The sequence below is a fragment of the Lagenorhynchus albirostris genome, chromosome 2, assembly GCF_949774975.1.
Source record: "Lagenorhynchus albirostris chromosome 2, mLagAlb1.1, whole genome shotgun sequence".
In the NCBI taxonomy this organism is placed as follows: Eukaryota; Metazoa; Chordata; class Mammalia; order Artiodactyla; family Delphinidae; genus Lagenorhynchus; species Lagenorhynchus albirostris.
The window spans coordinates 137,851,689-138,428,404 of NC_083096.1; the positions used below are offsets into that span (position 1 = coordinate 137,851,689).

The 576,716-nt window shown below is 43.9% G+C and overlaps 3 protein-coding genes across 4 annotated transcripts in view; 2 read left to right on the forward strand and 1 right to left on the reverse strand.

Annotated features, from left to right (window-relative positions):
• Positions 1 to 186,489: 186,489 nt before the first annotated feature.
• DAB1 (DAB adaptor protein 1) lies at positions 186,490 to 463,147 on the forward strand. The gene is made up of 14 exons (XM_060142574.1): positions 186,490 to 186,593; positions 322,516 to 322,655; positions 329,015 to 329,113; positions 393,942 to 394,073; positions 394,699 to 394,818; positions 395,296 to 395,334; positions 396,914 to 396,979; positions 404,263 to 404,322; positions 435,519 to 435,581; positions 437,882 to 437,990; positions 445,618 to 446,166; positions 449,951 to 450,078; positions 450,442 to 450,540; positions 463,117 to 463,147. The coding sequence occupies exons 1-13, from the start codon at positions 186,527 to 186,529 to the stop codon at positions 450,523 to 450,525; spliced, it is 1,656 nt and encodes a 551-aa protein (XP_059998557.1). The 5' UTR covers positions 186,490 to 186,526; the 3' UTR covers positions 450,526 to 450,540; positions 463,117 to 463,147.
• A 17,739-nt stretch (positions 463,148 to 480,886) lies between these two features.
• Positions 480,887 to 534,522, forward strand: C8B (complement C8 beta chain). 2 transcript variants are annotated; one of them, XM_060142576.1, is made up of 13 exons: positions 480,887 to 480,962; positions 481,187 to 481,332; positions 500,459 to 500,615; positions 503,582 to 503,723; positions 505,928 to 506,069; positions 508,937 to 509,069; positions 511,604 to 511,801; positions 515,914 to 516,154; positions 518,425 to 518,553; positions 520,839 to 521,002; positions 529,820 to 529,973; positions 532,148 to 532,216; positions 534,371 to 534,522. In XM_060142576.1, the coding sequence occupies exons 2-13, from the start codon at positions 481,313 to 481,315 to the stop codon at positions 534,520 to 534,522; spliced, it is 1,701 nt and encodes a 566-aa protein (XP_059998559.1). In that variant the 5' UTR covers positions 480,887 to 480,962; positions 481,187 to 481,312. The 2 variants fall into 2 exon arrangements, with proteins under 2 accessions (XP_059998559.1, XP_059998558.1); XM_060142575.1 differs by lacking the exons at positions 480,887 to 480,962; positions 481,187 to 481,332 and adding an exon at positions 494,196 to 494,287.
• An 11,274-nt stretch (positions 534,523 to 545,796) lies between these two features.
• C8A (complement C8 alpha chain) overlaps positions 545,797 to 576,716 on the reverse strand; it is a 71,826-nt gene continuing 40,906 nt past the window's right edge. Inside the window, exons 7-11 of the mRNA XM_060142578.1 lie at positions 574,722 to 574,962; positions 555,460 to 555,591; positions 554,170 to 554,327; positions 549,632 to 549,854; positions 545,797 to 545,948 (exon numbers count right to left, since the gene is read on the reverse strand). Coding sequence (XP_059998561.1) covers positions 545,797 to 545,948; positions 549,632 to 549,854; positions 554,170 to 554,327; positions 555,460 to 555,591; positions 574,722 to 574,962 — 906 coding nt within the window. The remainder of the gene's footprint in view (positions 545,949 to 549,631; positions 549,855 to 554,169; positions 554,328 to 555,459; positions 555,592 to 574,721; positions 574,963 to 576,716) is intronic.

A 576,716-nucleotide genomic window follows, 5' to 3' on the forward strand; every position in this document is an offset into this window, starting at 1 on the left:
TGAAGGAGGAAGAAGAAATTCATGCTAGTGACACCTCAACAGTGCATGGTAAGTGCTTATTAGTTAAGATGGAAAAGGCCTTAAATATGTACAGTATTTTGAGAGAAAGACCATATTCATGTAACTTTTATTACAGTATATTGTTATAATTGTTCTATTTTATTATTAGTTCTTGTTGATCTCTTACTGTGCCTAACGTATAAATTAAACTTTATCATAGGTATATAGGTATAGGAAATAACATAGTATATATAGGGTTTGGTACTATGGTACTACCTGCACTTTCAAGCATCCATCGGGGTCTTCAAATGTATCCCGCCCCCACCCCGGTAAGGGAGGACTCTTGTATTCAAGAAACTCCGAATTTACTCATCACATTTAAATAAAGTCCAGACAACTTACATGGCTCCCAAGGCCCAACATGATCTGGCCCCTGACTACTATTTCCTCTGCCCCCTCATCTCTGGCTCTGCTTGGTGACACTGACCTGTAGGCTCTTCTTCCACCACTTGAATCTCATTCCTACCTCAGGCTTTTATTCTCGATGTTTCCTGCCCTGACATGCTTCTTTCTGAGACCTTGTATAGTATGTTCTTTAACATCCTTCAGGTTTATGTTCAATTTTGCCCATCTTGCCCCGACTCCTGTCTTGCGCATTTGTTGTCATCTTATTCCTACAGTCACCGTAACACTATCACCATAGGAAATATTTTTGATTGATGGATGGACTGATTTTCCTCTTTATTGTTCATTTCACCTCCAGCACGTATGCTGCATAAGGGCAGGGATTGCATCTGTCTTCTCTGCTGCCAAGTTCCAGTGTCTAGAACAATGCCTGGTATATACTCCATAGACAAGTTGAATTAATAAATTATTCTTTTCAATGGTCAACATAATACATGTTTATGACAGAAAATTGAGAAATGATGGTAATCAAAATTGAACCTTTTGGTATATTTTCTTCCCATCTTTTTCCTCTGCATATTTTCAAGTTGGGATTATTAGGTGCATCCAATTCATAGCCTACTTGTTATATTTAACACATCAGAAGAAATTCTCCACATTGTGTCCAATAATTCACATAATAAGTGCTCCATAGACATTAATTTCCTTCTTCCTATCTTGACTTCCTTCCTGAAAAACACTTATACAGGTACCCACGCTGTTCTGTGGTTTCTGTTTAGCTGAGACAGAGCAGTACATTTGAAAGACTTTGAAAGATGTAAGCAAGTTATTAACCTCTCCAGACCTCAATGTCTTTATCTACAAAATGGGAACAATAAAATCTGCCTTGCCTAATTGATAGCATTGTGCAAGGACCTAATAAGATATTGGAGCAAACATCTCATTAGATATTGGGGAGACTGTCTTTTTTTTTTTTAAGTCATAGCGCTGTACAAGGGGAATAAAATTTACAGGAGAAAAGATGACATCGAGTCATTTGTAAAGCAATTTGAAGTTCGTGAATAAAAAGCTATTGGCAATGGTTCTGTACTGAGCCAGACATGTCCTAATGTTTGTCTTTAATATGCCAAACAGTTGCCAATGTCTAATTCTAGGTTCGTACCCTGCAATAGCTTTTTTGTTTTTTTATTTTTTTTTTTACAATTTTCAGCTGTAAAACTGGGGTCAATTATTTTTAGCCATTTCTTCAGCCTATCTCATTAGCAAAGTACTTTGTGGTAATGACTTGGGCATATTTGATGATTGTTCGGTTTGAAAGATGTCATTTTCAGACTTTTCTGGAAGTTTCAAATCTGCCTCTGGGAGATCTCTTTTATGCCATAATGTAATTTCAGATTCAAGCCTACATACCGCCTTACACTTGGCCCTTATAAATGTTTCACAGCACCTGCATTTTTTATCATGACCCTTGCATGTGAACTTGGTTTTCTTGTGCCTCACCTCCACTCTCTGTCTGAAGGGGAGAAAGTAATATTTTTAAATGGCCTTTCCCCCCCTTGTCAGAGGAGATAAAATCCCCCAATTATTTACCCTTGTGTATAGATATTTATATTAAAATTTTAAGGAATGGATTCTTTATAGTGTTATTCATGAACCCGTGTGTTAAACTTAAAACAAATGTGTCCTAAAATGAATATTTAATCTGTGTTTAATACCTGAAACCAGATTCATGTTGACTTAATTTCTTCGGTCATAAAATAAATTTGTGAAATGATTCAATTTTTTTCATCCATTCAACAAATATTTTAAGAAGCTTATTGAATATGTCCTACATTATCTCTTTTAATCCTCATAATAACATGGCAATGTAGGTATTATTATCATCATCATCATTTCCCTATAATATGTATGAGAAAACCAAGCCGCAGAACAGTAAAGACACTGATTAGCTAGCTCTCTGCTGTAGTTAAGGGTCTGAAGTTTGGGCAGAAGATACTACCAGAGTAAAATCCCTGGGGTAAGCAGTTTGGGGGAGAACTAGAGATACCAAGTACAATAGCAAAAATGAGAGAGAAAGAGACAGTGACAGAGACAGGGATAGAGAGGCAAGACTTCCTAGAAACTTGAAATGAAGAGACATTAGATTGGGGAGAATCTAGGTCATAGCTCCCTAACTTTGCTTCACTTTGGGATCATCTGGGAATCTTTAAATATGACTGATGTCTGGCTTCTACCCCCAGATGTTGTGATTTAATTGGTATAGGATGCAACCTGGGAATCAGAATTTTTTTATAAGTTTTCCCAGATGATTCTAATGTATAGCAAAGATTTAGAGACACTTATATAGGTGGTGTCTGATGTGCAGTGGAACTGAAATCATCCAAACTCCATTTTGTCCATCACAGTTTCTGGATGTCCCAGTGGGTTGTGTCGGTTTATAGGTCTTGGGATGGTCATAATGCTTACATATACAACACAAGCCTCAAATCCTATCAAAAGAAGAAAGGCCGCAGGTTTTAATGGGAAGAGGGCAAGCTTTAGTCACTCTGCTTCTCTGAGCCCCAGCTTCCAGGTTCACAGCATGGTGATTATGGTGCCCATCTAGGAGGTTTGCTGTAAGAATTAAATTAATTCCAATGAAATTCCTTTATCTAATGATAGCAGGATCTTTAGCCAGTTATTTGAAAAGAATAATAAGTTAAGGCAGGTGTAGCAAATAGTATTTTCCAAAGGTGGCCAAACTGTCTCTCATCCCATGTGGTCTTCTTGTTATGTAACACTGACACTCCTCCATCGGAGGCAGGTCCCTGCTGCTTCCTCTTGAACCTGGGTGCATGTTTGTAAATGCTCTGATGGGTAGCTTACAGTGGAAAGGACACTTATAAGGTTAGATCGTAAAAGGCAATATAGCTTTCACCTGGCTTACTCTTTTTTGTGATTTGTGCTTTGGGAGCCCAGAACCGACTTGTAAGAACTCTGGCTCCCCTGAAGCCACCATGCTGGAGAGCCCATGTGGAGAAGCCACACAGACAGAGAAAAAGATGCCCAAGGAGCCCCTGTTGTGCCGGCCCAAAGCTGTTAGAGTCTTCCCAGCATCACTTGCCAGATGTGAATGCACTATCCTGCACATGACCCCAGCCCCCGACCTTCCAGCTGCCCCAATACAGCAGACGCGAGCTGTCCCACTCAGCACTGCCCAAAATGCAGATTCATTAACAAAATGACTTTTTTTTTTTTTTTTGCCGTGCGCGGTCTCTCACCGCTGCGGTCTCTCCCATTGCGGAGCACAGGCTCCGGACGTGCAGACCCAGCGGCCATGGCCCACGGGCCCAGCCGCTCCGCGGCATGCGGGATCCCCCCGGACCAGGGCACGAATCCACATCCCCCGCATCGGCAGGCGGACTCCCAACGACTGCGCCACCAGGGAAGCCCCAAAATGACTATTATTGTTACTTTAAGCCACTATCTTTCGTATGTTTCACTATGCTGCATTAGGTAATCAGAATATCAGTGAGTAATAAAAAACTAATACATATAGACATTAAATAGCTTATTTCAAAATAAATATAAAAATTCTTCTTTTTTTTGTTCTTTCTTTTTTTTTCTCTCTCTCTCTCTCTTTTTATATTTTTTTTACAAACCCTTGTCTCGAGGGCTGACTTTCAATAGATCGCAGCGAGGGTATAAAAATTCTTTTATTTAGCAATCTTCTCATCTAAAGCCAAGGGCTTTTCTTGGAGAATACAGCCCACTGACCAGACCCTTGGCATGAACCATATGTATAAAGCATTTAAAAATAATTTCCAGTGTCAGTTTTTTAAAAATAGGATGAGTGCTTAACAACACTTAAAAATTTTACCACTTGCCTTTATCCTTTATAGTTGTGCTATTCCAACTTAATTCAACATTTTATTAGGCAGTCCATTTATTTTATCAGGTCTTTCCAAAGCATTCAACTTAGATTTCATGAAATGAAATATTTCTTTTTGTGAATATATCGCATCAATGTGCATGTTACTTGGTAGATTACAGGACAAAAATAACAAGTATAATTTGGATAAACAAATATATGGTGAGCATATAGTTCATCCAATGTGAATGGAAGTACATGGGTATTCTAAAAAAAAATCTACAAGCTACTCATGTTCTTTAAAGTTATAATACATATAGTTAATAGATTTATCAAAAGAATGGGAACCCTGTTAATCTAGCAGTTTGTTTAAGTGAAGGTTGTTTGCGAGAACTTCTACCATAATATGTATAAAAGCACTTGCATTCAGTAGGCACTCATTAAATGCTAGTTTCTCTAACCATTAAATCCTAATTTGCCAAAAACTTTGCTTGCAAATAGCCTCTGACATCAAATACCAGCAGATAATTTTAACAAAGTAGCCTTTGATAACCACCTAAATTTCATACTATTTCAGAAAATGCATTACATTTCTGTTTATGAAAAATCGTTTCCCATGGGTTAGAGTTCAGATCAGGTGCACAGTATTTTCAAATCACTTGCTAAAAATAAAATTCATCATGACAAGCCTCTCTAATACTTTAACTACCAGATGCTCTTACCCTTGGAAAGCAGATCTACTCATGTAGCCCTGAGGCCCTGGGCTTTCTCTGGCCCCAGCCAAATCTTTGTACAAGCATAAATAGGATAGAGGGTTCAACGTCCTGGGAAAGGCACTAAATTTTAGGAAGAGGTGTGTAATTTCCTGCCAAGTTTATCATAATAGAATCTAGCAGTCATTCAGAGCTTTCATCAAAGCATAACTCCATGACATCCCTCTAATCCAGGCCCCTGCTGAGCCATCCTGCACACCACTGCCAGAGTGATCACCCAGACCCTTAAAACCGATTGTGTCAGAACTCCACAGTGGTTCCTCAGCACCTGCACATCAAGCACCTGGGTAACCTGGTAAATTATACACACACACACACACACACACACACACACATATATACATATATAGTCTTTATCATATTCCTTTCCATTGTGGTTTATCACAGGGTACTGAATATATCAGTAGTTCCCTGTGCTAGACAGTAGGACCTTGTTATTTATCCATTATATATATGATAGTTTGCGTGTGCTAATCCCGAACTCCCAATTCTTCCCTCCTCCATCGCTCCTCCCCCTCGGCAAGCACAAGTCTGTTCTCTATGTATGTGAATCTCCTTCTGTTTTGTAGATAGCTTCATTTGTGTTGTATTTTATATTCCACATGTAAGTGATATCACATGGTATTTGTCTTTCTGACTTACTTCGCTTAGTATGAAAATCTCTAGGTCCATCCATGTTGCTGCAAATGGCATTAGTTCATTCTTTTTTATGGCTGAGTAATATTCCATTGTGTGTGTGTGTGTGTGTGTGTGTATGTATATATATATACATACACACATCACATCTTCTTCATCCATTCATCTGTCAATGGACATTTAGGTTGTTTCCATGTCTTGGCTATTGTAAATAGTGCTGCTATGAACGTAGGCGTGCATGTACCTTTTAAATTATAGTTTTGTCTGGGTATATGCCCAGGAGTGGGATTTCTGGATCATATGGCAACTATACTTTTAGTTTTTTGAGGAACCTACATACTGTTTTCCATGTGTCTGCACCAATTTACATTCCCACCAGCAGTGTAGGATGGTTCCCTTCTCTATGAGGGTCTTTAGGATAAGGACCCTGACTTTCTTTTCCATTTCATCTCTAATCACTCTTATTCATATCAGGGCCTAGGACCAGGAACAATGTGTAGCATAATCAGGTTTTGTTCCTTTTATTCCCAACACTTCAGCTATGGAAAACCACAGCACTTACTGTGTTCTAAAATAAGTGTTTTCCAAACTGTATGTCTTGACCCACTAAGAGGTCACAAAATTAGCTCAATGAACCTTAACATTAAAAAAAAATTAGAATAGAATGGAATGGAATGGAATAAATCAGAGTATATTACACAGAGTGAGAGTAAGTATTGTCTTACTAAACTATGGTTTTAGTTATGTTTGTGTACCAAATTGTGATGTCAAGTGTATTTTTTACTGTGGGTTTTAAAATTGATGGACTGAAAACCTCACACATCGCAACCATTTTGCATTCTGTTTGTTCCACCTAGAAGGCCTTCTCCATGTAATACCTTTGTTTCTCCAACAAATTCCAACTCACCGTTCAAGACACAGCTTCTTCTGTGAAGCCTTTGTCAGACTTTTACTATGTGTCAGGCACGGAGCTAAAGTTTAGATGTTATTTACCATTTTCATCTTCAGAACAAACATCTGAGGTTGGAGCTAATATTATTCCCATTTTACAGACAGGGAAATGGGAAGTGACCGCTGCATTGAGTAAATTGCCTGAGGTCACACAAGTGCTGAGTGGTCAGGCTGGGATTGGAATCCAGAGCCTGAGCTCTTAGCCACTACATTGAAGAGATTCTCCCTAAAATCCCAGGGCTGAGCCCAGCAGTTTTCTTCTGGGCCCCCCTGGCACATGGTCTTCAAGACGGTACTTTCTACACTACGTTGTAATGGTCTGTTTCCATGTCTGTCTCCAACACTAAGTTATAAAATCCGTGAGAACATGAACTGTGTCCTACTCCACTCTTTTGCTTTAGGACCATGCACATATATGCCTGCCACCCAGAAATCACTCAATACATATTAAATGAGTAAGTGCCAATGGGAGGACCACCATTTCATAGATGAAGAAATTGATATTTATCCAAGAGGAAGCCTGGCCCATTGTTCCCTTTGGCCTCTTTCTATTGTAATAAATGTATTAACAAAGTTTAGTAGAAGGAGTGATCGCTTTGGATGAAGGTCAGGGAGATCTTCACAAAGGAATGAGAAATTTTATACGTAGATAAAGGCACTGTGGGAAATGTCACACATAATATAAAATGTGCATTTTAAAAATTTTCCATTCATGATCACACTGTTTATAGGCACACCTGAGAACAAGGTCTATCCTAGGTACCATTTAATCTAGTCCATTCACTCATTCATTCAACAAATATTTTTGAGCCAAGCCCTGTGGCTTGTCCTGGGAATAATAGGGATAACAAGACATAGTTCCTCCCCTCAAGGACCTCACAGTCTATAATGGAGCTGAGTGAATAGATAGGTGATTATAATATGGTGTTGGCCAGTATTACCTAGCAGTTAAGGGACAGAACTTAGCAGGCAGTCCTAACTCTGTAGGAAAGTGTTTAGCCAGAATGAAATATCCTATTTATAAGAGATAAAGGTGTTTATGTTCATGAAGAAATTCAACAGTTGGGCAAAAGTCCTGGGCTCATAGCTGGGCTCTACCACTGAGGGCTGGTAACATCTTCAGTACTTCAAGTAGCTTCTCAGAGCCTCAATTTTCTCATCTCATAGGGCTGCTGTCAGATCGTGTGCAGAAAGCACATGGCACTCTGTACATAGCAGTTTCAGTTTGAGGGCCAAAAATAACGTTTTTTAATATGTGTGACCTCCAGCGAGTTATTTGACATTCCTCTCTCTGCCATGATTTTCTTAGCCAAAGATTAAGCCTATGAATCTGAATGCTAGTTACTATTCGTTGGCCATTCTCCATGGAAAAAGAGGTAGGTTGTACCTTCTTGGGATGCCAGTTTGCTTCCTAGGTTGGGGGCCCAGGCCAATGTGCTCCTTACTTATCTTTCATTCCCCTACTGAGTACAGACCACACAACCTCTGTTCTCCTAGACCCAATACCTCCCCTTTTAGTACCCCAACATTTCCAGGTTTCAGGCATCTAGCATCATTATAATACATATTTTAGGATATTTCCATGTCCTGACATTCTCAAATATACCCTAGAGTCTCTGTGTTTTTGTCTACCTCTGACACTAGAGTTTCTGAAGGAGAATTATTTTGTTGGGATGTGTCCCTCTTTTGATGAAGAGCGCCCTTTTTTTTGCCCAACTGTTGAATTGCATCATGAATACAAACACTTTTATCTCTTATAACAGGATGTGTCTTTCTGGCTAAATACTTTCCTACAGAGCCATGAAGCCAAACCTCTTCTCCCTAACACTTCTGACCTGCACTTATAATGCTCTCTGGAACAATGGGAAATGTAAGTTCATACTTCCTAATGCAAGCAAAAAAGTGAACCCATATTCATAAAACTTGTTCATTGTGTTTTGTCTCTTTTTGGATTAAATAAGGTTTGGTCTGTTTAGCAGACATAGATGGCGGGGGGCAGTTGAATGAGGGGAGATGGACTTGTTTTCATGGCTGTGAAAATGGAAGCAACCCAGAAGCACCACTAATTTTCGTAGCAAAAGTATCCCATGGGTCATGACATCTGAATCATCAAGTGTCAGAATCTTGTTTAATTTTATTACATATTTACAATAGCCTGCTCTTTGCTTCACAGGGCAATTATAAATTTTAAAAATACAAGTTCAGCTGTTTGAATTCCTCAGATCGTACACTCAGTATTATCATTACTCCAGCATTTTAAAGAGGAGAAAAAGCAAGTAAGTACTTTAAATAGATCAATATCCCATTAATGTGGTTACTTATAAAGCTATAATGGTTTAATGGTTTATCCCTAAATACTTCCTGAAATCTAATGATATGCATTGTTCTTTTATTTTATGTTGATAGTAAATCTGAGAACACATTTATACTTCTTAAGAATAGAAACTATATTTTTTCTCTCTCCAAGATAAGCATCTTGTCTTTAGGAAAACAATAGACATTTTTATGGCTGTTGTGGTTAAAGGAAAATATACAGAAATGGATAGAGGTGGAGGTGTTACTTGGAGATGACAGAGATAGAGGTCAATACAGACACCTCCACGGATATTCAGTGTACTCAGATTGGAGGCATAGGTGACAAGATGTGACTTCACATAGCTTCACTTTGTATAATTTATTGAGCACCTCAAAGTGCCAGGAATTGTGTTAAAGGTTCCAGATATGTGGCTAATAATATGATAATAGCTACTATTTGGGAATACTTTACTGATTTATCATTTAATCTTCACAACTCTGTCTTTAGTTGATTCCCTAGAAGCAGAACCTTAAGAAGAAGGTTCTTATGCAAGTGATTGATTCACGATGTGCCCAGCCAACATTCAGGGCAGCTGGGGGATGGTGCCCAGCTAAGACACCAAGAGAATCTATCACACACTCTTTGCGGGGGCTATTGCCCCATTGTTTTAAATGAGGAAACTAGGGCACAAAGAGTTTAACTTGTCCAGTCACTTTTAGTAAATTGGGATTTGATCACAGATCTGTCTGAAGGCAAGTTCTTGACCACTTTGCCTCCACTATAAGTGCAATCTGGGTGATAACTTCTAACCTAAGTCCTGTACAGAGTCCAGAAATAACACAGAGGAGAGCATGATGAACTTCCCAGAGAGGTCAAGGGCTTCAGTGCTATATAGAGAAATAAAGCAAACCCTCCCTGCTCTGTGCATTAGATAGGAGAAGACTGTTCTTAAACCCAAAGTCATGAGGGAAAGGAAGAAGGATCTTCCTGTATTTTTTGCTACAGAATCCAGTTCTTTTGTGCACCATAAATATAAGGGTATGAACATGCTAAGCAAAATGTTAAGAGGAGAGTATTGTTTCTAAGTAAAAATATGTCCCTAATTAAATCAAGCTGGTACAGTTTTACCTCTCTTCCCAGAATGACCCACCATGGGTCTTAAAAGTTAAGAGGCAAATACCGGTTTCCCTATAGCTGAACTGGCCTAAAGCTACATGGGCCAGAACTTGGCTGGGGGCCAACAAAATGTGCAGGGAAGAGAACCAGCCTGGGAATCCCTTTTAAGTTGTCATCCTGGCTCTGCTACTTACCAGAGGACTTCGATGGCGTGCCTCTCTCAGCTTCATCGTCTCACTTGTATAAAGGAAACAATACGTGCTCTAATCTCCTGCTTCCTCTGGTTTTAACCGCTAGCATCCTTTCTTTCTCTTGGCAATTCCAGATTTTTTCTTTTGCATAACTCTATTTCCCCAGCCTACACTCTAGGCCCTTTCCAGCCATAGTTACATTTCGCATACGTCAACCTTGACAAACATCTACATTTACATTGAGCTCATCTCAAATGGCTTTTAGCTCTGTCCCAAGTGGTGTATAATACAGATATGTGACGATCTGAGAGACAACCCAATATGTGCATCACAATTCTAATTCCAAACATTAGTCAATAATTATGAAGTGCATTCGACATTTTGATTTGTGCGTTAAGGAAATTTTAACTTCACCTTTGGAGAGAACACTTGTATTTTTTAATTACACAGAAAATAGTCATTTCACAGAGTGCCTTCCTCTCCTTGTCCCCATTTGGAAAGGATGGCTTTGCTTTACACACAGTTTTAGTCATCACCGTCTCAGGTGGCTTTGAATTTGGGTGATAGATCCTATCACCTGTTAATATGAGACGATCTTGCTGACCTTTCTTTGGAATTTGATCCATCGCCTTCTCCTCAAATATCCAGGGGGGGAAAAAAGTAAAAGTATGAGAAAGTCGGAAACTCTCTGCTCCTTTGCTTCAGCTCTAGTATGGCGATTAGATGAGTGTTTGCCTTGTCTCAGATCGATTATTTTGAGGACTCAGAATGTCTCGCTGTGTCTTGAATTCTGCTGATGGGTTTTAAGTAGGCCATAAAAATTCCTGTGAATGATTTGTTTAATTATTGTATTGCTCCTCATTTACATTTTTATCTAAAACTCTGAGAACTGAAATCTGTATTCCGTTCCATTTCCTGTGAGCTACAATTTGCCTTGTGGAGAGAAATATCTGGACTGTGCCTTATGGATGGAATAATGTCAGCCAAGCAGAGTGCAATGTCTGTGGGGTTGCTCTGGTGGCTATAGACAGAGCTCTTTCTTGCTGGTGTTTCTAGGGTTTAAGACGCTACTTGATGCCTTGATTCTTGTGCACCACTAGTCATCATCAAGAGTTTAAATGTGTTCAGGCTTTGCTTTTCTGCATGAGACCTTCTGAGAATGAGGGCATCTGACCCACTACATTACAAGACTCTGTTGGGGGCTCTCCCCTCCATGATACGTAAATAACTAAATGAAAAGTAGCATATTCAGCTCATCATAAGACCTTAGGTCTGGAGATACCTTCGGTACCATCACTTTACGACTGCAGAAATTGTAGTGTGCTGGAGTGGAAAGAACATTACAAACGGTGGAATGCTGCTTTATAAACATTTCTGTGTAGTTCGATACAAGTGCGTTTGAAATTATGGAGTCTTGACTGATAGGAAAACTGTGAAGAAGTAAAACTCTGGGGGTGAAAAGCTGCAGTTGCAAAAGAAACAAAGCAAAACATGCCTGGGATACATCTACCCCAACTGCCAAGATTGCTCATGTTGATGAAAATATTGAATGTGCCTTGGAGTCAGATTTGTAGGAGGGAAAAAACAGATTCATTTCTCTAGCCTCTCTATGGAGACTGAGTTCCGGTAGAGTGAGATGTCTGCCCAAGGTCTTCCATGAGTTAGTTGCAGATTCGGGACAAGAAGTAGCAAATCTTGCTTCCAAATGCAATGTTCTTTTGCCCTCAAACCACTATAAATGTGACAAATTATCTTATTAGTTTAGCCTGGTTCAGCATTTCCTCAAGTGTAGGATGTTAATAGGTGTTACATGAAATAATACTTTCATGGTCAAATGAGTATAGAAAATGCTATTAAATAAAATTAAACACATTTCTTCATTTCAGACTTCTCTGAACCTTTAATATGTTAATATATATTGTGACTCTCAAAGAGGGAGATCGTATATACAGCACTTCCCAAACTTATTTGACCATAGAAACCTCTTTTCCGCAGAATAGCTCATGGAAGACACTTGGAGAAGTTGTGGCCTTGCTGGTGAAATTTAATATCTTTGTAACAGTCAAGATACTGATAGGAATTATAATTCAACCTAGATGGTTCAAATGATGAGCCCAACAAAGGGACTTACGGAGATATGGGCAGTGTTAAAGAAGCCAATAGTGGATGGTGAAGCACCCCTGCAGGGGTAAGCAATGCAGGAAGCATTGCCACTGCTTTGAAGGAGTAAGGAGAGGAGCTGGGGCTGTTGGTGGGACCTAGCATCTCAGAGGGATGTGTCTTCTGCCAGGGGCACAGGGCTGAAGGAGGAGGGAGTAGGAGAGAAATGGAGAAAACATACCCAACTTCTTTCTCCTTTTCCCCTCTGATTCTGTTGCTGCCCCCCTGGCTAAATGTGACTAGAAGCCAGACAGTAATGTAGCCTGGATTCGCCGTTTCTAGGTTCAGCCTCTCAATGTGCCGTGCACCCAGAAATGTGCCGTGCACTTACCTAGGCGCTTCACATATGTGGATCATTTCCTTAAATTTCCCAACAGTCCTATAATGTAGGAATCATGCCTATTTACAAATGAAGAAACCGACATAAACTCAGGTAACTAGTAAGGGATGGATTCAGCACCAGGTTTATCTGTCTGCCTTCCACTTAACCACATTGCTGAGCCAGAAAATATCAGACTCTGAATGAAAGCTTAAAGGACTTGCAGAAGGCGTTTTTCATCTTCAATTTTGAGCAATTTTATCTTGTCACTAACGCGATTAATCCTCTAACAGAGTGAATAGCTTTAATTTGGAGGGTTTTTTTATTTTATTCGTCTCTGTAATCCCAGACCTTAGCACAGTGCCCAGCACTGAGTTAATATTTGTTGAATGAATGCAAGACTGAATACATGAGTGAGTAAACTGTATGTCAGCATTCCAAGGATGTTTCCTCAGAGCTGTGTTGGGACGGAGTTGGCCTATCAGTCTATTTTTACATGTTCTGGCTTGTTTGAAATGGGAATGTTTCCATATTGAGCATCTGCTCATGCTTTTTTGCTTGGATGGCTATGATACCTCTCTCCTTACAACCCCCAAATACGCACATTAAACACACACATGTATGTGCACACACCTGTACGTTGCCTTTCTGCCTCCATCTCTGCCATATTAATCTTTTTTATTTAGGACCACTTGATCAATGCAATTCCAAACCATATGCCAACCTCCTTAGTTTCCCCCAAGGTCCTATAGTAGCTCCCTGTTGTTCATCAGCTTAACACATGTCTGTTGAATTTAATTGGAAAGTACAGTTTTCATCCTAAAATTCCAATTTTTCTATACTCTAGCTCCAAGGAACCTTATTCCGTCAACTGTTCCAGGATGAACTCTCATATCAGATCAGGTTGGAATTCTCTCTGGAAGATGCTGTGGTCATTCTTCCCTCCACACCTTTATCCATGCATGTTCCCCACAGAAATGCCCTTTCTCTTTCTTGTCGTCATTCATCTATTCATTCATTCACTCACTCCTTGAGCTCTTACCATATGTCAAGCACTGTTGTGCTGAAACAGATACCAAAAAAAGTGTAGCTTGGTCTCTGTTAAGTGCAAGATCTTTTGCAGGAACCTGACATACTTGACAAGGACATACAGTGCAATGTGCTGAATGATACAATAAATGCATGAGACCAAAATATAGAACAAGAGAGCCCCTGGAGTTTAGGAACAGTGTCAACTCCGAGTGTCCAGTACCTTGTGGGAGCTCAACAAATACTTGTTGAATGAATGAATGATGAAGTAACATTTGAACTAGTTTTTAAAGAATGTCTACCTCTATCCTTCAAGAACCAGCTCAAGGTCTTCTCCCTGTCTACTCTGAAATAAAATGCTCTTACAGTTCTCGAAACGTTCTATCAAACTTGCTGCCTCAAATTGTTGTGTATTTTATGCATCCAGTAACAGAGTGAGCATTAGTAAACCATGATTATAACTTACAATTCTTTTTTTTTCATATACCACCTATCATTGTGCCGGGTATACAATAAAATGTGGGAAAATGGTCTGGGATTTAGTTGAATTGATTCTAATCGAATTGAAATATTTGTATAAACACATCCACTTGGAAATAAGCAGTAAGTTCAAATAGCCTTTTAGGGTTTATAATATGGGTCAATTTTAGGAGAGCTTCCTAAGGCAGTGTTACAAATGACCTGGAGATATTTTTACAATACAGATTCTGAGTCTATGAGGTGATACCTGTGCTTCTTTATTTCTAAAATGCTTCTAAATGATGATGATACTGGCCCATGGACCACACTTTTAGTAACAAGATAGTAGAGGTAAGAGGAACAGAAAATAACACGTGTTCTGTTCATGTTATATCGCAGGCACTGTACAAGGCTCTTTGAATACATTAACTCAGTGGTTTTCACATTACGTTCATAGACTGGTTATGTACAGATTATATGAAGAAACTTTTAAATATACAAATTCCCAGCACCCACTTTTAGACATTCTGATTGAGAGGGCCTATGGTAGAGAAAAATCAGTATTTTTTTTAGAAAGCTCCAAGGTGATTCTGATACACTGTGGTAGTCAGAATTCTAAGAATGGATTTCAGTGGCCTTGCCCTTGTGTAATTTCCTCCTTTTTGAGTGTGGTTGGAACTTGTGAATACTATGATATGTAATTCTCACGATTATGTCACATTACATGGCAAAAGGGAGACTACCTAGCGAGTCTAATCTAATCACACATGCTATTTAAAAGCAGCGTTTTCTCTGGTTTGTGGCAAAAGAAGAAGTTGGAGAGGTTTCAAAAATCAGAAGTCAATGCACCACATTGCTGACTAGAAGGCGGAGAGGGTTGTGTGAGAAGGAACGCAGGTAGCCTCAGGGGCTGAGAGCAGTGCCCACCAACAGCCAACAAGGAGACGGGGACCTCGGTCCTACAACCACAGGGAACTGAAGTCCACCAACAACCTGAATGCGCCTGGAAGCTGATTCCTCCCCAGAGCTTCCAGATAAGAGCCCAGTCTAGCCAACACCCTGGCTTTGGCCTTGTGAGACCCTAAGCAGAGAATTCAGCCAAGCCTGCCCAGACTTCTCACCTACAAAACTCTGAGAGGATAAATGGGTATTGTTTTAAGCCGGTAAATGTGCGGTAATTTGTTATGCAGAAATTGAAAACTACTGCATAAACATTCAGGCTCAGCAGTGACTACATTATGTAATATGATCCTCCCTGGAGCTCTGATACCTAAGTATTATTATCCCCAAGTTATGGACGACCGGGTGGACTCAGAGGGCTTATCTGCTTTTTCCACAGTCTCACACCTAATGGCAGAACCATAATTTGAATGTGTGTGTGTGTATATATATATATATATATATATTTTTTTTTTTTCTCTCCAAAATTCCCTAACTCTCACAAAAAAGGGGGCAGGGAATCAAGCATATAGGAAATTGGGAGACTGGAAGAAGCTGAAGAAGAAAGACCCCAGTCATTAGACATGGAAAAAATGAATCCTATTTCTTTGATGTACCCACAGAAATTGCAAACTCCATTCGGCTCTCTCTGTAAGATAGTTGAATGGTTTGAACAGATAAGGGAGGGTTGGGATATCCTTTCAGGCTTAATGGAGCCACAGTTCATGGATTGGAGGTGACTGGACATCAGATTCTCCTGACACTTGCCCTGAAGATTGGGAATGCAGTCAGTGTGTCAGGGGGCCAGGAACAAATGGCTGGGCTTGGTCCTTAACCAGGGTCTTACATCCCCATGGCTCACTAGAGATAAAGAGAACATTTAGGTAAGGCCTTGACAGTGTTTCTTCCAAGAACAGAACTTAGAGTGTGGTGATGACGGCTGGGATATAAAACATTGAGGCTCAATGAAGCTCTGTCCTCTGGCAGTCGAATCAGAAGACACTTCTGCCAAAGGTATGATGTGTGCTGCCTGCTTCCTTCAACCTGGTCTTTTCATTCAGTTTTTTCTCTGCTCTCTCAGACACTGACTGAGGGAAGCCAAGACAACAGGAAGATCCATCATTCACTCATTCATCTGTCCTGCCTACACACGTATTAGGCCCCTGCTGGTGTGTCCAGTGGGATGCAGAGGCAACTGGACTTCATCAGGCCACAGTTTAAGCCCAAAATGAAAAGCATCTTGTCTTCAGAAAGAATAAAAAGGAAAATCTATCCCCAATTTTGATCCTATCTTTTGAAAAGAGTTTTTAGCTCTATTAATCTGTTTGCATAGGCCAATTCCAAAAGTACTTAATAGAAATTCTACAGAAATCCATCCAAGAATGAATTATGTAGCTCTTCCAAGTAGGGGCTGCACTGGCTTCACTCACTGAATGTTCATTCATGTCATTCATTCATTTGCTCAGAGCATATACACCAGGGGCCTTCGATGTGCTACCCAGGTAGGCAAAGGTACAAAGGTAAAAGAAACAAAGTTTTGCCCTCAAAATCTAGCACAGGTGACCAAAAAATATTAATAATAATAATAACATGTTCAATGTGCAAAATACTCTAATAGAGGGAAACATATGTCCCTAGCCATGACTCTTGTTTGTGAAAATATAACTTGAAAACCAGAGGACTGTGCAAGGAGATTTTTCTGCTGGACTGAGTTTTTTTCTCATTTAATCTGCTTGTAAAACCCTCACTTTCCATTTCTACAGCCACTCCATCAGGAATTTTGATGAACTAGGGGACAGAAAGACTATCTGTATGTAAAAAAGCTGAGGTATTCCAGAATGCCTTTTGGATTTTTCCTCTGACAAGTGGATGGCATCTGCTAACAACACTTCTTTTCTTGAGCTTTGTAACATTGCCAGACTGAGAACTGAGCTCTGAAAAAGGAGAAGGAGCTGTTAACAAATGCCTTTGTTATCTCTGGAATTGATTATTGTACAGTGGTTCACGGAAAAAAAACTTGACGTGTATCTTGTCTCAATATTTACCTGCTCCTCCCAGGAAATATTGTGCTAAGAGAAATTCCCTGCAGTACAACAAATGTCAACTTGCCTAAGATAACTGGTGCAATTCACCAATCTACTGTCCTTTTCCCAGCTGTGGAAACAGTATGATAAGACCCGAGGAAGAATTTCTTATTAAGTACTTGGAGATCTTTCGAATTTGATGGCTACTTGAAATGTTTCGCATACCTTTTCCCCCCTTCTTTCATTTGAGAAATATTTTTTGAAACCTTCTATGTGCCGAGCCCTTTGCTGGACTCTTGGAAAATACTAATGAAAGAAACAAACCCAAGGCAGAATGGCCTTCATGGAGATGATGTCTGGTGGAGGAGAGGAAGATTCTACAAGCAATTCTGGTACATGATGGTAAGCCAAGATTGCAGAGTACACGTGCTATGAGAAATAAAGGTATAAGAGATCAAAGACAGCTATTTTGAGAAAGTGATATTCAAAACAAAATTGGAAGCATAGGTGGGAGTTAGGAGTTATCTAGCCTTTTGGGGGGTGTGAGTGAGGGGAGACCAGTGAAAAAAAGGGAGATGGCATTTTCCAGAGGGTACAGCACATAAAAAAGGGTTCATAGGTGAAAGAGAGCATGGCAAGTTGCTTAACTTCTCTGAGCCTCAGTTTCCTCATCTTTAAAATGGGGATAATGATAAAACCCATATTTATAGTGTTGTAAGGGTTCATTGGATAGTCCATTAAAATATTTAGTTTAGTGTTTATTAGTAAGTACTCATGAAATGTTAGCTAGTATTTATTCACTTATTGAGGAACCAAGAAAAATTCAAGGTTAGGATAACTGGGCTTCTTGGGTTTTCTTTCAGTCCTGTATACCAGGTTTTCTTTATGCTAGCATGTAGCCTGTGTTCTACATAAGGAGCTCTCCAACGTAGAGATAGATGTAGCAAATATTTGTTGTTTGTATGTCTGTATCTGACTCAAAATGATCGGTTCTTTGCAGACAAGTGCTATGTCTTATTTATGTTGTATCAACACACCTAATAGAGTGCCTGGCACAAAATAGTTTCTCAATAGATATTTCACGAATGAATGAATAAATAGAAGAGATTAGAAACAATAGAATAGCATAGAATCCAGTAAAATCCCACTGAATCTTGGTGCTGAGCTAAGTGTTGTGGGAAATTCAAAGAAGGGTAGCTCTTTAATTGTCACTGAGATATTTACTTTGCAATGGCTGTTATAAAACTCTGCTACTCCAGGCCACCAGAAGTTTGGAACAGCAGGAAAGTAAAAAGCACACTCATCCTAGAGATCTTCCCTCTTGCCTCTTAGAATAAATTTGGAGCATTTTATTTCTTTTCTATGCCTCCCTTGAGGCAAAAATGTGCAGCTAGAATGTATTACCTGATAATAAAAATCTAAGACCTCCAAAATAGAAATCCATATTATATTGCTATTTCAAGAATTATATGTACATAATTTTTATAATAAGGATATTGAAAATAGTTAAAATATGCCCAAGCATAGTAATAACCTTGGTGCCTTTGCACTTTATTATAAACTACACATCCTGTCACATATAATCCACTATCATTGACCCTGTTCTAAAGATGGGAAGACTGAGGTGCATCATGGCCAAGGGACCTGTCCAGGGTAGCGCAGTTGGTAAGTGATACAGCTGGTACTCGGACCCTGACTAGGGCCTGCATGTGCAGTGACAAGAGGGAATGGATGCCTTTTAAAGATAGACTAGGAAGCCCTTGCTACCTCTGGGTTTGGTAAACACATTCATTTTATATTTTATATTAGATTATATTCCCTTTCTCCTAGATCTAATGTTTCTCCTGCATTTGTCCACTTGTCTGGATCCTGCTCTCGTTTGGGGGCTCTGCAAAGTTTTACCACGACCAAGCGCCCTTGTTGAATATGCCAAGCCAGACTGATTACTGCCTTCTCTGACTCTGCTGTTCAGCCTTCAGGTTTGCATCGCTGGCTTAGTGCTCTGCAAGTACTACATCATGTACATAGGTATAGTTTTTATTTACATCCTCAGCTCAATATTAAAACCACCAAGTATTAGTCCTGAAAGGCCCCTTACTCTGAGTTCAAATCTTAGCTCCATCACCGTTGAGCTGTGTGTCCATTTGCATTTTATTTGACTTCTCTGTGCTTCAGTTCCTCATTTAAAAAACGGGAACAGTATTTCCCTCTCATAGGGTTATTGTAAGGAGGAAATGAGTTAGTGTATGTCAAGCATTTGGGAGTTTTCGGTAGTTGTTAACTGCTTTCTCAGGCCAACAGTTAAAGACATAGAGCTCATTCTTCAAATTAAGCTGAATCTGAGGAAAGAAAATACTAGAGTTCCATCTGTTTTACCCACCTGCTTTGTGGGCAACCCTCACCGCACCAGAATCCCTTGAGCTCCAAAGATCACCCAACATTCTTTGTGGAATAAAAAACAAAAGCCTAGAGAGGTGAACTGACTTGTCTAAGCTCACACAGCCAGTGATAGGCAGGGAGGTCTGGCCTCGGGCCAGTGTTCTCACCTACACCACTCAGTTCCATATCTCACCATCTTTATGTATTTCTTTCTCCTCTACCCTCAACTCCCTCCAGCAAAAAGCTGTTCATGGTTTTATTCATCCAGTGAGGATGTACATATAGTAAGAGCAACCCCTACATTTCTGGAGCTCACACTCCTGGGGGAGGGGAGAGGGGGAGATAGAAACATAACAGGGTAGTTACAATAGGAGAGAATTGATGTAATGATAGAGGTGTGAGCAGGGAGCACAGATGAGGGATAATTAATCCAGCCTTGAGCAAAATGTGAAGGATGAGTGAGAGGTAACAAGGCACACTGAGCAGTGGGGGACAGTCGTGGCAGAGGACACAGCTTGGGCAAACACACAGGGGCAGGGAACAGGGTGACATCTGCGAGGAACTGCCAACAGTTTCCTTTTCCTACTAGAGCGTGAAGCACGCGACGTGAAGTGGGGAGAGACAGGGCTGGAGAGGAAGTCAGGGGTCACATACTGGGGGAGGATGGGGGAGGGGCGTGACATACACCATGTTGAAACATCTATAGATTGATTTTGGTTTCCAGAACCTACATGTTTTAGTTTGAAGTTGAGTGGGTTATGTTTGTGGGGGAAAAAAAGGAAAACAACCCATGTTTTGGAAGAAGCAGTAAACTAGAGCATTACAAAACGTACGTGGGTACCTTCTCAAGGGATGGAAAAGGGAAAATTCTCTCCAGCATTAGGCTAGCACAGAAGTGCTGAGAGTCACCAAAAGAAAGACATTGACCAATCGCTCTGTGTGCCGCTGTGGTACAGATCCGCTGAGATAAATGGAGATTCAGCCGTGAAGAGGGCGCCCAGATCCTGAACAAAGCGACCTTAGTTAGCAACACTCGTGCTCCATTTCTACCTGAGAACAAATTTTTTGAATCGGATAAGGTGGAAATTCTACAGATCTTGAGAAGAGACAGTTCATTGATGTGCTTAACTCTGGCCAGCTGTGGGAACTGACACATCCTGTGTGGTCTGCAGGACCTTCCCAGTGCCACCGGGGCCGGAGAGTGTAAGCAAAGGGCCTCCGCGGCTGCAACGAGGAGTCCTGGCAGCTAAAGTCTATTTATTAGTGTCTCTGCTCCTCCCCTGCTGTTATATTAATATAATGAATTGTTCACAGGTGCATCAAATGAGGTTTAGATGATCGCTGGAGCTTTGTTACCCAAACAGGCCAAATTAGGAAGAGCAGGTGCACCAGGCAAACTGCAGCCCCTCAGCAGAAACACAAAGCCTGAATGAATGAAGGTCAGCGCTCGCATTTGGCCTTGATGGCCTTCAGAGCAGTGGGATTTAGCCCTCTGTTAACTCTTGCTGGCCAGGAAGTATTCTCTGCCTTCACTGTTGTGGCGTTAGGATGGATGGGCTGAGTGTCCTAAAGAAATTGTCCTCTCTCCCAAATAATAATGAGAATGAGAATACGAATGGTGCCCCACGGATTGGGCCTCCCTGTGTGGTTCAACGTGAAGGCTCCAGAACGAAGGGATGAATGAGAGCTGACATCATCCTGTGTTAATGCTCCCCACACTGTTAGGCTCCGCTTCCCCTGGGGAAGGAACGCCTTTTATAACTAGCACAAAGGTTCTATCTGCTCAAGAAATGGTGCGTTCTAGCTTTTGCACACCTTTTCAGAGGACTGATTTCTTCTAACCCTCACAAAGTGCCATATGAGCTAGTGCTGGCTCCGCAACATTATAGAGATAATGTTACAACAACCTGTAAAATGGGCACAGTATTAGGATCTCTGTATTACAGATGAGAAAACTGAGGGCCAGAAAAATTAAGCAGCATGGTGAGAGTTACAAGTGGCAAAGCAAGGATTTGATCTGAAGCAAATTCTTGCTTCCTCTGCTGCCTTAAACTAAAATCAACACAGTTTTCTTCCTTCATCTCCAGGAAAAGGATTGAGAAGGGAGAGAGAGAATACATTGGCACAGTGATGTGAGAGGAGCTCTGTAGTCAAGAGGTCTAAGTTTGATCTTTGCCCTGTATGAAACTTGCTTTGGGTCCTGGAGCCAGTGACTACTCTCAGTTCCTATTTCTTCCTGTAAAATTAGAATTGCACCATTCAGCTGATTGCCAACGCCTCTTCTAGTTTCATGTTCAAGAAGCCCAGTGGGCTTTTCCTTTGGTTCACCTTTTGGAGGGTGATCTGGTAACACATACCAAAAACCATAACAATGTTCATGCATTCCCTTATGCACAAAAATTACAGTTCTGGAGCATATCCCAAAAATTTATAAAAGGAAGAGAAGAGCTGTGAGTACAAAGTTGTGGCATTTGTCATCATGACAAACTTCCAACACCTAAATGCCCCACAATAAGAGACTGTTTTTATAAATCATAGTGTATACATGTGATGGAATGTTTTACCATCGTAGCATACCAAGTGTGATATCTCTCCAAGTAGAAATATGCATATGTGTTTATGAAATAAAACTGAGTAGAAAATAGGGAATTTAAAATTGTATATAGCTATATTACAGGTATAAAAACCATTTATAGGTAGATTGATTGAAAGAGAACACAACATAAAATAGCATATTTTGGTGATAGGTTTACAAGTAGTTTACAAAAATTAAAAAATTTTAAATCTCATTTCACTTTGCTCAGTTAAAGTTATTTCATCAAAACATTTTGAATTATATATGTTTCTCCTGTGATTATAAAAAGTGATGCTTCGTATATAAATTCTGGAAGTTCAAAAAAAGTATAAGGAAAGGGGAAAATATTCAAATTCTACTGATCACAGGAAACCTATTTTAAGATTTTGGTCTTCTAGTCTTTTAAACATTGATTTTGGTTTTTCTTTACATAGGCAGATCATCCTCTATACAAATCTAAATTGTTTTCTTTTTTTCTTTTTATCATTTGACTTTGTGTCATATTTTTCCATGTCATTAAAAGGTTTATAAACACATAATGTATTATTTAATCTCATTTAATTTTTTTAAAGGTAGAGCAAAAAGTCATGTCTTCACATGACTCATGAAGACAACTAACTTTTGTAGAATCTATTATAAGAAAATTATTAGCTGCACATATAAAAGCTAAGATTACATGACTGCATTTGTAATCATTCTTTTTTTAATTAAATTTTTTTTATCAAACTATACATTTTTAAACGTTATAAATTATTACAAGATTTTGAATATAGTTCCCTATGCTATACAATAGGTCCTTATTGTTTATCTATTTTATATATAGTAGTGTGTACCTATTAATCCCAAACTCCTAATTTATCTCTTCCCACCCCTTTTCCCTTTGGTAACCATAAGTTTGCTTTCTATGTCTGTGAGTCTATTTCTGTTTTGTAAGTAAATTCATTTGCATCATATTTTAGATTCCCCATATAAGTGATATCATATGGTATTTGTCTTTCTCTGTCCTACTTACTTTACTTAGTAAGATCATCTCTAGGTCCATCCATGTTGGCATGATTTCATTCTTTTTTATGGCTGAGTAATATTCTGTTGTATATATCTACCACATCTTCTTTATCAAGGATTTTTTAAAATAGGGGTACACAAGTGGCATATTATTTGAGCCTTTGCACATCTTCCTTTGACCTTTACTCATTAAGACAGCTTAGCTCAGCCTAAATATCTTGAGTTGCAACTTTTTATTCTGAGAAGACTTCAGGCTTTTCCTTGCTGTCTTCTGGTTGAAGTATTGAAGAGAAGTCTTAGGCTAACTTTCAGGTGATCATCTCAAAGGAAACGGAAGTCTTCTGTTTGGTCAGGGAATGCCTAGGATTTTTAAATTTATAACTTAAAATTATTATCTATATTGTTTAATCTAACAGTTTAAGTTTGACAAATTTGCCTCATAGGATAAAGAGAAATGTGGTTGTTTATGGTAAAGTTTATAATACAGTTATATTTATAATCATGAAAAATTAGAATGACTTAAAAGCATTAGTTAAATAGCTCATGATGTGATGGACTACTATAAAAATATTTTAGAATCCTTAAGGACACTAGAAAATGTTTGTGACACATTGTTAATTGAAAAAAGAAAGCTACAAAAGAATATGCATATTATGTGCACATATGTGCTACATATAAATGTATGCATATTTCATACTTATATCTATATTTCATATATCTATTCTTATGTATTAAATGTCTTACTGGAAGGGAATCACACACGGACACACACACAACACACACACATACACACACAAACACCAAAGTATTTGCCACAATTTATTAGTAAAACAGTATAAACTGACATTCTTTCCAGGTTCTGCATAGATGTATGTCTGTTGTTAACTGATTTTACCTAAAATGCAACAAGCTTTGCTATCTGTACGCTCAAATTCGTTGTCATTTTGCTCTTTGTTTTTCCTCTCAGGAAAGTTTTCCTCAATTATATCTTAAATTATTACTTCTGTTTCAGTTCTCATTTGCTCCTCAGACATCCTATAATTCTTACAGCAGATTTTCTTTACTGTCCTCCATTTTTATCATCTTCTAATTATTTTGATGGGTCTTTGCCCTTTTTCTCCCCCTGGAAATTTTTCAAATTTGTCCTCTTCATAATAAACCCTTCCTCTTCAGGGTTTATTTTGTTCTTTACCACTTCCAAAGTAGGCTTTAATTTTAACATTTTTAGTTTACTTCTGTCCTTCTTTCTTGTGGCTTTTGGTTCTGGTTTCATGAAGGTCATACCTTCCTGCATACACTGAGGACGCCAAATAGATTTCGAAAATTATTTCTTCTAGAGTTCCTGCAATAGATAATTTTCAAAAGTCTTCTGAATATGTAATTCCTTTTCTCTTTCTCTGTAGTACTTTTCTTTACCATCCCCATGTTGATATTGTTGTTTTCTATTTACTCAGCCTTTAACAGGAGAGATCTCTATTCAGATCTAGTGTTTGCCAACAAATGTGATATGTGGATTGCCCTTGACTCCAATTTCTGTCCACTGACATGCCGGTCAATGCCTTTAACAGATCTGCAGTGGATGGCAGGTTGATGCACAGAGTCCTTAGTACAATTCTTGTGTTTACCACGCATCTGTTTAGGGCTACTGAGACAGGTTCTTTCCTCTTTGCCTTCCTCTCCACCATCCCAGATGAAGTGTATACGAACCACAGTCCCCAGGATTCACTGCTACAGGACTGCATGTTTCCTCTCCCTCGTCTCTGGCAATTTTACAGTTTTACTTTTGAAAATCGTACCTCCTTGGATTCATTGCACTACCGTTAACATTTTGTCTTTCTTCCTGATTCCAATTTTGTTTGTCTTTTTAATTCCAGGAATTATGATTTGGAGTGGTTATAAAAAGAATTCTAATATGGAAAGTTAGGAAGGACACTCTGGGCTCTACTTTCTTCTTTCAAAAGTGGAAACCATTAGGAGAAGAATGTTTGCCCAGTTTTCAAGTTGAAACAGATTTTATTTTTTGGAATCAGAGTGGAGATAACTGGGAAGGGCTGAAGAAGCATCCTTTTAAAGATCAGATGGGAATGATATGGTTGGAACATTGATTGCATTTTAAACAGTTCAATGCTTGTAGTTAATGAGCAATTCTTGAATAATTTGTCACTATCTTGACACTGGTTATCAGTGTGTTTTTATGAGTTTTTGGATTTTCTGTCTTTATTGGAAGATTGACAGAGGTTTTCTCCAACTACTTTTTTAATACTATTTTAAACCAGAAGCCTCTGATTATTAAGATTCATTTAATAACTTCATTTTGATCTTGAGTGTAGGTGCAAATATATTAAGGCATTTTTATTTTAAATTTACTCTAATTTGAATTCTAATACAGCGCCCTCCATGATCCTAGTGATCAGATACCTCAAAGCCACCAACATCTGCAATCTTTCTAATTATAACTGATTTGATTTCTGTGTCAATCTTGGACTCTGACTGCCTTATACGAAAAACTGTTGAAGAAACTGAGTGTTTAGCTTGGAAAAGAGAAAAAGAAACACTCGAGAGCTTTCAAATCTTTCAGTATTTGAAATGCTACCATGCGTAAGAGAATAAGCTTACTATGTATAATTCTAGGGAATAAAATTAGTGACAATAAGTAGATATTAGAGGAAAACAACTTTTAGTATTACATTGTAAGCTCCTGAAGGATCCTGTTGGGTTCCGTTCATTGTATCTACAGCCTTAACCACAATAGATGCTCAATAAATGTTTACTGAGTAAATGTTAATCATTTGAAAGACATTTTGTGGAAATGAATTCAGGCACACAATGGATCATCATCTGACAGTGATGTTCTATAAGGAATTCCTGATTGGAGAAGACAGATGTACTGAATCAACCTAAGTTTCTCTCAACTCAAGGTTCTGACTCAGGACCCCAGCTGCAGATTAGAATAGAGGATCTTTTCTCTTGATTCCATATTTAACAAGATCATGAATGATGCAGGATGGTGTGCTGAGTCCAGACCCTGCTTTCTTGTCCTGACTTAGCTGGTTATGTTGCTTTGGGTAAAACACTTTACTGTGCTGCAGTAGTTTAGGTCTTCATTATACTGCTTTGATGGTTAACATTGGTATCCTAAGTGTCTTTCTGCCTGTGGTCCATTCTCCACACTGTGGTTTGGGGATCTACGTAAAACCTACTCTTACCATAACACTCCTCTCTTTAATACTCTTCCCCACGTCTTAAGGGTAAAGTCCAAACTCTCATGTAATGATGAAGAGACATGCCTCTAGGATTAGACTCCATACATTTGTACTTAGTTGCTGTTAATTCCCAGCTATGTGGCCTTGGATAGCCAGATGTGTCTCAGCTTTCTTATCTGTAAATTTCAGATAATGAAAATTACTACCTCGGGTTTATGAGCATTAAATTATATCATACACACACTAGATAGATAGATAGATAGATAGACAGATAGATAGAGCTGATGCACACACACGCACACACACACTCACACACGGTTAAGGTTGTCTGCTCCATGAACTGACGCATCCCTTCCTGTTCCATCTTGTCACTGCTGCCCCTTAGAAACTGCTTACAGTCCCCTTTACATACAGTGGTCCTCTACCTGAAACATGCTTTTCCCTCTACCTGAAATCTCCTTTGTTCTTCTGGATTGCCATCCCTTTTCATCTTTCAAGACCAAGCTCTGCATCTTCTCCTCCTTTTTCCCTAATTGTCCCCTTCCTGCTAGATGAAGTTGTTCTCTCTTTCCTTTGTATCAATTACTGTTCTTTTCACATATCTTTATTAAAGCACTTGCAGCACAATATTGATATAATTTGATTATATTCTGCCTTCTCTACCAGACTGCTGTCTTTGAAGATGGAGAATTTCTTGTTTGTTCATTTTAGAATTCCCAGTGCTCAACTTAATTCTTAGTGCATGACAGGCATACAGTAGAGGTCTATGAAATGAGTGGAAGAATGAACAGAGTATTATATGTTGGCATCTCTAGCCATAAAAGGGACTTTTCCTCCCAACTAAACAGCTCCTCAACTAATTATCATCTTGGTTCCCCCTTATAACTGGTTCCCCCTTATAACTTGGTTCCCCCTTATAACTGGTTCCCCCTTATAACTTGGTTCCCCCTTATAACTTGGTTCCCCCTTATAACTGTACTTCCAAGACAGTTGGGAATTAGCCCCGTGACCATAAAATAGGAAAGAATAGGAACCACATTCACTATTAGTCACCTGAGGGTCTGAAGAATAGTAGTAAAGACTGGACACAGTAAACCTAAACCAGAATCACCTTATCAGAGGTTTGTAATCATTCAGGTAACTGGTTCTTAGGCACCTCTCTTCTAGGCTTCAAAGGAGATTAGCTATAGAGGGGGACTCTTGCAAGTGTCTCGGAGATGCTGCTTTAGCAGCGATTCAAGAACCAGCAGAGTTAAAAAGATTATCTTCTTCCTAAAGACACCATTTCCTAAACCAACCAGTAGGATTTTGTTTTTCTTCTTTTATGCGTTTGGAGAATAAAGAAGTCATGTCTACCATAAGCAGCTATAACCTTTTTTATGAGATAAACTAAAAATACATACAATGCCACATAATGCACTTACATCTTAGCTTGTAATTAATGCAAATTTTGCGAGATTCATATACAATGTGATTAGCCTCCTCTAGCACATAATTTATGGTTGAATTCACAAAGAAGCTGATTAAGTGAGAAAATTGATTTCTGTCTATACTATTTTTGGGGGGTTATGTTTTCAGTAAGAACGTGTCTGAGGACTTAGAAATTAGATTACAGAGTTGGAGTTGTGTTTCACGGTATTCATGCCACTCTTTGACCTCCTTCTTGCAGATCAGCTAACCTGCAGAACTACATGATACTTCCTGATAATATCCTGTGGGATAAGTTTCAGTAAAACAACATGAGGCTCTTGTAGCTCCAAAATACCAACACATGGATAATTCACCGACCCACCAGAGGAGTATTTTTTTCCTGGCTTATTGATTGGCTAGGGGCATTTTCTTGAATCTTATTAAAAAAACATTTCAGCAGATTTTCTCAGATGTGAATACAGAAAGTACAAATGTGGTTAAATCTTTTCCTTCCTTGTAGTTCAAGTGGTGGAAGTGAATATAAACTTCAGAATAAAAAAATAATTGGAACACTTTCTCATTTATTAAAAGAACACACTGTGTAAACTGATGATAGATATTCACAGACATAACCCTCATCTACTAGACAGTAAGATTCTTGATGGCCCATGTCTTCATCTTCTTGGTTTCTCTCCCTTCTCTCTAACTTCTTCCCATGTAATAAACTCCCAAATTCTACCAGTTTACTTTTACTTCTATAATATTTCCTCCCTCCCTCCCTTCCTCCCTCCCACCCTCCCTCCCTCCCTCCCTCTCTTTCACATTTATTGAGTACCTACTCTGGGCCAGGCATTGGATACGATGATGCATAGATCAGACAAGGTATGGTCTCTAGTCACAAGATGCTTATTATAGGGTCCTTTACATGTTGTATTTTCTTCGGAAGTGCAATGAAATGTTCACATTGTACCAGGTAGAGCCTGGGGCATAGGCCAGTAAGAGCTTAAGAGCGGAAAGAGGACTGGCTAGAAGTGGTAGCTCTATCATTTAACCTTTCTGACCTTTATAGGACCTTTACATGTCTGAAAATGGACGTTCTCAAGCTAAGCCAAGAGAGGATGTGCCTGCTGGGAATATGGGGGAGGGTAGTGTTGTCCTGAAAACTTGACTCCAACGTTTACAAGCTAGGTGACTCCATGCTTGCTGCTTAGCTGTCTTTGGTTCCCTCATCTGTAGAAAAAGGCAGTAGTACCTAGTTTACAGGGTTGTTGAGAGGACTCTGGGGAATTATGAATGTGCTTGGCCCATTCTAGAGGCCCAGGAAATGTTTAGTCCTGACCCTCTTTTCCCCTCCTCTTCCTGCAAGTTCACAGCGTCTTTCCAAAGCAGGGAAACATGCATTTGGGTCTTTTCTCTTACAGTAACTGCCTACACTGGTTCCTGAGCTCCATATTGTGGCCGGGAGTAATTGAATTAAGGGCTTCACGGGAACGGCATTTCAAAAACAAACACTCGGAAAACTCTTTCTTGAAATTTTCCCCCACATTCTGTTTGCTAAACATGGATTATCCTGGTATTGGATAGTCTGGTTCAATTATGGCTTTTAAGTCTTTACATCTAGGAAAGTGACACCTTTAGGAGGTGGGAAGTGGGAGTCAGAGGTTGAGATTGTGACTACAATGAAATGATTATGTCCTGGGAGCAATCATGCTATGGAGAAAAACAGTGGTTTTGGAGTCAGACAGACCAGAGTCTGAATTCCTATTTCTCCCCTCAAGCTGTGTAGTGTTGCAAACGTTGTGAAATGACACGTTATTGACTCGTTATCAATAACGAGTGGGCTGGCTGGATGTGAGAGTCCCGGCGAGTAGATACTAGTTTTCTCCTTCTTGTTTGGGACCCTTGGATTCAGAGGCTGAGCTTCCTTGCCTTCCTCCGCAGGGTCTCCGTGTGGTGTAATTTCCATTCACAAAGTCTTTGTCTCATCAGATGTTCCACTACACTGATATGTGAGTAATTAATGAGTCACTGTTTGCATTTTTTAGAAGCTAGACAACCCTCCTAGAAGCCAGAATGAGGCCCCAGTGTCAGAGTTCAGCACTCACTGGTCAATAGATGAGCAAAGGATATTCGGCCAAGCCAAGACCCTGAAACCCCACACCAGAGCAGTCTTCTTTCTTCCACTTGTGAGGATGTGGTTAAGAGCACAGACGCTGGGGCCAGACTGAGTTTAAATCCTGGCTCTGTTACTTACTCACTGTGCGCCCTTGCACTAGTTAGTTGGTTTCTCTGTGCCATAATTTTATCATCGAAAAACTGGGAATAATAACAGTGAGAGCTGCTGTGATGCTCAAATATATTAGTGCATTTGAGATATTTAGAACAGTAGTCAATGAATATTATGATTATTGTTGTCCTTAGGCCTTGTGATATAGTAGAAAGAGCACACGACCTGAAGCCCCAAGTGTGGAGTAAGTCTGGAACCTCTGCTTACAAGCTGTAGGAGCTTTGAGAAATTCTCTGAGTTTCCAGTTCCTCAAATGAAAAACGGGGGTCATAATTCCCACGCCGCCTACTAGAAAGAGTTATGTGCTGGCGAACAGAGCTGGTTGTAGAGTGCCATCTAAACCTAGGAAGTAAGGTGACTGTCTGAGGGTCCAATTCTAAACCAGCACATATCAGATCAAAGCAGAAATATACAAAATTGCCTTAAAGGGACAGCATCCCCCTCCCAAAACAGAACAAAGCTGAAGTTATACTTTACTAACTCAGGGTTGGGGATCACTCAAAGACATTAAAGAGAGAGACATGAGGATTAGCATCCATGGTGCCCATCTAAGCACTAACAAGGAGGAAGACAGGGGCCTAGCTCAAGGACCACCACCAGCCCCGCTACCCTGGTTCTTCAGTCCTTGTGCTGGTTCTATCCCTGGGGTGAGATGGAGGGTTCCAGTTGTTTTCTCTGCTTACCAGCTAGATTGTTTACGGCAAGTTATTTCATCTCATCTCTCTGAGCTTTTTTTTTTTTTTAATTTTTATTTATTTATTCATGTATTTATGGCTGCACTGGGTCTTCATTGCTGCATGCGGGCTTTCTCTAGTTGTGGTGCACGGGCTTCTCATTGTGGTGGCTTCTCTTGTTGCGGAGCACGGGCTCTAGGTGTGTGGGCTTCAGTAGTTGTGGCATGCGGGCTCAGTAGTTGTGGTTTGCAGGCTCTAGAGCACAGGCTCAGTAGTTGTGGCACACGGGCTTAGTTGTTCCACAGCACGTGGGGCCTTCCCAGACCAGGGATTGAACCTGTGTCCCCTGCATTGGCAGGTGGATTCTTAACCACTGCGCCACCAGGGAAGTCCTCTCTGAGCTTTAGCTTTCTCTTCTTGAAAATCAAATGACCTTCTGATAACTTGGCTGTCCTGGAACAAAGTGCCCTGATTATGCTGATGTAATGATTACCACCCACTGGCAGTTCTATTTCTCATCCTAAAATCTTAAGCTAGAACTTAAGTGTATTCATCAGCCTCTTGTGAGGTTTGTTATTGTGAGTTACTCTTCCCAAGCCTGCTTACTTCTAGGATACAACAAGATTTAGCTTGTGGCTTTAAGTCTCAGGGTCAAATGTTAGTTTAGGATGGAAAGCGTTATCCAAGGTAAATGCTACCTGATGAGGCCCATTGGCAGCCTGCCACTTTCTCTGGATGGTGATGTGGAGGTATGTACCATCTTTCAAGGTTCTGCAGGTGGATCTGAGGGTCACATGCAATAATGAATGGAAAGGGCTTTGTAGACTATGAAGTGTAGACTATAAAGTGGGGTGTGGTTGTAAAGGAAGGGGTACTGCTGATAGGAGCCTCAGTTTCATGTGCCAAACGGCCTGGATCTTCCAGTATATGACAGATGCCAAAGTAAGGTGATAGCTTAGGAAGAGTTCCAGTGGACAGTTCCACCATTCCCCCAACCCTGAGGGCTTGGCAAAAAAGAGAGAGAGAGAGAGAGAGAGAGAGAGAGAGAGAGAGAGAACCCTCATTTTTAATATCAAATCCTCCCTGCTGATTCTGTGAAGGCCTGGAAACAGCAGGTAACAATGTGTAAGTGACTTTGAATTAAGACTGAACTCTCTGTGTCCTCCTCTTCTCCCTCAAATGTGGAATGATTTTCTAAGAATTTAATTATCTAAAAACACAGCATCAAAGCTGTTAGACCCTTGTTAGTGTTAATTCAAACTTAATGTGCATGAGATTTAGAGATCTTGGATACTAGGAAAATGATTTCAATTTAAATAGGCTTTTTTGTCCTACACATCACAAAACATCTTTTAACATCGTTTTTTTTTTTTTTTTAATAGAATACTACAACCCAGGTCTCTCCCACTAAAAAAGATTCTCACTATGGAGAAGTCAGATGTTCTACAAATTAGCACGATGTGGTAGGAAGAACAAATATGGGCTTTGGCGCCCTAGAAACCTAAGTTCAAGTCTTAGAGGTTCACGTTTTTCCACGTGTCTGTGGACAGAAGCTTAACTTCTTTGAACCTCAGTAAATTAACCTCTCAGCAAGCATTGGAAGGTAACAAAAGTGGGGAGAGTTACCCAAGTGGGACTAATGCAAACGCGTGTCTGCAAGCTGGTGGTCTTGGAGTCTGGGGTCGAGAATTAGCTGATCCATCCCTAGGCAAGGAGGAGATGTGTAATGAATGCTGACCTGAAAGACTTGTCCATTGGGTTTCATGACCCGCAATTAAATCATGGCTAATATAAAGCAAGAAACATGACTTCTTAGGAAAACACAACTCTTTCAAAAGCGTTATGGTATTTTCATTGAAATATATATAACATGTGTTAACTGTAGAATGATTGGATAACAGAAACCAGACAATCCTACTGGAACACGTTTATTTCAAAAATGTGAGTTAAGCCCTGTGGCACAATAATTCCTTTGAAAGGCATAAAGGAATCATCTGTTATTGTAATCTGAAAGCATGGCTTTAGGTAAATTGAAGTTCATTGTTTTAAAGTTCGAAAGTAAAACTTTGTAATTGGACCAACAAAGATTTGTGTGTGTATAATTAATTTTAAATCAGTGTCCGCAGCTTACACTGGTCTCATTCTTGTTTTGAAAATAATTTGGGGTATCCACGTGACAGAACAGTGTTCCTGACTTATTAACACCTTACATTTCTATGGCCTATGATCAATATTACCTTCCTAATAAATCTGTGATATCATTGGGCAGAATATCTTATCCGTTTTTATAAACAAGTAACTTCAGTCCCAGAGAGAATAGGGGCCTTTTTCAGAGCCACAAAACAAAATTGTAGAGCCCAAACAGGAACCCAGAACTTCTGATTTCAAGCTTGGTATTCTTTTCAGCAAAAAAAAATATTACAAAGGACCCACCACAAGCTGGATTATTTGCTAGACAATTTCTCCCCTCATAACATCAAGTTTCTCTCTGCCATGATTTCCCCAAATTCAGAACCCAGTGTACCCTCCTCTTTGGCTCTACCCTATCAAGAGCTTTATACATAAAATAATATCCAATGTTAGTCATTTACACTTTAGTATGAATTTAAGTCAACGTGGTCACTCTCCCTTAGTCTTTTACATTTCAGTCATTATCTTCCAGTTAAATAATAACAAGGCTGTTTAGCCTATTAAAATAATTCCAGGAGCATAAGACGCTCCAGTAGTTTTTGTTTAAGGATTTTTATTAGGAGTCCCTAGTAAAAAACAACCTGCAGTATATCCATGACCCTAATATGTAAGGTGTCTTTTAACACAGGATTGTGAGCTCCCTAAAGGAAGGGATCATAGCTGTCTTGTTGGCTATTCAGTGGTTGGATACAGAGACTGTCATATATTTAACACTCTAAATAATTATAGAATAAATAAAATCAACCTTACAGATATAGCAAGTCATGTCAAATATGTCACATTTTCACAAGCTGAGGAAAAATACACTAAATGATATAGCTGAAAAATGTTTCAGAGCCATTAGTAAGATTGGAAAAGAGTCTCTAAGGCACCTAAATAATCCACCTTCTGCCTAGGAACCACTTATGGAATCAGGTCCAAAAGAGACTAAAATGGTAAAATGGGGGAGTGGGGACTCCAGCTGATATAGTGGCAAAAAGGGATCTCCACAAGATGGCACACCTAGAGTTTCTTGGTTTTTAGTCACTATTTTAGTGCAATATTTGTTTGTTTTTATACTGCCATAGAGCAAGCAGAATCCTGACTTACGGTTCATGGTCTATCATATTTCTTACATTTACACATTTCTCCTTTGAAATGTAGGGCTGTTATGTTGGGCTGTCGGATGGGGACTTGTTATAACATGGTGAGTTGGTTGGGGGGTTGTCCCTCTCCTACTGAACTTGACAGTGGCCTCTGGCCCTCAGATCAGAGGACAAAATGTCTATCCAAGACAAGTTGAGCTGTTGTTTCTCGGGAGGAACCAAAATCCTAGTTGGGGGCTTCCCTGGTGGCGCAGTGGTTGAGAGTCCGCCTGCCAATGCAGGGGACACGGGTTCGTGCCCCGGTCCGGGAGGATCCCACATGCCGCGGAGCGGCTGGGCCCGTGAGCCATGGCCGCAGAGCCTGCGCGTCCAGAGCCTGTGCTCCGCAACGGGAGAGGCCACACAGTGAGAGGCCCGTGTACCGAAAAAAAAAAAAAAATCCTAGGTGGAAATTCAGTAAAAAAAAAAAAAAGGGGGAATAAAAGTTCTTATTAAAAAATGAGCCTTAAGGTCAGAAGTGGGAAGGTAAGGACCTACCAACATTTGGAGCATAAAGTAGATGAGGTTTAGTGACTTAGACCTGGGCTCAATAACAGTGTAAGGCCAATTCTTAATCACTGTTTCCAGTGTTGTATGTTTGTGTGTGTGTGTGTGTGTGTGTGTGTGTGTGTGTGTATCTGTGTGTATGTGTCTGTGTAGGGGTGAGCTTGATAGCATGAAGGATGTATCAAATTATGTCCTGTATTTGTTTTGATTTCTTGCTACTGGGACCTCAAAATAAATGGAAATACTCTGCTCCTTGAAGGCAACGATAATATCTTGGACAATAGTTTTATTTTTTGTGTGTCTAATACATACACAGCAAATATTTATTTAATTAATTAATCCATCAAAGGAGACAAATTCAGTGATTGTTTGTTCAATATAATAATACAACACTCAAATGTTATTAGTTACAGATTGGGTTATTTTGATTCTAAGTTGCTGGAGGGTTTTTTCCCTGTAACTAGTTTATTGCCCAGTAGAGAAGAGCAGTTGTATATTTTTCAACTGGTTTGAGTTTTTGTGTTTCACATTTTATTTTTTCAAAAAGGAAAATCAACATCTGAATTCAAGGCACACTTCAAAAATGGGTGCAGGACAGTAGGACAATAACTAAACACAATAATTCACATATACACCCCCATGCACCTGTGCAAAACTGTTGGGACATATAGAGTGCTATTTACATACTATTGGGTGATTCAGGATTTGTCAAGATTCCCAGTTGTCTGAGAATACTTAATGGATTGTCACTGGCATAACTCAGGGAGGCTGTCTGCAAACCTTCAGACTGACATCTTTACAGAAGCAATAGTAAATATCATGGAGATCCTTTTTTTTTTTTAATGTGGACCATTTTTAACGTCCTTATTGTATTTGTTACAATACTGCTTCTGTTTTATGTTTTGGTTTTTTGGCTGCGAGGCATGTGGGATCTTAGCTCCCCGACCAGGGATCGAACCCTCACCCTCTGTATTAAAAGGCAAAGTCTTAACCACTGGACCATCAGGGAAGTCCCTGTGGAGATCCTTTATAGTTGTATTTTTTGTAAAGGGTTATATGAACATTTTTATTATTTATTTTCTTACTTTGTGTTTCGCTTCCTAATTTATGGTCTGCCTCATTCCAAAAGGGTATTGAGGAAGCAAGTTGAGTTATGTATGGATTTTCAGTTGCTTCATTCAGGGAATGTAGAACAAGCTTCTGTAAATGTAGTCCAGCTCTTATCACTTCTCCACTAAGCCCTTCAGTGACTCCTACAACCTAAAGGTTCTGCCTGGTGCTTTCCAACATGTTAGGGCATCTTGATAAAATATGCGGCTGCAGAGTAGGCAGCTGCTCACCATGGAGGTCCCGTACGCCAGATTAAAGACACTGGATTTTAACCTGCAGCCACTGGGGAGCCGTTAAATGATTTTAAATAAGGGCTCGGTATAATCACATTTGGGTTTCACATTATGTACCATCATACAGTATTTTTCTCTAGGAATCTGATTCTTTATTGACCTTTCTGAAAAGAAAGCCCACAGAAGGGATAAATCTTCCTCTAAAAACTATGAAATATATTGAGGCAATAACAAACCGCTTGCAAATATGGGCACAAATAAAGCTACAATAGTTATATCTCATCTGGGCAGTGGCCCCGTGGTTGCCCAGAGAGAGAGAAATCTTCACAAGGATTTCTCTCTTTGGAACTTCTGTGAGAATTTTAACAGGGTGACCGGTGTCACTGGAAAGGAATTAGTTGGAGAGACCCTTTGAGTAGTAAAGAATCTGGTGGGTGAGTGGCTAAGGAAGGGATGACCTTTGTCCTAACAGACTCACAAAATCCCCTGCTTTTGAAGGCTTGCTGGTCACTCTCCCACCCTGAATACTTCTCTTTGCGGACATGAGGAGGTGTTTCAAGCGTTTAGTAATTATCTGTGTTTTAGTACTTAGGACACTATTTTACAAAACTACCTGTTTACTTACCTTCCTCTCCCATTATTCTGTGAGTTACTTGGGAACAGAACTAGTCTTTCATTGCCTCAGCATCAGTGCTTAGTCCAGCGCAGCATTCACGAGGAGTACACTCAGGGAGTTTTTGAATAAATGAACATATGAATGATCATAATATAGGCTTTCTGAATGGAACCAGACATAGTTGTTCAGAGGAACAGATTTCAGGTGAGACTTTGAAGGCTCCAACCCCAAGGATACTTAGGAATATAATGCATAAACTTACATAGATGTGCGTAATTAAGAACTGATCTGCAGCTGGGAACGTAACTAAATGACTTTCTGGATTCCTCCAACTATAACTAGATTCTCCAGATTTAGTTATACATAATAAACCCAAAGGACATAATATGCCAGTTTCTAGAAATATCATCATATAGTTCATTTTATAGACAGGTATAGACAGGTATTAATGGTGCATTTACACGGGGATGAATTGACTGGGGACACAATGATGAAAAAGAACTTGAGTTTTGGAATCAGATGATGTAGGTTGGCATCAGTACTTTCTGAATTAATGCCTGAGTGGCTGGATAGGTGGATGGGTGAGTGACACAGGAATAGGTCATGTTAGTTGCCTCAGATCATAAAATTAGACTGGTGAAATAATTACACAAATTCTGATTTCCAGAGTTATATTGTGTTCTCATGCAGAGGAAGAAGAAGGAAAGAAGGGTTGATTCAAGATATTCCTTTTATATTGGTAGAAACAGATGCAGTCTTTTCTGCCACGCACCAGGTAATCTGAGGGAAAGAATTAAATTTATACCATAATCATTAGAGGCCCCTCAAGTGGAGTTATCCCTAAGTCAGAAATTAAGTGGGGGTCTTCCCTGGTGGCGCAGTGGTTGAGAGTCCGCCTGCCGATGCAGGGGACACGGGTTCGTGCCCCGGTCTGGGAAGATCCCACGTGCCGCGGAGTGGCTGGGCCCGTGAGCCATGGCCGCTGAGCCTGCGCGTCCGGAGCCTGTGCTCCGCAACAGGAGAGGCCACAACAGTGAGAGGCCCGCTTACCGCAAAAACAAGCAAAAAAACCCACAAACAAACAAACAAACAAAAAAAGAAATTAAGTGGGGAAGACCTTGAGCTGAAGTGAGTTGGTTTATTCTATACATTTTAATATATTTGGGGGTAAATTCTTAAATGAATAGATAATCCCTGATAAGCTCTTAAATATTTGAATACCAGTAATGAAATCATAATTAAATCAAGTGAAATGTAATAGTAAATGTCTATCCAGTGTTGCTATTCCCTCTTGGATTCCTTGGAATTTGAATGGATACATTTTTTATCTTAGAATTCTTGGGATTTAGTTCAATATGTATTTTATTATCAGTGTAGACCTACACACACTGACTAGTTTAATGACAATGAACGCTGGCGTCTTTAACTAACAACATAGCAAATGATTTTAATGAGAATGATGTAACTGTACTCAGGGAAGATACTCTGGCAGATGTTGGTATAGGAACTATATAAATAAATGCAATCTCCTGCAGCCTGAGCCTGCTGTGTGGCCATGGGTAAGTCTGATAACCTTTCTCAACTCTACTGTTCTCATTTATAAAAGAAGAAATTTGCTTAAGCTTTATCTTTAAGTTTCTTTTGCATATTTAAGCTCTAAGAATGTTATAGGCCTATATTTCCACAAAATGAGATCCAACTCGATAAAATTTAATAAATACTTTGAACATCTACTGTGTTTTGTTCACCGTGGTAGGTTATGGTGTGTAGTGATGAATGTGTATGATGTTTCTTCAATGAATGCTCACCCATTCATTCATCCAACACATAGTTACTGTTTAGGACTAGGAATGTAAACTTACTGTATTAGATTCCCAAGTCTGCTGTAAAAAATTACCACAGGCTTGGTGACTTAAAACAACAGATAGGGCTTCCCTGGTGGCGCAGTGGTCGAGAGTCCACCTGCCGATGCAGGGGACGCGGGTTCGTGCCCCGGTCCGGGAAGATCCCGCATGCTGCGGAGCGGCTGGGCCCATGAGCCATGGCCTCTGAGCCTGTGCGTCCGGAGCCTGTGCTCCGCAACGGGAGAGGCCACAACAGTGAGAGGCCTGCATATCGCAAAAAACAAAAACAAAAGAACCCAGATATTTATTTTCTTATAGCTCTAGAGGCCAGAAGTCCAAAATCAGCTGTGTGCTTAGGGAAGTATCTGTTCCTTGCCTCTTCCAGTTTCTGTGGCTGCAGGTGTTCCTTGGCTTGTGGCCACATCACTCCAATCTCTGCCTCTGTGGTCACATTGCCTCCTTCTCTTCTCTGTCTTTCCTCAATGTGTGTCTTATAAGGACACTCATAATTGGATTTAGGACCCACTTGTATAATCCAGGATTGTCTTCTCATCTCAAGATCCTAACTTGTGTACCAAGACTACAAAAATTCTTTCCAAATAAGCTCACATTCACAGATTCCTGGGATTAGGAGGTGGACATATATTTTTGGGAGACACCATTCAACCCACTACAGTGACCAAACAAACACAAAAACAACAAGCAAAAACAAAAACATTTCTTTGCTCTTATGGAGTTTATGGTCTACTAGGAAGAAATAGAGATGAAGTCAAGATATAGTTATAAAATACAATTATATATTATAGATAGTTATAAATAATAGTTATAGACTGTGATTAGGTCTATGAAGGGAAATTACAGGGTGCCTTCAAAGATTTTAACAAGGGGACCTCAGTAAGGATGGAGGTCAGGTCAGACCTCTGGACAAATGGCATTTAAGCTAACCATCAGTGACTGTGTAGGAGTTGGGGCCTGGGGAGAGGGAGGCTGTTAGAGGTTGGGAGAGACTGTTCCAACAAACAGGACATTATGTGCCAAGGCTTTGAGATGGGGCTTTGTAGAAGTGAATGAAGGCCATTGTGGCTGGAGTATACTGAGCAGGGGAAGAGTGGAGTGAGTTGAGGCTGGGTCAGACCATCGAGGGACTTGAAAGCCTTTATAAAGACTTTTGGAAACCTAAATACAGTGAGGAACCATTGATGTATTCTAAACAGGAGGATTTGAATTGCGTTTTTGTTTTTCCTTGTTTGCGGTATGCGGCCTCTCGCTTTTGTGGCCTCTCCCGTTGTGGAGCACAGGCTCCGGACGCGCAGGTTCAGCGGCCATGGCTCACGGGCCCAGCCGCCCCGCGGCATGTGCGATCTTCCCGGACCGGGGCACGAACCCGCGTCCCCTGCATCGGCAGGCGGACTCTCAACCACTGCGCCACCAGGGAAGCCCTGAATTGCGTTTTTTAAATGTTACTGCAGCTACTATTTGGACCTTGTGTTCTAGGGAAGCAAGAGTAAAAGCAGAAGAAAAGGAAGTTCTAGGCAAGAGGTGGCTATGGCTGGGTCCAGGGTGATAGCAGGAGAGATGATGGAAGTGAATGTACTCGAGTTACATGTTGGAGGTAGAACTGACATGGTTTGGGAAAGGAGTGGCTATAGAGAAATGAAGCTTCAAGGATGCTTTCAGTCTGTTGGAGGGACAGGCATTAAACAAATGACTATAATACAGCGATTCATAAGGTGATTAAATAATACAGTTGAGAGAAGAAGTGATAGTACCTATAACAGGGTTGGGATGGGGTGGGTAGAAGGCCAAAGTTTGAATTAGGCTTTGAAGAATGTTAGTTAGGCAAAGTGGTAGAGAAGAGCATTTCATATAGAGGGAGGAGCATGAGGAAAAGAATCCAGAGACGTGAAGGTGCATGGTGTGTGTGTGTGTCAGGGAGCTAGGAGGATCCCTGGGAGGGAAGCGTGCAAGAGAATGTTTGTGTTCCCAACAGCATCTCTTTTTAATGTTTGTCATGGTCCTTTGCACACAGTAGTATGTTGATTCTTCCTATGACCTGGCCTTCCTACTATAAACCCATTCCAACTTAGTGTGACCATCTCAGGTCATCCCACTCAACCAGCAACTACAGACTCACATGTCCCTAAACTGCATAAACATTATGATTTAGTTAATCCAGATACAGACGCTGCCCAATGACTAAGTGTCCTTTTTTAGAATTTGGCAGGAAATATTAACTTTCTTCTGGAAGTAACATTATGTGCCCATGATAGATACTTGTTTAGTTTTTATTTTTAAGTGAAATTTCAGGCTCTTTTATTCTCAGTGTACATGAGTAGTGGTGTTTGGGTAGGGGTGTGATGCAGCAAAAAGTAGGACGGAAATGCCTGATGTCAGGGTGGGTTGGATATATTACTTGACCTTCTTTCTACTGTGAGAGTGATGTGTCTACCTCACAAATCTGACCCTTTCCCTCAAATGTTCAAAGCCTTTTGATAGTTTCCATTCACCTGTATCAGTAGTTTCCAAAATAGCTTCCACTGATACACGTGTGGCAAATGACATTCACAGGAGTGGCACTCTTCTGCCGGCTAAGACCCAGGGTCATTGACACTTCTGGGCATGTCAGCTGTATGTCTTACTCTTTATCTCCTAGGCAGGAAAACATATGGGAATGCAAGAGCCCGAGAGTAACATTTTTATAGGGATAATGATGTGCTATAGTATACCACCCAAGTAAATGTTTGAAAATATGGGGAATTTTATGATCAATGATTATTGATTTTTGGGAAAAGAAGCTCACTCAAAAAAAAAAAATCTACCAGTGTCTTAATACTTGTCATGCTTAGCATGACTAGGGGCATTTTTTAAGGCAGTTTGAGTACCAGGATTGGCAGTAGTGTTACCAAAGCTTTTCATGGCTATACTCTGGAATATCTGTGCTTATTATCCCAAGGGTAACTCTTCTAGAGACAGTTGAGTGACCAGAAAAGAGATAGCCATGTGCCAATTAGTGATTACTACTGCAACCTCTACTACCGACAGCCACTGATTTATTAAGTTTCTTAGCATATACCAAGTAGTATGGCAAACATTTACAAACACTATTTTATTGAATAATTAAAATAGACACTAGAATCATCTATCATTATCCCCATTTTACAGGTGAGGTAAGTGCAGCTGAGAGTTGAAGAACTCACCCAAATTGACTCCCCTGTAGTGTCAGAACTAACATTAGAAATGAAGCTGTAGTTTAAAATTATATGATCTTAATCACTATTTATGTTTTATTCTATATTTATAAATGTACAATAAAACTGCTACCTGGGATACATATAGAAGAGACTCTATATTTCTAATCATTGTGGAGATATCCCTTAGAGAATAGGCATGGCTGACAAGAGCTTCATGTTTTTTCTCCCCAAGGCACAGGAAGACAGACAAAAGCCCTGGAGAACTTTGCCTTGGCATCCTTTGACAACATTCCACAAACCATACTCCTTCCTCCCTCCCTCCCTCCCTCTCTCCCTCCCTCCCTCCCTTCCTTCTTTCCTTCCTTCCTCTGTCATCCATTCTCCTGTCTTTCTTCAAAACTCCCAGTTAGATTGTGATCTAAACATTCTTATTTACAGGGTGTTTTCATCTCTTCATAAGGTGCTCCTTATATATTTTTGGTTGATGACTGCTCACTGGTGGAATTACAACCACATCGGCTCAGTCACCCTTGACAGTGCAGGGACAGATGTTGCACACATCTCTTTCTCTCTGCTGTTTATAAGGAGCTTAGCATCTTCTCTAAGAGATTACAGTCTCTATGGGGGATCCAGACATGTGAAAATAGCTCCATGGCAGGGATCAGGATTATAAGGATACCCAACATATAAAAAAAGTGAAAAGAGAGAATGATTGGAGAAGGGAAGGAGCTTCATTTAAACTAGATCCTGCAGATTCGGAAGGATTTCAATAAATGGGAAAGGGAAAGAGCAATCCTGGAGGAGGAAACAGCACGAGCAGAGTAATGGAGACACACGTCGAAGGTGTGGTCAGGAAAAGACCCATCATCTGTGGTGCTTTGATCAGGGATATATGAGCATGCTACTAGAATATTATAAGATGAATTGTGGGAACATAGAGGAACGAACTGGTTTTTTTTAATCACGGAGGGAAGCTTTTGCCCTGCATGAAATTTCGGTGCCATATTTGTTGAAAGGCTCTCATTTCCTTCTTCACTTCCATCATCATTTTCATTGTTGTCATAATCACCATTATTAAACTTTATGATTGCATAGCTTTTTTTTTTTTTTTTGCGGTACGCGGGCCTCTCACTGTTGTGGCCTCTCCCGTTGCGGAGCACAGGCTCCGGATGCGCAGGCTCAGCGGCCACGGCTCACGGGCCCAGCCGCCCCGTGGCATGTGGGATCTTCCCGGACCGGGGCATGAACCCGTGTCCCTTGCGTCGGCAGGCAGACTCTCAACCACTGCGCCACCAGGGAAGCCCTCTGCATAGCTTTTAAAAATTTTACTTATTTATTTATTTTTGGCTACGTTGGGTCTTCGTTGCTGTGTGCGGGCTTTCTCTAGTTGCAGCGAGCGGGGGCTACTCTTTGTTTAGGTGCGTGGGCTTTCTCTTTACGGTGGCTTCTCTAGTTGTGAGCACGGGCTCTAGGCGCACGGGCTTCAGTAGTTGTGGCGCACGGGCTTCAGTAGTTGTGGCGCACGGGCTTAGTTGCTCCGCGGCATGTGGGATCTTCCTGGACCAGGGCTCGAACCCATGTACCCTCCATTGGCAGGCAGATTCTTAACCACTGTGCCACCAGGGAAGCCCTATGATTGCATAGCTTTTTACAATTCCTCATTCATGACTTCATTACGTCTTTAATACCTCTTCATTGAGTTGATGGCTTGGTTTTCGTGGAAAGTAATGAAAACTGCAAATAATGCTGCCTAATACAATAAAAAGGATATATTGCCTCATGGTATTTTGAAGGTAATGCTGGCTTTAGGCAGTGACTCAGTGATGTGACAGGTTGTGATTTCTTTTGCTCTCTCTGCTTTGACCTCTTTGGGTCCAACTTTATCATAAGGGCTGTTCCCTTTAGGAGCCCACACTGTTGCTTCCTGGGCTACAGGCTATTTTTTGTCTCAGTATTTCCAGCAGAAGTTTGGATGGACAAAGGTAAGTTTTCTGCTAGCCCCTGAACCAACCAGTCTGGTCAAGGGGATAGGGTGTGTTGACTGGCTTAGCTTGGGTCCTGTGCTCCAATCCAGAGCTGTGGATGAAGTCAGCTTCTGAGAAATTACATACTTTCCCAAATGTGAATTGAGGTTTTTAGGAAGGGAGAAAGGGACTGGGTGTGGTTGGGATAAATGCTAAAGAGAGAATTAAAGGGAATCCTTTAGAGAAATATAAGTACTTTTATTGCCATTTTGTAGCTGAGGAGTGGACATTTACAGTCCTGTTACTTACGCAAAGATGAAATAGTTCCCTTTTTTAAAAAAAGTCTATATACGTTGAGAGAAAAAGAAATCTATACTGTATATGTCATTATGGGACTCCAGAAGGTGAAGGAATGTTACTATCCCCTCTGCAGAGACAGGGCAGACAAGTGTCATGGGCTGTGACTCTGAGTAAGTTATTAAACTTCTCTTACCTTCGGTTTTTTTGGGGAGAGGGCTGGAAAACAGAGATAATAGTAGCTCCTACTTCACAGGGTTGTTAAGAGGATGAAATGAGACATTTACCAATCCAGGTGACCAAATGTTTTTCCATTCATTATGGGTTTAATTTTTACAACTTCCAGGGAAGTAACCGAAAGCATCCTGTCTTAAGAGATGAAATTCCTGAGGCTGATGAATTTCCTCTGGTTATTAGCCGCAGGAAATACCAAACCCAAGTCTTGCGATTCCAAGCCTTACTCCCTCTCTTTCCACTACACCGTGCCGCTGCTTAATGAGATCCCCAGCTCTCTGCATCTTTGCCTTGCAGTTAACAGGATCCACACTGAGGGAACTACACATGCAAATTATTATTAGCATGAAAACGGGTAATTATTATTTTTTACATTCGCGTCATCACAGATAATCTTTGTGTTAGACATTCTTTAGCAATGAATGACTGAACTAGAGGGCTTGCGGTTCATTCAGGGGGTCATTAATTCTAAATAAGAAATTCATTTACTGTCACTCATGTTGCTTAAACAATGCAGAGCAAAGAGTGAGTGCAGAGCAATTTCAGACTGTAAAGCCTGAGACGGAAGCTGGAAATCACCTAGCCCAACCTTTTAATTTACATATGAGTGAAATGAGGGCCTGAATGGGGAAGGTCACACAGTTAATTAGTGGCAGAGCTGGGACTAGCACGCATTTTCTTTATTTCTATGCCAAAGTCTTGCCATTAAAGCATGAATGCTGATCATCGGACTCCTATTTGGTTAGGAATTCCCTGACCTAAAACGCATTGAGTGCTTAGGATAGAGACACTTAATGTGCTAAAGGTTCCAAAATGAAAATGTATGAAGAATCTTTCACAAATTCCCTTGTGCTGTATTAATTTTAATCTTCATTGTTTCTACAAGGCACTGGTGGGAGGGAAAAACAAGTACCTGTATCTATGGAATGGTCTTATTTAAGTCCTGCGAATGTAAAGGTATGAACTGAAAACATTTTACATTAAAGCAGAGCAAATTGCTTATGGTAACCATTGCATAATGACGCAACACAATGAAGAATTAAGTTCAAATTACTTATCAGGTCTCTTCCATTTTCTAAGTTTTTAAAGTAGAAAATTGCACAGTATAATTACTGTAAGTTAATTTGCATTCATATTACAATTCAATGAGCAATTACATTCTTTTTTATTTAAAAAAACATTTTATAAAGTGTGATTTGCATCAGTATGCTTCCAGGAAAAGTGGCGACTTTTCCCTTGTGAGGTTTTCATACAAATTCAACCATAAAGCCTATATCTTCCAGTATAGAGTTATAGCCTCTTATTGGCTTCTTGAGACAGGAGAGGAGAGAACCATGTGAAGTGTGACTATGGTTTCAGAGCTTTTTAATAAGAACTCTTCAAGGCATCATAGAATATCAGGGTTTAGAAGGAGAATGTAAAGGTCTTATTGCTCAAGACGTCTTTCCCCCATTTACTTCCTCCATCTGAAGCCTGAATTTCTCCATTGAATTCCTGCCAAGCCATCATCCAAACTATATTTGATTAACTCCTGTGCCAGGAAATTCTTTGCCTTCTGATGACACCCACATCATCACTGGTCAGTGCTTTCATTTTGTGGAAGAAGCTCCATTTTGGCTTAACTATCCTTGCATTAATGTACTTTAGAGGATACTTTTTTTTTTTTTAACACATTCATTGCTTTGGCAGTGCTATGCACAACATACAGCACTCTTTTTATATTGAGAGTAGAATATTTCATTCAGGACTTGCAATATTAGCACAGATATATGTTGGGCCATCATAGTGAGGCAGGAGATAGATGGGCCCCAGTCTGAACAGCTGGAGTTTGTCCCCTGTGGACAGATACTCCAAAATGGCAGGAGGGAGGAGAAGCGAAGCCCTGTCCAGATAAGAGATAAAAGACCACATATTCTTCATTCTCGAAGTCAAGGAGACCTTCCCGACTACACACATGCAGAAGGGCTCCTTGGAGGTCAAAAAGGGAGGGGGCGTCACCTCATAGTAGGTGATGTCAACCTACCCATAGACCTCTTCGCTGGAATCCATCTTGGCTAAGAGATGTGCGCACATGCATGGGAGGATCCTGAGATAAACTAAATATGGACTCAGAACCAGGTAAAGCAAGATGACTGGCCAAAGGAAACCCGGAAGAAATGCCCCATAAAAGTGATTCAAACTACCACAGGGGAGCGACTCTCTCTGAGCCCACCTGTGTGTCTATCCACACATACCCTTTTCCCTCCCAATAAACACTTTACTTGTTTCACTACTTTCCGTTTCTCTGTGGAAATTCTTTTCTATACAGCTGACAGGCCAGGGTCTTGTCACTGACCACTGGTCCCTGGTGGTCTAGTGGCTAAGATTCAGTGCTCTCACTGCCGCAGCCTGACTTTAATCTCTGGCCGGGAACCAAAACCCTGCTTCAAGCCGCTGCAGGCCAAGACCACCCGAGATCAGCAGTGTGGTTCCCATAAACATGTGGGGTCTCACTGGCTGCTCCACTTTCTCTGTGCGTGCTCTTTTTAAAATTGTTTAAATTAAGATAAACTAGATATATATTGAAATGCATAGATCTTAAGATTAGTTTGATCAGTTTTGATGAACGTATTTGCCTATTTAAACCAACCCTACATTAAAGATATCATATATTCCATTATCCCAGAAAGTACCTTGTGCCCCTTTCCAGGCAATCCCCCTCCACAGAGGTAACTACTGTTCTAATATTTCTTATCATAGATTTATTTTTCCTGTTTTTGATCCTCATATAGGTGAAATCATAATACCTTTCCCTGCTTCACCTGGTTACTCAGTTATCTTTCAAGATGGTATCACTTCCTTCACAAAGTCTTAACATCCTACTCTGGGTTAAATGCCCAGATTTGATGCCCCTCTAGCATCCCATACTTAGCACTATCACTATCATAGCATTTACTGCAATGCAATGCAATGCAATGATGGGTTTCCTTCATGGGCCTGTAAGTTGTTTAAGAGCAAATTTTTTTTTCTTTTTGTTTTCTTCTTCTGTCAGTGCCCAACATTGTGCCTAGTACAGAGTAAGCAATCAGTAAATATTTTTTGAATAAACAAATAGAATCTGAGTGTGATCTTGAATGAAAGGGACCATGAGAGGCTTATATACTTTTGGTATTAACCTTTGAAATTTTGTGCATTCTGTATTTTAGTATACTTGGAACACATGATGTTTCTAATAAGCTGGGTAGAAATGTTCCTACTGAACGTTGTTCAAAATTTTATTAATTTGAGAGCTTTATGTGTAGAGAAATATTAGCATATTCCTGGCATAAGCGAGCACTACAAACTATTTAATAAACAGTGGCTACGTAATAATTTGTTTGAAATCCCCAGAGCTTACAACGCAAATTCATTTTATTATATTCCATCCAATGAGAGGTATATTTGAAATGATTGTAGGAATAAACAGAATTTTAAGTAATGTACACAAGTAATAATACACAAAATGAGCTACTTTTCATCCCTTCCTTTGGAGGAGTGATTATTGCTGGTTGAATTTATGATTTCTGACATTTGGTTTTGCTTTCAATTGCAGGTCAGTCTCAAACAGTACTTATAGAGGCTGCCCCCCTGGGTGTCTTAAGAATCATGTGCATACGGATGAATTACGTGAAGTTCAATAAAATGCCTTTCTACCCATCTGCATGCTACTACTCATGCCCATGTTTTTTATTCAATTGACTCAGAGATCCTTAAAGGCAGGATCTGTTTCTGATTTACCATCATTATTTCCAATGCCTTGCACAATGCCTGATATATAAAATGGACTCCGTAAATGCTCGTTGATTTAAAGTGAACTATTTTTGGAATTGTTCTGGAATGAGAACCAATGTTCACTGGGTGACTTATTCAGTGCTAGCCATGTTCAATATATTTTTCCATTTAAAGCTTGCACAATCTCATGAAGCAGGTATCACTATTGTAGAACTGAGATTTTGAAGCTCAGAGAGGTAAGTAACTTGTCAAAGATGACTCAGGATCCAGTACACACCAAGAGGAGTACTTCTCTATCTGGGCTGTCATGACGGTTAAATGAGTTAATGAATGGAAAGCACCCAGAATGGTGCCTGGAATGTAATAAGCAATGTAAACATTTTTGCTGTTTCTCAGGGTAGATGATAAAGGAATGTTTATTGATTTTTTCTTTATGCCACACATAATACAAACTATATTATTATTTAAGAGAAGAAAAAAACACCCTAATATTTAAGTAAGTTGTTTCTTGACATGTTTGGCATAAAAACTTAAAATGGTACTTTGAGATTTGATTTGGTTTAACCCTGAAGACTGTTAGGTCCTTGGTGGGCAGCTTGTTTGCAGTTAGCATCTGTATAACTTTCTTCCAGCCTGGAGTTGGGAACAGTTGTAGCTTGTTGCCCCTGTCAGATTTAATGGGAATTTGCTGAGTTTCCCTGGTGCACCCTCTCCAACACTGAACAGAGAGTTTTACATGAGCATCTTCCATTTTTATCCCTGAGCCACTCGGTGTCGGGTATTCCCTTCAAAGTCTGTAATCATAACCTCACCTGAAAACAGAACAAGGTGGAAGGGGGTGAAGTCCACAATTCTCAAAGGCAGGGTCTTAACATGTGTATAAATTGTTTTGATGTTTCACAGCTGTCTCAAGCATTGAGAAACTTTTTGGGAGAGTCAATGAAAAGTTAGACCTATGTTCAATCACATAAGGTTTCACATTTGTCCCAGTTGTTTGAAGTGCATTAACAGTTTTCTACACCCCCTTTCTCCATTTCAGTGAAGTCTTCTGTGGTTTGTCCATGTCCCCTGGTTTTCTTTGTATTGAGTTCAGACTCCGGAGGTCTGTCTTTATAGATGAGGAAACTAATAGAGTTGCCTGGAGAGCCTGAACTTTCTACTAATGTATCTTAAGTGTTCTGTAGCAACTCTTGCCACTTTCTAGAACTTTAGAAAAGTTGGAGAGACTTGAGCCACTTGCTCTGGTCCCCACCATTAGGTTCGCTGGTCTCACCGGTAAGTAAATAGAAACAGTAGTATCCACCGGTGGTACCTCCCTCTCACCTTGTTGGGAGTTCCCGCCCATCAACTTTTCTCCCAAGATTGCATCCGGCCAATGACCTCACGCATTTTTCCTGTCTCTATGTAAGTTGTTATCTTTTCAGGAGGAGCACGACAGCCTCTGTTTGCTGGGGCCTCCATTTGTACAGAAGCTGTTATTATGGAATAAGTTTAATGGGTCGTGAATTTTGTGGAGACAGGGAGGGTCTCTCCATCACTTTGTATGTACCAGCCATGGGCCTACTGGCTCTACAAGGAGTGCATTAGGCTAAATATTTTTAGCCCAATGACTCTGGAGGTAATAACCCTAAATGCTTCATTAAATTTTCATGGCTGAGTGATGGAAACTACGAGGAAAAACAAACAAACAAACAAACAAACAAACAAAAAACAAAGCCCAAGTCAGCCACATTAGCTTCATTTATTACCCAGCTGGAGAGCAGGAGTGTGGCCCTTAAAGAGAATAAAAATAAACGTTTTAAGGAACTGTAGCCAGTCTCTTCTTTTCCTTCCCCGCGCCCTGCTTCAACAGCACAGGACTTCACTTGATTTTTTTCCCTCCCACACCTGGCATTCGGGACTCTGGAGATGGGTGTGCCACGACGGTCTGTTGAATCCAGTCTCAGGGTTGAAGAATTTTCAGACTCACACACTTTTCTGAGATTTGGCGGATCTTTGTAAGCTAGGACCAAAAGTAGGGAGCAACTGACTACATCCTGGCTGGAGCCTTCTCCTGCGCGTGTCCTAATCTGGGATTGTTTACTCCCGGACATTCTGAGAACCAGAGTTGGGAGGGTGGACGGCAGGGGGAAACGTTGGGGGTTAACTGGGGCCTGAACACCCTCAGGGGCCTGAGTCCCTCCCTAGGACGCACGAAAGAGTGATAGACGCACGCCTCCTCCCTCTCCCAACTTTGCCTGGGAAGCCTCGGTGACGACAGGGGCGCACGAGCCAGGGTTGGCCGCTGGGACCTAGCGCCCCCTCCTGCGAAGGGGAGCGGGGGCTACACGTCGGCGCGGGACCTGCCCTCGAGTTTTCCCGCACTAGCGCTTTTTCCATTTGGGTATGCGCATGTTTAGAGGCCTGGGTGATAAGAGAGTAGACCCTAGAGAAAAATGAGGGAGGCCGGGCGGGGGCGGCTGGTGGCGATGGTGAGTGGCAAAAACAGGGAATACTTTGTGAAAAACCCGAGTCTGGTGGCTTTTACCCCATCTCGCCCTCACTCCCTCCCCGCCCACGCAGCCGGGGCGGAGACCCGGCGCTCTGATCTCGGCTCTCCTCCACCACGCCGGGATGGGGAGTGAGCGGCAAGGCTCCAGAGGCGCGACTGCGAACCGCGGCGCCCCCGCTCGCTCGCTCGCTAGCTCTTCCTCCTCCTCGTCGCCACCGCGACTCCGCTAAGCTCTCGGAACGCGCTCGGGCGGCGCACAGAGCACCCGGGCGGGAGCGAGAGCCGCGAGGCCGGGGCGACGGGAGCGCGGCGGGCGGCCAGGCGGCGGCGGCGGCCGGGGAGCGGGCAGGTGAGCGGCGCCGCAGGGCGCCGGGCGGGCGAGGGGCTGGCGGGGCGGGGGCGGGGGCGGGGGCGGGGGCGCGGGAGGAGGCGGGTCTGCGCGCGAGGCGGTCTCCTCCCCCTGCTCTGACGCGGGGCCCGTGGCGCCCGGGGAGAATGGACCCAGCTCGGCTCTCGCCCGGGCTTCCCCGGGCTGGAGAGCGCGCCTAAGTGCCGCCGCCCGCCGGGCATGGGGAACCGCTTCCTGGGCGGCTGCGGCAGCGGAGGAGGAAGCTCTCGGCGAGCCTAGGTGAGGCACGGCGGTGGGCTCGCGGCCGCCCCGGAGTTCAGCGCGGGCAGGTGTCGGCGGGTACGCGGCGCCCGGATGCCCGGGTGGCTCCGTCGGGGTCCCCGGGCGCGGAGGAGGGCTCCTGGGGCGTTCCTCTCGGGAGTTTGGCCAGGAGTGCGGCGGGGATGGAGACTGCAGTTTTCCTCCCTGTTTCTCCACTTGCTGGAGAGGATAGGCGCCTCTGCTCCTTCCTTATGGGTCTCCCCATACCACCCCTTATCTCCCTACTTCTGACCACGCGCGGTTCTCTTTCCAGACCTGCTCACCTAATACATTCGTCTCTCTCCGGGACCCCCTGCACCTTCCTCCTTCCTGCGGCACGTCGCTATCCACCCATGAGCCTTCCTTCTCCCACTCCAAAACCTACCTGGTACTCCCGAGCCCTTCCTCAGCCGCGCTGCCGGCGTCCCCAGGTCGGACCCTCTTCCCTGCTCAGCCAAACCCGGTTTTCACTTCCCTACTCCTCGGTGGCGCTGCGGTTCTGCTCCGACCTGCCGAAAAGCGAGATCTATCCCAGTGGCCCCTACCCTTTCGCAAACACCATCAGAGCCGGACCCCGCGTCTCCTCGGAACCCATCTCTTCCCGAGTCCTCCATCGACTCGGTTCTCTGCTGCCGCCCCTTGCATTCCACTCCCCAGCACCACCCCGCGCCGCCCTCCACTCCGATAGCTCTCCTCCCCACCCGCCCCCTCTTGCTTCTCTCTGATCCAGACTTGACGCTCTGCCTCGGCTGCAGAGCCAGGTTTCCCCACCCCCCTACTGGGGAAACTTTAAAATCCATGTGGTTCGGTTCATAAAGGAGCCCTAAAAGCAGGACTCAACCGCCGAGAGAGCCTGGAGCCAGGGAGTCAAGGATGGCGGAGGTTGTGTCGTGGCGTCGGAAAGGAGCTGTAGGCTGAGTATACCAAGTACATTTCAAAACCCTGGTTGCTGCAGCTGGGACTCTCCTCCCGAGGCTGGCTCGTCCCGCGGAGTATTATTGTGACCCCTGGTGGGAGGGCGCGAGTATTCTGTGCACTTTTTTTTTTTTTTGGTACGCGGGCCTCTCACTGTTGTGGCCTCTCCCGTTGCGGAGCACAGGCTCCGGACGCGCAGGCTCAGCGGCCATGGCTCACGGGCCCAGCCGCTCCGCGGCATGTGGGGTCCTCCCGGACCGGGGCACGAACCCGCGTCCCCTGCATCGGCAGGCGGACTCTCAACCCCTGCACCACCAGGGAAACCCTTCTGTGCACTTTTTAAAGCACTTTTTTTTTTTTTCTGGTGGTAGTGCTGGTGGACGGGATGAAGGGGGCACGAGGGGAAGGTTTCTTTAAGAGGTTGATGTCACTTGGCTCCTGCGTTGCTCCCTCCCGGACCCGCCAGACTGTGTACATTTCACTCCCTGTGAACTAACCCCCCCCCCAATTCCAGCCTGCAGCACACAAGTCCTCATTGTTGGGGGTCTGCCTGGGCACTTCCGCCTGGGCTGGGAGAATCTGGAGGAATGGGGTGGGGGTGGGGAGGCCGGGGGCGCTAGGCGACCGCGGTGTGGCTCTCGCCTTGTGCTCAGCGGCCGCGGACGGAGTGCAGAGCGCCGCGGCGCGGGCATCGGTGAACTCCGGCGCTTGTCTCCCAGGGTGGGGTGCGCGGCTGCGTGGGTCGGCGTCTGCGTGTGCATTTGGATGCCGGCGCACACCTGGGCTTTAGTTCGTTCAGAAAGAGGGGTTAGTAGAGAGGTTGCCGCAGAGAGTGCGTGTTTTGCTGCCCGGAGCTGGGCGGGCGAGTCCTCCGAGAAGGATGCTACACTGCAGCTCCTAACATCCCGGCGGGGACCGGAGCGAGGATCCGCCGATGTCGCTTGTTACTCCCTCCTGCTCCCTTCCTACTGGCCCGTTCAACGCACTTTCAAAATGTTGATGGTTTTGAATAAAGGCCTTGTGGGGGGTTCCGCTGACATTACATCGCACTTCACATGTTTTCCAGTAATCATATAAATTAAAGGTGGCTTGCGTTTAGAACTCCCTAATTAACCGGTTCACGTCTGTACATTTATGTGCCAATTATAGGTCTTCGGGAAATCCATAAAATTATAAACCATCCTCACCCCCTGAATCAGCACCCATTGTTTTTATTATCTCAATGAGTGATTCTGGATGGAACCCTTAATTGCACAGGCAAGATAGAGGAGGAGGGGAAGTGGAGAGGTTGGGTGGAATAGGGACACTCCACAGCTTCTCCTCAGCCCACCCCCATCTCTTTCACTCTCCATCCTGACAAGGCTTGGTGACAATTCTGGAATCTGAAAGGGATCACAGATTTTCTTGGTTTCCTATTGAGAAGGGCGACGTAATGAAAACTGTATAAAAGTCAACTTCTAAGCAATCAGAAATTGTCTGCTGATGTCCTTGATTGAAATCCCAGCATTCAATTGGAGTACTGAAAACTCGAAGAAATGGCTTTTGAAGCGCTATTGTTCTTTTCCATACAGAGAGGCCTTCTTAAAGGTTTAGGAAGTTCAAAATGCGGTGATTTTAAAGACTGACATTGTAACTATTAGGCAACGGTGAGAGGATCGGATCCGCAGGGATGAGAGAAGAGGGCGAAGTGGGGAGTACAAACGTGTAGTTACTATCTCGCTGCTACCAAGTGGGAATTCAGTTCTCCACGTCAAGTTAGCAATTAAATCTCTGACTAAAGCAGGTTTAGAAGGTGATTTTTAGTTTTTTTTTTTCCTCTCCTTTTGGGTGGTGGTTTGCTTAAGGTCTGAATAGGCATATCTGAAACATTTAATCATGTTCATTGTATTCAACAATAAAATCTGAATAAAAATTGTTTACTGTTGATGAAGCTCATCTCACAAGCTGTTTCACAGTATGTTTCATTTGCAAGACAGACCATTGTGTGAGGCTGCAGGGAAGCCATGGTATCACTTCTTGTTCATTTTCTCCCAAAGCCAGAGAGGAATCCTCTGCTCCCACTCGCCTCTGCCCTCCAAGGAATTTTTTTCTTAAGTGGGTGGGTGTTTGGCTTGGTCCCTGATAGTACCCATCTTAAAAATGGCCTTTGGTGGATTTCGGGTGCCTGAAGCCACCCTGCAGGCAGAGGAAGAATCTAATTGAGGCAGCATTTGCATTTTGATAATTCACTCAAGTCAAACATTTGGTTTTGCTGGGGTTTAATCCTTCTCTCAAGCTAATAAGGCTAACAAAGCAAGAAAATCACAGTGTATGTCTGTTAGTTGGCACTTTACAAAGTTGCATAGATTGAAGGCGGCTGTCAGGAACTTTAAGTGTTACTTAGGGCTAACTGTAACAAAAAACGTTCACTGGTTGAGTTAAGTGATTGAGGATGAATCGACCTCTCAGAACCTCAGTTTCATCATTTGCACAACAGGGACAATATTATCTACTCTGTGGAGCTGTGAGCAATCTTATGGGGGAAAATGTCTCATTGGGCGCTTTGGCACTTAGCAGGATTTCAGGAGAATGGTAACTTTTAGTACTAGAGAGCATGGAATTCTGCTAAGGAGAGAGGATGGTATTTGGAATTGGAAGGGCAGGATGGAAACCAGGTACTGGATTGGCAAATCACCTCTCTTAGTATAATAAAAATAGGAATAATTAACCCTTGTGGGGCACTTACTAAGACTCAGACTTAAGCACTTCACATGCATTAACTTATTTAATCCTTCAGTAACCCTAGGAAGTGCATACTTGTATTCTTATTCTCATTTGATTGATAAGGAAAGTGGGGCGCCGAGAGAGTTGGTAACTGGCCCAAGGTCATACAGCAACTAATACAATTTAAGTCCAAGCTTTCAGTCCTAACGACTACGTTACGTTACCTCTGAGTGGGGAGGTGAGCTCTATCTCCCAGGGTGGTTGTCACATTTAATGGGAAATAATGGAATAGTTAGACTTCCTGTAGGAGAAAACTACAGGTTGTTGCCAATTTCAGATGCCAACAACATAAGATGGGTACTTCTCTATTACCAGCAGGGCATTAGGCTGATGGTGGGCACTTTGAACACTTCTGACATCGTGGCAGGTATTGGTTCACATGTGTCTACTGTGTTAGTATATTCAGTAACTGGGTAGGCAGAGATTGCATTACTGCTCTTACTGGTTACCAGTGGAGGAACGCAGAGATTCTCAAAATTAAGAGGTGGTATGACAGGTCTTTAGAAGTCTGGACTTGGGTGCTAGGCTGCCTGGGTTCAGACCTCAGTTCCCCCAGCGCTGCCTGCTGTGTGGCTTTGACCAGCTTATCTAACTTCTCTGTGCTTCAATTTTCTTTATAATAAAAAGCTACCTGCCACATAAGATTGTTGTGAGAATTATAGGAATTAACACCAAGTGCTTAGAATAGTACCCAGCATGGGATGTTACTTAGCTGTTAATGTTATCCTTCAAAGAAGAGAAAAATCCTTTTCCTTGAAAATAAAAAGTTTTCTGTTCGTCACTGATATCCTAAGACTTAAATATCCTAAGAGTATCTGGCCTGTTGTTTTTTGTTTTGCTTTTTTGTTAACCAGGAGGTAGAGAGGAGGAGAGGTATTTAAGGAGTTCAGGCAAAGGTTTTGTTTTGTGTTTGGCTTATTGGAAATATTTCCTTGAACATTTCTCCTCTTTGTGAAGGGAATGGCGAAATCTTCATAATGCTAAGATCTCTATGTCATTGCACTTTTCAGCAGTTATTTTCAAGGAAATAAGATGACTATTGGATGGATTAAATTCTAGGAGTAGTCAACTCTTCCCAATTTATAGATTGGAAAGCAAATCAGACTTGGGGTGATGCATAACTGCACAACTGAGAAACACCATCAGACCCAGAATTCTTTGACCAGTGCTGCTGCTTCTAGCCCAGACTGTCTCCTATACCAGGATAGAGTAGTGGCCTGAAATATAAATAGAATTAAATATAAATAGAATCCCCAGGAGGGGATGGTGCGCGGTGGGGTGGGTATTACCAGCTAAGAGCGGAAGCCAGCCAGATGTTCTGTACTGAAAAAAGAGTGTCCAGTAGGAAAAGAAAACCCCTCCTCTGGGGTTATAGCCATGAAAAACGAGCACAGAACTCAATCTATGAAATGTGTATCAGGATATGAACCTGTGTACAAAAAAGAAAAAAAGACATTAAATCAATTAATCACTTTAACACTTCCCTTAGGTTGGAGAGCAAATGATCAGGTTTCTTTTTCTGTGAGATGCTCTTTGTATTTTTCTTCCACTGAGTTCTTAGAAACGGGAAGGTTTTGGTTTGGGAATCATAAAACTTCTCTGGCTTCTATTTCATGAAATAGGCTACCGTATTCTATTGGAAAGAAATCGCCCACTTGCTTTTATTATTATTATTTTAGTTTAACCTGACATGTAACCAGTCTACAGTGCCAGTGGGGGATTCTCATAAAGAGAAAACAAATAAAATTCTACTGAACAGGAGAACTCACAGCTCAAATGGTAAAAGTTTGTGGTGTCAAAGATGTGTTGTTTGGCTTAGGGGATAAAATTAGAGGAGGTAAGGTAACAGACAGATGTGAAGTTCAGAGTGAACCCAAGTCAGCTGTGTTGACCACCTACAGGGAGTCTTGGAAAATTACCAGCCCTGTGTTGATAATTTGAGCATCATAACTGATTTCTGACTCTCTGTTGGTCTGTCACTCTGTTTCTCAACTGGATCTGTCCATTCACTCTTTATCAGTTAAGCATCTCTTTCTCTTCCTTTGTCTCTTCTGTGTTTATCCCAGTCTTTGTCTCCTTTTCATTCTTTATGACTGTTTGTTCCTATTCTTGTTAGTGTCATAATCAACAGTAACAGCTGAAAATTATGAATATGCATAAAGAGTATCTGGAAATTGAGGCCACACATGTCCTGATACAGACATCACTCCTGTGTCCATTCAACATGTCTTACTAGCACCTCCTTTACCTCGCTCTGGTTCAGTGCTAGGCACTGCAGACAGTTCCAAGATGCAAAGGTACAGTCTCTCCCATCTGGGCACCTGGCCTTATACATAAATAGCTGCTACAGCATGACATGTGGTACAGAGAATATCTGTATAGCAGCACTGGAAGCTTCCACGTGAGGAATTATTTCTACCTGGAGAAAGGAAAGGATGGCTAAGGCTTCACAGAAGAGATTTTGTTTCAGCTGGAAGCTGGAGGTTGACCAGGAGTTTCTGAGGGGTTGAAGGCATTCCAGGTTGAAAGAACTATATGGGCACAGACAGGCGGGCAAGGAGCTTCATCATTGGTTTGGGGATGGGCATCCTGTTAAGAGTGGCTGTAAGGTAGCATATGTGGCTGAAATGGATTATTTTGTAGAGCCTTTTCCAAACTTTGTTCTGGGGAGCACTGGTGTCCCCCAGGATGGTTATGAGTATTTCAAAAGAAAGGGCATTCACAAGGAAAAAAAGTTGCATGCTCAAAAATACTTAGGAAGCCCCGAATTATGTATCCTGCTCTTAGTAAGACACAGTATTTACTGACGTGTGAAAGCTGCAGAGATTTCCTGCAGTTAAGAAACTCATGTACCTCATTAAGAGTTTTCCAAACTTATTTTCTGCAGAATCTTTGATTTCAAGAAGTCCCTCTCAGTGTCTCATGAGATAGACTGGAGAAAAGGTTTGTAGGTAAGCACTTATTATTTTTAAGCAAAACAGTTAATTTGATTGAGAAGGTAATGCATTTGATTTGAAATGTAGTATGGTATATTTCTAAGACATATGGAAATGTATACATAACAATGAGTAGAAAACTCTGTCCCTACCACTCAGCCTAGGAAGGCAAGCCATGTAAATGTAGTCAAAGCCACTTAGTAACCTCTCCCCATCAGATCTCCTTCCCTCCTGCCAGAGAGAACCACTATTCCACATTTGTTATTTATCATTCCGTATAATTATTCTGAATATGCTTTTCAGAAGAACAGACTTAAAAAGAATTCCATTGAATTCTCATCCAGTTTCTAGCTACTCACTAGAGAGATGATAAGAAATAGTAGTTTGTCCAATGACTGTCCAGGAGAGGACATGTATAAGCTCTTTAGGGAGAAGGAACGTGGCTTTTACTTTTATCAGCAGTGCCTAGAATGTAGTAGATGCTCAATAAGTGTCTGCTGGATTGAATTGAATTAAATGTGTGTACTTTTATGTGGTTCATTAAGCTCATGTGGATAGAAAGATTGGGGTAAGTAGTTTTTCACTGACAATATTGAAATTCTTTGTGATCAACGATCTTGAAAACACATTCTTTTTTTCGGTTGCAGTTCTTTATTTTGTAATCTGGATTTGGAAATGAATAGTAACAATCAGCTATTGAAAGTCATCTCTGTTTTCTTGACATCTTTTGGAATCATTAACAGTAACAACTTATTCAAATCTGTCCTATAACTGATCCACTAGAACTGTCCACTTTCATTACAGGAACAATGATAACCAGAAATGTTTTTAATCAAAAAGGAAATTTATCAATTCATGCTAATTAATTACTCAGTCCCTGGACACTAGATACTTTGAAGGTTTATGAGGTTCGCCAGGCAGTAACTTATTTTCAGTAACAAAGTTTTATAGTTACGCACCGTCATGCCACGACAAGCATCTCTCTTCATAGGAGTGAGGGACATCCTCTTGAAAAAGCTCTCGTCATCTAAAACATGTCATATTTGGGTGACATTTTCCTTTTTCATTGTCCTAGCCTATATTCATATATTACTGCATACATGTATGTCAGTATGTACAGTGAGTGTTAGAATGTTGCTGAGGAATGCATAGCAGAAAGAATGGGAGCAGAAAGAAAGTGGGAGACTTACAGGCTCCCTGGGAGAGGCTTTTCGCGCTAAATCATGTTTATATGGGAGATGGTGGCTTAGCTTTTCTCATAGGATTCAATGTTGATTATAGCTAAGATACACCCCTAGGATTTTCTATCTTTGACTTGGCTGGTACAGATTTTTCCCAGTAGACTTGGGAGTAGTAGTAAAAATCCCAACAGGTGGCAGGACGAGAGTCAACTTTGATGTGAATGATCGTACATGATCCAGACACTGCCCAGAGAGTAAGGAAGAGAAGCCACGCATTGCTCTTCCCTAGGGATTGCCGGGTGATGCCCACCCACTCTGACCATGGCACGTGGTGGTGCTTGTCTTCAATCCCAGGACACGTTACTTGGAGCAGTATTACATGCATGCTCACGAAAGTTCTGAATATAAAACACAACCGTTCAGACATACTCAAGTTAGACTAAAAGTGCTGGTAATCCAGTTGAAGTCAAAGATGGGCCAGCCATATGCTGAATCTGAGCTACGGCATGTATTGTTAGAACGTAGTTCCAATGAATGCAAAAAGGTTACTGTAATTTATTCCTTTGGGAAGCTGAATAGATTTACAGGCCACATAGAAGTTGGATTCTTGCCAATCTTCTGCTCTCTAACTTCTTAATTTTAATGTAGTTGAATTTATCAATCTTGTCTTATGGTTAGTACTTTTATGCCTTGTTTAAGAAAGCCTTTTTAAAAACCCTGATGTCATAAAGATAGTCTCCTTTATTATCCTCTAAAAGCTTTATTGTTTTTTCTTTCACATTTAGGTTCTATAATCCTTTCTTATAGTATATTTTCTGGAATTAATGTTTGGTGGAATATTAACAGCTATTACACGAATAATAGCATTGTTATTTCTAATTGGGGGATCTATATAAACGTGTGTGAGGTAGGAATTGATTCTGTTTTTTTCTAATTTTCTTCCATATGGGGAAAAGTCATCCTGGCATTTAGGGTTAGTTTATAGGCATATATTTTGTCCACTCTTGCGCAAGCCACACTTCTTTATTATTATAGCTTTATAAAAAGCCTTGGTAATTGCACGACAGACCCCCCATGATGTCCTTCTTCAAAAGTAACTTGGCCTTTCTTGGCCTTTTGTCTTCCATATACATTTTTTCCATATACATTTTATATTGTCTTTTAAACTTACACGCAAATACTTATTGAGATTTGATTGGAATTATTGTTTGAATTTATAGATTAACTCAGGGAAATGACATTATTATAATGTTGAGCCTTTCTACCCATAAACATAGTACCTTCATCCATTTATTTAGTTCTTCTTTAATGTCTTTCCATACAGATTATAAATTTCTTCGTAAAGGTATGCACTCTTTCGTTAGATTTATTTCCAGGTGCTTTATATTTTTGTTGTTGCTATTGTAAATGCCATCTTTAAAATATTATATTTTCTAGGCATGCATTAGTTTTCATCGTACTTCACCTGTATTTCTTATTCTGGATGGTGAGGGCTAGAAGGAGAGGAGAAAAGCTGGTGGTTCTGAGTGCTTACTAAACATGAGGTTCTTCACATACTCTGATTTGAATGCAGAACAGCCTCAAGGGAAGAGCTGTGGGTGGCTTAGTACCACCCCTGGCTGGATCACTGCTGTCCTTTGCAGACCAGCAGTGCTGGGCTTTCCTTTGTCCCAGTGGGTCAGGGTGTTGTGGAAGTGAGGATTGCGGCCGATGAGGGGTGATCACCCCGAGTAGCAGCCACTCACCTGGTTCAGGTGGCAGAGGCCTTTAAAAGACGCCTCTGGTTTTCCCCTGGAGTGAGGGGTTGTGCAGAGTCATCTGGCTGCCTGCGGGATGCAGTTTGGCTGGTAGCTACAGTCTGGTTTGACTTCTCAGGTAGATCTCTCAGGTCAGTGAATATTGTTCCCACTTTCAATCAAGGAGCCAGAGGTCTAGGGAACTGAAAAGACGTATGCAAGCCATCTAGCTGAGCTGGAATGAAGACCCAGGTCTCGCTACACCCATATCAATGCTCTTTCATTGCACCTTATTGTCTTAAGATCCTCAAATATTTGACGATGATGATAGAGTGAAATACTGAAGCATTTTTCATTTGAGGAAACACCATTATGCATGGAAATTGTAACTTATATCTGCCCAAAGAGGGCTAATTGTAGAGCTTTCTGACTATAGCCCATGTGGTGGTTGTTACCTGCCATTTGTTATCCTCTCTCTGTTGCTCTGTCTGTCTCTCTGGATTTCCTCATGCTATTAATTCTTTCATAAGCCTACTCCCACTCATTTATCCCCATTCAAATAGTATTTGTATATTAGGACCTAGGGCAGGATATCCATTTCTCTCTGAAAGTTACCCCTAGGACATCAGTGCCCATAAAATTTCAAATTTCTCTCCTCCCCTTGCCAGATGCTGTACCTCTTTCCTTCTTCTCTCACATTCTGTCATCAGCACATGTTTCATTATATTTTCTGGAATGAAGGTAATGCGTACCGCATTAGGTTAGCGTGATGTAAAAAGAGGATGTCTCAAAGAAAGCAAGATTAAGGGACCAAAAATCCAACCACTTGATTCTCCTGATAACACTATAAATTTTCTCTCTGCTGTGTATGTGGGGTCATAGGAGTGAGGTGAGATATCATACTGTATACATTTGACTGTTCCAGATGTGTCAGGGGAGGGGAAGTCTTGACTTGTTTTAGTAGCCGTAAGTCAGCGTGGCTGGGAGGAAGGGGGCTGGGTACTGGACTAACATCGCCCTCTTTAAAAATATAAAGGTCATTGACTTTACACACACAAGGACCGACTGTATAGCACAGGGAATGCTGCTCAATATTCTGTAATAACCTAACTAGGAAAAGAATTTGAAAAAGAAAAGATACATGTATGTGTATAACTGAGTCACTTTGCTGTACACCTGAAACTAACGCAACATTGTTAATCAACTGTACTCCAATATAAAATAAAAATGAAAAAAAATATAAGGGTTCTACACCGTAGGCTCAATCTAAGTTTGGTGCTTCCTTCTGTCTGCCTTTCCCAGCAAGCGTATCTTTCTCGGGCTTCCCGAGCCCCAGCTCTGCTAAGCACCAACACTTCATTACGTCAGTTGTTCTGCTCCATGCGTGTTGATCTGGAGTCCTTTAAATGTGAGAGTTTCTCAAGGGCACTGTCATCTGGATTTCATGAGCCATACGCTTGGCCTATTGAGGAGGTTCACTGTAAACACTTGCTACCTTTAATTTTTAAAGGCTACCACAGTGCCTTTGCAGTGGAGGGGAAAGTATCCCTTTACTGAACTGTTTTGAGTCTGTGAAAACAAAATAGGGCTTTCTGTTGTAATTTTGAACAGTTTCTTTTGGGACATGTTTGTAGCTCCTTTTATTCCCAAACTGTGCCTTTCCTGTCCTGTTCTTTGCTGTCCTCCCTCCTCTGCTTCCTTTCCCTCCTTCCTTTTTTTTTTTTTTTTTTTTAAATCAAATCAAAGGAGTTGCATGAAATCAACAACAAAGACTTCTCAACTTCTGGGTCTGTAGTGTGATTTTACAGTTGCTGCAGTGGGCAGTATTCCTTGTCTTTATCACATGCATTATTTCAGTGGAGGAGGAAGAATCTGGGCAGTAGTTGGGAGGTGGACTTTGCAGTTCCTTGTCAAATCCCATAGTAGCATTAAGTATTTTATGTGGGTGATTGGTCACCTTGTGGATGACCTGTAGCTGGTTTAAAATTTCAGCCTAAAGAGCGAAACTCTGCCAACCAGTATATGTCAGCGCCGAAGAGTGCCTTTCTGTGCTATCCCCGAACACATCCAAAACAGCATCAGCTGCGCCACCACGACTTTCAAGCAGAATTTAATTATTTTAACGATATGCACTGTATCAGTGAGAGTCTAGTCAGGAGACACATACCAGGTGCCTTAATTGGAAGAATTCAATATAGGGAACTAGTAACAAAGATGTTGGAAGAGCTGAAAGTGTGACAGAGAGACAAGGATGGACACTGGCGAGAGCAGGAAGTCAGTTTGCTTCTAGATCTTAATCTGCAGGCATCAAGGGAGCGGGTGGTGTTATCAGAGCCCAGGTGTTGAGGCTGTTGGAAATGGAACGGAGGCTGCGTAAGAGTGGTACCACACAGGGAGGGGCTGGAACTGTGGAGGAGACTCTGCCACAGCAGGGGATGCCACCTTGAAGCAGAAAGGGAGGGAAACCCGTGATCCTCCTCCTTCCTTCCTGTCTCCTGCCATCTTTCCTATTCAGTGAGCCTCACTGGAAGTCAGTTGGCCAGAAAACCCGGGGAAATGTAGTTGGGACCAGCTTTTTGCCATACTCAACAGAGTGGAGGGGAAGGGCCAGGAGTGGATCTGAGAGAAACAGGCAAAGGACTAGTTCACACGCCAGGGAAACAAATCTCTTACAAAAGTGTTTATTGGGCTTCCCTGGTGGCGCAGTGGTTGAGAGTCCGCCTGCCGATGCAGGGGACACGGGTTCGTGCCCTGGTCCGGGAGGATCCCACATGCCGCGGAGCGGCTGGGCCCGTGAGCCATGGCCGCTGAGCCTGCACGTCCGGAGCCTGTGCTCCGCAACAGGAGAGGCCACAACAGTGAGAGGCCCACGTACCGCAAAACAAACAAACAAACAAACAAAAGTGTTTATTAATATTGCAGACCTAAAGGAACACAACTGAGTTCCTCCTCTTCTCTCTCCTCCCACCCCAGCCCATCCAACCTCCCTCACAGAATATTGAGAGTGACTCTGCTGGCAGCTGAATCTCTATCTTGTTAGGGTGAGCTGTGTTAATGTTGGGTGCCCTGCTGAGTAGGACAGCAGAGTAGGACTACAAGTCTCTGAGAACTCAAAGTTTTTTTTTTTTTAATAACTCATTTAGTGGCAAAATGTGACCTGACCTGAAGTGACTTGAAGTTCCTTATAATCTTTAGTGATCCCTTGTGAATAGGCATACAACGGCTCTAGAAGCATTAATGAATTTGATTACAGGGCATCACCCCAAACCCAGCTAGGGGTATTACAAATAAGAGGTAAATGTATGGCATAGTAAAGGCTGCCTGTCTAAAATGCAAAATAAAGTCCACTTTATGAACACAAAAGACCCAGGGTATTTGGATAAGGTATTGTGACTCTGTATTTCAACATGGCAGAGGAAGAATGAATGGAAATGTGGCCCAGTAACATGCAGTTCTAGGGCAATGCTGATGGTAAACAGCCCAGCCCCTCCGGAATCATGGAATGCCAGGGCTGGATGTGCCCCTGTAGCCCAGCAGAACCACCACTTCATCCTGTAGGTGAGATGTCTTTTGCTTAGGCTGGAGACCTGGCAAATATGTCACAGGGTCACCAAGGGGTGAATCATGGAGCTGGAATGGTTTATTGCCCCTTTACAATGAATGAATTTTAGGCAAGTGAATTTAGTGAGTGAATTTTAGGTCTGATTCTTTGGTTACTTCAAACATTTGAACAGTTGACATTCAGATGCAATGAATGAAGCCAGCAAGTGAAATATATAGGTAAATCTACACACACACACACACACACACACACACACACACACACAATTCAGATGTCTTGTCCTTTGATCTTCAGAACGATCCCATCAAATAGATAGGGAGGGCATTACTGTCCCCATTTTACAGATGGTCAAACCAAGGGGACTTGGCCAATAATTAGCTCTGTGGCCACAGGCAAGACCCTCAACTCTGAGCCTCAATGGAGAAATGGGCTCCTACAGGGCTGTTTTGTGAATCAAAAGAAGTGACGCCTACAACACAATTAGAATTGTGCCTGGTACCCGTGGTCATGCCATAAGCAGCAGTTCCTTTCTCCCTCCCCCTCCCCCTTCAGACAAGTGAAATAGATGGCACAACTCCACAGCCATTCCCTTTGCAAAGGACGCGCTTCAGTATAATGAAGAGTTCAGTGGTTGAACGGTAACAGAACTCCTGTCTCTGTGCCTTTTTTTTTTCTTTCAGCTTTCAGAGTAGGGGCTTGAAGTCATGCCACCCTCAGATCTGTCACGATTTGCTGTGACCTTGGTGGCCCCTATTGTCTTCAAAGGTCAGGAGACAGTTTGATATTTTGTTTCCTCCAAGTCCAACTGTAGGGGAAACCACCATGGCCACAAACACAATTTTCTGCAGAAAGTACCCTTCTTGTCAGCACACGTGGGACTTTGTCATAATTCATGTTAGGTGGGCCTAATAAAATATTTTCTTCTTTTGAGTATTTTTCAAGATTAATAAAGCAGCATTCTTGGGGGAAGTTTATTAATCCATAACTTATAGAAAACTCCAGAGGAAGAAGATACGAGATATGTTCTGTAGGTAAAGACGTCAGGCTTGCCACCACTAGAATTGAATTGTGCATACATTATTCAGCTAGCTATCTTCTGGGTACATTCCAGGTTGCTGGTGTGATGGTGACCTTGTCTTGGACATGATCTAAACAAGCATTTGTTCCCTTTTATTTTTAAATTGGGAGGGTGTGAAAGAGGAGGTGGCAATGTGTAGAATAATCCCAGTCCTCGGGATGTGATCCTTCCTGTCCCCTTGGCTGCACGTCGGCTACATTGGACACAAAGACATGCTTCTGAACCCTGGCTCTTTTGCTGCACGCACTGGGTTTCTGCTGTCTGTCAAATGGAGATTGTGGTGCTGGCAGCAATGATGATGGTGATGATGAGGATGATGATAGGGGTGACCTATCAGATGGCTACCTCTGTGTCCATGACAAGGAGTGATGATTTATGGGAAAGGACGTGGGACTCTATCACTTCATCCATTTACTCAGTGTTTTTGAGCCCCTGCAACATACTGGCACAATGGCAAGCTCCTTTTTTTTTTTTTTTTTGCGGGACGCGGGCCTCTCACTGCTGTGGCCTCTCCCGTTGCGGAGCACAGGCTCCGGACGCACAGGCTCAGCGGCCATGGCTCGCGGGCCCAGCCGCTTCGCGGCATGTGGGATCCTCCCGGACCAGGGCATGAACCCGTGTCCCCTGCATCGGCAGGCGGACTCTCAACCACTGCGCCACCAGGGAAGCCCAAGCTCCTTTTTGTTAAAGCCATAAAAAAGACACAGATTTCTTTCTCAAGATCCAGGATTAGCCCGGGAAGCACAGATAAACAGATAATAATATGGCTAAGTATGGCCCCCAAAAGTATTAGTTACGGTGAAAAATAAGACAGAAGGATGGATTTTGCCAGGGTAGGGAAGGGTCAGCATGTAAGCTAAGCATTCTGAAGGTGGCTTGGAATTTGCCGGTGAGTCTTGGTGCAGTAAATGTGTTTTGAGTCCTGTGTTGGGCTTTTAGAGTGAGTGTGACAGGAACTCTAGTTGCCCGTATTCCATATGCAGTCCACTGGGGAAAATGCAAAACCAGTAAAGGCAGGAGGAGGCCTGTGGACTGGGGGACGATGACAAAGGTAGAGATGGGCACTTCCATGTATGAGGAACCCTACATAAGTTGGTACAGATGGATCACAAAGTGATGGGGTGTCAGGAGCTGGGGAAAGTCAGTCTGGACGGGTAAACAGGGACAGTTCATGGAACACCTTTTTACCAAATGTTGGCCAGGAGGTTGTGATTGGGTAGATGGTGGCAAATAGACTTCACTTTATGTCGCCTTCTCTGCAATTCTCTCGCTTCTCCTATTGACTGGGTTCAAAGAGCAGTCTATGGAGAAATATGGTTGTAGATTTTTGGGTGAAATGAGCACTGTTAGGTGTGGTATAGTTTAATGGTGTCTCCTGTTAAAAGAACTGCAAGCTCAGGTGCTTACAAGGGCCATGCAACTGACATTAGCTGGTGGAATAGTCTGGAGTGGCGGGGGGGGGAGAGGGGGCACTGGGTAAGCCACTGTTCAGCTCCAAATGATGATTGCAATAAGAGAGTGCTGGACCAATGTAGCCAGGTCTTCAGCTTTTCCAAGAAAAGCTAGAAACTTTTTTTGTCTTTTAATTAGAAATCCGTCTGTTTAAAAATTTGGCGCTAAATCAGTTAAAACAAACAGCAAACAATATGTGTAGGCAGAAGATAACTGGCCTGTGGGCTTTTAGCTCATGAACTACCCGTTGGTGAATTTTGGCCTATTCGTTATAATTAGTATGTTATGACTACATAAATCTCCCTCAAGTGGAAGTTCAGTCGATATTACCAGGGGGTAAATTGGGCCATGTTTTGGTAAAGGAAGGTTTCTGCAAGACAGTTGAACGGTGGAAATTGGTTCTCATTTATTTGTGTGTTCCCTCAGTCACCTTGTTTGTTGTTCTTGATCAGATGATTCTGATACATGGTGAAGCTTTGTAAAACCAGCGTCCATGGCAATTCTGGCGTGTTCTTAGCCGTTTGTTGGGCAGCACCAAGCTTTGTATCTGTCTGAGTCTACAGCTGCCTTGATTAAGCTTGTCATGTGCTGCTACCAAGGCAAATCCCTGTAGTGAGTCAAATGAGTAGTTTTAGGGTTTGAAAGTGATAGCGTTCTGTGGCTTTCTCACTTAGGGTTGAGACTCCCAGCCACTAAAATATGCACATTTCAAAGCAGAGTGAGAACATGAGCAACTTAGTAGTTACTGTGGAATTGAGCAAGTGTCATAAATATTTATTTATCTTTTTCATAGCTGGCATAAAAATGTTAGGATATAAAAAAGTTGTTCACTATAAAAACAACAGAAAATTCATTGGCTATACATCTCCTGAATGCGTGTGTCTCTTTGGGTTTCCATTAGTGTCTAGCAATATACTTTGAGGAATTAGATTTGAACAGAAGCTTCAGCTGAATATGAAAGCTCTTAGTGTTCGTAATTAACCCGTTTTCAGCGAGGATCCGTTGCATACAGCAGTCTTCTTTTAACCGTACAGTGCTATGGTCAAGTTTAATGAATGTTTCTTTCAGAATTTTTTTTTAAAGAAACAATCTCTGTTTATTGAATTTGGAAAACACAAAAAAGTATAAGAGAGAAAAAAGTCACTTATAATATTTCTATCCAGAAGCAATCACTGTTAATGGTTTTGAGTTGCAGGGATAAATAGTCTGTGGTTTGAGGTCAGACCAACATGGATTTTAGTCCAGGTTCTTCTGTTTATTTAATCTTGACACTGCTTATTTTTTCTCATCTGTGAAATAGAAATAATAACATCTATTTTATTTAACATGTGGATTATTAAACCAGATAATGCATATTAAGCATTTAGCACATTACTCGGCACATAGAAATCACTTAAAAACTGAGCTATTGTATTTACTATTCTTTTTGCTATAAACATTTTTTTTTGATAGGTAAGAAGTGGATTTATTTAGAGACAGACACACTCCACAGAGAGAGTGGGCCATCTCAGAAGATGAGAAAGGGCCCTTTTTGCTATAAACATTTTACCTGGTGGAGTTCATCAAAAATAGTTGTCAAAACACTGTTTATTTTGTAAAAATAAAACAACTGATGTTCCCATATCTCTTTTAAAAATACTCTTTAAAATGTCCTCCGCCTCTCCAGTGGTACACCGTAGGTTCTATGTTTCTATTTTTTTTTAATTGAAGTATAGTTAATTTGCAATGCTGTATTAGCTTCAAGTATAAGCAGAGTGATTCAGTTTTATATATATATATATATATATATATTCTTTTTCAGATTCTTTTGCATTATAGGTTATTTCAAGATACTGAATATAGTTCCTTGTGCTCTTCAGTAGGTCCTTGTTGTTCATATATTTTATACATAGTAGTGTGAATACGGTAATCTCCTAATTTACCTCCTCCCTGATATCCCCTCTGGTAACCATAAGTTTGTTTTCTAGTCTATTTCTGTTTTGTAAATAAGTTCACTTATATCTTTTTTTTTTGTGGTACGCGGGCCTCTCACTGTTCTGGCCTCTCCCGTTACGGAGCACAGGCTCCGGACGTGCAGGCTCAGCGGCCATGGCTCACGGCCCCAGCCACTCCACGGCATGTGGGATCTTCCCGGATCGGGGCACAAACCTGTGTCCCCTGCATCGGCAGGCAGATTCCCAACCACTGTGCCACCAGGGAAGCCCTATTTTTAGTTTTTAAGGAACCTTTATATTGTTCTCCATAGTGGCTGCATCAGTTTATATTCCCACCAACAGTGTAAGAGGGCTCCCTTTTTTCCACACCCTCTCCAGCATTTATTATTTGTAGACTTTTTAATGATGGCCTTTCTGACCAGTGTGAGGTGATACCTCGTTGTAGTTTTGATTTGCATTTCTCTGAAAGTTACTGATATTGAGCATCTTTTCATGTGCCTGTTGGCCATCTTTATGTCTTTGTAGAAGTGTCTATCTAAATGTTCTTTTTAAGTTATGTAATATTTCATTAACATGCCTGTATCCACATTTAGCTTTTCCCTTTGTATATTTAAGTTGTTGCTCATTCTTTTTTTACTGTAAATAATTCTGTGATAATTGTCTTCATTCATCAGTCTTTTGCAGCAGCTTGATTTTCTTGTTAGTACAGTGACTGCCTCCCGCATCTGGAAATGGGTAGAATTACTGCCCGCATTCTCCACTGGAACTTTTGGTGATGATGGAGATGCTCTTTGCACTGTCCAGTATAGTAGCCACAAGGCACATGTAGCTCTGAGCATTTGAAATGTTATCTCGTGTGACTGGGAAACTAAATTAAAAAAATTTTTTAACATTATTTAATTTTAGTTTCAATAGTCTTACAGGGCTGGTGGCTGCCATATTGGACAGTGTGGGCTTACACTCTTCTGGTTCAAAGAGTAGAGTGGGCTTGGGCTGGGACTTTGTTTTTCATACAGGCATCCATAGACTATTTAGCTTTTTCTTCTGGGCTTTGAAGCTCCAGTACAATCTCAAGATATTGCATTTTCCCTTTCTATGTGTTTCTACTTTATTTTGACAGGAGGATGGTGTAGGGTGCCTCACATACCTGCTGCCATGTTAAGTTAGAAGTCTGAGTTGATACTTAAATACGGATTGCTCATAGTGACCTCCTTCCAGACAATACAGTATGGAAAGGGGATAAAAAAGAGTAACTTTGTGGTGGCAAAACCTGACAAACAGCGTATCAACGAGATGATCGAGGTTAACACCAGCAGGGATGGATCATGTTGAGAGTACGTGCCTTTGATACGATGTGACAAAGGTGGCACTTTACCTCTTCAGTCTTCGTCCCCGAAACACATAACCCCAATCTAATTATGACAAATCCCAATGGAGGGACATTCTGCAAAATACTCAACCAGTACTTCCTAAAGCTGTCAAGGTCATCAAACATAAGCAAAGTCTGAGAACTGTCAGAGTCTCGAGTTATAATGGCTAAATGTTATGTGGTACCATGGTTGAGATGCTAGAACAATGAACAAAGAAAAGGACACTGCGGGCTTCCCTGGTGGCGCAGTGGTTGAGAGTCCGCCTGCCGATGCAGGGGACACGGGTTCGTGCCCCGGTCCGGGAAGATCCCACATGCCGCGGAGCGGCTGGGCCCGTGAGCCATGGCCGCTGAGCCTGCGCGTCCGGAGCCTGTGCTCCACAACGGGAGAGGCCACAACAGTGAAAGGCCCGCGTACCGCAAAAAAAAAAGACACTGCATAACAACCAAGGAAATATTAATAAAATGCGGACTTTAGTTAATAATAATGTACTGGTTCATCAGTTGGCTCATTAATTATAGTAAAGGTACTACTATACTAGTGTAAGATTTAAAATAAAAGTCTGAGTTGAAAATGTTGACTCTGTGAGGACTCTTCGGGTTGCCAGTGACAGGATTCTAGCTTAGCGCGGCTTCAGTCTAAAAGGGATTTCTCTGCTCACATACCAGCAGTAGGTGTGGCCTGGCTGGCTGCAGGTGTGGTTAGAGCCGAGTGCTTTGTCAGCTCTGGTTCCACGCGCTAGCTTGACTTTCTCTGCCTTGGCTTTGTGAGAAGGCCCTTCCTAAGCGGTGGCAAAGACGGCCTCCAGCGGTCCAGGCTTACATCCTACTAGCTTAGCAACCCTGGCAGAGGGGAAGAAGGCTTTTTCCCAGTAGCACAGAACAGCCTGGGGCTGGCAGTCAGTGGACTTGTTCTGATTCCTGAATTCATCTCTGAGGGTCGGGGCTGGGGAGGTGGAATTCCTGCCCATTGGCCAGTACTGGACCCAAGGCCCACCTACAGAGCCAGAGGGGGTGGGGTTAGCCCCACCGAGCTATATGGAATGAAACTGAGATGAGAGGATGATTCCCCAAAGGAAAATCAGGGTGGGAAATCATGCTTGGCAGGCAGGCACAGGCTACACAGGCGCTGCTCGCTGCACTGTATCTTTGAAGCATTCTTAGCTCCGCTGATTCTCTTCTTAGGAAAAGGCAGTTTGTTGGGGGAGAGGGAGGATTTTCTGTCCTGTGAATTGCTGTCAATTCACATAGCAGGCTTCTGTCACTTTACGGGACAATTCCCCTCTCCAGAGGAGGGTTCTTAGATGTCTTCCAATTATGAAAGCACTGGGATGTTTGGATTCTGTCTGGTCTTGTTCTGCCTGTGTTTATGACAGTATTGCTCACAAGTTAATTCTTCCTCTCTAGGAAGTAGGTAACTGTGCCCCAGAGAGTTAACAAGGTAATAAGTAAATCGATGTGTCTATCGTGAGTATTTTTCTTTAGAAATAAGGCAAAAGATACATTGCCTGAGCCCCTCCCGGGAAGTATCTGAATCAAAGCTGATGGGGTTTGCGTGTCAGACTCCAGATAATCTAGGAATCTGGTAGAGAATGGGCACTTCAGTCCCCAGCTGGTGTATTGCAGCAGTATCTTGGGACTTAGAGGTGTAATTAAACCATGCCTATTAGTAATTACAAAAAGGGGGACTCACTGCCCTTAAATGTGAGTGACATATCAGATCTTCATAAAAGCATGAAGCCATTTATTTCACCAGCGAAGTCCATGTAGAAAATATTTTATTAATACTCCAAGTTTCTGATTCAGCCCTTTGCGCAATAAAATATGGTGACCCAGACAGTTTCCTTTTTACTGCTTGTGCTCAGCCTCGTACGAGAGGTTGAAATTTTGTAGCATCATTCATGCCAATTTTCCTTTAAACTCTCCAGCATAAAACCTATCAGCAAATTAATATTCCCCGCCTGTAAGATGAGACTGACCTCACAGGTATAAGTTCAGTTCTTGTCCCAACATCTACTGTACCGTGAAATTAGCGGTCTTTTCTTTATCTATCTGTATATTTTTACTTCATTTTCATTGTGGCAGGAGTGGCAGTAGGGACCTCAATCCAGATATTGTGTCACCCTATCATATTACCAATTTTTAACTAGTTAGTCATTATTGTATAAAGATGCAGGCAGTGTCAGGAGCACAGCTTGCTTTTTTTTTTTTTTTTTAGTGTTGTTTTATTCCAGGTGGAATCATAGACAAGCTCTCTATATGTAAAAGGGGCTGAAAGCATGGAGCCCAGTCTTAGGGAAACTCTGTGGGCACTTCTGCTGAGTCACCTGTGCGGAGTTGAGTTACCTGTGAAGGTAAAAGAAATGAAGTGCTAACAGTCTGTGTAGCAGGGGAATTCTAGGACACGATAGGACATACGGGTTATGTTATCAGGTGAGTTAGATGATCTGGTGTCCTTAACTACTTACTTGACTTCTCTGCACCTACATATTCTCAGCTGAGAAAGGCGGCTTTGGGTGATCCGTCTCTAAGATCCCTGCCCACTGTAACTCTCTGATTTTATACACCCTGAATCTTTGTTCATGTGTAATAATACCAATGACTGTGTATTTCAGGGTTACACACACACACTCTTGCCCTCGGCCTCAAAAGCCTTTCCACATTCCCTTGGCCGAGGCTCTGTCCTTCTCTGTTCTTACTATACTTTTCACCCATGAGATTGTACATCAGAATGGGTAGTTTTGGGTATCTTGGCTTCCCCACAAGGCTGTGAGTTCTTTGAGGGAAGATGCCTTTGTTTATATATCCTCCCATATATGAAAAGTATTTTGCAATGAGACACTCAGTAAATATTTTGCATCGGTATCTTAGAGATCTTACAGGGAAAGACAACAGCAAATATATCTGAAAAGGCAAGGGACTCCTGTATAGTTGTGAAATCGCTTAGACACTTAGGCCATGTAAAGTAGATTCAGTAGTTTCTCAGGGAGATTTCATTTTCATGTATGTGAAATGCCAAATGTTTGCGGTCGAGTGGAGAGGTAAATCATTTCATGCCCGTAATGGAATCCTTTTATACATTTCCGATTATTCAGCGCCTTATGGTGGGGCTGTGCTGTGTTCCTTCCCATCACCTCAAAATGCGGCCTTCTGGGTGGTAAGGTCATTCATGTGCTTTTAAGAAAGAAAAGAGAGCTCCCACGATCCTCACCGGAGTTTTGATGTTTCAAGATTATTCTTGCATGGAGAGCCAGCCTGCAGAGCAAGACAGTGTGAATACATCTCCCCAAATCAATGAGAATTGTGCTGTCCTTTAGAAAATTAGGTTTGAGCCACATCAATGTCAGTGCCTGAGACTGAATGAATCCCATTTCGTGATTGCCCCATGTATGAATTGTGTAATGCGTTTAGATAGGCACGCGCTATGATTGCCTCTCTCCCCTCAGCGTTACTAACTGGTAATGTGGTGGATTCATGTGAGGAGAAGTGTCTCAAATAAACAGTCCAGGCTACATGAGATAATTTAGGGCCCGCACTCAGGAAGTCTCCATGGATCAGTGTAAGAGGTGACTGTTAACCAGAGACAGTGGGAAACACACTTTGTGGCTTGTTAAAACAAAACAAACAAAACACTGATTGACATGAAGTACTTCAGTAATCTTGCTTAATACAGAGTCATGGGTAGGTCGACCATGTTCGTGGACAGAACCTCCAGTTTGCTGCTTCTACCTGGGGAGTCCATGGGCAGGTGAGGTGAACTTTCATAACTTTTGTTCATTCAGCCGCTTGAAATAAATGCCTACTGTGTGCCAAGCACCATTTTAGGTACAGGGCATTGGGGGGTTGGAGTGTTTAGAAAGGAACAGCTCCATAGAACTGAAAGCCTGCAGTTGTTTTTCATTCTCTCCACCGCAGGTGTTAAAAATTTACCTGAAAAATAAATGCTCTAATACCGATGTCCTGTTCATTTGTCGCACTGACTTGCAGACAGTCAGAGGTGGTGGTTCCGAACTCCAGCCGGTCCTACCAGGAGGGGAGCTCTTGCAGGGATGGACCCTTGGAGCTGTCAAACACTAGCTCTATTTTAAGTTTGAAAGAAATTTAGATGGTAATTCCAAAGGCCCCCTTGGCTCCTAATCCAATGGAAACTACCCATACAGTGAGTGCTGGGCAAAGGCAGCCACGTGGTCAGTGAGCGAGTATCCGAAGCATTGGGGAGGTTGGACAGGCAATTATACTTTGGCACGATCCATTTTAGAGCAATTATCTTTTTCAATTCAGCTCTGGCTCCTGGTGTCTTAGACTTGCTGCTGGGTCTTCATAACGAGGCAGGAACCTTGGAGTTATCTGAGTCCGTTAGGTCTATTACGGCTCGAGCTGATGCATATTATTTTTCTACCTTGAATATGAATGATCAGCTTTCCTGGGGAAGCAACAATAAATTCAGTCCAAGTTATGCAGCTTACTAGCTATGTGACCTTGGGCAAGTCCCTTTACTTCTCCCAGCCTCACTTTTCTTATCTGTGAAATGAGGTTTTTTTTCACCTTTCGTAGTCTGTGATATATAGATAGGATTCTGGTAGTTCTGTGCTTGCTAGACCAGTGAGCTGATGCGAGGCATTTGGGTCATGGGTACTTTACAGGCTACTGGGATTCTCAGACTTGGCCTACCTTCTAAAGCATATGCATGTTATCCAAGTAAATATGCCTGTCAGTGTCCTGATTCATTTCACAAAATGACATAAGCCTGGAATCTCAGGCTTGAATTAATATGAAAATGTTATTTAATTAGGACAATCCCATTTGGAGAGCAGGCAACTATGCCATCCGTCCATTTATCATGTTACTCTCTTACTCAATATTTGTTAATCTTAAGCACCTGCTCTAGGCTTGGTGCTCTGCACAGCACTAAGAAAACAAAGAAAGATACAGTCTTTGTCCACAAATCTCTCCTCATCCTCCATGAAGGAAGAAGAACTTGCATTACAAGCCAGTCGCTCTTCATTGCATTGCCTCTTGGGTTCTGTGTGGCTGGAAGGATGTTTTTGGTGAGTTGGCAATCCCAATAGAAAAGAAGGGGGCAAAAGGTTTCTCGATTCTGGCTCCTGCAAACATCTTTAATCACCTCAAGCTTAAACTAAGGTTGGAATTGGAGGGAAGAACTGTGAAAAAGCCTCTTTATACACAAAAGCCCCACCGGGAGCTGGACAGCATCTCCTGGGAAGAAGGACTTCAGTCTTGGATGACCATGCTCAAAACTATAACCCAACCTTCAAGTCAGTGTTCAAAGGAAGTAAAAGACCACACAGAAGATGAGATGTAATTGGGCACCCACTCATTCAGCATCACTGCCTACTGAGCTCCTCCTTATGTGTCAAAGCCCCATTTCATTGCCCTCCCCTCCCTCAGGCCGTCCTAGGTTCTCTCTGTCAGAATGGATGGTTCTCCTGATCGTGCTCCACGGCACCAGCATTAGGCCCCGTATTCTAGTCATTCATATACGTGATGGTCTCCTCTGTAAGACTCCAAGTGTCCCCAGTGCAGTGACTGTGTCTCCTTCTCTTTATAATCTCCCCTGCCTTTGGGCCTTGCTCAAAGGCACTCGCTGATGTTGACTGAATGAATGCATGGAAAACCTTCACTATCCATTGTCTCTGATAAACCTGGTAAATGTGGGCGTACACCACGTGGAAGTCGTTTTTGGTGTGAACAATTTCATCAGGGAGTGGGAGAAAGTGGACCAAGTGCGCCAGCCTGATTGGCAGATAACACAGAGACCAAAGAGCCAACATACCAGGCTTAATACAGGTCTTCAGACCTGAGAAGGGTTGACTGAGTCAAACAAGGTAAGATTTGAAAGAGCTAAATGCAAAGTCTTGGACTTAGGTGCCAACCGTTAATATTAATAGCTAAAGAGAATGTAGTGAATATCTAGCTGTTCTTAAGAAGATGGAGAGGAGGAATTGATTTAAGTTAATACATATCACCGATAGGCTACGCGAGATGCCTGTTGGGGTAGATTAATAGAAGTATTTAGTACCTAAAGAAGAAATTGATCGTGGATTTCTGTTCCTCTTCTCTGGAGGGCCAGTCGGAAGTTCAAGTAAGTGTAAACACATCTGCCTCATATACCAGGCGGTGACTGTGAACGTGGCATGGTGTTTTCCGTCTCAGCTCTTTTCCCTGGAGCCCCGCACTGGGCATGGAATGTAGCAGGTTAGATAAATGTTAGTGGAACAGGAATTGATCAAACCAGAGTGTGTCTGGAGGTAGAATGTTGAATGAGGAAAAAAAAAAAAAAAAAAGATTGTCCCTCAAAAATTAGAAAAGTAATAGAACAACCAGAGATAGTTGTACTTTGAAACAGGTGTTTGTTGGCAGGGATGGGTGTATGGTGGAAGTGTGAAATATAATCACTATCTTCAAATATTTTAAAAACTGCTATGGGGAATGGGTATTTTATCATCAAAGAAGTGAAGGTCAGGAAAAGCAAGTTTTGGCTCAAGGAATTGTCTAAGTGGGAAATGGTTTATACATGATCATGTCCTTGCTCCCTTTCCCAAATTTTGTAGGATGAAAAAATTGATGGAAAAGGGTATGGTAGAAGACTGCCACATTGGATAGGGGGATTGAGTAAAATGATCTCTGGATCCTTCTAACTTTAACATTTTATGATTTCTATCGAATAACAGTCCTTTTTGACCCTAGAAAAATATAGTGTTAATAAAAGATAAACTATGATTATTATAATTTTTTATCCTTCCTGAAGCATGTTTGTTTATATGATCTCAAGTGAACCCTGTAATGAAGATACATGAATATAGGGGAAAATTGTTTTTGTCATTCTATAGATTAAAAAACCCGCTGACTTGGTATGGACAGATGACTTGTTCAGGGTTATTAGAGGAGCCAGGTCCTTGACTTACTAACAAGTGTTTGCAGTCTGGCTCTATGTGAGCAGTTAGAACATCCCTAAGAGGCAGATTCCATTCTTGTCCCCATGTTGTAGATGAAGAGACAGAGGCTTAGGTTAAGTACTAGTACACAGTCAATGTCGCATAGCCATTAAGTGGCGGAACCCGTGTTGGATCCAGATAGTGTGATTTCAAAGCTCCTGTTCTTAACCTCTGTGCTGGCTTGCATTTCTAGAGTCAGCATGATATCTCTGATGATGAATTGCTAAAATCGTTAAGTCAAAGAGCAACCAACAATTTACTTTGCTATCAACCATTCACATGATCAAAATGCGAAATTAACAACTAAAACTGTTTTTTTCCAAACATGGGGTCCTAGGATTTGTGTCAAAAGTTAGCAAGAAGGGACTTCCCTGGTGGTCCAGTGGGTAAGGCTTCCTTTAGCTCCCAGTGCAGGGGGCCCGGGTTCGATCCCTGGTCAAGGAACTAGATCCCGCATACATGCCGCAACTAAGAAGCCTGGATGCCGCAACTAAGAAGTCCGCATGCTGCAACTAAGACCCGGTGCAGCCAAAATAAATAAATATTAAAAAAAAAAATTAGCAAGAAGAGTTGAAAAAAGATACAACGTCCCAAAGGGTCCCAGAGAATCTGGCACCTTACACCTGAAAGTGCTTCATGACACACCTGTGCCTCCCTCACCTGGCTTGTTTGGCATAGAGATGCGAGGTTAAATGGATTTCTCCAAAACCTGTGTCTAACATTTTAAGTGTCCAAGCTTTTCTTATGCTTCAGTGACAGCAAATGGAATGAGGGATGTGTAAGATGGTGTCCCAGAGCCCACTGAAGTGCCCTGGACATATTCTGAGTTACCCCAGACCTTTGGGTGCTTTGATCTTGCTGTGTCTTTGCCTAGCCACCTTATGGCTTATTAAAATGCTTCGGTTGGTTTGGCCCAACAAGGAATCTCCCTAACCTGCTTTCTTCCTTTAGCTTGTGTTCTCTCTTACGCACATTTTCTGCTTTCACTTCCCCACTCTATTTGCCAGTCAGCTTCCCCACACCCATTTGCTCTCTGACCCCTGTCCTTGGGATCTGTTGGCTCCTTGCTTAATGATGAAAAGTAAAACCAGAGGTTGATAGCAGAAAACTATCTTTCAGAAACTTGGTGTTTCTGAAAATTGAGTCAAAGAGCCTCTGTACTTAAGAAAAGAATGCTACAGATCTATACTCTCCAGTATGGTAGTCAGGGGAACACCTGTGGATATTTAAATGTAAATTAATTAAAATAAAATACTCAGTTTCTGAGTCACACTAGCCACATTTCAAGGGCTCAGTCGTGTCACGTGGCTAGTGGCTACCTTGGTAGAGCTAGGGGACAGCACAGATACCTATCATTTCCATCATCACAGAGAATTCTCTTGTGCAGATACACACTACTACATATAAGCTAGATTACCAACAAGGACCTACTGTACAGCACAGAGAACTATACTCAGTATTTTGTAATAACCTATAAGGGAAAAGAATCTGAAAAAGTGTGTGTGTATATATATGTGTGTATATATATATATATATATATACACACACACACACACACACATATATATATATCTGAATCACTTTGCTGTACATCTGAAACTAACACAACATTGTAAGTCAACTATACTTCATAAAAAAGTAAATTTAAAAAGTGCTTGGGATAATTCGTATGGAGACCTGAGAACAGATTGAACCAGACGGACATGGGTTCAATGCTAGTTATTTTATAGTTGGGAAGGTTACTCTCTGGCCTCCAATTTCCTCATCTTCAAAATGGAAATATTTACGTTGCAGGGTCGTTCTGGAGATTAAATGCAATGTCATATGTCAAACAGTTCTTGGCTTGCAGTAGTGGCTCAAGGGACATTTATTCCTTTTTTAAGTTACCCATGGTCTGTGACATCCAGGTTGATAGCTGAGAGCCAGTTTGCAAGACTGAGGTTTGTGAATCCCACCTCCATAGAAGTTGTCTCCCGTGGCTGAGTGATGATATAGAATTTAACATGTATGTTAGTAATTCTTTGCGCTTTAACAGGCAGAATGGCAAAAAGCAACTAATTTTTAATAAGTAGCTGCTTTCTAAGAGAGTATCTAAAGTAGGTCACATCTCTCAGGAAACTTTTTCATAATCTAAAGACCATGTTGCCTGACCTATGTTCCAAGAGAAATCAGACCCATAAAGGGTTTCTTTGATCAAATAAGTTTGAGAAACTCCTCATGCTCTCTCCCTCTTGGAGATTCATCATGCACAAGTTAAAGAGAACTCAGAGAACTCCTGCTGTATACAGCAGGTCCTTATTAGAAATATGTTGTAAAACTCAATGTTTTGAGCTTTTCTAGACATGGGACCCCTCCCTGTTCTTACAGAACACCTATTAAAATAGTGTCCACCGAAACCATTTCGAACATACTGCTCTGAGGGCATGGTCAACCTCTGTTTTCCAGAGGCATCTGCAGAGAAGCTTCATTGAAAAGCATTGCGGACTTCTCTGGTGGTGCAGTGGTTAAGAATCCGCCTGCCAGTGCAGGGACATGGGTTCGATCCCTGGTCTGGGAAGATCCCACATGCCGCGGAGCACCTAAGCCCGTGCGCCACATTTGCTGAGCTTGAGCTCTAGATCCCACGAGCCACAACTACTGAGCCCACGTGTCGCAACTACTGAAGCCCGTGTGCCCTAGAGACTGCGTGCTGCAACTACTGAGCCCACGCGGTGCAACTACTGAAGCCCGCGTGCTCTAGGGCCTGTGTGCTGCAGTTACTGAGCCCGTGTGCTGCAACTACTGGAGCCTGTGCTCCGCAACAAGAGAAGCCACCGCAATGAGAAGCCCGTGCACCACAACGAAGAGTAGCCCCTGCTCACTGCAACTAGAGAAAACCCGTGCACAGCAACGAAGATCCAATGCAGCCAAAAAAAAAAAAAAAAGAAAAAAAAAAGAAAAGCATTTGCTTCTGCTCTAATCCCTAATTCTAACATAACAAAAGTGATGTGGTGTATCCAGCTCAATCTCTTATGTAGTTCCTTAAGGAAAGGATAAATTGGAAGTTAGTTCAGGACCTAAGAGTAAGCTATTTTGTCGAGGTTTAAGGTTCAGTAAACAGCGATTGAGATCTCTTGTATTTCAGACAACCACAAAGGCGGTTTTTGTACTTCAGGACTAGAGGCTAATGTAGCCATGTGTTTCTATTGGTTTGCAAGGCTCTCTGCCTTCACCAGTTTGTCTTGGCAACACAAGGCCCACTGGGTCTGACGTTGGTCTGATAGAAAAAGGGGAAAGTAATTCAACCTGTGTGAGGGAAATGATTACTTTGAATAAAGCTCTGCCTGGGTTGGCTCGAATAATCTGCTAAGATCTAAGGCAGTGTTCTCAATTTTGTTCTCTCTCTGTACCACCTTTGATAAAGGCTGACAGATAAACCCACTCATATAAGCAAATCACAAGAGGGTGGGACATTGAGAACTACTTGTCTAAGAGAGCAGCCGAAGCAGGAAAGGCTCAGTAGCAAGTTCTTGAATCAAGGTTCTGGATTCTGGATAGAGATATTTCTCTCTCATGTACCGTATATATGGATGTCATCTCTCTCTCTATATCATTCAGTCATCTGTCTCAGGGGTCAGCAAACTTTTTTCTGAAAGGAACCAGATAGTAAATATTTTCGGCCCGGCAGGCCATAGGGTCTTTGTTGCAACTACTCAACTCTGCCACTGTAGCTCAGTAGTAGCCATAGACGATACACGAATGAATGTGTTCCAATAAAACTTACAAAAACAGGCAGTGAGCCAGGTTTGGCCCACAGGCCGGAGTTTGCGGAGGATCTATCTCCTTGTTAATCAGTATAAGCACCAGTTAACAGGCAGTTTCTGAAATGCTTGCCTGAATCACATCCTTACGCTGATGTGAAACTTTGGGAAAACCAAAAGTCCTTTTGTGAATCTCGGGCAGTAACGGCTTTGCTTATAGGTGGATCGTTACTGCTAGTATTTAGTCATCGGGCGTGATTCTAAATGCTCATTCAGCTGTCACAACAACCCGATGAGTTAGATACTATAATTATCATCTGAATTTTGTATCAGAAACTAAGGCTGAGGAGTTAGCCTGCCAGAGGTCACACAGGGAGGCCGTGGCTGGGCCTGACTGTGCAGCCCCGGGGTGCTGCCCCAGGGCCTTTGCTCTTCCCCCAGCACCAGACTCTCGTCTGGAAAAACAGGCCTCGCTGGTTTACAGGCTAGCACAGTGCTCCTTGGACTTCACAGACATCCCCTTGTCTTTACCTCCGCCTCCCCAGGCCCACATGCAGTTTTCCTTGAACCACATGGGTCTTCTGGCTGCTTCTAGAACATGCCTCTCACACATCAGGGTTTGGAAATGCTGTCCCATATAAAGGGAGTACATTCCCGGCCTTCTTTCCCTTCTTCACCACTGTACTCGACTTTCAAGACCCAACAAAAATATCTTTTCTGTTTTCTGAAACACCACTGGGCAGAATGAATTCCTCCCTTCTTTTTTGTTCCAAGAGCCTGATACAAACTAAATTTATCGAAGAGAGGCAATCGATAAGAACTGTGATCAGAGTTACTTTGGGCATGAACACTATATTGCTTTAAAAATGCAGTTTTCCAGGAACATAAAGTGGCATCCTCCGTGTGTACGTGTATGTATATATTCATCTGCCTGTGTAGAATGCACGCGTCGAGAAATGGCTTCAGATGTCTTATAGAAAGTTATTTTTACCTGCTAGCATCAAGGTATCTCAGGGGTCATTATAGTAACATTTCCCAACATAGTAATGTTCAGTAAAAGATGGTTGTTAAATAAATAAATGAACCACGAAACATTCAAGACCCATGCTCTTAGAGATTCAAGCTTAACTAAGTAATGAAAGCATTAATTAATTGATATTTTTAGTATGCCTGGCATATGCCAAGCAGGGAGTTAGATCTTGAGGATACAGCAGTGAACACCATGACTTGATTGTTCCTTTTGATTGTCTTACGTATGATAAATTCTATAATCAACACCTGTGAGTTACTGTATTCATTAGTGCTACATCCTTGCCACAGAATACATGATGATGAACTGTCAGATGGCTCTGTTGCATCCTCTTCTTTTTTCATACCTCTCTGAATGTATTTTGTATCCCTCTTGCCTCTTAGAGCATCCCCAGTACCAAGCATAGTATTGGGCTATTGAATACTTGTGAATTACTGAACATTCTTGGCACTAAGAATGTAGAGTAGTGTGTTATTCTGGAATGAGCTTTGGTTGTGGGCAGGGAGCCTGGGTTCAAATCTCAGCTCTGTCACTGGCTGGCTGTGGTAAGGATCAGTGAGTTAGTTTCTCCTGCACAGCTGGAGGAAAAGCATGGTTACCAGCAACATGGCTGAAGGACTTAAATTATTTACAGGAAATGATCGTGTGGATCCTTAGAGGTTGGGCGGATGCCACTGAGATGGTTATGTGAGCCATGGGGCATGAGGATGTAGAAGGAAAGATAGCCACAGCTGGAGAAAGCAAGCTGGGAATTTGGATACCCTGAAAGCAGATTTCCTTAATGGCATTAGCTAGGACTGTAGTAAGCATGGTAACAGTTTGTGAACAGGGAGTTGGGAGAAGAGGGAAAATACAGCAGAAAAAATGAAAATGATGCAGGTCATGATAGGTTGAAAAATGAAATGAAAAGGACCAAAGCTGGCTTTTCTTTCTCTTTCTCTTTGATTTCTCCTTATCTCATTCTTGGGGGGGAGCTGAAATCATCTCTACAGGCCCCTTTCGAGGGAAGATTTGAAAGGAGAAGTAACTTCATACAGGATAAGACATTGTGGTCCAGAAAAAGCTACATGCCAGGGCTCTGATTTTTCACACCATGGGGATAAAATTCAGGGCAGATGCTTGCAGGACTTCAGTGTCCAGGAATTAAGGAGCTCCAGGTGCTGTTCATATCAGGAAAATAATCATGGATAGTTTGGTGTCCGAGGAGAACTGCTAGAATTGAAATGAGTGCCTCTGCAACACATTTTTATAGACTTTATCTCATTTATACTTTGGAGCGTCCCTGTGAGGGTAGGTGTCAGTATCTCCATTACAGGCGGAAATTGAGGACCAAGTTAAATGATTTGCCTTAAGGCCACACCACTACTGAGTAACATAGATAGAACTTGAATCCTATCAGGCCTTCTGATTCAAACTCTGTATTCTTTTCACTCTGATGTGCTTCTGGAAGAATGCTACGGTCTATTTAAGAGGACTGTGCAGGGCCCAAACCTTCATTGTCTATAATGAGACTGTTGAAGAAAGTTTGGTATGTGTTAATAGTGCTGTTTAAAATAGCAGATCACAGAGGCAGTATTGGTGTACTGCCAGTTAAGAGCATTGGCTTTGGGGTTTGCACTCTGGCCCTCCACGAAAAGCTGTACGGCTTTGAGCAAATAAGATGTTTGTGCCTCCTCACCATTTATGAGTTAACGTAGGTAAAGAACTCGGATGTTTTCCGGAGTATGGTCTATTAGCTCTTATTTTTATTGTTCTTATTGTCATGCTGGTTTATATGGGGACAGCTGGGTATCCAGATGACTGTGTCCAGGGAAGTATAGGGCTAGTTACCCGCCTTCCATTTCATTTGAAGAACAATTTAGTTATAATTGATACGGGGTTAGAAATTATCTGTTGGTGAAGAAATTATCTGAGTATACTGTGCAGTTGCTTGTTCTCTGTCTCCTTGTGTCACTTCTCCCTCCCTCCATCTATTCTTTGTTACTTCTGTTGGCTTGAGGCTAGAAGGATAACGGGATCAAAGAGAAAAGATAATCGGAGTTTATCTGTCTGTCTACCTAAAATGGGCATTCCCAACACAAGAACATCATATTAGAGGCATGGCAGCGTGAACTACCATAATGTGTTTCCTCTGGTTGTACCCATGGAGTGGTCCCATGTTACTGTCTCCAGTGAGCTTAGATGGTGGTGAGTAGAGGATGTGAGCTTGCAGTCGTAGGCAGGGACCAGATCCCAAAGTGCCTTGCGTTCCATCCTGGAGTGTTTAGACTCTGTGCTGAAAGTCACAGGAAGCTATTGGAGCCTTGTAAGTCTGGGGAGTTAATTGATCACATTTGCTTTTTGGAACCAGTCTCAAGTAGAGGGTGTGAAGGGCAGATGGAAAGTGACAAAAAATAAGTCAGAGATGTGGGTGAAGGGCGTAGGAGAGAAATAATTAGGACCAGAGCCAAGATAGTGACAACAGGAATGGCGAGGAGAGGATGTGTGTGTTTGGGGTGCACAAAGCGCGGTTCCAACTATGCCTCCTATTTAAAATAAAATGAAGCGTTGAAGCATGAATTGATTATTACCCTTGGGGCGTAAAAGAATATCTTTGAACGTTTTTCTAAAAGGATGACATAAAAATGAGGCAAGCACAGCTGGGACAGCTTCAAGGGCACCGGTGGAAAGAGGGAGCAAAGCAGAGCCAGTGACACATTTTGAAATAATGTTATTGAGGCTTCAGAGTGGGTAGGAGAAGGAGAACTTTGTGAGGGGGGAGTGGGATTCGGTGGAGATGCAAGATTGAGGGTCACAGAGAAGGAAGGTGATACAGTAATGAGGGATAAACAAGAGTCCTAAGAAGAAGAGCAGAAGGGGAAATGAGCTGTGCGGATGGGGAGCTAGACTCACTTGCTCACTTCGGAGAGGGCTGTCTCGGGCTTCCCTGGTGGCGCAGTGGTTGAGAGTCTGCCTGCCGATGCAGGGGGCACGGGTTCGTGCCCCGGTCCGGGAAGATCCCACATGCCGCGGAGCGGCTGGGCCCGTGGGCCATGGCCGCTGAGCCTGCGCGTCCGGAGCCTGTGCTCCGCAACGGGAGAGGCCGCAACAGTGAGAGGCCTGCGTACCACAAAAAAACAAAAAACAGAGAGGGCTGTCTCTGTCTGAAATGCACAGAAGAGGAAAGAAAGGGGAAGGGGGAGGAGCCTTCAGAGAAAGACGGAGGTAGAGACTAAAGCAGATGGAGATGATAGGCCAACTGTAGGTAGGACCCGAGTTGCAGAAGGTGGAGAGATAAGGAGATACAGAAGAGGGCAGGGAGCCTGGAGCTTGGGATAGAGCTGGTGGGCAGTCAGAGGCAACCTGAGAAAGAAGAAGGGGGTACAAAGGAGCCTCGAGGAGTTCAAGGAGATCACATCACAATGGGAACAAAAACCTGCCCACGGACTCGGGAGCACAAATAGCATGAAATACAAAAGGCCCATGGAGCTCCAGCAGAGGAGAAGCCTGTTATAATGTTAGCACAAGGAACAAGGCTGTCTAGGGTGATGGAAGTGTTCTGGGTGAATCGGGACTGCACGGTTGGTCAGTAGGAGAAGAATCGTTTAAGGACAGGATTGTTGTTTAACAGACGTCAGGTGGATGGGTGGAGGGACATCTTTGTTGAAAGACATCTGGTCTCAAGGTTTATTTGCTCAGAAGGGGAAATAATCACAGTTATGAATGTATGTACCCCACAAGGAGCAACACGTAAGGGAAGATGTATGCACGGATCTGAGGTCTTCACTGCGTCAGGGGAAGGGTCCTGGTTGGGAGGGGGCTCCGGCGGGTCATCTATGTACCTGGAAATGGACAGCAAGTAAACCTTTGAAGCTTTTGTTTAGAATCTGTTGTATGATGCGAGAAAGAGGATGCGGTGAATATAGCTGATGGATTATGGGTTTAGTTGCAGACACCTCATTTCAAATCTGTTTCTTGCCTTTCTAGTGAGATGACCTGGTGCCAGGCATTTGACATTCTGTCATCCTGTATATTTATGTCTATCTGACCCACTAGCCTGAGGGCTTTTGAGGACTGAGGACTGTGCTTTATTTATCTTTAACCCCTGGTGTCTGGAACAGTGCCTATTAAATGTCTGATGAAAGAATGAATAGGTGGACGAATACCATCCGTACCATTTATGAAGTGCCTACTGTGTACTAAGCCCTTGACACCAATTTCCTCTTGTAAACCACACAACAATCCAATGAGATAGGAGCCTTCCTTTTTCCCCTCGTTATACTGTATATATAGACACTGGGCAGTTCAGTCCCTCACCCAAGACCTCATAGCCAACGGGTGACAGAGTTCGGATCAAAACCTTGACTGTTGCTGACTGTAACCCGTGCTCTTAACTCTCTGGAATGTGCTTCTCTCAAGAGGAGGCTGAGGACACCGATAAATACCTCCCAAAGGGAGCGATCAATGAACCATCCATTTCTTAGGAAGCAAAATAGAATCAGTGATGAGTGAAGTACCAGTGGGCCGTCTCCACGGCACCTTGCCATTTTGAGGACGTCTCTAATGGGAAACACTGCCATGTGGCTAGAGCTCAATTGCACTGTGTTCTAATCCAGTAGCTTTTTAGCCCCTTCTCTTTCTCCTTCCCTGCCTTGAAGCCTGAATTCCACCCTTACTGAGCTATTTACTCTTTCCCGGAGTATGTCATGCTGTCTCTGCCTCTGGATCTTGCACACCCTTGAAATGGAATCACAGGTTTTTGTCTCTGACCCCTCAACTCCACTGAGTCTTCTGGAAGGCAGAGGCTATGTCTTATTTACCTGGCTAAGAGCTGGCATATGGTAGTTGCTAAGTGAATGTTTGTTGAATGAATGTGTTACAGATAATCCGAGAAGTGATGTTTCTCACACCCAGAACCTGCCCAGAGAAATGAGCTTGTGAAGCTAAATGCAGCCACACATCTTGTTTTACACAGGCTTAGCCAGGTCCCTGCCCGTGAAATCTGGAAGAACTGAAAGGAGCTCACACAAATCCAAGGAAGAATTTCATGTGAAACATTGAAACTCAAGGTTGCCCTGAGTCTCCTGTTTCAAAACATAGTACCGTATTTTATGTGTGTTGATTTGCAGTGTTTGAATAATAGCCACTCCATTAGTACTTCATCTGGCCGGGGGGAGTACACAGTCTGCCACAGAAACCTTGAGAAATGGTGTCCTGCAGCTGCTCTGGGCCGTGGGCAGGCATCCCATTTTGTGTGCGGTTCATCATGGAAGATCTGGGAGGGGGTGTGTGCTTCTTACTAAAACCTGTCACTTCTCATCAAGGAGCACATCATAGCATGGGGGCAGTGCTTACATTTCTGTTGGTGCTCTACAAACATCCTACACGTACCTCCTTACTGATCTTACATTACTGCTTTATAAATTAAAAAAATTTATGGCGGTGAAACACACATGCCATAAAATTTGCCACCCCAGCCACTTTATAAGCGCTGAGGATATTCACAGTGTTGTGCAGCCAATCTCTAGAAGTTCTTCTCTTGCAAAATTGAAACTCTGTACTCATTGTAACAACTCCTGATTTCTCCCCTCCCCCACCCCGGGCCACCACCGTTCTACTTTCTGTTTCCATAAATTTGAGGACTCTAGGTACCTCATGTAAGTGGAATCATATAGTATTCGTGTTTTTGGGGGGTGGGGACTGGCTTATTTCACTTACTGTGATCGCCTCAGGTTTCTTCCACGTTGTAGAATATGTCAGAATTTCCTTTTTTATGGCTGAACGATATTCCACCGTATGTGCGTACTACGTGTTGTTTATCCATTCATCCACTGTTGGACACTTGGGTTGCTTCCACCGCTGGGCTATTTGTGAATAATGCCGAGATGAACGTGAACGTACAAATACCTCCCCAAGACTCTGGTTTCAGTTCTTTTGGGTATGTACCCAGGATCGAAATTATTGGGTAATATGGTGGTTTTATTTCTCATTTTTTGAGGAATACCATGCTGTTTTCCATAGGAACTGAACCATTTTATGTACCCATCAGTAGTGCACAGGGGTTGCAATTTCTCCACATCCATGCCTGTACTTGTGATGTGTTTTTATGACAGTAGCCATTCTGGTGGACGTGAGGTGATATCCCACTGCAGTTTTGATTTGCATCTTTTTAATGATTAGTAACGTTGAACGTCTTTTTATACGCTTTGTGACCATTCATATGTATTTTTTGGAAGAAATCTCCAGAGTCCTCTGCCCATTTTAAATTCAGTTATTTGTGGTTTTTTTGTTGTTGAGTTATATGAATTCTTAATATATTCTGGATATTAACCCCTTGTCAGATATATGATTTGCAAATATTTCCTCCCGTGCAGTTTTATCCTGTCGTTGGTATCCTCTGATACACAGAAGTTTTACATTTTTATGCGGTCTAATTTATCTGTTTTTTTTTCTTTTGTTGCCGGTGCTTTTGGTGTCATATCCAAGAGACCACTGCCAAATCCAATGTCATGAAAAATTTCCCCTGTGTTTTCTCCTAAAATTTTTACAGTTTTGCCTTTTGGTCTTTGATCCATTTTGAGATAATTTTTGGATATGGTGTAAGGTAAGGGTCCAAGTTCATTCTTTTGCATGTGGATATCTAATTTTCCCAACACTATTTGTTGAAGAGACTATCTTTTCCCCCACTGAATGGTCTTGGAACTCGTCCAAAATCATTTGACCATGTATGCGACGGTTTATTTATGGCCTCTCCATGTTTTTGGTCTATAGGTCTATCTTTATGCTACTACCACACTGTTTTGATTACACTTACTGCTCTTTATTCTCCAAATAGTGTGAGGTTCCAGGGGTAAGTGCCAATCAATCTATGAAAACTTTGAGGTCCGGACAGGGAAAATGATATCTCCAGGTCTCCCAGCCAGTAATTTGCGGAGCTGGACCTCTGCACTCTTCACTGTGCTACAAAGCTTGTTGCCTCCTGGGCCAAGATACCCCACCCTAAGAATCAGAGGGACAGACTTTAACCAGGGTTCTTCATAGGAGAATCATCACCGTTGGAAGGGAAAAAGAAACTAGTATCTGCTAGGCCCTCTAACTACATTTTTGAAAATTAATGATCGTATAATTTCCCAATAATTGCAGCCCTTTCGTGATCTCAATTTCATGCATTCCACCCTCTAATATATATTCCCACCATCTTTAATCCTAATCTGTCCCCCGACCCTGACACTCCTATTCCTCTTTATCTTCTTTTGCTTATGTCTTTTCCACAGTGCTCAGACCTTCTAACATACTGAATACTTTGCTTCTTTTTTAACGTTTATTGTCTGTCCCCACCCACTAGAATGTTTACTGTCTCAAGCAGGGATTTTCCTTTCGGTCACTGATGTATGTATAGAGTGTGTGTTTGTGGTGGGCAGAATAACGGCCACCAAAGATGTCCATGCCTCACTTCTCAGGGCCTGTGAGTAACCTTATATGGCAGAAGAACTCTGCAGATAGGATTAAGATGAGGACCCTGAGATGGCAAATTATCCTGGATTATCTAGGTGGGCTCAGTCTAATCACACAAGTCCTTAAAAGCTGAGAATGTACCTGGCTGCAGAGAACCAGAGAGATGGCAGCATGAGAAGGACTCAGCCTGCCATTGCTGGCTTTGTAGATGTAAGAAGGGGCCACAAGCCAAGGAATCAGCGGCCTTTAGAAGCTAGAAAAAAGCAAGGAAATGAATTCTCCACTAGAGGCTCCAGAAGGGAATGTAGCCCTCTTTACAACTGCTTTTCGCCCAGTGAGACCTTTGTTGGACTTCCACAGCACTGAACATAATTACAGTTGTGTTGTTTGAAGCCAGTAAATTTGTGGTAATTTGTTAGGGTAGCAGTAGAAAACTAATACAGCACTCAGTAAATATTTGCTGAAAGAATGAACGAGTGAACCTCCTATCAGCATAGAGAGGTAAGGATTCATCCTCATTAAGAGGGAACAGACTCAGCAAGGTGAAGCCACTTGGCCAGTGGCTCAGAGTAGGTGATTAGCAGAGCGGGATCTCTAACCTGACTGTCACCCACCCCCCATGTTTCCTCCTTGCTGATGTGTGAGGATGTTGGTTTGTCATTGATCTTCCCAGCCACGCACAGCAAGTCTCCTATTGGTTCATCCTCGGATAAAGTGGGTTGCAGCGTGGGTGTGTCTCCTGGCTGAGACGGGCAAAGGAGAATGAAAGCATTATGACGCCCTGTATACTTTAGAGACATAATTAAAAACCTCAGCCTCGGTGCACGTGCTCCATTCCTCTGTACAAACAAACAAAAGTGCCATCCACGCAGTGGTTGAGAGTCCGCCTGCCGATGCAGGGGACGCGGGTTCGTGCCCCGGTCCGGGAAGATCCCACATGCCGCGGAGCGGCTGGGCCCGTGAGCCATGGCCGCTGAGCCTGCGCGTCCGGAGCCTGTGCTCCGCAGCGGGAGAGGCCACAACAGTGAGAGGCCCGCGTACCACACACACACACACAAAGTGCCATCCCGCAGCTTCTTTGCTGGAACCTACAAGAAGCAGCCATATCTGCCTTTAGCATCTCGTCTTGAGAAACTCTCTGGGTTAGGGCATCCCAGGACCAGGGGCTAGTGTTAGATCTGGGTAAGCAGTGAGCTAAAAATTTAATTTCACACTATCAGGTTTGAGAGAAATCTTGACAGCAATGCCCAATTGTTAATATGAAGGGGTTGGTAGGGGCCGAGGAGCTGTAAAGTCGTATTTTTTGAGACTTGCTTATACAGACACCACAGATCTATTTCAGTGGAGTTTGAAGCCTCTGTGCATGGCAGGCAAGCCAAGGCAGATGGTGTGTGCGGGAGAAAATAGTGGGGAGACTGTTTTCCTCATAAAAATTTTCCATTAAAAGCTTTGCTAGGCTGAGGTGGGGATGCTTCTTGGACCTGTAAAAACAGACAGCAAGCGAGAACACAGTGAGCGATCTGCATGAATGACGTGTACAGCTCCGCGATACAGGCAGTACTTAATCTACAGACGTTGACACATCATCAGTGTTTTAAGAGTAACATCTTCTATATAAAAATACTCAAGAACCTTATGCTTTATGCTCTGACCTCCAAAATGATTATACCATCTCCGTGCCTAGATGTGAGAAGCCTGGATTGATTACCCAAGGCTTGTTTCCTGCATTTCTGTTTCCCTCTCATGTGACAGGTACCCGTATCCATTTGTTCCATTATCTTCGAGTTTGAATTGGAAAGATAAGCTAAATCAGAGCAGTCTTTCTTGAGTTATAAAACCAACCATGTGAAGATGCTCTGAATACTATTCTGCTTGTGCATAACTAAGAATCAGCTCCTCGCGGGAATTTTGCAGGTGATTAGCCTGTTGCAGAAGCATCCCTTCGGGAATGACAAAGGAACTCAAGGTTGTATTTCTTTGCAATAAGCAGATTGCTCAAGATTCTCTTTCTCTTCACCCTTCTCTCTCTGGAAGTCTCTGGAATGAAAATATTTTAGGAGAGGGGTGAACCAGAAACTTGGAGGAGGTATAGGAGATTCATAGTCATCAACTCTTTACATTTCAGATGTAATCTGCAGGCTGTTATGCCTGTACTAGGGGTGGGGTTTGGAGGAGGACCTAGACAGCCTGTCTGCTGGGAGTGCCCTTTAATTGTGTATCTGACAAAGTCCTCTTCATCCTGCGTGCTGTAAATCAAGGCTACCTCCTCTGTGAAGCCTTTCTTTTTTTAACAACTTTATTGGAGTATAATTGCTTTACAATGGTGTGTTAGTTTCTGCTGTACAAGAAAGTGGATCAGCTATAGTGTACATATATCTCCCTATCCCCTCCCTCTCGCCCTCCCTGTCCCACCCCTCTAGGCGGTTGCAAAGCACTGAGCTGATCTCCCTGTGCTATGCAGCTGCTTCCCACTAGCTATCTGTTTTACATTTGGTAGCGTATATATGTCCCTGCCGCTTCTCATTTCGTCCCAGCTTACCCTTCCCCCTCCCCGTGTCCTCAAGTCCATTCTCTACGTCTGCGTCTTTATTCCTGTCCTGCCCCTAGGTTCTTCAGAACCATTTTTTTTTTTTAGGTTCCATATATATGTGTTAACATATGGTATTTGTTTTTCTCTTTCTGACTTACTTCACTCTGTATGACAGACTCTAGGTCCATCCACCTCACTACAAATAACTCAGTTTCATTTCTTTTTATGCCTGAGCAATATTCCATTGTATATATGTGCCACATCTTTATCCATTCATCTGTCGATGGACACGTAGGTTGCGTGAAGCCTTTCTTGATTATTCTCGCCAGACCCACATCTTAGCTCCTGCTGTAAAATGTTCCTTTGCGTGCTTGGCGCTGGTTTATGTGTCTCCCCACTAGACTTAGCCCTGTATGAGCAGAGAGACCTATGCTATTTCACCTTTGTATCCGTAGTGCTGACATGCAATAATAATAATAATAATAATAGTACACACATTGTTGTTATTATCACTATTACTGTGTTTCAGGCTTTGTGCCACGAAGTTTATCTGAATTATCTCACATGCTGATCACTTATTAAAAAATATTCAGTATGTAGGATTACTTTGCTGTACAGCAGAAATTAACACAACATTGTAAACCAGCTATACTTCAAGTAAAAAAAATCTAGACAAATCACTTTATCAGAAGTTAATGTGTCGATTATCATCCTGTGGTAATAACTATTAAAGACTTCTTTTACATATATAGAGCGTGGCAAAAGTCATTTTTAAAAGCTGTAACAAATTAATTTCCTCACATTTCAGGAAACATAAGCTGACTGGCCTAAAATTTTTAAGATCAAGAGATAATTTTTTAAAAGTCCCACAAGGATTTTCTGAGGTGCCAAGACATATAAATAACATAGGTATAGTTTTTGAGTGTTGTAAAAATTGTTCCCCCATTTTACAGTAGCATAAATCTATACCAAATAAAAAAAATTGATATGTAAAGACACAGGTGTTAGAAGTCCAGAAATAGGTATATGATTGATTGATATTTGGGAAACAGCACACTAAACAGTGTGGTAACATAAATGATTCTGTTAATGATGGTAGCCACTGTTTATTAGGACCTCTTCTGGGCTAGGTAACTTATTTACATAATACCAGATCAGCTTAACAGCAGCCTCAAGAAAAGATAAAGCTTTGTTTTGGGTCAGACGATTTTACTCTTTAGTTGTTATTAATTTCTCTAAGGCTCAATTTTCATATCTGTACCATGGAGATAATAATACCTACTTCACAGCATTGTTGTGGCATTACATGAAATAGGAATGGTGTCTAGCGCCTTGTAGGTGCTGAGTAAATGTTTGTTGAATGGTCTGTTCAAACTCTGCAAAGTGCCTGGCACGTATTAACTTATTGACAACTAAAATAATAAAAGCGATAGCCAGCATTAACGGAGTGCTTTCTACGCGCCAAGCACTTTTCTAAGAACTTCACGTGGCGTCACACGTGAAGTAATGTCACCGTTTCCATTTGGCAATTGGAAAAACTGGGACCAGAGTGGTGAGATAACTGACCCCAAATCAGGCGTTCGTGAGTGATGGAGTTCTAAAGCAAGTCCTTGAATTTCATCACGAAGGTTTGATTTCTTGCTTCCATGTCTGTTTCCCTGTCTGCAAAATGGAGAGAGTGGTAAATCATGTTTGATGTGTAACTTGGAGATTAAACTTTATCCAGTGACTGACGCTGAGTCTGTCCTCATTTGTATAATGTGGGAGGTGGTTGCTGCAGCTGGTGAGCATGCAGACAGCATCGTCTGTGTTTCCCTGGGGGCGCCGCTTGGTTGAATGGTGGAGGTTGGCTCCCGTTTCCAGCCATAGGCGGTTGCTAACAGGCAGTGATCAAACTCTCACTAAAGCAGCTAAGCCGTTCCTGGGGCGGGAGACCCAGTCTACCTTTGTTGTAAAAAATATTTATTACAAACCTGCCTGTGAGCCGTAGTATTAATTTCACTCTGAGTAGATGATTCTTACTTTGTAGCTTCATTAGGTACGTTGGTTCATGCTTTAGACTGGAAGGGAGATTTGGGCAAATACTGCTGGCTTCACAGCTCCAAATGCAATGAGATGCGATGGAGTCCATAAATCTATCTCATATTACATTTTAAGGGATCTTAAAGATCATCTGCTTTAAGTGTTTTCTTTTTGCTCATTTGTTTTGTATGTTAGGCAGTGAGAACCTGTTTAAAAGTGAGATTCCTTCCACCCATAACTCCACTGTATGAAACTGGTAGACCTGGGAAGGGGTTCTCAGCTAGCAGCCCCTTTGCACCACCTCCTCGTCCTCAACTTCAGGGACCCTCCTGTTAGGCCCTGAGACAACTGCAAAAAAATCACCCTAGGGCCACCCACGTCCGTCACAGTTTGGACACTCCAGATTAGCTTCAACCCTCAAGAGGTAGAGCTAAGCTGGTGACAAAGGCAGCATCGCAAAGCAGGGTCTTTTGACATTTTTTTCCAGTGATCATTTCACTCCCCCACCATTCATTTACTTTGAAAGGAAAGCTAATCAAAGGTAGAAAATGCTTCAAGTAGCCGCAATTTTAGTAAGCAGTGACATCCTCTCTCTTCCCCTTTTGGGTTCATGAAAAAGGCTGTTAAACATATGTTCGTAGCCCACCTCCAAGTTGCTGAGGCATGCTGCGCCGCGGTGCCAGATTCAGTACATCCCAGGGACCCCATCTCCCTAACGCGGTGCTAAAAATACAGAAACTCACGCGAGAGCATATGTTGTGGTTCGCCTTTGATTTGGGCACAGATCATCCAAGTGCGAAAACAGAATCGGTTGCCCCCTCCTGCTCATGCTCGGATTTTGCACATCTGTACTGTACTGAGGGGGGCAGTTATAACTTACGTCCTATAGGGCTTGCCAATTTTAGGAAGGCACTACAAGACCCCATATCTCATGTGGTGATTAGGGCAGACATTCCGAGGTAGGCAGTTAGGGGGCTTGATTTATACCCATTTCAGAGTTAAGAAAGACATTCAGATTTGAGGCTCCAGTGCCCCAGGGTTCTCAACAAGGTCTTCAACTCTAAAACTCCTCTTATTTCTTTGCTGCCTGCTTCCCTGTCAATTTTAGGCAGAGGCGCAGTGTTTGCAGCTTTTGTCGTTGTCACTAAACTAACCTTAGGACTGTGAGTGATAATAGAATGGCTCTTCCAGTTGTAATTATTTGGAGGCACTTGGCCTCCGGCAGAGGAGTCACCGATACAGAGTGTCAGGATCGAATTCTCTGCAGAGATTTGGGGGTTTGTGCTGGACATCTTCCATTTGTCCCTCTGGGTCCTGGGAGGCGGACCTCTGTGATTCCATTAACATGCTTGTCCTCTGGCTTCTGCTTTCTTTGGCTGGTGGGAACACTGGCAGTGGGCTGACAGAGGGCCCCAAGTAAAGGTGGGAACCTTATTCTCCCACCTCTGTCACTTCAGGTTCACTGCAGCCTGGCTGCTTTTCTCCGTCAGAGGTCACAGACCCATAGAATGGCCCTCTCCACCCAGCCTCTCTGTATTAAGTTCTAGTAACCGCTCTGCCCCACTGTCCCTTCAGGCCTTGGGGTGGTGGCAGCTCCCCAGTAATAAGTCCCCATGGCTCCTAGCCCTGCAATGCCCGTGTGGCTTCCCTGAAACCCCACCTGCACCTCTGTTCCTCGTTCCTGTATCAACCGCTGCACAGGCCACCCAGTTTGAGGAGGTCGTCTTAGATCTTGCTGGGCCTGGACCAGTAGAAGTTTCTTAGGTAACATAGCATCAACTATAATGCCCTACATTTTGAGTCTTTGAGTCACTAAGAGGGAGTTCTCACTGGAAAAAGTCCTTTGCATTACCTTCTAGGTAGTTCCCTTTCCCTAACTTTCCCTATATCCTTGGCAGTAGCTAAAGTTGAAGACTATATATATAGATGCCTATGATTCTCAAATTTTATGTGGATACAAATCACCTGGGGAGCTTGTCAAAATTGCCAGTTACTGGGCGCCTTTCCTCAAAGACTCTAATTCTGTAGACAGGAGTAGGGCTCAGAAATCTTGCTTTTTAACAAGATCTACAGATGAATTTGAGGTAGGTAGGCCCTAGATCACCTTTGATAAACACTTCCTTATGCCATAGTCTGCTTATCAGTTTTTGGCCTTTTAACTCTGTCACATTCCATAATCAAATTCACGTCTTCCAGGTGGACTTAGCATAATTCATTAAGGTTCTGTGTACCAGGCGTGTGCATGTGGGCATGCATGCATGTGTGTGCTCAAAGGAAGGGAAATTTTGTTGAAAAGAACCATTAAGCGAGATAGTGTCCTGTCTTTTCTCTTAATAAAACTAGTTGTTGATGGTAATTTCTCAGTAGGCTCTTTGGTTTTTTTTTTTTTTTTTTGGCTGTTTTGGGTCTTTGTTGCTGCGTGCGGGCTTTCTCTAGTTGCGGCAGTGCGTGGGCTTCTCATTGCAGTGGCTTCTCTTGTTGTGGAGCACGGGCTCTAGGTGCATGGGCTCAGTAGTTGTGGCTTGCGGGCTCCAGAGAGCAGGCTCACGAGCTGTGGCACACTGGCTTAGGTGCTCCACGGCTTGCGGGATCTTCCCAGACCAGGGCTCGAACCCGTGTCCCCTGCATTGGCAGGCAGACTCTCAACCACTGCGCCACCAGGGAAGCCCAGGCTCTGTGTTTTGATGAGTCTCTTTGTCTTGGAACAGTTTTCTATTTCTCCGTCCACCTGTCCATTCATCTACTCATTCATGACACATTTATTAAGCATCTACTATGTGCCTGGCACTTTGCTAGGTACTAGAGATAAAAAGCCATCCCTGTCCCCAAGAAAACAAACGTACAGAAAAATAGGTATTTGTTTATTCATTCAACAGATATTTATTGAACACCCAATATTTACCAGGGACTCTTCTGGGCCCTGGGGATACAGTGGTGAGTAAAACAGTCCAATATCCCTACGTTCATGGAGCTTAAATTCTTGCAGTTCATACTAGTCCTCTAGTAGTAGGCAATATGGTGAGAAACAAAGGATGGAATTTTTCCTTCTACCTCCGGGGCGGGCTAAGGGACCTTTCCAAGCTAGAGCAGTGCAGGCATTATTCCACCAGGCAGCACCAGCTTCACTGTGACAGATACCAGCAGTGAGCGAGACCAGGCTGCACTGAAGGAGCACGATTCCCTGCCCATTGAGCCAATCACTGTAAATATACAATGACAGATTAGAGAAACCCAGGGCTGGCAGTAGAAAGGACTCAACCATGGGCTGCATACTTCAAAACTGCAGTGCTTTGCCATCAGCTCTGGCATAGCTGTTTGTGTTGGGAAATTTTTTTTTTTTTTTGGCGGTGCGCGGGCCTCTCACTGCTGTGGCCTCTCCCGTTTTGGAGCACAGGCTCCGGACGTGCAGGCCCAGCGGCCATGGCCCACGGGCCCAGCCGCTCCGCGGCACATGGGATACTCCCGGACCAGGGCACGAACCCGCGTCCCCCACATCGGCAGGCGGACTCCCAACCACTGCGCCACCAGGGAAGCCCTGTGTTGGGAAATTTTTAAGAAAAGTAGCAGACTTTCTGGGTTGGGTGCCCGTGGAAGACAAGGCAGTGGAGCTATGCAGGGGACGCTGGGCTTTCTGTTACTACCGAATCACTGGTAGCACATCCCAGTGCCTCTTCACACCTCTGTTGGCACACTCATCATGGCCTGTGACAGTTAGTTGTGTCCCTGCCTCTGCACTTATAAACTCCCGAAAGACAGGGACCATGATCATTTCATCCTTCTATCCCTGAAAGCTACGGAAGGTGGTACACAAAGTGTCAGTTGAATGAAGGAATAGATACGTGGATTGAACAGCTCCTTATTAAATGCCTCCTCTATGCTAGGTACTGTTAGATTCAAAGGAGATGGAAGTTAGTACATTCAAGTGGCTTCAGCCTGTGGTAGAAGCAGCCACATGCACACATTACTGCTGTGCAGGGTCCTGAGAATGATGACAGCTGCTGTCACCTCAGTGACAACCTAGTGTGGTGGTTGAGAAGGGAATGGGGCTGAGTGGCCAGAGTGTGGACTCTAGAGCCAGACGGCTTGGATTCAATTCCTGCCGCAGACATTTACTAGCTCTGTGACCTTGGCCACATGGCATATCTTTGTCCATGCCTCAGTCTCCTTGTCTGACCAACCTTTTGGGGTCTGGTAGGATAAAATGTGTAAATCTGTGTACAGAGCTTAGCACAGTACCTGGGACAGAGCAAGCACAAAGGGTTTGGAAGCATGGCTGCTACAGACGGGATATTTGTGTGCCCTCAAAATTCATATGTTCACCTAAGCCCCAATGTGATATTTTGAGGTGGGACTTTGGAGGTGCTTAGGTCATGAGGGTGGAGACCTCACAAGCGAGATTAGTGCCCTTAACAAAGAGGCCCCAGAGAGATGCTTTCCCCCTTCTGCAGGTGAAGACACAGTGGAAAGATGGCTGCGTACGAACTAGAAAGTGGACCCCACCAGACACCAAATTTGCTGGCACCTTGAGCTTGCAGCTTGTAGCACTGTGAGAAGTAAATTTCTGTTGTTTAAGCCACCCAGTCTGTGGTGGTGTGCTATAGGAGCTTGAGCAGACCAAGACAGTGGCCCCTGTCTGATATCAGAGTTGGGTTCATGTCTCACCTTTGCAACTTCCTGGCCCTGTGGCCTGAGGCGAGGACATCACCTCAGTTTCTGTCATTACTTCAGTGGTGCTCACAGCGTTGCCTGAATTCAGGGGCAGTTCTGAGGGGTCAGTGAGGTCCTGTAGGTCAAGCACTTAGCGTGGTACTAAGGACTCCTTAGCTGTGATGGAGGAAATGAGTGGGAGAAGAGACGGCCACCTGCTTGCAGGGAGGGTAAGCTCGAGACTAAGCCCATGGGAACCCCTTTGCCCCCATCAGCAGCCCCATGTGCCATCCTGTGACACTGCCAGGGTTAGACAGAAGGGTGTATAAGGGTGGTGGAACAAGCCCTGAATGAAGGTACCATCATTTAGGATTAGTGTCTCTGAAACCAGGCAGAACCCTGAGACCTGGGACAGGGTGGCAGGTCATAGCAGGACCAGCCACTAAGAGATGGGATGCTGAGCCCTGTGAGAATTTAGGGAGGGACTTTCAGCCTTCCCACCCTACAGGGTGGGCTGCAGCTACACTCCCGGGTTGAGACAGAGCCCTCCAAGCACTGGTTGCACATTAAATCTTCTGTAATAAATACCTATGCATGGGCCAGTTCCAAAGCAATTACATCATCATTCTTGGGGAGTGCAAGTTAGGTATTTTATGAAAGATCCATAAGTGATTGTAACGTGCCATCAGGGTTGAGAGCTACCGAGGCAGAACCTTCACGTGGGGCTAAGTTGTCCTATTTGAGAGGAGAGGCCAAAGAGATGATGGGGGCAGGGGCCGAGGAGGGAATCGGCCAGGTCTCTCTGAAAGGTTAAAGCTCTCTGCAACTTAAACACTTCATTTTGTATTTCCAAATAATGCAGCTCTGAATTTATTTAGCGTGATTGGAAAGGTGATTTACTCTGGGATAAATTTCTTTTTATGTCAATTATTAGTAGAATGCTAATAAATTTGTACGATCATTTACTTCCACCAAAAGTTTTCTTTCCAGGCGAGAAATAATACTTTTCTTAATATAGACATTTAAAAGAAATTAATAAAGGTGTACATGTTCTTGATTTATTAGCGAATCACGCATTGAAATGACAAAACTTTGTTCTGTTAGGTGATCCGTATTATAATGGCTTTGATGAAAATGTTTATCCGATCTTAGGACTTTGTTGTTTATTCTTGTTTACTTTCCTGCCAAAACATTTAGCCTTATCATCAGTCATAAAATAATCCATTGTTCATTCATTCAACAAATGTTTACTGTTAAAACAAAGTCTTTTGTTTGTTGGTTGGTTTGTGTATTTTAATTTGTGGCACTTAGCATGCCTGTATCAACAAATTCAAATTCCAGCAAAGGGACAGGTCTCCCCGGGCATGCCATATGAAGGCTTTGCAAGCCAGAATTTTACTTGCTTTAGAGAAAAGCACATACTACTTTTTCCCTTTTGGGATATGCTTCCTGGAGGGGCCTGCAATAGGCTGGAAAAGTTATATCCAATTCTTCTTTAATAATCCTTTAAGTATCTTCTGATGTGCATCTCAGAATGGTGCCGCAGATACAGAATTGGCAGTGGGAAAAAATGAACTGGAATTTTATAAGAGCCTAGCGATTATGTTCTTGAAATATGTTCATGCCTCTGCCAGTGTCAAGGGGAGACACCCTCCCTGATTTATTCCTCTTGGACCAGAGTTTGTGACTGCTGATCTCCTTCCATCCACTTTTGCTAATAGATTCAGGAAGTAATTTTTGGGTGTGGAAACAGTAGCTCATAGATGATAAAAGTAGAGTCTGGGCAATTTGGGAGGTAGGTAAACTTATATAGTTGAGATCTCTTCATACCACTCCACCCTGCTTTGCATTTGCACTATTCTCGTTTATTTTCCATTAAATCCAAATGCTTTCAGCTGGGCCTGGAGGGGTGGTACCAGGGCTGTTTCTGTTAAAACACACACACACACATACACGCATCCACTCTCTCTCCTTTCTCTCTTTCAGGGAACTTTATATGCTCTTAACTGCTCACTTGGCTAATCAGCCCAGCTATGTGTTGTTAAAATTTTATCTCTGTTGAGCATCATTAAGGGGTCATGGAAGCTGGTCAGAGGAGGCAGAGGGATGGAGCAAACCTACCAGCAGCTAACCATGTCAATCAGTGGGCATCTTGATTTATTTGTAAGGTAGCCATGGAAGGGGAGAGAGATTGAATTTTGCTTGTAAAGGGGATGAACCAAGAAGTGTATTATACGTTCGCCTTAAAGGTCACGTGTATGAGTAGAGAGAGTTCTTGAGGACAATATCATATTATTACAACGTAATCTGCCATACATACTGTGCTTGTCAGCGCTCTGAAAGCAAAATGATATATATATATATATATATATATTTTTGTCTGGACTCTTCAGCCTTGATAGAAAAAACAGGAACTCAGATGTATTTTCTTGAAGGCAAGGGCTGTGAAAATCCTTTCAGGGAGCTTGTGTGCCAAAGCACGCTGTGTTAAGTCAGCCGGAGGTCATCACCGTTTTTATTAGGTGATTATATTATAAATACGAGTTGGGCCTCAATCATAAGCTTTATGTGTGTTTCTGAACATTCTGGCTCCAAAGCGCTAAATTCCAAATTGGAATGTTGATTGTCTGATGCCTGACTTATATAGCCTTCTTCAAATCTTGAAGGAGGCCTCAGGGCCCATGTGTCTTTTTGGAGATAAGTTCTTGTAACTGAGAGATGTAAGGTCTTAAACAGTGAGCCCCACAAGGTGGCAAACCAAAGGAAGACTGGAATACTGTTCTCCCCCTGGTGAATCACGAGGTATTAAACACACCATTTTATGGCATGTATGAGAGAAATTGTCATAATTTGTAAATGTCTCCGCATTTCCTCTCGGGTAAGACAAGCATTAATGCATCCTGCAAATGTTTATTATTTCCATGCAAATCCAACTGAATAGTTTTTTCGATTCTTTAGATTTTTTTTTTAACTTAACCACAGGCATCTTTCCTCGATTTTCCAATTCTATAAATGTCCCTGTGTTTTAAAGTTTAACCCTAACATTTTTGGAATGGCCAAACCTAACTTAGGATTTCTCAATCTCAGTACCATTGACATTTCGTGCCAGGTGAGTTTGTGCTGTACATCGTAGGATGGTTTGTAGCATCCCTGGCCTGTACCCAGTAGATGTCAGTAACATCTTGTCCCACCAGTTGTGACAACCAAGAATGTCTTCAGATGTTGCCCTCTGGGGGGTAAAAGAGCCCCCAGTTGAGAATCCCTGCGTTAATGTGGTGTTCGGTGAAGGCCCTTCGACATTCTAAACACGGAATGCAGTGACATCTCTGAGAGTTTAAAAGGAAAGGCAAACGCAAACCCCAGGGTTACAAACCCTTGTCATATATTGACTTCTCCTCTGGCAAGTGAGTTCCGAGGGCAGGGCTGTGAGTTTTCCGTATCCCCGTGGCCTGGGACTGCCCGTCAAGTAATGGGCCCCCAGGAAGTATTTGTTGGATGAATAAGAAAAAACAGTTACCTGTCACCTGTTTAGCTTCCATAAACGTATGCTTTTATGTATGTATGTATGTATTTCCATAAAAAAGTTAACTGAGAGTTTTTAATATTCTTTTCTATCCCAGCATCTGTACAACCCTGACATAGCAGATATTCGGTAGATATTGGTTGAATGGCAACCTGGCATGTAAAAACTACATTAAAATGATGAATTAACAGAACATCCATGGTCACATGGCATCAGAGATGCATTTTTGTGGCAATTATGTGACAGTCTGCTGTTGGATGTGGGATACTCCCCTAATGGGCACCTAAGAGGCCAGATCCTTTGCCTCCTTTGAACTTTACACTCAATGGCTCTGGGGCCCAGGTCCAGGGAGGCCAGTTGAGTCTTTTTGAATCCACACAGGCAAGAGGGAGAATTTTGTGTTCAGTGAGGGATGGATTATTTTATTTTACATTCCCAGATCATCACAGCTGTGTATACAGCTGCTTCTAAGTCCCAGAACTCCCCTAACTGCCCTGCCAGAGCGGCCCATCTGATCTCACCATGATGACTCTATTTCGAAGGCCTGCGTTTCAAGTTATAAAAAAGTCAGAACATTGCAACCCTTCCCAAGATTGATGCTGAAATGGCTCAAAAGTTTAGTGTTATCGGAAAGTGTCGGAAATCACTTTTTAAACTTTAGATTTAAATTTGTTCTGTAGGCTTGACCACTACAATGGTGGGATTTTTAAAAGGACTGAAAAAACATTGACAAGGTACAGTGGATTTCTAGGTCAGGACTCAAGACTTGAGGAGGAAAGTGGAATCAAAAGGCACTTTGGTTGGACTTCCCTGGTGGCACAGTGGTTAAGAATCCACCTGCCAATGCAGGGGATTCCTGGTCAGGGAGGATCCCACATGCCTTGGAGCAACTAAGCCCGTGCGCCAGACCTACTGAGCCTGAGCTTTAGAGCCTGCGAGCCACAACTACTGAAGCCCGCGAGCCACAACTACTGAAGCCCGCACACCTAGAGCCTGTGCTCCGCCATGAGAAGCCACCGCAATGGGAAGCCCATGCACCACAATGAAGAGTAGCCCCTGCTCGCCGCAACTAGAGAGAGCCCATGCGTAGCAACGAAGACCCAACGCAGCCAAAAAAAAAAAAAAAAAGGCACTTTGATTAAAATCAGAAAAGATGGTAGAAATGACCTGGTCCAAGCTTTGCGATTTACAGATGAGGACACTGGAAATCACTGGGGGATGAGATGGCTTGTCCAAGGTCACAGATTTTTTTTTTTTTTTTGGCTTGTCTTTAAATCTATCTCACTCTTTCTCCACCCCCTCCACTAAAATTAGACCCAGATTCACTTGCACAGATAAACAGTGATTTTCCTAGACTGCTAAAACTTTGGACTTAGATGTGATAACTTAGAAATAGTCAAGTGCAACTACTTTCTTTTACTTTATGAGTAAACAGAGGTCCAGATAAGGGGAATTATGCTGTTAAAATTTTTTTTAAAAGCCAGTTATTAGCAAAGCTTCAACTTGAATCCAGGGGTCCTCTCTGTTGAGTTATCCTTTCACAAAGCAGGCAGCCTTTTTCTCATCGTATTTTGTACTCGCCTATTGCAGCCATTTGTTAGCTAATACTTCCTGGGCAACTGCTTTATACTCTGGTCAACAAGACACAGTGGTCAGAACGACATGGTCTCTGCCTTTAGGAGCTCACTGTTTGGTAGGGAAACTGAGAAACGAGTGGACGGTGCCCGCTGAACATTATATTCAAGATAAGAAGACTGTTTTGGGGCTGTGGATGGAGGCTGCCAGTGAAGATTCCTGTCAGAGGTGACACCGGGGAATGTGATGGTCACTTCAGGAGGAGTGTTCATCACAGGGGCTGAGAGGAGTGCTGAGCCAGAAAGAAAGCCCTGGAAAGAGAGTTAATTAGCGTAGTGCCATGTAAGAACACAGACCTTGATTCAAGACCCAGCTTCCTAACGTCTTAGCTGGATGACCTTGGTTCAGTCATTCATTGATGTCGTCCTCATTTGGCATAATGAGGATGATTATTAATAATAACCCTTACTTTCATTATACTCACATATATACTTTTGTGACCGCTAGGTCCCTGGGCTTGTAATGTGCTTGGATATTCATCATGACCACGTGAGGTTACCCCCATGTTCCGGAGAAGGAAGTTTCCTAGGGTCAGAGCAGAGCCATGATTTCATCTCAAGCCTAAACCCAGAACCCAAGCTTAGAACTGGCTTGTACTGGCTCTGGGAGTATAAGACTCTTCTGAGGGTTCAATGGGCTGATGCTATCACAGGGAAGTATACATTATACGCATGTTCATTGTTCTATATGATAAGATTTCCTCTATGTCCACTTGGTAGGCCCTTGTCTGGGGACGTGTGTATGCATCACTCGTATTTCTTATCCACAAGTTTTCTATTCATGATGGATGAGTAAAATATGGACAAGGAAAATCTTTATTAAGAGTATCAAGTTCTTGGTCCTGGAGAGGAAAAATATTTTTCCTGACTTTTTAATTCCTTCTTATATAATCCCTTGACTTTTGATACTGCCTGGGCACCAACCCCAGAGGGAGGGTTGGATCTCCTTCCTGCCCATCTCATCCCATGTTTTTTTGAGTTTTTACTCCCACTGATGAAGCTCTTGCTCTGTGCCCGCCGTTGTGATAAGTCCTCGCAGCATTCGTAGCAGGAACAAGGAAATCAAGGCCTGGAGAGGCTGCCTAATTTGTTGCTAGCGAGTGAAGGAGGCAGCATGCCACCCGGGATCTGTCTAGGTCCATCATCTCAGCTTCAGCCATTAAGCAATGTTGTCTGTCCTCTTGATGTAATTCACTTGGGCAATTTTTCTGGCCTCACGATGGAGCAAATGTAATATTCACTTTTCCAGAGTCCTAAGCTACTTCCTTTCAACCCCTACTCAGCTGTCCCCCACCTCAATGTGTGACTTTTTTCTTAGTGTGTTTCTAATATCAACCTTTGGCTAGTTTTGGGAGGTGAGAGGTAAAAAATGCCTCTTGGGGAAGTCTGCCCATATGCGATGGGAGGACGAGTGCTTGGCATGATACTTACAGTTGAACTTACACAGTGTCTTTGCATAGCTGCAGTTTGGGGAGCGTTTGCCGTCTTGCTGACTTGATTCTCACTGCAGTCTGCTGAGGTAGGTGTGACTGCCTTCATTCTACAGAGGAGGAGATGGAAACATGCAAATACAAGCTGACACCAGTCCTACGATCTGCGAACCACTGGTGCACAGCCCCCGTAGGTCTCTGGATACGTGTGTTGCTCAGGTCCCCAAACAAGTAAAGCACCTAGCACTGATTGGAAACTGTCTTTCACGCTCCAGGGCTCTTGCTTGTTTCCAAGGTGCCATTTTATGTGAGCTTTGTATAGTCATTTTACATTCCTGCACTTCATTCTTCCCATCCCTTCTAAGAGACGCTCAGAATAACCGTGTGGGTTAAGAACACGGGCGCCGGCGTCAACACCCTGGCTCCTGGCTCTGCTGCTCCCCAGCTGGATCGTGTTGGACGAGATCCGTGATCATTTGGAGCCTTAGTTTTTGAGGTGAGGATAATAACAATATCAACCTTTTGATATCATCGTCAAGATGAAATAATTTATGTACGTATAATGCTTATGACAGTATCTGACATATGATAACCTTTTTCTATATGTATTAGCTACTGTCATTACAAGCTATCATTATTTACCTTTCAAACATTTAATAAGCTACTGCCGTGTGCCAAACACTGTGCTAGAGATTGGGGTGGATTCCTGGTGTCCCTTTCAGCTCTGATGTTCAGTGACAGATGTAAACAGCCAGACCCTCCATCACTGGTGGAAGCACCGTGTGGTTCGCTTCGGGGGCCGTTCTGACTCTCTGCTTACAGATTGTGATGTGTGAAATGAGAAATGCATGTAGCTATTACTTTCTTTTACCCATCTTGTTCGCGTAGGTGGATTGTATTTTACTACCTAATTAAGAGTAATGGAAAAAAATGGAAGGGAGCACATTTGTAGCTGATGTGTGGGTTGAAGTTTCCCAAGCTGGGAAACAAACTCATAAACAAGAAAGACAATAGCACTATTTAAATGAGAAAATCCACGGATAGCAGCAAATGGAGTAATGCCATTTTGCTATTTGGGGGCCGGGAGAAGGAAGGCAGGAACATATTTGCACATAGAGTCCTTGGGGAAGAGTGGTCCTACAAACAGCAGGACGCATTTGGTAATGAAAATTATTTTCAGCCCATCATATTAGCATAGTCCTGTCTTTCCACACAGCTTTCCGCTGCTGCACGGATCGGAGATAAAGTCCCGGACCTCACGCAAACCAAATCAAAAGGGGATAAACTGGAAAGGCTTAGTCTTCTCTCCTCTCTTTGGGAACTAGCCCGTAAATACCAGTTTCCCCTTGCCTCTGGTTTACAGGATTTAGCCACACATGGTGGAAAGAGCCTGGACTCTAGGGTCAGATGATGACTCCTGCTCTTTTCATTATAAATTCCTGGGCAACCTTGAGCGAGATGTGACATCTTTCTGAGGCTCTTTCCTTCTCAGGAGCATGGGGGACAGAATCACATTTGGCCTGCCTACCCAACGCCTGGTGCAGCAGGAAGTGCACGGGCTTTGCAGACAAAAAAGACCCCACCTGACTCCTGGTCCCTCCTCTTTACCACACTGCTCAGAACCCCAGTTTCCTCATTTGCTAAATGAACACAGTGTTAGCTGTGTCGCCAGGCTGTTGCAGGGTCTAATGGTGTATCATGTGTTTGGTTGGAATGTAGTGGTCTGTTTAAATTAAAATGTGGCCCTTTAGACCTGTTTTTTTTATTGCGAGATGCAGAATATGTGCAGGAGTCTGTTGACCACATATGTGGACAATTAATGAACAATAAGCAATTAAAACTAAAAGAAAACCCCAGGTACCCACTCCCCAGGCCACGGAAGAGAATGCCATGAGTCTCTGGAAGCTTCCTAAGGTCTCCTCCTTGATAGCATCCCCCTGCCTGCTCTCCAGGTAACTTCTAGCCTGAAATGTCAATCATTTCTTTGATGTCTTTTCACAGGTCTCCCTAAACAATTTATTATTTGATTTCATTTTGCCTGCTTTTGGACTTTACATAAATGTAAACATGTTGTAAAATACGCTTGTGACTTTGGTTCTCATTGTATTTTCAAGATTTCTTGATATTCATACATGTAGATATAGTTCATTAATTTTCATTGCTGTATATAGTATTCTGTTCCTAGGGTATCCCTTTATTTATCTCATCTAGTAATGGAGGCATTTGGCTAGTTTCTACATTTTTTTTTTTTACTATCATGAAATATGTTGCTATAAATATTCTTCTGTCTCTTTGATTCTGAACCTGAAAAAGTCTTTCTAGACAGTTTATTCTTGTATCTTGCCTCTGCCTAGTTGTTTTATATATGAGACGGCTGAGAGCAGGGCGATTTGCAAGGTTTCACAGCTAGTTAATGACAGTGTGGGGCCTGTCGTCCAAGTCTCTTGTCCCAGTTTGGCTCATTGCTGTGACAAGGCTCTGTGTCTGATGGTTTGCCTTTTTATTTTAAGCAGTTTCCCATCCTCTTGATATTACAATTTTGGAACTTTTATTTGGGCTCTTTAATACTCTCCTAGAAATGTGCTGGCATTTGCTGTCGAGATGATCATCTCCCCATCTCCGAAGTTGGGTCAGTGCTCGCTTCTCATGGGCTCTGTCCTATTAATGCTGGCCCTGGGCACACTCCATGGCTGTGGACCTGTCATAAGCTTCTACCCCTTCGGCACTGAGAGCCTGTGAGACATGTTTCAATCAGGAAAGGGATCAAAATAGACCCAAGATGGCCAGGGGGAAAAACTGCTGAGGAAAGAGGGATCTGAATCCTTATAAAGCACTTTCTTAGGAAATGTCCCTTTACTATTAATAGGAATGGATATTCAATTTTAGGCCCCGTTTTAAAAAAACTCTCTAGGACCGCAATTAGACCGGAGGCTGATGGAATGAATATAGGATGGGGTGATACTGTGGTAAGACACGCCTGAAAGTTTGAGCAGCTGGTGCGGTGGAACAGCTGAGGCGCAAACAAACAGCAGCCGATTTTAGCACTTCTTATTTCGAGATGCCCTGGTTTGCTAACTCCAGCGTGCGGCTTACTCATAAGCTCTCCTCTCGGAGGCCTCTCGGTGTTTCATCTCACTCTGCTACCCAGGAGCTGTGCAACGCTGGGCAAGTGATCCCTCTTTCTGGGCCTCAGCGTCCTGCATCTTGTGGGAATAGTAGCTCGTACTTGTTGAGAGCTTGTAATGTGCCAGGCACTTTGCGTGGATCACCTCGTTTAGTTTTCACAGCAACACCATGAGACGAGCACTCTTACCATGTTTATTGTATAAGGAGGAAATTGAGCACAGAAAATTGAGGCGCATTTGGCCCACCAATCCCCAGGAAACAGGGGATTAGGGAATTGTTCTGGGAGAGATCTGTTTGGGCCTCTGTCTGTCATACTTGGTGGTTGTTTTTTTTTTCTTTCTTTCCTTTTTTTTTTGGCTGTGCCACACAGCTTGTGGGGTCTTTCCTTGACCAGAGGTTGAACCCGGGTCCTCAACAGTTAGAGTGTGGAGTCCTAACCACTGGACTGCCAGGGAATTCCCTGTCCCTCATACTTTGAATGGGAACTGTTGTATGTTCTAGGTGTCCCCCTTCCCACAGACCCCCTTTCACAGTGGACATCTAGCCATCACACCATCTCTCAGCTGTGGAACCACAAAAAAAGAACATGGCTAGGGTTCTGAATTCTTGATTTGCATTTTTCTGGAGAGAGGATCAAGGTTTCTGTCCCTCTCACAGGGATCTGTCACCTCCAAAGTGTAAGAATCACTGACTTCATGTTATAGTCACTAAGACAGCAAACCACTGCAACCAGCCATTTGAAGACAAGGAAATAGATCCATTCTTCCTGTGAATGATGAAACTTTCAAAGGCTTATATTGATTGCTTTTTAATAATACGACCAAATATTTTGGAGTTGTGTAGTTACAATGGAAATTTGCTGTAAGGAATTTGCCTAGGAACCCAAAGTAGTAACCTGTTTTGTGAGTTAAACTATACTTAGTCCAAATATTTCACCAGTATGTCTTTTCACTAAACATTTTCAAAGAAGTTGACAACAACTTTTTATCACCAGAAGTGGTGACACAGGTTCTCACAGTAAAGGATAAAGGGTTGTGTGTGTGTATATGTATGTGTTTGTGTGCATATGTAGGCCTATATTTTAGGTGGATCATCAGTTTACAGTTGAAAATAAAGCCTAAAATGTGGTGTTTTATAGTTGAGAAGGTGTAGGAGCAGTCCCTTCTTAGTAAATTGCCGTAGGTATTAGTAATTGAATAGTAATTGCAATTAATACTAACAGTGGTTTGCATCTATTGAGCACATGTTGTATTAGGCTCTCTTTTTAGGACTCCACATGAATTAACAAATATAATTACCAGAACTGCTGTTTGAAGTAGGTGCATAGCTACTTTGTTCATTTTACAGATGAGAAAATTGAGGTGCAAAGAGCTGAAGGACTTGCCCAGGGTTAAGTCTGAGAGCCAGGCTAGGATGCGTCCAGTTAACTCTGACGGCAGGTATCAGAGTTACAAGGATATGGAGCTAGTTGATATATTCACTCTTTGGCATGACCTTCATTATAATTCCTTAATTCTGAGACTTTTGCCTCTTTCTGGGAGGTCTGAGGTGAAGGAATCAAACATGATTAAATGCCTAACATAGGATAAGTGTCTTTACGTATGTTATTGGTTCTGCAGTACTGCCCCATGCATATATTTATCATGGCATTTTTCTGGTTGTTGCAGCTTTACCTTACTCTTAGGTTATGAGCTCTTCACTTATCTCTGGACTGATCTTTTGCTTTAGTAACAAGCCACCCCCAAAATGTCAGTGGTTATTCAGGTCAGCTGCAGCTCAGCTCAGCTCAGTTCTAAGAGTCTTGTCGTTCCGGGAACCCAGGCTCTGTGGTTCTCATGGCGAAGGGTGGAAATGCAAGTCTGCGCTGAACAACATAAGTGCTTTTAAAGTTTCTGCTCAGTTGGGATGCGCATTATGTCCACTTACATGCCATTGGACAAACTAGTCATATGGCCAAACCTGCCAACGGGGCAGGGAGTATCCTCCATCTACCTTGAAGTACTGGCAGTCACATGGCCAAGGGCATAGATGAGTAAACCTCTCACCGGGAAGGACACAGATAGTTGGATATCATAATTCAGTATATTACCATCTGAGTGATCCTAGAACTCTACTTTTATTCAAGAGAAAACTGAAGCCTGGAGGTGTTATGTACATACAGGATTACAGAATTTGAACTAGTTTTTCTGATTCCATGTACATGCTCGTTCCCCATCTGGTTTCCAACTTCATCTCTTTCTGCTGTGAAACGTATACTGTATTCTTGGGACACACTGAGTTTTATGTAATTTACCAAAGCAATGGGTACATTCATAATCTGTGACTTGGTGTGTAATGTTATATCTTTAATTGCATTTTCCTCTTTCTATCCTGGTAAATGCTCATTTTTTCCTGAATACTCAGGGCCTCTGAAAGCATCACTTGTTTCTCCTAGGAGGCAGTCAGAGTTTCAAAGCAATATTATACACGGCTGTGGTGGCCCTCCTTCACTGCTCCATGGTGTCCTCTGTTGCCTCAGTGCTTATGTCTCTGCATTTTAGTTGTGCATGGACTTCTCTCTTCCCCTAACTAAACTGAGAGTTTCTGGAAGGCAGAGGGAGAGGGGCTGCTTTTCAGCTATGGGTCCCTACAGCGGTACAGAGAAGGGGCTGTAAATGTGCACTGAAATAATGAATAGTTGAAGTTTTCCTACATAAGAATGACACGTCATTGTGGGTCAGTAATCTTACATTGCATGTCCATGTCAAGTCAGTTGGATTTATATCATCCCAGAACAAAGGGCCTAGGAAATCTGTCCGCTATCATGACTTACATGTGTTCCAGCTGCAGACTGTTCTTGCTTTTAAACTCAGCAATTTTTAGACAATGTGTTTCCAGAGTGAATTCTATCCCTCCATTTTCTGGTCTAAAATAGGCTCCAATTATTCTCTTTAATTAAGTGGTTTTATTTTATTAATTGTTTCTGACTTACAGAAGGTCCCTCGAGACCCTGTATATGTTTCCAAATGAAGCCAGAAAGAAAAGCGCATTAATTATACACACAAACTCCTTTTGGCGAATTAAACATGATGCACAGTGAACATGAAATGGCTTGCTCTCCTGAGCTATCAATCTTGTCATTAGTGATGGCTTGTATTAGTAGTATTGACATGGGCTTATCCAAATTGGATGCTGCAAAGAGTCATTTTAATTTTGCACAAATGTAAGAAGACAAAGTAGTTTGAGATGCCTTTTTTTTTTTTAACCCTCTCTGTTGCCGAGTGACTGGAGCTTCCCTGGTTGTGATACCAACTTCATATTTTATAGTGTTCTAGGGTTTGTGAAACATCGGATGTTACCTTATCAAGTCACAGAGCAACCCTGAGCTTGCTCTGTGAGTCTCACAGGTGAAGAAATTGAGGTTCTGCAGTTAAATTAGGTTACGCCTCAAAGCCTGCAACCCGAAAGGGGCAGAACCTTTTGAGTTATTCATATTTTTAAACACTTCTCTGAGCAGAGATAGGAATAGAGTTGTGCCTGAGCCCCTTTCCATTCATTTTCAGTGGGTAGCAAAATGGAATTGTTAGCATTGTTTGGTCACTTTTTCTGTTCTAGGATGTACTGATGAGAAAATATAATGTTTTTTGAACATGTACTACGTGCCAGGTACTGTTCTAAGCGCTTCACAGGATGACTCAGTTAATCCACACAGTGACCCTGTGAGGTAGGATCATTATCGTTCCCAATGTGTAGTTGAGGCACAGAGATTAAGTCACTCTCTTAAGGTCACACAGCTAGAAAGTGGCAGAGTTGGGATTCAGACCCAAAAGTTGGGCACTAGATCCCAGGCTCTTCACTCTACATCTTACTGCGTCCCAGCAGTGATCTCCTTCTATTAAGGGGCATATATGGTCCCATGCAGGAGGCAGTCAGAGTTTCAAAGCAATATTATACATGGCTGTGGTGGCTTTATGATGGGGTCATGGAAGGTGATCATCGGTCCCTCCCTCCAGGAAGCATGGATACATGGTTCTAGGACTGTCATTGGCCACTGCTGAGCTTTGGTCCTGAAACTGCATTGTTTGAAAAGCACATTACATTTCCAAGGCTTCTTTCTTTCCAAAAAGAGCTTGTTTGTGATGTTTAGAACACTCTAGGGAAATTACTCACCTTTTGACCTGAAGAGAGGACCCCTTGGGTTGATGGTCTCAGAAGTCATTCACTGAGCCCCCACTGTGTGCTGGATGATTAAGACCCTCAAGAGCTCAAGGGCTTCCCAGGGAATTACATGATAACAACAAAAACAGAAAACAGTTGTTGAAGTTTATTGAGGACTTACTATAGGCCAGTTCCCATTCTGAGTTCTTTACACAACTTTTTATTATAACTACTTTAAAAATAGGTGTTTCACTTGCATTCTGCAGGGCATTGAGTCTGAGCGAGTTTAAGTGATGTGTGCGCTTTAAAGGCAAAGTCTTTTCTCCACATAAGATGTCGAGATGATTGAGTTTTACTGTCTCTGAAAAGATCATGTTATTCAGCAATATTCATGGAATATCTACTACATGCTAAATAGTATCCTAGGTCCAAAGGATACAGCAGTGGACAAGACCAAAATCCTGCTCTCAAAATGGAGCTTACATTTTGGTGGAGGCAGATAGGCAATAAATAAGTAGATCTGGTACCAGATGGTGATAAGAGTGATGGAGAGAAATAAAGAAGGGAAGGGGGGGAGATAAGTAGTGAGTTAGGATGCAGTTTTAAATAGCGTGCTCAGAGAGTACGTGTGTGTGTGTGTGTGTGTGTGTGTGTGTGTATGTGTGTGTGTGTGTGTGTGTTGAGGTTTAATTAAAAATCTAGTCACCACCACCACTTCTGCTTAGGGCCTATGATTTCTCTCCATTGCTTTCATAAACTCCTTATGTGCAAAGCTTTTAATAACAGGGTCTTGTCTACTTCTCATTTCATAGCACTTCCCCATAAACTGTGCTCCAGCTTCACTAATACAGCTCTATTTTCTTGAAAATACCACACCCTTCTGTCCTTGTGCCTTTGCGTGTGTCATTTCCTGTGCTGGCAACTCATTCTTACTTCGTCTAGGAAGCTTTCCTGGACATTGCTTACCCTCTCCCCGCAGTTCCACTGCATTCCAGTTCCATAGCACCAGTGTCTGATTTCACACTCTATCGGATTTGTGTTTGTGTCCCTCTCCCAGCAGACAGTGAATTCTTCCATTAGGAAATGATTTTCCTTTGTAAATGCTTAATACATGTAGAAGGAGGGAACATACATAGACAAGGAGGTAGGGAAGAAAGAAGGAGGGAAAGACAGGAAGATTAGCCTGAAAGGAAAGGGAGTTAAGAAAGTTAAGAAAGGAGGATGGAAGTTAGGAAGAAAGGAAGGAAGGAAGGGAGAAAGGAAGGAAGGAAGGGAGGACAGAAGAAGAGGAGGAGAAGGGAAAGAAGAAATCAGAGTTTTTAAAAAAAGTTTACTGAAATATAGTTGATTTACAATGTTGTATTTAATTTCTGCTATACAGCAAAGTGATGCAGTTACACGTGTGTATTCTTTTTCATATTCTTTTCCATTATGGTTTATCACAAGTTATTGAATATAGTTCCCTGTGCTATACAGAAGGACCTTGTTGCTTATCCATCCTGTATATAATAGTTTGCTTCTGCTAATCCCAAACTCCCCATCCTTCCCTCCCTCTCCAAAATCAGGGTTTTTTGATCAGACATGACAAGATCAGAATTGTATTTTCAGGACATTAATCTGGAGATTAATTGTGGAGAGGAAGTCGTTTCATCCTGACACACATCTGCCCCCACTTTGGCAGCTCTTTTAAAGTTTCATCCTCTGGGTCAATAAGACACTGAATTTTCTGTGGCCCCTAGGACTGAACTCTGCTGATAGAAGGAGGGAAGATAGGGCTGATGGGGGAATATACCTTTGCAAACTTTTCTCGTCCCTCCCAAAGCATGGTGAATCGTGGAAGTCCTGATTGAAAATTCTAATCACAGCTCTGCCGTCCTGCAGACCCGACCCGTTGACAGTTGATTCACTCCTTTTCATGCCCGCTGCCTCTCTCTAGCATGGTGGCTCTTATGCAGGAGTCTATCATTAGCAGACAAAGCATGATGGATTGGCCGGGGTTCCCTTCATCCTTAGAACCTGGGACATGCTTCTTTTTTCAGACTCTCAGGGCCTGTGTGGGACATCGTCATGAATGAAAGGAGGAAGTAATACCGTATTGGATGTGCCTGTTTGCTGCTGCTGTTTAGAAAGAGAACAGTGCATTATGGGTAAAGTAAGTAGATAGCGAGCCTCCCAACCCCTCACCCTCAACCCAGTAGCAACTGATGGAGAAAATCATTGATCACCATCAGTGCCCCGGCAGAGTCTGGTGATTTCATTGGAGATGTCATACCCTTTTCAAAATCAGAATAGTAAACAGTTTCTAAAACTGAATCTCACAAAGAAAAATCAGCCCACATTAAGTCTTTGGACTTCTGAAGTGATCTAAGATCCCAAAGGATTAGGATTGATTGATTTTGATCTTGGAAGTGGGTTCACAGCAGTCCTGAAATCTGTGGTCTCCGTGGATATGATGATGCTATGAATGTCAGCCAGATACTAGTTTATTTATTTTTTAATTTGATTCTAGGACCCTGAGTCTGTAATGTTTCAGTGAGCAAAACAGTTATGTTTGGCTCCAGCGAAAGATTGATAGAAGCGATTTTCAGCTGTGGAATCAAAACAGAGTGAAAAAATGTCACGTTTAAATAAAATGCAGTACTTGGAGGCATCATGTGGTCTCATAATAAATGAACTCATGGCACAAAGTTGACATATTTTGAAGGAGAATTCCTTTCAAAAATTTGAGGTGATTCATTTTTATGATTAATTGCAGTAAAAACAATTACCAAAGAATTTTCAAGTTAAAGGAAAAGAAGCTTTGAGGTGCTTGTAGATAACATCCCACTGCCTTCATTTTTATACTCCACCTCGTGTAGGCGACGAAGTTGTACATCTGTGAAGTTTGGCTGAAGGCCCTGGAGCTGTGGGGGTGCTCATTCATCCCAGGCCTCATCTGTTATTTGTAGTTTGGAAGGGGGAGGGGCAGGAAGCCTTAGCAGAAGTGGTGATGAGAAGTCCGCTGCCTTTGGATTCAGACAGACCTGAGTGTGAATAACTCTGTGTGGTCCCAGTTAGGTAAGCTAACCTCTTGGCATCTCCCTTTCTGTTCCTTAAAATTGGGGCAAAACGAGCTGGAGATGAATGCTGGGCATCTAGCATAGGGCCTTGCACATACTCACTAAAGGGTGACAAACACAATGGCAAGCATCAGTAGTACTTATTTTACCAGCACGGATGGGCATTTACTCTGTGGTCTATCTGAAGGTCTGTACTTGATGTTCTCCAGAGACTGGTCCCGGATCTCAAGGATCTTGTAATCCAGAGAGGAGATGGGTGGACTAACAAGGGGTAGGAAACCAGGGGTAGAAGAGGACTGAACAGAGAGTATCTTCTCAACCTTGTAATCAAGCATAGTGTAGGGCCAGTTCATGTGGGGCTCTCAGAAAATTATCTGCTGAATAAATGGAGTTGAAAAGGTAAGAAATGGGATTAGAAGGTTAAAAAAAAAAAGAAACTCTATGTATTAGTCAGTATTCTCCAGAGAAGCAGAACCAAGAGGATGTGTGTATATATAGAAAGATGTATTTTAAGGAACTGGCTTCCTGCAGTTATGGAATCTGGCAGTTCCATCTGATGAACTCCTTTGTATATTTCAAAACCTGATTCCATGTGTATTACCTCCTTGATGCTACAAAGAGATATACTATTATCTGCAGTCTACAGATGAGAAAGCCATGGTTCAGAAAGGTTGAGTCACCTGTTCAAGTTTCAAAAACTACTTAGTAAAGAGCAGATCTGGGCCTCAAGCCTATGTGTTCAAGACTCCAAAGTCTTAACAACTAAGTTGCTCTGGTTCCATGCTCAGAATTCATTATATTGCAGCATTGTAAGGACAACAACAGAGGTATATACAAGTCCAAGAGGAGCCAACAAAGAGAGAAGAATTCATTTGGAGGCACAAAGGAAAAGCAGGGTATCCTTCAGAGGGTTGATGTCTAATAGTGCAGATGAAGTCTGAAGGCCATTTGCTGGAGAATTCTCTCTTGTTTGGAGAGGATGGTCTTTTTGTTCTAGCTAGGCCTTCAACTGATAGGATGAGGCCCACCCACCTTATGAAGGGCAATCTGCTTATTCAAAATTCACCAATTTAAAGGTTATTCTCATCCAAAAACACCCTCCCAGTTGACACATAAAATTAACTGTCTCACCCTAGGAGTAATTTCTAAAGAGATGCATCAGGAAAGGCTCTAAGTTACCAGAATGTCTGAGTTTAAACCTAATTCCATTAGTTTCTATCCATGTTATCTTTGGGCAAATAATTTAATTTCTGTGCCTTGATTTCTTCACCTGTAAAACGGAGGTAATGATAGTGCCTACTCAACAGAGTGGTTGTCAAGTTTAAGCGAGTCAGTACAAGGCATTATAGTGAATACTCCATAAACTGGAGCTGCTAATATTGGTAGTATTAGAAATTTACAAGCATTTAAGCATAGACACACCCTATGCAAGCTTAAACTCTCCTTATGTTTTAAAAACATGTTTTAGGAAAAAGTAATTTTTAGATTAACAAATTTTCACATTGCCATATACGTATTGTTTGTCATCCACTGTGCTTAAGTACTTTATGTGCATTTTCTGATGTAATCTTTGTCAGAAACATGGAGTAAGGTGCCTATTTCCAGATGATAAACTGAGGCTTAGAGGGTTAAATGATGCACTCCAGGTGGTACAGTGACTCAGTGGCTGAGTGGGGTCTCCACTGGAATTCTCTTGACTGTTCACCTGGTTCATTTTCCATCTTTTCATACACATCTGCGTGATGTTGGATGGGACAGAGTCACCTAGGCCTGAGTTTCCTGCCTCTTTGCATTTGGAAATTCAGTTATTTTGGGTGTTCAAATTTGAAAGTTTCCTTTTCATGTAAAGCGATCATTTACATGAAATAATGCTCATTTTACATTCGGTTTGATTCTTTCTCTACATTGCTTCATTCCCTTTTTGACTGTAACTAGGTCCCCTAGAAAAGGACAGGTGCAAAATACCCCATTTACATGCTAGGTAGGCTAGTAGTTATTTCTGAACAGGGAGAAGTGACAAACACGTGTGGGTGCTTTATATAAGCTCAGTGTCACTAGACTGGGCTCTTTGCAGGTGAGTGGCCCCATGAAAGTCAATGATGGCCTTAGCTGAATTCCACATATTTGCACTCACATTAAGGGACCAGTAAAACTCAAGTTCGTCCCTGCTTGGGGAAATCACATAAAAAGACGTGTGTATGTGCAATGTTTGTGCACACGTGTATGTCTGACCCTTTAGCCTGTTCCCTGCCTGTGTTCGCAGCCAACTTGTTATCCTTATTATCCCTCTGCCTAGTATCACTTGATACAATTGCTGCACAGAATTCCTTGCAACTCCTTAGTGGGCTGTGATCTACTCTGCCTCTGGACTCCTGAGTTCTTCCTGCCTTGAATGTTCGGCTCCCTCCTTTATCTGCCTGACGAACTCCTATGTATCCTTCAAAACTTGATTCAGACATCAGTCCTCTGAAGGATACCCCCCCTTCCTTTGTGCCCGCAAATGAATTCCGTTCTCCTTGGTGGCTCCTCTTGGACTTATGTATACTTCTGTTTTTGTCCTTACAACGGCGCAGTACAATTATTTCTGAGCATGGAGCCAGTGCAACTTGGTAGTTCACAGTCCTTAGAGTCTGAAAAACCTAGGTTTGAGTCCAGATCTCCTCTTTACTAGCTTTTGAAACTTGAACATGTGACTCAACGCTTCTGGACCACAACTTTCTCATTTGCAGACTGCATATAATAGCGTATCTCTTTGTAGCATTAAGGAGGTAATAAACACGAAGCAGCTAGCACAGTGCCTGTCCCATGGCGAGCCTCCAAGAAGTGGGGTGCTGGCGTGACTACCTCAATATGTCTTTTCTCTTTGGTTTCATTTGAGCCTCTCTGAGGTCAGGGACCTTGTCCTCTTTATTTCTGTATCCCTAGCTCCTAGCACAGCATGCTCAGTAAATCTCTAGTAAATTCTGTATGAGCCGAATCCATAGAGTCATTTCACAAACCCACAGACTGTGGTTTGCAAACTTCACCATGATCTTTCACTAAGGAGATCTTCATTTTATCATAGTGTCCGGGCATATGACTGGAACAGCTATTTTTCTTTGAAGGCAACTGATACCAGATGTTTTGATTTTGTGTGGAGTCACCTGGACTTTGGGATTTACTTCTCTTTCATTCCCAAGATCATTGTACCTTTTTAGTGCTGGTCGGAAGTATAAGCATGACTTTGATTGGCTCAGCCAGACAAGGAACTTATAATTATTGCTGTTCTCCCTGAGAAGCATCCTACCAAGCTGATCTGAGTACAGAGAAAGCTCATTCCTTTCAGGCTTCGGGGCCAAGCGGGAGCTACCTTGTCCTTTTCTTGTGTACCTTTCATGAAACATTTAACACCATCAAACAGACATTAGCATGTGGTTTGTTATTACACAGCTTTGAACCTACCGGGGTGGTCAGCTCTATTGGTGGATGATAATGGCAAGTAAGGAAGTAGTAGAGAGTGATGAAATCCAACAGATCTGTGTTCAAATCCTGGTTGTGCCACTTACAGGCTGTTGGGACCAAAGACTAGTTCCTTAAGCTCTCTGTGCCTCAGTATCCTCATTAAAAAATAAATTGGTGCAGCCGCTATGGAGAACAGTACGGAGGTTTCCTTAAAAACCTAAAAATAGAGTTACCATATGATCCAGCAATCCCACTCCTGGGCATATATCCAGCAAAGATGAAAACTGTAATTCGAAAAGATACATGCACCCCAACGTTCATAGCAGCACTATTTACCATAGCCAAGACATGGAAAAAACCTAAAAGTCCACTGACAGCTGAATGAATGAAGAAGATGTGGTACATATATACAATGGAATATTACTCGGCCATAAAAAATAATGAAATAATGCCATTTACAGCAACATGGATGCAACTAGAGATTATCATACTAAGTGAAGTAAGTCAGAGAGAGAAAGACAAATATCATATGATATCATTTATGTGTGGACTCTAAAAGTATGATACAAATGAACTTATTTACAAAACAGAAATAGACTCACAAACATAGAAAACAGAGTTATGGTTACCAAAGGGGAAAGCTGAGGAGGGATAAATTTGGGATTAACAGATACACAGTACTATATATAAAACAGATGAACAACAAAGACCTGTTGTATGGTGCAGGGAACTATTTTCAGTATCTTGTAATAACCTATAATGGAAAAGAATCTGAAAAAAACAAAACAACAACAAATATCTAGTGCTGTACACCAGAAACTAACACAACATTGTAAATCTTATACCTCAATAAAAAATTAAAATAAAAACAATGAAGAATTAACAAAACAAGAGTAAGGATACAAATAGTGTCTGCCTCATAAGCATGAAAGCCAACTGACTTGATGGATACGGAGCTTATCACAGGGCTCACCACGTGGTAACTTGTGAATAAAGGGTAGCTGATCAGGATGGCGATTCGGGATGATGCGCCCTTGTGGGCTAGGAGAAAGGGCGCTGGGCTCTCGCCGGTGTGGCCGTTGGAGGAATCAGGTCCATTTCAAAATGCTGGTGCCATTTGCAACGGTTTCCTTCTGTTGAGATGAAGTATTCCGTGCCTGTCATTTCTTGCCCGTGAATGAGTGTGTCTATCTCAGGATTGCCACATGATGGTGTGAGATTGTGCAGACATAATTGGTAAGGAAAAGAGGCTACAATCACTGTTTTATTCATATAAAAATATATTCTTTTGTCGTGACTCTTGGACAAACTGCAGATGAATGTGTTCATTTTTGTCCATAGCTTTCTTTTATGTGTTCTTTGCCCCTTAGGAGGGAAAATTCTCCCCATCACGTGAACGTACCTCATGCAGAATTCCTCTGCAGCCACTGAACTAATGCATGTCACTTTTTCCTTGAAGGTGCCTAAGTGGTAGGACTATATGTTAATCATCAGTCCTGAAAGGTGTCATTTAACAGCAGGGGAAATATGTTACTCTGTGCATTAATGGAAAAGAGATTATTTTCAAACATTTCAAAACCCTGAGGACTCTCTTCAGAGAACTTCCTTTTTTTTTTTTTTTCCACTACCCATTTAGAGAAAAGGTACCACAGCTTCCCATGATTTAGAAATAGGGCTTTAAGTCTAGTGAAGGAAGCTTAATGTCAGAAAATTAAAGGCAAAATGTGTGATGCTCAGGCAGTCTGGGTGCTACGCAGAGCCCTGACACACACACACCAAAAAAAAAAAAAAGAAAAAACCTTTTACCCAAAGCACAGTGGTGATTTCACGAAAGCAAGGGTAGGATTAGAGAAGTGCTCAGAAATTCTACCAATGCCTGATGGTTTGGGATGGGAAATATCCCACTTAGAACGTGAAGAAGAGATAAAAGCAAAGAAATACGGAACAAAAAGGAAGGCTGTGTTGAAGGAGCCAGGGTCACAGAGGAAGAAGGTTTGACCCTCTTTAGAATGGTGGGGGAGGGTCAGGATCACTTGCCTAGAACTTGAGATACTAAAGATTTTCTGTTCCCAGGTTGGGAAGGAAATGGGTCTGAACTGTACGTTGGCTGTCATGGCCTCCCCTACAGATGGCTGAACCTACCTCTTACCTCTGTAGGCGGAACGCTGTTTTGGGGAAGAATGAAGGAGCTAGGCCAAGGGCAAGAGTGGCTTCTCCCCTGGAGAACTTTGGGGTCTTCTTGGAGTGGGAAAAGAACCCAAGCTACAGATTGAGGGATAAACAAGAGAGGTGCTTCCAGAGGGGGAAAAGCCAGGTGACGTGGCTCAGGCTTTTGTGTAGTCAGGCAGGAGACAGTGGGCTGCTGATCAGATACTGAGATAGCATGGTGGAGGTACTTGTCAGGGTGGGGGGCGGGAGCGGGGTGCGGCGGGGGGAGAAAAGCATCCTGGTTGGTTCCTGGAGGGTAGATTGGTTTTCATTCCTGACTCTGGCAAGGGGAGTGATGTGGGGGGAGCTATTTCACCTTTCTGTGCCTCAGTTACTTCACCTGTATAATGGGGTGGTAAGACCTGTGTCACCAGTACTTGAGACCTTAAATGAGGCAACAGTTACAAGCCCTGTGTATGTATACACACACACACACACACACACACACACACATACATATATATCTACACACATATATGTATACATACGTGTGTGTGCACACACACATGTATATACGTACGTCGTGCTGAGCCTGACTCATAAATATTGGTTCCTGCTTCTCAGCCACCCCCTCAAGTATTTTGCAACCATTTATTTATATTGCAAGACATAGAGCAAGGGTCACCTCCTGTGTGAGGGCACAGCTGCCCCCTCTCCTTGGCTTCTCCTCTGTCCTCTTCTGTTGTAGTCTCTGTGACAGTTTAGCCGACTTGTGAATTTCTCAGTGGTCTGTTTCCTGCAGTGGACGCTGAGCTTCTGAGGGCCAGAGAAAACCTACTCATCTCTGTGCAGGCATACCTCGTTTCACGGTGCTTCGCTTTATTGCCTTCGTAGATACTGTGTCTTTTACGAATTGAAGGTGTGTGGCAACCCTGCATCGAGCAAGTCTGTTGGCACATTTTTCCAACAGCATCTCCTCACTTCATGTCTCTGTCACGTTTTGGTAATTTTCGAAATATTTCAGACGTTTTCATTATTGTTATATTTGTTATGGTGACCTGTGATCAGGGATCTTTGATGTTACTACTACTACGACTCGCTAAAGGCTCAGACGATGGTTAGTATTTTTTAACAATCAAACATTTTTTAATTGAGGTATGTATGTTTTTAGGCATAATGCTGTTGTACACTTAGTGACTATAGTATAGTGTAAACATAACTTTTATATGCACTGGGAAACCAGAAAAATTCATGTGACTCACTTTATTTTGGTGGTCTGGAACCAAACCCCCAATGTCTATCTCTGAGGTGTGTCTGTGCTCCCATCTCTCAGCAACTTCCCTGGCGCGGAGGAAACAGTAAGTTTTGAGTGCTACATCAGTTTGTCTTTTTTAGGCTTGTGTTGCTACGTCATTTGAGGTGAATTTGTAGTCCTGTGCTTCCCCAGATACTGTCGCTGATTGCTCCAGGTCATGTTGATCAAAGGGCCAAATGCTCCATCTAGAAGAGAACCTGGAACGTTGTTGAGATGAGTTCATTTTCCTGGGTTAGAATGCAAACAAAGAAGTTTGCTGCAGTGTCAGAGGAGTGATGGAGCCCCGAAGCTCACCCACAGACAGCAGTGTGGTAACACCCTTGTTTTTCCCTGCATCTCTTGCTTACCGGAATTTGCTCTTTTTAGTGGTAACTTAGCCACAATAGGACTGGGAAGGCAGACCTAACACGTAAACACAAAATCCGAAACTACAGCCTAAAACCAAATTAGAATAGGCCTTTTGGATTAGCTGTGCCATTTTTGTCTCTCATTAGTGCTGATAATTAGGAGAATTAAGGATGGACATTTAAATTATGGCTTGGACAACAAAACATCTCTAGGAATGAAATTACTATTCAAGTTACATTTTCAATGAGATCTTGAAATCACTTAAATAAAATGAGTCTAAACAACGCCTTGATGCTGGGGGCTCTGAACTCCAGAACCAAAGTAGATCATTGGAGTAATGCTAAAAAGCATTGTGATGACCATTATCTCACACATTTGTGCAGCAAATTAGAGTTGATAAGCCTCTTTCATATCAACAGAATCTTAGCAAATTAGAACAAGAAGCGATCATAGAAATCATGTTGTAATGCAACGCCTTCATCTCATAGATGGGGGAAATGGGATTTTTTTTTTTTTTTCCATTGCTTTAAAATCACTTCAAAATGCCTGGAAAATTAGAACCACTATTACTTCAAAACAGCTTTACTTGGATATTCTTGTATTTTATTGCAGATGTTTCATATGCATCATTTTGAACCAGGCCATTTATAGTTTAAGTCTAAGCACTAAAAATTGAAGTGTAAAAAGCAACCAGGAGTTATTTTTTTATTAAGACGTCATCGACATACAACGTCGTGTTAGTTTTCGGTATACAGCATAATGGTTCAGTATGTGTATATTTGGGGAACTGATCACCGCGGTCAGTTCAGTTAACAGCCGTCACCACACCTAGTTATAGTTCTTTTTCTTATGGTGAGAACTTTTAAGATCAACTCTTTTAGCAACTTTCAAATTTATTTATTATATTATGTATTATTTATAATACATATATTTATATACATGTATTTATAATACAAATGTATTATTTATAATACAGTCTTGTGAATGGTAGTCACATGCTATACATTACATGCCAGGACTTATCTTATGACTGGAAGTTTGTACCATTTGACCACCTTTACCCATTTTGCCCTCCCTCCCCTCCCCCCCCGGAACTGGGATATTTCATTTGATGGTCACGACAGGCCTATTTTGCAAGGTAGGCAGCACGAGTATTATTATTGCCACTGTACCAGGTGAGGAAGCCAAGGGTCGAAGATGAGTGTTAGGGCCCTGTTGATACAGTGGGGTGAGACTCTGCTGCTGCTGTCCTGCTGACCCCAGGTCCTCTACTTGTTTGAATAACTCGCCTTTGTTGACACTCCACCTGCTCAGAGGGGCCTTCTCTGCCCTTGAACTGAATTAGCCTCTCTCGTTCACTCCGTCACTCTCTCTCCTTGCCCTGTTTGATGTCATCGCTCTCATTACTACCTTACGTTATAGAAGGTATATTTTCTTTTATCTGTTGGTTTTCTCCACTGGAATATCTCTTTTGTTTACAGCTAGAATTCAGGCACCTGAAGCAGTTCCTATCCCACCACATGCATGGATAATTAAAGAGGGAGATGGCAAATTCAGATAGTCTGGGGTAAAGAGACTTAGAAAAAAACCTCACTGTATTTTGAGAACTTGCTATATGGGTCAGAAAAGTAGCCTCTCTATTTGCTGTGCTGTGGCCTCAGCTTTTAAGTAATTCATTCGTCGAACAGATATTTCACAGTAAATCCTCTTCCTGTGTTCTAGACACTGTTCCAGGTGTTTGGAAGCCACAGTGACAAAACAGATTAGAAATTCCTATCAAAGGAGAGCTTCCATTTTTTATTTTTCGTCATTGAGATGACAAATTTAAGAAATAGTATTTATAAATAAATGTGTAACTTTGCATCTGTATGTGTAGGATAAGAATTAAAATATGAGGAGACGGGGCTTCCCTAGTGGCACAGTGGTTGAGAGTCCGCCTGCCGATTCAGGGGACGCGGGTTCGTGCCCTGGTCTGGGAAGATCCCACATGCCGCGGAGCAGCTGGGCCCGTGAGCCATGGCCGCTGAGCCTGCGCGTCCGGAGCCTGTGCTCCGCAACGGGAGAGGCCACAACAGTGAGAGGCCCGCGTACCGCAAAAAACAAAACAAAACAAAAAATATATGACGAGACAAGCAAAGCAGAGATAAGAAGGATGGGGGTTCCATTCTACATGGGGTGGTCAAGAAAGGCTCTCTGAGAATTGACTTTTCACTGTTTGATGAATGAACGTGCAGTCGGTAATTGTGTGTTGAAAGGATGAATGTTTTAAAATCCTAATTGTTTCTGCACCAAAATATCTGTGAGGTAGCATTCTTCAAGTAAAATGCATAGTAGGCTTTCAGGATCGTACCTGTGAAATCAAGTTGAAGCTCAAATATTACCTGGCGCGTGGATTCCTCCTCCACCTTCTCCCTCCTCCTCTGAAATGGGTGAGAACTGCCACATGGGAACTGACCGCAGTGAAGCCATGATGTAGACATTGCTCGGCCCAGTTCAGCCCTTTGGGAGTGAAAGCACAAATTCTTGGCAACCAGACAGCATCTGGTTCACCTCTTCCACTTTCCACCTGTGTGGCCTTCCCAGTTCCAGGGTTTTCATCCTTCCAGTGACGACGTTAATTTCTACATTAGCCGTATTTCTAACGTGCCTCTCAGTTGCTGCCCTACAACAGTAACTCAACAAACATTCATTTCTCATCCTCTTTTGTATCTATTATGCATTAAAAATCCCACTGTTATTGAGGGATTAGAGTACCATGCAAGTGTGAAAAAGAAGCAATCCAGAGCTTTTTCTGTGCACAGGTGCTAGCAGTAATTGCAGGGCCGTGATACATGATAACCATCTAATCTCAGCTCATAAACGATGGTACATTTTAATCAGATTTTAGATGTTATGAGGCTCTAATTAATTACAGTTATTTTTGCCTTAAAATTGAACTGCTCTTATTAAGATTCTTTTATTAAGTCTTTTTTTTCCCCTTCTGGTAGTTATGAAAGACTGTAGAATTTCCGAGTCAGATAATGGGGCACGAGACATCACTCAGATAGAAGCTCTTATTATTTAGATACAGGAATAGTTCCAAAAAGATGGCGTTACTGACCGTGGACTTGCTGGTAACACTGGAGCCTGGAGAGGAAGCAGGTTTTTCTGTCATCTCTGCTGGTTCCTGCTCACTTCTCCTCACCTTTATCCTGATGTGCTTTTCTTTTCCCCCTTTACAGACTGCCCTCTGGTCCGTTTTCTCTGAGGCAGTTGTTAATTATTTTTTTTATTTTTCAGATGAGAAAATAGAGGGTCAAGTATATTATTATTTGTTCATCCAAAACACTTTACCAGTGATGGGCTATGTTAAGTTAGGTGCTGTGCTGGGAGATCAAACAGTTTGTGCAGGTGCCCCTGGCCAGGAGGGAAGGCAGGTCCAGGGTGGGAACTCGGGTCCCCAGGTCCAGCGTCAGTGCTCCTTCCATTGCATTCTGCCAAAGACTTGGGACCCACTCAAGGTCCAAACTGTATTGTTACTAATGGTAATGATAATAGTCATCCTGAAGAAGATTGGGCTGTAAGATAGTACAGATGTGCCGGGACCATAGGTAAACAAGACTGTGTTTCTGCCGTCAAGGTATGCACATCCTATCGGGGTAGCACATGACAGGCATGACAACAGCATCAAGTTATCACCAGGCTTCTGACCCGGGAGGCACCATGCTGGGGGTGTTCCACGCGTCCTGTAAAATCCTAGCAAAGCTTTATGATGACTGTGTAGTGTTATCCCTGTTTTACAGATGACAAAACAAAGGTTTCCGTGTCTTACATAACTCACCCCAGGATGTGTAGCTCGTGGCCATCACAGCTGGGAATCTAACCCAGGCGTGTGTGCCCCAGAGTCTGTGATCTCACTGAAGCACTAGCGCTCCTGGGGCGTTGGGGGGAACTCCATCATAATGGGATTACAAACTGGGACAGATGTATCAGTACCCAAGTCCCCCACAAGCCACTGACGCTTCTTGATACTTCTTTTTGCTAGAACCGTATCTAACTTTCCCCTCGTTTCATCAGGGTGACCATGGGGGCCTTTTCATTTGAGAGCTGCCGGGTATGCCTAAACTCACACTGTCTGAGCTGACTGTGTACAATTTAGCATTCGCAAAGTGCTGACAGCCCTCATTCAAACCAAGTGTGAGAGTTTTAAAATGAGCTTTCACAGTTTGGTTCACAAGCAGCAAATGCAAAACGGTACAGTATTCATTCCTCCAACCATCGCCACGATGGTATAGCTGAAGGCTCTCTCAGCTCGTTTCCTTCAGCAGTTAGAGAAGAACCTGGGCAGAGGCTGTGTTCCTTAAGAGAAGAATGTTCTAGAAGAGATCTCAGTTACTAAAAGAATCATATCTGTAAATGGCACATTGGCAGCATGGAACTGCACGTGTGATGAGCAGGAACTTTGGAACTGGATGGTCTTGGGTTTTGCATCTTAGTTCAATTGCATACTAGTTTTCTTGAGCAGCACCTTGTTCTTGCATACTGGTTGCATGAATTGGGGCAGGTCAGTTACCATTCGTTAGCCTCAGTTTGCCTCATTTCAAAATGAGGATAATATTTGCAAATATCTGAAAGGCTCTGGTGAGGGTAAAATGACACGCTGTGTGTCACAGCTTGGCACAGTGGCGGAACTCAGTCAGTTAGAGCTATTGTTCTTAGCGTCATCTTGAACTTTGTTTTCCTGCGAACAGTGCTCACTGTCTTAGGGAATTTTTTCCCTTAGGAAACATTTATTGAGCATCTGCTCTGGGCCAAGTGCTATGCCCAGTGCCGGAGATAAGTTGATAACAAAACACAGTCCTGCCATGAAGGACCTGTCTGCGCAAAGACGGGCACATAAAAACAGCCTTATGATATAGCATGGTAAGTGCAGTGGTGGGTGCAGAGCAGCCTCTGTTCACCTTGGAGGGAGTGGCGATAAGAAACCTTAGGGAAACTACAATGAGGTTTCACCTCACTCAGGTCAGAATGGCCATCATCGAAAAGTCTACAGATAATAAATACTGGAGAGGGTGTGAAGAAAAAGGAACTTTCCTACACAGTTGTTGGGAAGGTAAATTGGTACAGCCACTATGGAGAACAGTGTGGAGGTCACTTAAAAACTAAAAGTAGAATTACCATATGATCCAGCAACCCCACTCCTGGGCATATATCCAGAGAAAACTATAATTCAAAAAGATACGAGTGCCCCAATGTTTATTGCAGCTCTGTTCACAAAAGCCAAGACATGGAAGCAACCTAAGTGTCCATTGACAGAGGAATTGATAAAGAAGATGTGGTATATATATACAGTGGAATATTACTCAGCCATAAAAAAGAATAAAATAATGCCATTTGTAGCAGCATGGATGGACCTAGAGGTTATCATACTAAGTGAAGTAAGCCAGACAAAGACAAATATCACATGATATCACTTATATCTGAAAAAAAGATGCAAATGGACTTATTTATAAAACAGAAATAGACCCACAGACATAGAAAACAAACTTACGGTTACCAAAAGGGAAGGCGGGGCAGGGGGAGGAATAAGTTAGGAGTTTGGGATTAACATATACACACTGCTATATATAAAATAGATAACCAACAAGGACCTACTGTATAGCACAGGGAATTTTACTCAATATTTTGTAATAACCTAAATGGGAAGAGAATCTGAAAAAGAATTATGTATATATACTGAATCACCGTGCTGTACACCTGAAACTAACAAACCATTGTGAATCAACTATACTTCAATAAAAACGAAAAGAAAAGAAAACGTTGGGGAGAAGCAAAGTTTCACAAGATATGTAGGAATCAGTGAGGTAAGGGGGGCATTGAAAGGGAGTTCCATGCAGAGAAAATAACCCATGACAGAGGCAAGGAAGTGAGAAGAAGTAAGGTTCTTTTGGTGAATTTTTGGGTGCTTCCAAATGGTTAGGGCAAACTGTGTAAGAGAAGTAACTTAACCTACCTCCATTTCCTCACCTGTAAAATGGGCATAATGATAGGACCTGCCTCATATCCTGTTGTCAGGATAAAATGAAGCAAGTCAAAAGATATTCCTGGAATACTAGTTGGCACAAAGTAGCAGAGAATGTTCTCAACATGAAGTAGTGTTGAACAGTGTTTAATAGGTGTCATTACCTAAGAGCTTCTGAGGACTTTGATAATGTCAGGGTGCATTCTGTGTCATCAAAAGGGGGTTCTTACATGTGGTATTCCCTAAACCTATTTGACCAATAGCTGGATGGAGAACATTTGTTTTTAGTGAATTCTTGGTAGTAATCTTTTCTCAGGACCTTTGTGCTCTAAGGTTTGGGAAAAGCTGTGGTTAGATGCAGCAGATGAGATCTGTGTTCTTGTTCTCAGATGAATGAACCTAGTTGAGAGTCTAATAGCTCAAAAAAAGAGAGAGAAAAAAATTACAAGGATTTTTTTCTTTCTTTTTGTTTAGGGACCACTTGTTTGGTACACATACATACACAGACACACCAATACTTGGCATTTGAATAAAAACCCACATTCAGAGGGGTTAGAACCTGAAGGTTTAGAAGGAATCTCCCTTTGTTTCTTTAAATGTGTCCCTGATATTCATGTCGAGCTAATAGTTTTATTGTACGGGAGTCTATGGCATGGTGTGGACGAGTGAAAAATTCACAGGCATAGAAATACGTCTTATGGCCTGTTTGTTTGCTTAGCACTAGAACCAAGGTTTGGTGCCTGGTGATCTCCCAGCTTCTTTCCAGCCATGTGCCAGAGAATGAATCAGCCAGACTGTATGGATCTGAATGTAGGGAGGAACTGGGGTGGGGGGGAAGGGTGGGGGGTTTGGATATAGGGAGCTTCTCTGATCAGAGATGCAGCGATCAGAGATGCAGCGTGGGAGTTAAGAGCACACGCTCTGAGATCAGACTAGCTACCTCAGAATCTCTGCCACTTACCAGCTGTGTAACCTCAGGCAAGTACTGATTTCCACAGGCCTCGATTTCCTTGTCTGTAAAATGGGGGTGAAGAACAGTAGCCACTTCGTGGAGCTGCTGAGTGGTACCGTGTGAAGTTCTTAGAATAGCACCTGATGTTGGGAGGGCCATGGATGTGCTGCCAGGGGGAAGCCAGTTCTCCTCTTCCTGAGCAAATTAAGCCGCTTCTCTGAGCCTCTGTTTCCTGTGATCATCATGCCCATCATCTAGAACTGTTGGGAGGATGAAAAGAGGTAAAGCGAGTGGGTGCTCAGGATATGACTCTCCTTCTAGTGCAGAGTTCAGGGGCTGGTACCAGACAGACCTGGTTACTAGCCGCAAAGCCTCTGTGCTTCTGCTTCCTCCGTGCACACACACAGCAGGCTTGTGAGGAATAAAATGTGCAGTGCATGCGCTTAGCACAAGGCCAGGCCAGAGACTGATGCTCAGTAAGTGTTACCTATGGTTATGTACTGAGCCGGGCTGGCCAGAAAGAGCCTGCATACTGCAGCCTCCAAAGGGATTGAAGCAGATGTAGATTGTGTCTCCATGTAGCCAGTGAATGGTTACGGTGGCTGCCTTTCCATAGTGGCCGCAGGAATCGATACAGATGGCTGCCCGATCACTTCCAGTACAGTGTATCTGATAGACAGACCTCACGGACCACGACACACAGATGCAGAGAGTGGATCTGAGGTTTTCCTGAGCCACAGCAGCAGGATGGATTTTCACTGTTTGCTTCTCATTAGACCCAGGGTGCTTATTTTCCAACACAGAACACATGCAAATTGACAACAGGCGCATGCCTTTAGATATAATCAAGAAGAATGAGCTCGTGTACAAGCATTAATTTGTCTTCGTTCAGTGTCAGGATTTCCAGAGTTGTGTGCTATGTGTTTTGGTTTGGGTTTTTTTTTTCTTTCTGGAGAGGGGCTTAAGGCATATAAATAGTGTCTTACCTCTTCTTCCCCTTTTCAAATGAATCGATGAGGGTAGGGTTGCAGTGACGTCTACTATGCAAATTCCCTTCTACTTGGGGTAACTGGAAGGGCACTGGAAGGGATTTTTCTCTGCTCTTTGGCATCTTCCAAATAAGCCTGAGGGACCAGCCTCAGAAATGTCCATCACAGGACAAGTTCGTTGAATGAATCCAAGGTATCTTAGACCTTGCTCTATCTCTACCATCCCCATAAAGCCCCAGAGTGTTGCCTCCCTGGCATTCACTGGGAAGTTAATAAGTGCTACTTCAGAATAACATCTATTGCTTAAACATGAAAACCTTTTGTTGACACTTTTTGGCACTAAATGTCATAACTAGATTATAAGGGATCATATCTTAATTTTTAAATTCAACACATATTTCTAATTATAATCCTTGAAAACTCTTTATTGCATCTAATATGGTAGTGTGCACCTAGGGTAGGTTCAGTAGGTTGGATTTTGATTAAAAGGTGGCTTTTAAAAAATGAGACCATGAGTACCTTAAACGTATCAGCTCAATTCACGTGTCAGCCTGAAATCGTTGGTCTGTAATCAGTTCTCATTCTCACTTTCCTTTCTTAAGTGTGCCTTTAGAAATGACAGTTTAGGAATAAGAATATAACGGAGGGCTTTGTTAAAGACTTTGAAAATGGTTGATTAAAAAAGAAGTGCTATGTTTTCTTAAGTCAGGAGGAAGGAGACGCGCAGAAACATGGTGGTGATGGACAGGTGCTGAGGAGGGATGGTGTGTCAGGCTTTCCTCTGTGCTTCCTCTCATCTCATCGTCACTCAGCAGTCAACTGTTCATTCACCCTGTTTCACAGATGAGGAACTGAGCCTTAAAAAAGGTAATTAACTTGGCCAAGGTAATATAGCTTTTATGAAAAAATTATCTCTGATACTGGAAATGAGACAAGAAAGTATTTTATACTTCCAGTCACTACTGTGCTGAAGGTTCTAGCTAATGCAGTAAGACAAGGAAAAGAAAAAAAATTTAACGATGGAGAAAAAATTTGAGCTGTGATTATAATCGGAAAGAAAGATAATATAGCTTCTAAACACTGAGAGTTTATAAACTACATCTCATTCATTCCTTTTAGTAAACTTATGAAGTAGGGATTCTTAGTAGTTTTATGGTTGAGATAACAGAGCCGGAATGACTTGTCCAAGGCCCCTTGAACCTGTCAGGGTTGGGGCTGTGACATGGGACCTTAGACCTAAAGGACTGCACTTGAATAATATCACACTGTGGCACGCTGAGCCATCGTTATGTGAAGAGTTACGGGCTTAGATGGGGTTCCAGATTACTGTATAACGGTAAGCAGAAATAGATACCAGATATGTGTTTAACCAGGTCCCTTTGCCTTTATAAGGTGATATTAGATGTCAACTTATTTCCAATTTTGGAAAAGAAACTTTGAAAACCTGAGCCTTGTTATCTAGATGCTTACGTTTAGGCTACCAGCTTGATATTGAGAATGGCCAGTATAAGGAGGGGGTTGAAATGGCAAAGGAGGACACATACCACGGCCATCATCTAAAATGAGCAAAACGACACATCTAAGTATGTCCCTGATTATGTTATAGGATTTAGGTTTTTCAGGAAAACTCTGTTCTTCCAAATTGGGACACAAGGAATGCAAGTAGGTGAGGGGGATGGAGAGGGAGGGAAAGGAGAAGAAAAAAGAGTGAACACAAAGACCTTGGTCACTGCAATATATAAAATAGATAACCAACCAGGACCTACTGTACCACAGGGAACTATATTCAATATCTTGTAATAACCTATAAAGGAAAAGAATCTAAGAAAGGTATACATATATATATGTATACACACATATATGAATAACTGAATCACTGTGTTGGACCTCTGAAATACGACATTGTAAATCAATTATACTTCAATTAAAAAAAAAAGAAAGACCTTGGAGTTCTGGGGGGAACTAGTGTGTCGTGGACCCTCCTGGAAGTATGAGGATGCTCTTCCTTCTTTCTTTACTCCCTCCCTCCCCTCCTCCCTCCCTCCCTCCCTCCCATGGTCATTAGCACCTGCTCCTGAGACAGGCCCTGTCTAGGTGCTAAAGATGCAGCAGTCAGTGAAACAGTCTCTGCCATGGAGAGGTTTACACTATAGTTGGGAGATTTGCACAAGAAACACAACTGATGTGCGAGTTTCTAATATAGAAAGTGTTTGGAGGAAAACATAGCAGAGGAGACAGGTTGTGCCCATAGCGGGTAGGGTTTGTAATTTTAAACAGGGACACTGGGGCAGGCTTCCCTAAGAAAGTAACGTTTGAGTTGAGACTTGAAGGAGGTTGCGTGGGCCTGCTGCCACAGGTGCCAAGGTGGGGGCGTGCCATGCGTGTGGAAAGAATGGCAAGGCGGCCCGTGTGCCTGGGACAGGGCACGGAGGGGAGGATGGTGGCCAAGGAGGTCGGAGGAATAAAGGGGGTCAGGCAGGAAGGTCATAGAGCACTTTGTCCTAGTGTCAAAGTATCCGATCCTGTTCTGAAAACCCCCCGTAGGGAAGTCTGAGCAGAGGCAGAGAACACTGTTAGGAGGATATCGCGATAATGCACAAAGAAGATGATGGCGGTTTGCAGCAGCGTATTAGCTGAGGCCTTGGGGAGAAGTTTGGATTCTAGACGGAGTCTCTCCAGTGCTTATGGAGTTTGTGCTTAGGTGCCAGGCGCTGAGGTGCAGGGCACTGAAGAGTTGGAGCATCAGCGTCCTTCAAGAGTGAGTAAATAACACGCGCTCTGACAGTGCTCCCCAGAGAGACTGATACTGGGGAGAGAGGCTGTGCTGTGTGGGAGAGGAGAGTGACCCTAAGGGCTCCTATCCTGCCCTACCACGTGCTGGGCGGGGGTCCAGAGCAGCAACCATTTAACCTCTTATTTTCTTATCTGCAAAATGGGAAAGTACTATTTGTGTACTTCCTATGCATATAAACAACAAATACAAATTGCTTAGGGAAATCATCTTAATAAATAGGGTAGGCACAGAGAGGTAACATCCAGAGACTTTTAAGTGGCCGAATCATGTTACATTGATATGTAAGAGCCACTCAGAAGCCAGACCTCCTCCAACCTTTATAACGATGTAATCGCTGGTAAATCACTTAATCCCTCCACGCCTCATTTGTACAATGGGAAAGGTGATAGCTGCCTACCAGATTAATATGTAAGCATGTAGAACATGCCTGACATACAGTAATCAAAACTAGTCCCTAGTGTCGCTGTGAGTTCCGGGGAAGTTGCTCAGGATATCCTCAGATCATTAGCATATTTGAGCTGCATTGTACCTATTTCCAGGGCTTTTTTTTTTTTTAATTTCCATGTTTTCTGAATCCAAATTTTACCTAATGGTCAAAGAATTGCAAAGAAATCAAACCCTTCTATTTGGTTTTCTGTTTGCTCATCCCGTGCAATCTGAGTGTCTCTTTAATTTCTTCTTGGATTAGTCATGTTTCCCAACAGCTCTCAAAATATATTCCAGCTTTCAGAAAGAAAAAGACAATAGCTGTAACAAGATATTAGAGGCTGTATAAACTTGTCTTGCTTGAAGTTAATGTGAAAAATGTAGAGAAAAAAAATAAAAAGGGGAAATTTGGGAAATTGGGCAGTGATGTTTAACCAAAATGACATGTGCATCTCTGAAGGTAAAATGCACAACTGTGTTCATGCCTTGCCGGCTGCCTGCCATCCTGAGGTTTTATCACATCATAATGCGGTGATGAGGTATTTCTTTGCTTTTTTAGTTTTTCTGCTCGCAGATGCCAACAATGATTGTTTGTAATTTCAGAAATAAAGATGCTCAAAAGCAGCACCTGTGATTCCGTATTTTTCTGTGGGATCCAGAATGCATGTCTTATTCCCGTCTGTCACGGGGGAATATTTGCGGTCAAACGTAATTCCTGTGAACTTGGTTTAGCGCTGGGCCAGATTATTGACTAAAAGGTTTTAAAATGGGGCCCGTGCTCTCAGTATCTACACTGTGCGGATTCCCGACCTTTTAATCCCCATTTTCTTTAATACAAATAAAAGAGAGTTTATCAGTTGATTCAGATGAGTGGGGAGTGTGCCATGTAAATTTCAAGGAATTATGCGCTAAATTACGGGACCCATTTGGGGGCTTAAATATTATTCTCCACTACATAAAACTGGCGTGGATTTCAACTGAAATGGCACACAGTGGCAGGCAATTATTTTTGTTATTTTATTTCCTATCCTGGCCTCCAGAACCTAAGGACAATGGAAGGGGATGTTCATTTATAATTTGACCTCCTGAATTGTTCTTGAAATGCAATTTAATCCTCATATCAAGCAAAGTCTAATGCTGTATTTGCCAGTGATGTAATCATTTGCATTTTTTTATTGACAATACAAATTGTGTTTAATCAGGCAGTTGGCCTGTTAGCATTTCCAAATGATTGAAGACCTCGTTTGGTTCACACTACATCCCATTTTGGGTCAGATGCATTTTGTTCTTGTTAATTATCAGAGTACATAAAGTTGCTTTTTAACATTGTGCTGCTTTTTTTTCCCCCCAACTGTCCAGGTCCCACCTAGCTATGATCGCTTATCTCTGGAAGAAAGCCAGAAAGCTCCTAAATTCTTGTTTCTACATTTACAGATTTCAGCCCAGCTTCGAAGAATAGGTAGAACATATTTCTGCTAACTTACTTGATTGTTGAAAGGACTGTGGTGAAATGAAGGGTAGCTCTGGACCACAGATTGAAAGGCTATGGTTTGATTATCATCACCAGAAAGAAAGACAGTTTTCCAGTCTGCAGCTATGTGACACCTCACCTCTCTGAGCCTTTGTTTCCTTATTTATAAAGGAAGGACAACAATGTCCTCTTACTTTCTTTAGGATTTTCCTGAGCTTTTATCCTTTGAGAGGGACCATAGCTAAGCTGGGTGAGAAGACCAACTCCACCTTTACTAGCCAGATGACCTCAGGCAGGTTCACCAATCTCTGCCTCAGTTTCCTCATCTGTATAGTGGGCACATTAATAGTATTTACTCCACAGGGTGTTTGTAAGAGTTAATATGTGGAAAGCTGTAAACAATGCCTGGCCTGTGGAAAGTGCTAATTATGCTGCTATTATATTATCATCATCATTCTTATTGTTAATAACATTTCCGCACAGGGTTATTGTGTGGATTAAATCAGTTCCTATTTGCAGAGTACTTCCAGCAAACCCTAGTGTGTAGTGAGTCTTCTAAGTGTTTGCTACGATTTTTATTTTCAGTTAGCTACCATTTATTAAGTGCTCGCTGGATGTGAGGCATTAGGTTAGGAATCCCTGTAGCAACTTGTGAGGAAGAGGAGTTACTAACTTCACTTTACAGATGAGGAAAAAGGCTCTGAGAAGTTCAGCCACCCCTGTCCTCCCAGGGGGAGGGTAGCAGGCTGAGTGAACAGCAGTCAGGGCTAGAGGGCAGGGCAGTCTGCCTCCAAGCAAATGCCCTTTCACATCTGTGTCTCCTCGGTCCTGTGCTCGGGCCCCAAAGCCCTGAGCTGGGAGTCTACCCCAGATGGATACTGTTTGAGCAGTGTTCCAGGCCCTTCCCTCACACACAGGGCTGTGCATCTTACTTTGTTTTTTGTTTTGTTTTGTTTTTTTACATCTTTATTGGAGTATAATTGCTTTACAAAGGTGTGTTAGTTTCTGCTTTATAACGAAGTGAATCAGTTATACACATACATATGTTCCCATATCCCCTCCCTCTTGCATCTCCCTCCCTCCCACCCTTCTAGCTGGTCACGAAGCACCGAGCTGATCTCCCTGTGCTGTGTGCATCTTACTTTGGCCTCAGTATTCACCATGGTGACCTGGGCTGGACCATACTGTCCCACCCATGCTCCCCACGGAAGCTTCCACTTGGCCTGGTTGTCCCTACTGTGAGGGAACAGGAGTCCGAGGCCCGGGGACCTATTTAGATTTTCTTTCCCCCCCAAATACCTGTGCCAGCTGTGTCTCCCCCTCATTACCCCCTCCAACCCCCCTCTATCCGTTATTCCCAATACAATACATGTTGGCAATAAAAGGTATTAGGACAACGATGATGACCGTGATGGATTTTAGTTTGTTTCGGAGTTAGACATTCAGTGATAATTGAAAATATCCAATGTGTTTGGATTGGTTCACAAAGACACAGATGATAATAGTAAGACATTTATTGAGAGTTTATTATGTGCCAAACCTGTTCTAAGCACTTAACTGTTCGAAGCAGCAGTTACCTAGTAATTTGTCTAATAGTCATGGCAACGTAGGCGATAGGTACTGATATCGTCTGCAATCTCCGTGGTCTGCAGGGAGCGGGGTAACTTTGTAAGGAGCGGTACTGGCAGATCCTTCAACATTTGATTCTACTCATCTTTTTTTCTCCGTGTTAATTGTCTGGTTGAGCACATTCACCTGGCACCGTGTTCTGCAGGTGATACATGTGAGTGGAAGAATAGAAGGGGGCAGAGCAAGGGTGTATTGAACATGCTGGTGGCTAGGCACGGGTCTCCATCCTTTACCCATGTTATCGTATGTCATGTTGACAACAATCATCTGAGATAGGTATGCTTGTTCTGCTGTTAGAGATGAGGTCGCTGAGAACTGGACCTGTTAAGTGAGGGATTTCTTTCCCTCACACCTGTGTTACATGGCAAAACCGGGATTTGAGCCCAGGTCTGTCCACACAGAAGCTCACACTGGGCTTCCCTGGTGGCGCAGTAGTTAGGAATCCACCTGCCAATGCAGGGGATACAGGTTCGAGCCCTGGTCCAGGAGGATCCCACATGCCACGGAGCAACTGAGCCCGTGCGCCACAATTACTGAGCCTGTGCTCTAGCGCTCATGCTCCGCAACAAGAGAAGCCACCGCAATGAGAAGCCCGCGCACCGCAGCGAAGAGTAGTCCCCCGCTCTCCTCAACTAGAGAAAGCCCGCACACGGCAACGAGGACCCAATGCAGCCAAAAATAAATAAATAAAATAAATTAAAAAAAATAAAGGGTCACCCTTTTGTAGGGATTTAAGTTCTTCCCTTTCTCCTCCCTCTAGTTTTAAGACTACAGTGGTAAACGAAGCAGACAAGGTGCCTGTCTTAAAGAGTCTTACATTCTAGGATAAAGAAGATGTGGTATATATATATACAATGGAATATTACTCAGCCATAAAAAAGAATGAAATAATGCCATTTGCTGCAACGTGGTTGGACCAACGTGATCATACTAAGTGAAGTAAGTCAGAAAGAGAAAGACAAATACCGTATGATATCACTTACATGTGGAATCTAAAATATGACACAAATGGATTTATCTACGAAACAGAAACAGACTCACAGACAGAGAGAACAGACTTGTGGTTGCCAAGGGGGAAGGAGGGTAGGGGAAGGATGGATCAGGAATTTGGCATTAGATACAAACAACTATATATGGAATGGATAAACAACAAGTCCTACTGTGTACCACAGGGAGCTATTAATCAATATATTCAATATCCTGGGATAAACCATAATGGAAAAGAATGAAAAAGAATGTATATATATATGTATAACTGAATCACTTTGCTGTGTAGCAGAAATTAAGGCAACACTGTAGATCAGTTATACTTCAATTAAAAAGAAAAAAGAGACGTTCTAGACAGGGAATCGAGCAAGACACAAACAGATAAATAAGCAGGTCACTACAGAGGTGTAGGAGGTTGAGAGGGTAGAGGTGAGAGAGAGCCCCTGATCTAAGAAGCAGGCACTTTGCTAGGGTCCGCAGGGAGGTCGTCTCTGAGGTCCAGAGGATGGAAAGGAGACAGCCATGCAAAGAGCAAGGCAAAGAGAGTACCAGGCAGATGGGACAGCAAGGACAGCAACCCTGAAGCAGAAGAAAGTATGTGATATTTGAGGAAGAGAAGGAAGGGCAGCAAGCCTGGTGGAAGGCAGGCAGAGGTCAGATCAAGGAGGGCCCCGTGGAACAGGGTAAGAAGTTGGGAATTTATACCAACTTCCATAGAACTTAGAATAAAATTAGCCATGTGACCTTGAGAAATCCCTTTATAGGTCTGAGTCTGCAGATTTTTAGTATGTTAGATATGGATAGTAATCCCTGCCCTGCCTCCATCTCAGGGATTGTTTGAACATCAAATGACACAAGGAAATTTAGAGGCATTCTTCAAAAGCCACAGAGAATGACGGCTGATTTACCTGATGTGTTTATCTGTGTAAAAGAGAGGAGTCTTTGGAAGACCAATTTATAAAAAAAGGAAGCTGAGCAGTGGAGTTCCTGGGTGTTCAGTCTCTCATTGACTTGTAGTAGTCACAGTAGTAGAAGTAATAATAATGATGATGATAAAAAGAATAAATATTCAATAGGCTCTTAACTGTGTGCGGGAAACTGATATTTTAAATGCATTGTTATTTAATCCTCACATCAGTATCTATGTATGAGACATAGATACTGTTATTACCTTCATTTGACAGTTGAGGCACTGAGGCACAGTGAGACTAAGCCTCTGTTTCCATGTGTTTGGTTGTGAATAACAGAAAACTCAACAAGTGGCCTGAAGAAGTAAGATGTTTATTTTTATTATATTATTATATTAAAAGAAGAGTGAGAGTAAACTAGTGCTGGGAAATCCGGTCAAGAAAGTCATCAAGACCCCTTGCCTTTCTGATCCATCATCCTTACCGTGCAGGTTTTGTTCCTCATGAGAGCAAAGTAGCTGCTGTAGCTCCAGTTTTCTTGTCTCGTCAGGTCAGGAGGAAGGAGAAGGGCCAGAGGAGAAGAGCAATTGTGGGAGGGGTCAAATCCTTCCACTTGTGAGGCTTTGCCCTTTGGGAGAAGGGATACATTTATCTACATCTCATTTTGCCTCCCACTGGGCTACATGACCAACCCTAGCTAAAAGGGAAGCAGGATTCTGGAATTCCACTTCACAGTTGAGCAGGCCAAGGTGACAGAGAAGGGTGTTAGAAAGTGTGTTAGTGAGCCACGCCCCAGTCACACTGCTAGTGAATGGTGAAATGTATTTCAGCCGTGTCATTTAGACTCCAAGAGTCATACCCTTGACTACGGTGCCGTGTCCCCCTTTTGGAGAGAGGCTTGGGAATCTTGGACCAGTTATTTAACGTCTCTATGCCAATATTTTTATTTGTAAAAGGGGAGTAATAAGAGTATTTAAACAATTGGGTTATTGGGAGAATAAAACAAAACAATCATAAAACAATCACCGCAGTGGCTGGCATATAATAAGCGCACACCAAATAAAGGCGTACCTCCCTTTATTGCACTTTGCAGATGTCGTGATTTTTTACAAACTGAAGGTTTGTGGCAACCCTCCTTGAGCAAGTCTGTTGGCACCATTTTTCCAACAGCATCTGCTCACTTGATGTCTCCGTGTCACATTTCGGTAATCCTTGCAGTATTTGAAACTTTTTCGTTGTTCTTTTATTTATTATGGTGATTTGTGATCAGTGATCTTTGATGTTACTACTTTGGCTCGCTAGAGGCTCACATGATGGTTAGCATTTTTTAGCAATAAAGTGTTTTTTAATTAAGGTATGTACATTGTTTTTTAGACATAATGCTATTGCACACTTAATAGATCACAGTGTAGTGTAAAACAACTTTTTAATTAAAGTATAATTGATTTATAATATATTAGTTCAGGTGTACAACATAGTGATTCAATACTTTTATAGATTATACTCCATTTAAAGTTATTATAAAACATTGGCTCTATTCCCTGTGCTGTACAATATATCCTTGTATCTTACTTATTTTATACGTAGTAGTTTGTACCTCTTAATCCCCTACCCCTATTTTGCCCCTCCTCCTTTCCATTTCCCCACCAGTAACCACTAGTTTGTTCTTTAGATCTGTGAGTCTGTTTCTGTTTTGTTATATTCATTAATTTGTTTTATTTTTTAGATTGCACATATAAGTGATAATATACAGTATTGGTCTTTCTCTGTCTGACTTATTTCACTAAGCATAATACCCTCCATGTCCATCCATGTTGTTGCAAATGGCAAAATTTCATTCTTTTTATGGCTGAGTAATATTCCTTGGTATGTCTGTACACCATATCTTCTTTTTATCTGTTCAGCTATTGATGGACACTTCAGGTTGCTTCCATATCTTATCTGTTGTAAATAATGCTTCTATGAACGTTGGGGTATATATATATATCTTTTCGAATTAGTGTTTTTGTTTTCTTCAGCTGTATACCCAAGGAGTGGAATTGCTAGATCATGTGGTAGTCTGTTTTTAGTATTTTGAGGAAAGTGCATACTGTTTTCCATAATGGCTGCACCAGTTTACATTTCTATCAACGGTGTACAAGTGTTCCCTTTTGTCCACATCCTCCCCTACATTTGTTATTTGTGTGTGTGTGTGTGTGTGTGTGTGATTTGTTTTTGCAAGATCTTAGTTCCCTGATCAGGGATTGAACCCGTGCCCCCTGCAGTGGAAGCGTGGAGTCTTAACCATTGGACTGCCAGGGAGGTCCCTGTTATTTGTGGCCTTTTTGATGATAGCCATTCAGACAGGTGTGAGGTGATATCTCATTGTGGTTTTGATTTAAATATCCCTGGTGATTAGTGATGTCGAGCATCTTATGTGCCTTGTTGTCCATCTGTATGTCTTCTTTCAAAAAATGTCTATTCAGGTCTTCTGCCCATTTTTTAATCGGGTCGTTTGTTTTTTGATATTGAGTTGTATGAGCTGTTTATATTTTGGATATTAATCCCTTATCAGACACCTCATTTGCAGATATTTTCTCCCATTCAGTAGGTTGTCTTTTTGTTTTTTTTGTCCGTGGCTTCTTTTGCTGTGCAAAAGCTTTTAAGTTTTATTAGGTCCCATTTGTTTACTTTTGCTTTTGCTTCCTTTGCCTGAGGAGACAGATCCTTAAACACAACTTTTATATGCACTGAGAAACCAAAGAATTCGTGTGACTCTCTTTATTGTGATGTTTGCTTTATTGTGGTGGTCTAGAACCAAATCCATATCTCTGAGGTATGTCTGTATATGTTAGCCATTTTTACCGTTACATTGTAAACTGCTTCTTTGCCAGCATTTATGGATACAGAGGGTCAAACAAAATATACAACAAGGTTAAGTTAGTGATGGCGTGAAGGGCAGCATTAGCAGGGATGAGGGAGGGATTGAGGTTCCTTGGAGGTGAATGGGAATAGATAGGCAAGGGCGAGGAAGTCAGGGATGAAGGGATGGGTGTTTATAGAGATGATGCTCTTTAGGTGGCAAAAAAAGATGAGGCTGGGCTCACCAGGAAGAAAAGAGGGAAGATTGTTCCTGGCAGAGGAAACCGCATATGCTGAGCAGGTGCAAAGCCACAGAAGGGTCAGACTGCACAGCCTGTTGGGGGAAGAGCAAGTCTTTCCTACGGGCTAAAAGGTAGCGGGGGTGGGGGCAAGATTCCTGAGCGCCTCCCTGATGCCAGGCGCTGCCCCGAGCCCGAGGGACGCAATGAGCAGTGAGGGGCAGTTCCCGCTCTCAAGAAGCACATCCCATTGGCAACTCTGTCTTCTCATTTGCTAAAGGGGAAGAAAAATAGAGGAAACCGACATTTTGTTAACTGTCTGCTCTGTGCCGGATTCAAGGCTGTTTTGTGGACACTGTCTCACTGGACTTCAAGGTGGTTAGTATTCTCTCCCTTTTACAGGTGAGGAAACTGAGACTTGGTAAGATTAAATGAGTTGTCCAGACTCCCCAGCTAGTCAGCGGTACAGCAAGGACTCCAATTCAAGTTTCTCTGACTCCAGAACCTGTGCACTATGCTGTCTGCTCTGCCTCCAGAAACCTGGGGAGTGACCCCCACCCCACACCCCGACCCGTGCTAAAATGCAGCAGTATCCAAGGGCACTTCAGAGCCAAATGCAGTATAAACACCAAGTGCTGGGATTTTTAAATTGAATTTTATTTTATTTAAGAAGAGGGAAAGCCCTTTACTCCTACAGTAAATTTCCACCAGCTTGTCAGCTGTTCCTCAGCCAGGCTGATTAGCCAGAGTGGAGCTGTCCAGGTTGCTCACGTAAAGACGGATGACTTGATTGTAGTTCAATGCCTTAGCTGTCACCCAGCCGCCTGCCTAAATATGATCCTTTCTGCCCTGCTAACCCCTCTATAAACACCACCGCAATGAAAGCATAAAACATTAAAAACATCCCCTGGGTGACTGCTATTGCCTTTTGAATTAACACCAGAAATGCTTATTTGAGATATGTGACCTAACTCAAGCGATATTTCTCGACGGGTTAATGAAGATCATATGTTATACGTTAACCTAATATAACACTATCAATTATTTAGTTATTTTTATTGATTGACCTCTTCCAGATTATTTAATAGCAGATTTTTCACTCTTTGGAAGATTTAATGCCTAGCTCTCAGGCACCTGCTTTCTCCATTATGAGCGTCCTCTGAATATAGAGGTGTGTGTGTATATATATATATATTTTCTTTTTGGAAGAGACAAATTGCAGACCATCCTGGAGTTAATGAATGTGATGCATACATAAGCTTGCTGAATCTAAGTGTAGCAAAGAATCTAACTGCAGATGACACTGGAGAAAGGTTTCAAAGAGGCAGATCATCAAACCCCGACAATTAGAATTGCTATTTAAATATGCAAAAAGCAGAAAGGCAACCCTGGAAAGGGAGAGTGGGTGGCAAAACTAGTGTCAGTATCAACTGGGAGAAGTAGCCCATTAAAGCATCTCTATCACTGACTTTGTAGCCGAGAACTAGAAAGCGATAGGGAATCATGTCCGTTTCGCTTGTGTTGTGGGATGTGTGAGTGTTCCCATGGCTGCTCATGGGCTGTGCAGGGAGGAAGGAGGAGGAGGCTGGAAGCAGGCTGCCTGGCATCCACTTCTCTCGTGACACTGATTAGATTTTTAAAAATGTATTTTATGGAAATATAGTTGATTTGCAATGTTGTGTTAATTTCTGCTGTACAGCAAAGTGATTCAGTTACACATATACATACACATATGTACATATATATACATATATACATATATATATTCTTTAAAAAATACATATTCTTTTCTGTTACATTTTTAAAAATTATTTTATTCATTTTCGGCTACATTGGGTCTTCGTTGCTGCACGCAGGCTTTCTCTAGTTGCAGTGAGCAGGGGCTACTCTTCGTTGCAGTGCCTGGGCTTCTCACTGTGGTGGCTTCTCTTGTTGCGAGCACGGGTTCTAGGTGCGTGGGCTTCAGTAGTTGTGGCACACAGGCTTCAGTAGTCGTGGCGCACGGCTTAGCTGCTCCGCGGCATGTGGGATCTTCCTGGACCGGGGCTCGAACCCGTGTCTCCTGCATTGGCAGGCAGATTCTTAACCACTGCGCCACCAGGGAAGCCCTCCATTATGTTTTATCACAGGATACTGAATATAGTTTTCTTGCTCTACTGTAGGACCTTGTTGTTTATCCATCCTATATATAATAGTTTGCATCTGCTAATCTCAAACTCTTAATTCATCCCTCCCCTACCTCCACCCGCCTTGGTAACTACATCTGTTCTCTATGTCTGTGAGTCAGTTTCTGTTTCATAGATAAGTTCATTTGTGTCATATTTTAGATTCTATATATAAGTGATATCGTATGGTATTTGTCTTTCTCTGACTTCACTTAGTATGATAATCTCTAGGTCCATCCATGTTGCTGCAAATGGCATTATTTCATTCTTTTTATGGCTGAGTCATATTCCATTGTATATATGTGCCACATCCTCTTTATCCATTTATCTGTTGATGGATAGTTAGGTTGTTTCCATGTCTTGGCTATTGGAATAGGGCTGCTATGAACACACTGATTAATTTGGTGACTGTGGGATGCATTGGTCCACTAGCCAAATCTCTTGACCAAAGCCTAGATCTCCTTACACTGGACTCCAGCTGCTTTGTAGGATGTTGTTCTAGGCTGTGGGAGGGTTTTGATACCAGTACAGCATATGAATGATAGATTAATAGAAAGGTGGGGTACTGGGATGACAAATTTTCTCACACAGGCAGATCTGGTTGAAATTTGTTTCTTGAAATGTCGTCAACATGAACATTTTTTCCTAAGGCCCTCGTTCCATGTCAGCCTGTTAGCCCTCTCCATATATGAATACTCATACTGATAATTTTATTCTTAATAGCCAGAATTTATCCAGTGATTTATAATTGTCAAAGGAATATTTAGATATATTATTTCATCTCATACCCCATATGGGCAGACGTTATTTTGAGCAGGTGTCCAACCTCCAAGTACTTTCGCCAATAATTTTAAGTCAGTGAGGGAAACGAGAATCCTACCCTGGCCTTCAGATGTGGAACCCGGTGGGCTGGAGAGAGAACTGGGGGTCAGAAGACCTAGCATTGAATCCTGGCACTTCTGGTTATTAGTTTTGTGACCTTAGTCAAAGTTGTAAAAGTCTTGTGGTCTGTATTTTTAAAAAAAATCTTTGAAGTAAACCTGATCAAGAAAATGACACATCCATGTAGTTCAGTAAGGTGTATGAAAGTACTCACTACTGGGAAAGATAGTGCAAATGTGTAGGGTTCTTCTAACCTGGGGATGCCGTGTACCTGGCATCTAGGAGACCACCGCTCACCTCCCTGGTGGGTATTTCTAATCCTTTGTGGCACTCTTTTCTATGAGTCCACGTACAGCCTTAAAATTCTTTTCAGTACAACACTCCAGGCTGCCACTCCCCAGTTGATCAAACCTGGCAAGTGAGACGAAAACTCACCTGTCCTTTTAGCCCTGACCCGGATGTTAGACCCAAGACCTGCCCCTAGCCTCCCTCCGTCTCCTCAGAGATGGTCATGCCTCTTGCCTCTAATTCAAGAGATCTGGCCCCTCAAACTCACAAACCCATCCATCTCAGTAGCTAGGTAGGTGTGCTCTGTGCTCCTAGCTAGGTGGCAGCTGTGAGGAATGTTACGCTGCGGGAACCAGCGTCATGGTTAGCAAACCACCTGGTACAAGGCCAAGAGATATGCATTTTTAGACCCTAGAGACTCAGTAATTCATACTCTGCCATGATTAGATTTCTTCCCCCAAGTGTGACCTGTGAGGCACTTAGAGACACCAATTTTAAAAATTGGGGTTTTCTTTTTTTTTAATATCCTAGAGGTACTCAAGACCTGAATTTCAGATCAGTCAAGTCCCACGTTCATTTTTTTTTTTTTTTTTGCGGTACGCAGGCCTCTCAGTGTTGTGGCCTCTCCCGTTGCGGAGCACAGGCTCCAGACGCGCAGGCTCAGCGGCCATGGCTCACGGGCCCAGCTGCTCCGCGGCATGTGGGATCTTCCCGGACCGGGGCACGAACCTGCATCGGCAGGTGGACTCTCAACCACTGTGCCACCAGGGAAGCCCCAACATTCATTTTTTAAAACCTTATAATCTCTTTGGCTTTGGGGAAGAATAACTTTGGCAAAGTCAATTCTTCAGCCACTCACATCTCAAGGGGCCACTGTGGAGCCACGCAGCCCATGGGACGATGGAAGTCCTGTTCTGGTTCAGTTCCCTGGCAAGCTCAAAATGATTTGTCTTAGCATTTACATTACCCCTCTCCTGCCAAGGCATAGGAGGTGTGTTCTGCCACAGGCTATCATCTTGGTGATCTCCTAAGCTTTTTTTCTTTGACATCTTGCGTGGCATAGTGAACCATCTGGGGCATTTGATTGCCAGATTTAGCAGCAGGTCTCAAGAGGCCCCATCTGCAGCCCTGGAAGACCAGAAGACGGTTCCCCTGTGGGTCATGTAGAGGTGCATTCACACACTCGGGAAAATTACTAACAGACTCCTCTGTGCAAGGAACCTGGTGCTGCAGAATGGTGACGTGTGGGTTAACCCTAAAGAAGATTGATGTTTCGTTCTCTCTCTTCTCTGACAGCTCATAGTCTAAGTTATCCAAGCAGGTCTCCAAGTGTGATCTTGGGCATGTAGCCCCACCTAATGTTCTTATAAAGAGGGCTTTGTGTGGAAAAGGGTTGGGGAACGCTGCCAGTTATGGACCGAATAATTGTGTTTCGCAGTAGTTACATGTTGAAACCCTAACCCCCAAATGTGATGATATTAGCGGGTGGGGCTTTGGGGAGGCAGTTAGGTTAGATGAGGTCCTGAGGGTGGTGCCCCCGTGTTGGGGTTAGTGCTTGTAAGAAGAGACACCAGAGAGCTTGCTCTCTCTCCCCACTACGTGAAGACACAGCAAGAAGGCACCATCTGCAAACTAGGAAGAGTGCTCTCTCACCAGAAACTAAATCTGCTGGAACCTTGATCTTGACCTTCCCAGCCCACAGAACTGTGAAAAATAAATGTATTACTTAAGTCTCCCCGGTCTATGGTCTTCTGTTACGGCAGCCCCAGCGGACTAAGAAGCTGCCTGCTCCGTTATCTTCTTAATGAGTGTCAAGCAGAACATCACGCATCAGTGCCAGGGAGGACCCCAACTCCATGAAGGGGAGCAAAGATCATCACACTGCCAGCCACCAGGGATAGAAGTCCAAGCACTTCTGTACGCTGCATCTTGGTATCAGAGTTGCCAAAGAAACAATGCAGTTAGGCGCTGGCTGGAACAACATAACTTACATGGAGAAGAGACAGAGCAAGATCCACCCCAATAGTGGACATTGGTGCCCCAAGGCTGGTAGCCAGAGCAAGGCAGTTGGCCTACACACCCCCACCATGGAGTCTGAAATACTGAAATCTGGTGGTGAACCTGAGGGCCACTGATGCACAGCCTTAAACAGAACAGAGGAGAACACACTGAATCTGAAACAGGGAAAGCTATTTCCATACAGGGCTATCGCCTGGCATGGAGACCTGGCATGACTGTTAGCTCTTGGTAAGAGAGGATTCTAGGCTCAGGGCCCATTCTTATGTGGCTGAGCAGAGGTTGAAGGACTCCATGCATGAGACTGCCTTTCCCAGCAGCGAGTCACAGTGTGCATGGTAACATGAAAGGCTCTGAGAAGTACTGCAGTGGAGAGGGGGATGCTTCCCACATGCACCTGTTCACAGAACACATTTTCAAAACACTTGCGTTTTCTAGTTTTCACCAGAGGTCACTTTTGGAAAAGATGGATTAGGTCATAACTTGCCCTCCTTTGCTTCCAGCTACCTTTAGAGTTTATGTCTGGATCAGGCAGAACATGAGCATTGCCTTTTTGTTTGATCATGAGAATACATGTCCCGAAGTTCATGTCTATGTATGATTTGGCCAGTTTGGGAGCTGAGAAGAATAAGGGGGACTGGGTATGACACGACATTTTGAATATAAAGGGAAATTATGGAAAGTACTAGAATGGTCGGTCAATTTACTGTGCAGTGTTAATTATCTTCAAGCATTTCACTGCTGGACTGTGAGTTCCTTGAGGTCAGGGAGTGTCTCCTCTTCATTAAGCACATGCCTAGCAAACATGCAGAGCCCAAAGAAATCTCTAGTAAATACTTGTTGAATAAATGAAATCATTTGTTGGGGATAATAGATTCATAAACCTTTAATGCTGGAAAGAAACCAAGCAATTATTTAGTCCAAATTTGTTTTAGAAACAAGGAAACCAAGAGTCAGAGGGAAAAGGTGTTTGGTTGATTATCAGTAGTGGGCTGGTAAAATGGCCCTGATGTTGTGGATTTGAAAAAGAATGATGAGGTCCAGTTCTTGATTTCTTGAAATCATGAATTTCATGTTTTCTAGAGGTGGATTCTAGATAAGGAATATGTTCTCTGGGCTAGGGTGTTGTGGGGATGGAAATGTGAGGGAGGCCAGAGATATTTCAACCTTTGAGTTTGCCCTTTATCCCGTTTTACCTTTAGTCATTCACTTCAATAACTGTTGTTACCTACTTGTAGCGATTGGCTTGTGTCTTAGTGTGGGCTGCTGTAATGAAGTACCATAGATTACGTGGCTTATAAACAATAGAAATTTATATCTCACAGTTCTAGCGGCTGGAGATCTAAATCAGGGTGCCAGCATGGCCAGGTCCTGGTGAAGGTCCTCCTCAGGATTGCAGATTGCTGACTTTGTGTTCTCATATGGCAGAATGGGTGATGGCGTTCTCTGGGGCCTCTTTATAAGGGCACTAATCCATTTGTGAGGGCTCCACCCTCATGACCTAATCATCTCCCAAAGGTCCCACCTCCTGATACCGTCACATTGGGGGGTTAGGATTTCAACGTATGAATTTTAGGGGGACACAAACAGCAGCTTGGCTGCAGAGCTTGAGGGGGGAAGAGAGACAAATAAGATATGGTCTCTATCCTTCTGAAGCTCACAGTCTAGTAAAGTATGTAAACATCTGGTTATAATAATAGCATCTCCTCAGGACCAGGTATCATGTTAGGCACTATATATATAGTGTTTCATTTAGTCTTCACACCAAATCTACACGCAGGTGAGGTTTAATCACCTTTTTGCAGGTGGGGAGAACAAGGTTCAGAAAGGTTAAGTGATTTGCCGAAAGCAGCAGGGCTGGGTTCTGACCCTTGCCCTGCTTCCCCCTTGGGTCCATTGTGTAATGCACGCTTACAGAACAGACCGACCCCCTTTAACTGCAGCAACAACATGGGGGTCTGAGAGCCTGGAGGAGGGGCAGGTGATTTGTTCTGGGGATTCAGCAAGGCGTACATTGAGTGCCAACAGAGGGCGAGCTGTTCTGTCTCCTGCCTCTTGTATGCCTGCCTTCTGCCCGAGGCTGGCCTGAAGGGAACTTGGAATGGAATCCCAAGGAAGTCTAGTGGCTTCGCTGGCAAGGAGAAGTAAAAGGTGGGGAAGGCGATGACAGAGTGCGGGCTCAAGGATCTATGTGATGCGCCAGGAAGGCTTATGTGGGGACAGGGCAAACATTCCTTGAGCGCTGCTCTGGGCAGGGCACCAAAGATACAAAGAGGAGAGAGCCTCAGCCCTGGCTCTCGAGTGGGTCTCAAGGAATCCGTTGAAACCCAAAGAGAGCTACACACAGAGTGACTGAAGCATGGAGGAGGGGAGCCTCTTTGTGCCATGCAGGCGTGGAGGGTGTTGGGAGACGGGAGAGGACCCCGACAGTTTTTCACGGGTTGCAGAGCGGGGAGCAGTGCCTTAAAGAATATTTGGGAGGTTACTGGGAGCAGAGAGGAGATGGCTAAACCAGGGCAGGGCTTGGGCAAAGGCTTAGAAGCTGAGAAGGAGAATGGATGTTGAGGGCGCGGGAGACAGCGGTGGCTAACTAGTGATGCAGCTTGAAGATACAGGCGGCAGGAAAGGCAGGTGGGGGCCACCCTGGAGGACCTTTAGAGCCCTGACACATGGAGGCATTTAGACCATGAGCAATTCCCATCCTAGAGTCCCGTCTCCAATACACACTGCTAATTGAATGTTTTTTTATAGACTTGAAGACCCACATTAATGCTGTCTACTTTTAATTCCATACAATGGGGGGCAAATCTCTTGGTTTTATTGACTCCTTCTTTACCTGACTTCACCTAATTGGAAACTAAACAGATAAAACGATACCTTTTCTACTAATGAATAATTCATGTTCTCTTTTGTCATAAATGAGAGCCTAGCAGATCTGTCTTTAAATTAGGATATCTGGTAGATGAGAGAAAAATGTGAGTGATTAACTCCGAATTGAGTTCATGTGAATATCTGAGAGTCGGAGTCCTCCTCTGTAATGAAGTTTAGATTGGTTCACGTAACGGTTCACCTGGCTCTGGTGGAGCCCAAGTTCAGAACATATGAGCGCGATTGACCTGTTAATTTGAAATGTTTTAATCTGCATAAAAATGGATTGTATTAATTGTTTCCCATTAACCAGGGTTGACGATAATGTCTGCTTGAATTAGGCTGAGTCTCTCTCTGTCTCAGCCCTTTGCGGTTTCATTTTCCCCGAACACGGGTAATTTTTCTCCCCTCCGTGCCAGTCATCGGAATGGGTTGGGCTGTGTTGCTCTCAGATTAGAGAGAAACCCACCAACCGTCTGCAAATACAAATACGTATCATCCTCACACCGACTCCACCCCCTGACACCTCTCTCTGAAGCCTTCCTCTTCTAATTAGCCTTGGTAACATTTCTCCACCCCAATCTCACTGGTTTACATCATTTTCCTAATCTTGGTAAATACCTTTAACTCTACACCAGTCTGTGCTTCAGGAAAAAAAGATTGGAACTGAAAAATCTGATTTAAAAAAATGTAATTCTTAATTATTTTACAGACATACTCTGAGATCCCTAGGGGGATCAGCTCGATACGGAGGGTGTGCAATGTAGTTGAACCTGGTTCTGCCCTTGAGGAGGTCATGGTCTGGTTCTGGTGAAACGGCTTCAACGTATGAAAAGTTAAGCAGTGGTTCAAATCAACACTAAGGAAAATCCCAGACCACATCTGTGGTTAAATGAGTGATGGAATCCGTGGGAACTAAGAAATACTGAAGTTTCCTGAATATGCTCTGTGTTTTGTTTTTGTTTTTGTTTTTTTCCTCCCATGATTCTAAGTCTATGCCCCCTCCTTTGCTGGGTCTGGAATACTTTTCTCTGTATAGTTCAGTGAAATCATACCCTTTTCTGGGAAGCCTTCCTTGGCCACCGCCCCCCGCTCGTCTCATTAGGTGCCCTCTTCTGGGCTCTCACAGCTCCTGTCATAAACAGACATCATTGTATTTATCTTACTATTTATTTGTCTCTTCCAATCAGCTGAAATGAAGGGTTCAACTTGCAATAAATAGAGAGGCAAGACTGAAGAGGGAATTTAGGAGAATTCGATGGTATATCCCAGGCCCCTGCTCCTCGGTGTGTGGTCCAGGAACCAGCAGCGTTAGCGTCTCCTGGCAGTGAATTAAAAATGCAGAATCTCACCCTCCACCTCAGTCCTACAGACCCAGCATCTGAATTTTTTTGTATTATTGAGTTATAGTTAATATACAATGTTGTATTAGTTTCAAGTATACAGCAAAATGATTCCATTATACATATATATATATATACACACACACACATATATATTCTTTTTCAGATTCTTTTCCATTATAGTTTATTCCAAGGTGTTGAGTATAGTTCCCTGTGCTATACGGTAGGTCCTTGTTGTCTACCTATTTTATATATGTTGATCCCAAACTCCTAATTTACCCCCCTGCGCCCCCCACCCCCGCCACTGCTATCCTCTTTGGTAATCATAAGTTTGTTTTCTATTTCTCTGAGTCTGTTTCTGTTTTGTAAATAAGTTCATTTGTATCATTTTTTTTGATTCCACATATAAGTGATCATATGATAATTGTCCTTCTCTGTGTGACTTACCACTTAGTATGATAATGTCTAGGTCCATCCATCTTGTGGCAAATGGCATTATTTCATTCTTTTTTGTGGCTGAGTAATATTCCATTGTGTATATATACCACATCTTTTTTATTCATCATCTGTCGATGGACATTTAGGTTTCAGCATCTGAATGTTAACAGATCCCAGTGATTCATATGTACATGACAGCTTGGGAAGAACTGGGGCTGGTCTAGGCTGCTGCTTCTCAAACTTGGCTGTGCACTGGAATCACCTGAGGGTCTTTGTAAAGTACTGATGCTTGGGTCCCACGGGCAGAGCTGCTGATATACTTGGTTGGGGTATGGCCAGTTAAAAGCTCTGTAGGTGATGCTAATATGCGGCCACACACGTGAGCCACCTCTGGGCTCATGTTTCCCAACTGCTGTCTCTTATCATAGCACTTGCTGGGCTTCGTAGTCATTTTCATTTATGGGTCTGTCTGCCCTGCCTCTCAAGGGAGAGGACCCTTTTACACATCCTGAGACTCTAACATAGTATTTCTCACTGAATAATTGTTTCTTAAAGTGGATGGAAATGAACCAGAGTGGAGGCCTTGAGTACCGAATTTGAGGACAACATTGGAGCAAACTTATTTCAAAAAGTACTATCAATAGCTTGGATGAAGAATTGAGGCCTGGTTATTAGTATAGATGGCACAAGAATGATTCAGAGTGTTCTCAGTTGGCCAAAGTCAGAGTCTACAGAATATATCAAATCGTGGTGCCCAGGTTTCACGGGAAGAGGATTTGGCGGGGAAGACCCAGCATGTTCTCTTCTAATAGGAGGGGAGTAGACTTCCAGGTTTAGTTCACCTCAAGCCCTGGATGATGCAACAGTGATTATTTATCTGGCTACTAAGAAAATCACAGTACCATTTTCAAATGAATTCATGGAAGTACAGTATTCACTCATACGAGGTACTGAATGGCTGTATCTCCTCTGGGTACCACGCTTTGAGGAACTAGTGAGCATAGTGGATCATGTAGAAATCATGTCATGGAAGGAGGGTGTGTGTGGGAATGAATGCCTGCAGAAGAGAGGGTGTGGTGAGGACCCGATTGCTTTTTTCAGAAGGACTGACTGTGGTGAGAGAACAGAATTGTGCTGTGCTGCTCCACGGGGCGGAGCTAGGGCCAATGGAATTCACAGAGGCAGATTTTGGCTCAACGTAGGAAAGACTGGCTGCCAATGAGAGCCGTCCAATAATAGAACCGGCTGCCTGGGAAGATGGTGCGATGAGCGAGCTCTCTATCTTTGGAAATGTTCTAGCGGAGCCTGGATGGCCATCTGTTGTGGGTATTGTGGAAAGATGCATGCATGCGGTAGATGAAAAAAATTTTGTGGTTGATGATCGTAGTAGTAAATGTGACTTAGTATGCACTGAGTGCCCATGACATGTGCCAGGTACTGTGCTAGGCAAGTTTGTATCCATTATCTTCTTTAATCCTTCTGCAGCCCTATTAAAAGGGACAGTTATTACTTCCGTTTTACAGAAGAAATGGGCTCAGAGCTAGGATTTGAACCCTGGGCTTTCTGACCTCCAAACCATATTCTTTTAGCTCTACCAGATGCCTTGTGTGGTCCCTTTGCTCTCTAAGATTCTGTGATTTCAGATGCAGTTAGACACTGGATTTGAAGTGACCTTTAGGCATCTGTGTAGAAAAGGTCATATGGAGAGCTGGCTGTGAATGCTTGGGAATTGAGAGAGTGGTCAGGATGGCAGAAGTGGACCTGAGCGTGCTCTGCCAACAGGTGAGGGTTGATGCCATTGCATTGAGAAGATTCCCAAGGTGGTGACTGCTGAGACCAGAGACGTCAGGGTAGGCCGACTCCCCTTTGCTGGAAATCCAAGCCATGGGAGAAGCCATGAGTCCTAAGTAGGAAGGAATGGACTGTTACTTCATGTTGGAAACTTGATTTTTAACCTCAGTAAAATGCGAATGCAGCTATAAAATGTTCAGATTCTAGACTGAGACTGTGCAAGTCAAGGGCTGAAATTGGAGTCAGTATAACACTAACTCAAGGTAAAGCTTCCACCTGGCTTGATATCTGAACCCGGCTACTCTCAGCTCTGTGTCCTTACACACGTTACCTTCCTGGACCTCGATTTCATCATCTGTAAAATGGGGATGATAGCACTCCCTATCCCATGGGTTTATCACGAAGCTTAAGTAGAATAATGCACGTAAAGTGCTTGAACAGTGGCTGACACATGGAAAGCACTTGGTGTTTATATTCAGATAAGTTATTAAATCTCAGTAAACCCTGAGGGTACCACAAACGGAATAGTTTACTTAAGATAGCCCGTCCCCTTTATTCAGATCGAGGCGCACTATATAAATTCAACTTACCTTTAAAAGAATTTGGACGCACAGCTGATACCCTTAGTTAATCAAACATTTTAGGTTAATATTTCCATCCATTTTGTCGCAGTTTCTAAACTGTATTAATCTACTTCCTCATTATAGTACATAGTCTACTATACAGAATTGAGGCAGCACAAAGTAGACATTAAAAGAAGGACTGTGCAGTCAGACTGCCTGGGTTTAGATTTTAACTTTACTATTTACTAGTCCTGTGACCTGGGGCAGTCTACTTTGTCTAAGCCTCGGTTCCTTTGAATGAAGTGGAGCTAATAGTAATACCTACCTCAAAGGGCTTAGAGATCAAATGGGATTACACATATAGAGCGCTTAGGAAGATGCCTAGTGATCTTCAACATAGTAGGTGTTCAACAAATGATGATGATGATGATGGTACACAGTATCTTGTAAGACAAAGGAATTTAAAATGCCTTGTGCTCCTTATTGTACCTATCGGTGTTGATTATCATGTAAGTGTTGATTATATAATCCTATACTGTGTGTACATAATCTATAGAAAGGTTTCTCTACGAGCAAGAGATTATGGGTTGGGGGATGTCCATGGGTGGACTTGTAGGGGGTCTGTGATGCTCCTGAAATTGTAGGCAAGACTTGGGGGTTTGCATGTTTATATGGGGGAAGATCTGTGCCTTCATTCATTGCTCTCTGACCTTATAAAGTTTAAGAAGTGTTAGTGTAAGAAATCTGAGGTGGAACATGAAACTGTTAGTAAGAGCAGAATGAAACCCTGGCTGACAGTGGCCAGGAATAAAGTCATTTTGTTATCTTGTATAACAAAGAGTCAGAGGTGGGTGGTCCCAAGATCAGTGCAGTAGTTCAGGGATGTGATTAGGGGCTCAAGTTCTTTCTGCTCTGTGTCATCCTTAGATTAATTGCTTTATGGTCCCAGGATAGCTGCCATAGAAACAAGTACTGCCTCCTCGTATAACCTAACTGAAAACAGAAAGAAACCGGGACAGCCAGGGTCGTGTGATAGAGCTTTCATTATTTGTCTCCTTTCTTTTATCAGAGGTTGAAAAAACCCCAAACAAACAAACAAACAAAACAAAAGATCCCCCAGAAGGAATGATTACAAAACAAGATACCTCCATCCCTGCTTCTTATCTTATTTATGTACCAGAATGCATTCATATTACCGCTTCCAGCCAGAAGGGAGGCCAAGAAAGCAAGTATCTGGCTTTTTCAGCATCTCTAAGGGAGGTGGGCAAGGGAAGGAGGCAGTGTTGGTTAAAGAACTTTCTAACATCAGTGTACCAAAGAAAATGTGAGAGCTGCTGTGCCACAGAGAGGTCACACAAAGTACTTGAATGTTGAGGGGAGGGACAGTTGTTTGGTAAGAGATGGACAACACCTAGAGAAAGGAGCAGGGGAAACAAGGAGAGCTCTCAATGCCTTCAAGATGCTTTACCCTAAGCAGACGTCATTCATCAGTGAGTAATATAGAGGAAGTGCCTGGATTCCAGATACATGAGTAGAAAAACTACTGAGGAGTCAGCCAGTTGCTCTTATTTGCAGCTACTCCTACTGACCCAAATTTGCCCTCCGCCACTCCTCAGCTGCTGATAGTAGCTCTTGGGAGCCGGTCTGTGAGCTCTGCCAGGATGCAGATGCCCATCTCCATAGCTCTCCCCCAACTCTCCAAATAAGCTGTTCCTGGGGAAGGAGAACAGCACCTACAGCAGTAACAGGTCTAGTAATTAGCAGCAGCCCCAGGGCCTTGCAACACTTCTAAAAGGACAAGGTGATTCATTAAGATCTGTCACTACCCCTGACAGTTTCCCAGATGGAGAGACATGTGGGGATCTCCAATGCTAATGACGGGAAGGCCTTTAACCTGCAGTCGTTAGAGGGCAAGGGATGGGAGATGTGGGACAAAAGCAAAGCAGGTGGACATGGAGGCTGCATGTCTGTTGTTGATGGAAGAACCTATTTTTATACATGACCTTGACAAATTGTGCTACTCCAAAGGGCAGGCGGAGAATCCATTGAACTGTGATGGTGCAATCATGTCAAAATAAACATGCAAAATGTGAAAACAATATGCAAAGCCCAAGCCTTGCTCCATCTCCTCAATACTTAATCCAGAGGCTCAGGAGTTGGATGAACATTCTTTTTTCTTTGCATATTTATTGGTAAATAAAAGGTTGTGTTTAATAATGCATTTATCATGCTGAATCAAAATGCACTAAATTACTATAATAATTATTTTCTCCAATAGAGTGGATGGATACAGTAAGATCAGTGAAGAACTTCTACATCCCCCCTGGGAGTTATGGAGAGCCTCAAAGAGGACATAACTCTTGAACTGATTCAGGGAGGCTGAGTAGCAACCTGCTAGTCTTGTGGAGGTAGTGAAGGTATCAGGGCTTTTATGTAGGTATTCCAGGTGGAGAAACAGCACCTAAAGGGCATAAAGTTGTAAAATGCAATAAGCATCTGATATTTTGTTTACTAAGCACTTTTCTCCCCTTCTTCAGAAAAAAAAAAATCCCCTTTTCTCCTTCTGGATATGTTTCTTTACCACCTCAGTTGTGTGGTTGGATTGGAGCTAGTATTCAGCTCTAGCTCTGTAGATACAATGGACTAGATGCAAATGATGTGTCAGGACCAATCAAAATCTGCCCTGGGATCTTTTTTTAAAAAATTATTTTATTGAAGTATAGTTGATTTACAATCCCTGGGATCTTTTAAGCTGCATCTGGGAGAGAGATTTCAGTCAGCTCATCACTAGGGACAAACTGAGAGTAAGGTGTGGGATTTGTTGAGGGCTCTGACCCCAGCCATTTGGAAATACTCCTGACCACAAGAGACAGAAACTCAGTTCAAATGAGCTTAGATCAAAGTGGCATTGATTGTAAAATTTCATAAGCATAGTCCCTCTATGTCTCTCATTTCTGTGTTTACCTTTACAAAAGCAGGCTGGGTTCTTCCAAATGGTGGAGACCAAGATCAAAAATGATTTCCAGGGCTTCCCTGGTGGCGCAGTGGTTGAGAGTCCGCCTGCCAATGCAGGGGACACGGGTTCGTGCCCCGGTCCGGGAAGATCCCACATGCCACGGAGTGGCTGGGCCCATGAGCCATGGCCGCTGAGCCTGTGTGTCGGGAGCCTATGCTCCGCAACGGGAGAGGCCACAACAGTGAGAGGCCCGCGTACCGCAAAAAAAAAAAAAAAGATTTCCATATCTCACTTCTCATTGGGGTTGGGGGAAAGGTGGGAGACAGAAAAAAAACCCCAATAAAATTTCATAAATAAGGTAGTCTTATAGAATGTTAGAACAGAGTTTCTCAAACATTGATGTACCTGTAAGTCAACTGGAGATTTTCCGATCATGCAGATTTTGACTCGGTAGGTCTGGAATGGTCCTTAAGATTTGCATTTCTAACATGCTCCCATGTGATATGATGCTGCTGGTTCAAAGACCACATTTTGAGTAGCAAAGTGTCAAAGATAATGTTTAAGAATTGAGGAAATATGAAAAGCCGATGCATTATATGGTGGCATGGAAATGCCGGTAGAAGTGAGTTGTAATTTTCAGCGGGGGGATTGGGAGAGGCCCGTGGAGGTGACATTTGAACAGACTTGAAAAAGTTGATTATATTGACATGATTAAAAAAATATATATATATACATATTTATATACACGTGTATATATATATATATAATTTTCTGTTTTAAAAACACCTATTAGTTAACTATTGCTGCATAACAAACTGCCCCCAACCTTTGCATCTTAGAGCAACAGGCATTGATGATTCCCCGGTTTTGGTAGGTGGCCTTAGCTGGGTGTTCTTGCTCAGGATCTCTTACAAGGCGGCAGTCAAGGTGTTGGCCAGAGCTGCTGCATCCATCTCAAGGCTGGCCTGGGATGGATCTGTTTCCAAGCTCACTCTAGTGGCTGTTGGCAGGCCTCCATTCCTCACAGGCTGGTGGCCAGAGGCCTCCTTCAGCTCCTTGCCACGTGGGTCTCCCCGTAGGGCCGATCACAAATATGGCAGCTGACTTCCATCAGAGAAAGCAGACGGGAGGGCGAGGGGTGGCCAGCAAGAAGGAAGCCAGAGCCTTTCTGTAACCTGATTTATCAAGTGACATCTCATTACTTTTGCTATATTCTAATTACTAGAAATGGGCTACTAGGTCCAGCTCATACTCAGAGGGGAGGGGGTTGCCAAAGGCATGAGTACCACGAGTCAGGTCTTGCTGGGGGCCCTTTTAGAGGCTGCCTACCCCAGCATGTATTTGCCGATCATCACAAAAACCTGGGTGCCTTTATGCCCTTAAACAGGTCGTTGTTATTGCCAGTTTGTTTAGCAAAGAGGATCATGGGAATTTCTTGGCTCCCAGCAGAAACCAGGATGGTCCAACTGGTCCTCATCGAGCTAGAGCTGGCTTTGGCCGATCTTTGACTTTGGAGGTGGGTCCAAGCCTGCTTCTTTATGGAGACATTCGGGCAGAGGCTGGTAGGCCGCCTGTGGGCTTGTGGGCAGCTGAGCTCTGTCTGACCCCCTGGCCATTTTAACGTTGCCAGTAAAATTGCCTGAGGAGCCTGCCAAGGAGACAGATGCTGCTGCTGGAGAAACACCTTCTGTAGCCTGGCATTTGTCCGGTAATTGCTCTCCAAGAGAAAATAAACTCTCCACGTGAGGGGGAAGGTGGATGGCGCCTGACGGTCAAGTAGAGAGATGATTTAGAACAAGTGCTGCAAATAAAATGCCAAAGATTTTATTAAAAAGTGGAAGACGTTTGTATAGATCTAAAGCTAGGCTTTTTAAAAATCTACTGACTCAGGAAATGCTTCTTGTTTTCCAGGCATAGACTAGTACACAGTGAATTGAATTATGTGCAAAATGCCTCACCTGTTCCCTCACTCCTGTTCCTTTTGCAATAGAGAGCACCACTATTTCCTTCTGGCTTATAGATTCATAATGTAGTAGAAACAGCACTGGCTTAGGACAGGGCAGTAGGCTTGGGTGATGGATTCAACCTGTCGGAGACAACAGGTTTCGTCCTCAGTTTCATCATCTTTAAATTGGGATAGTAAACACTTCTCAGAGTTGTTTTAAAGATTAAGTTAAACAAAATAACACCAGGAGAAGTTCCTTGCCACATAATAAATACTTAATAGATGGTGTTTTTATCGATGCTGTACTTTAAATAACAATACTAGAAGGAACTTTAAATGTTAAGTCCTTCTTCATAGATGGGGAAGACCCAGAAGGCTAAGGCATTTTCTACAGATCATGTAATAGTTGTGTTCTACCCACTCACCCATCCACCCATCCGCCCATCCAGCCAGTATTTATTGAGGTGTGTGCTCTCTGACACTGCCGTTCTCATTGAAGTGGCTATAAAGACATGAAGATGTCAGGAAAACTGCCTGCCCTCAAGGGGTTAGATGGACAATAAGCAAGAACATTACTGATACGTTTTAGATGAAATATCAATAAATACTGTAAAATAGAGGTTGAAATGATAGAGATAATAACTGGTCGGAGGGACATTGGGAGGCTGCTGCAGGTTGGGTGACCTGGGAAAGGCCCCTTTAAAGAGTGGCATCTGAGGGGAGACCTGTAAGGTAAGAAGGAACCTAGGAAGGAACAGCAACTGAAAAGAGACCCTGATGTAGAAAGAACAGGACGGCAGCTGGGGTGGTGGGCACTTCCCAGATCAGATGGGAGATTTATAGTCATGCTAGGGAAAACACTTCTTAAACACACTGTGAAATTTGGGGTCATAAAGGTAAAGCGGGTTTCCTTAAAAAAATGATCTTTCAGCAATTTTTAATATCCTCATATTCATTATGATTTTTCAAGGGATTGGGGACCATTATATAATGAAGTCTTTTCACAACTGTTTAACCATGGATTCATTCCTTTCTTCCATTGATCTCTCCTTCCTTCCGTCTGTCCGTTCCTTTTTTTATTTTTTGTTGTTAAGGTATAGTTGGTTTACAATGTTGTGTTAGTTTCTGGTGTACAGCAAAGTGATTCATATATGTAGATAGATAGATATCGATATATTCTTTCCGGATCTGCCCATTTCTTTTTTTTAAAGAGCATCCTAAGGAATAGAGAGATCTGTGGGAAACCCTGGGGGTCTTCCAGACCCCAGCTTCAGTTTCAGCCCACAGAGCCTGGGACATTGATTTTGTTAAGTGCTCTGATATTTTTATATATATATATATATATATATATATATATAAAAATTATTTATACATATGTTTATGTATATAATATTAATTAATTAATAGCCAATGAAGATAGTTTTGGTAAAGTTTCTCTTTGGAGGGAAAATGTTTCCTTTCAAGTTCGTTGTCATTTTTCAGTATGTGCCTCTATTGAGTACTGGCCACGGTCCCATAGCTATGGGGATATTCGGAGGAGCTGATAAATGAGTAAATCACACAGGGAGCAAACTCATGCCTCTCTCCTTCCAAAAGTCTCACAGTCTTTGAAGAATGGCTGAGTTACATTTTCTCAGTAATAACAATAATGTAATATTAAGAGCCATTGAGCATCTGCTGGATCCCAGGCATCGTGCTGGATGAATTATAGATTAAGCCACTAATGCTCACAACGTGTTGAGAGGATGCTGTCAGTTCCGTTTTTCAGTTTAGAAAACCATGGTCATTTAGCCATTAGAGCAATAGCATGGTGCCTCAGGTCCTACCGTATTTTTAGTAGCCCACGGTAAATGTTTCAATTTCTTTTAAAATCAGAAGAAGGAGATGAACTTTTAGGGTTGAAGATTACATTTATTGTTAGACCAACACAGTCATGGAGTGTAATTTTTAACATTTTCTTTTTTTTTTTTTAATGGAGAAAGGCCATGGAGGAAGAAGTCCATGGGGCCTCAGAAAGTCACAATGTGGGGACCACATGAGGTTGCAGGAAAGTTGACACTTGCTCAAAGCCATGCAGGGAGAAGGACACAGATGAACACAGTCCCAACCCTGCATTCTTTCCCTCCCATCCTGAGGCCCCATTCTCAATTGCTTTTACCCCACTCTTTCTAACTTTTAGCCTAAGTGTCCTTTCCACAGAAACAGTAAGTGCTTGAAAACTGGGGCTCTGCATCCTTAATTTAATTTAATTTTTATTTATTTTTAAAATAAATTTATTATTTTTGGCTGCGTTGGGTCTTCGTTGCTGTGTGCGGGCTTTCTGTAGTTGCGGCGAGCGGGGGCTACTCTTCGTTGCAGTGCGCGGGCTTCTCATTGCGGTGGCTTCTCTTGTTGCAGAACATGGGCTGTAGGCGTGCGGACTTCAGTAGCTGTGTCTTGCGGGCTCTAGAGCGCAGGCTCAGTAGTTGTGGCACGTGGGCTTAGTTGCTCTGTGGCATGTGGGATCTTCCCGGACCAGGGCTCGAACCCGTGTCCCCGGCATTGGCAGGAGGATTCTTAACCACTGCGCCACCAGGGAAGTCCCTCTGCATCCTTAATTTTAGCACCCCGTCTGCTCTGGGAGAATGAGACAGGGAGGCACAGAACCTTTTTACAGAGGGCTTCATCCCAGGATTCCTGGGCAAAGGCACCAGCCCAGCCAGGGTCCTGATGAGAGGGAGGAGGGTTGAGAGTCGGAATCTACCGGCCCTGCCTTGTTCAAGCAGACAATTCAGTCTTGCAGAAGCGCCCCTGTTCAATTAGACCGAGTGTGGAACTGGCCTCCTGGAGCCCTTGGATAACAAGCAAGTGGAGAAACAGGTGGAAAGCAACAGGGTTGAGGTTTGCACACAGCCCTGCTGCCCACCAGCCACTTTTCTGCCAATTAGAACCTTTGAAAAGTTTGGCCTTCATTTCCCTGAGCAAGAGTCCAGTGTAAAACGGGAACCAATTCGCATTCGAGGCACAGGGCACTTTCCTCCACTCGCCTACGTAAAATGGAGTTTAAATAAAGCCTTCGGATCATTCTGGATATCACGACAACTACATTTGATCCTGAGTGCATTTGTCCACGCCCTGGTGATGTTCCCTATGGCATTTAGCTTCTGAGGCCACGATGTCTTTGGCTAAATTTGTCATCAAGAAGAGGTCTCTGAATTATTGTAGAAGGTGACTGCTTAGGTGAAAGTATAATATGTCCCCTCTTTGAGCCTCAGTTTCCTAATTGTAAAATGAGAGGCTGAGATGGTTTCAGAACTCTTCTTCTAGCTCTGAATTCTCTTTTTTGAGCAACTACTAAGTGAAAGACCCCAAATTAAGGGCTAGGGACTTGTTTGGGGGATCAACTGAGCTTATGGATGGAAAAAGTGCCATGAAACTCATATTCACCTTTATCCTAATGGAGAATAACAGCCCTCAGTTACTAGGAACTACTGTGGACCAGGAATTTTACATACGTTTTGTCCCCCATAATAGTAAAGTTGTGAGATACATATTAGTATTCATATTTCAGAGATGAGGAATTTAGGCTCCGAGAGGTTAAGAAACAAGTTCAGAACCAGGAATTCAGTCTAAGATTGACGTCACCTCATGGCTACTGTTATTTTTATCATCATTATCCTCATGCTATGTGTTGCCTTTGTTTCACAGTCCATTGAGAAGAAAGATGTGTACATATCGACAACACACTGACAACAGTCATATCGGGTTAAATTGGCTTGAGTTGGGGTGTCCACTGGTGACCTTTGCCTGGATATAGATTTCTGTTGGGAAAAAAAGGTGTGGCACAGTCCAGGGAGAAAAGCAACCAGAACGTGTTCATTTCTCCTGTGAGTTAAACTGGATCTTGGTATATTGGGAGCAAGGTCCAGTGCCATAAACATGTGCTGATCTGCGTAAATGATTTTCTTTCCTCTTCTTCAGGTGGGTTGGAGGCAGGAAGTCTTCCCTTCAGAGAGGAATAAACCCCATCCTTCTAAGACAGCTACAGAGAATTTGATGTCTGTCTGTCTGTCTCTTTTAAAGCTTAGCTTTCTAAGCCTGGGGGACCTAGTTAGCTGCCTCAGTTTCCCAGTGTGATCAGGCTCTGGAAGCCAGACTTACCAGTAGAAGCCAGACAGGTTTAGTCTTCCACCCATGGAATGGGGACATCCCCACGTGGGACTGCCCAGCTCTCAGTGTGGGAGAGAACACTTTGTTCCACCATCCTGCGTGACACGCTGAGTCACTAGGACAGCCACAGCCGTCAAGAGGCCATATGGCCCTTTCCATGTTGCATGTTGCTTCCAGCCATCATTTTCCTATGCTGTCATAACAAGGACCTCATAGCTGTGGCCTTCAGCGTCAAAAAGACCTGTGTTCAGATTCTGGTTCTGACACTACCTGTATTTTCTTGAGCAAGAACTGAACTCTCTGTGTCTTAAGTTTCTTACCTGTGACATGGAGATGAAAATATTAAACCCACGTGGCTGCTCTGCAGAGGAAGAGAGATGACACGTGGGAGGCTAGTGTTTTGAAATCATCTCACTCTAGTGACAGGAGCAGGATTAGTGGGATAGATGAGATGAAGTTATGACTGTTCTCAATTCACGAGGGTTTTCCTTTCCAGCACTGTTTGGCTAGTGAATGCAGGGGACACAGGTTCAAGCCCTGGTCCAGGAAGATCCCACATGCCACGGAGCAACTAAGCCCATGCGCCACAACTACCGAGCCTGCGCTCTAGAGCCGGGGAGCCACAACTACTGAGCCCACGCTCCACAACTACTGAAGCCCCCGCACCTAGAGCCCATGCTCCGCAACAAGAGAAGCCACCACAGTGAGAAGCCCGCACAACTCAAGGAAGAGTAGCCCCCGCTCGCCACAACTAGAGAAAGCCCGCGAGCAGTAACGAAGACCCAACACAGCCAAAAATAAATAAATAAAATAAATAACTTAAAAGAAAAAAAGGAATGGTGAAGCCAGAAAAACCCAGCCTGGTGGGCTGCGTTGCTTTTTACTAGACTGTCAGCTGCTTAAGGGCAAGGACCCCATCCTCTCTGCCCCGGTGCCTGGCTCTGGCCTCATTGAGGCCTCACCTTTTGCTGCTTTCTCCCTCTCCCCTCTGGTCCACACCAGCTGTTGCTGAAATTCGGCCTCTGTATACTGGTGCTGGATTAGATCTCGGAAACAGAATTTTGGGTGAAGCAGACAGAAAGAGCTTTATTGCTTTGCCAGACAAAGGGGGCCACAGCAGGCTAATGCCCTCAAGACTGTGTGTTCCCCTGCCAGCTCCCCTGGAGGGGGTAGTGGGGAGTCTTACAGTGTTCAAGGAGCAGGGCGTGGTCAGCTCATGGACATTCTTCTGATCGGTTGGTGGTGAGGTAATGGTCATTAACCTTCTGGTTCCAGCTGGTCTGGGGTCTATGTGCTTGTGGGCAGCATACAGCTAACTTCTTCCACCTGCTGGGGGTTCAGTATCTGCATAACAGTTCAAAGGACATGGCTCAGAATCTTATCTATAATCCTTGAGGAGGAACTAGAGGTCCCTGACTTCGTTTAATGTCTAAAGTATTACTATTTTGTCTTGCTTATCTGTTTTTATGTTTTTCTGCATTTTTTCACTTCTCTGGTTACATTTATTCTGTGACTGAAGTTTTTCCACAGACAAAGGGTAGGCAGAGCACACGGGTGGAGGTTTATTCTGAGAAGGCCTCAGAGGGTCCTGCTCGGTTACACCGCCTCTTCACTGCTCTTCCAAGATGCTGGGCATATTTCTGCTGAGGGATTTGGCGCTTGCTGTCCCCTGTCTGAAATGCTCTTCCCCCAAGTCTTCCCCCAAAGGCGTGGTGTCACCTTTACCTTCTTAAAAGTTGTGCTCAGTGGCATCTCAGTGAGGCCTTCCCTGACTACTCATTGGAGAATGTTCCCCTTTCCAGCACTTCTTATTCCCTCTCCAGCCTTATTTTCCTTCCCAGAACTTCCCAACATCTGACATATTGCATACAGGCATACCTTGTTTAATTTGTGCTTCGCTTTATTGTGCTTCTCAGATACTGCTTTTTTTATTATTATTATTTTTTTTGCGGTCCTCTCACTGTTGTGGCCTCTCCCGTTGCGGAGCACAGGCTCCGGACACGCAGGCTCAGTGGCCATGGCTCACGTGCCCAGCCGCTCCGCGGCATGTGGGATCCTCCCGGACCGGGGCACGAACCCGCGTCCCCCGCAACAGGCGGACTCTCAACCACTGCGCCACCAGGGAAGCCCTCAGATACTGCTTTTTAACAAACTGAAGGTATGTGACAACGCTGCATTGAGCAAGTCTGTTGGTGCCATTTTCCTGGCAATATTTGCTCACTTCATGTCTCTGTGTCATATTTTGGTAATTCTCGAAGTTATTTCAAGCCCTCCACCAGCAAAAAGATGATGACTCACTGAAGGCTCAGATGATGGTTAGCATTTTTTAGTAATAAAGGGTTTTTTAATTAAGATATGTATGTTGTTTTTTTAGACCTAACGGTATTGCACACTAAACAGACTGCATTTTAGTGTAAACATAACTTTTATATGCACTGGGAAACCAAAAAATTCATGTGACTTGCTTTATTGCCATATTTGCTTTATTGAGGTGGTCTGGAGCCAAACCTACAACATCTCCGAGGTCTGCCTGCATTTATACATTTTTGTCTGTCTTCCTTCACTAGGACATAAGCCACGTTACCACAACTGAACAATGCATGGCAAACAGCCTGCAGTCAGTACGTTAAACTCTGTCGACTGAACGAGTAAAGAAATATGTTTGGAGTTGGAGGTGGGAGTCGAGCTGTGTTTGAATGCCCCTTGCCCTGATTGGTGTTCATGGCAGAACACTTAGATTCTTCCCATGTGATCACACCTTGCCAAACCCCTTCTCTGGCAATCACTGAAACTCCTGATTATGATTCCCAGCTGTGACCTTTGCCTTTCCTTCTTTGCGGGGTGGCTCTGGGCTCCCACAAGGTCCAAGACAGCTGTCTCTTCAGGAGCTGTGCTTCACAGTCTGATCACATGGGTAATGTAACATTTAATTTAATGATTTAACATCTCTGAGTAGAGCTCTTTATTAGAAATTAATTTGCCCAGGTTGTTGGGAGTTATTTGCTTGTAGCATGCTGAGGTGATTTCCTCTGGGTAGGAGATAGTTCCCTGAGCGCTCTCTCTCCTCTGCCTGAAACGTTCTAGGGAAACAGTTTCTAGAACGTCATCCTGCGAAGCTGAGTTTTGGTAAATTCTGAGCAGAGGGCACCTTCTATAGTGCGGGCGGAAGTCTTACTCTCCTTGAATTCTTTTAAAGGGCTCTTTTATGCTTTTTGAAATGTTTCAAAAACAACTTGTTCATGGAACAGGAATTCTGTAAAAGTGAATGACGTTAGAAATCGTCTAATAATATGAAATCATATGAACGTTCTCTCTGTAGCTCACGTTACGAATGGTGTACACATTGGACCCTAGTGGTGTCAGAAATGGACTAGGAATCAGGTGACCTGGCTAATTGTTCTGTGTAACTTACTAATTGAGTGACTTCCGGCAATCCATTCAACCTCTCTAAGATACAGTTCTTCATTTGAAAAATGAAGACTCTAGGCCATGGTCTTGATGATATCCAAGATCCTTTCTAGCTTTAACACTCAAGGCTGGAAGCCCAAGGCCTTCAATTTTAACTTGGATACAGCCACTTCTAGTAAGTGGTAAGTCACCTTCCTCCTCAGAGCCCCAGTTTCTCAGTCTTTCAAATGAGGATCCAGATTTCTAGTTTGTGTTTTTCCAAGGGCATTAAGAGAATTTTATTTGGACACACAAAGGTGAACATACCTTTTAGCCGTAGAATCCTGGTTTTATTAGAAGCAACTTCTTATTTTAATTGTGATTTCGTGGCACGGTGCCAACAAAATGGATCAAAGGAGGTGAAAAGTCATTGTACATCATCCTGACAGTTTTTAAGTGGTACTTTTAAAATATATGGGTGTTATGTTTCGCTATTGAATTTTTTTTTTTTTTTAATTCCCATCTTAAGTTCTTGACTTGAGCTTGGGGCGAGGGATTCAGACATAGCTTTCCTGAAATTTTTCAAAGGAGTATTTAATGTCCCCACTTTTAAGCGCTGATTTTTTTGTGCGTGTTTCCCCCTGGAATTCCTGAGGGAAGAGATCTTTTCAGGCTCCCTCTGATCATATATCCCTTCCTCCGTGGACGGATATTGGCTGGTAATACCTAGAGAATCACAAATGTCGAGTGAGTGGCTCTTTGCAGGACCAGCTGCTTGCTTTCTGGAAAATTCCAGTTAATGGGCACCTAATGGAGACTGGCTCACTTTTTAGAGATAAACCTAATTAAAAATCTGGAGTCCTTCATTTACCAGTTTGGGTCTTGGAAGCCATTTAATATTAATATTGTTATCTCTATCTTGATCTTTTTATCCCTAATGAATACTAATTTAGACTGTACATTTAAATGACTAGAGGCTGAAGTTGCCTCCAGAGAGGGAAAAGGTATCATTTTATTGGGGTCAGTGACCCCACCGGCTTTGGCCCAGATGGCTGTGCAAAGGTACAGATTCATCAGATAGGGGAAGTGGTGTGGCCTAGAGTCAGCAAACAAAGAAGGTGTGTCTTACCAGCTGGGGCTGAGAGAGGAGGGATGGGACCAGCTAACCTACTAGCCATACTAGCAAAAGGGTCCTGCCCTGTTACTCTCATCCCACCCTCATCCCCACCCCCACAGTATTAATTTTAACTCTAGATAATCTACAGGAAAGCATAATGTAGATCTAGGAGTCAAGGTATGAAAAGAAGAATCCAGAAGACATGGATTCCGGTCCTATTGTTAACACTTCCCGGCTGAGAAACTGCTGGCCCATCTCTTCTTATCCAAACATAGCAGAATAGGGACAGCAAAACTCACCTTACTGAGTTGTCATGAAGATGAAATGAGTGTGCGGACAGGAAAGTGCTTGGCAACCGGTGACAGTCGTTAGAAAGGAAGTGTCAAATGTGCTCAGAGAAAAAGGGGAGACCTGAGGGCACCCTCCTAAGAGAAGCTGGAGATCTTTTCCTCTCCCTGTTGCTGTGTTCTGACAAGGCTTGTTGTCTTCCCATCAAATTAAAATGGGAGCCAAGTGCGGAACAGAGGAAGCGAGCTGTTTGGGCCTCAGGCCTCAACCTCCACGTGGAGCTCAGGCCAGCTCACCTTTGCTACGCTGCAGAGAAGGCAAAAGGAGTTAATGATGAAGTGTCAGAAAGGCACTTGGAGGTTTTAGAAACACTCACCCAGGTAACATTACACACACATAACGTCAGCTACACAGAACTGCACTGCTGTATTATTAATCATTTTGTGGGGTTTTTTTTGTTAGTAATAAAGACTTTAACCAGAGTCCATTTAAAAAGCTATTGTTGGATGTACTTGAGGAAGCGAGCATAATATTTCTTTTCAAACTTTGTATAAGAGAAGTCTACCCAGAATCCTTGTACTTGGCAGGCAGAAATTCATCTAAACTGCTTTCCAAATTTACCAAGTGCTTGCCTGAATAGACAAGGAGCCTGGGGGTATTTCTTGCAGGAGTGATGAGTTGTGAATCCCAATATGAGATGTGTGTAAAAAAAAAAAAAAAAAAAAAGAATCTGTTTAAAGAGGGAAAAGAAGTTTCTGACTGTTTGGCAAAACAGGTTATTTTTAAACTGAAGAAAAATAGGATTGTGGGGATTTCAAAGATTTTTGTGATTTTATTTATTCAGCTCTATGTGGGACTTGCTTGCATCTCATTAGCACAGGGGCAAATGGAGATGCAAGAGGAATAGAAGATGGTCTGTGCCTTCAGGTGGCCTTCATACTCATCAAGGGACAAGATGTAGGTAGATCAGAAAATGACAATGTATGCACAGCAGGCTGGATTTATGGAAACTTTGTGATACTGGGAGACAGATGCCCTTGGGTTCTAGATCTGGATCTACCTGGGCCTTGATGTTTCATCAGTTCGGTGCCTTAGTTTCCACTACTACAAACAGAGATAATAATACCTCCCCAGGTTGTAAAGATGAATGAGATGAGGCATGTCGAATGCTTATCACAGAATGTGGCACACAGCAGTATAATCACAAATGCAATTATATTTTCCTTTCTTTGTTTCTCCCTTCTGTTTCATGCTCTGTCACAAGGCGACATGTAGTCTTTGAAGTTCCTTAGGAATGTTGAAGAGTATGGTCTGTGACAGAATATTTTTCATGGGGGAGGGGCTGCCCTTGGACCTTGAGCTGGCTGTCTTCGGCCTGCCCTTCCTGAGAGCACTCTGCTCCCCTCCATCCTCCTTTCCTCCCTCCGGGAGGAAGGCTAACCTGGGTGGACTGCATCCATGGGCTTCCTGGCCTCTTGGCCTCTTCTTAGAATTAGCCATTGCTGAGTTCTAGCAGGAGGCTAAAGGGTGGGCGGGAAGCAGAGTGAAGTCTGTGGGGTTTTTTTGTTGTTTTTTTTTTTGTTTGTTTTTTTGCGGTACGCGGGCCTCTCACTGCTGTGGCCTCCCCCGTTGCAGAGCACAGGCTCCGGACGCGCAGGCTCAGCGGCCATGGCTCACGGGCCCAGCCGCTCCGCGGCACGTGGGATCCTCCCGGACCGGGGCATGAACCCGCATCCCCTGCATCGGCAGGCGGACCCCCAACCACTGCGCCACCAGGGAAGCCCAAATCTGTGTGTTTTGATCGGCTTTTAGACTTTCTCTTGGCTGGGTTGCCCTGGGCTTGCTGTATCCTAGACTGAAGGTCACGGCTCCTTTTAAGGCAACTTTTTCTACTGGGTCCCCTCTCAGTTCCAGTCGCCCATCCCTTCTCTCACCCCTTCAAGCCTAGGAGAGGTAACAGTTCTGCTGTTCTAGCCCTGGGACCCTGGCCTGTCCTTCAGGGTTTCCCTTCAACACAGCCCACCCTTGGGTACATAATCTCTGTATTAATTCTTGGCAATAATACTGTTTAGAGTTTGTCATCTGTTTCCAGATGGGACCTCAAAGAGTGGGCTGAGTTTGATTAGGTGAGGAGGTGTGGCATTGGGTCACCAAGGTGTGCTCTAGGGTCTATGACCAACCTAGTGTGGCCATAGTGTGTATTTCCTGTGAGGAGGGTGGACTGAGCTGTGAGTCTGGGGAGATGTGCTGGACTAGAGCCTGAGAGTCAGGTTAACATATCAGATTTCATATCACAGCAGAAATGGTTCTTGGTAATTGTTTCCTGCTTCATTTTGACGCATATGTATCGAAAAACTAATATGTATATGGTATAGGAAATAAATATCGGAAATTTCTCCCTTTTCCTTCCTAAGAATGATATGCAGATGAAATAGAGGGAAGGGAGGGCAAACAGTATGGAATGAATCTCTCCTGTAGCACCAGGCAGTTTGCATATATCATCGTATTTATGCTACTCAGCAACCATTAGGGGCAAGGTACCAACTTCCCAGCTTCACAGAGACCCAAAGACTTCAAGGGACTTGCCAAAGCTCACATAACTGGTACTTAGTGGAGCCATGATTTGAAAACCCAAGGCCAGTCTGGGAGACGGTGACATTCATGATCTTGTGACTTTGCCAGCTGCTAGATGTGAAGAGTGATGTAGTTAAGGGTTCAGATGCGAGGTACCTATAAGTGCACCAGAGTGAGCCTCAGGCTAGTTTTTACAGCCCCCCCCTTCCAAACCCCACCCCAGGAAGAAGAGGTGTGGCATTGTAAGGCCACGCACAGCAGGAATTTCTGCAGGAGGAAGAGTGTCTCTAGAATCTCCGAATAGCCGTACAGCCTGGCATCCCAGAGACTGGGGTATGATTTCATAACAGGAAGGATCCTGGATGTCTCTCAGGGACCAGGGCATCTTATTGTTCCATTGCGCAGGACATTGTTCACTCCCTAATTGTATATGTATTTCTCTGCCTGGTGGCTTCTGCCAGCCTTCACTTCACTGAGTCATAACTTCTGCTCAGTCGACCCCTTGCTGCCTCAGAGCTTGTGCATCTTTTCACTTCTGGCCCCATTACTCCTGGACAGAATCTGTATTAATGAGTTCAGATTCTTGAGAGAGAGAATATGCCTGTCTTCTCATATATCCAGTCTGGATCTAACCCTTCCTACCAGGCCAAGTTGTGGCTCTGGTCAGCCAGTGAATTGTCCTTGGGTGAGGAATGGACTTCTGGTGCAGTCAGCTGGGACAGATTAAGGAGTGGACATTTTGGGGGCGGGGCATTATTCTGTCTATTCCAGTCCACCTCTGGACCCCAAAGATTCACATCCAGCCCAAATGCAGAAGACAGGCAAGGTCTCTCTGTGATGTCATCAGTTCAAAAGTCCAGATTCTCATGATCTAAATTATCTAAATCATATTCCAGTGATTAGGGCATAGGCATCTTGGTTGGGGGGCGCATTTTCCTGACTGTCCCCAGCACTTAACACTATGTGATAAGTATCTTAAATAGATTATGTCATTTAATAAACTCACCACATCTGGTGCCTATTCTCAGCGCCATCGTATTTTGCGGTGGACGTGTCCAGGCTCAGGGGAATTCAATAACAGGCCCAGTCGTGGGGGATGAGGGAGTGGGTCATGCCAGCCCTGAAATCACATGTGAATTCCCTTTACCTTTATGCTTGTTTCCTGTATATGTGACTGCATATTCGGATCACCTGGGGAGATTTTAAGCATCCCAGTGCCCAGGTGGCAGCTCAGATCAGTTAAATGAGAATCCCAGTGTGAAAGCCAAGAGTCAGTAGTCGTTCCAGATCCTCAGGTGATTCCAATGTGCAGAAGAGCTTGGGAGCCTCTGCCCTGCATTACTCATCAATAAAGGATGGTGCTCCAGGCGAAGGGTGCACATGGTCAGGGAAGCCTTCCCCAGGAAGGGGAGCTTGAACTTAGAGTCGAAGATATTTGCAGGGTGTAACAGTGAGGAGGGCATTTCACGGAGAGGCGACAGCTTTCCATGTTGGCGATTTGCTCAGTATTTGCTGAGTGTGATGGAATTTTTAGGTTTCCGTGAGAAGGTTCAAATAAATGCATTCACAAATCAGGAAACGACGGGGAAAGAAGAGCTCCTTTGTCCAGGCATCTATCCCCATTTACAGCTTGAGCAAAACACAGCCCTGTGGTTATCACTGTTATGGATGGATTTTGTGAGGGAGATAATTGTGGAAATTGGGTCGCTTCCTGTCAAGTGCAGATCCTTTTGTGGAGGAAATTTGAGCTATCTGTGTATCCCATTTTACAGTAATTGAGATTGGACTAGCAAATCATTAGCGAAGCAAAGGAAGTTGATGGGCTTTTAATTTTTTTTTCCAAAGGAAGGTGGAAAAAAATTTGATGTTTGAGAAGAGAGAGAAGAATTAAAATGGGATGTCAGTGATGGGAGAGAGCAATGCCTGTCTCCTGGCTCTCTGGGCAGGGAGAGGGTGACATCTGGGCCAAGACCTCCCTTGAGTGGGACCAACAGGAAGGGCTGTTGCAGGTGCCCCCTGTGATCAGGACAGGTACTGGGATGTGGACCGCCTTGGGATGAGCCGCCACCCAGGGCCACCCTGGGAACCAGGCAGCATGGGGACATCTCTTGCTTACTCGCCCAGCTTGCCACTGACAGATGTTGGCCCGTGTGGTTCTCTTTCCCACTGTCACCTTTGAAGATAATGAAATGGCAGCTTGTGGAAAGGAGAGTCAATAACGGCGGTATATATTTTAGGTAAATCAGCAGGTGAAGCTGCCAAATGTGATGTTTATTTAGTTAAAATCCCCTGCACTGGGAGGGCCTCATTAAATACTTGTCTTTCCTTCCTGCGAGACCCCAGGGAACAGCAACAGCTCCAGGTTACTCAGACACATCGTGGAGGGAACTGGGATGATAGCAGAGGGCGTTCAGTCTCCAAGAGCAAACAGACAGCGTGCCCCGCCTTGTCGCGTGGCTAGTGGGGTTGAAATGAGGACAGGCATCGGCTAAAAAGCCAGGTGATGAGGGGGGTGCCATTTTAGGATTAGTGCTGGGGAACAGGTAAGAAGGCCACCTGAGGCCAGCCCCCATGCTTGGGAAAGTGTAGCAGCCACCAGGCCCTGATTCGTCCCTCTCTGTACCTCCCCCATGTAGCCCAGTGTCTGCTGTGTACAGAGTAGGTGCTTAGAAATGTATGTAGAATTGATTTGGTTTACAGAATCTGTAATTTAACAGCTGTGTGCTGAAGGAGTTGGGGATATTTGCTTTTTTACTATTTCTTCATGCAAATTCATTTATCTAGGACATCTTTGGAAAGAAAACTTGAAGAGCATAAGCTTTTAAATTCAGTAGCTCTGCTGTTGCAAGCAGTCTCCTAGTTGGACCGCCAATAACACTGGCTTCCAGCCCTGGGGTGATTGCTGGGTTACCATTATTTTTAAAGAACCTGAAATATGTCATTTTTAAAGAACCTGAAATATGTCAGCCGCTGCCCTGTTCAATCACTGCGGTGGTCGCCTGTCACCTGCTAATAGTCACCACCCACTGGCGAATCATATTTGAAGTTTGCATCTAGCAGCAGCGTATGAATTTTTAGATATAAATTTATATACATATTTCTATGGAAACACAAAAGACCCCGAATAGCCAAAGCAATCTGGAGAACGAAAAATGGAGCTGGAGGAATCAGGCTTCCTGACTTCAGATTATACTACAAAGCTACAGTAATCAAGACAGTATGGTACTGGAACAAAAACAGAAATAGAGATCAGTGGAACAGGATAGAAAGCCTGGAGATAAACCCACGCACATATGGTCACCTTATCTTTGATACACGAGGCAAGAATATACAGTGGAGAAAAGACAGCCTCTTCAATAAGTCGTGCTAGGAAAACTGGACAGGTACATGTAAAAGTATGAAATTAGAACACTCCCTAACACCATACACAAAAATAAACTCAAAATGGATTAAAGACCTAAATGTAAGGCCAGACACTATCAAACTCTTAGAGGAAAACAGGCAGAACACTCTATGACATAAATCAAAGCAAGAACCTTTTTGACCCACCTCCTAGAGAAACAAAAATAAAACCAAAAATAAACAAATGGGACCTAATGAAGCTTAAAAGCTTTTGCACAGCAAAGGGAACCATAAACAAGACCAAAAGACAACCCTCAGAATGGGAGAAAATATTTGCAAATGAAGCAACTGACAAAGGATTCATCTCCAAGATTTACAAGCAGCTCATGCAGCTCAATAACAAAAAAACCAACAACCCAATCCAAAAATGGGCAGAAGACCTAAATAGACATTTCTCCAAAGAAGATATACAGACTGCCAACAAACACATGAAAGAATGTTCAACCTCATTAATCATTAGAGAAATGCAAATCAAAACTACAATGAGATATCATCTCACACCGGTCAGAATGGCCATCATCAAAAAATCTACAAACAATAAATGCTGGAGAGGGTGTGGAGAAAAGGGAACCCTCTTGCACTGTTGGTGGGAATGTAAATTGATACAGGCACTATGGAGAACAGTATGGAGGTTCCTTAAAAAACTGCAAATAGAACTACCATACGACCCAGCAATCCCACTACTGGGCATACCCTGAGAAAACCATAATTCAAAAAGAGTCATGTACCAGAATGTTCATTGCAGCTCTATTTACAATAGCCAGGACATGGAAGCAACCTAAGTGTCCATCATCAGATGAATGGTTAAAGAAGATGTGGCACATATATACAATGGAATATTACTTAGCCATAAAAGGAAACGAAATTGAGATATTTGTAGTGAGGTGGATGGACCTAGAGTCTGTCATACGGAGTGAAGTAAATCTGAAAGAGAAAAACAAATACCGTATGCTAACACATATATATATGGAATCTAAGAAAAAAAAAATAAAGGTCATGAAGAACCTAGGGGTAAGACGGGAATAAAGACACAGACCTACTAGAGAATGGACTTGAGGACGTTGGGAGGGGGAAGGGTAAGCTGTGACAAAGTGAGAGAGTGGCATGGACATATATACACTACCAAACGTAAAATAGATAGCTAGTGGGAAGCAGCCGCATAGCACAAGGAGATCAGCTCGGTGGTTTGTGACCACCTAGAGGGGTGGGATAGGGAGGGTGGGAGGGAGACGCAAGAGGGAAGAGATATGGGAACATATGTATATGTATAACTGATTCACTTTGTTATAAAGCAGAAACTAACACACCGTTGTAAAGCAATTATACTCCAATAAAGATGTTAAAAAAATTTATATACATGTGCTGCTGTGAATCTGCATGTTAAAGTAATAAACTATCTCCTATTTTTTTAGTTTGTAAGTAGATATTACATAGGTTGATGTCTTCAGTGGATTTTCTTCAGTAGGAACCACAGGATGCCCATTTTGTAGATGAAGTTGAGGCTCAGACTGGTTTAGTAGCTTGAGTGCCTAAATTTATGTAAGCAGTGAGTGGGAGAGTCAGGCATGATTCCAACCCAGCCCCTCAGCTTATTGCTTTAGGTTCTGCCATTTACTGACGCATTTTTGTAAAATCAGAGGTGAAGATTTTAGAACGTTGGGTAGAAGTGGGGCTCCAAGTACTGAAAATGCTAATGGAATTATTTTAAGCTTATACACATTTTTTTCTGATACTCTATTAGTTTATGTAATGAAGTTTCATGGTGCAATAAATACTCAGTGAAACTGTGTGATCCATTAGTTAAATGAAATGTTCCTAAGTATGCCGTACTGCTGTCACATAAATTCCTTTAATATTGCTGAAATCTGGTTCTGACTTTTGTGAGCTTTGAGTTTGATTAAAGAAACACATTCTGTTCCTCCTATTATCACCTTGCTGAAGACTGACAGATACCTGAGTAATAACAGTGCCTGCCTTCTGGAGCGTAGCATTTTATTTTCCCCAGAGTACTTTTACATAGCTTTCATTTATTCCTGTTCACTTAATCCCATGAATTATAGCCAGCATTATCCCATTTTACAGATGAGTAAACTGATGGACCATGTAGGATTCTTTTTTTAACATCTTTATTGGAGTATAATTGCTTTACAATGGTGTGTTAGTTTCTGCTTTATAACAAAGTGAATCAGTTATACATATACATATGTTCCCGTATCTCTTCCCTCTTGCATCTCCCTCCCTCTCACCCTCCCTATCCCACCCCTCCAGGTGGTCAGAAACCACCTAGCTGATCTCCCTGTGTTATGCGGCTGCTTCCCACTAGCTATCTATTTTATGTTTGGTAGTGTATACATGTCCATGCCACTCTCTCACTTTGTCACAGCTTATCCTTCCCCCTCCCAGTGTCCTCAGGTCAATGCTCTAGTAGGTCCCCGTCTTACCCCTAGGTTCTTCATGACCTTTTTTTTTTCTTAGATTCCATATATATATGTGTTAGCATACGGTATTTGTCTTTCTCTTTCAGACTTACTTCACTCTGTATGACAGACTCTAGGTCCATCCATCTCACTACAAATAACTCAATTTCGTTTCTTTTTATGGCTGAGTAATATTCCATTGTATATATGTGCCATATCTTCTTTATCCATTCATCTGTTGATGAGCACTTAGGTTGCTTCCATGTCCTGGCTATTGTAAATAGAGCTGCAATGAACATTTTGGTACATGACTTGTTTTGAATTATGGTTTTCTTAGGGTATATGCCCAGTAGTGGGATTGCTGGTTCGTATGGTAGTTCTATTTGTAGTTTTTTAAGGAACCTCCATACTGTTCTCCATAGTGGCTGTATCAATTTACATTCCCACCAACAGTGCAAGAGGGTTCCCTTTTCTCTGCACCCTCCCCCGCATTTATTGTTTCTAGATTTTTTGGTGATGGCCATTCTGACCGGTGTGAGATGATATCTCATTGTAGTTTTGATTTGCATTTCTCTAATGATTAATGATGTTGAACATTCTTTCATGTGTTTGTTGGCAATCTGTATATCTTCTTTGGAGAAATGTCTATTTAGGTCTTCTGCCCATTTTTGGATTGGGTTGTTGGTGTTTTTGTTATTGAGCTGCATGAGCTGCTTGTAAATCTTGGAGATGAATCCTTTGTCAGTTGCTTCATTTGCAAATATTTTCTCCCATTCTGAGGGTTGTCTTTTGGTCTTGTTTATGGTTTCCTTTGCTGTGCAAAAGCTTTGAAGTTTCATTAGGTCCCATTTGTTTATTTTTGTTTCCATTTCTCTAGGAGGTGGGTCAAAAAGGATTTTGCTGTGATTTATGTCATAGAGTGTTCTGCCTATGTTTTCCTCTAAGAGTTTGATAGTGTCTCGCCTTACATTTAGGTTTTTAATCCATTTTGAGTTTATTTTTGTGTATGGTGTTAGGGAGTGTTCTAATTTCATACTTTTACATGTACCTGTCCAGTTTTCCCAGCACGACTTATTGAAGAGGCTGTCTTTTCTCCACTGTATATTCTTGCCTCGTGTATCAAAGATAAGGTGACCATATGTGCAGTGGGTTTATCTCCGGGCTTTGTATCCTGTTCCATTGATCTCTATTTCTGTTTTTGTTCCAGTACCATACTGTCTTGATTACTGTAGCTTTGTAGTATAGTCTGAAGTCCCATGTAGGTCTTTTAATTCTAGATTTGCCCTAGAGATGCCAGACCACCAGATAGCTGTATAATAAGATTCCAATTATTTATTTTTGAATTTAGTTAAAAGGAAAGAAAGCATGCTTTCTTCAAAGAGCATTTAAAATGACTTGAGTCTCTTTGTTTTGACCCTATTCAAAAGTATTACTGCTATTATACTTTAGTATTGTATTCTCAGCATAAGTTAAGGGACATTGAAAATTCCCTGTTGGATTTTCTATAGAGACAGTGCTGATGTTAATGTCCATGGGACCACACAGCGTTGGTTTTATGAAAGCCTGTAGGCCCTTGTCATTCTGTTTCTGGTTTAAGGTTATTTGAGCATGGACTTTGTGGAACCTGTAACTGATCATATTTCCTTCTATGCTTTGGCCTCTAGCAATCTCATATATTTACATCCTATCTTCTGTAACCGTACAGATTTAACTTGGTGGCCTATCGTTGCTTCTGCCTCTACCTTCATTTACAATCCTTTCTTCCCCATTCACTTCAGTTTTCCTCATTCATTCATTTTATCCTGTTCTAGAGAATGACTTTCTATAAAATTTTCTATAAGCTGCCTGAATTCTTTTTATTTTTTTCATAATGTCAGGTGGACATAACCGACGAGCAACACAGTGAATGTGAGCTCTCAGGCCAAGAGACGTCTCCTTCTTCTGTGATTTGTCTTTCCTTTCTTGAAACACACAGTTGTGGCAAAACAGTTTTGATTGGGTCTGTAGTGAGGTTGTTAATCTGTCAACTTTGTGGCCTTTAGAGTTTTAAAGCCAGGGATACGTTCTATCAATATAGTATTATTCTGGAAGGGTTTGGTCAAAGCAAGTGATGGCCTTGCATTTGCTGTGAGGATGGTGGTATTTTAACAGTAGAGGGAGAGATGTAGTATCTTGAAATATCATTCTGGTAAAGTTTCTGTAGCTCTTGCACTTCTGACACCCTTGGCAGGATTAAGTAAGTGTTGCCATTGGGCTCTAGCGAAACCTTCCTCTTCCTTTTTTCTTGTTCCTGAAAAGAACAAATGTACAGAATGAGCACATTTTAGGCAGTTCCCAAATGGGCTAGATCAGATCAGTTAGCCCTTGACATATTAAAAAAAAAACCGGAAAAAGGGTTGACAGGTTAAAGTCATAGTCCCAGGGATGCAGAGGGAGATGGTCCAACAAAGGCCGACTTTGGCTATGTAATTAAAGGAGTTTGCAGTGATCTATGGGGCCAGTAGGTGAAAAGTCTTGGGACGGGGTTGGGGGGCAATTCCTGGCATGGAGGCAGAGTCTGGAGGGGAAGTCAAGAGTTCAGTAAGAAACAGACCTGCTCGAAAGAAACAACGTTGGTCCACAGACTTGTGTCAAGTCAAACATTCCGGGGAGATACAGGATGAAGTTTAATCTATAATAAGAACTGACAGCCATAAACTGATTTTAAACTCAAGTAGCCTTGGGAATTAGAAAGCATGCCATCTAGGGAGCTGCAATGGGTCTGAACTTTTTAAAAGAAGAGTGAGACCAGAATTGGCTTTGTTACATCCCTGTGTGTTCGGGTCAGACCTAGGCTTTAAAATTTTTTTTTTTGTTAAATTTGGAAATAATTTCACAATTACAGAAAAATGTAAAAGAATGAGAATATACAAAAAATACTCTATGCCTTTTACTTAGATTCACCTATTGCTACTGTTTTATCACATTTGCTTTATCATTTGTGTATTCTCTCTCTCTGTGTATATGCATGGATACACACTCACATATGCTGCAGGTACATATACGTATGTATATGATTTGTTTTTCCTGAATCATTTGAATGGTGCATGTAGCTTAGCCCTTTATACCTAAATATTTGTAGTCCCTAAGTGTAGTCCCCGAGAATAGGTAATTTCTCTTACATAGCCATCGGAAAGTTATCAAATAAATTTAACTTTGAAATAATATTTTTACCTGATTTGCTATCCATATTCAAATTTGTCAGTTGGCTCACTCATTTCTTTTGTAGCATTTCTTTTCTCGCTAGTAAAGGAGGATCTGGTACAAGCATTGCATGTAGTAGTTGTACCTGCTTTGTTTCTTTTTTTTTTTTTTTTTTTTTTTTGTGGTACGCGGGCCTCTCACTGTTGTGGCCTCTCCCGTTGTGGAGCACAGGCTCCGGACGCACAGGCTCAGCGGCCATGGCTCACGGGCCCAGCCGCTCTGCGGCATGTGGGATCTTCCCGGACCGGGGCACGAACCCGTGTCCCCTGCATCAGCGGGCGGACTCTCAACCACTGCGGCACCAGGGAAGCCCTGTTTTGTTTCTTTTAATCTAAAGTATTTCCACAGCCCCTCTTTGTCTTTGGTTATGCCATTTTTGAAGAATAGACTTTCTCCGCAGTTTTATATGCATGTTCTGATTAGATTCCTGGCCAGGATGCTGCATGATAATGATGTGGTCTTCTTTGGGGTATCACCGGATATCCATTTGCTCGTCTTTGCTAATGTTAATTTTGATAACCTAATTGAGGTGTGGTTCAATGTCTCCATCGTATGATCACAAAATTTCCCCTTGCAACTACAAACAGCAAGTGAGAAGACACTTTAAGACCTACGAACGGCTTGCTTCTCATCGAAAAATTTCCCTGGATTTAGCATTTATTGATGATTCTTGTCTGGCTAAGGTTTACTCTGATGGCTGCAAAATGTGTTTTTATACTCTAGCACTTCCTCTGTATTTACCAGATAGTATCTGTTCTACTGTCAACAAGACAGCCTTCCCTTCTTCCCCCACTTGTTTATCTGTCTGTTTTCAGTATGGGTTCCCATTTTTTCAGTGGTTTATTATTTATTTACCTTCCTTAAATTATATTGGTGTTTAAGCTGTTTCAGAATTGGCCAGTGAGAGCTCCTCCAAGTTGGCATTTGTATCCCTGTGACATGCCCCTATCATTGGTGCTGGTTTTGAGTACTTCATTACTTTCTGGAACAACAAGATATGTTGGACTCATCTTATACCTGCCATGCCCCATTTCTGGAATCACCCACTTCTCCAGGAAACCCTGGGTCCTTTTACTGAGGAGTGGTAGTAGAAACCAAAATCTAGCTTTTAGGTGTCATGTTGTCATTGGGTTATCTTTGCTCCTTGACCTGTTCAGTGGACAGGGCTGGGAAGTCATATGCATATAAACGCATGTATACACCTACTCATATACAGACACATGTATATTTTATAAACCACGAATTTACCCTGAAATCTCCAATTTCCAGTCTGTCCCATAGTTGTCTTTCCTGTCCTCCCTCTTTGCATAGTTTAATGTCTCTTCTTGAATAGTGAGACTCTTGGCTCCCAAGAACATTAAAGAATTGACGTCCTTGTCCAATCTTATAATACATCTAAAATAGTTTTATAATTGCTTCGCCCATAGCACTACCCAAAAAAGCCTACTGAAAAGAGTTTGAGGTTTGTTTTTAGCTCCCCCTGTCCCAATCCTGTTCAAGACCGAGTGTAAACAGTCAAACTGTGTTCCTAAGCTATTCATATTTGTTGTTTTTCTCCCACCCTTTCAGTGCTTGTGCTTATGATGCGTCTCTGACATACAATTGGATTCATTTGTTTCCATCCACTTGCAGTTTTAGCATTTCCCCCACTTCCTATCCCTGTTAACTTAATTTTACTTTCTTCAGATATGTAGAACATGAATAGGCTTCCAAATTTGGAAATTAAACAAAAAGCTGTACTCTGAGAAGTATCACCCTTTGCCTTGTCCTTCTACCTGGTCCGTCCATCATTCTACGACCCAGGATCTCCCCGTGTAGAAAAACAGCTTCATTGTTTTCTGCTGTGTTTGTCCTGTTTCTTTTTGTAAAGATCAGCAGTTAAGTCTCCTCCTTTCTTACATGAAACTAGCATGCTGTAGATTGAGCTAGGCTTCCTAAGTGCCCAAATTTCATTGATCTTCCAAATCTTACACACTTGGTGGTGGTCTTCCTATTTTACTGATGTGGAAACTAAGACCCCTGGTCTGTACTATTGCAGACCTTTTTGCCTTGTTGACAAATGGCCTGTTTTCAGTGCTTTGTAGTTTGAATGAAGCTGATTAAGATGCCCTAAATTACGAATCATCAGGTAGTAGCACATACAGTTTTTAATCCATAAAATTGCTGCCACTGAAACCCAAAGTCCTGTTTCTGGGAAGTCTACGCCTTCATCTGGTCGTTAAGGCTGGATTGTCTCTTTAGCCTGGAATTTCAGCGTCCTTAGCATATCACACAAGGCTTAAATCAGGGTGTGGCACCTGGCTGGGAGAGTTGTTTCTGACTTTTTGCTTTTTCTTTTTAAAACTGAGGTGAAATTCACATAACATAAAATTAACCATTTTAATATTTATAATTCAGTGGCATTTATTATATTCATGATGTTGTTCAACCATCACCACCATCCAGTTCCAAAACATTTTCATCTCCTCCAGAGGAGACCCTGTAACCATTAAAGAGTCGTTCTCCCCTCCCTGGCTTCCCCCAGCACCTGACAACCACTGATCTGCTCTCTATCTCTCTGGATTTATTTATTTTGGGTAGTTTGGAGGTAAATGGAATCACACACTAAAGTGACCTTTTGTGTTTAACTTCTTTCACTTGGCATGTTGTTTGCCAGGTTCATCCACCTTGTAGCATGTATCAATCCTTCATTCCATTTTATGGTTGAATAATATTCCATTGTATGGTTACACCACATTTTGTGTATCCATTCCCCAGCTAATGGACCTCCAGGGGGATCGTGAGTGAAGTTGGGGAGAAGAGAGGCTTGTACCCTGCCTTGTGCGCTGTGCTGCCTACTAGCCACGTGACCGTGAACAAGCTACAAAACTGGCTTGTGCCTCCCTTTCCTCATGTGTCAAATGAACCTAATGATAATATCTAACTCTTCAAGTGACTGAAGGATTGGCTGAGATAATATGTGAAAAGTTCACAGTATAGTGCCTGGCAAATAATGGGCCTTCATTAGCTGTTTTGCCATAGGATGGTCTGAGCGTGGGTGGGGAGGAGAGAGAACACAAACGTGCGTTATAGTAGGTGTTTTACCGTGCATTTGTTCTGTTGTAGCTGCTCAAACCTTTGTGCTTTGTTTAAAAACGAAAAGGCCTGTCTGTTTTCTCTGCTTTGTGGTTTGGTGTTTTTGCCCCTCCCCCACTCCCTACCCCCCCCCCCCGCCCCCCCTTCACTGAACGTGGGATTTTACATTTAGAAGCAGTTCAGTAGACAGAATGTCTGTAGTGGAATGTTACATAATTCACTTTTAGATTTGAAGAGCTCATTATAAAAAACCTGACACACTTCAGGAATATTAAATTACTGCAGATTGTGTGGAGCAAAGGAACATTATTGAAGCATTTCAGAATTCTAGGCGAGCCTGAATTTAACTGATAGGGCTTCACAGCTTTTACTGGGGAAAAATGATGTGAATTGTCACATGGTTTCTGGCCCTAGAGGACTTTAATCTCCTTAATTACAAAGAACCGAATTTCCTAAATAATTTGGAGCTACTTCACAGCATTTGCTCAACCTCTGGCTTTTGGAAAATTAAAGGGGATGCCAGGGTCCTGGCTGTGGAATGTTCTCTCCGTACTGTAGCTTCCTTATGCAGGTTTTTATTAGAGACGATGCTGGTTTCCTTTCTTTATTGATATGGGGATGTACTTCAGGAATTCACAAGTACTGCTTATAACACTTGAACGCAATCACATTTTGTCAAACAAGTGACACTGAAGCTGCCCACAGAATAGGGAGAGGTTCTGTATTGTGGCTTACAAAGTTGAAGGAAAGAAAATGGCCCAAATCCAATCCAGTTCTATACATCGACTTTAAGAGTGCTTGAAACGGTGTAAAACCCATATTTCAGTTCATTTCGGTGTTTATGGATTAGGTACCTACTGTGTGCAAGACCAGCATCATGGAAATATCTTAGCTTCTACCATTTCCTACAGTTTGTCCTTAGAAAGCAGACTTAACCTGCCTTAGTTTCCTTCTCTGTGAAAGGAGGATAATAATATGAGGCTGTGTTGTGACCTTGTATTCCTGTGTTTGTAACACAGGAAACTATTAGGGCCTAATATTTATTAAGTGCTTGCCAGGAGATGTGCCCAGACACCCCCTTCCAAGCATGTTACATGTGTGATCACAATTTCCACAGCCACTCCATGAAGTTGATACTGTTATCCCCACTGTAAAGGTACAGAAACTGAGGCAAAGAGGGGTTGCGTAGCTTCCTCAATATCACATTGCTTGTAAATGGCTCAAACTACGAAGTTGGCCAAGAATCAGATCATAACACAAGTAAGGAGAGATTCTGTTACCCAGTCCAAGCTCATACTGCTCGCTGCACGACAGGCCAGTAAATTGAGAGATGAGGTGTTGGGGCAAGGGGTAGTGACTTTATTTGGAAAGCCAGCAGAGCAAGAAGATGGTGGACTAATGTCCCAAAGAACCATCTTCCCTGAGTTAGAATTCAGGCTTCTTTTATAATAAAAGGGGAGGGGTTGTGGCTGGTTGTTACAAACTTCTGGGTGTTTTAATCCTTTGTTCTTGCAGCTGTCCAGTGTAACTCAGGTCACCATGTTTCTGTAAACCTCCAACAAGGCAAATGTTAATCTCTGTTGTGCAACTTTTTATCTCTGTATGAATGGAAAAGTGTTATACCTTTAAAGGTCAGAGCCTTGAGAATGGCCTATCCTGTATATTTCAGGCTAAGACAACATTCTTAGCTTGTAGCAAAAGCAATAGAGTACGAAGGTTAAAGCAAGAGAAACAGATCCAATATGGAGTCAGATTTGTTCTTCCGTATTACAGTTCCGTTTAATGGAGGGATCAGAAAACCTTTCTGCCTAAGATACCTCTTTTGAACTGAACCTTGAGAATGTCAGCAGAATTGAAAAGAAAAATACCATAGAAAGGTAACAGCACAAGGGAGAATTGGGAAGATGGGAAAGTGTATCACCTCCCTACTGGACTTAATGCGTCCTTTTTTTATTTTGGTTGTTAATTTCAAGCCTCCTTGGACATGCTGGTCCTTCTGCCTGAGATAACCATTTATTCATTTATTACACATGCATTTATTGAGTACCCATTGGTCCTTTCCCTTATCATCCATGTGACAGAGGCATCATTCTTCAAGATCAGACAGTGGAGAGCTTCTTCTCTGTGAAGCTTTACTGACTCTTTCAAGCAAAGGTGAAAGCTTGCTCCTTTGTAACCCAGTATGCCCATTTTTTGTCTGTTTTCATTCTGGTCATGTGTTTTGCAATCCCCTACATGACTGACACCTCTGCTAGACTGAATTTCTTTGAGGACAGGAATCAGGCTTTGACTCTGTACTCTCCGCCTGCATGGTTGTGCCGTACACGTCTATTGACATGAATGAGCCAGCACGTGCACCTGGCCTATTGTAGGTTCTTAGGAGATATTTGTTGCAATGAAATGACTAGGATTATTAATAAAATTAATTATCTCTTTATATGACCAAGTCTTGGGACTCTGCCATCTCTCATGGAAAGTTGTCTTTTGAGGGCAAGAGGTTAGGAAGGGGGTGAGGGCTTAGTGGCATGGTGCAGATAGATGGCACAGAAGTGGCCAGAAAAGTTCTCATTTTCAACATATGGTTTCATGGACCCCATTCTAGGAAGATAATTTTCCATTTTCTTTAGTTGTAGCCTTAGATCCTCTACTTTAAGTACCTTCATTCAGGGCCAGTGTCCTCCTAAACAATAGTTTGTAAAACAGTTTGTTAAAAGCAAACAAAGAAAGCAGATATCTTTGGATAAGGTGTGAGTTTCCCCCTATTTAAGCCTTACTACAATTTATATGGCTTTTATATTAGCCTTTCTAGTTAAGCCATCTTTAATTGGCATGATCAAGAGATTTTGGTCCTTATTCTTTCTGAGCTGAAACTGGTGTTCAAGGTCAGCCTTTTCAGATGAAAAGGTTCTAGATCTGTGGCATGAGCTAAGAATTGGCTGCACAGTTTGAAGATCCATTTCCAGTAGCTTTATCTTAATATTCTTTAAAAATGGATAACTCCTGAAATGTTTATTTTCAACTGAACTCTCACATATAACTATCAGAGAGACGGTCGCTGGGAAAGACTGTTGGCTTGACACTGGGAACACATTCATTTAATTTAAATGAAATCAAATGAGATAACGTATGTGAAGCAGGAGCTGAGGGCATAGGATATAGTAAATGTATAGTAAATACTGGCTGTAATTGAAGTGGTATTATTATCATTATTATCTCTTCCCAGCACAGTGTCTGAATTTAATAGTACCTAGTAGTGTGCAAGTCATATTTATTAAAGAAAGAAGGGCTGAAATGTGTGTCTGCCCGCCTCTTTCCTTTTCTTTTCCTCCCCACGTTAAATGCTTGTCTGCTCTTATAGCTGCGGGGAAAGCTGACATAAAAATGGGCTTGCTGGAAAGTTTCTCAGCCCCATTTGTCACCTTACCCTTGGAGCCCAGTTTTATGTCAACTCCACGTTCCCTCTGATGCCTGCCAGTGAGGGACAGACCACAGGTCACTTGCCTGTGATCTGCTTTAGCTGCCAAAGCTCTAGTCGAGCTTGGCTGACGTACGGGTGCCTCGTTGTTGGAAATGTCTCCATGGGGCTGCTCAGGAAATATGCCTGTGCTGTATTTTCTGGGTGACATCTAGTGCTTGACAATAAGAAACATGGAAAATAAAGAATTGGGTTTTGCTCCTGTTGAAAATCCAGAGTTTTAAAGATCTGTTTTGCATTGCCTGTTGTGAGTTCTGCGGATAAGGCCTCTCATTCTCTTGGTTGTATGAACCCTGTTGATGGCTTAGTGAAACCATGTGAACAGTTTATACACGGAGACCAAGGTTTTCCTGTTTCTGTATGTTTGACGGTTCCTTTTTTCCCTCCTAATTTCTAACTTCACCAGGGTGGTGATTCTGAATGTTCTCTTCCCTTGATTTGCAGCGCTCGAAAGGAGTGAATGAAATGTGCAGCTCGGGGTGTCATTTCTGAAGGGAGGAGTCGTTTTCTTGGAGAGGAGTCCTCAATGAGCCTGGCCGAGGCCCAGGATCTGTGTGAAGTGGACTAAGGATTTAGTAGGATGTCAACTGAGACAGAACTTCAAGTAGCTGTGAAAACCAGCGCCAAGAAAGATTCCAGAAAGAAAGGTAGGGCTCAATCTGTTCCTTTCCTAATGGCTACCTATTGTACAGGAATGAGTTTTTTTGTCTCTGGAACGGTATTTGGTACTATCTTTGTGATTGCATGTATTTTTAAATAATCACCAAGATTATTTGGTGTTTTTTGTATTCACGGTATCGTATTTTAATGGCTCGTCCTTATTCTCTGGGTAAAATCCAAAATTCTTTTCATAACATGCAAACAAAGCCCTTCCTGACCTGATTTCTACCCATCCCTCAAGCAACATCTCTGCCCAAATCTGCGCTGCATCCCCACCCAACCCTGTTTGCCCTCCAGGCATTCTGTGTCTTGTAGTTCACCTTTGCATATACCGGTGATTCTCAAACTCCAGCCACACAGAAATCACCTAGAAGGCTTGTTACAACACAGATTGCTGAGCCTCGTCCCCAGAGTTTTTGGTTCACCAGCTCTGGGGTGGGGCCCAAGATGCGTTTATAACAGATTCTCAGGTGATGCTGATGCTGGTGGTCCAGAGACGTTGAGAACCCCTGGACTGTCACTTCAGCCTGAAATACTTCTGTTGCTCTCCGCTTTTTCTTAACACTGACTCCTACTTATTCTTCAGATTTGAGCTTAGTGGGGCCTCCTGGAGGGCCTTCCCTTACTCCCCAAATTGGGTTATTTGCTTTTGTTTGTTTTGTTTCATTAGCACTTTGTTAGTAGCTCACTTTCTTAGAAACACCCTGTTTTTTTTTTCCCCCTGTGTCAGCTATACTATACAGTCCTTCAGAGCTGGATCCCTTGTTCACCCTTTTAATTCCCAACAATTGGAAGGTGTCTGACACGGAGGAGGCACATAGGTATTTGGTAGAGAAGACTGGCAAGCATAGTGTGATAATAAAATAATTCTATCACTGTTCACGATTTTTGGAGAATTTGTTCCTATGGCTTTATGACCACGTCTTTCATTAAGTTCGTCTCCTTGTTGGAATTAGATGTAAGCAACTTGTTGCTCTGTGTGTAGGGGTGTGTGTGTGTATGTGTGGTGTGTGTTTTCTCCCTGTGGTTTCAGTTCTTTCCCTCCCCCTGTCTTTAAAACTGCGTGGAAGAGGATTAATACAACTCTCTTTCAGGTCTTGAAATCTGTCAGTATGGGCCTGCAAACAGGATGCCGTTGGTTGCTTTGTATAGGCAGTGATTTGTTTGAGACGTTGCTGTGCCTGCCCAGTCATGTCTTCTGATGGCATTTGTCTGATACTCCATAGGAAGCAAGGGACATAAATGTAATACATATGCAGCTCTTGGACAGCCAGAACCCCAGAAAGGACTAGAAATTTTGCTTTAGATGTTGATTTGAAGCACAAATATTTTGGAAGCAGTCTATTTTATTCCCTGAAACCTAATGTAAACCTTGTTTTTTATGCATCATGGACTAAGAATAATAGAAGGAAGGCACGTGTGTGAGAGAACAGGTCTTGGGAGAACTGCTACATGGGGGGAAAAAAAAAGATTGCAGAGCCCAGTACGTACTAGAATTCAAATGCTTTTTCACTGGAAACTGACAAGTTATATTTTTGCTTCAAATTTAATCTTTCCACTGAACTTGTGCTCTTGAATGCTTAATGCATTAAAAATTGTACTTAGTGCGTATCTTTTCATTCTTAATTTTAACATGCAAAACCAGAAGCATTCTAAAGAGAGGATTCAGATTTTTCAAAACATTGGCTTAGTTGAGAACTCGGAATGGGACTGTGAAGGTGACCTTCACGTCCTTAGTAGCTCTAAAATCAGCACAGCACCTATGCAAGGAGTGTCCTCTAGTGAGTGGCTAATACCATAAAGTCTGGGCAGGCAGACCTGGGTTCAGATTCTGGCTATATCACTTCCTAACTGTGTGACCTCAGAATGTTACTTCACCTCTCTGAGCCTCGTTTCCTTTCCCATAAAATGAAGATGTAATATTACAGAGCTCAAAGGCTCACTAGGAAGATTAATTGAAATAAGGCAAATATAACAGTATAGAACTTGGCATATGTTAAAAACTCTACAAAGTTTACATGTGTTCCTCTTCCCCCTTCCCCCTCCTTCTCTTCTCCTTACTTCTTCTCATCCCCTTCATTCCCTGTCATCTTTCTCCATCTTTCGCACCTCTCCCTTCTTTGTCCTATTTCTCTTCTCCCTTTTTCACTCCATCCTCCTTCTCTTCCTCATCTTCATCAGAATCATCACATTGTTTTCTCTTACCTAAGGGGATCTTAAAAAGTATACAGCTGATTTGTCCCAGAGCAAGATTTTACAATTGTTTGTAATTATGCAACAGTGACAGATAGTTTTTTTTCTTGATACCCTTGTCTGGACCAAGGCAGCAGGAAATCACACACGTACATTAAGAAGAGAGAATGAGAATGTGCTTGGTAACAGGATTAATTCATTTCCTGTCCTTTAGTTTTGGCTGTGGGATAGTAAGTATTCCATTAAACAAATATTGCTAACTGGGTGAAAATAAGTAGAACTTTGAAAGGAAATAAGCAGTTTATATATCGATCTTGAATCTTGAATTCAATAGTCTTACTGAACTCTTTTGCTAATACTTTCTCTAACCCCTCTTTGATTTTCTATTGAGGCAATATGTAACCTCATAAGTAAGTTTCTGGCTTCCTCTTCAATCCTTAAGTACTTGTTCTTTTTCTTTTTCTTATTCCATTGGTTGGGTCTGTCATTACAGTATCTAGTAGAGAGTAGGTATCCTTAACTTTTACTTAAATTAATGGAAATGCCTTAAGTTACCTGTAAGTGTGATATTTAAGTATTTACTAAATATTCTTTATTAGTTTGCCTTCATTTATCATTTCTAGGAATTATTTTTTTTAAATCCTGAATTTTCATGTTGAATTTTATCATATGCTTTTTCTATATTTATTTCAATGATTATACATATATTTTCTCTTTTAGTTTAAAATCAATAGTAAGTCATGGATTTCACTGATAGATTTTCTGATCTTCATTTCTGTTTGTGATGTCTTATTTTCTATACCCTGTGGATTTAATTTGATATTTTACTTAGTATTTTTCTATCTATATTCATCAGCTCGATTGGTATATATTTTTCTTTTCTTGAACAATCTTTGTGCCTGATATAGGTCAAAGTTGATAACCTCATATAATGATTTTGGTGGTAAGGACATAATAATTTTAGACTTCTTTATGAAAAAATATGAATTTTTTAGTAATTTTATTAGACTTTTAAGAAGTTATATATGCTTATTACTGAAAATTAGAAAAGACAAAGTAAGCATGCATAATCCTAAAAATTAAAAATAACTTTTATTGGGCTTCCCTGGTGGCGCAGTGGTCGAGAGTCCGCCTGCCGATGCAGGGGACACGGGTTCGTGCCCCGGTCCGGGAAGATCCCACATGCCGCGGACCGGCTGGGCCCGTGAGCCATGGCCGCTGAGCCTGCGCGTCCGGAGCCTGTGCTCCGCAACGGGAGAGGCCACAGCAGGGAGAGGCCCGCGTACCGCAAAAAAAACCCCAAACTTTTACTAACATTCTAAGTTACTTCCTTCTGGACTGACTTTCCAGGATAATATGAGATTATACTGTTCATACAATTTTACATCCTGCTTTGTCATTTGACATTCTGTCATAAATACATTTCTCATATTACTACCTGATATTACAGTATCGTAAAGTTTTTTCTTCTCTTGGCAAGATTTAGGTGGTTCCTGGGGCAGATATTTTATTTCCTTAAAAAAATACCTGACAACGTAAGGCATCTATCATGAAAAAGAGTGGCAAAAAGAAAGTTAAGAAGCCCTTTATAATTCCTCACAAACCTGTCACTCCAGTTCTTTAACCCAGGCTGTTGAAAGCAAGTCAGACAGATTCAAAAACAAGTCACACAGGAGCATATTTCACCACAAAATGAGTTTCTAGACAGGCCAAGTATGAGATGTAACTAGAGTATTCACAATTCAAATAAGGAGGGGTTGAAAGTAGTGAGAAATGAAGTTGTTTTCTTCATTTCATTTTTATTGGATTGTGTCACTCACTACACATACAGCTTGTCAGACGGTACCTATTCTAGGAGTGGAAGTTGATGGAGGACTGGAGGAAGAGAATGTGTGTTTTCAGGTTCGGTACCTGCCATCGAAGGGAGAAGATCAGTTGACACAATCTGTGGTAATCCTGGCATTAGGACACCCAGTAGAAGCCTGTGGTAGAGGAACGGGTCCCAGGACGAGCAGACACAGACATTTCTGGGGGTAGTGCCTGGAGTTTTTCAGGTAGTGCCATGTGGCAGCTTGGTGTCCTGGAAAGAGCACTAACTTTGGAGTCAGACAGAGCTGGTTTTTAATTTCTAACTCTTGTTCTTATCTGCTGTGTAACCAGAGATGGGTTATTTAGCCTCTTTGACCCTTGTCTTTTAAGGGTGTGTGATTGTGTGTGTGTGTGTGTGTGGGGGGGGTGTTACTACTCTGCTTGTTATCAGAAAGGCGAGCGAGATTAGCTTGGGTAAAGGACCAGCTTGGGATCTGCAGCATGGCAGTGATGTGGTTAACGTTAGCTTTTCTGTCCTCTTCCTTCTGAGATCATGGTTCAGTATTTTCTCCTTGTTTTCTAGAAATACCTGGAAATAAACGTATTCACTTTCCTTTACTTATATTAGAACTCAGTGAACACAAACAGCAAGACACTAACAATCTTTCCTCCCAGAAAGCCTGGGCTGCGAGAATCAAGGCCCTGATGGAATCCAGGAGAAGTTGGTCACGCGGCAGACACCTTAGCTCTGGAGCCGCGTTGAACCGAGTCTGAACCCTGCCTGTGTGCCTCAGTAGCTGTGCAAACTCTGGGGAGGTTTCTTAGGAAATTCTGGTCAATTGTGATAAGGAATTGTTTCAGGAATCCCATGTTCAGGGTCCTGATCCCTCAACTGGTCAGTGAGCCCTGGGAAGGACCTCTGTTAATAATCCCTGGCTTACCACTGAGGAGCTGATAAACTGCTATCGTATTTATTATCCCATTGGGTCCTTAGGACCCCGAGACATTAATTTTTCAAAAAATCCTTTTACCAGGCCTTCGGTGCAGAGAGAGCTGCCTTTTCATTGCTTCTATCTGCTGCTTTTATCCTGCAGGGGAAGCAGACTTGGGGTCATCGAGACCTTGCATTTGGGTTCATAAGCCAGGTCCCCACCCTCTAGTTGTTCACCTTCAGGCAAGTCACTTCCACGCCTTGAGCTTTAGTTTCCTCGGGCGCCCCGTGGATGTACAACTTATATTTGCTCGGCCAAATTTGGAATGTAGGTAGGCATTAATAAGCAATTATTTTGTCTACAAATGTTTATCCAGCCCCAGCCCGGAGCCATGCAGGAGCTCCGTGTTCTGCTGGGGAGAGAAACACCAGGGAAGGAGATTCTGACTTCAGCCAGTCCATAGAGTCCAAGAATTTCCACCTGAGGGGAGGCCCTTCTGATTTGTGTAGGTCTCATCCTTCCTGAAAAAAATTCTTTTTTCCATTTGGCTACTTTTATTCATTTTAGTGAATAAAATTCATGTTAATTTATTCTGTGACTACTCATAAATTTTATGTTTTGTTTTTACTCCAAATTTATATTTATTAATTAAAATCTTGCTTTTTTTATCATAAGAAAGAAAATTCTTATGGAAACTCTTTTCACTGCTTTCCTGACCCAAAGCAAGTGGATTTTCAACTTAATAAATACAAGTAACACGATACTCTGAATGTCTGCATACATTGAAACACGAATGGCTTCTCCAGAAGTACTAAAAGGTTAGAAGGAATTAGTGTTTTGGGGGCTAGAAGGGCCTCTTTTTCAAGATGAGTTCTTAAGAGAAGAATGACTTGCCTACGGTCGTTCAGTTGGTCAGTGGTAGAGCCAGAGCTGGAACCCAGGAATGACTCCCCGGATGGTGTTGCTTGAGCTTATAGGTTCTCAAGAACTTACCTTCCTCGGATTAAGCTCGTGGTGTGTTTGCTGCATCTTCTTTACATTGAAGACTCCTGGAAGAGCTCACGCTTCAGAATCTATAGACGGAAGTTTGCGTCAAGGCTCAGCACATCTTCTACAGGTGTATCTCAGGCTAGCTACTTAATCTTTCCAAACCTCCAAGCCTGGAGGTAATAGGACCTATCTCAAAGTGTTGTAATGAACACTACATGAGTCAAAAATATCAAACAGCTAACACAGTTCTCTGTACACAGACTCAAGATAAGGAAATTTTCCCTTTCCCCTCTGGCCCCCCAGCCGCCTACCTGAAAGGCAGCACTTTTCTTAGTGCCAGAGGATATAAAGAAGGGTAGAAGGTACCCTTTTCTCCAGAGGTGCATGGGGAAGTCAGGCAGTGACAAAAAAGTACTGGTCCATCTTCAAAAGGATGCTTGTTCCAAGAATAACTGGGAAGGTGGACAGGAAATACAAAGGAAAGTGGACCACTTTGTCAAGCTACATTCATTAATAACCATCATTTATTGCATGCTTCCTGCATGCTAGCCATTTTAGATAAGTTGTCCCTAATGAGCCCAAATCTTACATTGTCCATGAAACACATAAGAAAATAACGTCCAGAGAGATCAAGAGACTTGCCCCAGGTCACATGGCTTGTCTGCGTGGGCTGGAAAGCACTAAGTTTGTCCGATGTGAAAGCCGGTGCCCTCTTCCCGGAATGCATGCTGTGGGTTTGCCCTGTGCCTTGATGGCGGTGTTGGGAAATGTGCAAAGGGGCTATACTCCTCTTAGGGGGGTTGGGCATGGAAACAGATCAGCCGCCTCATGTAAATTTATGGCACTGTTCTGTCTTGTCAGGGTTTTGGATCTTGGTAAGCTAATGGGTCTCCACTGACTCTGATTTGCAGGCTTTGGAAATTCAAGATCAAGGACTTAATAGCAAGACAACGTAAATTTCTCTGGAGTTGGTCCATGAAACTCTTGGGCTGAAGGCTTTGAGAGTGAGGGGATACCGTTGTGGGTCTAGAAGTCTAGTTTTTATGGAAAGACTGACTGCCGGATCACGTTACCTGTGGTGGGGAGAGACTTCTGTATTCTCCACGAGCACGTGGCCCTGAACTTATTAGAGGACACCTTGCTCCTTGCGGTCGTTCCCTGAAGGCAAACTCGCTTCTGGTTTCATTGGTGACTTCGTTCTAACTAGTTTCCTCACAAGAAGTCAGGCCTTCTTCAAACACTCCCGCACACCTCCGCTCCTCCTTGAACATATTTCGTAGCGCCAGCAGCGCGCCGCAGGGGGCAACCCAGCAAACCAGCCTTCTGAGATCTGGTCCCTGCCGCTCCTTCTGTCCCTTTGTCCCCCTCTCTGCGCCCAGACCCACCCTGAGCTCGGGTCCCGGGACGCACCTCCGCGACTTCGGTGCGTGCCGCTCCCTCACTTGGGTCATGTTTCTCACCCTGTTCACTGGGCTGCCCCCTGCTCACCCCTCAGAACCCAGCAGCCATTTGACGGAGACTTCATCCTTGACCATTTGAGCTTCCCGGTGCCCTCGATGAATTAATTAATAATATTAGCCCCTGCAGCCTCCTAAATAGCTCTCAAAGCACTCATGCTCTCTCTCCCTGCTGCCCCTCTCCTCAAGATAGTTCAGGCTACCTTCATCTGTCGTCCTGGCCCCCTCTTGAGCAGTCCTCAGGTTTTCAGAATCATCAGTCTCCAAGCCGTCCCTGACACTGCTCACTAATGGGAAGATCCGATCAGGTCCAACCTTTGCTTCAGACCCTTCCGTGAACGGGCCCCACTGCCCTCAGGATAAAGTCCACGTGGCTTATCGGGGCTTCAAGGGGGCCCTGCCCGGCCTGACCCCTCCTTATCTTTCCAGTCACATCCCTCACCGCTCTTCCCAGAATGATACTCCACTCCCTGACTCAACTGAATTAATTTCATTCCCCTGATCCTGCCATGTTGTTTTTCACATTTGGAATTTTGCAAATGTTTTTTCTTCTTCCAGGAATAGTACTAAAAAAAAAAAGAAATCTCTTCAAAGCCAACTCCAATTTTGCTTTAGTTTCAAGTTAGATATTACTTTCCCCAGAGATGCTCTGGGGACCTACTGCAACCCAAACGACATGATCCCCAGCTGTGGTCATGACCAGTCTGTGTGCTCTCAAAGCACCTCCCTTTGCCCATCTTAATACATTATTTTGTTGATCATTATCTTTTTGTTCCTCTTTATCACTCTAGGCTGGGAGCTCTGTGAGTGCAGGGACTGTGTCTGGCTTCACTTTTACCACTAAGCACAATGTTGGAAGATGTAGGTGTGTAGCCATATTTGTTGAATGAATAAGTGAATGAATGAACTTATGACTGAGAAAGCCTCACGGGACTGGATTTGTGAGGGCTCCTATAGCACCCTGCACTTATTCAAACATCACACCTGCCACATTTTTCCTATACTTTTTGCTTATTTCTCTGTCTCTGCCAATAACTATGAGTTCCCAGCACAGCACTCGGAACATGGTAGGTATTCAGTAAATGCTTGTTGAATTAATTATCATAAAGTGTGAGGGAGAATGATTTGTACAAGCAGAAAGGAAATTCAAAACCACAAACATTTCCTCTAAGAGCTGGCTCTAGAGATTCTTATTACATGGCATTGAAAATTCCTCCCATTCAGTGAACTAAAACTCTCCTTCTGCGATGTGTGTCCAGTCACATCTGGCGCTATAATTCAGCGTGATGTGGGCCATATTGGTAGTAAGAGCTATAAGATTTGCCATATTAGCTCATCCCACTGCTTCATTAAGCTCAGTGTGCTGCCCCTGGCCATGGCTGGGCTTGAATTTTGATGTTTGGAAGAACAAAGCCCTTCATATCAGCCCTCCGAGTCCTGTGAGTCAGGTAAGGGTACACTCCTTCCCAGCGTCCTAGAGTCACCTTTGCAGATAATCAGTAAGTGGCCCAGAGCATGGGGTTTTTATTATCCAAGTGGGTTTGCTGAGCAAAGGTCCCAGGTATTTTGGGACGTCAGCAACCCCCTCCTATTGCAACACGGCTTCTGGGATGGTCAGAATACATGTCACAAGATTGCACATTTCTACCCCGTCCATCAAGAGAGCACCCATAGGTCAAAGGCAGAGGAGAGGGTGGAGTGGAGATGTCTCATTTAAGCTTGAAAACAACCGCTAGGCGAGCATTCCCATTTTTCGTGAGCAGCAGCTGAGGCTCAGATTGGTGAACAGCTTACCTGAGGCCACACAGCATGTGGCAAGTTAGGGACCCATTTGCACCTAGATCTCTCTGACCCCAGAGCCTGTCCCTGTGCTTAACACTGGACTAAGCTGCTCCCTATTGAATGGGTGTCCTCTTATTAATTACCAAGTGATACTTACACTGAAAGACATCTCTCTGCGGATTCCAATAGCCGCACCATTAGGGTAAGGTGGCCTCGGCAGCAGAAAGGAGTGACGGCAGACCGTGTGGTGGAGGCAGAAAGGGAGTTAGAAAAGCACAGAAGCCCTAACTCTTCACCCCTCATGACTGTGGTGTGTGGGAGGTTGCCACACACAAGGGCTCCAGAGGCTGAGAAGGAAACAATTCCCTTTCTTAAGGAGGATGCCAGTTAGTCCAGGCTTTCCAGATGTTTTCCAGTCTTTACAGAGGTCAAGCTGAGGGGAATTTGAAGGATTTTGACTGTGTATAAATCGAAATGCATGTTTAGATCTAAATTTGGAGCAGGCGCTCTGATTTTGCAAATGCCCCTAATACTAATCTACCTGATACTAATCTACGAATAGTATCATCAGCTCAGCTTACCTCCCAGTGGGCATCTCCACATCAGAAATAATAGCGAGGATGCTGGTGATGAAGGTAGCTGCTCTCTGTCTGCAGTTACAAAATACCAGGCAATGTATTCAACCCTTTATATGTATTTTCTCACGCAGACCAACCCTTGGAGGTAGATCCTTATTTGAAATCTCACGTTTACAGGGGAAAAAACAGAAATCGGAGAGGCCAGACGGAGTGAACGCTGTAACCTCAGACTCGATGCTCTGAAGAGCCCTGTGGTTCCGTCTTCCCCATCCAGTCAGCAGATGTTATTGGGTTGGCCAGAAAGGTCGTTCGGGGTTTTCCAAAAGATGTTATGGAAAAACCCGAACGGACTTTTCGGCCAACCAAATACATGTGTCTTATCTGCACCTGGCACATTCTGCACGCAGTGACCTGCTTGGCCCTCCCTGAGCATGCGTGAGTTTGTTTCAGCTCTCCTTTCAACCTGGAAAAAGTCCCCTTCTCTCTTGTCTGCCTGTCAAGTTTCATCTGATCCTCTGAGAGCCAGCTAGATAGCACTTCCCTGAAGCTTTTCCTTAGCGTCTTCATAAATGGAATTAAACCTTCCTTTCCCTGTGATTCTCAGCATACTATTTAAAAAAATGTTTTTTAATTCAGATGAAGCTCTCCTTTCTTTCTTCCATCTGTTAGGATTGCACTTATAGGCTTCTCTTCCTTCCTGGATTGATGGCGGGGACTGTGTTTTGGGCATCATTTTATCCTCTCAAAGCTGGGAGGAGGAGAAGTTATTAAAGAGTTGCCAGTGGGGAAAATGGAAAAATGGAAAATGACCTTAATTTCATGACTACTCAATGCAGGCAGAGAATACAATGAGAATACAAGAGATTTATGGGGTCGGTAATACTCCCATTTTGCAGATGAAGAAACACACTAAGGTAAGTTCACAGTTTGTTCATGGTTACCCATCATGTAAGTGGAAGCAGGAACTTTATTTATTTATTTATTTAGGCTGCGTTGGGTCTTCCTTGTGGTGTGTGGGCTTCTCATTGCGGTGGCTTCTCGTTGCAGAGCATGGGCTCTAGGTGCGTAGGTTTCGGTAGTTGTGGCACACGGGTTTCAGTAGTTGTGGCACGCAGCCTCAGTAGTTGTGGCGCACAGGCTTAGTTGCTCCGCGGCATGTGGGATCTTCCTGGACCAGGGCTCGAACCCACGTCTCCTGCGTTGGAAGGTGGATTCCCAACCACTGTGCTACCAGGGAAGTCCCTGGAAGAGCAGGAATTTCAAACTCAGATCTAAATGATCCAAAGCACAGGATCTTTTTGCTACATTCTGCGTTTTTCCAGTAGTGGCCGTTGAATAAAACCTCAGTGAAAGCTCATTTCCTACAGGTCTGGTTCCTCTTGCATATTAGTGGCAATATGTGCCACTTTTACTTTTATAAAGGGTTTCTGTATCAGCATTAGAGATTCACTTCCTTCCAGTTGGGGACTGTGGTCGCTTGAGTCTTGCAGCCTTCCCTGGCTGGCGCTACTGCTCTAGGGCAAACGTGCGTTCCGATTGTTAAACTAGAGGCAAGAAAAGCCACGCAGGCACTCGCATTGGAAGAAGCCCAGCATATGATGAATAGCAGACCTAAATCTTAAATCTTATCATGTATTTCAGGATGATGTACAGGACTGTTGGAAACTGCCTTTAACAAATGTGCCCGGGAAGGGGAATTATCTCCAACAATGAAAAATGTTCTTATTATGTGATCCTAAAAAGGATCAGGACCCCTATCATTGGGCAAATGAACATCCCCACGTCCTTTATTAACAGCAATATGGAAGTGTGTGCTAAAGACGACGGACATAGCACTGATGCTGTGATGGGTAGCCATGAGTGCTGGAGTCAGGCTGGACTTAGGAAAGGTAGCCTGATGCATGATAGCAGATGGGAAATGTGTAACTCTCCCAGGTCGCTTTTAGCCTTTGCTTCCCGAGGCTCTGCACGACTTGTTCCTGCTATCTTAGCCGAGTACCCAGTGGCCTTTGGTCAGGCTGAGGCTGTGATTAAACAGTAGAAGGGATATAAGTTTGTAGGAAATGAAACCATTTCCATAGGGAGAAGAAAATGGTGCACCAGGCATGTCACATATTTAATCTCATTTTCTTTTCACATTTCACATGGGTGTGTAGAAACCTGGAGTCATAGAGATTCAGTAGCCTGCCCAAGGCTAGAAGCCAGCAGAGTGAGGGTTTGAACCTGAGCAGTCTGATCTCCAATTCCGTGTGCTTTGTAGACCATAGCAGCTTTTTTTTTTTTTTTTTTTTTTTTTTTTGTGGTACGCGGGCCTCTCACCGTTGCGGCCTCTCCCATTGCGGAGCACAGGCTCTGGACGCACAGGCTCAGCGGCCATGGCTCACGGGCCCAGCCACTCCGTGGCATGTGGGATCCTCCCGGACCGGGGCACGAACCCGTGTCCCCTGCATCGGCAGGTGGACTCTCAACCACTGCGCCACCAGGGAAGCCCCCATAGTAGCTTTTAATAAATAACCTACTGGCTGGAGTTCTTTGAGTGCCTTCCTTTCTTCCCTCCTTCCCTTCTCTTTCCTACCTTCTTTCCTTCATTCCATTTGTGAACTTTTTCTAAAGTCATGCAGAGTGCTGGCCACAGAAGAAGATTGTTAACAAGTCCTGGGCTTAAAGAACTTAAAATCTAATATGAAAGACAGACAACTGAGAAGCAATTATAGTTCATTGCAGTAAGTTAAAATCCCAGAGCAGAGATAACCAAGTTTCCAAGGACTTCCCAGGGGTTGTGAGATTTAAAAGACTCTTGGAGTTCAGCTTTCTTTTTCTCGTTCAATGGATGCTTTGCAAAATATCTATTATTATAGACATTATCTACCTATTAGATTTAAATCCCAGTTGTGAAAAATAAATCCTACCCTGTCTTCCAGTGAACGGAAGGCCAGCAGATCAGACATCTCGCTGGGCAGCAACTTGCTGCCCCCTCTTCTTGAGTAAAAGCTCCTTCAAGATATATACAAATTTTATTCATTTCCTGTTATGCCTAGGACCAGGCACATAGTATGTGCTCATTAAGCATGTGTTGAACAATAGAGCAGGCTGTATTACAGAGGTAATTCTTTGGCCTTTGGCCTACATTATCCTAGAATCAGTAATTTATATCCCATTAGTTTTCCTTTGATGTTTTAAAATAATGATTACCGTAGCTTCTCCTCTTGCTCTCAAAGTTATAGATTGCAAATAGATTTTGTGTAATTTGCCAATGCCAGTCGATTTTAACAGCTGCCTCAGGCACTGTGTAGAGGATTCTGAAGTCATATCCTGGCTTTGAGTGAGAACAGTTAAGACTCTGGTATATTTCCTTTCAATCTTTTATTTTTTTTCTGCACAAGAGTGTACACACTTAAGCATGCAAACACATACATTCTAGTTTGGTCCTCCTGCATATTTAATTCTCACTAAACCTTACAATTTAGGCTGTTCCATGTCATTATAAACTTTTTACAATCATCATTTACAAAAATGCCAAGTGATCTCATTCTCTTTAGCTTTTAGTCACGAAACTCCTCCTCCACCTCTTCTGTCATTGTTGCCATTTTTCAGTGGTCGATTCCCAACTTTGCCAAATCTTCCTGAAGCTGGGGCATACAGAATTGCTTTCAGTAGCTGATGATTCATTTCTGTTTTCCTCCTTGAACCGATGCAGGGTTTGTCTTTTGTGGCCGGGGGAAGATGCTAACTCGTTTCCTGCAGCGAGAGGAAAGCGAGACTTTGGGATGGGCTTCCCTTTGTGGGAGGGCCACCAGGGGGGGCCACCATTCTGGTACAGCCTTGGAATTGAGCTTTGCCAATGGATGCCTCTGAGCTCCGGTGCTTTTTGCCGTTCAAGTCTTTTAACCTCAGCTTATCAACTTTAATACGTTGTCCTGGTGCCTTGATTTTTTGGTTCATCTATTTTAATGTGATGAAATGTAAAAACCAAGCTCAGCCTTGTCCCCTCACAATGACTTTAGGGTTTTCCAGCTGATAACCTAGCCTTCGTCTGTTAAGGATTTGAATTTTAAACAGTCAAAAATACATTTTCCTGGTATCTGTCATCAAGTGATATGGGTAACTATTTAGTTCTGGTCGTCTTTCCTATTCTTGGTAGATTTATTTTCTCTTTTTAGAATTCTTCCATTGCCCTCTCTGTCTGGGAGACTGGAGATGTCATTTAAACCTTGCTTATTAGGATTCCATTATTTGTCTCTCATGTACAGTCAGCTAAATCAAAAAGTCAGACAGTGTTTTTAAATTGCAAATTTAAATGACAATTTATAGACCAGGTCTACTTGAAATGTTCTGTCCTTGGCATGCATCATTGTTTGTGTATATATAGTTTTATGCTCTCTCTTTTTATCTTCTTGAGAGCACAGCACACATACCCATCAGGAGGATCAGAACTGCTTGCAATCAAACAAAAAGTGCAACAAAGATCTTGAAAGGAAATGAAGACAAACACCCTATTCCAGACCTTAGTTCAACATTAGTTCTCTTCCTCCACCTTCCCCTCCCCTGCCTCTAAAAGAGGAAACTTGCATTAGTCACTTTTTTTTTTTTAAGTATTGAAGCTCATGGTTTAGATTCAGAGAAAGTAAGCATTTGCCCGGGGCCTGAAATATGCCAGATACTGTTATCTCAGTTAATCTGCATGATAAACCAATGATCCTGACACTGTTATTAATAATACTGTGATAGCTAATGTTTATTGAGCACTTACTACATACCAGGCACTGTTCTATGTTTTACTTGTCACAACTCATTCAAGATAATAATAGGTTGCTTTCTTTTTTTTTTTAATTTAATTTATTTATTTTTGGCTGTGTTGGGTCTTCGTTGCTAAGCATGGGCTTTTTCTAGTTGTAGCGAGCGGAGGCTACTCTTCGTTCTGGTGCACGGGCTTCTCATTGTGGTGGCTTCTCTTTGTTGCGGAGCACAGGCTCTAGGCACACAGGCTTCAGTAGTTGTGGCATGTGGGCTCAGTAGTTGTGGCTCGTGGGCTCAGAGCGCAGGCTCAGTAGTAGTGGTGCACGGGCTTAGTTGCTCCGCGGCATGTGGGATCTTCCCGGGCCAGGGCTCAAACCCGTGTCCCCTGCATTGACAGGCGGATTCTTAACCACGGCGCCACAAGGGAAGCCCATAGGTTGCTTTCTAAAAGGGGAAACTGACATTCATGGGAGGCAACTTGCTCAGAGCCCAAAGCTGAGTGAGGGGTGTAGCTCCCACTTCCAAACTAGAACTCTGCCCACCACACTAGCTTCTATTTTTATTTTTAGTAAAGAAAATTTATTTCAGTAAGAAAATTGGGGACCTATTTAGTATCTCTGTTTTATAAGAATGACAGGCTGAAAAGTCGTCTCACTATGCCTTGCTGAGTTTTAATTTTGAGCAGATTGCGTTAGAAGGGGTGGCTTTAAACCTTGGTATCATCTACTTTTATCGGTCCATTTTCTCTGGGATCAGAGTAGATTGGCAAAGCATTATGATCTTCCATTTCAAAGCTGAAGGATTATCCATCTTGATGGGGGAAATCATCCTAAAATCCTGCCGAAGCCAGCTGCAGAGGTTGGTACACTTCAGAAAATGCCCAGGGTACCCAGTAACTTCAGCGATGAAAATCAATGGAGTAAGATTGCATCAGGAGGGTACACCTTTAACACATGGTCCCAGCTTATCTATTGCGTCAGGCGTTTTCATTTGCAACAGGAGCCTCAAGTTCTTCCTTTCTGCCTCTGCTCACCAGGCTCCAATTTCAACAGCAGCTGGCGGAGTCAAGAGCTTGTAGGATTCCAATCAGATATAGGAGGTGAGGACATGGGGTGATGAAGAGATTTCTTTGTGCCTGGGAGAAAAAATGGGGAGGGAGCCAGAAGAGCCTTAGGGGAGCCATCAGACCATAATGCAGGTTTGACCCTGAGTGAAAGCAAGAGGGAAGGAAGGAAGAAAGGATGGATGGAAGCATCTTAGACATCCACAAGGTCTTTGTAGAGTTCGTGAACCAAAGTCACTCATCAGAGGAGTCCTTTGTCTCCTGGGAATGGGCCTGCCAGAGTATCCCTGCCCTGCTCTGTCTTTGGCTGGGAACAGCTTGTGGGAAGCATAGTCTTGGTGTAGATGGATTTCTTTCTTTTTTTTTTCAGTTTTTATTTTATATTGGAGTATAGTTGATTTACGATGTCGTGTTAGTTTCAGGTGTACAGCAAAGTGAGTCAGTTATGCATATACATATATCCATTCTTTTTCAGATTCTTTTCAGGTTATTACAGACTTTTTTTTTTTTTTTGCGGTACGCGGGCCTCTCACTGTTGTGGCCTCTCCCGTTGCGGAGCACAGGCTCCGGACGCGCAGGCTCAGCGGCCATGGCTCACAGGCCCAGCCGCTCCGCGGCATGTGGGATCTTCCCGGACTGGGGCACGAACCCGTGTCCCCTGCATTGGCAGGCGGACTCTCAACCACTGCGCCACCCGGGAAGCCCCTATTTTTAATTTTTTAAGGAAACCCCATACTGCTCTCCTTAGTGGATTTCTGAGGGCAGCCGCTGGGGCAATGGGTCTGTTTCTTTCCCTGCAGTTGGTGGTCTGCGAGATGCATTCTCATGGCCCCCACGTTGTACCAAACTGATACGAAAGTTGCTATGAGACGTTCCCTCTAACTTCTTCAACTAGACGCCCTTTCGTGCAATTTGGCCATTAAGATTCCTCTCCACGGGTCACCCTCCCTCAGACAAAGGTGGGTAAATGTGGGGTAAAAGGTGAACCTCAATGAGATCAGGGTCCTAGATTCTCTGGCCAGTTAGTCCAACAAGTTCCAGAACATTCTGCCCTTTCACAGCCTGCAAGGACCAAAAAAAGGAGGAGATGGACAGCCTGAGAAGGAAGCGCTCTTAGTACCCAGTGTTCTTCCCACACGCACACAAGGAGAATGGCCGTCCCGTTAATCCCTGCACCCACCACTCCCCGTTGCCAGGAAGGCCGGGAAGTCACATTTCTTGAACATCTTTCCAATGGCCAGCGTGCCCAGGGCCTTATTTAAGTCAACTCCGTCAACCTTCACAACCAGTGAGGGAAGTGTTCTTTAGAGTATAGGCTAGTAGTTGTGTTAATGTCTTCAGAATTACAAATTGAACTTTCACAGCTCTGCCATTATTGAGTTATGTGACCTTGGGCACCTTCTACAATTCTCTAAGCCCCCATGTCCATATGTGTAAAATGGAAGTGTTAGGACCCATCTCTCAGGGAGATAATTCAGACCAAATGAAATCATATGTATAAATGTCCAAGCATATATATATATATGCATGCTTGGAGATATATATATATATAAAACACACTAGTTTGCTGCTCTTGTGACCATGGGAAAACCAAAGCCCGTGTATCATGCTGAGTCTTGGGAGCCTAAGGTTTGTGAGGCGTGGACTGTCAAGACCATGTGCACGCATCCGTCACTGCCTGGCTCTGTGCTGGAGGTGCTGTTGGTGGTGAGAAGACACCGCCTGCCCCTTGCATGCCTTTGAGGAGGTCACAGCTGAGCGCTCCAGTGTCACCTGTCGGTCCCCAAGCACACCGTGCCGCTTTACGGCTCCCTGCTCAGCCTTCACATTGGCCTCCCTCCAGAGTCATTTGTTGCTTGGAATAGAACCTACTCATAAAAGAAGCAATCTGGAAGGCTGGGTGTCCTGAGGGCACGCGTGAGCCCCGCCCTGGGAAGCCAGACACTGATGTGTCCCCCTCCTGCCTCTCCAGAGCTATTGTCCTTTGCTTTTCTTCAGCCCTACTTCCTGCTCCCCAGCCCCCTGCTGTGCCCCCCAATGCAGCAGGCTTGCCTTGGTCACTGTGCTCATGGCCAGCTTTACTGATTCGTTCATTCAAGATCCCAACTAAGACTGAGTCACGGGATCCCAATTCCAGATATTCTGGGGAAAGAAAATCTGTAAAGCTTGCCCAGTTCTGACGGTGGTCACCCCTGATCTCTTCAAGAGTTAGGGACATATAATGTGACAGTAGGGGTTACAGCCCTCCCTGTGGGTGATGGGAGGGGATCACTACGCAAAGTAAAGAGGCATGGGCTGAATACCTATGGTTAATAAAAAGATTCAGTTTAGATGTCACTTCCTCCAAGAAGCCTTCCTGGACCAGCGGAACAAGGATGGCTAGGCCCTTCCCTGCGCCACTTGGATTTTGGGCTGTGGCCTTTGTTGCATTAGCTCTCAGGTTGTGTTGCACTTTCCTCAACCCGTGTCTGTCTTCCCATCAGGTCCTGCCTCTAGCGAGCAGGGATGGGATTTAGCTCCTCTTTGCACACCCCTCTGGTTGCCCAGTGCCTGCCATGCAGTAGGTACTCTGTAAATGTTTACAGAATTGAGTATCACTGGGGAAACAGACACATAATTGCAACGCGCAATGAGAAATACTTCCTAGTGACAACACGAAATGGTCCCTTGGGCAGAGAAACATCTGTCCCCAGCCCTCTCCTGCCCAGATGCCCTAAACATCCGTGAGGACAGGAGCAGAGCATGGACGGGACTGCCACTTTTCATGGAGAGTCATGTTCTGTGTCTTTGATCCCAAAGTCTTCAGGTTTTGAATGTTAAAGAGCCTGCCGCAGCTCACCACTTGATAGCCGTCCAGTGCCCCACCCACTAATGCCAATTAGCCTGGGAAGGATGAAAACTTGGGGGACTTAATGAGCTGGGTTGGCAACTGTTCACTCAGCATCTTTTGAGCTGCTTAAACCAGCTGGAAGGTGTCAGGTTTAACCTTTCTGAGGAAGGGCTTACAAAGGCGTTTTTGCTTTAGCTTTTTCCAGGTTTCATTTTACTTTGGGTGACTGACCTAAAGGTCTTGGAGTGAAAAGTCTTCAAAACCCAGGGCTCACGCCATACCCGCCCCGGAATACCCACCCCAGAGCCTGCCTGTGAGAGCTGAGGGGCTGAGACGGAGGCAGGGTGTTAGTTGATGACACAGCGCAGGCGTGACCTTCCCACTGGCCTTGCCACTTAGGAACAGTGTGATAGGGCCAAGTGTGGTACCTGGCGCTAAGGTGCTCCAGGCCTGTTGGTGGAGGACCTGTCCCCCAGCACACTGCGGTGTCACAGATGAGAGCGCCCACTTCCTGAGGACTCTGCTGTGTCCACTGTAGTGCAGCCCGCATCTCCACCAGTGCCTGGTACAAAGCAGGTGCCCAGTAAGTATTCGTTGAGTGAACGAACAAACGAAGCCATGATGAATGGCCATTAAGAGCTCTCGTGGGAGAGAGACGTGGATTCGAATCTTGCTTCCGACACTTCTGAACATGGTAACCACAAGCCCCTTACTCAGCCTCTCTCAGATCCTGGTCCTTCATTGTTGATTGAGAAGACCCGTATCTCTCATGGTTTGGGGCTTAACTGTGAAGCACGTTAGCATGGTGCCTGGTGTGTAGTAAGTACTCAACAAATCTAGCTGTTCTTAGTAACTTCTGTCGTTACTGGAGTAACTTTAAATAAAGTGCTTGTTACCGTGTCTCAGTCTGTTCATTTATTGAATGAGAATACTTCTGTCTGCTGTACAGGGTGAGGGCTAGTATGAGATGGTATGCAGAGCGCTGTGCCTGGGATCAGCGCTTGAGAAACGGTGAGTGTTGCCATCACCTTTAGTAGAAGACCTCGAAGGCTCAGACAGTAACCCCTCACCTCCCGGGGCAGCAGGCAGGTTCACAAACAGGCTTGTCTGGGATGTGACGACAGCTTTCCTGGGCAGACACCCAGTGCTCTGCCCTTTCCTTGGCCTTTCTCCCTGAAAGAACTCAGGCTTTTCACAGGCATCCTAGGCTATATTATCAGACTTTCACCTAGCAAGCTGTTCTTTTCAGCAGCCTGACTGTTATAATTCTCATGACGGAGCGCCAACCCTTCTTTACTGAAAACCCCTTAATCCTTTGATCTTGTTTCAGTCACAAGAAATGATTGTCTGCTACCTCTTGCCATTTATGAGTTAGAGAGGATTACCAGGCAGCAGCCTCAGTCCATCCTTAACCTCCTCTCCCCTACCAGCCGGTTACTTCCTAATGTGAAATCTTGCTCCTTTCTCCAGCCCCTAGAAAATATCCTTGGAAAGAGGAGAGGTGAGCAAGGTAGCTGGGGCAGAGCAAAGGGCATCTCAGGGTAGGTGGCTGATGGGAGTATCCCGGAGGAAGGGAGGAGGGGCTGAGTCTGGATGTATGGTATTGTTAAGTGAAAGAAAACCTGCTGTGTGATTCAGAAGCACACATGGGCCTCACAGTCAACAAAGCACCACTGTCTAGGTCATCCTGCCTGGCCCTCACATCAGCCCTGTGAGTGGGCGGGACCAGGCATAACAAGTCCAGGATGCTCTTCCAAAACAGGCACAGGGCTTGTGTGGCTTTCTTGTGGTCACGCGGTGAACAATGGGATCATCAAGACCGGATCCCAGCTTATTCTGATGGCGTAGTGTTCTTCTCTCAGCAGGATCAAGGGCTGAGAAGTAAGACAGGTCTTGGTATCCTGATCACTCTCCGGTTTGCTCTCACATTCATTCTCTACCTGTGCATGGCAGGGTGTTCTGTGTACCCCAGGGAGCTGACCTTGCAAACTCCATTTCCCTAAACTCTGCAGACATTGGGGCTTTGGCTGGGCTCAGCCAGTAGGAGGCCCTGGAGGGAGATTGGAGGGCAGGGCGAGGGGAGAGGTTGGGGCGCTTCTCCCCTTCCCTCTGCTTCCGCTTTTGGCTGTGGCAGTCCCTGCGTCCTCTCTGTGGATCCAGGTCCTGCTGGACAGTGGCTCCTCTCTTGATGGCTGCAGCCTTCTAGGGCAACCCAGCCATAGTTCCAGCCGCCCCTCGCTGATTCCATCTCCTGCGCTCTGGTCACAGCACCTCCTCTCTTTTTGTTGGTGTAAATCCCTGGGCTGGTCGCAGCTTCCTGCTCTCGCTAATCCCCGGATCACTTCCTTTTTCCCTGGCTTTTCAGCTTCTCCAACAGCATTGTAAGGGTTCCCCACATTAAATTCCCTCTTTGAAAAGCTGGCAAGGGCTCTGCTCATCTGACTGGCCCCTAACTGATCTTTTGTTTGAAACCTGGCTCCACACTATATGAGAAATAGAACTCTGGACAAGCTCCTTAACCCGCAGAGCCTCTTTACTCACACAGAAAATGGGGATTTTAGAATTAGAGATTCTGTATATGAATAGAACCTAACAGAGGGCTTGGCACATAGTAGGTATTTAAGAAGTGACAATTCTTTTTTTTTAATTTTTTTTTTATTGCAAGGCATTTAGGAAGAGAGTAAGAACCTCTCCAGGAAGGAACCTGGTCTTTTTATTTTTCAGTTCCTAGCAGGATGCCTCACGTTTAATAAAGTAAGTAAACGTAATAAAGTTTTATGTATACATACAGATTTCTCAACTGAATGGGTTGGATGGGTTGACTCTGCTAACATCCTTCCAGTTATTCCAGGTTTCTCAAAGGAAGATTCAAAGCGAATTTCTTGGTGAATTTTCTAGTGCAATTATATCACTATTTTCACTTTGGAAACCCATTTTAAATGTTAATTACCATGAAGTTAATAAATGGAAAATACCACAGGACCCTTTGGAAGAGACTTACTCTAGCAACATGGTCAGTTTCCTCTTTTCTTTTTGGCGGGGGGTTTGCGGGGAGGTCACTGTTTCTTCTCCTTCCCTAAACTAGCTGTTCAAAGCTCAGTCCCTTAGCAGTTCTCAGCCGTCATGGCTGTACCCCGGGCACACACAGACTGTTCCCTGCATCAGGACTCTTACAGGAGTGGCCAGATGTTCCCCACTTTGGCGTGGGGGATTGTAAGGTTTCATTAGTCACACTCGCTCAATCTGTACAACCTCGGGTGGGCTTGTCAAACATGGGGAAATCCCTACGTGTAAATACTTATGGGTTAGGAATCAGATGTTAAATATTTACTTCAGCTTCTTGGAATTAGAAATGATTTAACAAACCCTTTGGGGAGTTAGAATGGCTTTGGTTTAGAACCAGCCCATATATTTGTTTCCCCGACCCGCATCTACGTCTTATGACGTAGCAGCATGGTGTGCGGCGGCGGGGAGGCCTGTGGAAAAAATGGAGAGCTCAGCTTGGTTTTTTTAAAATAAATTTATTTATTTATTTATTTTGGTGGGCTTCTCATTGCGGTGGCTTCTCTTCTGGTGGAGCACGGGCTCTAGGCGCGAGGGCTTCAGTAGTTGTGGCTCGCGGGCTCTAGAGCGCAGGCCCAGTAGTCGTGGCGCACGGGCTTAGCTGCTTCACGCATGTGGGATCTTCCCGGACCAGGGATCGAACCCGTGTCCCCTGCATTGGCAGGTGGATTCCTAACCACTGCGCCACCAAGGAAGTCCCAGGGCTCAGCTTTTAAGTTGGGGGTCTGGTTCATTCTTCTGAGTTTGCCTTCTGTGTTACACGATGTGTGTTTGGGAGTGGGCACTCGTGCAGGACTGTGAGAGTGAAAACCCCACCTTTCTCAGCCGTACCGTGTATCACAACCACCTAGAGTGTTTATCAAAAAACACAGGTGCTGTGGCCCTGTGGCCTGGGCATCTGTATGCATCAGAGCTTGCCCAGAGAACCTCAGGAGGTGTCTCTCTAGGAAGGCTGCCCCTGAGAGAATCATGACATCACAGAGGGCACAAAGGCTTCGGAGTAAGACAGGTCCGGGTCTGAATCTCATCTCTGCCGATGGATGATGGATAGCTGTGTACCTTGGGGAAAACCTTTCCTCTCTCAGCTTCAGTTTCCTTGTCTTGATAACAGAGATAAAAGTAACTCTCTGTATTAGTTTCCCAAGGCTGCTGTAAAAAATTGCCACAAACTTAGTGCCTTAAAAAGATAACAGGAATTTACTCTCTCACAATTTTGGAGGCTAGAAGTCCAAAATCAGGGTGTCCCTGCGGAAGTTCTAGAGGAGAATCCGTCCCTTGCCTCTTCTGGCTTCTGGCAGCTGCTGGCATCCCTTGGTTTATGGCCGCATCTCTTTCTGCTCTGTCTTCCCTTCTGTGTGTCTCTTATCAGGACACTTGTCACTGGATTTAGGACCCACCCAAATAATCCAGAACGATCTCTTTATCTCAAAATGCTTCACTTAAAAGCATCTGCAAAGACCCTTGTTCCAAGTACGGTTACATACACAGGATCCATGGATTAGGACATGAAAAAGATCATTTGGGGGACTGCCATTTAGCCCATTACGGTTTCTAAAGGGTTGATGTTGTCTGTCACTGGCAGCAGTTCAGGTTGGCCAGTACCGGTGCCATGAATTACTTAAAAACAAGTCTACTTTGTGGAGTTGTTGTGGTTAATTGAAATTGTATGCAGGTACCTATGTGTCTGGGGCATAGTAAACGTTTATTAAACAGTAGCTTCTTTTGTTACAGTTTACAACGTATTTGCACGTAGTATTCATCATTCATTTGATCATTTATCCATTAATTCTTTATGCATTCATTTAAACAGCAGTTGATGGAATACCTGTCTACTACAGGCCAGTCACTAGCCAAGCCCTGAAGAAATAAAATATGAAACATAATTTCTCTCTTGAGACACAAGCTGGTTGTGAGAATAGACAATGACTATAACTCAGTGTAATACACACCTTCATGGTGGTATTTACCAGGGATTAGAGGAATGATAAATGCACGCGGGGGATTGGGGAAGGCTTCACAGAAGAGGTGGCATTCAAGCTTGATCCTGAAAGTTGATCAGGAGTTTATTAAACAAAAGGGGGACGTGCATGAGCCACTTGCGATGCTGCATGTATTGAGGCATAAGGGGTCACAGCGTTTTGGAGGGATGGTGAGAAGTTCGGGATGCAGGGGCACAGGGTTTATGCGAGGGAGATGAGACAGCCATAGATTTCGTGTGATTTCGTGTGATGCTCACAAAGGGAAAATAGTACTGATGCCATTTTACTGGGAAAGAAAGAGAAAGGGACTCGCCCAGCATCACATACCTGGTTAGCAGGCGGGCTTGTGCCCAGTTGCCTGCCTCTCCTTTCTGATGGCAGTAGACAAGCATCCCTCAGTGCCCTTCCTCCACTGTCTGCGGAGGATTCTAAGCTGTTTTTTTTATTCTCTCTCTATTGTGGTCGCTTTGATTCTAGAGGCCATGCCTTGTGGCTAGCATGTGCCCCTGGCCGGCATTATGCCTGACACCCAGCAGGCATAGAGGAAATCTTTGTTAAATGAGTTTTATTTCAGCAGAAGTTCTAGTACCAAACAGGAGAGCTGGATGCAATTCTTTGTGAAGTCCTCCCCGACCTCGAGCTTCTAGATTGAGTTTGCTTACCGGGGAAGGTGAGATTTTCTTTTGGGTTTAAAAGACATGGATACCACCTGGGGCCTATGGTTACTTATTTCTCTGGGGGGCAGGGGAGTATTTCCCCACAGAGCTTGCTCCCAGTCTGTCACATGCCTTTTTATTGGTTTACGAGTATAGATCTATTTACGTTTGCTGTCCACGAGTGCTCCTTTCTCAATAATTCATAGAAACGTTGCGCAAAATTAATCTACAACAAGAACTTAAACTTGACTGAAGCTGAAACCCTTGCTTGCGACTGTCTTTGTCACTGACAGCGTATCCATTGGAGCTCTTTTCAGCATTTCCTAAGTTCCTAATTCTCCTTTAAGAAGCAGCAGATTGAGGAAATCATTAATCTCTGACAGTTGTGTAGATATAATTAAAGATACATGAATTTAAAAATACCTGCTCTCTCAAATTACTTCCTAAAAGAACAGAGAGGAGAAGAGAGAGTTCTATTTAAAATGTCAGATACAGACACATTAGGCTGGGTAGTCAAAGCACTGTAGGCCTGTCACTCATGAAAACTGACAATTAGGTCCATAAATAGATTTTACAGGCTTCCACACAAGAACGCACATCCTGCGAGTCTCATCTGCATAAAGATGTGCGTGGATGGCAGCCGCTGACTCACTGGAAGGGAGCAGGGCTTGGGAGGTGCTGAATGAGTTGTTCAGAACAGATCCATTGTGCCTGGGGGCTGGGTGTGGGGCTGGTAGGAGGAGGGGAACCAACAGAAACGGGAGAAGGGCATGGCATCCCGTCTCAGCTCTGCCACGCAGCACCACACAAACCCTGGCCAGTCTCATCTTCCCTGGTACAGGTTTGTTTCCCCACGTGCAAAATGAAATCAGCAGCAACGGGCTCTGCTGTTCCTGCTTCTTACTTCTGAGGGTTATCCGCGGCATCAAATGAGGTTAGAGGAAAAGACTGTACATACCTAAGCTGACAAGATTTCATTACAAAATCAAGTTTGTTACTAACTTGACTATTGTTGATAACAACTAGAAAGAGATAGAGTGGGTGATCAGAAAGATGTTAACATACGGTATTTGTTTTTCTCTTTCTGACTTCTATCTGTATATATATGGAAATGTGGAATCTTAAAAAAAAAAAAAAAAAGGTACTGATGAAGTACCGTAGTTGCAGGGCAGGAATAAAGAGGTAGACGTAGAGAATGGACTTGAGGACGTGGGGTGGGAGGGCGAAGATGGGGCAAAGTGAGAGTAGCATGGACATATATACACTACCGAATGTAAAACAGTTGGCTGTTGGGAAGCAGCTGCATAGCACAGGGAGATCAGCTGGGCGCTCTGCGGTGACCTAGAGGGGTGGGATAGGGAGGGTGGGAGGGAGATGCGAGAGGGAGGGGAGATGGGGACATGTGTGTGCATATGGCTGATTTGCTCTGTTGTGCAGCAGAAACTAACACAGTATTGTGAAGCAATTACAATCCAATAAAGATCCATTAAAAAAGAAAGAAAGATGTTAAGGCCAAGACATCTGGGGATCAAAGAGAAATGCCAGAGAGTAAATCTGAACTTCGCCTCACCTTTGAGAACAGCACACTCAGCCACACTCACATGGTTGAGAGCCTGGGAGGTTAGGGGTCAGGGTCAGGGGAGATCAGGAGACCTGCCCTCAGCGTTTAAGCTGTGTGCTCAGCGGTCCTCACTCTCTAGGGGTTCCACTTGTTCAAGGCACAGGATGGCTCTTACCCTCAGCCTCCCTCTCCACTAAATCGGGCACATGATTCTATGATTACCTTCTCCACAGAACTGATGTGAAATCAGGTAAAATCCCAGATATGCCTTGGAAATTATAATGCCAGTGTAAAGTTTCTGATTGAAAATAGGATCATAATCAAACTGGAAAGGGGTCAGAGGCAGGTCAGGCACCCAGCCTTTATCATTCATTCATTTATTGACCTTATTAAATAATCATATATTTACTTATTTATAATGTTTCCTGTGTATTGATCGAATGTTAAGTTCCACAAAGGCAGGAATGTTTTTGTGTGTATTGTTCATCGAAGTTTCCCAAGTGCCTAGAAGAGTCCCCACCACCTAGTAGGTGAACAGTAGATATTTCATGAGTTAAGTCTGTTACATGTTAGGCATTATAATGGGGGCAGGTACTGGGGTACAGAAAAGACTGCTATCCTTCAAAGAGTTCATAGTTTGGTTGGTGGGGGGATAGAGAGGAAACATATGAACAGATGGGTCTAAAGCAAATTGCTAAGAGGAATATGATATATACAGAAGATGTATACATTATATGCATAAAATATTGCATATTGTATGTATATGCATATATATGAAGTTATAGATAGATATAGAGATATACAGAGAGAAAAAGTAAGAAGTGAATACAGAAGATATATAAATATTTATAGTGAATATATATAAAACAGTTGTGGAGCATAAAAGAAGGAATTCTCTCAGGCCAGAATAGGAGCCTATATTCCTGATGTCTCCGATTCGCCTGTTGTGGTATAGGGCAAAGAGCCTGGGCCCTATACCCAGGGCCTGCCCTGGTGCTCTTGGAGCGTGGGACCCATATTTCCAGTATCAGAGAGCACTTCCAAGGGACCTTCTCTCTTAGACTTGGTCTAGGGGCAGAGATGTGAGGATGGTGAGCCCCTGCCCCCTGCACCTGGAGGAAGAGGCCCTGGGATGCTCACTTCACATTATGGGCTCAGTACCTTACAAAGAGGAAGAGCAGCCCCAGAGGTCTGACTGGATGCAAATGAGTCTCTTAGAGATGCAAATGACTTTTCTACAAAGAGCTCTGGGTATGAGCTGAAAGGCTGAGTGACTCAAACCACTGACTACTGAAAAAAAGGAGGAAGCTTCCCTCGGAGACTTGCCAGCTCCTTGGCAGTGCCAGCCCTGCTTGGTGGCTGGCCTGTAGACCTGGGCTGACCTGTGGGTCTGGGGTCTGGTGCTCCATCTTCATCCTTGTTGGCAGCTCTGGGAAGAAGCATCCGGGGCCGGAGCACAGGCCCTGGGCCCTGAGGTGCCACATCACGTGGCACCCGTGTTGTTCACAGCTCTCAGGAGAAACCGAACTTCTCTCGGACTGTTTTACCTAATGATTGTTATCTGATGTGATTGCAGTCCAGCAGGCCTGGTGCAAATGTGGCTTCTGCCACATAAAGCTGTGTGACCTTGGGTAAGTCACTGAACCTCTCTGAGCCTCGGTTTCCTCATTGGTGCCATGGGAATAGCAATGCTCAGTGACAGGAGTGGTTCTGAATATTAACAGGTACAAGCTGCCCGGCACGTTGAATAGCTTCTCACCTCACTGGGTGCATCCTTTCCTCCCTTCTCTGCCGTGCACTCCTAGATTCCATCTGTTTTGATGGTCACTTCCTCTGTTGACTGGCTGGAAAGCACCCCCTCCCCCAAAGCCTCCTTTCTTTCACCCCAAGCCAGTAAACTCCGTGAGGACAGTGGCTGTGCTCAATGCACGTCCTGGATGGATGAATGATGAATGACTCTCCACATCCCCGTCATTCCATACATAAGAGCAACAATGACATTTCTGTACGCACTTCATTTTAGAAAAGTAATTTTAGTGTTCGCTTGTTATTTAGTCTGCTCAGTGATCTGTGAGGTGGGGCGTATTATTATCATTTTACAGGTTAGGTTGTTGAAGCTTACTGAGGTGGCAGTGACTTGCCCAAGGTCACCCTACCGGTACAAGGCCTCATTCACTAGTCAGCAAGTGTGTGTGGAGCATTTCCTGTGTGTCTGCGGAGGTAGGGCTGCCTGTGGCGCTTCCCATGGGAAGCAGGCTTGATTCTTGCCGAGACCAACACTTAAATGAACATCTCTAGCTGCTTGGGATTCACCAAAATAAACATGGATCACTGCCTTCGCAGAGCTTGCTCTCAGTTAGTGGGAGCAGAGTGCAGGGATAAACAACACGTTTGCTAAAAATAAGTAAATTATCGAGAACATTAGAAGGTGATACAGAATATGGGGAAAAAATGAGTTAAGGGCTCAGAGACCTCTGAAAGGACTCCTTAGCCTCGAGCATCTCTTGCTATAAAACAAATATTGATTGATATTGTGTCCCTATCTGCACTTTGCGAAAATATATGCCCGATCCCAAGGAGATTCATTTCAAGGTGTACAGAATTAAATCCAGGCAGTCCGTGTTTCTCGCCGGTGCTGGGGGGGGCTTGCAGCAGGCCACCCGAGGACCAGAGTGTGCTAGTGTATGCGAACAGATTAGGGGCGTTGGAGTAGGAGTCATAAATGTAACTGATAGTTACTGCATGCTTGCCATAATCCAGGCACTGATCTGAGTCCCTGACACGTCGTAACTCATGTAATCCTCACAGCAAGCCCAGCTGATAGCTATTAGCTCGAGCCCCATTTCATGGAAGGGAACACTGTAGCACAAAGAGGTTAATAACTTGCCCGGGGTCACACAGCAGGGTCGCAGAAACCCCAGAATCACTGGCAGCAATTGGCTCTCTTAGAACGGGTTCATAATCTCTTTATTACTTCTTGCACGCTAGTTGCGTTGTGACCCAAGTAAGTTACAAGTGACAGTGCCTTCACATGCGTGTCATTTACTCTGTGTGCTCTGCAGGTTCTCACTGTCGCTCTGCCTTGCCTCTCCTCACCGGGAAAAAGTAGGGCCGCAAACCTCCTGGAACCTTCCCTGTCCTCTCCTCCTTTCGGTCTTCGCATGTGCCGTCTCTTCAGCCTGGAGTGCTTGCCTTTCTCTCTCAAGGCCAACTCCTGCCTGCTGGTTAAGACTTAGTTCAGCTACTCCTCATTCCGCAATCCGATGCCCTGATGGGCTGGCCCCAGTTTGAATTAGGTAACTTTCTTCTCTGCTCTTCTAGAATCTCCTGCTTCCCTCCTGCAGGCCTCACTTCACTGTGTTTCAATCACCTCTTTACTGGTCTGCCTCACATGCAAACCCTGAGTCTCCTGAGGGCAAGGGCTGGGTCTGGGGCCATTAGGTCCCCAGCTGGTGCTTAATATATTTTTGTTGGCTGAATGGTTCATGAACGGGAAGAGGTCAAATGGGGGTGCCTGGATGCGAAGGGCACCCTGCACGGGGAAGGCAGAGACCAAAGGATGCTATGTTGACACAGGGACTTTACATTTTTCACAACAGCTACTGTGTGACGTCATCCAGATGTCAATTACCTACATCGTGTTGCTCTCCAAGGTGCTTAATCAAAATCATCTTATGAATCCTCACAAAAATCTTCCAAGGAGGCAAGAAAGTAGAAGTCATTTTTTTGTAGCGTGAGGAAATGAGACGTCGAAGGTGCTGAACCTGTACGTTTGGAGGTTCAGGCAATGAATTCCCCAGCTCCTGGGGGAGCGGGTCCAGAATTTACTCCCCTCACAGAGCCTGCACCATTTGTCCCTGACATAATCCTGACATGTCTCCCCCACCCCACTTCCCACCGTCCCACGTCCGTCTATTTATGACTCGCTGTGTCACATCCAGGTTCACAGATAATTTTAGAAGGGGAAAGCGAGCAGTTTCACCAGATTCAAAAGGATTTGGATCGTTTGCGTAATTGAGCTAGCAGATGGTAAATGTAGTTCAAAGTACAAAAATGTAGAATAATTACAAGGGGAAAAAGTAACGCAGTTTATGGATGAGGAAAGCGATTTGGGAGAAAAGCTCATTGAAATCGTTATCTTGATGTGTTAGAAACGAAGGACAAACAGCAGTGCTCTGGGTAACAGAGACAGAGCGCGCAGAGTGCCCTGGTGACGCCCTAGCTGCTTGGAATGCAGGAGAGAGGACCTTTCCTGAAGCAAGAAAGGGAATGGGCGGGGTGGAGAAGGGCCTGGGAGATGCGATGATGAGTGGTCAGGCAGAAGAGCATTCATGGTCACTTTATCGGGTGCACACGTCACCTGCTTCCTTCTTACCTGTGACCCTCAGTGAAAATCTGTGTCCCCCTGATTTTCAATTTCCCATACTGTAGCACGAACAGACTAATGCCTGCTTTCCTGCTGCTTTGAAGAATATATGAGATCACAGATGTGAGAAGTACATGCAAGTTGTTCTGGAAACGGAGGAAGTTCACTCTTATGAATATTAATATTCTATTCACGATGCCAAAAAAGGAATCCAGTGCTTTTAATGAATGGAAGTTGGAAATGGGTTGTTTACTAATATGACAGGCTGAATAATGACCCCCTAAAAGATACATGTCCTAATCCTGAGAGCCTGTGAATGTTACCTTATGTGGGACTCTGTAGACATGATTAAATTAAGGATCTGGCGGTAGGGAGATTGGCCTGGATTATCCAGGTGTGGCTTAAATGCAATCACAAATGTTTGTTCAAGGAGGGAGACTGAGGGAGATTGACATATAAGAAGGTAATGGGACCACAGAGGCAGAGATAGGAGTGATGCAGCCATAAGCCAAGGAATGCCAGCAACCACCAGAAGAGGGCAGGGACAAAAATAGGATTCTCTCCTAGGGCCTTTGGAGGGAGCACAGCTTTTCCAGTACTTTGATGTCAGCCCAGTGAAACTGATTTTAGACATCTACCTTCTATACCTCTGAGAGAATCAATATCTGTTTTATTAAGGCACTAAGTTTGTGGTAATTTGTTACAGAGGCCACAGGAGATTAAACTGAAGAGAAAGAATCCAGCCAGTACAGAAGATTTCTGGGTCAGGTCCAGACTCTGATTTTCACTTCAGTGGAAGCCTGGGTCATCTGTCTTGATCTCAGTTTCTTCACCTTTAAAATGGAATAATAGTAGGTTCCTTATATGGATTGTTGGGAATATGTAAAAGAGTTCATGCGTGCACCTTATCCACCATAGACACATTTTAACAATGCTAGGCATAGTTTTGAGCTTTAACTCAGGCAGTATTTAGTCGGCACTCAGAATTCCAGAAAGCTGTCAGGGCACAGATTTGGAGGATGGAGGTAAGAGTCAGTAGTATGGAGGCAGCTGGGAGTGTGGATGACACCTGGGCAGTTTGTCTGTAGGAGGCAGGACCATGGCACCAAGAAGGGCCTCAAGTCTGGCTCGTGTCCTAGAGAAGATTGGGGTGGTAGGAAGGGCAATCCAGCAGCACCCAGGAGCTGGCACCATGATCGAGATGGGGGATATCTCAGGTTAGGAACAGGGTTTGAGGCAGGGAAGTTGTGCTGGGGACTCTTGATCCCAGGGCTGGTTGCCAGTGAAATAAACTCAGGTAAGACTGCTGGGCCCAAGCTCTATTTAAAACAGCCAGGACATGGAAGCAACCTAAATGTTCATTGACAGATGAATGGATAAAGAAGATGTGGCACACATATACAGTGGAATATTACTCAGCCATAAAAAATGAAATTGAGTTATTTGTAGTGAGGTGGGTGGACCTAGTCTGTCTGTATGCTAACACATATATATATAGAATCTACAAAAAAATGGTTCTGAAGAACCTAGGGGCAGGACAGGAATAAAGATGCAGACGTAGAGAATGGACTTGAGGACACAGGGAGGGGGAAGGGTAAGCTGGGATGAAGTGAGAGAGTGGCATGGGCATATATACACTAGCAAATGTAAAATAGCTAGCTAGTGGGAAGCAGCTGCAGAGCACAGGGAGATCAGCTCGGTGCCCTGTGACCACCTAGAGGGGTGGGATAGGGAGGGTGGGAGGGAGACACAAGAGGGAGGAGATATGGGGATGTATGTATATGTATGGCTGATTCACTTTGTTGTAAAGCAGAAACTAACACACCATTGTAAAGCAATTATACTGCAATAAAGATGTTTTAAAAAAAAAAAAAAAAGACTGCTGGGCCCAGAGCCTAGGTTTCTAAGGACAACTTAATGCCAAGTCCTAAGTTTTTGATGTCAGGTCAAAGCAAGGTGACAGGAAGTGAGGCATGAGGTCGGGATCTGAAAAGATCAGTGATGTCTAGAAAGTTGAATGCCAGATGGGTACAAGCAGGCAGTTCTAGCTAAGACTGTGGACCAAGGCAGGGCCGGATGGACCCGTTGCATGCATGGGTGCAGAGTTGGCTGTGACACAGTGAGCCTCTGATGGATGAATATGGAACATGAAGACCAGAGGGATTTAGCAACTTGCTTAAGGACATGGCATGTTAGACATGGAGCTGAACCTAGACATTTTGTCCTTGGCCAGATTTTTTTAACTGGTCAAATATGACCTATTTTGTAGGCTTCAGAGACTCTTTGCTCTTGAATTTACAGAGATTAAGTTCCTGATCCTGACTCTGTTCTAATCAGCACTCACAGTTTAACAACTTTTGTGCTCTCTGATTACACCTCAAGTTTTTGACTATGATTTAAGGAAAGAATGAGCAGGGAGAAAGGGAGGATTCAGGAATAAAAAGTAATTAAACATAATAAGTCTCTTGAGATTAGCCATTAATTTGGATGTGAAATGTAAAATTGCCTTTAAAGTAATAAGGGTTAATATTGAGCAATTGTACTATCCAGCCTGGGAAGTAACATGCTGATAACATTGCACGGGGCGGGATAATACATGTGGCGGTTCCCTGATTTTTGTAGAATTAATGATGTTGGTTTCATTTCACTGCTGATTTTGAGATATACATTTCACAAATGGCACATTAAGGCAAATGTATCAAAATTGCACCTAAAGAGCTGAATAGTTGGGAAATGACAGCCCCTTGAACTCAGCAATTTTATGATATCTTAGGTTTAATGCTTAATCAGTAGATATTTACAACTGTTTATTTTAATGCCTTGAAATCCCAGTTCAGCAGAATTATAGGAACTTTTATGAGAGGGGCTTGTGAGTGTGCTGGGGTAACATTCTGATTTAGTCAGTAGACTGGAAAAGAGACCAGAATATTCTTAAAGAAAAGACTTGGTATTTTTTTTTTTTTAACAGAACAGAGGAGCTGCATATTTCTTATCATGCTAGAAGAGACATGTTGTTTGGGTTTCAGAGAATATATATAAAGTATATAATAAAATGAGTTAAGACAATTGCGTGACCAGGTTCGACATGCACTTTATTAACTCCAGACATTATTGTGATGGGGGCCTGCTTCTGACATAACAGTTTCTTGGAGAAGCAGTGTGATTGTCCAGGTGAATATTTCACTGTTTTCCGGGGAAGAGCCGTTCATTCAATCGTTTGTTCATTCATGCTATTTCATTTATACATTCATCAGACATTTGTTTGAGTGCCCACTATTTGCCAGGCACTGTTTTGCGTGTTGAGGATTCAGTAGTTAAAAAAGAAACAGTAGTCTCTTACATTCTATGTTATGGTCATAAGATAGAGTATCATATGCCATAGTTTTCTCTTTTTTTTTTTAAATGGTTAAGGACTTGACAAGGTACTTAAAATCTCAGTGCAAAAGCAGAATGAATGTCTACATCTTCCATTTTATCTATGTGTGTGTGTATGTATTTGGGTAGGAGTAGAAGAACCAATTGTTAGAGTGAAATGGTCCAAATATTAAACGTGTATATTCTGGTTTTGTAGGTTAAGGATGTATTTTGTTTTCATTTTTGTATTTATATTGTTTTCCACAATTAAATATTCATGGCTTAGGAAGATGAGAAAAGGAAATGAGAGTCCAAAATGGCTACTGGTTACATAATTGACCAGCACGGATGAGTGGAGGGTTTTTAGGAGGTTAGCTGTGGTACATAGAAAACTTTGTGTAAAACAGTAATTTATTTGGATCCTTTGTTTATTGTGTTTTAAAGCCAAGAAGTCCTCTCTCTTCTTTGGCACATTCTTACCTCTGGCAAGAGCAGTGATTTCCGAGATGATTAAGGGATTTCACGCTAGTGAAGGATTATTAAAAACGAGCTGCTTTTGGTAATTGATTGCTTTGTGTGTGTTACCTTAATGATGCTGTCTGAAGGATGAAATATCTTTTCTCCATTTTCCAAAGCAGCCTTCAGTAAACCCTGGTGACACTGGGTTTTCCTCACTGGCTTTAATTACTCCATGCAGAAGCTCCTGTTTCAAGTCTGGGTGTGCTTCACCCACAGCGAGGGGACGCAGCTGATGAAATAGCCCACGAGAGCATCCGGAGCTAGTCATGGAATTTGGAAACCATTAGAAAGCCGGGCAATTTCATTATTCATTCACTTGAAATAATCCCGAGACTGCTTTCAGTGACATGGTTCCTTCAGCAAATAAAGATAAGCCAAATCCCTGGGCAGTCAAAGAAGGAGAAGATTCTCTAAATTAATTCCAGGCTCAAATAATTCAGCAGTATTTGTAATATTCTGTGCATAAATTGGCAATTTGCTAGAGAGATCAGGAAATGATAAAGGCTTTCTTTCCCCTCCCCCTCCTCATCTTAACAACTGCTGAGGCAGCTATTGGGATAAAAGAAATGTTTTATCCTTAATAAATGTCCTATCAGGTAACGTGCTGATTAAGAGTGTCCAAACATGGCGCCCCTCCCCCTTCAAAGCAATTATTTTTCATCAGAGAGACTGAAATTATGGGGAGTAGAAGATGATCTTAATATGTTTTTCGACACAAGAAAGTTTTTTTTGTTTTTTGTTTTTTTTTTGCGGTACGCGAGCCTCTCACTGTTGTGGCCTCTTCCGTTGCGGAGCACAGGCTCCGGACGCGCAGGCTCAGCGGCCACGGCTCACGGGCCCAGCCGCTCCGCGGCATGTGGGATTTTCCCGCACCGGGGCACGAACCCGCGTCCCCTGCATCGGCAGGCGGACTCTCAACCACTGCGCCACCAGGGTAGCCCACAAGAAAGTTTTATATGAAAAGTACTTTAACAATATCAAGAAATAGAGAAATAAGAGTGCTAAATTCCAGGGTTTCCTCTTTTCAGTTGCCAAGGTGTTTTAGATGTTTGCTTTGGGGTGATTTTGAAAGATCATTTACTGTTAGTTACTGGTGACCCAGATCCTAAATCCAACCTTCAGTATCTCTGGAATCTCTTTTTGTCCTTCTCACCCCCACTGCCATTTGTTAGATTTGGGTTCTTCTTGGGGAACCTTTGGGAGGGTTGCTTAATCGTGCCCCTCTCCCTCTGCATTGTGAGCCAACTGCAAATGCGACATGGGAACCAGATAGAGATAAAAATACCCGCATGTTGCTGGCAGAGCTGGGCTGGAGCATGTGGCTTAGATCTAAGGTTGGAATCAGTCCTCCTCTTCCTTGCCCTCCAAGTCTATATCTGGAGACCTCCTGAAGTCAAAATGAGGTCTGCAGAGCTCTCAGTCACCCAGCTGGTCAGGGGGATGAAGACAGTGTTCTACTCACATACTCCCCTTGCCTCTCTCCCACACACACAGGGACAGGGGCAGGGGCAGGACTTGCCCTGGTTGGCCTGACACCAGTGTCCTTACTCTCATTATGCAGATCCCGAAGCAGAACCCTAGATGGGCTGCACTCCAGTCCTCACCACTTCCCCAGTCCCAAGGATCAGATCACTCACTCCTCTTATGGGAAGTGGCAGTAGGGAGGGATGAAAGGGCTGATGCTACCTTCTCAGCATTTGAAAGAGGGCGAGGGGCTCCACTGCATGGGCTCCCTTCAGCCTGGATCCATCCATCCATCCGCCTGGCCCTTGGCTGTCTGAACTCATCTGCCTAAAACACAAAACTGGTCCTGCCACTCTGCTACTTTCTGGTCTTTCAGGTTAGCATGGTTTTAAGCCCCTTAATGATGTGCCTGCCATTTGCTCCCCCTGATTCATAACTACGCACCAGCCACGCCCAGCTGTTTGTTGATAGGATCTTAAACAGAGCCCCTGCTCTCTCAGCCCTGAAAGTTCGCCTGTAATAAATGCCCCTATTCTCCTGGGTTGGGTGCCCTTCTTCTCAGTGACCCAGGCATCTATATTTATTTTACACCCATTGTATTTCTTATCACAGCATATTTTCATTGTTAGTATATTTCTCCATCTCTCCAACTAGACATTTGAGACGTATTTGGTACAGAGTAGATGTTCATTAGCTTTTTGTTGGGTACGTAAATGAATGAACATTTGGGGAAAAAAAATAGAACAATTAACCTTACATCGAATCCATCCGAAAGGAGGTTGTCAAGCTGGTTTCTTGTTGTGTTTTGCTTTTTTGTTTTCATGGAAATAAATATTTCTTAATGCAAGTCTTCACTGTTTTAGAGATATCCTTAAAATAGCCATGAGGTTTGTTATTACTATCCGTGGAATCAGATAGAATAAGAGCCCTCATCTCATCTCGGCTCCTTCATGGTAAGCTGCATGAGTTCTTCACCCAGTACTTAGGTTACAGGGACTGGTTTTACTTGGATGACATTTTATCTACCTTGCTGCAGAATTAAATAGGAGAACATGGGCTGTGGGCCAGGTTTGTACTGAAAATTAGCGATGGATGAAAGTTTTTTTTTTCTTTTTTTAAATAAGGGAAGGAGAGATGAACGTATCTTTATATTGGCTATAATTGGAATTTTCTCCTATTGTTAAATCTACTCTTTTCAGTTACAGAGAGCCCTTCTTTGAAGTCTTTGACTCACTGATATTGGGGTAACGATGGCTGTGATTTACTCTTAAGGACTTAAAGGAAAAAGAAGACAGCCGCAGGTGTGTTTCACTTTCATCCTGTCCCGCGACTTTGTTCTCAGTTTTCACGCCTGCTGTCCAGGTTTCTGCGGAGCATGGCTACTGGAGGGCTCACGGTGACAAAGGTCATTCCCTATTTATTAGTGCCTCTGCATCAGTGCACGTGGGCCCCTCCCAAACCCTCTGATCGCATAGAAAGGCCAGCATTTTCTGTTTCCAAAATCACTGTCTCCAAAGAAAGAAAGAAAACTTCTCTCAGTAGGTTTTGTTTGGAAGAAAAGGGTTTCAGGGACCATCAAGAAAAAAAACTTCCTTTCTCTTTCAATAAGCAAGTTAAAAGGGGAGTTTTTTTTTTTTTTTTTTTTTTTGCTTTGTTTGCTTTGCTTTGCTTTCTGTTGAAGCTGAGCTGATAAAAGTCTCAAAATGAGAAAATCAAGGGGGCAGCAGTTATAAGCACTTGTCTAATGATGTCTTTTTCTGTCTCAAGAGCATGTTTAAGCTTCTTCCTGGCCATTTCAGTGTTCTTGGGGTTATTGGTTGTATCACATGATAAACCCTTAAATACTTTGTTTACAAAACTATTCAGCTCCAGCAGGCTAGACAGTTTTAAAAGGCTGGTCTCTAAAGGAGCCGTCTGGGTAGAAGATGAAGCTGTGTACATGCTCACAAAATATTTCATAAATCTCAGCATTTCAGTAGGTTCTAAGGACACTGGTGATTAACAGTGATGTCAAGGCAATTCATTGACTGGGTTTTCAGAAATGGCCCTGTGAGCTGGCAGCCCCAAAGCCCTGCTTTGCAGTAAGACCTTTCACTTCGAAAAAAATTCACGTGTATACACGCAGTTGACTTTTTTTTTTTTTTTTTGCGGTATGCAGGCCTCTCACTGTTGTGGCCTCTCCCGTTGCGGAGCACAGGCTCTGGATGCGCAGGCTTAGCGGCCATGGCTCATGGGCCCAGCCGCTCCGCGGCATGTGGGATCTTCCCAGACCGGGGCACGAACCCGTGTCCCCTGCATCGGCAGGCGGACTCTCAACCACTGCGCCACCAGGGAAGCCCGCAGTTGACTTTTTAAACTAGAATATTCATGGGACAGTCATTCACATTGGTAAGATGTGGATTTTTTTTGGTGACCCAGAGTGACATGTAGGCAACTAGACATCTCAAGGCCTTCATTTAAAATAATGTATGATTTTTCTATAAATTCAGTGATACCACATTTTGTTTTTCCAACCAATTAATGCTACCCCTCATCCATCCCCTACCCCGCAAGGCACCACCACACACACACAACTTCTGAACTCTGATATGGTAAAAAAGAACATAAGCTTTAAGTCCAGAAAGATCCAAGTTTAAATCTTGGGTCTGAAAAATGCTGTCTGGATGACTTTAGTCAAGTTACTTTACCTCTATGGGTATCTGATTTCTCATCTGTAACATGAGGAATAGAAGCATTTCCCTTAAAGGAATTATATGGAATTATGCATATAAAGTATTTAGTAATTTATTGAGGTTAAAGAAACAAAACTAAGTGTATTTACCAAAATGAATTAGTGAAAAACTGTTGGCTGGTGAATGAATCTTAGCTGTGGGCCCATTATTCTGCAATGATAGGCAAGTACAAATTATGAAAGGCTATAGATTTTTGCTATAATGTAAGGAAATGGAAAATCTTGAAAAGATTTTTGGAGTGAGGCTGTTTTAAATAGACTTTATTGGAACCTAGCTTTCTGTTTTAGGCAATAGGAAAGTCCCCAGAAGAACTTTCTAAGTTTGCACTTAGAGGATTTTATAATGAGGTAAAAGGAGGAAGATAAATATTATAGTTTTTAATATGTTTTCTGGTTTCTCCTAGGTTGTTTGTATAGGTGCTCCCTTAGTTTTACATATTTTTATTCCTTAGTAATTGTAACCTTGAATATAAAAGATTGAAAGATTAGTGACGTAAATAATTACAGTACCAAACCTAGACAGATGGGTGTACTGTATTCTGCCAGTTGAGGTGAGGAACTAACATTTGTCTCCAGGCAAAACTCCTGCAAACCACATGGTCCATGGCAATGAATTTGATTCATCTGGGCAAGGGCATGAATCTAGTTTCAGCTTTGCTACCAACCAGTTCTGTGGTCTTGGGCACGCACTTCTATTTCAGTGGGGTTTCACTTCCTCCTTTGCAGTTGAGTTGAGGACAGCAAACGTTGGCTGAATTACTGTGGGCCAGCCGGTTCCAGGCCCGGGGACCTAAAGGTAGATAAGACTCAGGCCTTGCTTTCCAGTGCCACCTTTGGAGAAAAGGTAGACCGGTACATCCCTAATTATAATGACAAATGCAAAAAGAAAATTATTGCAAGACACAGAGTAGGGCATGTTTTAATCTTAAAAGAAAAAAAAGGTTATCAGAGACACATACTAGAGGAGGAAATATCTGGGCAGAATTTTGAATGGAGATACTAGTTGTCAGATGCAGGAAGTTGAGTACATGGAGTACCAATAGATGGAAAGAGTACTAAGCATTCTGGGTAGAGAGATAACACATACAAGGTTAGAAAAGGCAGGGCGTGTTCAGATCCAATTATAAATAGAATTATTTTGTTGAGAGCTTCATGGGACGTGGGAGTGGGGACATTGTTTTATTCACAGATATAGCTCCAGCTCCTAGGACTCAATAAACTAATAAATGATAGAGTAGATAAACTGGCGTAATGCAAAAGATGGATGTTTTTCTCTGTATGTCCAAGGACCACATCAAAATTCAGTCGCTGTGCTTTTTTGATTGTTTGTCGCATTTCACAAGTAAATCATACATTCCTCGCCAGCAGAAAGCACTTGGAAGGCCTTCAGTAGACCCTTGACAATTGAAGAATTGGTTCAGGCCTGAAGCATTGAATGAAACCTTTAGAGAAGGTCTGACGTGGCACTGCCCATGTCTGGGGACCATGAGCTTAACATAACCTCCCTTGTTGAGGGGCAGCAGAAATCAGGTGGGTTAATTGCGAGGATTGTCCTGGGAAGCCTGTTCGTGAAGGCAGCACAGCACCTGCAAGAGACTTGACTGGCTTTCACAAGAAGGAGAAAAAGTGTTAGGGAAAGATTCATTGGAGATTAAATAACATTCCATACACTATAATGAGGGCCTAAGCAAAGGCAGATACCTGTGGTTAAAGAAAATCCCACTTCCTACGCTCCCAGCAACATTGTGGGCGGTAGGGACCTTCCTGCTTCATTATTCTGAGGAGTAGCATTATCAGGGAATTGAGCTTCAAAATCAGTATGTGCTGAGAATTGCACGGCAGGAAAGCCAGGAACTATAATCCTTTGAACACTGTTTTTATAGTCAGTTTTGGGAAGGTCCATGAATTCGAACTCAAGGACCCATTTTTAGCACTGACACTCGTTAGCTGATATAGGTGTGAGTTTGTTCATTTTTTTTTTCTTTTCTTTTCTTTTAGAAGCGTGGGATGAGTATATGCCACTGGCCAAGCACTGTTCTAGTTCTGTGGTGTGTTCAGTGCTGTGGATACGGCCCTCAAGGAGGGTGCAGTTGTATTAGTTAGGGGAATTCCAGCCACGCAGCCAAAATGTGTAATCACTCAGGAAAAAGCAGAGTCAACTTCTTGCTCGTGTAGCAGCACTGGGCAGATGAACTGGTTGGCGGGCATCTCTTTTCCATGCAGTCATTCAGGAATATAGACTAAAGGAGGTCCTGCCATTTTCTACAAGTGGGTCCAAGGCCTTCCTGGGGCTGGTCTCCATTCCAGACAAACAAAAGGGACCAAGGGAAGAGAAGAGCATCCAGAGGTGGTCTTTACAAACCAGGCCTGAAAATGGCAGTCATCACTTCTACTTATTTTCAGGCTTATATATACAGGCTAGGTCCAGTCAGAAGCCCACACCTAGCTGCAAGGGAGGCTGGGAATGTGGCCCAGCTGTGTACCCAGGGGTGGGGCGCACCTTGCGGTCTCTACCATAGCAAACTACTACAGAAGATAAGTTAGATTCAGAACCCATGGTAATACAAGAGAAAGGAGGACCATGTACATTTATTGGCTACTGGGTGATAAGCCCCTTGCTTTACACTGTCACATGAATTATAGCATGTTGTCCTCCAAGAAACTTCAAGTTATATATTACAATTATTTTACAAAAGAAGAAGTGAAGACTTGGGGCATTTTAAGTAACTTTTGATGGTGTTTGTGTGAAGCCACGGGTAGAAAATGAAAGGAAGGTTTGATGCAGTCCCCGTGTCTGATTTGCAGAGCAATTAATATTATTTTCACTGGTCAAGAGTAACAATGCAACAAATACCATTCTGCACCTCTCAGGACAGAGTTTCCAGCTGGAGAGCATCAGCCCTTGTTCTGATCTGCTCTTTACCACTTGTTTGGTGATAGCAGTTTAGCTGGTGATACTACTATAAGGCATGGAACAGAGTCTCGATTACTTGTCTGCCCGTCTATCCATCTTTCCTTCATTGGTCCATTTGTTTGTTCATTCGTTCGTTCATTTCTTTTATCAGACATGTCTAATATTTACTCCGCCCACTGAATGTGCTTAGCACTGTGTTAGGTGTTTGGAATACCAAGAGAAAATGTGGTGCCTTGCCTTTGACAAGTTCACTGTGAAATCAGACAGTCAGACATGGAAAGAGATAATTAAAATGTAAGATTTTGAAAGGGCATGAGGCAGAAAATGAAATTGGGCCGAGAGATGGGAAAGCTGATTCTGCCAAAGAGCAGTCCAAGAGAGAATGCACAAAAGGGGAATAAATAGACTTGGGGAACTGAAGCGCTTTCCCAAGTTAAGAAAGGAATGGGCAGAACATCCCAGGTAGAGGAAACAGCACAGACAAAGGAAAAGAGGAATGTGAAGATGGAGTATGTTCAAGATTGGTTTAAAAAACAAAAGCCACAGGGTAAGTGGCTGTGGGGAGTAGCAGGAGACGTGCATGGATTGGGTCTGAATGTTTAAGAAGGGCGCACGCTCAGGGCTGATGTCCTTTACATCTGCCTCCATGACGAGCCGGGCTCCCGTGTGGTTGTCAGGGTTGGTCTGTACCCTTGGTGTGGAGGACGCCACCACCACTGTTTATGTGACATAGTAGGCAGTGCCAGGATCCAGCTGCCCCCAGTGGACCTCTCCAGCGGTCCAAGGGAAGACAGGAGCTGACCAAGGAGTAAATTTCCAGTGCATCAAAAACTGCCCGGTCCCGCAGGTAAGGCTGACATGCACAATGGGAGTCCTAGAGGTCAGACCCTGGACAGATGCCAGATCAGAGGAGACAGCAGCAGGGCAGGGACAGGGCGGGTGGGGAGCCAGGCCATTGGCTTGGAGTGTGGTTGACCCTCCCCTCCCCATTCCCCGCATTCTTCCTCCTTCCCCAAAAAGGTGCCTGCATACGTGCACACGCGCACACACACACACACACGCACACACGCACACGGCTTCAGAGTCTATTTATTGGGAGCTTACTGGGTGTTTAGAATTTGGTTAGCTTAGTCATAAGGAAAAAACACAGACTTGGGGGGCAAAAAAGTGTTGGACAAAGCTACTGTGCATGTGAGGGTGCATGGGAGAGGTGCACCATTAACTACTAACCCTCTATGGATTTTTTTCAAGTACTCTCAGCTGTTATATTCATTCACAGTGATTTCAGGGACTGCCATAATTACACCACGTAAGGTAGCCCTTAAGAATGATTAAAATAAAAATAATAGCAATAAACATGAAAGTATTGATCCATCATGGCTGATCAATCTTGCCACTTTTTTTTTTTTTTTTGCGGTACGCGGGCCTCTCACTGTTGTCGCCTCTCCCGTTGTGGAGCACAGGCTCCGGATGCGCAGGCTCAGCGGCCATGGCTCACGGGCCCAGCCGCTCCGCGGCATGTGGGATCTTCCCGGACCGGGGCACGAACCCGTGTCCCCTGCATCAGCAGGCGGACTTTCAACCACTGCGCCACCAGGGAAGCCCCGTGGCTGATCAATCTTATCTTTTCTATTTAGCGGGTGGATAATTAGTACTATTAACAGGTGTGATGGCTCAAACATAAACTAGAGTAATTCAGTCAAAAGAACCTCCTAGCACCCAGTTTAGGACTCTAGCAGCTGGTGACAACCCATTTCAAGTCAATTTAATGAGTATTTATTGAGTGTCTACTAAGCACACGAATTGTGCTGCCAGGATAACAGTGATCAAAGGATACTGATCTGAATGAAATTCTCCTTGAAGTTTTTTCCAGTTGGTTTATGATGATTAGAATTGTGGTTCTAGGGAATGACAAGTGGAGATAGTCTAAAAACACAGTTGTGTGTAGATGTGTTTTGAAATGCTTAGTGAGACTTTTGGCTCTTTTATAAGTGAGAAGCACGTTAAATTTTGCTTGAAGAATGGCCAGAAGGTCCTGACTTGTAGTATTTGCTGGCGGAAATTAGGAATCTTAATAATATGTGACTCCAAAAAAAAAATGTTGAATAGGTTGGGAAAAAACTAAATTACATAGAGGAATATTTAAAAATGATAAAGCAACCAGCAAGAGGGTGTACGTAGACCCAAGGAATTACATGTGTGTTGCTATTGCCATTGTGTATGTCCTTGTATTTTTCTTCCTCCTGTTTTGGCTTTTTCTTTGAGAAGTAAGAATAAGGAAATTGTAAGGGCCAAAAGGTTCTGAGATAGTTTGTGTTCTGAGCACCTCCTTTAGAAATACACTACTGATGAAAAATCTGAAAGTGAAATTAAGAAAATACTCCCATTTTTACCATTGCAACAAAAAGAATAAAATATCTAGGAATAAACCTACCTAAGGAGACAAAAGACCTGTATGCAGAAAATTATAAGACACTGATGAAAGAAGTTAAAGATGATACAAGTAGATGGAGAGATATATACCATGTTCTTGGATTGGAAGAATCAACATTGTGAAAATGACTCTACTACCCAAAGCAATTGACAGATTCAACGCAACCCCTATCAAACTACCACTGGCATTTTTCACAGAACTAGAACAAAAAATTTCACAATTTGTATGGAAACACAAAAGACCCCAAATAGCCAAAGCAGTCTTGAGAATGAAAAATGGAGCTGGAGGAATCAGGCTCCCTGACTTCAGACTATACTACAAAGCTACAGTAATCAAGACAGTATGGTACTGGCACAAAAACAGAAATATAGATCAATGGAACAGGATAGAAAGCCCGGAGATATACCCACGCACATATGGTCACCTTATGATAAAGGAGGCAAGAATACACAGAAATGGAGAAAAGACAGCCTCTTCAATAAGTGGTGCTGGGAAAACTGGACAGGTACATGTAAAAGTATGAAATTAGAACACTCCCTAACACCATACACAAAAATAAGCTCAAAATGGATTAAAGACCTAAATGTAAGGCCAGACACTATCAAACTCTTAGAGGAAAACATAGGGAGAACACTCTATGACATAAATCACAGCAAGAACCTTTTTGACCCACCTCCTAGAGAAATGGAAATAAAAACAAAAATAAACAAATGGGACCTAATGAAACTTCAAAGCTTTTGCACAGCAAAGGAAACCATAAACGACCAAAAGACAACCCTCAGAATGGGAGAAAATATGTGCAAATGAAGCAACTGACAAAGGATTCATCTCCAAAATTTACAAGCAGCTCATGCAGCTCAATAACAAAAAAACAAATAACCCAATCCAAAAATGGGCAGAAGACCTAAATAGACATTTCTCCAAAGAAGATATACAGACTGGCAACAAACACATGAAAGAATGCTCAACATCATTAATCATTAGAGAAATGCAAATCAAAACTACAGTGAGATATCATCTCACACCGGTCAGAATGGCCATCATCAAAAAATCTACAAACAATAAATGCTGGAGAGGGTGTGGAGAAAAGGGAACCCTCTTGCACTGTTGGTGGGAATGTAAATTGATACAGGCACTATGGAGAACAGTATGGAGGTTCCTTAAAAAACTGCAAATAGAACTACCATACGACCCAGCAATCCCACTACTGGGCATACCCTGAGAAAACCATAATTCAAAAAGAGTCATGTACCAAAATGTTCATTGCAGCTCTATTTACAATAGCCAGGACATGGAAACAACCTAAGTGTCCCATCATCGGATGAATGGATAAAGAAGATGTGGCACATATATACAATGGAATATTACTCAGCCATAAGAAGAAACGAAATTGAGTTATTTGTAGTGAGATGGATGGACCTAGAGTCTGTCATACAGCGTGAAGTAAGTAAGAAAGAGAAAAACAAATACCATATGCTAACACATATATATGGAATCTAAGGGAAAAAAAAAAGGTTATGAAGAACCTAGGGGTAAGACGGGAATAAAGACACAGACCTACTAGAGCATGGACTTGAGGATATGGGGAGGGGGAAGGGTGAGCTGTGACAAAGTGTGAGAGTGGCATGGACATGGACAAACGTAAAATAGATAGCTAGTGGGAAGTAGTCACGTACCACAGGGAGATCAGCTCGGTGGTTTGTGACCACCTAGAGGGGTGGGATAGGGAGGGTGGGAGGGAGGGAGACGCAAGAGGGAAGAGATATGGGAACATATGTATATGTATAACTGATTCACTTTGTTATAAAGCAGAAACTAACACACCACTGTAAAGCAATTATACTCCAATAAAGATATTAAAAAAAAAATGCAGCCACCTCCTGTAGCTCCCTGATGTATATCTACCCCACCACCGCACCCCCAGGAAAGGGCCTTGGCCCTTTTTCCACTCCAGAGGAATCCCTTTCTTTCTCTCTGCCTTTGCCCAAGCAAAGTCCTTTATGATACCTTTGCCCATAGTTAGAAGATTAAAGGCAGAAGGGAAGCACCTGAAAATGCTTTTGTCACCAAGATGCTCTGAATCCCTGAAGGGAAAAAAACTGTGAAGATGCTTTTAACTCTTAGAAAAAGTTCAGGGTAAGGTGAAGTTTGCTTTTTTTGTAGGGTCTTGGAGTTGGGCTTTAATAATTTCAACCATAACTCTATAACCATTTACTTGTGATATCTTTTTCGTATATAGTACCTAGAAAAAGGTATATGAAAAGATATATATATATATATGTGTGTGTATATATATATATATATATATATATATATATATATATAGAGAGAGAGAGAGAGAGAGAGAGAGAGAGAGAGAGAGATCATAAAAGTAAAACGAGCTCCCTCAAACCTCTGGTTGACATAACTCAGGCAGGCTCTTCTATGAGATTTTGTAACTTTAATGTAAGATCGAGAAATAGGAATTCAGGGAAATTACTTGACTGAGACTGAAGGCATTAACAAGCTATAGTCATAGTTCTTGGGAAGGTGGGCTTTCCTTCAGCTGGTATCAGAATGCAAGGGGATTAATATGGTAGCTGGGGCCTCACTGCAGAAGGGATAAGCAATGGTGTTTGAAGCTCTGCAGGTTAAAGGAAAAACCCCATGGCATCCTTTCCATGGCAGAACCCCGCCAAGAGCTCAAAGTAAGGGGAGTGGGGAGTAAGGGCCTAATTCCCAGGACAGGATCTGGCAAGGGCTAGCTAGCCTCAGAGGAAGCCTCTATGTAAATGGTGGCATTCTCATTTCCAATGAAGAACAGTGCAGCTGCAGACCAAGTTGGCAGTACAGTCCTATACTCTAGCCAAGTTCACAGACAGACAGTAACTCAGTTATTACCTGGATGTCCAGACCCTATTCTAAGCCCAGCGGATATTAGGTCTATGGCCACATGACCAATTCCAGGCCCTACTTGCTAGTGATGGTGAGGTTAGTGAGTGATGAGGTTACTTGCTGGTGAGGCTGATTGATAGAGGTTAGAATTTAATAATTTAAACATAATAATTTACAGTTAAATTATTTGATAGGCTGGAACCTGGGTGTTTCATACAAAGGTCATATGTCTCAGGGAAGGACTGGAGAAGGCAAGGGCAGGCTGACAGAGGTCACGACAGTATAGAACAGTATATTTCTGAGGGTTTTATTCCTTCTCTTCCTCCTTCCCCCAGTTATATGGAGTATTTGTGTTTCCCTTCTGGCTGTTGTGCAACAGAGATTGTGTTGATTGATAGTTGACAAGAAAAAAAAAAGCAGTTAAGTTCATTAATGCAGTGCACTTTTATGGAGCACCTAATCTGGATCAGGTACCTTGCTAAGTGCTGGAGATGCAGTGGTGAATAAGATAATCTCTGCCAGATTTCTGTATCCCACCCTCAGTTTCCTTTCTTAGCACATCCACCTTGCTAGTGGTTGCATATATAGTACAAATGCATGTACATGTAACTGTTGTCCATTATTTAATATACCTGGATGTGCACAGCTAGGAAAATCCTACCAGGGGATGCAAGAAGACATGCGGTCTGTGTTTATCTTAAATAGGGCCTTTCCCAGAACAAGGGTCAATCCCAGAGGGAAGGTCGATATAATTAACCAAACATTGATAGCGATTGGTTCTTGTGGTTTAATCACAGACATTGAATCCGCAATGGTAAGCTCAATGTAATGACTGAAATTTTAATTTCCGTAGTAGTGTCATAGCCATCCTTCACTTTCTAAGCCTGTCCTCCTCAGCTCATTCTAGCCTATGTTCATCATTCTCAGCCTTTCATTAGTTAAACTGTAAAAATGGACAGTGTTGTCTAGTGGAACAACAGTGGGCGTGCAGTCAGAAGACCTGAGTTTGGGTCTTGATGCCTCCAATTATTTGTGACTTTGGTCCCTTTAACATTTTCTGAGCCTCGGTTTTCCTCATCTATAATGACGCTGGCATTTTAGGGTTGGTGGGTCCAGTCAGATGATGTGTGAAGATGGCTTAAGAGTTCAGCTGTTTTTTCCGAAACACCTAGCATTGTGTACGGCACATGGTAGATGATTGATAAGTAGGGCAGTCAAACCATTGTTCGTTGTATGTGTTGTATGAGATTCAAATTTGCCTTTTTGAGTGTATTCTTCTTTGATTTATTACATTTCAGCTTGTTTTTATAAATGTCTTGCTTCCCTAATCAGATTCTCTAGTCCTTAGGGAGGTGCCTTTTCCTTTTATTTGTTTTGTCCCTCTTCCTCCCCCAACCCAGGTCTTATCAAGTGTAGGGATTTAAGAAATGCTCAGCAAATAGTAATATATCGTTTCTCATTTCTTTTCTATCACCAATTAATAAAGGTTTGTCATAGGTATATATAAAGACATCACTGCCATGCCTAGTATGGTTGGGAGGTGGGGTTTGCTGTGTGCTGTAGACAAATGAAATTGAAAAATGAATAACAGTTCAATTCAGAATAATCAGGGTCAAGAGACAAGTAAGCTTCTAGAGGATAAAGGCTGTTTCCTTTCTCATCTATGAATTCCCGGTGGAGGGACTAGTTCACAACAGGGGCTCCTTAAAAGTTTGCTAGTGGGATGGATGGATACATTGATTAGTTAACTGACAAATGACCTGACAAACAGCAAAAGTCTTTGAGAATCAGAAGGCAGAGAATTTATTAGTGGGGTGGAATTTTTTTTTTCCCCTGAAGAGGAACCTAATGAGTCGATCCGGGTTCTTTGAGGATGAAATAATGTTTCGGGTAAATAAAAAGAAAAAAAAAAAAGAGGAGGTATTTCTCCAGGCAGGGAGAACAGAACAGACAAAACTTGTCTTTAATTTTCTTATGTTGAAATCGAACCCATTCTTCAAGATCTACATATAATTCATCTTTACATTGGCTCAAAGTGTTTTCCTTACACACGGTAGGTGGCTGCTTAGATCAACCTGGTTTTCAGATCTAACCACCTCTTTGAAGCTTTGAATCTTTGAACAGTTGGAGAATCTCTCTGAGCCTTTACTTCTTCTGTAAAGTGGGAATGGTGATTAGAAACTTACAAGGCTATTGTTGGGATCAAACCCATCAGTGCGTGGACAGATGTTTCATAAACTGTGAAGTGCTCTTAAACACTAGTTATTTGGGCTATTATCTTTTCTTAGAGTATTTCCTATATACTCAGGGCTATTAGAAAAATTATAATTAATGTCTTTGCTTAGCTCATTAGGGTTAGGGTTAGGGTTAGGCAGTAGAAAAAGGGAGTGACCTTATGAGAAAGAAAGAAAATCTGCCTGTTTCTTTGTGTAGAGACCTGATGCTAAAAAGAAATTCTTTTTGATGGATGATAAAGGTAAGCAGGGATAATTTATTTTCCAATCTGACTCACCTCTGGGCTATTAAAAAAAAAAGTCTTAGAGGTGGTTTGTGTTTAATTGTAAAGCTTTCCTAAGAGAAGATGAATTGTCTCCCCGTTGGGAAAGGTTGCCTTTCATCTGGACAGCACCCGCTTCAGCTCAATAGGCGCTCCTCGCATCAGGGCCCACGCTGGCCAGTTTGGATATATACTCCCATAGAAAAGAGACAGTTCCTGCCCTCAAAGGATTTAAGTCCAGTAGTGACAGTTAAGTGTCAGAAATGACCCCCCCTGCATGGGGCAATGTCTCTCATCCCCAAATAATGGGGGGGGGGGCTAGGGCACTTGAGAGAGTGGAGATGGAAACATCCAAGGAAATTCTAACTCTGTGTTCTCCAGTACAACTGCCACTTGCCACATGTGGCAAGTTTAAATTTTAATTAATTTAAATGTATTTACATGAAAAATTCAGTTCTTCAGTTGCACTAGCCACATTTCAAGTGCTCAAAAGCTGCATGTGGCCAGTGGCTACCCTATCAGACAGCACAGAATGTTTCCATCATGGTAGAGAGTCCGGTGGGGCAGCTCTGGGAATCCAGCTCCTGTACCTTCTCTAGGCGACCAAGGGCCTGGCGGGACCCATGACATCAGGCTTCATTGGCTTTCTGCCCCTTCAGCTTGACCTACTCTGGGAGTAGAGTGGTATGTTCTATTCTCAGATGGCAGGATTTCCCATTCTAGAAGAAAATCAGTCCTTCACTTTCTATGCAGTGAGAAGAAAAGATAAAGTCTTTGGCATGATATAAAACGAGCATTCGTGGGTTACTCTTCCCTGTGCTGTTCCCTGTCCCATGCCCTATGTGCGCTATTGCTATCCTGAATTCACCATTTTTCAATCACGCCTTGTATTTTCACTCTACTAGCCCTTTGCCTACCTCTTACCCCTTCCCTCTTTTTTTTTTTTTGCGGTACGAGGGCCTCTCACTGTTGTGGCCTCTCCCGTTGCGGAGCACAGGCTCCGGACGCGCAGGCTCAGCGGCCATGGCTCACGGGCCCAGCCGCTCCGCGGCATGTGGGATCTTCCCGGACCGGGGCACGAACATGTGTCCCCTGCATCGGCAGGCGGACTCTCAACCACTGCGCCCCCAGGGCAGCCCCCCCTTCCCTCCTATCTGCATTCTTTGTGCACATCCTTCAAGGAGCTGGTTAAATGTCTCCTGACAGTTGGTCTCTTCCTTTGCTGTGCTTCCAGAGCTCTCCTGCGGCACTTCTCCTGTCCTGCTGTAATGACCCCTTTTCGCGTCTCTCTTCCTCCTCGATGGTGAGCTCCTTCCTTGAGAGCAAGACTTCACTTAGTCACCTTCGAACACCCTGCTTCTGATAAAAGACGATGTTGAAAGTGACAGGTTGAATGAATGGGTTCCCACGTGAATGAATAAATTACTGTGCAAATGGATAAACGAAAGAGTGAGAACCCACTAGACTCCCCAGGCCAAATGAGCACTAAAGAGCTTTGTGAAAGCCTTTGGATCCCCAGTCCAATTCTGTTCTCTTCTTGGCTGTAGAATTCTGGGTGATCTCTCAGCATCCACAGACAAATACCTTTGAACTCAGGGTGTTAAGCCAGATGCCAAGGCACTGCCCCCAAGTACGAGTCAATAATCTCAAGGCAAGAGCAGGTCAGGAGATGAGGAGGCACGCTGGCTTCCGTGTAGACAGATGTTGCTAACAGGCTCTGTATCCTCATAACGAAGTGGGCTATCAGTTCTGCACTGTGCGCACTGCAGCAGGGTGGGACGCTGGCGCTGTGATGAGTCTACGTTATTCTGTGAGTGTAGCACTAAGGGGATTAAAATGCAGGCCATTCAATTGTGCTCGCTGTGGTGGGCGCAACAGACGTGATTCAGCATCGCACAGGGCGATTGTGTTTTGAAAGTTTTAGATGGAAAGCACAGGGCTAGGGACTAAGCCAGATCTAGGTCTGAGCTTTGGCCGACTCTGCTCTCATTTAATGAGGGACACTGAGTAAATAACTTGAAATTTTCTTACCTGTAGAACATAGGTAATAACGGTAATAATATCTCACTACCTGACATGGATATGTGATACTTACATGAAATGACACACCACCATTTAAAACATAAAATCCAGGAAGAAAGGAACTATTGTTTATCAGGTACTTTCTGTGAGCCAGGCCCTGTAGTAGGCCTGTTAGGTGCAGTATCACGTTTAATTCCTATCAGGATCCTCAATATGTAAATGTGATCATTACCAAAATGACATCTCCTGTCTTAGACCCTTCTCTCCATTTCTGTTCCTGTGTCAAACATTAGTTTCTCAGGTGGGACTTCAGTAAATCCTCATACCATGTAAACTAGGTGATAACGTCCTCCACTTAACTGTGATGACAGAGAGGCCCAGAGAGGTTAAGTAACTTGTCTAAAGGCAAGCAGATACTAAATGGCAGAGTGGGAGTCTTAACCCAGTATGTACAACTGCAACTCTGAGACTTTTCCCACTCACTTGGTTGGCTATAGCTCTGTGCTAAACAAAATTTCTATAATGGCACTGCCCCCCCCCAAATATTATGTCCTAATCTCTGAAATCTATGACTATGATGAGATGCCATTCTAGTGATCACATTATGTTATGTGTGCAGTATACGTAAAGAAGGGAGATTATTCAGGTGGGCATACTCTAATTGTCCAAGCCCTTAAAAGCAGAGAGATTTCTCAGATGGCAGAAGAGAAATCAGAGAGATTCGAAGCACAAGGGAGATTTGCAGTGCTGATGCTGTTTTAGAGATGGAGGGGCCCCTTAGAAGGGATCTGGATGCCCTCAGCCTCAAGAAGTTGTAAGTGACACCAGCTCACAGATGCAACTACAGAGAACCAAATTCTGCCAACAACCTGAATGTGCTCGGAAGTGGGTTCTTCCCTAGAGCCCCGGATGAGAACACCTCTGGCCAGCACCTTGATTTTGTCCTGATGAGACCCTGAGCCAGGAGGCCCGTGGAGCCCGCCTGGACTTCAGACTACTGAACTGTGAGCTCATGAACGGGGGTCGGGTTAAGCGTCAAGCTGACAGATTTCCGGTAACATTTTTCGCGGCAATTGGAAACTAATACAAATGCTTTACATTAGTGTCTATTAGTTAAAAGCATCTACCTGATGAGGTTATTTTATGGAAGAAATGGAAAAAAAACACCTGTAAAGCACTTAGCGCCATTCTTGACATTTAGAAAACACTTAAAAAATGTTACCTCTGTCTTATTTTTATTGCCATGCTGATTTTTACAAATTGGGAAACTGAGGCCAAAAGGTTAAATAGCATGCCCAAGGTCATAGAACCGGTGGCAGTCATGGTGAGAATGTTCAGGAAGGGCGGCCTCTTATAAGAGTGTGCACTTCATCCATAGACCAGTGATTTGTAACCAGGAATGCACATTGGAATTACTGGCAGAACTTGCCATATGGATCCTTATATCCTGATTACAATCATTATGATTCAAGGTCTTGGGTGATCTTGGGTAACTCTCTTTTAAAAAACTTCATGGATGCTTTTAAGGTACACACTTGTAGAGTTACAGCACTAGACTATGAGCTCCTTGAGTTAAGGGCCTTATTTATTTATTTAATTGGAGTATAGTTGAAATGTGTTAGTTTCAAGTGTACAGCAAAGTGATTCAGTTATACATATATTTTTTTTTCAGATTTTTTTCCATTATAGGTTATTACAACATATTGAATATAGTTCTCTGTGCTATACAGTAGGTCCTTGTTGTTTATCTATTTTATATATAGTAGTGTGTATCTGTTAATCCCAAACTCCTGATTTATCCCTCCCCCTGCCCCTTTTCCCTTGGGTAACCATAAGTTTGTTTTCTATGTCTATGAGTCTGTCTCTGTTTTTTTTTTGTTTTTTTTTTTTTGCGATACGCGGGCCTCTCACTGTTGTGGCCTCTCCCATTGCGGAGCACAGGCTCTGGACGCACAGGCTCAGCGGCCATGGCTCACGGGTCCAGCCGCTCCGCGGCATGTGGGATCTTCCCGGACCGGGGCACGAACCTGTGTCCCCTGCATTGGCAGGCGGACTCTCAACCACTGCGCCACCAGGGAAGCCCCTGTCTCTGTTTTGTAAATAAGTTCATCTGTATTATTTTTTAGATTCCACATTTAATTAATATTTGTCTTTCTCTGTCTGACTTACTTCATTTAGTATGATAATCTCTGGGTCCATCCATGTTGCTGCAAATGGCATTATTTCATTCTTTTTTATGACTGACATTCCATGGTATAAATATACCACATCTCCTTTATCCATTCATCTGTGGATGGACATTTAGGTTGCTTCCATGTCTTGGCTATTGTACATAGTGCTGCTATGAACATAGGGGTGCATGTATCTTTTCAGATTAGAGTTTTTGTCTTTTCTAGATATATGCCTAGGAGTGGGATTGCAAGATCACATGGTAACTCTTTTTAGTTTTTTAAGGAGCCTCAGGCTGTTCTCCATAGTGGCTGTACCAATTTACATTCCCACCAACAGTGTAGGAGGGTTCCTTTTTCTCCACACCCAATTAGGGGGCCTTCTTTTTTTTTTTTTTTTTTGCGGTATGCGGGCCTCTCCCATTGCAGAGCACAGGCTCCAGACGCGCAGGCCCAGCGGCCATGGCTCACGGGCCCAGCCACTCCGCAGCATGTGGGATCCTCCCGGACTGGGGCACGAACCTGCGTCCCCTGCATGAGCAGGCGGACTCTCAACCACTGCGCCACCAGGGAAGCCCCTAGGGGCCTTCTTAATCATCATAATCACGAGAAGGCCTGGATGTATAAAATATATGGTTATATACGTTACATATTATTCTTCCAATGGATTGCTGGGACTTTACTGTTTCAGCAAAGGTCCCATGACCTTGGAGTGGATGTCGGTGGAAATGCTTCCCTACCTTTCTCCTAAATTGGCCCATTTTGGTGGCTGGCAGCGTGAGCCTGGCATTTATTATATCTAACAGCTCTCAACCCTTATGAATCAGCTCCCCAGGGCTCTACCTCCCCACTCACACCCATGTCTATAGTTTCTCTTTCTTTTCTTAGTCCGAGGAGGAGGCCTTGCCATTCACCTGACACCAGCAGGTTTAAAATAAGTTTGTTAACAGGAGCAGAAAGTTGCAGCTGCATTGCTGCGATGGGTGAATCCTCCCCCAGTGGGCAGAGCTGTTGGAGAGAGGCAGTTAAAAGGCAGTGCAGAACAGGAGCAGGATGACTCAGAGAGGGATCCCAGCTTTGAGCATCGGCACTTGGTTTTCCATTGTAGTCTCAGAAGTAGGTGCCAGTGTCTTCCGGGTTTTCCTATTCCGTTTTATTTATTTATTTATTTTTTTGCGGTACGCGGGCCTCTCACTGCTGTGGCCTCTACCGTTGCGGAGCACAGGCTCTGGATGCGCAGGCTCAGCGGCCATGGCTCACGGGCCCAGCCGCTCCGCGACATGGTGGGATCCTCCCGGACCGGGGCACGAACCCGTGTCCCCTGCATCGGCAGGCCGACTCTCAACCACTGCGCCACCAGGGAAGCCCTCAGTTTTATTTTTAAAGCAGTTCCCCTTTCTCAAGACAGCCCACACAATTCTACTAGTAACAAATCATGCAATGAACACCTTCAAGGAGACAAAGGAAGGCGACTGAAACTCCTCAGAAGCGTTGGCCACCTGCTGGATGTTTGACCGGACATGGTCATGATAATGACAGTCCCATTCTAAAAAATTTATATGACTCCTGCTGTCTTTCCAAAGAAATCGCACCACACTGTCAGATTAGTTTCCACTGATTCCGGTGGAACTGCTGACAATGGAATTGAGGACTTAAAAAAAAAAGAAAGAAAAGAAAAGAAAGAGGAAAAAACCCTCCATTCCCTGAATGCCAAGCCTTTTGAAATGTCCCTGCTTTCATGGTGCCTAATAAATGTCAGCTCACATGTTGCTCATCAGATGGGCGCCATCTGGTGTATTGGAAAGAGATTTCGATTGGGAATGGCAGACAAACAGGCGTTTACTAGCTGTTTGACTTCTGGGTCTCAGTTTCCTCTAAAACTGGGAGCGTGTGTTAATCTCTAAGGCACATTTCATCTGTTAGCGCTCAAGCAATATATTAAGGATGCAAGTAAGCTTCATGAGGGTCGGCCATGTGTCTTGTTCATTTCGTATTCCCATTGCCTGGCATGGTAACCAGCAGGTAGCAGTTGCGGAGTAAATATTTGTTGAATAAATGACTGCATGGATGAATAAACTAATGTCGATGAAACTAATGAAGAGATCCTCGACATGTGTTACTGTCTTTTATGCTCATTTTGATGGGGTTTGTGCAAAAAAAAAAAAAAAAAAAAAAAAGGAAAAAGAGGCAGCTGATACGCAGGGGGATCAGCTCGGTGCTTTGTGACCGCCTGGAGGTGTGCGATGGGGGGGTGGGAGGGAGGGAGACGCAGGAGGGAGGGGATATGGGAACATATGTATGTAAGTGGCTGATTCATTTTGTTGCAGGGCAGAAGCTAACACACCATTGTAAAGCGATTATACTCCAATAAAAAAAATAAAATAGGCAACAAGGATATATTGTATAGCACAGGGGGGATTATAGCCATTATCTTGTAATAATTTTTAATGCAATATAATCTGTAAAGATACTGAATCACTGTGATGTACACCTGAAATTAATATTGTAAATCAACTATACTTCAATTTAAAAATAAAATACACTGATGATTAATGCAAAAAAAAAACCAGGCAGTTGATACACTGCCTTTGACAAGTGTATCAGCTGTGATGGTGTGGAAGTGATGATGCATTTGTTGCTCTTGGCTCATCAGACCCCTAGACAATTAGTCTTGTTATTGCTCTTGTGTGTTATGTAAAAACCTGGGGTATAGACCAGTCAATGAATTACATGTCCTGATGGGATATGGTTGGCAGTGGCCACCAAGCGTTGGTGAGAGAGCTCAGAATCCAAAGGCTTCCCTTAGACCTCAGGTTTAAGCTGTTAAGAGTTGAAATCTGGGGAGGTCAGCTTAGGCAAAATAGAGAAACTTACAGGTCAGGGGACATGGTGTACAGACCCAGTGAGTGAGAAACTCAGGAGAAGCAGCCAGGGGATAGGGAGCTTGATATCTGATATCAGAGAGGGGGCCGGGTGAGTCAGAAACATACTTCACTTCTGCGGTCCCATAGATGAGGGTCTTCATCCTAAAAGTTCCAATCTACCTCCATTTTCCCCAAAGAGAGTTCGTTCTGTAAGGCGGGTGATCTAGATGAATAGAGAGAATAAGAGTTTTAGAATTCGGCCAATGTGAATTTGAAAACTCGTGCCATCATTTACTACTTTCATACCCTGGACTGACTTCTCTGAGTCTTGATTTCTCCATCTTTTTAAAATTTTTACTTTATTTTATTTTATTTTTTGCGGTACGCGGGCCTCTCACTGTTGTGGCCTCTCCCGTTGCGGAGCACAGGCTCCGGACGCGCAGGCTCAGTGGCCATGGCTCACGGGCCCAGCCGCGTCCCCTGCATCGGCAGGCGGACTCTCAACCGTTGCGCCACCAGGGAAGCCCTCCATCTTTAATATGTGGTTAATAACAGTGTTACTATGAGGACTGGATCAGGTGGTAGGTATGTAAAGCGCCTAGCTCTGTGTCTGGCACACAGCAGGTAATCAGTAAGTATTTGTTTGATTTTCTCTCTCTCATTCCTGGTCAGTCATTAAATATTCATTGAGCACCTCGAGTTTGGTAGGCACTGTGCTTGATATAGGTGATACAGACCTGAAAGAGACGGTTTCCTCTCCCCTGGAGTTCCTGGCGGAGCAGCAGAAGGAGCAGTGAAGAAGGTAAATGACAACACAGTATGTTTCTTCTTTTTTTGCTGTACGCGGGCCTCTCACTGTTCTGGCCTCTCCCGTTGCGGAGCACAGGCTCCGGATGCGCAGGCTCAGCGGCCATGGCTCACGGGCCCAGCCGCTCCGTGGCATGTGGGATCTTCCCGGACCGGGGCACGAACCCGTGTCCCCTGCATCGGCAGGCCGACTCTCAACCACTGAGCCACCAGGGAAGCCCCACAGTATGTTTATATGTGAAATATACTAGAAATACAGAACTGGGAGTGTCCAGAAAAAGAAATGCTCAGTTCTGTCTTGGGGAGTCAGGGAAGGCATCCATTTCACTCCAGCTCAGGTATTTTGAAGATGCCTGTGTTCACCCAGTTTGGGGAAAGAAAATGTTCTCTGATATTTTGTACGCTGCTGTGTGGGCTTTTCTTTTTAAAAGTTTCAGTTCTACATTTGAGTTGTAGGAAACAGGAGCTCTTGATTGAAGATCTATTGAAAATAGATAGCAACAAGGTCTCACATGTTCAATTATGTGTGTCAAGTGATGATAATAATAGCTAATATTTATGGCACCTAAAAATACAACTAATGATTATTGATTCATCTTTATTACACGACAAGCATTTTTCTAAGCCTTTTCATTCATTGTGTCAGTTAATTCTTCACAGATTCCCATAATATATATTTTATTATCCCATAACAGTTTGATTATCCCCATTTTACAAAGGAGGAGTGTGGAGTTTACAGAAGTTCAGTAATTTCTGCAAGGTCACTTGTTAATAATTTACAGAATTGTGACTTGAACCGGTTTTGTCTGTCTTCAAAGCTCATGCTCTATAAGAGAACATTATGCTGTCACAAGAAGTCTCTTTATTTTTTTAAAAAAAAGAAATAACACGGTTGAGTTTGTTAACTGCAAATCCAAATTAGAATATTGGAAATGATGTTTGTTCGTTTCTATATAATCATTTAATTTTAATGATCCTATTTCCGTATCAGGATGACATTATTTTCGAGATCTGATGAGTACATTTGATATCTTTGTTGTCATTTAATTCATTTAACATCTGGAGCAGCTGTTTTGTTTTATTTTTTCTGAAGGGGTGGTAGTTGTAATCTTTAGGGAGAATTTTTGCTTTTTCTTAATCATCTTCCATATTGAAAACAAAACAAGTGGTTAAAGCAATCTCTGAGTCGTAGCTGACACATTTTCAGAGTAGCTGTTAGCTTGCATAAAAAAAGGATAATGTAGATACTGTCAGAATGAGAGTTAAAGAGCTCAATTTTAGGTTGCTAGAGAAATCATCTGTAATCACGAGAGAGATTACTTGGGTGTTCATGGAGTTCAGAACTGAAATATAGAAGGCTGTGCAATAGTCGCATGTTTTTCATGTGTTAGGAGGGAGAAATGTATGCTTCAATAAACACGTCTTGATGACAGAGACCAAATAAGGAACGTGGGAACGGTGCATAACTGAAATCTTAGAATCCTGCACGTTTCCCTTCTGATGACTGGAGAGATGGTTTGGGGCATCAAGTCAGGTGCTCTTATTTCCGACAGAGGCCAACTGAAAGGCACTTACTCATCTCAAAGTCACCCCACATAGAAAAAAGGCAAATTCAGCTCTTCTGACAATGAATGTAATACAGTGTGTTTACTTTTGCTTGGAAGCAGAAACATAATTTTGGGAAGATGCATATGGCCATATAGTTCTACAGATGGCCACCAAAATGTTGAAAAAGTCTCACTTGCAACCCGAAAAAAAACATTCTGATGTTTTATTGTTGCTTTTAAAATTATGGAGATTTTAAACATACAGATAAATATAAAGAATAATATAATAGACCTCAGTATACCTACTACCTGGTTTTGGCAAGGCTTTAAATTTTGCCTTATTTGATTTGGATTTTTTTCCTTTAAGAATTAAAATATTATAGATGCGAGTGAAGCCTCTGTGATACTTCTACTTGAACCTATTCCATCTTTCCTTGAGTGGAAATCAGTATTTTGAGTCTGGTGTTTGACGTTTCTTGAAGAGTTTAAAATTTTACTGCATATTATATATCTAAAACAAAATGTGCTTTAGATGCTATGTATTTTAAAACTTTACAAAAATGCATTCATACTGAATATGAACTTATCTCTTTACTTTTTGGGCTCAACATCATTTTTGAGATTTATCCATGTTGATATAAGTAGTTCTAATTCATTCATTTTAACTGCTACTTAGTATTTGGTTAAATGAATATAACAATATTTACCTACTTCGTCTTCTGATGATGAGCACTTAGGTAGTTTACAATATATGGCTGTAGGAAAAAAAAAAAAAGCTTTAATAACTATCCTTTATCTGTCCCTTTGGCCTCGTATGAGACGATGTTGCAAGGTAGAATATCTAGGACCAGATTGTTGAATCTTACTATATACGCATCTTCAGTTTTAGTGGGTATTGCCAAATTATGTTTTAAAGTGGATTTTTCAATTTATATATCCACCAGCAGGATATGAGTACCCTGTGCTCCATATAAAAAACAATAATTAAATCATTTATTACTGTTATACTTTTAGTTTTTGCCAGTCTGGCGGGCATAGAATGATGGTTCCGCATCTTTGTTTTAACTTGCATTTGCCTGAAGGCATTTGAGGTTAGGTTATTTTCATCTGTTTATTGGCTATTCAGGTTTTCTCTTCTACGTGTCATGTTCATATCCCTTGCCCTATTTTTATCTTGAGTGAGTTTCCTTTTTCTTGTTGATATGTAGTTCTTGTGTATACAATCTACAGATCTTTTCTTGGTACCTTTATAAATATTGTTGTGGTTGTTTTTGCAGATGATACAATAAATTCAGTGTAATCCAGCTCAAAATTCTAACATGTGTGGGTGTGTTTGTGTGTAATTTGACAGCTTCTGAAATGTGCATATCAGAATGCAGATGTCTAGTAATAGTGAAGACTATTTTGAAGAACAACAAAGTGACAGATATTATACTCCTGGATATTGTCTTACTAAGCATATAGTATGTGCCAGGTATTATTACAGACACTTTAATCTGTTAATAGGATGGAAGGTTACAAGTATTCCCTTTAATGCTTCGGGGACCAGAAGAATTTCTGTAGCTTCTCTTTCAGGTTATGAGGCAGGGAATAACTAATGCTTCTCTCCTCTTCACCATTAGATGCAATGTTTCCTCCTACCATTCACGCCTCAGTTACTCTGCTTCAGAATAGCTGGCCTCTTGCTGTTGCTTCAGTGCGTTAAGAACATCCCTGTCTCTGCTTCTTTGCACTAGTCCTTCTCTGTTTCTGTGTCTTCTTAACCCAGCTTTATCACTCTTTATTGTTTATTACCACTTGGCATTATCTATTTTGTTTTATTGTGCATCTCCCTCATTAGACTATAAGCTCTGTGAGGACAGTCTTCTGTGTTCATTGCTGAACAAACAGGTCTAGAATATTGCCAGACATGTAATAGAGTGCCAAACAGTACTTGTTGAAGGAAGGAAGGAAGGAAGGAAGGAAGGAAGGAAGGAAGGAAGGAAAGAAGGAAGGAAGGAAGGAATCTATTCTGTACTTTAAAATCTTGTCTATGTGAAATGATAACTTTCAATTCCACTAAGGCTTAGGATATAAATGTAGTTTGCATTTTAAGGCACACAATGGTTTCTTGGCAGTAGGGGTTTACGAGTAAGAGTACGGACTTTGGATTCACAAGGAGTTGGGTTTAAAACATTCTTGTTCTACTGATTACTGGTGGTGTGACTGTTTACTTAACCTTTCTAAGACTGTTTCCTAAAACAAACACCCGTTTCCTCCCTTGTAAACATTAGCATAATCTTAGCACTCTTGAGTAACAAGATCTGGCTTGCTTTTTCAAAGGCTTGCTGTGGTGGCTGCCTTGAGAATCTCTTGAATTAAGGGAGTACATGTGGAAACAAGGAGACGATGGGGGAGATGGACTCAGCTCAGAGAGGAAGTGGTGGCGGGGTTGAGAAACAATTAAATTCCACCTGGATTTTAAAGATAGAGCCTGCAGAGTTTATCAGGAGTTTGGCTTGGGTGTATGAGACAAAGAGCAACCAAGAATGTCTCCAAGGCTTCAGGGCTGAGAAACTGGGAAGGTTGGAGTTGCCATTTACTGAGCTGGGAAACACTGAAGTAAGAAAAGGTTGGGGGAATGTTAATATGGACGTTAAGTTTGAGATGTGGACTAGATGCCCATTCATGGTTGTGGAGTAGGCAGCTGGGTAAAGGAATCTAGAGTTCAGGAGAGAGGTGTCTGCCGAAGATGGACATGTGAGAGGCTTCATCATATAGATGCAGTTAGAAACCATTAGAATGGATGAAAGTACTTAAGCAATGAGTTTGGGGAGAGAAGAGAAGGGTTTTGAAGTCTGAGTCATGCTGTGTCTCAACATTTAGAAGGTGAGGAACGAAGAAGGAACCAGTGAAGGAGACTGAGTAAAAATGGCCAGTGAAGAAGGAAAAATCCAGGAGAGTAAGAGCCAGGAGAAGAGGTGTTTCCGGGAGGCAGGAGGGACCAACTGTGTTCAATATTGCTGGCATGTCAAGTAAGATGAGGACTAAGAATTGATCAATATTAGCTTAAATGTAAATAGTTTTGGACCTTATGTTAAAGATAGATGGTATTGCGGAGCTTGACCCAGGAAACTTCTGAAAATCCCTCTTGTAAAAAACAAAAACAAAAACATTTCTTCCATAATTGATTTCTTTAAAATGTTAATGAATTGTGCTTTTCAGAGATGGTTGATTTGCAACTGGATGCCTAGAATTAGCTATCACTTAGTTGTGCTATTTATTTTAAAGACTTTTTTTGAGAGCAGTTTTAGGTTTACAACAGAATTGAGAAGAAGGGAGAGAGATTTCCCATATCCCTACTTCCCCCATATAAACATAGCCTCCCCTGTTATCAATATCAGTCACCAGGGTGTTACAGTTTTTATGAAGGGCGAACCTACATTGATACATCATAATCACCCAAAGTCCATAGTTTTACCTTGGGGTTCACTCTTGGTGGTGTACATTCTGTGGGTTTGGACAAAAGTATAATGGCACATATCCATCATTATAATATCATATGGAGTATTTTCACTGCCCTAAAAATCTTTTGTGCTCTGCCTCTTCTCATATCCCGTCTTCCCTCCACACACACCACTGGCAACCACTGATCTTTTTTTTTTTTTAGCATCTGTATTGGAGTATAATTGCTTTACAACGTTGTGTTAGTTTCTGCTGTACAACAAAGTGAATCAGCTATACACATACATATATCCCCATATCCCCTCCCTCTTTTTTTTAATTCTTTGTTTTTAACGTCTTTATTGGAGTATAATTGCTTTACAATGGTGTGTTAGTTTCTGCTTTACAACAAAGTGAATCAGCTACACATATACATATATCCCCATATCTCCTCCCTCCTACGTCTCCCTCCCACCCTCCCTATCCTACCCCTTTAGGTGCTCACAAAGCACCGAGCTGATCTCCCTGTGCTATGCATCTGCTTCCCACTAGCTACCTGTTTTACATTTGGTAGTGTATATATGTCACGGCTACTCTCTCACTTCGTCCCATCTTATCCTTCCCCCCCTCCCCGTGTCCTCATATCTATTCTCTACATCTGTGTCTTCATTCCTGCCCTGTGCCCCTAGGTTCATCAGAACCATTTTTTTTTTAGATTCCATATATGTGCATTAGCATATGGTATTTGTTTTTCTCTTTCTGACTTACTTCACTCTGTATGACAGACTCTAGGTCCATCCCCCTCACTACAAATAACTCAGTTTCCTTTCTTTTTATGGCTGAGTAATATTCCATTGTATATACGTGCCACATCATCTTTATCCATTCATCTGTCGATGGACACTTAGGTTGCTTCCATGTCCTGGCTACTGTAAATAGTGCTTCAGTGAATATTGAACCATTGATCTTTTTATTCTCTCTGTAGTCTTGCCTTTTTTAGAATATCATATGGTTGGAATCATATAGTATGCATCCTTTACAGATTGGCTTCTTTCACTTAGTAATGTGCATTTAAGTTTCATTTCTTTTTAGTTGACTAATATTCTTCCATTGTCTAAATGTACCACGGTTTATTTATCCATTTACCTACTTCAGGACATCTTGTTTGCTTCCAAGTTGTGGCAGTTATGAGTGAAATGATATAAATGTATGTGTGCAGGTTTTTGTCTGGGCATGAGTTTTCAACTCCTCTTGGTAAATACCAAGGAACACGATTGCTGGGATGGTACGATGGTACAAATGTAAGAAACCTCCAAACTGTCTTCCAAAGTATCTGTACCGTTTTGGATTTCCAGCAGCAGTGAATGAGAGTTCCTGTTGCTCCGTGTCCCACCAGCATTTGGTGTTATCAGTGTTCCAGATTTTGGCCATTCTAATAGGTATGTAGTGGTGTCTCGTTGTTTTAATTTGTGTTTCCTGATGACATGATATGGAACATCTTTTCATATGCTTACTTGTCATCTGTGTATCTTTTTTGGTAAGGTGTCTGTTAAGCTCCTTGGCCCATTTTTTAATTGATAGCTGTGCTTCTTAGAGATGTACCTCTATAGCTCCATACATTGCACTCTTCTACCCTAACCCTATGACTTTACTTATGTTGAAATTACATGTTGTCTTCTCCCACGCTGGGCCATGAGCTCCTTAAGGGCAGGAACTGTGGCTGATGAATCCTTTTATTTTCAGCGTGCCTCCCAGCTCCTGGTATGTCTGGGTGTTCAAGAAAGCTTTGTTGGACGGAACTGAACTCAGGCCAGTTGTGAGATGTACTGTATCCTTGGTGACATGGGTGGGTGGGGAAGGCTGGAATGTGTGATTACATTTCAGCACCAATTCTCTGACGCTGACTAGGTTGATTCAGTTCTAACACTAACTACCCAACTACCCAGAGTTAACACAGTCCCCACAAGTTAAGGACACAGTCCCCCAGGATTACACCTTCCCACATCCCAGCCACAATTTTCAGGTATCTTCAAGAAACCTACACTTCTGCCTGGCTGTCTACAAATTGGGGGATTTGCATGACGTCCTCAGGTTCAGAACTCAAGAAAAGCAGTACACTTTTGATTACCCTTTTATTATAGAGGGTCCAAATGAATAGCCAGATAATACATATCTGGCAACAGGTACATAGGGCAACAGGATAGGGGAGAGGAGGGTGCAAGAGCATCTATCCCTGTGGAGTCAGGGTGCCCTCCAGTACATCAATATGTTCATCAATGAGGAACCTCCCCAACTTCGTTGTTCAGAGTTTTTAATTGAGGTTTCACTGCATAAGCATTATTAAGTGAATCATTGGTCACATGACTGAACTCTATCCCCCCAGAGGTCAGGGGACCCAGCTGAAGTTCCACCCCTCTAATCATGTGGTTCACCTTTCTGGTGACCAGCCACATCCTGAATCTGTCTCAGGGCCCTGCCAGGAGTCACTTTACGAGCATAACAGAGACACTCCTATCACTTGGGGAATTTTAAGGGATTTTTGAGTTCTGTGCCAGGAACTAGGGGTAAAGACAAATATATATTTTCTATTAGACCACAGTGGTTATGTTAAAGAGGACCAGGGGAAATAATTGAGCTCCAGACCTGCCTCAGAGGGAGATGCTATCCAAAGAAAGGCAGAGGGAGGACTCCAGTGTGACTCAGGTTATCATTGATGATCAAGGCAGCCCTGGCTGTTGGGTGGTGTTGGGTAGGATGTGGCCTTCAGACCAGTTAGTTAGTTGGCGGCATCTTGGCTCAGAATGATTCATCCTTTTGAAGCAAGCCTTCCACCAGTGCCAGAAGGGAGGTGGAAGATAGGCTGATCCTACTCTCCAGACAGAGGGGTTGATAAGACACATTTGGTGGAGTGCAACCAAGGATGGCCATAATCCCGGCAGAACTCAAGTAGTGATCAGGGAAAAGAAGGGGCAAGATTAAGAGAACCAGCATTTATTAAGAGCTCCAATGATGGCCCGCTCTGCCAGGTTCTTTATACCTTCCACAGAGTCCCTTGAGGTAGAGATTCAGTATTCATCTCCATCTGCTTGTTGAGTCATGCCATGTACCAGGTGCTGTCGTAGGAACTGGGGATAAGACTGTGAATAAGCCTGATGTGGTGTTTGTTCTTTGAGGAACTTTTAGTTGAGGATAGTTGCAAACTGGCAAGAACAGTATAATGTGCTAAGCACCATGTAGGGTACTTGGGAAGCGCATAGAAAGAAGGTAACGTTATGAGAATCAGAGAGTGGTTAACTTACCTAAAGTCATGTAGCTAATAAGGGGTGGAGCCAGGAATTGAACCCAGGTTGTTTTCACTTCACAGCTAGTGTTTTCACAGTATCACACAGTCTAACCTGAAGAGGCACGGTGGTGGGAAGGGGTAGGGCTGTGCATCGTGGCTCCCAGCCCCAGGGACTGTGGCACTGGGACTCACTCCAGCCCTACCCACTGGTGCATACTGACTGGCATGTGATTATCTCCTTGGTTATTGCAGTTCTGCTGCAGAGCCCTAGGTGTTTCTACAACATCTGCCTGCCTCTGCCCAGAGCCTTTTGAGGCAGCGCACCCTGGGATGGGCTTGGCTTCCATCCACGCTGCTAACTAGGAGGCGGATGCTGTGATGGACCATTTCCTCTTTTCACTTAATGAATGGGTAGCTCTGCTGAGCATACGGACCGGAGACAGGGCTCCAGTCTGGTCATTTGTAGCTTGAAGGGGGGTTGACAGAAAGAGAACTACAGCAACCTGCTCAGTTTCTAAGCCAGCAAGGCAGATTTCCAATTTCTGGGGAAAGACTTGGGCCACATGGTCCTAGCAGATACTATACTTGTGGACAAAAGCCTCGCCGTTACCACACAAAGCATCCTCTCCTGTAACACCTACTGTTTTGAAATCTCTCTTTTTTATCTGTTTTCTTCTCTCTTTTAAAAAATGAAATTGATTCCCAATGTGGTCACTGAATATGTTTTTGGAAACCTCCACTGTCCGGGATGGTGTTTATTCTCCTTGGCCTCTTGGTCCCTTCTCCCTTTTGCTTCTCTAACAAAAGACTGCATCGATCGTGCTCTGAGTAGCGCTTGCCTTTGGTTTCTTGAAAGCTGAAACGGTAGAGATGTTTCTGTACAAAGGGGAATGATGTGAGGAGCCCTGCATATGTCAGCTGTTGGAGACCTTCTCCTGCAGGAGCATTCAGAGGAAAGATGGGGAGATTTTAGCCTGCAAGAAGTAACTCTGCAAGGCTCCACTGGGAAGCCAGGCAGGTACCTTCATGCCCCAGGAGGCATCTGGTGTGGGGCAGCTGTGCCCAGACTCAGGCGTGAAATGCATTACAAGTCATTAATAATAAAGTACAAACAGTTGCCAATTATGTACTTGTTAAAAGAACAGTTAGATTGGATATAGGGTTGTTCCCGTCATTAACTCGCATGATACTTAATTCCTTCATTTCTCAACGAGAGAAAAAAGGGGATGGAGTTACAACTAGCCTGGACGTAATTGAACATCATTATATTTACACCTATGAGAATGGGTCGAATATGTGAATGTCTTGTGTCTCGTGGGTCTATTGAAAACCAACATGTGTGCACCTGGGCTGTGGTGGAGTAAGTCCAGATTCCTTAGTGTTGCATAAAAAGTCCTAGCCTGCGTCGCCCTGTCCAGCTGTATCTCTGCCGGTTCTTTATTCAGATTCTGGGTGCCAGGCATGCTGACCACCAAGCCGAGGAGGCTTGGCCCCATCTGGACTGTGTCACCTGAAGCTCATGCTGCCCCCATCACCGTCCCGCCCCACCCCGCTCTCATACAGGGCTCGGCTCAGTTGTGCCTTCCCCACAGCTCGGTCCCAGTGACCTTATCTGACTTCCACTGCCCCTGTATTTCCCTCCATCACAACACTTCAGACTTTTATGCTATTCACTACATTGACGCTCCTTTGGATAAAACCAGAACTTTGTATCCCTAGTGGCAGAATTTATTCATGTATTTGGAAGGAGGCGAAAGGGAGGGAGGAAGGAAAGAAAGAAAGAAAGACAGAAAGATGAAGGACAGATAAGCTGAAGAGTCATGTGTACTTGGGTCCCATTCAGAGCTTTTCTGTGCCATCTCAAGCAAATCTCTTCAACTCTTGACCCTTTGTTTCTTCAGCTGGAGGAAAAAAGGTATAATAATAAGAATAATACTTTCCTCACTGACTTATTACAAGGATTAATGAGAAAACATTTGTAAAGGGCCTAACAGTGTCTGGCCCTTGGAAAGCAAGAAATAAATGCTAGTTTCCTGCCAAGTGTTCACTTTGGGCAAAGAAAAATAAAAAGGAATTCATGTGAAAGGAACTGGGAAAAATAATCTATAAAAGCAAAAAAAAAATCAAATTTTAACTACTGCCCATTTTAGGGTAAGGCATTTTTATCCTTTAAATATGAGGCAGAAGGTAATGTTGCAGATAGGAGACGTTATCTTGGGGCATTTTGTGGCAGAAAAGGAAAAGATGTGTATTTGTTTTGTTTATCTTTTTCTGAGAACGTTCACCACAAATGATGTCTCAAGGCCAAAGTAGGCAGGGTGTGATTCTACTGAGAGCACAGATTAAGTATCCTCATGTTTCATCCTCCAAGGTCTTACCTCACACTTACTATCTCAGAAGGGAAGGATGTGGAGGTTAGGATTTCTGTAAATTGTGGATTCAAGCCCCATGTGGGCCAGACAGTCTGATTCCAGAGTGTCATGGTTTTGTGAAAATATCACTTGATTTGGGAAGAAGAAACGTCTCTATTATTACTGATCAGGTGACCTTGGACAGTCTGATTCCAGACCATCATGGTTTTGTGAAAATATCACTAGATTTGGGAAGAAGAAACGTCTCTGTTATTACTAATCAGATGACCTTGGACATGTAACTTCTCTAAACTTCCGTTTCCTTGGTTGTACAATGGATATACTACTAATAATATCTGTTATCAAGAGGTTGCTGAAAGGATCACCTATGATGATGGATAAGCAGTCTTTTGTGAAATCTGTGTGTTGTACCAAAGTCAGTCATGGTTATGGTTGCTACCATCCAGGTCCACAATTCAGGCCTCACCCCACCTAACCCTCTTAGGAATTTTTCTCTTAGATCTCAGGATGAAACAGTGCAGTTGAATGTCTGATTTACAGCTCAGAGCACACAGTCTACCACTGCTACTCCACTAGTGTCCTTGAGAAGATCTTCCTGGTTTTACGGAAGGATTATAGCAACATGACCACAGCATGACCCATCAAAGGACTTTTGGACCTGAGGAGACCACCATGTCATAGCTGCAACGGCACGCTTTCCAGTGCTTTGGCAACCTGGAAAACAGAGGCGACTATTACTGACAGCCTTAAGCCAGGGCTCGTCCAGATAAACCTGGAGCACTTGTTCCCTAGCATTTATGTGCAGCAGCCATTCTAGGCCCTGGGAAATCTTTTCTCAAGAAGCTGATAGTATGGTGCCTTATTTAGCTATTTTTGCGTAATGAATCGCCACAAACTTAGCGGCTTGAAACAACATACATTTATGATCTCACAGTTTCTAAGAGTCAGAAGTCTGGGCTTAGTCTGGCAGGGTCTTGTTCTCAGGGTCTCACGAGGCTACATGGTGTTGTCTGGGCTGTGTTCCTTCCTGGAGCTTGGATTTCTCTTCCAGGCTCATGTGGTTGCTAGCAGAATTTAGTCCCTGTGGTTGTAGGACTGAGGTGCCCGTTTCCTTGCTGACGGCCATCCAGGGGTTGCACTCAGCTCATCAGGTCCATGCAGTTTCCTCCCATGTGGACCCCTCGCAACATGACACTTCCGTCTTTAAGGCCAGCAGGAGAACCTCTCTCTCTCTCTCTCCAGTCTACCAAAATAGCGTCTTACAGAATTTCTGTAATCACGGGAGTGGGAGACCACCCCATCACTGTTGCCATATTCTATTGACAAGAAGCAAGTGACAGGATCTGCCAGCATTCGAAAGGGAGGAAGCTATACAGAGGCATGGGTTATTGAGCAGTCACCTTATGGTGGATCGGTCACATATGGTATTGGGTGGGGACTCTAAATAAAGAAATTTTAAAGCACCGATTTACCTATTCTGAACTGGTCTAATTTGAAGTGAGAAAAAGAACAATTTTGTGCATTTTTTAAAAAAAGCCATATTGATTGGATTTAAAGGCTATCTTTTATTTTGAGACAAACCTTCTACATTTTGGTGTTTAAACGCCTTTCTTTTATGAAACAACGGTCATAGTAGATATATTTTCAAACATATTCTTGGTGGGTAAGATATAAAGATAGCAACCCTAAAATGGTTCTTGTGCGTTTGCTTATTCATTTATTAGAAATTTCACTAATCTATAAAAGTCCAAAACCCTGGAATTCCTAGTTTAACGTATTAGCTCCCAGTTACTGCCACTCTCTGGGCCTAGACTGTCTTATATCAATGTAATAGAAAAAAAGAAAGTTTAATATGATTCACTTAGGTTATTTACAGGCTAAGAATGGTTTTGTCAATGTCTTTCCCCAGCAAAGCTTTACCTTTACCCTGGATAATTCCAGGTCAGAGCAGGACACTGATCTGGCTCTGTGAAACCCTCACCCACACCTGTGCTGCCATCATCCTAAGGAAGAGGGATGGGGGCTAAAGCCCCAGCGTATTTTGTCTCAGCCAGAGCTGCTGTGTCAAAGCAGCTCTTCCTCTTCTGCCGTCTACTCTCTTACCCAGCTCTCTTCACAACACTCAGTTACTTTGTTTTCCTGTCATTGTGAACACAGAGCAGACTGTACAAGGTGCTAAAATGTGGGTTATGGGAGCAAAAAAGAAGGAAAAGATAATTTTGCCCAGAATAGTGCACAAAGAAGATTACTTACAAGAAATACTGTTTGAGCTGTTTCCTACAAAATGGGTAAGATTTTAAGAGGCAGATGTAGTGAAGATATTGTAGGTAGATAAAGGCTTTTAAACCATAGCACACAAAACCAGGGAATGCTTTTTCTCTCCTCAGTGCCTTTGCACATGCTGTGTCTTCCGCCTTCAGTGCCTTTCCCCAACCTTGTCCCATTGGTGAATACATAATTGACTTTCACACAGCTCAGACAGCTCTTTGAGAACTCCTCCTCTGCTTTCCTATAGCATGGTATGGGGCTGTGTGAGGGTACTTGTGACTCTTCTGTAATTAATGTGTCTCCTCTAGGCTGTGAGCTCCTAGAGGCCGAGTATTATTATTCCTGTTACATCCCAAACGCCTCTCAGTGTGTGACACCTGTACCCATGTTTGGATGAATGAATAATGAATGAATGGTGATTCGGCCAAGGCAACATGAATGTGAGCTATATAAGGAGGGTTAGCTGGCTATCAGGGGGGATTAGTAGATGGGATCAGATCTTGGAAGAGTTTGCATGCAAATGCAATCATTTATTCCTCAGACTGAGGGGTCGCTGTTCCTAAACAAGACAGTGACACCATCAGAACCATGACTCAGGATGAATCATTTTATCAGGAAGATAAAAAATGACTACCAGCCTGCTTCTTCCATGGCTGTGATTGCATGAACCTGGAAGTTTGCCAAATATCTTCTGAGCTGCTTTTCTGTGATATTGCTCCATGTTTCCGGCCTGTTTGTGTCTCGGTGCTCTGCTTCTGTGTTTTCCAATCGTTTCGTCATGTTTTCTTTTTGGATTCCTACAGCTAAGGGATATGGTGACATAAATTGGAGTTAACTCCATGTCGTTTCTGAACCAGTAGGGAAGTGTAACTCAGGGCCTGTGTATCCACTGCCGATGGAGAGCCCGGGTTTGCCTGGTCCACTGTAGCAGGCTGACCTTCCCATAGGCCTCAGGAGGTTGACCAAGCGGTATTAGAGTTAAAGTCAATTTCCTTCATGCACTTCAGTGTAGAACCTAAAGCACATCGTTTTTAATTTAAATATTCTTATCTTAGAGGAGGTGTAAGAAGTCCCTTAAGATACTAGGTCATTTAAGTATTGTGAAGGAAGTAAGAGGTATTTAGGGAGGCAGTTAAAAGTGAGGCACTCCTTTATGAAGGCTAGTTTCTTTTCTTAGGCGGTCTTCCAGTATGAATTATCTGTTTCAGACTGAGAAGTCCCATTTTATAGTCCATGAAGCAGAGGCAGCTCTCCCGCAACAAGACCTAAAGGCTCCGCTGGTGGTGGAGTGAGAATTTCACCATAATAGGAAGACATGAAAGCCGGAGAAGGCCCAGGAAGTATCTATTGAATGAATGAGCGGATGAAATATACACAGCCTGAATTTCTACTGGAGCCTCTTTAGTGAGGAAATCAAAAGAGAAACCAGCTTTAGAAGAAAGAAAATCTGAATAGAAACCCCAGTCCCTGCCATTTGTCAAGTACTCTGGGTCCAAACCCTTTCTGAATCCCCATTTTCTCATACGTAGAAATGAGGATAATAGAATATTTTGGAAGGTTACCTTGTAAGAAAATATATATAAAAATATCTTGTCAACGATGAAGTGGTATATAAATAAAAGGGATGAGTATAAATATAGTCACTGTATCTTATTATCTTGCACTTTATTATAGGTATTTCTGAGTATGCCTTTTTTTCCGAAGATAGATTGACTACTCCTTGAGGCCAGGTACCTTGGTTGCCTGAATGCATGTTGACAGTTTAATCCAGAGCCAAAATTGGCAATAAAATGAATAAATAAAATTAAATTAATTAATTAACTAATTAAAACATGTTTTACTTACAGGGAAACTAAAGAGAATATCTGAAAATGACACTATCCGAGGAAATCCAGGCCACATCTGTAACTCTTCACGTTCCGTATAGAGCCTGACATAGTGCCATAGCCTTAATGAATGTTGGTGGAATTGGATTTATATAGAATTATATAAAGGAGTCACTTTACTTGACTTCCTGGTGTGCTCTAGGCACCATGCTGGAGGCTGTACATATATTTAATCCTTGTAGCAATCCCAGAGAGGGAACATTCACTCCACTTTATAGGTGAGGCATCTGAAGGGATCAGGAGGGTAAGTTAACTTTCCAAGGTCACAAAGCTAGTAACCTGAAGAATAAAACCTCAGCCCCTGTATTAGATTTTTAAAGGTCATTGTTCATTCCTAGCTTCTCCTTTAAGTGGTCATATCTCCCCACGCAAACAGCAGTGGGAATGTGTAAAATGCTAAGAATAATGAAATTTATTCTGGTTAGTTCCTTTTCATCTACCAGCTGTGGTCTGACTTACGGCTCTCCAGTTAGTTTGGCCTTGCACTGCAGATCCTAGAGGGGTCTCCCGTGGAGCCCTTTGTGGACATGCTGATCACAGGTGTTTCCCTGCCACTCACCCTTTTCAACACAGTTACTAGTCTGGACTTGGCCTGGGCTGGTCCAAAAAGGGACTTTCTGAAACCCCTGGACATTCCCCAGCACCCGTCTGAATTTGTGCAGAAGGAAGAAAGTAGGTGTGGGTCTGCCTAGGTTTAGCTGGGGAGGAATACGCTTGATGGAAGGAGGCAAGTTTTTACTTTCAGTGATCACTGTGTTTCCATTAGGAGCACGATGACCTTCTCAGAAAGGTTATAGAATCATTATTAGAGATCGTCAGAGCTGAGTAGACACTGGATTAATGGGGATTTGGTAGGTTTCTATAAAAGGTGCTTGAACACAAAATTCATGGGCCAACACAAAGACATTTTTTCAAACCTCAAAGACTATGTGCCCAGAAAGTTTCTGGCTTCAGGAAGCTAATATCAGACCTAATTCACGGTGCAGAGTTTCCAGGCGAAGCTATCAAGGGCAGGGCTGGCATTCCAGGCTGGTGCATTTATTTCCTCTTCTTCCACAGTCGCAGTACAGTTGGTTTGTTCTAGCAAGTCCTCCTGGGAACAAATGTTTTCTGTTTTTATTAAGTTTCTACTTGCAGATTCTTCCCGAATGCTTTTAGTCTCCATCTGATTTGGAAAACTGCTTTTTCCCTTACATGTTTCACATCAATCTAATAGCATGCATCCATCACGGCACTGGAAGCTGTGAGATCACAGCTCAGGATCAAACTCCAACTCTAATCGTCTCCAGGGGATAACTGGACCTTCACAGGCCCAACTGGAGTATGAGAGAGATTGTTACTGGGTCCCGGGGGGTCAGCACTATGCAGGTGGTTGTCTAGTTTATTGTCCCCCAGGCTGGAGTCCTGCGTGGCCCTTGATGCTCAGATCTCACAAATCCTCACATAACTTTCACTCTGTGTTTTGTTTCATTTTGTTTTTCTAAACTGAAACAGAAACCGCGCCCCCTTCCTCTAAAGCTGGGTAAGCCAACAGCAATGTCAAGTTTCTTTGCTTTGTATTGGAACTCATTGTGACCATACTGGAAGGCTCTTGGTTACACTGGAGAAGAAAACTGGCAAAAGAAATGATGACTTCATAACTGGGGGTTGACAGACAAAACCTGTCCTCTATGAGGCTGTTTATGACCCCCCTCAAGCCAAAGGATAATCGCATGCTCTGTCCTTGGTGACCCCGTTATACTTTGTATCCCTCTGTGTTACTTTTTTGTGCATCCGTTTCTGCACTTTGCGGTAACTTCTGAGGGCAGGGACTGTCTTACTCATCTCTAAGCCCCCAGTGACTAGCACAGGGCTTGCCTATAGTACACACTCAATGATGCTGGAAGTTTATAGAGAAAGAGGACCAAAGAGAAAAGGTGGTGGGGGGATGGAGAGAAAGCACTTGGAAGAGGAGGTGAATTAACAAGTGTAATAGTCTGGGTTCTGCAGAGAAACCAAACCAATAGGATATAGACATATGGAAATATATGTATATATTTGTGGGTGTATATATATATATATATATATATATATATATATCTCATACCTGTATATGTAAATCATTATGAATATATAATAAGAGATGTATAAAGAATTAGCTCACATGACCATGGAGGCTGTGACATCTCATGATCTGCCATCTGCGAGCTGAAGGCCCAGGAAAGCTGGTGGTATAGTTCCAGTCTGGTCCTAAGGCCTGGGAACCAGGAGCCCTGATGGTGTAAGTCTCAGTCCAGGCACCGAAGAAGACGGATCTTCCAGCTCAACCAGTCAGGCAGAGAGTGAATTCTCTGTTCCTCTACCTTTTTGTTCTATTTGGGCTCTCAGTGGATGGAGGGATGCCTACTCATGTTAGGGAGGGCAGTTGGCTTTACTTGTCTACTGACACAAATGCTAATCTCTTCCAGTCACACCGAGAAATAATGTTTAACCAGACAGCTGGGCACCTCATGGCCCAGGCAAATTGACCCATAAAATTAACTATCCCAACAACCAAAGAAAGAAAAAATGGTGCAATATTGAAAAGGTCCCTAGGTTAGTCAAATCACCTCATTTTATAGGTAAAGCAACAGGGTCTGAAAGAGGTCACCGGCCTGTAACATAATGCAACACAAGCTTTGTTCTACACTTTTAGTACTTTCTGCTTCCTCTCGAATTCTTTCCCCAGGGAGAGAAAGGAGGAAGATGTGACCCATGTGACAAACTTCCTTTTGGCTTCTGGGTGGAGCCTGCGTGTTATGTGATGGTAGACTTAGGTGAATTCTAGGAGAAGTGTTGTCTTTCTCGTCCTCTTTTTGGGTCTGCCCAGGGCCCAGAGGTCAGGACCTGCCCCCCTGCCTGGCCTCTAGATCTGCACTGTCCAGGATGGGCCATGGAGCACCTGATACGTGGTTAGTCAAAAATGGGAGGTACTGGAAGCACACCCCAGGTTTCACCACCTCGGTGCACAACAAAGAGAGAGTGAAATATCTCATTAATGATTTTTACATTGATTACATGTTGAAATGATAACATTTGGGATATATTGGGTTAAATAAAATGTATTAGTAAAATTCCGCCTGTTTCTTTTTACTTTTTTCAATGTGGTTAGGAGAAAATTTTCAGTTAACGTCTGTAGCGCACACTTGATTTCTTTTGGACCTCACTGCTCTAGATCTTCTATTTTGGGCCCTCGGCAGCACAGTTCGCCCAACACTTGGACTCATCTCCCACCTGCCGCCTCTGCTGCACCCTAGTTCTCCAGGTTGTGGCCAGCTTCTGCCCATCCCTCTCGCTGTCACTGTTCACTGGCCAGACCAGGTCCTCAGAACCTTAGTGCTACCTTTTCTGTAGCTCAGTGTAGGATGGTAGAAACTGAGGTCAGATCCAGCCTTGAGTCCACATTCTGCCACTGATTTAGCCACTTGACCTTGGGAAGGTTGATGTACCTTTTTGAATGCTGGATTCCCCTTGTTTAAAATGGGAGTAACAGTATTACCCTGACCATCTCATAGGGTGTTGTCAAGGTAAGAATCAAAAATTAGTCCACGTGAATATGCTTTGTAAATAACAAAGTGACATGCGCATGTGATATTACCAGTGATTATATTTTAGTTTTTATATGGTAATCATTGTTGCCATGATCCGACCCCTGCCCCTAACTTCCTGATCTCGGTTCCCCTCACCGAAGTGTGTGGCCATTTGAAAAATAAAAATGTGGAGGCATTCCTCCAGCTCTGTGATTTTATGGCAGGATGCAGGGTGCTGTGACGCAGAGAAGGTGAGTTTGGGAACTCCCAGCTCACTGCTGTGGAACCGCAGCTGGATCTCTCTCTGCGCCCCCTCCACAGAGTGTCTGGAGGGGGTGGTGGTCCTGCTGATGTGAGCACCATAGTCTTTCCAGATGGGGCTGGGGGCAGCTTCGGCCAAGTTGGTGTGTTGTATCATGGCCCTTGAGGTGTGGACCACATTGGGGCCTTCCCTGACCATGGCTGCCATGGAACCAGAGCTCAGGTAGCTGATGAGGGCTGGGTAGCAGGGCTGTCTCTGCAGCTCAGGGTAGTGCCCAGTAAGGATGCCCTCTGGGGCCTGCAGCCCCTTCATCCCCACCAGCAGGAAGCCCAGCCTCTCCAAGTGCCGGATCCCATCCCCAGGGAGCTGCCACTGCCCCCATCTAGCTTCACCACCACCAGGGTCTACTCCTGGATCCAAGAGGGCCCTCCCAAGCTGGGAGCAGGCTTGACCTGGGGCCCCAGGCCAAGGGCTGAGTGTAGTGAGGGGTGTGCCCTGCCCAGCAGCCAGGGAGAGAGGGATGGAGGCCCACATACATTTTGTTTTTAATTTTTATTGGGGTCTAGTTGATTTACAGTGTTGTGTTAGTTTCAGGTGTACAGCAAAGTGATTCAGTTATACATATACATATACTCCTGTTCAGATTCTTTTCCCATTTAGGTCATTACAGAATATTGAGTAGAGTTCCCTGTGCTATACAGTAGGTCCTTGTTAATTATCTGTTTCATATAGTGGTGTGTATATGTTAATCCCAATCTCCTAATTTATCACGTCCCCCCACGTTTCCCCTTTGGTACCGTAGGTTTGATTTTGAGATCTGTGAGTCTGTTTCTGTTTTGTAAATAAGTTCATTTGTATCATTTTTTTATTAGATTCCACATATAAGTAATATCATATGGTATTTGTCTTTCTCTGTCTGACTTCACTTAGTATGATAATCTCTAGGTCCATCTGTGTTGCTGCAAATGGCATTATTCCATTCTTTTTTATGGCTGAGTAGTATTCCATTCTCTAGCTGCACCCCCTCTTCTTTATCTGTTCCTCTGTCGATGGACATTTCGGTTTATTGGACGTTTCCACAACACTTTGAGATTCATGTTTCTGTAGCCCTAGTTTGCAGATGACTAAAGCGAGACACCCAGCAGTTAGGTGATGTCTCCCGGGTCATCCGTCTGTAAAATGGCGAGGAGGATGTGAATGGGTACCTCTTACTCCTTCCTACGCACCACGTTATATCTGATAAAATGAGAAGAGAAAAATCTTCCTTTATGAAAGAGTTCAGCATAACTGCCACCACTCTTCCCACCACGACCTCTGTATGGAGGTTCCCCTCCAGACTGCCAGTGGGGGCCCACAGCTTTGAGGCGGTGAATCACTTGTGAGGCTCCGGCTCTTTCCTCTAAAAGCTCCCTCACTGAAGAGCCTAAACGAACCCTGAGTGTTTTCGTTGACTTTTCTGATCTTCCAACTCAAGTTAAAAGCATCACTTTGCTTTGCTGTCAGTCATTTTCACTTTTGTAAGAATTTTAAAGATGTATAAGCCCCTAAGGTGACAGTCCCAGCCTGATGCTGTCACTCTGAGCTGTGTCATGTCGAATTCTGTCACTGAAAAGAAACAAAATGAAATGCGCGCAGGTGTAAAATTCCAGGCCTGCTCCTTCTTATCGATACCAGATTAGAATGGCAGTGTCTAACGTTATGAAATTGATGTGATGAAGATGGATGTTTTCACTTTAATGGGTGGGTAGTAAAATGTACCGTTTGCGTATTTATGCACAGACAGTGAAACCCATTTCATTTCGCCACGCTTGTACATTTTAAATATTTACTATTGGTAATTAGACTCGGTGCCTTTTAAAGTGTAAATGCTCTCTCTTTTGCCCTCTCTCCAAAACCCAATGAAGTTGACTGCAGTCACATGGTGTTTCCATCAAATTTACTGATAAGCCTGTTGGTTTGAGATGCACTTTTATCTGCGTGTGTATATGGGTGTGTGTGTGTTTAGGTACAGTTTCTTGCAGTGTTTCTCGAAATGCAGATGATTTTTTGAGATGGCAAGTTGATGAATGAGGCCTTTGGTATACTGCTGATGAGACTCAGTGATCTACAACACATGGGGCTCTTAAAACATTTACCGAGAAACTACTGTCCCTCAATCCCCATGCCCCGCTCCAAGCTGGGTATGCTAGCTCCTGCTGCCTTTACCTCCCGGGATGCAGGCTGCACTGTTTTACTTATTATTTTTGAGTTTTATCTTTATTCAGTGGAACAGTTTATTTTCAAGAGTTTTATGGCAGGAAAATATTAAATGACTGTCCGTTTCAAGTATGGTTTTGGTTATACTTTCGAATTATAGCAATAGACATTATTCCCTAAAATATTAATGGCAATTGAATGTCTTTAAATCACACAGTAATGATGACTAACAACGTGATGCTTATTAATATTAATGCTAGTGCTGAGAGCATCTGCCACAGGTCAAGTTTTTAAGCACTGGTTCAGATATTTTTTTCTATCTTCCTATTTAATCTTCACCATAATCCTAGACGTTAGACATTATCATCTCAGTTTTCTTCATGAGGAAACCAAGGCTTAAAGAGGTTAATTCATTTGGCTAAGGTCACAACATTTGTAAGAAGCTAAACCGAGATTTCAGTTTCAGGCTCTTTAGTCCAAGCTATGCAGCTTTTCTATCATCATATAAAGACCTCTTCCTATAGGATTGTGTTGTGTTCATTTCACAGTAGACCAGGTAGGTTGAGGGAGTACCTGGTGTGTATGAGGGGAAAATGGAGGATGCAGGTGTTGGGACCGGAGGAGAGGAACAATGACAAGCCATTGAATTAAACAACAGTAAAAGGGCAGTGTGTTGCAAACTAGGCATTACGCTCCTTGGGTTCTCCCACTTTGCAGTTGCTGGTTATTCAGTAACAGTAATCAAAGTTCAGGAGCAGATTAAGGTCAAATAAACAGCCACATGTTAGCTGTCAGATCTGTTCAGCTCAGTGACGGGAGATGGGAGGTATATTACAGGGTGATCCCCTTAGCTCGCAAAACAAAGGTGTGGCGAGGAATTGAAGCTGACTGCCAGGCATCCGTCTTTCCTTGTGATTAGGTAAGAGACGTTATTGACGGCAGCTAGCACACGCCACAGTAGAGGGACGGTTTTCAGTCCATGGTTTTACTACAGCAAATACCCAGTTTGCAGTACGAAGAACGGACGTCCCCCGATTCATTTAACTGTCTTTGCGGCAGAAGGAGAATGTGCGTTTAAGCAGAAAAAAAAACCCAGTGTGTTTGAAGCATATGGTTTGGGCTTTCCAGATGTTGCTTCAGGACAGTGGTGTTCAGTAAATCCCAGTCAATCCAGAGACACCAAGCACAATAATGCCACTCCCTCCCTGAATCAGCATCCCTCATGGCCTCTCTCGACCTCTCCCATCCCTTCAGTTCATTCTGCCCTTTACCTCCTAGTCACTTATCCAGCTTGCTCTTTCCAGTTAGCCCCCATGGGACACTCGGTCTGTGCCAGGCCCCGTGCAATGTGCTGTGCGGGGGAGGGTGATTCGGAAAGGGCGGTGACATCTGGAGCTCACCTTCTCAAGGAGGAACTAGCGGTTGAACCGTGTTCCCCATGTGGCCCCAGCAACACCCTGTGACACCGTGCATTTGTCTCCAAAGCCTACAGGGGATTCAGAATTCCTCGTAGCCTTATCTGAACACTCCTCCCGTAGTCCTCAAGGGTAAGGACATAGCTTTGGAATCAAAGAACCCTAGATTTGAATCTCAGTCTTGCCTCATTTGAGCTCTCAGTCTTAACTCCTCTAGACCTCAGTTCCCTCTTCTATAAAATGGGGAGGGAAATCAATAAACGGGGATATCATGAAAACTAGACAAACAGCGTGCCGTGAAATCACTTGCCAGAGTACATGGCCTTTACCGAGCGCTCGGGAAAGGGTGGACTCCTTATCTTAACAAACGTGCTGTGCATTGGTCATTCTATCCTGGATGTGTCACCCACAGAGGTGATCAAGGTGCAGGTGGTTTTAGTGTGATGCTGAACGTAAGTGGTATGAGAGAAGGTATGTGTAAGGAGGTGCATGAAGCTGAGATGCCTGCGGAGATGGCTCTTGGAGGATAAGAAGGGGTGGTCCAGGTGAGGAGGTCAGATGGCGTTGGTCTTGCCTAAGGAAACATTGTGATCCACGGCATCTAGACAAGCAACCTCATTAGGAAGGGGAGCAGATGCTCCAGGCACCCATCCCCCAATATCCGTTGTCCTCTGCCATTCCAGTGCCGAATGCCCATAGCTGCGTTTCTCTGCTGACTTTTCTGGAACTGAGGAAGGCCATTCTGCTGATCAGGGTGGCTGACATCCCTTGCAGCCCTTAACCGATGACTGGCAGTTGGTGGGATCATTGAGGTTGTGTGTTCTATTCTATTTTCTAGAGTTTTCTGGCATCTGGTCTAATCTGGTCCAACTTCCGTTGGTTGTCTTCTCTTCCCGTATCACCTTCCCTTCCCCTGCCAGTGTTTCTTGCCTCTCCTAAGTCAGTTACCTGCACTGGAATCCTTATTTCAGATCCTGCTTTAGGGTGCCTCAAAGTAAGACACGGAAGTATTTTCCCAGCTTGGTGTCTCAGAAGGTCATATTCTATTTTAACGTCTTTGACCTTCGTGTACACTTTGCACGTGACCTGACAAGTCAGCCATCAGTTTGTCTTGAGCTGTGGCTTTATTCAACTTTTAAGAACTAAGCCCTTTAAGATATAAATACATAGTCCATCCCAAGACTTGCAGCCTGGTCAGAGGAAATAAGTATCTAGCAAAGGCAACTTAAACTCCTTTTGGAAAGAGAGAGGCTAGAAATTTAATTCATGAAATTATTTTTGTAAAAGGACATAAAAGTTTTCTTCTGCTCTTCTTTTGAGGCAGGTCATGAACTGAAGAGCTCAAAGTTTCATCGTCTACATTCCTATGCTATCTGGAGCAAATGGTATTTGTTAACAATAAAAATAAGTGTGGCTTTCATTAGGGTGCTCTACACGTGTCAGACATAGTACACACAACATGACCCTTGTTTGTTACGACGCCCTATCTGACACAGGAACCTCAGAGGGGCTGAAGGAGCATGCGATTAAGCCCAGGTCTTCCTGACTTCAAAACTCCCCTGAGTTTCCTTTCTTCTACACACTACCTCTTGATAGAGCCCCGTGCTTGGAACTCAGCTCTGATCTGTAGACGCAGGCCAGCAGTAGAACCGAAAGGATCGTGGACTTTCACACGTGTCCTTAGAAGCAAGAGAAGCCATGTGAAAGCCGGATCTGAGCTGCAGCACAGTTCTTTGAGGAAAAGGAGAAGCCCCGAGCCACAGCCTGGCACGTGATGGTGCTCATTTGTCTAGTCTAGTGAGAGGAACAGCAAATGGAGGAGACAGACCTGGTTCCTGAAATGTTAACTGAAATACAAAGGAGAGGTGAAAATAACACGTTGGTGTTGAAGGCTCTGCCATTTTTTGTAGAAACTTACGCTGTTCCCACATTACAGATCTTACCAGTGAGGCAGTCAGAGTTAGGAATCTGTAGAGCTGTAATAGAGCCTAGATCCTTGGACTGCCCGGTGGGGCGCTGTGTGGTAGATGGAGACCCCATTCCATCCTCCAAGCTGGAGAGGAGGCTGGTGATGAAAGAGATCATCTCCTGCATCCTAATGTCTTTAGTTCTGTTTGCTAAGCATCCCTTCCTTCCTTTCCCTCTCCCTCCTATTTCCCTGCCTCCCTGCCCTCTCCCTACCCCTACCTCTTCCCCAAAGCCTTTCTAACAAGCTCTTACTTACTTAAATTACAGAACAAAACCAGCTTCCTGGTAACCCCTTTGGACTTCAATTAAAGGCATATTCAAATGTGTTCTGTGCTCTAACGCCATCTGCACTAAAAAGAACATAAGCGCTTTTGCAGTGCTTAATGTAAACCTGCTGAAAAATGTACAGTATTTTTCATTGACTTTAAATTGGATAAATGCTTGTTGAAAAGGATAAAGTGAATTGGTATTGGAGAGAGCCTTAAAAAAGAGAGCGAGAAAGAGGAGAGCGAATAAAGACGTGTGGTTTCTAAATGCAGATGCACTGATTTCTCTTTGCGGCCCTCCTCTGGTCACACTGTGTGAATGTACTTGGGGACATTGTACGTATTAATGAAATTAGGTTTGTTAAGCCTGTGCACTGGAGGTCCAAGTTGTATTGAAATAGCCTTGACTTTGAAACCAGACAGTCTCAGGGTGGCCACTTAGTTAGGTGCGTGACCTTGAGCAAGGAAGTTGGCCTCTTTTGAGACTCAGTTTTGGTTATTAGAAACTTGGATGAGATGACGTATGGACACATCCTGCAGCCTCTGACACACAGTAGGTGGTCAATCACTCTTAGTTCTATTTCCAGGTAAGTAAAGTCTCTGACTGTGGGAGCTCTAGTGGGGGGAACTTTTATACCCCATCCCCTGCTTGCCTCTCTTGATTAAGTTCAGAGAGGGCTAGACCTATCTTTTTTGTTTACTACTCTACTCCATACCTAGCACATTGAAGGTGAGCAATAAATATTTGTTGGAAAGAATAATGAGTGACATTAGCTGAACCAGTTCATTGCTGTTGAGGTAGAACTGCCAGGAAGTCCAAGTTTGTGGGAGATTTTGATTTCCAGGGTTCATGAGAGACCCTGCCTCTTATTAGATGGTCTCACAAATCTTCCTTTGAATTGGGTGCAGAGGGATCTTCCCCTCATGCTTTACGGTAACTGAGGAACTCTGTAATAATAAGAGAATACACCAAGGGACCAGATGCCTTCAAAGAGGAGCCCCTTTCTCTGAAATTCAGTTAACACCCTCCAATGGGTGGGCTTTCATTTCCCACAGAGCAGCCTTGTTTTCCAAAGGTGAGAGATTCATCTGCAAAACTGCTGCAACAATCTTTTTTCTCCGCATTGAAAGCTCCTTCAAATCAGTGTTGCCATTTGTATTTTAATGGGGGTGTGGGTTGGAGAACGGTTGCCATTCGTCAGAGCCTCCTAGGCGAATATCTGATCACAGTGAATGAAAGACAACTTTGGTAAGAGTAAATGGCAGTAATAAACAGCACATCAGCCTTAGTCACAAATGCCAATTCAGCTTCTATTTGTTGCTTGCCTATTCTCTGAAATACTTTGCGTATGTTTTCTCTGACCCTCGGGCCAATCCCAGCAAAGCCTTTGTTAGGATCCCCACTGTACACAGAAGGAGCCTGAAATGACTTTCCTGAGATCGTGTCATCAAATAAGTGCCAGGTCTGGAATCAAACTCTGCTGTCCCCAAGTCCAGGTCTTTCCCCTTGATGTTTCAGGCGTGCATTAAGTACTAACCTGCTAGAACCACTGGTAGTGACACTTAGCGTTTCTCTAAACTGGTGTATCCGTTTCTTGCTCTGTGAATCCTGAGGTCTGTGGAGGTGCCTCTGGAGCCGGGAGGTCAGGGGCAGCCAGTGCCCCCCAACTCCCATTTCAAAAGAACTGTCTTATCTTTTTTAGATTTGGAGGTTTCCGGGTACTATTTAATTTGGAAAAAAATTCTGCTGTTATTTTTTTTTTAAGCACTGCTCTAAGAAGGGTTTGATCCAAACCCAGCAAGGCATGCCTCCTTGTCCTTGCTAGTTTTCCAGAACTACGGTGGGTTGTGTTATGTCCTTCAAGGAAATAGGCATTGAGAGACATAGAGGCTGAAGAAAGCATAGATACGGGTTTGGGTTGGAAGGGAGACAGTGTATCCGATGCAAAGGCCACAGAATGCAGTAAGCTTTACCATTAATGAGTCACTCATGAGGCCTTTCTCAGCTGTCAGGTGGGGATCGTACAGGGGTCCCCACCGGTCAGTTTAGCTTACAGGCTGGCCCGGCTGGTCTTCTAGCTGCCACTGCCGCTGTCACATGTGCTGTTGAGAGCAGCAATGAGGGCAGCATGGTGACAGCCAGTCTCAGGGGTGACTGGTTCCCGTCTCACCAAGGCCCCCTTACGCACTGTCCCAGGAAGTGGCTCACCGTTCAGCTCATCTACACACTTGTGTGTCAAGTCCCACACTTCACTTTCCTTGCCCTCAGGGAGCTTACAGTCTAGCAGGAAGAGATAGATGTACAAGCAAAGCTTAATGGAGAAGCCAAGAAAGCAGCGGGGGAGATGACAAGTAAGAGGGGACTTGAAGGATTAGTAAGAGTTTGTCTTCTGGAGAGAGAATGAAGGGATCTTTCTGTCAGATTGTCCAAAACTTGGAGGTGTGACCAGTTGGCTGGCATTCATCCTGTGTGGCTGTGTTTGGACGTGCAGGGGTTGTGTTCTTTCTTGCACTGCTTTGTGGTCAGTTTCCTCTGCCTGAATCCATCTCTAGGTGACCACCCCAACCTGCCGTATATTTCATCCATCTAACGCAGATCTCAACTAACACACGTCCACTTAAACGCCCTTTCCTTCAGGAGTCCCTATTGTGGGACGTCCTAACACACGTTTGCTTGAATTGATGGTCTGTCTGCCTTCCTTTGTTGTACTGGAAGATCTTGGTAAGCAAGGACTGTGTCTGCATGTTCATCACTGGGGAATGAAGAAATGATGGAACACGTAGCGGGGAACGTGGGTTAAATCCAGGTATGGCAAGCCTTGACTTTGGACTTCAACTTGAAAGCAACAGGGTCCCTCTGAACCTACTAAAGTGGGGAACTATATGATCTGACTGGTACAGAAAAAAGATAATTGGTGTCAGTGTGATAACTTAACCACAGGTTTTCAGTGAGGATCAAAGGAAATAACGAATGGATGTGTTTTTAAGAAATGCTCTTCTAAACTGTAAAGTGCTTATCCAAATGGAGGCTATAGATACTTTTTTTTTTTTTTTGGCACGTACTGTCCAGAGTTAGTATTTCAGTGAATGAACCCTCCTCATAATCCTCCAGTTTCTAATCCTGATTCAACCGGTAATTCAGTAGTTAACTCCCTATTACATTTTCTCTTCTTCCAGAGTGAATGCAGGTAAAGGGATCCTAGTTAGAGACCTGGCCTCTCTTTGCATTTCAATGCGCTCCCACGTGGAACTGCCAGATTCCAAAGTGCTATTAAAATGGACAGCACACCAACAAAACTCTGTCCTCATCAAAAATTCAGGAAAATAAAATAAAAAGATGTAAGGCCACATTTTCAAAGGATTCAGCCTGACCCCCTTGTATTTTTTTGTGTATGCAAAATGTATTTTTTCACACCTGCAAGCACAGTCCTGTAAGCCAACTATAGCCTCCAAATTGCCAAGGCTTAAAAAAAAAATCTGCTTTTCAAATTCAGCCCAGAAAATCCAGCAATGAAACAAGAATGGGGTGGAGGGCTGCCTAAAACTATTTATAGGAATATTGGGGGAGATAACTACCACCTTGCAGCTTGTTCTGAAATACCTCTGCTTGGCAGAAATATGCCTACCACACATCAGAGATTGAAGGGAATCCTTAAAGGTGGCTGAGCACTTGAATTTGTGACAGTGGCAGCTTGAATGTCTTCCTTTTCCTTAACCTACTTCTTAAAACAGTCTGTGTAAGATACTTTGGGAATTTAAACTGCATTCATTCATTCATTCACTCATTCATTCATTCGTATATGTAATCCTCTTTCATCCGAACTTCCATAGAGCTAATCCGAACTTCCATAGAGCTAACCTATTGAGTACCTGCCAGGTTTCAGGCTCTGTGCTAGGCTCTATGGATTTAATGGTGAACACAAAGCCGGGTCCCTTTCTTATACATCTTCCAACTGAGTATGAATTATAGCCAGCTAATGATCTTTCAAAGAATTGTTTACAATTATGATAAGAGCTCTGGGAGAAAATGCTACATCTGCCTAGAAAGGAAATTTTTATGGGGGCAGGGAGTTTTGTCTGTTGGGTTCACGCTGAATTCTCAGGTCCTGCAACCATCTTTGACATGTGTTTTTGTATGAATTTTGAAACATAGAGTGTACTTTCAGAGCATAGATGAGAGAGCCTAACACCAGCAGTGAAGCCCAGGAAAGTGGAGTCTCCCAAGATGTGGCGTTAAAGCTAAGACTTGAAGAGTGACTGGGAATCAGCTGGTTAAGAACGGGCACAGGTATGGAATAGAGAGTGTTCTGGGGGAGGGAGGAGTTTGTGAGAAGGCCTCCCAGGAAGGCAGCTGCATGCCCTTGACCAGCGAGTCTGGAGACATAGGCAGGAGCTGGGTCACGTGGGACGTTGACAGTGACGACCAGCGTGCGGAAGAACTGCTTAAAGGGTCCTGATCTGGGATAGTCCTGCTGGTGGAATCCAGACAGCTCTCCAGGGTGGTGGCATCTTGTGCACTGGGTCTTACAGGACTGGTTCCTGGGAAGGGTTTGGAAGTTGATGGATACCATCTTTCGACTAAGACGTACACCTGTAGACACACACCTAAGGTCCAGGGTAGCATGGCGGGCACAGAGTGAATGTTTTTTGACTAACAATGAATGAATGCTCATTCATGCCCACCGTGGACGCCGGCCATGTGGCAAGCGAGAGGGGTTTCATTGACAAAGGTACAGAAACTTGATGGCAAGGGGTTCTCTTTGCACTTTTTTCAACGGCTTTGCAGAAGAAGCAGTGGCTTCTGGTGTCAGATCCAGCCCTTGGTGTTGCTTAGCTGTGGACCTGAGAGAATCACCTAAGCTCTCTGAATTTAATGTATGTAATGCATCAGGCACAGTGGCGGTCTCTTGGTAAATGCTGCCTTAATTCTCTCATCGGCATTTGTTCATTCAAGAAACATCTGTTGCACGCCTAGTATTGCTCTGGCCCTGGGCTAAGTACTAAGGACCCTGTAATGAATTAGGACATTAAGAAAAATGTCTTGACTTGCCTACCTACTGCAGGTAGCTTTGCTTTGATTATCAAGTGAGCCTATGTATGAAGATGTTTTGTAAATTGGAAAGTGATGTATAAACATGAGTTGTTTTTTATTCTATAACCTTGTCTGTTTATTGATCATCACCTTCAAGCATTAACTTACAAAATTACACGTGAAATCACTTGTGGGGCTGGTCAAATGTAATTATTAAAACTTTAGCTAGCATTTATTTTATTCAGTTCCAGGCACTGTCCTAAGGGCTTTACATATATTAACTCATTGAGTCCTTATCACACTTCCATGCAGAAACTGAGGCCCAGAAAGATGAAGGCGCTTGCCCCAGAGTGTACCATGGGAAGCAGCAGACTCGGGTGTGAACCTAGAGTCACTCTGCCTCCAGACCATGTGCTGGTCACCAGTACCTGACATAGAGCACCAAGACTAGATTTTTATTTCTTTGTCAGATTAATCATTGCTTCCTGCCTCCCCTCCCTGTCACAGAGTAAATTGCATGTTACATGAGGCCGGAGACCATGTCGATGTTTACCCACTGTGCCTAGAACAGGGCCTGGTGCATAGTATGTGTTCAGTAAATATATGCTGGATGAATCCTTTCTATCAACTTAAACACACTATTTGATGCAAACAGATTGACCTCAGGCTAGAGTGTAGCTGAACCACAGCTATGCAGGGGCTAAAGATAGCCAAGGTGAGAAAGGGGCATGGTCACCAGTAATTTTAGATCTGCTAGGAGGCAGTATTTAGAAAGTGTTCCTTGCCTACAGTTATTCTGATGATCTCCTTTGAAATAGGGACTTGATTAAATGAAATCTGATTCACACAGTCCTGTTAGAACTACAGCACTGACAGGGCTGATTGCTTAGAGACCAAGATCTCTTGGTCCCAAGCCCATAGGCTGCAGGTGTGCTCATGGTTCCAGGAGTTTGGGGGACCTCCCCGTGGCCACACAGCTTGTCGGTGGATGGCAGAGGCAGGGCCAGAACCCAAGGTTTTGGCTCAGGAAATAAAGTGATGGTCTATTATACCCAGCAGTTTTGGAACTGCTGATTTAATTCGTGTTCCACGTTTCCCCAGTTTTGAACCTTTGACTTGGAGGTCAGTTAGGTAATTAATATGGGGGCTGTTAGGAGAGCAGGGCACAACACCAGAGCTTCTCATTCTGGCCCCCATTTGTTATTCACCTCCTTGGTGAACTGAAGCAATCATATTATTCCCCTGCTTTAAACCCTTCATTGGCTGCTCATGTCCTACGGGAAGGTTCCCATGTTCACTGTACAGAAAGATGCTGCAGGTTACTCCTGCCTCACTGCCGCCCTGCCCTGCTGTGTCACCCCTCCCGAGCTCAGGGCGCCCCACTACCATGCCTGCGCTCTGGCTTCCTTCCCTCCGCCTCTCCAGCCCTGCTCACCTCCCATTCAGATGATTAAACTCAGCAGAGACTTCACCTCCTCTAGGAAACCATCCTTGAGTTCTCCTCCCCAAGTTTTTTTTTTTTTTTTTTTTTTTTGTGGTACGCGGGTCTCTCACTGTTGTGGCCTCTCCCGTTGCGGAGCACAGCCTCCGGATGCGCAGGCCCAGTGGCCACGGCTCACGGGTCCAGCCGCTCCACGGCATGTGGGATCTTCCCGGACCGGGGCACGAACCCGTGTCCCCTGCATCGGCAGGCGGACTCTCAACCACTGCGCCACCAGGGAAGCCCTCCTCCCCCAGTTTTGAAGGCAGATCCCCTTTCCACTCCCACCACCTGGTGCTTGCCTGGGGCTAATATCTGCTCTGAACTTTTTGAGAGAAGACTTAGTCTGGACTCCTCGGTGAAATCAGAGTTGACTTCAGTACGTGGCAGACCCTGAGTACATAATACATGTCTGTTCAAACAGATAAATAAATAACCAGTTAACTAACCTGCTAGATGGCAGATCACACTGGGTGGGCCTCAGCTCTCTTTTACCTCTCTTGGGGCTCTTTAATTAGTGGCTTTTCCCTGAATATCCTGTACCTTTTCCACTCAACTGAGCCCTGATGCTCAACCTGGCCAGACCCCACCCCCTCCACAGACTCTGGACTCCCCCTGAGAAAGCTCGTAAGACTCTATATATTGCATCTTGGCCTAATTGGGGCCCCGCGATATGCTGCTGAGTATTAGCACCACTTGGCATTAGGCTAGATCCATCCTGCAGTAGACTGGTCATTCTCCTCATTAAATGGGCAAGGAAACATGGGCTCAGACATGGGAGAACACTTGACCCACGGTCACAGTCACATGGAGCTGCCGTGGGGCTGAGGACTTCTGATTCCAGATCCTGTCATCTCTTCTTTCCACATGGTCCAGTCTTTCGTGGCCGAGATTTTATTCCCCAGACATGCGCGGTTGCCCTGTCAATATCCCATGGTTTCACTATCGTCAGAGTTCTTGCACCAGGAAGATGTGGAAGAAATGATCCAAGCAGAGCCCATAGTCCCCTTGCTTACTCACAGCTGTTACGGCTGTGGACACATTTCCCCCCGGTGTGACACGATTCCCCATAATGGTGGCCGCTAAGCCATCAGGAGGCAAGCCAGCTGTTGCTTCCCTCCAAGTCGTTAAGTGAAGGTGACACAGCACGCTGGTGTTGAGCGTGCCTCTCTGGAGCAGCCCCTGTGTGGCCCATGTGACCTGCACAAGGCACTCTCTGATGCCCTGTTCCTGGCTGAAGTACCCTATATGTGGATATCTTAAAAGATAGCTACTAGTTCATCCCCCTTTTTAAAAAATAGGTAGTTAGAACTTTTACTTTGCAAAAGAAGAAGTTACTCAAAGCTGCAGAAACCTTGTTCTTTTTTTTTAACATTTATTTTATCAAAGTATAGTTGAATTACAATGTTGTGTTAATTTCTGCCATACAGCAAAGCGATTTAGTTATATATCTGTAAACATTCTTTTGGAACCCTGTTCTTTTGATTCCATTTCAGAGGGGACCTCTTAACAACTTCTTAGCAAGGTAACAAGGAAGCGACCTAGAGGGTTCCCACGGCGGGTAGTTGGGACTTAGGTACCACGGCAGTTTTGAGTCCAGGCACCACTCCTCACTAGTTGTAACCTTAGAAAGTGTTTTTCCTTTCCCCCAGCCTCAGTTTCCTCATCTGGTCAAGTCCAGTCTCTTCTCCACACATCTGCCACAGGCGTTTTCTTTCAAAACAAATTTCGCAACACCACTGTCCTCCTTCGTCCCCTTCTGGGGGCCTCCGTGGTGCACACAGCCCACTGCAGGGTACTGGCCTTGACAGGCAGACCCTTGGGAGCTGGACTCAACTGACGCTCTTCTCTTATTTGCTCCCCACACATTTCAGCACCCCGTACATCCCTCCGTTCACCCAGGCTGCCTGCTTTTTCACGGGGCAGCACCTCTACCTGCCGGATCTCTGCTTTGCCTTTCCTCTCTCTCTCCTTTGAAATACCTTGTCTCCTCCTTCAGATTCCAGCTGACATGCCAGTTCCTCTGGAAATTCTTCATTCTCCCAGGAAAAGCTGATGCTTAACGTGTGTGTGTGTGTGTGTGTGTGTGTGTGTGTGTGTGTGTGTGTGTGTGTGTGTGTGTGTGTGTGTGTGTGTGTGTGTGTGTGTCTGTGTGTGTCTGTGTGTGTCTGTGTGTCTGTGTGTGTTGGGTCAGGATGTGGATGGAGGGGACATTTCCAGGAAAGGGAACAGAGAATGCAAAGGAGAAAGAGTTTGGGGCCCTTGGGGGCTAAGAGGAGGCTTATGCTCCTGGTGTGTAGGGAGAGCTGTGGGAAGTGAGTCTCTACACTGAGGGCTTTGGGGCCATGCTCAGGAGTCTGGATTTTATTCTGAGTAGAGTAGGGAGGTTATGAGGGGTTTCATACTGCTCTCTTTAATTATCTTGCTTTAGGACCATGTCTGCCTTCCTGGCTGGACTGTGGATTTCCTGAGGGCACCATCATGCCTTCAGCCCCCCATCTCTCACTCTGTAGTGTGGTAGGTGTTAGTAAATGTTCAGTATTTAGTAGAATAGTCACAAAGAAGGGAAGGCTATGTTAATGAACCTAAGGCTGCTGGAAGTTACTAATATCCCTTCTCATTTCTTCCAGCTCGTATTTTAATATCCTTCTACCTTACTGGTGTCAGTTTGGCAGACAGAGTTTATGAGGAAAGCAGGTTTTCATTGATTGTAGTTGATGTTTATTGTGTGCACTGAAGCTTCATTATTTTATATGCAAAGAATGTTTCTTAGGTGATATTCTTTGGGGAGAGGATATGCGAAGAGATCTTCTCTTTCATTTTTACTAACACCTCTGCAGTTTGCCAAATCATCACCTTCCCATAGTTTAATCCACCATATTGCTTTCCAGAGCATTTCCCTTAAGATTATATTCCCTGCGTTTTAAAAATAACTGACTCTAAAACATACAAGTGAAGCTAAACAGGTGTTTGTCCCCTCAGCCCTTTGGTGTCTGTGTGTCCGCCTCTCACAGCTGAGTGATGGAACTTGCGGTCTTGAGAAGAGGAAGTTATTCAAAGGGGATATGAAACTATGCTCTCCAATGAGTCTCTGGATATGGAATGAGCTGAATCTGGTTCTGAAATCGGGCTCTACTACTAATTAGCAGTGTGGGATCTTGAATGAATCACTTAATATGTGTACTCCAGTGTCCCTATTTGTAAGTTGAAGATAATTGTAACTGGTTCATGTTGTGGTTTTAACATCAGTTGTAAAAAAGAAAATGTACAAAGTGCTTGGAAAAGTTCTAACCCATAGTAAGTACTAAAGAAATGGTATCTATTATCATTAATAGTTACAACGCTGCTTCTTGCTGGATGGCTTTAATTAAGTTAGCGAACTTTTGTGCTTCCATATCATCATCTCTAGAATGGGGATAATGTTAGTAGTAATAGGTGTGTTGAGTGGATCCAGTGAGCAAGTACCCATGAAGTGTTTAGGGAGTGCCTGGCGTATGGTAAATCCTCGATGAATGTTAGCTTCTCTTATTACTAATATCAGTTATCAGCATGTATGGTTGCTCCCTACTTTCAAATGCCAAATAAAAGTGAATTTCCAGACTATATAAAGGCTGTTTTACACAAGCAAAAGGGGCTGTGTCAGACATTATTGATTCTTCACTTAATATGATGTGCCTACAAGTCAGGAATATTTTCATTTTCTGATTTATCTGAATGTTTGTCTTAGTTGTGGTAACTGTAGTATTTTGGAGTCTCGCCGGTTTGGTTGACCCCATTGTAAGATGCCCAATGGCTCAAGGCTCAAAAATTATCTTCATTAAGCACAATTATCTAGACCAGCTTTGGGCTAAGACTGAGAATTATTACAGCCCTTTCATTAACCAAAGCTTCTCTTCTTTATGCTGTCTAAGACTTCATCAAATGATCCAATAATGTTTGCTGAGCTCCCTGACTAGCCAAACCTCCACGCACCTTCCACTGATGTTGCCTGGTCATCTCCTTCTGCCACATGACAAATGAAGAAAGAGAAGAGAGGTTGCTGAGACCTGAGCCCGGCAACCTCAGCTCCAGCTCCGGCTGTGATACCATGGTGAGGACAGCCACACTGAGCTAGCGTAGATAAAACTGGCCCCTCCCTAAATAGAGAATGCACAGTCAAGTGCCAGAAATGCCTTTTTAAAAACAGCTTTATAGACGTGTAATTGATATGCAATATGTTGACATATTTCAAGTGTACAATTTGAACCGTTTTGACATACGTATACACCTGTGAAGCCATGACCGAGATCAAGGTAACTAAACATCCATCACTTCCAAACGTTTTCCTGTCCCTTTGTCATCTTCCCTTCTGCCCTTTACTTCTACCCCCGTCCTCAGGTAACAACTGCTCTGCTTTCTGTCACTGTAGATTTGCTTTCATTTTCTAGAATTTTATATCTACGAATTCATACAATTAGTACTCTTTTTTGCCAGACTTACTTGACTGGGCATAATAATCTTTCTAAGGGAAATGTGAAGCCACACTGCCCACCTACAAAGTTGTGTACTCGGACTCCTACTTGTAATAGCCACAGATTACTGAGTGTGTGCTTCCCTGGTGGCGCAGTGGTTAAGAATCCGCCTGCCAATGCAGGGGACCTGGGTTCGAGCCCTGGTCCGGGAAGATCCCACATGCTGCAGAGCAACTAAGACTGTGCGCCACAACTACTGAGCCTGCACTCTAGAGCCCATGAGCCACAACTGCTGAGCCCATGTGCCACAACTACCGAAGCCCGTGCGCCTATAGCCCATGCTTCACAGCAAACAGAAGGCACTGCAGTGAGGGGCTCGTGCACCGCAAGGAAGAGTAGCCCCTGCTTGCCGCCACTAGAGAAAGCCCGGGTGCTGCAGCAACGAAGACCCAATGCAGCCAAAAATAAATAAATAAATAATTTTTTTTTTAATTAAAAAAAATATACTGACTGTATGTGCTACTCCTAGGGATTCTACGACTACCTCTCTTTAAATCCTCCTGATAACCCTATATTCTCACTTCATGGCTGAGGAAACTGAGGCTGAGGCTGGTTGCCCAAGGTCACACATGGGAGATGTATTCTGACTTAAAACTTACTTCAGGGGGCTTCCCTGGTGGCACGGTGGTTGAGAATCTGCCTGCCAATGCAGGGGACACGGGTTCGAGCCCTGGTCCAGGAAGATCCCACATGCCGCGGAGCAACTGGGCCCGTGAGCCACAACTACTGAGCCTGCGTGTCTGGAGCCTGTGCTCCGCAACAAGAGAGGCCGCGACAGTGAGAGGCCCGCGCACCGCGATGAAGAGTGGCCCCCGCTCGCCGCAACTAGAGAAAGCCCTCGCACAGAAACGAAGACCCGACAGAGCCATAAATAAATTTAAATTAAAAGAAAACAAAGCTTACTTCATTCCACCTCGCTAGTGGCTGGCGACAGTTCGGGCTCCGGTGAGAAGCCAGATGCTGTTTTGGAGAGAACTGGGTTCAGTCTTGGGCCTTGCCACAGTGAGACTTTGCCCAAGTTATTTAACTGCTTTCCACCTTAGTTTCCTCTCTGTAAAATGGGAATATCATGGTATAAGACCAACGTGTTCTTGAGAGAAATAAAGAAGAACACATTAAATGCTCAGCCTGTACACGGGAAGTGCTTGATGAACGTTAGGTCTCTTTGCTACCATTAATGAATGAAGGCAGAAAAAGTCCCCTTTAGTATTAAACAGATAACCTGTCAGTATCAGTGGACACCCTGTGTTGAGGAGTGTTCTAAAGGGTGAGAGCAAGAAAAAGAGGATGGAAGATCACGTTGAAAGTTATGTTACTCTTTTGACCCAGTAGATTATTGCCTGGCTTCTACTAGACTCAACAATGTTTGATGAATAGATGATAGTGGAAGAAGGAATGAGCGTGCCATGTTGACGTAACACCAGGGTGATTCAGAGAGACAGGGAAACCCAAATCAGGCAAGAGTATATTATATCTACCCATCTCTTTGAAGGTAGAACTTGGAAGGGTATTTTCTATTCAGTCATTTTCTATTCATTATCCCAAGACCTAAGATCCAAAGGTTATTACCCTTCCACTGTTACAAATGACCGTAAGTACCATAGGGGTGTGGATGATAATGAGCCTCTTGTCCTGCCCTCTGTCTGTAAGCAAAGCCTCAGGGGTGCAGTATGGGTTGCATCGTAAATGGTGATGACGGGGCCGGCAGTGGGTATGGCTGTGTTCCCTGAGGACCGGCTGGAGATGTGCTACCACATCACCCATGGAATTGGGTTCTCTGCGTGGCTCACAACTGCCACTGTCACACAGGCCAGTGGGTTTCAGATGGTACGAGAATTTGAAGTTGGCACTGAGACTTGAGCTGTGCTAAGGAAGCTGGCTCAGCGAGAGGAAAGGATTGCGGACACCTGAAATGTTAATGGGTGTATTTTTTCTGAACGAAGACCCAAAGGGGGAAGGGGATTTTCCCAAAGTGGCACAGCATGTTAGAGGAAGAGCCATCTCGGACCTTCACAGAGCAGGCCTGCCCTTTGCTCTTGTATCAGCCATCAGAGCCCCTCCTTTTATCACTGTCTTGGAGGGGAGGAGTCAGGAAAAGCATCGAATAATAAAATATCCAGCACTTTTTGAATGTGCCAGGGGATGGATAGTCTAGGCACTTTGCGTGAAATAACCCATTTAATCCTCACAACAACCCCACGAACGAAGATATCACTATGTACACATTTTGCAGATGAGAAAACGGAGGCACAGAGAGGTTAAAGTTACTTGACCAAGGCCACATCGCTAATAACTGCTGGGTCCAGGATTTCAGCCACGGTTTGGCTCAAGTTACCATGCTTGTACTCCATACTGTGGTGTTTCTCATTTAAATGAATTTATTTGTGACAATTGATTAAATAATTAATTAATAGAGGGAATTCAGAAGTCTTTCCAAAGTTCATATATAAAAAGTTGGGAAAAAAAAAGTAAGGGGGCTTCCCTGGTGGCACAGTGGTTGAGAGTCCGCCTGCCGATGCAGGGGACACGGGTTCGTGCTCCGGTCCGGGAAGATCCCACATGCCGCGGAGCGGCTGGGCCCGTGAACCATGGCCGCTGAGCCTGCGCGTCCGGAGCCTGTGCTCCGCAACGGGAGAGGCCACAGCAGTGAGAGGCTGGCGTACCGCAAAAAAAAAAAAAAAAAAGTTGGTTGGTGCTTTGAAAAATACGCACGATACCATGATATGGATGAACGTTGAAGACATATCCTAAGTGAAATAATCTAGTCACAGAAGGACAAATAGTGGATGATTCCACTTATATGAGCTACCTGGAGTAGTCGAATTCGTGGAGTCGGAAAGTAGATTGGTAGTTGCCAGGGACTGGAGTAGCGAGGAGGAATGGAGAGTTGCTGTTTAATGGGCACAGGGTTTCCGTTTTGAAAGATGAGAAGAGTTCTGGAGATTGGTTGGACGACAATGTGAATATATTTAACACTACTGAACTGTATACTTAACATGGTTAAGAAGGTACATTTTATGTTATGTGTATTTTACCACAATTTAAAAAATACAGGATGCAAGAAAAACACAACTTAATGGCTTTTAAGAAATAGGCATGATAATGGAATTGTAAGGTTTTTTTGTTTTGTTTTGCGGTACGCGGGCCTCTCACTGTTGTGGCCTCTCCCGTCGCAGAGCACAGGCTCCGGATGCGCAGGCTCAGCGGCCATGGCTCACGGGCCCAGCTGCTCCGCGGCATGTGGGATCTTCCCGGACCGGGGCACGAACCCGTGTCCCCTGCATGGGCAGGCGGACTCTCAACCACGGCGCCACCAGGGAAGCCCGGAATTGTAAGGTTTTTTAACAAGGGAGGGCCAAACTACCCACTGCACCCTGCCCCCAGCCCTGCTGCACATCATCAGCACTGCTGTGCTCCTTGGTGCAGAAGGGGTAGGAAGGTACCCAGAAGGGCACTGCCACGTGCAGGTGGAGAACGTGGAACGTGGGGATGGCAGTGCTGTAATAAGGAAGACAAGTGGCCAAAGCAGAGGGAGGATGATGCTGGCGGCAGCAGCTCACCCTTACTGAGTGCTTTGCCTGTTTTAAGTCATTCAGTCCTCTTTCACAGGTGAGTAACCTGAGGCCCCGAGAAGTTAAATCACTTACCCAAAGGCACACCTATAGTAAGTGGAAGAGCTGGGATTTGAAGCCACCTGTGTAGGTCCAGAGCCCATATTTTAACCACTGCATTCAGCTGCCGTGCCATGCTGCTTATCTGACACTAACAGCAGTTCTTATGGTTTCAGCTCTTGCAGGGCAGCACTGTTATTACAGTACGGTCGTCTGTTCGATTTCACGTCCATCCTATCTTTTGATTCTCACAGCAACCCTAGGAGATCAGCAGGGGTGAGCCACTTAGTACAGATCAGGCAATTGGGGCTCAGCGACCTAAGCAGGGTCACTACCCCATGAGAACCAGGTTTCCTGCCCCGACTCTGCACCAGTGGTCCAGGACTGGTGGTACACGCTAAGCCTTGCATAGGTATACTTTGACATTTTGATCAAGATGGAAAATCTCCCATCACTGTTACAGAGCCATCAAGGAGGAAGCGAGTAGGAGCACGTAGCATCAGGAGCACATAGGAGGACACAGGGCGACCCTCAAGAAGTGAGTCAGTGGGAAAGGAAGGGCTAATGGATAGCCAGACCCCAGTACAGACAGCGATTGGGCCATAGATATTGCTAGTTTGTTGTTTTGAGTCTTTAAATGCATTCAAACTCCCCTACAAATTCTCAGATCTGAAAGTGTGCCATGAGTACAAAAAGATAGAACATCACACCATCCTGTGAGGTCTTGCAGGTGTGGGCATCTCCATATCTCAGTTAAGGAAACCACGGCTGGGAAGCTTAATGGCTTTTGATAAAATGCAAAATCCCAAAGTTGAGGAGCCGAAGTCAGGTCCTCCGTGAAGAGCTTCTATTTTCAAGTTCCTTTCTCATTAGCATGCATTTCCCATCACTCGTGATCCCTATTGCTTTGCGTTGTTATGGCAGCTGACAACTCACCGAATATATACACAGTGGCGTTATTCCACTTCCTGCCCTTCTGCGTCCTGTGAAGTAGTATGGCTGATGTGAACAGCTCCATTTTTCAGGTGAAGAAACTGAAACTCAGGGAGTTAAGGGACTTAACTCTGGCAAATAAGTAATTATCTCCAGATCTGAAGTCTCGTCTTTAGATCAGATGCACAGTCCTTTGTACCAAAACAACTCGTAATTCTGAAGGATCCCCAATTCTGCACTTAGCCAGTTGAGTCATGGAGCGCCTTGGATGGCACTATAGCACACCGCCCCTCTAGACCCCTAACAGAGTCCAGCTTTGAATTGTATGTGGTTCTGCTTCTGCGTCCCCCTTTTGCGATGGTCTCTGAGTGGTGGGTCTGCCTTCCTCTCTGCATTTCATCTTAGGTCTGTTGGATCTGGGCGATAAAGACTCATAGAGGGGGGTTGAATTGTTCCCTATTGGGGGAAAGTTTTGAACAGGCATTTTACAGAAGACAGAGTAGTCTCAGTAGCTAGTGGGTCTTCCTGAGATTCACCAGGAGCTGGAACTTTCTCTTGAGAACAAGTACAGCAGTTTTAAGGTCTTGAAGACCCTGATTCTGATCCTGGCTCTGCTCCTTTCTTAGCTGTGTGACCTTGCCCAGGTCACCTCACCTCTCTGTGTCTTAGCTTCCTCATCTACAGAATGTGGTTTAGAATGTCTGCTTTCGTGCTTAAGAAAATTGTGTGAGTGCGTCCTTATGGAATGGGAAGCACTTTGCGTATGTTGATTATAGTGGAAGCTGGCTTCTTCCCTCATTGTCTTTCCCTGTCTTCTCAGAAGCAGTGGTTCTCAGAGTGTGGTCCCCCAACCAGCAGTTCAGCCTCATCAGGATACTTGGCAGGAACTCACATCTCAGGCACCTACCGACTCAGGAACTCTGGGGACAGGGTCGATGATCTGTTTCTTAACAAGCGCCTCAGGTGACGCGATGCTCACTCAAGTTTGAGAACCATTTCTCTCAAGTGGACTTCTCTTTTGGGGTCTGTTCCTGTTTCTAGCTTTTGAGCAGGGACGAACATTGATTTGAACATTATGCGTCAGGTTCTTAGCCCTCCCCCAACACCAAATTCTGTTCAGTCCTAGCATGAGCTGCTATACACTCCCGGGTATCCTGCAGGATCACTCAGGCCATAATGGGCCATTATGGTGGTTTTGTTCATTTTATTTTTTCCCTCTGCTATTCTCTGCCAACAAATGTTGAAATCCTTCTGAGAACTGGCCAAATACCCCGGTTTTGGACAAGCCTCCTTATCTTCTTAATTACTCTCCTTGGAATGCCTGTGCCCATCCATCCAGTCTCTTCTCCAATTGGTGGGTGGATGGGCCTAATTCTCCTCGTCAGTGACAGTGTGGTGGCACCTTTATAGCTCCAGGCTCGATATCGTGACCTGCCTGCACTTTCACTGTCAGAGATGACAGGGGTCTCAGAAAAGCAGGTGGCAAGTGCTCGGGAGAATCTATTAGGGTTAGTGATTCCTGCAAAGCCATTTTCTCCAGACAAGAGATTGCTTACAAATAACTCTGTCTCAATAAGCCAGGGTCTGTTATCCACTAATTATTTTTGGATTAGGAAGGGCTAACAGGACTTGGCCTTGGAAGCTCAGAATAATTTGAGTAGATAACTAGCTTGCTGTGTTCCCCAGAGGAAAGAAGGATCTGCGAGATCAAGGTTTCAGCGCTTTGATTGAAAGGAAAGCATGCTCTTGTTTTTCTCTGATAAAGGTCGATACAAGACTACCTTTATATGATTTTCCAAATGTCAACTATTGTATCTTGTGGTCAGATCACTTTGAGGATGCTGCTGCTGGGACATCAGCTTCAATGTTCTTATGGTAGAAAAAGTAGATTGCAAGGGACTGGAGAGGAGGGAAGGAGACTAATGAGACGGAGGTGATTTGGATCATCCAGACAAGTGGTAACAAGGGCCCTGATTAAAGCTGTGGAGTGGAGTAGTCAAGTGAAGTCCAACAGAATTGGCCTTGAATTTCTGTCCCCCAGCCCTCCCCACTCCTCTGAGCTCTGAGACCTTGGGCAAATGAAGTAGGAGTCTCCACTGGCTGATTTCTAAACTGAGGGAAAATAAATAACCTTGGGGCATCATCATGAAGATTAAGTGAGAAACTTTAAGATGAATTTATTTTAGCAAAGGACCTGGTACATAGTAAAGACCCAGCAAAGGCTGGCTCTAATTATTCTTATTGAAATAGCAGCCATGGGTTAACGCGGTGAGTGAGGCAAGGAGGAGAGTCTAGGACTGTGCCCCAGGAGTCTTTCTCGAGTCACTGGTAAATGGAACAATTTGGGATAATGAGAGAAAAAAAATTGAAGTCAAGCCAAAGACCAGAAAGTAGCAAGGAGAAGCAAGGTAGATGTGATATAAAAGCACTGGGGCTTTGAATAGATTACACGCACACAGACACACGCACACGCACACGCACACACACACACGCCCTCTGCATTGATGATGACCTCAGACAAATGAGGTGTGAGAATATCCAAACGATGGCTCTCAGTGCCTTTTCTCTGGGTCATTATGAAACAGTCTCCAATTAGCTAGGAGCCAAATTCTGGTCTTGCTTTTTTCTTTTTTTTTCATTAGTTCAGAACCCTTTTTTCTCCCCAAAGCCCCACTTATAATTTCTTTCTTTCTTCCTTCCTTCCTTCTCTTATGGACCACACACATTGAATCATTATCATATAGTGATGATGAAAATTTCCATTTCAGAGCGTAGATGGTCTATGTGCTTAATTGGATGGGAAATCTAAGCTAATTGTCAGGTGGATTATCAATGAGACGGTCTGCCTGAGGGGTCTCAGCACCCTACTCACGCGCAGCACAGGGCCGCGGGGAACGGCCTTTCTTTTTTTCTCCTTTTGCTAAAGAGCCAGATGGACTTTGGGTAGGATCCCAGCTCAACCACTTATTGGGTTAGTAATTTTTAGTAATTTATTTAACCTGTTTTTTAGCCTTAGTTTTGCCTGCCATACAATGGGGATACGAATATAAATATAGATCATATATTTGCCAAGTCTTCCCTGATCTCCCAAGCCTGGGTTAGATGTGTCCCCACGGCACCCCGGACATTCCTTGTCATGGGGTTTTGCATGTCCACTTAGAACTGTTCATATGATTGTCATCGTTAGATATCTGTGTGTGTATCACTGTGTCCCCAGCTCTATCCTGAGTGCCCAGAATGTAGAAGGTGCTCAGTAAATACTGGCTGCGTTGAATTGAATAGAGTGTCCTTGGGAAATTGCTTTGCCCTGCCCCTTCCACATGCCTGTTAGTCACCTGCAATCTCAGGAGGTGACCGTGAAAAGAGTCTTCCCTTCCACAATTTTATTAATAACAGTCCTTGCAATTCGTTGACGACTTTATTGTTTCCAAAGCCCTTTCGTGTCTGGGGCATCCCTGGTCAGGGCTTGTGCAGCTGAAGGGGCAGGGTAGGGCTCAGCAGGCAGGCACCAGGTCTCCATCATCACAGGTATGAAGTCAGGTAGGTCGAGGAGCTGCGATCTGAACTGAGCTGGCATGACTCCACAGCCCACGCTCCCTCTCCGGATTCCTCTCTCAGGGTTTGCTCTTAGCTTTATCTCCATTGCTCTCCCTGCCAGTGCTCTTTACCACTTCTGTATTGGTTGCACGGACCAAGATGACGTGTTCACACAAGGTGTAGGAAAGCTTACTCAACCTAAGGAGGCAAGGTGCCCTCCGATTCAAAGATCAGAGACCCTCCTCTTTCTTTAGAGATAAACGTAATCATTTTGATAACTTTGGTCAGTTTTTTTTTTTCTTAAGTTGACCACTGATGCACCTGGGTTAATGGAGGGAAACTTTTTCCTTTCCGCAATTGGTTTTGGACTTCTACCCCCAGCCCCCAAACTTTATTCAGAAATTAACTTAACGGTTTTATTCTCTACTGGAATGTTCCTTGTGGGTGTGTCTGGGGTACTCTCCAGCCTTGGCCTGGTGATCTCAAAGGACAAGATAGCAACCCCGGGGGGGGGGGGCATTGTCAGCCCCAAGGGAGGTGTGCCGTGCGAGCAGTGGCCACATGCCCAGATTTCCTAGAAAGTTCCCAGTTTTTAGTGTCCTGTTCCACAAGCCAACGAGCACATTGATGTCTTTGGTACATGCACTTTCCAGAATCACATGCAACTTGCTACGTATAATGTGATGCCTTATAGTAAGATGCTGTGGGTTTTTTACACCCTACCTTGTTACAAAGATGAAACGAGGGGGTTTACAGAGATATGTACATTATAGGGCATATTAGTTACATAACTGATATGAACCGAGGAAAGAGATGATGGATACAAATCATGCGGTAAGATCCTGTTGTTTGGCCTGAACTTCCTAGTGGTCAAAGGAAAAATGCCAACAGTTTTAAGATTTACAGTGTCTAGTCAAAACAGCTGCTCTGGAGAATCACAGAAGGCATGTGCTTCCTTTAAAGTGGGTGCACATTTTTAATGTCAGTGTGCAGTATGAAGTGTTTCTACTACTCTAACTTCAGAAGTGGAACATGTATATCTGGGATCCTTTTAGATCGTACCTTTTTGGGGGGGTGACAATAGCCTTCAAAATTTGGCACTCCAGTACAGAACGGAAATCACGCAGCCTCGCGCTAAGCTCCAAGGAATTTTCACGACGATAGAATAGACGGTCTGTTACTCGGTTAAAGAGCATATATTATTCCCTATGTAACTGAAACAGAGTAGTTAATTTCCCAGCAAAACACCTCCTAAGACTCCTGGCAGGCCTTCGCTCGGAGTCCAGAATGTCCTTACATCACTAACGGATATTTGCTAATTATGAAGTTCTTGAAGTTGGGTACTGGAAGGAAGATGTTTTGCACACTTTACAAGTAATATGCCTCTGGGGAGGTGAATGCTGACTCGCGCATTTCAGGTTGTGGCTTATTTGGGTATTCATAAGGCCCCTGTTTGCTGATTATGTCAGCACAACCTCTTTATTGAATTATGGATCGGGTATTTAATCAAGGCCTGTGCCTTATTATTAGCCGTGTAACATTCCATTGTTTCAGTGGAAAATGGAATGTGTAAGACCTGATTCACATGAAAATCTGTTGGCCCACTAATAAATAATGTTTTACAGAGCACTCTTTCATATCCCTGTAACCCTTATCTGCCAGGGAAGTGGGAATACATGAGCACACCTCACGCTGATGGATTGGGGCAGCGCTCCTGTCACAGTGGTGGCCAGCTAGACTCCCTGTGTGGGTTTTCGTGAGTTTGCTTCTCCTATTGTAATCCTGGACTCGAGAGTTGGGGCTGTTTGTGGACAGACACTGATAAACGTTAGAGAGAGTTTATATTCTGATTAATCGCCCAGTGAGGAGGCTTGATTTAGTCTCGTGATTTTGACGACTTGGTTGCATCTTACGTAGGACACTTAGAAGACCATTGCCTGGGCTCCACCTCCAAAAACTTGGATTCACCCGGTCTGGGTGTCCCCAGGTGAACCCTGACATGCAGCCAACATGAGGATCGCTGAGTTGTGCTCTCAGGAGGGCCAACAGTCACCTGTTTAATGGCTGTGAGTCCCAACTCCACACCAGACTCTTCTGAGGGTGGAAATCCTCCATGCTTTCTTCTTCTGGAATCTCAGACTCAGGAAGTCTGGTGGGGCATTTGTGGCTCAGTGGGGGGAAGGCTCAACTGGGAGGCCTTGAAATCCAGGCTTGTGCCCTGGTGCTTCCTGGCTGGGAGCCCCTGGGAAATCTACCTCCGTCTGTGGAGAAGAATCAGAAACCTTGTCAAATTGTGAATTTGGAAATGCTTACATGGGAGACAACCTCATAAGTTCCATGCCCGAGTACCACCTCTAGCTGCATTCTGGTAGTGAGTTTAAGGCGACTTACGGTGAAGAAGGGGATGGTAATTTTTGTTTCTCTAGGCTGTTGTGAAGATTTAAGTAAGATTATGTCGTCAGGGCCCTTTAGGTGGGAGGTGGTACATAAAGGTTTCTTCCAGTCTCATTTCTTGCCTCCCTAGGACTCCTTCCTCTCATCTTTCTTCCTCTGTCTTCGTTGCATGTAACTCTTGAAGACTTTCTTTAATGGTCTGTCCCCAAGATGGTTCTTTCTCTGTGCCCAGGTATCCAAGCCAGAGGCACGTGAACCTTGAGTCTCCAAACTCTGTCTTCCTCTGTCCGTTGCCGCCATTGCCACCTTATAACTGGTCTTTGGGCCTTCAGACTTTCTGTTCTCCAGATTCTCCTTTAGCAGCCAGTGTTACCGTCCTAAGATGAAGTGACAGAGTAGCATGATGAGGGCCAGAAGAGAGAGTGTGCAGGATTCTCTGGGATCACAAAGGAAGCTCCTAACTCGGTTAAAGATGGGGAGGCGTTGAGTCTCAGAAGGCTTCCTGGAATAATTGCCTTCTCAACCGCGTTCTAAAGGTTTATCTGGAGCTAGCTTGGCACAGAGAGTGAGAAGAGTTATATTGTTATAAAACATTTTAAAGGTTTTCTTTAACTAAAAGCAATTAACTCGGGTTCCTTTTAATGGAGGAGGAATGAATTTTTTATTTGGAGAGAAGAGTGTCATCAGATTTCAACCTCATCTAGAAACCCTGCAATTCCAGATTCAGACTCCACGCAGCCTAAGGGCACCTGGGGTTTGGAGCGGGTTACAAGTGAGGCCTCGGCACCCTGTTTAATGATGTGAGGCTGCTCTTCCGGGCTGTGGTGCTCAGTAAAAGCCTGCCGCTTCTATTTAAAGGAGATTCTAGCACAGCAGCTGAGGTGGATGGTGGATTAAGGCCTAACACAGCAATCTGCTCAACAGCTCAGGGACCGGGGAAACCCCTCAAGGGCTACGTCCCAGCCATTTAATGGCTTCTAGAAGCAGAGCTCAGGGAGGGGCAACAACAGGTGAGAAGTCAATTGCACCTTCATTGCTTGCCTGCGCGCTCCTGACGTGACCCTAGGAGAATTTACGTCAGGTGCAAAGTGTGTATTTGTCCCTGATTCAAATGGCAGCTCTAGTCTCCATTTCAGATTCATTCTTGCGCCTTTAGTTGCATTTAATGAAAAGTGGCTGTGTTCACTATGAACCAATTTTCCTCTTGAGTTTTATTACTGAAATCATCCAAATAAGTCACCTTGAATCCTCCATCCTACCTGCTTTAAAAGCCGGGAGGGGAAACAGTGAAATCCTCTTAAAACATACTCGCAACATTTTTGTGACTTGAGACGATGATTAGCTATAAATTGAAACGTCTTCCTCCAGTGTTGTCCCACTGAACTTGCTGTGATGACAGAAATCTTCCACATCTTTGCTCTCCCAATAGGGTAGCCATTAGCCACATAGGCCTGTTAAGTACTTGAAATGTGGTTAGTATGACAGAAGAATCGAAGTTTTTATTTTATTTACTTTTAATTACTTTAAATGTGAATAGCCATGTACTAGTGTCTACCATATTGGACAGCACCGTTCTAGACTCTGAATATATACTAAGCTATCCAATACCTCTGTACCTTGGATCAAGGATTTCTCTCTTTCCAAATTGTTCATCCCTGCATTCTTTCCAAGAAAACTCCTACTGGTCTGTAAGAACCAGCTCAGCTACTCTTACTCAAAGCTTTCCTGAACCTGAGACTGGGTTTGGTGTTGCTTCAGCTCTGTCCTCACTCCCACCATGGAACTCATCATGCATTTTATTTGACGTTGTACCATCTCTTGCCTTTGTTGTTTTCCTTCCATCTTCTCCATTAAACTGTAACGTCCTCCAGAGCAGGGGCTAAATCTCTCCTGCTGGTATCGCAAGGAGTCTAGCACAGTAGCTGCTGGCTCCCACACAGTGAGGGGCCTTATGATACAGGGTAAATGGACAGGCAGTTCTGCATTCCAGCACCTTTCTGCTACTTAACCAGTTCTGCAGCTTCGGCCAAGTCCACCTGGCTGAGCCTTAATTTTTTCACCTGTCAGTGGAACATTATGATTCCTTCATTGTTCAAGAGGTTATGAGGATTACTGATAATATACATCAAGTCCCTGGGACATGGCAGGCCCTCCGTAATTGCTAGCTACTATTACTAGATGTTCTGCAAATGTTTGAGCCTTTACGCCTGTAATTTCCTCAGGTACTTGAGTGCTAATCAGTGGGTTAAACAGTTGATTAGGATTCCCTTTTTTAGGACAACCCTAATAAGGCAGTTATGACTATCATATTTGGTGGTTGAAGTTATACTCCACAGCTAGGAAGTGGCTTAGCTGGAATGCAAACCCAAGTTTGTCTGAATGCGAAGCCCATGCTAGACGTCCTTAATACCACTCTCACATGGATTTGTACTTAATTCCAGGTAGCGATGCACATATTCAATTAAAACAGATCACGGGGGAAATCACTTTAACAGCCAACAGAATTCCCCTGAATGAGTAGGTGGGGAGACTGCAACTGCATTCCTTGTACAGAGTTTCCATTCCCTGCTTACAGTTTTTAGGTAGAGATAAGGAAACATCTAATCCATTCTCTCAATTAGGTTGTGTAATAGATTGTCATGGGCATTTTCAAGATAAGTGTTCAATGATAGTGTTGTGAAGTGCATTGATCAGCCGCGTCCCAGAAGTCTCATTGATTATCAGGTCTGTGTAAAGCAGAAAGGCTGCTCCTGTCTGATCCCTGGGGGGCTCAAACTTCAGGGTTTGAAGGGAGCTCATAGGAACTTCAAGTCAGGGCCCCGCTTCCCTCATCTATACAAATTAGCCTTGCTTTTCAAGAGACTCATCCGGAGCCTGATCCTGGGTCCTTTTATTGACACCACTGGGTTCCTTCCCCTAGAGTTGCTTTTTGTTTTCTGAACGTCACCTCCCTTCTCTGCCACTTTTATCGAGTGTCTACTACATAAAGGCACTGGGCTTTATGGGCACTGGGTTAACCTGCTCTGGAAAGATACCTGTCACTGAGACAGAGCTAGACATTGACATCTGAGTAGAGAGCACCAGTTTAAAAGGCCCACGTGTGATGTTAGCGAATACCTATGGTAAGAAGCATCTGCCACACTGAGAACCTTACACAGAGTATTAATCTTCACCACAGTCCTATGCATTAGATACTGTTTATCCCCATTTTATAATTGGGGAAACAGACACAGAGAGATGACATAACTTTCCCAAGATCACACAGCCAGTAAGGGTTTGAGCTAAGATTTGAGCCCAGCTTCAGTCTTTGCTCATGACCACCGTGCTGTATTGCCTCCCCATTGTCATACAGATAGTTCCAATACGAGGTCAGATGGGATAAGTGGTAAGATTGGTTCCCAAACTAGCCTACATCACAGGATCACCCAAATAGCTTTTTAGCAAAGACCACTGCAGTAGATCACCCTAGGCTTGCTAAATCTGAATCTCTAAGAGAGGGCCCAGAAAATGATATGCTTTTAAAAACAATGTCTCCAGGTGATTTATATGGACAGCCAAGTCTGGGCATCACTACCATGAGACAAGAAAGCACCACGTGCTATGACAGTGCAGATGAAGGGGTGAAAGAAAGGTTAATTCTGTTACCGAACTCAGGTTTGGCTACTAACGCTTGAAAGCCAGTACTCGAAAGACAGCTGTTGGTTGGAAAAGGAAAGGTTGCTTTATTCAGGAGGCCAGCAACCTGGGGAGAAGGCAGACTCGTGTCCCAAAACCAACTCTGAAGATTCAGCTTGGCCATGAAAGTTTTCTAAAGGGAAAAGGCAAAATAATCTTCATCATTGATGTAGGGGGTCGGATTCTTCCTCATTTTCCATTGCGTGCAGATTTGCTGACGCTTTGTGATCTTCCTTTAGATGCTATCCTGTTCACACAGTTTGCTTGCGGGATTACTGAAAGGGAAGCTGGGGAAGAGATCTAGTCATCTGTTAATTACTTATTCTTCATTCCTACTTCTTTAAGAAAAGAATCAACAGGTTAGACAAGGCATTGTTTGATCAGGGACTTACAAAGGCTGTCCAATTAGTGATGAATAGGGCATGTGCTATGCGGGTTAGGTTAAATATTGCCGAGTATCTCACATCTGTAATTAAGTTTTTAAAGTTTCAGGGAAACAGAAATGGGCAAACAGGAAAGGGGCAGAAGAGCTGCTTACAATTCTTCTGCAGAATTGTGGGGTAAGGAGAGAGTGGGTGTTAAGAAGAGCTGGCATTTGAACTGGGTATTAAAGAAACGAATAGAAGAAAGAAACCTGGTGGTGCAGTGGTTAAGAATCCGCCTGCCAATGTGGGGGACACAGGTTCGAGCCCTGGTCCTGCAAGATCTCACATGCCGTGGAGCAACTAAGCCTGTATGCCACAACTACTGAGCCCGTGTGCCACAACTACGGAAGCCCATGTGCCTGGAGCCCGTGCTCCACAACAAGAGAAGCCACTGCAATGAGAAGCCTGCGCACTACAACGAAGAGTAGCCCCTGCTCGCCACAACTAGAGAAAGTCCGCTCGCAGAAACAAAGACCCAACGCAGACAAAAATAACTAAATAAAATAAATTTATATATATATATTAAAAAAACGAAGAGTGGTTAGCTTGGTATCTTCTGTGGGAATAAATCTGGATCATGCCTAGAAGCTGATGGGTTCTCAGGAGAGAGAGAAACGGGAACAGAGGCACAGAGACACCCTTCTTACTCGCACTTCAGTAAAAGTGTATGTAGGGAGCTTAGTGACAGGATTGTCATTGTTACCCAGGACCAAAATTAGAGTAAAATATCTTATCCTATATGGCATGATTTCAGAGCCTTCCCAAAATTGCTTCCGAAAATCCTTGCCCATCTGTCCACAAACCTTGAAATCTCTCAAAGTTCTGCCTTTTAGTTTAAGCCTTTGCTTGCAGCTGGAAATTAAAAGGTCCTGGATGGCTGACACATGAAAACATTAAATATTAACATTAGCAGCACAACTGTTTTGACCTTTAGGTCATCTACCACTAGGGACAAAACAGAACTGAGGGTGGGGATGAAAATTGTTATTCTACAAAATAAGGTCTGGGTTAAAACTAGTTGTGAAAATACGGTGAGAAGGTCTTGCTTGGGGGAGGGGAAGCTGGAGTCCAGGGCTCGGAGGACAAGACTGGGATCCCTTGGTCCCCTTTGCTGTGCTCTGTCACCTAAGGCTGGCCTGATCATTTCCAAAGTTTGCAAACCAAATTGTTCTCGGAGTCTACAGAAGAGCGAAGTGAAGATTTATAGCTTGGCAGGAGGATTAACACATCAGCCAGGGTGCGGAGAGTGTGTTAGGAAAGGGTTCTTGCAAGGTCGCCATTTTTTTCTTTTTCTTCCCTTTTTTCCCCCCTCAACTAGGACAAAAAGAAAACAAAAAAAGAAAGACTAATTCGAAAACACCAGAACTGGTTTGTAAAAATCGGCATGCCGCTGTCATCCTCTGGTTGACTGATTAATATCCTAGGGTCAGTGTTCACCATCTGTCCTTACGCTTTTCTTGTTTAAATAGTACTTTTCCTTAGTACGCGTAAAAACAAGCCATTGGAAAGTACTACAAACCTAGAGGAAACCAAAACTTCATACTGCCCCTCCCCCCAACTCTCTCTCTCTCTCTCTCTCTCTCTCTCTCTCTCTCTCCCTCTCCCTCTCTCTCCCTCTCTCTCTCTCTCTCTCTCTCTCTCTCACACACACACACACACACACACACACACACGAGACAGGAAAAATTTAATAGCTTATCATTGTCTCAAGTGCACAAAAATGTTGCAAGTATGTATTTTTTTAAGAGGATTTCACCCTTTCCCTCCTCCCCTGGCTTTTAAAGCAGGTAGGATGGAGGATTCAAGGTGATTTATTTGGATGATTTCAGTAGTAAAACGCAAGAGGACAATTGGTTCATAGTGAACACAGCCACTTTTCATTAAATGCGACTAAAGGCGCAAGAATGAATCTGAAATGGAGACTAGAGCTGCCATTTGAATCAGGGACAAATACACACATTGCACCTGACGTAAATTCTCCTAGGGTCACGTCAGGAGCGCGCAGGCAAGCAATGAAGGTGCAATTGACTTCTCACCTGTTGTTGCCCCTCCCTGAGCTCTGCTTCTAGAAGCCATTAAATGGCTGGGACGTAGCCCTTGAGGGGTTTCCCCGGTCCCTGAGCTGTTGAGCAGATTGCTGTGTTAGGCCTTAATCCACCATCCACCTCAGCTGCTGTGCTAGAATCTCCTTTAAGTAGAAGCGGCAGGCTTTTACTGAGCACCACAGCCCGGAAGAGCAGCCTCACATCACTAAACAGGGTGCCGAGGCCTCACTTGTAACCCGCTCCAAACCCCAGGTGCCCTTAGGCTGCGTGGAGTCTGAATCTGGAATTGCAGGGTTTCTAGATGAGGTTGAAATCTGATGACACTCTTCTCTCCAAATAAAAAATTCATTCCTCCTCCATTAAAAGGAACCAGAGTTAATTGCTTTTAGTTAAAGAAAACCTTTAAAATGTTGTGTTTCCTGTTTCCTTCTCAGCTAGCCTTTAATCTCTAGGCGGTGGCTGTGGGGGCTTCCCTTTTATTGTACCTAATGGGTGCCTCGCACTTCGTTAGGTATCTTCCATTTGTGATTGTATATGTTTGGCTTTCTTTTTTCTCAGTTTTGTATTATGTAGCATGATAAAGATAGAAAAAATACAGAAAAATGAATAAGACATAAATGGACAGCCTAATGAATGATTATGAAATGAACACCTATAAAACGCATATCCAACTCAAGACATTACAACATAACTAGCACCCCAGAATTGTCCCATGTCCCTTCTTAATCACCTGCTTCCCTCTAACAAATGAGGAAGCCATATTCTCAGTTTTTGACAAAGATGCCATAAAATGCATAAAGCTGTCGGAAACGTAAGGAGGACTGAGTCCATAACTGAATAGTCAAGGGTGGTCAAGTACCTAAAGTTTATTTATAGTACGTACATTGTGATTTTAGGGGAGTATGTAATATGCAACACTCAAACATCTAATGTATCTTGTATCTTACTGTTTTGGAGGTGAACAGCTCTTGTAAAAAAAAATTCATGGAATGACACGTACTTTGGTCTGGACAGGAAAATAAACAATCGAAAACAAACAAACAAAGCCTAAAACAAAATAAAAACAATGATGACAATAATATCTCCTCCTACCTTTTGCAGAATGCTGATTCTCGACCGGATACTGGACTAAGCAGTTTCCTTAAGTTGTTCCCAGTACATTTTTCCATGAGTGTGTGCTTTAGAGTTCTTTCCTCATCCTGCCCCTATGACCTTGTTACTTGTACATGTTTGCCCTGGAGGTACAGGAAGACAGCAATCTTTCTGAGAAATTCTCCAGGTTGGGCCGTTGTTATGCTATGTTGGGGCCCTACTGTTTCAGCGCAGACATGCCATGCATGCCTAGTGTTCACCGAAGAGCTAAATGCAAAGCCTTTAGTTGTAATTTGGATGTAATTTTTTGTGGTGATATAAATACGACTCTATTTGAAGTAGGTTGAATTAGAAAACTCATGAATAAATGCTTTGACATAATCAGAATTATATAGCAAGGAACTGACCTACTTTGAAGGAAGGCTCCCCCAGAGCTATTACCTTGGGTAATAGTACATTAACCCAACAGAGAAATCTTCCTGCTAATAGAACTTAGCAGAGAAGATTGGAATCTGCAGTTGGTCAGGCAATCCAAAAAAATTATTTAAAATCTGAAATCATTAAAAAAAAAGAGTCATGTTTTCCTTTGCATTTTATTTCAACTGAAGCTATATAATAAGTGTACATCAATTAATTGACCTTTTGATGTCAGTATAAGGACTTTTCTTGGAATACAGTTTTGCTAATTGGAATGCTGTCTGCTCTTCTAATAAAATCCATGCCCATGAAACATGTCTTCTATGATTACCAGTTTTGGTTTCTTTAAAGTGGCATGAGAATTTTAAAACACTTGCAAAGTAACCAGAATGTAGAATCCATCTGGGTCTGTGTGCTTTTTTCACTTAATTTTTTTTATAACACTTTCTTTTCACCACTTGGCCATTTTGATTGTTTCCAATTACTGAACTTCATTTTCATAGAAATAACACCTCCCTTTTTTTGTATTCATGTTTCACTGATATATGTAATATTTAATAATTATATACTTACTATAACAAGTATAACTCATAAGCAGGTATGGTAACAGATGTGTGAGACTCTTGGTAAACATCTGACTTAACAGAATCAAACAGAAATCAAGTAGCCCACCTGACATTAGTGTTCATAGTGAAGCCAGCATCAGATGGTGAGAGGGGTCAAATCCAGCACATTGGTTACTTAAGAGGTTTTCTCCTGTACCTCTCCTACAGAGTTGTTTTGAGGATTTGATGTAAGTTAAAGTAAGGCATATAAATTACATGGCTAACATAAAAAAAGTGATGAGTACATAGTAGGATCTCAGAAAACTGTAGCTTAAATTTTTCCTCTTTTCTCACTCCCATCAATTCAATCACTATATTTTCATTGGTTTACATCTTTAGTTATTCTACTAGCCTGTGAGCTTGCTGAGGATAAAGGGCATGTCGACGTTGTTTGCTTTCTCTCCACTATATCGCTTAGCATCTAGTAGGCCTTCTGAAAATGTGTTTTAATTTTTGCAGTTGAACAAGGTTGGGGATAACTCTTAGGGAAGGGCAGGAGAATTCTGGCCAAGAGGCCTGTGTCTGGGGTGGGGATGCCAAGAACAAATGCTAGGGGTTGACATGTGGACAGGTGAGGGTGTATGGAGATGCCATCACAGGTGCCAAGTCTATAAGGCCAGTGACGTGATCCTGATGGGAATGGTGGGGACACAAGTTCCAAGTCAGTCTGATTTTCTCAAGCACCCTTCTGGGAAGCTCCTGCCTTTTGGTTTCAGTCTAGCCTGCTGCCAGCTGAGATCAAGTTCTCAAACTTCTTAGGTTTGCCACCAGACAAGAGAATGCTTGCAAAAAGAAACAAACGTGATTCCAATCCTAGGAACTTCTTAAGGGCAGTGACCATACGCTACTCATTTTTAGATCTAAGTCTATGAAAAGGCAAAAGAGAAATTTCATGAAATTCCAGACTTTCAAATCAAACAGTCAAGAGCCTCACAGCCCCCTGCATGGACTGAACTTGCTGCGATTCTTCCTTCCTGGCGAAAAAATACACTCTCCAATTGTTGGCAACTCTTAATAAGAATCAAATCCTCTTTATTGAAACCATGTCTAAACAGTAAAATGTTGCTTGGGCCCCTATGCCAAGTGAGAAAGAAAGGAAATGAAATGGCCTTGATGAAGTGTCGAGAGGAAGACCCTTTCTGCTCTAGCTTGCTTGAATTTGAGAAAGCTCTCTAGCACGAGCCACAGAATACACTCTCGTCTCTCACCTGCTTTTCTCTTTGGCAGTTAGCTCTCACTCCACCTGGGGGGTGTTTCTGGCTTTGATAACCCATGACTGGTATCCGCACTGCTTCGGGCGTTAAGTGAGTGGTAGCGAGGGTCGTGTCCTTTGATCACTATGCCTGTAACATACAGCTCTATTTTCCTGATGTCAGGGCTCATTATGAAGGACCAACACTTGGGACTAGTCATCAGTGGCAGCAGGCAGACCAGGTAACCAAATATTTTATTACGGTCGGAGGTTATGTAGCAGAAAGAGCACGGACTGGGTCATCAGGTTCATGTTCACATGTCAGCTCCATTCTTCCTACCTATGCAGTTTGGCCAAATCACTGCACCTTTGCTGAGCTTCCACTTCTTCATCAGTAGACAGGGAAGCATAATGTCTTTTTTTCCCCCATGAAATTGTTTTGAAGATCAAGTGAGCTAACATGGATAAAGCGTTTGCGTTATGAATTGTGTCCCCCCTCCCCCCCGCCAGCCAATTTTCATATGCTGAAGTCCTAACTCCCAACACCTGAGAATGTGACCTTACTTGACAGTAGGGTTGTTGCAGATGTAATTAATTAACATGATCCCATCAGGGCGGGTCCTAATCCAATATGACTGCTGTCCTCACAAAAGGGGGAAATTAGTACATAGAGACAGACACAGAGCGAGAATCCTATGTGAAGATGAATGGCAGAAATTGGAGTTGTGCATCTATAAGCCAAGAAACACCAAAGATTGCCATCAAAAGCTAGCCAAGAGACATGGAACAGGGTCTCTCTCCCAGCCCTCGGAGGGAACCAACCCTGTCGACACCTTGACCTTGGACTTCTAGCTTCCAGAAGTGTAAGACTATAAATTTCTGTTGTTTGAAGCGGCTTATTTGTGGTACTTTGTTCCAACAGCCCTAGGACACTGATGAACATCTGTCAGTCAATTTAGTTCTTGACCTTTCTTCACTCTGTCCCTCTTCCTCCTGGGGCCTCCTTTAAATGTATCCCCCTAAGCGTGCTGCAGGACTCTCTGCAGGGACATACACCTGGGTGTGCAGCACACACCATTTCTGATCTTCCCAAGAGCACAGAGAAGAGGCATCCTCTTTTCTCTGATATGTAATATGTGTTTTTTAATCCTCCGGGTAGTGTGTGCCGTCATCTTCGGCACACACATCCTGCTGCGGGAGATTTGACAATAAGAACAGCCTCGTGACGCTGACCTGAAAAGGAACAGCAGATGTAAACACATTGCTGTTTCTGTCATCTTGAAACAACATTTTTAAAGGCGTCTTAGAGAGATGGGAAAGAGGGGTTCTTTTCTTCTAGGTCTCCTGTTTCTCCACTAGCAGGAAAAGATATTCGCAGGTGTGTGGAGCCAGCAGGAGGTACCAAGGAGAGCTGCTTCCCTGAAACCATCCTGAGTGATTTGCATTGTACACAGTGAACACAGACCACCTCACTTTGCCATTCATATTAACTGAGCAATTTTTAAATGTAAAAGGGAGCTCCTTCTGGGTTCATGGTCAAGGCCATGCCCTGGTGCTTCACTGGGCATTTCCTTGAAATTGGCCCTATTTGGTACAGCTTTGCTTTAGTGTTGATGCTACATGGAAAAACCTCCACCTGACTGGACGATAGCATCCTGTCACCACTCTTAGCAACTTTAATGTAAAGAAATTCAAACTCTAGGACTTCCCTGGTGGTGCAGTGGTTGAGAGTCCGCTTGCCGATGCAGGGGACACGGGTTCGTGCCCCGGTCCGGGAAGATCCCACATGCCGCGGAGCGGCTGGGCCCGTGAGCCATGGCCGCTGAGCCTGCGCGTCCGGAGACTGTGCTCTGCAATGGGAGAGGCCCGCGTACCGCAAAAAAAAAAAAAGAAAAAGAAAAAGAAATTCAAACTCTGGGAACCAGCAGCCCTCGTCCACTGACTCAGAGGAGAGTTTTCCAGCCACAACGCAAAACAGTGTCCTCTTTTCTCCGGAGCCATATTGAACCCTTTGCCTTGATCTGAGAACCTAGCATCTCAGCTCCTTCAAGTGTTCCAGGCGGCAGTGAGGGAGCCAGGGCCCCCACAGAGCGAGCCGCCTGCAGGCTGCAAAATTCCAGCAGAGACAGGATGTTTGAAGTATCAAAAGCTCCACACCTGTGGGTGATTTCCATGCAGAGACAGAGCAAAGAGTAGCCAACCCATGACCTCTCCAAAACTCACATCTACCCCAGGCCTTTGAGGAACAGAGCCATCCCTTTTGTTTTCCCAGACATTGCAGGAATACAAAGAAGATGAGGGATGTATAGGTTTGGCAGAGAAAAGAGACAATGGGGCCATCTCAGAGGGCACTGGAGCTGGACTCAGAGATGTGCCTTCCAATCCTACACCTGCCAAGTTACTAGGTGGGAAAGCTTTTCAAAGCCCCTGTACCTGCCAGCATCGCAGTATCTTTATTTGGAAAATAGGTTCATAATAAGTACCTGACAGCTCTGTTGCCAGGATTTTGTGCAATAGCGTAGGTGAATGTGCCTTGCACTTGTGTGTGTATCTGTCAGCCTGTTTTCTCTCTCCCGCATCTGTCATCTGTCACATTTATTGAATGATTCCTATGTGCTAAGCACTTTGCTAGGTTTATTATATTCATCAATTATATACCTAAAGGAGCAGGGTGTTGTTAATGGTTAAAAATCACACTGCTTGAGTTCAGATAAATTCCAGCTGTCTGTGTGACCTTGGCCAAGCCCCTTTACCTCTGTAAGCCTTGGTTTCCTCGTTTTTGTAGTAGGGAGACTAACAGTGTCTACGGTAAGGGATTTTTGTGAGAAACCAATGAGGTGATGCTTGCAAAATATGTGCACCAAGCCTGGCACATAGTAAGTGCTCAATAAATATTAACAAAAACAAAAAGAACTTGTTGAAGAGTGAGTTTCTCTGTAACTGCTAAGGGGATACACATACCTGTAAGGTTGTTGGGTGACTCCGTCTGTGACTCGATTTTAGCTGTGTTAGAAAATGTGTTTTGTAAATCAGTTGAGTTCTTTGGTTTAATGTGTGTGTGTGCCTGTTTCAGTTTATTTATGTGTATTTCTTTAGTTCATAGGAGACTTTTCAATGTGAACTAGAGGGAAAGGGACAGTTGGGAATGTCAGGGAGTGGAATTCATGGATTGAGGGAGAGAGATCAAGGGAAAAATAGCATTTTGGAAGGAACTCAATTCATCACATAAGAGAGAACCAGGAGGGAAGACTCTCAACATTTTGGACTGGTGGGGTAAGAGAGGCTCTTGCTTGTGACAAAGGAAACGTGCAGGAAAATGCACAGGTGTGCAAACATGGAGGATATATTTGAGGACCTGGGTTCCAATGGGCTTTATTTGACTGAAGCCAGGATCTTATGTTGGGGAAAATGGGAGTGAGGAATTAAAAATGGGTTTTCTTTCTAATTGAAAAGACTGTGGTCTTCACAAGGGCAGGGAATGTGTCCATAAAGCTCGCCTCTAGCTCCCCAATGCTTACCAAGTAGGTGTACGGTAAATACTTGATGAAACATTGAATCAATGAATGAGAAATTTCTGTTTCATTTTGTTTGGAGGGAAGGGGAACCTTTGAAGACTTGTGAATAATGGAATGACATTTATAAATGTATACTGTCTGAAGAGCATCTTACAGTTCTCTATCAGATGGACTGGAGTAGGGAAAAATCGTCAGGTAAACCAGTTTACCTGAAAAACTGTCAGGTCAACCAGGGTACCATGGAATTATCTAGGGGGAGGTATAAGGACCAGAATGAATGTGGTGACAGTGAGGATATTTTAGAAATATCATTTACAATTCTTAGAACCTGTGTGAAAGCCACAGTAAGGTGAAAGGGAGATGAAAGTCTCTCCAGAGTTTCTACCTGGGTGAAGGAGAGACTGCCCGTGACATTCATTTATTTGACACATGTTATCTGCATTGCACTGGGCACCGTCTTAGACACTGAAATCTCAATTATGAATTAAGAATCACAAGTGGTACATCAGACCTGCGAGTAATTGCACAGTGTGCTGGGTGTTGTCGCCGTTGTTGCCATAAACGAATAGGTAGGTTGTACAGCGACTGCACATAAACTTGGCCTGGTGAGGCGTCCTGGGGGATGGTGGTGGGGAGGTGGCAGTGGTACTTGGCACTGAAACGGAAGAGCCAGTCTGAGTAAAGGAGAAATTGCTCATCTCAGTTCTGTACATATTACATTCCGTTCATTGTAAGAAATTTAGATGCCACAATTTAGAAGGCAGATGAGAAGGTGGGCATGGACGGGGCCTAGGAGAGGCGTTGAAGATAAATATGTTGACAAAGGTGTCATGTAGGAGAGGGTGAGATTGTCAAGTACGAAATAAAGACCCTGGACAGAATGTTAGAGAAAACCTCTGTTAAGGATCTGGAAAGAAAGGATGCACTGGTTAGGGAAGGAGGAGAACCAAAATGGTCACAGAAGCATAAGAAGAGTGACTTCTTCAAGAAAGAGGAGGCAGTGAGATGTCCAGTTGTATGGAGGGGCTAAGGAGAGTGAGCATGGAGAGAGGACCATTGCAATAATAATTCCTTGATGAGGCGGCCTTCATGAGAGCACATCCCATGGCATCGACTCCTTAGTGGCCTGTTGCTGTGGCATTTTTAGTGGCTTTGGAACCAGATAAGTCAGTTTGTAGATTGTCCAGGTCCTGGTTGCCTTTGAGAGGCTTCACTTGTCACTGAGTCCTTTCCTAAAATGGGGGTAAAAGACTGAGTTCCGGCCCATAATGCAGCTCTGACCATGTCATAATCATGTCCCTGAACAAAGACATCCTGAACACCCACAGGAAAAATCTGACCTGGGCTTCACAACCCTCCAGAATCTGAGCCCAGACTTCACAGATGGTGGATCGTAGTGGAAAGAGGATGAACCTTGGAGTCAGACGGTCACCATTGAATGCAGCCCTCTTGCTGGCTGTCTGACTTGGACAACTCATGCCCCTCTCTGGCTGCCAGTGTATTTTCTGTACGTAGGCATCATCTGTCATGTGCCTAGTACCATTCCTGGCTCAGGAGGGATGCCCAATAATGTGGAGCAGTTACTACTGTGCAGAGTCAGATAAAGGCTCCTTTGCGACTTTTCTGATCTTGCTTTAGCCTTTAACCGTGGTGGAGGCTCTTCCTCCATCCCCCACTTCACGTAAATCATGCGTATCATTTGAGACCTGGCTTTAGTCCCACCTCTCCCTGAAAACTTCCTCCAAGGACCTTGCTTCAAAGTCCTGTTTCCCTCCTCCAAATCCCTAGGACAATACTCAGTATAATATATATGCTAGTTATTCCTGGGCCAACTTGGGCCATGACTTCTAGTGTTCTTAACTTGTTTTCCTATCTTGATTTTTTGTTTCAGTTTTAAGAGGTTTATGTGTTACTTCCCTGACTCGACTGTAGATTCCTTGAGGGTAGAGAAAGGCCTTATAATTTATTGCATCTATAATTTGTAGCTCTGTTGTTTCTTCTTTTTTGTCTTTCCATTCTTTGGAAGACGTGGCCTCGCAGGGAAGGTACATTATTTAGAGTCACAAAGGCCTGGGTCTGAAATAATTGGCAGCCAAATGAAGATTATGTGACATGGAAGAAATCACCTACCCACCGGGAACGCTGCTTTCTTCATCTCTAAAATTGAAAAAATAATAATACCCCCCTCATAGTGTCATTGACGGCATAAACAGTGCATAATTGGTCCTCAGTTATGATGTTTGTCACCACTTCCCTGGGCCTTACTAAGTGTGCGATAATGAATATATCTATTTTGTCAGGAGACCTTAAAAGATTTGCTCTGGAAGGCTTTGCATCCCACAGTCCCACACAGAACTGCCCATGCAGCCAGCCCTGTCCCACCCATCAGAATGTAGGATTCTTCCCTGTTCCTCTCTTAGTACGTTGGTGGCACCTTCATTTATGAGACACCGCCTTTTTATGAAACTGTGTTTCTTCCGTTAGACTGGGGACTTCTTAAAGGGAGTAATTCCATTTACTCATCTCCTCAGGGAGACGACTTAGGTAGAGTGGAGAACGCAGACAGATGTGGAAACAAACATAGCTGGAGTGAATCCTGGCGAATCACATCTTCTTATTGGCTGTGTGAACTCTGGGCAGGTTTCTTGACCTCAGAAGCCTGTATCCTCATCTGCACAAAGGGAGGTCGTAGTACCCCTTAGGGCTGTTGTATGAACTAAATGAAAAGTAATGTATGCAAAAATGCAAGAATGTTTATCACTGTACCTGGAACATAGCAGACGTTTAATACGTGGGCAGCTCCAGCCCCGGGATGTCAGTTACATAAACGATGCTCACAAGGTGTTGGCTGAATTAAACTAAAAAAGATTTAATACTTATTTCTGTTTTCCACTGATCCATTATATCTTATTATTGCTGATGATCAACACTTGTCACATTTTCTCCCTGGCACTTTACTACAGTAGTTTAAGAAGCATTAGGACTGTGCTTGCAACCATATTGAGCTCCTTGGAAGGGAGGTGCTTTGTTGAAATTAGCAAGGCTGTGTAGGCGTTCATGCTTTTGTAACCCGATGGAAAAGACTTGTCTGTTTTTCCTTGTTGGCAGAAAGGAGACAAAAAGAAGTTGCTTAGAAGATAATTGGCTCTTACCTATTAAATTAACTGAAAGCTAAAGTTAATCTCCAGGGAGATAAACTACAAAATTAAGCAATTTGAGGTTTGAGATCTTGGTGATGACAGCAGGGGAGAGATCATCAAAATCCACATTCTTTCTCTTCTCATGACTGTATTAGCAGGTATGACGCTAGGGAGAGAGAATCAGAGATGGAGCACGTTCCCTGGGGCAGTGACCCGGGTACCACCATCTACATCCCTTCACTTCAGCAAGCATTTAGTGACTGTCTCCTGGCCACGCAGAGGTGGGCCAGGAGCCAGATGTACAGAAATTCACATCCATTATTAATGAAAGCTTTGTTGTTGCAAGTAATGCAAATCAACTTGAATGGACTTTAATATAACAGAGGGACACATCCTAAGGACTGAGAGTTGCCTCACAGACCTAAGGAAGGGCATGTGTGAGCTGAGCCTCTGGAAAGATGAACCAGGAATTTTCAATCAGTAAGGACCCCAACAGTAATTTCTCTCTGCGGTCACTTCTTCCAGAGCATCTTTTCCCTTGGCTTTTTATATGATTGGCCTTTCTCTTACTTAGGCCAATGGCAGGAAAAGTTGGCCACCCAGAATTCTATAATCTAGCCACAAGGAAAGATGGACTCCTTTCTCTGCTTCAATTCTCAATTCCCAAGACTGGGGCTCTGATCAACACAGCTTGGCCCAGGTGTCACCATCTGGTTCAATCAAGAGGGGCCAGAGGGTCGGGTCATGTTGTATAAACACGGCCACTGTGATGATACTGCTCTGTGGGAGAGGGCGGTCAGCTGGGGGTTCAATCACTGAGATTGGACAGATATCTTAAAAGTTGTCTAGTCTTGATGAATGAGGCCAGGTCCCAACTCTCACATAGTCAGTGAGATAAAAGCAGTAAAAAAGAAGAAAATCGGTGATGATGTCACCGATATGATGATGTCATCATATATGATGATGTCACGCTCAGAAGAAGCCATGGTTTTTCAGCATTGACATGGTTCAGTCTGAACTCTCGGGCTACATTTAAACTGGAGTGAAAAGAACTCATTTATGGAGCACCTCTATGTCAGATGGACCACTGTCACACATCCAGGGTACATTCCTAAACATCCAGGTAGGTCTTGTCTATTCCATACTGTAAATAAGGAACTTACTGTGACGTAGTGGGGCCTGGGGCCCTCGTGGCAGAACAGGCAACAGGAGGTTGCCTCTGTCCGCTCCCGAATCCTGCACATGCTCCACACAGCTGGAATTTGAAAGGCCTTGAAGGGAACATGAAGTCACCCGGTTCCTTTGGCTTTGTCTCCATCACTGGTTGGAATGGCTTTGTCTCAGGAAGAGACACTGCCTTCCACTCAGGGTCCATAAGCCAAATTCAAGAGTCATACTTGATTCCTCCCTTTTCCTGTCTCTTTCACAGACAATCTATGAATGAGCCCTGTCTGCTCTTCCTGCAGTGTCTGTTTTGATTGAGCCCATTTCTCTACGTCTTAATCCACCCTCCTTGTCTCCTCTCTCACCTGGATCACTATGATACTGCCTGCTTCGACTTCACCCCCTTTTGCCAAAGAGCAGTCGGAGAAATCATTACAAAATGCGGCCATACAGGACAGGAATAAAGACGCAGATGTAGAGAATGGACTTGAGGACATGGGGAGGGGGAAGGGTAAGCTGGGACGAAGTGAGAGAGTGGCATGGACATATATACACTACCAAGTGTAAAATAGGTAGCTAGTGGGAAGCAGCCGCATAGCACAGGGAGATCAGCTCGGTGCTTTGTGACCACCTAGAGGGGTGGGATAGGGAGGGTGGGAGGGAGGGAGACGCAAGAGGGAGGAGATATGGGGATATATGTATACGTATGGCTGACTCACTCTGTTATACAGCAGGAACTAACACACCATTGTAAAGCAATTACACTCCAATAAAGATGTTTAAAAAAATAAATGCGGCCAATTACCTGCATAACCCCCACTTGCCCCCGCCCTACTGTGGTGTTTCGCTGGGCTTAGAACTGAATCCACACTTCTTACCTGACCTTCTAAAGCGACACATGAAGGAGCCCTGCCTCCCTCTTTCCTGTGCCGCTCCCATCCCTTCCCCCTTGGTTGTGCTCCCATCACACTAGCTTCTTTCTGTTTTGTAAACAGGCCAAACGCACTCCCTCTCGGCATGACTGCCCTTTACTCGTTGTTCACATCCCCTTTCAAATGTCATTTCTCCAGCAATGCCTTCCTGGACCAGCCTGTCGAAATTAATTGTTCCCCACCCTGCCCCCAGTCACTCTTCATCTCATCAAACTGTTTCATCATCTTCATAACACTTATCACTCTCTGGAAGGATCTCGTTCATTATTTATTTACCGGCTAATTCTCTTCCTTTCCCCTTCAGATGAGAAGCTCTAGGAGAGCAGGGGCTTTCTCTCTCTTGTCTATGACTCTTCCCTGGGACCTGGGCCAGTGCTATGTAGTAGGCATTCAACACATGTTTGTGGCATGAATGCATGACTATTAGGCTGCCTGTGTTAGAAATCCAGGGGCGTCGGGGTGGGGCCTGTACCCTTGCATTCATTACTGGCAATGTCGGGGGGGGGCACTTAGTCACTGTCTATTCCAGCACATTCCACTTAAACCCTCCATCACTGGGATTTATCTCTGAGTTTAATCAAATGTAACTTATATCGCAGCCTCCTCAGTAAATAATTGATTTTCCCTGTCTGTTGTCTTCATCACAAATACTCCTTTGTACTCTAAAGAAATCAGTTAATCAGTCGATAGCATACACAGCCCTCTTGTTTAGAAGGCAGATGGAAGATAAAGTGTGGGTCTCGCTCCCACCAGAATCTTCCCGGACCAAAGTAATCTCCCTTAAAAAAATAGTCTGCAAGCAAGTTGGCAGCAGAGAGGCCCAATTAAACCCTCTTGTTTTCTTTTCTTTTCTTTTTTTTTCTAATGGAGATGACCGCGTGAAAGTTGTAGTTGCTGCAGAAGAAAGTTCTCAGCCAGTGGCAGGCTGCACGTGAAAGTAGAAACCCTCGTTCATTTGTGGCTTAATTAACCTCTGTCTGGGTCCAAGAGCAGGCTTTCAAATGCCGAGCGTTCACGCACGTGGGGTGAGAACTTCAAACTGGGGGTTTCAACTGTCCTGCGCTCCGCTGTGACCTCAGCTCACCGACTAAATCCCACTCTCGTGCTTCTCTCTGTGCTCTCAGTCATCTGGCTTTCCGTGGGCAGCATGTCCAGAGATTACAGGGGTTCACGGGTAATCCAAATCCTACAGACTTCCTTCCTTCGCCCTCATTGTTTCCCCCAGTGAAGAACATTGGGAGAGGTAAGTTTCGCATCTGTGTTCACACATTTGTCTGTTTGGAGCCCACACACGTCTCCGGAGTGGAAGAAGGACGGCGGGAATAATGAAGTGTCAACTCTGATACATGTAGAAAGACTCCATGGAGGCGTTCTCACAGGGAAAAATCCATCTTCCTACTGTCTTCAGGAGGAGTTCTCAGCATTATATCTCTTTGCACTGTTTTAATTGGAAAGATCTTAACTGTCCAATGATAAGGGGTTGGTTAGATAAATTACGCTACATCTATAAAATGGGGATGTCAGGCAGCCACTAAGAATCATGTCCCAAGAAATATTAATATGGAAGAAAAGATGCACTGCCCTGCCAAATGGAAGAAGCAAGCTACAGTTGTACAGTGTGAAAACATCTTTGAGGAATGTGCATTTGTGTGTGTATACTTAGGAAAAAGTTTGGAAGGGCATATACTCAAATGCAGCCACAGATATCCCTGGAAGTTATTCTGGATAACTTTCCCTCTTTTTCCTCTCCTGCGTTTTCCAAATTTTAAGATTTGAGCATGTTCCTCTTTGTAATTGGAAAGAAAAAAAAAAAAACAGTTGTTTTATAGAATGGAAATAGAGAAAGTTTAAAAACGTTATCTGTTATTTTTTCATTGGAAAACAAGATCATCTTCACTTGTCATCAGCTCCCAGGGCTTTGTAGATGCCTAATATCTGCTATGATGTGCATTTGCCAAAGGGAGACAAGTTGTGAACTTTCGAAAAGGAAACCCACTGTACCTCCCAGTTCTGGTGGCGGTGAGGATCGCCCCGCGCACTCTGACAGACTCAGCTGCCCGCGACGGCTGGCAAACACTCCACAGTTTTGCCAGAGGCCTTTGAGTTGCATTTGGTGAGACAGCGTTAGATCTGGATTTGCCTTCTTGCTTAGGCTTAGCGTCATGGAACATCAAAGCAGGTTACATCATTGGGGCACTCGGCACGACCCCCCCCACCCACCCCCGAGCCCTCTTCCCGTCACTCTTGGATTATTGCAGGCACGTGCTAGCTTGCTTCTCCACATCAAGACCCCCTCCCTATCGTCCATCAGAACTCTCTCCCTCAAATGCACTGACTTTGTACTGTCTTCCGTCGAGTTCCCAGGAAACCAGGGGTGGAGATGCAGATTTGCTATAGGAAGCTTATAGGGGAAGTGCCTTCAGAATCAACACCGATGGGGAGTACGGGTAGCAGGGCTGAGCAGTGGGGGGAGTTGAACCCTGCTGCAGCTGCAACAGAGGCCCCAGCTGATCTCACTCTTCCACAGGGAGCTCCTGAGTGGCCTTCAGTGTCGTCCCCAACTGAGGCTTGGGGCTTGGGTTTTTATACTCAGCCTCATCTAATCCAGTTATTGATTGGATGCAAGCTTCAGGGGGCGGTGGGAAGCGAGGCGAGGGGAACATGGCCTTGGGTGAGGTGACGCTTTGGTGGAGGAGAGTTCCCTGACAGCAGCTCACCCAAGAGCCTTCCTGGGTCAGCATGTCAGCTGGGGGGTGAGTCTTCAGACCTAAAGCTGGGTCTGGGAGACACACCACATGTAGCCTGCAGTTCACAGAAAAGGAAGTGAAAATATTGTCAACATATGATACCGTCCAGGAGCTGTACCGCTGTGTTGGGTGCTTCACACATATGCTTGCATAGAGTTCTTACAGTAATCATGCAGGAGGACCGTTATTAGTGTCGTTTGCGGAGAGATGACATGACTTGCGCCAGGCCAGGAGCCTCCGAATGACAAAGAGCTGAGGACCCAGGTCTCTCCTGGACTGTGTTCTTTCCCCTGCATCATCCTGCTGCTCCCCCACCCTTATGTGCGTCATCCTGTCTTGCCTTCATCCCCGCGGCACCACAACCATAATAGGACCCTTTCTGTTGCAAATGACAGAGACAAAAATCAACTCAATGACTGTGGATTCAGACCTGTCCTTCCCCTGCCTTCTGCAATCCTGTTTCTTACCCAGCCTCAAGTTGCACATTCTCTTCCTTAAAACTTTTGTTCTGTATTTTTTTGCGTTTGTTTTTCTTTTAGTTTCTTATTGGGGTAACATTGGTTTATAACATTATATGAGTTTCATGTATCCAACCTTATAATTGTACTTCTATATATGCTACAGTGTGCTCACCGCCAAAACTTTCCATCCATCACCATATAGTTGATTCCCTTTACCCATTTTTCCCTCCCTCCAGCCCCTTCTCCTCTGGGAACCACCGCTCTGTTCTCTGCATCTACCTGTTTGCCTTAAAACTTCTTTGGATTAACTCCATTGATTTTTCAGCACTCCTGGCTCTGCCTTTTCTGAGCTCTGTGGTCTTGGGCCAGTCTTTACCTCTTGGAGCCTAAATTTTCCCATCTGTAAGAAGGGACTAATAGTGCATGTCATGCTAGGTTGTGAGGGATAAGAGGACAATGAAGGGGAACATATATATTGTTTAAAGCCCATTCCGTGCCTTGCACTGTGGCATCAACATGAGCTAAAATATTGCACACCTGGTGCATTCCCTTACACCCTTAGTGGCAGCACATACTGGCTTTACCTTCGCTGCCCCTTGGCCACTAGGAAAAAGACCCAAGCCCAGCCATACAAAGACCTGAGAAAGCGAATGGTGTGTACCATCCTCAGGCTCCCGGTAAGCAAGTGTGAACAAGGAAAGCTGCAGGTTAGAAGCCAGGCTGGTTAGTCCTCGACAGGCCCAAGTTAGCAGGATATACCAAGCTCCCAGGCCTTCATGGAAGACTTCAGAAGGACTCGGCGATGGAGGGTTATAGACGTCTTTATAATCTTAAAACTGGAAGGTTTCTCCCTTTTTCTGTCTCACGGCTTCTTCCTCTTACATGGAGGTATGATTGGCTATTTTTCTATTATACCTGACTTGTGTTCGAGAAACGTTGCTAGGGGTTGTAGTGCCACTAGCCTGTTTAATAGCACCTGAGACTTTGGGCACCGTGATGAAAACTTAAACTTGACTTTCCAAAGTTAGAAAAAACTGTGTCTACATGTTTGGGGGAGGGTGTTGGAAACTCTGGGTAAGGAAAGTGAGAGCACTTTCCCTTACTCGGTGTACTTCCTTCTTCAGCAACTATTTCTTGAGCACCCTCTCAATGCCAGGCACTGTCCTAGTTGTTTGAGATGCACAGAGAGGACAACAGAAGACAATGCCAGCCCTCCAGGAGCTTACAGTCCAGCTAGGGGGATTCCCGGGCCTGGGTCCTTCCTGCCTCAACATGCTCTCCTGCACCAGGCGTCACCACATGGAGCACGATGCACACCCCACACTTAGTTAGCATGGTAGTCTCTTCAGTTTCCCTTCACAGAAACTTTAAAGTGGTGTTTGAAAGGACAGTGCTAGGAAATTGTTGGGCTAAGGATCTGTTGGAGTGGCATGACGTGGCCAATGATTGTTTTCTTCTGTTATTGAGCTTATTAATGATGTCATACAATTTTTATAATAGATTTTTAAAATTACATAACAGCTCGCAGAAAAGGAGAACCAAGTAAATACTAATAGACCTTTGTCTACTAGGAAATTGAAAGAAGGCCCAACCGTCAGAGCATAAGAATTGGGTCACAGGTGGGGTCACCAAAGGATCCTGCCTTGTACTTCTGTGGTTCGTAATCTGACTCTGCCTCAGAATCATTGGCCAAACTTTGAAAATGCAGATTGCCAGGCCATCACATTAGCATCTCTGGAATCTTACGACTTGGTTTTCTACAGAAATGTGCCCATGGATGCCAGATATCCTTTATACAGAGTTCTTTCCAGAAGTACCAGAGAGGAGAACTTGTAAAGAAAATGTGTGTATGAGTCATAGGTTGAATATTATTTTAGCTTTTGAATTAGTTTACCTTTTAGCAATGATGACAGCAACCATGTTCATAAAAGTGCCTTTTAGCAGCCCCCTAAGTGTGTCATTCCCCTTGTTCTGCCCACTACCCAGCTAGTTAATTACACAAAAATCAGCATTCTCCCCTACACAGTCAGCATACATAATTTCTTGTCCATTGCAAATCAACACCTGGATAACGGCAAGATAGAATTCTAAGTAAAATAAGATATCTCTGCTCCTGGGCCCTGAAATTCCCCCCACAATCTGTTCTTACATTGGACAACCTAACAGACAATAGAGCTCTCTCAGCAATGGATAGAATGATGTTGGCTAGGCTGGGGGATGAGGGTGGGGGGAAACCTCTTTGAGATTTTCTTATCATCAAGATGGATGACCTAGTAAATTCAGAGATATGCAGAAGGAGGGAGGATGTCTCAGTTTGGGTACTGGGTTAATAATTCATAAGGTGGTCTCCCTCTATCCTTCAGGAAGCAACATCCTGTTCCTAATTGCACCCTTATTCCCAGGCAACCAAAAAAAAAAAAAGTTACCAAACAGCTGGGACCATCACTTCTAATGCAGTATGACTTTGCTATGGTTAGCTTTGGGCCACTGGTGCTTAATGTGAAATATATTATTTGGGGAGGAGGAATGCAGTAAATATTTACTGAAAGACTGCCATGTGCCAGGGAGTGTGCTAAGAGCCAAATGTGTATTGTCTCATGTAATTCTTCTAACTGTCCTAGAGAGGAGTGCAAATAACTATAGTTTTGTACAGATGGAGAATCTAACACTCAAAAGTTAAACGCCTTTCCCGGAATCGCACACACACAGGTGGTCGCAGAGCTACTGCTGCGCCTCTGACCGCAGCGTTAGGCAACCGCGCCCCTCACTGGCAGCATGGCCTTGTACCACTGAGCCTACTTCCCTGTGCTTCTGTCCACTCTTCCTCTGAATGGGATGCAGTCTTTGCCTTCAAGGTTGCTCTGACTTTTCAATAAGACAGTATGTGGAAATGGGACAGACATCCTTGTTTTCAGATATCATCCAGCTTTTTCTTCCTTCTTCCTCATTCTAGCCTCCCTGTTACAGACTGAATGTTTGTGTCTCCTCCCCCAACACCCTCTAAAATTCATGTACTGAAGCTCTACCTGCCAATGTGATGGTATTGGAAGTGGGGCCTTCAGGAGGTAATTAGGGTTAGATGAGGTCATGAGGGTGGGGCCCCCTTGGTGGGATTAGTGCCCTTATAAGAAGAGGAGGAGAGATCAGAGCTCTCGCACATGCTCTTTCTCTCCACTAAGTGAGGATACAGCAAGAGGGCAGCCATCTGCAAGCCAGAAAGAGGGACCTTACCCAGAACCAAATCTGCCAGCACCTTGATCTTGGACTTCACAGGCTCCAGAACTATGAAAAATCTGTGCCTGTCATTTAAGCCACCCAGTGTGTGGTATTTTGTTACAACAGCCTCAGCTAAGACACTTCCTTAGACGTTTAAGTATCTAAAAAAGAGGAGTGAATACTCAGCTTGATATAAGAAATATCTTGATGTTGACCTCTACTAGACAGGAAAATACTGTAACTGTCAAAAGTTTAAAGAATTAAAAGGATCCACAGCCAGACTGTCCACATTAGAAAAAAACAATCTTGGCTCTTGTGTGGGTTTCTGTGGCCATGCTCATTATCTGGGATGAGTGGGGGAGATAAAGAGAGAACAGTCTTGGGTGTGAAATCTCTTTTGTTTGGCCATTAGCCATCTTTAGTGAACGACCTGGAGTGGGAGACCGATTACTGATTACGACTCCAGTCGATTCTGTGGGCTCTCTGCCTCAGTGTCATAAAAAATGCTAATTGCCTGCTTCTTTGGGCTCCTGACTTCTGACAGAGAGGCTTGTTTTTGTTGAAGTTTCTGCAAGGTCACTCCCAGTGTGGGACCTCCACGCTGGCAGTGCCTTCTGCTCCAAGACAGGGACGTGGTGTTCTTCCTGACAGCATCCTTGAAGCCTTTGCAAAATGGGGAGTTTACTCGGTGCCCTGGAGACTGTCTCCATTTAAATTCAGAGTTATTTCCCGGGTTATGAGATGAGCAGGTTGTGATGAGGCTGAGAACCGCTCTTCCCTAATGGGATGAAGTGCAGTCAACAGTGAACTAACTGCAGGTGTGATATTTACTTTATCCCATTAGGACTTCTATTCCTTGAAGACTTAGTGAATCACACTCATGGAGTGGATTTGAGATAAAGTCTGTACGGAAGGGGTTTGTAGTGACCCTGTACACTTTCTCAGTGTGATCCAGACTCTGGGAGTCCACTAGCCTCTTTTGAATAAATAAATAAATGCATTCATGTATTGAATTATTCAGTACAGCTGGGAACTGTGGGTCCACTTTCTGCCAAGCACCATGCTAGGTTCAGAGAACACAGATGAATCAATCCCTGCCCCCACCCTCAGGGAGCTAACATGTAGAGGAGACAGGCATGAAGACAAAGTCAGTGAGGTGCCCTGGTGCTGTGATAGATGCTGTGAGTGAATTGAGTGAAAATGTGTCTATTTGTTAGGCAAATGCCAGGCTCCGGGGATACCTTGGCTAACAAATCTAACGCAGTCCAGGCCTTTCTGGAGCTTACAGAGGAATGAGAAGGAGGAATTTAAACGGATTATTACAAATGAGATTAGTTTGTTGCAAGGAGGCAGGGGGATTATCAGGAGAATACTGTGGACACATCTCAGAGGGGACGTCCCAGGTAGACCTCTGGGATAGAGACACCTGGACACATGGCGTTGTGCTGAGACCTCAGGTGTCGAAGGGGAGGGGGGAGAGGAGGGGGGAGGATAGGGAAGGGTGGTGGCTTCAAGGCCCAAAGAACAACAGGTGTAAAACTGCAGAGCACAGTGTGCTCAGAGCATGGCTTGTTGGAGGATCTGGATGAAGGCCACTGTGGCGGGAATGTGAAAAGTAAAAGGGAGGGTGGTCCAAAATGAGGTCGATGAGTTCAACAGGGACCATATTTATGGGGGCCTTGCAGGATATTTAAGGAGGTTCATTTTAGTTATACAGAAGTATACCTATTTTAGAGCTGTATGCTCAAAAATCTTTTACTGATAGAGATGTGATTAGAACAAAAACAAAAAAAAAAAAGAAAGAAAAATGCCCTGGAGACCTTCTTCTGTGGACTCAGGCAGACCTGGGATTAAATCCTGGCTCTAGTACTTACCGAGGTGAATCAATTTAAACAACATGACCTCTCTGAATTTCTGGCTCTGGATCTAAAATATGTGGATAGGACCCACATACGATTGCCTTAACAGTAAGCTGAGCTCTACAAAGCACAGCACACAGTTCTGGCCATGGTTAGAGTCTCTAAATATTAGTTTTAAATGTCATCATAGACGGTTAGCTCTCAGAGATCTCTGGAGAGCATTTTCTCTCTATGAATGCTCATTGGTACGTGGGGAGGCTGAGCCTCCAAGAGGATAAATGACTTACACATAATCCCATAGGTGAAGGTATAGGAACAGAGACCACACCTGAATCCAGGCCTCCTTACTTCCCAGCCAGTTACTGCTTTTCTTCCATGGCATGTGGTTTCCAGTCATAAACCCTGTATCTTCCTCCTTTGGAATTCCAATCAGTGGTATATTGAAAATTCAATTCTCAGATTACTTGGAGAGTTTTGGATTAAGATTCTTGACAAAGCATCCCTTATAGTGATTGTTCATCACTGTTGCTTGTTTATGGAACCTCGTAAAGCCAGTGCACCAGGGCAGAAATCTTCAAACCATTCCGCTTAGGCTCCTTTCCTCTGATGTGAGTAGGAAAGCACTAATGAGGTGGTGCCCCTCAGGCCCTCCCTGTCTCCCAGGCATGTATACCCAGCCAGCCACAAATGCAACTGAACAGTGTTTCTCCCACTTAAGGAGATCCCTTGGAAACATTTAAAAAGAAAGTCTTGGGCTCTTAAGAAAACAAAGAAAACTCTATGAAAATACCTTTGCTGCGTAATGTCTTTTATTATTACTGATTTTTATCCTTTGTGAACTGGTAACATGTTTAAAATATTATTATAAATTTGAAAACCCCAAATCAAAACTTTGTTTTGAAATTCTCATTCTGAGGACACAGTTTGAAAAATAGCACCTCCAAAGAAGTTTTCTACATAAAAAGGTTGCTGTTCGACCACTTGCTGTTCCTGGTGAGCTTCCAGAATTACGAAAGTCTGAATCAACTCAGTCTACTGTGTCCCTCCCACTAGGCTCAGAATCTCAATGGGTGGGATTTAGGAATGTGGTTTTTTGTGTCTGTGTGTGGGGGGTGTGTGTGTGTGTGTGTTTTAAACAGGTGATTCTTCATTAAACTAGAATTAGAAAATGACTGCAATAATCTATTGACATTTCCACTAGAATGTAAGCTCCACGACTAGAGGGATATTTATATATTTTGGTCACTGCTGTATCTTTAGCACCTTAGAACTTATAGTGAGCCCTCACTAGAGAGCTTTATACTTCCCCAAATGTTGCTACACTGTTGTTTTAATCTAATCCTCACAACAGACCATAACATAAATAGCTCCTGTGGCCTAAAGAACAAAGCCCAAAAGCTTTAGCTTGGCTTCCAAAGCCCTTCATTGATTAGACCCCTCCAGCCTTTGTCAGCATCACTCAAGCCATGTGTTTGAACACGGTACTTTGCAAGCACATCGATTGTCTCAGGCTTACCCCAAATCAATGTAATCAAAATCTGTGGAGTGATATTTATAAAAGCTGCCTAGATGATTCTAAAACATAGTTAGGGTTGAGAAACATGCAGTCTAACCTAATTACTCACTGTCTCTGAATATTACCATAATCTTCGTTCCTCTAGAAAGCAGCTTCCTTACTTCTCTACCTGTTGAATCCCTGCTTTTTCACCAGCCTCCCTCAAACGGCATCTCAACTCTGCAGCTGTTGCTAATCCTCTCCTCACCAGACAGAAAACAATTCCTCCTCCCCTCGGCTCTATATGACATTCACAGTCCTGGTCATATTTTGTAAAGCTATGTGTGTCTCCTTCTGAATTGTGGCTTCCAGACAGGAGAAGAGACACTTTTCACTTACCTAGGTACCACAGAAAGCTAGCACAGTGCCTTGCACAAAGAACACTGAGGCGGTGCAGTGTAAAGATGGTGATAATATAATTAGGGTGACCACACAATTCACCATCCAGACTGGGATACGTTTGAGAGTAATGAGGGGTGCTAGTAATAATGGCGTCAGGACAAAAGGTATAAACAGGGACTGTCCCAGACAAACTGGAAGTATGAGCACCTAGATAACAATGGCCAACACTGACTAGCTCTTACTGTTTGCCTGTCACTCCTACATGCTGTCTGTGTGTCATTTCTTTGACCTAAACAATGACCCTATGTGGGAGCAACTGTTCTTATCTGCACTGAACAGAGAAAGATGCCGTGGAAGACATGTAAAGGAACTTACCTAAGGCAACACGATTAGGGGCGGGGTGGGAGAGGTGGCACTTGAACTCAGGTCCTCTGAATCCAGAGCTCATGCCTCCCAGTGGAGGAGCTCAGGCCTCAGTGTACGACAGGATGAAGCTCTGTTCACAGCTCAGCTTGAAATAACTTTAGTTACCTCTCTGGCTTTAGTGTCTTTATCCATAGAATGATGGCAGTGCCCCCTTTCAGTAACCCTGGAGGATTAAATGGGACATGGGATGAGAAGATCAGGCGAGGTGTGTGCGCTTGTGATGTACTTGCCTTAAGAGAAAGCTATCTGCCAGTTTACTGGAGGCTCCATCAGACATCTATCCAAATAGCTGTGACACAAAGCGAGAAGTAGTAAGTGCTATGACAGGTCACAGGAGACCCCATAGCCTAATGGGTAAAAGCATGACATTTTGCTTGAGACCTGGGTTCAAATTCAGGCTGTCATATTTGAATAGACATTTCTCCAAAGAAGATAAGCACATGGGCAATGAGCACATGAAAAGATGCTCTGTATCATTAGTCCTGAGGAAAATGCAAACTGCAACAATGAGGAGATTTCACTAAACACCTACTAGGATGGCTAAAGTTAAAAAAAAAAAAAAGACAATAAGAGATGTAGCAAGAACAGCTGGTGGAGAAACTGGAACCCTCATACTTTGCTCGTGGGATTCTAAACTGTTGGAGCCACTTTGGAAAAACAGCTTGACGGTTCTTCAAAAAGTTAAACAGAGGTACCATATGACCCAGCAATTTTTCTTCTAGGTGTAATCCTAAGAGAATTGAAGAAATATGGCTATGTAAAAACTGGTACAGAAATGTTCATTGTCGCACTATTCTTAATGGCAAAGAAATAGAAACTGTTTAAATGTCCATCAGCTGTTATGGTATATCCATACAATGGAATATTATTCAGAAAGAAAAAGACGAAGTACTGATATATGCTATTAAATGGAATGATCTTGAAAATGTGATGCTAAGTGAAGGAAGCCAGTCACAAAGGACCACCTATTGTATGATCCCATTTATATGAAATGTAGTTTGCCTCCAGAACAGGCAAGTCTATAGAGACAGAAAGTAGATTAGTGGTTGCCTAGGGCTGGTGGGCTCGGGGAAGATGGGGAATAACTACTAATGTGTACAGGGTTTCTTTCTGGGTTGATGAAAATGTTATGAAATTAGCTAGCAGTGATGGTTGTATAACTCTATGAATATACTAAAACCACTGAATTGTACACTTTAAAAGAGGGAATTGAATGGTATGGGAATTAAATCTCAATAAAACTGTTATCTAAAAAAATTCAGGCGATGCCCTTGGCTTTGGGCATTGGTGTCATCTTCTATAAAAATAGGGCTCATGACAGAGACTAACTCAAAGAGCAGATGTGAGGATTAAATAAGACATTGCATGTAAAACTCTTGGCACAATGACTGGTATCGTAAATGCTCGATAATAGATGATTTTCCTTAAATACATGACCTTTCTCTGTCCATCCTGAAGCAGAGGATCAGTGGTGCTTTCAGCAAAATAGGCTGGGGATTCATGATAACTTAGGATGCATGAAGATTGACACTCTCCCTCACACTCTCAAGTCGTATGTGCCTCTGAAGGAACAGTGTTATGGCTCTGATCTCTGTTATTTATTTCTTAACTTATATATTTGAGACCTTGCTCAAGATGTGCTCATGAAAAATTACCCTTTTAATGGTGGAGCATTTAATGAAAAACCGGATTATCTACTGCATAAGTGCCCTTCACACAAATTAGCTTGGCCCTGGGTCCTAATCTAAATTGGGCTCTCTACTTTCCTCTAAATGACCTAATATTTTCTTATTAATCTCTGCCCTCGTTCAGCTGATCTAGCTCTGCTTCCTCTTATGAAGCATGCTCCTCAACAGAGCTCTGTGCCCTGACAAATGTTTCTTAAGGCTGTCTTTGTATCTGACTTATGGACATTTTTCGGACATGACCTGGAGGCTGGAAGCTGTTTCTTCCATTTTCAAGCCATCTCTCCAATGGAGTTTTAATGCTGCCAGTGTATTAAATATCAACAGATTTGGGCCAGGTGAGTTTTGGTAGAAGTTTAGATGGGGCTTCACAGGGAAGTCGAATAGATGAGAAGCAGTTAATCATCGTGGTTAAGAGAACAGGCTTGAAGACACAGAACACAAGCAAACCATAAGCCTGGGCTTTGGCATCAGGCAGATCTGGGTTCAGGTCCCACTCAGTGAGTTTGGACAAATTACTTGGCCTCTCAAACCTTCAATATAGATCCTTGTCTATAAAACCTAAGTAATAGTACCTACCTCTAGGATTATTTCCAGGGCTAAACAAGTTGGTGCATATAATGAGCTTTGTACAGGACATGATAAATCCTACCTGGTATTGTTATTATACTTAAACTTTGGAGGAAGTTCCAAATAGTGAAAGGGATGCTATTAGCGACTGAAATAGTGTCAGGAATTGAAGAGGCAGAGATGGTATTTGCGATAGAATAAGGTAGAGTAAGATAACCTTCCCAAGAAATAGATCAAACCATAGGCCACTCCTACCAAATCTTGCATAATAATGCAGGGAGAGGTGACCTGTGGTGCTCACAGCTGGATGTCTGTACGTATAGGGTATATCAGGCAAATGTTCTTCTCTTTGCTCTTAGCCTTAGTCTCTGACATCTGCCCTCACTGATCCCGGAGACTTAATTTTTACATTGATTACACATTCAGACGAATCATCCATGTGTTATATTTGCCTTATGGAAAGTAATTCAAGAAGTTTAATATGCTAAAAGTCAGCAAGGATGCGGTAGAAAAAATACCAAATGGGATTTGGGGACGACAGTTCCAGGCCTAACTATGCAGACGTCCTTCTTTTGTGTTTTCCTGTCCTCAGCTTTGTATCTTCTATGTGCTTCTTTTACTGAGCTGATAACAGGGGCAGCAACTACCATTTATAGAAAACTTACCATGTGAATCCATGCTTTGCACATACTATCTTATTTAAGTTACTATTCATAATAACTCTTAAAGTAGATATTTAATCTTCATTCAACAGTTAAGGAAACAGAGGCTTAGCAGATAGTTTAGTTGGCTTACAAGTGAGAGAGCCGTGATTTGAAATGAGGATGTCTGGCTCTAAAGCTTATACCTTCTTACACATCTAGCAGAGTGCACTACACATTTTTGTTTGCAGTCATCAAAAACTTGAGCCTCTAGGGGCATAGACTTTGTCTCATTCATCTGTTGCCAGTGAGTAATAGCATCTGGCACGGAAGCGATGCTCAGTAAGGGATGAATGAATAAATGAATGAAATGCAAGCCATGTTTCGTCAATAGGAAAGCATTATATGATGGTTAGCTATTGCTGTTGTTTTTTTGTCTATTTTAAGTGTGTCCTCAAATAATTCTCAACCCCACATAATGGAAAGGCCTCAGTTTGTCCATCATGTGGAGAGAAGAAATGGGCTGAATTATCTCCAATGTCCTCATATCTAAGTGTCAGACTGATGAAAGAAGGCATGATAGAGGAGGTATCAGAAGTTGAAGTTAATGATATTCCAGGAGGTGAATATCAGAAGCCTTAGGGCATTCCAGGTTTTAAGAACCACATAAGCAATGCCCCAACCTGTGACTCCTTTGATGGGAGTTTGCCGAAGTTAGAGATTTGAATTCCTATGTATTCTTTCTTTTTTTCTTTCTAACTATATGAATGTGGACAAGCTATTTGAACTCTGTGACCTTCATCTTTGTCATCCGGGAAATGGATATGGTTGAGTCGTTGTACAGAGGGGGTAAAGTTTATGAAACATCTCACAAGAAAGATGTGCTCAGTTCACAGTAACTTTATTGTTTTCATTTTATGTGGATGTGTTTGAACTTCTGGTTGATGTGTCTCGGCAAAATATTATGCTAATAATGATTGAGAAAGCTGTTATGAGGTGTGGGTGCACCGTACGAAGAAGTATGGAAGCCTTTTTCTGTACACGCATGAGTTAACAGAAGAGACATTGTAAGATCATTTTTGATAATTGCCCCCGAGTCACTGCTTGATACAAAGCAATTACTCTGGAGTCTCACTGTAAAACAGCCCATGGAATTGGGTGTAAGGAGGGTCTTGGACCCAGGCCAAAGTCATATTAAATGCTGGAAATGCCAGAGAGGCTCAGGGCTAATACTATTCTAACAGGAATGTCAGACATAAACTCCTAGTGGGTGATGATCGTTTGTTGATGACCTAGTGTGTATCAAAATCCGTATTGGCTACTTTATACGTGTCATCATGTTTATTTATCTTAATGCCCCTTTGGGATTGGTTATTTTTAACTCTTTTTTTTTTTTTTCTCCCTGAGAAAATGGAGTCTCAGAGAGAACTGTGTAATGTGCCTGAGGATTTAAAAGGATAGAGCCAGAATTTGCATACAAGAGTCTTACCATTCTTTTGTCCGTGGTCTAATGATTTGACTTTCATAGCATGTAGGTGAACCAGAGAACCAGTCTCGGAGTTGCGGATAGTTAAAGCCAATGGGCCCTGAACACCTACTTATCTGAATCCTGCATTTCTCTCTTTGTAGGTCAGGATCGCAGTGAAGCCACTTTGATAAAGAGGTTTAAAGGTGAAGGGGTCCGGTACAAGGCCAAACTGATCGGGATTGATGAGGTTTCCGCAGCTCGGGGAGACAAGTTATGCCAAGACTCCATGATGAAACTCAAGGTACTGCGCAAGCATTTTAATTTAAATAGTGTGGGTTTGATATGACCGAGAGGAAGAAATGACTACAGTCATTCTGGTAAACATATTTTTTTATTCATATACTGGTATATTACTTGGTACACTGATGACTCACTGCATTTATTTATTGGGAGGACATGTCAATCATTTAGCAAATGTTTGTTGAGCATCTCCTATGTGGAGGTATTTTGCTAGCCCCTGTTGTACAGTTTTTGAGCATATCACGTTATTCAATTGTATCTTCAATTGTGCGATGCCTGCAAAAATAAAAGTACAGAATCATCAAATTGTGCTGTCACTCAGATTTTATAAATTTTCTACTTGATTTTTGAATAAATTTTATATATTTCACCATATGATGAATATGGTAAAAGATGATATATTAATAAAAAAGCTGATTTTATTCATTCTTGAAATTTCTATCAATGTCCCCCAAATACTTTAAAGGGAAAATGTTATAAAAAGTGATATGTAACTAGATATTGACATTTGGCGGTATCACGAAGAGATTGATGATTTTAAATGCTTTAAAGAAGGCTTTTCATTGAGAAAACTAAGAAAGAAATTGAGAAGAATTTTAATATGCAAAATAAGACAATTATGTTATTAAATAGCCTTTAAAAACATACAAAATTGAACATTGTTTGTTCCCAGATTCTGGTCTCCATGTAGTCTGTGTCTCTTTTTTTAAAAAGTAATATAAAATATTAGAAAAACAGATGATTTAGCAAGAAGTTTACAAGCTATCTTATGCATTTAAGACCTATAATTTAATTATTTTCCTGATTATAGAATTCAAAAAATGCTCATTGTAAAAATTTTGAAAGTACAGAAAAGTATGAGGGAAAATTAAACTTATCCACAATCCCACCCCAAAAAGAAAAATCAGTATCAGCATTTTTGTGTGTAACTAACGCTCTCTCTTTGTATTTTTATATACATTTGTGTATATGAACCATACACATATATGTAGTGTAATTGGAATTACTATTTATAGTTTCATATCTTGTTTTCTTTCTCCCTAATAATATATCATGAGCATTTTTTCTTATCTTCTAATAGTCCCTGAGGATACAACTTGGTCAATGTAATTTTTTTTAATGTAAGAAAAAGGGAAGAAAAGAAAAGGAAAGAAAAAAGAAAAGAAGGCTGGCCAAGTGCCTACTAATATTAAATGAGACAATATCTATAAAACACCCTCTACATTGTCTTTTCTTTGATAGATGCTTAATAAAGCACAGGTATTAATTTTTTTTATACTGTACACATTTTCTCAACAGTTTAACATGTATATTAGATGCTAAGACTCCCTGTAGTATGGCTGTAGGAATCATTCTTTTTAAAAACTCTTAATTTTCTAAACTGTGTATCATTACTTTCTTTTTTTTTTTTTAAGCTGTTACACAGCAAACTTTATTTTAATAGTTATGAATCTACTACAAGGCATACTAGAAAAAGGTATAGAAGACATTAAAATCATGAGTTCACAGATTGTCTCCTTGGAAGAGGTTAATGTATCCTTTTATAAAAAATAATTAAGCGGGACTTCCCTGGTGGTGCAGTGGATAAGACTCCACGCTCCCAATGCAGGGGGCCCGGGTTTGATCCCCGGTCGGGGAACTAGATCCCACGTGCATGCTGCAACTAAGAGTTTGCATGCCGCAACTAAGACCTGATGCAACCAAATAAATAAATATTAAAATAATAATAATAATTAAGCAATGTTATAAGATTTTAGGACAGTCTAGGAGTGAGCCCCCTTCTTCTGCCAAGTTCAAGTGTGAGTGATAAATACACAAAGGAGTCCAACAGGAAGAATTCTAAATTCCAGCTTCATGACTGATACATGCTGGTCTGGAGGATGTGACGTAGATACACAGCCACAGGGCATCCTTGAAAGAGACAGGCCATTCCACTTGGTTTGTGGGGTAGTTGGATAACTTCAGCGTTCCATGTTCACCCACCGTGACCCCTGCTCTGCCCCAGAGCAGGACTGTGATTCACGCATGAGATCAGACCAGAACACAACCTCTCTACCAGCGGGTAGATTGCAGAGAGAGAACCCAGAAAGACTGAGCCAAGGAGACCCTAGTCAAGAATGGGGATAAAGGCCTGCATCTTGATTCTTGCTGAAGTTGCTCCTTACTGAGTATGAGGCCAGGCAGATGGAGATTTGCTTTCGACAAATATTAATTGAAAGACATCAAGAAACTCTCCGGTGGCCTGGTTCTCACCCAGAGCCACAAGTCTGCTGAGAACGAGAAAGAGGCTGGTGCATCTTCCCCCAGCATCCTGGTAGATAGCGTTCACCAGGCGTGGGTCACAGAGCACCTCACTGACAGCTGCTTTCGTAGAAGCATGGAGGTCTCAGCGTATGTGAGACAGGAGTTGGCCTGTGTGCCCTGAAGTTCTCCCTCAGGATTAACACTGGGCCAGGCTAGCTGTACCAGGCCTGGCCAGGATTGCCGACCTTGGCGTGTGCGTGTGGTGGTGGTGGTGGGGGGTGTTACCTGCAGTGAAATACCCCATCTGTCACCCCTTATAACTGTGAGGTCCCCAGAGCCCTGGAGAGTTGGTCCAACCATAACACGCTCCTGTCAAATGCTCTGAACTTGCTGACGGTTCTTGGTTCCCAGACAATCGTCTTTCGTTATTGGCAAGTTGCAGAGCAGAATGTTGACATTTCTGCTCCCGGTAGTGTTTCTTTAAGAAACACAGAAACATAAACGATCGATTCTCCATTTGGCCACTTGCCCAGGAAGGAAAGACAAAGAAGTACAAAACGCCTGTTAGCCTTGCAAAAGGCCCACTTGTTCATGTCAGGCCATAGGAGAAAAAAATTTTTTTAATCTGTTTTTCTTTGCTAGGCTTTCTGAAGCTGGTGCCTCTTCCTGTTTTAGAGAGTTTTCTCTTGGATTATAGAGATTTAAGAGGGGATTCATAATGTGAGTATGAGTGAGCCATTGCCTGTCCACCAGCGAAGCCTCGTTGTCATTGTATTTTAATTTAGTCAACAACGCACTTTTACATATATTATCTCTTTCGCTCTTATGAGGTAGCTATTAGCTTCCCTGTTTTGTCAATAAAAAATCGGAGGCTCACGGAAGTTATAGGATTTGCCCCAGAACCTTCATTTCATCTGGGATAAGCCCAGAATTCAAGCCTGTATCTCCAGATGTCCAGTGTTTGATAAGATATAGTTGAGTGCTTCATCTATTCTGTTTTGTATCTGCGTTGAATCTATCCTGGTTCCCCAACTAGAGTTTAAGCTCCTACCAGTAAGCTACATAGCCCCACATCATCGACTTCCAAAGCAGTCAACTTTCAGAGGTATCGGACAAAATGGTGGTAGTTGAAGCTTTGGGAGAGATGGGCTGATTACAGAGCCCTAAGTAAATCTGTTAGTCAGGGTCCTGTAAGAAACACCCAGCCCGACTAGGTCAGATGAGGATACTTTAAGGCAGGAGCGACATACAAAGGTTAGGCAAGGTTAAGGTAGCAAACAAGAGCTGGTGAGGCACTGGAAACTAAAAACAGTGGGAAGCTGTTACCATCCTAGGATGAGATCTATTTACTGGAACCCAGGGAGGGCGAGATTGCGGACAAAGTCCCTTCCCTCGCCAAGTGAGATTGTAGAACAAGGATGGGAAGGAGGCTGGATGAAATACCCTGACCTCTCTCCTTCCACCCTCTGGTCTCCCGTCTGTGCCTTCCTGGGTGGCATCCAGAGGGCAGGAAGCTCAGAGGACCTGGCAATGCAGACCACAGGGGCCAGTCTCTGGGCACACAGCAGGGCAGAGGAGGATATCTGTATTCTCCTTCTTACCTCGGAAAAGTGAAACCTAGGATGAGTTTTCCCCCAAAGATCTACAACTGATAACCAGTAGGGCTGAGATCGGAGACCAGGTTTAGTTCATGGAGCTTTCTGGAATAGCATTCTAGGTTTTCAGCTATTCAGGTTGCACACCTGCTTGACGTGTTCCCTGGAGATCACAGTCATCCCATTGTGTGCATACACCCTGCTGGGTGAGGTTTCTCAGAGTCCTTTCCTGTGCATCATCTTACTGGATTCTCACAGCAACCCCTGAGCTGGACAGGGCAGGCTATCAACCCTGGCTGGCGTGCCTGACCCCTTCCCTGTGTATAAAATCTTCCAGCAAGATGCTGCCTCTGTGTGACTCCCTTAGGGACACCTGCATCAGTCACTCCATACAGCGCCCAGCACATGGCATTGCTTCGTAGAATCAGTATTAGTATTAGAGGTGATGGTCACAGTCATTTGCTGAGCTCTCCTTGCACGCTGCACCCCATGCTAGGTGCGGTATGTGCGCGCTTCACTCTTAGGAAATAAGAAGTATTCTCATTTTAGAGTTCTCCTTCACTACTGAGTTTGGAAGCTGGTGGTCCCACCTTTTTTTCATCCATGCCTCCCCAAAGAGCCCTTCCAGAGGGTTATAATAGAAGCAGCCCTAACACTGGGATCCGAAAGATCACTGTTTGAATTCCCTCTATATGTCTTCTTAGTTCCTTGAGGTTTGGGGTGTTCACTTGGCCCCCCGATCTTACGTTTGGTCATTTGTAAAATAAGGGAGATAATTTTTCCTTCCCAGGAATGTGGGATGGGCTGAATTATATGACGTGTAAGAGAACTCCTACCATTTGGTAGGTACCCAAGAAAACATCTGACTCCTTCATTTCCAGGGGGCCAGCAGTGACTTCGTAGGTCAGGTAGCTAATATTAGGCACAGAAACCCCAAAAGACACCTACCTCCATATCTTCCGATTCCCCAGCCAGCCCTGTCCCTTGGCCCTTTGTCAGTGCTACATAACAGCACTGAATCGTCTGTGGGGAGGTGAGCCCCTGCAGTGTGCTGTCTGGTGGCAGGCTTGCTTCGACTTCATGCAGTTTTTCAGGGCTTAACTCAGGGTCCTGTCTCTCAACATGCCTGAGGAAACCGGAGTTTTATTTCCCCAAGGATCACACCATGTGGATCATCCTTCTCTCTTGCATTTGTCCTGGGAAGCTGTACATCAGCAGCCCCAAGCAGAAGTGCTCCTGAAACATGCACGCTGGCTCCTCCCATCCCTCTTAATCTGCAGCCACCTTCTGCCAGGGAGTTCTTTGATAGCCACCTGGTCAGCATCACTGTGTGCTGGGAATTAGCACAATTTGATGTTGTGGTAATTCTAAGAGCTGGGGGTTGTTAGGACCATCTTGGAGATGGGGACATTAAAGCTACTCTTCTTGGGGCTTCCCTGGTGGCGCAGTGGTTGAGAGTCCGCCTGCCGATGCAGGGGACACGGGTTCGTGCCCCGGTCCGGGAGGATCCCACATGCCGCGGAGCGGCTGGGCCCGTGAGCCATGGCCGCTGAGCCTGCGTGTCCGGAGCCTGTGCTCCGCAACGGGAGAGGCCACAGCAGTGAGAGGCCCGCGTACCGCAAAAAAAAAAAAAAAAAGCAAGTGTCTTTACTCTTAACTTGCATAATATCAACTTTGGCGAGGACTCTTGATAGCACATTCATGTAACAATAATTTCCTGAGTGTCTCCTGACCTTCAGGGACAGTCCAGGGACTGTCCTGGGTACGAGGAAGAGAGCCGTGAGCAGCGTAACATACCTACCTTTTGTGACACCTACCTTCTAATTGACTCATACACATATCTTCAGTTTACAAAAAATTTGGGGAAACAGATTTTTAAGAAGTGGAATGCACTTGGTAGGCACTTTCCTTGAAAGCTCAGGAATGATTGGAAAAATGGTAGAAGAACATACAAAATGTGTGGGTAAAAACGGCAAGCCTTAGACATATGACCATAACATTTTTCCAAACAAAATTGAGACATGCAGTCTGGCAATATATTTTCTTTTCTTTGTGATCTCTAAAATTAATTCATATGAAAACTTTTCCCAGAAGTATAAAATTAAAATCACATTTAGGAATGTATTCCACGACTCATCTTTATTTAAAAGGTTAAAACCATATCTAATACAAAACCCAGCAAAGATTTTAACAAGAGGACTATATTCTATTTATCCTGGGGTCTCGAATTCTGAACTGAGCATCTAGGCACAAAGTAGACACTCTATAAATCTTGGTTCGTCCAATGAATACATGTTCAAATATCTGTTTGTACAGTTTTCGAGCAGTGAGGACAAGTATTACCCTAAAACATCAAGAAAATGCAAGCCCGTCGGGGAAGGCAGCATGGAAGCGGGCAGGGAATGGAGTGTGCATGATTGGTGGCTTCGGTTCATGATGTCTGACATGCCTTTGCTTTGGGACCGGAGGGAATTTTCAAATGAAAACGCTAAAGTAAAAAGCACATCCTTCCTTTCAACAGGGCGTTGTTGCTGGCGCTCGTTCCAAAGGAGAACACAAACAGAAAATCTTTTTAACCATCTCCTTTGGAGGAATCAAAATCTTTGATGAGAAGACAGGGGTAAGTAAAAGAATAACATGGCATGGTGAAGTTGAACCCACTGACAGATGTGCCCTTGAAAGCCTCTACTCTCTGGGCAGGGATATCAAACGAGCATAAAAACAGATAAAGCAGCTGACAAACTTGATCAACTGCGATTGTCCGTCAGAGGGAGGGTCTCTCCTGACTTGGCCACAGTGTGACTGCACCAACACAGTGTGACTGTGTTTCTTGCAGTGTAATTGGGATAAAAGTGTCACGCAGTCCTGGTAATGCAATAGGGAGATTGATGTGCTTTGAAGCGCGGTGGCTAATGTGACAGTTTAAGTTAAATTTCTTTGTGTGCCGGCAGCTTTAATGACATGCATCCTAGAGGGAGACGCACGGGGGTCAGTTGACTTGGTCAAAGCATCCAGACTCTCTTGAGTTGAACCCGTGGCACCTCGCAATTGCTGTCGTCAAAAAGAATAAATGGAGTTTTCAATCTTGAAAAATCTCTATCACTGCATGATCGGGAAATGTAAGGGCTGATCTGTTTGTTAAACCCACTGAAGTAGTGGTTTGTATTTTCACCAGCCTCCGGGCAGCAGTTAGCTCCCAGCTTCATCCCCAGGACTTGCCTTGCATTGTTGGCCTTGTTCATTGATGGTAAGGGAAAAACAGAAAAGCGTTCTGTTCTTTGATATGTTTTGTCCAGAGAGCAAGAGTCAAGTGGACATGTTTTCCTTTTATTCATTCAGTGCTTTATATAGCTTCTAACACACCTCCGCCTATGTCACCTGCTTTGAACTTCACGGGTAATTTGTCAAGCACTGTATAAACAATACTCAACCAGCCAAGTTACCTAACCTTGTCATTTTGCATTATAATTTTCTCACCTTTGTTTTGACTCATATTAGGATAGCAGTGGGTAGTAGGATGATAATTTAACAGTAAAGAATGGATTTTCTTGAAGAAAAGTTATTCCTGAATAATAATGGCACAGACATTTGTACACCCATGTTCATAGAAGCATTATTCACAATGGCCAAAAGGTAGAAGCAACCCAACTGTCCATCTATGGATGAATGGATAGACAAAATATGGTGTGTGTGTGTGTGTGTATAATGGAATATTATTAAGCAGTAAAAAGGAAGTTCTGACCTATGCTACAACATGGAAGACGTTATGCAAAGTAAAAAAAGCCAGTGACACATAGACAAATTCAGCAGGATTCCACTTAATGAGGTATCTAGAGGAGTCAAATTCACAGAGACAGAAAGTAGAATGGTGGTTGACTGGGCCTGGGGGGAGGGGTGGTAAAGAGTTAGTGTTTAATGAGCACAGAGTTAAAAGTCTGGGGAGAGGGAAACAGTGCTGTTGATGGATGGCTGCTCAACAATATGAGTGTACTTTATGCCACTAAAAATGGTTATAATGGTAAATTTTATGTTATGTATGTATTACCACCATAAGAAAATCTAGTAGTAACAATGACCATTTGTTGAGTACATACTAGGTACCTATTAGTCACTTTGCATACATTATTCAGTTTTGTCCTCACAAGGGTCCTATGAGAGAGTAATAATAACAGGTACTACGTCAAGCACATAGTACATTCCAGTCATTGTTGTACGCCCTTTAGAAGTACCAATCCATTTAATCCTTACAACAACCCTGTGAGTAGATAGTGTTGTCATCTCCATTTTATAGTTGAAGATATTAAGGAGAGAAAAGTAACTTGCTGGAAGTAGGTGGTGGTGGAGACAGGATTACAACCTAGGTTGTCTGGCTTATGAGTCCAACCACAATGTCTTATCTCTCAGGGTAAGTGACTTTCTCATGTTCATCCAGCATGTAGGAGGCAGAGCTGGGATTTAGCCTCCAGTTGACCTGAATCAAAAATCAAAGCAATTGACCTCTATGTTATAGGAAAGGGGGACCTACCTGGGGATGCCGTGGTAAAGGGAGTTTAAGATGTGGGCACAGCATCGGTAGTCAAGGAGCTTGAAGGCAGCAAGATTAAGAGCCTAATGTAAGCCTCTTCTGCTTTAATAAAATTATGGTTTCTAAAATTAGGGAAGATTTTCCTTTTCCTGGGCAGACTATCATTTGGAGACCTGTGCTCAGTTCTGAACCTCACATTTTTGAAAAGATATAATCGAATCAAAGTATATCCTGATGAGGGGACCAGGGCAGTTGGGGGACTGAATACTATGCTGGGCCAACACTTCTGAACACAGATGTGGCCACGTGGGATCCTGGGTAACACACAGGAGGCAGAGAGCTTTGGGCTTGTAGAAACTTGGAGGATATCATTGACCCCTTAGCCTCCTTTATGGTAGGGATCCAAGGAGCATGGATCAAGCCTATCTGAGAGATGCTTTCACAAGGATCTATATGCCCAATATAAGTCATGATCTCTAGTCTCTTCCCAAGTCCATGCCTGCCCATCACATGACACTGGCATCACCAAAGGGACTGGAGTAAACCAGAGTATCAGATATTTTCTTTTGTCTAGGGCCATGTGTTTGGCTTTGCTATTCCATCATGTACCCTACCATCAAATAGTTCTCATCACCAAACTTTAACTAATGAGAAGAGGTAGTTTATATTCTTTACCTTTCTCTAAATCCTCACGCAAGGATGGCTAACCTGGCCCCAAAGAAAGATACCACCAAACCTTATAATGTGATTTTTTTGATTCTTTATCTGGACACAAAGAGAACAGCAGTAAAGTCATTACTTCAGCTCAAAGCCATTTGGCTTTGTTGAAAAAAAAAATCATCTCCTACTGGAGAATCGGGGTGAAGGCAGAGTTAAATGTTTTCTGTCTGGCTTCGTCTGCTGCAGTTCTGTTTGATTAACCTTAGGCCCTGTATCATTGGGCTTCTGCTACCCTAGCTTGTTAATTTGTCTCAACACAAGCCTGGGGAAAAGTGGTGGAGAGAATCGAACATTTAAGCCTGAACTAGAGAGGATGGTGGGAGCAAGGCCCTCCATATTAACAGCGTTCATCTCTCCAAAGAGTTGTCTAGTAGAAAAAGCAGCTGACTTGTTCCGTGTGACTCAAGGGACAGAACCGAGACCAGGTGATAGAAGTTTCTAGGAAGCAGTTTCAGTTTATGAGAAAGAAGAATTTCCTTCGAGTCAGAGCTGTTCAGCATGTAGATGGACCACCTTCCGTGCAAGGGAGTTCACCAGCCCTAGGAGGATTCAAGCAACAGTCATGTTATGGGGATATTTTGGAAGGAAGTCAAGTAGAAGGTGAGATGTTGACCAAAGTCACATCTTTGGGGAATCACCAGAATTGATTCCCCAGACTAGTTGAATAGTCTGTTTCTCCCTTAAAGTCAACCCTATCGATGTGATTTATCTTCAGATAAATGGAGGTTTTTCAAAACCTCCACTGGAGATTATGAGCAGGAACAGTTTACTGAACCTTTGTCGTTGCACAGCAGGGGACCGGCTGAATTATGCGGGATAAGAGTCTAAGTGAAGTGTTTTGTCCTACATATCAAAGAAATGGAAAACGAGGTCTTTGTCATTTGGAATGACAAATTTTAGTTGTTTATCATGTCTAAAGTATTCCTGCTCAAGCTTGGCTGCACTATTTTTTTCAAAACCGAGAAAAGAAACATTAGCAGAACGTGACAATAGCTACAATTTTAAAAATCCAAAAGCTGTCAGAAGCGTTTTGATCCCAATTAAAGAGACCCTTTGCAGCAATTTACACCTTGTCTTGAATTTCAAAGGGTTCTTGATCCCAAACCTTATGTGAGTAAATTTTATTAGTAGTATGTTGCAGGAAATAAATCAATAACAAAAGCTGTTCATATGTTCAGATATCTAGGTATTGCTAATATGTCAAAAGGATCAGTGAGAATGCAGAATATGCCATAAATGAACTCACTGTTACTAGCAATAGTAGGAGTGGTAGCAGTAGCAGTAGGAGTAGAAATGGTTTCATGTCAGTATGTTACTAGCTCCTCAAATCAGACCAGTGGACACCAAGGCAGGAGTGATGTCATCTTCATTTCACAAATAAGGAAACTGAGATTCTGGGAGTGTTCCTGACTTGGCTGGAGACTCAGATCAGACCTTCCAACCCCAAATCCTATGTCTTTCCAGGGAAACTCACTAGCTTTCTTCTCTCCCTACTTATAATTTTATTCCATAGAATTATTATAATTTGTGCCATTAAAAAGTCAGAAATATTGGGACTTCCCTGGTGGCTCAGTGGTTAAGAATCTGCCTGCCAATGCAGGGGACACAGGTTTGAGCCCTGGTCCGGGAATATCACACATGCCGTGGAGCAACTAAGACTGTGCACCACAACTACTGAGCCTGTGCTCTAGAGCCCATGAGCCACAACTACTGAGCCCGCATGCCGCAACTACTGAAGCCACGCGCCTAGAGCCCGTGCTCCGCAACAAAGAGAAGCCACTCAAAGAGTAGCCCCCGCTCACCGCAACTAGAGAAAGCCTGTGCGCGGCAGCGAAGACCCAACACAGCCAAAAATAAATACATAAATAAATAAATGTTTAAAAATCATAAATATTGCAGGAGCCAAAAGATGAGTCTGTTTCTCAGGATAGAGGGCAGTGGTCTGTATCATCTCTTCCAGATAATGAAACATCTTGTTGCCACAATCACAGATGGATTTTGCTTGTTCATTTAGTTTAGCCAGCACTGATTGGCACTATTATTTGCACCATTCTAAGTACATTACAGCAATTCTATGAAGTAAATGCTATTATCATCACCATTTTACAGATGAGAAAACTGAGGTCCAAATAATTAATTACACAGCTCTCAAGTGGCAGAGCTGAGATTCAAACCCAGGTAGTCTCGTCCAGAGTACTTAATGCTAGTAATATATCACACCTTTCTTAGTGTGTTTGGGCTGCTATAACAAAAATACTGTAAACTAGGTGGCTTATAAACAGCAAATGTTTATTTCACAGTCCTAGAGGCTGGAAAGTCCAGGATCATAGCCCCAGGATTTGGTGTCTGGTGAGTGCCCACTTCCTCATAGATGGTGCCTTTTCTGTGTCCTCTTATGATGCAAGGGGGAGAGGGGGAGGATGCTTACTAGGACCTCTTTTATAAGGGCACTAATCCCATGTATAAGGGCTCCACCCTCATGACCTAATAAGCTCTCAAAGGCCCCACCTCCTAATACCATCACCTTGAGGGTTAGAATTTCAGCATATGAAATTTGAGGGGATATAAACATTTCAGACCATAGCAATATCAAAGTTTATAAACGATTTCCTTTTATATGTATTAGAGCAGATTGAGTATTATCCCTGTCTTACTGTCACCATTATTCACTTTCATTTTAATGAGCTTTCCTGAGTGAAGATAAAAGGGGTGGAGTTACAACTGGGACTGTCTTGTGGATAGAATGTTGGCAGTGTAACCAGTACCTGGTCAGGCAAGAGCATATTGGATGCCTGTTTTACGCCACACGATTATCTGTTTCCTGAGGATTCAAAGATGAAGAAGATGTGTCCTTGCCCCTGAGGTGTTCACAGTCTGGCGGCGAAACCAGACTCACAAAATGAACTAACAGCTGCTGAGACACAGGTGTGAATGGAGTTGTCGGTACTCAGGGGATGGAGACCGAGCTTTGCCTGAAATAGTCAGGGGTTTTCACAGAAAAGGGCACACTGACTTGGCAGTGGAGGAGTGAGTTGGAGAGGACCAGGTAAACGAAACGAGCCAGGGAAGAGAAAAACGTATTTCTAAATGCACAAATGTCTAAAGGAGAAAGATATGTGTGTGTGTTCATTTTTCCCTTCAGGAAATATTTATTGAACACATCTGTCAACACACAGATGAACAAGGCTGTATCTTTTTGTTCATCACTGTTATCTATCTGGTTAGCACATGATGTCCACATAGTAGGTGCTCAGTAGTACTTATTGCACAGAAAATAAAATGACTTAGTGATTACGACTCAGCAAATGTACACAGAAAAACTAGGGCATAGCAGGGGAGAGGTGGAGAGTGGCCCAGGATTGAATATTGTCCCTCATAATAGAGGGGTAATGATGTTTTAACTGTAATGGCTGCACTTACATTTCACGGCTGATTTAATAATTTATTCTTCAGTGAAAACCAGATATCACCTTATTCGTGTCTCTTCAAAAACAGGACTGTTCTTCCTTTATTTCTAACTAGATATTTTGAGTGGACTTGGGGAGAGCAGCTGAGGTGGAGCAAAGGAAACTGGTCCTAGGGAGGGAGACAGGTAGGAAGATGAAGGCGTTGCAGAGCAGGATGCTGGGACCTGGGACACCCCTGTCATCCTGAGAGCCATTGAAACAGTACGTAGGACTCTCACAAGATGACTAGCCTGTAAGCAGGACCGTCTATAGCAGGCTTTTGTGGATTCTGTCTCATTGGACACCCAACAATCCTTGGAGGTTTTATGACCCCTTTTTACAGATGAGTCATCTAAGATACAAGTAGGGTGAGTGGCTTGCCCGAGGCTACTATGAGTAGCAAGAATTGAATTCAAATTCACATTTATAACTCCTAAGCTTGTTTTGTTTCTTTTCCTCCAGAGATTCTCCACTTGACTGGTTCTATCCCCAGAAGGGGCTGCTTTGGAACTTAACGTAGGCATTTTGGGTGGTCACGACTTTTGGGGAAGGGGGTGGTGATGCAGGAATTTACTAGGGGCAAGGATGCTAGCCACTCTGCAATGTACAGGACATTCACACACAACACAAATGTTTCCTGTGCCATGTGACTTTAAATGTCTTATCACACATTCATGTAGATGAAAAACCTGTTTATAATTACCTGAATCTAAAACCTAACTCTACTTTAGCTATAAAAAAAGTGATTTTGTACAATATTCATAGTAGTGAGTTTTCCAGAAATGCAGCTAAACAGAGAGAAAGATGTGCTTTGTTCTGTTGAAACCTCATCAAGAGTTGGTCATCACTTTGGAAAACCCCTCCCCCATGATGCTTTTCATATTTGAGTCACCAGCAGGGCACTGCTCCATCAGTTTCAGGTATAGCTGTGTTCACCATAACTGGACTTATATGACGCATCTTTAAAAATGTCAAATATAAAGGGAAGAGTTGAATGATCTCTTAAAACTGAATTTATTCACTATAAGAAAAGCACAGACATAAGACAGTGTCATTATGTTCTTCTATTGTAGTTGTAACTAAGCCTTTATATGTTGAAATTCATACTCTTTTTAATTAGAAATCATCTTCTTTCATTTCTCCTTTATAAGTAGGATATTTTGACTTGCTTAAACTTCACGTGTACAGGTAGATTATATAATCATTTCCAGATAATAAAAGAATTACAAAATATTGGTTTATAAGAAGGAGGTGTTGGGTCAGATAAGGTTAAGAATCCCTGTCTAGACCATGCTGCCATTTTCATTGGTTCATTCATTCATTCATTCCACAAATGCTTATTGAGTGAAAGGGATATTCTACGTGATGGATAGGGATGAACTAGCCTGAAACCTTTTCTTCAAGGAACCTACAACCTAGGAGGCAAGACCTATGTATATAACTAAAAACTCAAAGCAAGAATAACAATATGATAAGAGAAAAATATAAAATTATCATGAGAGTTCAAAAGAAGAAATGGGGCTTCCCTGGTGGCGCAGTGGTTTAGAGTCTGCCTGCCGATGCAGGGGACACGGGTTCGTACCCCAGTCTGGGAGGATGCCACATGCCGCGGAGCGGCTGGGCCCGTGAGCCATGGCCGCTGAGCCTGCGTGTCCGGAGCCTGTACCCCGCAACGGGAGAGGGCGTGACAGTGAGAGGCCCGCATACCGCAAAAAAAAAAATATATGTTAAAAAAAAAAAGAAGAAGAAATGATTTCTTCCATCTGAAAAGAAATATGGAATGATTTAGGAACAAAGGGCTGAACTTTGAAGGATGGGCAGGGTTTCAAGTGAGAGATACAAGAGGACCAGTATCCAGGCAAAGGGAATTATGGGGAGTGTTTACTAAGGCCCTAAAGTGAGAAAGTCATGAAGAAGGGCAGGTGTGGAGAAGAGTTGAGATGTCTGGATATTCTGGATTGGAGGATGTGTGATTGCTATCAGTGAGAGAAAACTGAGAGGGCTGGCAGGGCCCTATTGGGAGGCCTGGAATGTACGACTAAAGAGTTTTGGTTGAATCATGTCCATTACAGCCTGAGTTATTATTCATTGTACTCTGTGGCCCTGAAGCTGCACTAGCTATACAGAGAGGTAGGTACAGTGACTCTAAGGCCACCCTCGACCCATCAGACGTCTTTGCGCAAATCAGGGAAAAGTCCCTTTCTTTAAGGCTCATTGCCCAGGATGACTTTTGCTGGGAAACGGTTGCAATAAGTATACATGTTTTTGATGACTATACGATGACTACCTCCCCATAGATCTATGCAGTGTACCCCCTGGCCAGCTGTACGTAGCAGACCTGGGAGTATCATTTTGTGCATGAGCAGAATGCCGGGGGTACCATCTTGCCAGTTCCTGTACCGACCATTCACTGCCCCGCTTGCAGGACTAGCAAAAGGAGACCCCTCCACTCTGTATACCCCTTTGCCCTTCTTCACTCAGTGAACACCTCAAGGTCCAGTAATGTCAACAACAGTAGCAACAGCAACACAGCACGACAATGACCACTTATCAAGCCCTTTCTCAAGCCAGGTGCTTTAGTAAACTAAGTGCTTTATGCATTTCATCCTCTGAGCAGTATTCATGCTGGGTCTGTCTGAATCCACAGCCCACACTCCTCACTGGTATGGTACTGGCACCAGAGAGTGGGCATGGTGGAAGGAGCTGCCTTGGATCCGTTCCTGGCCAGCTCTAAAGCAATTTTGATGAATGACTTTGTATCTCTTTTACTCATCTGTAAGATGGGGATAATCAAAGTACCTATGTTTTAGGATTAGTGCAAGATTAAATGAGGATTTAATTTAATCCCCTAAGACTTAGAATAGTGCCTAGTATAATAAAAAGCTCTAGGTGTTAATATTATAATATTAGCTCTATTATCCCCTCTCTGATATGGACTTTCTTATGTCCTCCCTTCAGAATTAAGAAATCCTTTCATATTCCTCCTACAGCATCCTCTGTTCACCTTTATCACAGCACACGGTTGTCTGTATCAGAATGAGTTGACCCATGCTTCCATCAGACCACAGGCTCCACGAGGCCCCTAGTCTCATCCATTGCTGTATCTGCAGGGTTTCGCACAGGTCCTGGTATGTGACAGAGATGCTAATGGCACATTGAAGGAAGGGAGGAAAGTCAGTCAGGGAGAGACGGAACAAAAGCGAGGGAAGGATGGAACAGGAAGTAACGAATAAGTAAACTTATAATGAAATGCTCCATCGTCTGGGCTAAATATTGGAGCCCAAGACGCTACGTATCAAAGATGCAAGTTTTGCCATGCAGGCAGTGAGCATGGAAAGAATAATATATGTGATTCAGAGTACCCTGGTCCTAGGATGTCAGGGGTGGAAGGTCCCTTAGGCATTGACTAACCCACTCATTTACAAGTGAAGAAACTCAGAAGCCAAAGAGAAGAGGCGGCTCCTGAAGGACTTCCCTAGTGGCACAGTGGTGAAGACTCCGCACTCCCAATTCAGGGGGCCTGGGTTCAATCCCTGCTTAGGGAACGAGATCCCACATGCATGGTGCGACTAAGACCTGGCGCAGCCAAATAAATAAATAAATAAATGTTAAGGAAAAAAAAAGTAAGTGGCTCCTGAGACCTCCTAGCAAATTGTATGCAAAACACCTAGGCTTGAACATCGACTCTGTGTCACTCTCTAATGCCCACAGAACAGGAAGTGGGAAGCATCCTCTTCCCTTCCTCCTCTTCCTTACTTTGCCTTCCTTCCTCATTACCTTTTTCTCTTTCTCTCTCTACCATCTCCATATTCTTTGCTCATTTGCTTCAACATTCAGGCTCCCAAAGCCCGACAGCTGCCCCAGGTCCATTTTCATATCAAAGAGCCTGAACATCTGAGGGGAAAAATTGGGCCTCTGTATGTTTAGTGTCTTGTTGGGTGATATTGGATTTTAATTTATCACAATAAAAAAATCAATTTATAGCTCAAATCCAACATAGTTTTTAGAAATTGGCCCTGTCCGGAAGCTGCCTCTGTTAGATAATTTAGACGGGGGATAATTCATGACGGGGGAAAGAAATGGGTATGCATATTACCCTGGAAAGTGAGACCACGAATGTTTTCAAGCAGATTTGATAAACTCAGAAATGTGCTGTCTTTCCCTTAATGAATCATTTTATCAATTTTGGTCTTTCAGGAGGGAAAGAGGTACTGTGTGCCGGGCTAGCTGCTTTTACATGCTTGATCTCATTTAATTCAATCCCCTAAGAACTCAGCTAAGAAAGTACTATTTGTCCTGTTAAACAGATGAGGAAACTGAGACACAGAGAGGTTAAGGGAATTGTACAAGGCTGAATACCCAGCAAATTGCAGAGCCGGGCACTGGCTCCGACATGGCAGAGTCATAAGGCCTGTGCTCTTTTCAGTTCCCAGTATGGTCTCTCTCCTTTTCAAGGGCCTACTTAGGGCCTCTGGAAAGCACGTGACCGTGCGTTTATTCTCCAGGGGAGAAATCTAACTGCTCTGAGGGTTTTTGTCGTGCAGACCAGCCCTGTGACTAAAGGTTTATCAGCTACTCTTGGGGCCTCTGAAGGGTGTGTGAGCTGCTGCTCAAGGTGGCAGTGCCTGGATGTGCAGTGTGACCTCGGGGATGGATCCTCTGCCTGTTCTCTGGGACTCTCTCCTCATCTGAACCCTGGGGTCATTCCTCAGCCTCTTTCTTAAAGGTCCAGATAGTGAGCATAGTGGGCTTTACGGTCTCCCGTAACCGTTTACTTCGGCCACTGTTATGTGACGGCCCCCGCAGACAATATGTAGACAAAGGAGCTTGGTGTCTGCTGGCTCTGGTCTGGGTGATTACCTAGGAGTCTTCTAATCTGCTCATTCTGACCCCATGACGAGCTCTGTAGGAGTGCAGGATGAGCACCCGCTGAAGATCTCTGGTCTTCGTCTCTGCGCCCTTTGTTCCCTTCTCTTTGGTGGCTGACTTTGGGGATGAATGCTTTTTATAAACTTTGATGATAAATATTCAGCTCTGGGAATTGTGTTAGTTATTCCTACCATTTGTGGAGCGCTAATTGCCAGACACTGTGCCAAGTGCTTCCCATATATTTTTCTCATTGAATTCTTGCAATCCATTGTTTAGTAACCTATTATCATTCCCATCTTACAGATGAGGTGACTCACCCTCAGGGAGGTTCAGTCACTTGACCAGGACTACTCTTAAATTTTGATCCATTTATTTATTCAGCAGATGTTCACTGAGTACCTACTGTGTGCCAAGGAGTATCCTCAGGGGTGTGCAGACATTGGTAAATAAAAGGAAGGACTCTACCTTGTAGAGTTTACATTCTAATGTGGGGAGACAGACAAGAAACAATAGACATACATAAATAATATACTCTGTTAGAAAGTAATCAGTGCTACGAAAAAAGATAAACAGTATAGCGAGGTCACAGCATTTCCCCACTGTGCTTCCTTTCTCCTTGCAAAAGGGCCTGTGACATACGTCCCTCGTAACTCACAGATATGAACATGCTCTGGGAGCTTCCTATAGTTTTGAGGGTCAACTGAGTAATGGAAGAAGACACTTCTGAAAATTCTCATCCAAATTCCAGGGGCCGTTACACGTGATAAATCAGAGCTGTCAGTTTGGGTGTCTCTGCTTTTATTTCGAAGCCTGATTGCTTTATATAGGTTCTACTGTTTATTGTTTTTCTATCTCGCACATTTATTTTAAATTTTAATTTAAAACTCATGTTCCATGACTGTGCTTCAGTTATTTAATAGGTGGTTCTATTTTTATGAAGACACCCCTTACAGGAGCTGTTTGTGTAGAAATGGTGAGGCTATAATTAGGTCCAGCACTGATAAGGTGGTTCTCTGTGCTTCTCTCAAGTACTTCTCCGCGGCAGCCCGGAGGTGGAGCAGCATTAATAATTCTGGGGACAATAAAGGAATGTGTTTCCTAGAAGGTGAGCCCAGGTCAAGGTGAGAGCCTGGTAAAATCCACCAGAGGAGAGACTCTGTCTGGGGAAGTGTGCATGGTGGAACCTGGGGCCTGGATGACCAGTGTTATGCAAGGGAATCTGGGTTTGTTGTCAGAGGGCCTGAATTTGTATCGTCACTCGGTTAAAAAGGTGCAGATCGAGCTGTAATGATAAAAACAACGACGACAATAATAGTGATGATAGCAATAGCACTTACCGTTGTCCCAGATCTTGTCGTAAGTGCTTTACGCTTTACGTAAGTGCTTTACATCTCATTTCATACTTTTATGAATCACTGAACCTCTTAGTGGCTCTGTGTTCTCCTCTGGAGTATATGAGCAGTAATTAACTAGCCAAGCTTTATAGAAGTCTTTCCAAATAGAGGAATTATCTCTGGTTTACACAGGATGGCACTGAGTTTCAGAGAGGTGAAGTGAACTGCTAAGATGTCTCAGTTAATGAGGGCTGCCCTGCCCACCACATTTATTTCATTTCACACTGCTTTGCTGGCCACAACAAGGAAGCTGGTGTGTGAGTCTGTCTTACATGGATGGTTAGATGTTACCTGGAATAAAACACTTCGGTGATATCCTGGCTGACTTTTTCATCATTTGTTCTTTTGTGCTGTAGTTACTGACCTTATTCATTCATTCATTTAAATAAAAATATTTATTTGTATATATGTTGATTCTAGAATTAAAAAATACATATATATTTTTTTTAAATTCTAGCATCAACAGTGAGATAATCTAATGCCCTCCCATTTTTCTGTCTTATGCTCATGGTCACTACTTCTTTCTTGCACCTTTCCCTGCTTTTCTGCAGATTAGGAATAACCATGCTAAGCTGGTAAAGCAGTTGCATTCCCTGATTAGTTACAAGCATGAAAAGTAGAGAGAATTTTAAACAAAGAAACAAACAAAAATCCTAGACTATGAGTAATTGGAAGCCAGGGTCCATTATTTGGTTACTCTTATATCTACCACCTTCTGGTACGTGGTAAGCTCCCAGGAGATATTTGTGGCATTGTGCTGAATTCCTTCATTGTACAAGTCAAGCAGCCTCTGATCCACCTTCTTGTCTAGCTGTGTCCACCTAAACCTTTGGGCATTGTGGGTGGCATCTAAATTCTAAGAATAATTATCTCCCTGAGAACAGTAAATAGCAACTTCATCCCCTCTGCCATGGGCTTCAGTGATACAACCCATTTTACTCAAGCCATATCTGCCCTTCCCAGGGTTCCTTTAACTTCTAGATGAATAGAAGATTATATAAAATGTATGAAAGGTTACATGTAATATATTCAATCTCAATTTCCGGTGTTATTAATGATCTTAATGCATAGGTAATTTGTTTCCCCCCATTTTCCTTTCTCTTTCCTCATCCATCTAATTTGCCTTTATCCTTCTTTCTCACCCCTTTTCTATGCTTTCATATGCATATAGATATAGTCACTTTTTTTCTATTGCTGTATATATTTTCCAAAGGCATTATTAAATGCCCAGTATGTATAAGATAGAGAGTACAGCCAGCTATAAAAGTAGTATAATATATTATGTGAATGAGGGAAAGGTAATATCTAATTGAAGGGAAGGAAAGAAACTAACATTTATTGAGCAACTACTATGTGTTGAAGTCTATACTAAATATTACAAGTAAGTTCCTGGAGGATAAAAACTCTTGCCTTCTCCCAGCCATTCTGTGCCCCGCCAGCAGCGGGAGCTTTGCCTAGGGGTAGGAGTCCTTTCAGGGTCCTGGGGTCTGTGCCTCAGAATTTTGATGCCTGGGCACTCTGCAGCCTGGAGCATGTACAACTATGCTTTGATGCAAAGGATGAGAGAGAGGAGGTTAGCCTAGGAGAGCTGGTAAGGTGGTGAGGGATGACCTAGGAGTGTTATATCCACTGTGCTGAGTGAGTTACATGCGTGGTCTCCTTCAGTCCTTGTGATCACACTGTGAACTACATATAGGTATTACCAGCTCCATTCTGGATGGGGCCCTGAACATGGAGGGTGGAGGAGGATAGAAGTGCTCCAGGCACTGAGGACAAAGGCCAGTGAGCTCGCAGTTCTGACTCGAGCCCAGGGCTTCAGTCCGTCTGATGAGCCCACATCAGATGCAGCGTGCAGCCATCTCAACTGCAAGCAGCTCCTATACTTGTAGCTTCAGCCAAATATCTCTTTTGGGATCACCCTAGTACACAGCCTTCCTTCAAGCTGCCTCACTCACATAGCTCAGGGATTTGCTTGGCAGGATGGATTTGACTTCTTAAATGATTTAGAAAATCAGGAGATTTCAAATCTGCAAGAAATTACACCGAAGCCTGGCCTCAATATCTAAATACAAAATGTCTGCACCTCCAGAGATGGAGGTTTGAATTTTTCATGGTATCTAAGAAATGTGTAGACTGTTTTGAAATTACATGTTTGAAATTTTGAAAATAAAGATTGTACTGGCAAGTGTCTAAACCCAAGACGGTCATAACCTCACTTTTGAGGCACAGATGCTTCATCTTCAATATAAGTGCGTCCGAGGAGAGTTTCTTAGACTCATATACAGAGATGCATCATCTCACGACTCTGTGCAGGATGATCTATTCGGGTGAATAGACATGCATACTCTTTCATGTTTATTTCTGTGCTGTCAAAGTCTGTGCCTGTATTTTTTTTTTGGCTATCTCTAGCCTATGATACAACCACCCTACACTTAACAAAAACTTCATCAGATACAGTGATTAAAAAAAAAAAAAAAGGATCTCTTATGTTTGAGAATCTCTTTGTAGTTTGGAAACTACTTTCACTTTTTTTCTTACAGCTGATCTTCACGTTAATCTTACAATATATGTATTACACATGCAATTTTATTGGTGACGGACCTGGAGCTCAGAGAGTCTGATTGCCAGCCCAGAGTCACGCAGTGATAATGGACAGAGACTAATCCTTATCTATAATTTATGCCTTTTCTATTTATAAAAGTAGCATATATTTACTGTAGAAAATGTACAAAATATAAAATAGTCAGGAGAAAATAGAAGTTACTTGAAATCCCACCACTTAAACATAAACCAAGTCGATATTTTGGTGTATATACCAATAGTCTTCTTTACATATATATATATATATTTAAGGTGTTGGGGGTAGGAGTTTATTAATTTATTTATTTCTGCTGTGTTGGGTCTTCGTTTCTGTGCGAGGGCTTTCTCTAGTTGCGGCGAGCGGGGACCACTCTAAATCGCGGTGCGCGGGCCCCTCACTATCGCGGCCTCTCTTGTTGCGGAGCACAGGCTCCAGACGCGCAGGCTCAGTAGTTGTGGCGCACGGGCATAGTTGCTCCGCGGCATGTGGGATCCTCCCAGACCAGGGCTCGAACCCGTGTCCCCTGCATTAGCAGGCAGATTCTCAACCACTGGCGCCAACAGGGAAGCCCTATATATATATCTTTAATTGAAATTATACTATACATGCTGCTTTGTAACCTACTTTATTACTTATCCACATATTTTCTTTTATTAAATATTTTTCTATAGCATCATTTTCAATTACTGTAAAGAATATTAGCCTATGAGTGTAACGTAATTTAATAAACACCTTATTGTTAGTATCTGCATCTATGGGCACATCTTTTTATACACACCTGTGATTATTTCCTTTAGTTAAGTTCCAGAATTCCTGGGTCAACAAGTATGTATACTTTTAATGCTTTGGTCTTTTTTGGGGGGGGAGGGGGGTTCATATTATGTTCTAGAAAGTTGTACCACCAGAGGTACAAAGACTGTTTCCCTGCATATTTGTCAGCACGGAGTATTACCAATTATTGTAAAATATACATTTTTAAACTTTTTGATATTAAACTTTAGTTTTAATGCCTCTGTCTTAATTTCCTTGTCTGCTCATGATAGTCATAGGGTAGCACCATGACGGTGGAGTCTGTCTTTTACACTAATGAGACTAATAGTCCATTGGTTTTACCTACAGATCTGAGCGATGTCAAAGGGCATTGAGAATTGGCTGAAAATGGGTTTCTCATGAGGCTTGGCTTGTAAATTGTCAAGGTGTTAACTGTCTGGACCACCACTTTGCCCTTGGCCATACACTTCGGCTGAGCGACGTTTAGAGCAATATTGTTGATTTTCCATGTATGAATAAATGTCACCAAGAAGAGAAAACTTGACAGTCTTTACTATTATAATTTAAGATGTATGATCTTCGACTTTCAAGCAGAATAAAATGTATTTGTATATTCATTCCTACACATAAAGCTGTACAGTCTTGGCCAAGTCATTCCATCACTCTGAGCCTACGTTTTCTCAGTTACGAGATGGAGATGGGGATGACTTTGGCTTTCTGCAGAGGTCTGTTGTAGTAATTCTGGGGGAAAGAATGCATATGGAAGTTCTTTGCAAATAAGTACTCCTTGATTATGTACATTAGTCAGAAGAGAAGAATAAAGTTGGCACATACCAAATGTTTAGCAATTAATAAACTCCTCCCTTGACGTTCTAAGAACTGTATCTAATTTATGGACAGCAGTTTTACTGAGCAAGAGATGCAGCCCGGGTTCTGTCCACATTCAGAATTAGTGGGATCTGAAATAATGAGATTTGACTGTGGCCTCCTTCAGGACAGCTCCGGTACACCGAGGGTGCTCCTCACTTTGGTTTTCCGCCCACAGTGTCTATATTCTGCCTCCTGGTTAAAGTCTTTGAGAAAACTGAACGCACCTTAAACCTCTTGAGGCCATTTCTCTAGCCTCAGAGTACTTTCTGCACAAATCTACCTTTGCTTGTATTTCTCTTTATGAAACTAGTATATGAATATCATTGGGAGAGTTAAGGTTAACTATTTTATAGAGTGTAAACTTGCATCCTTAAAAAACCAGGGCTCCCATCAGCACCTTGGTGAAGTCATTTATTTTTCTTTCCCTGATACTCTCATCTGTAAAAATTAAGTTCTTCTACCAAACATTTATCTAGTGTGCTCTATGTCCCAGGCACAGAGATATGAAGATGTATCAGAGAAACCCCTCTCCTCCCCAGGGCTCATGAACTAGCAGCTGAGTAAATAACCGATTATATGACAGTGTGATAAGCAAGATCACGGCATGGTTGCCTCACTTCAGGTTCATACGTGTGTGCTTCTGTATTAATGACCTGAAAAGAAAAGCAAACAGAGTCATTCTAATTAAACCAGCAGATGGTATTTAATTGATCCATACAGGGAATGTTGGTGAAATAGACATATAATACAGAGATACTGTGTGGAGAACAGAATCACAGAAATGATCATCTCAGAAGAGCGAAAATCCTCTCAGCATCATCCCCAGCTGACCCGCACAATCAAAGAGACCCACTTTCAGTGGTTTCTTTCTTGGCCTTTGCACATGGTTTGTTTTGGTTTGGTTTTTCTGCCTAGAACTTTCTTCCGCTGCCTTCCCTCCACCCACCCTCTCTTGGCTCTTTCCTTTATTTGGCTGACTCCAGTTTCTCCTTCAGGCCTCTCTCCACAGGTACCATTTCCTTAGAAATTCTTCCCTAACCTACCAACCTAGGTTGGATATCCCTTGTCTATACTTTCATACACCAGCCACTTTTATTACAATATTTATAAAAATGTGTTGTACCAAAGGTAGAAGCAACCCAAGTGTCTATCAGTGGATGAGTGGATAAGCAAAATGTGGTATGTACAGACAATGGAATATTATACAGCCTTAAAAAAGAAGGGAATTCTGATACATGCAACAACATGAATGAACCTTGAAGACATCATGCCAGGTGAAATAAGCCAGTCACAAAAAAGCAAATATTGTATGATTCCACTTACATAAGGTTCCTAGAGTAGTCAAGTTCATAGACACAGAGAGCAGAAGGGTGTTTGCCAGGCATGGGGGTGGGGGAGAATGGGGAGTATGTGTTTAATAGGTGCGGAGTTTTAGTTGGGGATGATAAAAAAGGTGGTGGTGATGTTTGCACAATAGTGTAAATATTCTTAATTCCACTGAACTGTATACTTAAAAATGATTAAAATGGTAGTTTTTATGTTATGTATATTTTATCACAATTTTTAAAATGCATTATAATTGGGTAGTTGAGACAGCATACCTTGCAATACCTTATGTGCCGTTGAGAGCAGGAACCATGGGATTTATCGATGTGTCCTCAGTGCTAGCACACACCTTTCAGATAGTATGTACTCACTTAAAAATAGTTGAGTGGGGCTTCCCTGGTGGCGCAGTGGTTGAGAGTCCGCCTGCCGATGCAGGGGACTCGGGTTCGTGCCCCGGTCCGGGAGGATCCCACATGCCGCGGAGCGGCTGGGCCCGTGAGCCATGGCCGCTGAGCCTGCACGTCCGGGGCCTGTGCTCCGCAACGGGAGAGGCCACAACAGTGAGAGGCCTGCGTACCGCAAAAAAAAAAAAAAGTTGAGTGAATGAATAAAATCTATTATGACAGTATCAAGCTAATATATCCTAATTTTATAGAGAAAACTCAAACTAGGAGAGGAATGGTGACCTGCCTAAATCCCACAGGTAGTCAACGTCCAAGTCAGGATTGAAACTCAGATGGTGTCAACCTCAATCCAAAAGTACTCTTTTCATCATGCCTGCCTTTATTTGCCTTCAGTTTCTACACACTGTTAGATAGAATAAGAGGAGGTAGATGCAGGTAAATGAACCTGAAATGCCATGTCTTAAATTAACAATGATTCCAGAAGACTGAAAAGAGGGTAGAAAGGGAAGGGGAAAAAAAGAGGCTGATATAAGACTTTCCCTGGGATACAGTCACTTTTCATTTGCTTTTTGTTTTTTTCAAATCTCTTGCCATGTAACCAAAAGAACTGGAATGGGGAGATTGATTGGGCAGTCAGTTGTTTCCCAAGGGCTGGAACGGAATCCCAGTCTCTCAGGTAATTTAACCTGGAAGGGGGTTTTGCTATAGGGAACAGCCCACATGGTTGGGGATGGACAAGATGATTTAATAGGCCTCTTCCTGCCCTAATTGCTAATCTTCCTTGTGGGAACCCCCTTCTTGTGCTTCATTAAAGCCTCCATTAATTTGTTTGTATATAAATTCAAGCTGCTTCGGTTCTGTCACACTTCTAAGTGGCTCCCATTCAGGAGTCTGTGGCTTGTATCACCCATTAGGATTTACTGAGAAGGAAGATGCATTATAGGTTTTATTCCTTTGTGTATGGAGCACATGTGGCAACTATAAAGTACGTTCATGTATAGTATGAATAATTGTCATGGTAATTGATAAAGTAGTCTGTAATAAAGGTAGCTAGAATAGCATTCTTAAATGCTGAGGTCTCTAAGTGCTCAAGAGGAGGGGGGAAGGGCACTAAATAAATCCAGTCTTTCAAAAATTGCTGGCATTTAAAAAAAATAGCCAACCAGAATCCTTAGGCCTGCATTTCACTTTCAAGTGTAATTATTTTATGTTACAATTCATATCTGCTGACACATTGGAATCAACTCAAATAAAGGAAGGCCATAAATCTTGCATTGTTTGGATTAAGCACGTGTTGGTACTGGGAAAAGTCTGGAAGGAGGCTGCCCCGTGTGTAAATAGTTTAAGAGAATCAAGGGGCTGGAAAAGATGTAGATGCCGGTAAGACAAATGGTCCACCAGCAGCCAGCCTGTTTAAATATCCGAAGATGTGAGAGGCTCAGTACTTTATTTATCCTTGTAGTGAATTGTAGCAGGCCATTATAATAGTATAAATAATAATACTAGCTGACCCTATCACTTACTGGGGTTCTACTAATGCCATCTACCTACATACATTAACATTTTATCTTCAAGACAATTCTGCATGGGAAGTGTTACCAGCTGTGTTACCTGGAGCATGATATTTAATTTATCTGTAACTTAGATTATTCACTTGGAAATGGAAATAATTATAACAGCCCTCACAAACGTCACAGGGTTGTTGAAAGGATTAAATGAGGCCATATACATATAGTGCCTAGAACAGTGCCTGGCATACAGTGAGTGCTCAAACAGTAAGAGCTGACGGTATCATTTCCATTTTAAAGATGAAGAATCCAGTCACAGAGAGGTTCCAGCACTTGCCCAAGGTGACTGATGGGAGATATGAACCTGGGTCTTTTTCATTCCAAAGTCTGAATTCATGCCACACTTGCTGTCTGCTACATGTTTTCCCTATTAATATCATGCTTTGGTCTTTGTGCTGACTTTTGAGCCTGGGATGCAGGAGCTTTGTCTTCCCTCCATCCCTGTTAGTCTCCCAGCCTGTCCAAAGCTGAGGGAGGTGATGGAGCTAGCGTCCTTGGTAGAATCTTTCACTTTCAACTGGGACCTGCTAGTACCTTACTATAGCTTGCGTCTTGTCCAAATGTGAATTAATGTGGCCCCTTTAGACTTCCAGCCTTTTTTGCAGGATGATCTATACTTCCTTTCCCCCCCAGGAACATCCATTGGATGTTGTGATAGCAGCTCTACACTCTTACTAGGGAGTCTGTTTCAATGAGGACTAATCATTGTTGACCTTGGCCATGATCATATATTTTTCTTCTCCAACTGTTTTGTCATTAGACGGGTCTTGTGAGCTGGAAAGAGTACTAGAGAAGGGGTCAAATCCAGGATTTAGCCACCCCTATAGGCATTTACCTATATACCTTGTATCAAAGGATAAATACCAGCTCTTCCTCTGATTGGCTGTGTATCCTTGAAGGTCACTGGCCTACAGTTTCCCGAGATGTGCCAGGCTGTATCCTCAGCTCTGACTGCAGATGCACCAAACCGGCAGAGCTGCGGGTCACAGTGATAGGCTAAAGCCACGTCAGGACTGGCCCTTCATCCCCCTTTCCCCACACTGTGTTGAAAATCCCACTATCTTCATGAGACTTTTGTAACCAGGGCTGGAAGGTCTTCATGAGACTTTTGTAACCGGTGCTGGAAGGGAAATGGACTTAAACATTTTAGGAAGGTTTTTAGTGTGAGAGTGCAGATAAAACAGCTTAGAAGCAGAACCGGTGCTTGGTACCAATAAAGGATCGGAGGGGAAAATACAGGGTCAATCCTAGTTCTACTTGTGAGCTGCATCATCTTGGCAGGTTACACAAATGCTCTGGAAGCTCAATTCATTTGTAAGTAATCATATGTACTGCAGTGCACTGAGGATTTGAACTGTACTATGCATGTCAGAAATGCCTTGAAAACTGCAAAATACCCCGCAAAATGTTAATTGCTGCAAAAGTGGAAAGAGCAGCATTTAAGAATGGAGCTAGAAACTCATGGTGCGGCCTTACAAGTGACCAGATGTGTGATCTTGGACATTTAACCTCCACGAGCCTCATTTTCTTTATCTGTAAAATGGGCAGAATAATCTTCATACCCCACACCTATTTTCCAGCATGATTGTCAGGCTCCAATACAATGTAAGTGAAACTGTGTGTTTAAAACTTGAACTCTAGGGCTTCCCTGGTGGCACAGTGGTTAAGAATCCGCCTGCCAATGCAGGGAACGTGGGTTCAAGCCCTGGTCGCGGAAGATCCCACATGCCGCGGAACAACTAAGCCCATGTGCCACAACTCCCAAGCCTGTGCTCTAGAGCCTGCAAGCCACAACTACTGAGCCCACATGCCACAACTACTGAAGCCCGTGCGCCTAGAGCCCGTGCTCTGCAACAAGAGAAGCCACCGCAGTGAGAAGCCCCCGCACCACAACAAAGAGTAGCCCCCGCTCGCCGCTGCCAGAGAAAGCCCGCGCGCAGCAACGAAGACCCAACGCAGCCAAAAATAAATAAATAAATAAATATTAAAAAACAAAACAAACTTGAACTCTAAAGCACTCTGCAGATGTTAGTCAGCATGTTTATTATAGGGATGGCCAGCCGGTGGAGTGGCTCTGTCCTTGTAAGTCCAAAGGGCACCTCTGTAACTGCAGTTAATTTTCCCGTGGAGAAACTCTTACTTTTTACTGCAAGACAATTTCCAGCTTTCTCAGCCAAATGACTCTTCTTCCCTGTTCCATAACCTTCACTGGAGAAAGAATAGAGAGGAAACAGAAGTCAAAGCCAGGAATCATTGGGCTTTTTCCACATAGGTGTGAATTAGAAGAGCTCTGACTGTCTTGGCCTCTGTCTGCTGGTTGATGTTTGTACGGGGCATGGAAAGTCACTGAAATCTCTACTCAGGATAAATGCTAGTTCTGCTTTGTAGCCAAAGGTATATGCCAGGACATAAAAAGAATTCTCTCCATGGCGCTCCTGTTAATTCCTTGCAATTATAGAGAGCTATAAAAAGCCAGCTAATTACTTCTTCTTCCTGCTGTATATTTCAAAGATGGCAGGTATCTTAGTAGATTCAAGGTAATTCTAGTATTCAAGCCGTTGGGCTATAATCTCCTTTTTTCCCCTTCTTGTAACCATCAGCACAGTGAATGAGAAAGACTTATCAGCCCCGAGAACCATGTTTTATCCTTGGGCTCCCTTTATCCTTGTATGAGCAGGCGAGACCCTGAGTTGTCCCCTTTGCTCCTGCTGGCATCTGTTCGGCTACTTGTAAAATGAGGGCAATCATTGGAATAGCGTCTATAGAAGTGTGGTTCATATATGCAGTATGGCTGAGGGACCCTGTGAGGGCCTCTGCCTGCCTTCTGAGCTAATCTGTGTATAAAGGCAAAGCACTCTGAGATGAGAGCCATGTCCCTAAATAATCCCTGAACACGGTCTGCTGAGCTGCGGAAACAGTAGCTACACGTGTCATTGACATGTTCGTGATACATTAGGTCACAACGGGTGAGGAGAGATGGGCTAGCATCCCCATGTAACAGCTGGCTTTGGGGGCAGGAACTACTGTCCCATGTCACCTGTTCTCCGTGGAGCAGCGTTCCCTGTGGCCTATTGAGAGTCCCTCCTTAGCTTGGTAATCAGGCCCTTTGAAGAGAGGCTCTAACTCAGCCTAGCTTCACATCCCTTCCTTTTGAGAAGTGGCCCGTTCCCCATCACGCAAAGTAGGACAAGCCTTCTGCAAGTCAGAATCTGTTCTTTAAAGAGGCCAGCTCAGAGAAGACCCCTAGCCCACGTGGCCTTTCCTCATCAGCCCATTTGAAAGCCCTCCTTTTGCTTCCTAAAATCCCAGGAAACATCAGGTTGTCCTTCTAGAACTGGTGCCGTCCATCCAGTGTAGTAGCCTCTAGCCGCATGTGGCGTTTTAGATTTAAACTGAAATTAGTTAAATTCTAATAAAATTTAAGAACTCAGTGTCTCAGTCGCCCCTGGCACATTTCAAGTGCTCAAAAGCCGCATGTGGCTAGTGGCTACCTGTGAAATAATAGGAAATATATATATATTGGTCTCTGTCCCCAGTTCCTAGCACAGAGCTCCTAAAACCCTTATAATTTCCTAGGGGAGAAGAGCACGAGGAACATCTTTCGTTGTAATACTTGAGAGTCTTTGACTCTGGTTCTTGACGCAGAGCTCTTAAATCCCTCAGAATTTCCTGGGTGCTGGGGTGACATCTGTTCTAATGAGGCCACTTCAGGTGGGCTCCTGGATGGCTCCTGGGTGTGGGCTGCTCACCAGGAAGACCAAGCCATGATTAGAAGCTTGCAACTTTGAGCGTCACCCCGCCCCCCTCTCCTGAGAATGGGAGAATGGGCTGAAGATTGAGTTACTGATCAATCATGCCTACATGATGAAGCCTCCACAAAATGACCGGAAGTGTGAGGTCAGAGAGCTCCCGGGTCTGCACCCGTGTGGAGGTGCTGGGAGAGTGGCTTCCTCAGAGGGGGCATCAGAGCATTATGCCCCTTCCCGCAGGCCTCACCCTATGCAGCTCGTCCATCTGGCTATTGTTGTCGTATCCTTTTATAATAAGCCAGTAATCTAGTAAGGAAATGGTTTTCCTAAGTTCTGGGAGCTGCTCTGGCAAGTTAATCGAACCTGAGAAGGGGGTTGTGGGCACCTCCAATCTATAACCAATTGATGAGAACAACCTGGACCTGCACGTGGCATCTGAAGAGGGGGCAGTCTAATGGGAATGAGCCCTTTACCTGTGGGGCCTGACCCTATCACCAGGTAGACAGTGTCAGAATCGCGTTACACTGTTAGGACACCCAGCTGGTGTCTCAGAGCATTGCTTGTTGGGGGGCTGGGGGAACCACATATATTTGGTGTCAGAAATGTAATAAAGGAGAAACACACAGGAGGAGGTTTTCGGTTTGTCATGTCAGAGTAAAGGAGAAACACACAGGAGGAGGTTTTCGGTTTTGTTTTGTTTTTTTTCCTAAAAACTACTATGTCGGACAGTGCACATTTAGAACATTTCCTTCACCACAGAAAGTTCTGTCGGACGAGACTGTTCTAGATTGGGTTTCACGCTGCCCTGTGGTGGAAATGCCCACTTCTTACTGTGCAACCCCATGCCAAGCTCTTTATAATCACCTGGACATCTTTAGAAATAGGCATGATTTAACACGTGAGCAGCCTAAGGTTTAGCGGTATCAACCTGCCCTAGGATACATGGCTAGGAAGCAGCTGAGCTGGGACCGGATGCTGGGTCTGTCTGCTCTGAAACTCACTTTCTGAACCACTGTTCTACGCTGACTGTTGGTGTCTGTGTCCTGAAGGAGATGCGGTTATCGCTTGTGTTAGTTCCTGTGTAGCATCTTCTGTGAGCTGGTCGGATGAGGGTGGACTGAGACCGGGGCGAGGCTGATGCTAGCTCTAGGGGCGTCGAGGATGATGTTGGCTATTCATTCTGCACGTGTTCCTTTGTTAGGCACTCTGCTAAGCACTTTCCACGCGTGTGTCGTGTTTAATTCTCCTAGTAACCCCATCCTGTAGATACGATTATTATCTTCCCTCCATAGATGAAAAACATCACAGCTTCAAAGTTAAGTAAGCAGCATGGTAAATGACAGAGGCTGAAACGGGACCCAGGTGTTCTGAACTCAGAAGCCCCTCTCATGTTCGCTAGGTCTTGTTACTTTGACCCACTTCAGTCTGATTTCAGTCTTACTACCAACAGAAGGGTTCTCTGCCTCTTCTGAAATGTGGAGCACCTCAGTGAATCTTCTGCTTGCTTTGGGAGAGTAAACAGAGCAGGATGTCTGAGTGGAGTAGATGCTTCTGAGCATGGGAGCTTATCTAGTGCCTGGAGAACTGGCCCTGCGTAAAGGCTCACCCTCTCCCTCGGCCACTGAAGTGCTAATCGATGTAGCAAATACACCTGATTGACTTCTTGTCAGAGCCCCATTTCACAACAATGGACAACATCTTCTGTAATTTGAAAACTGATTACAGACCTGCAACACTGGTTCGCTTCTCTTTTTTTTCAAACATAAATGGAATTTCTCTTGAAGGAGAGAGCAAAAGCTTTTCCAGTTGATTCCCATACATTTCCAAGGAGGTTTCTTTGCCAGCCCCCTTTTAAGTTAATCTGTTCAATTACAGTTACTGAACTTGAAGATATAGCAAAGGAGAAAATAGCACCATCTGCATTCCATTTTCATTCATTAAGAACTTTGAGCCTAATAAAAAAGATGAACCTTTATGAACAATGTTCATTCCATTTTCTCATATATCTGGAGTGGTCTGTTCACTAATAAATTCTATCTATAAAGTTGGTGTATCTGAAATCCTAAATACAAGATGGCTGGGGAGGATAGATGCAAACATAGTGGGTGGTCCACAGCTCTGCATTCATACTTTGGTCAGGGAAGGGAATTTAAACAAGGATCCCCGAGGCAGGGGGACCAGGTCAGTTTCCATAGAAACAACTTCTTACAGTGACTCTAAGACATCACTAAAAGCAGCAGGGAAGTGTTCCAGCCTTGAGTTGAATTCCACTCTATGAGTGTGTACATTGTGAATTCCTTGGCCATTCTTGTCAAATACTCCTCCGGAGTAGGGGCATTTATGAGAATGAGCGTGTGCTTTGGAATGAGAGAGGTTTGGATCTGAGGGTGTGCTGTGTACCTGCTAGTGAAGAGAACAGGCTTTAACATCAAACTGAATGGGTTCCCATCCTGGGTCTGGAGTCAGAGTCAGCAAACTGCAATGGCCTGTAGGCTACATGGAGCCCACCACCTGTGTTTGTACAATCACAGGTTAAGAATGGCTTTTATGTCTTTTCATGGTTGAAAGAAATTGAATGAAGGATAACATTTCACGATGTGTGAAAAGTAAATGAAATTTAAATTTCATTGTCCATAAATAGAAGTTCATTGCAAGACAGTCCCACTCATTGGTTTACATCTGATGCATGGCTGTTTCCCCCCAACCCCTGCTTGACAGTTACATCCGTCCTTGCTCCTTGGAAGTCCAGCTGGATTTCTCAGGTAGAAGGTGGCATAAGGTCCCGCTAGGCCAGGAACTGGACCATCCCATCTTGATTCAGCCACTGGGCTGATGAGACTTTGCTAAGCAGCTGCGTTGATGTGCAGTGACTCAGGATGGTCTGGCCTGAAGATTCGCGGCGGGGTGACTGCAGCCCTTACTCTGAAGTCTGTCTTTGGCTTCCTGTCAGAACACAGGTTCTTGAGGCTATTCTGTACTCTCAGACTCCTAGACTGGAAGCAAACTTCTAGATAGGTGGAAAGGAATTGCTGAAATTGAGCAGACAGTTTGACTTTCCCCCTTAGACCCTAGACTAAAAGAAAGTGTGACAGCAAGAATGTCGTAATGACATCACAGACTTTTATGTGTTGGAAACTTAATTTATCCATGAGTGCTACGTGCCAGTAGTAATACCTTATTTGGCAGATGTAGAAACTGAGGTTCCACCTGTAGAATATTTCAGAGCCTGGAGCAGAATTTAAGTTCTTTGACTCCTGATCACGTAACCAAACCTTACCACAAATCCATCCTAAATTCGGGGCAGAGATTAATTAGTCGTTTGTCTGTGCAACAACTGTTTATCGATCACCTATAATAAGCCCCGAGGATGCAGCACTGAGGGAAAAAGACAGATGAGGCCATGACCCTTTTTACCTTCTATTTTATTGGAAGAGTCTGACAGTGCCATGTAAGTAAATAAATAATTTCGGATAGTGATAAGTACTGTGATTTTTTTTTTTTTTTTTTTGCGGTACACGGGCCTCTCACTGTCGTGGCCTCTCCCGTCGCGGAGCACAGGCTCCGGACGCGCAGGCTCAGCGGCCATGGCTCACGGGCCCAGCCGCTCCGTGGCATGTGGGATCCTCCCGGACCGGGGCACGAACCCGAGTCCCCTGCATCGGCAGGCGGACTCTCAACCACTGCGCCACCAGGGAAGCCTTGTGATTTTTTTTTTTTTTTTTTTAATTCAGGGTAAGGTGATAGGGAGTGACTGGCAGAATTAGATAGGAGGAGCAAGGGAAGGCATCTCTGGTAAGCGGACACTTAAGCCACAACTTGAATTGTAGAAGAAGGAATGAACGAAAGCATGGGGTGGGGGAAGAATGCTGTGGGGCACCGGTACCAGCAGGCACTTGTGCTCGAAAGTGAAAACTGATACATCCCAGCCTTGATGGCGAAACAAGGACATGCCATCAGCTGGAGAGGGGCTCAAGGTTCAGATCAGTCAACCTTTCCTTCCTCTTGTTGACAATTCCATCTCTCCTCATCTCCTGCATCCAAAGCCCACCCATCCTTCATGCCTGGGTCAGATAGCTCCTCTCTCAGAAACCCTCCCTGGATTCAGCCCCAATAAGTATCCTCCTTTGCCTAAACCCTTTATCTGTACTCCTCCTTTTCTATTCTAGCATATTCTCTTCTGTGTTGTATATATTTCTGCTCATTTATCAAGACCATGGCAGTGGAGTTAGGGCAGCCTCTGGGTTTGAGTTCCAGCTTTCTAATGCATGATTTGAAGCAATTACTTGATCTCCCTAGACCTTAGTTTCATCATCCATAAATGGGCATAATTATAGTGCCTATAGCATAGGGTTACTCACAGCTGAAAATGAAATAATACCCATAAAGCACTTAGCTTATAGTAAGCACTCAATAGAGGAAAACAATTGTTGTAATTATTGTTACCATATGCCTCATGGCCAGTTGTTCACACTCCTGTGTTTGGCTCCGGTTTGAGAGCAGAGACTGTGTATCGTAAACATTTATATCTGCATTACCTAGCCCAGTTCCTGGAACACAAATAGTGCACAGTAAATATTTTGAGTAAACAAATGAAATCTTCCTTTTCTCTACAGATGTAAATACTCCAACATTGTAGAATTTCAGAACTGGAAGGAACCTTAGCTGTCACTGAATGAATTCAACTCCTTAATTTAAACAAAAGGAAATGGAGGCCAGCAGAGGTTAAAGAGTTAAGCCCTGCGTTACAAAACCCATTGTGGTAGATCTGAAAGCAGTGTCTGGTCCCTCTCAGAACAGCGGTGTACACAGAAGTAGGTTATTGATAGCTCTGAGGGTAACAGAGCTCCAATTCTCCAAGATGAGCCCCAATTTAGAATATTTTGTCCCATTAGAACACTTGTTTCTCTTGAACATGTGGCCTAGTTTTTATTTGGAAGTGGTGGCAGAGGCTGGTCTCGTTCATCTTTTGATCCTTAGCAGAGCGCAGACCCTTGGACAGAACAGATGCTCTGTCAACATGTAATAAATGAATGGACACGTATTTATAGCTCGTTCATGCAAAAGTGCTTATGTGCAAAGTCATCTCCAGGTTTGGCCTAAACAAAGAGTTTGTTGAGTTATGCTTCCCGTGTCTCAGAGTAACTTTTTTTTTTTTTTTAGAAGATGTTGGGGGTAGGAGTTTATTAATTAATTAATTTATTTTTGCTGTGTTGGGTCTTCGTTTCTGTGCGAGCGCTTTCTCTAGTTGTGGCAAGCGGGGGCCACTCTTCATCACAGTGCGCAGGCCTCTCACTATCACGGCCTCTCTTGCTACGGAGCACAGGCTCAGACGCGCAGGCTCAGTAGTCATGGCTCACGGGCCTAGCTGCTCCGCGACATGTGGGATCCTCCCAGAACAGAGCTCGAACCTGTGTCCCCTGCATTGGCAGGCAGATTCTCAACCACTGTGCCACCAGGGAAGCCCTCAGAGTAACTTTTATAAGCTCAGGCCTTGCCCTGTCCCCATGGTCTGTCTGGAGAAATGTCTCCCTGGAAATTCCCACCTCCCTGGGCAGTCATATGCATTGATCCATCCATGATTTGAAGGCTTGTGAGCCTTTAAATGACAGCTGGGGTCATTGATTTCTGAAGCGCAGCAGATTGTCTTTAGAAATCATTTAAGGGGCTAGGGTTCATGTAATCATTCAACAAATACTGAGGAACACCTACTGTGTGCTAGGTCCTTTTCCTTTGTCCTCGTCAGAAATGTGGGAAAAATAACCATGCCTCCCTCACAGGGCCGCTGCAAGGGGGGATAATTGGTCCTCCATATGGAGGACCAAACACAATGCCCAGCTCATAATAATTCCTCAAAATATTATCTGACATTTCTAAAATATGTATGTTCCCAAAATTGTGACAGTGACGGCAGTGGTAGGAAAAAGCAAAGTGACCACAGCACACTTGGAACTTTCACATTGCAAAGCTGCTTCTTTTTCTTATTTTTTTTTTACTCACCTTCTCATTAAATCACCTTATCTATGAATCAGGTATATAAGGCAAGATGATGCCTGAAGGGAGTTCCCTGGTGGCCTAGTGGTTGGGATTCTGTGCTTCCACTGCCGTGGTCTGGGTTCAATCCCTGGTCAGGAAAGTTCCTGCAAGCCACACGGCGTGGCCAAAAATAAAATAAAATAATGATGCCTGAAATTCTCTCCAGCCCCGTGATACCCTGACCCCCTCTGTATCGATACAGCCCTGCTTCCCTGAGACCCTGAGAGAATTGGTCATTCTTCCTCTACTCCATCTCCTCCTTAGTGTCTGATTTCATTTATTTTTTATAATGCACTTGTTTATCTGGCTCTGCTCCTCTGTCAATCAGTGAGTCTTGAGGGCAAGAGCAGGTTCTTATCCATCTTGGTTTCTACCAAGTTTACACAGAGAAGGTGCCAAGGAAGTGAAAGATGAGTTGATTCCACTCCTTTAGTCCTTTATCATCTTTATGCCTTTAAAGGGACCTCATTTTTTTCTACCATTCAGTCAAAAGGAAGCCGCTCTATATGTCTCAAACACTTTTCTGTCTTTGAAGGCCTCATGCTGTATAAGTGAAAATTCAAATTTTTATGATCTCTAATCCTTCATGGCCCTCCTTAGACAAGAAACAGAGAGGAAGCTCCACCCTACCAACTGGATCTCTTTGGGACCGATCCAGACCCACGTACATCAAAGAGGGGTTACGCTCGTTGTTTATAAAAGAGCCGTACACCCCGCGGAATACGGAAAATGACCTAAAATTTGTGATGAAGCATTTAAATTGGGCAAACAGAACACTCGCTCCTCCCACCCCCTGTGTGGAGATGGTCTTAATGAGCCTGTGTCTTGTTGAGATGAAAGGAACTAAAAATTCCCCCCAAAGTTTCCGTGCAAAGAGATAATACTGGGGGGAAAGAACAGAAAGAGAGATTTCAAAACATCAAATAAAATAGCAGAGGCTCTATGTGTCATTTCAGATCTTGTTTCTGTTTTAGAAAAGGTTAACCCAATGTGATTACTTTTGCCTAAGAGAAGGGGAAAGAAACTAACAGGAACTGAGCACCTAAGAGAGGCCGTAGGAGACTGACAAGGCAGCAAAGCAGGTTTTAGTCTTTGTGCTCGACAGATCCGGATACTGAGTCTACCGAGGGTAAGAGATCTGCCTGACGTTACCCCAAATAGGAAGCATCTGAGCTGGGATTCAGACTCTGGGCTCCCAGCCCCACACTCACGTTCTTCTCCCCTAAACCCATCAAACAAGAGCGTTAGTAATAGGCCTCCAAATCGCATGCATGCCCTACAAGGAAATCACGTCACTTAATCAAATTAGAATATGAAGATAGGAAAGGAAAAGGATAGGAAGAAAACTTTAAGGAAAATCAAAGTGGCACAGCGCAGTCACGCTGGGCTGTGGAGTCTGTCTTTGCACAGACTGTTTAATTGGCGTTGTATTTTGAGGGTTAGATTAGAGGAAGAAGAAGAAAGACAGCGTTCAACCTGATTTACATGAAAATGAGAAGAAGGGAAAAAAGTGGGGTATTAACATGTGTGAGTTGAATCCTTAGATCTCTGCTTCCTGAGTGGCACATGGAAGAACTTTTAAACTGGCTACATTGCTTTAATTGAAATATAGAATTGTAATAACACAATGTGACAGGCACCTACTGAGGGGGACCGCGGCTGCTCCCACCTCTCCCTGGAGCGGCAAACAACAGGGGGATGGGAAAAAAAATACACACCGAGAAGCACTTGAAAGAGCTTTGTTCTTTTCCAGGCTCTTTTGAGGTTGGCTTTTTGAAAAATGCGTTTTTTTTTCCTCCTTCACTTCAGGGACCAATTAATCCATACCACCCCACCCCCTTTCCCAGCGTGTGCTTCCCATAGAGGTATTCTGCATCCATTAGGGTGTTTGTTGTATACTGGGTGGAAGGAAAAGAATTTGTAAAATACCCAGATTTGTCTACAAAGACCCCAAATCTGTGGACAACCTGAACCAAACAGAGGAGTGGGATGGAGATCTCACTCCCCTCTGAGGTTTCCCTTCTGTCTCTGCATGGCTGTGATCATTTTCAAGTGTACACAGACGTTGAAGTTTATCGCAAGGGTACTTGACCTAGAGGCAGCCCTGGGAGATGGGCTCAGGCCTCGGGGATAGATGTTCGTGAGGACAGGCAGTGAAGTGACCTAGGACTGTAGGTGGACCGCCAGTGTTTTCTCTGACATGGCCTCTCAAAGTCCCAGCCCACCTCTCTTGACAGAATTTGCGCTGTGATAGGATCTGGTTATGACCATCCCAGATGGCCCTCTCCCCTGACCCTCTTCCACTTTTTCTATAACACGTGTACATGATCTCATGATCTCAATCCTCTCCTCCTCCCATTTCTTTTTTCTTTTTTTCTTTTTTTTTTTTTGTGGTACGCGGGCCTCTCACTGCTGTGGCCTCTCCCATTGCGGAGCACAGGCTCCGGACGCGCAGGCTTAGCGGCCATGGCTCACGGGCCCAGCCGCTCCGCGGCACGTGGGATCTTCCTGGACCGGGGCACGAACCTGTGTCCCCTGCATCGGCAGGCAGACTCTCAACCACTGCGCCACCAGGGAAGCCCTCCTCCTCCCATTTCTTAACATGTGTCTCAACCAAACACCATGGAGTCCACGTTGTCTTAGTGTCGATGTCTCCTGTAGGTACACTGGCTGCTGGCAACCCCTCAGTCCTGTTCTGCTCACTTCATCTCTCCCCATAGTTTATGCCTGAAACTTACAGTTCCCCTGAAATATACAGCTTTCCTCAACTGTAGCGCATAGATTCAAATAAGAGGCTATGATTGAAACCAATTTAAGCCCTCCCTGCCTTCATTCCCAGCACACCTTCTCTTAATGTCAACCCACTTCAGTGTTAAAATCAGCAAATGTTAATTGCAAAAATGTAAATTGTCAGATACAGATTACAGTGGTGGTCCTCTTTAAGCTATTTGTGGTGAAGGACAGGTTACTTAATTTTCCAATCCATCAAGGACCAAGGCGTTGTCCTGCAGTGAATGCCTTGTGCCACCCGTGACTTACCACGTGAGTTCCCCCACGGTAACTAAACTCACCCCTGCCCTGCTCAGTGAGACAGGACCACTGAGCACACACCTGGATGCTGCAGCAGCATTTCCGTAGAGGTTTCTAGACTACTATCTTCATACTTAACCTTCCCACACATCAGTGATAATTTACAGACCAGTTCTGGTATGCAGACCACAAAATGTGTGTCCTGGATGTTATTAACTTCTTACTCCCCATGGCACGTTGTGTCGTGAGGTAGAAGAGACCCTGTACCTTCCAGGGCCCCCTGTCTCTGGCACCATCGTTCATCCATTTGCACAAGCCAGACACTTGGTCCTCATGTCTAACTGTGATAAGTCTTGTCCCATTTGCCTCTTACCTATCTTAGACCCACCCACCTGCCTCATCTCACCTGCCATCACTGTAATCCCAGCGCCCACCATCTCACCTGGGCACTGGGCTCCCTACCTGGTCCCTCTGTACCTTTCTGGACCCGTTTCAATCCATTCTGCAAAATCAAGCCGCGGCAACCTCTTTAATATATACGTAGAGAATGTTTCTCTTCTGCTTAAAGCCCTTTGGTTGCTTCTTTTGCTCTGCTGCTAAAGATCACAGCACTTACCGTGACCTGTAAGGTGCTGGGGCCCCCAGCCCCTATCTGCTTCCCTGCGGCATCCTTGTCCCCACTCCCTCCTCCCCTGCATGCCTGGCCTTCTCTCAGCTCTTTGAAAATCCTCTGCCTCCACACCCAAAGCCCCCTCAGGGCCTTTGCCCCTGCTGTTCCTCTCGAGTAGAATGTTCTCCCTACAACCCCAGTACATGTACCTACTCCACTCCAGGGCTCCGTACTAGGTACTCTGCAAAGGGTGATCGCATCTAATCCTCACGTCCACACAATACGATTAATCCTATTTTTTAAATGTTTTTATTTTATTTTATTTTATTTATTTTATTTTTGACTGCATTGGGTCTTCGTTTCTGCGCGCGGGCTTTCTCTAGTTGCGGCGAGCAGGGGCTACTCTTTGTTGTGGTGCGCAGGCTTCTCATTACAGTGGCTTCTCTTGTTGCAGAAGCACGGGCTCTAGGCGTGCAGGCTTCAGTGGCTGTGGCTCGCAGGCTCTAGAGCGCAGGCTCAGTAGTTGTGGTGCACGGGCTTAGGTGCTCCGCGGCATGTGGGATCTTCCCGGACCAGGGCTCGAACCCGTGTCCCCTGCATTGGCAGGTGGATTCTCAACCACTGCACCACCAGGGAAGCCTGATTCATCCTATTTTTAAAATGAGAAACCCGAAGCTCAGAGAGGTTAAGCAGCTTGCCGCGGATGGAATGAACAGCTTATTAGTTAGAGCCACACCCAGCCTGGGAGATCCTGGGGGCCTGAGTTGGCCTCTCCCAAGCCCTCACTGGGCCTGAGGAGGCCTCAGTGTGCTGAGATTAGGAAATCACACCATCTTCCTGTTCGCCCCCTTCCTCGCCACAGTGAGGTATGCCCTTCCACGCATCTCTGCGTTTTGCTTTTTGCCACCATCCGCCCATTCCAGCTGACCCTTCTTTCCTGGTAGCCTCTCATCTCACTTACTAGATAATGCTAGCACCCAGCTGTTGGCACCCAGGGATTCGGTATTCGGCAGAGCCTGAAAGACGACTAAAAAAAGCCCCATTTTGTCCATTTTCTCTGAAAGGCCTGGGTTTGTGGGTTTCTGAGACCCAGTCTTAATTGCAGAGACCTTCTTCTCCCCTATTCAGGCTCTGCCATTTTGAGGAGGGAGCTGTCTGACTCATACCTAGGGCTTGGCCATTTTCAGCTTCTTGTCTGGAGCTCTCTTGGGCACCAGACAGAGAGCTTCTGAGCTGACAATTTCCCGGAGGCCCCAGCATATTCCGGCCTCTTCACACATGTGAATACACAGTTAGAAATCCATTTACATGAATAAATGAACTATTCAGGAGATGAAAAACATTTTTTTCCCATTTAAAGTAGGAGAAAGAGAATCGCCTGAACTTCGCAACTTCATGATATCCTATACTTTGTGTCATCGGCCTCCACTGGAAACGAGGAAAGCTCTGAAAAGAGAGGAGAATAAAAGCCTTCTCGATGAAAATAGTTGAACAGGCACTGGCAATGAGAAAAATTCATATGCTGTAATTATAGATATTTGTTTGTTTTAAATCCTGGCACTCAATCTGTGAGCCCGGTTTAATAATAAAATACTAGAATTATGCATGCAAGTGCAAATTTGGTATCATGTCAGTCAATTCCAAACACTATTTACAGACTGGAATCACTATAGTGCATTAATATAATGAAGATGGCAGTGTAGCCTATTTCAGTATAAGATCATTAAAACATCACCGTAGGATGGCTGCTGTAGCTCTTCTCAAGTGTTTAAGCTTATCTCAAGCCATCCTAACGTCCTTTGAGCTTCGTTTCTGAAATAATGTGGCTTGGGTTTTGCTATTAGCAATGTGTATGGTAATTCCAGAGAGAAGGAGAGAGGGAATCAATCGCTGAAAGGAAGATCCTCTGGCCACGGTTTTCTATAAACATGCTTCTGTCACTGCGAAGATCACACTGCTTTGACCTTTGACTGATTACACATCTGTTGCCTCACTAGGTGGGGAGTTCATTGAGAGCAGGGGCCCTTGTTTATTTAGCCCAGAAATAGCAGGCAATGTGGCATAGTGATTAAAAGCAGTGGCTCTGGAGCCAGGCAGCCTAGTTTCAAATCTCATTCCACCAACATGTGAGCTTGGTGGCTTTGCATAGGTAATTCACTTCTTTATGTCTCCGTGGCCTGACTCATAGAGTGGTTATGAGGATTAAATAAGTAGAACCCTAGAAAGGTGCCTGGCACATCGAAAATGCTCATTGAATGTCAGCTGCTATCCTCATCTCTATACCCCTAGTCCCCTGAACGGTGAGTGTTGTAGCGTCGAAGACGAATCAGAGTGTGAAGAGTGGAAGGACGGGTGGGTGAATAGACAGCACAACTGTAATCCGCAGCACGCATTGCTTATTTGCATCTATAGCATTCTTTGTATTTCACTGGCTCTGCCAGGATCCAGGCCTCTTCTTTGTTGGAACTTGAGGCCGCCCGGAGATGACTGGACCTGGTTCAGATAGCTATCGGGAGAGACAAAGAGGTTTGCGAATCAGGGACTGAAGTTGAGCCTTTGAGAATGTGCAAAACTGAGAATTGTTGCAGAAGTCATTATTAACTCACACATTTAACAGGATGTTTGCCTTTCAACAAAGGGTGACTAATTAACGTAACAGTTGATTATGTAGCTCCCTTAATTTGTTACTGGTTTTCAAATACCAAAGTAATTACATCAATACGGGAGAACAGTTGTTAGAAAGTCAGTGTACAAAAGAGACTGAAAGAGGGTTGACTGTTGATTCTGTTTGGACACAGGCTTGTGTTGGGTCTGACTTGGTAGCAATTTACCAGGCCCCGAGGAGAAGTCAAACCCTGTGCCCTGGCAAGGGTGAGACTAATAGAGTCTGGCATGGTGAGTAGATATGGAAGGGCTGTGGAGTCAGGCTGCCTGGGTTCAAATCCTACCTGTGCTGTGGACCAGCAGTGTCTCCAGCACCCACCTCTGGAAATGGTGCTACTAATAGTATCTCCCTCATGGGGAAGTCGGAAGGATTAAGATGCTTAAACAGTATCTGGCTTATAAGAGTGAAAAAATATTTGATGTTGTTACTTATGATCTACCTTCTGCTTTTCTCTCCAGCCTTCTCCCCCATGGATCTTATTTCTCACTCCCACCCCCAATGAGCTACTCATACTGCTTCCTGGGACTCCCTGCTTCAGTCTTCTGTCCCCACCACACTCATCCTCACTGCTCCTCCAGTTTGGAAAGCTCCTATCTAACCTGCAATTCTTCTTTTAAAATTTTTTCAAATTTTTATTGAAGTATAGTCGATTTGCAATATTGTTTCAGGTATATAGCAAAGTGACTTGGAGATGTAGATGTATAGATATATGTATTCTTTTTTTATTCTTTTCCATAATAGGTTATTACAAGATATTGAATATAGTTCCCTGCGCTATACAATAAATCCTTGTTGTTTATCTGTTTTATATATGATAGTGTGTATCTGCTAATCCCATAATCCTAATTTATCCCTCCCCTCCCTTACCCTTTGGTAACCATAAGTTTGTTTTCTATGTCTATATGTCTGTTTCTATTTTGTAAATAAGTTCATTTGTACTACTTTTTTAGATTCCACATGTAAGTGGTATCATAGAATATTTGTCTTTATCTGAATTCACTTAGTATGATAATTTCTAGGTCTATCTGTGTTGCTGCAAATGGCATCATTCTTTTTTATGGCTGAGTAATATTCCATTGCCTGTGTGTGTGTGTGTGTGTGTGTGTGTGTGTGTGTCTGTGTGTCTGTGTCTGTGTCTGTGTCTGTGTGTGTGTATCACATCTTCTTTATCCATTCATCTGAACAATCAGGTTGCTTCCGTGTCTTGGCTATTGTAAATAGTGCTGCTATGAACATTGGGGTGCATGTATCTTTTTGAATTAGTGTTTCCTCTGAATATATACCCAGGAGTGGGATTGCTGGATCATATGCTACCTATTTTTAGTTTTTTAAGGAATTTCCGTCCTGTTCTCCATAGTGGCTGCACTAATTTACATTCCCACCAATGGTGTAGGAGGGTTCCCTTTTCTCCACACCCTCTCCAGCATTTATTATTTGTGGACTTTCTGATGATGGCCATTCTGACTGGTGTGAGGTGATACCTCATTATAGTTTTGATTTGCATTTCTCTGATAATTAATGATGTTGAGCATCTTTTCATGTTGGTCATCTGTGTGTCTTCTTTGGAGAAATGTCTGTTTAGGTATTCTGCCCAGTTTTTGATTGGGTTGTTTGGTTTTATTTTGATATTGAGCTGTTTGTATATTTTGAAAATTAAGCCCCTGTTGGTCGCATCGTTTGCAAGTATTTTCTGCCATTCAGTAGGTGGTCTTTTCATTTTGTCAATGGTTTCTTTTGCTTTGAAAAAGCTTTTAAGTTTAATTAGAACCCACATGTTTATCTTTGCTTTTCCTTCCTTTGCATTAGGAAACATATCCCCAAAAATATTGCTATGATTTATGTCAGAGTGTTCCACCTATGTTTTCTTTTAGGAGTTTTATGGTTTCGGGTCTTACATTTACATCTTTGATCCATTTTAAGTTTCTTTTGCTTTGGGAGACTGACCTAAGAAAATATTGCTACAATTTATGTCGGAGAATATTTTGCCTGTGTTCTGTTCTAAGCGTTTTATTGTGTCATGTCTTTTATTTAAGTCTTTAAGCCATTTTGAGTTTATTTTTGTGTATGGTATGAGGGTGTGTTCTAACTTGATTGATTTACATGCAGCTGTCTAGCTTTCCAACACCACTTACTGAAGAGACTGTCTTTTCTCCATTGTATATTCTTGCCCCCTTTGTCAAAGATTAGTTGACTGTAAGTGGGTGAGTTTATTTCTGAGCTCTCTCTTCTGTTCCACTGAGCTATATATCTGTTTTCGTGCCAATACCACACTGTTTTGATTACTGTAGCTTTGTAGTAATGTCTGAAATCTGGAGGGGTTATGCCTCCAGCTTTGTTCTTTTTCCTCAGGATTGATTGCTTTGGCAATTCTGGGTCTGTTATGGTTCCACATAAATTTTAGGATTATTTGTTCTAGTTCTGTGAAAAATGTCATGGGTAATTTGATAGGGATCACATTAAATCTGTAGATTGCTATGGGTTGTATGACCATTTTAACTATAATAATTGTTCCAATCCAGGAGCATGGGATATCTTTCAGTTTCTTTGAATCATCTTCGATTTCCTTTATCAATGTTTTGTAGTTCTCAGTGTATAAGTCTTTCACCTCCTTGGTTAGGTTTATTCCTAGTTACTTTTTAAATTTTTTTGATGTGATTTTAAACGGGATTGTTTTTTACTTTCTCTTCTGTTATTTCATTGTTAGTGTAAAGAAATGCAGCAGATCTCTGTATATTACTCTTGTATCCTGATACCTTGCTAAATATATTTATTAGTTCTAATGTTTTTTGTGTGGAGTCTTTAGGGTTTTCTATATAGAGTATCATGTCATCTACATATAAAGACAATGTTACCTCTTCCCTTTCCAATTTGGATACTTTTATTTCTTTTTCTTGTCTGATTGCTGTGGCTAGGACTTCCAATACTATGTTGAATAAAAGTGGTGAGATTGGTCATCCTGTCTTGTTCCAGAATTTAGCAGGAAGGCTTTCAGCTTTTCACTGGTTGGCATTATGTTGGCTGTGGATTTGTCATAAATGGCTTTTATTATATTCGGATATGTTCCCTCTATACCCACTTTGGCAAGAGTTTTTATCATGAATGGATGTTGAATTATATCAAATGCTTGTTTTGCATCTATTGAGATGATCATGTGGTTTTTGTCTTTTCTGTTGATATGGTGTATCACATTTATTGATTTGCGTATGTTGAACCATCCTTGTGACCCGGGGATGAATCCAACTTGATCATGGTGTATGATCCTTTTTATGTGTTGCTGGATTTGGTTTGCTAATATTTTGTTGAGGATTTTTGCATCTATATTCATCAAAGACATTGGCCTGTGATTTTCTTTCTTTCTTTTTTTTTTCTTTGTAATATCTTTGGTTTTAATATCAGGGTGATGGTGGCTTCATAGAATGACTTTAGCAGTGTTCCCTCATCTTTAATCTTTTAGAAGAGTGTGAGAAGGATCAGTATATATTCTTCATTGTATGTTTAGTAGAATTCCCCAGTGACGCCATCCAGTCCTGGACTTTTGTTTGCATAACCTGCAATTCTTAATCTAACTAATTCTTCTTCCTCGAAGCACCCCTGCTTCTGCCAGGCAGAATTGGGCACTCTTTTCCCTCTGTCACTTCATATTTTGAATATATTGTATTTCAGTGATTTTAAGATATTTTCTCTCTCTCACTTTAACATTTCTGCAATAAGGATTTAGCTTACCGTCTGTAGCATCTTGGAGTCAGTACAATATAGTGTTTGCATTGTAGTTTGTTCTGTGTCTAATATCATTATTTGTGTGTGTGAGCTACCTGAGGATAGAGACTGTGATGTATTATCTTTGCATTCCCTAGTGCCTAGACAAAGCACTCAGCCAGTGCTGTAAAACAAATAGGAGAATAAGTGGACAAACAATATAGCTAGGTGTCTGATTCTGTTGGGTAGCACGATCTTTTTGGATATATGCTAACATCTGAAAAATAACAATAATAACAGCTGTGTAGCGCTTGCTGTATGCCAGGCACTATGTGAAGCACTTAACATATATAAACTGTTTACTCACTTCATCTTCACGATAGCCTGCTGAGGTAGATTTTATTTTTATCTTCATTTCACAGATGAGGAAACAGGTTCAGAGGGGTTACACAATGGAGTGGAGCACAAATTGCTACCCCAAGATGTCTCTTTGTCATGTGAATTATTTCGAGCTAAAAACAATCAGTGTTCAAGAGAGTCGGGAAGAAACTTTGACCTTCCCCCTAAGTGCCTAAAAAAATTTAGATGGAGGATCTATTCCCAGAACAGAGCTATCACCAGAGACACCTAGAGAGAATATGAGCGAGGAGGGGCCTAAAGAGCAGAGTCCACTCTGCTTCCCATTGTCTCTGCATGGCCCAGAAAACATTTATTTCCCAGACATTTGCCTTTCCACCATCTCCATGTGAACTGCCTTCCTCTCAGTTGAAGTCTCAAGCCAGTAGCCTCAACATCCACTTTTTAGCTGAAGATGGTATTTATGGTGACAGCTTCAGCTATTTGGCAAGTTACTCAGTTTTCCTGGCTCTTTCCCATGTAAACATGTTATTAGACTTTCGTTTGATTGTTTTCTCCTGTTAATCTGTCTCGTAGCAATTTAATTCTCAGACCAGCCAGAAGAACCTAGAAGGGTAGAGGAAATTTCTTCCTCCCCATCAGTAGCATGCCCAAGATCCTATAGCTTAGTGATGATGGAGCTGGGATTTGAACCCAAGTGCTTTGGCTCCAGAGCCTGCAGATCGCAAATAATAGGATCCTCAGGGCTGTCAACAGGAGATATATTTAGTATTTATATAGTCCTAATAATTTCCCCAATTGTTGTTGATGATTATTTTGGTTTCCCTAAGTGGGGCCCCATTGCTCATAGCCTGGTAGAACATCAGTCGTTAAGTTGTAATCCCCCATTTTTCTTCTCATATCTTTTTTTTTTTTTTTTTTTTTTTTTGCGATACGCGGGCCTCTCACTGTTGTGGCCTCTCCCGTTGTGGAGCGCAGGCTCAGCGGCCATGGCTCACGGGCCCAGCCGCTCCGTGGCATGTGGGATCTTCCCGGACCAGGGCACGAACCCGTGTCCCCTGCATCGGCAGGCGGACTCTCCACTACTGCGCCACCAGGGAAGCCCTCTTCTCACATCTTTAAACAAGGAACAAGCCATAATTTATTCATGATAAATCAGAGACATTCATATAATGCAGTTTGGATTTTTCTTTCCACTGTGGCTTATAAAATGTTTTCATAGGATGTTAGAGGTCAAAGGGATAGTAGAAAGAATCAGTTCAGCAGTTTACTTCCTCTGTCCTCCAGATACACTGGGCTCTAGTTAAATGATTATGGGTTCCGAGAGTGTTTTCAAATAAACTTGAGTTCAAATTCCAGTTGAATTCTTATGATTTGTGTGACCTTGGTCAAGAATCTTAATCCCTCTGAGCCTCAGTTCCCTCATTTTTTTTAATTTTATTTTTTATTATTATTTTTTCCCCTCATTTTTAAAACTGGAGTTATAATATTATTTTGTATGGGTGTTGTGAGGATTAGATATTATATAAATAAAGGACCAACCACAATGGCACCAAGTAGACGGTAAATAAATGTGAGCTATTATTTCAAAAAGAGAGAAGCTATATTTACGTTTAATAAAGTTGTAAAGTATAATCAGAATGGAATTTTTACCTGGCTTTGATTGGCGTTATATTAAGTCCATGAAGTCACATTCTACAACTTATTCAAGAAAAATAAAGCTCCAATTGGTAGTTAACCATGTTTTTGATAAATAAATAAAAATTAGACGATGATGTACTAATACTTAAAGCAGTTTGGGTGACGTGTCCCAAAACCTGGAGCGCACGGACGCCTTAGTGCTTAGCATGACTTTTAGGAGTTATGTGATCCTCAGGTGTGGAAGAGATTTGCTCCCCACCTCATAGCCATGGCTCCTGCACATTTCCAGCCCCTGCAGTTAGGCTCCACATGAGTAAATCTGACTATGAACTGAAGTGACAGACATCACTTCTAGGCCCAGCTCATAAGCATCAGATGCTCCTTCTTCTCCTACCTTGACAACCATAAGTCCACAGGGTATGATCTGGAAGCATCCATCAACCTGGGCTCAGGGTGACTGTGTAATCAGAGTCCCTGTCAGTCCAGGTTGGACATGTAGCTTGAATCAAAGATGAACCTTGGTTGTAACAAGCCACTGAGATTTCATGGTTAACCTAGCATACATGTAATATATTAAACCATAGGCCTTCGAAGGTACAGTATTTCAGGCAGTGCTTATAAATTTTAATTTTTACAACTGAAAAAAAATCATTCTTTCTTTTATTTCCTTTATTAATGTATCCATCCATTCATCCATCAGGCTATTTATTCAACAGACAGTTTCCTACCACCTATTCATTGCTAAATTCTAGTCTGGGTACTGAGGATATAATAATTAAAAGGCTCCATCATCCCTGCCTTCTTGGGGCCAGGATCTAACTGGAGAAACAGACGAGAAAAAGCTAGAATTATAATACAACATGGTAAGGGCTGATAGATAAGGGGAGTGTTATGGGAACCCAGAAAGAGGGACACCAATCCTACTTTTGGGGGAAGTTGAACAGGGCCTTGGTGGATGAGTAGGAGTTCTATTTGTTTTATGAACGTTTATCGATCAGTTACTCTATGCCAGGTTCTAGGCACTGTGGATATAGTGGTAAGCAAGACAGGCAAGACAATATATAAAGACATAAATAAGGGAACAAATTAATTTCAGAGTAATATTATGAAGCCCACAAAAGAGGGTGACATGGTAGGGTTGAACTGAAAGGGGCAACTTTAACTGGGGTGGTCAGGGAGGCTCCTGTGAGGAGGTGACCTGTGAACTGAGTTAACCAGGGCCCATGGACTTCAAGGCCCTGGGGAGACATGAAAAATGCAGCTCTCAGGGTAGACAGGGGTGTGGAGCAGAAACTTTACAGGCTTAATGCTGTGTCAGATATTGCTGGATCGTTTTCTTAGTTTCCTTTGCTTGAAATAGGGAGTTTAAGTCCATCTCCTGCAGTGGAGGTATCCATTATCGGACTTGTGTGTGTTTTTTTTTTGGGCATTTCAGAAAGCAGTACTCTGAGAAGAGCCAGGAGAGAATGAGCAGTAAGCTTTTAAGCAAAGAAGTTGAAGTCGGCCATTGGCGTGCTTTGTGGGTTTGGAAAACCCACAGGCTCTGCGGTTAGCAAGGCCTGGGTGTGAAGCCCAGCTCCACGGCCTTTCCAGCTGGCTCATCTTGGGCAAAGGACGACCTCTCTTTGCTTCAGGTTCCCCATCAATTAACTGGAGACAATAATAACATCTCTCCCATAAGCTGGTTATGAGGCTGAAATAAGATAGCGCCTAAAAGTTCTTAGCATGGCAAGTGGCAAGAAGAAAACACTCAGTAGTATCAGCTGTGATTGGTATGATTACTATCATTCTCATCTTCATCTTTATTGTCATCATCACCACCGTATTTATTGTGCTAGGAGGCATTATTCCTCCCTGTCTCTGCAGTGATTTTTTTTTTTTGCGGTACGCGGGCCTCTCACCATTGTGGCCTCTCCCATTGCGGAGCACAGGCTCCGGACGCACAGGCTCAGCGGCCATGGCTCACGGGCCCAGCCGCTCCGCGGCATGTGGGATCTTTCCGGACCGGGGCACGAACCCGTGTTCCCTGCATCGGCAGGCGGACTCTCAACCACTGCGCCACCACCAGGGAAGCCCCTCTGCAGTGATTTTTTATGAGGGCTTTGCTTTCATTTATTTCACAGATTACATTAGACTCCTATCCCTGGTATATCAAGTCCCAAATTCTCCTCCTGGCAACTGAGGCCCTCTTTTATTTGTTTTTGACCAGAGTAGTTCCACCTCGCCTCCCACTGTTATTAACCCTACTCTCATTACTCACATCCCAGGGTTTTCTCCTCCCAGTCAACCTCCATACTTTTATTCAAGCAGGTGTCCACCCAGCTTTGAATGTCCTCTTTCCTGACTGTAATGAAATATGCTGAGACTCTGCTCTGTGCCAGCCATCAGGGTGGCTACTTTACATATATGATCTCATTTATCCTCACCTCTAAAATGCAACTGAGACGAGGAGAGAGAAATTTCCTGCCAAATCCAGGCTGCTAGGAAGTAGTGGACGAACATTGGTGATAACTCTGCACTTGCAAGACGGGACTGGGGACCTACTTCCTCCATCTCTCTGGTCCAGGGGCGTCAGTCCATGTTGTCCATGTTGTTCAAAGTAGGAAGACAGAACCGAGGGCAGGCAGACCAAGGCCAGAAGAACAAACCAGCACAAGCCTCTCTAGAGACCAAGACTCTTGCCTCAGTGAGTCCCACTCACTCTGAAGAGCCATTGGAGGTTAATGCCGAATTTTCTCAGCTCTAGATGGAATCCTGTCCTGGGTCCTTGCCTTGCTGAAACTTTCAGGGTAAAACTCAGTGCATGGGTACAGGAGTTTCCTCAGAGCCAACCTAGTCAGCTCAGCCTGAGGGAGAGGGAATTTTAGTATATGGAGAAATTATAGGTCAGTCTTGGAAAGCTGCAGCCAAAGAAGGGCTTTTAACAGGAAGCCACTGATCGGCGAAAATCGAGGAAAATCAGGTAGGTAGGATGAGGAGCACGAGTAATGCAAGGCGCACGATGAAGGCCTTAAGGCCGTCAACAGTGCCAGCCAGGGTGGTTGGAAGGTACTTTTCTGTGGTATAGAAGGAGGGCAGGGCTACTTTCCCAGAAAGTAAACCCACCATGCTCTGCCTCCTGACTTACACCCAGCCTGGCTTTGTGGGAATTTGCATCCGGTGATCCTGGTGTGATATGGGCACAGGAGGCAGGATTGCGCCCAGGCAGCAATGAGGTCTTTCAGGGACCTGGTCGAGGAGAGCGACCCACAGGAGACACTCCGTGATACCAGTTTCCTAATGATTTTAGGAGACATATCAAATGGATCAAAATGAAATCCTGCCCATCCTAAAGAAGTGAATATGGAATGGAAATCTAGGGTGGGACTGGCCGATTCCAGCAGGACTGCATCCAAAATCCTCCCTTCTCCTCCTACGTGTATAACCCCTCTGACCTCAGGCCCTCTGACCTTTGTAGACAGGCAGCTGAGAAGGCGCATCTAAAAAACAAATGTCCACGTATGTAGGTGAAAGGAACAAAGAGATTTGGATTTTGCTGCTAGAATTGCTCAGGCTCAGGAGGAAGGGAGGATGCTGTAAAGGTTTGCAAGCTGAGGTTGGGCTCTGTCCCTCCTTTGAAAGTAGCTGCTGGAAGTAGAAGAGACACAGACAGCCAAAGCTGCCCTGCTGTGTGCCTGCCTGAGAGCAGGGACTCCATAAATATTACTGAAGGGGTGAAAAAGTCATGAACAAGTGAAAGAAACTATACTCAAGTGGAAAAAAAAGGAAAAATAAAAGTTTTGAAGATGTCATCTAGATTCTTAGCAGTTGAGTCCACCTGACATTCTGAGCCCTCTCCTAGGTTCTTACGGAAATCATCTCATTTAACTCACAAGTTTATGATGTGAAGTTTATTAGTCCCCATTTTACAGATCAAGAAACTGAGGCGCCCAGAAGCGAAATTATTGCCTAAGGTCATACTGGTTATTGGAAGACTGGGATTCGCTCACCACCGTCCATTGATTGGATGCTTGTTATGAGCCTGATAATGTGTTTTATATGCAATATCCATTGTATGTCTCATAGTCACCCTGCAAGGAAGGTGTTTTACTCTCCCCATTTTGTTGATGAGGAAACTAAGATTTCAAGGCCTGGATCCCAGGCGTGAGTCTAGAACTGGGTCCAGAGCATGAGATGTATGTTGTTTCTGTGCTAAGAAGCCTCAAAGGCAACAAGGGACAACACCTTTTGAGCAGTGCGAGGTGCCCAGACTCTGAATCTTGGGCACGCCGCCATGATGCAAAGAGGGAGGCGATGGGGATCCACCTACCTCTCCCTGAACCTCTGTCTCGCTTATGTCATCTGTGCTGCTTACCAGCTCTGGAATCAGCCAGAGAAAGAACAGCCTGGACACAGCCATGCACTGGCAGAGTGGCTCTGAGCACCTGGTTCTGTCTGGCTCTTTGCACGATCTCCTCACACCTTGTACCTGTTTTTCCTCTCCTTCTGGGAGTGACGTGAGTGAAGCCCCCTCCACTCCCTCTCAGTCATTCGTCACTCCTTTCCTGAACCAGAAACGGACTGCTTCATTTTATGTCTGGGAAAGGGAAGCCTCGGAGGGATTTTTTGTTTTTTTTTTTAAGGTTAGGAAACTAAATCATATGGTTTCTAAATGCTTGTCTTTAGTCTCAGGATGCAGATACTTAGGGCTTAACCCCTATACGGGTCAAAGGCATCTCCCATGGGATCCGCATCACCCTGTACTTCCCCCTCAGGGCACCTGGCACAGCACATTGTTATTGCTCATGCGCGGCTTCCCACTAGACCTTGAACTCAGGAGGAGCAGGGGCAATGTCTGTTTCCACATTGTGTCCCTAGCTTCCAGGGCAGCGCTTGAAACATAGCAATTACAAAATGAATCATTCTGTTGAATGAACAAAGTCATATATACAGTGGTGATGACTCATGTGCCCCTGAGAGTGTGTCCTTACAGTGGTATGGTACCCTCCAGGAGGTACACTTCCATATTCTAGGCCAGGATAGAGAGACGCAGCCCAGTTCCTTTTCTGCATCTAGTCCCATGTTTCAGAAAGAGAAGAATGCCGGTGAGAGTCTTCATGATACATCCGAAAGAGTCAGGCCTCGGTTCACATCCTAACTCTTCCACTTCATAACTGGGGAGTGTTGGGCCAGTTACAGGATGCTTTCAACTGGGGGAGGACTTCCCACAATAAGAGCAGGTACATATTCAAAAAGAAACAAGAAGACAAGAATCAAAGCAAATAAAAACCTAATACTTACATGATGTTCACTAGATGGAAGACACTATTTTGAGTGTATTGAATATTATACCCTACTTAATCATCACAACTACTTGAGGTGTAGGCACTATATCCTGAGGCTCATTTTACAGATGCGCAAACTCAGACACAGAGGGCATGCGTGTTTACCCAGGGTCACACAGCTAGTAAGTGGCAGAGCCAAGATTTGAACCCGGCAGCCTGGTCCCAATGCCCATATTCCTAACCTCTGCACTTACTGTTTCTATCAAGATGATACAGAAGGAGCTTGGATGTAGGATTCAGAAGGTCTTCAAGCGTGCTGACTTCAGATCTGCTGCTTACTGAATGTGACTTGGGGCAGATTACTTAACCTCTCTGGGCTATGTAATGTCCTCATTATAGCATGAGGGTAATAAAACAAGGTAATGAATGAGATAATATATTAGGTGGAGCTTTAAAAGTTATAAAGCTCTTAGCCCTTCTAAGTATGAAGTAGATATTAAGTGTTAGATGTCAGAGAGCTTTGAATGATAAAACGAGGTGCTTGCCGTATATGCTTTGGATCTGCAAAAACAATGGGGACTTTTTTTTTTCAGAACAGAGCAGAATGGAGGTGGGGAGGGAGGGAGGGTGGGTGAATGGATGGATGGATGGATGGATGGATGGACGGAGAGAGAGTTTTATCAGTATGTTAGAAGACATACTTCAAGTAGAGGACACTTAACAAAGGAAATGTGTAAGAAGCAGCACATTATCATGGGCTTGGAGTTGGGGATTAGACAGTTGGAGTGGGGTGGGTGTCCAATCCCAGGACTTCCACCTTCTAGCTGTTTGAACCTAAGCCTGCAACTTCACCTCTCTGAGCCTCAGCGTCCTTCTCTGTCAAATAAGTGATAATAAAACCTTACTCATTGGCTTGTCATGAAAATTAAATCTGATCCTATAAGAAAAGCGTCAGGCTGGAAGGAGGTGCCCCAAAACATACCCCCGTTTCCCACTGGCTGAGCCCCTTGCTGTTTCCTCTCACATCCACATGATGCGAAATTTCTAGATGCCTACTTTTTGGAATTAATTTCCTAAAGTGGGGAGAGGGCATTCAGGATAAACACTCCGTATTTTCATTCCTTTGCTTACCTGCTGCAGGTGCAACTGGTGGGGGAAACATTCCCTTCAGCAGGGGTCTTTGTTCTGTGGCAATGAAAGGCGTCTCGCTAATCCTTCTGCTTCCCAGATGTTTTCGGAGCTATATTTTTAGCTCATCTCTTTTATATGCCTCACTCGAAAGACATCTTATTATTCATTTCAAAACTTGACAACTCCTATCCCTTTGTCCCCTCATTCTGTTCTGATACACAAAGGAAGAACGAAATGTAGCAGTCTCAAGCCAAGTTTTGCTTTTGCTCAGTTGAGACCAGAGCTGTTAAGGGTTTTTTCTGGCCGCCTCTGCTCTGGACCCACTCTGGGAGTCAGCTGGCTGTCACAGGTGCTCATTCCCATCCTCATCTGCCTCGTCTTATAAGATATGCAATTATATGCCGTGTGTAGGTGCACTCACGCGTCCCGCCCATGCTCCTGTGCGGACACAAGCCAGGGGTGGCCCCGCAGTTCTGGGACCAGTCTGAAAAGCAGGTAGGAGGGAATAACAGAGCAAGGATGAGCATTCCAACCTTGAGTCATTTACTCAACAAATACGTATTAAGCATTGACTGTGCACCAGGATTTGTGCTAGGCGAGGGCGTATATTTTGCATAAACAGAGAAGATGTTCCCTCACGGGATACGCTTTGAATGACTTTGAAGTAACAGTGGCAGATTTATTAAGCCCTTATGGTGCCCTGGGCTCAACATGCCTGCGTGTGTGCATGTGTGTGTGTGATTCATACATTCTCATAACAAGCCTCAGAGGTAGAGATGGTTATACCCAGGATCCAGGTGAAAAAGCCAGGTCACAGAAAGGTTTAGTGCCTAGCCCGGGGGTTACAGCTCGTGAATAGAAAGGCCCTGTCTTGATCTCTGGCTCCAGAGCCTGGGCTCTTAACTACTTAGTTATACCCTCCCTGTTCTCCACCCAGAATGCCTCCCGCTCCAGGGCCATAATAAACGAGGTCGTGGATAAGGCACTTAGCCCAGGGCCTGGGCTTTGCACTGCAGGTGGAGATTGTCATCGCCTGTATGGCGTCAAAGAGAAACACAGCTGGATGTGACCGTAGTGAAAACGGATTTTATTCAGGAACTCCTGACAGTCGGGGAAAGAACTGAGCTTCTTTCCAATTTGTGCAGATGTGCCTAGGGCTTGAAGGGGAGAATGAGGGAATGGGAGGGATGATGAGTGAGGACTGTATAGAGTCAGGGAGTAAAGCGTTACAAAAACCAGGAAATGGGGGTTAGCCCGTGTGAAATTCATGTGGGTTTGGTAACCGGAGCTTAGCCAGGCTTGGGCTCCAGCCTCCCACAGAGACTGGGAGACCAGTCCCATCTCCAGGTGTTGGCTGGGACCAACAATAAATTTCTTTGGAAGCCTTGAGCTGTCTTAGGCAGGGACTTGGAGGGGTGCTAGGGCCATTCAGGATGTGGCCTTGAGCCCACAGAAACGATGTTAGTGTTTTGTTCAAGTCTTTATTGGCCAAGGTTGAGGTCTAGTCGAGCAGAGGGCTCAGAGGAGCCTGGCTAGAGTTCGGGCAAGGAGTCTTTGTCACTAGTTCATTCTACTTTCCATCGCTGGTCTGCTGGATCCTTGCACCAGTTCTGCTCTGGGCAAGTCACTGCTGTTCTTATTCTCATGCAGATTCACGAATGGACAGCCAGACAGGTTACAGATAGGTGCACAGATAACAGGTCATTGCAAGTCAGAAGAGCAAGGGTTTTGAGCACAGGGACAGCAGCCAAGAGGTTCAGGGAGCACAGAGGCAGGTGGCTAACCCAGCCGAGGACCCGTCAGGAGTCCCGGCACCAGTTCTTCAGTGGCTCATCCCTGGGATGGCAGTAGAATCCTCAAAGCGACATGACAGGCCTCCACCTTTCAGCCCCGCCGGCCTCTGTCTCCTTCGGACCACACTGGGAGGTTGCTCAGGGAAGAGTGCACAGAAGTGCCAGGCAGATGACCTCATACCCACAGCCTCTGACCCCTCAACCCCAGAGCCCCTTAGAATTCCCTGAAGCCACCTATCCGGCTCTGGCGTGTGCACGTGCTGCTCCTCTCTCCTGCCTTATCTTTTGCCAGCCAGCTCTATTGCCTCCTTTTCCTGGCAGCCTGCCCAGTGGGATTAACTGCCCCTACTGGTAGGTCTCGGCATCTGCAGATCTCAGCTTCGCTAAGAAGGTGCCACACCTGCTTGCGATTGTCTGGGCCCCGGCTGTGCCCTCCAGACCGCGTGCTTGGGGAGGGCAGGGGCGCCACGTGCCTTTCACGTGCCCTCTGCCGCCACAGCAGCTACCTCGCAGCAGGCCTTCAGCCGCTGTCTGTGATGTGAGAATCCAGGCTGTTGAGCTCTTGCCCGGCGTGCTTCCTGGCCTTCCCAGATCCCCCATGGCTTACATCCGCCAGCATCTCCCGAATGGGCACCCCGAGGCCTGGTACAGTCTGCAACTTCCCCAAGGTCAAAGGAAATGGTGGAGCCTAGGAATGTTCCAGACCCATCTGACCCCGGCACACAGACCGTGCTTATGCATGGACTTCACCAGGAGGCAACACAGAGCCTCTTGCTGTGAGGTTGGGAGCATATCCAGTTGTCTCCAGAAACTACCAGTGCAGCCAGTGAAACAAAGCGGCACCCTGCTGTCATCACTGCCGCTACCAGCACCGCCATCCAGGTTTTTTTTATAAGACAGAACCCCTGTCATCTGTGGATCGTGGATTGTGGGTGGGGAGCAGGGGTAGATGAAGGTAGGATCCATCTTTGGCTCACAGACGTTTTTGCCAGAGTGTCCCCAGATCAGAGAGTCTTATGCTTTCTACAGCCCAGGGCAGAAGCCCAGTCTGCAGTCTGGCCAGGGCCCTCGGGGCCTCCTCTCCAGCAGGACGGGCCGGTTCACCTGTAACCACGTGTCACCTGTGAGCCTCCTTCCCAGATGCTTCGGCTGTGCATCCCCTTAGCTCCCATCCTGACGGCCCCCAGCAGGGAGGGGCCGCTTAGCTCGCTGTCCTTCTCCAGCCAGAGGATGGACTCCCTTTGCAGCCTGCTGAAAGGGTCAGCGGCACTCAGATTAACAGCAGAGTCAAGTAGAAAGCTGCTGACGATTTCAACCACCCCAGTTTTTTAACCTGGCCTTCAAAAGCCTGCATCCCCTGGCCCTGGCATATCTTCTCACACTGCAACTCTCTGCGAGCATTGTATGGGCTAATTATCCCGAACGGGTTGCAGTTCCCCATCTATAACATGCTATTCGATAGCATCACATCCCTTTGGTACCCCTCTGGATGGAGCATCTTTTTTTTTAATTTTTAATTTAATTTTTGTTTTATATTGGAGTATAGTTGATTTACAGTGTTGTGTTCATTTCAGGTATACAGCAAAGTGATTCAGTTATACATATATCCATTCTTTTTCAGATTCTTTTCCCACACGGGTTATTACAGAATATTGAGTAGAGTTCCCTGTGCTCTATGGTCGGCCCTCGTTGATTATTTTATATATAGTAATGTGTATATGTTAATCCCAAACTCTAAAGACAAATATCATGTGATATCACTTATATGTGGACTCTGAAAAAACGATACAAATGAACTTATTTATAAAACAGAAACAGACTCACAGACCTCGAAAACATACTTATGGTACCGAAGGGGAAAGGTGGCAGGGGGAGGATAAATTAGGATCCTGGATAGGACATCTTCATCCCTACCAACCCTAGGAGCACTCATTTTTACCTAGTCAACTCCTACTAATCTAGTCCATTCAGGCCTTCATTCCTACCCTGTTCTTACCTTTATTATGGCATGAACGCAATATTCTTTTTTTCAGTCAGCAAATTGTGACTGAGCCCCTACAAAGTGTCAGTGACTGCCTGCGTTAGGTGTGGGGATGCAGTGGTGACCAGGACCTGACATGGGGACTGCTTCCCTGGTCTTCACAGACTAATGGAAGATACAGATATTAACCAGGCGGTCATGCCCATGAAGGGATAATTACAGACTGTGGCATGTGTTAGAAAGAAAGGGAATGGGTTTCTTTGAAAACATTAAAGAAAGGCACCGAACGCCCTGTCTCCCCAGAGACTATGAGCTCCCCAAGGGCAAGGATCCTGCCCTTGTATTCCCAGCACAGTGCCTGCCACAGAGTTTCTGGGTCAAGGGAGATGCTCCGTTACTAGAACTGAGTCATGGAAATAAGCCGGAGCTGGGCCAGCAGGTATTTGGGGCAGGAATCACGAAGTGACTGCTCTCTCTGAGCCTGGCACAGAGATAGATGGCGGGAGGAGGGGATGAAGGGATAAGTAAGAGAGCACAGGGCTGGGCAGAACCTGACGATCACTGCCCTTCAGGAGGCACCCCGATGCGATAAAATGGGCGTGAAGTTTGCTGCCATCACGCCGACCTCTGGCACCAGCTCTGATCTTCACCGCTGACTGAACATTGATTGGGCAAGTGGCTTAAGCCCTCTGAGCCTCAGTTTCTCATCTCTCACTGGAAAATGATAGAGCCGAGGGTTAGAATTTCTTAGTTCGTGTCAGTTTTGCCCTCTGAAACCCAAAGGTGAGTTGGAGGAGATGACTGCAGGATAGCGTTTGGTGTATTTTCAACGAAAAAGGCAATTTTGTGCTGATTTCTTTTCCTGACAGTTCATTTTCCAAGGCAACAGCCTAACAAATCATGGGGCCAATTAGTGTAAGAGAGACAATTGATCCTGGTACTCAGAGAGCTCAGCGCACCGCCTCAGTGGTTTGGTGGTGTTTATTTGGGGAAACGCTGCACAGCACTAAATGGGAAATAATTGGATAGATGCTGTTATAAATTGCACGGCACTGCACCACGCCCGGCTTCTGATTCAAGTAGCAAGGTCTGGCAGTAATAGGAAAACTAAAGGCTTTGCTATCCTGCCTTGAAAAGCGGAGCAAAGCTGGCCAGGGGCCCATCTTGCCCCTCATTTTACAGATAGGAAAATTGAGTCTCAATGAGGGAGCGGAGATGGGGCTAGATACCTAAGATTTTGTTGTTTCACTACTGCATTCTCTCGGCAAACTCCTCGAACAAAGGAATCTGGAGATAAAATGAGGAGGTTGCTGTATTTCTTTCCTGGGGCTGCCATAACAAATTACCACAACGGAGAGGTTTAAATGGAAATTTATTGTCTCGTAAAGGCTAGAAGTCTGAGATCCACGTTTTGGCAGGATTGACTTCTTCTGACCACTGTGAGAGAGGATCTGCACCAGGCCCGTGTCCTGGTTTCTGGTGGTTTGTTGGCAGTCTTGGGTGTTCCTTGGCTTTTAGACACATCATCTGGATCTCTGCCTTCGTGTTCACAAGGCATTCAGTCCATGTGTCTGTGTCCACATTTCCCCTTTTCATAAGGACACTAGTCATATTGCATTAGAGGCACACCCTATTCTAGCATGCCATAATTTTAACTAATTACCTCAGTAATGACACTATTTCCAAATAAGGTTGCATTCTGAAGCCCTTAAGTTTTAGGGCTACAGTTGACCCTTGAACAACATGGGTCTGAACTGCGTGGGTCCACTTATATGCAGATTTTTTTCAATAAATACATACTACAGTACAGTTTATGGTCGGTGAATCCGCAGATGCAGAACCGCAGATGCAGAGGGCTGACTGTTAAGTTATACATGGATTTTTTTACCACACAGGGGTAGGGGGGGAAGTCGGGGGTTGGTGCCCCTATTCCACACTTTGTTTAAGGGTCAACTGTATTTCCAAATAAGGTCACATTCTAAAGTGCTGAGGTTTGGGACGTCAGCCTGTGAATTTTGGGAGGCTACAGTTCAACATGTAACGATCACAAACAATTTAGAGAACAGAATCTTTGAACTGGAGAGGAAGAATCATTTATTAAGCATCACTAGGTGCCAGGCAGGGTACCAGGGTCTTACTTAGTTCTCCCTCCAAAAGAATGAAGTTACAGATGAGGAGACTAAGGTTCAGAGAAGCTAGGTAATTTGCCCAAGTTGACACAAGTAGTATGAATAGATTTGGATTTCAAGTGCTGACCTGTGTCTATTCAAAGTCATGTGTTTCTCCAGCATCCAGGTGTCTTATTAAAACAGATCTTAGAAGCCATATTCACCACTACCGCCACCTGCTATCCACCTCAATTTATAAATGAAGACACCAACCTCCTCACTCCTAATCCAGCATTCTTCCCATTGGCTGCATTTTAGTCACATCACTTTCTTGTAAGTTTCTGTCTGGCATGCAAGACTTCTTTGTGACCAAGGCAGAGGTTAATTTCAAACTGGTTACAACACAAAAAGTAATTTTCCATGAAATGTAATGACCTCGTTTCTGCAGTGACTTGTAGCAAAACATGCTGTTTCATTTCCATTCATTCACACTCATTTACCTACTTGCTATGATAATTGTACACCGTAAGCTGAAATGTTGAAATCATTGGTTACGTTACTAAACACCTACAATGGTTATTAGGATTCTTCATGCAGAAAGAGACAGAAATAAAAACAAGAATTTTAGGAGAATGAGAGTAGAGGCAGTTGAAGTACGTTCAAAGCTGTATTCAAGTGCATAGAGGCTGCCTGGGGTCTGGAGCCAGCCATACCTGGCAGCAATCCAGGGTCTACCTTATCAGCAATGTGATCTGGGTTGAGTTCTTCAACGTCTCTGTGTCTCACTTAACGTCAGTAGTAAAAGGAGGGGAAGTAATATGTAAGGTTGTCAGGTGAGTGAAATAAATGAGGGTTACATATGTAGAATATCTGGCACGATGCCTAGCACACAGTAGTCATTCTCTGGATAGTACCCTTTTAAAAAATATAATGAAAATTAAATCTGAATCCTTATGCATATTTGGAGACTATTCCAAGTTTGGGATATTTTTTTCCCCAGAGTTTCAGAAGTATAAAATTGTTTCCATATTTATTCAACCTGAACTTTTGAAAACGTTGTTGAAAATAGAACCACAACTGACTGATGTTTATTTATGCTGGCCTTGGGGAAGCAAGAAGGAACAAAGAAAACTGGCAGCACTATACTGAGCTCTTGTGAATGTGCTGAACAACCCGTTGTGTTTTGGACCAGTGGTTGCCTGAGGTGCACTTGATAAAGGCCTTTTGTCTGCAGCCTACTTTCAGTTAAGTCGTTGAAGTGTTCAGTGCCTTGGTCTCTCCTGTTCTCAGAGAGAGGAAAAAGGAATGGGAGATAGAGAAAGGAGCATGCTAAGATGTAATTTTTTTCTTTAACGTATTACCATGAAAATGTTCAAACAAACAGAAAATTTCACCTTTCGCCATATTTGCTTTCTCTGACTCTCTTTCTCTTTAGATAGGTTAAGAGATCAATAGATATCTAGATAATAAATAGCTGCATTAGGTGTGCTCATTGCCCCTGGGGTTTCATTGCTTCTAGTCCGTTTCTGCAAACAGTGCTAATAATATAGTTTTTAAATGATGAGTTCATATTGATAATTCCAATTTACAATTATTGGCTTATTTCTTAACTTTTACATGTAGATCTCATTTTTCTTTGACTGAAAAGCTTGCTGTCTAATAACAGTGTATTTATATATTTTTTTATCCTAACATATACCCAAAGCAATTTCAAAATTGCAATTCCAATACGAATTACTGCTAACAATAAACCAGACATAGACTTGAGTGTCAATGAGATTTACTGAAATCTCATGTTAGCCTGATATTCCCTTGGTAAGTCACTTCTTTCTGAGCCTTTTTCCTCCTGTCTAAGATAGGGATAATGGTGATCACTGTATTGTTCAGAAATCTTTTGGTTGCAAGTAATAAAAAACTCACTTCAGTCTTAAGCAACGAAAGGAATTCACTGATTATATAACTGAAAACTACAAGGTTAAATTTCTCAGGATAGTGGGATCCAGATTGTTAGATGATGTCATAAAGTTTAAAGCTCTCTCTTTCAACTCTTTTCTCTTTCCTGGTGACCCGATTTCCCAGAAGCCTTTCTTACCACCCTCTGGTTATTCCAAGACTATTATCCTGTGAGTTCTAAGGAAGTCCTGACCTGAGGGAACCATGCTTGGTAATTGAACACTATGTTACATAGTCATTAGATCTTTTTTTTTCTTCGAGATTTAAATCAAAGCCTTTATTAAACATCCCTTCTTCAAACCACCCTCATTTAAACCTATACCCCTCTCCCGACTTTCGAACTGGTAGGGCTGTGCATGTGTCTTTGTCACCTGACGGGTCAGATCCAGTTGGGTCGCACAATGCTGAAAAGCCGCGCCCAGACACACCACACAGGGCAGAACTCCACTGTTCTGTGCCCCCTCAAGATCTAGGCAGAGGTTGGCAGCAGTGGCCCTGGAATCAGAGCTCGAGCACAGGAGACCAGGAAGCAGAAGCCTGAGCCTCCTTGTTCCAGGCCTAGCCATGCAGAGCAGATAAGCTGCTCTTGGCTACCACTGGGTGAGGGTCACGCATGTGTTTTTTCTTCTCGTCTCTGAAGAAAAGGGTGAGAGATGGAGCAGGCAGTTTTCAGTTGTGTGTGGGTTTGATTTAAGGCTTTGGCTGTGGTCTGTTGATATATTAAAATACTTTCTGGGAACGCCATCTCAGTTGTCTGGGAGAAGATTCAAAGTATTCAGAGCCTACTGTCTACCAGATACCCTGCTAGACACATTAAGTGATCTTCTTCACATTCCCATTGTACAGATGAAGGAACTGAGGCTCCGTGAGGTAAGGTGACTTGCACATGGCGACAAAGCTGAGATCTAAATCCTTCCATCACATGACACGCCTTTTGGAAATGGGGACAGGACAACACAATATACAAACTACTCTGAGTGGGAAACAAAAGAGGAGCCCCCTGACTTACACATACACACGTATTGCTGGCTTTTGAGAGCTCAGACCGCATCTTCTTTATTTCAGTATTTCCAGGGCCTGGTGTATCCGAGTACCGAAGGGCTTTTAGGCATGAATGTGAATTGAATGAGAGAGAGGACAGCTAGTCCAGCTCGCCACCAACTGTGATTACGCTGCAGCACATGCTCGGTCATGGGATGTAGAATTTTGATTGAACCCCAGTGTTAGGAAATTAGTGCTTCACACAGAAGCTCCTTTGCTATTGAAGGTGGTTTTTATTTCTCCTGAGCAGAAATCTGCTTCCTTGTCCCTTTGGTGATTGCTAATTGATTCAGCACACCTGGCTCCACTTTGCCTATTAGACAAATTTAAGCCTAAATCATAGGTCTGGAATGCTCTCAGCTAGTACAACTAGTTCATCTCCCTATTTTTAGGCAAGAACTTTACTCACATGGTTCCAGAGCTGTGTGTTTATAACATATGTTTAGAGAGTTACTAAGAAGAAGCTGCCTTTTATAGCTGTTGTCTTGTTATAAAGTTTCAAAAGAAGTGTTAAGAGCAAAAAAGGACATGAGTATTTACTGAAGCCAACCTCCTTATTTTAACAGCTGAGGAAAGCAAGTGTTACAGAAACAGAAGTAGAGCCAGTAGGGTTGTGGGGAGGGGGTTCGAGGACAGACTTGGACTCAAGATTTTACTGACAGATTCATTCATTCAAATTATTCATTTAAAAATAGGTACTGACAAAGTCATTAGAGACAGAACATAGGATGTGGTTTCCAGGGACTGGAAGAAGGGGAATGAGGAGTTAGTGTTTAATGGTACAGATGGTCACTTTGGGAAGATGAAGAAGTTCTGGAAATGGGTGGTGGTGATGGTTGCAGAGCGCTGTAAATGTACTTAATGCCACAGAAACATACACTTAATAATGGTTATAATTGTAATTCAAGTTGTGTATATTTTTCCACAATAAAAATATATATGGACTAAATCCTTACTATATGTCAGGCACTGTACTTGGTATTCAGGATAAGATGAGAAAAGAAAGATATTGTTGCTAACACACTGGAGCTGATTTTTATATATATATATATATATATATATATATATATATATATATATAAAGTATCCATATATACATCATGACAAACTAAAGAATCATCCCATATAGAAAAGTCCAGGAAGCTTAGTATTTTATGTAACTTGTATAAATAGGTATAATTTTTTTTAAAAATTAGTATAAATGAGCAAAAAGTCCAGTTTTTAAAATAAGTTCACCATTCAAGGGAGAACTCTTGTTAAGATTTTACAGGATGTTTTCCCAGACTTTTTATACACATACATATATGGATAATCATACGTTTTTCAAAAACAGGATCATATTGAACACACTGTTTTGTAATATGCTTTTATTTTTTCATTCAGTACCATGTTGTGACTATATTTCCGCAGCAAAAAATACATACGTTCCCAAGATGATTTTCAGTTAGCTGCATATTATTTCATCTTATAGCAAAGTGCAGTTACTTCAACCAATCAGTTAATGCTCAACATTTCAGACATTTCTAATTTTTCACTATTCCAGTAGCACTGCAGGGACTATCTTGTATCCAAGTCTTTGCCCACATCTTACATTATTTGCAGATAATTGAATCCCTACAAGAAGAATCATAAGTCAAAGTTTGTGCATATCCTTAAGGCCTTGAAACGTACAGCCAGTCTGCCCTCCAGAAAAGTTGCAACAAATCACACTCCCACAAATAACAAAAATAACCATGATGGCCAACATTTACATAGTCCTTATAATGTGTGCCTTGCATTGCTCCAAGCCCTTTATATATATCAGACTAAGTCATCCGTCTTCCTAACAGGACCATGAGAGAGGCACTGTTGGTCCCGTTGTACAAATAGAAAACCAATAGCCCAAGAAAGTATGTTTCCTCATACTTTTGTCAACGCTGGGTATTATCTTGGTTTTTTTTCATTCTGGTGGCGAAAAGTGGCATCTCATTTGTATCTGGTATAGTTTATATGAATCAATTTAATATTTCCAACAACTTTTCAGATTCTGTATCATTCTTCATATTATACAAAAAGAGAAGCCTCAGGAAGTTCACAGGACATGCCCAAAGCTACACATCCAGTCAGTGATACAGCTTGGATTTGAATCGTGTTCTCTCTGGCTCCAGAGTTCATATTCTTTCCTCTGTTATCAGGCTGCCTCTTCAGCTAGAGACTGGGGTCTTTGGAAATTTGGTCTTGGCCTTGAGTAAAACGTTCTAGAGGATTTCAGGATGGGAACTTAGGGAAGAATTCACTCTGACCTACCCCGTTGAACACTTGATGATGGGGTGCCTGGGGGCTGGTACAGGGGTTGCCTCCCAGCCTTGTTGGCACTGCCATGCAGCAAATGCATCCAAAAATATGTTAGAAAAGAGAAAGGCCTTTATAATGAGCCTGGGTCTCTCTTTGTCTTGTGAGATTTTAACTACTGTAACTGCCTGTAGTGTGAAGTAGTGTATTTTTCATGTATCTATTTTTGTTCTGTGGCTATCTGCACGTCTGCTTTTTTTGTTTTGTTTTTTTATTAACTCACTTGAATCCTGATGGGTGTCCCCCCCCCACCCCGTGAAGAATATAGCCTCAGGAAAACACACCCTCTCATACACACACATACACACACACAATAATAATATGAAGGCTAAGTAGGGTAGCATTTATTCTTTAAAAAAAGCTAATGGTAAAGTCTGAGCAGATGACTTTCTAATCCATACTGTATTTAATTGGCTGTATTGAACCATACTACAAATTAAGTCTTCTCTGTAATTTATCCTGTCAGACGATAACCCTGCAAACAATTTGGTATTCATTTAAACATTGGTAAATGGCTCATGGAAATGCTAAGAGAAAAATGGTGATCAGATAAGAAACCCTCTGTTTACAGAATGAATCCTATGTGAAACGTCGTGAATTAACCTGATTGAATCAATCATTAAGCATTTATTGAGTGACTACCTTGTGCAGTGTACATCTTTAGATAGCTTGGTTCTTCCTTCCTTCTTTAATTCACGAAACCTTATTTAGCACTTATTGTTCAAAAGGAACAGTATTAGTGACTAGGATAAGACTGAGGAGAACCAGACATGGATCTTTCTTTCAAGGAGCTAACATCCCCAAAGTGGAGAGAAAACAAATGCACAGATGTTCTCCAAATGTCCTGTTCTCAGGACCTAGAGGCCTTTGCATGCTACATTCTTTCTGCCTAGAATGCCCTTTCCCCCTGACTTTCTGGGGACTTCCCCTTTATCCTTCGAGACTGAGTCCAAGGTCAACTCCTTTGTCAAGTCTTCCCTGATGCCCCTTCCCATTCCTGCTCTGACCCTACATAACCCTTTAATCTAAAGCTTGTCTTCTTATATTGTGGTTGTTAGTTTCTTTGCCTGCCTGTTCTATGAGATTGCAAGGGCCTTGAGGAAGGGACTATGTTTTAATCCTTTGGGTAGGTGTAGCAGTTAGCATGAGATCCAGAAAAGAACAGGCACTCAATAAGCATTAATACCTTCCGTGTGAATAACTATATGCGTGGAGAAATGTGTAGCAAAATTAAGAAGTTATGAAGCATCCCACATAGAAGAAAAAATACAACCCAATGAAATCTAGGGTTGGGAATTATTACTAAGGGAAACGGGAGTCAGGGAAGGTGTCCTGGATGAGCAGGATTTTGGAGCTAGGCCTTGAGCATAGGGGTGATATAGTTAGGTGGAGATGATGAAACACGGGTCAGGGGAAGAAGATGGCAATCAGCAGAGAAAACAACACGCATAATGGCACAGAGGTGGGGAAGTCCAGAACCCAAAGGGGGACGATGAGCCCTTCAGATTATTTTCACCCCTGGGAGGAAAGTCAGACTGGGTTGGGGAGGTTATTCTCTGAATTGGCCTTGGAATTCTGCAGCAATAACTTTCATCCTCAATGAGAGGGTTCGGAATAGGAGTAGTAAATGAAGTGGTGGTGGAAAGATCGGGTGTTCTGGAAGACTCTTGAAAATCAAATATCTGCTTTGATTTGGGGGCAGTGCTTTAATATCTAGACTAAGTTTTTCCAAGACAAAAACTCTTTTCCAAAGGAAGGGTGGAAGAAGCGCACCCAGAATCTGCCTTTCCTCCACTCTCTCCCTCTCCCACTCTCTCCCTCTCCCTCTGGCCCAGGATTCTCCGCACCTCCAGAACAACCCATGGCGCCCCAGAAACTCCACACAGAAACACTCCTGGGATGAAACGGTCCTTTTCTCCTGTGACCAAGGGCCTCACCTCCCCTTTGTGGCCTTGGCCGCTCAGCAGATACCACAGGTAGCCAAGCCCGAGAGTCCGCTTCCAGACCATGCGGTCTTGACCTTTTTTGCTGAGATCCTGATAGCTGGCCTTGACCCCAAACCTTCTGACTGATGACCCTTTCTGACCTCAGAATCCTGCTGGAATCCAGAACAGCCTCAACTCTACCTCCTCCTCCAGTTCCCTTTCTTCATCCCAGCTTATCAGAGACCATGATTTTGTTGTTGGTCTAGGGACCCAGGAGTCTCAGGAAAGGAACCTTAATTCTAAATAGTCTTGTTTCCTCTTTTCAATGCTTCGTCATCCTGAATAGGGAGAGTGGGGCCTGGGTTAAGTATGGGTCCAGCCAGAACACAGTCTGACCCTCAGTCCTTTCATGAATAAACTCGGAGGTGAACTATACAATATTTAGGTTTCCTCTGGCTCCAACTGTCTTTGATTTGTGCTGATAAAACTTGTTTGAAGACATGGAGCAATTCTGAGGCTCAGTGAACAAGTATTTACAAGGTCCTCTGTGTTGCCAAGATGAATGTGATGATGTGGGATTAGCAGGATTCTAATATGTTTGTGTTTCCAAGGATCTGTATGACACGTGCATGATTAAGGCTGGAGAAAGTGGAGACGTATCCCCTTACTGGCTCTTCGTTTCCCAATGAATGAGCCTCTTCCAGAACAATCCTTTTTAACATGTCCTAAAATTAACTATGGGAAAAGGTAATGTTACAAATATTTTTCAGCACTTCACGCACACACACGGCCACACTTCTCGAGGCAACTTTAGATATCATCAGGCCCTAAAAATGTTTTGATTTTAAAACACTTAATGAGCATCCCCAGATAAATTAAAACATCTCCATCTGCTGTCTTGCCTAGTAGGTGATCTTTTACCATTGCACAATCATCTCCAAATCTAATTCCGCCAGGAAGACTTGTAATTGTGGTTTAATTTTAGAGCAATATTCCACTTGGCAATCAATAAGTACTGTCGTCAAACTTTGATTCAATAGAAGATGTGGATAACATTCACCGTATTATGCAGAGAAAGAGATACTTGCAGGAAAGGGAGAGAAGGAGGATGCCTTTGTCTCCCACTTTCCCTCCTGTACACCATTCGAGCTCACAAAAGCCTCTAAATCAATACCCCCACGTTTCGTGAATATAAATCTCATCGATTTTACATCATTAACACCATGAAAAGCTACTGCTCTCTGAGGAGTTTTTCTCTGCTAGCTAAATATGCTCTCTCTTTTTTTTTTTTTTTTTTTTTTTTTTTGCGGTGCGCGGGCCTCTCAGTGTTGTGGCCTCTCCCGTTGCAGAGCACAGGCTCTGGATGCGCAGGCCCAGTGGCCATGGCTCACGGGCCCAGCCGCTCCGTGGCATGTGGGATCTTCCCGGACTGGGGCATGAACCCATGTCCCCTGCATCGGCAGGCAGACTCTCAACCACTGCGCCACCAGGGAAGCCCTAAATATGCTCTCTTAATAAAACAGGAACAAATGGATCTTGATCATTTTACTAACAAATACTTCCTTCTTCACCAACTTTGTGTGAAAATCCACTAGAAGTATACAGTTGTCTTATGGCCACTTGAGGGGCTAGGGTGACCGGGCAGTGATACCACCCTCCAAGCATGATGTCCAGTAGACACTGGGCAACCTGGACAGGCTTGAAGCCACCTGGAGAGTCCCAAGAGTAGTAAGGAGATGAGTGAATGGCCAGACTCTGGAAGGGAAAGGTGCAGCAGCAAATTCTACTGCAGAAATGATTCCTAAGGTCAGAAGCCTGGAAAGATGGCAACAGGCTGGGGAATGGACATTTTGGAAGGTCAGGGCCAATAATTCAGAACCAAGGCAATGGCCTTCATGAGAGGCAGGTGCCCACTGTCCTGAGAGGCTGGCTGTGTGATGTGAGATCCAAATGGCTAAAGGATCTGGGGAGATGGAAAGAGACCTGGGAGAAAATGTACTCCAGTGGTTCCCAACATTTTCGTAACCAGATTCTCCTTGTGTTACATTTCTCCTTCCCTCTACAAACTTAGTAATGTGGGAAACTTTGTTCACCACAAAAAAAGCATTTATAATCATTCACTTTCCTATTTGCATTATTTGAATCCATCACTAATTGCCGAAGAGAATCTGCTCCAAGATGAGCTAAGGATAGCCGGTATACAGTAGCCGGATACGGAGCTAAGGAGCACAACAGTAGCCGGATACGGTTCTAGATAAACTTGGCGTTTTCATTTGCGTGCACAGTGAGAGGTGTCATCTTATGAGGGATAATTATACATTTCTGTTTAGCTTTTTGAAATGTTGAAAATTGCCTGGTACCTCTTTTTATTACTTTTAATGACCCCAGTAGATCCAGAGCTTTGGGTTAGGAGCCATGGATCTGGTTCAGAGTTCTTCTTTAATAGAGGAATACACGGAGATCCAGAGAGGTACAGTGAGTGCCTTGTGTTCACATATAGTGGCTAGAATGCAAGTTTCTTAACACCCTGGATAATGAAAAGGTCCTTTGTAAGGACTTGAAGCACATCGTATAATGCACAGATACATACAGAGGACTGTTTAATGAGCATTGCCTTAGGAACATTTAATATAGAACAATGGCCGTAAAGATCACCATCACTTAACAGGATGGTGAGTATTATTTGTTGAAGTTTAGATAATAAAGGCAGGAAGGTCAATATCAAAAGATTTTTGCATTACTGATCAGCAATCCCAATTTACTTTAGTTCAACAACTGTGGGTCAGGCGCAGTGCAAGGTATTAGGATGGCAAAGGTGAAGAAGACAGAGTCTGGTGGGGAAGACTGGGATTTAGGCAAATGTATCAGAGAAGGAAGATCTACGAAAGCAGGAGCCAGGGTAGCTGTGTGTGAGGAATCCATCAGGAGTTTCAATATCGCTATAGACTAAAGCTCTAGGGAAACACAGAAGTGGGAGGAATCACATCTGCAGGGAAAGGGAAGGCAAGCCTTGATCAGGGGGTTTCACAGAGGTGGGGCTATTTCAAATAGGCTTTGCAAGAGGAATAGGATTCAGGCAGGTGGATAAAAGAACAGGCATTGCGGACATGAGGACCAACCCATGAAAAGCCTCAGAGGTGTGGTGAACTTGGGCAAAACAAAGAAGGGTGTTTGATCCTCAAGTCCCTCTATCGCCACCTCTTGGAAAATGGTTATAACCATGCACATCTGTGGTTCTCTGCATGCGAAGGGCACCCCCTGTCATTGTACAATGTACATCTTCCAGCAGGGCAAGCAGAGGCCCTGGATACGTAAATGTACTAAATATCACTCCAGAACTTAGACTGGGCTGCATCATGAAGAAAGATGTGGCAGGAGCCTACACCACTGAGTGAGGCTGACCGGTCCTGGCGAGCAGAAAAAAGAGCCAGATGCTCTTTCAGCATCTGAACAATCCTGTTTATCTCTCTGGTCACAGCACCAAGACCATGGAAGGAAGCCTCCATTTCTCAAGGGCAGGCACAGCTCTTCTTCCTTCCATCTGGACCAAACAGCTTTTCCAGAGCCCTCCGGGCTTGTTCACATGTAGCAGAAACACATCTCTTATTGATCAACAGCTCGGAGGGCAAGTCCCCTGAAATAGGCTCTTCTTTTTGTTTTCCATAGGCCCTTCAGCAGCATCATGCTGTTCACGAAATTTCCTACATCGCCAAGGATATCACAGATCACCGGGCCTTCGGATACGTTTGTGGGAAGGAAGGGAATCACAGATTTGTGGCCATAAAAACAGCCCAGGCGGTGAGTATCCCAATCCGAAGAGGACGCCTTTCCTTGTACCTTTCCTGGGACAGCACAGCCACACTGTTGGTCTTCGGAGGCCCACTGTGCCATGTGACTCAGCGATGCTGGCGCTCAGCTTCCCATCTAGAAAGGATGAACAGCCTCGGAGCAAAGACGCATGCTCACGCCCATCCAGTTGTGGTGTTGTTGTTTTTCCTAATGGGTATTTCGTAATGACTAACTGTTTTCCTTTCTGATTAAGCTGGACGGAGGCACACTATACAAATAAGTTTCCTTGTGTTCATAGCCTCATTTACAAAGAAGATAAGAAGAAACAAATAGCTGTTTTGCATAAGGCCTACCCTAACTTTATCGAATTTGAAATTACTAATAAATAAAAGCAGTGCCTTTTATGCTTATGATTGTTATGAATTTGCAAATATAATTAGTTGAAGAAATGAACTTTAGCTTAGATGCAATTGTGCTAAACCAATGTAACAAGGTAGAATTAATTAAAGACGGAATGCTTGCAGTTTAATAGAAGAAGGAAGGGCTGCAGGTTGTAGCCAGCAAAAACAAAAATTGGTCGCTGCAGCTTAGTAACCACCCTTTTATTAACGTGCTTTACCACCTTTTACTCCAGGCTGAACCCGTTATTCTGGACTTGAGAGATCTCTTTCAACTTATTTATGAATTGAAGCAAAGAGAAGAATTGGAAAAAAAGGCACAAAAGGACAAGCAATGCGAACAAGCTGTGTATCAGGTATACCTGTGAATTTATCCTGAGACAACAGGGGCTTAAAATAAACAGATGTGAAAACTGACAGTCAAGGCTTCTCCTCCTGCTGCCAAATAGAAATAAACAAAGATGAAAGGTTCCCGTGTAAATGACTGAAAGCAAAGCCACTAGACGTGAGCGCTTATTCACTGAGATTCTAGACGTGTTGGAGAAAGTGAAATCTTGAAACCAGGGGAAGATTTCAGGGGAGGAGACCTAAGGAAACCCAACTGCGTTTGCTGTTATTAGCAGTGGGTGGGATCAGATTTGGAGATGATTGTGCAATGGTAAAATATCACCGGGGTTTTCATTTTTTTTCTGCCTGTTTTCTGCCTTAATGACCCGCCAGCCTCTCCTACCCAGAGCTGGTTTCTTCACTGTCCTGTAATTTCTGAATACCGTCTCACATCTCTCGCTTTATATCCTCTGCTTTGCATCCTCCCTTCCCTCACTCTGCGGTAGACAATTCTGGAAGAGGATGTTGAAGATCCTGTATACCAGGTAATTTCTGAAACTAGTTGGGGTCGAGGGTCAGGAATGGCCAGACCTGTGGTGTAGACATTTTATCAGAGACCTGAAGGATCCGCTGGCTGCAGAGCCTGGAGAGGGACCAAGATTATTTCTGAGGGTGAGGGCTGCCACCCCCTCCAGGAGCGAATTTCCATAAAAACTAACAGAAATTTGGCCGGCATCAATAGCATGGGATTTGGAAATAGACTTCTCCCTTCTTGCCCTGCCTCAGCCCTCTCCACAATCTGTAGAAGTTTGATCCCAGAGCTGAATGCTTGCAAGAGTCTCCTGAATATTCCGAGTTCATTAGAGAGACTCTGAATAATGAGGTGGCTTCAGTGAGTTAAGAACCAGAGATGGGGACTGACATTTTGGCGACATTTGAACACAAACCCGAAGGACGGTTTGCGAGCTTGAGAAAGGCTGTGAGGAGAAGTCCCTCGGGCCCCCGATTGGCTAGGCTGCCCCCTGACTCCCTGGCTCATGGCACAGGGGCTGTTGTGAATGGGGAAGGGAGATCCCAGAGACATGCCTGCCCGTAGCTTTCTCTGTGCTCTCTTCAAGGTTGCAGCCTAAGTGTGGGTAGAGATGGCCTCTCTTGGGTTCAAGGATGTGCTCTGCTTAAACAGATGCAGAAGAGGAGGCCTCTCCCACTCTGTGCTTATTCCCAAGGAGAGAACAAAGCCAAACATTTGACTTGTGGGACATAAAAGACAATCTGAAACTTATATTTCTAACTGGGACACACATGGGTTATGTGTGTGTGTGTCACACATGCATTCTATATACATGCAGACTTTCACCCAGAGAGCTGCTACTGCTATGACAAAAAGAAAATAATATGGATAAAAAAGTAATAGAGTCCGAATAACTTGAAGGAGAAGAAGTATCTGACATAGATGGCAAACAAAAGTCAGAGGTGCACTGGACGGCAGGCCTTGCTTTAGAATGCCACAGGCGTGGATTTGTCTATAATATGAGCTCAGCCCCTGGTTCGTGGGCTGGGAGAGTGACGAGCATTGCCCCTTTTGAAATGGCCCAGTCCTTTAGAGTCTGAAACATGTACGTGGAAAAGTTGATTTCGGTATTTAAAACTGAGAATGTAAAGTAGAGTGATATTTATGAGATGAGGGAGTTTGGGGCTTCTGAGCAAAGTCAGAATTGGCATATGACCCTGGGCCTTGGGGAGCAAAAGGGAGAGACCACTGTAACCCAGGGCTTGCAAAGTTGGGATCCCAGGAGATATCATTCCCACTCAGCAGCGCCAGCACACGCAGACACTGCCGAGATAAATGCCACTGAATGAAGAGGTTATATCCCCAGAGAGGTCTGCAGAGGGCTTATGCAGACATGGCTGAAGGGCTGACCATTGGACACAGTTTTCCTTAGAAGAGGCAGGAATGTGTCAGGCCATTGGGAATGTCAGTAATTCAGTTGTCTCTTTAAGGTGTTTTCTCCTGTGCCTGTGTCTTTAATGCTCACTGCGATTTATATCCTGAATTCCAAATGCTTTTTTTTTCCCCTCTTTCATTTTCCCCTCTGACTTTTCCTCTCTGGCCGTTCGTCATAGTACATTGTGTTTGAGGCTGGACACGAGCCAATCCGTGATCCCGAAATGGAAGAAAACATTTATCAGGTATAAAACCGCTTTCCTCTCCTGCCTTTGCACCACCACCAGTAAGTGCACAGAAGGGGCTGAACAGCCACGGGCTCTCTCCTCACTCACACGCTCCACGTTGCTCTTCTCGTCATTCTGGGCTTGTTAAAATACCTTCACATGAATTGGTTCCCACTTCCCTGCCATTTACCAGTAGTTTTCATGCCTGATTGTAGACATGGTTAATGGCCAACTGGGTACAGTGTTTTAATTTTTCATGGAGCTTAACTATTTTCAGTTGACTCAGAAATCAAACATTCCATTTTACTAAAGCAATCCACGGGAGGGTTGTTGTCCGGAATATAATAGGGTCCTTCATTTCTCAAAAGAATGTGCTGTTGAATTTCTTTAAAAAGTCAACTGTACTACTGAAAATGAAGACCAAATTCAAAAATGCTATTTGGAGACAACACTGGGAATATTAACTGAATAAAAGAAAGTCTAGCTAAAGTTTTACCCCTTCTGAAGCAAAGGTAAAGTAATATTCTTAAATGTCTGCTTATGTGAAGAACCTGAACACACGTTTTTTTAATTTTATTGGAGTATAATTGATTCACAATGTGTTAATTTCTACTGTACAGCAAGATGATTCAATTACACATATATATACTTTCTTTTTCATATTCTTTTCCATTATGGTTTATCACAGGATATTGAATATAGTTCCCTGTGCTGTACAGTAGGACCTTGTTTATCCATTCTCTGTATAATAGTTTGCATCTGCTGGTTAACTCCCCATCCTTCCCTCCCCCAACTCCCTTCCTTTGGCAACCACAAGTCTGTTGAACACACTTTTGACCTCGTTAATTCTCCTAAATATACTATAAAATAGGTATTTTAATCCCACTTTCTCAGGGGGAAACTGAGGCTCAGAGATGTTGAGTAGCTTCCTCAGGGCTGTACAGCTGTTTAGAGCCGGGATCAAACCCAGGCCAGGTGTGTGAAGGCGGGACTCACGCTGCTTCCCCTCTGCTTTTCCATCAAAGAGTCTGAGTAACTACAGCACAGCGCACACCAAACAAGTATGACAACCTCCAGTTTTTCACTAATTAGAATTTTAGTCCTAATTTGAAATAAAAACATTACAGAAGCAGGAAAATTGTTAATGTATTTAAATAAGTGATTTTAATTTCCTTAATTTACTTAGTTGTGTGGTCTGTTATTCTGCCTTGGGCATGCATTACTTATGTAACAAAAGTAAAACAGATTTTCAATTTCCATCAAATGCACAGAATTCTAAATGACCAAAATATAATGTTAGCTCTACCAACAACTTGGATTAACCAGCCCTATGGAGTAATAATCTATTTCTATCCACTGGATCCGTCTGGGTTGGATTCAAGTGTGAGGTTGTGCTTTGAGTCTTTGTTTAAAATCATTGCTTACGAAGTTTCTGTCTTTAAACGGAAAAGTTGCATGTCTGTCCTCAATGTCAGATTTTAAGGTACAACCTTGCAGTGTCTCAGTATTGTTACTGAACCAAACTTGGATCCGCTCACCGACGCAGTAAAGACAATCTGCTGACACCAGGTTGTGGTGAAGGAAGGTGCCGAGTTTATTGCGGGACACCAAGCACGGAGTCCAGGGCAGCTGGTGCTCAAAACACCTGAACTTCCCAATGGGTTTTAGGAAAGCATTTTTAAAGGCCAGGTGAGGGAGGGGAGTGGCGGGGATGTGATCAGCTCGTGCACAATTCTCTGATTGATTAATCGTGTGGTAACAAGGTGGTGTCACAGTATCAATCCTTAGGCATCAGTGGGTCTCGGGGCTACATGTTCATGGTCATCAAGTAGTTAATTTCTTCAATTTGGTGGAGGTTTTAGCATCTGCAAAACAGCTCAGGAGATGTATATCAGATCCTATTATCTAGGTACTTTCAGAGGATATGGGGGAGGAGTCTGTCCAGGGAAGACCCCACAGGGTCCTGCTCAGTTACAGTATGAGGCCAGAGGAAACCACTAACCAGTCGTCCTATGAAGAGGGAGCATCTTTGAAAATAAAATCAGTCTTTTCAGTATAAGAGGTTCGTGATTTCAGAGTTAGCTACAGTTGGCAGGGCTCCCATTGTGCCCTGCGGGGGCAGCCTAGTGTACTGGGAAGAACCGCTTTCAGCAAGCAGGGAACTGGGGTATAGTTCTGGCTCTGTCACCAACTACATTTGGCTGAGGGGTAATGGGCAAGACACTTGCCCTCTCTGCGACTCAGTTTCCCCAGTGATAAAATAGGGGAATAACTTCTCCCTAAATCACATGTTGGCACGAGAAGGAAACAAGATCACGTGGAGGCTGTAAAGAAGAGGCTTCATCCCGGTCACACACTGAATCCACAGCAATTAAGCCACCTTTTCAATTCCTTTCTTTCTCTGGGCCTCAGTTTACTCATCTGTAAAATGAGCAAATAAGACTGAAGAGTCTCTCGGGCATGGCCCTTTTCTGTTCTTTGCAACTAGTGCTTCATCATAGGACTGTTAGAGGAGATGCTGGCTTGCTTTACAGAGCAACAAGACTCTTGGAAATGGGGTGTGGGGGGGGCGGGGTTTGGTAACAATTACAGAGCCAGGTCCCTGTGAACGGGCGCTTACATGCAGTATCTTATTATGTCTCACAGCAGCCCCAAGTCCCTTATATCATTATTTCCACTTTACAGATGAGGAAAGTGAGCCTGGCAAAGGTAAGGTATCTTGCCCAGGGTCACAGAGCTAGCAAGAGGTAGAAGCCCCCGCTCGTAGCCAGGTCTCTCTGACCTCTGTACACAAAATAAATCCAAGGCTCTTTTCAGCTTAGAATGTCTTTGATGCTGAGTTTTACAAGTAGATTCTGTGTAGGTTTCAAGTCACTATCTAAAATTCACACTTGTTTTAACGGTTCTGATGCCCAGGATCTTCCCATCTGTCCATCATTAATACGAAGGTACCAGTCCACCGGGCCTCAGTTTGCTTAACAAGAGATAAGCTCTTGGGCCTAAAGGTAAGGCTGGGCTCTTAGGGAGCTGCTATCGGGAGCCTCAGGGTTTTGGTAGGGCCTACAAGTGTTCCATATCTATGCCTCCTGAGTAGCTTGCAATGTTTCTTATACTTCAGCTTGATCAGGGTAGTCTCAGATTTGAGTTTATTTATCCTCTGTTCTCGGGAATGAGGGCCTAAGTTTTTAACTGTTCTGTGGCCTCAGGTGAGGTACCTCACTTTTGTATCTCAATTTCCTGGGCTACCAAATAGGGGTACTGTATTCTCTGCTTCTAGAAGTGGCGTGAAGATGTCAAGCAACCAGGACAGCACTTGGTACCTAGTAGGTTCTGTGTACGTGTCAGTTCCTTTTACTTCCTAATGCCATCAATATCAGATGCTGCTCGAGACGTCTTCTGATGATGTATTAAGTGAAGGAGAACATGACTCGCTCGCCTCATCTTGCCAGAGAGCCCCGCGGAAAGCTGCAGCCTGCCTTGACTTTGCTATTTGTAACTCCAACACAAGGGAGGGAAAGACCCTTGAGTAAATGTCACCTCTCTTTGAGGCTCAGTGCCATTCTCCAAACCGGATTAATAATAATAATTGTGTTTCTATTTGCATGCCTCAGAAAAAAGTATCAGTTGTCTTTTGAAAACAGCACAGAGCCTCACGGTACAGAGCGTTTTTACCCATCACCCTTCCGGTAACTCCGTGAGATGAGAACAGTTGTGATGACTATCATTTTAAATGTAAGAAATTCAAGTCCTTCATACTTAAGTGATGGGCCCAAGGCCAGAGCCTCTGATTCTAAACCCAGTGTTCTTTCATACATTAACAAGCTTCCAGCATAAGCGAAATCACAGCTCACCAAGGGCACATTCTCCAAGTTTGTTCATTCAAAAATCATTTTTAATCACCCAAGATATCACATATTGTTATTTTAAAATGATATGTCTCTAATCCTGTGTCACCCAGCTCTTAACCTGTCTCTCCATCCTGTTAATATGTTGCTGCACTAAAAGTGTCTTCTGTATGGATGGTCCTTAATGTATAGCTTTTAGACTAATTTCATTCGTTCATTCAAAAGGTAATTATGTATGGAGCACCTAGCCTGTGCCAGGCACGTGAGGATGTAATAGCAACCACAGCCAGGTCCCCACCTTCAAGGCGATTGTAGGTAACTCCTTGGGTACTCATGACAACCAGATGAGGAAACTGAGGTTCAGAGAGCAAAGTGACCTCTCCAGGGTCACACAGCCTGTGGCAGAGCCGGGATTAGGAACCAGACCTCCTGCCTCCTTTTGGTCCAGAACTGTTATCACTCTGCACACCATCGAGTTACTGAAATGGTCTGCAGACAGGATGGACCAACCGGGGGAGATGAGAATCAGGACCCAGGCACTTTCTGACCTTCATCCTTTTAGCGCTTCTTCTAGTGTTCTGTCCTCAGCACACGTGTGGTAAATGTTTGATGCTTAGAAGTTTCTTGTTTAAACTCCATTTACAGATGGGGAAACAAGGATAATAATATAACCGCCCTGCCCTCGGCAAGCTTATAGATCAGTCGGAATTCAGAGTGACCAGGAAGCTGCAATGTGGTTGGACAGCTCCTTTATAAGATAAAGCACATTTTACACCCTCCTTCAATAGCCTGATGACTTTCCCATCTCCCCCCAGCAAGTCAAGGAGCGCCGATAAATCAGGGGCCGTATTCATCTTGTTCGCCACCATTGTCCTGGGTAAAGCGCAGTGTGTGACACTTAATAGGTTCTTGGTAACTTATTTCTTAATGAAGGGATGCACCAGAGGTTACAAGAGTACAGAGGAAGGCTCAGATCAGTCCTAGAGAGTCAGACAAGTCTCCCAAGAAGATGTCCCGGCAGAAATAAATCTTAAAGGAAAAACAGGCAGATTGGTATCTCACCCATGGGACAACCAAGCAGAAAAGCTTTTTTCAATTATGCACAGTTTGGGTTTCGCCATCCCACTGCTTCTCCTCCATTTGCAGGCATAATTGAGAGTCAGCTGTGGTTCAACTTGCTAAGTGCCCATAGTGAGCAGTGAATTACAGGGAATAGAAAAACACTGTTTGTTTTGCTCAGGCAGGGGTGAGCTAGTAAAAAATAAAAATGAGGGCTGGTAATTTATTGGCCCTCGTTAACAAGGACTCTGTAGGCATTCTTAGAGCATTCCTTTTAGACAGAGCTCACTTATCAGGAGCAAAGAGATTACATTTTTCATGGACTACCAGCAAAGTAAGGTTTGCAGAAGCGGCTCTGAAAGTACATCTTTTGCGCAGCCATGCTCACTCAGAGTCATGTTTTTCACAAGAATGTGCACGAGCTTCTGGGAGTGTAGGATGTGAAGTCAGAGGACAAGAGGCACCTGAAACTGCTGTGGGAATGGTGGGGACAGGGGTGGGCTGCAGCTGTATGTGCTGTAGCAGTTCAAAGGCAGACCGCCCAGGCTTAAGCTCCTGGCTCTCCGTTCACGGACTGAGGGACCCCCTCCAGGGCTCCTTTTCCTCTTCTGCAGCATGGGGACGATTGTCATCCTCACCTGATAAGACTGAGAATGAGAATGTATGTAAACACAAATGTCTAGCGTGATGCCTGGCACACAGAAAGTGCCCTAGCAGTGTTAGCTCATACTGTTAGCGATAAATGTCTTGTTCCGTAGCCAGAATGAGCTACATTTGAATCTGATCACTTACCACCTTTGAAGCTTTGGGCAAATTTCCCGAACAACTCTGAGCCTCACTCTCTACTACGTAAAGTGGAGATTATAATAACAACTTCTTAGGGTTATTGTAAGGATTTTAAGGTAAATGAGAGTGAAAATGACAAGGGGACTCAAGGAATAAGCTCAAATTCTTACTTATCTTAAGAAGAATGGTGTGGTTAGCTGGTCCCAGCCTAAAAGATACTTTGTCTTTTTCTTCACTATTCTCTACAGTTCTCAATGGTACACTTACCCAGCAGACACCTACCGAATGCCTACTGGCTGTTAGGCACTGTGCTTGCTTTTAAGGGGCTCTCTGTCTGATGGAAAGAAAGACAGGTTATCAGACATTTAGAAAACCACTGCTGGCTGTTACCTCCCATGGAGGTTTGCGTTAAGCTTCGCTAGTTGCTGAGGATGAACTAGTGATTGCTTTCCAACTGGAATGTTTCAGAGCAAGGCCCCTGATTGACTGATTTGAAAAGTATCTCACGCATCCACAGTTATTCATATGTATTTAGATACATATTTACATAATGTATCAATGGTAAAAGAAATGATCATTCGAACACTTTACAGTATGATGGTACCTAATAGTTTTTGATTATTTACTCTCTTTTCTCTTGGATCCTCTCAGTAACCTGAGCGAGTAGCAGAGTCAGTAGCTCCAGTTTATAATAGTGAAGCTCAGAGGAGCTAAGTGACCTGCTTAGGGCTTGATAGTTACCACGTGGCCCAATAAGAGCAGATGGATGAGGAAGAGAAGAGAGGGAGGGAAGAAGTTACAGATAAGCGTTAAAAACCATCAGAGGGCTTCCCTGGTAGCGGGAGTAGAGTCCACCTGCCGATGCAGAGGACATGGGTTCGTGCCCCGGTATGGGAAGATCCCACATGCCGCGGAGTGGCTGGGCCCATGAGCCATGGCCGCTGAGCCTGCGCATCCGGAGCCTGTGCTCTGCAACGGGAGAGGCCACAGCAGTGAGAGGCCCGCGTACCGCAAAAAAAAAACCAAAACACCATCAGTGATTTTCTGGATTCTCGCTCACGCTTTTCCTGCCATTGATGGGCCCTTTTCTTGAGCAGAAACCTTTGGTGATTATCAGATGGTTTGTACATGATCCCAACAGAAGCTGTACTTTGTCCTAGGACCTTGATATTTACTGTATTTTAAATACCCTGCATCTCAAATCAGCATGGACTAGTTCAAACTCCACTGCAAACTGTTTTTAATCACTTTAGGCAACTCCTAGCACCTCCCTGGGCCTCACTTTTGTCTTCGGTGAGATGAGGATTATTTTTTCCACCCGTGATCTCTGAGGTCTCTGCATTTTGCCTCCTATGCTGTGGTTCTGTGAGGAGCCCCATGGCAGACCCTTGTAGAATGATTCACATCCCCCCTCTCGTCCTCCAGTTTTCCTGAGAGAAGGAACCTCACCCACAGCTTTCATGATCCCAGCAGCCCCTTCTTCTGGAAGTTGGGCCCCTCAGGGGCTGCGCTCACACATACTTAGCCATTGGAGGGGAAGCCTGGTTGCTTGGTTCTTGGAGAGCGTAGCACCAGAGTGTTTTGACTGTGTCACGTTTGCTTTTTCCATAGGTTCCCACCAGCCAAAAGAAGGAAGGTGTTTATGATGTGCCAAAAAGTCAACCTGTAAGTGTAAGTATATCTCCTCCCTTCTGCTGGGTTCCCATGACCGGCTTTATGTTGACGCTATGTCTGCAGTCCGAGGAAGGGAGCCGCCCTTCCGGGTACGTGTCCCAACCTGTATGGCTTTGCTGGGGAGCTCCTCAGTGGGTCAGGGGGAAGGGGGCATGAGGCGGAAATGATGGGGTCAAGGAGGGGGTGCCGGTCTGCATGAAGGTCTGGCCCCATGAGTGGAAATGAGTTGAATCATGCGAACTACTGTGTCCAAGGGATTCAGAATCTCAGGTGTTTTATGGAAAAAGTCTCCAGCCAAAGACTTCATTATACCTGGTCAAGCAGGGGGCAGTTCTTGGTTCTCGGAAGAGAGTTGTCCACCCAGTTTGAAAGTGGTCAAGAAGCTTCAGAGGGTCAGAGGGAGGGCTGGCCAAAGCCTTTGGAGTGTATAAGGGTCCAGCCAGTGGGCAGCACACTGTAGCAGGTATCGTGGGCTCGCAGAGAACCCAGAGAGCCCACTATATACCTGGACCCCATCTGCTAGTGGTACTCCTGGAAACCTGAGACACAAAGGAAAATCCTCAGCTCTGTGCCACTGCTGGGCTCGGAACCATATTTAAGGCCTTCAGCTGGCAGTCAGAAGGCACCCTCCACATAATCCAGGCAGCCCTGGGGAGCCAGTGCAGACTCTTGAGCAGGGAGACATGTGACTTTGCCACAGCTTATGTAAGAAGAACTGGGGCGTTTAGTCACTGTTGATCTCATTAAACAATGAGCGGAAAGAGCATGGGCTTTGAAGTCATGCTGACCCTCAAGAATCCCAGCTCTGGTCCTAACAGCTGTTACGAGGCTAAGTGACCTTATCTGGACCATTGTTATCAGTTGTGGACCCCATACTGTGAGAGACCTAAAGACAATCCCACATGTTTCAAGATGAGATTAATAATAACGTTTGAAACCCCATCCCATGAGGGGCAGCTAAAGGGCCTGGAGATGTTTGGCCTGGAGAAAGGAAACCATAAATATGGAGATGGGCATCCACAGGGCCGTTAAATGGAAGGGGGATTATACTGCTCTGTATCAGCCAACTCTCGGAAAGCCAGCTCGAACTCCGAGTGAGGGTGACCTGCTGACAGTGAGAGCTGCTCAAGGGTGGAACTCTAGCACCCAAGGGAGTGAGCTCCCTGTCACTGGAGCTATACTCGCAGAGCCTTGGAGACCACCTGTCAGAAAGATTATGGGGCGGAGGCAGGGAGCAGGGATTCAAACATTGAATGGCTGGAGGGGCAAGACGAGCCTTTGCTGCGCCTTCCTGATTTGAGCTTCTGGATTCCCCAGTTGGGAGTCTTTCTGGTCCCTTCTTACCCTCCGCTGCCCCTGCTCCCCTTTTTCCTAGTGAACTTTCTTTCGGATCCATGTCCATTTCTCTACCCCACTCTGCCAATACCTTGAAACCACCATATCCCACCTAAATACTGCTTCCAAAACCCCAATGCACATTAGTTTTACTGAAAAGACAGGTCTGAATACCAGCCCCTTAAAAAACCCCGAGCCTGGAAACAGAGTAGGAGGCATGCAGCGTGGTGCCGCTCAGGGAAAGAGCAGTTTTTCTCCCCGAGCCCTTTGCGTTTAATCAAGCCTCTGTGTCATGGAGACACCGGTCTGCGCTTCGAGTTTCAGTTAGGTCCAGCCGCTATCACACAGCTCCCTCCAATTCAGTGTGTGCCTAAATTGCCTCACTTGCCCCTAACAGGCTTAGATACAGGAGGAAACATGCTCCATTTGCCGCCTTGGTTTTGCGAAGTTATTAACCCATCTGGCCACACCACCTCCATGCTTAATAGCTCCGGAAAAAACCAAAAAAAACTCCAGACTCCTCAGCCCGACATACCCGGCACTCGGGTCCCAGCCTCTCTGTATCTCTCACCTGCCCTCTCCTGGTCCAGCTCGATGGAACTCTACAGTTTCCTGGGGGAGTCGCGCCTTCCCCCAACATCCTAGCTTAGTGTCAAGCATTGTGTTTTGGGGAGACTTTCTCATTCTTCCAGGAATACCTCTGACCACACAGTGTTGGAATTCTTCTTCTTCCTCATTCCTTCCAGGAGCTTCCTGAGGTCCTTGTGTTACCAGGAGCAAGCCCGGGTCTGGTTCACAGCTGCTCTAGGAATAGTATATATTTATTATATATAATCATATCTACCCCGTAGAAGGAATTTATGATAATCCCTGCTACTTTTTTTAATGGGAATTCCCTGTTATTCTGATTCCAAAATAGTCATTAACGATACATACCGAGGTTTTGCTTGGAAAATATCGGAGCTGCCTGAATGGCCCGCAGTGGCTCCCAACCCACTCTTCCATAAAGTCCTAGAACGATCTGATGGTGATGGTGATGGCTTTTCCATGAACTACCTGAGTATTAATAAAAGCCTGTGAGAGGCAGGAAGTGAAAAGCACAATTTCAAGTTAGAGGCAGATGGATGCAGCTAGAATCTTAGTTCCTGTTCTTACTGCCTGTGGGACATCTGATAGGTCTCCTTGCCCCTCTGAGTCTCAGTGTTCTCATCTTCCAAAAGGGGTTTTGGAACCTAACTTGCAAGATGATTTGAGGAGATAATAGTCGATGTATTGGAAAGTTTGTCCCACTTGCCTAAACCTCCCAGAGGTGCTTTGCATACCCCATGTCCCCCGCTGCTCTGACATCTCCCTGTGTTCCAGGTTCCCCCCGGAAGCCCTGCCTCTCTGCTGAGCGTACCTTCCCTAGGATACCTCTGTGCCCCGAAAATCCCTGCCATGTTGTCACTATTTGCTCCCTCACCACCTGCTCCTTACCCAGAAAGACAAACCAAAGACAACCAAAGTAGGCCATGTTAGGCAGCTTCCAGGGAGTTTGGGGCTCCCACAAGTTTCCCACAAGAAGGGAGACTGCCCAATGGCCTATTGGTCTAGGGACCACCTGGTTTCTTCTTCCTTGGGACGGGTCTGCGTGGAGTCCTAATAAGGGACTCAGCTTGGGGCTGTGGTTGGGGAAAGCCACCAACTAGCCCCGAAAGAAATGGCCACCGGGTCTTCAGAGTCAGATCTGGGTGTGGCTCTCATCCTGGCCACCTACTAAGGGTCCTTGAGTAGATTTTTGCATCTCTAAGCCTTAACGTCCTCATCCGTAAAAAGAAAGTAACGCCTACCCTGTAGCTTTGTTTAGAAGATTAAAGGAAACATTTATGTGGGGATATGGAGTAGATTAAATGCAAACATTTCCATTTGTTGCTCTAACAAGCAGGGTACCAGCCAACAGTTCTCACGGAGCTGGGGATCGCCAAGTATTCTAGGTGATGACACACCTCCTCTGGGAAGCCTTTCTTACCCCAGAGTAATCAGCCCCTCTGGGATACCTCTGTCCTTCTCTTTGCAATGATCATAAAGGATTATTTTCTCTTAATGTATCCATGTGAGCCGTTGGACTTCGGGGTTAACAATAGCCCTGTGTAGTTTTTGCCTAAAGAATAAATGGGCTTAAGGATGTGAATCGGCACAGTGCTTGGTGCACTGTAAGGATTCAGTAGCTGTGAGCTATTATTCTATTTGTCTTCCTTACTTTTCTGTGAGCTCCTTGAGGACAGGAATCACTTTTAATCATCACTATCCCTAAGGTAACTCTTCTTGGGATTTCTGATCTCTTTGAGATTTTGCTGGTAGACTCTTTCCCCAGAAAGAAACATGTGTGCACATGTAAAGTTTTGTAGTCCTTGAAGCCGACGGGATCCCTTGATCTCAGCTCTAGAACCTCTGTCTAGACCTCTGTCTAGACCTCTGTCTAGTGGCTCGTCATCACTGTTCCATGGTCAGAGATATCCTCAGTAAGGTGGCAAATTTGATGTATTGGGGATTTCAGAGTTTTAGGGCAGCAGAAGTTAGAATTCACTGTGTTTGTTATAGCGTTCTTACCCACCTCAGTGCATCAACTTATGGGAGCAAAGTTTTGTTTCGATTAGCTGGGCCCCAGGTCTAGGCAGAAAGCCAATTCCATGTCTTCACTCCCTCACATTTACTCATCCCTGTGGTAGTTTTACATCCCCCTTGTCCCATGACCATAAGATGCTCAGATGTACTGACCCTTTTCTTGTTCTGTTTTCTCAAATAACACGTTAGGATGCTTTTGTTTGCTTATTTTACTTTGCACCTGTAATAGCCCCTTCTTCCGGCAGATTTGTCCTTAAGGTCATGCTTTGCTCCCCTCCACCATTTCCTGGGAACTCTAAGCCCAGATAAGGATTAATCCCACTCACTCCTAGGAATATACATTTCATCCCTTCCTGGTCCAGGCAGTCAAAAGCTTTGCATAGGGGCTAATCTTTCCTGTATCTTCAATATGTGAGTCTATTTCTATGTCAGGGTCTCTGAAATCCAGTGGCATAAATGCTTGCTGACAGGAGATGTTGGATGGCTAGAGTTAGGAACGTTTCAGGAAAGAGGGTACAACTTGGGCAAAGCCTTGAAGGATGAGCAGGTTATGAACAGGCAGATGAGGCATGGAAGCACTTCTGGGCAGATCACTGGGGTCCTGGCTTCTGAGTCCATACTGCCTTTACTTAGCAGCACTCAGACCTGGTTAATTTCTCATCCGTTTCTCATCAATTTCCCTCTCAAAGACGTTGGGGGAAAACAGGTAGTCTCCCTTTCTGCCAGCTGACTGACCATGCTGTCATGTTCTTTTAGACAAATACCCTGGCCTCTTTGGGAATGTCAAAAAAGCACATTCCTAAGTAGGGAAGAAAGTGTCTGCGTTCATTATTTAGTGCTTTTTGCACTCTGTTAGCCTTTGGACATGATCTGGTTCCACAGCGGGGCATTCACAGGCTGCTGAAGGGCCCATTTCAGACCCTTTTATGCCCCACGGCACTGAACTTGGTTGAGACTTACCGTGAAGGTCACACTGTTTCAACGACACAGGCCTAAATCTTAGTATGACTTATGCCATTTTTGCATGAGAAATACTCTGCGCTTTTCTTCTCCCCTCCGCTTACGCCCTCATGTAATATTCTTTCAGCTGTAAAAGATCTTTTATCCTTCACCTTTTAAATTGCCCAGTTTAAAAGCCTTTTATGTAGTTGTATTAGGCATAAAAGACTTTCTAATTATTGGTAATAATGAGCCCGTGAATTCTAGCTGAACTTTTCCCGGCCTGCAAAAGAGAGATTCTGAAAAGTTTGGCATGGTGGTAAATAGGAAGGACACAGATTGTCAAATGGATACGTTGACCTCGACATTAATTTCTTTTTGGTGAAACACGGATTCAGAAATTGAAAGGAATGATCAGACCTCCCTGAGGTTCTTTCCTCCCTTTGTCAATCACTTCGACTTCCTGAGACTTTTTTTCGCTGGGCTGCAAAGCGGAACGGATGACCATCCACTACCAGCATCTCAGGCCTTTCGGGAGACTCACGCGGCAATGTGAAAGCATTTCCTGTGATAGCGAGGGGTTGCTTTCATGAGACGCTGTGGAAGTAAAGATTGAGGGATGGTATGTACTAGCTGCTTCTGTTTATTTTACGTGCTGTCCTATGATTAAGAGAAAGGCTCAAGTTTAGTGACAAGAGAGGGCAAAACTGGGCTCAAGATGAGAAAGACATTTCAGGCCATCTGAGCTGATTTTCAGAAGGGACAGCCTCTCAGAGTAGCGAGCTCTACGCCCCTAGGAGTGTTCAGGCAGCAGATAAATGGTGCTATAAGGGAATCCTTGTATTGGAAAGGTGACCGCAGTGGTGGACCTCAGAATCATTCATCTCCTCTGGCACTCCATTTGCCCCTATGTACTTAACTCATCGTCTTGCTGCCAGTAGCTCAGCTGCGAAGCCGTGTACCCCGCAGGCCCCATTCGTATCTTCATTGTTATCACCTGGCTTTAAAGGAGCACACCCTGAAGTGCCCAGCAATAAGTTATGGGCTGGCCCTGTGAAGTTAGTGCCCTGGATGGGAAGAAGTTTACCAAGTATTATAATCAAGTCATCTCACTGAGCAAGCGTTGGGCACAGAGTAGGTGCTTAAAAAATTGTTCCTCCTTAGTGTCCTTCTAGAGAGCTTGAAATCAGGGCTCTAGATCTGTCTGTATCCTGAAAAGGAGCCAGGCTGGGAGAAACTGGTAAACATCCGGATGATCGGATATGAAGTCCAGGCCTCCATTCAGTTTCTTCCTTTGTTTTATGATGCCAGGACAGTAGCCATATGTCCCGTATCTAAAGCTAACGTAGCTGTGGGAAAAAGCAGGCAGACCCCGCTGAGCATCTGCTCTGTGCCACGGACAGCCTAGGCTCTGGTCTCGGCTTCTCTCCTTCAGTAATCACAACCCTGCGAGGAGGTAGCTGTCATTTACACATAAGGAGTCGGAGGCTTCGAGAGGTCGCGTAACTTACCCACGATCAGAGTCAGAATTCGAACCCTACATTGTTTTGACTCGGGCTCCCACACAATTTCCACTAAAATATACTGCCTTTAGAATTAAAGAAAATGCAAAGTCCTCCGTCTCCTGGTCAGAATCACCTTACCCTCACCTGCTCAGAATTAGTACTCAGGCTTCAGTTCCCATCTCCCATTACTCATTGGTTTTGAGCACTTAGAGCTCCGGAGGCCCAACACTCCCTGCCTGGCTGTGAACACCTCCCTCAACCTCTAGACTGAATTCTATGAGGGCGTGGCCGTGTCTAAGCCATTCCTGAACCCTCGCTCTGTCTGGCGCACTTTCTTCATCCCGATGTTGAAAAGATATTTTTGAATGTTAAGGAGCACATCTCAATGAAAGCCACCCACCTCCGAAGCTCAGAAAGCTGTCCGTTTTGCTACCCCTTCCCCCAACCCCCCAAACTCCTTGGTGTTTTTCTACAAGACCCCTGTCCCCCTACAATCAGCATCTGCTTGGTTTTCCTTGCCCTAGATTTATTTCTATTTCTCTGCTGCAAATATAGGAAGAGGCAATCCATTCATGTGAAGAATTTCAAGAATTCTCTGGACAGCTCTTCCCTACACCCCCGTCCCCCATCGTTCATGGCAAATAAAATTTCATTCACAATTTAGCGGTTAGTTTTTCCTTTAGTTTGAAATCTGGATCAAGATGTTGCGTAACTGGCTTAAATCTAGTCTGAACATTTGTCAATTTCACTTCCTCATTAAGTGCCACCTTGTAGGGAAATTATAATGATCACAACACAGTTAACATAGGTGTCACAAGGGAGGATATCATCCCGAAGTGAGGGAAAGGAATCTGAATCTGTGTATTCCCACAAATGAAAGAGAAGCTTGCCTCTTCTGATGTTTCTTGGGTGGACTTTCTTTTAGCTGTACTTAAAAATTTTCCTGGGATAGAATCCTAAATTTCTAGAATCTTAGAGTTAATAGGAACATTAAGAGATGCTATCTAGTTTAGCCTTCCCACCCAAGCAAGAATCCCCCAAGGTTTGTGATAAGTGCAGATGAACATCTTTGACTCTTGGGTTTCAATTCACATACCTGCAGTGACAGACCTTCATTACTTTTGTAATCCCAGCCATCTGATTGCTACAAAGCCCTTTTTTATTTTTTGGAGTTCCTTACAACTTCTATTCACTTATTTATTCATTCACTCATCCATTTAGCAAATATTTACTAAGAACCTCCTACCTGCCAGACAGTGTGCTATTCCCTAGAGATGTAAAGATGAACAAGACCAGCTGCTTAAGAATCTTAATGGTCTCAAGAAGAAGATAGACATATAAAAACAATTACAATCAATATAATCAAGGTTGTGAAAGGCTGTGTCCAAGATGCTATGGGAGCAGAGTGGATGGGGCAGTAAACTTTGCCTGAGTGAGTTTAGTGAGGTCTTCACCCAAGGGATAGAGTTTAGGTGTAATCTTAAAAGATGATGGGAGTTTGGCACTGGAGAACGGTGGAACAGTATTCAGGAAGAGGGAACCGAATGTTTAAAAGAACTGAAATGTGGAAAAGCCTCACGTATCCCAGGGACTGATGAGCAGTCTGGGATGGCAGGACCACAGGATGCCTTCATGGGAAAGGAGACAAGGATACCAAGGGAAGCCGGCCCCAGGGAGCAAAGGGCCTGAAATGGGGTGCTGAGAAGCTGGGACTTGTTGGGAGATCGCTGTTGCTTTCAGGTGGTGGAGTGACACTGTTGGAGTTGGAGTTTTCAACATCACTCTGGTGGCCTGCGGCAGGTGGCTTGGAAGGTGGGGAGGACACCGTTATGTAGCTAGTGGAGTTACCTATGTGTCTCTGTCAGGAAAACAGAACCCACACCAGGCAATTTAATAAAGGGAAAGAACATGCGGAACTAGTTACCAAGGTGTTAGAAAAGCTGAAAAGCCAAATGGGAAACAGTGGGCCAACCCAGATGAGTCCCAGTTGGAAGTTACTACTAGAGTGATCCCTAGCACTAAAAGGACAAAGGAAGGCAATGGTGTCGGCAGAGCCCGGGAGCTGGGGCTGCCATCAGGCACTGAGACCACAGAGGGAGCTGCCTGGTGGGAGCCGAGACCATAGTGAAAGGGGCTGTCTGGTGGAAACCATGGAGAGACTCAGCCATTGCAACAATACTGCCCAAAGAGAGCAGGGAAGAAATTCACTGTTTCTCCCTCCCTCCCACCATCCAATTTCTGACCCCTGCCTCCTGTTGGTCAAGTTTAAGTGGAGATGGATTGGCAAGGGAGCCTGGGCAATGTAGTTTACAGGGATCAGCCACTGTCATTCAGCACAGAGCAGGGAACGGCAAGAATGGTTCTGAGGGCAAAGCATTCTGGGATAGGCAACTGAGGACTGTGGGTGGGTCTGGACTGAGGGTGAGACCCTGCAGACAAGAGAAAGGGGGTAGGTAGGGGAGGTGTGTACATTTGAGTGGATGACAAGGGTGAATCTGGAAGGTCTCATGGATGTGGAGGGTTAGACAAACACAAGCTACGTCCAAGGTGGCAAACTGGGCGGTCAGGTAACCAGGTGATCTGAACCAAACTCCCTATCTCCTCTCCCATAGCCCTGTCATTTACAAACATGCTGTTTTATCACTCTGACTTCTAAGAGTGTTTGTACCTCAGCCCTTCCATTCGCTGTCTTCAGGTTCTTGCCAAAGACAGTAGTAATCCCTCTCATCTCCTTCTCTGTTCTCAGTCCCTGGCTCACGTTGGGGCCGGGTCACATTATCGCCTTGAATGATATCTGGCTTTCTCTCCCAGGGTGGCAAATCAGGGCTCTCATGAATGGAATCAGACAGAGTTGTAGACAGCTCACTGTTAGTCATTCCCGAAACTTGTTTCCCATAGATGCAGATATGGAGGGGTAAGTGTCAGCAGTCGTCTGGTGCTCTGCGTGCTCAGTTGTGTGTTGGCAAAAATCACATCTGGATAAAACAGTGATCACTCCACTCCTCTGCTAAAATACCTACCACTGGTTTCCTGGAGGGATGGTCTTCAAGCTTTTGATAAAACCCAGAAATCTTTATTCGAATGAAGTGTGCCCGGTAGCCGTCTAGACAAACAGATGAAAGAGGAGATGTGGTTGGAACCAGGTTGGAACCCCAAGGCCCATCCGCCTGGAAGCCCCCTCCCCTCCTCTCTCTGAAGGACAGAAGGTTCTAGAAGGGAAGAGTTGCAAAGAGGGTAGTGTGAGAACCACTGTCAAAGGAACCCACAGTTAGTTCCGTGGGTGGGAGAAGTTGCGCGGCAGACAGGAGCTCCTTCACATGGCTTTCCCAACAAGGCTTTTTTATTCGATGATCAAATTCTGAATGCAGTTCGGGAGTCTGGTCTTTGGGAGACAGTAACAGCAGAAAGAGCACAAAATGTGAAGTGATTCGGAGCTTTACACTTCTTTTTTTGGTGTGGTGCAGGAACGTGCGGTGTTTATTGCACGGAGCCCAGCAAGGAATCCAGGGAGCTACTGCTTAAAAGACCTGAACTCCCTGATGGCTTTCGGGGAAAGGTTTTAAAAGACAGGCTGAGGGAGGGAGATCGTGGGGTATGTGATCAGCTGGTGGACGTTCTTCTGATTGGTTGGTGGTGAGGTAATAGGGAGTCAACGTCATCAACCTTTTGGTTTCAACTGGTCTGTGGTCTAAGGGCTGTGGGCAGCATACGGTTAACTTCTTCCACCTGGTTGGGGGTCTCAGTATTTGCGAAACACAGAGCTTTACACTTCTGAACTGTGTGACTCTAGGCAAGGTGCTTTATCTTTTGGATTCTTCTTAGTGACCAGTTAACAGTGTGGGGAGAGCTATTTCACTGGGTTCCTGTGAGGATTAAATACGAGAACAGATGTGATCGCGGTCATGTTTGCCCAGAGTAGGTACTCAGTACTTGGTAGGCATCGTGGGATGGCACTTAAAAGTGTGAGCCTTGAAGACTGACTACTTAGGCTTGCAAAGTTTCTCCCTCCATTACCAGCTACGTAACCTTGGGTGGGTTATTTAAACTTCACTGAGTCTCGGTGTGTTCGCTTATAACATGAGGATAATGACTGTTGTACCTACCTCATGGAGTTCTTTTGAGGACTTGAATAAGGTAACGCATGGAAAACATTTAGAACAGCCCCTGACATATAGTAAGTACCCAATAAGTGTTAGCCATAGTCATTATTATGAGCTGTTCTATGAACGAAGGACTGTACCAAGTATTTCAAGAAATATGACGATGAGTGAGACCTGGCTCAACCTCTAGGGTGCTTTTAGTGTCCCTGGGGGCAGTAAGGGGCTGGAGTGCCTTCAGTTCTCCCTGCCCGAGCAGTAATGCCAACAAGATCAAGTTTAACAGGGGAGGGGGCTGAACCTGCAGGGGAGTGCCAGGGCTGTGGGGTGAAGATAACAAACAACTGTGACTACCAAATGTTGAGCACCACCAAGCAAGGGCCTGTGGAAGGCACTTAACGCCCTGCGTCAAGACATTTCCAAATAACCCTAAGATGTAGGTCTCTTCTCTACTATAAAGGCTGTTGAAGATGAGAGAAGTGAAATCAGCACAGCCAGAAGAGGCATCACTAAGAATCTAATCCAGCTCTCTCTGACCCTGAAGCTAGGATGACCTAGTTTATCATCCAGACTGGGTCACTTTTGAAATGGAATGGGGGGCGGGTGCTATTAATAATTCCATGAGGACGGTAGGCAGGAATGGGAGTGATCTGAGGCAGACCAGGGTGTGGGTCCGTGCTACCCAAGCACAGTGAACGCTCTTCCCACTGGGTCCAGCTGTCTCTAAGACCGGAACGTAGTGAGAGTTCAAACAGAAGAGAGGCGCCCTCTATCCATTTTGTTCCTGAAACTCTTTGCCAATCACGCTACCTGTGCTAAAGCAAAGACAGTACTGTCCCCAAGATACCGGTGCCCCAGTGCACGCCTGCTCCTTCAGTGGGCGTAAACCAAATTCCTTGGAGCTCTGTGACATGCTAAGAAAATGGGATTCAGGGCTATCTGTTAACTGCTGCCGCTATGAGTCTATCCTTATTCCTCTAATACAGATCATTAACATTTACAGAACTTTAACTACAGCAACTCTAACGAGCAGAGCTGTAATTTACAGTTTCCCCATAAACATCCATTGAGGCTGACACTCATTCTCTGCTGGTACAGTAATTCAGCATTTCTGGACAAGTCATCGTGTTGAGGCTCTTTCTTTCTCCCTTAACTGCTGTTATTAGTGGTCGCAGAAGAATAATGAACTCCAGTTGTAAAAAAGGAGAAAGTGATATATTAACGATCATGGAGAACAAAAATACATAGATCAGTGACAGTCCCAACCTAAAGCGTAAAAACCTCGTTACAAGAAACAAGTATTTGCAGAGCCCTTACTGGGGGCCAGGGAGTGTGTGCATTGCTTGGCAAGCTGTGTCTAGTTCAGTGATTCCCAAAAACCATATTGCCTAACAGTCATTGGTGACACTTTTAAAAACACAACTTCCTCGGCCCCCACCCCTGTAGATCTGCTTTGGTAAGGCTTGCATATGTTTATATATAATGGGAGATTTACAAAGTTCCCCCACTGGATTCCAACACTCCACTACGTTTATCTAGTTTAGTTAACATGACAACTATTATTTTCTCCATTTTGTGAATGAGAAGGTTGAGGTTGGGTTGCTAAGGGGAGACGGAAGTAAAGTCTGATGATGTGGGATGAGGCCCTTGCTTCTCCACTTGTGCATAAAGAACGACTCCATGTTAAGGTGACATTCGCTCTCACTTGTTACACTACTTTTCCGCCTCTCCACCTCTCATTTTTCTACCTATCAGAGAGTCCTGTCGGCGTGTCATCATGTTTCTTTCCAGCAGCTTAGCAGCTGCCTTATCTCCAGTATTACTCCTTCCCACCATTGCGTGCCGTCAACATGGTACTCTGGTTTTCTCCCCCCTTCCTGTATTTGTAATCTGGTAGCCTTGTCTCTTTGTCTGTGTCTAGGCTGTTGTTTCCGCTGTCACCTCGGAAGTCCTAGCCCCCTTACCCCTGTCATCACTGTAGGGATAACACTTGCAGTGTGATTGGGCCGTGGTCCTCCAGAGAGGATGGCCGTGGACCTGGCACGGACTTGAACTACCCACTGTGGCTGCTCCTTCCAGAACCCTTACGTCTCACCCTCATCGTAAAACACACATTGTCTCACACCTTTTGTTCTCCTCACCCTAACATAATTCTTAAGAGTACGTACTTCAAAGCTCACCCACTTAGGTGAAAATCTTAGCTCTGCCATTTACTAGCTGTGTGACCTTGGGCAAGTTCATTGACCCTTCTGTGCCTCAGTTCCCTCCTCTGAAAATGAGGATAGCAATAACACCTACATTTTTCATGGTAATTAAATGAGTTATTGTACGAATGCACCTTAGAATTGTGGCTCGTTCATACAGAGGAACTTCCGTCTAAGCATCAGCTATTATGATTATCATCCTGCTTGACCCCTGCTTGGCCAAGAAGGGATGAGGTCTTAATATTACTATTTAGCTCATTCCTTTCTCTTTAGACCAGAATGGACTGTTTGGGGTATGTTCTAGAGACAGAATCAGCATTTCTTCGAATGATTGGGTGTCAGGGTGTGGGAGAGAGAGGGATCAAGAGTAACTTGTACATTGGGGGACTTGATGGACCTAGAAAAACCAGAAATAAGGATCTCAACCACTTGTGACATAAGCAGAGATACTGATTAAATTAAAAAGGTCTTTCATAGGACATAGCAAGGACGCAGGTAAAGAGGGTCTCTGCTCGTGGGATCTGTATGAGATCTCATTGAATATGCCATCCTGTAGCCCTATCTCCATTGTCTTCAGAGTTGGGGTGTCCAGCACCAGAGAACAAACAGGAAAAAAGGCAGAGATCAGAGCACAGGTGTCAAAGTGACAAACGTGGTGTTCCCTTGACCCTATAGTAGTACGCACAAAGTGCCCCTTTTGTTTTAATTTTATAGTTTCTGCAATACTGGAAGGTACCTCCTAGAACTAGCCTCTGGTCACTTATGCATTTTTCTGTTCAAGCATTCTTTCCTTCCTCCTTCCACAGATATGGTCTAGTGTCCATCATATGTCACGCACAGACACAGGGGCTATACAAGTCAGACCAGGTCCCGTCCCTTGCACAGCTCACGGTTCACGGGAGAAGGCTGCCAACAAGCAAGTAAACAGACACTCAGAGCACAGAACCGAAGAGGAAAATGTGACAAGAGCTGGGAGCTGTGACTGTATGTAGGTACATAGAGGAGGTCTCTAGGGACATGACACCTGAGCCAAGATCTGAATTACGAGAAGAAACCAACCAGGTGGAGAGTAGAATCAGGACAGGGAAAGACGAGGGCAAAGGCCTTGAGGCAGGAGTGTTCTAGGGGTCCAGCAGGAACACGGAGAAGACTGGTGTTGGCCAGAGTGTGGTGGGAAAGGGGAGAGTGGTGGCAGATGAGCTCAGACTCAGAGGCAGCAGCTGAGCATGGACAGTAGTATAGATAATGGTAAGCAGTTTGGATTTTATCCCAAGTGTAACAGAAGACGGTGGAGGGTTTTCATCAGGGCAGTGAACCTGATCTGATCATTTTAAAATATCACTCTGGCTGCCGTGTGGGAGATGAACTTAAGGGGGAAAGTGTTAGAAGCAGCAGTCCAGGCAAAAGAGAATGCTGCCGAGGGGAAGGAGAGGGGCAGGCAGAGGAGCTGGGGCACGTCCTAGAGATAGAATCAGAGTTTCTTAAAGAATGATTGGCTGTCAGGGTGTGGGAGAGAGAGGGATGGAGAATCACTTTGACACTTGGAGATTTGAGCATCTAGGCCTGAGTTGGTAGCCTTTACAGAAATCAGAAGACAAGGGAAGAACAGGTTTGGGGAGATCAAAAATTCTTTGGACCTGTTAAGTTTGAGTCTGGACAGTATGGGATGCAATCATTTTATCATTTGCTGGGGAGGATGGTAAGGCCAGGTATTATTGGCTGGACTTCGAGTAGTGAGGAATGTCAGAGATTGACTGCCACCCTCGAGCCGCCGATGGGTCTCGCTAATGGGAAGGACTTGAATTCAGAAGAAAATGCCAGCCAGATATTAGAAGAGCGAGAAGAATAGCATATTTCTGTTCTTATAACTTTTTCTGGAACATCCCCCTAGTATTTCTTTGAAATTAGAGCCAGAGCCATTTACTCTGATTACAAAGTCTCATTAGGTCAAATGACAGTGGATACGACATCCTTTGTGGAGTTTACGATAGCAAATGCCATGTCTCTGTGAGTGAGTGAGTGTGTGTGTGTGTGTGTGTGCGCGCGCACACATACATGCTGAGCATTTGAAAACACCATAAGGACTACCATGCCCTCTGCCTTGTAAATCATGCTATCACCAAGTTTCTTTCTGTTCAGTTTTCTATTCTCTTGTATATGCAAGTTCATCCATTTACTCTTTCTGTTTTTTTAAATCTGTCAGTTCAGTGTATTTTGTTTTTGTGTGTTAGCCCCTGGGCTATTTAGACATTAGGAATACAAAGATGAATAAGATACTGTTTCCCATACAAGGAACTTAGTGTCACGAGGTCATAGTCTGTAGTAGAGAAGAGAGAAAGCAATCAACCATTATAACTGGACATGTGTGATGCCCAGAGGAGGATCATCTAGTCCATCCTGAGGGCCTTAGAGGAAGGCTTGGAACAGGTGAGTAGACCCAAGTCTCCAGGGTCTCCTGATGAACAAGGATGGGAAGGGCAGCCCATCACAAGGAGTAGCTTGTACCAAGGCCTGAGACGGTAAGGAATATACTGAGAGACCTGTTAAGAGGGCAGGTGAAATCATGACACAAAGTTACAAACTATTTATAGGTTGGATAATCAATGTGAGACAAGTCTAGATAATGCTCTCACAGCTTTCCTCTGGCTTCAAACTTACAGGCTGCCTTCCAAGTCTAGACTGTTGGTGAACGTCACCTCTCTTGATCCTCGGAATTCTGTGAAGGAGACAGTTCTCTTGCTGTCTTACATATAAGCAAGCTGAGCTTTCCTTGGGGCTAAGTTTCCTTGTTGTAAATTGTGAGCTGGGTTTCTCTGCTCTTACTTCTTCTTGCCTCCTCTAAGTCTGTTCACCCATGAGGGGAATTGTGATGGAAATAAAGGAACTAGACTAGGAGTTGGGAACTTGGGGTTTCATCCCAGCTCGGCCACTAACATTATCATGATTTTGAAAAACTTGAAAGCCTCAGTTTCTTCATCTGAAAAAAATATAGGGTTGAGTTGTGTTAGAGATCTCTATAGCCTCTTCTAATTTTACTCCTCTGCAATTCTACAATTCATAAAACTTTCAAAAATGCCATCAAATAGGTCTATAAAATCATCATAGTATTCTGAAAGGATACTCCACTGAATCGTTGACCCACTAGTGGAGGTCTTTTTGCTATATGTCAGGCACTGTACTAATTAAGCTATTACCGCAAATCTTATACAGGGAAATCTTCAGTCTTGTGAGGTGGATAGTTCCCTAATTTTACAATAAAGAAAAATTCAAGAGATGGATAAACTAGTCAAATTCCAGTCGCATGAGAACAGAATTCTTGTTTTGGTCATTTGCAGTGGAGTTGGCTTCAGTCCTGTGAATGGCGTTGCAGCAGTGAAAGTGGTCCATGCGCCGTGAAAATCCTCAGTGCGGTACCCCTGTCATAACTCTCCTCTTGCTCTGACCTGAATGGGCATCCTCCCATTTCCCTCACTTGACTGTTACAGCTCAGAGAAGGGACAGCATCCCGGTGCTCACAATATTGGCCCAGTGTAGGCGTTCAAGGAGAGTTTATTAATTATGAAATGAACGCCTTGAGAGCTGAATCCAGGAACGAAGGCGTAAGGAAATGAACGCCTAAGATATAAAATCTGCATTCTTCCAGCGAAGAAAAGGAAAAGCATTTTACAGGGAACGGCTGTCAGAGCAGCAGGCAGAGCCCTCCGTGACTATTTTTTCCTCTGCTGTGACATCTCTCCGTTTGTGATTTGCTCTGATTTGCTCTGCCTTCAGCCTGAGCCTCTGCTGCTCTCGCTTGATTTCAACTCCATCCAATATTTCTTGTTACCGTTTGGGTGCCATCTGGACCGCAGGAGTAGCCTCTCCAAGAGCGACGCAGCAGCGGAGAAAGAGCTGACGGCCTGTCTGAGAGCCCCCCTGCCCGCCCCCCCAGGAGTGTGCTGAGAGCCTGTCATCCTGCTGACAGGAGCCAATTTCACTTTCCTGTGATTCTAATTCACCCCTTTTCAAAGTACTGAACTGGCGCCAAATCTTGTTAGGAGTTTTTGAAAAATCCTTGAGTTTTGCTAATGTGGAACTAGAATAATGGATTTTTTTTAAAAAAAGAGATGGGGTAAAGGAAGAGAGAAGGAAAAACAAATAATTATAAGCTTTGGGAAATCATTCCCCTTTGGTTTCTCGTCGTCACTGTATGTTTAGACCTGGGCAGGTGTGTTTATTCTGTTGACAGCCAGTAACGTAGCCAAGCTATCTTGCAACCTGCACCTTCCCCCACAAAGGATCCACAGCAAGGAAGGTCCCCCCGCTTTCTAAACTCCTCCTTGTCACACGTCAGAGCTCTGGGGTGAGGTCATGGGTTGGAGCTGGGATCAAGAGTCCTGGAAGCTTCCCCGTATCAGAGCATGAAGTCATCCCCCAGGGCTTCTAGAGAAGCTCCATGGTAGACTGGTGTTTTCAGCGTTTCTTCTCCATCCCCATCACTGGCCTCATGTGGGCTCTCACCAGATTATCATCTCTCTCTTTATAATCACTGCCTCGTGACAACAGTGTTGATACCATCAAAATCCCCAGCACCGTTCTTGCCACTGTCTCAAAATGTCTGACCCCTCAGGATGGGATCGGGTACTAGCAGTAGTAACCACAGACGGGAGTCATGTCATCACTTTGAACTGCGCCCTATATGCTACAGGCTTCATGTGAATCATCTCACTTATGACACCAATCATGTGATAATTCCGTTTTCTCCTCTTTCTCCCTCACGCCATGTAAGGACAAGGGCTGTGTCTTATCGAAGATGCTCAGTTATTTGATGTGGAGGGACCGGGTGGTAGGTTTTCACGGCTTATGACCGCCATCAGTGTCCCCACCACTGCCCCCCCCAACACGGACACCATCATTTCCTGGGCAGCATCTCCTTCCCTTTATCACTGTTGCTGAGATCAGGCTGACTTAGATCTTAGTATCTTATCGCATAATCAGTAGCAGCCTACAAACTGCACCTCCAATCCCATCCTTAGGTGTATTTTCAAGAAAATAAGGGATGTGTTTTAGAAAACCCAGGTGTGAAAACACAGACTTGCCCACTGAGTTCTGAAACAGGTATAAGGAAGACAGTGGAGAAGAGAAGGGTGCGGGGTAGACGGAATGAACAGTGGGGCTGATGGACTTCACAACGGTCCAGCCTTGCCAGGGTTCAAGCTTGGGGAAAAGGTGCAGGAGAGGGAACCTGCTGTGACCAATGTCTGGCCTATGAAAATCATGCCACACGTTTAGCGTCTCTTCCAGGTGACTTTGTTCCTTCCCTGGACCAGTGTTTCCCAGACTTTTGCCATGGCCTGGAACCCGCCTACCCTCACTTACCAAGCATATAATCCCATGGCTTTCCTTTCCTTTCTTCTTCCTTTCTTTCCCCCCATCTGTCTCTTCGTTTCCTTTCTCGTTCCTCTCTCTGTCTCTTTCCCAGCCATCTCTCCCTCGTCCCTTCTTCCTCCCTCCCTCCCATCCTTCCTTCCCTTTCTGTACTTTTGGAAAGGGAGCTGACGTCCTTCGAGAGATTTTACTCTCTCACTTGCTGTGCTAATTCTTTTCATGTACATCCACCTTCTCGCCACTTCTTCTCAGCGAGCCCATGTTGTAAGCATTATTCTTCCTATTTCTTGAGGAGAAAACTGAGGCTCAGAGTGAGGAAGGAATTCACCCGAGGAAACACCAATGAAAGTAGAAGTTTGAACTGAAAGCCGCTGTTGGAGTATAGTGGATTTACAATGTTGTGTTAGTTTCAGGTGTACAGCAAAGTGATTCAGTTATGCGTATACATATATCCATTCTTTTTCAGATTCGTTTCCCATATAGGTTATTACAGAATATTGTGTTCCCTGTGCTATACAGTAGGTCCTTGTCGATTATCTATTTTATGTATAGTAGTGTGTTATGTTAATCCCAAGCCCCTAATTTATCCCCCTCCCCACGTTTCCCCTTTGGTAACCATAAGTTTGTTTTCAAAGTCTGTGAGTCTGCTTCTGTTTTGTAAATAAGTTCATTTGTATTACTTGTTTTTAGATTCCACATAGAACTGTTATCATATATGTCTCGCTCTGTCTTGCTTACTTCACTTAGTATGACAATCTCTGGGTCCATCCATGTTGCTGCAAATGGCATTATTTCATTCTTTTTATGGCTGAGTAATATTCCATTGTATATATGTACATTCCTCTGTTGATGGTCATTTAGTTTGCTTCCATGTCTTCTGAAAGCTGCTGTTTCTAATATCCCTCTGCCCACTTCCCCACCCTGCCTCTCCTAAAAACATCAAATTTCTCACTTTAAAAGCAACCATTGTTTTCAAATGCAAGCACATTGGTTTTCTTGACCTGGTTAAAATTGGGAAGGTCAAGACTCCAGAGTCAGAGTCCTCAGCCACAGCTGCCCTTGTTCATTCACGTTAGCACAGTCCAGTCAACGTAGCCCCCTCACCTTCGTGCAAGGAGTCTACCTTTCTCATGCCCCTGAATAAAGTACCAGCAAATTCCTTTTACCACCAGTCTGCATCCTGACTCTCTTCTTGCATGTTAACAAAGGCCACTTCAACCTAAATATCCATTGATGGCTGAATGGATAAAGAAAATGTGGTATATACATACAGTGGAATATTATTTAGCCCTGAAAAAGAAGTCAGTCCTTGCTTATGTGACAACTTGGCTGAACCTTGAGGACATTATGCTGTGTGAAATAAGCCAATCACAGAAAGGCAAATACTGCAGGATACTGCTTATATGAGGTCCATAAAGTAGTCAGACACATAGAAGCAGAGAGTAGAATGGTGATTGCCAGCAGCTGGGCGAGAGGGAGGTGGGGAGATGCTATTTAATTGGTATAAAGTTAGTTATGCAAGAAGATTAAGTCCTAGAGATTGTGCCTACAGTTAACAATACTGTGCTGTACACTGTAAAATGTGTTAAGAAGATAGATCTCATGACGTGTTCTTACCACAATACAAAAAAAAATGGGGGAAATGGAGGCTGTCTTAAGGACCAACTTCATTTTTAGGAAGCTGGATGTAAATATTTCATTGTCCCAGGGATTAGCAGATATATTACACTTGTGTGCGCTTCGAGGGAAGATGTAACTTTCATTATAAGGTCTAACCATTTCCCTCCACCCTCTAGCCTTCCAGATAACCTTTAGGACCCTCCTAAAATGGTAGCTGGCAGAAGGAGGGCAATTAACTGCTAAAATGCAGCCCAGCTTTGAGTAGTTAGGGGCAACTTCTCAGTCATTACAGGGACAAATCCACAAAGCAGCACAGATTGCTCTGTTAGGTCAAGGCCTTGAGTCCCGCCACTGAGCCCCAAATCCCAGTAGGCTGGGACATTTTGGCCTTAAAGGGGATTCCATTCTGTTGGAATGATGATGAGGTTCCATGGATTTCCACTTGAAATCCATTAAAGGAATCTCAACTTCCTTTAAAAAAAAAACCCCACCAACATCTGGGTCTGGCTTAGCCCAGGCAATGACAAAACTTACATCCAGAAGAAGGCTACTGTTTTTGCAAACTGAATTTGATTTCACGGTACTGTCTAGACATAGCAAAGAATTCAGTTGTCCCATACAACCCTTCTGGTCAATGCAAAGGTAGGATATTCTTTACAAGAATAGAAGAGACTGTATAAGGAAGGAATATGTTTAGTGTTTAGAAAGCACCCAGTCAGCTGAATTGTTTTGTTTTGTGTTTTAATATCTGTTGTCTAGAGCTTAGCTCTCCAGCACAGTAGCCGCTGGTCACATGTGGCTATTTAAAATATCAATTAAAACGAAATAAAATTTAAAATGCGATTCATTATTCACACAAGCCATATTTGAAGTGCTCAATAACCACGTGTAGCCACTGGCTACCATGTTGGAAGGGCAGGTGTACAACTTTTCATCATCACAGAAAGTTCTGTTGGACAGTGCGGCTCTTGGGAGAAATCATTTATTAACATCACATTTTCTACTCTGCATCTCAACTTCCCCCACCCCCGCTTTGTTCTTCAGTTGCCAAACAGAGCTTTTCCTGTTTTCCTCTCCGGAGAATTAGGAAAGTGGCTATTTACTGTTGGCTAACAGAGAGCATAAACTCCTAGATACCCCAGAGGGCATTAGTCTTCATTAGCACATGTCGTCATTGTTAAATCACTCACCAGGCCACAGCACCTGCGTCCAAATGCCTGGAATCACTAGGTGTGTTAATAGTACCCACCTTGGTGCAGTTACAAATCACTTAAGTTAATCCATTCCTCCTGAGCTTTCTAAATGGATAATTGAATTCATTCTTCTGCAGCATCAGCTTGGGTTCTGAGTTGAGATCTTCATGCCTTGTGCCCTCCCTGCCCCACTCCTGTCCCACCCCCATGCTAGAATGATTATATATCCTGGCTCTGCTCTGAGCTTCAAGAGAGCAAGGACCATGTATTATTCATCTTTGTTATCTCCAGTGCCTAGTCAGGACACAGCAAGTGGAAAGCACCCAGTGAATGTTTGTTGAAGAAATTAATTAATCAATTATGTAATCAATCAAGATGCCTTCCGTTTTCCCAGTAGGACTTTCACGAATTATTCCTACAGAGAGTTCATTCCACAACACGGTGATTCACAAGTCTGGCTGCCTGTTAGAATCACCTGGGGAGCTTTTAGAACCTACTGACGCCAGGACCCCACCCCAGACCAGTAGAATCCAAGTCTTAGATGCAGGGCTCAGGCATGCGAAGTTTTGTAAAAGCTGCCCCAGAGGGTTACATTGTGCAGCCAGGGGTGAGAACCACTGCAGGTTTCTTATTTGGCAGCCATAAATAAGTTTTCATCCTTTTTAACGTGTTCACACCAAGTCCCATCTCATCCACTCACGTTTGCTGCAAGAGTAACATGAGTCTGGTCTTAAGAGTTACCTTATTCAGTTATGGGACAATAGTAGTGTCCCCAGTGCTCCTAAGAGATTATGGGAAAGTAAACTCCCTGTGGAAGCTTTATTTCACTGTCTTAATGACGATTCAGGCTACAACTGTATTAAAACAACCCAAGAGAATCTCTTCCTTTAAATCCTCACTGGAAGTTCAAATTGTGAGTAAATTGGATTGTCATATTGAGTTTTGTTTATTTTTTTTTATACAGCAGGTTCTTATTAGTTATCTGTTTTATACATATTAGTGTATATATGTCAATCCCAATCTCCTACTTCATCCCACCACCACTACTCCCCACCCCGCTTTACCCCCTTGGTGTCCATATGTGTATTCTCTACATCTATGTCTCTATTTCTGCCTTGCAAACCGGTTCATCTGTACCATTTTTCTAGATTCCACATATGTGCGTTAATGTACGATATATATTTTTCTATTTCTGACTTACTTCACGCTGTATGACAGTCTCTAGGTCCATCCATCCAAAGAACGAAAAGACCCAATTTCATTCTTTTTTATGGTTAATATTGCATCGTATATATGTACCACATCTTCTTTATCCATTTGTCTGTAGATGGGCATTTAGGTTGCTTCCATGACCTGGCTATTGTAAATAGGGCTGCAATGAACATTGGGGTGCATGTGTCTTTTTGAATTATGGTTTTCTCTGGGTATATGCCTAGTAGTAGGATTGCTGGGTCATATGGTCATTCTATTTTTAGTTTTTGAAGGACCCTCCATACCATTCTCCATAGCAGCTGTATCAATTTACATTCCCACCAAAAGTGCAAGAGGGTTCCCTTTTCTTCACACCCTCTCCAGCATTTGTTGTTTGTAGATTTTCAGATGATGCCCATTCTAACTGGTGTGAGGTGATACCTCATTGTAGTTTTGATTTGCATTTCTCTAATAATTAGTGGTGTTGAGCAGCTTTTCACGTGCCTCCTGGCAATCTGTGTGTCTTCTTTGGAGAAATGTCTATTTAGGTCTTGTGCCCATTTTTTGATTGGGTTGTTTGTTTTTTTAATATTGAGCTGCATGAGCTATTTATATATTTTGGAAATTAATCATTTGTCTGTTGGTTCGTTTGCAAATATTTTCTCCCATTCTGAGGGTTGTCTTTTCATCTTGTTTATAGTTTCCTTTGATGTGCAAAAGCTTTTAAGTTTCATTAGGTCCCATCTGTTTATTTTTTGTTTTTATTTCCATTACTCTAGGAGGTGGGTCAAAAAAGATCTTGCTGTGATTTATGTCAGAGTGTTCTTCCTATGTTTTCCTCTAAGAGTTTTATAGTGTCCTGTCTTACATTTAGGTCTTCAATCCATTTTGAGTTTATTTTTGTGTATGGTGTTAGGGAGTGTTCTAATTTCATTCTTTTACATGTAGCTGTCCAGTTTTCCCAGCACCACTTATTGAAGAGACTGTCTTTTCTCCACTGTATATCCTTGCCTTCTTTGTCATAGATTAGTTGACCATAGATGCGTGGGTTTATCTCTGGGCTTTCTATCCTGTTCCATTGATCTATATTTCTGTTTTTGTGCCATTACCATATTGTCTTGATGACTGTAGCTCTGTAGTATAGTCTGAAGTCAGGGAGTCTGATTCCTCATATTGAATTTTTAAAAGCAGAATACAAAGCTGCATGCATGCCGTGATAGTAACTGTAAGAAATGTATCTAAGAAGGGGGAAAAAAAGACTTGAAGGTAAATGAACAAAAACTCTAGTAGTATTTGTGGGTAAAGCAGGAGATGGGGATGCAGGGAGACTGGGGAATGGGTTCCAGGTTCTGCCCATGAGAATCAATTGAGAGAAAGTGCACTGGCTGGAGGGGTCTCCTCCTGGGTGGCTGAAGTGCCCAGAGTGTTACTGAAGGTTACCCCAGATGGGAGGAAGGAACTCCAAGAAATGACTGAGCCAAGATCAAAACAGGAAGGTAACCACAAGCTCCAGGTACAAAGGGTATAGATGGGAAGATGCTCAGGTAAGACTGTAGACAGAAGGGAGGAGAGGGAGAAGGTGGGGTCAACAGTGGACTGAGGGGTTCAGGACTAAGGCCAGGAAGTGTTGGGCATCCTTTTTCACAGGATCTGGTCCGTGCTCTCAAGTGGGGGTGATTTCTAAAGGGGGGCTTCCCGCAAGATGTTTTTTTCTTCTTCTTCTATCTTTTTCCAAATATCTATAGTAATAGTTTCTTAATATTAAAAACTGTGTCCCTGTGCATTGCAAAACAGAGCCAAAAGAAATAGGATGAGAAGATCCTAATAATAGCTCTGATTTATAAACACCTCTGTGTGCAAAACACCAACCAAAACATTGCACACACATCTCAGTTAACCCTCTCCGTAAACCTGAGATGATGTTATCATTATCATCCCCACTTTGAAGATGAGAAAACTGGGGCCCACGGACTTGTCCAGGGTCGCACAGCCAGCACGGGGCACAGCCATGATTCAGTCCGTATTTGTGCGACTCCGAAGAGATGCATTTGCTCTCACGTCCAGACCAATCTCCATCTGAATTTATGGAAATCGCCTCCTCACAGCCCAGCCCCACCCCTCACCAAAAGCCCCCGCTTCTGTCACCAGCAAAGTGACGGACTCACACCAGTGCTGGCTGTCCTCACACATTTTCATTATGTGGTGGGGCTTTTATGAGACTCTCCCACCGGCTGTTTTTCAAATTTATTTAATTCATCCATCATGCTCTGAAGCCATTTGCTTTTTTATATTGGACAGATGTAATGAGATTTTGGACACTAAAAAATGTTTTTATTAAAAGTTATGACCCAGAGCTAGTTGGTAGGGGCTGTGCCATAAATCCTTAGAAGTGTGAGATTTATAAAGGGTGTAGCAGCATAACCTTAACCTTTCAGGCCACACCGTAGGTTACAGGATCACTTAGACTAATATTGTCTCCCTGTCTCTGGCCAAATAATAATAATAATAATTATTATTATTATTAAAGTGGTTATCTGATGTGGTCCTTCCTCCTCTTCTCTTGGCCACTGTTGACTCCTGGCGAGCCAGGGCCTGGTGGGAGCAGGTGGTTGATGACGGAATTTGCTGGTGTCTGGCCCTAAGGCTCTGCCGTGGTAGGTACGGGCATGTGGGTTTTCCTGCTCTGCTCTGCGACCCTGTAACTGGGGCTGAGTGATGTACAGTCACGTTTGCTACAGTCAAAGTGAAAGTGATCATGGCTGGTGGTTTCTCCACTCCTCCATGGCCAACAGGAAGCTCTCTTCAAAATTTGGAAATAATGCATTTCTGTTCAAGCATAGTAACTCCAATTTAATGTCAATATTTCGGATTTATATTAATGTTACACTGCTTGGAAGCCACCCAAAGTGTAATTAGCCTGGAAGTGTAGACCAAAACATGGGCATTAAAAATATATGTATACAGGGACTTCCCTGGCAGTCCAGTGGTAAAGAATCTGCCTTCCACTACTGGGGATGTGGGTTCGATCCCTGGTCAGGGAACTAAGATCCCACATGCTGCAACTAAGACCACGCGCCACAACTACTGAGCTCGCTCGCCGCAAAGAGCGAGCCCGAGTGCCGCAAACTACAGAGCCCACGCGCTCTGGACCCCACGCCACAACTAGAGAAGAGAAAAGCTATGCGCCACAACTAGAGAGAAGCCCGCGCTGCAGTGAAGATCCCGCCTGCCGCAACTAAGACTGGACACAGCCAAGAAAGAAAGAAAGAGAGGGAGGGAGGGAGGGAGGGAGGGAGGGAGGGAGGAAAGAAGGAAGGAAGAAAGGGAAAAAGAAAAAATACACGTGTATATATAGAGAGATGTTATACATACTAATATGTATTAATGTTGAGACTTTGTTAAATTAACATTGGTTAAGTAAAGCCCTGGGGTGTTGTCGGATGGTGAGCCAGGGTTCAACAAAAGACACCAGGGAATTGAAATAGAGAAGTTTATTACTCTCAGTTCCTGGAGGAAGGGGCATGAGGGGAGGTCAGGGCAGGATGCAGGCAGAGAGCAAGGCAGGACCTGGACACTTGCCTTTATTAGGGTTCCCAGCCTGAGGCCGGATTGGTCAATTCAAACAAAAAAGAGCAGGGTTTTGTGAAGTGTCAAAGGAATCTTATCTAAGAGGTACATAAAGGAAGGCCCTGGGAGGCTGGGGAGAGTGTGATCATAAGGGCTGTTAGGATGGTCATATCAGAAACTGACATTTATTTGTGACTCTCTGGGTTGCTATCTAGGGCCTGCCTCACTGGAGAGGCTAGTGTCAGTTCAAGGCCCGTGCAGGCCGCTTGGCCACACAAAGTGGATACTTAGGCAGCAGTATTATGGAGCGGTTTAGCAAAGCTCTCAACAGTTATAAACAACAAAATAAAAAAATTATCAAACAATTAGGTTTGGTCAACTGCCAGCTGTTCTTAGTAGCGCGCATTTGTTCATACATTTTCAAGCCCGATCCCCTGTGATCTGCTAGGGATTCAAGAACAAATGCATCATGGTCCCTGCTTCAGGGAGTTCACCGTGTAGTGGGCACAAGCGATGCGCTGTTGCTCTCGGAGGATGGTTTTCAGCCTAGGGGACCAAGGAAAGCTTCGTGGAAGAGGTGGCCTTTCAGCTGGGTTTGAGGAATTGGGTGAGCTTTGGGCTTGCAAGGCTAAGAAGAGCATTTCAAGCAGAAAAGGCCGCATGCACAAAGGCACTTATAAAACCTGCTGTTCACAGACTGCTCCAAGTTAACTAAGTTTGGCTGAAACACATGATAACACTTTTTCTTTTTAAAGCAAAAATCTCAAGGGTAAACATCATGCTCTTATCTGCTTCCACTGTTGAGACTGGCCGAGTCAGGTCTGTAATTTAAGGAAGATGGACTTTAAACCTACAAACTCCCCATTGCTTGTATTTCCTCGTCAGGCCCGTGTTTTATCATATGCTGGGAGCATATTCTAGAGTTTTCACAGTACGTTGGCAACAGCTCCCACCTCCTGAGACCACGGGAGTGTAAACCATAGATCCCATCATCATTAAACTCATAAACCCATGTCATTTGTATGTCATTCACTTCATCCTCATTCATCATCCCTTACGCTTTCAGAACAGCTGTACGTTTGAAGATTTTGAAGAACGGTTTGCAGCGGCAACCCCTGTAAGTGTGAGAGGGCCCAACCTGATTAACTGTTTCATGTCATTGTCCCATCGCTCATTTCATGCTCATAAGTCATGCCTTGTGCTTTCAGAACAGAAAGCTGCCGATGGACTTTGATGAGATTTTTGAGGCAACAAAGGTAAGGCCTCTAGGCTCTTGTGACATGAGGGTTGCTCTGGTCATTCTCATCCATTCCATGCATCCTCACCCTCCTGCAGGAATGGCAGGCGCTCTGCTCTGCTCCAGTGCTTGCCTATCCTAATGTTCACAGGAGACTCCTGGTGGGCCCCGCGATGAAGGAGAAGAGTCGGGGCATGGGTATGTGTGTGTGCGTGCTTGCGCGCATGAGAGACAAGGAGAAGGAGTGTGTGTTGGAGAGGACGTGACACCCCTTCATTTCATTCAACAAATATTTTTCGATCTCCTGACGTGTCCTAGGTGTTCTGATAGATGCTAGAGATGCAATAGAGAGGAAGACACAACCCCCATTCTCAGGGAGCTCCAAGTATAACACAGTGCGACATTGCATAGCATAGGAGAGGAGAGGGTGGGGTCAGTAGAGAAGGGTGGGGTAGGGGAGTATAGTATAGTGTAGTATAATGTAGTATAGTGGGGATTCAGACATGTAAACAGTCCACCTGTGGAGATAAAAACCAGGCAAGGCTGCTATTTGGTCGGTCGAGCCTGGAATAAGTGTACTGGTTTGCAGCCAGTCTTTATTCAGATTGGTTAATACATAGGCCAGTGAATGTTGTCACCCCTGAGTACAGGGCATTTGGGAAGCCTCTAGGACAGGGGTTCTTAATCTGGGCTGCCAATTAGAATCACCTTGAGAGATTTTAAAGTTTCAGTTACTAGACTGTACCTCAAACCAACTAATTCAGAACCTCAAGGGCTGGGAACCAGGCATCCATATTTTCCCTTATGTACACCCAAGGCTGACAACTGCTGTTCTGAGAGTCTCACATAAGCTGTTTGGGGCAATGGGATTTGGGGTACAAATTGAGTTAGGAAACACTTCCCAGGAAGAAATAAAGTCCTCTAATCTGTGTCCTGGAGGATGGGTGGGAAAGGCAATGGGGGAGGGAATGAGTGATCTAGGTCAGAGAAGGAGCGTGTGCAAAGGCCCTGAGGCAGCCCCTCCTTTCGTGAGCCCCGGGTGCTTCTCTGTCTATAGGTCTGTCTTCCTGTAGAACAGGCAGCTCATGAGACTCAGAACAGGAACATGCCTTACTCATCCCTGTATCCCCTGCTCTTGGCACAGTAGCTGATGTACAGTAGGGGCTACATACTTGTCCTGAACGAAGGAGTACCTGATGTCAGAACGGGAGTGGGTCTGTGTGAATAGGTCTTGGGGGTCCGTCAAGGACACCTCTGCCTTCATCAATGGCACTTTCAGAACTTCTGTACAGGAGGGACCTAGGAGTCTAGTTGCAATGGGCTAGCTGAAAGAAGGACCAGGGGTCTAACCCTGAAAGTGGTTGTACAGCACTCCAGATGTTATTGGAAAACCATCATTTGTTCGTATCAAAGGATGGCTTGTGGGGGAAGGGGACATGCCTGATGGAGACACCGAGGGGCTCCCCCCTCAACAGCCAAGCTCCTCCTCAACCCCTTCACTGGCCGTGGCAGCTTCCAGGGTCACTCTGCTCATCCTGGAGGACGCCCAGGGCCTAAAGAAGGGGCAGAATCTGCCATTAACAGCCATGTCTCTACCTGAAGACATCCGAAGGGCCAGGAATGGGAAGGCGAGGAGGAATCTGGAGCTGACCTTGGAGGTGACTTCTTCAGATGGATGTGTGTCATGGCAGGACCCGTGGGAACCCTGGCTTCTGGTTAGAGAATATTGTGGGGCTGGACTTCTACCTTGAAGGAAGGCTAACTAGGGCTCGGTAAAGGGACCAATGGATAAACAAGATGCTGGCTGGTCTGTGGGTCAAGCCCAGCTTCTTTTAGCTGACCAATCAGAGGCAAGTCACTTAACCTCCAGGCCTCTGTTATAGCTTATCTGCAAACTAGAGAGAGCGAGAGAGATTCCTGGGCTGCCGACTTCACGGGGCCCAGGGAGCGTCCAGCATGATCATACTGTATCAGAAAACGTGTTGTAAACTATAAAGTGTTTTACAAATGTGAATGGTTAGTTTTATTCTCATGAGGCCGTTAAAGTGATTAATTACAACAATATTATCAGATGGAACATGGCTTATTAAGTTACAAATAAAACGACTAGGGTTAACTTGGGGAGAGGGCCTGTGAAAATAGACATTAGTCCAGATTCTCAAGCACATATGGTTATTAGAATTATTTTTAATTTTATGGCCTAAGAATCCCCTTTTTCTATAAAATTTAATTAACTCAAGCTTCTGTTTAAGCAGCAAATCCAATGGAATGAAATACCAAGCAATGTTTAATGCCTCTGCATGTTTTTTTCTCGTTTAATCCTCGAGTGGAAGTCATCTGGCAGGAGGAAAGTCTGTAGCTCAAGAATGAAGGTTATTTTAAAAGTTGTGCTTAAGGAGAAAATGAGCCAATCAATTATATTTATGATGTCAGTGTAAGTGTGCCACGAGTTCAACACATTTGAAATGTAAATTGTGCGACTTAATTATTAACTTCATTTTAATATTTTCTTACCACTGAAAATAGTCGTGGGCCATTTGCAAAGCATTGAGTTCCAAGGACCGGGAAGCCCAGAAGCTTCCCTTGAATGGATTAAATAGAATTTCGCCTTTTGCGGGTTTGGGAGAGAGCCTAAGGATTGGCCGTCATTTCACCAAATAATATAAACTATTGTTCACGTGCTGAAGAAGCCTTCCCGAAAACAAGCAAGTTTTACAATCTATATCTATGGATCGTCCCCACCAGACTGTAAGCTCCCTGCAGGCTGGGACTTGTCATTTCTCATTATTATGTTCCGAGCACCCAGCACAGTGCCTAACACCTCACAGTCCAACGTGTACGAAAAAAACACATATTATGTAGCTGGGAGGGAAGTGAATATGTACAGGGCCCTATTGTGTGCCACGCACCGTTCATTCAACCTGAAAGCTTAAGGGGAAGAGTTGAAAGTGAGTTAACCAGGCTAAGCTGCTTGACTTTCAGCGAAAAGAATCTTTTGTGCCTTTTTCACCAGGCTTGCCCAAACTTCAAAATCCTGCTAGTAATATTGTCAGTAAATCTGCAAAGGAGGTATTATCTGGACATTATCTCCAATGTCCAGATGAGGGAACAGTGGCCATGAGGAATTGCAGAGGTTGGCGGTGGGAGAGCTCAGATACATCCCTGGGGATGGGACTTTTCCTGGGCCCAGAGCTCACACATTTGTCAGTAACAGAGAATGTTCCTTTCTTTGTGTGAATCATGGAGCTCCTGCCTTGCCTGGTTAGAACAGATTTCGAGGGCAGGGGTCCTACCTGGCAGACAGGCAGACTCTCCCTGTCCTTTCAGTTGGGTGGTGGTTTTCGGTTCCCCCAATTAGAAACTATCACTTAAAATCCAAAGACGAGCAGAAAGTATTTTTTTTGCAGTGGGCAGATTTGCACAAAACACGTGATTATGTACTTTAAGTCAGGCCGTTAGATTGCCGACCACAGACTCCCTGCAGACTCTGAAGCTGGAAGTGTATGCAGATTAATTTCTAAGTGTGTCTTAAAGCGCTTCTCCCACTGCTCTGCCTGGCCTTACTCAGACACTGTCGTATGATGGATGGGAATATAGTTGATACAGTGTCTACAGTGATGGAGCTCCTCGGAATGATTAATAGTGTATATATACTGGGCTGTTTTTGATGCCCTTCCTGGTATTAAATGATATGTTTTCTTCTCCTCCGACTACATTTTTTATCTTAAAGATGGATTCTTTTGGGGACTGTCATTTGACTGCCTGCTCTATATGCAGAAAATTCAAGTCATGGCCCAGGTGACCTTGAGGTGACCTCTATGAGACTCAATTTATTCATTTGTAAAAATGGGGATGAGGATTCATACCTCTCAGGGTCAGTATTATTAGGAGTATTTACTGAGAAGTGGCCATGAAGTGGTGACTTGCTGTACTTGATACATGAAAGGCATTTTGTACATGTGGATACAGTCATGAAAAGAAAGCAAATGGTGAGACTGTGTCTTGCCTTTGTCTCCTGGAGAAGAGAAACAGTGTTGGCATTGGATGGTACATATGTAAAAGTGGCATTATTATTGCCTATGCAAGGTGGCTAAACCCAGATCTGCTTGACTAAGCCCAGATAAACAGCCGGACACACTGAAGCAACAATTGATTCTGGCTACATCCGAGATGTTGTCTTTGGGATCAAGAGGTATCATAATGACCAACTGGGTTTATTGTTCATATGGTCATGATGAAAAAGAAACGTGTGTCCTCAAATCAAATTTTTTTGAAGCAATGCCCACAGCATCCGTTCCCCTTGTGATTACACCATTATCTTTTTTTCTTTTCAGGCTGTGACCCAGTTAGAACTTTTTGGGGACATGTCCACCCCTCCTGATATAACCTCTCCCCCCGTAAGTATGCACTTGCCTCAGGGCCCTGCATCTCTTTCTTTTCCTTCTTCAGTCGCATGGTGACAAAAATATGGGCTTTGGGTAAAAGAGGCTACTGGTGGATTTCAACTTGGACTCTTTCAAGCTGTGTGATTTGGGCAAATTTACTAACAATTCTAAACCTCAATTTCCTCTGCTATTTTTTTTAAAAAAGGGATTATGATACATGCTCTGTTTTGAGAAATAAATGAGATCATGCATCAGCAATTACAAGCTATCACTGGGGTTCTTGCTGTTATGCTGGGCAGTGGAGAGAGACAGGAACGGGATGTGATCCCTGCCTGCAAGGAACACATGGTCTAGCTGGGAATATGGGCAAGAAACTCCACAGGACAGCAGACCCGATGAGGCATTTGTCGTCTCCTACCCAGATCCCACACAGTAAAGGAAGCCAGGTGGTCAGCCCAGTAAAGGAAGCATCTTCTCCCCCCGGCCCTTTCTGCCCTCTCCTCTCTCGTTTCCTTCTTTTCTTCCCCTCTCCATCTTCTTTTCATTTCCTCCTCCCTTCCCACCTGCCTGCTGGCTTCGCTGAGCTCATGAAGCTTTGGATCCCCAGCTCTAGTTTCAGCCACAGTATCTCAGTCATTGCTTGCACTGGGGTCGAGATTGCAGGGAGCCCTCACTTGAAAAATGAAAAGGAAAAAAAAAAAAGAATGAAAACCGAAGCAAAATAGAATCCAAGTGCTTTGAGAACTGGAGGCATTCAGAGGCAACCCTGCAGCCACTGCAGAGAAAAATGCCAAACTGGCCCTTCCAGCTCCTCCCCTGCCCGCTCCCCGGAGGTGGGCGGAGAGCAGGCAGGCACAGCTGCACCAGCTGAAGCTGCTGGGAGGGGGCGGCTCCTCCAGGCGCCGCGCAGTTGCACAAACCCAGGGATGGTGCCATGGGTCATTGGCTAGCTGCACCTCACGGAGAAATGGCTGTAACCTCACCACTGAGGACAGATGGCATGAGAGCCTGCTGCCCATAGCTGCCGCCAGGGAATCTAGGCACAGCTGCTCTGCTCCGAATGCCTGGTGCCCAGAGCAGCTGTGAAGGAGGGGACAGCGGCTCCCGTCTCCAGGGAAGCTGGACAGTCTAGAGAGTCTCTTCTCCATCCCAGGGGGAACAGCTGCATGTCTGAACCATGGGGCCATGGAGCTAGAAAGGTCTGGAGAGATCGTCTAACCTTAGCCTCTTCATTTTACAGATGAGCAAACTGAGTTCCAGAGAGGGCATGGGACTCACCCAAGGTCACACCAGAAAAAAGAGAGTGACATTGATTGTGTTTTAAAGGGCTTGACGCAGCAGCTCATGGCTATGTTTCTGGCCCTAAACCCAAGTGCTGTCCAAATGGGTATTTAATAATCCTCGGAACAATGCCATGCCTCCTGCAAGCTGCTAGTCTAAAAATGGCCTCGTCTAATTGCCATGGTTTCAGGATTAATTGCTTGCTCCAATCTATTCCAAGGGGAAAAAAATAAGCATATTATGGCATCAAATAGGCATACTCTATAGGCAAAAGGCTTCTATACATGGGTGTGGACCTTTGAAAAAACTAGTGCCCATGTTTTTATCTCAGTAGCCTCACCTTACCCAGTAGTTCATGCGGCAGGCCTTTCTGGAATTCCAGCATGGGCCAGGCTTTAGAGTTTATAGCTGCTCAAGCATCATTTTTTTTTTTTTTTATCATCTTCTTGAGAACATTTGCTTCTTTTTGCAAATGAAGGTTCAGGCAGGATTCTGGGAGGCACCAGGACCCAAGGGTCTCTATTCTACTTGCTAATCTTCCTTTGTTTATTTAGTCAACATCTGTTTATTGGCCACGTATTAAGTGACAGCCTTGCGCTGGGCACGCAGTAGGTCCTGAGTGAGTGTATGTCACTTTGAATTGACCATTTCTGAAGGGTGAAAGATATTATGGGATAATTTGAGGGCCCAAAAACACCCTCAAAGGGTAGGGGCTCAAACTAAATAGTCACGATACTGGCCAGCATTTGCTGAGCACCTACTATGTGCCTCTGTGCGGCAGGTACTAAGTGTTTGAAATGCATGATCTCATTTAAGCTTCTCTGCAGCTCTAGAGATGGGTATTGTTTTTCCCATTTTATAGTCTTTATAACCAGCTCATGGTCTGCCTGCCACAGTAAGTGGCCCGGACCGGGGCTTGCTTCTGTAGCACTGCCCCGCTTAATTCCTGTACCTGCTGCTTCCCGTCCTGATTAGCACTGAGCCAGGTCTCCCAGGGGCCTCACGCACCCCTGTCCTTCTCTGTCTGACAGACTCCTGCAACTCCAGGTGATGCCTTTATCCCGTCTTCATCTCAGACACTTCCGGCGAGTGCAGACATGTTTGGTTCTGTACCTTTCGGCACTGCTGCTGTACCCTCAGGTAAGTCCTCTTCCACCTTCCTTCTGCCTCCACCCACCAAGAAAGAGAAAGCGTTGACTGAACCACTGCCAGATTATGCCAGACACCTGTGGGACCAGCATTCTCTCCTTGTGACTCTTCAGGTGACATTGAGAAACTGCCGTGGGCAGGGGGGTGGTATGTTCACAAAGCTCTGGGATGCTGCAGGCTGGAAATCACTCATGTCTTGCACCTGAAAGGTCATGATTCCAGGTGTATAGCTTTGGGGAGCTTGGTGCACACACAACCATGCAAATCAGTGCAAATCCTGATTTGTACTGTCCAGCTCAGCCAGATGGAGGGAAGGTGGGGGAGGCGTGAGTTCGAGCTCTGCAGACCTCTAGAGAGCTGATGGATAGAAGAGATCTGCCTTATGGGTGGACGCTTAAAGAAGGGGAGGTTCCCCATGCAAAGGGAAACACCTAGGAGACAGAACAAACCGCTAACAGTGAATTGTAATGGGGCTCTTAGTGGTTTAAAGAGCGTTTGTTCTATATTCCAAATATTCTTTAAAATATATATATAATATATACTTTTACAACAGGGTAAAAATATATATAGTAATAGTGTTGCAGGTGCAAATTGGTGGGGTCTGAGGCATCTTGTTTCCATGGCATCAGGCACTCTGTGTAGCTGGCCCACTCTACCTGAACATGGCCAAAGGTGGTATTAGTACTGCTTTTTGCATACATGGCAAAAAGTAAAGTCTTTAAGGCAAAAACATCCTTAAAGACTTTTTTTCTTTAACTACATATTTGAAATCTGTGGCTTTATCGTTCTTTTTCTACTTTATTTATACAAATGACAGAGTTTGAATATTTCAGAATACAAATTTCTTGCATTCTTCTATAAATAATTACTTTTAATTACACAGCATTAGAAACAAATTCTTGCCACCAAATATAAACCTTGCTGTTATTCAAAGTGAAATTAAAAATTCATACTCTGTTCCAAAGTCGTATGAGCTGAGGGATCATTACGAACTTCTAGAAGCAACAGAGGTTGATAGCCACTGGGTCTGACTTACAGTTGAGAATCTATAGGTAGCCTAGAAATGTCTTTAATTGCTAAACTTTCCAATCAAATCTGTTCTACCCACCCCTAAAATGGAACAGTGGCAATGACTAGTTTTCTCTACCTAAAATGGATATTAAAATGTCCTTGGGAATAGTGTTATTGAATCTGTCGTTTTAAGTAAGAATAACAGTTTTCCAGAAACGTACCACCTTCCTGGGCCATCAGCCTTGTATCCAGAATAACCATGCTTTGTCCCCACTCTCTGATGGCACCAAACTTACTCATTTTTAGGCATGTTCATTCCACAGATATCCACTCAGTACTCACTATGGGCCAGGTCCTATTCTAGGTGTCCGGGGTGTGTCAGTGAATACCAAAGACACAGACCCCTGGCTACAGAGAACTTACGTTCTATTGGGGAGATGGACAACAACGTAAAAATAAGTAGCTTAACCTAATCCTTGAAAATGATCAGTGGTATGAACAGAAGGAAGTGTGGAGCAGGGCAGGTGTGAATGGAGGTTGTGGTCAGGAGGAGTGTGATGTGAGCCAGGAGGGCATCTGGATCAAGAGTACTCCAGGTGGAGAAATGGCCCGACCCCTCCCCTACCCCCTGCTCTGTGAGTCAGAGGGGCTGCATGCAATTCCGGCCCTAACATTTTTTTTTTTTTTTTGCGTTACATGGGCCTCTCACTGTTGCGGGCTCTCCCGTTGCGGAGCGCAGGCTCAGCGGCCATGGCTCACGGGCCCAGCCACTCCGCGGCACGTGGGATCTTCCCGGACCGGGGTACGAACCCGTGTCCCCTGCATCGGCAGGCGGACTCTCAACCACTGCGCCACCAGGGAAGCCCCCCGGCCCTAACATTTGACTAAAATGCCTGAGAACCTGTCTGCACTGCTCTGGGCCCTCCCCCCAGCCAGAGCTTTGAAGGCCTGGATTTTGCGGTCCTGTAGTTGACCAGCTGTGTTGCAAACTGTGGATAAACCACTTCTGCACATTCAGATTCTGCTTCTTCAGCTGCTAAAAAAAAAAAAAAAAGATAGATTACCTCCAAGATTTTTTTTTTTTTACCTCCAAGATTTTAATTTTTAGAAAGTAAGTCTAAAATTAATTTCAGTTAGCGTAGTTTTGCCACTCTTACTCTACTTCGGCTATGCTGAGAAACAAAACTGGGCTTCAGCTGGTGTTAAACTGTCTGCCGTCTTCCTCCCTTAACCGGCCTTAAAAATCACTGCAGCTGTTGCATCTCCGGCTCCTGTCCCTAATTGCCCAGCCAGTGACCGGGAGATGGGAAATGACCTGGGGTGTGCAGCACAATTAATAGGCTGGGTTTGAACCCTGGCTCAGCCGTTTATTTATAAGCTTTAGGCTCCTGGGCAAATTACTTAACCTGTAAGAGTCAGAGTTTCTTCATTTTTATAACTGAATTTAAAATAATACTTACCTTGCAACAATACCATGAGAATTAAATGAGAAAATAAAGTCAAGTGCCTCTGAAAAATGCTGGCATGTTGTAGATGCTCGATGTGGAAAATGCTGTTATTATTATTACTCTGACGTCTAAAGTAGAAGAAAATATGTCTTCTCCTTACCTATATTTTTTTCCTTTGCCTTCTTGGGATGTTCTCTTAAAAAATGCATGAAATAAAGTTTAGGTCTTTGACTTCCTGACTGCACACGGCGGAGCTGGCCTGAAGGGCTTGGAGAATGTGCTCTGTATGAGTACAGACCCTGCCCCTAACCAGCTGTGTGACACTCAGCTAGATCGCTTTGGAGCCTCAGGGAACTTATCTGTAAAATGGGGATGATAATTCCACCTCATAGAGCTGTTCCCGAGTTAATACATGTAGTATAAAACATTTAAAACAGTGCCTGGCAGTGTTTACATAAGTAAGCACTCGGAAAAACGTTCTCCGCCCTACTCACTGGGGACCCTGGCTCTGCTACCCACCCTTGCTGTGTAGCCACATCAAACCTTCCCCTCCTGAAGCTGTAGGTTCCTTGTATGCAGATTAAAGAGATACTGATAACAGCTACCCCAGAGGCTTGTTTGCAAGGATCGACTTCACAAAAAATGTGAGCTCCACTAGAGCAAGGATTTTTTTTTTTTTTTACTGTCTTGTTCTTCACGCATCTCCAAAGACAAACAGTGCTTGGCACCCAGGGGGGCCATTTTTGAACAAATGAATCAAATGATAATGTAGATAAGAGGTACCATATAAGTTCTGTATATATGTTGGAGGAGTCCTTTAGTTTTCACTATTTTCTTCCATTTTAGTCTGCTTTTTTTTTTTTTTTAATAATGAGGATATCCCCAGGTGCCAGCATCTGGTTATAAATTGCGATTTTCAACACTTTTAAAAATCTAACTGCAAGGCAGTAATGCAGGTGTTTCCTTTCACTGCACAGCGAGGAGATTTATGATTCATCTGGACTTTATGGCGTAAACAGATGCTCCTTGGCACCTCCTCCCTCCACTGTTGAATGTTAACCAGTAAACAGTTACTAAGCTGGTAAGTGGCTGCAGTGGCAGCCACGCAGTGGTTTCCCATGTTCAGTGCTACTGCAGCCCTGCCACTGAGATGGCCCTTCAGGGAGGCACAGTGCCACGTGGCCCGAGAGCCTTGGCTCACAGGTCTGGGGAAAGCCCCCACTGCAGGGATCCCTCCCACCCAGGAAGAGCAAGTGAGACCTGCAAGTTCCCAAACATGATACCCAATTACCCTTGTTGCCTTTTTTTTTCTTTTGAATATTGTACTTTGTTCTGAAGCAGATGGCATGAAGCCAGGGAGACATGCTAATAGCTCTCTCCAGAAAAGTGTGCACAGCCCATCTGTTGGCTCCTTGTGGAAAAAAGGAAAAAAGAAAAAGATGCGGGGGAAAAAGCCTGCCACCAGCAGTAGACTGACTCATCAGAGATCATGGCACTTACGGATGCTGGAGTTTAATTGGAGACTTAGAAAAATGCAGTGAAGGCATTTATTCCACTGTGACGCATTCACCTCTACCTAGAGCCTTTCTCCAGCATTTATGGAGCATTTATGGAGCAGTGGATGTGTGCATTTATGGAGCAGTGGATGTGTGCCCAAAACTGTGCTAGACGCAGATGGGGGAGGGAGAAAGAAAGAAAAGGTTCCTCGTAGCGGGAGCTTTCCAGTCTCATGAGGGAAGACAGAATCACCGGGCAATTCCGACGCAGTGTGACAAGTGCCGCAATGGAGATGAACATGGGGGACTGTGCACTCCCAGAGGAGAACCAGCTGAGTCTAGAGGGCAGAGGTGATGCTGAACCACGTCTCAAAGAGCAAAGGAGGGGCAGCCATGTGAAAAAGAATTAGGGATGGCTTTCCAGGCAGATGGACCAAGAGAGACGAGAGAACAGGTTGGGTTGTTTGCAACTGCTGCAGGGAAGGGTACCAGTGGGAGAGCAAACGGAAAATGGGGGTGAGGAAGTGGAAAGGAACTGACCCCAAAAGCTCCAAAGTCAAGCTAAGGCCTCCGGGCCTCATACTCAAGGTAATGAAGCTGTACAGCTGACCTTTGGACAACACGGGCCTGAACTGCACCGGTCCACTTAAACGTGGATGCTTTCCAAGAAATACTGCAGTAGTACTGTATATGGTCTGCGGTTGGTTGATTCCGTGGATGCAGACCCAGGTATACGGAGGGCCAACTATGAGTTATATGCAGAATTTCCACTGTGTGCAGGTGAGCGCCCCTAACCCACGCGTCGTTCAAGGGTCAACTGTATTTGCATTTTAGAACAGTCATCTGGTGGCAGTCTGGAGGGTGGGATGGGAGCCAAGCAAAAAAACAGTCTGGCTGGAGGCTGAAGCCTTCCATCCATTTACCAAAATGGGCACCAGGGTTGGTGTGATGGCAAGACCCATGGGCAGGTCTTCACCCTGTCGGACCCAGTGCCCCTTTTTTATAACAAGGATTTGTGATGTCTCCTTTAATATTTTGAAATGAAATTCATAGAGAATATAACCTACCTACTTGGTTTTTCAGAAATCAATATAATGTCCTAACTGTAATAGGAAGAAGAAATAAAGGAAACTAATTTATAATAACAAGATAATATATAGCAGTAAGGAAATACCCAGGTAAAACTACACTAGAAAACATACTAAGTGGTCAGGTGTGTGTACCTATGACTAGAATCACCACAGGTTCAGACCAACCAGTACAGGAGTGTCATGCTTCCTCCAACGCCACGATCAGGGACCGTGATTTTCCAAGTTGGTGAACAACTCCTGACAATGTTCCAAACAAAACGAAATATAGTCTCCCCTCAAATATACACAGTTCTTACATTCCTGGAAAATGTAGTGCATTAAAACTGTGCAAAGAAACTTTGATTTTCCATGTGATTCAAAGTCCAATCTAGTCCCTGGTGGCACTTTTGGTGCCGTAGCCTGGGTTCCCGGTTGGGGAACTAAAATCCTGCAAGCCACAGGGTTGCGCCACCCCCCCACAAAAAAAATAAATAAATAATAAAATAAAATAGTCATTAAAAAAATCTAGTCTATACTCAAATAATCGCAAACAGAATGCTGACATTTCTTGGTCATGCACGTTATCTCCCACATTATAGAAGGTCTAGTGTCAGTGCTCTTGGCCCCTTAAATGCCAGTACTGTCTGGCCGCGAAATTATCATGACAACCACAACACACCCCAGAAATTTCCTAATCATGCCTTAGGAGGCAGTAGCACTCCCACTGAGAACCATTGAACCCTGTCAAAGTCAATCAGAAAATAAGAAAAACAGTGTTGCCAAATTCTTAGTCTGTTGGTAGGTTCAAGTCACTGCATTATTATGACAGACAGTGTAAGCAAGTTGCAAGTTTAAATGTCAGCACCAATGCCTCTTCACCCCTCTCATTTCCGGGCACTAGGACCAAGGTGATCTGATAAGGATATTGTCTGTTTTGTTGCCACTCCTGCCTCATTCCATAAAAGTATTTAACACTATTAGATTGATCAGTAGGAAGCCCGTGTGTCTGTCTCTACCCCACTACTGGAGCCTCCTCTGACCTTGGAAGGAAATGGACTGGCTTTGAAGTTGGCTCCATCCCTTATGAATCCATTGAAGGGCAGATCTGAGGCTAGAGCATGAGTGAGGCAGCCCACACGGGATTTCTCTGGGCTCACCGGAGTCACTGACACAACCCAGGACATGCCCAGTGCCCCTGCACTCGCCAGTCTTCCATTTGGAAGTTGCTAGGATACCGTGCAACCACCCTCTTCTTTTCCTGGTCTCACTCCTCCTGTACCTACAAATTCCTTCCAATAGCCATAAAAATGCATATTTTGAGAGGCCGTCTACTCTGCCTGGACTGGTCATCTGTCTCCTGGGCATGATTGCACCCTGGAAAGACATGGGAGTCTCCTCCAGGCCCACAGTGAGCTAAAACATTACATGGCTAGACCAGCTTTACCGACTGTGCTAAGATCAGAAGCCAGTCTTGGCCATCTGCGTGAGGCAGTGGGAAGAATGCTGGCTCTGGGGACAGATGACCACAGTTCAGGTCCTGATCCCAGCTTGTCTCAGCTGTGTGAGCCTGAATGAGGTGCTTTTCTTCTCTGAGCACCAATCTCCTTTTCCCTCAAATGGAGATGATGACACCGACCCTGCAGGGATTTTGTAAAGATGTGAAGCACCTAATACTGTACGTAGCATGTTGTAAGCATTTAATAGGTGGAAATTATTATTGTTTCTATTATTATGGTACAGAGTATCACTTGTGCTCCTTTTAAAATGACTAGATCTCACCTGAAAGGAATAATATAGCAAAAAATTACGGTGACATATGTGAGTACACCCCCTGGAGTTTTGCAGTGCCCAACCTATGCCACTGTATGAGGTGGTCCTGAGTAGATGCTAACTTACTTTTTTTTTTAATCTTTAAATTCACCCAATGAGGCGCAGAAGGTATTTTCTACCCATTTTACAGATAAGGAGAGGCTTAGAGAGCTTCTGCAGCTCTCCCCAAATTCCATAGATACGAAGTGGCAGTCTGAATTTTAACCTTGGCCTCTAAAACTCCACCATTTTGATTCTTAATCATTTTGCACACCGCTTCGATGCTGAGAAGGAAGATGTTATAACCTGGCTTTACAACAAAGAGCTTGACTCTTAGAGAGCTGAAGCATTTGGGAATGCCCTGAGTCTAGCAAGAAGGGGAGGCAAGATTCAAACCCAGATGTGCCTGGTTTCCAGCGCTCTGCCTTTTCCACTGAGACACACTGGCTTCTGAGGTTGTGTGATGTCAGAAACCTCTAAGAAGTATAAGACTATAAGAACTTTTAAGAGCTATAGTAATATTATCATTACTCCCCAGATCTCTGCCTGGTGTCCCCCTCACTGTATTCTAGTCTCTGCTTACAAGTCATCTCCTCAGAGCGGTTTTCCCTGACCAGGGCTCTAGAAGACAGACTCCAGGAGAGCAGGGACTTCTGTCTTACTCACCTTTGCATCCTAGCACACAGCCTGACACTCAACAGTTGCTTGGTCCCTTTCTACCCATCCCTTGACTCCCTGAATAATTCTTACCCAAGGCGCCTGACTCTTCTTTTTAACCTTGCAGGTTATGTTGCAATGGGCGCCGTCCTCCCATCCTTCTGGGGCCAGCAGCCCCTTGTCCAACAGCAGATCGCCATGGGTGCTCAGCCAGCAGTCGCTCAGGTGATGCCAGGGGCTCAGCCCATCGCATGGGGCCAGCCGGGTCTCTTCCCTGCCACTCAGCAGCCCTGGCCCACCGTGGCCGGGCAGTTTCCGCCAGCCGCCTTCATGCCCACACAAACTGTTATGCCTTTGCCAGCTGCCATGTTCCAAGGTCCCCTCACCCCCCTTGCAACCGTCCCAGCCACGGGTGACTCCGCCAGGTCAAGTCCACAGACCGACAAGCCCAGGCAGAAAATGGGGAAAGAAATGTTTAAGGATTTCCAGATGGCCCAGCCTCCACCCGTGCCCTCCCGCAAACCTGACCAGCCCTCCCTCACCTGCACCTCAGAGGCCTTCTCCAGTTACTTCAACAAAGTCGGGGTGGCACAGGATACAGACGACTGTGATGACTTTGACATCTCCCAGTTGAATTTGACTCCTGTGACTTCTACTACACCATCGACCAACTCACGTGAGTGCCCTTCTCTGAAGGCATAAACCCCCAGGGATCAGTTGATGCCTTGCTTCTGGCGTCAGGGAAGTCACCTCGGTTGCATTCAGCAGGCCTCTTTGTGTATATGACTGCTGCTACGAATAGCCTCCCGTGATTAGGTGCCAATCCTACGCACCTTCTCCACGTGCTTTGTATTTATTATTTCTATACTCCTAACAATGCGAGTGGCAAGTTTTGTTAGACCTGTTTGACAGATAACGAAAGTGAGATTCAAAGACAAAGAAAATAGGCAAAAGGGTGGAATCGGTTACAGGCCTGTTATTTATCTAGCATGTTACTCTGGCCCTTAAGCTTTTGTTCCCTTGCACATCCATTTATTCATTTATGTATATCCCAGCTCTGACACGTAGATTTGGGTATGACTTATTGAACTAAAAATGAGTAACATTTAAAAAATGTTAGGGACAAGTATAAAAAATCAGAAAAGTAAGATCAGGAGAAAACACAGGCCAGCGGTAGAGCAGCCATAAGGCCTCCTACAACTGGTAGAGTGGCAGCGAGAATTTGCTCAAAGCTTCAGGCAGTCAGAACGCTCTGCGCTGGGAATCCAGAGAGTGGCGTGATTACTTACTAGTTTTGTGTCGATGGGCAAGTCATTTTACTTCTCTGGGCCTCAATGTCCTCATCTGTCTTAGGCTGAGGGTCATAAAAAGGATTCAGTGGTACATGTACTAAAACATTACGTGCCTCACAGAGTTGGAAGTATTTTTATCATCATTGTTATGGCATACTGAGCGGGTTTGCGCAGTCTTGGACTGAGGTTCTCATCCTGCCTTCTCCACCCCAAACTGTGTCTTCGGGCAAGTGTGTGACTTCCTTTAACCTCAGCTGTGTCTTGGGTAAAAGAAGTGAGCTAGCTTCAATAGCTCTGTGCCTTGTCCTAGTTCTGGCATATTCAGTGATTCTATCCCAGCTCACTTTTCTATGGCCAGCATCTGGAAAACCAGCCCTGTGCAGCCAATCAGAATCCAGATGTACTTGGGCACACCGATGCCTGGTTGACACCACCCGGGGAAGGTGTCTGGTGATCCAGCCTGTGCCTTGACAGTTGATAAGGGGAAGGAAAAGGCTCATGGAACAGTGAGGTTGGCGTTTTCATTACTGTCACAGATGGTACGGATTACTGCTTAGCCAGTCCCGTGAATTGTCAAAAAAAATCTAATGTTAACACAATCAGATAGTGTCACTTCAGCAAGGTTTGGGGTGCTGTTCTGAAAATGAATCTCTTCTATGGGTATAAATAACCTACTTCCTCTCAGGCCATATGATCTACATGGTGGGGGCATCTCTATTCACTCCAGCTCACGGGGTTTCAATGAAGAATCATGAATAAAAAATGAAATGCTAAAGAAATGACAGCCATGCAGAGAAAGCAAGCATCTTTTGAAGACAAGTGTCTCTCTTTCAAGGGGCTTGTGTGCCCGCTCTATATATAAAAGAGGGAAGTTTAAGTTCTTTGAGGACAGGGAATATGTCTTAATCACCTCGTGCTGCTACACTTCTCGTGATGGCTGTGTGGCGTCTGGCACATGGGATGTGTTTTGGAACGATTGTAGAGGATGAAGGTACGAAACAAAGGCTACTCAGCTACTGTCGTGTGTCGGAGCGGGAGATTTTGGTCCAGATAATTTTCTGTTGTGGGCGGCTGTCCTGTGGACTGTAGGATGTTTAGCAACATCCCTGGCCTCTAGCCAGGGCCACTAGATGCCCGGTAGCACACATCCTCTTCCCCTACCATGATGACCAAAAATGATTCTAGATAGTGCCAAGTGCCAGATGTCCCTTGGGAGTAAAATTGTCCTAGATTGAGAACCACAGTTTTAGAGTACAGAGGTATTCTACAAAACCTTCTAAAGGTTAAGATACTTGCATAAATAAACTTCGAGTTTTGCATCCCACTGATTCCATCCAATAAGTATGAGCAGTATATCTCTCAGAATCGGCAGCTCTGTCAGGGTTCTCAGCCTTTAGTAAGCAAGAAACCATGTCAAACACAGTTCAGAATCCAATTACACTCATAATTATTAAGCATCTACCGCATATCAAGGTGTTTTCATAAAGCTTATCTCATTTAAACTCTCTCTAACTGGTTTGTTCTATAGGCATCTCATGAAACAAAACAGACTTCCTTTTAAATTAAAAAAAAAGAAACAGTGTTTTATTTTAAAGAAAATGAGTGCAACCTATCTTTTTTTTTTTTTTTTTTTTTTTTGCGGTACGCGGGCCTCTCACTGTTGTGGCCTCTCCCGTTGCGGAGCACAGGCTCCGGACGCGCAGGCTCAGCGGCCATGGCTCACGGGCCCAGCCGCTCCGCGGCATGTGGGATCCTCCCGGACCGGGGCACAAACCCGTGTCCCCCACATCGGCAGGCGGACTCTCAACCACTGCGCCGCCAGGGAAGCCCGCAATGTATCTTTATATCCTCTTATCCATCAGCATCACCTTTCTAATGTTTTGAGTGGAGAGGAACCAAAAGCACACCTCACATAGAAATAGAAAAGCACAGTGGACCGAACACTGTCAGATTTGTGTTAAATCCCAGCGCTCCTGCTTCATGGTTGTGTTAACTCTAAGAAAGGCACTTCACCTCTCTGAGCCGCAGTTTCTTCATCAGAAAAAGACAGTAGGTACAGTAGCACCTTGCAGGGTTTATATTAGAGAGCATAATGAATGCAAAGTGCCTAGCACCGTGTCTAGCTTGCTGGCCCGCAATAAATAGCATCATCATTCTAAAGAGAGGTTCATCGAGGCAAAAGCAACCCACCAAGTTTTATAATCACTCACTGTCTGATAAGCAGCCAGATTTTGTAAATTCTGGGATGTAATGGCAGGGAGGCCTTGTCAATGGCTTTTGAAATTCAGCTACTGAATCAAGCCACGCCTCCCCCCCCTCCCTTGGGGCTGAGCCAGTGCTGGGTATTTTCAATGCCAAGTTAGACATTATTGAAAAGAAAAACAAAGAAATTATTGAAAGGAAAGTAGTTTCTAATGGCGTATTTATTATAAACCTCTGGGATAAAGGAGACGAGGGAGATGTGGGAAGGTTAGGACAGAAAATGGAGATCCTTATGGAACAAGGAGAAAAGTGGCATCTGTGAAGTTGCCGTCGGCTACATTCACTTTCCCAGATCACTGAGACACTGTTCAGCACGTGTTTATCAAATACCTACTGTGTGCCAGGATACAAGGCCTGCTTCTACCACTTGCCAAGTCTGTGGCCTTGAGCAGTTTAGCACTCTTCACCTTCCTTATCTGTAAAATTGGAAGAACCCCTACCCGAAGAGGCTTTATGCGGGTCAGCGATATCGCCTGTAAAATTTCTGATGGCTTCCGACACATAGAAGGCACTCAATAAATGCACATCACTCTCCTCTTCTCTATTTATTCTTATTGAAATCATTATATGAAGTTAAGAAAGAAGACTGTAGTCCAGCAGGTCTCAACTTGGGTCTGCAGAAACACAGAATTTCTGATTCAGTAGGTGTATCTAGGGTGGGGTCCAAGGATTTGTATTACTGTCAAGTTCCCACCAGCTCCTTCCTGACCATCAGGTTTGTGAGAGGACAAGATTCATAGGTACAGAGGAGATATTAAACCGTTCAACCGATTTGGCTTGTGATAGGAAGGGAGGAGTCCTGGGATTTGACCTGAATATAATCATATCCCTGAGGTTTCTGTGGGGTATAAACGGTTGCTGCCGGACACTTAGGATGTTTTCTTTTTTTGCATGGTCTCTATGTAGCTCCAACCCCAGCCCCTAGACAGAGCTCTCCATCCAAATCATCTGCATCCCACGCCAGTGATCCGACCACCGATGACATCTTTGAAGAGGGCTTTGAAAGTCCCAGCAAAAGTGAAGAGCAAGAAGCTGTAAGTGACTGGTTTGTTCTTTCGGTTTTGTTTTGTTTTTTTTCTTCAGTTTAAAACCTCTGTATCTGAAATGGACAATGCATGAGGAAACCTATGTAGAGAAGAATGCTGGCTCAGACTCTTAAGTTCTAAAGGGGTGACTAAAGGCGTTTTCTTTTATGTTCAAATGAGCAGCTGAAAACCGTTATCCTTTCATTAAGTTGTTACTACAAGTTCTCACATTTGCGGAAGTGGCATCCTCTAAAGGAAGTGCTGCCTCCTTTAAAATAACAGAGTGTATGTGTGCATGAAAATATGCCCAGCTGTCTTATATTTTCAATTACTGAAAAGAAAAAAAAAAAGTGTTATCTTCTTGTGTTCTAGCCTGATGGGTCACAGGCCTCATCCAACAGTGATCCCTTTGGTGAGCCCAGTGGTGATAATATAAGTCCACAGGCCGGTAGCTAGATAGCACAGGTCTGGGTAGGTATCTGTCCTTTTGATCTCCCTTAAGCCATCCGCTTTCCCTTTTGCTTGTTTGTTACCTCAAGTCACATCCCTGATGTTTACATCATCTCGCCTTGCCTGGTGTCTGTTTTCCACCTTGTTTATCCTCATGGATGCATGACCTTTGACATATATTGGGAGGTAGGGGTAGAGGTGAGGAGTGGGGAATGGTCGTATTTTATTAGTGATATGTTCTGAGGGGGGGGGGGTGTTGCTAGCAGGAGGCATGGTCAATGCTACTGAACGTGGACTCAGTGTCTAAAATCATCAACATTCTGAGATGGACACATTCTGCCCACCCTGATTCTTTCTCAGCGAAGTACGGTCCGGATGCTTCAATCTTTTAAGCAGCGTGTCAACTGCATTTGCCTACACTCGGCAGATCTAAAATAAGGTCACCAACCAAACACACTGAGAAGCCAGACTAAGGAAGAAAAACAAGCAGTGCTTGCAATAAGGTTGATAGAGATGTGAGATCATCGTAGTCCATTTTGTCTGGCCAAAAGGGGCCCCCGCACCCTTTCTGACGTGAAAGTGGAATTCAAAGCTCAGAGACGTGTCACGTTCGCCTCTGAGGCTCTGCTGTTTGCACCTGTGTTACAGCCTGTGGTTTGCCACCAAACCACTTCAGACTCCATCAGCAGCGGCTTCAAGAGAGGGGTACTTACATTTACTAGAAGTGGGTTTTGGCACTTGAATTTTAATACATCTGATTTTATGGACAGAAAGAGGGGCTGATGAAGCGAACTTTCCCAGGAGACAGAAGTACCCCTTGTTACCCAGGCATGATTTCTAAGGTCACTCCTTGACAAATGTGTTCAATTTTCATATACTTCTCTAGTTTTCCATAAACGTGTAGGACTGCAAGGCCCTACCGACAGAGCTCTGTTTTTAGACCTGAACATTATGGTCAGAACCATTAAAATGGTAAATAGTTTTCACTGTTCATAAGTGGATTCTCAGGCTACCTTGGAATCAGTTGCAGTTCGTGTGTAAGTTATTTTGATGGTTCTCGAAAGCTCATCCAGTGTTTTGAAAGTGCATTTTGCTAATAGATTTTATGATTAAAGAATCTCACATACCATACTTTTTGCCATGTTTCACCTCAGTACAATAGCACATGAGAACACATCATGCCACACAAAAATCCAGTCTTGCATGGCTGTTTGGGGAACTTGTGATACAGGCAAAGTCAATGTTCCAGGAAAGACAAAAGGTGGAGATGATGGGTGGACCCCTTGGGAAGATTCCCCCAGAGGTTTTTCTACCCCTTACATATGTTTTATTTCACATGCTCACCCTTGCCTTGAAAAATCTGATGAATGAACTGGAGGTGACAAGAGCCATTCATCAGCGTAACAGCCAACATCATCCTAAAATTGAGTTCTTCTAGAGACTGAAGATGACGTGCAGCATCTGCAGGTCGATGTTTCACACCCTCACCTTTACGAGCCTGTTCTGCTTGAGACAGTCGTACAGGCTCTTCTGTGAGGCTTCAGCCTGTTCCGTGTTTGATGTTCTGTCTAGAACCCCAGGCCAAGGTTGAGTTGTGAACGGACGTGGCATGGTCTAGTGGGAAGAGCTCAGAATTTGGAACTTGAGCTCAAATTCTAGCTCAGCTACTTAAGAGCGGGAAATCTTGGGCAAGAACCATACTTGCTGTTGAGCCTTGGTTTGCTTATCTGCTGAAAGGGCCTCATGTATACATTACATTAACTAAGATAGCATACGGAGACAGGTACTCGGTCCTCGGCTTAAAAAAATCTGGTTCTGGAGCAAGAGTGAGTTCAGAATCTGGCGCTAGCACTTATAAGCTATGTGACCCTCGTGAGACGTCATAATAATTCTCTATCTGATTTTGCAAAATGAGGGTAAAAATAGTGTTCTCCTCATAAGCTTATTGTTTGGACAATAATCATAGGAGGTGATGTGTGTGGAGCTCTTAGCACAGCATCTGACACAGGGAAAGCACCCAAGAGCTGTTAGTTGCCATCGCCACCACCAATACCATCACCACCACCCCCATCATCATCCTATGTGCTCAATAAATGTGGTTCGCCACTCCCTTGGATTTTATACGTTTAGCCCTTATGTCCTCATGTTGAATAAATTCTACCATAAGGACCCAGGCCACTGGCTGGGAGACTTTGCTTTTTACTTTCTATTTGCAGGTAATTAATTTTCAATATGCCTCAAAATAGCTTTGGGAAAAAGAAAAACCCTACTTCTTAGTTTTCTGGCTCGCCATGTCCCATAATCAGAAGGACCCCTGTTAGGGCCTCACAGGCTGCCTCTCACTTCTCAAAAAATGAGCAGCCTTATCTTAGAGTCACATGTAAATCATAATAAGTAGCTCCCAGCTCCACAGGAGGGCTGGGCTGTAATCTTCCGTGAAACAGTTTTCTCCCTTTGAAGGCTTAGTCTGGCAATTACACAATTGCCTATCAAGAATTGCGTTCCAAGAGGCTGATGCCAGCCTTGCCGACACATCCCTTAAGACACCCATAAGGAAAGTCCAAATGAGCCTTTTGGGCCCCTCCTTCAATAGCAGTATAAGCCACGTTGGATCTGTCTCCATCCCATTCACCCGTCCACCCAACTGGAAATTTACTGACTGCAATTTCTTAGGGCCTTTCCAGGCATTTGGAAAAAGGATACCATGCCGGGGGAGTTCCGTCCATGGCTCTGTTTTCCCCGCTGCCTCCATACAGTTGGAAAGCAAGAGTCCCAGCCTTCTTATCACCCTTGCAACCATTATCTCCAGCTGCTTTTTATGAGAAATGCCCGCACAATTCTGAATAGGTAGGGGTGACATCTGTTGATAAGTTAAAACCATATTGCACCCTAGTAAGAGGAAACGGATGGCCTCAATCCTCTCAGGAGGAAGCTTCGGGGCCAATCTCAAAACAGCATTTCTGTTTTAGCAATAAAGGGGAATATCTTCAATTATTTCATGTTTTTCCCCTACCCTCCCATCTGGGAGAATCACGTGTCTTTGAAAGACTGGGTCAACAGGGGCAAAAGAAAAAGAACCCAAATAATATTATAATGGCTGGCGTGGGAATGGAAGGTAATTTATACTCCACTGATATGTTGCTGGAGCAATTTTAAGGGCGAAATGTTAGCTTTTGAGGAGATGAAAGAAAAAGGAAAACATTTATTTGGTTAAATGGCTAAGTAAATAAACTGCCTATCAGACTTGCCCAGCTGTCAAGTCAAAGTAGCGTCTGTAACAATGGGGAATTGTTTGGTCTGTCTCCCTTAGTAACAGCAGATATTGCCATAAAAAGTCACTGGCATTTTTTAAGACCAATCTTCATAGTGGGAACCCAAGACATGTAAAATGTTACCTGATGGATTTACAGTGTTCAAGGGAAAAGAAAGGACAACTTCAGATGCTTTTGGTAAGAGATTTTAAAAAAAAGGAAAGAAAGAAAAGAAATGCCCAGAGTCAGGGGACTTGGGTCTGAATTATGGCTCCAAAGCAGGTGACCTTAGGCAGGACTTTAGCTATAGCCCCTGGAACCCCCGGTCACCACCTATGGATGAAGACGAATCATAGCAAGAGCGCCCTCCTCAGGCTCTCCCGGAATCAGAAGATACCCTGAGTATGAAAGTGCTCTGTAAGCTTTGAAAGTAGAATACACGTATTTGGCATTATTATCACTATGCTGTTTTTAAATAGAATCACATAACAAAGAGCCTCAAAGCAGAGAACCACCAAAATGGAAAAATAATCTCTCCTTTTCATGGGCATAGCACTCCGAGGCAGGTCCGAGCCAAGCTAGTCCAGGCGGGAGATGGGAAGGCCTGGTTGAGAGCAGTGTCGGCCAGGTTGGAGAGATGGGCGTGATGCCCAGGGATATGAAAAGATGGAATCAGGAGGAGGTTAAGGCTGCAGGGAAGTGGGAGGTGAGGAAGAAGAGGGCGTGTGCTAGGATGACCCCCAGGTTCCTGCCTGAGTGGGGGATCTAGGTGGCGCCAGGCATGTGCTAAGGAATGCAGAGCTGCAGGCTTGAGCAGAAAAAAGGCCAGTTTACTTTGGGACCAGTTGCACCCGAGGTGCCCTTGAACTTCCAAGCAGAGATGCCGGTGGACTGCTGCATATGAGACTCTGGAGAACAAAAGACTAGAAATGGAGATTTCAACATGGTGTTCAGCCCCTAGAGTAGTGAGCACACCTAGACTCCAGTGATCATTTAGACCCGAGGCCAGCACACTCTCTGGGACTATTTACGTTTTTGTGGGCCATCTGGCCTTTGTCACAACTAATCTGCTCTACTGTTGCAGCAGGAAAGCAGCAAAAGACAGCGCATAAAGGACTGGGTGTGATGAGTGCCAATAATACTTTATTTACAAAAAAACTGGCAGCCACTAAAATGGGCCAATGGGCTGTCGTATGATGACCTCTGAGTTAGATCACGCTTACTGTTTCTAGAATCACCCTGCAGAAGCTAACGCAAGTAGGCTTGCATTTACTACGACTAATAAAATAAATGTAAAAATTACTAGGATGTTAACAGCACTTTTATAGGCATCACCTAATTCAATCCTCAGGGGAATGCTCTTAAGTATTTTTATCATTCCTATTTCACAGATATGACAGGTGAGGTAGAGAGGTTTATGACATGTTGAAATCACACGATTCACATGTAATAGGGCTAGGATTTGAATCTAGACCCAGATTAAATAACGTAAGAGCGCTCAACCAAGACCGGGACACCTAGGTTTTAGCAGCCTCGCTGACTTCATTGCTTGTGACCTGAGGCAGACGGCTTCATATCTGACCTCTGGTCTTCTCTTCGGTAAAGCAATTCCCACAGGCCCTTCTAGCACTTACATTCTAGGACCCTCTAACTTGCCCACGGTCACCCAGCTAGAGCATGCAATCCCCAGTCCTCAAACTAGATCTTCCAACAGCAGCCTTCTCCCAGGCTGTCCTTATTCCCAGCTAGTGAAGGAAAGGCCAGACGTCCCTGAAGTATGTTGACTTCATTAGGGGTCCTGGTGACTGTCTGGGTGAGAGCCAGGACCCACTCCTGACCACCAGGAAGCTACTCAGGACAGGCCATCCCGCTTATGGCAGAGAGCGGGTACCAGCAACCTCAGCGCCCTCCTCTGCTACCTGACAAGGTCGAGAAAGGTGAACTAAATCTGCCAAGCAGATAACTTGTACCCATTATTATTGGGGAAGTGCAGAATTGATCAGGACATGTGCAGACCCCCTGGGAACTCAGAGTGTGCACCTCTGTGTTCACCAAGTGGGTTTCAGCACCCAAGACCCCTGGAAGCGAGTGCGTTTAGCAGCAACTTCAGTCTCTAAGGCATCATCATTAAATCCATCCTGTATTTTGAAGACTTTCCTACTCTGAAGGCCAGATTTTCAGTCTGAAAGTGGTCAGAAAGCTTTATTGTTTCCCTCTCCTCTGAATAAAAAGGAAAGGAAGACTCCTGCCCCTTGTTAAAATTGCTTATGTCATATGAGCTCACTTATTATGTGTTACAGTCCCATGATGTTGATGTTACAAACCGCATCGTACAGATGAAGAAACTGAGGCCCAGGTGAAATGCCTTCTTCAGTTCATACAGGTAGTTAGGAAGTTGCTGGGGTCTTTGTGGCTCTAAACCCCATGCCTTTTTCATGGATTCAGGTGGAACTTTGAGTTCTTACAGCCTTATTTCCACTCCCTGGTTACCATCACCTTTTTCATTTTATCGGGCCAGGAAATGTTAGACCCTGCTGAGCTAGGCCCAAGTGTTCGGGCTTAAAGACCCTGAGGCTGAAGTTGCTGCCTCGGCAGGGCAATGCTGAGGACCTCAAGCTTTGGCTCACCTCCTAGCTGCAGTCTGACCCCCAGCTTGGCTCGGCATGGCTCTTACCCCCAGGCTCCCAGGAGGGGCAGAGAAGGGCTTGCTCAGCAGCTAGATTGCACGGCGCGTGACCTCACGTCCAAGACCACCTTTCTCAGCGTGCCACGTCTTCTCCCCACTCATCATTTGTTTCGGACATACCTTTGCTCCATGTGGCCAAGCTTTCCAGAAACAAACACAATGAAAATTAAAGGGATGCAAAGTCATAAGCACAATTTAGGTGGCTTTTCCAAAGGGGCTCATTATAATGTGGGATTGGAAACTATGTGCCTTTATACTTCAAGCCAGACAGGTGGAGATAGGTAGGGAAAATGAGGGAATAAGCACAGAAAGGGGAGTCCAGACCCTGGGCCGCCCTCCTGGCTCTCTACTGATTCCTGCGGACTTTGGGGGGAAAAAAAACCCTCCCATCTGGGGGCCTCCATTTCTTCCTGTAGGAAAGGAACCGTCGGATCGATGGCCTTTCTTGCTTTGACATTTTACAAAAGGGGTCATTGTGGCAGTGGAGAGGACAGTGGGCTTAGGAAGGAGCTGGGTGTGTTTACATGAAACGCTCAGGAAAACAAATCTAATCTACAGTGGTCGAAAGCAGGTCAGTGGTTGCCGCACTGGAGTGAAGGGTTGACTGAGCAGGACCCCGAGGAAGTTCCTAGGGTGAGGAAATGCTCTATAGCCTGATTGCTCTGGGGAGGGCCAGATGGGTGTATATATTTCTCACAACTCATCAAACTGTACACTTAAAATGGGAACATTTCACTGTATGTAAATCACACCTCAATGAAGTTGATTTAAAAATAAGAATAGGTAAATTCATAGAGGTGGAAAGTAGGTAAGAGGTTAGTTACCGGGGGTTGGGGGTCAGGGGTCAGGGGGACTAGCAAGTCACTGCTTAATGGGTACAGAGTCTATTTGGGGTGAAGAAAGATTTAGAAGTAATGGTGATGGTTACACACATGATGAATGTGATGAATGTCCCTGAATTGGATGCTTAAAAACGATTAAAATGGCAAATGCTTGGCTCTAAATATTTTACTGCAATACAAAAGCTAAAAAAATAACAAAGCTGGTTATATCCCAGCTCTGCCCTATGCTGGCTGAGTGACCTTGGGCCAGTCACCAAACTCTGGGGAGCCCTGCTTCTTCCCTGTAAATGGAGATAGGAATACCCAGGGTACAGACTCTGCGATGCCCAAATGAGACCATGTATGTGATCGAGGAATCCCCTTTAGAGACTGTAAAGGTTTCTGTAAGTATAAGCTATTATTACTCTAAATCTGTGATTCCACTTGACTTCTGTACGTGAGCTCATACTTCATACCTAAAGTCATCTGCAAACACGTGGAAGTCTCTGCCATCCACAGGGCCCTCCAACCAGATCCTTTAGATTAACCCCGCATTCTCTCTACACAGTTTCCCAAGGCGGATCCTGTGCCATTATTAGGTTTCCTAACAGCCCAGTTAATGCTATGAAGTAGTGTCTATGAAGGAGATGGACTTTGGAAAGCCACCTACAGGTGATTTTTAGGCCTAAAACCATCTTCTATAAAGGAAGGATAGAGCCACATGCCCAGACATAAGAAACCTAACCGTTTTTGGAGTACCTCCTCCTTGCCAGGCTCTGTGCCAGACAGTCAATGTGTATTTTCTCCTTCAATCCTCAATGAGGATTTCTAGACTCATTTTACAGACGAGAAAACCGGAACCCAGAAGGGTTAAGTAACCTACACGGAGTTTTTTTTGTTTTTGTTTGGGTTTTTGCAGTACGCGGGCCTCTCACTGTTGCGGCCTCTCCCATCGCGGAGCACAGGCTCCGGACGCGCAGGCTCAGCGGCCATGGCTCACGGGCCCAGCCGCTCCGCGGCATGTGGGATCCTCCCGGACCAGGGCACGAACCCGTGTCCCCTGCATCGGCAGGCGGACTCTCAACCGCTGCGCCACCAGGGAAGCCCTACACGGAGTTTTAAGGTTACTAAGTAGGTGACGGTGAGAAAGAGAACAGCAGCCTGACAGCCAAGAGCTGGGCCCTTGGTGTTCTGTTGAATGTAAGCAATTTCACAGAACACCATTGTCCCACAAAGCATCTGCGACCGTGATGGGTCAAGACACCTCCAGACCACTCGGTAGCCATGGCTGACAGGAACATTGTCCAAATTCCAAAAATGACCAAATATTCTTCTCTCCTGGCTTTAGCCTTGTTCCATGCTACCTGCCTTCCAGATAAGAATTATTAAGATGATCATACTCCAGCTTCCTGAAAGCATCCAACCCAGAGAGAAGCCTTACTTTCTTGACCCTCCCCCTAAACATCTAATATTAGCCTAAACCTATAAGAAGCCCTTTCTAATCACCTCTTCCAGACTTGCCCGCGGTTCACCTCGTTGTAATGAGTAATAAACCCAACTTGTTCAAGTGCAAGTGTGTTCGCGGTGGCCTATGGCTGCAGGCAGTAGTTGGCAGTAGGAATACCAGCCTGGATCTGCGCGATTTCCCATCTGTGTGCGTGCACTCTTTCATTGCACCTCCCGGAAAACAGGGTATTCAACTTAAGTCAAAGGGTGGAGAGTTGATTTTTTTTCATTTTTGCTGCATGGTTTCTATCTACTTTGTTGTCCTCTAGAAATGGAGATTATTAATATGTCAGATTCACAGATGAGCTTAAAGTTCAGAAGTGTTTGCCAACTCCCAGTAAGAGAAGCACTTTCATTCACTCATTCACATCCTCACGCTCCGTGTTAGTGGGTGCGCCTGCCAGGTTCCAAGCTTGGGCTCAGAATTTGGAATGCTGACGTGCAAGGTGCAGCGGAGCTCACTGTGTAGAAGGCACCAGGAGATAACATGATGGCAGTGTAGACTCCACAGGGCACTGCTGGAGTCCGGGGCAGAGTGGTCCACGTCACCTACATAGTCCAGGAAGCCCTTCTATTTGGGCTGGTTCTGCAAGTATGAACCCCCAGGTGCAGGACGAGGAGAGGTCCTGAAGGTGGAAGGAATTGTCTAAGCAGAGTCTCAGGGATGGGAAATCCCATCATATCGGGGGGACCAGATGTACAGGGAAGAAGGTGCAGCCTAGGAGAGAGAGGAAGTAGATGAGGCCTGATGGGAAGGGGGAGCCATGTTGGAAGGGCCCTGTGGACCATCCTGAGGAGTCTGTGTTATCCTTGGGGGCTTAAGGAGCTGGGAGGGTCGTTCTAAGCAGGAAACTAGCATGACAAAATCCATTTCAGAAAGATCATTGTGACAGAAGCGTAAGAATTTTTTTTAAGCATGATGTTCGGGACTGGAAGGGTAACTTTTTTTTAAATAAGTTTATTTTTATTTTTGGCTGCATTGGGTCTTCGTTGCTGCGCATGGGCTTTCTCTAGTTGTGGTGAGCGGGGGCTACTCTTAGTTGCGGTGCGCGGGCTTCTCATTGTGGTAGCTTCTCTTGTTGTGGAGCACGAGCTCTAGGCGCGCGGGCTTCAGTAGTTGTGTCACACGGGCTCAGTAGTTGTAGCTCACGGGCTCTAGAGCGCAGGTTCAGTAGTTGTGGCGCACGGGCTCAGCTGCTCTGCGGCATGTGGGATCTTCCCGGACCATGGCTCGAACCCATGTCCCCTGCATTGGCAGGCAGATTCTTAACCACTGTGCCACCAGGGAAGTCCCAGGAAGGGTAACTTTTGATTCATGGTCTGGAAGGGACATTTATTAGCTCTAATGGACTGCGAGACTAATGGGTCTCATGTGCCCAGTGAAGGAGCTTTGACCTTACGCTGTGGGTAATGAGGAGCCGTTGAAGGATTTGAAGCAGGGCCGAGATGTGGTCAGATCTGACCAAAGAAAACAAAAAATATCAAGAGCGTGTTATGTTAATGTGTGATTCCATTTAGGCTTTTTGGAATGTTGAAAATAGCTTAAAGACCCCGTGGTGACCTTGCCAGAAGTCAGGTCAGAAATTTCTGGATCAAATGATTTCTTAGCTCCCCTCCAGCTCTGACAGCCTAAGATTCTGTAACAAGGAAGGTAAAGCTATTGCCAAAACGTATAATGCATCAGAGTGTCAGACTTTGGGATTATCTGCTGCTTGGGGTTTTACACACCACTGCTCCCCTTCATTTAGTGGGGATAATTGAGAGTTGACTGCAGTCGTTACCACTGTTGTGATGGGTATTTGAAGCTAAATTCCGGCAAGCAGGAGATGTGTGAATATTTATCTCAGCTGCAGAAAGTTAATGCAGTGTGGCATTAATTACCCTGTCTGAGCCTGCTGTCTTCTTCTGTTTTTAGGTGTCATTCTCAGTTGAATAAATTAGTTTCCAAAATTGGAATAAAGCAAATGTAGGGTGAGATCAAGGCAGCCAGACTTCTTAGGGCATCCAAAAAGCAGAGTGAGCGGAGAAAGTCTACCCAGGAAAGATGAAGATGCATCCTTGTAGCCCAGCGGAGGCAAAAGGAAATGTTTCCCAGTAGTGGTACTTCCCTACTTTACCACTCTAGCTTTGCTCCACCCACCTCACACCCAGAACACAAACACACAGTAAAGTTCCATGTTTAGCCTTACCACAGGTATTTGAAACATTTCAAGACGTTGGCAGAGAATAGATTAGGTGCTTAATAAATCATCTTGCTATAGATTTTGATTTTTGATTCAATTATGGGAGAATAAAGCCAAGGGAGAGTGTGTTTAGGACAAAGGGATCAGAACAGTGAAAAACGTAGAAAGTGTATCCTAGACATTCATTCATTCAGCAGACCTTCATTGTGCACCTACAGTGCTGGGTCCGCATGTAAAATGGCAGATGGAATGGGAAAGTGGTACAAGTAGGGCGTGGAAGAATGGGCTTTCCTACTTTCTATCATCAGATATTTGGAAGAAGTATTACACTTATTCTTTATGTTTCCAAGGCCAGTATGAAGTCCCATGGGTGGAAAGCATCGAGGGACAAATTGGCAGTCTGTTCTTTTACAGAATTGGGTGCCTCAAAGGGTAGGAAGCTCCTTCTTCCTGAAAGAATACAGAGATGATGAGTTCTAGAAGAAGACATCCTGTATCTACCTGATCTCAGGAGTCCTGGATTCTATTCACGGCATGGTTACTAAGTAACCTTGTGACTCTGGGGAAACAAAAGCTCTCTTCGTTGGGCTTTACATTCCTCATCTGTAAAATGATGGGTCTGGACAAAATTATCTTCTAACCCATCCCCACTTTACAATAAAAGCGAGTAGTACAATATATTAAATCCATGACAGGCAGCACAATGACTTTGAGATCACACAACCTCTTTGATTTTCAGTTTTTATCTGCAAAATGAAGATGGAAAGAATATAAACCACTCCCAGGACTGTTAGGCAGATAAAATAAGACATAAGGGTGCTTTATAAACTCCAAAACACTCTACGACACCATAGATCGAAGGTTTTTTTGTTTTTGTTTTAATGGCAGCTGTTATAATAGATGAGAAAAAACACTGGACCTTACTTTTAGGTCCCATGTCCCAAACTTACTAGCTGTGTGACCATAGACAAACTACTTAACTTCTCTGTGCTTGGTTTCTCCTTTGCAAAAGAGATAAATCACCTGCCTTACAAGGCTGTTGTGATGTTTTCAAAAGACAATGTACTTGAAAATGTCTAGCATGGCGCCAGACACACAGGAGAAGCTATAGAATGCCAGTTCAATCTGTTTCTTCAGGAAAATAAGCAGTTAAAAGGGATCTTTACTCACATGGCAAGAGGCAGGCTAATATATAAAATATGACAGAATTAAGATGTCACTGTGTCCTTTTAGTTCTGGTACAAATATCCAAGAGTGACAGCAGGAAGGCCAACTTTAATAGAAGGGCCTATGCATGCCTAAGGCCAGAATATTGACGTGATCTGCTTGGCCAGTGCACCCTGGGCCATTTCAACATGAGCTGAAGTCTGAAGCGATTTCAACAAGGCCAAACACCATTTCCCATCTACATTTGGATTGGAGGTTTGCTGTGTCATATGTTGGTGAAAACCCTTGTGTATGTCTTAGGACAGCCCCATGGGTGCTGGCAAGTGACCCGCCAAACCTCACACAGCTGAGTGGATTGAAACAGGTTCGAGAAGCTTTTAACTAAGAGCTAACGGCACGATTGCCATTTCTCTTATTGTAAAATGCACCCAGTCATCACTGCTTGTAGAAACCAAAGAGCGGTTTGAGATGGAATTTCAGCAACCTCAAGTGGATTTCATAAAACCGTGTTGGAAAAATGTTCACTTGACTCATGGTCATTGTTACCATGTTCTGAAGACCTGTTCCTGCTGAGTACTGTGCTAGAGGCTTTATATATATTCTCTCTAATTCTCTCAAGAACCATGTAGGATAAACAGTATTATTCCCATTTCGTGGTTGGGGAAACTGAAGCTCAGAAAGTGTAAGTATCTTGTCCATATCACACAGCTGGTCCAACTCTGTCTACTAGACCCTGCGATTTCCCTAACAGGCAGTCAGGCTCAGCTTGAAAACCAGGGGCAAAACTGGGTGAGTTGTTCTTCTTAAGGATAAAAAAAGATACCAAAATGATACGCACCATGACTGAATAATCCCAAAATAACCTAAGGTCATTCATCATAAACCGTCACCTTTCTGTTCTAATCCCAAACCCTCCTTCCCATGCTGTCTCAGAAAATCCTATCCGGAAAAGAGCAGATCTCACTTTGTCCCTCTGTCCATAGGAGCTGGAGCCTCTTTATGCGCAGATCAACAAATCTAAGAAATAGCATCAATGCGGGCTTGTGGCGGGTGCTTCAAGACTGGCATGGAAATCAGCATCGCGACAGGCTCTCTTGTATTCTTTCACCTCACCTCATCCCACGAAGAAATTCACGATTGCCCAATGGAACTCGTTTGGAAGAGGGAACTAAGAGTTTTTGGCAACCCCTGGCAGATATCTATGGCAGCACAAAAACAAACACACAAAAGCATAAAACATCATACCCAACATTAAATCACAAATCAAGCAAATGCTTACTTGACAGAGAGTCTAAGCTCTCTTAACACGTGGGTTTAAGATGACCCAGTATGTGAAACCATAGTTCTCTTTTCATTTCTCTACCGGTTGGCCACTGTAAAGACATCAAATTTGGAGTGACAGGCCTCAGAGAGTTACATCAGGGTTGGCACTGACGTCATTTAGGCAAAAGTAAGAGGTCTCTGTCACCACAATATCATCATCCGTATGCCTTTCCAACATCACTCCACAAGGCCTGGTCTGCCATTTTTTCCCCTTTCCTTTCTTTGTCATGTTTGAAAATTAATGGGTGTACAAATTTTTGTATTGCTTTTGACTTTTTTTTAGATATTGGTGAAGAAATCGAACTGGGAAAAAAAAAAACCTCACATGAAATGAATTCACTTGAAATCACAAGACAGATGAGTGGTTGATGATTCTTTTTGATCAAGAATGTTGCCAAAACAACCCTTTAGCTCTTCTGCATCCTGGTGAAGAAAGACAGCTTTCGGTTTAACGTTCACTCTGTGAGTAGGAAAGGACATCGAATCCCATTGATGAGAAAGATGAAAAAGGCATCTGATTTCCTCAGAAGCTCTAAACTCTAAGTCCAATAAAATGAGATTTTTTATTTTTCCGATATCTTGCTGCTGTGATGCTATGCAGACAGTGTCTTCTCCACGTGCCATTTTCAAAGAAAAGTCATTTGCCAAATAATTATGGTACAATCCTGGTAATGTGGTTTGAGATCTTAAAAAATGACTTTCTAATGGAACAGTAGTGACATGAATATTCAGAGTAACAAACTGATTCCGTGGTCACAATGGTTCATCTCTATCTCTTTTTTCTACATCAGAAAATTCAAATGGGATTTTTATTTTATAACTTGAAACAAAAAAAGCTTACCATGAAACTCTTTAAATATTTAAGGGAAATGGCTTTAAGGAGTTCTAATGAAAAAAAATTGCCAGTTTTTTTTTGTAAATATAGATGTTAATGAAAATGCTTTTTAATAATGCCATTACACTGTAGAGAAGGTAGCAGATTGAGTGAAAGATGTGACAAACTTGATGGATGGGGCTCACTTTCCAGAGGTTACTCTGGAGCGTATGGTAGGAAGCTGGAGTTCAGGGGCAGCAGGCAGGAGCAGTCGTCCAATCAGCAGCTAGTGATGAGGAAAGGAGCACGTGACTCCATCAGCTAATAATCTAAGCCTTTCCGCGAGAGTACCGGCCCTCTGCATAAAACAAGAAAGAGACAGTTCACGCTCTGAAGGCCTGTGAACTGAAACTCCAGTTTCAGATTCTGAAACTCCCTCCCACTTCTCCACTCCCAGCGACCCCCGTAGACATCATCGGACTGTTTGTACGTGAAACAGAAGAGTTTAAGCTTCCTTTTTTTACATTTATGAGACAAAAAGTGCAGTGTTCGGTTCGTATGTTTAGCACATGATTTTCATAAAGAATCTATATATTTTTTGCCCTACAGAGAATTGTTCTACAGGTCAAATGTGTTTTCCTGATGTTCCTATGCAGTTACAGTATGTTGAATTTAGTGGTTTAACACTAAGAAGAAAACTTTAAAAAATCATGTGATGAATTGGATTGGGGGTGGGGGTGATTATTCTTACTTGGTTTTAAAATTTGAAAAGTAGGATTTACCTTGATATGAATGACTTCAATTGGCCTGTGTACTTTGATTCTTCATATCAATAGAAACTAAAATGGTTTGGAAGAAGGTACACTTGGTGACCAAGAAAAAAAGTGATAAGTCAAGGTGATTGTTAACTGTTTGAAGCCCAAGTTTTACACTATCAGGTCACTGGAATCTGAATGTTTTCCAGTTAACTGGAAAAATGTCCATTACAGAATAGATGTAAGCGTCACCCTAATGTGCAAAGTCTAAAGAACCCGCAACGTGAAAAGGGCCATTTACCTTCCTCTGTAGCTGTCACATGTTGGTCGACATGATTTCTTCAGGAATGTGCATACCTTTGATGAGTTGATCCTTCCACATGAAGGGGAAAATGGGAAAGGTGTGATAACCATGAGAGCTGTCCTGAGACCAGTTCAACTGTGTTTTCTGAGGATTTGATGAGATAGGCAGTTCCCATGGGGAAATGACTTAAATCGCTCTGTTGTCCATGATTCTGATTCTAAACCAGTGGTGCTATCTTCTCCCTCAATATGGCTGTCTTGAGTTTGTCTTGCAGTATCACACCCTTCCACTGATTGCGTGGGTTGCTTCTGACACATTCAAAGTGAACTCTGGCTGATGTTGCTATTTCAGGTACACCGTATGGAGCTCATTTCATAGAAGAAAGTGGCAGCCCAGTGGACTTGTCATCATTCACTGAATGTGCTTGAAAATGTAACTGGCTCTGAACTTAAAGAAGATGGCCCCTGTGATGCGTTAAAGTGAGCGGAATAAGGTCAAGATTTTAAACTGCCATCCATGTTATCATTGGCAGAATTCTGCTGTTTAATAAGCACTGTTTGGGGAACTCAGAACCACCGTATCCTATCCCAGGAATACAGTGAAATTTCCACATAAGAGCTGAGGTGCCAATACCAAAAGGCCATGGGGGAGTCTGCACAGTTCCAGTCAGATTGGTAGAAAATCCACATGTACAACTGTTAATTCCTCATTCTTCACTAGCAAGAAATTTGTCACTTTAAATTTTGAAACCAGGGAAACACCACCTGTCATTCTGTCCCCATTCCCCATAGCTCTCCGACCTTTACATGCCGCAAGACTTTTTTGATAATTCGTACTCATCCCAGTGTCTACTGAAACCCCATCACGTAATGTACCGGGCACCTTCTTAAAAAAAAAAAAAAATGTTTACTCTGTGGGTTTGGTTCATTTCAATTTCTGCGTTCTGACACATATTTTTTTAATAAAGATGAGAAAGAGAAAATGACTGTTGCAGTACCTTTCTAGACCTACTTTAACTTTACCTCAGATGACAGTTTGTTAACATATATGGACACATTATTTTTAACTTTATGTACAATGCATTCAACAGAACAGCAAAATTTTTAGAAATTTTCCATTAATTTCTGTAACACTCCATGTAAAACTGTTACAAATAAACATGTTTGAGAACAACAGTTTAGCCTGGTTTTATTCCACAAGCTTCTACCGGATATTCAGGTGAGGGATCGGAAGAGGAAATTGCTCCTCTCAAAGCTGCCATCAGACCAGGTGAAGGCCTCTGTTTTCCTGGCACTGGGCCAGAAAAAGCGAGCTTCATTGAGGAGTTAGATCAGTTTGTCTTCCGTTCAATTCAGGTACTGGCTCCGCTTGGAAAATCAGCCACAGCGTGGAATGAGGAGGATGTTGTCAGAAAAAGCACACCACGTATAGATGCAGTGTTTGGACCACATTTAGCATATGGGACTTTCAAAGTTGGGAAAGACCCCAGGATTCACCCTATGGATTTGTGTCTTCTACTAAAAAAAAATAAAATAAAAAATAAACAGAAAACCTGCTAAACAGTTGGTTGGAAGACCAAACTTAACCTAGACTCTCAAAGCCCCATAGTTCATTTCAAGAGCATCCGCTTTAAGGGACCCAAAGAAGGAAGCATTGATCTTCCTTCACATTCCCCACACACTCCACACAAAACCATAAAAGGAAAAGAAGTCTGAAGCTGGACCTTGACTTATATTGAAGAACAGAAAAAAGCACGTGTGTGTGTTTATGTGTGTATGTGTGTGTGTGTGTGTCATTTTTATTTCCTCTTGTTATTAAATCAGTTGGTTGATCCAGTAATCAGCCAGCATACAGATTATGATTAGGTCATTGAGATGCCAAAAAGCACCTCTGTTTAGGAATGGTTATGTTAATGGTTGTATAAACACATGCCCTCAATCTGGCCTCCTTAAACAGAAAGTATTAAACAGATGTTACCAACAACTTTGAGAAAATGAGAGAATGGATTCCAGCAAAATAAATGTAGGCCAAATAGAAGAAACAACTTTCATACAGTAAGAAATGCTCACTCTTGGACGGAATTGTTAGAAAATGTTACAGAAGTCTTTCTGGATAAGAGCGCCTCATACTTGTTGAGCAGCCAATATGTGCCCGATAGATGCTCCCTGCTGTATGGCCATTGCCTCATTTAATCTTCTAAACAGTAGACGTTATCCCCAATTTATATATAAAGAAACTGAGACTTGGAGAGATCGAATAACTTCTTCAGCTAGCAGATGGTAGAGTTAAAGTTTAAATTTCGAGTCTCTTTACTCATAGTTGATTTTAATTTTTTTAAAAGCTGGATATTCACCCTTTTAAATAATTCTACATGGTCTTGTTGAAAAGCCTGACCTTCTATGCCTCTTCGCAGACCTCTAGTTGATCTTTGATAAATAAGTTCAATTTCTAACTTCCTCCAGTTTAAGTAAAAATTTAAAAACACTAAATCTTAGTATCTTAAGTATGTTGCCAACTGTTGTAGTTTCTTCTGTAACTGGCACTTTTGAAATGGTATGTGTCTGAGGGATAAAAAAATATACCTTTTTGACCAAGTAGTTCAAGTTTAGCTGAAAACAAGCACTGGTGATTTACTTTTCCAACCTAACTGAATCTTAAAGAAGTGACAAATTAAAAGGTGTCCTATTTAACTGCTAGGCGGATGCCAAAATAAATCAGGCAGACATACCTGCTTTCATTTTGTGCTTCAGAGCAAACCCTTGTTGTTTTGACAGCAAATGGTTTTTGTTTTACTCAGAATGACAGTAGGAAAAACGCCTAGAATAAAAACAGGTTTCATTGAAATCAACCTTCAAAGCTTTGAAACCTTTTAAAAGATGTTTAAATTCAAAGAAATTGTTAGCAACAGTGCCTGAAAGATAAAAAAAAAAAAAAAGTAAACAGACGTAAATGGCTTTCAAGCCATTTACTGAGGGATTCTCAGTATTTATGTTAAAATAGGGATAATAGCTGCCACTCTTGTGCTGCTCTGTATCTATATGTGTCACTCATTTTCCAGCTGTCATTTCCAAAGTTTTACACAAGCCCTGAGAAGAAAAGAAATGTGCTCCCCATTTTATAGCTTAGGAAACTGACACTCAGAGATGTTATAAAACAGCTATCAATGAACAGAGCTGATGAGCTTACCCAGAGGCTGTCGTCGTTCCCAGGGTCTGACTTCCAAGTCCCATTCCTCTCTTCCACGGTCGCTTCTGTCTGCAGGGTTTCTGTGATGTCAAATTGCTCGTGCACGCTCTATAAAATACTCTGAGTGTTTCTGTATTCCATTGCAAGTAGTGTCTATTAGAAAAATCATACCCGGCATTGCCCAACTGATTCAGTACAGAAATGGATTCTTCAGTAAAATGACTAGATTTTTGCAGATACAAAAGAAAAATCCAGTTTTAGTCTCAAAAACAGTGATAACTCTAACCCGATCCAATAAATATTTAATTTCAAAACAAAAACCCTGGCCTTCATTTTATCATCCAAGATACAGAGATCTGAAGAGGGAACCTTTGTGAACAGGTTTTTCTTTCTTCGTTTGCTGAAGAATATTAATGACTGCCAAGTGGAAACTGTCTAAATATTCTCACGAAGCAGCAGCCTCTGGTGACTTGGGTCTTTAATCTTCGGAACAACCTCTTGCCATTTCTGTCACTCACGCTGGGGTCACAGCCTGGAGTGGGGAACGAGCAAGGATGTGGGGAGAGGGAATAAGCAGCGATCAGGGCTGGCACCTTGTCAACGATGAAATGCTAAGCTGTCCTTCTTCCTACTGTACTTTTAGCAACCGTACCGTGCCTCCTGGGAAGGCACCTTGAAATCTGTCTCATTTCAGATTATAGAAGTCAGTTACCCATAGCTCAGGGCCATGAGCTCAAGTATCTAGAACTTAGTTGTTAAAGAGAAGTTGTTTCTTCTTACCTGTCTTGTACCCTTTCAGACTGTCAAAGGAGATAAAAGAAAGGTGGTCAGTGATCACACAGTCCATGTTTATTCTTTCAGAATGAAGCAACGTCCTATCATAAACTAAAAGTAAAGGAAACCTTAGTCGATGGTTAGTCCGCTTTCATCAGAAAAGAAACAAGTGATGCAAAAGTTGAGCAGGTTGATACTCGATAGTTTTTTCTTCCTATTGTGCACTAACCTTAGGCAGACCTGGGAAGTCAAGTATTTGACCAGATCTTCACCCTTTGCTCATCATTTCTCTCTTTTCTTCCAAAAGTGGAGCACACTGTCTTTACTGGCAGGTCAGTATAGAAGTAGCTTCCAGATGTTGTCTCTGAATTCAGAAAAGTCTTGATGGTCTACGGCCATACTACCCTGGATGGGCCCGATTTTATCAGGAAGTCTCCGTACGTTCTGGCTCCACGACTTTCCAGTTGTTTGACCTCAGACAAGTCACTTAAGCTCACTAACACTCAATTCACTCACATGTAAAACTGAGGCAATACTATCTTCCTCATAAGGCTGCTATGAGGCGTAAATTTGAAAATTTCATACCTGGAACATAGTAAGTGCTCAATACACGTTACCTATTATTAATACTAAAGAAAGAGTGATAACTATTGTGTATTTTTGTGTTTAATTCTTTTACTTTATCCTTTCACATCTATTATCCCAGTAACTCTACCAAGTGTGCAGAATGGCAATAGTGATTATTATCTCTATTTTATTGTCAAAGAAAGGCAAAGAAGTATACACATATCTCTGAAATTTTTTCACTGGCAAACTTTAAAGCAAAAATGTATCATGGATTTATTCATGTAACAAAGAGTTGTTAAGCACATGCTAAGTACCAGGTCCTGTGATAAGCAGTGGAGATTCAGAAATATTTTTAAGATGTGTACATGACTATTCCCACTTCAAGAAGTTCAGATTCTAGTAGGGAGAAGCGGTTAATAGATGAATAAATTATAGTAGGATTAGTGCTGGAAGAAAGGCACAAGCTGATACGGGAATGGTGGGAGCGCTGATGGTTGAGTTGGGTCTTAAGAAATGAGTAGGAGTTCATCATGACGCAGTGGCAGCAGAGGCAAAAGCTTTAGCAGAACTAGCACAGCCAATGAGCGTGGTGTGCCTGGAGTGGCTGTAAATGAAGGGAGAAAATGATGTACTATTTAAGCTATTGAATAACACAGAAAAGCCAATTTCTCAGTTTATATTTCAGAGCTAGAATAATAAAACACCAAAAAAGTTGTACCAGTTATAGCCTAATCTTTCTAACGATTAATCAGAAATTCCTGAATTAAATAGTAGCATATTAAACACAGCTGTAAACCATGACCAACTAAAGTTGATTCTTGGAATGCGATTCATAGGTCAAGAGAGACTGTCTCATCTTAGTGGATGCCGGAAAGACATCTGATAAAATTCATTATCTTCTTCAAGAAAAACACTGGAAACTAGAATTAGAGAATTTCCTTCACATGATGAAGAACATTAATCTCCAACCAATAGGAAACATAGCAGTGAAACTTGAGGGCATCCTCGTTAAAATCAGATGGAGGCTGTGAGCCATTACCTCTATCATATAACATTCTGAAATTTAAGACAGTGCAATGCACGGATATAAGAAAAATCAGGTATTTAATGTAAAATGAGAAAATTATCAATGTTTGCAGATAATATTTTCTAATAGGAAATATCTACCAGAAGCTGTAAAAACTAATGAAAGAATTAAGGTGATTCGTTTTAAAATAAATATATAAAAATCAATATTTTCTATATTACTATAGATAACTTTTGAGAACACTTAATGGGAAAATAGATTTCATTAATAATAAAAACAAGAATAAAATACCCAAGAATAAATTTAATACTGAATATGTAAGATCTAGATATTTTTTTCAATTACAAAACCTTGTCAAAAGGCACAAAGTAACTGAACAAATTCAGGGAGGAAGTTTCAAGATTATAAAAATGTCAGTTCTCCCAAGTCAACTTACAACAGTGCAATTTCAATCATAATCTCAATTCTGCATCTTCAACAACATATTCATATTCAATAATATTCTAAAGCATATCTGAAGAGAACAGCATGTGAGAATATTCAAGAAAATGTAATGAGGATAAAGTACTATCAGATCTCAAAACATAAAGCTAAAATAATTTAAAGTTACTGGTATAGGACAAAGAATAACATGATCAGGGAAACAATATAAGTAAGCTACAGAAGTTAGCTCAAGAAATGAGTGTCTAATTGATTAATGGATAATTGAAAGTATTCAGTGGGGATAAAGACTACTCAATAAATGGAAATAGGAAAATAAACACTGTTAGTAAAAGTTAGACTCTTCACACCATATAGTTAATTTAATCCATATAAATTAAATATCAAATGTATCATGTAGACATCAAAGTATATGAGAAAAAACTAATGAATATTCATGTAGAGGTAGAAAAGGCCCTCATAAGTCTTCTAACACCAAATGCAAAAATACATATACTTATAAAAATATGGAGAGATTTAACTTCATAAAAATTTATGTAAAAAATGCCATAAACAACATTAAAAGGCCATGGAAAAATTAGAAAACTATTTACAGCATATGTTACAAACAAAGCTTTATTATCCTGAATACACAGAAAGCTCCTAAAAGCTTACAGCAAAAGTTTATAGAAAAATAACTAAACATGAACAAACAATTCCCAAAGAAGAAATGCAAAGGGCCCATAAGTAAGCGCTAGAAGTAGAAAACAGCAAAATGTTTTATCAATAGGGAGCACATTAACTGAATTACAGTATGATGCAGCGTTTTCAAAAAATGAAATGATTCTAAGTAATCTTATATGCAACAGTGTCAAAGACATATAAGAAGAGTGGGTTTGGTAAGTTCCCCTTTCTATTAATAGTATAAAAAATATGTATGTAGGTGTTTATATATCCATAGAAAATTATTATGATGATATTCGTGAAACTGCTCATTCATTTAATAAGTATCTATTGAGTGCCTGCTATGTGCCAGGCATTGTTCTATATGCTGGGGAAGTAAAGTCCTTGTTTTCATGGAGCAATATGAGACGCATACTAACCCTGCAGTGAGTAACCCTAGAGAGGGGGGCCCAAGAGGGAGGAAACAAACTTCTCACCTAAACTTTATTGTACTTTTTGAAATTTTATGTTGCTACCTTATGTTTCCAATATTGTTAAGGGCCAAAAAGTATTTCTTTAACTGCATACATTTTTGTAATCAAAAAAATTCATCAAGATTGTGTTTTCCTATCAGATTAGCAATGATTCAAAAGGTAATTACCCCTGTGTTGGTGAGGATATGAGGAAACAGACACCCTCAAACACTTGGAGTGTTTGATTCAAAGATATTTTTAAATCAAAATCTTTTAAAAGTTGCATAATCTTCAACATGGTAATTCCATGTCTAAGATTGAAATTTAAAAGACGGAAATTCCCATGATAGTGAACAAATAGATATTGACATGTTCATCATTTATTATGTGTAATAGAGAAATATTGGAAATCTAAATTTCCATACTATGAGACTGTCTACATATTATAGCTGTAGAATGGGAGGCTATGCCTTCATGGTCAATGATAAGCTCCTTGAAGACAGGGCCATGTCTCTCCCATTTATCTTCAGTATCAGTAAGTATATATTTATGAATGTGGACTGTGCAGTCACTAAAATAATGTTGGAGAACCTATATTTTGTCCCAGGGCTCCCCATGCCATTTTTTCGTTAATAATTCAATATAGCAGAGTGTAAAGTCATATGCACATTATGATCTAATTTGGTTGTATAAATATATGCGTTCACGTACATTCACAGAAAAAAGCCTGCAAAAATCCAGGTAATGGGATTCATATGACTTCCATTTTATCCTTTGTCCTGAAATACTTGGTCTTGTTTTCCAGTTTCTCTATAATGAATATCTATTACATTTTAAGCAGAAAAAAATGTCATTTTAAGAAAGAAAGAACCATTAGACAAAAGTGCTAATGCTCTTCAGGCGTCATAATAATAGGTAATGTTTGTTGAGTTTTTAATTTGTGCCAGTTACTGTGTGAAATGCTTTACCTATATTATTTCAGCTCATCATCCTCACTGCACTCTATGAGGTTTAAACTACTGTGGTTCCCATTTTACAGATAATAACACAGGCTTAAAGAGAAAGTAGCCGGGTCACAGAAGTAGCTGTTGGAAGGGCTGCGACTCATACCCAGTCTAACTCCAGAACTTGGGTTCTTAAAACACCAATACACCAAGTTGATTCTTCAGTTAGCATCAGGACTAAAAGTACCCGTTGAACTGTTATTAGAGGTGATTTGGTGACGTTGAGCAGTATTGGTTGGAGAAAAGAGATTAGAATCAACAAGACGGACTCGGACACAGAAGCAATTTCTCACTAAGCTTCAGACCCTGCTAATGAAGCAGTTGATAGAGATCCGTCAGTCCCCTTCTCGAAGGAAGCTGATCTTTGGACAAGGTTTAAATGACGCACTATCATCCTCTAGACAGGTTCAAGGGGACCATAAGAAGGGCCAGGTGTCCTGCCCTGCCTGCGTTCTTCAGAAGAGGTGAGCATGGTTTGGGGAGGGCTGGACCGTTGTGTTTTTGCGCAGAGACTGAGTCTGCTAACACAGCAGGCACAAAATTCCACTCCGGAAACCAAAGATATTTTAGGGATCACGGCAGTTGGTAAGATGGGCTAAGAAGAACGCCCAGGGATTCTTATTTCCAAGTCCCTGCAGTCTGCGTCCCTTCTCATTGCTGGCGCAGCACCAACATACCCCACCTTCCCCACCCCAAAAGATCATGACACGATCAAAGGGAAGCAATCTAAGTCCATCATGAAACCCCTTGTTCATCACTTACAACTTGATTATAGTGTTGCTTTATTTAGAAGGCGCATTTTATCTGCTTTCCCAAATATAAAAAGTAAAAGTAGAGTAAAAATAAAATATATAAATATAAAGCTCTTATAAGTTTGCTTCTAACCCTGCTCTCTCTGCCAACTTATCTTGCCATTGGGTTTGTAAATTTGTATTTAATATTAAAGTTAACTTCTATGTATTTTTGAATTACATAGAAATCATAAATATATTCTTAATATAATAATGTTAACATTACATAGGAAACTAACTCTTGACCCTCCTTGTTCCCTTCCCAGAGAAAACCAGTTATCCATTGGCTCTTCTTCTAGATTCTTCTAAGTATTTACGCTCACAAATGTTCACTACAGAAATATACAGTTTTACCTTATAGGACAGCAATCCCCAACCGTTTTGGCACCAGGGATGGTTTTATGGAAGACAGTTTTTCCACAGACCGGGGTAGGGGGGATGGTTTCAGGATGATTCAAGCGCATTACATTTATTGTGCACTTTATTTATATTATTATTACATTGTAATATATAATGAAATATACAATTCACTGTAATGCAGAATCAGTGGGAGTCCTGAGCTTGTTTTCCTGCAGTTAGATGGTCCCATCTGGGGGTGATGGGAGACAGTGACACCCGAAGTGTGTTGCTTATGTCCAGTCTACTCGGTAATCTCGTTTTGGTTGCTGTCACTGCAGAAGACCCTGCTTCACAAAGATAGGATGTTGGAAATGGAAGCAGCCTTTTCAGTGCCTTTGTCGCAATCTCACGATATTCCGCCTTGACTTTCATCCAGAACGTATGGAGACTGGAAGTTGTCTCAAACATACTTTTAAGGCTACCGTCATTTGCGATCGCAAGCAGTTGATCCTCTTATAGCACGGACAAAGTCGATTCACCTGGCTTATTCACAAATGGGTCAGGGATCCATTCCTTCCCAGTTCGGGGGTCTTTTGTGGTTGGGAAGTAATGCTCAAACTCTTGAAAGCTGAGATAGGTGATCGTGCATCAGCTGGGAGAAAGAAGGCCCTGGCTCAGTCTCTTTCAAAATCTCTGCTAATGTTTGGAACATGTCAGAAATCCCAATGTTCACTCGTCGCCCCCATAATTCCAGTTTGGCTTTGAATGCAGCCACCCTATCTGCCGACTTGGACACAGTTGTTATTCTCCCCTGAAGGGACAGTTTGAGTTCATGGAGCAGGTTGAATATGTCACACGAGTAAGCAAGTTTTGCGACCATTCTATGTCACTGAAATGTGCTGCCAGTGGTGACTGTTTCTCTAAAAGAAATCTCTGGAGCGGCTCTCGTAACTCAGAAACTGGCCAGTGATCTACCTTTAGAAAGCCATCTCACTTCCGTGTGTAAGAGAAGACGTGTGTGCTCTGCACCCATCTCCTCACAGAGCTGCGCAAACAGACGTGAGTTAAGGGCACGTACCTTAATGTGGTTGATAATTTTAATGACATCCTTCAAAACGTTGTTAAATTCAGGTGACATTTTTCAGCTAGCCAGCATTTCTCTATGGATGACACAGTGTGTAGACTCACTCGCAGAAGTGACCTCTTTGACCCGAGTAGTGAAACCAGAAAGCCGTCCAGTCATGGCAGCTGCGCCGCCCATGCATATACCAACACAAAATGACCCATTCAGTTTTCCTGATATGTAATCACTCAGAGACTTGAATACTTCTGCAGCTGTGGTGTAGGTTGGCAACGAAAGTGCACATAACATATCCTCATGCATATCCTCCTGAAAAATATATCACACAAAAACAAGCATTGTTGCCTTGTTGTCAACATTGGCAGACTTGTCAACCTGTATTGCGTACCACGATGACTCATTAATCCTCTCTAACAGTTGTGCAGCAATATACTCTGCTATTTCATCAATTCGTCTACTTATGATGCTAGCCGAGAGAGGAACACGTGCCACCTTTTGAACTGCAGCCTCTCCTAAAAGTTCACAACAGATGTCCTTAGCAGCAGGCAGGATCAACTCTTCACCAATAGTAAAGGGCTTCTTAGCTTTAGCAATGCGGCTAGACGCTAAGAATGACGCTGTCAGTGCAGACACATTTGATGAAGTGGTGGCCTTCAATAACTGCTTCTGTTCTTCGTGTTCATGTTTTTTTTCTTTTGAAAAACTCCAAAGACTTGTCTTTTAATGCAGGGTGCTTGGTCTCCATGTGGCAAAGCAGTTTTGAAGGTTTCATGGCTTCGCTGGATAGCCAGTTGCCACGTATTATACGGGTGGGCTTGGAGAATGTGAATCGCCTGTTGCAATGAACCTGTAATTTAAGTAGGACTCTTGGTATTTTCTTTTAAATGCAACTTTCTTTTTGTTGGCAGTCATAGAGTTTTCTGCCGTCTCATCATTGGGTCTTTCCCCCTTTTCAAAGAAGCTCTCCAGCGATGTTTGATTTTTACTCATTTTGGCTAGGGTTAGCTTGTGGGTTTACCAAAACCGTGACTGAGACACGTGCGCAGTGCGGGAAAGAGGCGAGGATGGAAGTGGTAAATAGAATAATGGGCGGGCCACGCACAAACTGAGTGTCGGATTCTGACTTAAATCCTGCCACCAGATGCAGCGGTACAACTGAAGTACATCAACTCACTTGCCACTATAAAGCCTGCCACCAGATGCAGCTTAATTTTCACTTACCACTCACTAATAGGGTTTTGATATGTCTGCGAGCAATTGATTTACTGTGGTCTCTGTGCAGTCAAACCTCTCTGCTGATGATAATCTGTATTTGCAGCCGCTCCCCAGCGCTGGCATCACCGCCTCAGCTCCACCTCAGATCATCAGGCATTAGATTCTCATGAGGAGCGCGCAACCTAGATCCCTCGCATGTGCAGTTCACAGTAGGGTTCTCGCTCCTATGAGAATCTAATGCCGCCACTGATCTGACAGGAGGCGGAGCTCAGGCTGTAACGTGAGCGATGGGGAGCGGCTGTAAATACAGATGAAGCTTGGCTTGCTTACCCACCACTCACCTCCTGCTATGCAGCCCGGTTCCAAACAGGCCACGGACCAGCGCCGGTCCATGGCCCAGGGGTCGGGGACCCCTGTTATAGGAGTATGCTTTTTTAATATATAAGTAGTATGCTATGTATAGAATTTGTTTCTCTTCACAGAACCATGAATGTGGAATATTATCTCTCGTGTATGCATAAATCGATACAGATAAATGTGTGTGTACATGTGTGTGTATGAAACTGAGGAACAGAATTCTTACTGTAAAGTACACAGATCTTCATTATACAATTCAAATTCCAGCTGCCCACCTCTGTCACATAGTAGCTCTATGACGTTGGGTGAGTTAACCTCTCTGAGCTATCATATCCTCATCTGTAAAATAGAGATGAGAATATCATTGTAATGAGGAAAACATGAGCTGGCATTTGTAAAGTGCCTGGCACGTGTAAACCCTACGTTCGTGTCTGTTAAATATGAATAGATTATCTGAGGTCCACAGCTGGTCAAGAGTGGAGGTAGGTCTGGTCTTGCAGGCCCACGTGGCTGCTGGTGCACTGTACACTCCATCATGATCCTCTCTTGGAAGCAGGAGTAACCACTGATCCCCACACTTCCAGTGGAAAGCGGAGGCCCAGCAGAGAAGTGACTCGACATTAGGCTATGGAGTGAGCTGCTGTGATCCTCATGTTCTCCCTTCCAAAGCTTTGCCTGGGCCACCCCACACGGTTGGACTCTCAGCCTCACCCTTTCTTACTTCCTGAGCTTCTCCATTGCAAGGGAGAGTGTGGTAGGTAAGGTATCCAGCCTTTCTCCTATAGAGACAGGGTACCCTCAAGGGGCCAGGGAAAAAGTGTTACCTGATCCACCACCACCCACACGTCCTTCTCCAGCCTTTACAGAAGGATTCTGACAGTTCCACCTTGATCATGCATGTCCATCTATCCCCCCTTCTCCATCCCACTACCACTGCCGTACAAGCCTCCTAAGTGGTAACCTTGTCTTTCCTCTTAAACAGTGTCTGCTAAATATTCCTAAGCATGGCTCTGCCTATTTACTCTCTTCTTCTAAGAACTTACACGGCTCCGTTTTACCTGTAGACTGAAGTCTGGGTGAGTCTAATATTTCCACCCAGGCTTTCCAAGAGACAAGGAGGAATTAAAATGACATGAGTGGCCACGTTTCTGGAATTCCATCATAAAGTTACATCCTGAGCATTTGTTGACTCTCCTCCTTAGATGTCCCAGAAGCTTCAATGGCAGCCCCTCCCTGCTCAGCACTGAGTCAGTTCTGATCACGGAGGGAGCTGGTGAACGCCACCAGCAAGTGGGGTTTGGAGCTGACTTTGCTGTCCGCTCAGAGTGGGGGATGGGTGTCCCACCCAGGGTCTCACACACTTTCAGAGTGGGGGATGGGTGTCCTACCACAGGGTCTGACACAGTTTCTTGAGCCAAGCCCCTTATTCTCCCTGGATCACTTCCTGTCTTACCAGGCTGGAGTGCTGCTTCAAGTCTATCCTCAGTCTCCCAGAATCTCCCTCTGCCTCGTTGCTAAGCTGGCGCAGACCCAGTTGTCCACTCCCTTTAGACGAGGCTCTTTGACCTGTGACCCCCAGCCCCTTCTACCTTTTCACCCCCAAACAGCTAGTCCAGGACTCTGTCCCTTAGCAGCTCATTACTTATCCCCACATTCAAGCTTTCCCATTTTCACCAGGCCCTTCTTCCCCCACCTCCTCCTTACAACCTTTCTTATAGAGGATGGTATCTGAGATGAAGCATATCTGCATTTTTTTTTTTTTTTCCGCACAACAGCCCTATGAGATGAGTGTTCTAACTCGCATTTTATAAAAGAAGGAACTGAACTTCAGGTCAGGAAACGTGCTCTCCAGATAAATGGTGTGACCAGAATTTGAACCCTGACAGACACACTCCCCACCCCTCGCTCTTTCACTACTCCGTGCTTCCTGGGAACACTGAGAGTGAGGTGACTGTCTTTTCACTTCAGCTTGGGATACACCCCGCTTTCAGGAAGCTGCTGGACCATGGTTGGCTGTGATACCTTTCTCCAGCTCTTTCTATATTTACCTGAATGGAAGATGGAAAGAGCTTAGTTAATATCTGTTACATTAAGGCATGAGATTTGCCACGAATAATGCCATGTTATCTCAGTGGAAACATCTGGTTTATGGATCACGAGGAAAAGGATTTATCAAACTTCACATGAGCTTACTCAAAAAGTAATATTCTGCAAAGCCATCCATGCTTTGTGCTGATGGCGTTTTAAGTAGAGCAAGAATTGGATTTTTGCAAGTGGTGCTGTAATTTGCAAACCAAGGGCTGCACTGGAAACCATCATTTCAAGGAAGATATGATTTAGCAGATTTGTTTTCCGCTGGAAGAAAACTGACATGCCAGAGACACAAGAAAAGTTGGCCAATGGAAGTATCTCTGTAATTGTGCCGGATTCAAGTTAATGGCACTGCGGATGCTGGGACTAACCTGAGGAATATCGAGGAGGGTCGCAGTCGGTTTTTGTGGGGCTGGGAACTAGAGCAGGGAGTCTTTATCAAGAAAGCAAGAGCCAGATTGAAAAGAGCCTCAAGGTCACGAAAGAGAGCCTGACGATAAAATGCCAGGAGGAAGAGTCAGACGAACTCCAAACAGAGGTGAGCAGGGGGCAGAATGTGGGTAGAGACAGCTGTCAAGGGCGGAGGACAGAGTGAAGGGTTCGGAGTCAAGGGCGTGAGGCAGCTCAGTGCTAGTGAGGACAGAGTAGTGTTCCTGAAGGAACATTAGCCAGCATCTGTGACCCACTCTCGTTCACTGGGGTTTTAAAAGTTACGGAAAGAAATGAGAAGGAGGGAAGGAGAGAGAGAAGCCAGATTGTGATTTCTCTCCAGCGAAGGAGAACTGAGGTTTGACGTGAGAGTCCTTGGCTCAGATCCTACCTTTATTAAATAATAATATTAATTATAATAGAGAACATTTATTGGTCCTCTCCTTGGTTCCAGGTACTGTACAGGTGGTGTACCTACATCAGCTTTAATCCTTACAAAATCCCAGGAAGGTTTCATCATCCCAGTGTTTTTGGTAAAGAAATAAACCATGGAGAGCTTAAACCCCTCATCCAAGGTCACACAGTGACAACTTCTGGCAGTCTCAGGATTTGAGTGCATCACCCTGACTCCAAATCTTATTTTTAAGAGCTGTGTGACCTCGAGCAATGCAGGTTCCTCATCTGTGACACGGCAAATAATAATAAAAATTCATGTTGTGGGAAGACTCACAGAATAAACAAATCAAAATAAATAAAATAACTCCTACCTATCAGGATTGCCATCAGGATTAAATGAGTTGACAGGGGAAAGTGCGTTGTAAACTGCAATACACCATACAAATTTGATCATTTTTATTATTTCAAAAAAATATGGCTGCTCCCACAAAATAAAACAGTCTGTGGCATATATTTATGACAACATGACTCAGAAACAATTTCCATTCTGACGGGTTGCCTCCCTATCATGTTATTAAAAGGTTAAGGAAAATGAACAATGGAGGATTAAGATTAGATCTTTCACACATGAAACCACAAAATCAATACAGCCCCTGTAATCCATCCGATGTTATGAAGAAATATACCAGAGGCGCCTGGAAATGTCAACAGGTATTGACAAGAAATCTGGCAAGGCAGCCTTGGCCAAGGCTTAGCTGCTGCCTGCCTCACTCCAGCATCCTCCTGGCGAACAGAGACTCACACTCTAAGACATGGAGCGGTGAGGGGGCTGAAGAGAGGGGCACTTTTCCTTCTTCCAAAGTTCTGCAGAATTTATGTTTCTGCAGTTGGGTCAGAGCTGCCTGGAAAAAACGATAGCCTAAGTAGCACCATGGGGAGCATGTGATTACACTTATCCGTGGCCAATATAAAGCCCATTTTTAGAAAACCTTCTGTGATTATCCCTATGCTATGATGGTCATTATCACTGTGGTTCTCATTCAGTATTTAGAGGATGCCAACTCTCTTCCTGGACACCTGTGTGATTGACACCAAAGCTGAAAACTCAAAGCAGCGAGTCCTCCTTGGGGACTTTATTCTTCCTGCCCAGCTGGAAAGGGATGCCTGGAGATGTCAGAGAAAGAGTTCTGGTGAGTGTTGTGGTTGGGCTTTTGGTCAAAAGCCTGAGATGTGGCTCAATGTAGGATTAAAGTCTGGCCCTAGGGTGCCCTAAGATAGAATGACCTTTTGACTCATCTTCGTGGCACGTGGGTCCACATCTGTGTGACCCTCCTGCCACAGTTCTAGACATTCTTTATACTTCATACTAAGTACTATCCTCTCTACTTTATAGTGTAGAGGCTCAGAGAAGCAGAGAAACTTACCCAAAGTCACAGAGTTAGTAAGGATCAGAATTGAGATTCAAACTCAGCCCATTGTTCCTCCAGTGTCCACACTGCCCGCTTCTTGGCAACTCCCTCTCGAAAGTGTAAATCCTCAAAACAGAAGTAAGCACTGTGTCTGGGCTGTTGATGAAGGGCAGAGCTGCCCTCCCACCAAAGAGAAAACCAAATAGATGAACCCCAGGGTGGTGGAAGTAAGAGGAAAGGTACCAAAAAGGAGCGGAGGGTCAGAGCTACTGGAGAGGCCTGAGCTGATTCTAGAAGGTTTGGAGAGAAGCCCTGCCAGCAAGGCCTGCCTGGGAAGGACAGAGCAGACTCAGGGGGCCATTTAGTAGCCCACAGAACGCACTCACAGGCTGGCTTTCTTTCAGCCTCTGAGGACACAGGTTGTCAGATTTGGGGGTAGAGGAGAGCCACTCACTCTGCAAGCATCTGAACACAAGCCAGCCAGGAGCCAGCCTCTTGGGGTCCTTGTGCCCATTTCCAGGAGGCTGGCTGCAGCCGTCATCTGCTTTCTGGTCCCTAAAGAAATTCAGGTGACTCTGGCTGGAACACAGGACACACAGGCTTGCCCGTTCTCAGTGAGTCTGCCTGGATCTGAAATGCCCGGCTACCCTGTCCACAGGGAGTGTCTTACTGTGTGAGATGTGACTTTCCCAAGGACACATGCAGATGGTATGCAGGTGGCATGAATGGGTCTCACACTCTGTTCTCTTGTGTGAACCCGGAACTTTCCCTCCCATTCTTTTCTGCCTCTTAGAAGAATCGCAAAGCCCAGGCCAGGTGCTAGGTGTCAGGCAGAACTCTACCTCTGGAAAAGGGCATCTCTCTGCCCCTTTTCATGCTTGTTCAAGGAAGTCCTTGGAGTTGAGAGCCAGGTCCAGACAGGGGAAGCCTGAGGACAGGAATAAACCTCCACACTTGATATAGAAGCTGAATAATAATGGCTGATACCTATGAAGTATATTCATCACGTGCCATGAATTGTTCTAAATATGTTATGTAATGTTAACTTGTTAACCTTCACAAGAGCCCTGTGAGGTGGGTACAATTAACCCCATTTTCCAGACAGGAAAACTGAAGGTAAGAAGCATAGCTAGTAAGTGCAGAAGTCCCCTGCTATAGACTGAATGTTTGTGTCCCCCCAAAGTTCGTATGTTGAAACCTAATCCCCAATGTGATGGTATTTGGAGATGGAGCCTTTGGGAGGTGATTAGGTCATGAGGGCAGAGTCATCATAAATGGGATTAGTGCCCTTATAAAAGAGACCCCAGAGAGCTCCCTCATCCCTTCTTGCCAGACATTGAATCTGTTGGCACAGTGATCTTGGACTTCCGACCTCTAGAACTGTGAGAAATAAATGTCTGGTTGTTTATTAGCCACCCAGTCTGGTATTTTGTGATAGCAGCCCAAACAGACAAAGACACCCACTTCTGCACCCTGCAGCAGGGCTACAGAGTCTGTGCATGCCCACGGTCCCATATTACCCTCTCAGGAGACAGGGAATTTCTCCATGTCTGGCTCATGTACAGAGACTGTGGTGTCAATTTCCAAGGTGAAGAGAGCCTCTGAGGAAGAGCAATGGTACACTTTGACAAATGCAGTTCTTCAAACGTGGGTCCGGAATCAATAGAATAGTATATTCAGGATAAATAGAAACTAGTGAACTAATATTTTGCATAAAAATCAAAACCATATTTAAATCCACATAAGACTCCTAAAATAACTTGGTTTGTACCTCAAGCAATTTTTAAAAAAATCTTTCTTGGGCTGATGAGTCAGTATGATTTAGGTGCCCAGGTGATTCGGCCTGGATATTAACTCTGCTGTTTATCGACCCTGTGCAGGAGTCAGGCTTGCAAGGCCAATGGCTTTCCTCCCCAGCACATGCTGCAAGGTTGGGTACCGGCTGCACTTAGACAGACATTAATGTTCCCTGTGCCGAGAGGGCTATCATTCTGCTTTTGCCCACCCTGGGAGCTACAATTCTCACATCAGTAGACAGATACAGGAGCCCATCCAAATCAGGTATCCAGCTGGAGGGACACATACATTGGAAATTATGAAATTAACCATCAAGATAATATCAATAATGACATTGTTAAAGTTGCTTGAAATCTTGGTATACATGGTACTGTGCCAAGCGCCTTCACCAGCCTGAACAAAAAACTCAAGTAACTTGACCCAGGGCCACTCATCCAGTGAGTGGAAGAGGCAGGCTTTACAACCAGACATTCTGACCTCAGAGAATGTTCTCTTAACACGTATGCAAGGCCAGCCTAGTGTCATATGTCTGATTTATGAGCCAGTTAAGCAGAAATACGTAGAGTACACTATGGGGTCCTGATGTTGACGTCTTCTTCAGCTAAGGATATAGCCTCTGTCCAGGTTGGCCCATGCCTCCTGCTTTGTTTTGCTTGTAAGGTCTGTTGATCCTCTTCTGAGTGTCCCTGCGCTTCTCTCTCTCTCTGGATTGTGTCACTTCCATGTATCAGGAGGCTTTCCTCCTTTGGAGGAAGACCTTGGTCTTTACACCTGCCATTTCTCAAAGTCGGAGTTAAGTCTTGAGTCCTGATCAGAGAATTGCTGCTTCGCCTGTGAGTCTGGAGATGATGTTTCCCCCTGGTGGCGGGACAGTGGCATACCTAGCTCTCTAATGGAAAACCTCTACCCCCCTCTGTGAGCCATACTTTCTAGAAGCAGTGGCTAAAGAAAGGTATTTGTAGACTCTCTGGGGGGAGAAAGAGGCTCTTCCTGATTAAGACTTACATTTAAAAACAGCAACAGCTTCATTCAACGATGCTACTTCCTGAATGTGGTAGCTGGTCTCCAAAGCTGGTCCCCAATGAATCACACCTCCCTGTCTTCACTCCCTTGTGTTGCTCCCTCCCACAAGGGCTGGCCCTGTGGCTCACTTTAACCAATACAATGAGACAGAAGCAAGGTAGCACCAGTTCCAGGCTAAAGCCTTGGTCTGGCAGCTTCTTGGAGCCCTGAGCTGCCATGTGAAAAGCCCCTGTGGAGTGGCCACCTGAGAAAGAGGCCCCAAGGAGGACAGAGGCCCCGAGGAGGTCAGAGGCCCCAGTCAAGCCGTCCCTGCCAATCCTGAGCTGTCCAGCTTCCCAGCCAGGTCAACAAACATCTGAGTGGAGAAGCCATTTGGAATGTTCCAGTCCCAGCAGACGTCATATGGAACAGAGATGGCCACTCCTGCTGGGTACTGTTCAAATTCTTGACCTTCAGAATTGTGAGTTATAATAAAATAATTGATGTTTTAAGCCACTCAGTTTGGGGATGATTTTTTTTTTTTTTTTTTTTTTGCTGTACGCGGGCCTCTAACTGTTGTGGCCTCTCCTGTCGCGGAGCACAGGCTCCGGAAGGGATGATTTTTTTAAAATTTATTTTATTGAAGTATAGTTGACTTACAATATTGTGTTAATTTCTGCTGTACAGCAAAGTGATTCAGTTATACATCTCTATATATTCTTTTCCATTATGGTTTATCACAGGATATTGTATATAGTTCCCTGTGCTGTACAGTAGGACCTTGTTGTAATCCACTCTATATGTAATAGTTTGCATCTGCTAATCCCAAACTCCTAATCCATCCCTCCCCCACTCCCTTGGCAACCACAAGTCTGTTCTCTATGTCTCTGAGTCTATTTCTATAGATAAGTTCATTTGTGTTGTATTTTATATTCCATATAAGTGATACTATACAGTTTTTGTCTTTCTCTTTCTGACTTACTTCACTTAGTATGGTAATTTCTAGGTCCATCCATGTTGCTGCAAATGGCATTGTTTCATTCTTTTTACGGCTGAATAGTATTCCATTGTGTATATGTGCCACATCTTCTTTATCCATTCATCTGTCAGTGGACATTTAGGTTTTTTTCATGTCCTGGCTATTGTGAATAGTGCTGCAATGAACACTGGGGTGCATGTATCTTTTCGAATTATGGTTTTCTCTGGATATATGCCCAGTAGTGGGATTGCTGGGTCATATGGCAACTCTATTTTTAGTTTTTTTGAGGAACCTCCGTACTGTTCTCCATAGTGGCTGCACCAACTTACATTTGCACCAACAGCGTAGGAGGGTTCATTGGGATGATTCTTTGTGGAAACACCAGATAACAGAAACTCTGGGTCATATAATGTAACATCAGTAATTGCATCAGTAATTCAAAAATCTGACCATTCAACCACTTCACTCTTTGGTTTGGGGTTTCCAAGCACAGGTGAGGTTTCCCAGAGTTCCTTGCCTGCCCCAAGCCACCACCCCGATGACATCAGGAAAGTATATGATTCTACTCTTTACACTTACTCGGGTCTTCATCGTAGATGTGTGCAATTACTCGAGTTTATTTCCTCTAGGAACCTGGGAGATCCGTGTGGCATGGAGCAAGGGTGATATTTACTGCTGCAGCCCCCAGTTTAGCACAGGGCTCCCTGCACAGTAGACATCAAAAATATCTAAATATTTGAATGAATAAATACATTGGTGCAAAGTTCAGATTGGTATGAAGGTCAGAGTAGCTAAAGGCAAAGATTGAGAAATTATTCATTTGCCAGGCTAAGTAAAGTTTGAACTTGATCCACTAGTGAGTGAATGAACAGATGAACAGGGTAGCTTAAATTTCACCATTTGCCACAGTCAATCCGCAAAATCAATGTAACTACATAATTCACTGAGTCAGTTCAAGTACCCCAGGTAATTAGTTTCCTGGCACATTGCCAGGTGGAATCCCATTTCCCCTCCTTACACATCTCTAGCATTCCTGGAAATATCTGAAATAGAAAATGAGTACTCAATATTTTATTTTTAAGCAATTGCCTGTACTTTAATCTAAAAACATTTACAAAAACTTGTTGCTCTGGGTTGAACTCGAGATGTTTCATTGCCAATGCCAGTAATGTCAACGGGCTTTATGGGGTCAGTGAAATATGCTCAGTTTGGGAACCAAAAATGTGTTTAATAGAAAATATGATGTACTATGCTCCAGTATTAAACATACAATTATGTATAGACTCTGAGAACCACTGGGTGACCTATGAATCATCCACCTTGCCCACGTGTGAATCCCGGACACACTGCTGCTTCACGATCTATGTCTAAAAGTTTTCTCCAGTTTAGGGACTGCATTAAAGGTATGATTTTCACCACTGTCATGGCCCACCTGTCTTCTAGTGTTTCTTCTTTACCTCTTCTCCTCACATATACTGTAGAGTCCTCTCTGATCAGCACCCTTGCCAATGACCAGGAGCCAAGCAGTGTGCCCTCTCCAGCCCCGAATCACTACCATCAAATCCATTTGTACCTAGAGGGCTTTCCCGATCTTCCCAATTGCATTTGGCAAGTACATCCCAGATGATGGAGGCAGAGCCTGCACAGCTGCCTCTTCCCTCAGCACTCTGGCCAGCCCTCACCTTGGAGCCCACTGCTGGCCTCTCCCATCTACCTGGTCTTTACAGTGCTGACCAGCCCCATCGGGGTTGATCCCCTATTCTTGGCGCACCTACTCTGTTTTCCTGAACTGTCTGGCTTATGCCCAGTGTCCTATAGCTATTCCTTTCTACTTACAACCAGAGAGAAATAGGTATCTACCCTTTATGGACCATCTACAGTAGAAGAAACAGGGCACCTATGTATTCCATAGAGAAACACACATCCAAACTTATATACAGAGATATACATAGTCGAGGACACAGAATTCAACACAAAAGACAAACCAAACCATGGCATAGATAGGGAGCCTCCTCTGCTAAGCAGATGCTGCTTTTCTGCCACCACCAGAGCTGCGTCATAGACATTGGCTACTGAGATCACTGCTGTGAACCCATGACTCCTTTCCAAGGGATGCTTGCCAATTCCATGAAGTGGGGGATGGGAATTGTAGGAAGGAGGGTGTAATAGTTTAGGTAATGGTAGCCACAACAGAAAACCCCTGAAATCTCAGCAGCTCAACACAATAGAAATTTCTTTCTTTTTTTTTTAATTTGCATTTCTTTATTTTTAATTTTTATTTTTTTAACTAAAATTGTTTTTAATTTAAAATTTTTTTATACAATTTTTAAAGGTTACTTTCCACTTACAGTTATAACAAAATATAGGCTCTATTCCCCATGTTGTACAATACATCCTTGAGCCTATCTTACAGCTTCCACTCCCTGACCCCTGTATTGCCCCTCCCCCCTCCCTCTCCCCACTGGTAGCCACTAGTTTGTTCTCTATATCTGTGAGTCTGCTTCTTTTTTGTTATATTCACTGGTTTGTTGTACATTTTAGATTCCACATATAAGGGATAGCATACAGTATTTATCTTTCTCTGTCTGATTTCTTTCACTGAGCATAATGCCCTCCAAGTCTATCCTTGTTGCTGTGAATGGCAAAATGTCATTTCCTTTTTCATGGCTGAGTAGCATTCCATTGTATATAATCTCACTAGCTCAACACAATAGAAGTTTCTTTCTTACTCAGGCATAGACTAGTCAACAGGGAGTGGGGAGGATTCTGCTCCACTCAGTCGTGCAGGGATCGAGGCTGCCAGAGGTTCCACCCTCTCCAACACTGGCTTCCAGGGTCACCCTGGGTATCCGCATTTCGCAGGCTGATGAGGGAAAAGAGTGTGGAGTGGCACAAGGGAGGGTAAAATGGCACTCATCGCTTCTCCCTGTATTCCACGTGATTTTAGTCATAGGGCCAAGTCAAATTGTGGATGCGCTGGGAAATGTAGTGTAACTGACTGCCTCAGAGGAAGAGGTGGGGTTCTGTGAACAGCTATTCTCTTCTCCGTGAAAAAATGGGACTCTTCATTCATTTTCCCGGCTATCTTTTTCTTTCCCCCTTCTCATTTTTCTAGTTCATAATAGATCCATTTCCTTTTCTCCTGTGGGTTATTGTTTCGCCAACTAGTCCTCCAAAGATCTCGCTGCCCACTCAGTCCATGCACACTTCTTTCTGGCCCCATTTTGCACCACCCTGGTGATAACACCCCTGCCGTGGATGAGGAGTTCCAATGGGCATCACCACTTCCGGTGATGCGGTTATCACAGTTGTCTGCTAAGGACTCTTTTAAATCAGGTTCTCAAGGACAAATCAACAGCAGAAACCTTGGAGACGAGGGGCTCACAGACACTGATTAGGACTCAAACAGTAAGAGGGGCATAACGCGTTCCCTCCGGGATCCAGGGAAGGTGAGCCTAGAAAACCAGGAACTCAACTTAAGAGAGACAAGCCTGGGCACATCAATCCACAGGACCAGGTAACCAAGAAGGAAACGTGAGGGGGGCTGCTCGGAACACCTGACAAAGTCAGGCCTGGGGACTTAATATACCTTCCTTAACAGAGAACCGTAATCTCCGTCATAATAACCCCACCTCTGTGCACAGCTGCATTGTTTACAAAGCCCTTCACAAAGGGCTTCTATCAACGACAGGAGACAGATATTACGTTTATGCCTCCTTCTCCTTCTCCTAGGCAGTGCCACCACTGCCCTAATTCAGGCCCTCATCATCTCTCAGCAGACTATTATAACAGCCTCCTAACCGTCTCTCTGCTCCAATTTGCCTCCCTCTAATCCATTCTCTACACTGCAGCCGAGTAATCTCTCTCACAAAGAAAGCTGCCCCCTTCCTTCCCTCCTGAAACCCATCAAGAGCTCCGCATTGCACTTAGGATAAAATCCATATCATTAACCCTGCCCATCAGGCCCCTCCTGCCTGCCTCTCTGGTTTCATTTCTTTCCACCGCTCAAGCTGAACTCCAGACTCCAGCAACACTGAGTGGCTTTGGTTCCGCACAAACCCTGTGCGATTTCTTACCTTTGCATCTTGATTTTTCTGGCCTCTCCCTGTACTGCCACGCGCCCTCCCTTTGGTGCTTGGTTTGCTACCTCCTCCTCGACCGTTAGGGGCCAGCTCAAGCATCACTTTTGAGAAATGTTTCTCAGTGACCACATGCACACGCACACACATGCACATCTGGCTACATCCAAACCATACTAATGCATGTCTCCAGCACTGCACTCATCACACGGTACTGCCCTGCTGTATTACTATGTCTGTCCCTCTCACCAGGGTGTCAGCTCTTACAGGAAGGTCTATTACATATTCATCTTTATATCCAGGTACCTAGCATTGGACCTGGCATCTAGTAGCTCTCAATAAATGATTATTGAAGCATTAATTCACAAGCCTACATTTGAAACTAGGGAAACCAGTGCTCAGAGGGCTTAAGGGATTTGTCCAGGATATAAACTAATAAATGAGAGAAATGAAATGCCAATCTAGGTCCGTCTGATGTCCCAAACACTTCAGAGTACTCCGCACTGCCTTCAAAGAGACCACAGATAACTTTGTGAGCTGAAAAAGTTCTATCTCTTAAAGGAATTCTTCCTTCTTATTTCATTTTGTTTTTACTTCTTTTGAATCTCAGATCCTTTTGAGAATCTGAGGAAGGCTATGGACTTTTTCTCCAGAAAAATGCACATACACACTAAATTTTGTATGTAAAAGAAGAGTGTATTAGCCAGGCTAAGGTAGCTGTTACTGCAGTAACATATAGACCACAAAATCTCAATGAAATAGCACTATCAAAGTTTAATTCTCACTCATAGAAAGTTCTTTATGGGTCAGCAGGGACTCTCCTCAACTAGTGTGTCAGGGCTGTAGGCTCCCTCCATCATAAGACACTGTTATCTCAACACATGCTTTCAAATCAGCAGGACAGAAGAAGAGAGAAATAGAAAAGGTACACAGGCTTTTAACTGCTTCAGCATGAAAGTGGCACATGTCTGGGATAATTGCAAGATGTCCACAAATTCCTTCCCACGTTGCATGCACACCCCTTTACAAAGTGCTTTTCCTCCTATCAACAGGTATTATCTGTCTCCGTCTCTTGAATGTGGGCTTGGCCATTTCTCTGGCCAATGGGACATTAAGAAACATACTGCAGTCAGAGGCTTTAAAAGCACTTGTGCATTGGAGTCTATGCTTTCTTGCTGCTCTTTGGAACCATGAGATCACCATGAAAAAACCTTAGTCTTTTTGGAGACATGCGGCTTAGTTACCCCATCACGTCGGCCAATAGCCAGCACCTACAGACCAACAGAATAAATCCTCAAGCAGGTGAGTAAGGCCATCCTGTATCAGCCAGCCCCCTGCTGAACATCTTAGCTGGCTGAGGTTGCATGAGTGAACCCAGGCAAGACCAGCAGAACTGCCCAGCTTAGCCCAGACTTACTTGATGACCCAAAGAAGTTTTGAGCTAATAAATGACTATTATTTTAAGCCACTGAATTTGGGGATTATTTGTTATGCAGCAAAAGCTAACTACTACAAAAATAGGTACCAGAGTGCTGCTATAAAAAAAACCCTAAAAGGTATAGCATTGATTATGGAACTGGAGGCTAGAAAATTAGTTTTCAAAGTCTGGAAGAACAACACTGTCAGTGGATCCATAGACCTAGAGCTATGAATTCCTACATATAATTTAAAAGCCTGAAGGCACATGATGGTTTTCAAAAACTCTTTCCTGGCCAGAGAAGAGAGCTATGGCCAGAGAATGGTGAGGTGTGATAATTGTGCTAGACCTTCATCGGTCCTGGAAATTCCTAAGAAGAGGGTAAAGTCTTGAAATTACAAAAAGAAGAGGTTAGGAGTCAGAAAAAACTTGACTCTAGTCATAGATTGACTACTTAGCAACTGTAGAACCAATTGTGGAACCTCATCTCGGAGGCATGGAAGACGATACTTTGTTTTTATTGTCAAGATCAAACAAGATGATATATGGGGAAAACTGTTAACTTGCTAAGAACTGTCCATGAAAAATATGCGTATTATCAGCACAGCCTGAGGCTGCCATCCTCCTGGCATGACCTCAGGTGAGCGGCACCTAATGCCACCAGGGGGCGCTATGAGGTCGGAATTCCAGGAAACCCATTGGAGCCTGGAGTCAAACCCAGGAGAGTCCATTGGGAAGGCTTTCTTGAGAAAGTGACATTAATATGGAACATAAAGAATGAGTCCTATTTAGCCACGTGGCACATATTCTGGGCAGGGAGAACAGCATGCACAAAAAATCTGGAGATGAGTGAGCACACGATTCATTCGTGTAACTGCCCTCTCTAAAATCTGTGCCTTCCTCCATGAGTCCCTTAGGTTTAGGAGGTGAAAAAAGAGCCCTATCTTGTAAGGATGTGGCTTCTCTTAAATGCAGGCAGACACGAGAAAGGACGTGGATCTTTCTTGAAATGCAATTTTCTGCTTCTTTACAAATGATTAACCACCACAATCCATTGTGTCAAAGTTCAGGTCACTGCATCCTTTGGGACAGCGATGAGAAAATGCCTTGTGCTTGGGATAATAATAACTGGAATGCACACAGGATGGCCTGAGAGCAGAACTTGTGTTCTGTGTTCTGGGCACAGTTAATGCGAAGGGTCTTCCGCCTTCTGTGGCTTTCCATTCATCCCCTTGCTACTCTTCCTTATTTGCACTCCCAACCGCAGCCCAGCTACTTCAGCAGACAGGTCAGGATGGGAGTAGGCGGGCGCTTCCAGCCTGCATCAGAAAGTAAGTTAAGGGCTTAATGTTTTAGATAGTCAAGCCTTAAAGTAACCTTATGAAGTAGGTAATAATGAATTATGATCCCCATTTTCCAGATGAGAAAAACAGTCTCAGAGAAATTAGGTGGCTTGTTCAAGGAAATCAAATCCAGGCTGTGTTCCTTCTACCAGCCCACCCTCAAGTTGCCCGCTGCCTCTCCCCTCCAAGGCCGCTCACCTACACCTGCCAGATCAACAGAGACAAGACGGTCATCGACCACGTTCCTCCATCTCTTCGTGGGCTGCAGATGAGTTTTGTAAATGCCGGGTCAGTGCAATCTGTACTTTAACTGTTGCTTCTAAGGAGTCAGTGATGGGGGTACATCTGAGAGCCCAGGCCATTTGTACATGGCCTTCGAGTTTGCACCAGGCCTCTTTTACACTGCACTTCCGTGCTCCCCACCAGAGGCAGGGTCGGTACCATCTCCAGGCTGGGATTCGGGGCTGACGCTATGTCGGCAGTGGAACTGAAAATGTGAAGACACCCACCCCACACCTGGTCACAGGCAACCTGGGAGTCATTTCTAGGAATTTCTAGAGTTATCGAAGTGAACATTTGCTTGAATTATGCCATTTCAAGAGACCCTTAGAGTCACATTTTTCTTTCATCCAGTTTAATGGTGAGGCTACATCGAAACGACAAGGCAATCAGCGTGTTATTCAGAATGATGAAAAGATGAAGGGAAAGCACCTCCCCAGCCTCAAATAAAACAAGTCTGACCCACCCTACATGAGTGGTACCTGCCTTTGCCGTGCTCACCCCTAAGGAAAGTCCTCTGACTTTGAACGTGGGAGAAGTGATAGGTGAAGGGTGAAGGTGTTTGAGTTTTTTCCATGTGCTGCTATCACCATGGCTCTCAGGGTTATCAGCAAATACTGGAGACAAATGTTAAATCTGATACCAGTCATCTACTATACTTCACTTCCCAACAAGGTCAGGGCAGCCATCTATTTCTCCCTAAATATAATAAAGTCCTACAGAAGTTCTACAATGAGAACAACACGTATTTGGTTAACTAGCCTCATACAGTTATCATTTTTATAATGCCTATTTGTGAAACATTTCCACACTTAGCATCTCATCTGAACCCTCCTGACCCTAAGTGATAGGTAGGCAGAGCCCTCCCAGTTTATATACATATGAGGAAACAGAATCGAAGAGAGTCAATAAAAATGTCAGCTCAAAAAAATATATATATCATCTCACTTATAGAGAGAGAACATAGTATGTGCCGGCCCTGTTCAAAGTGCTTTTAAAACTTTCAATTTATCTAATATTCACCACAATCCTGTGAGGTGGGTACTATTTTATCCCTGTTTTGTAGATGAAGAAATTTGGGCCCAGAGAGGTTCATAATTCGCCCTGGGTCCACAGCTGGTGAAAGATACAGAGAGAATTTGAACTCAGGTAGATGGGCTCTGAAGCTCTACAGCCTCTCACTGACTTGCTCAAAATCACGTAGCTGGAAAGAGGCAAACTGGCATTCGAAGCCTGGCCTGTCCGACTCCAGACCCTGTATTTACTTAGTAACAACAGCCCACGTGTCTGAGTGCCCAGCACGGGCCTGTTCTAAGCGCTTTATTTGTGTGCACTTATTTGATCCTCACCACTTTCCAAGTGAGGAAACTGAGGCATAGGAGTAAAGTGACTTGCCCAAGGTCCCAAAGCTGTGGCAGAGAAAGGATTTGAACCCAGGCAGTCCGGACCTAGAGCCCAGTCCTTTTCGCCTCACTAACCGTCTGTCCCCTCAGCTGCTTACCCCAGAGTCTGTTACACATGAATAAAAACCAAATGCAGCACATTTTCCCATCATTCTCATTGGTTTCTCGAGTCACAGATAAGTCTTCTGTCCGTGCAAAGTCTAAGGCATTTCTGGTTACGGGTGGCGTTCTGTTTACTTTGCCCGACTGTTTGCTCTCTGGGGACAGAAGCTGACAGTAGCACTCCCTGGGCAGGCTCTTCATGGATCCAGGAGCCTCAGTCAGATCTCCTGTCGCATAGAGAAAATGAAGACATCCAGGGCGTGGGCTTGGAGGGCACCGGCAGAGCTGTTTCTCCTCTGTGCTGCCCTGGCATGTCTCAGTTTGCCGGGTTCCAGGTAAGTGACGGTTCCAAATGATTGCCTGATCACTAATATGACGGGGAACATAAAGCAACATCATAGTGACCCTCTCCTTGTCACATGCCTATTAAATAAGGAACATCTCCTGAAGCAGTTTGCATGCGTCTGATAAAATAATATCAACAACTCTTCAAATTGTTGTGGAACCCAGCGACCAACTTCAACAAAAGTTCTTGTAGGAAACTGACATGTTTAAATGTATTTTGTCATGCTGAGAATACTTGTTCTGTATTCTGAACAAAACCTTGGCATGATTCTTTATGCAGAAGGGTTGTTATGTATGGGGAAAAAAGCCAGTTCATAACAATGATTTTAATATGAGAGTGACCTACCCTACCTGCTCATCAACCTAAACTCTTTGTTCTCAGGCTCCTGCATTCTCTCTCTCTCTCTCTCTCTCTCTCTCTCTCGCTCGGTCTCGCTCTCCCTCTCTCTTTCTCACACATACACGCACACATTCCAGATGTTCGCCGCAGTTAAATGCTAGCTAATTTATTTCATACTTTTTTTGGTATTTGTTAATAGGCTGCAAAACAGACTAAAAACAAATATCTGAGTTGAAAGCTCAAACTTAATCTGAGCGAAAGTTCAAACGTGGGCTCCACTGAAAGGAGCACCAGTGACATGGCAATTGGGGGATCCTTCTGGTACAGGAGAAGCCGCTGCCATCAGAGGCTAAGCTGTCAGCTGTCCTAGGCTCCTTGTGAGCCATCCCGTGGGAAGAAGGACTGTTAATGCCATTCCTCTTACTCATTCCATAAAAGCTGTGTGCGCACAGTCTCCCACGGGGGGAGCACCTGGTACCCGTACGCACCCCCTGGTGTCAGCTCTGTTGAGCGCTCAGCCCCCATTGGGCACCACCCCGAGACTAGGGTGATGAGTGTTTGCTACGCATTGGGCACTCAATGAATAATAGGTATTATGATTATCAAGAATCTCAGCTTGGCCCTGAGAAGAAAAAAGAAGCCAAGGCTTTCCTTGTGTGTACTGTGTGTCCATCAGGATCCAAGGAAATGTGTCTGGAATGGAGGGTTTAAAGGGATCATAGCAGCCCTACATATGGACCCCTATGTGGGGCCCCTTGTCAGGCTCTGAGGCTACAGAAGTGACTAGGACACAAAGGGCTCATGTTCTCATGGAGGAAACCAACATGTGAGCACATACTGTGTGTGCTGTTGCAATAACTAGCACAGGGGCAGGTGGGAAACAAGAGAGGAGTGATTGGCTTTACCGGAGATGGAGTCTGGCAAGGCTTCTGGAAGAGAGGATGCTTGAGCTGAACCTTTACATAGGAATAGGTATTTGCCAGATGGCCACGGAGGTGAAGGTGTTCCAGGCAGAGGAAGCAGCATAGACAAGGGCAGGGAGATGAGAGAGCCTGGCTTGTTCCTGAAGCCACACATCTGCTTCAGTAAGCCTTGAGCACAGGTCAAAGTGGGGAGCTGCCAGAGATGGGACCAAGGAAGAGTCAGCAGGAGTCAGATCCTGGGTGGAGCTGGGGCAGGGGTTGGTGCCTGTACACCAGCCGAGGAGCTTGAACCTTATCCTCTAGGCAATGGGGAGCCATGGAAGGGTTTTAAGCAAAGGATCGATCGACACAGTCAGATTTATATATAGGAAGTTCACCCAGAGGTAGGAAGTGGAGATGTGAGTGGGTGAGTATAGACAACAGGTTGGGAAACCTTGTTTAATCATCCAGTGATGTCATGAGATGGGGTGTTATCCTCACTCACTATGTAGAAGAGCAAACGGGTCCTCAGAGAAGAGAAGAGATTCATTCATATCTCATGAGTCCCAAACCCTTACCTGAATCCAGGTTTAGTGCTCTGGCCTCTACCCACGATTCCATGGAGCAGTCTTGAACATGGCATGTGTTTGAATTCCATACACGAAGTGGAGGAATAGCCTTCAGTTCTGCAACAGGAAATGCTGAGACCTCCTTTGTACTAGCTAAGAAAGGTTTCTGTTTTTAGTTACTCTTGTAATCAAGTCAAATGAAATACTCATTATGTCATCTTAAGACTTAGGTTTGCTTGTTGCCACTCTGTGCCAGGCACTTAGGTATATTAAGTCTAATTCTCAAAGCTATTTGAGATAAGTGCTATTGTTTATAGTTTACAGAGAGGGAAACTGAGATTTGGAGAGATAACTATCTCTAGGTTCCTCACTTAGTATATCAGTATAACAGAATATGGATTCATATCTGTTTTTTTTTCTGGTTCCAGAGCCCCTGTATCTTTCTGCCTCTTGCTAATGCTTTATCTCTTCTCCACCTGCATTGTGGATCTGACTTTCTGGACTCCCAGGCCATTTCTCTATCTCTGGAGCACACATTTGTTGCCTTGAGAGTTTGCTTTAAATTTCATTTCTACAATAGCAAATGACACAGAGAAGAGAAATTGAAAACCCACCACCCAGAAGCTGCCCCTTCCAGCAAAGAGGAAGGATGCTATTTGCAAAGGATGCAGCTGCCTAACAAATTGTGTGTGACAAGAAAGTTGTTGTGTCAGGGCGTTTCTACAGAAAGCCAAAATATATCGATGCACCCTGTCTATGTAAGCTTATGGCTCACAATTTACTGCTGACCTAATCCTGCCGTACTGATGGGTCCATCTTTATTTTGATCAGAGACTCCTGTTAGAAAGAGAGTAGGAGACAGGAACCAAGTGAAATATGTCTTCCTGCTGGCAGCTGCATTCCATGCACCTCGAGGAATGGCAGGTACCTCCTTGCCAGTCCTGACGTAGAGGATACGTTCCAAGGACTTGTAGAAGGGTGTTTGCTGTAGCATTGTTTGCAATTGCAAAACATGAAAAAAATATATAAACATCCTTCAAAAAGAATAAGTTGAATGCAGTGGATGTCTTATGATGGAACATGGAGATAAAAGAAAGAAACAAGACCTCTTTATGAATCAACATGGATAGGCCAGAAATACAATGTTGATTGACAAAAGCAAGTTATAGAATACTATGTCCAGTATGAGTGCAGCTCACAAAAGCAACGCTATGTGTCGTGTCTGTCTGTATGTAAACATTTAAAAAACTGGAAGGACGTACAGCAAATTCATGACAGTAGTATCCTCTGAAGAAGAGAGGAAAGTGAACTGGGGCTGGTGTAAACCACAGACGTCAAATTTATAAGGTTATTTTTTATGTAAAAAAAAAAAGACTTGAAGGAAGTGTACCAAAATGTTAACAATTGCCAATCCTGTTTTGTGAATACCTGAGTATTTATTATTTTGTTTTCTGTACTTCTCTGGGCATGTTTAATTTTTCAACATTAAAAATACACAGAGGATTTTGAATGACAGAAGTCAAGGCAGTTGGTCAGAACGTCCATCTGGTTCATCTCTGTAAATTCACAGCGTGAAGGCACATGTTATAATAACCATACACAGAGGTCCTGACTGCCCCTGTCCTCTGTTGGGTCCATGCTAGTCCCAGGAATTAAAGATGCAATTTAATGCTAGCCTTGCTTTCCGATTTGCATTTTATAGTACTAATAAACCACACACATTTATCCAATGTAATTTACAAACATGCTGTTTATTCAGCTGATCACGTCATTGTATTGCCACCTCCATAATGAAAAGAGATCTGGTGGTTGTTACCACTTTTTACCAAGTTCCTTCTGTAAGTGATCATCTTGCCCATTAACAGGCTTTCACATCTCAGAGGGGAAAATAATTGTGACTCTTAATGGCAAGCGTGCACATTATTTATCTACTCAGTCTCCCCTGTGGCCTGAATTGGGTGGAAAGTTGCTAAAAACACAATGTAACTATTTCTTAGTGGCAACAGAAAGAGGATACCCTGCAGAGCTGTCAAATTCGTACTTAGGAGAAGACAAATCACAGACAATATTGTTTTGTCAAACCTGGCAGATTAGTAGATAAGAGCACGTTCTGAAGCCCCCAGCCTCTGGGCAGCATCCTGCCTCGAGTAACCATTTTAAAGACTCTACACCTGTGGTTCCCGCTAGTCTTTGACCTTTCATTAAAGATCCAGCTTTACTAGGCAATTGATTTTTGCTGATCTCTGGGGTGGTCGTGGAGATACATTTCACTGTAGTTAATATCATCCTCTTTTTTAGGACTGTTGCCAAGTGAGAATGTATCGTTAATGACCTTGTCTGGAGTGATATGTTAAAATTTTGAGACAGTGGAAACTATGTGATGCTCTGTAATGAATGAATCTTGGACACAGGGATGCAAGAGGCCTTGCATGGAGATGGAGGGGACTGGCAGAGTGGATGCTGGCCTGGTTCCCCTACGGGCAGCATAGAGAAATGGACCTAACAGAGACTAGAGTTGAGCAGACCTCGGCTCAGACCCCAGCATGACCACATACCAGCTGCATGGCTCTCGGCCATTTCCCTCATCTCTCTGGAAGGTTGCTGCCTTCTAGCATTGCTGTCAGGATTAGATGAGATGGCATGGGTGAAACATCTCAGGCAGGATCTGACATGTCCTGGGCTCTCAGCAAATCTTAATTCTCTTTCTCTTCTCGTGTCCCTTTTTACCTTGAAAAGAAACGCAAATTACAAAGAATCTTGCAGTGTTATACATTCTTTCAGATGGAAGCAAAAGAGAAACCATACTATACCCATCGTATTACACATGGGGAAACCAGAGGCCTAGGCACATTAAATAACATGCCCGTTCATTCCCTCTTTCACTCGATGTCCCAAGACTGCCAGGAACTCAACAAAAAGTGTTGCCTTATCTTCTAGACAGATTTCAGATCTCGTATTGCTTGACGGCTCTGCAGATGTGACACCATCTGCCTCTCCCATCCCCCCGCCCCACTGGCCTCACCCCATCCCCTACCCACCCCTATGTACTGTCCTCGCCCTGGCCTGGCAGACACCAGTCTCTCCTTGTCTGCTGGTTGTGCTTGTTTCCCACGGTCTTGTCCTTGGCCGGCGTCTCTCAAGAACAGTCTTATCCTCTCCCAAAGCTTTTCATGATCAGATCTGTATCCCTAGTACAAACCCCTCTCCTGAGTTCCAAAACTATGTAGGGACTATTTATCAAATGACTCTACGTAGGTGTCCAACAGACACCTCGAACTCCGCTTGTCCCAACTCCATCATCCTCAACAGATTCCTTTGCTCCTGAGTTCCCCACTCACCCACCCACTCAAACTAGAAACCAGCATCAACCTAAACCTGTTCCTCTCTCTAACCCACACCCCCCATCCTATTACCCATCACTCTATCCATTCCCCCGAGAATCTCTAGTAAGTCTGTCTTCCCCATTCTGTCTCCCCTGGATGCTGCAATGGTGCAGCCTCACATCACTCATTGGTACCACTGCTCGAGCCTCCTGCCTGCATCTCCTGCCTCAGGGCTCTTCCCACCTCCACCCAGCCTCCATACTGCAGCCACAGTGATGTCCTAAAGCTCAGCTCTGACTGTGGAGCCTGCATGCTTAAAAACCTTGCCTACCGGATAAAGTCTGGAAGAGCTAAGGCGTGAGGCATGTTTCTCTTTTCCTATCCTAAGCGAAACTGTGAGTTCCAGAAGGAAAAACCTGTGTCTTATAATTCTCTGTATCCTCTTTAGCATGGCATCCTGAACATGGTTTGTTCTCAGACCAAATTTCGTAGACTCTTAATGTGAGAGGGCAACTTAAAGACCACCTCGTCCAAACTTCTCATTTTCCAGGGGATAAAACAGGGGCCCCAAGATGGGGAGGGTATTGCTTGAGGTCATACATCTAGCTGTGGTTGTAATCCCTGCATATCTAAAGCACTTTAGAGTTGATAAAGTGCTTTCACATATACTTTCTTATTTAATCCTACAAATAGCCTAATGAGCTAGGTATGATTCTCTCATTATATCATATAGGTGAGAAAAGGGAAGCTCACAGAGGTTGAAAAACCGGACCAAGATCATCCAGCTCCTGATGGACTGTCTTCTGATCAGAGTTCAGCACTCTTCTGACCCTAGCTAGCCGTAATGTCAGGCAGTAACTGGGGGTTCCAAAACACTTGTTGAGTGAATTAACCTCTACTTGACTGATAAAGGAATAGCCTTGCACAAATGAGCAAATATATATTTATTGAATGGACAGACAGGTGGTTGGAGGTATATTTAATTCCCTTCTGATACTTGACTCTCTTCTCTATGATGACCTTTTAGGGGTGAAAGGCCTCCCTCTCTTGAGTCAAATGCAGTCAACGAGAGCTTCGCCAGGACTAGACAGACGCGGAGTGTGGACGTCACCTCAATGCCTATTGATTGCGAACTGTCCAGCTGGTCCTCCTGGACCACGTGTGATCCTTGTCAGAAGAAAAGGGTAGGTACCCAGGCCTTGGGAGTCCTCTGAGCTTCCAGGAGCCCTAATCCTCAGCAAGATCGTCTGAGGCATTACTGACAGTGCCTGCATCATAGTGGGACCTGGGTAAATGTTGGCTGATTTAATTAATGGATTTTACTCCTCTGAGTTTCCAAGGAGCAGTCAGATCCTTTCTTTGATCTTTCAGATTTTTTCCAAGCATATCTGTCCTTGCTCCCATTAGCAGCTTCTTAATTAGACTTCCTACCTCCAACCTTGCTCTTTCAATCCATCTTTCATGGTGCAGCCAGGGGAGCTATTGAAAATGAAAGTCTGGCCAGTCTGTCCCCAGCTTGGACGTCCAAAGTCTCTGCATGGCCCTTAGGATCGGGTCCAGACTCATGGTGTTCAAGGCCCCCCATGCCTTAGTCCGGGCCTACGTCTCCATAGAACAGCCCCCATGCCAGCACACAGGACACGTGTATTTTCCTGCACATTTCACACTCTGTCTGTTCCTTTATTCATGCCGCTTGCTTAGGCTGGAGTGACCTTTCCCCCTCCTTCACCAGCTAACACCTACTCATGATTTGAAACTGCTTAGCGGCCGCCTCTTTTAAGAAGCTTTCCCTGACTTCTCAGCCCCCCCTTGCCCTTAGATAGATACCCTTTTATGAACTACAATAGCTCCTTATTCCTCTTGTATCCTAACACTTATCATTTACTTTTCTTTTATTATTGGTCTTTCCATTAAATGGTGAGCGCTTAAAAACGTATTCAATACTGTATCTTCAGTGTATAGGCCAATGTCTGGCATGTAGGAGGTGCTCCATAAACATGTGTTGTCTGATCTCATCATATTTCTTGACATCTCTATAAGGAAGGGAGGATAACTGTTACACTTTCTGTTAGGCAGATAGATAGAGACCCAGCAGGTAAGTGATTTCTTGCGTTCACCCAGTAGCAAAAACAGACCTTGAACTCAGGCCGCTGGCCTCCTTGTCTAGCATTCTACCAGTCAAAACACACAGTCTCTGCAGTATTTGTTCTTCGATCTTCGTTGTCACAGGAGGGCTGACCCAGGAGCCAGCTCTAAGAACAGGATGTGTCAGAGAAAAGGGAACGGTTCTCATTTCCCCGGCTCCTTGGGAAACTGAACCAGCCATGGGCTAGGACTCTAAAGAGGCTGTGGAAGTAGGCCCAGGACAATTGCACGCTTAATTGGATCAATGTGGAGAGCCCTGCAGGCTTATCCAGTTCCCAAAGTAGGCATTATTGCTGATGTGATCAACATGGATCCAGTTATCTGGATAATTGCTTCATCTGCACCATAAACCAGGAAGACCCAGCATGAGCCGTCCATCCATCCACGCACTCAGCCAGCCAGACAGAGCTCTGCACTCAGACTTTGCCACACACGGTCCCTCAGTGTACATCACTGCTGTCTGCCGGGTCAGTGGCTGGGAGTTCATCAAAACCTTTCGACTGGAATTGGGAGATGTCTTTCCTCCGTCATCTCCACACGCCTCAAACCCATTTTGTCTCTGGTGCCTGGGGCTAGTCTTCTAGCATCTTCTTTGCAGACCTTATCCCTGTCCTGCTAGCCTCTGCCTTCCAGGAAGCAAGACTCTGGGAAAGCAAAGGACCATGGGTGGATGCTTGTCTGTGTTTCTTTTCTAGATTTCCAGATACCATGCACGTAGTAAGTGTGGCTAGTTAACATGTCAGTCTGTAAAGGGGCTGCCATCCTGCTTTGCCCCCTTTGGTGGTACCAAAATCTTGACTGCAGCTACCATTCGGATGCCACCCAAATCTGATCATTTCCTTCCTCTGCAGTGGTTTCTCATTTCCCCATAATGAAGTGCTAAATCCAGCCTTCCTGAGGCCTGGGAGGCCCTGCCTCACCTGCTCCTGGCTACGTCTCCCTCCATCTCTTGCCACTCTCCCTCCTTCACTCTTCACTCCAGCTGTGATGGACTTCTTCTTGTTTCCTGGAACAAGGTGCATACTGTCTAGTCTCTCAGCTTTGGCACAGCAGTTCCCTCCACCCAGATCGCCCTTCTCTCTCCTCCTCAGCCAGCTCTCCGTGTTTGCCTGACGTGTCTACTCACCCTCTGGGGCTTAGCTTAGATGTCGCTTCACTGTCTCCTAAGGCTGCACTGCAGATTCCCCTCTGCGTTTACAGAGCGCTCAGTACTGCCCCTCTCATGGCACCCGTCGCACTGTGTTGTCACTGCCTGGTGTTGACCATCATCACCACCACCACCATCTGCAGCCTCCTCGAGGGCAGCCCAGAGGGCATGATTATGATCAAAACCAAACAAGCATAAGTAGCACCTACCTTTTTCAACATTGGGTGGCTCAATCAAAAGTTTGGAAATCCAATCCATATTTCTGGAATAAACAATCTAGAGATGGAGAAATATTGACCGCTAAAAATTATTAATAATTAAAAAGAAAAATAAGCACAAGCAATTGAGTGCCTCCTGTGTACCAGACAACATGAGGTTTCATATATATCTCACACATATAATTGAAACTCCATAACTGTATATTTAGGTAATTCATTATCCCCATTTTATAGATGAGTAAATTGAGATCACAGTGCTTAAGTAGCTTACCTGATATCACATAACTAAAAAGTATCAGAGTCAGTGGCTCCAAAGTGCATGCTTTTGTGTTATAAGCTACTTAGTAAATGAGAATACTTGAATCAACCCATTGGATTAATCAAGCTGAAAGACTGAACTGGCTGCATCAAGGCACTTACTACCTTTGACTCCAAAGCCCATGCTTTCCCCACATTTAGCAAATCTTTACTGATCACTGTGGATGCAGAAACTGAAGATAAGGTCCCTGCCCTCAGAGGGCTCCCAGTCTATTTGAAATAGACAACCGGCCAGTGGCAATATAGATCCCTAAGTGTACCCCTTAGCTCCCCAGGTCTCCAAGGCTCTGCCCTTGGTTCACCTTGCTCCTCTCTGCTACAGTACAGACATGCCTACTTGCTCCAGCCCTCTCAGTTCCATGGGGAACCGTGCACCTTCTCTGACAAGGAAGTTGAAGACTGTGTTTCCAACAGGCCATGCAGAAGTCAAGTGCGCTGTGAAGGCTTTGTGTGTGCGCAGACAGGTATAAAGGGACGCAGGAGCGGGAGGGGAAAGCTATCAAGTGAGCCAATGGCACATGATGGTGGGAGGACTGGCCATTGCCTGGTGCTCAAGATCACGGTCATGTGTCAGGTCAGGAGGCCTCCTTGACCTCTTTTTACACGTATTATTTCATAAAAACAACCCTACCATGTAGGTGTTAATATTACCCCCATTTTACAAATTGAGAAATTGAGACTTGGAGAAGTTACTCACGCAAGATCATATAGCAGGTAAGTGGAGGAGGTACAATTAGGAATCGGGGAATTCAAATTACATTCACTGACATTATGGACGCCAAAATTATGTGTGCTAGAATAAGAGCTCCCGAGTTAAATCTTACTTTGACTTTGTAATTTAGAGAAATCACTGAACCTCCTCACTTGTTGGTTCTCTAAACAGAAAAACAGAAGTGATGTTAATACCTTACAAGTTTGCTATAAACATCAAGTGACACAATGGATGTGAAAGCTCTTTGCAGACCCTGAGTTCTGCTGGCTTTCTCAGAGGTTTGAGGCTAAATGCAATGTAGCAAAGCCACCTGCAGCAGTTAAGTAGGGTGGGTAGCATCATTTATCTCTGAAAGCTCTTTGGTGAGATGGTCCCTGCACTTCTGTATCGCCATGTACAGCATAACCCTTAACCCATGAGATAGTCATAAAACATTTTCGATTAAAGGAAGCAAGGGAAAAAAAGAAAAGACAGATGAACAGGCAGACAGAGGGAAGGAAGGGAGGAAGGCACACACGAATAATCATCAGTGGCAGAGCTAAGTAAACACTTGTCTTTTCAATTCATTCCTCTAGCTCATTCAGGCAAACGTATGCCTCTCTGTTTCTCCAAGGCTCCAGCAAAAATCAGAGTATTTTGACCCAAATTATCTAGATGGGAGTTGCAACTCTCTACATTCTCTGTAACCATGTGGACTGTGCTTAGGGATCTTCTCAGAAAGAATTAGAGCAATTTCTAGGGCTTACTGCAAAGGCAAAACTCCATCCAATAAATCTGAAAGACTTTTACAGGGTGTCCATGGACTAATTAGGACCAGTGTTCCATGATTCTGACCAAAGCCACAATGGTTATTTGGGCAGGCTTTAGTTTAAATGCCTTGTAAGGAACATATGAAAACCAGATTGTTACTCTTCTGCCTTTAATACCCCAAAACATTGGTTAAAAATGACCAGACACATCTGAGGAAAAAAGGTTACCTGTCTTATGGGCTTTATCCTGCAAGAATATACAAATAAGAAAGGAAGTCAAGTCCATGGGGAAAAGAGTTTCAAGGAAGCAAATAATTTTAAACATACAGTCCAAATAATTTTATCATCTAAAAGTAGTCCGGCACTTCCCTGGTGGTGCAGTGGTTGAGAGTCCGCCTGCCTATGCAGGGGACACGGGTTCGTGCCCCGGTCCGGGAAGATCCCACATGCCGCGGAGCGACTAGGCCTGTGAGCCATGGCCGCTGAGCCTGCGCGTCCGGAGCCTGTGCTCCGCAACGGGAGAGGCCACAGCAGTGAGAGGCCCGCGTACCGCAAAAAAAACAAAAGTAGTCCGAATGGCTCTGGTGTTGAAGGCAGTGTGGTTTAGTGGGGAGAGTTTGTGATAAGAAAGCTATAGGTTCCAATCCTCCTGCCAGTACTTACCAGCAATGTGCATTTGGGCCATCAAAACACTAATAATAGTAATAACAACACTTATCCAGCACTTACCATGAGCCAGTACTGTTTCATTCATTTAAATCCCCAGCAACCCTAGGGGGCAGGTATGATGGAGTCCCTATTTTACAGATGAGTAAATTGAGGCGGGGGGGTGGGGTCAGGTAACATTTGGAAGGTCCCACGACTAGTACTGTTATAGGGCCCACCGAACCCACCACCTCTCACCAGTGCCAAGCAGAGGAGTCCAGCCTTCCTTCCTGTCTGGCCACTCGACCCCTGCCTAGTGGATCTGCCCTCAAGTACTTTCAGAAATATAACACTGGCTTCTTTGGGGGGTTAAACTGTGGATTCCATTACCCACCCACCCCGATACATGAGGACTAATGCAAACAGAGCATTAAAGGCACAGCAAAGTGTCCGGCCCACAGTGGGTCTCAAACCATGTGAGTCCCCCCCCCCACATCTTACTGGCCTCTTAAGGCCTTACTGGCCTTACTGGACCGTGGGTAACCCCCTTTCTCCATTCCAGGGAGGTGTGTAAACCGCAGACTTCTTTGTAACGGGGACAACGACTGTGGAGACCAGTCAGATGAGGGGAACTGTAGAAGGATTTATAAAAAATGTCAGCAGGAAATGGACCAATACTGGGCCATTGGCAGCCTGGCCAGTGGGTAAGTTACCGCCTTCTGTTGTAGAGCTGGAAGGGCACACAGTTAAATGTGATTCTGGAGAAGAACCAGGGATGGACCTGTAAACAGAGTGGCTCTGTTTTCCTTTCTGAGAAAGGCAGGGGTGTACGCGGATGCTTGCGCTGCTCCCTGAGGACAGACCCAGGGCCTCCGGGAGCACATCCCACAGAGAGATGGACCTACGCGGCTGCAGGGAGGGAGCATTGAGGGCAGAGCTGTGTGTTGGGGCCGCGGAGGCTCCACGCGAGGGCTGGGGGAAGGGTTATTTGACACCTGCTCTGTGACTGTGTTAGGTACTTTCTAAGCATTACCTTTCTTTTTTTTTTTTTTTTAATCTTTATTGGAGTATAATTGCTTTACAATGGTGTGTTAGTTTCTGCTTTATAACAAAGTAGAGGTGAGACAGGAATAAAGACGAATAAAGACCTACTAGAGAATGGACTTGAGGATACAGGGAGTGGGAAGGGTAAGCTGTGACAAAGCGAGAGAGTGGCATGGACATATATACACTACTAAAGGTAAAATAGATAGCTAGTGGGAAGCATTACCTTTGAATCCCCTTGACAGCTGCGAGGGAGGTTTATCTGTTTCTCTATCGGGCTGGCCCAGAGGAGAAGGTGCTAAGTAATTAGCCAGTGAAGGAGTGCATTTCCAGCACGGCTCTGCAGCCACTCTGTGTGCAGCCAATCTGGGGGCCTCTGAGTTGGTTAAATCCTCTGGGGAGGTGAGGGGTCAGAAGGGACCAGACTGCCCTGGTGCCCACCCTCCTCTCCTGCTGTGCACTGCAGCCTCTCAGCCTCCAGGGGAGGAGGAGGGCCTCTCTTCAGACGCCTCACAAATCAGCGTGTGTGACGCAGTGTGGGGAGCAGAGTGGCCCTGGATGGGGTTCTCCCTCTTCCTAAATGAACGTCAGACCTCCATCCTGAAAGGTTGTCATTAGAGATACAGACGCCTCAGGTGGGGAAAACCTCCTCTCAGGACCTCCTTAGAAACTAGTGATTATAAGCCCCATCTCCTCGATAAGGAAACGGAGACCTGGAAAGTTAAGAGAGTTCTCAGAAGTCACACGGCAAAGAGGGTGACAGAGTGGACATTCAGCAGAGGCTGACTGGACCCTGCAGGAGGGGCAGAAATACGGCTCACAGGCCACGGGACCCTGGCTGAGGCACTTGTCTGCGCGGTGCCTTAGTTTTGTCGTTTGTAGACGGAAGTTAGTAATACCCTTCTTTCCAGTCTGTGAGGGATGCATAAGCTAATGCCGTGGTAATAAACTAATACACAGGAGGCAGCAGGTATGCGTGTGGTGGGAAGAAAGCAGACTCTGCCCTTGACTTAAGACACTCAGACTTTGAGTCCTGGCCCTGCCAGCTGCTGGGCAGTTTGGTTGCCCTCTCTGTGCCTCACTTTCCTCATCTGTTAAATGGGTATAATAATAATACCCATGGATTCAGTGAGCCAATATGTGTAATTGATTATTACAGTATTAAAAAAAATAAATGGGGCTTCTCTGGTGGCGCGGTGGTTGGGAGTCTGCCTGCCGATGCAGGGGGCGTGGGTTCGTGCCCCGGTCCGGGAGGATCCCACATGCCGCGGATCAGCTGGGCCCGTGAGCCATGGCCGCTGAGCCTGTGCGTCCAGAGCCTGTGCTCCGCAACGGGAGAGGCCAAAACAGTGAGAGGCCCGCGTACCACACACACAAAAAAAGAATATACATTATTATGCTACAAGAAACTCTGTCACAGGAGAGAGAGCCTAAGACAATTCTGGTAGAGCAGAACAGGCCAACAGGCAGAAGATAAAAGGAGACAGAGCTCCTTTGAACAAAAAAATGGCTGTCGGTAGTAATCAAAGCAGACTTCCAAGAATGGTCTAGCATGGTCGGCAAGAACAAGCCTCCAGGAATGGAGGCTTCTTAGGAGGCGGTGAGAAAGAATGTCAAATTAGAGACAGTATTTTCATTCTTTCTAAATGGACATAATGGCATCCAGGACTTCAGGGACATTGAGTAAGGTGGTACCCTGAGCCATCTGTGACTGTGTCTGTTTCCAGTTAGACCCTCAGTAAATGGGAATTAATTTAGTGTCTTGTGATGGGGGTCATACAGAAATTAAGAAGAAAACCACCATCCCCAAGGAGCACAGAATCTAGGGGAGACAACAGACACATAAATAATAACAAGCCTTTATCACAGACCAAGTAGTGTTCTAAGCACTTAACAAATATGGACACGTGTAATCCTCACAACCACTCCAAGAGATAAGATTTTCTTTGTTCCCATTTTACGAATGAGGAGACTGAGGTGCAGAGAGGTTAATTGGTGTACCCAAGGTTACAGAACTCATAAATGGCAGAGCAGGAATTTGACCCCAGGCATCTGGCTGCAGAGTCCATGTTCTTGCCTCCCATGCTAGACCATTCTTAGGCAACTGCAGTAGGTGCAGAACAATAAATACATGAATGGGGCAAGCACGGGGTCTAATGAGGACCTCTAATGCACGCAGCTTGGTACAAGTGTCAGTGAAGGCTGCCCACGACAGACAACGACGGAACCCATTCTTGAGAGATAAGTGAGAGAGAAAACAGTGAATGGCTGGAAGGGCATTTAGGCGTAGGGAACAGCCCTTACACAGAAGAGGAGCAAAGCAGACTGGAGGAAGAACACCCCCAAGTAGTAAGGGACTGGCTTTGTGACTGTGGCTGGGAGTGTCCAGAGATGAAGCCGGAAAGCTGGTTTCATCCAGATATTGAGGGCCTTGAGTGCCGTACCAAGGAATTTGGCTGTCCTTTAGTAGGTCTACCAGTTGGGATTACACCCTCACCTCTTACCCTTCTCCGCCCCTTCCCTGCAGGATAAATTTGTTCACAAACAACTTGGAGGGCCCAGTTCTCGATCACAGGTATTATGCCGGTGCCTGCTCCCCCCATTACATACTCAACACGAGGTTTCGGAAGCCATACAATGTGGAAAACTTCATCCCACAGGTATGTGCCGGCCAGGAAGCCACCACAGGGCCATGGCAGGGACACTGGCAGAGCAGCCAGTAGCATGGATCCAGACCCGGCCTACAGCCTGCCTGCTGGGCGAGCGCCGACGCATCGCTTTTTCTCTCTGAGCGTCAATTCTTCATACGTGAAATGGGTGGTCCCTTCCTCTGGACGCAGTGGTGAGGCTGACATGCCATGTATAGTAAAGGCAGTACAGAGATGTAGTAGCCGTAATCATACTAACAGCAATAACAAAAGCTCCCGTGAAGAGACAGGCATAGCTTAGGATTTGGAGTCTCACAGATGCCTTTGCAACTTACCATCTGTATCATCTTAAAGGCTCTGCGCCTCCGTTTTCCTGTCTTTAAAATGGGAGTTATAAAGGTTCTACCTGCACGCAGAGGATTAGTGAGGTGATTAGTGAGTGTAAATGCTTAGCACACACAATACCTGGTTTAATTGGTGAGTCTCAGGAAGTGCTAACTCTTCTTTTTTGGGGGGGATGATAAAAAGGCTATTTTTGTTTTTTATTTATAGCCATAGATAGAGAAAACTGGTAGCTTCAGTTTCATATTTGTAGCAAAAGCAAATACAGACACTGTAAGGTCCATACTTTATTTTGCCTTTGGAAAATTTCACAGACTTTCATATATAAACATTGGTATGACAGCTGGGACACCCTACCTAGACTTCCAGAGTTTATATAGACATTACAGACAAAGAATTATATCAGTGATGGAAGAGCAAACGGTCAGTGGGGTAGGAAGTGACACAAGCGACTTAACCTTGTGACTGGAATCATGAGTCAGTGGTTTGAATAAATGTAGTCAATTGAGTGGCAAAGAGATAGATGTTTCAGATGCCAGGTGATACTAGAATCATCATGACAGACATGCAAGAATCCTAGCGTCCAGAGACAGCCAGATGACAGGAAGTGTTAACTCTTATTATCAAGTCCTTGCCTATTAGAACCAGGCTTTGTTCTAAGCATTTTTTTAAGTTATAAAATGCTCTACCAAGATAAGCCTGTGTTATTAACAAGCAGACTTAAAAGCAATCTCACAGGAAGTGGGGTTTAGAATAGACTGTGTTACAGTGTGACACACACACCTGAGACTGAGGGAGAGACTTGGGTGCCAGGCCTGGCTCTGTCACAGGTCCCAGTTGTTCTTTAGGCTAAGTTCCTGCTCTTCTCTGTGCCTCAGTTTCCTCATCTGTAAAAGGAGGGGGCTGGACTGGATGACGTGGATGGTAGTTTTCACGTCTAAAATTGTGCAGTCCTGAGGTTAGACTGCTACTCCTCCTCCCTCTCCTTTCCTGCTCCCCCCACACACATAGTTATTGGCTGAAAAAGACAAAATGAGCCTTGGGACAAACACACCCTCCCCCGTGGTGTCCAGCTCCATCCCTGTGGCCTCCGCTTTCAAGGGAGGATCTCAGAGTAGCCGTTTATCCACCTGGTAAAGACAGCTCCTGGCCCAGGCAGGATATAGAGCTTCCTCTCTCCATAGCTGTGTTTTGAGCCCTGTGCCAGGCGCTGTACAGTGTTTCACCCACATAAACTCAACCCTCAGAACAAGCCCAATGAAGGACCCGTTATCATATCCATTTTACACATGAAGAAACCAGGGCACAGAGAGGTTAAGGCCAATGTCCAGGGTTACCCAACGAGAAAATGGTGCCTCCCACCTTGGGTGCCTTACTCCCCGCCACGCTCGGAATCACACCTGCTTTTCTTCCTCGGAAGCTGAGGTGTTATGGGGACTGCAAGTATCCAGAAGCCGGTGGGGTGTGGGCGGAGACGCTTTGGGGCTGGTCACTCGGAGGCCGCCGAGGCAGCGCCCTTGGCAGTTCCCTGTGCACAGCACCACGAGCACTGATTTTCGAGCAAACAGCTCCTCGAAGTTCTCAAAGGCGCTTGGCTGCCCTGTCCCTGCATCGCCCCTGCACTGCCTTTCTTCACTGAGCTCCTCTTACGGCCTCCGCATTGGCTTGTCTCTCTGACCCCAAATTCATCCCTTCCAACCCAACCGCGCTTCCATCCCGTCACGAGCTTCCTGATGCTCAGCTGCTTCCTCGGTTGGCTCGTTCTTGGATTGAGCTCACATTTTGACAGGTCATTCAGAGCCTCAGCGTCTGGATGCCAGCACACCCTCTCATAGCACCTTTGTCTTTCCCTCACCCTTGTATCTTCTGATACAACTGCACTAGCATCTCTACAGTTTCTGGACCACACCCTGCCCTTGCCCACCTCCACGTCTCTGCCTACAGCCCAGAGTGTTCTCCTACGTTTCTGTCAGTTGACGTCCAAATCAAGCGCCCACCTCTGAGTATCAGCTTGGACACATCTGTTTCTCCTGCTGGATCAAGAGCCCTGGGGGTGGAGATGTGGGCGCCTCTGAGTATTTTGTGTCCGGAGCACTTAGTCTAGTACCTGGAACATAGTAAGAGTACAGTGGGTATCTGCTGACTTGAATTGAACTGATGTAAGTCAAATGACATAAGGAACATTTTCTTTTTTCTTCCTTCAGACCCAAGGCAAATATGAATTTGCACTGACAGAATATGAATCATACTCAGATTTCGAACATAATGTCACAAGGACAACAATTAGCAAGTCTAGTTTCAGCTTTGGTTTTAAAATACCTGGGATATTTGAACTTGGCATTAGCAGTGCAAGTGATAACGGCAAACGTTTTATTAGCAGGACCAAACGATTCTCTCATACGGTAAGTACCCTTCGGGTGCTCTTCCATTTCTATGTATTCATTTGAATGTTCATGCCCACAGATGTGTCTGTATTGCTACTGGTAATGGCAGCCAATTATATTTGCTATCTTAAAAAGCTTTTCACAAAAAACACCTTGGCCTTACATTAACTTACTTTTCAGAAAGGCCAGACAGGGGTGGCCTTCTATAATTATTTACTTTCATTTTTTTTTTTTTTTTTTAGTATGGCATTGTTTTTGTTTTTGTCTTTTTTTACTATTTTAATTTTATTGGAGTATAGTTGATTTACAATGTTATTTTCTCAGTTTTAAATTTTTTATTGAAGTATAATTGATTCACAGTGTGTTCATTTCTGCTGTACAGCAAAGTGATTCATGTATACATATAGAGACATTCTTTTTTTAATATTCTTTTCCATTATGGTTTATCATAGGTTATTGAATATAGTTCTCTGTGTACTCTTGTTTTCAATGAGCTTTTCCCTTGGTTTTCATTAAGCTGAAGAACATAGCTTTGCAAGACTAAATCATCTCTGGAGACTTTTCGACTCCCAGCAATTTGACTTCTGTTCCAAATATTCAGATGAAATTCCTCTCCAGATTGTCACCCAAGACCTCTTCTGGGGTCACCTCCAACTTCTTGGGGGTGTTGTTGTGGTCACATGCCTGTTTCTCCTGCTTGCTTTCTGGTCCGTATCAGTTACTTTCCTTCCTGGGTTCTAATAGCCCCACCTGTTCTCTATTTTCATTTGTGGCCCTCTTGCCTTCTTACTCTACAGCTGCTGCAGGTGACTCTTCTGTTCACCCCCCTCCTCTCCCAGGGCAAGCATGAGCCTTCACCACCGCTTCTCACCTTTTTGTGAAGCTCAGACCCGCACCACCCATTCCTCTGGTTATCACTACTTAGATGCCTTATGGACACTCCAAAGCAGGTGCTTCCCGCCAAGCTGTCTGTGTTAAATAGCATTCTTTTCCTTCTGCCTTTCCAGGCTAGGAATGTCAGAATCGTATTTGGCTCTCTTTTCTCTTCATTCCCACATTTGTTGGCCACCAAATCCTTTAAGTTCACTCTCCAGTATTTCTTCGTTTTTTTTTAAATTAAAGTATGGTTGATTTACAATGTTGCGTTAACTTCTGCTCTACAGAAAAGTGGTTCAGGTATACATAAATATATACATTCCTTTTTGTGTTATTTTCCATGGTGAATATAGTTCCCTATGCTGTACGGTAGGACCTTGTTGGTTATCCATTCTATGCATAATAGTTTGCATCTGCTAACCCCAAACTCCCACTCCATCCCTCCCCCTGTCCTGGCCTTGGCACCCACAAGTCTGTTCTCTATGTCTGTGAGTCTGTTTCTGTTTCATAGATAAATTCATTTGTGTCATATTTTAAATTCCACATATAAGTGATGTCATATGGTATTTGTCTTTCTCTGTCTGACTTACTTCACTTAGTATGATAATCTCTAGTTGCCTCCGTGTTGCTGCAAATGGCGTTATTTCATTCTTTTCATGGCTGAGTAATATTCCATCGTATATATATACCACATCTTCTCTATCCATTCGTCTGTCGATGGACATTTAGGTTGTTTCCATGTCTTGGCCATCCAGTATTTCTTAATCAAACTCTGATTACATCTTCACTAGCCCAGGCCCTTTCATCTCTGGCTTCAGCCCTCCTAATGCGTCTCCTGTCTTCCAACTTGCCCCTTCAAATTTATGTGCTTCCAGAAAAATGTTTTTATGATACTAATCTAATCGTATCAGCTGCTCCCTGTTGCCCATAAGGTGAAGATCAAAACCCATGACTTAGTGGAAGAGGAGCAACTGGAGTGTGAAGTAAGGTGACAGGCTGGTGGACTTGAAGAATCTTGGATTCCAGAGTGAACGAGGTGCATTTATTCTCTGGTCGCTGAGAGTTTGCAACATGAGCATGATGTGGTAGCAAACTAATCTGAGAGGAGCGTGGAGGAAATTAAAAGTCTACAGCGATTTATGTAAGAAAAAGGGAGTGGTGAGGGGCTCAGAAAGTTCTCTGCTGCCAAAATATTAACCAGCAGAAAATGAGTCGTAAACGTGAACTAGACTGTAACTGTCTCTGCTTATTTTCCTTCATCTTCTCGGCTGTGAACGACTTGGGGACAGAGGCTGTTTCTTTCATCTTTAGATCCAAGATGGCGCTCGGTGGGTGCTCAAGACTAAAATATAGTGATGAAGGACAGGATGATTAAAGGGACCTTGCCTTGTTAGGAGAGAAAGAGAGGGGTACCATCCTTTGCACCTTCTCTCTCTCCCTCCCTCCCTCCCACCTCCCTGATTCAAACAGCCAGTTATAGAATGGTTACATCGTGCTAGGCACTAAACTAGACACTTGGGACCTAGAGACAAATATAACATGATTCTTGCCTTCAAGCTCACAGTCTAGTAGGAGAGGTAAACACGTTTGCAGATAACCTAGTCCTGATTTTGCTATCAGTTGTAATATAGCATGGTGTATACTACAAAGGAAATAAGAGCAACACGCAGTGCAATCCTGGGAGATGGAGTGTGTGTCAGGGAAATTCAGGGATGGCATCACATAGGCAGCAACAGGTAAGCAGGGATTTAAAATATAAGTCGGTGTGTGTCAGGCAGAAAAGGGAGGGAAGAGCATTTCTGGCAGAAGGAACAACATGTGCAAAATTATATTATGAAAGAGATGTGGGGAAGAGTGAAACGTTAAACGGATGCTGAGGTATGGTGTGGGCAGTGGAGAATAGTAAGGTATGCGGGGTAGGGTGGGGAAAACTTCAGCGTTGTAGAAGATGAAGCCAGGAGGCTACTGGGGGACAGATTGTGAAGTTCTTACATTCAGAGTAAGGGAGTTGATTTTATTCTGCAGGCAGTAGAGAGCCAATGCACGGTTTTGTTTTAAGCCCAGAAGAGCATTGTAATAACAGTTTTAGGACATCAACTCTGACTGGAGCATTGAGGGCAGCCAGAGGGAGAAAGGAAATCAATGGGGAAGCTTTTATCGTAACCCAGGCAGAGGAAGAAGGCTAAAATATTTAGAAAAGTCATGAACAGAGCACCTAGTGACTGCTTAGGTTGGAAGGATGGAAGAAGGGAGTCATGAGTCACTGGGGCAGGACTAGGGTGGGGGAGAGCAGGGCAGGGAGCAGAGGTGGCATGGCTTATAGAGCTGACGGGTCAAGCTGGCTGAGAGTTTTAAGATGAGGGGAGAATGTGTACTTCCCACGCATTCACCTTTTCCTCAGCCTTCACTGCAGTGTAGGAACCTCTCGCTTTGGGTTACAGTAACATTCCTGGATGCTTGACCTTCATCTAGCATTACCATGTTTCAGTCTTTCCCACACACCAGGGGTCACGAAACTTTTTCTGTAAAGGGCCAGAGAGTAAATATTTCAGGCTTTGCGAGGCCATAGGGTCTCTGTGGCCACCGCTGAGCTCTGCCATCATAGGGTGACAGCAGTGATAGACAACGCATAAACAAGTAGGCATGGCTGCACTGCAAAAAACTGGATTTACAAAACCAAGCACCGGATCCTGAGTGCAGGCTGAGGTTTGCTGACCGTTGCCATGTGCTACGGTGTCCAGCCTTCCTAAAGCACCACTTCTACTCTTTCTTGAGTGCCTTTTCTTCAGAGTTTAAAAAGCATCAACTGGCCTCTCTCGCCTTCCAAGATGGCCCACACTCTGGCTGTGGAGTGTGTATCTCCCTGAATAAACCTTCTTTCTCTTTAAAAAAAAAAAAAAAAGCGTCAACCGAGAAGTTGCCTTTGCAGGTCCGCAAACCCCGTCTCCCCTCAGTTGTCCACGGGCACCTGCTGCTCCCTGCCTCGTCTGCTTCTGCTTCCCTTTCTCCTTGGTCCTTATTTGCTACTGTAAGGAAGTGAGCAAAGAACAAGCTCTTCCAAGCTGAAAAGTACATCAGAATATTTCTGAGAAATGAAGGCTTGTCAAAGAGGCCATCTTCCCTCAAGTCTCCTAAAGGAATCATGAGTGATGACTCCTGGCCAAGAACATGGGATGGTATTTGGAAAGTTCATCTTCTTGTTCCAGATTCCTAACTTTAAAGGTCTGCTTTTCCCTTGTTGGTCTTTCATTTAGAAAAGCGCATTTCTGCATGCACGCTCTGACCTTGAAGTAGCGCGTTACAAGCTGAAACCCAGGAACCTCATGCTGCATTACGAATTCCTTCAGAGAGTCAAGCGGCTGCCCCTGGAGTACAGCTATGGGGAGTACAGAGATCTCTTTCGTGATTTCGGGACCCACTACATCACAGAGGCCGTGCTCGGGGGCATTTATGAATACACGCTCATCATGAACAAAGAGGCCATGGAGAGAGCAGGTACGCTGCCCAAGGACCATGGCTTTACTGATGGGGCACATGGAAGTGTGAGTTAACAGGGAGAGGCTCCTATTCCTTATTGGGGGAGGGGTTAGGAATTATGCTCTGAGTTTTCCTCATCCCTCCCTGGCTGTACTTTCACAGTTTCATTGACAGATTCCTCGTCGTTTCTTTTCTTTTTTGTTTTTTTTTGAGGTACACGGGCCTCTCACTGCTGTGGCCTCTCCCGTTGCGGAGCACAGGCTCCGGACGCGCAGGCTCAGCGGCCATGGCTCACGGGCCCAGCTGCTCCGCGGCATGTGGGATCTTCCCGGACCAGGGCACGAACCCGCGTCCCCTGCATCGGCAGGCGGACTCTCAACCACTGCGCCACCAGGGAAGCCCCCCTCGTCGTTTTTTGAATTGGTTGATGTTGGTCCTCCTTTGCCAGCCCTCTCTCTGGGCAGTCCTCTTTTCTACATAACTCCCTCTAGACAATAGCATCCAATCTCCTGGCTTTAAATGCCTTGAACATGCAGATTATTCCCAATGCATATGTCTCTCCTGAATCTCTTCTGTGCACCCAAGAGCTCATGTGGAAATGCCTCTGAGATATCTTCATTTGAATGTCTAATGAACATCAGAAACTTAACATGCCCCAAAGAGAACTTTTGCATATGTTTCTTTGCAGTCATCCGCATCTCAGAATGGTTGCACCATTCAGTCAGTGGCTCAAGGCAAAAACCTAGGCGTCAGCCTTGATTATTTTTCTTTCTTCCCAATCTATTAGTAAGTCCCATCAGCTCTACCCCCCAAATTATCTTTTCTTTCTATCTTGACTGTTACCACCTTATGCTCACGCCAAGACCAGTGTTTCTCAAAATTTAATATGAATGTGAATTATCTGTAAATCTTGTAGGAGGTAGATTCTCATTCAGTAAGTTTGAGTTGAGACCCAAGATTCTGCATTTCTAACCAGCTTTGAGGTAATATCAGTGCCGTTGGTCCCTAGACCACGCTTTGAGCAGCAATGTTCCAGATTATTATCAGAGCCTCCAAACTAATACTCAGCTCCCATTCCCTTTCTACAATCCATTCTCCGTGCAGATATTATAGGTCTTCCCACTTGCAATCAACTTCAAGTCCAAGGTATGACTTCTTCCTCCCAATCCAGTATTCTTTCCTCCAACATGGCATTTGTCAGGTTAAGTGACCTGCCCTAGGTCACACAGTTTATAGTGGCAGCGCCAGGGCTTGGTTACGGGTCCAGTGTACTTGCAAGAGGACACATGGTGTACAAGGTAAATCTAGATCAGTGTGGCCTCAGTCTTGCCAAGATCTGTCCTCCATACCAGAGGTTTCAAAAGCACTTTTCATAGTTCCTCAGATTGTTTCCTACAGAAAGGTTCTGTAATCAACTTGGATAAACATATAATAGATCCCACTTTTAGAGTTTCACAGGTGTGCTGAAGTCAAGTGACCACTCCATCTCTTTTGATACAACATTTGTCACACTGGCTTGACTGCAAAAGCCCGGTTTCTTGTCATTCTTACTGTTACAAGAATTATAAGAGATATCATCATGGAATTCATGTTTCAAGGAACATGCTTTGGGGAAAACTGATCTGCACCAACATTTCTAGACAATCCCAGGTACCAAAGCTGTTCTCCTCTCCTTTCCCTGACCTCACAGTGCTACAGAAAGGTGTTTACAAGTCATACCGAAGACTTCAGCAAGCCCAGGATAGGAAGATGCCTTGGGGAGAATTAGAAAGGAACAGATGGGCAATGGTCCAAAAATGGAGAAGAAATAAGGGAAATCAGCTCCTTTTCTTAGTCAGGCACTATACCCGACACTTCGTAAGCATTAACTCAACTAATCAATTAACAAATTCTTTCTACTATATCAAAGAGTAGAGTGGGAAGGGTCAGGGGAAGGGGGACAGCCTGCAGCAGCCTCTATTCACTGGATTCATCCCTAGAAGTTTGATAAGGAGCCACATTTTTAGAATGTGAGCATGTCCTGAGCATGTCCTGTCTTTGGAGAGCAGCAAAAACCCTCAGAGTCTTTGAAGAGGCTGAAAGGGGACGTCGATGCTGATCTCTAATGAGGTCTCTACCCTGGTGCTAGGAGCTGCCTGCATTTCTTGCCATCAGGCTGGCCACCCATTAATTTACACCTGAGTCCCTGTGGGCCTCCAGGAAGGGTTAGGCCTCTGGAATCAATCACAGGAAAAGGCACAGGACAAATTACCTTCTAGGTCATGAGCCTCTTTGCTTGCTTCCTTCAGATTATTCTCTTAAGGATGTCCAGGCCTGTGCCAAACATGATTTTAAACTTGGCGGTGCCATAAAAGCGGTCTACATCAAGCTGGGTGTGTCGGTGGGCACGTGCAAAGGCATTCTCAATGAGATAAAAGGTGAGTAGCAAGGCCATGTGACTTCTCTGCTTATCATCCTTCCCTCTCTGGAACCCCAGAGCCAGTCGCTCTTTAAGCTAAAGACTGGGTGTTCCAAGGCATTTCAATTAAAATAATCATTCATTCAATAAAAATCTACCTAGCGCCTACTATGTGTTGGGTATACAGAAATGAATGAGATGGTCTTCCTATCCTCATGGTACTCACGTGAACTAGGCAAACAAAGAAGCGAGGACAAGGCAGTGATAAGGACCAAACCCGGTCTGGAGCGTCAGGACAGGCTTCCTAGGGCAGGGATCATTTGAATTGCAACTTGAGGTTGTTTCCAGGCAAGAAAAAAATCTAACAATGAAAATTTTCTCTGGGGGCCAGGAGTTGGCCTGGCTAGAGAAAGGATGCTCTAGGCTGGAGGGGTAGGAGCCAGGTGGAGGCAGTGGGGGAGACAGGTGAGGCAGCTAGTCCTTACCTGAAACAATGGGGGAGATGGAAACTAGACGGACAGACGAAGCCACAAATCATGGAGCAGAGTCCACATGGTGGGTTAGACCAGGACGTGAGTGCTGAAGCCAGTGTGTAGAACCAGGTGTCTGGGAGCAGAGAATTTGGAGACCACACAAGGGAGTTGGGAATTGACACAGCGAGTGGAGTAGGAAAGAGAGGCTGGTCAGCAGAGCTCCAATCCTGACCCCTTCTGCACCCCGAGCAGCTCTCCTTCACCTGCTGTACTTACTAAGCTTATCCTGTATGTGTGATCATACGTGAAGAAAGAGTTCCACAGCCAAGGCAAAACAAAATGAAACAACAACGAAGTGACCTGCAGGTCTAGAACACGTTCTTGTGACTGATACATGGTGGATACTGTTGTTTGTTTTGGTGGGGCTGGGTTGGAGCACGCATCTTACATAGGGAGGCACGCAGAAAACATAGGTGCTCTTTAAAGGAAACTTGTAAAGTAACGCCCCCATCCAAATTACTAGATAGAGCACTGCCCAGCACCCCAAGACCCTTGACAATTACAACTCCTCCCTCCCTTTGGAGATAACACCATCCCGACTTCCATGTTAAACACCTCCTTCCTTTCATGATAGTTTTACCACTTACATGTATTGCTAACCAATATGGCTTAGAGCTGCTTGTTTTTGAACTTTGTGCGAATGGAATGTAATCTTTTCAGTTCTTTTTTTTTTTTTTTCATTCAACACCCTGTTTTTATATATAACTATAGTTCATTTCCACTGCTGCATAGTATTTTATTGTATGAATATAACACTTTGTTCATCCTATTGTTAAATTGGGGTTATTTCCTGTGCCAAGCAATTATAATCAATGCTGCTGTGAACATTCTCACACAGTCATCTGGTGCACATGTGCTAGGGATTCTCCAGGGAATATACCCAGGAGTGAAATTGTTCGGTTGTAGAGTATGTACTTCTTCTAGACTAGGTAATGCTGAGTTCTTCTGAAATGGTTATATCAATTTACAGTCCGACCAGTAGTATACAAGACCCCCTTTTTATGATGCTCAGGTGTTGCAAACTCAGAGTGGAATGGAATAGTCACTTTCCATCAGTTCCTTTGGCATTGGACACATGGAAAAATTAGAATAGGAATGACTCACTGATAGGATTGGGGGCTTTCTGGCAAACTCCATGAGAAGTCAAAATAATAATGGTAGACACTGTTTAGTGAGTATCTGTTACATCCCATGCTCACCCTTCACAAATTTTCCCACCTTTGTCATCTGAGACAAAGAAATGATTTCACTTAGAGCTTGCACAGGGTTATGTGGGTAAATTCCTTCACCCTAGTGCCTAAGATTTCTTATCTGCAAAGTAAGGATTATATAGTTCCTATTTCATAGTGAAGATTAGTTGCGTTCATACATGTACAACGTTAAATTAGTGAATGACATGTAAATGATTAATAATCTATCTCTCTACCTACCAATCTATTTACCTGTGATCTGTTAATCTGTCCCTATGTATGTATGTATGTATCTATCAGCTATCTGTCTTCCATAGACTCATTTAGCAACTGTCACTTACAGATGCTAAAAATAAATGTCCCTTTCTTGTCCTGTTCCCAGCTTGTGTCATATATGATTGAACTGCCCTTTTGCCCCTTGCACTGTGACTCCCTTGCTGGCAGGGACTCATACTGTCCACCTACATCTCCAAGGCAAGCTCCATAAATATCATGGTAACCAGGTTGTCAGTTACGTTGCAGTAAATTCCAAGGTGTGAGAATGGATCCCCTGACATGCCAGGTCTCCATGTCCATTCCAGACAGAAACAAGAGAAACACCATGGTGGATGACTTGGTTGTCCTTGTGCGAGGAGGGGCAAGTGAGTACATCACTGCCCTGGCATACAGTGAGCTGCCGACAGCAGAACTGATGCAGGAATGGGGAGAGGCGGTGCAGTACAACCCGGCCATCGTCAAAATTAAGGTACATGCAACTGCCCTACCCCTCCTTCTCTCTGTTCAGAAAACAGCTTCTGAAGGATTGCTCTGAGCCAGGGTATGGAATAGAGAGCTCAATAAGACCCAAGCCCTAATCCTTAGGCACATACATTATACTGGAAAATATATCTGGAGTGAACCAATTGTAATACAATGCTCAACACCAGCTAGAGAACGCTGACTCCCTCTCACTTGGGCCCCCAAGTTGCTAACGGAAATTAACCATCAGCTTCTAACTCCAGCATCCTTACATCAAGATTGTTTCCATTTCATCTGGGAATCACTCATTCAGTTATTTGTTCATTTAAACATTCATTCATGCAACTAACAAATTGTAGCTAAGTTCCTGTGATGTGATAGGAACTAAGGCACTGGAGGGAAACAGAGGAGGGTGCAAGGATGAAAAATACAGTCTGTGCTGAACAGTAAGGTGCTTGCGTGCATTGTTATCTTACAGGACAGCATAATACATCATGGTAATCACTAACGTGTTTTGGGCACCTACTATGTTCATGATACTTCTGCCGAGGACTTCAGGAGTGTTGTTTCATCTAATTCTCATGAGTCTGCAAATTAAGTATGCTTAATTTTGTGGCTGCTAAAAATCAAGGTCACAGAGGTTGCATCCATCTGTGACTGCTCGAGTCTCTGTTAGGTCCAGACCTGAGAATTTTACCTCTTCCCTCCCCTCCTGTGGGTTTGGTAAATAGAAGATAATGATCCCAACCACCTGTCACCCAAACAACAGCAGTTTTGCAGCCTTAAACTAAAAAGACGTTTGCTAGAACAAGACTGTCATACAAATCAGCAGTGGTAGGTCCTTGCCTGTGGGGACTTCAGCACGGTGTCCATGTCACATCTTACACTGTCCTCTTCTTGCCCTTGTCTGTACAGTCATTGATGGTCCAACCTCCACCCTCCCAGAGATTTACTCTTGCAGCCAAGGAGAGGAGTTAAGAGGCTGGAGCTCTGATGAGGGGCTCTGCAGTTACCAACCCTGGCAGTTTTCCAATGTCTTTATTTATATGTCAAATGCACAGCTTCTGCAGAACAAGAAGGCTGCCATTCATTCCTTTCCTCTGCCACTTATTCAGTAGTGACACTTAGGGTACAGTTTCTGGCAAGCATCGGGAAGGATAAAGTCAGCCATAGCTTGCAGGCAGCTCCAGAGAAATCTGGGATTGGCTGATGGCACGGTGACATTGGTTGGTATCACAGACGGGCATGGGAGAGAACAGGGTTCATGAGAAAATGGGAGAGAACAGAGTTCATGAGAAAACAGATCCCTGGTCTTTGCTTTTTACTTATATCTTACCTGAATCTTTTTTTAAACTTACAGTTAATGGATTGCCCTGGTTACCTATCTAAATAGGTTGGAAGTGCAGCAGCATGTGATATGATATGGGATGTGTGTTTTGTGTGCACGTGTGTGTTTGTATGTGTGTGTGTGAGAGAGAGAGAGAAGGAGAGAGGGAGAGAGGGAGGGAGAGGGAGAGAGAGAGAGCACACACATGTTAGCGTGCTAAGCATCTTAAACAGACCTGCCACCATTCTCAGAGATATAGCACTTTCCTGAAGGCACAGAGAGGCTTCCCAGCATGTATGTGATGTCCTGGAAAGTATCACATCCACTGTCAGTGTAGTGTTGTGAAGGGCTATGGAGGCTGAAAGGGGAAAGACATTAGAGAATCTAAAGAGGAAAGAGATTAGAGAATGAGAGATGTTTCCAGTGCTGGAGGAGGTGAATTCGTTGAAGGTTTTATGCACCTCTTCTGTACATCGGTAACCTGAGGTGGAAACATCTATTGTGGGCATGGACTCTTTCTGGCAAGAGAAAACTGCATATGACTTCACATTATCTCAAAATAATTCTCGGCAGAGTGAGCTTACCAGGTAGTTGGAGCAGCAGTTGCCTTCCAGGAGGGCAGAGACCACTCGATAAGGAATTCCTAGACACAGAGTGTTGGCCACGAGTCTTGAAGATCAAGATCTGAAAACACAGTTCCTATAGGAGCCGGGTAGGCAGAAAGGGAGACCACAGAAGAGCCCATTCACAGTATTTAGTGGTGAACTTTGGTTACAGAGAGATGGCTCTTTGTTCAACGAAGAGGTAGAGAAAGCAAGGGACATATATAAAGAGAACTTTGAACACAAAAGATTGAAATTACATTCAAGATAAAGAAGACGAGGGACTTCCCTGGTGGCGCAGTGGTTAAGAATCCGCCTGCCAATGCAGGGGACATGGGTTCGATCGGTCTGGGAAGATCCCGCATGCCGCGGAACAACTAAGCCCGTGCACACAACTACTGAGCCTGTGCTCTAGAGCCTGTGAGCCACAACTACTGAGCCCGTGTGCCACAACTACTGAAGCCCATGTTTCTAAAGCCCATGCTCCACAACAAGAGAAGCCACCACGGTGAGAAGCCCACGCACCGCAACAAAGAGTAGCCCCTGCTCAACGCAACTAGAGAAAGCCTGCGCGCAGCAATGAAGACCCAACACAACCAAAAATAAATAAATAGAATAAAAACTTTTTCTTAATTTTAAAAAGATCAAGACAAGCATACATCTAAAAATAGAAGTCAATTTTAGAATGTATTTGCTCTGTGGTTATAATACAATTAAGGAAAATAAGGAATTTATGAAATAAAAAATAGAAGCTGAGATGTGTAGACACTAATCAGATGAAAGGGGAAATGGCTGAATGTAGGGAGCCAAAAGCACAGTAGTAGAATCAGAAACTACATTGGAAACTATAAAGAACAGAATTGACGCTGCCGGAAATTGAGTCAGTGATGTAGAAGGTGCTATAAAAATCTTTCTTTAATGCAGAAGCAAAAGACAAAGAGATTAAAACAATGATGTAAAAGAAATATGATGGACAGAGAGTACAGAAGTGGAAATCTAAAAACCAAAGACTTCTTCCTGAGAAAGATCCAGGATTACATGTGAAGATGCATTAATCAAGCACATAGAAAGGGAAACTTCCCTGAGCTGATAATGCAAAATGAACAGCTCATTGAAAAGGAGGTAAAAGTACTGAAGATAAAACAATACTGAGACACATGGGGGTGAAATTTTTGACTTGGAGGAACAAATAGATCCTACAAAAATAAAAGTCGCACTGGGCTTAGAATTCTTCGCAGTGCTCAATGCCTAAAGATTATGGAGTGACAACCACAAGATCTTGAAGGAAAAAGCTTGTGGCCCAGTGAAATGGTCATTAAGGGATGAAAAAGTTCCCAAGACATTCTGAGATATTAAAGGAGTCACATAGAGGATCGCCAGATTTAGCACTCGAAAATGCAGGATGTCCAGTTAATTCTGAACTTAAGACAGATAAGGAATATTTTTTTTAGGATAAGCATCTTTCAGATATTTCATGGGATATATACTAAAAAATTATTTGTTGTTTATCTGAAATTCCATTTTAACTGGGCGTTCTGTATTTGACTGGCAACCCTAGTCACAAAGCCTACCTTCCATGTACATTTCTATAGTGGTCGAGGTGCTAGGTTGTGGTCTGGGATTCAGGCTGATGGAGAAGCCATGGTAAGGAGCTTGGCATGGTTAAGCATAGAAGGGAAAATACAGTAGTGAGTGATTCACCTAGAGGTCAGGAGAGCCTAGGTTATGCAGCAGTGAAACACCCCCAAATCTCAATGACTTAGTTCAACAAAAGTTTATTGCTCAATCACACATCATGTCCAGAGTGTATTGGTGAGGGACCTTTTCTGAATGTCTCTCAGGGATCCAGGTGATGGAGGCTTTGTCTTGTCCTGTGCTCCCAAGAGCACCAGAGCAGTGGTAAGGGAATGCGAAAAGTCACCACACTCTGCTCCCAAAGCTTCAACCTGGAAGGGGCGTTCCCTCTGCTCACCTTTCACTGCTCAGACAAAGTCGCATTGCAAACCTGCCCTTAAGGATGGTTCAGGGAAAAACAGCCCTGCCGAGTGCCCAGAAGGAAAAGAAGCTGATATATTTGGTAAACAGTGATAATGACCATCACACCTTACTAAAGCAACTTATTTAAAGATTCCCTAAAAGCAAATTACTCTGATTAAGAGAAGGTTTTGTGTTTTTCTTTAACTTTTTATTTTATATTGGAGTATAGTGGATTAACAATGTTGTGTTAGTTTCAGGTGTACAGCAGAGTGATTCAGTTATAATGCAGATGCTTTGGTAGCATGACCTGGTAAGATAATGTCAGACTTAGACTGCCAGATCTCACTGGAAAAAATAAATTCTGAATTCTAAATAAGGAAACCCATAAGTGTAATTAAATGGAAATAACACAACAACAAAACAATTTTGCCACACATGAAATCTTTCATGTGTAAGGAATGATACAATTTATAAGAAACATATCTTAAAGGAAATAGACAACTCTCAGAAGAACTCAGATGATAAATATGCAAAATTTTAACTTCTCTAGGAAAAGGATAATTAAAGTAAAAATACAGTATTCTTTTTTTTAAATTTTTTTAACATTTATTTATTTATTTGGCTGCGTTTGGGTCTTCTTTCCTGCGCGCGGGCTTTCTCTAGTTGTGGCGAGCAGGGGCTACTCTTGGTTGCGTGGGTTTCTCATTGTGGTGGCTTCTCTTGTTGTGGAGCACGGGCTCTAGGCACACGGGCTTCAGTAATTATGGTACACGGGCTCAGTAGTTGTGGCTCGTGGGCTCTAGAGCACAGGCTCAATAGTTGTGGTGCACAGGCTTAGCTGCTCTGCAGCACATGGGATCTTCCTGGACCAGGGCTCGAACCCATGTCCCCTGCATTGGCAGGCGGATTCTTTTTTTTTTTTTAACATCTTTATTGGGGTATAATTGCTTTGCAATGGTGTGTTAGTTTCTGCTTTATAATAAAGTGAATCAGCTATACATATACATATATCCCCATATCCCCTCCCTCTAGCGTCTCCCTCCCACCCTCCCTATCCCACCCCTCTAGGTGGTCACAAAGCACCAAGCTGATCTCCCTGTGCTATGCAGCTGCTTCCCACTAGCTACCTGTTTTACATTTGGTAGTGTATATATGTCCATGCCACTCTCCACTCTTGGCAGGCGGATTCTTAACCACTGTGCCACCAGGGAAGTCCCCAGTATTCTTTTTTACCTGTCAAATTAATGATGATTAAAATCTGTAATACTCAGTGTCCTTGGGAGCAATGAGATGGGAACTTTTATATGATGAAACGGGAATATAAATTGGTACAACCCTTTAGGAAAAGAATTTAACTGTATATATCCAACACATTAAAAATGTTTATAGCTTTTGATCCAATATCCCTAAATGGAAGAATCGACTAAAGAAATCATTTAAAAAGTTGGTAAAGATGTATCTATAAAGACATGCCTCATTCTATGTTACTGTAATCCTTATCCGAAGTTTCCGTTACTCATGGTCAACTGCGGTCTGAAAATATTAAATGGAAACCTCCAGAAAGAAACAACTTACGTTTTTAATTGCATGCCATTCTGAGTAGCGTGATGAAATGTCACACTGTCCTGCTCCATCCCCACCTGGGATCCCCAACCGTCAACATCATCTGCTTCTGACATCCAACCATTGACATGATCGTGCTTCAGTGATCTAGCACCACCCAAAGCAGATGATCATTTTGATGATACATCAACAGTAGCCTAACACTATGTCACAAATCCTACGTCATTCACCTCACTTCATCTCATCACCTAAGCACTTTATGCTCTCACGTCATCACAAGTAGAAGGGTAAGTATAGTACAATCAGATATTTTGAGAGAGACAGAGAAACAGAGAGACAGAGACGAGAGAGCACATTCACATAACTTTTATTACAGTGTATTGTTATAATTGTTCTATTTTATTTTTAGTTATCGTTGTTAATCTCTTACTATGCCTAATTTATAAATTAAACTTTATCATAGTATATGTGTATGGGAAAAAACGTAGTATATGTTGAGTTTGGTACTATTCATGGTTTTGGGCATTCACTGGTGGTTTTGGAAAGTATCCCAGCTGATAAAGGAGGACAACCATATTTGTCGTAGCAAAAGGAAAAAGGAAAATGGAAACGACCTAAAGATTCAATAACGGGTAGAGTTGAATACACTGTAGTTCACCAATACAACAGGATACTCAGTAACCACAGAAAATCATTTTATCAAGGATTATTGAATGGCATGGGCAAATGCCATTCGATAATATATGACGTTAAGTGAAAAAAGTGAAATGTAAAACTTCACTTTTCTTATGCCACCAATTTGGTGTAAATATCTGTCCATCTACCTATCCAAAAATATATACTGAAAGGATACAAACCACGATGGTAACAATTCAGATCTTCCGCCCTCCGCTTACTCACTGTGACTCTGGCCAATCTCATTAACTTTTCTGTGCCTCAGCTTTGCCATCTGTAAAGTGGGGATGCAGAAGTCTACCTGACTCATAAGATTGTTGTGAAGATTAAGTGAGATAACATACGTATTTGGTTCAGCCCCTAATAAATGGTAGCTATGGCAATAATTATTTGTTATCGTTAAGAACAGCAGTCACCAGGGTCCATTATAGAGAACTGCATGGAGTTTCACAGACAGCACCCACCATCTCTGTGCAGCAATATGACCAATAAAATTTCCACAAGGTCAGGTGTGCTAGGGACCCAATGATCAATGTGAGTAGTTGGGATTTTGTGTTTTGGGGAAAGATGGGGAAGGAAGGAGGAGGAAGGAAAGGAGGGGGAGAGGGAGGGAAGAAGAAGAGGACAAAAGAGAGAAAAAGAAAAACGGAGAAAAAGAACCAGCAAACCCAAAAAAGGACAGATGAGCCATATTAAGTTAAAAATGGAGCTGTGGAGGGAACCCTCCAACTTGCTGCCAAGTTCCAAGGCCAGCCATCGTAGAGAACCCTGGGAGAGAGGTTGGAAATGGGAATAATGGCCATTTCTATCACCAGTCATCATGTGATGAAAAAAATACAGATTTGGGTTAGTTAGTAGGAAAAAACCGACAGATTTGGGGTTAGAATCCTGGCAATGCACTTTTATGAGTTCCTTGACTTTGTTCAAGTTACTTAACGCTCACCTGAAATGGGGCTAGTAATTGCTGCTGTGTGAGGATGAAGTGGGATCATATGAGTAAGTCGCCAGCACAGCTCCCGGCACACAGTACACGTGGACGGTTTATTCCGGTTCTGCCACTGACCTACTCTGTTTCCTGGAGCAGATCTCGGTACTGGTAGAAAAATGCTTGGGGGGTTAAAGGCAGACTTTCAAGGTGCTCTGGCAGGGAGAGCAGGCTGTTGGAGGAGCTCATCGTGGGGGTACAACAATCCCCCATGGAGCCCCGCCCTCCCATGTGTGGCCGGCAGGCCGGGCCATTCTGCAGACAGCCTCTGGATCAATTCAGTGACCACAAGACGGTCAGACAGTGGGGCCACCAAGGGGCCTTTCTTTGCCCTCTGGAGTGAAGGTCTGCATCGGATGCATTAAGAAATGGAAGCAGTTTTCTTCCCACTGAAGGCTTCTATTAGGCGTGATTGCTTGCATTTAGACAGACCCTAAACGCTCCAGGGCCAGATTAGGGCAGGATCACAAACAAAATCTGGAGACGAACATGGCCCTGGAGCTGAAACTTGAGCCAAGAGGCTCTGAACATGTTTAACTACCTCTTTGGACTTTGCCTCTGTTTTTCCAAGCCCACGAAGACTACCACATCTCTCTGTGGCTTCCAGCTCTCAAACACTGCTGTGCCCACTGAGAGCATCACTAACCCTGCTCGCCACACCCTCGCCTCCATGCCAGCTGCTGTTGCCCTAATGAGGCCTCCCATCCCCGTTTCATTCTTCCACCCACTTTTTTTTTTTTTTTCGGTACGTGGGCCTCTCACGGTTGTGGCCACTCCCGTTGCGGAGCACAGGCTCCAGACGCCTCAGCGGCCATGGCTCACGGGCCCAGCCGCTCCGCGGCATGTGGGATCTTCCCGGACCGGGGCACGAACCCGTGTCCCCTGCATTGGCAGGCAGACTCTCAACCACTGCGCCACCAGGGAAGCCCCTTACACCCACTTTTATTAGCGGCTCTCACTAAGCTTTGGGCGGGACCCCGGAGACACAGCTGAGCAGTATACAGGTCTGATCTCCAGGAGCTTACAATCTAATTAGAGAAGAAGGAAAAAGGACTTCAACCCGAGACGCTGACCACAAAGGAGCGAAGAGGTAGAATTTGCATCAGATGAGGTAGTATAGACAGTATTCTGAGCATTTCGTGGTGGGAAGGTGTTCTTTGGGGCTCGGGAATGGCTCCCTAATGGAGGCTCTTGCATGCCACGAAGGATTTTCACAGCTTTGGTTGGGGGTGGGGATGGAGAGTGACGTTGGAACAATGCTGCCATGATACTTTCAAAGAGTAGCTTGCAAACCACCACCCCTCCCCAACCAAAAACAGATTAACTAGCCGCTGCTCTCTACCCATTACAAGTTACCACTGTTACCTGTAACCGCTATGTATCTGTTAGTACTTTTGTGTCTGTCTCTAGATTCTGAGTTTCTTGGGAGTGGGGATTTTATCTTACTCATTACTTATGCTTCATGCCTGACACTTAGAAGGTATTCAGCAAGTGTTTGTTGACCTGAACTCTAGTGAGCTTATTTGTGGATATTGGGTGGGGTGGGAATGAGAAAGGGAAGGGCCGCTATCCAGTTGCCTATGAATCCACTGTGGTCTGCATGCAGCAAACCTGCGCACTCCCGTAGAGCCTTGCTTCATGTTTCTATGTGATGAATGTTTTCTGTTGAAATAAGCGCCTTTGCTCCCTTCCCAGGCAGAGCCTCTGTACGAACTGGTGACAGCCACGGACTTCGCCTATTCCAGCACAGTGAGGCAGAACATGAAGCGGGCCCTGGAGGAGTTTCAGAAGGAAGTCAGCTCCTGCCAGTGTGCTCCCTGCCAGGGGAACGGAGTCCCTGTCCTGAAAGGTACCATTTCCAGTGTCGCTTGTGGCAGACGTCATCTGGAGGGGCTGGCTCTGGGGCCGGAACACGTGATCAAACCCACACACCCTCCAGAGGCGTGTTTCTAGGTCGGGGTTTCCTGTGTATATCCAGGGGAATTTCCAGGTCATTCCCCAGTCCTCTGCCTCAGGCCCCAGGGACTGTCATAAAGCTCCCTTCTTTTTCTCAGAGGAAAAAATGTGAGCGCCCCGCCCCCCGCCCCCGGCCATTTGGAGCCTCTTAAAGTCGAGCTTCTCCACCTTGACTGGGCATTAGAACCACTGGAGACCTTTAGAATGGCTGATGCTCAGTCCCCAGATGTAATCATTACGTGAGACTCTCTAGAGAAGAGAACTTCATCAGGATGGCTAAACCCTCTTCTCTCCGGGTAGTTCTAATCTGTGGCTGGGCTGTGACTCGCCATGGAGCACCACCTCCCTGGAGCACAATGAAGTAGGGTTGGACCAAGGAGATGGCTGCACTCAGGTACTACTTAGGGCAAGGCGCCTGATGTCCTCTCAGGCTGCACCTGAGAATCACCCAGGGAGCTTTGCACAAACACGAAGCCCTGGGCCTCAGCCCAAAATAGTTAAAGCGAATCACTGGGATTGGCCTCTGAAAAAAAAAAGGCTAGCAGATAATTCGTTGTCGAGTGAGGGCTGGGAAGCTGTTCTACAGCTGAATTCACTGACAGACAGGATCCATGATTTTGCCCAGCTTTTAGACTAGTAGGAGAGCTAGCCTTGACCCGAGGGTTGCACCGAAATGCACCAGTGTTAGAAGCAGTGTTAGTCTATCTCCCAGGAAGTCAGAATGCAGGCATCTAGAACAGGCTGCTCTGGCTGTCGGGATACCTAGCTTCTAGCCACAAGGGACCCATGGGTGACAGCAGCATTAAACTGAAGGCAGGAGCAGGCTGAGACTGTGTGGTCTGTAACAAGGAGTGGGGATGGACTCTGGGACTCTGTCCTGGTCAAAGAGGAGGCCCTCCCTGGGCTGAGCAGGGGAGACACCTTGTGCATATCCTGACCAATACATCGTGAGACGATTGGGGGATGGGTGGTGGTGGCATGGATGACCCACTAGAACTTGACTGCTAACTTGAGGGTCACATCCGGGGTCACTGCATGGGGCAGGGCAAATGTGAGAGAGGCTGGGCTAAGAAAGAGTCCGGTCCAGCATGATGCCAAAACACGGCATCAAGAGCAGCTGGGTAGTGTATATCCCAGCCCAGGGAGCCAGCAGGACTCGAGGCAGAACTCACATGGTTGGAGCAAACTCAACAGAGGGGACATGACAGAAGATCTGTTCTCAGGGAGAAAGGGTCCACCTGCCCAGCTGAGATGGAGGGATGTGTGTCTAGCTTCTCAGATGGGATGGAAATGAGCAAAGCAGATGTAAGTGACAGCCTAAGAATGCGAAATTCTGCCTGAGGACCAGGACCTGTAAGTGAGGGTCAGTTCAGCAGGAGGTGGGATCCATTCACCGGCACTAGGTTTTGATCTAGGGGTGCTGAAATCCCCCTTGCCTTGTGTGTAACTTGGACCTAGAGACTGGGACCCACTGGAGGCTTTACTTTGGAGGTGATGGAGAAAAGGAAGCCAGAGGCTGGAATGCCGACAGGGCCCAGCCTATAAAGGACAGTCCTGTAAAGAGAGTTCGTGTGATTCAGGTGAGAGAAGCTCCAGGGTGACATGTGACAAATTAACATAAGGAGTAACCTCCAAAATGTCAGAAGTGGCCTAAGGTAGCATGAAACATCTAAGGGTAGTGAGCTCCCCATCACTAGAGATGTTCAAGCAGAGACTAGACAATTACTTGTGGTGAAATTGAGCATCAATGACCACTGGCCCCAGGGACTTCAATAATGTAGCTTCTGACCCCCAACACCAATGTCTAGGTCAAAGGTCAGCTAATGGGTAATTTTCCTCAACAACTCGACATCATTCCCTGTGGTGGAATAAACACCCTTTCATGAGCGAAAGACCCTCAAGAAAGGAGTTGGTATTCTTGGCACTGAACCTTCTTATTTCAAACCATTCAGTTAAACGTTTGCCCTGTTTTAACCTAATGGAAAAGCCATGATGTGGAGGGAGGGGTGAAGTCTAGGAGCTCTTACTTCATGTGGTATGATTCATACTGTCTCTGCATCTTCTCAGGAACACGCTGTGACTGCATCTGTCCTGCTGGATTCCAAGGCCCTGCCTGTGAGATCACCAATCGGAAAAGTAAGGAGTCTGTGAGAGTTGGTTGGGAAAGGGAAGTCTAGGGAAGTCCAGAGAATAATTCAAAAGAGCAAGAGCAAAGTCGGGGAGTGGGCTAGGGAGCTGGACACTATGACACTTGAGATCCATCTTGACTCCTGATTTTATATTTTATTATTTTCACAACTGAGAGTGCTCCATGTTACAGGACTGCTAATGCATGGCCTCTTCGAGTCATCTCTTTGAATCATTCTGGAATGTTTATCTTTTTGTTTATTTAGTGAATTCCTATTCAGCCCTCAAAATCCAACATAGATGCCCCTTCTGTAAAAATTATTCTCATCCAAGAAGAATTAATTTCTCCTGTGGGATCCCATAGGACTTCGAACATGTATCTATTACAGCTCTTAGCACATTCTGTTTTGGGTTGTGTGTGTCTACCTCCCCTGTGTCTGTGAGTAGGGATCATGTCCCATTTACCTATGGGTCCTCAGGTTCCCACACAGTTGCTGCAGTTGAATTAATAACTGAACGACTGGACTACGATGAAGACCTCTTCCAGTTCTCAGATTCTTTAGCTGGTTTATTTTCTAAGAATTCTTAGCACTGCCTCCCCCCACCCCCAGCTCCTCCCCTTTCTTTTCCTTTCTGTGACTTTTTTTGGTGATACTGTTAAAGGAAATGGCACATCCAATAAAAACACCAAACATTTATTAAGCGGTCCACTATGTACCAGGCACCTTGCTGAGGGCTTGGACTCAGTGTGGGTTCAAATTCCATCTCCATCATTTAATAGCAAATTACTTGACCTCTTCGTGCCTCAATTTCCTCATCTGTAAAATGGAGATGATGATATTAACTACCTCATAGAGTTGTCTTAAGTTTCTCATAAGGCATATAAAGCACTTGGAAGGATGCCTAACCCATCGTAAGAGCAAAATAAATATTGATTAGTTGGTTTTAGAGCAAAATAAATAGTGTTACTTTATATTTCACATATATTAAATCCTTTCATCCTCACAACAACCTCATGAAGTAGAAACTGTCAATACCCCCATTTTATAGAGGAAACTGAGGTTCAGGGGGTGGCTAGCTAACTTGCCCAATGGTCACACAGTTAGTAGGTGTAGGGACCCAGATTCAGGTCCAGTGAGTCTGACTCTGTAGCCTTTGCTCTTGGGGCCTGCTCTGCTCCCCTCCTCAGTAAAGTGCTCAAGGGTGTCTCCACTCCCTCTCCTACTACGTCTAAACCAGGCCCCCCACAGTGACCTGCCCAGTAAGAGTGTAACGGCACAGCCACAGGATTTCCACTGGTTGGAGGAGACCTTGGAAACCTCCCACTCCAGCTATCTCATGTGATCAATGGGGAGACCCAGAGATATTAAGTGATGTACCCAGAGCTACACCGCAAGTTCGAGGCTCAGCCAGCCGCGTGATCTGTCATGGTGGATGTAATTGATTATTTGCCAGTCTCGTCAACAACCAGAAATCCTCAAGGGAAAGGCAAATGTCAGGGAGGCTAGAGCACAGTGTTATTACTTCATTTAAAACACACAACGGCCACATAGATAACAGAGCTCCCGCTTGATACACTGAGAAGAAGTAAACTATCCAGCATCCTATAGCTGGGAAGTGTCTAAGCTGGAAACTATTCATTTATTCCACTAATATGGACTCAGGGACTCCTATGTACCAGTTGAGGTGCTGGGGTTCAGTGGTGAGCAAATCAGATTATAGTTCCTGTCATCATGGAGATTGCTCTTCAGAAAGACAGACCAACATCATTTGACTTGTCCCAGAAATACCTTTAAAGTTTCAACTGTAACTGCTACAAAATGCTCTGAGAGCTTAAAATATGAAGTAGTGATGGGGAGTTAGGGATCAGGGAAGGTTTCCTCGCAGAAATAACACTTAAGCTGAGATCTGAAGGGTGAATAGGATTGACCAGATGAATAGAGGAGGGAAGAGTATTTAGGGCAAGGAGAACAGTGTGTGCAAAGGCCCTGTGGTAGAAGGGAGCATGGTGAGCCAACGGCCTGAAGGAAGGACAGTGGACTGGAGTTGGGAGATCAGAGATTCAGACTCTCAGAACCCTAGGGTTTATACACCTTACCCCTCCTATAGGGCACGAGAGTGTCATAAAGGCTAATTAATGTTCATTGACCTTCTTTCTTATAGATGTCCCCATTGATGGGAAGTGGAATTGCTGGTCAAACTGGTCTCCATGTTCTGGAGGACATAAAACAAGACAAAGGCAGTGCAACAATCCACCTCCTCAAAATAGGGGCAGCGCCTGCTTGGGCCCGGCTTCTGAAACACTTAACTGTTAAGGAGGGGAAAGCATCTAGCAGGTGATCCTACTGTGGGCGGCACACAGCAAGGAATCAGGCCAGCTCACCCCCCATTCCTGCTCCCATCTGGAGCCCAAGGCGGAGGGCTGCGCCATTCAGAATGCTTAAAATAAAGACATTATTTGTAAAATGCACGCTGACTCGGACAGATAGTAAGTTAAACGATAATTATAGTCTCCTGAAGGGCTTAGCCCTTCACTTCGCTCATCTTCGCTCATCTCTACAATTTTATTTCACTCACATTTACTACCAGCCAGGAACTGTGTTGGGAGCTGTCCGTGTGAAAGTCGCACAATCCACCACTGACCTGCGCATAGTAGGTGCCCAACCATGAATCCATGAATAGATACTAAACTGTTCCTGCCTTGAGGAGCACACTGTCTCATTCAATGGCAATGGGCAGTTCATACTTATTGAATGATCAGCGTGCCAGCCACAGTGCTCTCAGTGCATTCATTCATTCATTCATTCCATCCTCATGACAACCTTATAAGGTGGATGCTTTATTAGCCTATTAAACAGCAGGAGAATCGGCTTAGAAGCGTTAAGTGACTTGTCCAAAGTTACGCAGCTAAGGAGTGGGGGGGCTGGGCTGCAAACCTGGGCATTCAAGCTCTAGGGTTTTAAACCCTTGTCTTTTAAAATTTTATTTATTTATTTGCTTGTTTGTTTATTTTTGGCTGCGTTGGGTCTTCATTGCTATGCATGGGCTTTCTCTAGTTGCTGCAAACGGGGGCTACTCTTTGTTGCGGCGCGTGGGCTTCTCACTGCGGTGGCTTCTCTTGTTGCAGAGCACGGGCTCTAGGCGTGTGGTATCAGTAGTTGTAGCTTGCGGGCTCTAGAGCACAGGCTCAGTAGTTGTGGCGCATTGGGCTAGTTGCTCCGTGGCATGTGGGATCTTCCCGGACCAGGGATCAAACCCTGTGTCCCCTGCATTGACAGGCGGATTCTTAACCACTGCGCCACCAGGGAAGCCCCCAGGGTTTTAAACTCTTAACTGTGATGCTCCCTTCCTCTCAAAATTGGACCTTGGATCAACAAAGAACTTTTTATGACATAAAATGTAGAAGGTAGTGTGTGTGTGTGTGTGTGTGTGTGTGTGTGTGTGTGTGTGTGTGTGTGAGATTGACAAATCCCTACCCACTGCATCACAGAGAGAGTGGATCTGGGTTCCGCAGCTTCTTTCGATGCTGAGCGCAGGAAGCAAGTGGTTGTTCTGGTGCAGAGCTGAATTATTGTGACATGAGCGGGTGCCCAGAGGAGATGCTGAGCTGGAGACTGGAGCCGCGGAAATTGATCACTGAATGAGAGACAGTTTAAAAAGAAAGAAAGAAAAAGAGGAGGGGTTGTGGTGGCTGGAAGAGGAAACATATCAGGAGATGTTCAAGCTGATGGCTGTGGGTCAGTGGGCAATGTAAACCTTCCCTACCTCTGTACGTTGTGCTCCACTCACTCATGCTTTTGTGCAAATCCCATTCGGGGCGGGAGGTACTGAAAGATGAGAACAAGAGGGCAGTTGATCTTTACGTTACTAAAATCCAAAATATTTTTATTTTTTAGATTGAGTCAAGTGATCATTTAAGCTTTGTTGCTCTCATTCATTCCTTCTCATTAAAACATCCCTGAATATTTTCTTTGCTCTTGGGCACTTCCTGTCGGATTGCATACCTTCATGTGAATTTGTTGAAATCAGACTGGTGGGGAAAAAAACCAGTTGGTTGAAGGTGAATTGATTCATCCTATGCATTTTCAACCGATTTGTTTTCGGCCACATCACCTGCTGTAAGTTTGCCGCTGGGCTGGGTGCTGAGACCTAAGACCATAACACATCCATGACACCAAAGCACTGGTCACCAACACCCACCAGTCTGGCCGCCCATCTCTCTGGAATTGAGTCAATAGCACAACCATGGAAGGAGCTGATTCTTTACTGCTTAGGGCTTGCTGCAGCCAGCGTGGCGATTCTGTCTTCCTTCCTTCATCCCCTTGTCCCCTGCAATTGAGCAGACGGGTCCGGGCCCTTGTTTGTATTAATATTATTGCTTTGCCATCGCTGTTATTTCAATAGGCTAATGCAATCATGTTTTATCTCTTTCATTATACCGAGGCCATATAATTTTCTTACATTATAATCTATCTTCTTTTAAGATTCCCCAGAGATGGGGAAGAGAGGTTCTGTCTTGGGTTGATGGGAGGCTCCCGTGAAGCCGACACGAGCACGTCGAAGCCTGCGCCGCCAAATTAAATTCTGAGTCTCAATCACGACCACCGCTTCTAATGGGAAATTTAAGTTGATTATGGAGACGACAATGCAGGTTCATGTTTATTGCGTTGAGCAGAAATTGTTTATCCTATTAAATATGGTCTTGAAGGAGAGACAATTGAATTGCCGAGCACCAGTGAATACCGGGGTGACGTCCAGGCATGGCTAAACTGTGTAATAATTATATTCTTATTTGTGGGCTGAACGTCCCCTCGTGGCTCTTTTTGAAAACAAATGCATTTAGGAGGAGGCTGAAACACAATGTAAGAATTAAACAAAATAAATGCAAACTGTGCTTTTGGAAAACCTTGGCAACTGTAGCTTGCACCGGTGTCCCCGTGAAGGAGCTGCGGCATCCGTGGGGCGCGGGCCAGGCAGTGTCGTTTGGCAGTGGTCCTGGAAGCTTGAACACAGCGCAGGATACCTGGGTGTGGGAGGGTTTTGTGTCTGAGAGCATGAATCTCTGAAATTCTGGGAGCTCTGCCGTCTGCTTGATGTTTGGGCCGGGAGTTCTGTGTCTACCAACCCCTTCCTGTGCGACCTTAGGATAATAATATAACTTCTAATAAGTATTATAATTATTTTCACAATAGTAATAGTCATAGCTGCCAATTATAGAGTGCTTCTCAGTTTATGAAGTCTTTTAACCTGCGTTATCTCATTTAATCTTTATTTGAATTTGATGGGATATTAATAGATAGATATTAATAGATAGATATTAATACAGTCAGCAGGTGACACGTAGGGAAAGCTTCCAAGGGAAGCTTCGTCCTTGCCACGCATGGGCTGACTCTGGAAATCAAGGTGGGACGCTGAGGCTGGGAGAAGAGCATCTGCTGGCAGAGAATCCAGAGGAAAATGCCATCTTTGTTTTAAAGGAGAGAACTCTGGCCTGCTCCCAGGCTCTCATATAAAAAGCCCTCTGGAGAGAGTGGGGCTGGAGCAGAAAGCCCTCAGGACTCTGGCCAGGCCTCCCTGGGGACCTTCGTGATTAGCATCTTGATGGACATATTTTTGTTTTACAGATTGAAGATGTCCTTAATGACAGTATGACTGTTTGCCAATGTTTCCAGGCTCTGCGGACACTGTATTATAATCTATTTGTTTACTGTCTCCTATTCCTGCTCAAATATCGCGTTCCTGAAGGCAGAGGTAGTGTCTGTCCACTGCCCTCACTGCCAGGGCCCAATACCGGGCCTGGCACGAGCAGGCAACAAGAAATCATTGTTGCATGAATTAACGAACTAATGAAAAGGGAGGTGAGTGCAGCCAAGGGCAGAGCCATCCCAGGCCAGGGAGAAACTTTAGTGAATCGGTGGTACATGATGGTGGCATCATGAAATTTGGGATACAGCGACCTTGAGATGAGGGCAGCCACACAGCACTGGCTGGGCGAGGCGTGTTCAGCCTGCTTGGTGGGCAGCAGTGCAAAAAAGAGTAAAACAAAAGAGGCAGAAAAATAGCTGATGTCAGGTAGGGGCTGAAAGTACAGTACTTGTTAGGGGACTTGGTGACACCAACTGGGGACCACCAGAAATCTCCAGGGAAACTTTACAGAGCAAGGGAGCAGAAAACTCTGTCATCTTTGGTGGGGTAAACCTGAGAAGCATATTTATAGGTTGAGGAAGAAATCAAGTCTCAAGAGGGTGAAAAAGTCTGCCCAGGACTTCCCTGGTGACGCAGTGGTTGAGAATCTGCCTGCTAATGCAGGGGACACGGGTTCGAGCCCTGGTCTGGGAGGATCCCACATGCCGCGGAGCAACTAGGCTCGTGAGCCACAGCTGCTGAGCCTGCGCGTCTGGAGCCTGTGCTCCACAATAAGAGAGGCCGTGATAGTGAGAGGCCCGCGCACCGCGATGAAGAGTGGCCCCCGCTTGCCGCAACTAGAGAAAGCCCTCACACAGAAACGAAGACCCAACACAGCAAAACTAAATAAATTAATGAATAAACTCCTACCCCCAACATCTAAAAAAAAAAAAAAGAAAACCACAGCTTTAAAGAAAAAAAAAAAAGCCTGCCCAGTGTGCAGTAGAGGTAGGCTATGAATAAAGAAGAACGAACTTAGGGGAAAAAATGCCTTCCAACATTCCACCTTCACCTCATTTTCTCATTTGTGGATTCATTTTAAACCTACTACGACCACCTAAACCCTAACGGGAGCACGCTGGAATAGTACACTTTACATCTTTGAGAATCCCTCCTTATTGAGTGCCTGTCATGAAATCAGATTTTTCTGTATGGTGTCTTCCTCTTTGTGTCGTCTTTCTGGAATGTTAATTCCAATATTGAGGGATGAGGGATTCAGAACCTCAGGGGTGGGGGAAGCATCACGACCTCTCAGGTAGAACTGGAAACAGATGAAGAGAGGCTGAGTGGTACTGTGCTTAGAAGTGTGTGCCCTGGTGCCCTGCTTCCGCCTTTGTGGCCTCGCCTGGCTCCGTGACTTACTAGCTTTGTGACCTTAACACACGTTCCGTACCCCTGTGTGCCTCGTTTTCTCATCTGTAAGATGGGGATGGTGACAGCGGCGTCCTCCTGGGGTTCGGGAGGATGTGAATTAACCACGCCCAGGAGAGTACCTGGGACAGTCAGCACCCCACAGTATCGCTGACATCACCGCTCCTGGGGATTCCTCAAAACATCGACGAGAGCTATGGTTGGCGTGTTTGGTTTTCTAAAGTCGTTTAAGACCGCTTTCAACTGGTTTAGTACATTTCGGTACTAAACCCACTATAACACATGAGAACAAGAAAGACATAAGATAGCTTAGCCCCTAGGACGTGTCTTAATAAAGGACATGGAAGGCTTTTATATCCCAAGCTCTGGGTTATTAAGGGAAAATGTAACAGCATAATAACTAATATTTGCAGAGGGCATTACCAGTTATAAAGAACTTTCACATACCTAATCCAGCTTAATCCTCTCAATGCCTGAAAGAGGAAGGATTTATTATCTGCCTTTGACAGGTGATGAGACAGAGCCTCGGAGAGACTGAGCAATTTGCCCAAGACCACCCAGCTCGGAAGTGGCAGAACTGCCTCAGTCCGAGGGTGGCTGCCACAGGGCTCCCCAACGTCCTGCTGCCACAGGAGCGGGTCCAGTTTCATTGTAGGGGGGGTGCATGCCCACCTGCCCGCTTGCACAGAAGAGAGAGAAAGGCCTCTAGTCTGGTACGTCCCTGCAGCGGAGAAGCAGAGCCGTTCAGAAGGCTTTGTGGCAGAGGAACAGAGGGATCAGACCCCACACCACCACTTCCTAGCTGAGAAGCCTGGATGATGTCCCTTATCCTCTCCATGCCTCAGTGTCCTCATCAGAATATAGGGCCAATAATCGATGGCCCAAGCATGAGGCTTGAATGACACGGCATACGCAGAGGAACTGCTCTCACCCCAGAGTGCCTGGCACATGGCGATGCTCAACTGCCTTCCCAGGCGTGGATGCTGAACCAGCCCTGCCTGACATCTGGCCCTTGGCACCCTGCCTAGCAGCTCTCCCTTGTTGAGCGTGGAGATTGTATTTTACGGAAAGGAAGACGAGAGGGAATAGGACTTGCCTTTGCAGCAGTGAATCTTGGAGGACTGTCAAAGGAAGTCAAGAGGCTGGTCTGACATTCACCTCTGTGCAGGAGGCTGCTCCGGAGCCCAGGCACTCCCATTATCGGAGGCTGCGGCCACCAGTTACCTCGCGTCTACACCTTGCAACCCCAGGCGCTCCTTCATCCGTCACTGAACATTGTCTGGTATCCAGCCCTCCTTCCCCCACCACCTCCCGCCGAAGGGGCCTCCTTGTTAATAAGCCAGTTTGTTCAGATCCTGAAAACTATCTGATTCTGGCCCCTTTTATCCCAAACACCATCCATCCATCAGCTGCCTGCTCTACATGCTTGGTTAGGAAAATGGGAATGGGAGAGAGAGACAAATAATAGATGAAACTTCTTAGCTGCTACCTCTAAAGAAATAGAATGGAGAAATAGATCCGTCAGACATGTATCATGCCACTGGACAGCCAAGTCCGTTCGTGAAAAAGAGGTTAGGATGGGAGGATTTATCTCACATTTTAAGCTGTTAATATAGAAGGGAAACATATTTTCCTTTCTCTCTCCCAGAGGAGCACGGAAAACCCCTGGGCTACGAATGCAGAATTTTTAACTCAATTTGCTGGGCTTTCCTTCGCTAAGGTGGAAACAGTGGGCTCTCTCTTAAATGTATACAGTCTCTAAGAGTAGCATGGGCTGTCCTCTGATGTACCAGGAAGGTTGTAGGACCTGGGAGTCCTGTAAAAACGTCTTCCATGGGGTTGTCTCTCACGAGTTCCTACGTACTCTGTGCAAAGCCTGTTTCAGAGCCTTTGCCTCTAGCACGGAGGGGCCAGAGAGGGAACAGCATCCTTTTACTGGGAAACTCCTAGGTGTTTAAAGTGCTATGCTAGGTACTGAGGCTCCGAAAGTAAATCTGAGTCCCCATCTGCCCTGCGAGGTGTCACCGGGTGGGGGAGACTATAGTGACAGAATAAGGTGCCTACAGTGATAGGGTATGGACAATGCTCCGTATCAGGGAGTAGCGCCTGATGAAGTATGGGGGAGCGGGAGGGGTCAGGGTTGGCTTTCTGGGTGAATGGATACCTAATCCATACCCTACAGAGGGCTGGTGAAGAGCTGGGAGAAGATGGGGGCTGGCAGGTGCGGGTGCTTCTAAGGTAGTGTGTACAAAGGCCTGGAGGGGACAAAAGACCTATTTGAGGGATTGAATTAGAAGTAGTTCATTCAAACAACAAATATTTATTGAACCCCCTCCTAAGGCCAAATACTGTTCTAGATACTGGGGATCAAGCCATGAAAAAGCTTGCATATTAATGGGGGGGAGGCATACCAAGAAAAAAAATCTATGATCTCAGGTAGTGATAAGTGCTATACCAGAAAAAATAAATGAGGGTAAGGTCTTTGGAGGGGTATTATTTGAGCAGAGATGTGAATGAAACAAGGGAGTGATTCTTGGATGAACTCCTTTAGAGGATGAACATTTCAGGTGGACGAGAAAGCAGGTGCAAAGGTCCTGAGGCATGAGAGTTTGGCATGTGTGAGGAATAGCAAAAAGGCTTCCATGGCTGGAGCAGCGTGACAGTAGGAAGAGTAAACGGAAGGAAATGACGTCAGAGAGAGGTGAGAGCTGGGCATTCAGGGCTTTGTGGTCCTGTTAGGACAGGTTTTTAGTATACTGGCTCATAAAGTCTGCAGAGGGAAATAAAGATGGAGTGGTACGCTGACATCAGACCAGAGCAAACCTTGTGAATCCAGGTTAAGATTCTTGTGCTTTAAAATAATGGCTGTGGAGAGTTGAAGCACCAGGAGCTCCCAAGGAGAGCAGGGACGTGGGTGGAAAGTGACCATCTGTGGAAATCTCCCCAGGACCACATACTGCTGCCCTCAGGAAAGGCCCAGTGACCAAACCAGTGCTCCAAACCCAGCTCTCCCCAGCCTGAGGGGCACCAGCGACCACCCCCAGGAGCTGAGCAGTAATTACTTTCCACCCGCCTCGTGGTTTCCCACCTCTCGACTCTGCACATACTGTTTCCTCTGCGATGTCCAGGCCCTTCTTCCCCTTTGTCTGCTTCTTAAACTCCCACTCATTTCCTAGACTCTGCTGGCCTCGTCTCCTCTCCTATCCAGGCTGTCTTCCTTCTCCCCAGCCTGGCTTCCTGCTGGTATGGGACCTGGGGCATGGTTCACAGGCCTCCTCCATCAGGCCAGGCAATCTTCCAGCGCTGGGACTGTGTCTGATTCATTCCCGGGCCCCCAGCACCCAGCCCGGGGCCCAGCACAGGGCTCCCCAGAGTGCTCACCCATTTCCCAAGCCAGGGGATAGAAGCCCCAGTTTTCTTCACGGAGAAGCGTGCTTCTGCTAACCTATGTCCCATACCTTTCCTCAAACAGTACCCGGTGGCTTCCCTCTGCCGTCTCTCATTTCTGCACTGTGGTTTTGAAGGCTACCCTTTCTCTCTGTCCATTTTCTTCACCCTAAAGCCATCCAGTTCAGAAGAGATTCATTGAGTGCTGAACTCTTTAGATCTTCCTCTATCTCAAAGCAGAAAAAAAGAAAAAAGCCTCTTCTTATTGCTTTTCATTCTGTCATTAATTTACTTTTCAAAAGACACCTCGTCAAGCTGAAGATTATATCTTTAAACCGTGTTTTTACATCCACTACCTATAAAACCGTGGATTATAGATCTCCTGAAAAGTCCTGAGGGAGAATACATTTGGTGGGTTTTATGCTTTTGCGGGGTGAGAGCCAGGCATCCTTGAAGAGGGAGAGGCGCTGATCTGGTGAAGGGTGGCTGCTACGGAAACTGCTACTGCCGCTGTGTTGTCATTTCTAAAGCTGCTGGGGAGGCAGCATCCTCAGAGGAGCGGGACAGACACTGGCCTTGGTTCTGTGGCTCAGACGATGGGAAGATGGCATCGCTCGGCTGGTTGTTTTGGCTCACAGGTGATCCAGGCCATTGTTTAATCCCAGCGTTCTCATCTCGCATCTAAAGGACTACACGTACTTCCTGATGAGCTTCCTGGCCTCTGGTTTCTTCCCTCTCCTCTGCGCCCCACACACAAAATCCCTCCACTGGATGACAGCCCAGAGCAGAGGTGGGGGTGCACGTGCTTGATGGACTGCATTCACACCCTGGCCAGCCTGCCAGCTCTGTGACCCACCAGGCTCAGCCTCGCAGAGACTCTGTTTCCTCATCTGTAAAATGGGACTCAGAAAACAAATCTTAGGGGTCCTTGTTAAGATTAGATAAGGTACGCAGATAAACCTTACTGTGGTGCCCTTTTGTTACACACCCGTGAACGTGTAGCTCTCAGGAATTCTCAGCCTTGGCTGCATTGGAATCGCCTGGGAAGCTTTTATTTATTTATTGAAGTATAGTTGATTTACAATGTTGTGTTAGTTTCAAGTATGCAGCGAAGTGATTCAGTTTTATATATGTACACACGCACATACACATATGTTCTTTTTCAGATTCTTTTCCATTACAGGTTATTACAAGGTACTGAAGATAGTAAACTACTGATCTCTGGCTCTCATCTCCAGAAATTTGGATTGAATTGGTATGGGGTTCAGCCTCTGGACCTCAGGGTTTTTAAAACTGCCCACGTGATTCTCATGCTCAACCTAGGCTGAGAACTACCGCTTTTAGATCAAGCTTGAATGTCCTCTGTAAACTGTCCACTTGGCCGGCCAATCTGCCTCTCAACACTTCCTAGGATGTAACTACTGCTCCACAGTAAATAACGAATGGAAATTAATTATTCATGGACATTAAAAAGTAAATTGATGACAGGATGAGAAGGAATATGGGAGTCCTTTTTCCTTCTTTCAGATCTAAAGAGTTCAGAAACAAACTTCTAAACTATAAGCTTTAATTAATAATAGTAACAATAAGAGTGATGCTAATAATTTTGCACGTGACAGGTATTGTGCTAAGTATTTTATATAACTTATTTTATTCCCACTCCCTCTTCCAACACATATACACCTACATACACCCCTAATATTCTTTCTGAGGTTCAAACTTTGTGACATGCTGTTTTCCTATCTAAAGTTCTCTTCCCTCTCTGCCTAGTTCAAAAATCCCTCAAGGTCTAGGTCAACCCCCATTCTGTATACTTAATACAGACAAAGAAAGGTAAATCTCTCTTCCACCTGGCCTCCTTTGGCACTTACTTTGTTTGCCACGTATTTTGGCATTAACTCAGCAATTCACTTCCTGTGTCCCTAAAACTGCTTCTAATTGTTTCCTGTGTACGTGTGTGTGTTTATGTCTCATTATCACCCAAAAAAGATTGAGGATTCTGGAAGGATAGGGAGTGTTGACTGATACACATGTATCAGTCAACATACGTTTCTTATACCAACTGGGACGGCAGATTCCACCTTCAAGGAGCTCACAATCTATAGGGGAAACCTATGGGTCAACAGAAAAGTCAGTGCAACACACACATTCTCTCTTTGAGGCCTGATTGGAGTGCTGTGGGGACACTGAGGCAGGCGGATGTGACTAGCTCTCCCACAGGTGGGCCCGGGCACATGAACTGGTCGGCCCCCCAGATCCACATTCTACTCTGGGAGGCTGACTAAGAAGGACCACATTTTTGAACTGACTCCTGAGTTCATCCCCTCACTTCTCGCACAGATGCTTGTTCATTCCCTCCGATTCAAGGCACAGCCCTCACCTCTGGGGATGCAGTGCTGAACCAGGCGAAGCTGTTCCCTGCCCTCAAGATTGCCGTCCATGGGGAGACAAGTCATAAATAGTCACAGGAGGTGTGGGACCCAATATGTAATTGCTAATTACGAAGAAGGCGATGAAGGAAAAGAATAGTGTGCTGTCAGCCAATTATTAGTGTGCCGGTTACTTAATTGGGAGAACGGTGATATTTGTGATAAGAACTCAAGCAAACAAGAGAGATTAATTGAAGGAATACAAGAATATGTTGAGTCCCAGTGAAGGAAAAGTGAAGGAACTCAAGGCAATCTTTAATTTTTCTCCTTGTTTCAGTATGTCTGCTTATCTTACAAACTAATAATCGTTTTCTACAAATGAGCAAATATTGTTATCAAATAACTGAGATCGTTCTCACGGTACTTTGTTTTGTTGGCTACAGATAGTTTCAAGAGCGTCTGCCTGCCTTATGCCTCTACCATCCTATAAGTTCCTCTAAGACATGAATTGAGATTTCTTCTTTTCTTTCTTTCCTTTATTTATTTATTTTTTAGATGATCCAAAGCTCTATGAGCCATTAACACTCAACACCCAATTGTGACTGAGTTTTGTGGGTAATAGAACAGTTGGTTGTTGACGGCATGGCCTGGTCCAGGACAAAGAAGAAGTCCATGTTGATTGGCATCTTCTGTCAGCTGAGTGAAGTCGGTCGGTATCCAGTGGTCAGCTCAGGCAGTGACATCCGCTGCCTCAGCTGCAGCCTGTGCCCAGAGCCCTCAGCATGCCTGGGTTTGCACTCTGTGGCCCGGACACGAGGTACCTCCGTTCTGGGGTGCAGGATTGTTACACTCTCTCCTCCTTTCCCGGGTGCCCGATTTGCAAGCAGACCATGAGCTCCAGCAGCCCCAGTGACCATCCGCCTTTTCTCCTGCATGGATAATTTCCCAGGGCACAAGGAGGTTAGCATACAAGCGGCAGCTTGGCTGGTTGAGTGAGGCCCATCCCGCTGCCCTAGAGTGGTCTGCAATCTCTCCTTGGGGAAATGCCTCCGGATAGCCAACCCAGACCTCTGTGCTCACTGCCTTGCACTTAATTTGAAACTCTGGATGGAGTGAGAAGAGGCCGCTGGGAGCCCATCTCATGAAATTGGAACCTGCGGTTCCACGGAAGATGGATAGCGGAGAGAGCAGGGAGGCGCTCATCTCTGGAAGAATGACGCTGAGCCAGTGGTGAGTGTGCAGACAGGGAACTCACCCCAGCTGGAGCTTCACAAAGGCCAGCCAGACACCCCTATGCAAAGGATAGCTGGGCTTTTAAATGAAGATTTGCAAATCAACCCCACTCAGATTCCAACGATGGGGCCACGGTGGGTGACAGATGCTCTGCACAGAGTATCAGAACACATGCACTGACCATGGGCTGTCTCTAGAAATCCAGTTTATACAATCCCTCTAGCCTGGGGCTGCTGCCTCCTACTGACTCTGTGCCTTTGGACCATCCCATCTCCTCTCTCAGCCTGAGCTTTCGCCTCTGTAAAGGAAAAGGGTGGACTGATCCAGTAGGGTTTTCCATCATTATTTTTTTCATTACAATTTTTTTTTTCTTAAATGAAATCTTCTTATATGGGCCCCAGCATGGAAGTCAGATGAAAGTGAAGCTGTTCTATTTGAAGCTGGGTATCTATCAGGTTTGCCCTGCTCCTCTGGGGCAGCCCCTAGGAGACCCCAAGCTTCCTCAGATCTCAGTGTGAATATCATTGGATTAGATTATCTTCAAGTCCCTTCCAGCTCTGTCATTACACTCCCTGGTGGGGCAGCCACAGAGGGGTTCTCTATTTCTCCCACCTCTGTGACTCGGTCCCTACAGGCAAAGATTTGCGGGGAAAATCCCTCGGGACCTACGACAATGGGTCTCCATGGTGGCTGACTCCCCCACCTTAGACTTCCTTGCCAGATCGACCTCTGTCTGGCTGAAAGTTTAGTCTGATAGTCCCAAGGCCACCCGAGGTCCATACCCCTCGGGCATGGAACAAGGTTAATGGAACACCCGGGAGCTGCCTGCAGCGGACTGTAGTCATGCAGGAGAAATGGGACTGTGAGGATGACCCAGCCCTCTGCGCCCTGCCACCCCCCTTGATCACTGACATTGTGTCCCCCTTCTCCAGTGCCCATCATGTGTACATATGACTCAGCATGGCCACCACCAAGCCCAGCACTGGATCATTGGAGAGCATCTCTAGGTAGTCAACACTCCCTGTTCACTTTGCTCTATGCTGTGTGAACAGGGATCCAAGCAAGTCACTGGCTCTGAGGGCCCTTGACATGCTCTAATTCTAATTACCCAGGCAGAGCTCATGTCTGTCCCTTTAAGCCGGGTCAGCCCGATAACCAGGACCTGGGCCATACCCTCCCTCTCCACTCCCCAAAATGATAATCAGTGCAATCATCTCAGACCCTCTACCCCCATTCCCCAAATTTCCAGACTCTTAGGATGTCAATTAGTAGAATGTAACAGTTAAGAGCTTGGGTCCTAACATCAGACCACCTGGGTCCAAATCCTGGCTTTGACACTCCCCAGCTAGATGACTCAGCGAGTTATCTCCCCTTCCTCCTGCCCCTGTGTCCTCATCTGTGAATTGGGGAGATAATAGTATTGATATTTATCTCATCACATTCTTGGGGGAATAAAGGAGTTCGTGCACATAAAGTGTTGCAATAGTGCCTGGTACAGAATTTGTTGTTCTTTCTGTTCATTGACCTTTGGTCCCTCTAGAAAGTTGCCTGGCCAATGAGGCAAATGGGGCTGAAACCCAGTCCAAACTCTGCTTGAAAAGTCAAGAAATCCCTGGGTCTGGAGCTGGGCAGTATCAACCCCGAGTGGTTTTCTTTGTTCCTCCCAATTTACCCACCTAACAGGCAGTTCCTTTTTTCAATTCACATGAGGAAACTGTACCAGGCTTGGCCCTGGTCATTGTTCTGCTTGGTTTTTGTTCTCTGCATCCTCCTTCATAAGGACTCTGGAATTCACTCACCATCCTGGCTCACCCCTTTCAGAATTCCTCCTATAGGATACCAGGCATCTTTTTGGGACCCAATTTGTACTCCCTTCACCTCACAAAGGAGGGATTTAGATGTGGCCCCAACCCAGGACAGATCTTCTACCAATAGGGCTCTATCTTCTTCTTACTTATTAGAATTGAGCTTGCCACACAAGTTAGCTAGTTTAACCCTCAACACAACCTGTGATGGAGGTACTGATATCATCCCCATTTTACAGGGGATGCCCACCCAACATGCAAATTGGCAGCACTGGGATGTGAAGGCCTATTTGACACCAGAGCTATGCTATCCTGCCTCCCATTTAGAACGACTCTCCCAATGAGAAAATTTTAACCCACCGTCATCTCATTTTAAAATCAGCCTCCTATCCCATCTACACTGTGCCTCTGCAGTTTGTTTTCCAGACTTTTTTTTTCTTTACATTTTCTTCATCGCAGTTGCCAAATGAGATTGATTTATACATTGATTTGGTAGCCCATATTTTTGCCATCATTGTATGTACCAAGTATGCATGGAAAATTGGAAGCTTAGGGATTAGAACATGCATAGAGATTCTTGGAGCTCAAAGGGAAACATAGATGAGAAAGGCCTCAGAAAGAAGAAATAATTAACTGGTATCTCAGTAAGTTAGTGAAATAGCTGAGATTCACACCCAGGTCTCTAGACTTCTTCATCTTTAAGGGACATGGATTTCTAACCCTCGTTTGAGAACCTTCTTTTCTGATACCCGTTGGTTTGTGCTGCAGCTTAATATGTTTAAACGTTGAAACATTAAGCTTTATGTTACTTGCCCCAACCCTGTTTTTAGTCGTGACTCCTTGTGCTATAATGACAACTTACTTATCCCTTGTAATGGGTTGTATTGTGTCCCCCAAAAGATAGGTTGAAGTTCAAACTCCATTACCTGTGAATGTTACCTTATTTGGATAGAAGATCTTTGCAGATAAACTCAACTTAAGATGATGTCATGCTGGATCAGGATAGGTCCTGATCCAATGACTAGTATTTTTATAAGAGAGAAAACAGAGACGTAGAGTGGAGAACACCATGTGAAGACAGAGGCAGAGACTGGAATGGCGCACCTACAAGCCAAGGAATGCCGGGCATTGCTGACTCATGCCAGAGGCTAGGAGAGAGAACAGATTCTCCCACAGAGCCTCCAGAAGAAAGCCACCTAGCCAGTACACCTGGATTTGGGATTTCTAATCTCCAAAAGTGTGAGACAATACATTTCCATTGCTTTAAGCCGCCAGCTTTTGGTAATTTGTTATGGCAGCCCTAGGAAACGAATACATCCCTCCGGAAATGAATCCTGTTGTCCATATACACCTTGGTAAAAAACAGTCGTCATCTGAGAGGGTCCTAATGGCAAGGAGAAAGCATAAAAACCAGTAAATGTAGGGGGTCAGCCATAAAGCTCAGAATGTGCGTTCCTAGAGCAATGGGCAAGAGGGCATAGAACAGAGAGGCTGGGAACCCCAAAGGTCCCTTCTGTGCTGGCCCCTCTAAGCTGAGATAGGCTAGAACCTGAGTGAGGGTGTGCGGGTCTTACCCTCTGACTCCATTTGCTCACAGGCAAGGCCCTGGCGACCCAGGGGGCACTGACATGTGCAGCTGGTACCATCGAGGATGGGCTTCCCGTTGTTGAAGCAGGGCCCACAGCGGCAGGCATTGAATTCCATCAGGTACTGGTCCAAGGCTCGCCGCAGGTTCTGACGCTTGGTCTCCAGAGGCCCCAGGTTCGTGTGCCGCAGTATCTCATGGATGGGCTGCAACTGTGAGCACAGAAAGAACAGAGGGCCCCTCCCTGGGCTCTGTCCAGCTTCCCAGAGCCCAAGAACTGGCCTTCAAGCTTCTGGAAGGCCTGCTACATGCCAGGCACAGAGCCAGACACTCAACTTTATCCAGTTGTATTGGATCCTGAATCCCCCAACCCATGGATGAAGAAGCAGAGGCTCGGAGTGTTTGAGTGACCAGCTCAGGACCACACAGTGGACCATGCTTAACACCAACCTACTTAACTTTGAAACCTGTGGTCCCAGAGGAAGACAAGAGCCCAGAAGCTATCTGTGCCAACTCATCTGCCCCCCTCCAGCACTTTTAGGAATCAGGAAGAGTATAAAGTATTTATATGTTTGTGTGTGTGTGTGTGTGTGTGTGTCTTTTATTGTCAACCTTCATTGCAGGAATTAGTAAAGTCCTTAATGCAGTTGTGTTGCCACTGCTGAGCACCGCCCCTAATGGTGTGAATGTGGTGTTTGCCTGTGTGTATTTGAGGGTGTTGGGGGGATGATGGTGGCGGAGTCATTCACATATGCCCATTCTAGGCAGGACTGTAGTCTAGGGTTTCTTAACCTTGGCACTATTGCACTTCCTGCTGGACAGTTCTTTGTTGACAGGGGCAGGGTGGCCTGTGCATTGTAGGGTGTTTAGCAGCGTCGCTGGCCTCTACGCACTAGATGCCAGTAGAACCTCCCAGTCATGAAAACCCCAACTGTCTCCTGACACCAGATGTCCCCTGGGGCGGGGGTGTGGCGGAGTCAACCCCTGCTTGGGAAGTAGTAGATGTAGCAAGGAGCACTGACTCTGCAGCTAGAAAATCTGGCTTCAGGTCCCAGCTCTGTAACTTGTAGCTGTGTGATCTCTGTCCCATTACACATGAAGCCTTCCTTCCTCATCTGGAAAGTGAGAACAATAGTCCTACACTCCAGGTTTACTGTGAGGATTAAAGCTGAGAGATGGGGAAGACCTGTCACATAGTCAAAGCTAAATCAATGCTGCTCGCTTCCCAGCTGTGTGGCCCAGAACTCGTAACTTTCGCCCCCAAGCCTGAGCCCTGTTTTCTATAAAATGGGTATAATAACCTACTTCTTAGAATTCACGTGAGGATCTAAAAAAGTAATGAGTGTGAGATATCACTGCAAAGAGGAAGAACAGTATAAAATAGAGCACCATTTTTATTAGTTAGATGTGATGATAGTAAAAAAAAAAAGCCTATATTTTTCAAATTGCATGTATATATGGTTGTCTTCAGCATGCTTATAAGGCTATGTATTTTAACACATAACCATCAAATGAAATCTCTTTTCCAGATCTCTCATTTTACAGGAGAGTAACCTGAGGCTCTGAGAGGGGAGGGATTTGCCAAGGTCACAGAGCCATTCAGAGATGGGACTGAGCCCCACTGGAGCAAACTCACTTCTCAAGAATCAGAGGTCACTAGGGCACTCGCCATGCTTTGAATGGGTTCCTGGAGATGTGTACAGAAAGACCCATGGCAAACAAACCTTGACCTGTGGCCAGGGGGCTGTGCCTGAGGTCACCAGGCTGCTCATGTCAGGACTGGCTGGGCCCCCCGCCAAGGGGAGAAGACCATTACTGGAAGTTCAGGGAATTTGGCCCCATTGTTAGGAAATCAGTACAGAAAGGGCTGCCCCGGTTAAAGATGACTCTTAGTTCCAGAGAAGGCCAGGACCAACGGGCAACTTCCCTTTGACCTTCCAGGGGAGGTCAGCACTCAGACCCCCATCTCTCCTTTCTCATCCCCAAATCCTCATGCAGAGGATTGGGAAGGGCTGTGGAACTTAAAGAGGGAAGAGGGATGGAGAAATGATTCTTAAAATGTTAGAGCTTGAAAAGATATTGGCAACGGTCTCGTTCCCATTTTACAAATGAGAGGAAAGATTCAGAGAAGGCGAGTAGTGTGATATCAACACACTATAACATAACATATAACATAGAATAATATATACCATAACAGCATCATCACACAGCATGATTCCTATGTTCACTCAATCTAAGCACCTGCCATAAATAGGCACTGCTGAGCTCTGGAATAGGCAAATGAATAAGACTCCACTCCGAGCACCAGGTTCCACATAACTCCCTAACTGGCTTCCTCTCCATGGCCATAGTCTGTCCGTCTGTCTCTCCTTCATCCTTCATACCTCTGTGAGCATTTTCCTTTCAAAGCACAGCTCTATCTGTGTCACTCCCCTGCTCTGTGACCTGCCAACAGCCTCATGTTTCGAAGCCAGCCTTCCAGGGGGCATCATGGGTTGCAAAGAGATCATGAACGTTAGCGTCAGTCAGTCTTGGCTCCAGTTGGGCTTGTGCCATTTCCCGGCTCTGAGATTTGGCCAGCTAACGCAACCTCCACAAACCTGCTTCCTCAACTGACATTTACTAAGTACTCACTTCTCTCTCCCTAACCTTGGGATGTAACATTTTATTATGCCCATATTACAGAGCAGAAAACGGGAGCTCAGAAAATGAAGTAACTCATCCAAGGTCACACATCAAAAAGGTGGCTGACCCATGAGCCAAACTATATCTTTTTCACCTCATACCCAGGCTCTCCCAAAAGACAGAATTGGGTCTTCTCCAAGTCACGAATGTCAGTCTTCCCCTTGGAAGTTTTGCTCAAGGCAAACAAAGAGCTCACGTCTTGACCATGAAAGTTTATATGTTACTCCTGATAGCAATTTTACAGTTTTGCCCAAATCACTAATATCTTGATGATAGCAATTTTTAGACCCTATGTGAATTACAGGTGTGTGAAAATGGTCCCTTATTTATCGGAGAAGAAATGCAATCAGGGTTAATCCATCTGACCTCTTTCTTCATAGAGAAGAGGGTGTTATAATAGATTTCTAGGTTTAGCTGTTGGTATATATTTTAAGAGAAGGAATGTATCCACACCTGGAATTTTTAACTCTCTATAGAAAATGAGCAACGTCAGGGAAAATGGGCAAGAAAACAATAATATTTTATTTAAAAGCCCAAAATATAACTCTTTTTTCTAATGAACTACGCTTGCATATGAATTGAATAGTGTGACAATACTGGTAGAACAAGCCACTTCCTTTGCAGTTTGAATACCATTTTACTTCCTTTGTGGGGTTAGAGATTTAAGGCAAGCTTTCTCAACTTTGGCACTGTTGACACTAGGGGCCAGATATTTCTTTGCTGTGGGCCGCTATCCTGTGGATTAGGGGCTGTTTAGCAGCATCCCTGGCCTCTACCCACTAGATGCCAGTAGCATCTTCTCAGTTGTGACAATCAAAAATGTCTTCAGGGCTTCCCTGGTGGCGCAGGGGTTGAGAGTCCACCTGCCGATGCAGGGGACACGGGTTCGTGCCCGGGTCCGGGAGGATCCCACGTGCCGCGGAGCGGCTGGGCCCGTGAGCCATGGCCGCTGAGCCTGCGCGTCCGCAGCCTGTGCTCCGCAACGGGAGAGGCCACAACGGTGAGAGGCCCGCGTACCGCAAAAAAAAAAAAAAAAAAAAATGTCTTCAGACATTGCCAAATGTCTCCTAGGGGAGCAAAATTGACCCCGGTGGCTGGGAACCATGGCTTTAAGGCAGGTGCTAGGATAGAGGGAAGAGAGAACTGGACATTAAGTCCAAAGGTCTGGGATCCAGGTACTGCCACATATGAGCTCTGTGACCTGAGACGATTCACTTGATGACTTGGAGCCTCAGTTTCCTAATTTTTCAATGGGGAGAATCCCATCTGTGCCAGAGGTCATTGTGATGAGCTCATGTAGAGCAGGGAGGGGCAGCAAACTATAGCTTGAAATCATACTCAGCCCTCGGCTTGTTTCTGTATGCCCTTTGAGCTAAGAATGATGTTTACATTTTTACAAGATTGCCAAAAAAAAAAAAAAGTAGAAGAAGAAGAAGTTGTATGAAAGGGACTGTATGTGGCCCACAGAGCCTAAAATATTTACTATCTGGTCCTTTACAGAAAAAGTTTGCCAACTTCCAACTTAACGGATGTGATTTTTAAAGTCTCTTATGTATGTGAGTTGTTATTTTTCTAAGGTGGCTTAATCCCGAAGAAATTCTGGGACTACGAGTGTAAATCTAGGTCCTGACCGGATAGTAAGCTTGTGATCCCAGCTCTCCTGTGGCCTGAGTCTAGAGTCACGTATCCCCGTAGTCAGACGGGGAAGGCCACCAGTTCAGCATGCCGTTACATTTAATCTTGTTCTCTGATGGGCTTATAATAAGAAATATGAAATGATCTGGTCTGCTTCACTTTCATTCCTCGTGAACGTAGAGTTTCTTCAACTGCGAAAAGACTTACCTCAAAATCAATAACAACAGGGTTATACTTTAACGACCTCCCCCAGGAACGATATGTAATGATGCTCCTGTCTTGTGTCAAGCCACCTGCCCAGCCAGGGCTGCCACCTTGCACCAGAGGAATGATGTCTTCCACACCCACTGTCTTGTTGTAATCGTCTGCCATCGAGAGAATAACCACATTAGCTCATTTCCTAAAACGCCAAGCTCTGCTAATGAGATTTGGAACAAAGTGTAAGTGCTCTCCTTAGAGCTGTCTCCCACCCTTCTACTTTGCTCGGTTAACTAGCAGGACAAGGCAGAAAAGAAGCACCGAGACTTGGAAACAGATCCATCCTTTGGATTAGAGCAGACGCTGGGAAGACAGCCCAACCCAACATGGAGGAGGGAGAAGATGGGAAAGTGGATGATGGCTCATTCATTCATTTATTCAAATATTTATGTCAGATGTTTACTTGGTGCCTGCTATATGCCAAATAAGTGCAATCGAATATTGTAAGTGCTGTAACAGATTTCTCTCTCAGTAGGGGTGCAGAGAGAGATGTGGTCAGATCTATAGTAGCAGTGGGGAGGTGGTCAGGAAAAAAGGTGAGTTATCTAGAAGAATGGATAAATCTTGGCAGGTAATTGGAAGGAGGAAGGAAGGGCATCAGAGAGAAGAAGGATTTGACTTAAGGCCCTGAGACATGAGTAGCCCAATGCAATGGGAGTAACTTGAACCCCATCTACTCATCCACTGTACTATAAACTATTTCGTCATCCCTGCATCCTCTGTCTCCCACCTGGAAAAAAGTACTCAATACAGGTTGAATGAATGAATGAACACTCGTAGTGACCTGTGTGGGAGATGTTACAGAATATTCTTGTATAATCTTTCTCTAATAATTATTCTTTGAGCTTGGACTTGATAACCACATTTTTCTCTCTCAGCAAACTTGTTTCCTCCCTCGGGACTGTACCTGATGGGTCTTTATCCAACAGTCGACTTTCCAAGTTCCATCTGCACATTCCTTTCAACCCAGCTCTTACTTAGATCTTTGTCTAGTGCTTGAAATCTAGGAGGGTGCACCATACGAAGTCAAGTATTTCTAAGGTGATCTCAGCCTATGCAGAATTCAAAATAAGCCCACTACAGGTCATTGGTTTGGGGTATTCAGCAGATATGCAGTATGACCATTGACTGAAATGGAATCAGTTGGGGGGGGGTGGGGAATAGCATACATGCCCCGATTTTGTGTCCAAGGGAAAATCTGGCTTCTCTTTTTTGGGAAGCCTATTACTAAATACTTGCCTTTTTTGCCACCTCCAAATTTTTTACAATCTTCTCCTGATAAACGTCCTCCAATTTGTGTTGTATCTGTGTACTCATAGTCGATGCCAAAAGAGCCTCCAAAGCATGTCTTGATATCATTGATGGAAACACCTGCAACAGGGAGCAGAGAAACATAGAATGCTGAGACGCTGAAAGACCGTGAATATGGTACAACCAGCTCATAGTAGTAGCTCACAGCTCACTAGCTCACAGTAGTAAAAGCTAGCTTGTATTTTGCAGTCTAAGAGGTCTGGGTTGAAATCCCAGTTCTTTAACCCAGTTTCAGTGTTCTCTTCTGTCTGGTTCCAGTGCAAATATTCTTGAAATGAGAAGGAATATGTATTGCACACACTAGTTGGTGAAAAGTGCTTGTTCCCTTTCCTTTGCACATTCTCCACGGAGCCTCCTTGAGACAGTGATTCTATCTCATCCATCTCCATATACCCCTGTGCCTAGCACAGTGCCTGGCCCAAGATTGGCACCAATTTTGCATTTGCTGCCCCTTCCTCTCTCCTTTTTCACCATCTTTCTAAAGTCTACTCAAGCTCCAATTCAAATATCGTTTCTTCCATGAAGCATTTTTGGATCAGAACACTTCCCTCTTTCTTCAGAGCTACCCATGTGCTTTGTTTAGGTCTGAATGATCATATGTGTCCCAGTTCTTTTTGCCCAGGTCCTCTTTGCACCCCAGAGAGGCCAGAGTGCTGTCAGAAGGTGGATAGATCTCCCTGGGGAGGCTGCTTGGCTTCTGGCCCCATGAGAACTGTGAGGCCCACATTAGTTGTCTCTGTCTCTATCTGAGGAGTTGCTGAGGAATCTGCATTTTGCAGATGAGGAACATAATTCTCAAAGGCATAACATCATTTTTCCCCGATCCCACAGCCTGTAGGTGAACGGAACTAGGTTTCCAACCCTTGGTCAGCTGGCAAGATAAGGCTACAAAAGCAGACTGGAGCAAGATATTGACCATTGCTGCAGAGTTCAGCTCCCTCAGTAGCTGAAGTCTTCTGAAGGTTGTGAACTGGAGTTTGCATTGGCAACATGTCATTACTTTTCACTGCAACTATACAATAATTATGACCAGTCAGTGTCTTATTCTGGCAACCACAAAGGAAAAATAATTTAGGTTGTAATTCAGTTAAGCTAAGGATTAGATACAATATTTTTAAGGGAGTATCAGGCAGCAAGTTTACCTGCCAGCCTTTGCATGAAACTGCAGACTCTATGGGGTCAAGGACTGGCATCTTATTCACTACTCTCTTGTCAGCCTAGCAGCACGATGTCTGCCATGGGGGAGGAGCTCAGTGAGTAGTCTCAGAATAAATGATTGACGAATGAAAAAAATGAGTGAATAAATGAATGCCAAGAGTCCTTTGGTAAGGGCTTCTAATGGAAAGAATCTTACAAGTCAGGAATCCTGAATTTAAGTCCCAGTCACTCAGATGAATGGATAAAGAAATTATTATAGATATAATTATATATAATTTTAATACATAATTATTATATATAATATAAATAAAATATATAATAATTATATATAATAACAAATATATAATTATTATATATACAATTGTGTGTATATATGTATATACTCTATATATCCCACATATATACCCTATATATATATTCCACATATATACCCTATATATATATCACATATATCCCATTTATATATAAAATAATTAATCAGCCTTAAAACATAAAGAGATCCTGCCATTTGCGACAACATGGGTGAAACTGGAAGACATTATGCTAAGTGAAATAAGCCATACCCAAAAAGGAAAAAAAAATGCCTGATCTTACTTACACGTGAACTCTACAAAAGTCCGATATATAGAAGCAGAGAGGAGAACGGTGGCTGCCCGGGGTGAGGAGGTGGGGGAAAAGGGGGGATGCTGCACAAACTTGTAGTTACGTAGGAGGAATAAGCCTAGAGCTCTAATGGACAGCTTGATGTCTACAGTTAATATCAATAATATTGTACTGAATACTGGAAATTTGCCAAGGGAGTAGATTGCAGGTACTCTCGTCATACACACGTAACTATGTGAGGAGAGAGATGTTAATTAGCTTGACTGTAATAATCATTTCACTTTATTTGTATCAAATCATCGTGCTATATACCTTAAATATATACACATTTTATTTTTCTTAAAAAGTAAAACAAAACGCGTCCCAGTCCCTGACAGCCTGTATGAGCTTAGAAAAGGCCCATGATCTCACTGGGCCTCAGTTTCCCATTTATGGAGAGAAAGGGTTGGACTTGCTCGTCCTGAGTCCCCTTTCGGCTGCAGCCCTCTGTGCCTCTGTGCACAGCAGTTTCTGGATAACTCCGAGCTGAGAGTGCCTGGGAGAAGTGATGCTTTAAGTACCAGCACTCAGCGCCGAGCACAGGGTTTCTTCTGCCATTTCCGTTCAAGTACTTTTAATTTTTAATGCACTACTAATTGAGGAAGAGTTAGCATATTTAATTGTTTTGATTAAAAAACGCTTCAACCGTGATAAACAAAAGTGGATGAAAGGAATTCATGGGCAGAAGCCAGAGTGATTACTTAGGTGAGTGGTGTAGTGCTGCCCAATTAAAGTGACGGGCCGGGCCGATTAGTGGGGGCTGGAGGATGCCTGTGGAGTGATTATACTCATGAGGGGTCTGCAGACAGCCTGCCACGTGCTGCTTGGAGAAGAGAATTCCAGCTTGATCTCAGCAGCACGGCTTGTCTGCAAAGGATCGCCTCCCGAGGACCCTGAAGGAGGGTACCAGCCAGCAAGTGGAGGTCTGTGACTTGAGAATCATACAGCATGAGGGCTAAATTATCCTTAGTCACCTACCCCATACTTCTTATGTTTACTTGTGATGCCCTTGGTTCATAAAGATTAATTATCTTGCCCAAAACCACATATAGCTAAAAAGAACAGTGGAGCTGAGATTCAAACTCGTCTTTCTTGCTTAGAAGAATTAGCCAATTCTATTTATTGCATCAGACTAAATTCTGCTGAAAAATTTAGTAAGCATCTACAGTGTACCATCCCAGGCATACCGTGTGTTGGACAAGGTAGACACTGTGAGAATAAAACTGGTATGAATATGATGCAAATCTAAATTACAAGGTTCTGGCCTTGAGAAGCTAGCAGGTGTGGGGCAACATAGTAAATGGAGACGGATTTGGATTCCGAGAGTTGCTTATTTCGTGGAAGACAATTTTTCCACGGATGGAGTGGGGGGATGGTTTCGGGATGATTCAAACGCATCACCTTTATTGTGCACTTTATTTCTATCATTATTACATTGTAATATGTAATGAAATAATTACACAACTCACCATAATGCTGACAGGAGGCGGAGCTCAGGCAGTAATGCTAGTGATGGGGAACGGCTGTAAATACAGATGAAGCTTCAGTCCCTCGCCCACCGCTCAGCTCCTGCTGTGCGGCCTGGTTCCTAACGGGCCACGGACCGCTACCAGTCCATGGCCCAGGTGTTGGGGATCCCTGGACTATAGGACCAGGTGGTGCTCTGCCAGGGCTCCACCCCATCCCATCAGCTCCTTAGATGTCAGCTTTGGACCAGATCAAACTGCCGTTTGTTTTAGACTTCCGTGCTCAGTAAACAGGAATTGATGTTTGCCGAACCTGGCTACATATTGAGATCATCTGGAGGGCTTATTAAAAACACAGGTTCCTGAGCCCCACCTCTGTCAATTCTGATTCTGTATTTCTGAGTAATCAGCAATCTGTATTTTAAATAACTATCCCAGATGAAGCCTATGCAGTGCATCTGGGATGAGATACTGAGTACCACGGTCCTACAGAGAACCTCTGGTGGCCTGTCACAAAGCCGGCCTCCATACTAACCTAGTCGGTGCCTTTGTCAATGCCTTGGATATGGACTTAGCAGCCACGCTCACTGTATCTACCCAGAGGAAGAAAAAGAATCAGGGTCCAAAAAGCCCTCAAAGGGCTGATGGACAGACAGACCAAGCATAGCAAAATGGGACTCAGTTGGAAAAGTTGTAACATCCTGTCCTGGGGATAAAATACCAAGTGCATGAGCACAGTAAGGAAGAGAGCCAGCTTAGCAGGAGAACAAGAGAAAAGGCCCAAGGGTTTTAGATCACTTTCAGCTCCGGAGGGCAATGAAGCCAGGTGAAAATTATAATCAATAAAGTAAAGGCGGGGATAATCTCATTCCCTCTGCGCAGGTTAGAGAAACCCGGAACCTGGTGCCGAGTTCTGGGAGCCACACTTTTAAAAGGAAATAAGAAAACAGAACATTCACTGGACATCATCCAGCCTCTGAGAAGAAGGAAATCATGCCACGTGCAACAACGTGGATGAACCTGGCGGACATCATGCTAAGTGAAAGAAGCCAGTCACAGAAGGTCAAATACTGCATGATTCCACTTATATGAAGTATGTAAAGTAGCCGAACTCATGGAAGCAGAGCATAGAATTGTGGTTGCCGGGGGTTGGGGGAGGACGAGGAATTGCTAATCAACGGGCATAAAATCTCAACTATGCAAGATGAGTAAGTTCTGGAGATCTGCCGGAATATTGTCCCTATAGTGAAGGATTCGGTATTGTACCCTTAAACATTTGTTACAAGATTAGATCTCATGTTAAGTGTTTTTACCACAATAAGATTTAATAAAAGAAGAAAATGGGGAATGATTGAATGAGAATGAGCATGAGGGTAAAGAAATGTAAAGCCAAATCCTTTGGGGAATGTTTGAGGGGATGCAGGATGTTTACCTGAACAAGAAAGGAGAGGTTTCTCTTTAAGAGAGGTCAGTAGGATTAGATTCAGCCCTCCGGAGGGTTGTCTTGAGGAAGAGGAATTAGGCTTGTTTGTGTGGTCACAAGGGCAAGAACTAGGACCAAAAGGGCAGATACTACAGGGAGATAGATTGAGGCTCAACTTAAGGTAAATCACCGCGACACTCAGAGGCCAAGGAGATAGGAGTTGTTTCAGGAGGCAGTGAGCTCCCCGTATCTGGAGGGTCCCAAGCAGAAGTTAGCTGTTTGCCTGTGAGTAGAAGAAACATTTGCAGAATTGACGAGATGTCTTTTAAGAGCTCCTCTAAAGCCAAGATTCTGAAACTTTAAGAAACACACCGGAACACCTGAGGAGCATTTGAGATCACTTGGGTACGTCCTTAATGATTTCTTATTGTGTTCCAGGTATCTGGGAAGTGAAGAGGGCTAAAGGGAGTGTTTGCTGTCAGTGAGCTTACAGCCAAGTGTGGAGACATGGACAGGTAAGCTGATAGTTGTTGTACTGTGTGATGAGGACTTTGAAAGAAGGCAGCAAGCTCGGGGCAGTCTTCCTTAGGGGGTCAGAGGAAGGATACCAGAGGCAAGTGTGAAAGGATGAGTAGGGATTAGCCAGACAAAGTGGAGAACATTGAGAGCAAAGGGAGGCCGCGTGAAGGCCTTGTGCCCCCAGCAGCAAGAGTCTGCTCAGAAAGGCCAACATGGTCTGAACTCCAGAGTGGAAAGGAAGGAGATGCAAATCAGCTAGGGAAGTACTGGGAGACCCTTGGGGTCCTTCCCACTCTAGTCTGGTCCCCAGAGGAGCTGTTGTGCCCGCCTGGCAGGCCAGGAGCCCGGGGGACACGTCTCTGGCCACCATGTCTACTGCTTGTTTCACACCTGGTCTGGGCTGTGGTGCAGGTGTGAGAGCTGTCTTCACACCTCCGTGGAGACACTGCATCCATGTGGCTCTAAGGCAGAGCCAGGCAGCCTTATTTCTGAGGTGCCAAAATCAGCAATTCTCTGTCGTTCCTCAGATGACAAGCATCAGGTGGAAAAGAGCAGGTGTAATGCATTATTTATCTCTGTGCAGCAAACAGATGCCATTCAGGTTGCTGTGATCTGTGCGCTATGTTGCTTTGCTATGTTGGTTGCCCTCAAGGGAAAGGAAGAATCATATAGCCTATTTCATGCCATAACATTGGAAAAGATGATTGTTTAATCTGTGATTGGATGAGCTGGGAAGCATTGGCTAACTTCCCTGCCCCCTAGGTGCTTCTGTGTATCCATTAAAACGCATGCTTCTCCACCTAGAAGGGTGGGATAGGGAGGGTGGGAGGGAGATTCAAGAGGGAGGGGATATGGGGATATATGTATACATATAGCTGATTCACTTTGTTATACAGCAGAAACTAACTCAACATTGTAAAGCAATTATACTCCAATAAAAATGTTAAAAAAATGCATGTTTTTTCCCAACCACCTGAGAATAATAGTACAGGTGTGTACTATGCCTTTGCATGTGCTGTTCCCTCTGACTAGAAAGTTCCCTTACCTCCTTCACTGAGTTTCTCCCACTCAGCTCTAGAAAACATTCCCTCACTCACAAGGGCCCTATATCTGTGTCCCCGCAGTATCCCTGTGTGTCCTTCGTGGTATCAGCATGCTTCCCTATAGCACAGTATTTAGCACACTATAGTAATTGTCAATTTCTTGGTCTGTTCTTCCAATTATCCTGCAAACTTATAAAGTCATCTCTTGGGTTTGCAAGGCTCGGCATGTAACAAGCCCCCAGAAGTGCTCAGGGATGGGCTGATTCCAACCCATCTAGACAATACCTCTAAAATGTTTTGAGAGTCACAGGTCTTCTTTTGGGTGACAGTATAAATCATATCCTTGTAATATCTCATGCTTGATTAAGAGTTGATATTTTATAAAGCTCTTTCATCTGCATTATCTCGTTGGAGGCTCACAATGGGGCTGGGAGGATTTACTCCTTTTGCAGGCAATCTGGGGTTGGAGAAGGCAGGAGCTGTGGTGGTTAAGTGTGTGAACTCTGGAGCCAGAGTTCTACCCTTCACTGGGAGTGTGGCTTTGGATGAGTGACCGAACCTCTTTGTGCCTCATGTTCCCCATTTGAAAATGGAGATGAAAATGGTTTCTATACATGAATCTCTAAAACTGGTATCTGGTACAATTAAGTGTTCAACAAATCTTATTAGTTGTTGCTATGATTGTTAGGTAACTTGCCCAAAGTTCCATGACTAACAAGCCAGGAATCGGGGTTTGATGCCAGGTGCGCCGTATCCAAACTCGGGGCCCGCGCCATCTCATCAAGCCAGTCTTACTCTGCAGGAAACTGTTCATCATGGGCCATGAGTAGCAGTGGCCTCCCCAAACCCCTCATTCCACAAAGCAGCTCAGAAAAAGGAATCCATGCTCCCAATGGGCAATGCTGGGGCTGCGGTCTCAGGTCTCCCTCCACCTGATAAAGGGCTACCTTCAGGGACTCTGACCCGCTAGATGATTTTGGTCATCATGGGAGGCAGTAGTATAACTGAGGGCCAGGCTCTGAAATGGAAACTGCCTGAGGTGGAAATTTCCATGCTCACTTACTGTCTGAACCTCCCTGTATCACAGTTATCTCATCTATGACATGGGGATTTTAACACTGTCTACCTCATAGGGTTGCTCTGAGGGTTAAATGAGTTAATCCATGCCACGTACAGTGCTTAGGATACTCCCTGGCTTGAAACTAGCAATAATGGTCAAGTATTACTATCATTACTGCTGCCAGAAATGCCACAGCATCCCTAGACTGGGCTGTTGTTTCCTGATTCTGAACTGGAAAAATTGGAGAATACGGGAGGCTGAGGAGTCTGTGAACACCAATTTTCTTAACCAACTTCTCTGCAGGATAAACTGTTCTATTAACTGAGAGGGAGTGAATGAAGAAGATGGAGGGAACAATGTCCACATCATGTGCTGGGCAAAGATTTTCCAGGCGTTATTTAATATTCACACATCATTCCACAGCAAGTACAATTATTCCCATTTTAGAGATGAGCAAATCAAGGCTTAGGTAGTTTCAGTCACTTGCCCAAAACGATACAATAAGTAAATAGTAGAATGGGATTGAACCAAGGTCTGTGTCCAAAGCCCATTTTCTTCTTGCCACATTATATCAGTTGGGGAGAGGGAGCTAAGGGTGGTCCTGGGAGTAATTGTGACATTATCACACCTTTTTCTCCTTTCAGGCTGAGGCTGTTTTCAGTGATAGAGGTGGAAAGTCAAAATCAGGACAAATTCAGGAGGAGGGTGCTGAGAGTCTCAGTTCCATGTGTATGCAAGTGACTTAAGGGGGGTGGGGACAGAGCCAAGACACCAGGAGTCTGTCAGTCATTCAATAACATCCATCGCCGGGAAGCCTGGTTGTCATGGTAACTGGGGTAAAGCCTGGAGCTTGTTAGAATCTAGTGCCTGTCTGTTCAGGATGATTGGTTGGTTAGCAGACACAGCAAAAGACCTTTTGGGCCAGCCCAGACTACTTAGCCATGAGTATAAGACTCTTCACAATCAGGTTCCTGCCCACCTCACCATCCTCACTGTTCAGTCCAGCTGAGACTGTTTAGAAATCCACCCTTGATTCTTCAGAGCGTAAGAGAAGCTCCAGAGGACGCCCAGCACCTATGGGTTTAGATTCTGAACCAGCCCTGCCAGAAAGACACTGAGCCTCTACTGTGAGTCAGCCTCAGCCTGTGGACAAAACTCCAGAAACACATCATTCACAAGATGCACTATGGAAACAGGCAGTTGTAATAGTGTGATATACAGAGAGCTGTGTCCTGGGTACACGGAAGTATTGGGTCAGCCAAAAGGTACGTTCGAGTTCTTCCATAAGATGTTATGGAAAAACCCAAATGAAATTTTTGGCCGACCCAATACCTAAGACAGGTTCCCAACCTGGAACTGGGGAGACAGAAAGACTGTCTGGAAAACCCTGCTTAAGCAGAGACCAAAGATGAATAAGCATTAGGCAGGTGAAGAAGAGAGGGTGGGGAGGAGAGGGGAGCAGTGTTCTAGGTAGAAGGAACAGCAGCAAGAAGAAAGTGAGTATGATTAAGTCAAGGGACCAGCATTTAGCTCAGTACAGCCTAGCCCCGCAGTGAGCCGTGGGCTGGAGGGTAGAGCAGGGCCAGCGCACGCTCCCTTGAAGGCTGCGCATCTGGTCCGGTGGCAGGGACCCTCCTGTCTCAATGTTCACCTTTGCGTGGCTCGAGCAGCTTGCCGTTCTGCAGCTTGTCATCCTCTCTGTGGCTCCCTGGAGGCCAACACTGACTCCGTTTCCAGGTTACTGATATCAGCACTCGTCCTGCCATAACCCAGCCACTGGATTGTTCTCACGTATGCACCGGCCTCAGGGGCAAGCCCTCTACAAAGAGTCTGGCCTTTGGGTGAATCACTCATCTCCTACTACTGACCCTCACCACTTGCTGCTTCAGCCACTCCCATGCAACTCTCTCCTCTTAGAAAGCTCCAGCTGCGTTCTCCACCAGGCAAGCTCCCATTCCTACTAACGTCAGAAGATCAGGTGTGAATGTCTCTGGAGTCTAGAAAATGGGAGGGGAAGAAAGGGTGGGTTGCTCCCTCCTTTGTGCTTCTACTGTATTTATTTCTAGTCAAGCATTTATCGCATCGTATTATTCTTAGCCCCCAACTGACTGCACATTTCTCCAGGGTGGGAATCTGTGTGTTTCACTCCTGTGTCCCTGGAAATCATGGGTTCTGTCTGAGTATTTACTAGGTGAGTGGATGGATGGATGGACGGGTGGAGATTAGATTATGAGAAGGGTTTTCCTCGGAGATTGTTTCCTGCCTGCTACTTTGGGTAAGAAGGGAAAATGCTCTGCTTAGAACCTTCCTGAAAGGGAATTGTAAGCAAACAACATCAATAATATATAAATGTGATGGAATGTATGAAAAATTTGAGGGACTTAATTTATACACCCATCTCATCCCAGTTACTCTCCATACACAGCTTAATCATCTGGGCTGCCTTTGTCTCATTCTACTAAAGGAATAGAAAACACACAGCTCAGGGGCCCTTAATCCCTGCTCAGACCCTTTAGGAATCCACGACTCTCCAGAGTGTAATGAAATCTCCAGAGGATGCCCAGGATTGATGGGCTTGGATTCTGAATTACCCCAGCCGGAAAGATACTGAGGCTCTACCATGGGTCAGCCTCTGCCTCGGATAGACATCACTAATTGATCACAGTACTTTCCGCCTGAGCCCATATCTGGTGTCACAGTCCTCAACTCACTGGTCCCGGTAGCATTTGCTATTGAAACCACCTGCCATTGGTGGCTTAGATACATTTTCTGGCCTATAGGTCTTTAAGTTTCGCTTTATTGAGTGCCGTGGATGCCAGCACACCATGCTTGTTCTTGGCTCTGTGAATGTACCTAAGCTTCGGAACAGACCGTCACAAGCTGGTCAGTTTAACCTTTAACAGTTCTCTGCGACAATTCCCGGTCAAGGGTCAAGCTGACCCAATATTGCCCTTAGGAGTGAATATTGAGTATAATACTCCGTTACGTATTTTTAAAACCTGATTTATCCACTTTCAAAGCTATCACAAGCAGTTTAATAGTTTTTTAAAAAAGAAAATAAGTGAAATAAATATCCAGGGGTACCACAGGAAGCACTGAAGTTGGAATTAGAAATCCTCATTTCAAACCTTACTCTGCTTCTAACCAGTGGTGTCACCTTGGATGTGTCATTGATCTTTCAGTGCCTGGTTTTCGTCGTTTGTAAAATGGGTACAGCCATAAAACACAGCTCAAAGCATTGCCAGGAAGCTTAAATGGAATGAGATGCATGTAAGAACTCAGTATGCCGCCTGCCACAGAGTTAGAACTCAGTGAATGCTTGTTTTTTTCATCTTCATTTAGATAAGCTGTTTCATTACATGAGACTTCACACACCTACCTTGGCAGTTATTACTCACATCTGCCTCTACCTTTCCCCCTTGACCACCTTCCTGTGATGGTTAATTTTATGTGTCAGTTTGACTGGGCCAGGGTGTCCAGATACTTGGTCAACATTATTCTGGGTGTTCCTGTGAGGGTGTTTTTGGATGAGATTAACATTTAAATCAGTAACCTGAGCAAAGCAGATTGCCTTCCCTAAAGTGGGTGGACCTCATTCAACCAGCAGAAGTTCTGAATAGACAGAAATCTTACCGGCCCCCGCGTAAGAGAGGGTTCTTCCTGCCTGACCGCCTTGAGCTGGAAAATTGGCTTTTTTCTTGCCTTCGGACTCACACTAAAACGTCAGCTCTTTCTGGGTCTCAAGCCTGCCAACCTTCAGACTGGGACTACACCCTCAGCTCCCCTGATTCTCAGGCCTTCGAAATCAGACTGGAACTAAACCATCAACTCCCCTGGGTCCACAGCTTGCCAAATGCACATCTTGGGACTTGTCAGGCTCCATAGTTATGTGAGCTAATATTTTTAATAATAAATCTCTTTACATATATATGTAAAGTGTATGGAGAACCCCAGCTAATATACTTTCTAATGCCTTCATTATGGCTATTGATGATTTTCCCTTTATTTAAAGTGATTAGATACATGTCCACAGTCCGTGGAGCACACTGGGTTCAGACAGTGTGTCTAATGCGTTTTTGACTACCCCCAAAAGTAAGCCATACATTTTAGATCATGACCCAGCCCACTGACATCCAGCTGAAATAAGTTGCAATACCTAATCATGCTTTGTGTGATGCTCTCTGATGATTTCCCTCTTAGTGTATTCTATTTCATTTTGTTGAATGCTGGTCATGACCCACTAAACTTCTCTTACAATCTGCTAATGGGCTGTGGCCGGCAGTTTGAAAAATCCTAGGTAAAACGTCTCTGAGGCATTACGGCATGTTGGCTTACATCACAGGTTCTCACGTGGACTTCTGGCTCCACCCATAATAACAAGATGACCTTGACCTTGCACAAGTTATTTAACATTGCTGAGTTTCAGTTCTTCATTTGTAAATTGGGGATTATAGTATCCTCTTCCCCAGTCTTTCCTGAGGATTAAATGAGATAGTGCATTTAAAGTGCCTAACTCAGTGTCTGCCACATAATGAAATGTTCATTAACTGTTGGCCATCTTACCAGTGCTGCTAGAGTCTAAGCCCCTGGAATATAGTATCAGAATGAATGACAGAAGTGTGGGGAAATGGTGTGGGACAATACACAAGCTCTACATCAGAAGACCTTAGTTAAAAACTAACTGAATCATGTTGAGCCATTTACTTTGGGTCTTTGGACCTCAGCTTTCTCTCTATAAAATTGGGAAAAATAATCATATAATTCCTCATAAGCTATTATGAAGATCATCTTCAATACCAGATGTGAATGATTATATATTACCAACCTTAGGAGTTTTTATATGTAAATATATTTTATTAGAACCAGTTAATTCTAAGTACAGTGAATAAAAAGATAATTTGTTAATCCATTTTAGGTAGTAATCAATTTGGTTGTCCTGACTATAATCAGATGATTATAACAGAGAAACCCCATTACCTTCTATATGAGATAAGAGGACCCATGTTGGTATCTAGACAGTGCTTACCATGTTATGTGGGCTTAATAAATGTTGAATGAAAAACTGAAGGAATGAATAAATAGAGAAAAGGAAGATGGAGGAAGAGAATGTAGAAGTATAATTGATATCAGCTTTAGTGAGATTTTAGTCATGTCACTGTGACTTTTTCTACCCAGTGTGTTAGGTGGTAGACCAGTTGGCCAAGGACCCCAGCTAGAGGGCAATGACCAGTAACTGGCTGAATGTACTGTACTCTCACTAGAAGGATCTTTTCCAGCGTCACTGTTATCTGGCAGCCACCAAGGGGAGGCATAATGGAATGCAGGCACTGATTTAGGCAGAGTTGTTACCACCTTGAAAGATAGTGATGAGAATTCAAATTGACCTTGATCAATGGGAGGAGCAGCCCCTCCAAAACGGGATGAAGCTCTAGAGAAAGAAATGAATGACGTTGATTTAAAAAATGGGCAGGTGGGGGAGGAGGCATGATTGATGAGTCTCCAAGTCTACAGCGGAAATATTGCCCACTGCAGGCTGGACATGATGATAATGATTTCCCTTCCATTTGAACAGTGTTTCAGAGCTGACCAATTGCAGAGCCCTATGAGATATGCTGTCTTATTGTCCCCACTTTACAGATGAGAGGACAGTTAACATTATAGAGTTAATAACTGGAAAGCAGGGAATAATAAATATGGTAATAGTAACATCAACATAGTGCAGCAATAATAGGTACCATTTTTAAACTCTTACTCTATGCCAGGCCCTGGGCCACCTGATCACACAGATTGTTTCATTTCATATTCATAACAATCCTATGAAGTATTACTGTCATTGTCTCATTTAGGGAAACAGGAAACTGAGGCATGAAGAGGTTAATTTGCCTGAGGGTCACATGGTTGGTAAGTGATGGAGATGAGATTTGAGCCCAAGGAATCTAAATTAGAACCTTGTTCAGCAATTGATGCTTATCGAGTGCTCATTAGAGCCTGAGCATTACACTAAATATTTTCTGTAGATAAGTTCACTTATTCCTCACAATTACTCTATCAGTTAAATGCCATTAATACCTCCAGCTTAACAGGTGAGAAAATTGAGACTTAAAATGATTAAATAATCTGCTGGTAATCACACAGCTAATACGTGACAGAACCCATATTTTCAAACACTAAGCTATCCTAATATCCTACATTAAAGGGAAAACTATCTGCTTAAACACTTTTCATGCAAGATGTACTTAGAATTATTCTCAAACAAACCCTTGTTATCATTCCTATTTGGGTCTTGAAAAAACTAAGGTTCAGAGAAATCAAGTACCCTGATCAAGGTCATGCAACTGTTAACTGGTAGAACCAAGATCCCCACCCAGATGTGTCTGACTCCAAAATCTGGATTCCTTGCTACCATCTGCCGGCATATTTTTTCATTCCACAGTCCTTGATCAAATGATATTTGCTGCTTACAATCCCACCTAAAACTGTAAACCATAATAGTAACTACCGTTTAGACCGTTTTATTTATCACGTGCTTTTTAGAGTTAATTCTCATAAGAGCCTTTTGCAGTAGTTTATTATCCACACATTAGTTATGGGAAAACTGAGACTCAGAGATGCAAAGTTTTAGCTTTTAAATAGCAGGACCTACATGAAAAGCAAAGACATCTTTGTAAAAAGGACTCTTTTTACTACCGCGTTGCCTAATGGCTTTTATATGGGGCCGTGAAATGCTACTGGCTTCTCACCAGCAGAGCATCAATAGAAGTCATGTTTTGTTAAGGTCTTTGCAGAGCCCTTTCAATATGGCCCCAAACTATAGAATCATGAACTTTTAGAGCCTTGAGGGCTATTAGTTTACTTTCTATTCCATGCATGGTTTCTATTACAGCATCCCTGATGGAGGGATCTTATCAGATTTACTTAGATTCCTTAACTGCTAAGAAACTCTACTTCATGTTGCATGTTGAGAGACATCTCTCCCAGGAAGCTGGCCCTCCCAGGCAAACTCATCATGTTCTTCTTGCCCTAATGTGTGTGTGTGTGCGTTAGAAATATAATGTAGAAGGAAAATAATGTAATGTAATATAATATAATGTAAATATAATGTAATGTAATGTAGAAGGAGTACACCTCACAATTCACACCCAGGCCATCTGCAAATTATCTAAACTCTGCTTTCAAAATATGTCCCTAATCAATCATATTCTTTCATCTCCATTCTTTATTCCCTACCTGGATGTCAACAAGAGTCTTCTAACTGTGCTCCCTGAGTCCACTCTCAACGCATGTAATCTGTACTCTGTATAGTATTGGAACAACCTGCTGACACAGAGATTAGATCATGGCAGTGCCCTGCTGATAACCCTGCAGTGGTTTCCCGTTTCACTGCAGACATGGTCCATACTTCTTACCATGACCAGCAAGACGCTCTGCAGCTCCTTCCAACCTCAGCTCCCTCCATCCTCCCCTCACCTGCGGGCTTTAGCCACACGTTGCTTATTTCAGTTCTCAAACATGGCAGGCTGTCCACTCTGCCCAGGACATCCTCCCTCTTTCTTGTCTTTGGAGTCTCCTTCTGAATATCTTTTGGACCTTATCCCAGTTAATCCCAGACACTTTCCCAGATAATCCTAAACTAAGTGATTGTCTTCTCCTTCTCCTCTCACAGTTATTCTCTATTTCTACGACCTGTTCATTTTCTAGCCAGCTCTTATCACAGTTTGCAATTTTATATGTATCTATTCATTAGCTGACTCAACAGAAGTTATTAAGGCCAGGCACTGTTCTAGGAGATGAATGTATAACAGTGAACAAAACATATGAGACCCCTGCTTTCATGGAACATGCATACTAGAAGGAGGAGGTTGACAATAAACAAAAAGGCATGTGAGCATGGTAATTACAGAATATATAGTGATGTTCTGAGAATTGAAATAGGGTGCTATAACAAAGAGGGACTTGCCACATGGTCAGAAAAGGCCTTCCTGAAGAGGGGGCATTTAAGTTGAGATCTGAATGATTAGAATACAGCTATGCAAATATCAGAGAGAAGGATAGCCCAGACAGAGAGAATAGCTAGTACCAAGGCTGTAGGCTAAAATAAGCTTGCTGTGTTAGAGTGTGAGTGGGACAGCAACGATGACAACAACAAGAAAAGAACACAGAGAAAGAAAGAAAGGAAAGAGAAAAAAGAGAAAGAAAAGAAAAAAACCCATCATATTCTAGCAGTGGCCAGATGAGAGATCATAGTTGTTTGGACCAGTTAGATGGTAATAGAGATGTGGACAGACGCCACGTATGCTTTAGAAGTAAAGATGACAGGTCTCACTGATGAGGGGCAAGAAGTAAAGGAGGAACCAAGGATGACATCTGGGGTTCTGGCTGTTTATTTAGTTTCCTCCCCTAGACTGTGAGCTTTGCAAGAACCGGAACCATGTCGATTTTGTTCACCTGGCACATGATACAAACTCAGTTAACATGGTTGATGAATGCATGTCTGAACGAACAAAACTATGGAAGAATGTGCAGAGGAATATCAGGGCAGGTTGCAGGGAGGTGGGGCTGCCCATACAAGTTCAAAAGAATGAGTTGGAATCTGTCAGGTTGGCAAGACAGGAAAGTGCTTTGGAGGCTGACAGCACAGCATGTGCCAAAGAAGGCAGGAAACATACATGAATAGAATGGTGTCACTGAAGTACTTGCCCTGTCCTAGGTAAATTATCAGCTCTGTAATAGGGCCAGACTCCAGAGCAGCCAGATGGTGAATGCACTATTCTCTTTGTCAGATCTTTATACAAAGACAAATAATAGGAGATCCAAAGAAGGGATGAAGGAGAAAAAAAAATCTAAATCCAGAAATTCAAGCCCCAATCCATACTGACTCCTGTAGAAGGTAGAAAGCTGTCAGCAGCAGCCCTTGAGGAAAGTCTAGGGTCCCACTGAAGTCTAACATCACCTCCCCAACATCCAAGACATCCCCTGATTTTTGATGGATGGTTTCATGCTCTCTTTGGGGGAGAAGCATTTTATCTAAAGAACACATTAGAAGAAAACAGCCTTGTGCGTCCTCTGGGATGAACCCATAGAGAATCTGAGGCAAACCCAAGGACAAAGGATCCCCTCAGAGCAAACCAGCCCATGTGTTCACTTAAATCATTCCATTCCAAGCTCAGCTCTTTGAGGACATGGATGTATACCACACGGGGTATTTCTTAGAAACAAGCACTTGATAGAATATAAATATTGTTAAAGTCATTAGATCAAAGATACACAGAGAGAAAAAAGACATTGAAAAAGAGGAGAGAGAGAGAGAGAGAGAGAGGGGAAAGGGAGTGAGAGAGAGGATGAAAAAGCGACAAAGAGAAAATTAGACAAACATCAAACATAGAGAGAAGGGTGTGCATGATTCTATTATTTGTCAAAGGGAAAGAAGGTAGATGTTTTTGTTCTTTGTAGGTTAATATGTAAATGACATTCTGATTTATTAGCAGTCTCCAGCAGATGAGGTGATGATTAGCACATTTCCATATTTATAGAAAAGCAACACTAACCTTCCGGATTTATAGAAAATCAGCTCTTCCCAAATAGCAAATTGTGCTATTATCGACATATGGTTTTCTATAAACAGAGCTGAGGTAATTATCCCTGGGACAATTCGTTAGTGGGCTCCTTTTGAATATTAACCACATTGGAAGCCCATTTCTGCCTCACAGATTTTAAAGAGGAGGGGCTCGAGATACCCCAGGCAATTAATTAGTAATCCACCACCAAAGACGGAGCCTAAATGAAAGGGTCTACCACAGCCATGTGGTGGAAAGACCCCAGGTCCAGGGCTCTGACGCCAGCTTCCTGCAGCCCTGGGCCAAGTAATTAACTTCCCTAAGGATCCTCAGCATTTCTGGGGCTAAAACTAGAATTACACTAACCTCCAAATGTTGTCAAGAAAATTAAATTAGAATGTATACAACAGTCCTGGAACTTAGTAAGTACTCAGCAAACGTTAGCTCTTTTTCCTTCCTCATGTTTTTGAGTGGCTCTAAAAAGATCCACTTGAATTAACTTTTTCAAACTCTTTTTACACTGATCTCTCCTGAACTATTTATTTTGTATCATGACTCTGTCCATGTGTACATGTCTTTAACTGGCAAAATTTTCTTGAAGCAATAATTTATCTTCACTACCTACAACCCACTATGATATTTTTTATTCTGTTCTGTGTTGTTCAAGATGTTTGTGTTCCATACATTGATATCAAGACCTACTATTGGAGAGACACAGATGTAGAGAACAAATGTATGGACACCAAGGGGGGAAAGCAGGGGGTGTGGAGGTGGTGCTGGGATGAATTGGGAGATTGGGACTGACATATATACACAATATGTATGAAATAGATAACTAATAAGAACCTGCTATATAAAAATTAAATAAATAAAATAAAATTCAAGAAAAAAAACCCGTAAAGTTCTCCCACTCAAAAAAAAAGACCTACTGTTGGGTTTCAATCTGCAGTTTGTATTGTGCTACAAGATGTTAAGGACCGTATTTAGATTTGCTCACCTTTGTACCCCTAGCACAAACACATAATAGATACCCAATAGATATTTGAATTATAAAAGAATGGATACATGAATAGATGGATGAGTTAATGAATGACCCTAGCCAGGAATCTCAGTTAATGCCCGCTTTCAAACTCCATGTCTTGTTTTATCCGCTCACCCTGCACTGAGTGCTAAAGAGGTGGAAAATTGTCAGACATGATGCTTGCTTTCAAGGATCTTGCTATCTAGATTAGGAGAGAAATATTAACATTTGGAAAATTGGTTTTAAAGACTAAGCAGTGTGGAATTGATATGAATGTGTTGAAGGAAGGAAGTGGCCAGCCTGGGCTGGTGGAGTCAGGGAGACTTCTTGAAACTTGGAAGTTGAACTTGGCTTTGAAATATGGATACACCTCTCACCCTTCTACTCAGTCGTTGACTGGATCTGTGGTTCTCAAACTGTATTAAGCATCAGAATCACCTGGAGGGCTTGTCAAAACACACTGCTGGGCCCACTCCCAGAGTTTCTGATTTAGCAGATTTGGGATGGGAGCCTGAGAATTTGCATTTCTAACACGTTCCCAGGTGACACTAATACTCAACACGTGTTGAGAACCACTGTTCTAGCAGTTTGGAGTGAGACCATGAAGATTGTTGATGTCAGTGTTAAGGAGTTTAGACTTTAGTTTAGCCAGTCAGGATATTAAGCAAGGAGGTGATGTCATAAGATCTGTGAAGCAGAGGATCCTTCTAGTGGCAGTTGTTGAGAATGGATTGGAAGGGGTGAATCTTCCCTTAGAGACCATTTAGGAGATGATGCAGTAGTAAGTGAAAGATGGGAACCCAGCCTACCATTGTAGGAGGGGATGCAGAAGAAGGGATGTTGACAAGAGCTGCTCAGGAGAGAGAACTGAAGGGTCTTAGAGATCTACAGGGGTGAAAGGGAAGAAGGGATCTGGGATGACTCCAAGTTTCTGTCATCACTGACTGATTGGATGGCAGTTCCATTAACCAAGAATCTATATTTAAAATGTTTTAACATTTTAAATAGCAAAACCCCAGAGATCCTTTATTATTGAAGAGGTAACTATGGTGCAATAGAAAACACGTGGTTCTGGAGAACCAGACAAGTCTGAGTTCAAATTCTGTTTGTAGTGCTTACTAGCAAGTCATTTCACCCTTTTGAACCTCAAGTCCCTGTAAATAATAATACTAATGCTACCTTATAGAGTTGTCATGGAGGCTAAATGAGTTCATGCGTGGCTGACAGTCAGTGCCTAGAAAATTGCAAACCGTGTCTGGCGTACGCATCAAACACTGCGTGCATCAAGCATCCGCTCTACTTACCAACTATGTCCATTCTTTCTTTGTTAAGCACCAGGATATATTCATAAATGCCACCCATCGTTCCAGACGTTATGTAATGGGTGCCGTAGTCATCGATGAACTTGGCGTACATGCCGTAATGGTACTGCTCTGGAAGTTCCAGTAATGACTGCAGCATAACTTCATCCAACATGATATTCTCCCTCCTCATCTTAAAATGAGCAGTCTGCACCTTTGTGAAAATTCTCATGAAGGTATATTTCTGCCAGTAACAACAACCGCCATTGAATGAAGGAAGAGAACAAAGAGAGTATACATTTTACTACATGAGATCATGCAAAAGGGCAGTATTTAGTACCTGTGGGAAATATAAATATATTCACATGTAACTGTATGAACATAAATACATATAACAGAGTATTATTACATTTTGCAAACACATATTAGACACCAGCCTGGCTTCTTCTCCCACGTCTGCATCTCTGTTCCCACTGCCCCTGTCCAGGTCAGGTTCTCATCAACTTTTGCTGGGTTGGTGACTACAATGTGTTTCACTGTGCTCCTCTCCTCTGTCCGGCCCCCAGTCCATTCTCACCTCCACATTTCTCCCTGCTCTAATTAAAGCACTGCATTATGCAACCTGCTACACAAGTGTTAGGTATCCATTAAAAATTAGGCTTAGGAATATTTTGATGACATGAGGAAATGCCAATATCACTTAATTTATTAAACAAATACCTTTCAGTGCCTACGGTCACATGCATTATGCTAGGTGCACAGGACATGATCTTGAATGAGATAGGCCCCTGCCCTCATGGAGATTACATTCTAGTGGTAGTCTTGTACTGTTCGGTAATCAAGAAAAGCAGGATCCACTGGACAGGGTGAGGTTGGATTGGTTTAAGAGGAAGGGGGTCATGTACGAGCCTTACTTGCAGGGAATGTAAACCTTGATCCAAAGTGATAGTGAAAGTTGGAAGAAGCCACCTGCTTTTAGAAAAGTCCACATGAATCTGTGACAGTCAGATCTCAGAACAGTACTTTCCCTTCAGATCAGTAGCTTATTCGTGGCAAAGCTCCAGAATGTAATTTATATATATAAATTTTTTTTAATTTATTATTTATTTTTGGTTGCATTGGGTCTTTGTTGCTGTGCATGGGCTTTCTCTAGTTACAGTGAGCAGGGATTACGCTTCTTTGAGGTGCGGGGCTTCTCATTGAGGTGGGTTCTCTTGTTGTGGAGCACGGGCTCTAGGCATGCGGGCTTCAGTAGTTGTGGCACACAGGCTCAGTTGTTGTGGCTCACACGCTCTAGAGCACAGGCTCAATAGTTGTGGCGCCCGGGCTTAGTTGCCCTGCGGCATGTGGGATCTTCCCGGACCGGGGCTCGAACCCGTGACCCCTGCATTGGCAGGTGGGCTCCCAACCACTGCGCCACCAGGGAAGCCCTGTCATTTATATTTGTTGAGGAAGTTAATTTTTATAACTGTATTTTCATCATCCAAAATAATGTTTTGAGCCCTAACTAAATCCCCAGTTCTGGTATCAGTGTCTTGAGGCTTTTGGTAAATTTCTGATCAATTCAGTGAATATTTCTCTAGCTCCTGATTACCTCTCCATCCTCATCACTCCCTCCTTTCCCTTCCCACCTGCGCTTCAGCCAGCGGAAGTCCTTTCCATCCCACATTTGTGTGAGGCAGTCTCTCGTCTCCAGGCCTTTGCACGTGCTGTTTCCCAGACCTAGAGCAGCCTTCTGTTAACTTCTGCCCCCTTTCATCTGGACAACTGGAACTAGTCTTTAGATCTCAGTTTAGACAGACTTCCTAACTTCCTCAAGGGTGCACTGTCTGACCTCTCCGGATAATAGGCAGTTAATGGTAAATGTTTGATGAAGAAATGAAAGATTCATTAAGCAGGCCAGCCCTCCCATCTACTTGGAAAAGCCGGGCTTGCTTTAGAATTCTTCCAAGTCTGGTTTAGAGGGCTTGGCTGTTTCTCTTTAAGACATTACCCTTC

Bases quoted from the DNA above. Each gene is read 5' to 3' on its own strand.
- DAB1 (XM_060142574.1), top strand. From the start codon at position 186,527: ATGTCAACTGAGACAGAACTTCAAGTAGCTGTGAAAACCAGCGCCAAG. The intron at 186,594-322,515 runs GTAGGGCTCAAT...CTCTCTTTGTAG, and splicing joins GAAAGATTCCAGAAAGAAAG to GTCAGGATCGCAGTGAAGCC. The intron at 404,323-435,518 runs GTAAGTATATCT...TTTTCTTTTCAG, and splicing joins CAAAAAGTCAACCTGTAAGT to GCTGTGACCCAGTTAGAACT.
- C8B (XM_060142575.1), top strand. From the start codon at position 494,196: ATGAAGACATCCAGGGCGTGGGCTTGGAGGGCACCGGCAGAGCTGTTT. The intron at 494,288-500,458 runs GTAAGTGACGGT...ATGACCTTTTAG, and splicing joins CTCAGTTTGCCGGGTTCCAG to GGGTGAAAGGCCTCCCTCTC. The intron at 509,070-511,603 runs GTATGTGCCGGC...TTCTTCCTTCAG, and splicing joins TGGAAAACTTCATCCCACAG to ACCCAAGGCAAATATGAATT.